The sequence below is a fragment of the Chelon labrosus genome (assembly GCF_963514085.1).
Source record: "Chelon labrosus genome assembly, chromosome: 21".
Taxonomy (NCBI): domain Eukaryota; kingdom Metazoa; phylum Chordata; class Actinopteri; order Mugiliformes; family Mugilidae; genus Chelon; species Chelon labrosus.
Window position 1 is genome coordinate 19,208,970 of NC_140354.1, and position 476,470 is coordinate 19,685,439.

At 43.7% G+C, this 476,470-nt stretch overlaps 25 protein-coding genes and 2 long non-coding RNA genes across 35 annotated transcripts; 11 read left to right on the top strand and 16 right to left on the bottom strand.

Moving 5' to 3' along the window:
* Positions 1–7,338: 7,338 nt before the first annotated feature.
* LOC311506728 (CD9 antigen-like) lies at positions 7,339–12,284 on the top strand (the record flags this gene model as incomplete). Its single annotated transcript, XM_084570805.1, has 6 exons — positions 7,339–7,425; positions 8,712–8,786; positions 8,877–8,978; positions 9,387–9,482; positions 9,577–9,660; positions 10,362–12,284. The coding sequence occupies 6 exons, from the start codon at positions 7,339–7,341 to the stop codon at positions 10,416–10,418; spliced, it is 501 nt and encodes a 166-aa protein (XP_084426931.1). The 3' UTR covers positions 10,419–12,284.
* A 23,987-nt stretch (positions 12,285–36,271) lies between these two features.
* On the bottom strand, positions 36,272–42,803 carry LOC311507055. Its single transcript, XR_014699709.1, has 3 exons — positions 41,511–42,803; positions 41,348–41,417; positions 36,272–40,699 (listed from the first exon to the last, which is right to left on the bottom strand). It is a non-coding gene; the product is annotated as an uncharacterized lncRNA (long non-coding RNA).
* A 10,172-nt stretch (positions 42,804–52,975) lies between these two features.
* LOC311507105 lies at positions 52,976–54,386 on the top strand. Its single transcript, XR_014699716.1, has 3 exons — positions 52,976–53,071; positions 53,732–53,833; positions 54,321–54,386. It is a non-coding gene; the product is annotated as an uncharacterized lncRNA (long non-coding RNA).
* Positions 54,387–56,509: 2,123 nt separating this feature from the next.
* On the bottom strand, positions 56,510–64,413 carry LOC311507104 (uncharacterized protein). 2 transcript variants are annotated; one of them, XM_084571310.1, is made up of 13 exons: positions 63,742–64,413; positions 62,577–62,732; positions 62,319–62,437; positions 61,740–61,911; positions 61,537–61,655; positions 59,343–60,942; positions 58,778–58,908; positions 58,597–58,670; positions 58,221–58,318; positions 57,959–58,139; positions 56,831–56,954; positions 56,667–56,736; positions 56,510–56,559 (listed from the first exon to the last, which is right to left on the bottom strand). In XM_084571310.1, exons 1-13 carry the CDS (start codon positions 64,118–64,120, stop codon positions 56,537–56,539), a joined length of 3,246 nt encoding a protein of 1,081 aa, XP_084427436.1. In that variant the 5' UTR covers positions 64,121–64,413; the 3' UTR covers positions 56,510–56,536. The 2 variants fall into 2 exon arrangements, with proteins under 2 accessions (XP_084427436.1, XP_084427437.1); XM_084571311.1 differs by having other exon boundaries at positions 58,615–58,670; positions 63,742–64,412.
* An 8,490-nt stretch (positions 64,414–72,903) lies between these two features.
* LOC311506213 (epithelial membrane protein 1) lies at positions 72,904–76,709 on the top strand. Its single transcript, XM_084570093.1, has 5 exons — positions 72,904–73,028; positions 74,315–74,402; positions 74,757–74,865; positions 75,168–75,308; positions 75,395–76,709. The coding sequence occupies exons 2-5, from the start codon at positions 74,325–74,327 to the stop codon at positions 75,553–75,555; spliced, it is 489 nt and encodes a 162-aa protein (XP_084426219.1). The 5' UTR covers positions 72,904–73,028; positions 74,315–74,324; the 3' UTR covers positions 75,556–76,709.
* A 595-nt stretch (positions 76,710–77,304) lies between these two features.
* Positions 77,305–83,791, bottom strand: gsg1 (germ cell associated 1; the record flags this gene model as incomplete). The annotated part of the gene is made up of 5 exons (XM_084570806.1): positions 83,405–83,791; positions 80,275–80,322; positions 80,008–80,172; positions 79,816–79,927; positions 77,305–77,779 (listed from the first exon to the last, which is right to left on the bottom strand). Exons 1-5 carry the CDS (start codon positions 83,766–83,768, stop codon positions 77,305–77,307), a joined length of 1,164 nt encoding a protein of 387 aa, XP_084426932.1. The 5' UTR covers positions 83,769–83,791.
* A 3,882-nt stretch (positions 83,792–87,673) lies between these two features.
* Positions 87,674–101,218, bottom strand: tcf20 (transcription factor 20). Of its 3 annotated transcripts, none has more exons than XM_084570317.1 (7): positions 100,782–101,218; positions 96,872–97,634; positions 89,248–96,448; positions 89,079–89,172; positions 88,942–88,991; positions 88,703–88,806; positions 87,674–87,939 (listed from the first exon to the last, which is right to left on the bottom strand). In XM_084570317.1, exons 2-6 carry the CDS (start codon positions 96,931–96,933, stop codon positions 88,747–88,749), a joined length of 7,467 nt encoding a protein of 2,488 aa, XP_084426443.1. In that variant the 5' UTR covers positions 96,934–97,634; positions 100,782–101,218; the 3' UTR covers positions 87,674–87,939; positions 88,703–88,746. The 3 variants fall into 3 exon arrangements, with proteins under 3 accessions (XP_084426443.1, XP_084426441.1, XP_084426442.1); XM_084570315.1 differs by having other exon boundaries at positions 88,703–88,853; XM_084570316.1 differs by having other exon boundaries at positions 88,928–88,991.
* Positions 101,219–124,884: 23,666 nt separating this feature from the next.
* Positions 124,885–250,859, bottom strand: grin2ba (glutamate receptor, ionotropic, N-methyl D-aspartate 2B-a; the record flags this gene model as incomplete). The annotated part of the gene is made up of 15 exons (XM_084569957.1): positions 124,885–127,292; positions 133,718–133,956; positions 139,977–140,164; positions 141,529–141,689; positions 141,784–142,013; positions 145,415–145,540; positions 146,435–146,588; positions 152,141–152,312; positions 152,751–152,959; positions 156,704–156,818; positions 169,181–169,373; positions 177,370–177,640; positions 179,205–179,348; positions 225,491–226,162; positions 250,833–250,859. 15 exons carry the CDS (start codon positions 250,857–250,859, stop codon positions 124,989–124,991), a joined length of 5,205 nt encoding a protein of 1,734 aa, XP_084426083.1. The 3' UTR covers positions 124,885–124,988.
* A 9,652-nt stretch (positions 250,860–260,511) lies between these two features.
* On the top strand, positions 260,512–262,835 carry fmc1 (formation of mitochondrial complex V assembly factor 1 homolog). Its single transcript, XM_084571427.1, has 2 exons — positions 260,512–260,704; positions 262,332–262,835. The coding sequence occupies exons 1-2, from the start codon at positions 260,576–260,578 to the stop codon at positions 262,533–262,535; spliced, it is 333 nt and encodes a 110-aa protein (XP_084427553.1). The 5' UTR covers positions 260,512–260,575; the 3' UTR covers positions 262,536–262,835.
* A 1,527-nt stretch (positions 262,836–264,362) lies between these two features.
* On the top strand, positions 264,363–272,351 carry LOC311507213 (heme-binding protein 1-like; the record flags this gene model as incomplete). The annotated part of the gene is made up of 4 exons (XM_084571475.1): positions 264,363–264,440; positions 270,105–270,243; positions 271,917–272,097; positions 272,174–272,351. The coding sequence occupies 4 exons, from the start codon at positions 264,363–264,365 to the stop codon at positions 272,349–272,351; spliced, it is 576 nt and encodes a 191-aa protein (XP_084427601.1).
* A 1,907-nt stretch (positions 272,352–274,258) lies between these two features.
* Positions 274,259–280,196, bottom strand: wbp2nl (WBP2 N-terminal like). The gene is made up of 8 exons (XM_084570983.1): positions 280,058–280,196; positions 279,226–279,334; positions 278,980–279,118; positions 278,780–278,872; positions 278,407–278,610; positions 277,906–278,028; positions 277,439–277,515; positions 274,259–275,401 (listed from the first exon to the last, which is right to left on the bottom strand). The coding sequence occupies exons 1-8, from the start codon at positions 280,114–280,116 to the stop codon at positions 275,345–275,347; spliced, it is 861 nt and encodes a 286-aa protein (XP_084427109.1). The 5' UTR covers positions 280,117–280,196; the 3' UTR covers positions 274,259–275,344.
* A 666-nt stretch (positions 280,197–280,862) lies between these two features.
* Positions 280,863–285,971, top strand: LOC311507056 (zona pellucida sperm-binding protein 4-like). Of its 3 annotated transcripts, none has more exons than XM_084571258.1 (13): positions 280,866–281,116; positions 281,203–281,327; positions 281,953–282,073; positions 282,182–282,316; positions 282,395–282,567; positions 282,644–282,723; positions 282,787–282,920; positions 282,985–283,168; positions 283,262–283,406; positions 283,778–283,847; positions 283,939–284,073; positions 284,147–284,272; positions 284,964–285,971. In XM_084571258.1, the coding sequence occupies exons 1-13, from the start codon at positions 280,924–280,926 to the stop codon at positions 285,002–285,004; spliced, it is 1,662 nt and encodes a 553-aa protein (XP_084427384.1). In that variant the 5' UTR covers positions 280,866–280,923; the 3' UTR covers positions 285,005–285,971. The 3 variants fall into 3 exon arrangements, 2 of the variants coding, with proteins under 2 accessions (XP_084427384.1, XP_084427385.1); XM_084571259.1 differs by lacking the exon at positions 284,964–285,971 and adding an exon at positions 284,763–284,878 and having other exon boundaries at positions 280,867–281,116; XR_014699710.1 differs by lacking the exon at positions 284,964–285,971 and having other exon boundaries at positions 280,863–281,116; positions 283,778–283,861.
* On the bottom strand, positions 284,429–288,099 carry rrp7a (ribosomal RNA processing 7 homolog A). The gene is made up of 7 exons (XM_084571260.1): positions 287,935–288,099; positions 287,626–287,768; positions 286,480–286,605; positions 286,260–286,383; positions 286,027–286,124; positions 284,681–284,888; positions 284,429–284,581 (listed from the first exon to the last, which is right to left on the bottom strand). The coding sequence occupies exons 1-7, from the start codon at positions 287,996–287,998 to the stop codon at positions 284,496–284,498; spliced, it is 849 nt and encodes a 282-aa protein (XP_084427386.1). The 5' UTR covers positions 287,999–288,099; the 3' UTR covers positions 284,429–284,495.
* Positions 288,100–288,960: 861 nt separating this feature from the next.
* On the bottom strand, positions 288,961–295,072 carry poldip3 (polymerase (DNA-directed), delta interacting protein 3). The gene is made up of 10 exons (XM_084571378.1): positions 294,999–295,072; positions 294,181–294,290; positions 293,633–294,066; positions 293,509–293,553; positions 293,340–293,417; positions 293,014–293,238; positions 292,829–292,906; positions 292,588–292,717; positions 292,064–292,130; positions 288,961–290,077 (listed from the first exon to the last, which is right to left on the bottom strand). Exons 1-10 carry the CDS (start codon positions 295,064–295,066, stop codon positions 289,861–289,863), a joined length of 1,452 nt encoding a protein of 483 aa, XP_084427504.1. The 5' UTR covers positions 295,067–295,072; the 3' UTR covers positions 288,961–289,860.
* Positions 295,073–295,567: 495 nt separating this feature from the next.
* Positions 295,568–303,571, top strand: fam234b (family with sequence similarity 234 member B). The gene is made up of 13 exons (XM_084570318.1): positions 295,568–296,040; positions 297,190–297,741; positions 298,450–298,563; positions 298,718–298,885; positions 300,495–300,610; positions 301,032–301,182; positions 301,282–301,423; positions 301,668–301,862; positions 301,959–302,037; positions 302,143–302,310; positions 302,409–302,523; positions 302,609–302,835; positions 302,919–303,571. The coding sequence occupies exons 1-13, from the start codon at positions 295,851–295,853 to the stop codon at positions 302,919–302,921; spliced, it is 2,220 nt and encodes a 739-aa protein (XP_084426444.1). The 5' UTR covers positions 295,568–295,850; the 3' UTR covers positions 302,922–303,571.
* Positions 303,572–303,591: 20 nt separating this feature from the next.
* On the top strand, positions 303,592–304,665 carry smdt1a (single-pass membrane protein with aspartate-rich tail 1a). 2 transcript variants are annotated; one of them, XM_084570321.1, is made up of 3 exons: positions 303,592–303,822; positions 303,921–304,061; positions 304,274–304,665. In XM_084570321.1, exons 1-2 carry the CDS (start codon positions 303,685–303,687, stop codon positions 304,056–304,058), a joined length of 276 nt encoding a protein of 91 aa, XP_084426447.1. In that variant the 5' UTR covers positions 303,592–303,684; the 3' UTR covers positions 304,059–304,061; positions 304,274–304,665. The 2 variants fall into 2 exon arrangements, with proteins under 2 accessions (XP_084426447.1, XP_084426446.1); XM_084570320.1 differs by having other exon boundaries at positions 303,594–303,822; positions 303,921–304,085; positions 304,274–304,663.
* A 372-nt stretch (positions 304,666–305,037) lies between these two features.
* On the bottom strand, positions 305,038–306,437 carry ndufa6 (NADH:ubiquinone oxidoreductase subunit A6). The gene is made up of 3 exons (XM_084570319.1): positions 306,172–306,437; positions 305,386–305,501; positions 305,038–305,264 (listed from the first exon to the last, which is right to left on the bottom strand). Exons 1-3 carry the CDS (start codon positions 306,308–306,310, stop codon positions 305,133–305,135), a joined length of 387 nt encoding a protein of 128 aa, XP_084426445.1. The 5' UTR covers positions 306,311–306,437; the 3' UTR covers positions 305,038–305,132.
* Positions 306,438–307,793: 1,356 nt separating this feature from the next.
* Positions 307,794–318,466, bottom strand: triobpb (TRIO and F-actin binding protein b). Of its 3 annotated transcripts, none has more exons than XM_084570738.1 (12): positions 318,140–318,466; positions 315,969–316,025; positions 315,568–315,636; positions 315,376–315,465; positions 314,998–315,107; positions 313,881–314,328; positions 312,388–312,622; positions 312,191–312,290; positions 309,392–309,551; positions 309,121–309,222; positions 308,549–308,635; positions 307,794–308,445 (listed from the first exon to the last, which is right to left on the bottom strand). In XM_084570738.1, exons 1-12 carry the CDS (start codon positions 318,143–318,145, stop codon positions 308,284–308,286), a joined length of 1,626 nt encoding a protein of 541 aa, XP_084426864.1. In that variant the 5' UTR covers positions 318,146–318,466; the 3' UTR covers positions 307,794–308,283. The 3 variants fall into 3 exon arrangements, with proteins under 3 accessions (XP_084426864.1, XP_084426865.1, XP_084426863.1); XM_084570739.1 differs by having other exon boundaries at positions 315,969–316,378; XM_084570737.1 differs by lacking the exon at positions 318,140–318,466 and adding an exon at positions 316,929–317,238.
* Positions 318,467–324,746: 6,280 nt separating this feature from the next.
* On the bottom strand, positions 324,747–327,137 carry nol12 (nucleolar protein 12). The gene is made up of 6 exons (XM_084570853.1): positions 326,993–327,137; positions 326,492–326,597; positions 326,358–326,406; positions 326,133–326,278; positions 325,899–326,002; positions 324,747–325,133 (listed from the first exon to the last, which is right to left on the bottom strand). Exons 1-6 carry the CDS (start codon positions 327,100–327,102, stop codon positions 324,938–324,940), a joined length of 711 nt encoding a protein of 236 aa, XP_084426979.1. The 5' UTR covers positions 327,103–327,137; the 3' UTR covers positions 324,747–324,937.
* A 1,318-nt stretch (positions 327,138–328,455) lies between these two features.
* Positions 328,456–345,224, bottom strand: srebf2 (sterol regulatory element binding transcription factor 2). Its single transcript, XM_084569958.1, has 20 exons — positions 344,858–345,224; positions 338,334–338,725; positions 338,010–338,199; positions 337,764–337,924; positions 337,514–337,666; positions 337,119–337,427; positions 336,922–337,036; positions 336,682–336,833; positions 336,371–336,575; positions 336,108–336,283; positions 334,629–334,878; positions 334,375–334,544; positions 334,117–334,288; positions 333,009–333,129; positions 332,808–332,917; positions 331,913–332,045; positions 331,482–331,653; positions 330,799–330,975; positions 330,190–330,301; positions 328,456–330,095 (listed from the first exon to the last, which is right to left on the bottom strand). The coding sequence occupies exons 1-20, from the start codon at positions 344,946–344,948 to the stop codon at positions 329,881–329,883; spliced, it is 3,576 nt and encodes a 1,191-aa protein (XP_084426084.1). The 5' UTR covers positions 344,949–345,224; the 3' UTR covers positions 328,456–329,880.
* A 2,648-nt stretch (positions 345,225–347,872) lies between these two features.
* LOC311506989 (uncharacterized protein) lies at positions 347,873–351,468 on the bottom strand. The gene is made up of 2 exons (XM_084571176.1): positions 351,298–351,468; positions 347,873–350,112 (listed from the first exon to the last, which is right to left on the bottom strand). Exons 1-2 carry the CDS (start codon positions 351,317–351,319, stop codon positions 348,173–348,175), a joined length of 1,962 nt encoding a protein of 653 aa, XP_084427302.1. The 5' UTR covers positions 351,320–351,468; the 3' UTR covers positions 347,873–348,172.
* Positions 351,469–351,500: 32 nt separating this feature from the next.
* Positions 351,501–360,433, bottom strand: ccdc134 (coiled-coil domain containing 134). Its single transcript, XM_084571177.1, has 7 exons — positions 360,174–360,433; positions 357,492–357,642; positions 357,138–357,259; positions 355,081–355,165; positions 354,663–354,844; positions 352,515–352,586; positions 351,501–352,417 (listed from the first exon to the last, which is right to left on the bottom strand). The coding sequence occupies exons 2-7, from the start codon at positions 357,601–357,603 to the stop codon at positions 352,292–352,294; spliced, it is 699 nt and encodes a 232-aa protein (XP_084427303.1). The 5' UTR covers positions 357,604–357,642; positions 360,174–360,433; the 3' UTR covers positions 351,501–352,291.
* Positions 360,434–361,555: 1,122 nt separating this feature from the next.
* Positions 361,556–427,042, bottom strand: mei1 (meiotic double-stranded break formation protein 1; the record flags this gene model as incomplete). The annotated part of the gene is made up of 32 exons (XM_084570807.1): positions 361,556–361,604; positions 361,893–362,014; positions 367,516–367,635; positions 368,478–368,584; positions 370,968–371,049; positions 373,004–373,188; positions 374,120–374,204; positions 374,492–374,697; positions 377,361–377,471; positions 379,027–379,140; positions 384,481–384,652; positions 386,098–386,229; positions 386,786–386,959; positions 388,455–388,605; positions 390,377–390,533; positions 393,656–393,753; positions 394,220–394,280; positions 397,494–397,605; positions 397,879–398,026; positions 398,943–399,025; positions 400,352–400,466; positions 400,568–400,702; positions 403,402–403,501; positions 405,491–405,610; positions 405,986–406,100; positions 408,881–409,059; positions 413,381–413,590; positions 417,601–417,706; positions 421,135–421,208; positions 421,968–422,018; positions 426,588–426,711; positions 426,899–427,042. 32 exons carry the CDS (start codon positions 427,040–427,042, stop codon positions 361,556–361,558), a joined length of 3,942 nt encoding a protein of 1,313 aa, XP_084426933.1.
* A 4,675-nt stretch (positions 427,043–431,717) lies between these two features.
* On the top strand, positions 431,718–451,345 carry LOC311507058 (ankyrin repeat and fibronectin type-III domain-containing protein 1). Its single transcript, XM_084571261.1, has 19 exons — positions 431,718–432,006; positions 433,615–433,899; positions 435,569–435,854; positions 435,947–436,147; positions 438,269–438,382; positions 438,599–438,696; positions 438,967–439,057; positions 440,954–441,061; positions 442,264–442,363; positions 442,944–443,073; positions 443,166–443,285; positions 443,473–443,579; positions 443,746–443,860; positions 444,688–444,854; positions 445,567–445,747; positions 445,847–446,009; positions 446,545–446,711; positions 446,843–447,044; positions 449,394–451,345. The coding sequence occupies exons 2-19, from the start codon at positions 433,738–433,740 to the stop codon at positions 450,137–450,139; spliced, it is 3,258 nt and encodes a 1,085-aa protein (XP_084427387.1). The 5' UTR covers positions 431,718–432,006; positions 433,615–433,737; the 3' UTR covers positions 450,140–451,345.
* Positions 451,346–453,706: 2,361 nt separating this feature from the next.
* On the top strand, positions 453,707–455,095 carry LOC311506731 (GTPase IMAP family member 9-like; the record flags this gene model as incomplete). The annotated part of the gene is made up of 2 exons (XM_084570808.1): positions 453,707–453,737; positions 454,065–455,095. 2 exons carry the CDS (start codon positions 453,707–453,709, stop codon positions 455,081–455,083), a joined length of 1,050 nt encoding a protein of 349 aa, XP_084426934.1. The 3' UTR covers positions 455,084–455,095.
* A 1,654-nt stretch (positions 455,096–456,749) lies between these two features.
* On the bottom strand, positions 456,750–460,165 carry kdelr3 (KDEL endoplasmic reticulum protein retention receptor 3). The gene is made up of 5 exons (XM_084570506.1): positions 459,645–460,165; positions 459,292–459,392; positions 458,782–458,940; positions 457,789–458,041; positions 456,750–456,889 (listed from the first exon to the last, which is right to left on the bottom strand). Exons 1-5 carry the CDS (start codon positions 459,733–459,735, stop codon positions 456,846–456,848), a joined length of 648 nt encoding a protein of 215 aa, XP_084426632.1. The 5' UTR covers positions 459,736–460,165; the 3' UTR covers positions 456,750–456,845.
* Positions 460,166–467,040: 6,875 nt separating this feature from the next.
* kcnj4 (potassium inwardly rectifying channel subfamily J member 4) lies at positions 467,041–469,589 on the top strand (the record flags this gene model as incomplete). Its single annotated transcript, XM_084570501.1, has 2 exons — positions 467,041–467,063; positions 468,002–469,589. 2 exons carry the CDS (start codon positions 467,041–467,043, stop codon positions 469,587–469,589), a joined length of 1,611 nt encoding a protein of 536 aa, XP_084426627.1.
* Between the last annotated feature and the right edge of the window lie 6,881 nt (positions 469,590–476,470).

Sequence of the window (476,470 nt, forward strand, 5' to 3'; positions counted from 1 at the left end):
TCATAGAAAATACAGAATAATCTTGAACACCATGAACATCATTCAAGCCTTTGCTGAATTACTTGACACAGTGCTTATCATCAGACCAGATTTGTTTGAGTGTGCAGCCCAAACAGAATTCTCGAAGAGACTTAATAGCCAGCTGGAGGTTTGTACAGCAATGTCACTTACAACTACATTTAATTCAGTCTCAACCAAACTGTCCATCCATTTCTCTGTTTCCTTGTCTTGTGCACCGTCCTTAACTATACTGCTGTAACATGGCAAATTTCCCCACTGTGGGATAAATTAAAGGATTATCTTAATATTTTATCATTGTTTACACAGTATTTTTTAATATTGCCAGTTGCTTGGTTGTGCATTACTATGCTTGAAAAGCCAAGACATACTCGGACAAAGTTCCCTTCATGCTTGGAAAGTACCTGCCCTTAGAGTGACAATTCCACATTAGAGCACCAGTTTCCATGAGCTGAAAAGGGAAGCAACCATAGAGACTGAGCTGGAGCGGACTACATCAACTAAACCATGAGCATCATGGATGATGCAGGAATGTTACAAATGTAACCACGGTTCAATGAGTTCACTATGAAGTCTCTGACGGTCACAAATAACACTTGAAGTTTCAGATGAAGCAAAAACTGAGTTCAGGCGATGGATTACAGTCTGAAAAATAAAACTATCAACAGTGACAGATGTATGAAGTGCAATGGATTTTTGAACAGTTTAGGAAACTGGTTTGACTAAATGTTACTGAGACCCTCTGATTGTTGCACAGTAGAAATTCACTGTTCTGGAAGTCTAAAAACCCCTTAAGCGACATTCCTACACTAGCGCACTAGTTTCCATGAGTTGGGATGGAGTAGACTGCACCAACTACACTCTGGATGTCATGGAGGCGGCAGAAAAGTAACCAATGTAACCATGGTTCTATGAATTCACTATGAAGTCTGACTGAAGTATGACTCTCAGGGAAATTTAAATAGAATCTAGTAATCTAGGCGTATGTTCTTTGCAAATGTTGAAAGTGTTTGTGTAATCACTCTTATTGCCAGATGGGGGAGACAAAACTGCACTGTAGACACAATAGCAACTTCTGAAATTCACCTTTTCCATGATGCCACACTTGACATAAGGAGTACTGATTACAATCTCTTCATCTCGCTTGTCCACAGTGTAACCACAGTGCTCGACCAACGACGACAAAGGAATCCATTCTCCACGCACTGTAGTGGAAAAACACAAAATTAAATTAGATTAGATTAGAAAATTCTGAAAAAACAAAAAAGTAAAGAATAATTACTTGTATATTTACCATTTATCCTCAGCTCGTCTATGGCAGACAGTCCCTTTACTTTGACTGTCATACCATGTAGGGAGCAGCAGAGGGAGGACGGTCCTGTGGCCTGAGGTGTGATATGAGAGACCGGACAGGACATCCTGACCGGAGCCCCCCTCCACAGCAGAGGCAACACATAGCTGTCATCCTAAATGAACATGCTTTAACAGCATTTATTCAATAAAAAAAAAAAAAATTTTACGCTGCCTGCAGCTGAAAACGTTGCAAACATTCACTGGAGACAATGTGTTTGCGATTAAGGCACAAGCTTTTCTCATTAAATCACAAACATGAATCAGCCATCCCTGAAAGACCCAAATCTATTTTTGGTTGAGATGACAAAAGAGTGAGCCGAGTCATTTCAGTTCAAATGAGTGAATCAATTACAAGAAAGAAGAGGACAGGTTTCAGTAGGACTGGAAGTCAGACATTACAACATCAGAAATAAAAAGTAAACAACGGATTTTCCACAAATTCTGCACTTAAAAATATGCAGACAATCAAGGTCTGCACATTTTCAAGGTCTGTATTGTATCCCGAAATTCAGTCTCCTGAGAACACTATCCCAGACATGAAGCTGGAGTATTCAGAACGGCAGAAAGTCTGGCCTGTTAAACAAAAACAAACCACTTCGGGAGAGATTTTTGTGGAACATAAAGCAGTGGCTTATACTCTCAGTATATATATATAAAAAATAAATCGCTGATGGCAACTGCATACAGACTTATTGAGGTAAATAAACAACTCCATGAATAAAATAAACTAATCTGAGCTTAAGTGCACCACATTTTAAAAACAAATGGTGGCAGCTTTCATAATTCCACCACACTATACACTATAAAAAGTAAATGTCAAAATAAATTCAGTGGCCAATGGGTGCACATACATATACAAATCCATAAACAAACAACAAAAAAAAATACAACAAGTAAGACAGAAATATATTTTTATCTCACATTTCTTTAATTATTTAAATTATTTTATTATTATTATTAAATATTTTTGGCTCACTGAATGGCACCTATATGTATTTATTTATTTTTGATTTTGTCAGTTCTGGTCTTCCATAACAAAATGAAGAAAAGAAAAAAAAAAAAAAACATCTGATTCAATAAGGAAAAGTGCCAGAAAGTGCCAAAAAAGGTGGAAAATATGTTTTTCTCAAAGCCTTTTCCTAGTTTAAAATTAATATACAGTAAATAAATAAAAAAGTTAAATGGACAAAACAATTGTAAGGCGTAAGGCAGGGTTTGAATTATGATAATTGCTACATACATGAGGGAGGTCTGGGATGGCATGAAAACCATCACAGGCTGCAAGAAGAAGGGCAGCAGCACAGAAGAGGGGGATGCTGAGAGAGCAAACCAGCTAAACCTGTTTTTTAACAGGTTCGATACTCCAGCTCCCACAGACAGTGACTGCCCACTCCACACCCCAATCACGTCCATCATCACCTCGGACTGCAGAGCTCTCCCACTTACCACCCCCACAGACAGTTCAACCCACCTCCCCCTCCCCACCACCACCACGGACAGTTCAACCCACCTCCCCCTCCCCACCACCACCACAGACAGTTCAACCCACCTCCCCCTCCCCACCACGGACAGTTCAAGCCCCCTCCCCTTCACCATCACCAAGGATCAGGTGAGCAGAGAGCTGAGGAGGCTGCGCCCAAGGAAAGCAGCGGGCCCAGACAAAGTGTGTCCAAGGATGCTCAAGGCCTGCTCTGCTGAATTGGGGGAGCCGCTTCAGCATGTCTTCAACCTGAGCCTGCAGCTGGGGAGGGTCCCCGTGCTCTGGAAGACTTCATGTCTCATCCCAGTTCCCAAAACAAAACACCCCAGGGAGCCGGGTGACTTCAGACCAGTTGCATTAACATCCCACATCATGAAGACTTTTGAACAGCTGCTGCTCCATCTCCTCAGACCCCAGGTCCACCACGCACAGGATCCACTGCAGTTTGGATACCAGCAGAAGGTGGGCGTGGAGGATGCCATCCTCTATCTGTTACACAGGGCTTATTCTCATCTGGACAAGGAGAGCGGTGCTGTGAGAATCATGTTTTTTGATTTTTCCAGCGCCTTCAACACCATCCAGCCCTTCCTGCTGAGAGACAAGCTGACAGAGATGAGGGTGGACTCACACCTGGTGAGATGGATTACAGACTACCTCACAGAGAGACCACAGTACGTCAGACTGAAGGACTGCACGTCGGACACTGTGGTCAGCAGCACCGGAGCACCACAGGGGACTGTGCTCTCTCCCGTCCTCTTCACCTTGTACACATCTGACTTCCAGTACAACTCTGAGCTCTGCCACATGCAGAAATACTCAGATGACACTGCGATAGTTGGCTGTATCAAGGATGGACGGGAGGAGGAGTACAGGAGCCTGGTCGCGGACTTCATGAGGTGGTGCAGGTCCAACCATCTGCAGCTGAACACCTCCAAGACCAAGGAGATGGTGGTGGACTTCAGAAGGAAGAAATCACATCTCCAACCTGTGTCCATCAACGGGGTCGATGTGGAGGTGGTCCGGACTTACAAATATCTGGGGCTGCAGCTGGACGACAGGCTGGACTGGACAACAAACATGGACACACTCCACAGGAAAGGACAGAGCCGTCTGTACTTCCTGAGAAGGCTGGGGTCCTTCAACGTCTGCAAAAAACTGCTGCAGATGTTTTACCAGTCTGTGGTGGCCAGCGTCCTCTTCTATGCTGTGGTTTGCTGGGGAGGAAGCAGCAAGAAGAGGGACGCTGCTCGACTGGACAGACTGGTGAGGAGGGCTGGCTCAGTGGTGGGCACAGAGCTGGACTCTCTGGTGACAGTGGAAGAGAGAAGGACCCTGGACAAACTGCTGTCCATACTGGACAACGCCCACCACCCTCTGCACAACACCTTCATCAGGCAGAGGAGTGTGTTCAGCGGCAGGCTGCTGTCTCAATCCTGCTCCACCAACAGAATGAAGAACTCTTTCGTCCCCCTGGCCATCAGGCTGTACAACAGCTCTCAGTGATGGCAGGAGACACAATAGACAATGGACAAATCTTTTGCACCTACTTACTGGACACTCTGTCATTTACCATGTCTGTCTACCTCTGCTACATCTGGTGACTGTGATTTTCATTCATTTTTTCCCATTTGTAGCTCTCATATTTATAAAAAAAACCAAAAAATCTTCTACTTCTACTGGTCACTTTATATTTCTAACAGGTCACTTTATATTTATATTTCTAACAGGTCACTTTATATTTTTATCATAGTTTATAGTTGTATAAACATTTTATTTCTAGTCACTTTCTATTTTTTATATAGTTTTTGTATTTTATGTTCAATGTTTGTAACTGCTACTGGATGCTTGAATTTCCCTCGGGATTAATAAAGTATCTATCTATCTACCTATCTATCTATCTATCTAAATCTCAAGTGGGCCTGGAGCAGTAACACAACAGCATAATAACCTATAAATAATGACAACTCCGTATTTTTTTCCATTGTTTTGTGCAAAGCAGTAAATTAGGATGTTTACATTTAATAAACTATCATTTTAAAAAAAAATGTGCACATTACTGCCATCTGCTGTTTAGTCCTGGGTCTCAGTGTTGTGTTCTGTCCCCTACTCTATGCTGCCCCTATTGGAGGTGTCCCATCCCTGCTCTTTACTTCCCCTCCTCCTTCTGTGTGTGAACGACAGATGATCGCCCTGGTCTGCACCATTATCCTCCTGAAGCAGCTCAAGAGGACCCATCAGGAGATCACCGCGTACTACTCCACCATGCACTGAGGGGAAAAAAGGGAGGTTTGCAAGAGGACAAAGACTACAACTGGAGACTCAACCAGCGGATCAGTGCTTACAGTTTGTCCTGTGTATGTGAACTCCTCAACCACTTCTGTTTCCGTACCAGATTAGTGATAAATTGGATTTTTATACCCTAGTGCTTCACAAGACACATGACCAGAATCAACCAGATGGTGGTGCTATAATTAAAGTCTAAAGGTCTGATTCTTTTTTTGGAATTTGTTGAAAAACTCTTTTTTTTTTAACTCTCCTCCTGAAACATAATTATGTACCAAACTTAAATAATGACCAATGCATTTGGTGATGAGGGAAGGGGCCATGGACATAAACCAACAGCTGATCATCAGACTTGCAGGATATGTCCACACATGTACAAGAAACACATCCTGAAGGTTTCATTCAAATCAACCTCTTGGGGATTTGTACTTAATAATTTGGACAGAACTTCACCAAATCTGGTGTGGAGGATGTACACCGGTTGTGGTTGAATGCAATCAAGTTTCAAAATGTCTTCAAATCTACTGATCTTACAGCTCTAGCATACAGTATGCAAAGGCCTCAGAACTGTTATAAATGAGAACTTAGCCAAGATCAGAGTTGTGTTGGACCTTTTCCAAAATTCAGCATTTTACAGTTTTGCAATATTATATTAATATTCGGATATTAGGCATCACTGTGACCCCACCGTGGACATTTGAGTTTTATTATTGTCAATTTTAACTGATAGGAAACTCATTCATTCATTCATTCATTCATCTTCTATATTCACCAATACAATGATCTGCTGGGAAACTTTTGGACCTGGCATTCATTCATGTGGATGTTACTTAGACATGTAGCACCCACCTAGACCAGACCAGGCATCCCCACCCCATAGCAATGACACTCCTTGATGGCAGCAGCCATCCCCAGCAGGATTCAACCACAAAAACACTTTAGGAACAACTAAAAAAACATGAAGAACAGCACAAGGTGTTGACCTGGCCTCCAAATTCACTAGATCCCAAACTGATCAAGCATATATGGAATGATCCACAGAGGCCCTTCCCCTCAAAGGCCCCCCTACTAACAACATCCTGTTGCCAGACACCACAGGACACCCTCGGAAGGCCCATGTCCATTCTCTGATGAATCACAACTGTTTTGGAGGCACAAGGGAGACCTACATAATATTAGGTCATAATATTATGCCTGATCGGTGTGCACATAATTTCCTGTGAGCGTTAACCAAATGGGGGGAGGGGGGTTGGCACATCACATTTCCTGACTTGTGGTCTCTCTTCTTCATCTTTGCATCAGTCTTAGGTCTGAGCTGGGTGTCGACACCCAGTTCTAATATGTTCAGGTATTTATTGCGTATTTTCTAATATTTGCGGCACATTTTTCAAAGCTATTGTCTTTTTTGTTTTTAAATTTTTTAACGAAAGGGAGTCATTGGAAACGTATTTCCAGCTGTGCAATTTTGCGATTTCGTGCAGAAACTGACAAACGTATCAGAGAAAGTGTGTGTTTTAAACACAGATTTCTTTCAAGCCTGCAAACAACAAACCGCTGCTCGCCATGGCTCGAGGTGGAAGCGGCTGCCTTTGCAAATATATCCTCCTCATTTACGTTGCAGTCTTTGGGGTAAGTCTGTGCAGTTTTGGGGGAAAACGTATAATTTCCAAACTTAAATTTGACTAAAATTACATTTGTTGTGCGACACATTAACAGAGCATTAGTGTGTGGTTCAGCTGTGAGCCCATGCCGTTTTATCTCAGCTTACTTTCACTTACAGACACTTCATGCATTATTAAATGTGAATACTATCCAGTTCACATCTTCTATCTGATAAACAGAAGATTGTGGCTTTTTGTTTACCCAGTTGAACACAAACACACCTGGGGCTGGTTACGCCCTGGTCTAGGTGCAGCTCCGCCCATCCACGCTGACAGATGCCATCACTTTCACATGGTGATTTTTAATGACTGAAGAAGTCCTTCACCGTTTTATTTCCTGTTTTACAGCTGATGGGCTTCTACATCCTGTCGCTCGGTCTGTCACTGAGGTGCAGTGATAACACCGGAAGCTACTTTGAAAATCAGGGTGACAGCTCAAATGCATTCGCTACAGGTTGGGGCAAATGTTGCATAATATTTTCTATCTCTTATATAGTGCTGAGTGACAGATGTTTTTTTTCTTTTTAATCAGGTGTGGAAGCAATGATAGGTTTCGGGTTAGTGCTGGTGGTTGGTGCTTGGATCGGGAAAAAGGGCGTCTGTGATCGCAATAAAAGGGCTCTGGAATGGGTGAGATGTTTTGTTTCTTTGTTTTGTATTTTTTCTACAACGTGACTCACCTTAAGGCCTGGGCTGCAGATCAGATGTTTCCTGTTCCACTAACTTCTTTACACAATGGATACAATAAAAAGAACCTCATGTGTATCTGACTCTAAAATAAAAAAGCTGAACGTGAACTAAAGTCCAATTTTATTTGATCAGCGTGAAGGACACCACAAAGGAAAAAACAAATGTGGTCAGGATAAGCTTTACAGTACAGATACAATTTTCTGTGACGGCAAAAGAAAAGGTATCAAGATCAGATCTGTAGTCCTAGCTCTTCTGGTTTCCATACCACACCATAGACCGATCAGCCATAATATTAAAACCACTGACTGTACAAGTAAATAACATTGACCATCTTGGGACACAACTAAATGTATAACCTATGCACAATCCCTTTATGTAACATCTCTATGGCTGGTTTTAGAATGGTTCCTCATCTGTTCCTCTGCCTTCACAAAGTCATTGCACAGAGGATGTTGCGAGCAACATGTGATACCAGACTGATGGTACTCATATTACCATCAAAACCACAGACCAAGATTATCTGTATAAGCTGTGTGTGTAGGGGAGGTAGCCTGAGGAGCTAGAGAGAGAGAGAGAGAGAGAGAGAGAGAGAGAGAGAGAGAGAGAGAGAGAGAGAGAGAGAAGAAAGGTATCAAGAGGACCTGTAATTAGTCTTGCTGAGAATCGCTGAGTCTCTCAAAGTTCTTTTTCCATCACCCCCACCCCATAGCAATGACACTCCTTGATGACAGCAGCCATCCTCAGCAGGATGCAACCACAAAAACACTTTAGGAACAATCCAAAAAAAACATGAAGAACAGCAGAAGGTGTTGACCTGACCTCCAAAAAAAAGATCAAGTATCTGTGGGATGATCCACAGAGGCCCCTCCCCTCAAAGCCCCCCCCCCCCCCCCACATCATTCTGTCACCAACCTCCACAGGACACCATCAGAAGACCCATGTCCATTCTCTGATGAGTCACAACTTTTTTGGAGGCACAAGGTAGACCTACATAATAAGTCTAATGCTAGTGGGCCATGGTCGTAGTGTGTGTGTTGTCAAAAGTCTAGACTCTGCCAGCATGAGGCTTGTAGTTCTTTGGATCCTAATCTGTTTAACTGAAGCCTTCCTACTAGCATCCAAATGAGAGAAGACTAATGTCACTATTTTTTGCCTGGTGTCTAGTGTTTGCTGGATTAATAACCTGCTTCATTCGAGTCTTTTTTGACCTTTTTCTGTCCTTCCAGTTTGCTGTCTTTCTGGCCGGTCTGGCTGCAGCTGCATTTGGTGCCGGAGACTTAGCTTATTCTGAGCGTGATGAGGTGAGTAGTAACTGGAACAGGAGGAAGAGAAGGAAACAGGCATGTAAGACAATCAAATGTGAATATCCAAGACTACGTGCTTTTTTTAAGGCTGGCAACTTCCTGATAGAGTTCTACACAGACGCATACATGGTGCATGTATTCACCAAAGACGAAGCCGTTGCCACTGTTCTCACAGCCATGCAAAGCGCGGTGAGCTTAAACTTTAATTTCCTTCCTTACAGAAATTGAGGAAATGCATCTCCATTAGTTACTGATAACTTCCCCAAGTGGTGAAAATGGCGGATGCAAGGGCAGTCACATAAAATCAGTAGAACAAAAGAGTGTACCGTACAGATGTGCATTCGATAGAGAAAACTCAGGAAAGCGCAAAACCTTCTAGTCAAACAACTGCGGCTGCTTTGACTTGCATCTTTTAAATTGACAAACATCGTGTGTTAAATTAACTTCTATCAGCCTCTCATTTGAAACAATTTCAGTTTGACTTAAATACGGATTTGTTGATAATGCAATGTTAAATGTCAAACATGAGGATTGTTGCTCATAAATTGAAATGTTAATGGTGTTCAACCTCTTTTTCCCTCTCTGCCTGGACTCCAGTTTCGTTGCTGTGGAATGACAGGAGTCCCACTAATAGAGTTAGTTAAACAGACCTGTCCAAAACCAGAAGAATTATCAGAGATTCTTTCTATGCCTGTAAGTTGATGCCAAGAAATAATGTTTTTGTGTACTGTACTGCATGGTTTCAACTCAAATCTATGGACTGTACACTTCTTCTGTCTTCCTACAGAGTTGTCCAATGCTCATTATAAAAATCTTTGAGACCCAAGCATCAATGGTGACGGACATGTTCAACGAAACTGGATATTATCTGGTAGGCAAATGCTGCACATTAGACCACAAAGAAAGTTTATTGTTCAAGGAAGTGGTTGTAGTCTCTGCATTTGAAACTTCAAGAGTTCACATACTTTTACAACTCACAGATATAAACAAATGATTCATTTTATTGAATAAATAAATGCATAACAATGTTTTTGTTTCATCCATTTGATTGGCTTCTCTTTGTCTACTTTGTGTTAAAATCCACTTGTGTTTTCAGTCATTTTTATGCAAAAATGGAGATTTGTGTAAATTTGTGCATAAACAAATATGGAAATGGGAGCTGCCATATCTGGGGATAAAACTAAAAGTTACAGCACATTTCTACTCACTGATTAGTGTATCGTTGCAGTCTCATTAGGTTACCTCTTTGACAAGTTGGAAGTGCCTGCAGCTCTTCATCTACCAGCTCACTGTGGTTTGCTTCTTGTTCCATTACAGATCAAATAGATCTCCTGTCAAAAAACAAAACAAAGACAAACAACCGTTATCTTAATGTGAAGAAAACACACTGCATTTCTTTTGGCTACTTCATATAGCTGCAAGTTAACTGCTTTTAATGTGACAAGGCAGTTGTAGGAAATGTTGCATGTCTGATTAGTTAACGATCTAAATTCTAAATGCTCTTCACCCCTTGATATTTCTTTAACGATTTTTTCTTCTTCTTTTTCTTCTTCCATTCGTTGCTTCCCAAAGATCGGAGCTCTGATTTGCAGCCTCATCCTCATTAAGAAACAGGAGACCAATGACTAACGTTCGCCCAGGTACTGAGAAGAGGAGGTTTCCAAACCTACTCCGCTTCCTTCGCTGGAAACTCAACCGGCAGATGACCAGACTTCCCACTTTGGGACCAGCTTTCTGGTTAATTCAATTTTTACAGCCTTATTGTGAATACTTGAAACACATACAGATTTAGTTCCATATGTATATTGAGTAGACTTCTTTTTCTTATAACCAAGCTTCTACATTTCATAACTTTGCAGCAGCTCTGTTTTTTTTCTTTAAAGTTTTATGCTTTTTTATCTGCACACAGAGTAGTTAAACAGGTGCAACATTTTAAAAAAGGAACATTTTCTTTAAAATCTTTCATAGTTGAATTCGAATTACATTAAAAGGTATACTGTTGCGCTGGTAAACCAGAATAATAGTTAACCAATTTGATCTATTTATGTCCAGAAAGGCCACAGGACTGGCCAGAAACATTGTGCATTTCTGTATATTTTGGTTTAAAGCTTTCAAATCACACATCTATACACAGGTTGAGCTGTTGGTGAAGCTTTTTAAAACTATCGTTACTGAATCTCAAAATGGGAAAGGGAAAATAGCCACAGTTTATTTGATGCACAGAGAGGCACAAATACATTTGTGATGTAAATCACTCTACAATGGCAGAAGTACAAACCATAAGACCATGCAAATAATGTAAAAAAAAAACATTGCTTTTTAGGCTTTTTCTTTTGTGTTTTACCAGCCGTTTTACACAACAGGCTTCACGAAATTGCTTGTTAACAGCCTTAAAATGGTGCAAAAAAACAACAAGACATTTAGTGAGCTGTCGCTATGCGTACTGAATGTCTTGCTGATGAGAGAGATCAGAAGACAAGGGTCATAACTACTACAAACTATGCCTTCAAACTCAAACTCAAACTCAAAGAAACCCGGAACCCAGACCAACTTGCCCAGCCCATGTTTTTATTTTATTTTTTGTGCAGGAAAGATGGTCTGGAGTCTCTCCATTGGAAACCGATTATGCTCCAGACATCTGAGCTGTGGGGAAATTAATTAGTTTACAACTAAATGGCACTGACTGGCTGGAGGACTATCCAATTGTGTGCAGTTTTTTTTTTTCCTGTATCAGTTGCAAAATTCCATATAATGAGATTTAAATGGCGTGTTTCTAGACTCTGGCTACGCAAGACTACACGTTTAAGCTTGAGATGAAGGTCATGCATTGAATCCACAGGATGTTGAACCTGGATGTGCTACAGCGTCACTAAAGACCTACACCTTACCTTACTAAGCAATCTGTACTGTACTGTACTGTCTGCACTAATCATGACCTTGCACCGACCACTGCTGCGATATGGTACTTCATGTTTACGTCTGTACCTTTTTACTGTACTGTCTCTGTATGTGATCATTACCATGTTGCACCAGCTCATTGTACGACACTGTGTTTATGTGTCTTTGCATTGGCTGTATATGTTACACACTGCACATTATGTAGAAATGTCTCAGTTCTGTGTTGCTCTGTCTTGGTTGTGGGTAAGTAATGTTGTTGAAATGACAGTAAAAAAAAAATGTTTCCTTTGTTTGGTTGTTTTTTATCAGTCATTTAAATGCGGCAACTTATCTGAATATTGAACACCTTTGGGAATTGGAGATTTACAGTAGCATCAAAGTGCAGGTGACAAATCTGCAGTTCCATGTGATAAACACTGGGATCACTTGGAAGCCAGATCAACATCCCCACCCACAATTTCTTCACTGCAGAAAGTTGTTCTGGAGTCTCTCTGTTGGGAACTGATTATGCTCCTGCAAAGATCTGCCAGAACAATCTAAGCGTTTGGGCGGGATTTATGCAATGATGGAACTTGGAATTTGTTGAAAAACACATTTTTTTTTCTTAAACTCTCCTCCTGAAACATAATTAAGTACCAAACTTAAATAATGACCAATGCATTTGGTGATGAGGGAAGGGGCCCTGGACATAAACCAACAGCCGTTGGGTCAATCATCAGACTTGCAGAATACGTCCACACCAGGGGTTGCGTTAAATGAACATTTTCCGTCACTGACCATTTTTTTAAAACGGTGATGGAAAAATCTGACATTTTGACAGATTGCAATTCACACCCCAGAACACTTGGTGGCAAGTGAGCATATTAATTGGCTCTTGTCTCTCTTGATTAGTAGTGTAAGAGTCGGTTAAAAGTCGGGTAAGTTTCGTTTATCTGCCGGCCGAGTGAGTGACTCTTGGTTAAGCAGGGATCCACGAGTGGTGGTTATACGTCGGCTAAGTTTCGTTTCTCTGTGTATTGTGCGTAAGTGAGTGAGTGGCTGAGTGCCTTAGTTTGCCAGCGGTCACGTCGGCTAGTACGTTTTGTTTCTCTGCCGAGTGAGATTAAGATGTTTGAATGGTGCATTTTATTGATTTATTATCAATCAAACGTGGTAAGACTCGACTGAGCCAGTTAAATAGACGTCTAGATTCATGATTCTTGAGTCTTCTTTGATGGCCGGTTATATGAGCCAAATCATATCATAACACATGTACAAGAAACACATCTTGATACAGAATTTCTACTTAATAATTTGGACAGAACTTCACCAAATCTGCTAAGTGTTAAAATGAATGAGTATGGAGGATGTACACAGGTTGTGGTTGAATGGAATCAAGTTTCAAAATGTCTTCAAATTTACTGATCTTACAGCTCTAACATACAGTATGCAGGGCCCAGATTCCATTTAAAATCTTAAAATAACCCTGAATTGTTATAAAGGAGAGATCAGAGTTGTGTTTGACCTTTTCCAAAATTCATAGTGTAAATGTTTTTTTGTTTTTTTTAATATATTCATAATGAAGCATTTTACAGTTTTGCAATATTGTGACCCCACTGTGGACATTTAAATTTTCCTATTTTCAATTTGAACCTTAACTGATAGGAAACTCATTGACTTTCATTCATTCTCTGCTCATCCCCCAGGACAGACGTGTTTCAGTGTTTTAGCACCCCTTGGTGGGTCTTAACCAACAGACCTTTGGAAGGGCAACATTTTCATTCGGACAGTTATGAATATTATTAACTGTACACCAATAGCCAGAACATTAAAACCACTGACAGGTGAAGTGAATAACATTGACCAATACAATGATCTGCTGGGAAACTTCTGGACCTGGCATTGATTGGTGTGGATGTTACTTAGACATGTGGCACCCACCGAGACCTAGTCCTCACTTCGCACAAATGTCCTCACTTCGATGGTAGAGAACCAAAAACTCGTCCTCAGAAAGAAGCACACACATGCGCGCGCACACACATGCACGCATACACACACACCAAGGCACATTTCCTGAATTTAGTTTCTCTTCTTTGTTTCAGGTTTTAACTTTATGTCAGTAAGTTAGCACAGCTGCTGTTATTGTACTTCTCTATTTGATTAGAATTTGTTGTCTTTATGCAAAGTATGACTATTTCAAAGAAGAATCTCATCTGGACTCTTAAAATTACACACTGAGCCTCGCAAGATTTTCTCTGTAAAGAAAAAAATAAAAAAAAAGGCGTCATTCACACCTCTTGGTGAGAATGACGCCATTAGACGGACTGAGGCCAAAGCCACCTGCCACCCCAACAAGACTGTACAACTTTTATATCATGCCTGTCGTCTTGTAGACTTGACTTGTGCAGCCAAACAGCCTAACCGCCTAACAGCGTAACAAACCCCCTGGTCATCATGGTTCTGGATGTACGTGTGCTCCTCTGCAAATATTTGCTTACATTTTTCAACAAAATTTTGCAGGTAAGTCTGGAAAAGTTTTGGGAAAAAGGTTTTGTTTCCAGTTACAATGTAGTTCTACTGATAGTTCTTTAACATCAGTTTGATTTGTCTGGACCACAATATATTTATCTATAGACCAATAACCAATAACTAAAGATGTGCACATCTTCGTGGTTTTATTTTGTGTTTTTCAGGGCGTGGGCATTGCCTTACTCTGGCTCGGTGTTTGGCTGATGATCAGCGAAAGCACCAGCATGATCTTCCAATTCAAGGACCTCAACTCAAACTCAAACCCGTTTGTCTTGGGTCAGTGCCGACATCTCGCATAAAAATTTACTCAAAATGTGTTTTGCTTCCAATTTGGCGACTGGAGATTTTCTACTTTAAAATCAGGTGTGATTGTGCTGATCGGTCTGGGCTCAGTGATGGTGATTGTCGCTACAATCGGGGACTACGGCGTCTACAAAAAAAAAAGAATAGTTCTGCTACTGGTGAGTTTTTTTAAGTTTAGTGTTTTAGTTACGTGTTTTAGTTTGTGACTTCATTCTATACAAGTTTCATTTGATTAAAGTCAATGGCACCACAAAAGAAAAAGCAAACGCATGAAACTACCAATAAGTTGGCGTCATCTACCACTAACAAAACTCCAATTACAAGGTGGTATGTGGTTGTTATAGACCAGAGGAGTTAATAGATTCTGCAATAAAAATAATCTGCAATACACCAGGGGGTATTCACACTTTCTCATAAACCCTGTACAGCTACATCTGCTGTCTGATATGAACATCAACATAAAGTGTCAAGTTGCATATCCACTGAAGGAATGCACTGCAAAGTCAAACAAAGGAACCAAACTACATACAGTAACACACAGAGTACATGAATAGATGCCAGTTTTAAAGTATCGCATAGAATAAATAACTTCATTGTTTTAAACTCTCTAAAATATTTGTATGGAGGATGTTTGATAATACAAGTCTCGGCCAACAACTATAGTACTGTATTATCCGTTTCTGTATCGCCAGTTTTGATTTAACCTGTGTCGATCTCGCTTGTCTGCAGACTAATTTCCTGTTGATGTTTTTAACCGCAAAGTCTCTGAACTGTCTCAGTTTCCTGTTGAGAAACCCACAGCACTTTGGCTTAAGAATGACTGATGAGAGTTATTCGTGAGGAGATCTGTTCGTCTGTCGTAGGTTTGCTTCAATATCTAAGATCCGTGGCCTCCAATCAAACTTCGAACTTTGTGCAGATGATGATTTATTATCGTTTTAGCACAAAGAAAATACTAATAATCTTCCCATTGTATTGTCTAAGCTCCATCTTGCTGGGAGACTGAGAGGCATTCATAAACTGGGAGGGCTTCTGTGCTGTAGGAACAAACAGCCATAACGCAAATGTGAAGTGAGACACACAAACAAGTCGGCACAGCCATTTAAACAAGTTGGAGGCAGCCGACAAGCAAATCTCTATTTTAAAAATACTTTTAATGCCTGTTCAAGTTAACGCTTCTTTTAATCTATTCTTGTTTAATATTAACACACTTGTGTAACACTAAGGAAGTGTGTATTCATTCTTTTGTTTACTTGTTCATGAGTTTGTTCTTCATAAAAGGTGTTGTTGATCTCTTTCTGTCTTTTTAGCTTGCCATCCTCCTGGTTGTTCTGACAGTAGCTGAACTTGCTGTCGGAGTGATTGTTTATTCCAAGCGTGAAGAGGTGAGAAGAAAATGGAAAAGGTCTATTTACACAGATCAGTCACAACATTAAAACCACTGACAGGAGAAGTAAATAACATTAACCATCTTGTAACAAGACAATGTCCTGCCGGGAAACTTCTGGACCTGGCATTCATTGGTGTGGATGTTACTTAGACATGTAGCACCCACCTCGACCAGACCAGGCACCCCCACCCCATAGCAATGACACTCCTTGCAGCCTGACACAGGCACACACAAAAAAATGCTTTAAGAACAACTCAAATAATAATAATAAAAAAATTACATAAAGAACGGCACAAGGTGTTGACCTGGCCTCCAAATTCACTAGATCCCAAACTGATCAAGAATCTGTATGATGATCCGTAGAGGTCCCTCCAATCCTGTGCAAGACATACACAGGACTGAAATTACTTTCCTCAAAGGCCTATGGTGCTTAAACACAAAATGTACAAATATGAGATGTAAAAGTCCTAGAGTCCTAGGTTTGTGTGTGTGTGTGTGATGAGCAGAACGGAGAGAGTGGGCAGAGCAGGTAAGGAACTGAGCGTCCTGACAGCCTGGTGGATGAAGCTGTCCTTGAGTCTGCTGGTCCTGGCCTGAAAACTCTGCAGTCTCCTCCCTGATGGCAGCAGACTGAGGAAGTTGTGTGATGGGTGGGTGGGATCACCCGCAATGCAGAGGGCTTTGCGGGTGAGACAGGTGTCATAAATGTCCTTGAGGGAAGGGAGAGAGACACTGATTATCTTCTCAGCTGCTCTCACTATGCGCTCAAAGGTCTTGCGGCAGGATGCGGTGCAGGTGCCATACCACACAGTGATGCAGCTGGTCAGGATGCTCTCGATGGTGCCGGTGCTCTGGCTTTCCTCAGCTTGCGCAGGAAGTAGAGGCGTTGTTGAGCCTTCTTCACCAGTGATGTGGTGTTGGTTGCCCAGGAGAGGTCCTCTGTGACGTGCACACCCAGGAACTTGGTGCTGCTCACCCTCTCCACAGCAGCACCGTTGATGTTCAGAGGAGCATGCTGAGTGTGCGCTCTCCTGAAGTCCACAACAATCTCCTTTGTCTTTTCCACATTCAGGGAGAGATTGTTGTCTCCACACCACATAGCCAGGCGACACACCTCGCTCCTGTAGTTGGTCTCGTCTCCGTTGCTGATGAGACCCACCACAGTTGTGTCGTCTGCAAACTTTATGAATAGTTTGGAGCTATCCATCGGTGTGCAGTCGATATGTTATGCCTGATTGGTTTATCTTTATGAATATATACACACAATGTTGTTTTTAATTCTCATCATCAAGACTGGAAAATTCCTCATGGACTTCTATTCTGACATGATAAAGAAGTACGAGAAGAGCGAAGAAAAACACCGCATTGCTGGCACTCTCAAATACATCCACACTAAGGTGAGCATACAAGTCCCAGTTTGGAGATCCACAAGTTTCTTCAACCCGATTAAAAACATTCCGATTGCATAACCGTTTACATGGAAGCTAAATAAAATGCCGCTTGAAAGCTTTTGGACCCCTCTACTCCACTTTTACAGTTACGCATAACAATGATTCAAAACAGATTTTCACACATGTCCTGCAAGTAGACAAAGAGAACCCATGCAGCTGAAGGCGTATGAACCCAACTGCAGCTCCAAGAGGCATAGAATCGGGGTAGAATTCAACTGTTTAATCAGGCAGCCACAGGCAAACAGGAACCAGGAGGGCAATGGTCAGGAACAGAAGGCTAAGATGGTCCCAGGAAGTCAGGAAGAAGAGGGCCAGAATGTCTTGCATCGGACAAGAACAATTTGGTTAAGGAGTGAGGGTGGAACTGGGAAATATATGCTGGCCTGATTACCGAGGATATTTTTGTATTCGTTTATGAGCCAATATCTTCGTCTTTCAGGAGAAAAGAAAAACAGTGATGTACTGAATCATTTTGATGCAAATTTGAGGGTTGCAAACACTGTTAAGCGGCACTGTAAGACTGCATTTAAAGCTGCTCAGGGTGGTAATAGGTACTTTTCCTGAGTGGCAAAAAAAGTAGAATGACTACTGTGCAATCTCTCACAATAAGAATATTTGGAAAAAGATCACGGTTCTTGGGAGAAGAAAAGAAGGTGAAGAGGGTTAGGGTAAGGGTTAGGGTTAAGGTTAGGAGTGATACAAAGGTAAAACAAAGGTGTAACGGTTGTTAATGTAACCAGTACCATTGACTACTGTATAAAATACTATGCCATGATTTTTCAACATGGACTTGGGCTTATATTTTAAAATGTTTAACCTCCTTTCCCCTCTGCCCGGTCTGCAGCTCAAGTGCTGTGGAGTGTCAAACACACTGGAGGATACATATAAGGAGACCTGTCACAACGAAAACGACAAAGTAAGTTTTTAAAAAACATTTTAATTTTGTTTGCACTCATATTGGTTCTGCTAGTGTGGTACAGAATGACTTAGCTTACTTCCTAACTGATCAAGATCAACCCACAGTATTTTTTTTCCTGTCTTCTTGCAGCCTTGCACCGAGGTCATTTTAGATGTCTTCGGCAGTGAAACATTAACGTTGTTGGGCATCCTTGGAATTGCAGCCGTTTTGGTAGGCAGATAACATTTCCATACTAGAACATTTACTCTGTAAAGCAAGTGGACCTGGCTATGGGTCTGAAGAGTAAAGCCAATTCATACTGCTGGCCCGTCCCTTGGTGTTGTTTCAATATGAGTGCAAAACATGATTGCCAATCTGAATGCGTTCCTGGAGGACTTATGTTATCAGTTTTTTTTCTTCCAATTGCTGGAGCAGCCACTTAGCCAGCGGTTAAGGCATCACTGTGATCATTTAGTTCCTCCTAGTTCCTCGTGACATCACATGGGATGGTGCTTTCAATGCTCCCTGATCCGGTGCGATAACTAAACAACTAACCTGTAGTGTATGTATGTTGTGCTTTATTTTCAGCATTTTAGTATTGCAAGTTTAAGATCAAACAGAAGAACATCTGAGGTTTCTCTTTTCCACAAGTGTGTGAGTCAAACCAACTGGCGTGCATAGAGCTGGTAGATTATGCACATGTTTTCAGCAGCCCTTTGAAGGATAAATCTGCATTCATAAAATCTAAGATCACAATAAAGTCACTCCAAGTACTAAAGGGGATTGGTTGCTGGTTATTTTTCCTCATCCCTACAGACCACTGGCCAAATGCTGATGACGCAAACTTGACTTAATCTGGTTTTCAAACATCCTTCCAATCATTACCTTACCCTTGATCAGTTAATGTAGCTACTGCTGAATTTAATTCTGCATAATTGTGATAACTGTTGACAGATTGCTGCCCTGGTCTGCACCATTATCCTCCTGAAGAGGCTCAAGTGAGACGGTTAGATGACACCAGGATGCCCTTTGTCTGCATGCTGAGAAGAAGAGGTTTCCAAGTGAAGACCATCGCTGGAGACTCAACCAGCACCTCAACATTCACAGACTTTCCTCTGTATGGGAACTCCTGATCGGTTCTGTTTAGGTACTTATTCTTTTTAACCAAACTTCCAATGTTCATATTTTAGTCATTATCTTAATATGCAGCATTCTGTAGCATTATAACAACAGCTTTTAAAGTTTTGAGCCTTTCGTCCGCACCTTAAACGGTTAAACACTCACTGGCAAATAACAGTGTTAAAAACATAAAAGGGATCATTTTCTTTAAATTCTATATCTCACAGTACCTTCCACCATCAACACTCTGCTCTGCATATACTCACCAATTCTATACTGGTTAAACCTTCCATAGACTAGTATGTGTAGTCTAGTATTGTCTCTATAAAATGTCATACACAAGTTTCAGTTGTGTAAAAGTGTCTTTATTTCATTGCACATTGCTGTTGTGACCTGCAAGGACAAAACGATGAAGGGTTACATGAGTCCTTGAGATGGAGATCAGTCAGTCAGAGTCGAGGCTTGTAAATCCTGCATCCATCTGCAAGTTGCTGTAAATCGTGCCGTTGATGAAGCTTTTTGAATTATCAAGTATCATAAAAATAGCCACATTGTCTTAGTGCAAAGAGAGCATGGGAAGACTTAGTCATGAGGCATAAACCTACAGCACATAAAAATCACACTGAATGTTAACATCGAACGTCACGACAATCACTACATGTGGTGTTGTGGCGCAGCAGCTGGTTCTAACCAGACTTTGTGAAACTGACGATTTCACGGTCTGTCAACACATGTTTTATTCCAGAAAGGTGTGAAGACAAAAAAAAGAAACACCAAGTGAGCAGCAGCTCACAAAGCTCTAGATAACTACTCCTACCAGCATGCAACTCAGGACAACACAGCACAGCTCCTGTCAGCCACAGGCATAAAACCTTAGGCCAAGTCCACACGTTCCAAAACGATCTTTTCCCCCTCCGTTTTCCCTGGCATCGTTTCAAGAATATTTGCGTACACACGGATCCATCTCAACACGAGTCAAACACGCTACTTCATATTCCAGGCCTATAGGTGGCGCTGTTTCAGTTTCAGAAATTTACCAAAAACAGAGAGGAAGAGGCGGAGCATGCGCATAAAGCTTGAGCGCTGTTTACAAATCGGCAGTAGAAGAAACCAAACTCAAGGAGAAGAAGACGAGTAACCCTAATAGGCTCAATATCTCCTCCGGCAGGAACACGAGCATGTAGTCCGCCGTTGTTGTTGATGTTGTTATGAGACGTCTCGTGGGATATAAGAGGTGGAAGGCTAAGCTCGAGGGGTGTGGCGATGACATCATCGAAGCGCAAGCATGCGTTTTCGCCATCCAAATGAACACTCAAGGGCTGCGTTTGCGAATTTTTTCACCCTGGGACCAGGTTTCAGAAATGTTAGTTTTAAGGCAATGCGTTTACAGGATTCGTTTGGACGATCGGCCAAAACGATGCAAAACATCTGCGTTTAAAAAGCGTCTCCGTGTGGATGGCCCCTTAGACTGAGTTGGGCACATGTTCACCAAACAGGCTGGTCTGATGTATGTCAGTTTTATTAGTAGTAGTCCATAACATGAATACATTCACCAAAAATGTTTTGTTTTTGGCGCATTTTGGACGTCATAAAAACCAATGAAGCCTCATTTCAGTGCACTAACCTACCAAGTACGGGTGTTGACCATATGCATGATATTATGACAATCTACCCATCTTTTTATGTTTACTTCCAGTGTGACAATGCACCGTCTAACAAAGCAAAAGTCCTGTTTTTATAAAACGTCACAACTAGGATTTCAAGGACTTCCCTGCCGACTACTGGAATGAGTGAATCCACCATGACTCAGCGTATCCAGGCTAAAACTCTCGAGTGAAACTCATCTTATTACACAGCAGAAATATTAAAATGAATGCATAGCAATATGGCCACCTTCCTTGCGCCTCCAAAACAGTTGTGACTCATCAGAGAATGGACATGGGCCTTCTGAGGGTGTCCTGTGGTGTCTGGCAACAGAATGTTGTTAGTGTGAGCCTTTGGGGTAGGGGTGCCTGGTCTGGTCTGGGTGGGTGCTACATGTCTAAGTAACATTCATTCCAATGCCAGGTCCAAAAGTTTCCCAGCAGAATACTAAATTGTCACAAGATGGTCAATGTTATTTACTTCTCCAGTCAGTGGTCATTATGTTATGCCTGATCGGTTTATGTATGGACAAGAAAAACATTCAAGTCTGGAAGTCGACTCTTTTTATAATGAAAACCTTATCATCTTAAACTACCAGGCCTCTTTTCTGTTTCTCCTTACCTTTGACACAGTTCACAGAGCACTCACTGTCTGCAGCAGAGCAAACCTCTTTAGGGAGGAATAAAGGTGATTTTATTATATAGTTACAGTAATCCTAAAATTGAACAATTGTTTACATGTATGCGTTGGGTGGGACTTACCTCTGGTTCCCCCAGGAAAGAGTATCTTTCTATCGGGGTAGATAGGAAGCTGTAAATTACGATCTTCCGGATGCGGTGGGAATTTGTAGAAGGAAGCAGCTGTGAAACCCCCCGGCTGGGACAACTGAGCAACACAGAGTAGTGAACTTAGTTTAAAAATCAAAAATGTCTGAAGAATTAGCATTGAAGCAAAAAAATTTACTTTTAAACAGTAAAAAGCTGGAGACGCTAGGGAACATGTCATTGCATATTTAAATCAAAGCACTTTGGACATACACTTCTTCAGACTTCTCCCAAAGAAGGATTCATATTGTGTAGACCATTATTGGTCATGGAAACCTTTATGAAAATTAAACTCTCATTTCCTTGATTCTTAAGTATTGGTTTGAGAGTAATCTCTGCACAATCTGTAGGTAGCCAGGAAGCTTTCTATTTGTGGTCTCAGAGGTGTCATATTTGAGTAGGCTTTGATAGCATGAGATAAACAGTCCATCATGGCAGAAAGCCCCGTCATAACCTGTCCAGCAAGCAAGCGAATGTGTCACAATTATCAAGATAAAACACCTTAAACAACAAGCACTGAAGTGTTTGGAAACTGTTAACTTAGAGTAAACTGTCCAATTGTTGTCATCTCTCAGCTCCCAGTTCATGCTTGCATTTAGCTGGTAGTTAAACAATGACCAGCACACAGAACCGATCTGGTCTGAATGTCAGCTATCAAGATATCACCAGGCTAGGCCAGAAACTCCAGACCCAACTACTTCAGACTTCTCCCAAAGAAGGATTCATATTGTGGAGACCATTATTGGTCATGGAAACCTTTATGAAAATCAAACTCTCATTTCCTTGATTTTTAAGTGTTGGTTTGAAAGTCATCTCTGCACAATCTGTAGGTAGTACTGGAAGCTTTCTATTTGTGGTCTCAGAGGTGTGAACTTTGAGCAGGCCTTGATTGCATGAGATAAACGGTCCATCATGAGAGAAAATAGGCAGAAAGCCCCATCATAACCTGTCCAGCAAGCAAACGAATGTGTCACAATTATCAAGATAAAACAAATTAAACAACGAGCATTGAAGTGTTTGGAAACTTAACTGAGAGTAAACTGTCCAGTTGTCTCTCAGCTCCAACTTCATGCTCGCATTTCGCCACACAGAGCTGAAGTCTTGGTCTGAATGTCAGCTATCAAGACATCCCTTGGCTACACCAGAAACTCCAGACCCTTAGCCATAGCCCACAGTTAATCAGTGGATTGTATCCTTGACCGGTTTACGGGTATATGCTGATCAGGCAATGGTAATTGGAGGTCCAAAATGATCCTACATTACAGGTTTCATTTCTAATCGGCTACATTTAAATGGATTGAGGCAATAATCAGAATAAAATGCCTAAAGTGCATCCCACAGATACTTGATCAGTTTGGGATCTAGTGAATTTGAAGGCCAGGTCAACACCTAGTGCTGTTTTTTTGTGTTGTTTCTAAACAGTTTTGCCTGTGTCAGGCTCCATCCTACTGGGGATGGCTGCTGCCATCAAGGAGTGTCATCGCTCTAGGGTAGGGGTGCCTGGTTTGGTCTAGGTGGGTGCTACAAGGCCAGGTAGAAAGGTGGGGCCCAATGAAAAGGTTTCTGGGGTGCTTGCATATTTTTTGTTGCTCCCCTTAGAAGAGGAGGAGAGGGAGGAGGAAAGCTGTCAACAAGAGGCTGAGGGGTAATGGGGATTTTTTCAGGGGGAGAGACGGGACAGGCCAGTGTGAAGATCTCCTCTCCTATCTGAAGAGACAGTGTATGATGTCCATCCTGAAAAAAAGACGAGAAGCTTGAACATCATGAGCATCATTCAAGCCTTTTCTGAATTAGTTGACACAGTGCTTATCACACCAGATTTGTTTGAGTTTGCAGCCCAAACAGAATCCTTGAAGAGACTTAATAGCCAGCTGGAGGTTTGTACAGCAATGTCACTTACAACAACATTTAATTCAGTCTCAACCAAATTGTCCATCCATTTCTCTGCGTGTCCTTGTCTTGTGCACTGTCCTTAACTATACTGCTGTAACATGGCAAATTTCCCCACTGTGGGATAAATTAAAGGATTATCTTAAAGGATTATCTTAATCGATAATCTTAATTTTATCTTAATTTTATCAATGTTTACACAGTATTTTTTAATATTGCCAGTTGCTTGGTTGTGCATTACTATGCTTGAAAAGCCAACATATACTCGGTCAAGGTTCCCTTCGTGCTTGGAAAGTACCTGCCCTTAGAGTGACAATTCCACGTGAGAGCACCAGTTTCCATGAACTGAAAAGGGAAGCAACTATAGAGACTGATCTGGAGTGGACTACATCAACTAAACTATGAGCATCATGGAGGATGCAGGAAAGTTACAAATGTAACCACGGTTCAATGAGTTCACTATGAAGTCTCTGACGGTCACAAATAACACTTGAAGCTTCAGATGAAGCAAAAACTGAGTTTAGTGCCCTGGTTTCCATGAACTGAAAAGGGAAGCAACTATAGAGACTGATCTGGAGTAGACTGCACCAACTACACTCTGGGTGTCATGGAGGCGGCAGAAAAGCAACCAATGTAACCATGGTTCTATGAATTCACTATGAAGTCTCTGACTCTCAGGAAGAATGAAATAGAATCTAGTAATCTAGGCCTATATCCTTTGCACATGTTGAAAGTGCTTGTGTAATCACTCTTATTGCCAGAAGGGGGGGACAAAACTACACTGTAGAGTCAATAGCAACTTCTGAAATTCACCTTTACTATGATGCCACATGTGACATAAGGAGTATTGATGACAATCTCTGCATCTCGCTTGTCCTCAGTGTAACCACAGAGCTCGACCGACGACGACAAAGGAATCCATTCTCCACGCACTGTAGCGGAAAAACACAAAATTAAATTAGATTAGATTAGAAAATTCTGAAAAAACAAAAAAGTAAAGAATAATTACTTGTATATTTACCATTTATCCTCAGCTCGTCTGCGGCAGATAGTCCCTTTACTTTGACTGTTATACCATGGAAATGTACTTTATTTTGTAAATGTACTTTATTTATATAGCACCTTACATCGACTGATAGGTGAACCAAGGTGCTTTACAAAAGATTAAAGAACAATTTAAAACAACACACTGGAAAACAAGTACAGTAATAAAACAAAGCTAAAAAAAGAAACTAAAAACAATAAATGAGAGGATAAAAAGTAAAATAAAAATAGAATACAAATAAATAAAAATAAATATAAAAGTGTCACCACACTACTGGGTACTAAAAGCCATTTTAAAAAAATGCGTTTGTAGAGAGCAGCAGAGGGAGGACGGTCCTGTGGCCTGAGGCGTGATCCGAGACCGGACAGGACATCTTGACCGGAGCCCCCTTTCACAGCAGAGGCAACACAGAGCTGTCATCCTAAATGAACACGTATTTAACAGCGTTTCTGAAAAAATAATTTTATGCTGCCTGCAGCTGAAAATGTTGCAAACATTCACTGGAGACAATGTGTTTGCGATTAAGGCACAAGCTTTTCTCATTAAATCACAAACATGAGTCAGCCATCCCTGAAAGACCCAAATCAATTATTGGTTGAGATGACAAGAGAGCGAGCCGAGTCATTTAAGTTCAAATGAGTGAATCATTACAAGAAAGAAGAGGACAGGTTTCAGTAGGCCTGGAAGTCAGACATTACAACGTCAGAAATAAAAAGTAAACAACGGATTTCCCACAAATTCGACGCTTAAAAATATGCAGACAGTCAAGCCAGCTCAACTATATTTCTGAACACTATATATATTTCTATATATAAAATGTAAAGTATGTATCACTCACCTCTACAGTGATGTGACAGGCATCGTACTGAGCCATCAGACTGATGTCTCTCCATGGGGTCTGAACAGAGTAACCACACTGTGATGGGAGCTGGGACAGAGGCACAGATGACTCATTCATTGAGACAAAAACAGACACCAAAATAAAACCTACACTTTATTATTTTGAAAAGAATAGAAAACAAAAAATAGAAATTCAGGTCTGTATTGTATCCCAAAATTCAGTCTACTGGGAATACTATCCCAGACATGGAGCTGGAGTATTTATAACGGCAGAAAGTCTGGCCTGGTAAACAAAAACAAACCACTTCAGGAGAGATTTTTGTGGAACATAACGGAGAGGCTTACACTCCCAGTATAAAAAAAAAAAAAAAACACTGATGGCAACTACATACAGATTTATTGAGGTAAATAAACGACTCAGTAAATAAAATAAAATAATCTGAGTTTAAGTGCAGTAGCGGTTTTAGGCACGGGCGAACCCGGGCAGTCGCCCGGGGCGGCATTTTTTCATGACACAAGGGGGGCGGCACGAGCACTTGGAAAAAAATAAACAAACAAATCTGCGCTGCTGAGAAGGTGCCGTGCACAGAAGCTGTGTGTGTCAGAAAGGGAAAGGAGGGCGAGGCGGACAGTTCACCTCTGGGTCTCTCCCAAATTGAAGGGGGGGGGGGGGGGGGGGGTCCACTGTATAAAAGGGCTAAAGTCAGTCACACCTTGACTTTCTTCCATACAAAGCACATTTCATTCAAAATATTATAAATACAGGCCTATAAGTTCTGCACGTTTTTGTATTTATGAATTGTGTGAAATGGTCAAATAAAAATAGGTAATACAAAACGATTATGTGGTCACCAAGGTGAATTGGTTTAATCTTGACTTCTGGTCGTGAGTGACAGCGTTGGAGGATGGAAATCTGTTGATTGTCGAGTGTCAAATAAAAAGATATGGACAGAAAAAGGTCAAAGCCATCAGGTGCCCAATTTAGGAAAAAAAGAAAAGATAAAGATATGCTATGTTCTATCTGTATGATTACATTACCTATGTCATGAATGAAGGGCTAATGTTAACTGGTGGTATACGTTTGTTAGCCTTTTTACTATGATGCTTGCAATACTCATACAACAGTAATTCGTCTTAACAAACACCAGATCTAATTTCGCCGTAAGATTGTGCTTTGCAGCAAAACTGTTACAAGTTCAGTTATTACTTATTTCCATCACGTTGGGTCCTGTAATTAGCCAACGGAATTTTCATATCTGTAGGTAGTTTCAAAGATGAACATTTGCCATTTACTCTATTTTGTGTCAAAACATAGTTTAACCAGTCATAGCTAAAAGTGAGCCAAGCATAGAATTCGAGGCAGGAACCAAGGAGCTTATAGCGTCTAACGACAGACACTTAGCGTGTAAGGGCATGTTTATTTAAATTTGCAATTCATGGATGTTCTCTTCTTTAATTATTTAAATTATTATTTTTTTATTTGTTGGTGCATTTGATTGCACCTATATGTATTTATTAATTTTAGATTTTGTCAGTTCTGGTCTTCCATGAAAAAATGAAGAAAAAATTCAATAAGAAAAACTTAAAACACAAAGCAGTGCCAGAAAGTGCCAAAAAAAAAAAAGGTGGATTATATGGATTTGTCAAAGCCTTTTCCTACTTTAAAATTAATATACAGTACATAAATAAATTTAAAAAAGTTAGAGGACAAAACAATTGTAAGGCGTAACGGGGTTTGAATTATGATAATTGCTACATAAATCTCAAGTGGGTCTGGAGCAGCAACAGCATAATAACCTATAAATAACGACAACTCCATCATTTTTTTCCTATTTGTTTTGGGCAAAGAAGTAAATTAGGATGTTTACATTTAAAATGTGCACATTGCTGCCATCTGCTGTTTCGTCCTGGGTCTCAGTGTTGTGTTCTGTCCCCTACTCTACGCTGCCCCTAGTGGACAAAATATGAATAGCAGTAAATTTTGAACTTTGCAAATTCATGGCCCAGATTAGACCCTCTGGCAGACCTGTTTTGGACGACGGGCCATTATTTTTTTTTTCCACAGTTATTTGGCCCATTGGTTGATATATTGCATTTTTATGGCATCTGTTTATGGGCTCTTCCATCGTTCGATTTATACTCTGAGCTGTCTCTTGAAAAATATCAATATTTAAAAAATAACGTGTGCACTTTTAGTTTTTCCAGTTCCACAATTTGTGCACAATCTGATCACTTGCGACCTGATCACTCTGGACTAATGCTAATACCAAGTTCTTACTCCTCACTCAACATTTCCACACAAGCTTTCACGTGCACACTGATAGCACAGAGGGGTGGAGTGCGTGGCCTCTTTTCGCACTTACCTATTCTGTGGCCGGTTCAGTCCCGTGAGGTGTCCCATCCCTGCTCTTTACTTCCCCTCCTCCTTCTGTGTGTGAACGACAGATGATCGCCCTGGTCTGCACCATTATCCTCCTGAAGCAGCTCAAGAGGAGCCATCAGGAGATCGCCGCGTACTACGGGAAAAAAGGGAGGTTTGCAAGAGGACAAAGACTACAACTGGAGACTCAACCAGCGGATCAGTGCTTACAGTTTGTCCTGTGTATGTGAACTCCTCAACCACTTCTGTTTCGGTACCAGATTAGTGTTAAATTGCATTTTTATACCCTAGTGCTTCACAAGACACATGACCAGAATCAACCAGATGGTGGTGCTATAATTAAAGTCTAAAGGTCTGATTCTTTTTTTGGAATTTGTTGAAAAACACATTTTTTAACTCTCCTGCTGAAACATAATTATGTACCAAACTTAAATAATGACTAATGCATTTGGTGATGAGGGAAGGGGCCATGGACATAAACCAACAGCTGATCATCAGATTTGCAGGATATGTCCACACATGTACAAGAAACATGAAGGTTTTGAGTTTTACTATTGTCAATTTTAACTGATAGGAAACTCATTGACTTTCATTCATTCTCTGCTCATCCCCCAGGACAGACGTGTTTCAGTGTTTTAGCACCCCCTGGTGGGTCTTAACCAACAGACCTTTGGAAGGGCAACATTTCCATTCTGACACTTATGAATATTATTAATTATACACCGATCAGCCAAAACATTAAAACCACAAAGGTGAAGTGAATGACACTGACCAACACAATGATCTGCTGGGAAACTTTTGGACCTGGCATTCATTCATGTGGATGTTACTTAGACATGTAGCACCCACCTAGACTAGACCAGGTACCTCCACCCCATAGCAATGACACTCCCCGATGGCAGCAGCCATCCCCAGCAAGATGCAGCCTGACACAGGCACACACACAAAAACGCTTTAGGAACAACTCAATAAAAACATGAGGAACAGCACAAGGTGTTGACCTGGCCTTCGTATTCCCCCGTGCCCAGACTAATACTAACACACCACAGGACACTCTCCATTCTCTAATGAGTCACAACTGTTATGGAGGCACAAGGGAGACCTACATGATATTAGATTAGGAAGGTGGTCATAATGTTATGCCTGATCTATGTAAAAGGTTGCAAAAGTAGTCAAATATAGCTGCTGGTGTGCTAAGGTGGAATGAAAAGGAAAAAAGCCGTCACAATCACACACAGACACGTTTGTAATCTTTGTGAGGACATTCATTGACATAATGCATTTCCTTCCCCCCAGACAGTCTTGTGAAGAAGTGACGACCAGCTCACACAACTGATCAAAAAAAAACAACCAAAAAAAAACAAACAAAGAGGCATCAGTCACACCTCTTGGTGAGAATGTCTGAGTCTGGTGTCAGACTGAGGCCAATGACAGCTGTCACTCCTCCTCACATCAACAAGACAGCTTCACAGAGACACTTCAAACAAATACAGGTATTTCCTGATATTTCTGGTACATAATTCAAGGCTATTATCTCATTACAGGAAAGGGAATTGTTATAAACGTAATTCCAGTTGCATTATTTGGTATTTTGAAGAACAGTTATCATGGACATATGTAAAAACTCTTATACCATGCCTGTTGTCTTGTAGACTTAATTTGCGCAGCCTAACAAACCCGCTGGTCATCATGGCTCAGGATAGATGTCTCCGCCTGTATGTGTTTGCAGTTTTCAACAAAATTGTGCTAGTAAGTCTGGAAAAGTTTTGGGAAAAAGGTGCATTGTCAACCTTAAGTTGCCTATTTTGAGTTTTTTTTCCCCAGTTACAGTGTTCTACTGGTAGTTCCTAACATCAGTTTGATTTGTCTGGACCACAATCATTTATCTATAGACCAATAACCAATAACTAAAGATGTGCACTTCTTTGTGGTTTTATTTTGTGTTTTTCAGGGCATGGGTTGTGGCTTATTCGGGATGGGTCTTTGGCTGATGTACAGCAATAGCGCCAAAATAATCTTCGAAACCAAGGACCTCAACTCAGGACCGTTTATCTGGGGTCGGTGACGACATCTTGCATTAAAATTCACTCAAAATGTGTTTTGCTTTCAATTTGACGACTGCAGATTTTCTCCTTTTAAATCAGGTGCGAGACTGCTGATCGGTCTGGGCTCAGTGATGGCGACTGTCGCTACATATGGAGAAAGAGCCATCTGCAAAAATGACATTAAATTTATGCGAGTGGTGAGTTTTTTTAGTTTAGTGTTTTTTTAATGTGACTTCCTTCTATACCAGTTTCATTTGATTAAAGTCAATGACACCACAAAAGAAAAAGCAAACGCCAGAAACTACCAATAAATTGGCGTCATCTTAAACCACTACCATCAGTGCAGGACATATTTTTCTCAGTTGACAAGGCACTCTCACATCCCCATTTGTCAGCGAACATTAATGGGTAGATAGAGTACATTCATTTGGGAAGGAAAACTCCAATTACAAGGTGGTATCTGGTTGTTATAGACCAGTAGATTCTGTAATAAAAATAATCTGCAAAACACCAGGGGGTATTCACACCTTCTCATGAACCCTGCACATGAACATTAAACATAAAGTGTGTCCAGTGCATGAATAGACGCCAGTTTTAAAGTATTGCATAGAATAAATAACGTCATTGCTTTAAACTCTCTAAAATATTTGTATGGAGGATGTTTGGTAATACAAGTCTGGGCCGTCCAACTATAGTACTGTATTATCTGTTTCTGTATCGCCAGTTTTTATTTAACATGTATTCATCTCGCTTGTCTCCAGACTCGTTTTTAACCACAAAGTCTCTGAACTGTCTCAGTATCCTGTTGAGAAATGCCCACAGCACTTTGGCTTAAGAATAACTGATGAGAGTTATTCGTGAGGAGATCCGCTCGTCTGTCGTAGATTTGCTTCAAGATCAGATCCTTGGCCTCCAATCAAAGTTCGAACTTTGTGCACGTGACAATATATTCTCTTTTTAGCGCAAAGAAAATATGAATAATCTTCCCATTGTATTGTCTAAGCTCCATCTCTATCTTGCTGGGAGACTGAGAAGCATTCATAAACTGGGAGGGCTTCTGTGCTGTAGGAACAAACAGCCATAACGCAAATGTGAATTGAGACACACAAACAAGTCGGCACAGCCATTTAAACAAGTTGGAGGCAGCCTACAAGCGAACCTCTATTTTAAAAATACTTTTAATGATTGTTCATGTTAACGCTTCTTTTAATCTATCCTTGTTTAATATTAATACACTTGTGTAATACTGAGTAAGTGTGTTATTCATTCTTTTGTTTACTTGTTCATGAGTTCGTTCTTCATAAAAAGTGTTGTTGATTTCTATCTGTCTTTTTAGCTTGCGATCCTCCTGGCCGTTCTGGTAGTAGCTGAACCTGTTGTCGGAGGGATTGTTTATTACAAACGTGAAGAGGTGAGAAGAAAATGGAAAAGGCCTATTTACACAGATCAGTCACAACATTAAAACCACTGACAGGACAAGTAAATAACATTAACCATCTTGTGACAATTCAGTGTTCTGCTGGGAACCCCTTGGGTTATGGCCAAGGGTCTGGAGTTCAAATTCACTAGATCCCAAACTGATCCAGTATCTGTGGGATGCACTTTAGGCATTTTATTCTGATTATTGCCCCAATCCATTTAAATGTAGCCGATTACAAATGAAACCTGTAATGTAGGATCATTGTAGGACCTGGAGTGGGTTATGGCTGAAGGGTCTGGAGTTTCTGGCCTAGCCAGGTGATATCTTGATAGCTGACAACCAGACCAAGACTTCAGCTCTGTGTCCCGGTCATTGTTCATTATCAGATAAATGCGAGCATGAAGTTGGAGCTGAGAGATGACAACGTTGGGACAGTTTACTCTCAGTTAACAGTTTCCAAACACTTCAGTGCTCGTTGTTTCTCTCGATGGACCATTTATGTGGGATGATCCACAGAGGCCCTTTCCCTCAACCCATAGGACCCAAAGGATGGTGGTCATAATGTTATGCCTGATCGGTTTATGTGTGTGTGTGTGGGTGTGTGTATACACACCCACACACACACAATTTTGTGATTTAATTCTCATCATCAAGACTGGAGAACTCCTCACGAACTTCTATACTAAAGTGATCGAACATTATGATGAAGACCCACAGATTGCTGAAGTTCTCCGAAACTTCCACACTAAGGTGAGCATACACTTTTATTTCCTTCCAATCTGATGGAAGCCCCAGTTTAAAGTGGGGATAAACAAGTTTCTTCAACCTGATTAAAACATTCTGATAACTTTCCGATAACTGTTTACATGGAAGCTAAAAAAAGAACGATAACAGAAATACACTGCCTGGCCAAAACAAAAAGTCACCATCTGGATTTAACTGAGCAAATAAGTATGAGCCTCCTATTGAATAATTACTGCATGGGTGATTATATTTCAGCTGGCAACAAATTATTTAACCCCAACTGATGCAATGAGTAGTTTCTCATTTCTTCAACAACCACGTCTAAAGACACATCTGATGCAATGAGTAGCTTCTCATTTCTTAAACAACCATGTCTAAAGACACATCCTGTGGCACAGACACAGTGCAAAGATGTTAATCTGTTTTAGAAGGGTCAAATCATTGGCATGCATCAAGCAGAGAAAACATCTAAGGAGATTGTAGAAAATACTGAAACTGGGTTAAGAACTGTCCAACACATTATTAAAAACTGGAAGGACAGTGGGGAAACATCGTCTTTGAGGAAGAAGGGAACTCAAGGGATTGGGACTGAACAGTTGTGTAGATAGATTGGACTCTGGAGCAATGGAAGAAGGTCATGTGGTCTGATGAGTCCAGATTTACCCTGATCCAGAGTGATGGGGGCATCAGGGTAAGAAGAGAGGCAGATGAAGTGATGTACCCATCATGCCTAGTGTCTACTGTACAAGCCTGTGGGGGCAGTGCTATGATCTGGGGTTGCTGCAGTTGCTCAGGTCTAGCTTCAGCAACATTATGTGTCCAAAGAATGAGGTCAGCTGACTACCTGAATATACTGAATGACCAGGTTATTCCATCAATGGATTTTTTTCTTCCCTGCCTCTCCGTGTAGTGACTTCATATAAATTGATGACTCTTACATACGTCCTGCACTGCTGATTGTCGATTAGCTTTGAAGAAAACATTAGTTTGATCTTCACAAACGGGGTTTGATGGCACAATATTAAATGCTAAACATGGAGGACTTTGGCTCATTTAAAATGTTATGGTTTAACCTCCTTTCCCCTCTGCCCGGTCTGCAGCTCGAGTGCTGCGGGGTGTCAAGCCCACCGATGGATAAAATTAAGAAGATATGTCGCGATCCAAGAGACCAAGTAAGTTTTTAAAAAAACATTTCAGTTTTGTTGGCACTCATATTGGTTCTGCTAGTGTGGTGCAGGATGACTTATATTACTTCCTAACTGCTTTATCAAGATTAACCCACAGTCTTTTTCCTGTCTCCTTGCAGGCTTGCACCGAGCTCATTTCTCAATTCTTCGGCAGTGAAGCATTAATGCTGTTTGGCATCATTGGAATTGAAGCTGTTTTGGTACACAGATTACATTTCCATACAAGAACATTTATTCTGTAAAGCAAGTGGACCTGGCTACGGGTCTCATACTGCTGGCCCATCCCTTGGGTAATTTCACTATGAGCGCAAAACATGATTGCCAATGTGAATGCGTTCGGGGAGGACTTATGTTATCAGTTTTTCTTCCAATTGCTGGAGCAGCCACTTAGTGATGCCTTAACCGCTGGTTAAGTGATGATTTTGTTCCTCCTAGTTCCTTGCGACATCACATTGGGTGGTGCTTTCAGTGCTCCCTGATCTGGGGCGATAATCAAAAAACTAACTTGTAGCGTGTGTATGTTGTACTATTATTTTCAGTATTTTAGTACTGCAAGTTTGAGATCAGAGAAGAACATCTGAGGTTTCTCTTTACCCCAAGTGTGTGCTAAACGCCAGTCGGGTTGCACTGGCTGGTAGTTTTGATGCATGGTGCTGCAGAGTGTTTCCAGCTACCCTTTGAAGGATAAATTTGCATTCATAAAAACTAACATCACAATGAAATCAAAGTATTCAAAGGGATTGGTTGCTGGTTATTTTTCCACATCCCTACAGACCACTGGCTGTTGATACAAATTTGACTGATTTCACTTTTTAAACATCTTCCAGTCATTGCACGATGGGCCTCTAGCTTTTTGAAGCTACTGCTGAATAATTATGCATAACTGTGATGACTTTTTGACAGATCACTGCCCTGGTCTGCACCGTTATCCTCGTGAAGAGAGGAAGAGAGAGAGAGAGAGAGAGACAGAGAGAGAGAGACAGAGAGAGAGAGAACCCCAGGATGCCTTTTCTACTGAGAATCAGAAGCTTCCTACCAAAGACCATCGCTGGAGACTCAACCAGCACCTCAGAGTTCTCCTGATCGGTTCTGTTCAGGGACTTATTCATTTTAACCAAACTTCCAATGTTCATATTATCTTAATACGCAGCGTCCTGTGGCATTATAACAGCTTTTAAAGTTTTGAGCTTTTTGTCCACACATTAAACAGTTAAACTCTCACTGGCAAATAACAGTGTTAAAAACATAAACATGGTACCTTCCACCATCAACACCCTGCTCTGCATATACTCATCATTTGAAATGTGTTTTTCCCTGTGTTAAACCCTGATTTGTTGCGTGGACTGGTCACCTGATTGGAACACTGCATAGGTGAAAAGTAAGTTGAGTTGTTGCCACTGACATTTATATTACACTTGTGTGTATGCCTCTTTGTTTTACTGCCCCAAGTTATCGCTGCAAGAGGGGGCTATTTTATTTTGTTATTTTATTTGCCATTACCAATACTTTGTGCTTTGTCTGTGCTGTGAGCCCATCTACCGATGTTGAATTAAATACATTGAAAGACCAGTGTTCTGATTTCTAATTTCTTAACTTTCCACTACAGCTTTCATCATAGGCTAGTTAAAATCACCATGGTGACATGGTGTTAATGGTCAGACAACTTCAGTTTCTTGTTACTTTACCGTCTTGTTCTACATTCCCAGGCATTATGTTATACTGGCCTTTCTCACAGTAGATACAAGTTGAACCTTTCACATGCTAGTATGCTTGTCTCTATAAAATGTCATTAACAGGTTGCAGTGGTATAAAAGTGTCTTTATTTCATTGTACATCACTGTTTGGACCTGCAAGGACAAAAAGATGAAGGGTTACATGAGTCCTTGAGACGGAGATCAGTCAGTCAGAGTCAAGGCTTGTAAATCCTGCATCCATCTGCAGGCTGCTGTAAATAGTGCTGTTGATGAAGCTTTTTGACATATCATGGATTCATTTGAGAAGTGAAAATAGAGAAAATAGCCACATTATATTTAGTGCACAGAGAGCATGTTACTGGGAACACTTATTTGATGAGTCATGAGACATAAATCTACAGTGCATTAAAAAAAAAACACACACACTGAATGTTAACATCAAACATCACAACAAACACTAAATGTGGCATTGTGGTACAAATGTTGGTGCAAACCAGACTTTGTGAAACTGCTGTGAGACTGTCAACATGAAACATGAAGGCCTTTAGGGTGGGGGTGCCTGGTCTGGTCTAGGTGGGTGCTACATGTCTAAGTAACATTCATTCCAATGCCAGGTCCAAAAGTTTCCCAGCAGAACATTGAATTGTCACAAGATGGTCAATGTTATTTACTTCTCCAGTCAGTGGTCATAATGTTATGCCTGATCGGTTTATGTATGGACATGAAAAACATTCAAGTCTGGAAGTTGACTAACTTTATAATGAAAACCTTATCATCTTAAACTACCAGGCCTCTTTTCAGTTTCTCCTTACCTTTGACACAGCTCACAGAGCACTCACTGTCTGCAGCAGAGCAAACCTCTGTCAGGCACGAAAAGTAGATCTGAATGAGGGAGGAATAAAGGTGATTTTACTATATAGTTACAGTCATCCTAAAATAGAACAATTGTTTACATGTGTGCGTTGGGTGGGACTTACCTCTGGTTCCCCCAGGAAAGAGTATCCTTCAATGGGGGTAGATAGGAAGCTGCAAATTACGATCTTCCGGATGTGGTGGGAATTTGTAGAAGGAAGCAGCTGTGAAACCCCCCGGCTGGGACAACTGAGCAACAGAGGAGTGAACTTATCTCCAGACTCGTTTTTAACCACAAAGTCTCTGAACTGTCTCAGTATCCTGTTGAGAAATGCCCACAGCACTTTGGCTTAAGAACAACTGATGAGAGTTATTCGTGAGGAGATCCGCTCGTCTGTCGTAGATTTGCTTCAAGATCAGATCCTTGGCCTCCGATCAAAGTTCGAACTTTGTGCAGGTGACAATATATTCTCTTTTTAGTGCAAAGAAAATATGAATAATCTTCCCATTGTATTGTCTAAGCTCCATCTCTATCTTGCTGGGAGACTGAGAAGCATTCATAAACTGGGAGGGCTTCTGTGCTGTAGGAACAAACAGCCATAACGCAAATGTGAATTGAGACACACAAACAAGTCGGCACAGCCATTTAAACAAGTTGGAGGCAGCCGACAAGCGAATCTCAATTTTAAAAATACTTTTAATGATTGTTCATGTTAACGCTTCTTTTAATCTATCCTTGTTTAATATTAATACACTTGTGTAATACTGAGTAAGTGTGTTATTCATTCTTTTGTTTACTTGTTCATGAGTTTGTTCTTCATAAAAAGTGTTCTTGATTTCTATCTGTCTTTTTAGCTCGCCATCCTCCTGGCCGTTCTGGCAGTAGCTGAACCTGTTGTCGGAGGAATTGTTTATTACAAACGTGAAGAGGTGAGAAGAAAATGGAAAAGGTCTATTTACACAGATCAGTCACAACATTAAAACCACTGACAGGACAAGTAAATAACATTAACCATCTTGTGACAATTCAGTGTTCTGCTGGGAACCCCTTGGGTTATGGCCAAGGGTCTGGAGTTCAAATTCACTAGATCCCAAACTGATCCAGTATCTGTGGGATACACTTCAGGCATTTTATTCTGATTATCGCCCCAATCCATTTAAATGTAGCCGATTACAAATGAAACCTGTAATGTAGGATTATTTTGGACCTCCAATTACCATTGCCAGATCAGCATGTACCTGCAAACTGTTCAAGGAAACAATCCACTGAATAACTCTGTGGGTTATGGCTGGGGGTTTGGAGTTTCTGGCCTAGCCAGGTGATATCTTGATAGCTGACAACCAGACCAAGACTTATGCTCTGTGTCCCGGTCATTGTTCATTATCAGATAAATGCGAGCATGAAGTTGGAGCTGAGAGATGACAACGTTGGGACAGTTTACTCTCAGTTAACAGTTTCCAAACACTTCAGTGCTCGTTGTTTCTCTCGATGGACCATTTATGTGGGATGATCCACAGAGGCCCTTTCCCTCAACCCATAGGACCTAAAGGATGGTGGTCATAATGTTATGCCTGATCGGTACACACCCACACACAGAATTTTGTGATTTAATTCTCATCATCAAGACTGGAGAACTCCTCACGAACTTCTATACTAAAGTGATCGAACATTATGATGAAGACCCACAGACTGCTGACGTTCTCAAATACTTCCACACTAAGGTGAGCGTACACTTTTATTTCCTTCCAATCTGATGGAAGCCCCAGTTTAAAGTGGGGATAAACAAGTTTCTTCAACCTGATTAAAACATTCTGATAACTTTCCGATAACTGTTTACATGGAAGCTAAAAAAAGAACGATAACAGAAATACACTGCCTGGCCAAAACAAAAAGTCGCCATCTGGGTTTAACTGAGCAAATAGGTACAAGCCTCCTATTGGATAATTACTGCATGGGTGATTATCTTTCAGCTGGCAACAAATTATTTAACCCCAACTGATGCAATGAGTAGCTTCTCATTTCTTAAACAACCACGTCTAAAGACACATCTGATGCAATGAGTAGCTTCTCATTTCTTAAACAACCATGTCTAAAGACACATCCTGTGGTCGTGGAAAATATGTTAATCTGTTTTAGAAGGGTCAAATCATTGGCATGCATCAAGCAGAGAAAACATCTAAGGAGATTGTAGAAACTACTGAAACTGGGTTAAGAACTGTCCGACACATTATTAAAAACTGGAAGGATAGTGGAGAACCATCGTCTTTGAGGAAGAAGGGAACTCAAGGGATTGGGACTGAACAGTTGTGTAGATAGACTGGACTCTGGAGCAATGGAAGAAGGTCATGTGGTCTGATGAGTCCAGATTTACCCTGATCCAGAGTGATGGGGGCATCAGGGTAAGAAGAGAGGCAGATGAAGTGATGCACCCATCATGCCTAGTGTCTACTGTACAAGCCTGTGGGGGCAGTGCTATGATCTGGGGTTACTGCAGTTGCTCAGGTCTAGGTTCAGCAACATTATGTGTCCAAAGAACGAGGTCAGCTGACTACGTGAATATACTGAATGACCACGTTATTCCATCAATGGATTTTTTTCTTCCCTGCCTCTCCGTGTAGTGACTTCATATAAATTGATGACTCTTACATACGTCCTGCACTGTTGATTGTCGATTAGCTTTGAAGAAAACATTAGTTTGATCTTCACAAACGGGGTTTGATGGCACAATATTAAATGCTAAACATGGAGGACTTTGGCTCATTTAAAATGTTATGGTTTAACCTCCTTTCCCCTCTGCCCAGTCTGCAGCTCGAGTGCTGCGGGGTGTCAAGCCCACCGATGGATAAAATTAAGAAGATATGTCGCGATCCAAGAGACCAAGTAAGTTTTTAAAAAAACATTTCAGTTTTGTTGGCACTCATATTGGTTCTGCTAGTGTGGTGCAGGATGACTTATATTACTTCCTAACTGCTTTATCAAGATTAACCCACAGTCTTTTTCCTGTCTCCTTGCAGGCTTGCACCGAGCTCATTTCTCATTCTTCGGCAGTGAAGCATTAATGCTGTTTGGTATCATTGGAATTGAAGCTGTTTTGGTACACAGATTACATTTCCATACAAGAACATTTATTCTGTAAAGCAAGTGGACCTGGCTACCGGTCTCATACTGCTGGCCCATCCCTTGGGTAATTTCACTATGAGCGCAAAACATGATTGCCAATGTGAATGCATTCGGGGAGGACTTATGTTATCAGTTTTTCTTCCAATTGCTGGAGCAGCCACTTAGTGATGCCTTAACCGCTGGTTAAGTGATGATTTTGTTCCTCCTAGTTCCTTGCGACATCACATTGGGTGGTGCTTTCAGTGCTCCCTGATCTGGGGCGATAATTAAAAAACTAACTTGTAGCGCGTGTATGTTGTGCTATTATTTTCAGTATTTTAGTACTGCAAGTTTGAGATCAGAGAAGAACATCTGAGGTTTCTCTTTACCCTAAGTGTGCACTAAACGCCAGTCGGGTTGCACTGGCTGGTAGTTTTGACGCATGGTGCTGCAGAGTGTTTCCAGCTACCCTTTGAAGGATAAATTTGCATTCATAAAATCTAACATCACAATAAAATCATTCCGAGTATTCAAAGGGATTGGTTGCTGGTTATTTTTCCTCATCCCTACAGATCACTGGCCAAATCCTGTTGATACAGATTTGACTTATTCCACTTTTCAAACATCTTCCAGTCATCGCACGATGGGCCTCTAGCTTTGCTTCCATGATGAAGTTAATGAAGCTACTGCTGAATAATTCTGCATAATTGTGATGACTTTTTGACAGATCGCTGACCTGGTCTGCACCATTATCCTCGTGAAGAGGACCAAGAGACAGAGAGAGAGAGAGAGAGAGAGAGAGAGAAACCCAGGATGCCTTTTCTACTCACAATCAGAGGTTTCCAAGCAAAGACCGTCGCTGGAGACTCAACCAGCACCTCAGAGTTCTCCTGATCGGTTCTGTTCAGGGACTTTTTCATTTTAACCGAACTTCCAATGTTCATATTATCTTAATATGCAGCGTCCTGTAGCATTATAACAGCTTTTAAAGTTTTGAGCTTTTTGTCCACACATTAAACAGTTAAACTCTCACTGGCAAATAACAGTGTTAAAAACATAAAAGGGATAATTTTCTTTAAATTCTGTATCACATGGTACCTTCCACCATCAACACCCTGCTCTGCATATACTCATCATTTGAAATGTGTTTTTCCCTGTGTTAAACCCTGATTTAATGTGTGGACTGGTCACCTGATAGATGAAAAGTAAGTTGAGTTGTTGCCATTGACATTTAAATTACGCTTGTGTGTATGCCTCTTTGTTTTACTGCCCCAAGTTATCGCTGTAAGAGGGGGCTATTTTATTTTGTTATTTTATTTGCCATTATCAATGCTTTATGCTTTGTCTGTGCTGTGAGCCCATCTACTGATGTTGAATTAAATACATTGAAAGACCAGTGTTCTGATTTCAAATTTCTTAAATTTCCACTACAGCTTTCATCATAGGCTAGTTAAAATCACCATGGTGACATGGTGTTAATGGTCAGACAACTTCAGTTTCTTGTTACTTTACCGTCTTGTTCTACATTCCCAGGCATTATGTTATACTGGCCTTTCTCACAGTAGATACAAGTTGAACCTTTCACAGGCTATGCTGTATGCTTGTCTCTATACAATGTCATAAACAAGTTGCAGTGGTATAAAAGTGTCTTTATTTCATTGCACATCGCTGTTTGGACCTGCAAGGACGAAAAGATGGAAGGGTTACATGAGTCCTTGAGACGGAGATCAGTCAGTCAGAGTCAAGGCTTGTAAATCCTGCATCCATCTGCAGGCTGCTGTAAATAGTGCTGTTGATGAAGCTTTTTGAAATATCATGGATTCATTTGAGAAGTGAAAATAGAGAAAATAGCCACATTATATTTAGTGCACAGAGAGCATGTTACTGGGAACACTTATTTGATGGGTCATGAGACATAAACCTACAGTGCATTAAAAAAAAAACACACACTGAATGTTAACATCAAACATCACAATAAACACTAAATGTGGCATTGTGGTACAAATGTTGGTGCAAACCAGACTTTGTGAAACTGCTGAGACTGTCAACATGAAACATGAAGGCCTTTAGGGTGGGGGTGCCTGGTCTGGTCTAGGTGGGTGGTACATGTCTAAGTAACATTCATTCCAATGCCAGGTCCAAAAGCAGAACACTAAATTGTCACAAGATGGTCAATGTTATTTACTTCTCCAGTCAGTGGTCATAATGTTATGCCTGATCGGTTTATGTATGGACAAGAAAAACATTCAAGTCGGGAAGTTGACTAACTTTATAATGAAAACCTTATCATCTTAAACTACCAGGCCTCTTTTCAGTTTCTCCTTACCTTTGACACAGCTCACAGAGCACTCACTGTCTGCAGCAGAGCAAACCTCTGTCAGGCACGAAAAGTAGATCTGAATGAGGGAGGTATAAAGGTGATTTTACTATATAGTTACAGTCATCCTAAAATAGAACAATTGTTTACGTGTGTGTTGGGTGGGACTTACCTCTGGTTCCCCCAGGAAAGAGTATCCTTCTATCGGGGTAGATAGGAAGCTGTAAATTACGATCTTCCGGGTGCGGTGGGAATTTGTAGAAGGAAGCAGCTGTGAAAGCCCCCAGCTGGGACAACTGAGCAACACAGAGGAGTGAACTTAGTTTAAAAATCAAAAATGAAAAGAATTAGCATGGATATAATTTCTTTGAAGTAAACAATTGAACTTTTAAACAGTAAAAAGCTGGAGACGCTAGGGAAAATGTCATTGCATATTTAAATCAAAGCAGTTTGGACATACACTTCTTCAGACTTCTCCCAAAGAAGGATTCATATTGTGGAGACCATTATTGGTCATGGAAACCTTTATGAAAATCAAACTCTCATTTCCTTGATTTTTAAGCGTTGGTTTGAAAGTCATGTCTGCACAATCTGTAGGTAGTAGGAATGTGCGATATTTCGTCGTTTACGATATATCGCCAAATACATTCCCCACGGTAAGAATATGTCATCCCGCGATAAAAACGATAAATTCCCACAGATGACGTGTATATGTGCGCGACACACTCGCAACCCAACACGTGTGGAATAGGTGGAATATTGACAAATTGACAATGGCGGAAGGTGGAGCAGATACGCCGGGCAGCGAGGAGCTTGTTCCTAAAAGAGGCTCCACCTCCATTAGCTGGTTTGGTTTTAACCCCTTAACGCCTGAATTGATTTTTCAATTATATAAAGAAATGAAATATTTGTATTTTTGCTTACCACTCCGGCCAGTCTTACGAGAAACTAGTGCTTGCAAAAGGTTCTTGGAATTTTTTGAATGGGCACAAATCGACATTGGAGTATTACATGCGTTATTTTGGCTGCAGTCTGAGCGGAAACAGTGCGTCGCGAATTCGCGACACGAGGCATGAAGGGGTTAAAAAGTCTGATTCGGAGCAGCAAATTACAACATGCAAGGTTTGCAAACAAATAGTGCATAAGAAGGACAGTAACACCACTAATTTGTTCCACCACCTCAAACACGCGCACAAACCAGAATATGAAGAAAGCCAGAAAATGCGTGAGGATGCAGAAGCAGCGTCGACTTCATCCAAAGAGTCCTGTAAAAAAACAACTCAGATAAAACTTGCCGATGCATTATATTCAAAAAGATTAGGCTGAATTGGTGTTTATTTATCGTCATTTTTATCGTTACCGTGATAAATACCAGAAATTATCGGGATACATTTTTTAGTCCATCCCTAGTAGGTAGTACCGGAAGCTTTCTATTTGTGGTCTCAGAGGTGTGAACTTTGAGCAGGCCTTGATTGCATGAGATAAACGGTCCATCATGAGAGAAAAGAGGAAGAAAGCCCCATCATAACTTGTCCAGCAAGCAAACGAATGTGTCACAATTATCAAGATAAAACAAATTAAACAACGAGCATTGAAGTGTTTGGAAACTTAACTGAGAGTAAACTGTCCAATCGTTGTCGTTTCTCAGCTCCAACTTCATGCTTGCATTTCGCCACACAGAGCTGAAGTCTTGGTCTGGATGTCAGCTATCAAGACATCTTTTGGCTACACCAGAAACTCCAGACCCTTAGCCATAGCCCACAGTTATTCAGTGGATTGTTTCCTTGACCGGTTTACGGGTACAAGCTGATCTGGCAATGGTAATTGGAGGTCCAAGCTGATCCTACATTACAGGTTTCATTTCTAATCGGCTACATTTAAATGGATTGAGGCAATAATCAGAATAAAATGCCTGAAGTGCATCCCACAGATACTTGATCAGTTTGGGATCTAGTGAATTTGAAAGTCAGGTCAATACCTTGTTCTGTTTTTCATGTTTTTTTTAGTTGTTTTTAAACAGTTTTACCTGTTTCAGGCTCCATCCTACTGGGGATGGCTGCTGCCTTGAAGGAGTGTCATTGCTTTGGGGTAGGGGTGCCTGGTTTGGTCTCGGTGGGTGCTACAAGGCCAGGTAGAAAGGTGGGGCCCACTGAAAAGGTTTCTGGGGTGCTTGCATATTTTTTGTTGCTCCCCTTAGAAGAGGAGGAGAGGGAGGAAAGCTGTCAACAAGAGGCTGAGGGGTAATGGGGAGTTCTTCAGGGGGAGAGACGGGACAGGCCAGTGTGAAGATCTCCTCTCCTATCTGAAGAGACAGTGTATAATGTCCATCCTGAAAAAAAGACGAGAAGCTTCACTGAGATTTTATAGAAAATGCAGAATAATCTTGAACATCATGAACATCATTCAAGCCTTTTCTGAATGAGCTGACACAGTGCTTATCAGACCAGATTTGTTTGAGTGTGCAGCCCAAACAGAATCCTTGAAGAGACTTAATAGCCAGCTGGAGGTTTGTACAGCAATGTCACTTACAACAACATTTAATTTAGTCTCAACCAAATTGTCCATCCATTTCTCTGCGTGTCCTTGTCTTGTGCACTGTCCTTAACTATACTGCTGTAACATGGCAAATTTCCCCACTGTGGGATAAATTAAAGGATTATTTTAAAGGATTATCTTAATTGATTATCTTAATTGATTATCTTAATTTTATCTTAATTTTATCAATGTTTACACAGTATTTTTTAATATTGCCAGTTGCTTGGTTGTGCATTTCTTTGCTTGAAAAGCCAACATATACTCGGTCAAGGTTCCCTTCGTGCTTGGAAAGTACCTGCCCTTAGAGTGACAATTCCACATTAGAGCACCAGTTTCCATGAGCTGGAGATCGAAGCAACCATAGAGACTGAGCTGGAGCGGACTACATCAACTAAACCATGAGCATCATGGAGGATGCAGGAAAGCTACAAATATAACCATGGTTCAATGAGTTCACTATGAAGTCTCTGACGGTCACAAATAACATTTGAAGCTTCAGATGAAGCAAAAACTGAGTTCAGGCGATGGTTTACAGTCTGAAAAATGAAACTATCGACAGTGACAGATGTATGAAGTGCAATGGATTTTTGAACAGTTTAGGAAACTGATAGTTGCACTTTGGGGTAAACAGTAGAAATTCACTGTTCTGGAAGTCTAAAAACCCCTGAGAGCGACATTCCCACACGAGTGCACTGGTTTCCATGAGTTGGGATGGAGTAGACTGCACCAACTACACTCTGGATGTCATGGAGGCGGCAGAAAAGTAACCAATGTAACCATGGTTCTATGAATTCACTATGAAGTCTCTGACTCTCAGGAAGAATGAAATAGAATCTAGTAATCTAGGCCTTTGTCCTTTGCATATGTTGAAAGTGCATGTGTAATTACTCTCATTGCCGGAAGGGGGAGACAAAACTGCACTGTAGACTCAATAGCAACTTCTGAAATTCACCTTTACTATGATGCCACCCGTGACATAAGGAGTATTGATACCAATCTCCGCATCTCGCTTTTCCACAGTGTAACCACAGTGCTCAACCAATGACGACAAAGGAATCCATTCTCCTCGCACTGTAGTGGAAAAACACAAAATTAAATTAGATTGGAAAAGTCTGAAAAAACAAAAAACAAAAGAGAATAATTAGTTGGATGTTTACCATTTATCCTCAGCTCGTCTGCGGCAGACAGTCCCTTTACTTTGACTGTCATACCATGCAGGGAGCAGCAGAGGGAGGACGGTCCCGCGGCCTGAGGCGTGATCCAAGAGACCGGACAGGAAATCTTGACCGGAGCCCCACTTCACAGCAGAGGGAACACATAGCTGTCATCCTAAATGAACACGTATTTAACAGCATTTTTGAAAAAAATAATTTTACACTGCCTGCAGCTGAAAATGTTGCAAACATTCACTGGAGACAATGTGTTTGCGATTAAGGCACAAGCTTTTCTCATTAAATCACAAACATGAGTCAGCCATCCCTGAAAGACTCAAATCTATTTTTGGTTGAGATGACAAAAGAGCGAGCCGAGTCATTTAAGTTCAAATGAGTGAATCCTTACAAGAAAGAAGAGGACAGGTTTCAGTAGGACTGGAAGTCAGACATTACAACGTCAGAAATAAAAAGTAAAAAGCGGATTTCCCAAAAATTCGACGCTTAAAAATATGCAGACAGTCAAGCCAGCTCAACTATATTTCTGAACACTATATATATTTCTATATGTAAAATATAAAGTATCACTCACCTCTACAGTGATGTGACACGCATCGTACTGAGCCATCAGACTGATGTCTCTCCATGTGGTCTGAACAGAGTAACCACACTGTGGTGGGAGCTGGGACAGAGGCACAGATGACTCATTCACTGAGACAAAAACAGACACCAAAATAAAACCTACACTTTATTCTTGTGAAAAGAATAGAAAACAAAAAATAGAAATTCAGGTCTGTATTGTATCGCAAAATTCAGTCTACTGAGAACACTATCCCAGACATGGAGCTGGAGTATTTATAACGGCAGAAAGTCTGGCCTGGTAAACAAAAACAAACCACTTCAGGAGAGATTTTTGTGGAACATAACGCAGTGGCTTACACTCTCAGTATACAAAAAAATCACTGATGGCAACTACATACAGACTTATTGAGGTAAATAAACGACCCAGTAAATAAAATAAACTAATCTGAGTGCACCACATTTTAAAATAAAATTTCAAAATAAATTCAGTGGCCAATTGGTGCACATACATATACAAATCCATAAACAAACAAAAAAATATATATATAACAAGTAAGACAGAAATATATTTTTATCTTACATTTCTTTAATTATTTTAATTATTATTATTATTATTTAAATTTTTGTTGGTGCATTTAATGGCACCTGTATGTATTTATTTATTTTTGATTTTGTCAGTTCTGGTCTTCCATGAAAAAATGAAGAAAAAATTCAATAAGAAAAACTTAGTACACTACAAAGTAGTGCCAGAAAGTGCCAAAAAAAAAAGGTGGAAAATATGGATTTGTCAAAGCCTTTTCCTACTTTAAAATTAATATACAGTAAATAAATAAATTTAAAAAAAGTTAAAAGGACAAAACAATTGTAAGGCGTAACAGGGTTTGAATTATGATAATTGCTACATAAATCTCAAGTATTATCGTTTTAGCACAAAGAAAATACTAATAATCTTCCCATTGTATTGTCTAAGCTCCATCTCTATCTTGCTGGGAGACTGAGAGGCATTCATAAACTGGGAGGGCTTCTGTGCTAGAGGAACAAACAGCCATAATGCAAATGTGAATTGAGACACAGAAACAAGTCGGCACAGCCATTTAAACAAGTTGGAGGCAGCCGACAAGCGAATCTCTATTTTAAAAATACTTTTAAAGACTGTTCATGTTAACGCTTCTTTTAATCGATACCTGTTTAATAGTGACACACTTGTGTAATACTGAAGAAGTGTGTATTCATTCTTTTGTTTACTTGTTCATGAGTTTGTTCTTCATAAAAGGTGTTGTTGATCTCTTTTTAGTTTGCCGTCCTCCTGGTTGTTCTGATAGTAGCTGAACTTGCTGTCGGAGTGAATGTTTATTCCAGGCTTGATGAGGTGAGAAGAAAATGGAAAAGGTCTATTTACACAGATCAGTCACAACATTAAAACCACTGACAGGAGAAGTAAATAACATTAACCATCTTGTGACAAGACAATGTTGTGCCGGGAAACTTCTGGACCTGGCATTCATTCATTTGGATGTTACTTAGACATGTAGCACCCACCTAGACCAGACCAGGCACCTCTACCCCATAGCAATGACACTCCTTGATGGCAGCAGCCATCCCCAGCAGGATGCAACCTGACACAGACACACACAAAAATGCTTTCCCTCTAGCCTCCTACTGTCACAGGGTGACAGTAGGAGGCTAGAGGGTCGACTGCCCTCAGGCTCCAGAGCCTCCAGTAAGGGACCCACCTGAGCTTGAAGGAAAAAGTCTGAAAGAGGAATTTATTATTATTATTATTATTATTATTATTATTATTATTGATCATTTGAGGCCACATTTATTCTGACCTTTGCCTGATGTGAACCTCTTCCTGCTGAAAGCATGTGGGTGATTTCATGCCTGGATACGTGTGGACATGCAAATACGTAGCGCAGTGACAGATGTGTGCGTCGCTTCGAGGAAATCTATTTGCATTTGCAGCTCTGGAGGTTTCCACAAAGTTTCAGCCCTGCAGGTGTGGTCCCAGAGGTGCAGAGAGAGCAGGGGAGTGGCTCTCTAAAGATGACAAGTTTAGAAACAGCAGGAAACTGAACGCATGCCGACTTTAACTGATAACAGAAGTTCACAATACGTTGACTTCACATGCTGTTATTTTAGATGTTCTTAGAGCCCTGTGTTGAGACTGAAACAACAGAAGAAAATCCTCAGACGCTTTTTGTCTTTCTCACGCTCATCACTCACAATTCCTTCAAAAAACTAAATGAGCAAATATTATATATAAAAAAGTATTTATTGTTAAAGGAACAGTATGTAGGATTGTGGCCAAAACTGGCCAAAACTGGTACTGCAATCACTTTCAAAATACTGTAGAACGGTGTATCCCCTCAGCCTCCCCCCTGACTCGAGGTTGCCAGCTAAGCTGCAGGATCCAGCAGGAACGTAGGCTGCTACAAGGAGCTTCCAATGGCAAGTGACGAGTCCCACACAGTAAGTTTTTTTTTCTGTTCATAAAGTTTATGCTTCATGAGAGATGTTTTGTGAAGTAATTATGTATCGCAAAAATTTACAATAATCTCGCGTGGGTCTGGAGAAGCAACAGCATAATAACCTATAAATAACGGGAACTCCATCATTTTTTTCCCCATTTGTTTTGGGCAAAGAAGTAAATTAGGATGTTTACATTTAATAAAATAAAAAAATATATAAATAAATTTGCACATTGCTGCCATCTGCTGTTTAGTCTTGGGTCTCAGTGTTGTGTTATGTCCCCTACTCTACGCTGCCCCTAGTGGACAGAATATGAATAGCAGTAAATTTTGAACTCAAATTCATGGGCCAGATTAGACCCTCTGGCGGACCTGTTTTGGACCACGGGCCATATTTTTTTTTTTTCCACAGTTATTTGGTCCATTGTTTGATTTATTGCATTTTTATGGCATCTGTTTATGGGCTCTTCCATTGTTCGAGTTATACTCTGAGCTGTCTCTTGAAAAATATCAATATTTAAAAAAATAATGTGTGCACTTTTAGATTTTCCAGTTCCACAATTTGTGCACAATCTGATTACTTGCGACCTGATCACTCTGGACTAATGCTAATACCAGGTCCTTACTCCTCGCTCAATATTTCCACACAAGCTTCCACACAAGCACAATATTTGCACACTGATAGCACAGAGGGGTGGAGTGCGTGGCCTCTATTCGCACTAACCTATTCTGTGGCCGGTTCAGTCCCGTGAGGTGTCCCATCCCTGCTCTTTACTTCCCCTCCTCCTTCTGTGTGTGAACGACAGATGATCGCCCTGGTCTGCACCATTATCCTCCTGAAGCAGCTCAAGAGGAGCCAACAGGAGATCACCGCGTACTACTCCACCATGCACTGAGGGGAAAAAAGGGAGGTTTGCAAGAGGACAAAGACTACAACTGGAGACTCAACCAGCGGATCAGTGCTTACAGTTTGTCCTGTGTATGTGAACTCCTCAACCACTTCTGTTTCGGTACCAGATTAGTGTTAAATTGCATTTTTATACCCTAGTGCTTCACAAGACACATGACCAGAATCAACCAGATGGTGGTGCTATAATTAAGGTCTAAATGTCTGATTCTTTTTTTGGAATCTGTTGAAAAACACATGTTTTAACTCTCCTCCTGAAACATAATTATGTACCAAACTTAAATAATGACCAATGCATTTGGTGATGAGGGAAGGGGCCCTGGACATAAACCAACAGCTGTTGGGCCAATCATCAGACTTGCAGGATATGTCCACACATGTACAAGAAACACATCCTGAAGGTTTCACTCAAATCAACCTCTGGGGGATTTGTACTTAATAATTTGGACAGAACTTCACCAAATCTGGTGAGGAGGATGTACATAGGTTGTGGTTGAATGGAATCAAGTTTCAAAATGACTTCAAGTTTACTGATCTTACAGCTCTAGCATGCAAAGGCCTCAGAATTGTTATAAATAAGAACTTAGCCAAGATCAGAGTTGTGTTGGACCTTTTCCAAAATTCATAGGGTGTTTTCATGTTTTCGTGTTTTTTTTTTAATATTCAAAATGAAGCATTTTACAGTTTTGCAATATTATATGAATATTCGGATATTGGGCATCACTGTGACCCCACCGTGGACATTTGAGTTTTACTATTGTCAATTTTAACTGATAGGAAACTCATTGACTTTCATTCATTCTCTGCTCATCCCCCAGGACAGACGTGTTTCAGTGTGTTAGCACCCCCTGGTGGGTGTTAACCAACAGACCTTTGGAAGGGCAACATTTCTATTCTGACACTTATGAATATTATTAATCATACACCGATCAGCCACAACATTAAAACCACTGACAGGTGAAGTGAATGACATTGACCAATACAATGATCTGCTGGGAAACTTTTGGACCTGGCATTCATTCATGTGGATGTTACTTAGACATGTAGCACCCACCTAGACCAGACCAGGCACCCCCACTGCATAGCAATGACACTCCTTGATGGCAGCAGCCATCCCCAGCAAGATGCAGCCTGACACAGGCACACACACAAAAACTCTTTAGGAACAACGAAAAAAAAAAAAAAAAAAAAAAAAACATGAAGAACAGCACAAGGTGTTGACCTGGCCTCCAAATTTCCCCGCCCCCCCACTAACAACAGTCTGTTTCCAGACACCACAGGACACTCTCAGAAGGCCCATGTCCAGTTTCTAATGAGTCACAGCTGTTTTGGAGGCACAAGGGAGACCTACATGATATTAGATTAGGAAGGTAGTCATAATGTTATGCCTGATCTGTGTAAAAGGATGCAAAAGTAGTCAAATATAGCTGCTGGTGTGCTAAGGTGGAATGAAAAGGAAAAAAGCCGTCACAAACACACACAGACACGTTTGTAATCTTTGTGAGGACATTCATTGACATAATGCATTTCCTTCCCCCCAGACAGTCTTGTGAAGAAGTGAGGACCAGCCAAAACGTCCTCACTTTGCACAAATGTCCTCACTTTGATGGTAAAAAAACAAAAACTGATCCTCAGAAAGAAGCACACACATGCGCGCTCACACACACACACACACACACACACACACACACACACACACACACATGCACCAAGGCACATTTCCTGTCTTTAGTTTCTCTTTGTGTCAAGTTTTAACTTTATGTCAATAAGTTAGCACAACTGCTGTTATTCTACTTCTCTATTTGCTTAGCATTTGTTATCTTTGTGCAAAGTGTGACTATTTCAAAGTAGAAACTCATCTGGACTCTTAAATTCACACAACTGATCCAAAAAACAAAAAAAGAAAAAAGAAAAAAAAACAAAGAGGCATAAGTCACACCTCTTGGTGAGAATGTGTCTGAGTCTGGTGTCAGACTGAGGTCAATGACAGCTGTCACCCCTGCTCACATCAACAAGAAAGCTTCACAGAGACACTTCAAACAAATACAGGTATTTCCTGATATTTCTGGTACATAATTCAAGGCTATTATCTCATTACAGGAAAGGGAATTGTTATAAACGTAATTGCATTTGCGTTATTTGGTATTTTGAAGAACAGTTATCACAGATAAATGTCAAAACTTTTATACCATGCCTGTTGTCTTGTAGACTTAATTTGCGCAGCCTAACAAACCCGCTGGTCATCATGGCTCTCGATGAATGGGGCCCCTTATGCAAATATTTGCTTACATTTTTCAACAAAATTGTGCAGGTAAGTCTGGAAACGTTTTGGGAAAAAGGTGCATTGTCAACAATAAGTTGCCTATTTTGAGTTGTTTTTTTTTTCCAGTTAGAATGTTCTACTGGTAGTTCTTTAACGTCAGTTTGATTTGTCTGGACCACAATCCATTTATCTGTAGACCAATAACCAATAACTAAAGATGTGCACTTCTTCGTGGTTTTATTTTGTGTTTTTCAGGCCATAGGTATTGCCTTAGTCTACCTTGGTTTTTGGTTGAGGTCCAGCGAAAGCACCAGAATAATCTTCCAGACCGAGGGGCTCAACTCAAGCCCGCTTGTCTTGGGTCGGTGCTGACATCTTGCATAAAAATTTACTCAAAATGTGTTTTGCTTCTGATTTGATGATTGGAGATTTTTCTATAAATCAGGTGTACTGGTGATGATTGTTCTGGGCTCAGTGATGGTGACTGTCGCTACAATTGGAGACTACGGCATCCTCAAAAGTAGCATTAAAATTCTGCGAGTGGTGAGTTTTTTTAGTTTTTCTTTTTGTAACTTCCTTCTATACTAGTCTCATTTGATTAAATTCAATGACACCACAAAAGAAAAAGCAAACGCCAGAAAATACCAATAAGTTGGCGTCATCTACCACTACCACAACTGCAGGACAGCACACACACTGCTTTATTTTTCTCAGTTGACCAGGGACTGTCACATCCCCATTTGTCTGCGAACATTAATGGGTAGATAGGGTACCATTCGTTTGGGAAGGAAAACTCCAATTACAAGGTGGTATCTGGTTGTTATCGACCAGTAGATTCTGTAATAAAAATAATCTGCAATACACCAGGGGGTATTCACACCTTCTCATGAACTCTGTATAGCTACATCTGCTGTCTGACATGAACATCAACATAAAGTGTCAAGTTTCTTATCCACTGAAGGAATGCACTGCAAAGTCAAACAAAGGTACATGAATAGATGCCAGTTTTAAAGTATCGCATAGAATAAATAACGTCATTGTTTTAAACTCTCTAAAATATTTGTATGGAGGATGTTTGATAATACAAGTCTGGGCCAACAACTATAGTACTGTATTATCCGTTTCTGTATCGCCAGTTTTATTTAACCTGTGTCGATCTCGCTTGTCTGCAGACTAATTTCCTGTTGATGTTTTTAACCGCAAAGTCTCTGAACTGTCTCAGTTTCCTGTTGAGAAACCCACAGCACTTTGGCTTAAGAATGACTGATGAGAGTTATTCGTGAGGAGATCTGTTCGTCTGTCGTAGGTTTGCTTCAATATCTAAGATCCGTGGCCTCCAATCAAACTTCGAACTTTGTGCAGATGATGATTTATTATCGTTTTAGCACAAAGAAAATACTAATAATCTTCCCATTGTATTGTCTAAGCTCCATCTTGCTGGGAGACTGAGAGGCATTCATAAACTGGGAGGGCTTCTGTGCTAGAGGAAGAAACAGCCATAATGCAAATGTGAATTGAGACACAGAAACAAGTCGGCACAGCCATTTAAACAAGTTGGAGGCAGCCGACAAGCGAATCTCCATTTTAAAAATACTTTTAAAGACTGTTCATGTTAACGCTTCTTTTAATCGATACCTGTTTAATAGTGACACACTTGTGTAATACTGAAGAAGTGTGTATTCATTCTTTTGTTTACTTGTTCATGAGTTTGTTCTTCATAAAAGGTGTTGTTGATCTCTTTCTTTTTAGTTTGCCGTCCTCCTGGTTGTTCTGACAGTAGCTGAACTTGCTGTCGGAGTGAATGTTTATTCCAGGCTTGATGAGGTGAGAAGAAAATGGAAAAGGTCTATTTACACAGATCAGTCACAACATTAAAACCACTGACAGGAGAAGTAAATAACATTAACCATCTTGTGACAAGACAATGTTGTGCCGGGAAACTTCTGGACCTGGCATTCATTCATTTGGATGTTACTTAGACATGTAGCACCCACCTAGACCAGACCAGGCACCTCTACCCCATAGCAATGACACTCCTTGATGGCAGCAGCCATCCCCAGCAGGATGCAACCTGACACAGACACACACAAAAATGCTTTGGGAACAACCCAAAAACACATGAAGAACAGAACAAGGTGTTGACCTGGCCTCCAAATTCACTAGATCCCAAACTGATCAAGTATCTGTGGGATGCACTTTAGACATTTTTATTCTGATTATTACTTCAGTGCTAGTGTCCATTTAAATGGAGCCACTAACAATTACAAATGAAACCTGTAACGTAGGATCATTTTGGACCTCCAATTACCATTGCCAGATCAGCATGTACTGTACCTGTAAACCAGTCAAGGAACAATCCACTGAATAACTCTGTGGGGTTATGGCTAAGGGTTTGGAGTTTCTGGTGTGGCCAAGGGATATCTTGATAGCTGACATCCAGACCAAGACTTCAGCTCTGTGTGTTTGTGATTTTGTGATTTCAAGATTAGAAAATTCCTCGAGGACTTCTATACTAGCGTGATAAACCTGTATGATGATACTGAACACCCGGACATTGCTGGCATTCTCATATACATCCGCCTTAAGGTGAGCATACACTTTTATTTCCTACCAATCCCAGTCCCAGTTTAAAGTGGGGAAAAACAAGTGTCTTCAACCCGATTAAAAACATTCTGATTGCATAACTGTTTACATGGAAGCTAAATAAAAGGATGAGTTTTTTTTTTTTATTTCTAAATCTCAATGATCTTTTAATGCTTACATTGTATGTTTCATTCATGGTACACTTAAAAATGATCACACCATTATTTGTTTTTCATAGACTACTGTACAAAATACCACGTCATGATTGTCCAGCTGCTTCTCTGTGTTGTTACTTCATATAAATTGATGACTCCTACATACATCCTGCATTGTGATAGTTGCTTGGCTTTGAAGAAAACATTAGTATGAGCTTCACAAGCGGGGGAGACAGGGTTTGATAGCACAATATTAAATGCTAAGCATGGAGGACTTTGGCTCATATTTTAAAATGTTATTTTTTAACCTCCTTTCCCTTCTGCCTTGTCTGCAGCTTGAGTGCTGTGGAGGGAGAGACCCACTGACAGAAATAACTAGGAGGATCTGTAACAATCCTGAACACAAAGTAAGTTTTTAAAAAACATTTCAATTTTGTTGGTGCTCATATTGGTTCTGCTAGTGTGGTGCAGGATGACTTATCTTACTTCCTAACTGCTTTATCAAGATCAACCCACAGTTTTTTTTTCCTGTCTTCTTGCAGGCTTGCACCAAGCTCATTTCTGATTTCTTCGGCGATCAAATATTAATAGTGTTGGGCATCATTGGAATTTCAGCCGTTTTGGTAGGCAGATAACATTTCCATACTAGAACATTTACTCTGTAAAGGAAGTGGACCTGGCTACGGGTCTGAAGAGTAAAGCCAATTGTTTCATCTCATACTGCTGGCCCGTCCCTTGGTATAATTTCAGTATAAGTGCAAAACATGATTGCCAATCGGAATGCGTTCCCGGAGGACTTATTTTATCAGTTTTTTTTTTTCATCATCTCTTTGATCATTTAGTTCCTTTCGACATCGCGTTGGGTGGTGCTTTCAGTGCTCCCAGATAAAATAAGATTAAGATAAGATTTATTTGTTACATGCACAGTTATACATAGTACAATGCACAGTGAAATGTACTTTTGCACCTGCAGCCAGTAGTAAAAAAGTACTACACTTAAACAGCAATAATTGCACATAACACACAAGGTAAACAATATAAGTGTAACTGTAAAACTGAGAAAAATAAAATAAAATATAGACTGTAAACTCAAAATGTAAACTTAGAGAGGGGTAGCTTGTTTGAAAACAGCTATGTGAGTAAAGTGCAGTGGTGCAGTGGTATTTAAGTCCGGTTAAGGCTCAGAGTTGAGCAGGCGGATGGCATGTGGATAGAAACTCTTCTTCAGCCTCTCAGTCTTTGCCCTCAGGCAGCGGAAACACCGGCCTGATGGCAGTAGAGAGAAGAGAGAGTGTCCAGGGCAACTGGGCTGTTTGAGGGTCTTGTTTGAGTTTTTGTGCATGGTGCTGCAGAGTGTTTTCTGCAGCCCTTTGAAGGATGAAACTGCATTCATCACAATAAAATCACTCCAATTATCCAAAGGGATTGGTTGCTGGTTATTTTTCCTCATTCCTACAGACCGCTGGCCAAATGCTGTTGATGAAAATGTGACATTCCACTTTTCAAACATCTTCCAATCATTAAATGACGCTAGCTTTGCTTCCCATCAGTTAATGAAGCTACTGCTGAATTTGATTCTGCATAATTGTGATGACTATTGACAGATCGCTGCCCTGGTCTGCACCATTATCCTCCTGAAGTGGATCAAGATAGAGAGAGAGAGAGAGAGGACACCAGGATGCCTTTACTGAGAAGCAGAGGTTTCCAAGCAAAGACCATCACTGGGGACTCAACCAGCACCTCAGAGTTCTCCTGATAGCTTCTGTTCAGGGACTTATTAATTTTAACCAAACTCCCAATGTTCATATTTTTGTCATTATTTTAATATGCAGCGTCCTGTAGCATTATAACGACTGCTCTTAAAGTTTTCAGCTTTTTGTCCACACATTAAACAGTTAAACTCTGTCAAAAAACACTGCCAAATAACAGTGTTAAAAACATAAAAGGGATAATTTTCTTTAAATTTTGTATCACATGGTACCTTCCACCATCAACACCTTGCTCTCTCTGCATATACTCATTTGAAATGTGTTTTTTCCCTGTGTTAAACCCTGATTTAATGTGTGGACCTGTCACCTGATAGGTGCAAACACTGCATAGGTGATGAGTTGAGTTGCTGCCATTGACATTTATATTACGGTTGTGTGTATGCCTCTTTGTTTTACTGCCCCAAGTTATTGCATTAAGAGGGGGCTATTTTGTGAACTTGTTGCTCATTTGGTATTATCAATGCTTTGTGCTTTGTCTGTGCTGTGAGCCCATCTACCGATGTTGAATTAAATACATTGAAAGACCAGTGTTCTGATTTCTAATTTCTTAACTTTCCACTACAGCTTTCATCATAGGCTAGTTAAAATCACCATGGTGACATGGTGTTAATGGTCAGACAACTTCAGTTTCTTGTTACTTTACCGTCTTGTTCTACATTCCCAGGCATTATGTCATACTGGCCTTTCTCACAGTAGATACAAGTTGAACCTTTCACAGGCTAGTATGCTTGTCTCTATAAAATTTCATAAACAAGTTGCAGTGGTATAAAAGTGTCTTTATTTCATTGTACATCACTGTTTGGACCTGCAAGGACAAAAAGATGGAAGGGTTACATGAGTCCTTGAGACAAAGATCAGTCAGTCAGAGTCAAGGCTTGTTGACTACCAGGCCTCTTTTCAGTTTCTCCTTACCTTTGACACAGCTCACAGAGCACTCACTGTCTGCAGCAGAGCAAACCTCTGTCAGGCACGAAAAGTAGATCTGAATGAGGGAGGAAAAAAGTGATTTTACTATATAGTTAAAGTAGTCCTAAAATAGAACAATTGTTTACATGTGTGCATTGGGTGGGACTTACCTCTGGTTCCCCCAGGAAAGAGTATCCTTCAATGGGGGTAGATAGGAAGCTGTAAATTACGAACTTCCGGATGTGGTGGGAATTTGTAGAAGGAAGCAGCTGTGAAACCCCCCGGCTGGGACAACTGAGCAACACAGAGTAGTGAACTTAGTTTAAAAATCAAAAATGTCTGAAGAATTAGCATGGATGTAATTTCTTTGAAGTAAAAAAATGATCTTTTAAACAGTAAAAAGCTGGAGACGCTAGGGAACATGTCATTGCATATTTAAATTAAAGCAGTTTGGACATACACTACTCCAGACTTCTCACAAAGAAGGATTCATATTGTGGAGACTATTATTGGTCATGGAAACTTTTACGAAAATCAAACTCTCATTTCCTTGATTTTTAAGTGTTGGTTTGATAATCATCTCTGCACAATCTGTAGGTAGTACCAGAAGCTTTCTATATGTGGTTTCAGAGGTGCGACCTTCGAGAAGGCTTTGATTGCATGAGATAAACAGACCACCTTGAGAGGAAAGAGGCAGAAAGCCCCGTCATAAGCTGTCCATGTGTCACTATTATCAAGATAAAACACCTTAAACAACGAGCACTGACGTGTTTGGAAACTTAACTGAGAGTAAACTTTCCCATCGTTGTCGTCTCTCAGCTCCAACTCCAAGCTCGCATTTTAGCACACAGAGCTGAAGTCTTGGTCTGGATGTCAGCTATCAAGACATCCCTTGGCTACACCAGAAACTCCAGACCCACAGAGTTATTCAGTGGATTGTTTCCTTGACCGGTTTACAGGTACATGCTGATCTGGCAATGGTAATTGGAGGTCCAAAATGATCCTACATTGCAGGTTTCATTTGCAATCAGTAGTGGCTACATTTAAATAGACACTAGCATTGAGGTAATAATCAGAATAAAATGCCTAAAGTGCATCCCACAGATACTTGATCAGTTTGGGATCTAGTGAATTTGAAAGTCAGGTCAATACCTTGTGCCGTTTTTCATGTTTTTTGAGTTGTTTCTCAACAGTTTTGCCTGTGTCAGGCTGCATCCTGGAAGTGGTCTTTATGTTGTGGCTTGATCTTTAACAAATCATGGTGGCAGCATATCATCTCTTATCTTACATAAACGTACCCATCATATACAAGCGTCCAACTGGCGTATGGAGCTTGAGTGTAAGCCACGCAAGAGTGAACCAGCAGCACCAGGCTGGGATCTGGTGGGTCCAGCAGGCTCAGCTCCACATAAACCAGTCGGCCTTGGATGAGGCTGAGAGGCAGGTGAGCCTCGGGGTGGTAACTGGTGAAGGACTCATCTACAGGAGAAAGAGATGTTCAAATGTTGCTCAGCAATCAGCATCAGATCACAGTGAATAAACAGTGAATATGAATGAAACCTGTGGCAATCCTCAGCTGCACATTGACAGCGACCGGTGTTGACTGGCTTTGAGGCAGAGGACGCCGATCCTTCTCTTCATCACATCTCACCATCAACCTGTTGGTAGAGGTACACGAGAAACACTTAGCAAAGAGAGTCATAGGAGCATTTAAAAGGGACGGATGCAGAGATTGTAAACGTCTTAAAAGCAAACTAATACAGACAATACTCCATAGTCTGAGCTTTTAGACTCGACTCGTGAGCTTCAGAGCTAGACCACGGAGCAATGTGGTCATAATGCAGTGGACAAAACGACCAGTTTTATTTTATTGAAAAATAGCACTTAATATTTGACTGTATTTTTGACACCCCTGCTTTTCATGGAAATAACGTACCTCATAGAGGTCTCATACCTGGCAGCTTGGTGAGAATCTGAGTCCGAAACTTTGACCCCCTTCTCATCCAACATCTAAAAACAATAATAATGGTTAACACATCTTGACATTGGAAAGAACTTTGTGTACAAAGTGTTACTCTAGGCCTATAATGGATAACACACACTGAACTGTGCCCTACATGTTTCTTTAGTCCACAGCCATTCAGGGGTATGATGTAGATATCCAGGTCGGGGGTCAGCCTCTGCAGCCAGCAGTAGACATAACTGTCCTCAGAGGGGAGAGCTGTGGACTCCACCATTGAGTCAGGCACTGCAAAGACAATACACCCCACTGTCTAGTCTGTTGGCTCACACACATAAACATCTTTGCTGGATTATATTGTTGTTTGATCTCGACCACAGTGAGAAAAAGAAAAGCCTAAATATTTAACTGAAGCGTTCCAGCCTTAAAGTCTGTGCGTGTAGTTTTCAAAGTTTCCTCACTGTCGATTCACGCTCCAGTCGAGTATTGACAAGACTTGCTTTCACGGTGAATTAACAGCAGCCTACATCTGAAGAACAGGGTGAGGCAGAGAGAGTGTACTGTTGACTTTCAGGTGATCTGATTTGCTTGGATATGCCATTCAGGTGTCCGATTACAGCCAAAAACAAGACATCACAGTTTCAGGACTTTTTCCGCCCCCTTGTGGTGATTCAAAGTCACAACACTATTTTATTCCTTTACTCAAAAGCATGACAACTTACCTCTCATTTCATTTCCCAGCTTCTCTTCTGCTTCCTCTCCGCCTTGTTGCCCGAAAGGATCATATGCATGTTGCTGGGTGATATAACGGGAATAAAGGCCATGGGAGGGATTGTGCAGTTGCAGAGGAATGTTGGCATATCCTCCCTCAGTACCATGAACAACCCACTCCACCCTGCCGTACTGAAAGTCTGAGGGAAGCTCCTTTTCAGAGTCCTCGCTGCTTGTAGGACGCAACTCCTGGTCGTGTTTGAACTCTTTAGGCTGGTTGTAAAGATGGGAATAGTAGTAGTAAGGGCCATTTTGAACACCAAACACAGATTCTGTTTGTGGAGCAGTGGATGGGCGTTTGGGATAGGTTGAGTGCTGAGCTGGAAGGGAAGAAGCATGCTTGAGTAAACCTTCAGGTCCATAATACATCTGATAAGGGTTGTAGTAGTAGTGGTAAGGATTGTAAAGTGGAGTCAGGTATGAGGGTTGCTCAGGAAGTTGATCTGAAACAGGGTCTGGGTGCGCTGAGCGTCTCCTGTCATCATCCGGCTGTGGCTTTACATCATCAGCTAAAAATAGATGCTCAGTCCATTCTGGGCTGTATTCCTCTGCGTCAATATCTGGACTTGGCTCTTGTGTGTAGGGATTTGCGCTGTCTTGAAGAACTAGTGGATGGGGAAGAGAGTGAACGTTTGCCAAATCCGTTTTTGCTGCCGTGTCTTGACGTAAAGGATCCAATCTTTTAGCCTCACCCGGAGCAATATGTGGGAAATAGTAGAAGTGTGGGTAAGGCTGTGGAGGGTGGGTTGCAGAGGGGTTGTGAGCAAATTTAGGATTTGCTGGGAAGGTATAAGGACGGGAGATGGTGTCAGACACCGGTGTAGGACCGAGACCCTCCGATAGTTGCACGTTGGGGGGAAACACTAGAAATTCACAGTCATGAGAATTAGTCGGAGACACTTCCCCAGAAAGCTGTGGACCTGGATCGAGGTCTTGAGATGGGCCAGGAAGAGGGATTTTAGGGTGATGGTAGTAGTGGTAGTAGGGATTGAAATCATAGCTCGGAGGTTGAATATTAGGAGCTTCAACCTGAGCTGGAAATTTTGCAGGAGTGATGCTTTGCTTCTCAGAGAGATCCAAGACAGGAGCTTCTTGATTTCTAGCTAGATACAGCGGCCTTGTTTCATCCATTTCATCTCTGGATGACAGAGGACTGTGGATGGTTAATGTTTCCTTTAGAGGAATATGGTGGGAGAAGTAGACCTGATTATCTGGCAGGGAATCGACAGGAGGAGGAAGAGGCCGAGGGGTCTCAGGAGTCAAACTTGGTGCAGTAGGGTTGTACAGATCATTCAAATTAGGACTAGCATAACTGTGTTGCTTTGTGGGGTGGGGATAGTAAGGTGGAGCCAGGTAGAAAGGTGGGATCCACTGAAAAGGTTTCTGGGATGCTTGCATCGTTTTTGTGTCCCCCCTTAGAATAGGATTAGGAGGACGAAAGCTGTCAACAAGAGGCTGAGGGGTAATGGGGAGTTCTTCAGGGGGCGAGACGGGACAGGCCAGTGTGAAGATCTCCTCTCCTATCTGAAGAGACAGTGTATAATGTCCATCCTGAAAAAAAAGACGAGAAGCTTCACTGAGATTTTATAGAAAATGCAGAATAATCTTGAACATCATGAACATCATTCAAGCCTTTGCTGAATTAGTTGGAGTGGACTACATCAACGTAACTATGAGTATCATGGAGGATACAGGAAAGTTACAAATGTAACCACGGTTCACTGAGTTCACTATGAAGTCTCTGACGGTCACAAAGAATGAAGTGAATCTAGTAAGTGTCAAAAAAAATAACATTTGAAGTTTCAGACGATGGTGTACCGTCTGAAAAATAAAACTATCGACAGTGACAGATGTATTAAGTGCAATGGATTTCCCACACTAGTGCACTGGTTTCCATGAGTTGGAATGTAGTAGACTGCACCAACTACACTCTGGGTGTCATGGAGGCTGCAGAAAAGCAACCATTGTAACCATGGTTCTATGAATTCACTATGAAGTCTCTGACTCTCAGAAAGAATGAAATAGAATCTAGTAATCTAGGCCTATGTCCTTTGCACATGTTAAAGGTGCTTGTGTAATTACTCTTATTGCCAGAAGGGGGAGACAAACTGCACTGTAGACTCAATAGCAACTTCTGAAATTCACCTTTACTATGATGCCACACGTGACATAAGGAGTACTGATTGCAATCTCTGCATCTCGCTTGTCCACAGTGTAACCACAGTGCTCGACCAACGATGACAAAGGAATCCATTCTCCACGCACTGTAGTGGAAAAACACAAAATTAAGTTAGATTGGAAAAGTCTGAAAAAACAAAAAAGCAAAGAATAATTAGTTTGATGTTTACTGTTTATCCTCAACTCGTCTGCGGCTGACAGTCCCTTTACTTTGACCGTCATATCATGCAGGGAGCAGCAGAGGGAGGACGGCCCCGTGGCCTGAGGCATGATCCGAGAGACCGGACAGGACATCTTGACCGGAGCCCCCCTCCACAGCAGAGGCAACACATAGCTGTCATCCTAAATGAACACGTTTTAACAGCATTTATTTAATAAAAAAATAATAATTTTACGCTGCCTGCAGCTGAAAACATTGCAAACATTCACTGGAGACAATGTGTTTGCGATTAAGGCACAAGCTTTTCTCATTAAATCACAAACATGAATCAGCCATCCCTGACAGTCCCAAATCTATTTTGGACAAGCTGAGTCATTTCGGTTCAAATGAGTGAATCATTACAAGAAAAAAGAGGACAGGTTTCAGCAGGACTGGAAGTCAGACATTACAACGTCAGAAATAAAAAGTAAACAATGGATTTCCCACAAATTTGACACTTAAAAATATGCAGACAGTCAAGCCAGCTCAACTATATTTATGAACTTTACTTATATTTTTATATATAAAATATAAAGTATGTATCACTCACCTCTACAGTGATGTGACAGGCATCGTACTGAGCCATCAGACTGATGTCTCTCCATGTGGTCTGAACAGAGTAACCACACTGTGGTGGGAGCTGGGACAGAGGCACAGATGACTCATTCGCTGAGACAAAAACAGACACCAAAATAAAACCTACACTTTATTCTTGTGAAAAAGAAATCAGGTCTGTATTGTTAGCAAAATTTAGTTTACTGAGAATACTATCCCTGACATGACACAACAGCAGAAAGTGTAGCTTCACCTCGGTCTAGCAGTAGCTGTACAGCCCGTCTCCTCCTGACCGTGAGGGTCATGCCTTCGTCTTCACACTCCACCACAGGCTGCAGATTCTGCCAGCTCTCCTCCGAGCTGCTGACCGGCCGACCTCCGATCCTCGCCTGGCCTCCCTGGATCTGGCCTGGTTAACAAAAACAAACCACTTCAGGAGAAATTTTTGTGGAACATAACACAGGGGCTTACACTCTCAGTGGAAAAAAATCACTGACTACAGACTTATTGAGGTAAATAAATGACTCATTAGATAAAATAAACTATTCTGCGGTTAAGTGCATCACATTTTAAAAACAAATTGTGACAACCTCCAAAAATTCCACCACACTAATATGCTAATAAAAAGAAAATGACAAAATAAAATACAAAATAATTTGGGAAATAAATTCAGTGGGCAATGGGTGCACATATACATATACAAATCCATAAACAAAAAAAATAAATAAATGACAGGTTTGTTAATGCAACAACAAGTAAGACAGAAATATATTTTTTATCTCACATTTCCTTATTTAAAATTATTATTATTATTATTATTATTATTATTTAATTTTTGATTTTGGCAGTTCTGGTCTTGCATTAAAAAAAATGAACAAAATAAGATTTGATTCAATAAGAAAAACTGAAAACACAAAGTAGTGCCAGAAAATGCCAAAAACAAAAGTGGAAGTGATTTTGTTAAAGCCTTTTCCTACTTTAAAATGAATATACAGTAAATAAAATAAATAAATAAAAGTTAAAAGGACAAAACAATTGGTATGCATAACAGTGTTTGAATTATGCTAATTGAAAAATACACGAACAACTAAACTGAGTCAATTAGTAATGCTGAGCATTATCAGTATATAAAAGTTAAAGTGAAACATTACATTTTCTTTTTTTAAAAAAATACATATATATTATTTTGGTGCATATAAAAGTAGTTACTTATCGGTGTTTGATTTTGGCAGTTCTGGTCCTCCATACAAACTAGAAGTCGAATCAGAGTAATTTAATAACACTACATAGTGCCTGGACAATACGTTTTAATAAAAGCATGCTTCCACCTTAAGACATCATATAGGCTGCAGTAAAAAAAAAAAAAAAAATTGCTAACTGTATTTCAAGTCCAGTAAATGTGAGCGCAGGTATCTTACCTGAAACAGCAGCAGCATCTGACTGGTAGCCTAGAGCAGGGATGTTTGTTTCAAGTTGACCTGTGATGTAAAACTTTCCCTGGACCACATGTTTAGTATTTCCTTCGCTGCAGTTTCCATTTAGATGATTGTCGATCTGCTTCGGTTTGTTTTTCAAACTTGAAGTTGACATTGTGGGCGTGAGACTGATCGGTTTTCCAGCCGCTGCCTCTTCCAGGTTTTCAGAATAAGGAAGCTCTCTCCACTCCTCTTCCTCTCCGCGCTCTGTCTGGAGGGAGTGCGCAGAGGGCTTACACCAGCCTATTGAATGCAGACTTATTGTTGTGATGGTGTAAATGAGCAGAACACCAAAGTTGTGTCCGTTTTGTTTCAAATGCATCGCCAATACGAGTTTCTCTCCGCAGCGCAACACTGGGACAGAGCGAGCAGCAGCAGTATGTTTTGTAGACACACCTGCACTAATTGGGCTCAATTACCCCAGGTGGCGCATGCTCAGTAGGTCGCAGAATATTACGGGAACTGTTGCAAATAAAACGCCTAATTTTAGCTTTTCACATTACAACCCACTAAAGTATAATTACACACAAATCAAAGCTATTAAACCAAATAAGGAGATAGTTCATGTTTTGTGTATAATGCATTCGTGCCACTTTTTGCGCAATGCACAATTTTCTACATTTCTCGAAACTCAAAAAATAAATAAATAAATAAATGCGGATTTTCACACAGGTCCTGAAAGTAGACCTGGAGAACCAAAGCAAACAAATGAAACAGTAAATATTATGCTTGCACATTTATTCTGTCAGTCCTTAGCAGTAGTTTTAAGTACCTCCTTGTGCAGCAGTTACCGGCAACTAAACGTTTCCGGTAACTGCTGATTAGTCGTCTACAGCAGCTTGGAGAAATTTTAGCCCATTCCTCAGAACAGAGCTGCTTCAGTCCTGAGATGTTGGTGGATTTCCTCACATGAACTGCTTGCTTCAGGTCCTTCCTCAACATTTCTATTGGATTAAGGTCAGGACTTTGACTTGGTCTTTAAAGAACAACTTGGGTTCTTGGGGTTACTGTCGTGCTGTATCACCCAGTTTCTCTTAAGATTCAGCTCATGGACAGATGTCTAGATATTTTCTTTTTGAAGGTATAATTTAGAATTGCTCCCTGGGTTCTTTTGTGACGTCTCAGACTATTCTGCGCCTTTGTACTATACTTAGTTAGCTAATTTTATTCTATATTTTTAATTATGGCTTGAATCGGGACCAGAGAAACTAATTTCATTCCATCTCATGTACCAACATGTGTTGAAATGACAATAAAGAATCCTTGAATCCTTAAATCCTTGAATCCTTCCTTTTGGAGTGATCCTTGTTGGTGGACCAGTCCCGTGGTGGGTAACAGTCACTTTAATGTGGGATTCATAACAATGAAAAATAAATATTATCTCACATAATTTGACAGACCTGGCCTGTACTCAACACAACGTATATGGTGTCCTGTGTCCACTAGAGGGCAGCACTGCATTATGCATAAGTGAGTCAGAATGACTATGCTGAAGTTAACCTAACTTAGCTTCAGCAAATAATTTTATTGCATTATTATAATTATCTATTATTCTGATATTAAATCTCAGTTTCTGCTGTTTTTCCTGCTGAATTTTCTCCTGCATTTTATAACTGCTTAATAATACTCCATGCATTCATGTAAAACATTTTGATTCACTGGCTGCAGTTTGCTGCCAACTGTACCATCTGACAGCGAGTGACTCGGACGAGGTCTTATGAGTCATGTCATCACATTGTGGTCAAGAGGACGAACATTCCCGCAGTGTCGCAGTTTTAAGGCCTGTTTCCCCCCTCTACTGCTAGTTCATTCCTTGTTTGTCTACTTATGTAAAGTTGTTAGTATCTGATGAACTTTTTCTGCACCATTTAACCCGCACACAGAGTCGCGTTGGATGATTAATTGAGCTCATCATAACATCTGAAATTGAATCTCTGTTTCTGGTGTTTTTCCAACTACTGTTTCTCTATACTTCTAAAAACTGCCCAATAAACTATTTATACTCCAGTTTTAACAGCCTAGAAACAGGATCAAAGTTGAGCTTGAACGACGTCAACAGCTACACTCCATAAAGAGGAATCCAAAGCTGTGTGTTTACATGTGTGTACGTCGGTAGAGGAGTGGGGTGGTGATCAGTTGGTGATGGGCGCGGCAGTGGGATGACTCATATTTGGAGTTGCCTAGCTACAGCCAGGAGTTGTTTTCTTTAGAGTCAGAGAGCGAGTACAGTGTGCATGTCTGGATTTCATTGAGAGAGAGAGAGAAAGAGAGAGAGAACGTGCAAGGCTTTGTGTGGGTGGCTTAAAACAGAGGGGTGGCACTGAGCAGGAAACAGGAGGAGCACAAATCTTCTCAAAGAGGAGAAGAAGTCACGTGAGGAGAAACTGGAGTTTAGTGTAGTAATAACAGCAAAAGAAAAAAAAAGAGAGAGAGGTCTGCAAAAAAGAGCGCCAAGGGTGAGGAAGTGAATCAAGAATGAAAACCCCGAGCTGGTAACCATGGAAACGGACTGGCTCCACTAAATATGAGGAATTTTTTTTTTTCCTTTTATTATTGAATGTAAACGGTGGCTAGGGCACCACAACTGACACACGCACACAATGATCTCCCCGCTGGAAATTCTGCTGCAGCCTTGAAAAAAATTGTGTGCAATACATCCACCGCGTCTGGTTCATAATAGACTCCTGAAACTGAGTTCTATTCAAGCCACAGCGGGCAGCCAACGGAGCACATGTGAATGCTTAGAGAATAATTCTCTTAGACCCATGGTTAGCATACTCTTTGATGTCTTGATTTGATTTTGAGTTTCCATTTGCTCGAATTTCACCTCCGTCTGTCTAGCCTAAATTGTTGTTTTCCCCAACCCATGTTTTACGTAGAATCTCTTCCCTAAAAGAAAACACAAATCTGCAGAGAAGTAATTCTCAAAGATAAAATTAATCTCAATGTGCCTAACATCAAATTGTAATAATAAGGACATAAAAAATATATGCAAATATTAAAAAGGAATGACAGGAAAATATGACTAAATGAAGATAGTTTGGGTCATACAACTTGATTAGTATGTACAGCTATGTGTCGTTTATAAAGAAATATTTGCTATATAATCATTTTTTTTGACTGAGAAAAAACATGTACTATATAAATACAAAATAGAGAGGATCAAGTATTGAGCCCTGTGGAACACCATTTGTAAAATAATGGTTATTTAGAACAATTCCTTAGGAAAAAAGAACTGTTGTTCTTGAATCAAATAAACTGAACATGCACTTTTTTCTAAAAACATGTACAGTGGTGTGTAGTATACATAGAAATGTACACCACGTTATTTGTGTGAGAAGGAAAACACGTATGGTATAAACAGAAAAAAGAGAGGACCGAGTATAGAGCCCAGTGGAACACCATTTGTAAAATAACTAGTATTTAGAAAATGCTCACATATTTATATAAAAAATATTTTGGTCCCAGTTCAAATGAAATGCGTGTGCACCTTGTTTTTCTTTCTATATGTACAGCAGTGTGTCGTATACATAGAAATATACAGGGTATAATCATTTATTTAGCTGAGAAATAAAAGTATATGTATAAACTTTGAGAAAATTTGAGGGCTAAGAATTGAACCCAGTGGAACACCTTTTGTAAAACAGTATAAAGCGATCTCACATCAGATAAACAGAACGTGCAATTTTTGTCTAACAATATGTATACAGTGCACTGTATACATAGAAATGTCCACCATATTATTTAGCTGAGAAGGAAAACTATGCTGTAAAAATGGAAAAAGAAAAATGAGGACCAAGCATTGAACCCTGTGGGACACCATTTGAAAAATAATGGTTATTTGGAACAGGCTTAAGAGGAAAAAGACTGCCTTCCAAATTGAACATGTACTGTTCCTACCAAATGACTAGTTCTGGCGGGAGGCCATGTGTTCAGAAAATAAATGACATGTCAAATTTTTAACAGAAGGCCTCAGTATGCAATTACACTTGGGAGGCGACCGTGACTGGGAAATAAAGCAGATGATCATCTCACTCCTGAGCAACAGAAAGACAACAGTGGGAATGGAAACAGTGTCTGTGTGTGTGTTTCTTCATATCTGTGTGTCACTCCCTTAGAGGGTGAGTACGCTGTATGAATGTACAGTATTTGTTTGTCTCCAGAAACTAGGGTCGCGTGCCTCTTTTACGCCGACAGATGAGGATGTCTACATGTATGTAGGCATATGCATGCGAGTGTGACCAAGCGTGTGTGTCGCAACCGTTGACTGACGTGCCTGTACACCAGCTTTCCGTCAAAACCAGCCCGGTAACACTGGTAGCAGGGACGAGGGTGATGGGTGACTTTTCTCCTATTTCTCAACGGCCTGGGGTGAGGTGAGAATTTCAACACTGACACTACTCCCCCCCCCTCCTCACCCCCTTTTTTGTTTGCTCTGCCTCGTTCAAAAGGAACATCTTTTTTTTTTTGACCTTGCAGATCCTGTAAATATCCTCTCAGGGTTGTTTTTATAACAGGGGTTTAGAAATCTCGGGGCAGGGTGCGACATTGTGTAATATGGAAAAGGAATGAGCGGAGTGAGACAGTCGACCACAGACAGAGAGATTTGCCATTGTGTAAAAGCGGCCGTGAGTTGGCTGTGGTCAGGCTAACTCTGCTGGCATGTAGGCACTGCTCCGTCGGCTTTGTTTCACACGGTGGTGTTGAAATACTCTAAGACTCCTCATGAACACCTTGATTAAAGGATTTTGACGTTACATATTCAGTGGTTCTTTTGTCTAATTACAACAAGCATTATCTGGTGTTTTTTTTTGTCCAGACAGTTAAGAATGTCAGGTTCTTTTTTGTAATACCAAAAATGTGACAAGCAATCAACGACAAAGGAGTGCTTGTTGAAGAAAAATTTAAATTTTCCACCATTTAAAACGTCAAAGTGTAAAGCAGCTCTTTAATAATGCCATAGTGGACAATGAACCGCAACTAATAATAGAACCACCCTGAACCGGCCAACCCTGAGAAAGTAATTCAAGAAATCACCAGTAATACTTGTGCATACAACACTTGGCAGATCAAACAACATCGCACACTGTTCCAAGTGACCTTTTATGACTCTTGTTTTTCCAGTGCGTATCTACAATGAAAGCAGGACAAAGGTACGATTGTTGAACTAAGCCACTCTATTGGTCCTCTACAAAAGTTACGAAGGCATGTAATTTACGAACTTCTGTTTGGATCTTAAAAAAAAAAAAAGAAGTGTTGTGCCTGAGTTCCTACCCCGCCTTCCCCCCTCAACGCACACAGCACTAGACGTCGGTGTGGTCACACGCCCACCAAGTTTGTAAGAAACGATAGCTGACTGATGCGTGACTCATGGCAATTCCTCTCCCAAAAATATACCAAGAAGAGAGAACAGAAAGGTTTGGATTCTTACGTAACTGAACTGCTAAAAGAGTCATTTTTGCTCCAGCGCAATCAGTGTTTTTGTAAAGCAATGCCCACTTGAACGGGATGAAGGGTGTGCCGTATCACACTGAACGGTACATTCACTGCAAACCTCAACTTGGGCTCACCTGCGAGGTGGGGTCGACACGCCCAAAACAGAAGCAGGTCCAACCACATTCTCCGATCTCACCTGTCTTTTTCTCAATCAGACACTCTCTTGTGGGTTTGCTTACACGTTTCATATCCTCTGCAGATCTGCATCACTGTACAGTTATGTCTATATTTTTTTTTTATAAAACCTCAAACTACGTTGACAAATAAACATCACGAGTACACGTTCCCATGCCTCCAGGAATTTGTCATTCGCCCTGGATAAAATGACGTAAGAGCAGGTTTTTGATGAGCTCAGGGAGTTGCTTTATGAAACGGAATTGCAAAATTTTAACGGACTGAAATTCTTTCCCATACATGATCTGTCACGATGGGTGGGACAAGGATCACAGGTTGTTAAATAACCTGTTCAAGGCGTGGTGGCTGTAATACAGACAGTTAAATAACGAATGACAGTCGGGCTTCTGCATGTTTAGTTTTAAGACATTTTTTAAGAATTATGTCAGATGACAAGTGTTTTTTCTGTGAGGACGCGTGTGCTTGTTTAATCCCATGGCCCCCACCAGAATGTAACCACACAAGTAGCTTGGCTGTAAACCCACACAGGCGCTATTGCCTCCTGAGGTCTGCATTGGAGGGTCAATTATTTCTGAAGCCTGTTATTACCCTGCTGGCTCATACCTGAGGCTATGAGAGCCTGACATGACACTGACCAGGTACTCTGTTTTCCTTTGGCTCAGACTTTTGCTGGTGTATCGCCACAGCTTTTTACCCACCAGAAGCAGGTGACCTCAGACTCCTTGTCTGCACCCGGATTATTTTTCTCTGTGTCATCTACTTGTGTTCATGACGCTTCTGCCTGATTTCTCTGTATTCTTTTATTCACTGTATTATTAAAACCCTTTGGGACGTTTCACCTTTCACATACTTTTTCCTAGAAATGTGGCTCACACTTCAAAAATGTTCAACTGCTCAAGGACAGAAGTGCTTCTTTTCAGATTGTCTTTGTTCTCCTTAAAATAATTAGAACTCAGGCAGAACCTCCTCTTCATTATCTTCATGCCAATTGATACGGTCACCTAGAAACTGAATCTAAACTTGAAACAAGTCTCCTCCCAGTGTGCTTCAAACCTGGTTGACATCATCAAGGTTACAGCAGGTTTCAGCAGACACTTCAACTGCTTTCACCTATTACATTTTACTTTTTACTACCAATATTATATAACTAATATTTTAACTACTGTCAGAGTTTATACACCGGGCAACATTTCAACTTCCTTCACTGGCCACACTTCATCTGCTTTCAGTGTTTCCACTCGAGGGAAACTTCTCTTCTTTTACCCCTTTTGCAAAACTTACTTACTAATTTACTGTAAAGTTTTACTCAGTTGTCTTGTTTTCATTGAGACATTTCAACCCACTTCATCTACTACAATCCAAAAAACGCTTAAACTACTTTCACATACTTACATATCAACTTACAGTCACACTGATTTTACTTATTACCAAATTATACTGCTTATACTTTAATCAGTCTTCTCCCGTAGGCCTTCATACGTTGAGTGATTGACATCACCATGCTCCCTGTAGGTTTCAACTGTTACTTTTGCCTTCACACTTCAACTGCTAAAACTAAAACCTTTACATTTTTATTGTTTATATTACAGTTCAGCTATATTTAGACCTTACTCTTCAACTATTTGTTTTACTTCTATCTGGGTTTATACACCAGCTGACATTTCAACATCCTAGACTGGACACACTTCAACTGCTTTCAGTGTTTCCACTGGAGGGAAACTTCTTTTCTTTTACTCAGTTCTCTTGTTTTCATTAAGACATTTCAAACCACTTCATCTACTACAATCCAAAAAACACTTAAACCACATTCACATGCTTACATATCAACTGACGCTTACACTGATTTTACTTTTTATATTTTACTCAGCTGCTTTCTGAGTTTTGATGTCAACTAGCTTGACATTTTTTTCATTAATTCAGTTTGACTACTTTTAAATATTATGTTTCAGCTGTCACAATTGCTTTCACACTTCAGCTGCTTTCACCTGCATTTTTATTCTTTAAATGACAATTTGACTACTTCTAGATCTTACTCTTTAACACTCAACTGCTTTAACCGCTTGCACAACAACAGACATTTGCCATAATATTTTACTCACTTCAGCTGCTTTCACCTGTTACATTTAGCTTGGCATTTTTATCCTTTAATTCACTTTGACAGTTTAAGTTCTTCATTTTCTGGGCTTTCTCCTGAATGGAAACAAACATATCTCAGCTTTTACGCTTCAAATGCTTTCACTAATTACATGTAAGTAAGGGATCTAGTCGTAGATTTGACACTTTAACTGATGTTAAAGTTGAACTGACACGTTAAGTGTCAGTTCAACTGCTTTCAGTGCAGTTTCAGTGCTTTCATTTCAAGCACAATTCTTGCACTTCATTTAGCTTTTACTAAATTTGTACATTAACTGAATCCTCAACTTCTCCCCACACTTCATGTATTATACTTCAGCACTTTCAGCACTCCTACACGAACAAAGGTGCAAGTTTGTTCTTTTTATTTTATTCCTCAGCTCAACAGCCGTCCCTGCCCAAAACCCCAAAAAACAATCATAAAATCAAACCGCACTGTAAAACTATAACCCCGGGTCAAGTCTAGTTTAAAGTAGTTTTTCTGTGGTTTGGCTGTGACATGTTACACGCTTTTCTTCTGAACGTATATCTGCAACGTACAAAAGATCGTAGCTGAAAACTGCGTTAAACTGCGTTAAACTTAAAGGATCAAAACTACTGTGTTTGATCCTTTAAGTTTAACTGTGACTTATTATATTTGAGTCTCCTTCAACTTGAGTCAGATGAAGGGTATGACTTTGACTCATCAATCACCACCAGCCTTGAAACAATGAAGGTGAGCAATGTTTAATGAAGTTGAAGCAGTGTGAAATATCTCCACCCCTCTACACATATTAGTTTCCACATCCCCTCCTTCTTTCTCACTTAAGCAATGACTTGCACTCACTGCCCCCCTGCACCCCCACCCCACCTATTATTCCCTCGATTGCAAACCAACAGCATTCCTTCATCCTGAAGCTTTTTTTCCCCTCTGTAACAAAAGCGGGAAAAGGAGTGAGGGTGGCGATCAGGAATAAACACTTCACCGCCGGCTGCGAGTGTTTCTACGCCCAACAGCACGATTGTGATTAGTTGCAGTCTGTTGTCATGGTAGCAGGAGTAGAAATATTGCCAGTACTGTTATAGGAGTCCCCCCCCCACCCCTCCACTACTTCTTCAAGTGAGTCATCTACCGCCCTTCCGGAAAAGAGAAGAAAAAAAAAATCACAACCATCAGCTGGGCGACAAAGATAGCAAACACAAAGGAGAAATCTGCCCGTTTGAGTCTTTTGAATGTGACTAACGCAGCAGAGGCAGAAACAGAGAGGGCGGGAGCATGGGGGGAGACGAAGGGGGGGAGTGCAGAAAAAAAAAGAGGCAGAGATTATGTAGGAGGCTTGTCTGGGGTGTGGACTTAAAAAGAAGGCAGGGTAAAAGTAGGCGGATGGGTAGTTTCTTGTGTTTCTTGCGCATTTAGACAGAGTCTGAAATTAGTATCCTTGAGAGCAGGAGGAATTAGACCTGAAGAGACAAACAGACATCTAACAGTAAGTCAAATCTTCTTCTACTTCTTCTTAGATCTAGGAAAAAAGTTTTAACATCTGCGTTTGAGTAGAAATCCTTCTGCTTTGGAATTGTTTTGATTCATGCTAAAAGATTCACCTTACTTTTGCTAGATTACCAGATTTATGTAAAGTTCCGGCGTGAGTTATAAAGTCTGTAACTTTGAACTAGGTTTGTGCTTGCTTTTTTTTTTTTTTTTTTTTCTAAACCTAACCCTCAACCTCGTGTACTCTATTTTGTGTAATGGAAAATATGCTGCCTCCATGCCCAGACCCAAAAAAACAAAAAACAAAGTCCCTGCAGGATTTTCCGCAAAGGTTTCAGAAGACATTTGACGCCAAAAGTGAATTTTAGTTGATGTCCTCCTTTTAAACTTTGATTCATTTGGCTGTAGACAGCTTGAGACGGTGTGTTTTAGCTTTTTTCGGGCTGGGATTGAACATCTCTAAGAGCAGGTAGAAGGCGGGGAAACCCTCGCCGAGATGTGCCAGGAGTCGCTCACATGTGCGTCCGAGTGCGTTAGAAGGCTTGGGAACGTATCCGTGACGAAACCCAACCCTTGACCACTCCTTTACCGTGAGGACGGCCGGCACATTCCAGATGTGCCTCTTCCTCTGTTCACACCCAGCGCATTGATGCCTTAACACTGCGTCAATACAGCTCCACAGATGTTGTGACCTTTGATCTGGCTAACATCTGCCTTTAAAGAGACTTGTGTGGAGACGGTGATAAAGTCTGACAGCGAGTTTTTATCGTGCGAGATAGAGCGTGCATTCATTCAAACTCAGGGAAGTGAGCAAGAATCTCTACAGTTATTTTAGGGAGTGGCGGAGCTGCCTTTGCGAGCACACGACAAGCCCAGACTCATCCGCCCCTCCGTCGTCTTCACTCCTTAATTGTCTCCTCACCAACGGTATCTGTTTGCCCGGATACAAACTGACTCTCCGAGCGCAAATATCCATCAGCGCCTCTGCATTAACTTCTCCTCTCAGACGCCCGGTGTAAACAGTATCCTGTACATCGTATTTTGCAGGCGTGTTTACTGGCAGCAGTAGCTTTAACTCAAAGTAATTAGAAGTTGAGAAGCCACGCCCTGAGTGGGTGCCAGATCCTGGCCTTCGCTTGGGGCTGACTTTTACTGCTTCCTTTCTGAAACAGAGCCACAATTGTGGACTCCCGTACAGGCTGTACTTGTTGTCCCACACATATTACCTGCTAGTCTTTAAGTCTGCTGGTTTTTAAGTCATCTTCATCCTCTTCCTCTCTCCAGGACAGTCATCATGCTGATTCTCCTCGCCGGCATCTTTGTCCTCCACATCCTGTGCATCATCCTCCTCCTGGTGGCTACTATTGACAATGTAAGTACGATGTTTTTAATTGCCGTTCAGATACCTATGCACGTCCTCGTGAGTGTAGCGTCAGTGGCCGTGGCTCTTTCATCGGCCTTCATTCCTTCTCTGTGAGCGGTCCACTGTTCCTCTCAGGGCCGCATGTTTGACATTTCTGGGTGACACCGCCACCACCGTGCTGCACATGCACATGTGTAAAATATGTGACATTCCCGCCTGGGTTTTATTGACGGTTGCATACCAGAGTGATGCATACGGATTTGTGGCATTCCTCCCAAGATACTCTGCTCCCGTGTTTACTCCACACAGTGGCTTGTTCATATTTACATAACACACTTTGTCAAATCTTGTATCCTCGTTCAGGCCTGGTGGATAACCAGCGACATGTACACCGACATATGGGCCCGGTGGATTCTGCAAGGCGGATCGTGGAACTACACCGAACTTCCCACTGGCTCACACTACCCTACAGGTAAGGGCCATCCTGAGACATGCTTCAAATGTTTAGTATTTCTCTGAGAACCTTGTCATGCATAAGTGACAAGGTTCAAAAATAGCTCAAGGTGTTGTTCATTAAGAAAGAAATGCTAAAAGACTTTTGAAGCAGCATGGGTGGAGTTTGATCAGTTTCTACTGACAGGAACCAACCAATTTAATGCATAAGCTATAAATCTAATCGTTATATGACATCTGCAATGTCTGAACTGCCATTCAGTCTTTCAACAAGAGGCAGCGCCTTCATTTTTGTTGCTCTCTCTCTGGCTCCCCCTGCAGACTACCTCCAGGCAGTGCAGGCCAGCTCGGTGCTAGCTTGTATATTCTCCATCATTGGAATCTTTGTGTTTGTGGCTCAGCTCTTCGCCCTCACCAAGGGAGAAAGGTTCACCATCTCCGGCATCTTTCAGTTCCTTTCCTGTGAGTATATACTTTTTTCCTTAAATCCTGTGTTTGGTTTCTTTCTCTGCACGCCTTCCAACTGACGTGTGCCGTCCTCTCTTTAGGCCTGTGCATCATGATCGCAGCCTCCATCTACACAGACAGGTTCCACAGGGACGAAAGTACCGGTGGGTACGGTCACTCCTACATCCTGGCGTGGATCTCCTTCGGCCTTACGTTCATCTCCTCCATCATTTACTTTGTGCTACGCAAGAAGACGGCGTGAGAAGGACACTAGAGCCCTGAATTTGTGACTGGATCTACATTTTCAGCTGAAATCTGTTGTTTTTTTTATATTGTCCTAGATTGGATTTTAATATATGTCTGTTCTGGGCGTTAGATTTGAGTTGCAAGTGTATATTCAGCCATAGATATCCCCTCAAATACCTGCTAGTGTTCCACTGAGTCTGCTTGCAGAGGTTTTAAGTTATCGCTGCAGTAAAAAGCAAAACTCAGTCAATCACAGCTGCAGAGAGCTGGCTGGATTCGTTGAGGGCATCCGAGATATATTTTTGTCGTTAACCAAATTATTATTATTATTTTTTTTTTTTAAAAAGGCCTTGATGTTTATAAGATAAATTAAAATCTATCAATATTCAAAAAAGCAGGTTGACGAGTACAATCTGTGGTCTTTTATTTTGTAATGTATATTTACAAGTGGATATAACTGTTAGATAAACAGGGTTTTTGATTTTTTTTGTTACTTTGCAATATTTTATTATTAGTTTATTAATTTTTTATTTCATATATCTGTTCTGTGCTTCATATAATGTGCCATTAAAGAAACAATACGCAATTACAGCGTGACCAAATAGAAAATAATCGTCTGTTTGAAGTCTTAAAAGACTCGAAAAGATCCATTCAGACGTCACAGGTTGTAGATTTCTGTGTAATCTAAAAAAGACTATGCAATGATATAAAGTATAAAAACTATAATATAATACCAGTGAGTTTGTTTTATAAGTATTTGTGATTAGAAAAACCAAAGATAACAAACATTATTCTGTAAGTCTGCCTAAAGCTAGTTACACTACATTTTTATTGTTACAGTTTATTTAGTATTCTAAATGCAGCAAACACAACAAACTGAATCTGAAAGATAATCATTAAATTAATCAAATATATTTTATCTGGTTATAAATCCAACCATGACCTGATAACACATTGCTCATTCACTTTTCATAGACCGGCTTAGACAGCTTAGCTCCGTTTCAAAGTCACGGGAAGGTAACCGACTAGGCTCTCGATGCACGAGATATAACGTGTAAATACGACTTATTTCCCACAGTGCTCTGTACGTGTGATGCTGTTTTATTTTTGCTACCATTACTTGTCTTCAGGAATGATTTGTACACTATTAAAACTTGATTTTTAAACACGTTGAAGTCTTATTTGGGTTTCTTCTTCCCTTGTCATGAGAAGGAGTAAGACAGTAGTTGGGGGGGGGCTTTGGGTCCTATGGGTTGAGGGGAGGGGCCTCTGTGGATCATCCCACAGATACTTGATCAGTTTGGGATCTAGTGAATTTGGAGGCCAGGTCAACACCTTGTGCTGTTCTTCATGGTTTTTTGAGTTGTTCCTAAAGCGTTGTTCCATAAACTCCATCAAGGAGTGTCATTGCTATGGGGTAGGGGTGCCTGGTCTGGTCTAAGTGGGTGCTACATGTCCACATCCACACCAATGAATGCCAGGTCCAAAACGTTGCCAGCAGAACATTGTATTGTCGCAAGATGGTCAATGTGATTCACTTCTCCTGTCAGTGGTCATAATGTTATGCCTGATCGGTGGATAGTCAAATGATTCCTTTACAGATCTCCTTTACATCTACTGTACAACAGCCATCGTTATTGTGAGTGATTCATTGCATCATTTTATTGCTGGTACATGTTAAACTGAGAGTACATGACAGGACAAAATTACGTAACATTGTCAACAGGGGTAAAGATCTGCTAGAGGACTCCAGTCAGTAGAAAGTTCATAGCGGACTGTAGTCTTCTTCCAGCCCGTATCGATTTTCCTGATGACTTGGCAGCGTCATGCGGACGGAGACGCACGGTGTAGGCGAGGGAGACTGGGAGGGCAGGGAAAGCCGATGAAACGGGGATCCAGGTGCAACTTGGGAAGGAGGAGGCGGGAAGGAGTCAGAGTGTGGGAGAGGAAGGGAGTGGGAGTGTGTGAGCTTCGGAGCGGAGCGCGGTAAGGTTGCTGAGGGGGGCTCGTAGTAGGGAGACAAGTGGGAGATCCGCGGGGGAGACACGGGACAGGCAAGGTTGGCCCCCGGGTTGGGAGGGGTGTAGTAAGGAGCCGGTGGCAGAAGTCCCACAAAGTTAAAGCTGCAAGGGTTGAGACCGGAGGTACGCCTCGGACCCACCATCAGGACTTTTTTGGTGTAGTTGTTCAGGGTGGAGACGCCGGCGGACATGCAGACAGTGAAGGCAAGCCAGGCCACACTGACGGAGACAGAGACAGGAAGCGCATCACAAACATGTGGTTTGTTTGTGATTTTCTTTTGATGTAACTTTGCAGAAGGTGTATACATGTGTGTATATTTAGACAATTTAGACCACAGGTGTCAAACATACGGCCCCGCAGGCCAAAAACGGCCCACATAGTCACCACAGGAAATTTCTCTGGGGACTAGGAACCACTGGAGGTTCTCAGTACGGTTTTACCGCACAAACTTTCCTCTGGAACTAAGATCTTTTGGAGGTAAACAATGTGTGTCCACCACAGGAACTTTCTGCCAGGACTAGGCACCTTTAGATGTAATTATTGCATTTCCACTGCAGGGACTTTCACTGGGAACTAGGAACCTTTGGAGGTCTCAGTTTATTCCCAATACGTGAACTTTTTCTGGGGACTAGGAACCACTGGAGGTTCTCAGTATGTTTCTACTGCAGAAACTTTCCTCTGGAACTAAGATCTTTTGGAGGTAAACAATGTGTGTCCACAGGAACTTTCTGCTGGAACTAGGTACCTTTAGACGTATTTATTGCATTTCCACTATAAGAACTTTCCTATGGGACTAAGAACCTTTGGAGGTACATAACATGTTTCCACCACAGGAACTTTCTCCGGGGACTAGGTACCTTTGGAGTCCTAAGTATATTCCCAATATGTGAACTTTCTTTGGGAACTTGGAACCTTTAGAGGAACTCAATACATTTAAACTACAGGAACTCCTCCGGGGATTCGGTACCTTGAAGGTTCTCAGAACGTTTCCACCACAGGAACTTTCTCCAGAAACTAGGTACCTTTGGATGTACTCAGCACATTTTGAGAACAGGAACTTTCTTATGGGCACTATGAACTTTTGAAGGTTGTCAGCGAATTTCCACTACAGGAGCCAGGGATGAAATTAAGCCCTGGGTACTTTCAGTAATTTTTCAGTCAAAGATTTTTTCAGTTAAACAAATTGCCAGCTTGCTTGCGCCTAATAATTGAAAAAAGTTCCTAGGACTAAAAGCAATTATTTCTGTAAATTTTAAATGTAAAGATGTTACACTTTATCTTATAAGACAATACACAACTGTTTCAACTGGAAAAAATACCCATGATAAATCAATATTCAGTATGTTTGCCCACTTCTGACTGTGTTTATCTTTACACCCTACTTCAGGCTTTTTTGTAACCTACAGATACTGTCATCATCTTAGAAGTTGTCAGTTCCCGGTTCCTGCAGAGAGCTCGACTTTAACCGAACCACAAAACAGACATGATCAAATCCGAATAAATGGATTTTCTTGCAATGGCATGACAAGCTGAAGTTCCAACATCTCCCAGCCGACAATGCAAAGTGATCCCACATGAAGAGTTGAAGGAATCTGGTGTTGGAAAAGTTTAGTCTAATCCAGATGGGCAGCGAGGAAACCGCATATTCTCATGTTATCATTGCAAATAAATATAATATAAGTAAGTCACGCAAGGACTCAGCAGGAAGACATGAAAAGACAGACTTCCATCATTCCAACGGGAACAACAAAGCAAGTTTTCCTCAGTCCCTTTAGTACTCATCTCAAACCATCCTCAACATTTGCAGATGTGCATTTCTTTGAACAACTGGTGCAAACAGCACAACACAATGGATTACGCAAAAAAGGCTGAAAAATCCTGAGTTTATCTTGCCCTCTCTTTGTGTAAATTAACAGGGAACCTTAACCTTACATTCTGGACTAAGAATTTCATAAGAGAAGTCAACAGTTTTTGAATGGAAGGCCTTTGGAGCAAGAGATTTACTGGAGCCAGCGCCTAGTGGCCATCGGTGGTACTGCACTTGAAGCCACTTCTGCATTGAGTTCGACTCGAGGGCTACTTTTACACAATGGTAATATTTGCAAATACAACAAAACTATTAGTTTACACACGGTCAGGGAGATGATCTGAGTCAGAGAGATGAGGTGGTTGTCAGTATGCATTTATTGTCCAACTTAATGTAGCTACAATTTTCCTATTTTACACATTAAATATAAATGTTTATTGAACTTACTAGAATGCCCATGAGTAGCCATAGCTGTGAGGTTTAAAGTCTTCTGGTCCCATCGAGACAGTCGTCTGAAACACCTGCATGAACATCATGTGACCTACCATCCCGAGCAGACCTGAGGCAGCAAACACATCAGATTTTTAAATAATTTACAGGAAAAAGTTGCAAAAGTAAAAATAAGAAAAACAGCCGTACCTCCCAGAACTGTGAAGACAGCTGCAAAGGCATTGAGCAGCTGGCCCCAGCGCTGCGTAGATGGAAACCAGGCCCTGATACACAGCTGCACAAACAGCAGTATGCAGCTGATCAACAGCAGCCCGATATACACAAGCTCCATTGTCAGCGACAGCCACATCATTGCTGCGAAGGGAGAAGAAGAGGCTGAGAACGAAGACACATGAAGCAGTGGAGTTCAAACAACCAGGTGATAGAACGTCCGAAGAAATTCAGGAGAACGTTTACCTTTTTCAGACCCTGGAGTCAAAGTGTGAAACCCCCGACACCTCTCCTCTAGAGGTCAAAAGACAAGAGTCAGTGTGATTTTGCAGCAGCATTGCACTTCCCCAGTACCGTTCAATGTTAAATACAATCGTGACCATGTGTCTAACCAGATTAACAGTTTGCATCAAGTGTTATCTTGGCCTAAATCAACATCGCAGGAGATTATAAGATTCGTTTGGGTGGTTTTAAAAAAAACTGCAACCTGTCTCGGTAGTCGGATAAGCTTCTTTGTGGCCTGATTAAATTATTTACAGGACGGCTGAAATAAACGTTGAACCGCATAAACGAAGGCGACGCAAGTGTCTCACATCTGCCTGTGTTACCAGTTGCGTTTTAATTTGGAAATACTGAGCTCTCAGGGCTGCTGTTTAAAGTACATTGGCATCCACTCATGCACTTACTCCAGCACACATGAAGCTGCAATAATAGAAACATGTAACACTATAGCAGTCAGCAATGCATGCAACAGAATGAACAACAAATTACGCATGGCTAACATTAGCATAAAGCCAACTATTTAATATCGATCACTTTTTTAGCATTTATTGATGCCAAGTTTCGTCTCTCCTCACGAATGTTTGCTAAATATTTTCTCCCATTTTAAATCTTTTAATTATCCTTGAAGAAATACCTGTATTTTTAGCTGCAAAATTATGCATTTACTAGCAGGTCGCTAAAAATCTCTGTCTGCTCAGATTACAAGTCCCACAAGTACTCAGGAATTATTCAGATTATTGAGAAAGTTCACAATTTCTACATTACGTTTAGTTAGCTTAAAAGCTATTTGTTGCTTTCAGGGCAAATGTCTCTTCCTTTAAGGCATTACTTGACTAATCATTTCAACAATTAGCCATTACTTTTAATGCTAATTCAACCTTTTATCTATTACTGTTAGCAAGTCCCAACCATTTATCCATTAATTATATCCATTTGAATCTTTAACCATTACCGTTTCAACTAACTAGTTTTGTAAATATTTAAAATGTTCTCAAGCTAAAACTTTAAACTTTATATCCACAGCTTTTAGCTAAAAAAAGTCAACTACTTGTCTTTCAAAATTTCCCCTTTTGCTTCAAATGCTAAGCTAATTGAGCAAATAAGCTAATTTGGTTGAGATAAACATTTTGAAATATTTTGTATATTATACTACTCTAAGGTAGTTAAAGGTATTTGGCAAGTATTTCAACCTTTAAGCATTAATCTTTTCAACGATTAGCCATGACTTTAAGCTAATTCCAACTTTGTCTATTACTGTTAGCGAAAACAACATCCATTTAGCTATTAATTTTAGCCATCTGAATCTTAAAACCTTTAACAATAATCCTTTACTGGTTACTACCAAATGATCTCCTTCAGCTAAACTATTAAATCTTATATTACTGACTTTTAGCTAAAAATACGTCATCTTTTATGTTTAAACGCTAACTGAGCTAATAAGCTAATTAGTTTGAGAAGAGCTATTTTTTGTGTAAGCTGCGCTTTAGCTTCATGTACTCATATTTATTAATATATTGATTGAATGCATTTGTAAGAAAGGGTTTTTGTATATTATAATAAAAAAACAAAACTAAGGTTGAAATAAAACAATGTTTTAAACTCAAATCAACGACATCAACATGGAAATATATAGAGTAACTTATTTTTTTTAACAAAAGCCACGTCTATATTGGCGTTTTATCTCATCACAGGCAACATTTATAAACCCCAAACTACTGATTAACAAATGCTGACTGATTTACTTAACTGATCAGTCAGCTCAAATTTCTGCCTGAATTTCTGTACCATTTAAAAATCAGCTCCAAAATGAGACAGTTAAAAACACGGCCGATGTTTGTGAATCCCATTAACCTTTCTCTCTCTGGGTTTTAATCCATAATTGAGCCAAGCTGTTGAAGTCTAAATCTCTGCGAGCGGATGATACACACACACCCAAATACACACACACACACACACACACACTGATGATAATCCTCTTTGTGCCGAGCTAACGCGCTCACAATCACACATATATATATGCAGATGCAAACCAACATGCCCGGAGACCTCAATTCGTATTGCCACCTTGGATTTTCTCTCTTCCTGGGACACATTTAATTGTCTCACTCCAGTGCCACACTTACTCGTTCGACCTACCGTTTACTGTTGTGATCTCACCTTGGGAATATCCTCTATCCTCACACACAACCCGATCAGGAAATATGATGTTAAGAAATCCCTCACAATGGCACGTATAGGCGAGTATCGCCAGTGCTTCTCTTTGTACAAATCCGCTGTTCTGTCCTACCTGCTTGATCCTTTTCAGGGTCACTGGCACATGTGTAGGCTTTTGTTGGAAACTGAGCAACTTTGTCCTTTGACCTTCAGTTGTGATCAGTGAGGAGTTTTCAGTTTTTCAATTTAAAGGGGAATTGCTGTTTTTCACAACCTGGACCTTATTTCTGGCATAAAATACGATCGTTTACTCACCCATATAAATTTGGTGTCATTTGGAGTCGTTCGGAAGATACTTAGATTCGTGTATATCCGTATAGTGGGAGTGACTGGGGCACCGAAACAAAGTCTCTAAATAACGCATTATCTGCTGCGAAACTCTTTAATTTCACCAATATTTTGTTATGATACGCTAGTGCTATTCCCCGTTAAGTGTTACCTGTTAGCCATGTTGCAAAAAAATAGCAGTAGCAAATTACAGGTTAACAAGCCAACCGCCGCAGCCTCGCACGGCGCTCAGAGATGACATCATCCAAGTAAGAGGTTAGTAGGTCAATCTACAGACCCCGGATGATGATAACAGGTAACTTGGGACTCAACGGGGAATAGCACTAGCGTATCATAACAAAATATTGGTGAAATGAACGCGTTTTGTGGAAGATACTGCGTTATTTAGAGGCTGCCTTTCGGTGCCCCATTCACTCCCACTATATGGATATACACATATTTAAATATCTTCCGCACGACTTCAAATGACACCAAAGTTTTATGGGTGAGTAAATTATCGTATTGTACGCCAGAAATAAGGTCCAGGTTGTAAAAAAACAGTAGTTCCCCTTTAAGCACGATCGAATAGTCCCGTTTCTATAAACTGTCTCACCCCACGCGTCTGTGTAGATGTTCTCCTCGCAGGTGAGGAACAAGCCGGTGTGAAAGGCGGGGAAGACGAAGCGGTCGTCCCCGGTCTCCCAAAAGAACTGGATCCTGGAGGAATTGGCCAAGCCGGGGACGGGGATGCAGTTGCTCTGCTTGGTGGGCGTGCAGAGGGGCTTGGGCACCTTCTGCTTGCCCTCGCACCAATAGGAGGACAAGAGGGCCATGGTGCTCAGGAGGAGCGACATGACCGTCTGGACAAAGGAGAGGCGAGGGGAGCGCATCTGCTGCAGGAAAGCCATCGTGCATAAACGAGGGCTTGGGATTAGCGGAGGGACACAAAAGGGGGGTAAAGAGAGAGAGAGGTGCATTCTGAAACATGGCCAAATATGCAGAATATGGGGCGCTTCATTAAAAAATTAACAAGTCAGCAGTGCAGGGTGACGGTTGACATTAGGTGCAACTGCGCGTCACTAAGAATATCACCAGCATGTTAGTAGTTTCCAAGGAGAAGCAGGAGCTCTGCCTGAGATGATTAGTGTGGCGTTTGAAAGAGAAAAGTGCGGGGGAGTCGGCGGTTTTACATTACTAATCACATTTGAAGAATAAAAGGACTGTGACACAAAATCGCACACTGCCGGTAATTGGAGGGAAGACAGACGACTAGAAAAAAAGAAAAAGAAAATTAGAAGTGAAAATCGCTGTCGCCATGGAACCACTCCAGGAGACAGAAGCTCACACTAACACGCTGGAGGACTTTATGTCAAACGGTGAATTAAATGTGAATGAATGAAGGAGAAAGGGGGGAAAAACAACACTACTCACCTGCTTCAACCTCTCTCAATTTGTCCTCGGCCTCCTCGTCGAGCGAGGAAGGTGACAGACAAATGCTGCTCCTCTCAGAGTCCTTTTTTTTTTTGATCAGACAGCGAGAGCGACGGAGGATTTTGGCCGTCACACTGACCTCCGCGAGCAGTGTGACCGATCCAACCCTAACTTGCGAGCATATCAAAATGACACACACACACACACACACTCTTCTCTAATCCATCCTTACAAATCCAAAACAGACAACTCAGTTCCATCTGTTTTCATTTTGATTCCTGGACTCATTTTGATCCCTTTTATTCCCCTCACCCACCTTTTCCCGCCTGTAAAAAGCATTCAGCTTTCATCTATGAATCAACACAACCTTGAATAATAATGATTAAAAAAAAAAAAAGGCACATAAACATTATTACACGGGCGATATTACTTTGCAGGACGCCAGACTCAAAGAGAGGTGGTGACGCCACAGTTTTTGGGGGCCCTCGAGGGTGAGGTATTTAATAACTGCAGTCAATCATAATTCACGTCTGAGGCTTTAGGTTGTTGCAGGACGAGCAAATTGTGTCACTTCTGAGAAAAAGCGGTTCCAAGCTTGTCTGCAGCAATTCTGCAAAATTGCAGTGTTGCAGTAGTGCATTTTTTTTAAGTCAGTTTTTAGTTCTGCTTTAGCTCTGAGGGCTTCAGGTTCTGGGTTCTTTAAAGCATCTTGAGATAATCTGAACTGTTACTGACGCTGCATAGATTAATAAACTTGAATTGAATATTTAATAATTGAGACGTTTCAACCAATTTAAACTGTTTCACGTTTTTTTCCAAAAGTGAATCCATTACTTGTCACTCTAAATGGTGCATTTGTCCATTCTGGTATCTTGTATCTTAGCGTAAAATGTTTTTAACCATTTACCTGTTTAGGATTTAACTAACTAGTTTAGGTACTTACATTAACGTATTTCACATTTATTACATTTAATTTAGCTATTTGTCTATTTATAACTTGTTTTAGGCTTATTCTGCAAACAGTTAGCCATTACTCTTAAATGTCAACCATCGTCATTGCGTGTTTATCTATTTCAACCTATTATCTGTTTAAAAACTTAAACTTTAACCATTTATTCATGAGCAATTAGCTAAAACCGCAGCTAATAATTTTAAATGTTGAATTATTACTTAAAAGGTAGTTCATGCAAGTTAAAATGTCAGCCCTTGGTTCATCACCTTTAGTTAAATTTGAACTATTCGATCAGCCATAACATTATGACCAGGATAAGTAAACAACAATGACCATTTTGTGAAAATTCAATGTTCTGCTGGGAAACTTCTGGACCTGGCATTCATTGGTGGAAGTGGATGTTACTTAGACATGTAGCACCCACCTAGACCAGACCAGGCACCCCCACCCCATAGCAATGACACTCCATGATGGCAGCAGCCATCCCCAGCAGGATGCAGCCACAAAAACGCTTCAGGAACAACTAAAGGTGTTGACCTGGCCTCCAAATTCACTAGATCCCAAACTGATCAAGTATCTGCGGGATGATCCACAGAGGCCCCTCCCCTCAAAGCCCCCCCCCACTATCAACTTCCTGTTGCCAGAAACCACAGGACACCCTGAAAAAGGCCCATATCCATTCTCTGATGAGTCACAACTGTTTTGGAGGCACAAGGGAGACCCACACAATATTAGGAAGGTGGTCATAATGTTATGGCTGATCAGTATAAACACATATGCCCTTAAACATTGGCATTAAAATATTAGTGATTTCCAATATGAAGCGACATATATATATATATATATGTATATTTATGACCAGTGAATACTTAAATTTAAACCGCACCATGAAAACGTCACATTTGAAATTGTGAAAATATTGAGACTGCAATCACGTCTCAAGAACACGCCATATAAATCACATATTTTAGGATTAATTAGGCTTAACCCAAATTCTTCACAGAATTCCGTTTAAATAAAAACTGAACCCAAATCTCCTGAGTGCGTTTCGTAACACTTCTCCTTCTTTTAAAGGCATACTGAACAGGTCTGAACGGATTTACGCTTTTCCCCCTCACACTGAAAGGACAGGAAGAAGAAACGAGGAGTATGACAGACGGATATGTTGGTGATAAAAAGAAGAAACTGGAGCATGAAAAAAAATAAAAACTGGTGGTTTAACCGGGACAGAAGTTTAGAAATAAGAAGAAAGAGGAGCGTACTTGAAGCATTTTTTAAGTGTATTCATAATTCATATACATATTGACAGGTTTCTAATACAGCATGGTTTCTGATAGTGTAACTGTCTTCTTTCAGCTTGGCTTTTTTTTTTTTTTGTTTTTTACAAGAATAACAATAAAAAATGATAAAGACAACACCATGTACGACTCACTTTTAAATTTTTATGGCAATGCTTCTTTTTGAATGGATTTTGCATCTCCCGATTAAACTGCTGCTGTGTCACAGAAGAATGAAAAGTACTTGGTTGGGCTCGCTCCCCCCCCCACATGACACCCCCTTTTCTCCAAAGTTCAGCTCCGAAAATGTTTCATCACCGCCCGAGGAAACGGGTACACAGCTCCGTAACGGATGAAAACTCTTCAGCGTTCCGTCCTTCCATCTTTTTTTTGTTGTTTTTCTCCTCCTCAACCAGCACGGTTAAAGATGGCGGACACGCATTAAATCCTTAGTGTTATTTCCTCCTCCGACAAGTCTCTCTCTCCTTCTCTTTGCACGTTACGAACATTTTGTACTTGAAAAATAAGATCGCGTTTCCATCCGATTTTTCGTGAATACTATCTGTACCGTAAAAACCCCAGTGATGAAAAATAAGAACACTTTTCAAAAGGACCAAAATGGAATCAAAGACCCAGATATCGGCATTTTTCGGATTCTCTCGCGCGCGCACACACTCTCGCACACACTCGCACACTCGCGTCTCACTCACACACGACTTTAGAAAGGCAACAGATGTCCGTTCTCCAAGGCAATAATGTCTTTGTGGCAAACTCGACCCTGACATTCCAGACAACATCACTCTGGCTCTTCCCTCTCCAGGAATGAAAAAATAAAATAAAATAATAAAAATGAAAAAAAAAAATAATCCAAATTCACGTGTCGTCTGATTATAAAGTGAGATACATCCATTTTCGTTGTCATGAGTAAATACTGATGAGGATACAAAGTAATAATGAGGACTAAAATAATAATTGTGACCATCCTAATATCATAAGATAAAAATACTACTTTGGGGTTTGACGCCCCAACTTGCTCCCAATACACCTCTTAAAAAGAAAAACTGGAAAAAAAAAAACTGTTAAATGATAATACAGATGATAAACAAGAGTTTAACACTTTAACGGTGTCTCAGGAAAATCAAAGGAAGCCTAGAGAGGAAGTTTGTTTCTTTTAGTTTTTTCCTCCATCCGTCTTGACGCGTCATTTCAATCCACTTCGATCTTTGTTGTTTTTTTTTTTAGTCTTTTTCTTGTACCTCCATTCATCCATGTTGCAAGTTTTTTTTTTAATCTTTTTTTCTGCAGAAGCGCAATAATTCTCCTTTTAAAAAAAAAAAAAAAGAAAAAGTGTAGTTTTCTCCATAGTCTTAAATGTAAATAACGCAGATTCCTGTAGAGAAATTGTACATTCCCTTTAAGTTGTCGTCCGCCCAAGATGCCATGTCGTGTCTTTTTCACATTTCTCAGTCTCCTATTGTCCAAAGTGACCTGGGGAAAGGAGACACGTGAGAGATGAGCCCATACATTTTAAAAGCTTTCACATGGAGCACAGCAACATCTGCGAGGAGCCTTTTGACTTGGACCAATACGCCGATTACCGTTGCCAAAAAAGCCGTGGCGGCCGGCCAAGGAATCTGGAAGTCTCACTTGATATATACAAAATGTGAAGTGTGTAGCAATTTGAAACTTTGTTTTTCAAAAGTAAAACTCAATTGTCTAATAAATCAAACCGCTTGTTACGACGTGAAACCCCATTGGGGAGTTGGAAGTGTGGCGGGAGGGAGTGAAGAGCTGGACGGTTTTGCGTCGTCTGGAGTTCAGGTAGCCGCCAACGAAGAGCAGCAACATCATTCCAGAAAGTAAAACTGGATTTTACTGAACAAATAAGTGAATGCTCTTGTGAATTAATTATGGAAAGAGCAGGTCAGGGGGTGACCAGGACCAAGAGTGAGTTTGGAAATGTAAAAGTCGGAAACAAAAAGTCCCTTTGTTGCATGATGCATCACTGCAGAGTGCAAGGACTCGAATACTGAGCCTTTTCCATACACCTTGTCATAGAGGAGAATAACCACTGCATCTCCATGGTAACCATACAGAAAATGGCGACAGAAGGCATCAATACGAGATGTCTTTTTGCACGCATTTGTCTGCAAAAATATCTAAATCGCTATCAGATACCAAATTTAAAAACTAGAAAAACTCCCATGCTCGTAAAAGCTACTCAAAAACAAACAGACGAGTCTGAACTTACAGCTCTCAGACCCACGCGTCTCCTCCTCCTCCTCCAAGATCCTCTCAGCCTCTCTCTGACTGCTCCAGGTACAGGGGTTTGGCTGGCCGAATGCTCTGGGTAAACTGAATGAAGAAGAGGCGAGAATAGGCTGAGAAATACAGAAGGAAAACTGAAGAAAGAAATAAAAGGTTAAGCAAACAAGGAGTAGATATTTTTCACTGAATGCCACAAATGAGAACCAACCTCTCTTTCTTTACCTTGTGCTTCGGACACCGCAGCGAGAAGTTATCTTCGTTCAGAGAGCAATCTGGGCAAAGGGACGGCGAATGTTAATATTGAATGCATATGCCGCCGTGGTGAAAGAACCGTGTAGTATTTGTGTATTTCTACTCACCAGCTTCAATAGCACACATGTAGTGGTAGCGAAGTGTACACCCTTTACTGTAGCAGCCCAGGGTTGAGCCGACCATCTCGCAGTACGAGCAGCACTGAGAAGAAAAGACGTTAATCTAAACATCTGCAAACCCAAAAACAACACAGGTCAAAGATAACAGGGCACTCACTGTTTCTCTGGCGCCATCTAGTGCCTCCTGCAGGCCATAAAGCCTGCCATTGACAAGGTACACCCCACTGGTCCACACTATGCAGCCTTCGTGGACCCACAGCTCCTCCGGGTCCATGGGCATCTGAGGCAGCTGTGCGAGTTGCGCCAAGGGTCCCAGGGAATCCAGGGCGGGCGGAGGGGGCTGGAAGGGCAGGGACGCCTTGCTGTTAGATGGCACCATCCTGGGAGAATCCTCGCTGGACTTGTGCCTCCTTTTAAAGCGGGGGTGAGAGGTCAGCTTTCTGTGCTGAGGTCGCTGTTGAGCTTCGTCGGTCGGCTGCTGCTGCTGCTGCTGCGGCGGCGGCGGCGGCGGCGGCAGTCTCGGCGCCTGCTGTTGGTCAGTTTCGAGGTCCGGCTCTCTCTTGAGCTCAGGGATAGGTCGGGTGTCTAGATTCATGTCCCAGGTTAGGGACGGTTTAACGGCGGTGCACGAGGAAGAAGATGATGGTGCTATGTTGCTAAAATTGCTCGCCACATGCATCGTCATTTCCTCTCTGACCGGTGGGGAGGAAGGTCTAACTGTAGTGTTAAGAGTTGTTGGGTTTGAATCTAGTCTGATGGCGTAGTCGCTCTCAGCTGAGGGATTGGTAAATTTAGCCTCTTGTGTTTGTGTGTCTTGGACGGCGCTCAGAGGTTTTGCCGTTATTTCTGAATTTGGTCCTGTTTTGTTTGTGCCTGTGGTTGCCTGACACTGTCTGACCTGTGGCGGATTCTTGGGGAGCTTTGCAGCATATTCGGCCGGATAGTAAGGCCCGTAGAGATCTCCGAGGTGCTTGTAATTTGCCCATTTCTGACACAGGCAGCATAGCAGGCGGCCAGAGTGACTGGTCTCTGTGATCACCGGGCCGGCAACAACATAGCCAGATGACGGAAGCGCTTTTCCTGACTGAAGTGTGGTCTCCACCTCATCCATCTCCCTCTTCTCCGATTCCCTCTCTCTCCTCGACGACTGGGAGGAAAGCGCTGATGTCAGGAGAGAATCAATTCCACTCCCGCCTGCTTTCCCACCGACTGCACCACGCTCTCCTTTCATCTTGTCCTCCTCTGCATTTACAATGGTGCACACTGCTCCAATCTCAGGTACTTTCTTCTCAACATGTATGTGAGGAACGAACGGGCCCTTCCTGCTTGGATCCACAAAAACTGTGCCAAGGCTCCCTCCTGCCCTTAAAGGTGTATCCGGGTCATCTTTGTCCATCGAAGGTGTCGTCGTCGCCGCCGCAGCCCCCCTCCTCCGCCTCCTCTGTCTTCCACCACCTTCCACCGACTCGTCTTCATCTTTGACACCTCTGCGTCTCCGTCGCACAGGTTTGACTTCAACCTCCGGCTGCGCATCCTCACTTTCGACATCCACTTTCACTACCTGGGTTAAAACAGGTGGGGCCAGAGGTGGAGTGTTCTGACTCTCTGACAGAAGGGGGGGTGCCATGGGGGTCGGTGTGCTGCTGGGGGTCTGCAGTGACACTGGACTGACGGCAGCAGGTGTAGTTGGAAGGGGTGTGGCGGGAGGAGCGCTCAGAGTTGCGCTCTGCGGCTGGCCTTGAGACGGGGCCTGGGCCGTTTGCACTTGGGTCTGAGCTCGCTTTTGTTTATTGACACTCCCTACGGGCCTGCCCTTTTTTTTGCCGGATGGGAAATAGCCTTTGGGCACGATGCTATCTAGCTTTGAATCTTGCGGTGACAGACTGGACCTACCAGAGCACATCTGATGCTGTCTGTGCAGCATGTGTCCTTGAGCCTGGCTATGGTGGGGAGGGGTGGTTCCATAGTAGTCACTGCCAGGATAATCATCAAATCCCATGCCAGACTCTTGAAGTTTCTGTCGAAGGAGGTTAGCAGCAGACTGTTCGCCTCTCCTCGTCTCAAGCTGCTGGTAAGTGTTTGTGAAATGTTGAATGTCTGACAGGGCAGATGAAGAGGGAGGTGGGGAGCCCTGGACGGGGCGGGGAAGAGGTGGAGGAGGTGGTAAAGGTCCAAGCAAAGCAAAATCTTCCTTGTCACCAGAGGCCGACGCAACAGCAGATCCTAATCCAAAGTCGAAGTCTTGTTGTTTGAGGATCTGAGACGTCTGATGTGGATCGCACGGGTAAGCAGACGGAGGTAAAGGCCCCGTTTCATCAACTCCTCTGAAGGGAATCATGTCATTTAAAGAGTGACTTTCATCCATGTAACTATCCTCCCCTCCTGCGACCCTGGGGAAATGTGCTAAGTCTTGGTCCTGTGAATCATTAAATGCTGGTATTTCTGAGTGAGAGAAGCCTGGGTAATGATTTGAGTCATCATCAGCGTGGCTTGCTGGTTTTTTAATATTTGGTGTGATTTTCTGCACTATTGCCTCCAGCTTCAAGCCGCGTCCTTTTCTGTGAGGCAAAACCTTGGTGTTGCCACTTGATGGAGACAGAGGTTGTGAAAAGGTATTCTCTCCCGGCAGAGGGGAAGAGAGTCTGGGACACGGGATATCTGAACTGGATGAGTCATCTTCATTGTGATGGCTGGACTCGGACTGAGCCCCAGGAGAGTGGTGTGAATTTGTGGCGGCCCTCTGCTGAGACACATCCTGAAGTTGCCTTTTGGCGGGAATAGGAGAGATGAAAGAGCGGACTCTCCTCCTTAATATTAGTGGATTTGTGTCTCCAGATCCCCCGGATTTAGTCTGTCGCTGAACCTGTGGCGGAGTGGAGTTGATATCAGCGAGGGACTTAGCGGAGCTGGATGGAGGAGGTGGGCAGGGGTGTTTGACTTCCTCCGTGGCCACTCTTGAGACCTCGGGTTCAGCAGCATTTTGCCCGTGAGATATCTGTGGAGGAACAGGTCCGTGTGAAACGACAGGAGCAGGAGGAGGGAGTGTGGGAGGTGGCTGAGGAGGTGGCGGCTGCGTCCTGTAGTAAGAGTCCCCCTCGATTATTCGAGCACCTTCTCGCCCTCCAGAGTGCGCCGACTCCCACATCTTCATATCATAGAAAGCGCTTTGATGATGCAGCGACGGTTTAGTTGGATGTTGCTCGCCGGCCATGTCAGTTTGGGGGATCATCCTCTGCCTCTGCTCCGACTGGCCGACCTTATGTCTTCCAGGAGAAGAGCCAGGCTGCACCATCATCATCTCCTTCGACGGCCTGTTCATCGCTTTCACCCAGTCGCTCATGTCATGGGGGAGATGAGGGGGGCCACGGGGGTGAGGGTACATTTGAAGCTTATTTGCAGTTTGAGCCTGAGGGGATAAATTGTGGTAGGGATGGTGAGAGGGAAAATGGGGATTGCTGCGCGGCAACATGTTTCCTTCTCTTGTATCTCCGTATCGATATCCAGGAAATGTACCGCCACTTCCTGTTGTCAGATCTACGCCATGAAGATAAGACTGATGCCTCGACGGTGAAGATAAAGGATTAGTGCTCATTGGATGAGAAGGCAGGGGGGTGATATCAACACTTCCTCGCCTATAGGGGTCAGCATTAAGAACAACTGATGGATGAACAGACTTGGAATGATACTCCATGTTTGCCTCATTAGCCCCACCACCGCTGTGATATTCAGTGCGTGAGCTTGCAGCATCTGCCATAACCTCCTTTGGTGCCATTTCCATTTTCATCACTGGTTTCTCTCCAGTATCCTTTTTACTTAGATCGCTGGCTGCTGCTGCTGCTGCTGCTGCTGCTGCTACAGGAGAGGAAAATGGCTGTTGAATCACAGAGGCCCCACTCTGACTTTTTTCCCGATCTCTCTCTCTGTCACTCTCCCTGTCCCTCTCTGGTGTGCTGCGTCGGTTTGGCGACACATCACAGATGACGGAGCGCCGCTCTGATGGGGCTAATATGGAGCCTGATGATTTCTGAGACTCGCTTTGACCAATGCTGCCAGCTAGAGGCTCCGGCTCTTGCAAGAGGAGCTCCTGCACAGCGGAGGATGGAGTGGACACATTAGATAACGCTTTTCTCTGTGGCAGGGAATAGTCGGCTAAGTTTATATGTTTCGGTGGGGGCTTTTGAGACTCTGCAGCTTGGGCTAAATGACTCTGGGATGCAGCCACTTCAGTTTTTTCAGCATTTTGCAGAATCTTAGCACTGGACACTTCTGACTTCACTAAGGACTGAGAATCCGTGGTAAAATCTGGTTCACTTCCATGTTTCTGGTTTGGGGGTTTTCCAAAACTACCCATTTGGGCAGAAAGAGCCGAACCTTCAGTTACTCCACTTTGCATCCTCATTGCTTCACTCACGCTATATGGGTGTCTGGTTTGAAACTGTTGAGCTTGGAGATGTGCAGGAAACGCCTGTTCCGGCCGTCCGTAACGTCTATCTAAATGACAACCTTGAAGGACCTCTTGCAAAAGGCTTGAGGGCTGCTGCACCTGTGAGTTCTCCTCGTGACCTTTGGCTCCCGTCCCTTGACCTTTCTTCACTAAAGGCTCTGCAACAGAACCAGCATCTTTTGGATGCATAGAGCCATAACCACTTTGGGTTTGCTGGTACCCTAAGTATCTGGCATTTGATTCCATCGCAGCCACGCTGGCAGCCCTCCCTTTGCTCTTAATGGACAAATCTGACCCATATGTTGATTCTGGGTAGCCATATTTATGTGGACCAGATTGGGGAGGATTTTGGGGCCGTCCAAAGTTTGATTTCTGGTAATGGGAGGAGTACATACTAAGATCTACACCTTCCTCCCCGTTATGACTGCCTGACTCTTTTAAGTAAGCGTGTGACTGCTTCTCTTCTATACAGTTGTCTAGGGGATGCTTACTTTTTTCAGTTTGATTTCCCTCAGATCGAGCCGAGACAATCACACCAACACTGCTGGCATTCTGCTGCTCCTCAGACGTGTGGTTTTCTTCCCTCTCATTTTTGTGTAATCCGGAGTGCAACCTATTTTCTTTGTCCTGACCGTTTTGTGTATTGAGCTCTCCATCCCGCTGCATCTGGCTACAACCTTTGTCTATTTTCTCGACTGTGCCTTCATATTCATTTTTGATGACTTCATTTTTAATCTCCGATGTCTTCCTGTTGCCATCTCTGCGGTCCTTATAAGTTAAACCAGGCTCTTGGACACAATTTGGCTGAAGGGGAGGAATACTGGAGGAGGTGGATGAGGAAACTGGAGGCGTTGAACGTGAAGCTGGGCCAGTCTCCGAAGACTGACATCCAAAGGATGGGGATGACGACGAAGAAGGAATGCGAGCTTCATTTGCTTTTGTTTCAGATACGACTGGTTCTTTTGATGGAGAATCAGATGTGACTGTTTTAACATTTAATGCTTGTCCAGACTGTGGTTGGGTTGGACTCTGAGATCGAGGGTGATAGCCAGCTGGTTCTGATCCACTGCTTGCACCGCTCATTTGCCTCACTCTCCTATGTTCCCCCTCAGAAAAGTGGTCCTCTCGCTCTGTCTTGGTCATTGATGAGCCTCCTGCTAACATCAACGAGGAATCTTCCTCAGCACCAGCATCTAAGCTGGCGCCATCGCCAACCCCTACTGCGCTTCCATCTTTGACTGTGCTAGTACTCGAGGCTGCACTTGCATTCCGGCTACGTGGTTGTGAAGGGGGCACAGCGTGCGTTGCCTGTTGCATCTGCCCGATGTCTTTTTTCTTCTGCGACAACACCGTGTCAGTGAGGAGCATGTGCTGAACCGTGTTTGGTAAATTGGCTACCTGTGAGCTCAAGGCATTAAGACTATTCAGGCCGGCATCCTGCATTTTGTCAAGCGACGACGATGAATACATAGAGGAGCCTTCCTCTCGGGATCCAATTCCTGAACCCAGACCCATTTTATTACGGCCTGACGGAGGAAGACCGCCCCCTCCACCTGTACTCATGCTGTGAGCTTTATGACTGCCACTGCTACCACAACTACTGATGCTGCTATTTGAGTTGGGCGTGGGACTTAACTGAGGCATGGTCTGCATTAATCTACCATGACCGTGGCTGCTACGGGGGTTTACTGTAGGAGGATGTGACGGTCCATGACCTGAGGGGTTTCCATGTGCCTCTGAGACACCCATCAATGGGGAAGGAGAAGAGCTACAGCTGGGGGAATGCACTGCGGAAGCAGCGGGCGACGGGTTGGATATTGGGCTAAAGTTTTGGTTAATTTGAGTCTGTTGCACATTCGAATGCATCGGGGATTTGGCTATTTCTTGAGATGCTGGCTGAGGTATACTGGGATTGGAGGGTTGATGATGTTTAGCATAAACAGAGCCTGGGGACGGGCCCTGGTGCTGCATCTTGAGAGAGTTGTCATAACCTACCCCTAAATTGTGCTGCGAGTTGCGGTGCTGTAGTGTGGCCTGCTTGTGGAGTGAATGCGTCTGCGGGGAATATCCAGGGTAATTTGAAGCATGGTAACTCTGTTGAACATTCTCCATTGGACCCACATTGTTAGCAGCAACTGAACTGGAGATCGAGTTTGAACTAGAGTTTAAACTGGGCGAACTGTTGACTTTGGGATCAAACCCAGCGCTAGCAGCCCCGTCGAGATATCTCTGCGGAGGGGGGCTATACATTCCTGATGACCCCGTGGAAGCTGCAGCCTGTGGAGAGTAGTGCGGGTACTGGGGGGTCATTCGATGCCCGGAGTGCGGATAGCTCCTATGCTGTTGTCCGTGATGGACAGCTGGGAAGGTCTGCCCAAGCTGGCGGTGCTGCATCTGAGAAGCCTGCACAGACTGCATTGCTGGGTTCTGACTCATATTGTACTGATGAGAAGGAGAGAACGCTCCAGCACCTGCACCTGACCCAGCACTCGAGCCATAGTCTACTGGATATGGTGACATAAGGCCAGATGACGGTGCAGCGCTAGATCCAGGATGTCGGTACTGGTGAGGTATATGTCCATCAATATTAGGGTAGCCAAAGCCTCCCCCGTAACCCATGCCTCCCCTTCTGTGCCGGTCCTTTCCACCCATCGAAAAATAATAATCCATAGCCTCCTTCCTGTACGGGTTGTTGCTGTTGTCGCTGTGAATGTTACCCTGTGTCGGCGGCGGCGGCTCCACAGCTCCTCTGCTTCTAGCACTGTAGGCGAGCATGTGACTGGCTTGACTTGGGTGGCTGTGGCCTCTGTGCAGCCTCTGCTGTTGCATCCCTGCGTAATCGTCCGTCATCCTCGGGGAGATCTGGGGCTCTGCTGGCTGAGGGGGATAGGGAGGTCCGCCTCCACCCCTCCCGCTGAACCCAGGGGGGAGAGACGGGGGAGCGGGGCTGTTAGAAAAATTCTGCATTGTTCATCCAAGTTTGGATTAAAAACGGAAATATCTGTCAGCGTCTATATCAGGGAATGATTCCGATCAGAAACTGGAAGGCTTATGGCATTAACCATAGATGACAAAGAGAGAGTCTATGGCCTGGCAGTAAAACAAGGAAATGCTTTTGAAATCCACTGAAGTGCTGGAGAAAAGGAATATATTTATATATATATTTATATATAGAGAGAGATTGCAGATGTTGTAATCACTTTTTGCAGTGCAGATAGCTGATAATGGAAAGGGTCAAATTGTGAAAAGTGATTATGGATCTTGTTTTCAAAAAAGAGATATGTAGAGAAGCAGATTTCTACTCCAGGAAAGAAGGAGATTAAAAATAAGCACTCACTCCCAAAAAGCTGAAGTCGTTTGGCACTGAGCAGGCAACGGTATCATGGACGACTGCCACATCACCGAGTGATATTTTCAACCTTAAATGTCTTAACATGTACACGCTCCGCTATAATAACAGCTCAAGCAAGCAGAGATTTTCTTTTTTCTGGGGACTGAACGCGGCGATCCAATCGCATCTTGTGTAAAAAAAAGAAAAAGAAGAAAAAAAATCTCAATAAAACCATTGAGACTTCGTTCGGGTCGCGGCAATCCTTCAGTTCGTCAACATGTGCAAGTTCTCCGGGAACTGACTCACACCTGTGTGAGACAAAACCTCCAGTAACAGAATCAAGAAGTCTGAATGCAGACCTTCATTTAAACCTCCCAGAGGGGAACACTCCATGGATATTTTCTTCGGCTCTTGGATGCAGAATGTAACACTTTCTCAGATGGTCTTTCGAATACTGTTTTCAGCTTCTTGCTACCGCATGCATTCATTTGGACTGTAGAAGTATTTGGTCCTTATTTAGTCATCGTTCTCCTTGACCGTGCCGGAGCTCTTCTCGGGCGCCTTCAGCGTGCAGCCGCCTTACCTTTGTTTTCTCCTTTCAACCATGGTTTTAATTCTACCTAGTTCCTTGGCAACAATTTTCCAAAAGGAGGGTAATCCATTTATTCCACTTCGAGTTCAGTCGATTCGAGCGCCCGTTTTCGCCGTTTCTCTTCAATGTTTCCACGCAGATACATTCATTTTCCACGAGCTGCCGACCAGAAGGGCTCTGAAAATACAAAAGATAAATGGAAAGCGTTAGCAGGCATGAATGAGACAGCAACTTCAGTAAACATCCCTTTTCCTACGGCTCTCTTATAATCAAGTTATTATAGAAAACAGCAACAAATTTTGGACTACTTACATCAATCCCATTATTTTATTGATAAAATTAACAAGTACAGCTACTAATAAAATGAATGACACCGAGATTGAGTGTTTGTTTAGTCTATCTATGGTTTTATGGCTTAGATTACTTTATGGTTGAAGCTGTGTTCAGTTACGAGTAAAATCAAAATGTTTTCGACTGCAAAACAATCACACCGGCCCATCTTAAATACACAAATATATTGCCAAACCAAAAGTAATGCAAACTTTACATCCACATATGATGCATTCTACTCCTTACTTCATCACGACTGAAATAAAAGGCTCGCCAGCTTTCATATCAACGCTCCGATGTTGATATTCACGGCGAGTGCAGCCTTTACTTTGCTTTAACAATAGAAGCTGGAGCCGTCTCTCCTGACTGATAACTAACAGGTTCGTCGGACTGAGCGAGGAGCAGCAGCAGCAGCAGCAGCGGCGGCAGCAGCAGCAGCGTGCAATTAAGACAACAAAGTAACACGGACAAGGTCACCGAGGCCGCCTCGCAGGTAAACAAACAAAACTTGCGGAGGCGGCGAGACAGAAGCGGACCATCCCACACCGTCTCCGCAGGGCGCTAAAGACCCTCAACTTGAGCGCGTTTAACTTTGTTTTAAGGAGCGTTTCTTTATTACGGCTTGGATAATTAAAGGCACCTTTATGGGGTCAGCGGCGTTAATTGCCATGTGTTACACAAGCCTCTATTGTCTCAAGAGACACTGTAAAACGGTTAATGGCACTGACACGACATTAGCATTAACACTCACTTGCCAGTTCATTAGGTACGCTAGTGAAAACTTCCTAATGCAGCAGCCCTGCAGTAAATCTCAGCTTCGTGGCGATCAAACATCTTCAGCAATAGCTTAATATAAAGAGAGCTGTTGATTCAAATGTTTATCGTGGAGGCTCTGGTTTGTCACGGCATTGAATTTGATTGTGTTTCTATTATTTTGACAGTGGGCTAGGCTTAATAACAGACACACTGCATCAAATAGAAAACGGGGAGCTGAGGACTGCAGTTTTGTGGCAGTGGGGCCACAGGTATGATTCCCTCTATGTCCATGCCCCCCTCAAGCTGTACTTTGCATGACTGCAGATTGGTTAAATGCAGGGAACAAATCCCTTATACGTGTGTACATATATACAGGGTACGCCCAAAAAACACTAAAGAACCTGTAGGGTTTCTTGAAGATGTTTCGCCACGTCTCTTGACAGGGTGTTGGGGGTTCAAATAGGTTCATCTGTGGGTGTTACCCTTCAGAAACTCACATGACTAGTGTCGACATGTCCCTTCACAGACAGGTACACGGGACAAATAAACCTGATTAGATTTTAAATTAGCGTACAGTTGAATTTCCACCTTTCTGGCGTCGTTTCAACACGAAACGAACATCAGGACTGTCCCAAAGGGCAAATTAGTGCACGGTTATTATATTAGAATGTCCAAAATGACGTTATCTGGGCTTGCAGGGTTTCTTGAAGACGTTTCATCACGTCTCTGACAGGGAGTTGGGGTTTAAATAAGTACATCTGTGCATGCCTAGTGTCTTTTTGATCCAAAAACAGTCCGAAGAAGCTACTTGGACGAAACATCTTCAAGAATTTCTACAAGTCCCGGGGCCTTTCTTAAGCGTTTTTTGGATCCTGCCACGACCTGGATGACTGAGAACCTTCCCAGACATGAAATAAAGGGCAAAAACCAAGCTGATTTGATTGGAAATGATCGTACGGTTGAATTTCCACCTCGCTGGCGCCGTTTCAACACAAACCAGACATTAGGGACGAGTCGCAAAAAGGGCAAATAAGGGCACGGTTATTAAATCAGAACATCAAAAACACACACGAAACGAGGTTTGTAAGGTTTCCCTGAAGACGCCGCATCCGAGTCTTGAATGCCAACGTCTTCAGAGGAAGTCCCACATTATAGCGGCGTGCGTTTGTTTTCACCGGTGTACCTAATGTTATGGCGAGCGAGTGCAAACACCACAACAATATGATACGACAGGAGGAGAAGCAAAACCATGGGAGAGGTGGAGGAGGGGGGAGATTTAAAAAAAAACAAAAAACTGCACAATCATAATCAAGTCAAACGAGAAGCACCACCAGTCAGATTTGTGATCAAGTGTTGCATTCAGGGACCAAAGCTTTGGTTTTTATAAGCCTGTATTATTATATATAATCGCAGCAGCAGCTCACTGTGCACGACCAGGAAGCACTGAGCAAGGATCCAGTGCAGCAGGCAGCAGTAATAATAAAGCAGTCAATCAATTACATAGCTGCCTAATTGATACGAGCAACGTCTCTCTGCAGATACATGATCGAAGAAGCTAGCAGCTGTGGCTTTACGGTTTTTCCCCCTTTCTGTCGATTCAGACACAAACTACGGTGGCTACATTAGCCGGCAGCTACGTATGCGCATTACACTTAGCTTCCCCTCCTCCTTTAGCTTCTTTAGCTAAGGTTAGCTTGAAACAAAACAAAAAAAAAATGCTGCAAATTAAAGCTAGGGAGCTAGTCGCAAAAAAAAAAAAAAAATACGAGGGGAGCTAGCTAAGCTGGAAGGGAAGGGGGTTAGCATCTTAGCAGGACGGCTAACGCAGCGTTCAGTGCATTATTAGCACGAGCCCGGGCACACGTAGAAATAATAATAATAAAAAAATATATAAAGACGGGGTAAAAAAAGGAGCAGGGCAGCTACAAAAGAGTGGTGATTAGGTGCAGATGTTTGCCCCCCCTCCTCCTCCTTCTTCTCCTCCTCCTCCTCCTCCTCTTCTTCTTCTTCTCCCCTCCTCCTCCTCTTTCTCCTCTTCCTCCTCCTCGGTGAGTAAATGTGTTAGCTAGCATAAATACTAGCAAGGAGACCTGGCGTGGGTACTGCATCAGAAAATTACCGTCACGCAGGCTGACATTTTCCCCCCCAACACACAACAACCACCACCACCACCACCACAACTGAAACACAAACGGGAGCCGAGCGTGAGGCATTGCTAAAAGCTAGCCGAGCGCATACCTGAAAGACGCAGCGGTGCAAGGCCCCATCGAGGCGACCGTTGGGCTGTGTTTCTCTTTTCTTTCTTTTCTTTCTTTTCTTTTTTTTTTTTTTTTTTTTGGTGACAATCCCGCTGCTGTGGCAGGAAACCCGAGTCTGGAGTCGACCGCTCCGCCGCTTTTTTCCTCCTCCTCCTCCTCTCTCCCCCCTTCTCTCTCTCTCTCTCTCCCTCTCTCTCTCTCTCTCTTGTAAGAGTCCAGACAACCCCGACCAGCGGCGGCAGGCGAAGTCGGGGGGCCCCGTCACGACACTCGGATCCCGGGCCTTTCCTTTCCCGTTTTTGCCCCCCCCGCCCCCGTCTCCCCTTCTTTTATTTTGCGTTAATCCTTTTGTCCTCACCTCCAGAAATTGATGAGAGCGGCGCACAATCGGGGTGCCTGTGGGTCCCGTAAACCAGCGAGGTCCATACACCCCCGCCCCCTCTCTCTCTCTCTCTCTCTCTCTCTCTCTTGCTCTCTCCTCCCTCCTCCTCCTCCTCCTCCTCCCTCCCTCCCTCTCTCTCTTTCACACACACCGCTGAGGTGATTCCACCTATCTCGGACTAAAAAAAAAATCAAACCAAGCAAACCTCCATTAAGGCGCAAACACTTCCAGCTTCCGCCGCTAAAATTGCATTTTGCACGCCTTCATCAAGCAGCCCCCAGCCATTCGCTTTCCTCCACTGTGTTTTATTTTTTTATTTTTTTATTCTTGCAACAGAAAGACCGCCTTGAAAATGCATGCACACTCATATTCCTGCACACCCCCTCCCCTCCCCTCATCTCCTCTCTCCATCACATCCCTCCATCTCCCCTCCCCTCTCTGAAGCTTTTGCTATTTCATTGATTTCCACCTATTTCTATCAAAAAAATCTTCTTTTTTTTTCCAAAAACAAATTTGAAAACAACTAAAAATCCTGATGCATTTTAGCCAATCGTGCTCCTTTGTTCCCATTTCATCTCAAGTGAATTGGAGCCTAATGAAGGCGCCGGGCCGGGTGTAATCACGTAGACGGGGGCGGGTTTTTCTGTTTAACGAACGCATGTAATGTAAAAGTCAGAAAATAGGTGGATTAGGGGACGACTGTCTGCGGGGGGAAGTTCATTTGGTGCACAAAGAGAAACCACTTGGTTGGTGTTTGACACCCTCGTCATGGCCGGGGACAACAATGGAGGCGCCAGCCACCAACGAGAATCCCTTCCCCTATTAAATTTCTGGCGTCGCCTCGGCTTATCTGCGCCCCGCACAGGGCCGGCGAGTGCAGCGCGGACCCGCTCGCACTCTCCTACCGTCATAATGATGTGCCCTATGCCCCCATCCGTGGTGCTGCACTTTTAATATACTGCAGTGTGTCATACATGCAAGCAAACACACACACACACATGCACATGCACACGGTCACAAAAGTCTGAAATTCACAAACACAACCACTCACTTAACCTGTCAATCACAAGAGTAAAATCTCTCTGTTTCCAACCAGCAGTTCAATACATTTCATTCCCTTGCAGATACACGTCTATTTCTATCATAGTTGCCATAGCAACTGCATCACAGAGCCTTAACTGTGGATAATTTTTAAGCTACGTATCTACATTTGTTTCTTTCTCTCTTGTTCTTCTTCTTTATTTCCTGTGTGAGATTTCATGTTTCTCCGTTTGCCTTTTTAATAACAAATAAAACTAAAAAATAAAACATTCGACCACCAGTCACTTTGCTCGCGAGCTTGTGAAAGAGCCGAGAGGCTTGAGATGAAGGGGCGCAGAGATACTCCGGGCCAAGCGAGTCAGCCTAGCCAGGCCTATCCAATCAACGGGGGCGCCTGCTGGGATGCACGCAGACTCTTTCCATCACGGACAAGGTCACATAATCTTCCACAGAGGAGGCTCGCAGCAACACGGCGCTGAAGGAAAGGAACACGTTCAGCGCCGCGCCTCGTATGAAGTGATGCAGTTGTGTCCATGTTCTGTGTTTCGGTGCAGGCTCTCGGCTTTAATTCATCGGTTCAGTTTTATTTATATTTCGAGCCGATAACAAACTAATTCGTCTCAAGGGGCTTCGCAGAACTCAGAGCCTAAAACCTCCAGAGCGAGCACTGAGGTGACGGTGGAAGGAACACATCTGTTTGAGGGCGGCCGAGTAGAGAGACACGTAGAATATAAACATACTACAAACAAGAGTACATGATACGAGCTGATACTTGCCGGTTCATTAGGCACACTAGTAAAACCATTCTAATATAACAGTCCTGCACTAAATCCTACCTCGATTCAACTATGTTTTCATTCTGGAGGCTGTGCTTTCTAAAACTATTGAATCGTACTATGTTGAACTGACACACGTTCCTATTAGTCTCACGTTTTAGTCAGCTAAATAGCAGCGCCAAAAAATCCCAAATAAAAGCCAAAAAAAAAACGAGGGCAGTCTGACTTTTTGCTTGAAGATGTATGAAGAGTATACCTTTCAGTGGAAGATGAAGAGGACGGGATCAAACAGTTTTTTCCACCTCCAGGTAAGTATCTGGCCATCAACAGACTCTAGTTGTGCGAGTTTCTGATGAGCTAGTCCACCAGTCTCTGAGAACTGAAGAGGTTGCTTGGAGGAAAAAGTCTTCAAGAAACTCTGCCAGTCCAGTTGGGCTTGTTTTCATCTTTTTTTTATTTTTTTTTCCAGGGTACAGTATACACTGATCTGGAGGAACAGCATCGTGAACTACATCTTTTCTGACACTTTCAGTGTCCGAACTTAATATCTTAAAGGGGAACTACTGTTTTTTACAACCTGGACCTTATTTCTGGCATAAAATACGATCGTTTACTCACCCATATAACTTTTGTGTAATTTGCAGTCAGTTGGGAGATATTTAGATCCGCGTATATCCATATAGTGGGAGTGACTGGGGCACCGAAACGCAGCCTCTAAATAATGCATTATGTGCCGCAGAACTTGTTCATTTCACCAATATTTTATTATGATACGCTAGTGCTATTCCCTGTTGAGTCCGGAGTTACCTGTTATCATCATCCGGGGTCCGCGCACCTGCAATGGTTGGCTTGTTTACCTGTAATTTGCTACTGCTAGTGTTTTGCAACATGGCTGAATATTTTTCCGAGTCTGAGGTTGTGGACAAACCAACCATAGGGGAATAGCACTAGCATACGATAATAAAATATTGGTGAAATGAACGAGTTTTGAGGCAGATAATGCGTTATTTAGAGGCTGCCTTTCGGTGCCCCATTCACTCCCACTATATGGATATACGCAGATCTAAATATCTCCCGACTGACTGCAAATTACACAAAAGTTATATGGGTGAGTAAACGATCGTATTTTATGCCAGAAACAAGGTTCAGGTTGTAAAAAACAGTAGTTCCCCTTTAATTGTCATGGAGGAGGATCTAGTGCAGGACCGTTAGATTAGAATGTTTTCGTTTTCACTATTGTACCTAATGTATTGGCCGGTGTCATCATACAAATCATCACAAAGAAGCAAACCCATTCTTTGATGATGTGAATATCTGATTTTTGATAAGATATTATTTGGCCAGTCATTTTTAAGCACCTGAGCATAGGTGATTGGGTACACAAATGGCTGTATTTCTGAAATCGTTCTACAATTTTAGAGCTAAGAATCTGCACTATAAACCCAAACTCCTCACATTCCTGTAACTTGAATATGTTGTTGTTGTCTAAACAGCTAAAATAACAAAGGATTGTGCCAGTGTCCAAATATATCCCGTAAGTAAACTGTACCGACACTAGAGAATTTCCATTTAAAGGGAAACTACTGTTTTTTTTACAACCTGGACCTTATTTCTGACATAAAATACGATCATTTACTCACCCATATAAGATTTGTGTCTTTTGTAGTCAATCAGGAGATATTTAGATCTGCTTATATCCATATGGTGGGAGTGACTGGGGCACCGAAACGCAGCCTCTAAATAACGCATTATCTGCCGCGAAACTCGTTCATTTCACCAATATTTTGTTGACACCGGATGATGTCTTCTGACCTGGATGATGTCATTTCTGAGCGCCGTGCGCACCCGCCACGGTCGGCTTGTTTACCTGTAATTAGCTACTGCTAGTTTTTTGCAACATGGCTGAATATTTTTCCAATTCTGAGGTTGTGGATGAACCATAGCCCTTTAACTCATTTATATTGCAGAGAAAACAATAATTTATTCCTCGAAAAGATGATGTAACATCTTAAAATCCATTGTGCAGGTAATCGTTGATACTGTCACATCCTTGAAAGCACAACATTTGCTTGCAGGTCCTAGTATGAATAGAATAACTCAACAATGAGTTGACTATATAAACAAAACATTTACATTAATGCGTGGTTTAGGCTTCTGCGTCAGTTAGCTACGTAGCTACGGTGTTAGCCCAGACTCTGCGTAGACCCTGACACCGTAGCCTGACGTGCACATCCCCAGAAATGTCTCCCCAATTTTCCAATTGATAGTTTTGGATCAATGAAGATGGAACACATTGAGGAACGATTGACTGAAGGAGGTTCGGCGAGACAAACATTTGTATGATACATCTTCAGTGAAATTTCAACGAATGTTTCAGTCGCCATTGTTGAAAGTGAAGCAGGAAGTAGTAACAAAAGTTAACCCAACTGGCAAAAAGATACACAGCGCCAACTAGTGTTTGGGTGGCATTTTTACAGGGCGAGCCAGACTGACGAGCACACAAGTAAAAATGGCTAGCACCGGCGTAGGCTACGTATGTAGGTTACGTAGGCTATGTCTGCACTTTAGAGTCCAACACAAGCCAACCAGATAAACTTGCCACTACACAAGGGCTGCTACACTCCCATGTTGACACCATATACAGTTAAAGAACCAACATCTGCACCCTGAAGCTGGAATTTCTTATACCAATACCAACAGCAAAATGCATCAGTACATTTAAGTATCTGTTTTTTGCCCCATCTCTCTTTTTTTTTTTTTTTTTTTAATACAGAAGGTAGAAAGGTCTGTTCTACAACCTTGGTGCACGGAGAGAGAAAGAGTGGTTAAGTGCTCGCTCGCCCCGAATACCATCCACTCCTCGAGTGTCATTTTTATGTGAAAGTTCTTTCTGCAGCTGAGTGTCGATGCTTTGAGAACATTTGTAAGAGTCACTTGTTCCCGCAGACGCTGCATGCTGCTTTTATACAACATTACTGAAATTGTTTTTTTTTTTAAAGTATACAGAATATATCTACAGATTTTGTGGCTTTTACACCAATCAGCCACAACATGAAAACCACCACTGAAGTAAAAACCATTGGAGGTCACATTACAGTATAATGTTCTTCTGGGAAACCTGGTCCTGGCATTTTGTAGATATTACTTAAACCCGTACCACAACCTGCAGACCAAGCGTAGCAACAACAAACAAGGGTTCTTTGCATCGTGGTTACACGCGTTCCCCGTATAAATAGGTAAGCCACACACCTGATCTAAAAGGAAATTCGGTTCAACCACCTTCTTGCATTGCTCAGTGGTCCGGTTCTCACGTGTCAACTGTAGGAGCTTTCATCAGTGGACACGGGTCAGCGTGGACACCCTGGCTGGTCTGCAGCTGCACGGCCCGATACAAAACAAACTCCTTTCTATCAGAACCTGCATGAACGTTTTTAGCATTTTGAACCACAGAAGTTTGTCTGTTTGATTGATCCACACGGGACAGCGTCTGATCACCACGTTCATCAACGATCCTGTCTCAGGTTCACCTCTTTTCCCTCCCTTGGACCACTTTTGATTGGTAATGTGACCACTGTAGACCAGGAGCACCCCACAAGCGCTGCAGTTTTGGAGACGCTCTGACCCAGTTGTCTATCCATTACAATTTGGCCCATGTCCAAATCCTTCTACTCGTCCATTTGTCCCGTTTCTAACATCAGCTTGGAGGGCAAAATGTTCACTCGCTCCCTAATATATCAAACCTACTGACAGGTGGCCTGACAGCATATAATGTAGCTCTCTCCTTACGATCTTATGACGTGATTGCTGTTGATTTTGTCACATAAAACCTCATTCGTGCAGGTTTACCTAAACTGAAAGCATCCTGCAGAGCTCAACTCATACAGCATCAACCAGTGATTTGCCCCAAAGCAGCAGCAGCAGCAGCAGAAGCAGTTTCCTTGATGACCACACGGAGTCAGAGTCATACAACAAACACGCAGCTGCGATCCAACGCTCAGAAGCCCAGCAGTCGGTTGAATAAGATGAAAAATAGCCCTCACATTATCTTGCCTGAAATCCCAGTCCCCTCTGTCCCTTTGAAGTGCATGCCCCTAAAGTTATGGTACAATTTCGCAGCCTTTTGATCCTCGTCTTACGATATCGCAATTAGTGTCGCAGGGACATTAACTATTATATGGGCACAATGGGTAAGTCCTTTGATAATGCACGGCTGAAAAATACCTTTCTGAGGACACGGAGAAATGAGATGTTCAACTTGGATTGCTGCTAGGTGTGGTGACCCTTGCTCGCCGTCCCTGAAACTCATTTAGATCAAAGAGCATGATGCAGCCCAGTTGAAATACACTTGTAGAAGGCATGTCTGTGAATGTGACATTAATACAGGAGTCTGCTGATGCAAAGATGCATTTTCCCCCCCTCACAGAGTCTGAAAACGGTGTGTTACTTAACAAACGCGGCAATCAAAGGACGTGGAGCACTGTAATAGCTCCACTTAAACACACACACACACACAAACATATACGCACTCACCTGTGTGGGATCCTTCTGCCTGTTCACCACAGATGAAGAGGTGGCTTAAGGTATTTAGCTGATCCACAGCTCTGTAGGAATGAGTGGCGGGCAGCGACCACCAGGGAGCGCTCTCTCTCTCCCGATAGCCCCCTTCCGCGCGCTCTCGCATATCTCTTTCTCTCACACTGAGGCCCGGCTGCCACACTCTCCCCCGTCTCCTAGCAACCTCCGAACCCTGCCTCCAATCACTACGGATACCGAGAGGGATGGAGGGAGGGTGGGAGAGTGTGAAAGAGAGTCGGGGTTGGAGGGATGGGGGTGGGTGAAGCGCGGCGAGAGAGGCTCGGCTCTGGAAGCAGCAAAACTGGAAGCGTGCAGAGCTTCGAGTGCCGGGGTAACAAGTTGATGCTTTTTAGAGGTGGATCGCGTTTTAGAGGTTGGGGGGTGGGGGAGAGGTGAATCATAGAGCCGAGGTTCTCAGGGGCATATTGAGATCATAATTCAAATCAGCCATATTATTACAGAATGTGAAGTGGAGGAGAGTGATTGCCTCAATTAAGCCAGAGTGTCTTGAGGGTCCCTTTGCTTAGTCGCAGCTAAGATCCTGAACCCTCCTCCTTCAGCACATCCTCCCGTCTCTTCCTCCACTCTCACCAACCTTCTCCGGCAGCCCATTAAATTTGATGGTGCCATCATCATCTCCGTTCTGTCCTTGTGACTCTTGGCGGACCTCTGTGCTTTACGACTCTTCCTCGGGGGTCCGCGCTCTCCTCGCGGCGTGATATACATGTTTCTCTTGCACACACGTACACAGAGGCGGGGGCGTGCACATGCATACGATACAATCATCACGTCACAGCAGTGCACAGGTGATGCCGCGCACTCACGCTTCATTACAAGCCTGCATGACATTCTTTGTTTAGGTCATGCATGCCGAACACAAAGAAAACACACACTTCGCTCGTCAACCTCACTCCTTGTGACCTTAGATGCTAGAACCCCCCCCCCCCACCACCACCACCACCACCATCCCTGAGGCGGCTGTCGTATGGGAATACATGCATGCAGGAAGACTGAGCCACGATCAGTGTCAGGTTGATGCATAACCGGAGTGAAAGCTGACATGTTGAGTGCGGGCTCACATCATATGACGCGTGACATTATGTTCTGATGAGACAGCGACCCACAGGTTCTAATGAGAACCCAAGACTGAAGGTGTTTTTGAAGGAGCCAGCGTTTTAATGTTGCTGACAAGAGATGTCAGGTATATCGTGACCTAAAGCTGCACCGCACTTAATTTAATCTCATCAGGGCAGCAGCTGTGCAGCAGTTTGCATAGATGTCGCAAACAACTGGAACAGAGACGACATCTATAAATGATTACGAAACAATATGACCAGCAGGGTTATAAGTGAGAATAAATATACCTGTTTTCTGGCTAAAATGTGGCATTTAGATTTAAATGGGGCATGTTTGAACCGAAAAAAGACATACCTCAGCATTCAATTTGATGGTTCTCCAACCAATCAGAGTCATTTTATTGTAAACTAATTCAATTCTGCAGCCTAAATGATTCGACTGGCCCAGCAGATCTGTGCAGGAGCTTAACCAGATCCCAACAGAGAGGTTGCAAAGTGTAAAAACGACCGAATTGTGGACGAGGAGGTTCATCTGGCTTCCAGGCTACGATACGATACGATACGATACGATACGATACGATACGATACGATAATCGAGCATGCTACATCAAAACAAAGATAACAATCAAAGGAAATATGAGCAAAACCTGTAATATGTGAGACAATGCAACATGATATATAATAGTGACATATGCTATGGTATGCTATGATATATTACATATACCTCCTATATGATATTCAATACAAAGTGAGCTATGATAGATACGATACAATATGATATACACTGCGTTGTGCTACTTTACATTACGCCTTGTTACAATCATGCTACCTTTCACATAACTTAGAGGGGAATTACAGTTTTTTACAACCTGGACCTTATTTCTGGCATAAAATACGATCGTTTACTCACCCATATAACTTTGGTGTCATTTGGAGTCCTTCGGAGATATTTAGATCCAGCGGAGAGCCGCGTATATCCATACAGTGGGAATGACTGGGGCACCGAAACGCAGCAATCTACAGACCACAGATGATGATAACAGGTAACTCCGGACTCAACGGGGAATAACACTAGCATATCATAACAAAATAGTGGTGAAATGAACGAGTTTCACGGCACATAATGCGTTATTTAGAGGCTGCGTTTCGGTGCCCCAGTCACTCCCACTATATGGATATACGCGGATCTAAATATCTTCTGAATGACTCCAAATGACACCAAAGTTATATGGGTGAGTAAACGATCGTATTTTATTGCAGAAATAAGGTCCAGGTTGTAAAAAACGGTAATTCCCCTTTAAAGAGAATGAAGAGGACATCTAAACAAAGATGACAATCAAAGTAAATATATATGATACAATACAATATATATATATATATATAGCATATTAAATATCATCAGATTGCATCACATTATGAAAATACATATATGTATATATATATATATGTATATATTACATTTAAAATATTATATATTTGGCATAATGTGATCTATGATACAGTACAATACAACTTGATCTATGGTGTTATACATGTTTTGTGATCTGTGACACAATCTGACATGATAAATATTATTATTTTATATGCAATACGATCGATGCAATGTGATATGATGATATTTTGTGTATCTTATACAATACAAATATGATAATATATGTATAATACATGATAATACGATATGATATGATGCAAAACGATACGATACGATGTGATACGATGTGATACGATGCGATACGATACGATACGATGTGATACGATGTGATACGATGCGATACGATACGATACGATACGATGCGATGCGATGCGATGCGATACGATACGATACGATACGATACGATGATCATATGTTGCCATCTCTCACTAAACAATGAAGAGGACATTTAAACAAAGACAAGAATCAGAGCAAAACCTATGATGTACGATACAGTGTGATGTACGATACAGTGTGATGCAATACAATGCGATATGATTCACTGCCGGCACTCGTGGTACAAGAACATTTCTGTCTATGTGCACTTTCTGAGTGCTGCCACAACATCTGACAAACAGATCACCCTTTGAAGAAATCTGGGAAGAGCGACTGCACTAATTAATATTCGCCTGGAAAAAAAAAAAACTTGAACCACGAGAAGAGATTTAAGGAGGGAGAGGAGAAGAGGAGGAAGAACATGTGTACGTATGCCTGCATGTATGAGGAACTGGTACAGAGAGAGAGAGAGAGAGAGAAAAAATGCTGGCTGCTGTTGCCGAGGCAACCATCTCTCTCCCCTCTCCTCTTTAACCCTTTCTCCTCAGCACTTCCCTTTCACCTTCTGTCTTTTTTACCATTGCAGCAATCTCTCACTTGTTGATGTCCTATCGCTCCATCTGTCCCTCTCCTTATCTCCCTGCTCTCTGCCGTCTCTCTCCTCCTAGTGTCGGTCGTGTTTCCCTCTCAGCGATGCAAAAAAAATAAATAAAAAATCTTTGATTCGTGAGCCACTCCGGCTCATCTTCATCGCGATTATTCATCCTCATCGTGTCAGCACACCTGTCATTTTGTCTGCACACATGTGCTTTGTTAACTCTGAGTCATTTGGTGCTAGGGAACAGAAACAAATTGTGCTAAACTGTGTTAAGTATCAGGAAGTAATTATTTCACTCGGGGTGTTTATTGTGATTATGTAAAAACCTGAACGCGGCCCCGCTGCTGGCATACAGGAAAGTCATTAACTAGCCTGAAGCGGTAAAGTCTAACAGTACAGAGTGATCGCTTTATAGGATGTTTAATTTGTGATGGAATATCTGAATAACCTCTGTAGCACGCAAACAGGACTATTGTACAGTGCTTTGAAACTGAAAACAAGTTTAAATAGATCGTATTCTGGCATTACTAGCATTCTTATATCTGTATGATGATTGTATGAAAATATGGCAAGCTGCAGGTTAGCTATTCCACTGTTAAACATATACACTGACTATATATAAAAACGGATGAAAGCTCTGTGACGTTACCAACGGGATTCCTGAAGAGTGTTTTTGAAGCTCAGCATGGTGCCTCCGGTCGTCGCCATCTTGGCAGTGGCTAATTTCCAGCTAATTATCTTAAAGCATTAAACCAGTGGGTGATGCCTAAGTAGACAGCTAGCAATCATGAGCTTTCCTAGCATGAGCTTTTTTATGCATAACATTTAGCCTTGATATCAGTTAAATGGTAAATTATACCCCATACTGTTGTCAGAAATGGGAAAATTAGCAATAGAGATAGCTATATTTCTGCTGTTGGCCATTGACTCGCTTTTGGAGTCTGCCTCAAGTGGTAATTTGAGGAACTGCAGCTTATGGCATTTCCACTGCAACTTATCTCAACCATAAAGTGGTTGTAGTTGAATAGTAGTAGCTTTAGCTTTATGCTAAGCTAGGCTAACCCAGCCGTCTTTAGCTTCATATTTACAAGCTCACAGACAGTGAGAATCTCACATGGCGGCACAGTGGCGGTGTGGTTAGCACTGATGCCTCACAGCAAGAAGGTTCCGGGTTCGAATCCATGGGCAGACTGGGCCTTTCTGTGAGGAGTTTGCATGTTCTCCCCGTGTCTGCAAGGGTTCTCTCCAGGTACTCCAGCTTCCTCCCACCGTCCAAAGACATGCTGGTTAGGTTCATTGGTGATTGTAATTGGTGAATGGACTGTAGGTGTGCATGTGAGTGTGAATGGTTGTCTGTCTCTCTGTGTTAGCCCTGTGATAGACTGGAGACCTTACCAGGGTGTACCCCGCCTCTCGCCTGATGACAGCTGGGATAGGCTCCAGACTCCCCCGTGCAACCCTTCACAGGACAAGCAGTTACGAATGAATGAATGATCCAACATGGAGAAGGTCTTTCTCTGCATTTGACCCGTCCATTGGAGCAGAGGGCTCCAAGCTGGGGGTTAGGTGCTTGCTGAAGGCCACTCAGCCATGGGCATGGGGGGAGGCAAACCTGGAACCCTTCAGTCCCAAACTGCATCTCTAACCACTACTCCACAGCTCCCCCTAGTAGCATTGATCATCTAATCTACATCTGGGTAAGTGCATGATCTCAAATTTTATCCAAGAGCACAAAGCAAAGCTAAAACAAAACTAACTGGGCTTGTTGGGTTTTCTTGAAGACGGTTTGCTCCTAGTCCATAAGTCAAATCAACCTGAAATCTACAAACTATTGCCTCATGTGGGACAGTTTGATATGATGGACGTCTGCCATTACAAAGCAGGACATTTAGAGGTGAGGGTGAGAAAAAAAACAGCGCCAACAGTCGCTGTCGGCTCTTGCCAATTTTCAGTATTTACTCGTTCCCTCTGCAAACGCTGCGTCGTGAAATGTGCTGTCACTCCAACAGGGACACGATTCTTGTGCGGGGGGGTACTGATGCGATGCCGTGTCCCTCCACTTGTGTAGACAACAAACGCTGGTGCGTGCCGCCCAGCTGCTGTGTGAAGCCGGCGCCTGATGTTCCACCGCGACTGCTGCGACAGCGATCAGCCGCACTGAAAACCTCAAAGAAGAGTTTGTTCGCGGTGTGAGTAATCAGCATGTGTCAATCAGGACGCCTTCCATTATGTCATTCCTACATTCATTTTCTGCAACAGCTTGTCCTCCCTGCTGTCACTGGGCAAGAGGCTGGGTACACCCTGGACGATCCCGGACAGGTTGGCTAGTTTAGAATCACCAATGAATCTAACGAGCATGTCTTTGGATGGTGGGAGGAAGCCAGAGAGAACCCGCGCACATACAGGGAGAACATGCCAACTCCACACAGAAAGGCCCCAGAACCTTCTTGCTGTGGGGCATCAGTGCTAACCACCACACCACTGTGCGGCCGTGCAATGAAACTAATGTAAATAATACAGTTTACTCTTGATTGCCGCCTCAGATCCTTCTGCTCTCCCTTTTTTTTTTTTGACATAATATATCCCGTTGCTAGGTAACTGTTAATTGTTAATATGCAGGCGCTTCATAAAAAAGTACAAATCGAAGGCAACGAGAAAAGAGAAAACGGTGACGGAGCATTCCCGTAGATGCCGGACGCCGAAAGCCGAGCGCCATGACTCCACAAAGTCTCAAAGATCAAGTATAAATAAATAAAATGGGAGCTTTATTGGACCAAGGCACTGCAGCACCTCTGCAATCTGTCCTTTTTACCCCTATTTCCCTCCATCCGGCTCCCCCACTCATTCTCCATAATCCGGTGAACTTTCATCCATAACTCACAGGTGCCTCTGTCTTTTATTACCACCTCTCTCCCCATCTCTAATAACTCAGGCTGACACACAATACAAGGCGGTCTTGGAGATAGAGGAAGTAGGGTCGGGATAAAGAGAAGAAGGGGGAGGGTGGAGAGTTAAAAAGAATAGAGCGACGAGAGAGTATTGGGTGATGTATTAGTCGACAGACAGAGCGAAGGCAGAGCTGAGAGGCAGACGAAGAGCCGGGGATTCGGCTTCAAGAGTGGCTCTTGAGTTTGAATGTACACAGTTCACATTTGAGGCGCGCAATCTCACTCGTGAATCTCACTAATATGTTTCAGTCTTCTTCCTCACACCTCGCTCCCTCCCTGCATCAATAATTAAATGAGCCTTGCATGCCGGTGTGACTGAAAAATTAATGTGAGCTGGATGTTCAGGGATGATGGATGGGGAGGTGGGTGTCATCGTAGACGGAGGTTGGGGAAGGTTGGCGTATTTCAGCAAAAGGGCTCGGCGCGGGTCAGATATTTAACAATTTAGCCGACGCCAAAGTTGTTAGTAACTCCTCGCCGTTGATGCGTTTCGCACCTGACTGCGTTCGCCTCAGCTCTCGCTCTCGGCGGGCGGAGTTGGCCGCCATGTCTCCGAACATCCGAGTCCTCTGGCAGATTCCTGTTTTTCTAGCAGAGGTCTGTGGGGAGTGCAGGTGAGAGAATGTGCTGGAGCAATCTCTCTCCTAAACTGCTCAATCTATTACACTTACACTATTTTAGCTGTACTCAGGTAGGTATGGTTCACCAACAATGTTTGTACGGATATTCATGATCCCCAGAGGATGACCCAACCCCCTTACAAGTCAATTTTTTGGCATGATTCCTACGTATTTATCCTCTCTTTTAAGCTTAAAATGTGGAAAACGCCATCTCCGATCGAAGGATACATACAGCAATTTGTGGTTCGTAAGGTAAATTGGTTGGCTTTTAGGTTTTTTGCTCCTGCTGCGCGGAACAACCATACAGTCTAATCTTAAATTTCAAAACTTAGTATCCCTGAATGGGTTTAAAAAGATGGTGAAATCTGTTGAGTTCAGTTTGTCTGTGTGCAAATGTTTTACCTGAACATTTCCATGTGAGGCAACTCTTTATGATTTCGCTGTACGATATAGGGATATTTTGTTAAAAAACTTGCAAGCATGAATTGCAGTTTTTGGTAGTACATGCACATTTGCGCTCAGTTTAATTGGACCAGACTGTACAATTTCGTCTGAAAGGAGTTTCTTCTATAGCGTGGCTGGGTTCGGCTTTCGACACAGGCTGAGGAGCTTAGATATCCAGAGTTGAGCTCAAAGTAGAGCCTCTGGTCCTTCGTGTCAAAATTTGCCAGTTGAATCCTGTTTTTTTTCCCGATGAAGATGTCTCCTGGGCGCCTTCCCTTGGGTGTCTGCCGAGCACAACCACCTGGGAGGAGACCCTGGGGAAGATCCAGAATCCAGAAAGCCTTGGTATTCGTCATTGACTGTGCAAGGGAGAGGGGCGTTTCAAAAGACCTTGTATAAGCGGATGAAAATGGACGTAATACGATTAGTTAAGTTCTCTCCAGGTTCTCCAGCTCCCTCCCACCGTCCAAAGACATGCTCGTTAGATTCATTGGTGATTCTAAATTGGCCGCAGGTGAATGGTTGTGAATGGTTGTCTGTCTCTGTGTGTTAGCCCTGCGATAGACTGGAGACCTGTCCAGGGTGTATCCCACCCCGCAAAATATGAATAAGTGGAATAATATTGTGTCTCGAGTATCGTGGACTGTCTGGTTTTGAGTAAAATGTCTCAACATCTATTGGAAGATTTTCGTGAAATTTGGTTCAAACCTTACTAAGACACATTTTCTTCAACTTTTGTCTAACTTTCTAATCATCTGGTCAAAATTTCCAAGTTGTCCAGTACTTTATTTCTAAGTTCACAATCAGATACCTGAAAATAAATCCATCTCTTGTCCTTTCCCTGTTTTCTGTCCTTGCACTTAGGATTTGCTCGTCCTTAAATGAGTTGTAACGGAAATATTTCCCATGAAATCTGAATAACATCCTTCATCATTCCTCTCTCATTAGCAGATCCCAGTCATGCGAATTCAGGTGAGCACCGTGCACAGATGGTCCAAATAAAATCCTCAACTCCCCAGCAGTCACTGAGAACTCGGGATGAAACATCTTCAAGAAAACTCAAACAAGTCCGGTTGTCTTTGTTTTAGCTTTGTTTTTAGACACATACCACAACCTGGATGACTGAGAACCTTCACAATCCTCAGCGTAATGTTGAGTGTAGCGCTAATTATCAAATGTGGGCATGTTAAACTTAGATAGTGATAAACTACTGTTGTATATTATCCGTCAAAGTGGCTACAGCAGCTTGTAACCTCTGCCTTTCCTGCTTCGATAAGTCGATCAAGGATCAAGGAAAGGCAAGACGGGTCTGGGATTAGATCGATTCTAAGTGACAGAAGAGACTGAAAACTCTTTGAAATACAGAAAGCTGTCTCATCAGAACATGACTATGATGTATCATGAAGCAAAATACCGCATTTACTCACGCATAGCAACCTCCCTCTATCTGTGAGCAACTGAGGACATGAGCGACGGGGAGTGGAGAAAGGCAGCGCTGGAAATCTAGAAGTAACAGACAAGCTTCTCCAAAGTAATAGTTGAGTCACTGGTGGTGATAAATAACCCCCATCAACCTCGCGCAGATATACTGTGCTCATTTTGTACTATGGGGCAGTAAAAACCTTAACGCATCTTTGAGTCACTCTGGATGAGGTGCGCTTGATAAAATGCCAAAAACGTAAAATTTACGGCCCACGCAGGCCAGATCAGCACCAGGCTGAGAAATAAGTCTGAGATATGACTGACCCGGTCTGTTTATGAAGCCTAAAAGAAAATGTATCACCTAATTCTTAGCCAACTTCTTCTCAACTGTTTACTATATATTGTACACTTCTTTTTGGAATCCATGGGCAGCAGACCATATTTATATCACATGATTTAAGCGAAGTTTATACCGCTGATAGGGACTTCAAACACATACTACAGGAGGAAATACCTCCTCATACCAGCAGGTGGCAATATACTGTATTCGTCATTCAACAAAGATAATTGGAGGAGCTGAAATTAGCTAAGAAGCTAAGGAGAGCTACAACCCACCACTCCGGAACGCTATGTTGTGAAAATATTTGTATATTAGAAAGCGAAACACAAAAGGAACTCTCTTCGTGGGTATGTCTGTTAAGGTTCACGCTCATCTAGGTCATGGTATAAGCAAAAAACCTGGACTTGTAGAGTTTCTTGAAGATGTTTCATCCAAGTAGCTTCTTCTGTTCTAAAGGAATGGTGGGGTTGGGGCTTAAAGGGGAATTACCGTTTTTTACAACCTGGACCTTATTTCTGGCATAAAATATGATTGTTTACTCACCCACATAACTTTGGTGTCATTTGGAGTTGTTCGGACGATATTTAGATCTGCGTATATCCATATAGTGGGAGTGACTGGGGCACCGAAGCGCAGCCTCTAAATAACACATTATCTGCCGCGAAACTCGTTCATTTCACCAATATTTTGTTATGATACGTTAGTGCTATTCCCCGTTGAGTCCGGAGTTACCTGTTCGCGGACGTGCAGCGGTTTGTTGTTCTTTGGCCAGCTGTTCCTCTCTCTCCCTCTGCATCCTCCTTTCAATGAGCTCCTCATCCGTATACTCTGGCTCAAAACGGTAAGGACGTCCATCATAAACAAAGTCGTTGTCCACAACCTCAGAATCGGAAAAATATTCAGCCATGTTGCAAAAAACTAGGACTCAACGGAGAATAGCACTAGTGTATCATAACAAAATATTGGTGAAATGAATGAGTTTTGCAGCAGATAATGTGTTATTTAGAGGGTGCATTTCGGTGCCCCAGTCACTCCCACTACATGGATATACGGATATAGTTCCCCTTTAAATTAGAACAACCTTTGGGTGTTGTCCGTCAAAAACTTGCGTGACTAGGATCTGTTAACGGCCAGGTTGAAGGAATGTTTTGATCCTGTTTTCCATCCCCAATGAATGGTACTCCATTGACCCGTGTCAACCAGGGTGAAACTTCTTGAGGACTTGTAGACTGATGGCAGATTATATCTCCATCCACCTCTCCTGTTCAGAGAAGATCTGACATAGATGTCTTCCTTTGCTCCTCTTTCCAACCATCCATCGTCTCTGGCCAAAATGTGGACGTTGTTGTCCTCATAGGAGTCTTCTGTGTTATGCCATTAGATTGTGAATGACTTGTGTCTTTATTCCCCACTGAACTGCGTAAACTACATCGCTCTGTTTTTTCCTGAGTGTTGTATCTTTGGGGTGGACAAGTTTCTGTCTCGGTGTGTTACCGAGATCCTTAGTTTCTCTGATACTCCAGCTACGTAAGGGATTTCTCCTCTTGTTGTCCTCTTAATACCTGTCCATTCTGGGATACCTTTTTGAGCTTTTGACAAAAAAAAACCTGTGCTCTTAAATTTTGACATTTGCTCACCTTCGTCACATCCGTTCCTTTTCCTCACGCGGCCAATCAGAGCAATCTCTCCCAGCGACGCGCTCCGTCAACTTGCTGAGTTGTCTGAAAAGCTGCCAACGAGGGGGTCCAACTGTGCGGACGTTGCAAAAACTAGGGTCACGGATGCTCATAGGCAGCCTGACACGTTCCAATTTGTCTGCTTGGCGTGTCACGGCCTCAGCTTCTCAATCTATAATGCTTCTCTGTGTCACTTTGACGTCTGAGACAGAGGTTGTTCATCCAATTTTTTCCCAACCTGCCCTGATTCCATGACCTTTCACAGGAGTTAAATTTGAATGGATCTTTTTATGCCTGCACAACAAATAAGAGCTGGGCTTGAGGACAGCAGTCTCTTACTTTGACAAAGTCTCGAGCAGGTCCAGCGTGATCAGTTATATACACCGATCAGGCATAACATTATGACCACTGACTGGAGTTAATAACATTGACCATCTTGTGACAATTCATTGTTCTGCTGGGAAACTTTTGGACCTGGCATTTATTGGTGTGGATGTTACTTAGACATGTAGCACCCACCTAGACCAGACCAGGCACCCCCCACCCCATAGCAATGACACTCCTTGATGGCAGCAGCCATCCCCAGCAGGATGCAACCACAAAAATGCTTTAGGAACAACTAAAAAAACCATGAAGAACAGCACAAGGTGTTGACCTGGCCTCCAAATTCACTAGATCCTAAACTGATCAAGTATCTGTGGGATGATCCACAGAGGACCCTCCCCTCAAAGGCCCCCATTAACAACATTCTGTTGCCAGACACCACAGGACACCCTATAGAAGGCCCATGTCCATTCTCTGATGAGTCACAGCTGTTTTAGAGGCACAAGGGAGACCTACACAATATTAGGAAGGTGGTCATAATGATTATGCCTGATCGGTGTAGAGTGACGGTAATAGAGAGGCAGCTGAAGAGAGAGCAGCCTGGGAGAACCCAGAGGGAGATGAACGGCATCAGGCGAAAGCTGCACGAGGGGAACCAGCAGCAGCAGTGTGGGTTGTAGAGGGGACAAACCCGGACCCAACCACGCCACCATACCGTCACCATATGGCCCCGGTTTCTCAGGCTGCCCTCCTCATCCCCTCACCCCCTCCAGGTATTCCTGCCAGCCAGAAGGAAGATAGAGAGAGAGACTGGGATAGAGGCGGCATATGACAGAAAGATATTCGCAAGCAATGGTTGTGAAAGAAAGCAAGAAGGAGGAAATACTGAATGGTTTGAGGTTATGCAAGCGTTCAGAACGAGACGGCAAAAAGCCAAGAGATGCAAGACGGGAGAACTTCTCTGGCTCGTAAAAGAGAATCGGGGAGATGATGCAGAGATGTGTGTACAAAGACAAAAAAAAAAAAGAAATAAAAGAAAAGCTTAAAAAGACATGTGCGTGAAACTTATAGTTTTTTATTATTAATACTCAACACTTCATTTTGTTCATCATGTACAAAGAGAAAGAATAGTCTTATTTCAGCACTTATAATAGTAGATATAATCCTTATTAGAAGTACCTTAATGATGTTTTTTTTGTATTTTTTTGCAATTTTGTCATGACGCGGTTAATTTCGTTATTGAGATTACTTCGATAGTTTCCATACAAAAAAAAGAAACCAAAAAAAAACAAAACAAAGGTAAGTACTTTCCCCCCCGAAATATTCAGTATTTACACAACCTGTACAATTATTTGTTTTTGTGTGGTTTTCTGTCTGTATGGTGTAAAAATTTTGGTATTATCTCAAAGAAAAAAGGGCCACAAAAAGAGAAAAAGGATGGCCAAGAATAAGATTATGTATATCATCGTCATGTATACAATTGATAGTGTTTTATATCTTACATTATTATTATTTCATGTGTTCATTTACTTTGTCCCCCACAGTTAATTTCAATCAGGCTCGTGTAGGTTCGGCGACGGGATAAGTTTTTTGAAATACATTTAGTAGCAACCCCTTATGTTTATTTTCCAACGGAGCAATGAGATTAACAAACAAAACTGTACACAATTTAATATAAAAATTTTCGTGTGCATCAATATAAAGCCATACATAATACACAGAGAGACAGAACTTCAATACAAGTAAACAAGTTCTGCAGTGAATTAGGATGAAACTGATCAATTACACAGAGCTTCAGCAGTTTTATATATTTATATATATAAGATCACAGTATAATTCTTCCTGCCTGCATGAGATTAAATCACACAAAGGGACTCCTCTGTTAAAAATTAAAAGTCAATCAATGTGGATGCTGGAAACATGAACCGAGAGTCAGTTTAACGTTGATCCTTCTTATTTGGTCCCGTTTGGTCAGAGTTCCTGACAGAAAAACAGCTGATAAGCACATCCTCCACCTTCAGGATGCTTCCAGCCCCGCTAGTAACTTCCCATAGCCGTTTAGTGTTGGAAAAAAAAAATAAAAAAAGGAGTGACACAGTGTTTTGCTCTGCGTGAACCTTTTTCTTTTAACAAATGTGTTGTGGCATGCTCGTGTTCAGAGAGGAAGGCGGGGGGGGGAGGGGCGATCGGGCCTGAAGGGAAATGAAGAGCTCTGGACGTGGTAAAGGTCTGATGATAGCATGTTTACCACAGTGTCCCCTCAGCTTTCCCGGGCAGTAAGCAGCGAACTAGGTGGCCCTGGCTCTAGAGTAAAACAACAACGGGGAAAGAACTGATGAACTGGCACATTCGCTGAGATCGTTTTCCGTTTGGTCGTGCCGTTTATTGCAAATGAGGAGGATGAATGGTGGCCTTGTGGGGAAGGGAAAAAACAAATAAATAAATAAAGGAATAACGTGCACACGGGTACATTTTTCACTTTTCAATCAAGCCTCGGAACATAAAAGCAGCTGAGGAGGAAAAACAGAAGACTTTTCTTCTCTCAGATTATAGAGACTTATTGGAATCGAACAGAATAAAAGCGAGGAAATCATTACTGGCTGCATTAAGGAGGAAAGAAAAGACACATATGTACACAAATAAATCATATTTCCTGCACAAAGTGGTGGAAATCAAATCAGAAACCCAAAGCATTCAACACTGCGAAAGCATCTGATTCGCTTGCAGCAGAAATAACATCTTTAATAAGGGGTTGCACAAATGCATTTCAACTTGGACTCGTTAGGATGAAACTACGCTCGTTCTTGAAACTTTGCTGAATATTCTCAGCGACATCAACAAACGCCGGCACTAGGAAACGTCCAGTGTGCATTTATGTGTGTTTACATGTATATACTATATATATATGTATATATATTATTCCTTTTACCACAGTGATGTCTATCCCAAACGTAGAGAGGGAACAGGATAGGTCAGGCCGACGATGGCTCCGAATTCTGTGTGCAATCATCAATAGAGCCCAGGTGGAGAAAAGAATAATAATAAATTAAGTAAAATTAAAAAAAAAACGGGCAACGGAAATAACACAAATATCCCGTAAAAGTTTTTTAACAGCTGCTTAAAAATGAAGGATCACAATATACTGCCTCTATATGCAAATATCATCTCCGTATACATGTAATATTGTATTACATAAATGTGTAGATAATTGATCTCAAAAAGCATGAAGAACAGCTTATACCTTAAAAAGAGAGAATCTAACACAATTCAAGGGAAACTTAGCGAAGACTCCTAAAAACTAAACTTTCCCCCTTTTTTTTTTTTGTCAAAAATCACCAAACATCTACACCTACAGTAAATTATCCTCCAACAACTTTAGTGAAAGTAAGAAAAAAATAAAATAAAATAAGCAGGATTCTTAACATAATCAGTATACTGATTGGTAAACTATTATAATTAAGTAAACATGAGATTTAAAGAAAAAGAGGTTCAATTATATCACCTATGATTAGTAATATTTGTGTCTTAACTACATTTTTGCATATTTTTCTTTGTGTGATTTTTTTAAGCTTTTATGAGTTTTTATTGTCGTTTTGTTTATTTCTTAAATTGCTGTAAAACATATTGAAAGTTACATCCTGTCTGTCTGTTTACTGTACAAAGTGAAAAGATCTTTAAATATATTATTTACAAGGAAAAGATTTGACAAACTAACGCTGATTGATGCCCAGCTCCAGAAACCTTCTCCTTCTTCATGTTCTCTGTCTTATTTCCTTGTCCGCAAACCCCCTCCCCTTCCCCGCGTCTCCCTCTCCTACCCCTCCCCCGCGTCTCCCTCTCCTACCCCTCCCCCCGCCGTCTTGCTCACAATAATGGTTCACCTGAACTTTCAAAATGTGCACGTATAAAAATTCCAGAGATCTCAATCGATTTATTTAGCAGGAGAGTCGGGGGAATCAGATTTAAGGCTAACTCGATCGGGTTCGCTTCGACAGCGGTATCAGTTGTGGAGCGCGGGAGGAGGAGAGGTTGTTGAATTTATGAATCGTTGTCAGCAAGTGTTAGTGGCGGGGAGGGGAGGGGAAAGAAAAATCATTGAGGTTGTGATTTGCTCCACGCGCCGACCCGTTGCATGTTTGTGTCCAGGTTTTGGATAGAAATGGCGAAGATCCAGCAGCTTCCTTCTCAGGCCAGCTCTCCTGCACAATCTCCTGCAGCCCTTGAACTCCCGACACCGACCAATCGAAGATCAAACCTTTAAATAACTAAAAGAGGCTCCTCTATTCTGTACAGTAACACGATGAGTCATCATGAGACAGCTCGGGGGGTCGGGACAAGGGGGGGAGATGGTATGATAAGGCATGTCTACTGAGTGCCTACACTGAGTAAAAGGTCCTGTGCAATTAATGAGGCCTCCTCAGCTAAAAAGACTATCTACATCAGTAAAAAGCAATCTTCCACAAGATGGCCGCCTTCCTGGCGCCTCAGTCGGTCAGTGTTTAAAGCGGCCTCTCTCAAATAGACATCCTCCTCAGCTCAAGCTTTTATCAGCATCATTGTCGCGGGACGCTTCTCCTACACAGTAGCCTACACAAACGACAGTGCATATATTAAACCATATGCAACGTCCGAACTAACGCCTTCCGACAAGATACTAGTGAAAAAAAGTAAGTGCCTGGTGACTGTTGTTATGTAACCTGAATTAAAGAAGTGGTCTAAAGGCTGCCATGTTGTGAACTGAGACGCTCCATCCGGAACAACGGGACATCCTGAATACAACTGGTTCATAAAACGCCGCCCACGCCCGGACATATGAAAGATTTTTTTTTTTGTTTTTTTTTTACGAAGTTATAAAAGATCTTAAACAGCATCTCATATCTGAACAATCAGCAGCAGCAGCGGCAGCGGTGGCGGCGGTGGCGGTGGCGGCAGCGTCTCAAGCCCAGCTGTAAAATTTTCACCGCAGTTGTGGCTCATAAACGCGACCCGGGGCCTAAAAAGAGCTTCCGGCTTCTGTCCCGGTGCTGCCGACGTGAAGGGGCCGCTTGTGAACTGGAGGGACTTCTTCCACAGGAGACCGTTTAAGGCACGTCCTCCCTCTCAGTGTCTTCTGACGAAACGTTGTTGTTCACAGTAACACAAGTTCAGACCGAACAAAAACTGTTAAAGTGTAAAAGTGTGTGTAGGTGTGTGTGTGCACGATTGATTAATTTGAAATCACATCAAAAATAAGGATCTGTCAAATGTGTCTTCCAGATCCTGGGAGCAAATAAATGTGAGAGCGTGGAGTAAAATATTCTACAGAAAACAGAAAAAAAACAGGAGTTAAGGACTCAAGTCTTTCTGGCTTGTCGGTTGAACAACCCTCCTGCCGCCACCAGGGGCAGACAGAATACAACTACAGATACTAAAACAGCAGTGAAATATTATACCAAAAGAACACAAAACAAGAAAAAAACTTAGTGATTAGCACTAACATCTTTGTTATTCACAACGTTATCAGTATTATTGTTGTTCTTATACCCTGTTTTTTTTCTATAAGAATATCTTATTATCATTCATGATTGTATTTCTCACAGCAAACAGCTCTTTTGGCGTCAGGGATGAAGGAAGAGGAGGAGGAGCTGAGAGAAAGAGGAAAGAGAGAGGGGAGAACAGAAGAGAGATGGACAAGCCGGGCTGTCTCCTCCCAGAGACAGGGTCATTTCCCGTGTCCCGGCTCTGGGTGAACAGTGTCTACGTTCTGCAGTTCGCTCCCGTCTCCGCTCGGGCGCTCAGCGGGAGCCGATCAGACGGCACATCGGATAGCACCGCGCTCACACGTCCGGTATCAACCTTAGATCGGGCGTCGGAAGAAGTACACCGACTCCTACCACGCCGGAGGATGAAATGATGAGTGAGGTCGAGGGGGGACTTGACTGTGTTTGGACATAAAAGTAGCTTTGGCCATTTTCTGAGAGAGGGTTAACATCCCACATCTCCTCAGGGTGTCCTGATTTTTTATTTGAACCCATATTTTCTTGCAAAATCAAGATTTTCTTTCCCCTTATTCTTATATTTCAAAGTCTTTTCCTCAGTTGTCCCTCTCATCTTTCCAATATGGGCTATGAGTGTCTACAGTGTCTTTAGAATCATCCCTGATCTACTAACACTAGATGCCTCTATTGCTCTCCTCCTTCTCCCTTCGCCATTGTCCACTCCTCCCCCGTCTTTGTCTTTCACACGTCAGACTCGATGCTGGAGAGTTTCTCGTACACATGGCCATTGCTTCCATTGAAGGGACGCGGGGGACCGACCCCCAGCATGGAGCCGTGGTGGTTCATTCCACCGAGGCTGAGCTCTTTCGGGAACCGGGGTGCCACGTTGGACATCACCCCGGCTGTGGCGGACGCCGGCAGGTACGACGTTGCGCTCATCTGGCTCCTGAAGTCACTTCGGCTGTTTTTGGCAACTTGTTGCTGCTGCTGCTGCTGTTGCTGCTGCTGCTGTTGCTTTTTCATGTAATATTGTTTGGCGCCGTGCATCAGACACTGGTCGTCGCCAAAGGTGGGTATAAAGGGGTTTTGGTTTACCCGGTCGGGGTAAAGAGATTTGGATAAAGAGAATCCTGCCCCACCTCCTCCTTCCATCAAAGACCTGTCCCTGTCTCTCATGTCTCTCTCTCCGATGGAGCGGCGGTGGAGACCCTCACCGCCTCTGAACAGGCCAAACGGTGAGCCAGGCCCTTTCCGGCTGTCGCCTCCATAAAACAGCGGGTCCCTGTCTCGTTCCCTTTCTCTTTCTGAGCCCCCGTGGCGCTCAAATATGTGTGCAAAAGGGCTGGTGCCTTCCAGGTAGCGTTCCTTCTCCTTCAAGCTAACACTCCTGGGTGGGGGCAGCATTCCTCCCATACCTGCACCACTCATGCCTCCACCTCCTCCTCCTAAACCTCCCATCAAACTTCCCATCCCGCCCGATTCCTCTTTCTGAAGGTCGACAAATGCGTCATATGAGTGCTGCCTCCTAAGTGGCCCTCCACTCTTCCTCCTCTGCTGGGCCTGAGATTGAGGCTGAGGACCTCCGCCGATTCCTCCTCCACCTCCACCACCTTTCCCACCCCCCATCTGTTCCAAGAGGTGGTTGTTGTCTTCACTGATATCGTAGAGGTTTCCTGTCTTTTTACAACCTTCGCAGCGCATGCAGGTCGCAGAGCTCGGGCGGCTGTTTCCTCCACCTCCAGAGGTCCCACAGCTCATACCACCACCATAACCACCAACCCCTCCTCCATGCATGGACATCTTGCTCCCTCCACCGCTTGCCCGACAGTTCCTGCACTCCCACTCTCCCCCTGCCAACCCAGATCCTCCACCGCTCTTTGAATCAGACTTTTTGGGCTTGCTCTTAAGAAAGTCGTCCACTGGTACCAGGGTGGTGCAAGTCCCCACCCCTCCATCTCTGTTCCCGGGACCCTCTGTTAAGTCCACATGTTCCCACTGAGGAACGCCCTCTTTGGGCCGAAACTGGTCCAAATAAAAATCCCTTACGCTCTCCTTTTCTCTGAAAAGATAAGAGTTCCCATCGTTGTTTCCTCCTCCGCCACCACCTCTCTTGCGTTCAGAGGGCAAAAGTGGTGGGGAGGCAGAGCGGTGGCCATGGTAGTGGTGGTGGCTGATGTGGTAGGGTTTCCTCCTGTAGCCCAGCTCAATCTCGTCCAGCTCCCGTCTGGACTTAGCAGAGGCCGGCCTCTTTTTCAGACTATCGCGGTACTGTTTGCGCTTCTTGGCATTACCCTCCAGGTTCCCGTAAGTGACTGTGTGCGTGGAAATATCTGACACATCTGAACGTATATTCCCATCGTCATCTCCTCTCCCTCCACAGTAGCCATGTCCGGGGATGAAGGTGGAACTCGAGGCACCTCCCTTGAAGGAGAACTTCCCGTACAGGTCGGGGAGGCCTCCTTTGAAGCCTTGACCCGAGGGAGGAGTCTGCCCAGACAGCAGGTCAAACTTGCTCATGTTCCTGTGGGTCAGTGCCGAGCAGGGCTGGGTGGTGAAAATAGGAGCCACCCCTCCGCCCAGGCTGTCACAGTCGAACATCCCGCCCTCCAGAGAACTAGCACTGCCCAAACTATGGGGCCTGTTGGTGGGAGGTCCGGTGAGCCCCAGCGTTGAGCCGTGGTGGTGGAGATAGTGGTCCTGGTACAAATTGCTGTCCTTGAGGTGGAGGTTGCCAAACGTCCTCTCCACCTCGCTGATGTAGTCGCTGAACATGTTGTCTTCTGGTAGGTAAGGCGGCTTGCAGTCGGAGTGACCCGCCAAGCTGCGCCGGTGTTCAGAGATGTCATAAACAGAGGAGTCGCGGCGGATGAAGTCCAGAGCACTGTGCGGCGAGCCGTTCACCCCCGACAGGGATGCCATGTTCTTGGCGGTGCGCAAGAGACGCATAATGTTGGAATGGGTGTTGTTCATGGTGGCCGATGGGGAGTTCAATGCCGAGCTGCTTTTCTCTTCGATCTGCACCCCATGGATACAGCTGTAGATGCCCTGTGTGGGACAAAGACAAGCAAGAGGAAGAATTAAACAGAGAACTTCCCCAGTATTTGTTTTTCATCAATATTGCATGCTGACTCTTGTCCATACAGGCGATTTTGGATGCAAACACTCTTGAACGCAACCTAAAGCGTGTTTGTTCTTCTTGATTTGATTTTCTCACACATGTAACTACAGTAATTATGTGTAAAAAATGTGCACAGGCAACCCACACTCTGTAGACAGAGGACTATAGCTGCTACTGCTTTGCTAATGTGTTTTGAAGATTTAGTGCAAGCTGAACATGTTTTACACGATGCAGCTTTATGGATGGGTGAGAAAAATGTGAAAAAAAGAACATCTGGCCTGAGATACACTGCACAAAACACAATTTATGCTCCGACTCGTCCATGCTGTACATTCACTGGTGTGAGATAAAGTTAGAGAGCAAGCGAGCAAACAGTGGGAGGATTCAGAGAGGATAGGGTGGCTCGATAATGGATGATTGATATAGGCCAAGAAGCCGTAAAAAATCCCTAGGACCCACTTGTCAATACCTTTAATCAATGTGATTAGAATTCAGCTGAACAATACCCTCCGGCAGTTATTAAACACCTCAGTTGAACAGACCCTCAAACAGCCACTGGCCAGAGCATAGTTCCTTCCGTTCAGGGAAAGGCCAAGCGAAGGAGACGCGACCAGTGACAGAAAGATAAACAGCTCCATTTGCATTCAGTGATGTACGATACAATATTCAGATAAAAACGGATGCAGAGCGGAGAACAAACCAGGCATGACAGATGGGGAAAGGAGAGGACCGGATCAATTCCCGACAATGATTTTACTCTGTTTTTCTGCCGGTCTGTAGACGGCTACGGAGAGAAAGGGAACGCTTCGGCCGCCATTAAAGATCAAAGATCAACTAACCTCCTTCCTGGTTGCCTGTACAAGGGTCAGGGCAAGAGGTTAGGGGTCTTACAACTGCCAAATCTTCACTGCTATTTAGCTACGACTCCCCCTCCTCCTCCCTTTGTCCACTAATATGACTAGTTGACCCCCAGTTCTCCTTCTAATAGCCACTTGCTTCTGGTAATTAATTAGCTACATGGACAGTGCCTGCATTGCAGCAAAGAAAAAAAAAGGCTTCATCCTTCATTCTGGTTTTTATAGATAACATTAATACTTCTTTTAATTTCACAGTCTGTTAACGGCCAAGTATGCAAAGCTTGACAGTGGCTGAAACTAAGAGAGGTTAGCATAAATACAAAATGACTCAACGCTGCAGGACAAATTTATGCGCCCACCTTTGTAATATCATCTTTCAATGTTTATCTCGTCCCTCTCGTTCTCGACTGGGTTTCTTCTCTCCATCTGTCTGTTTATATAACTTGCCATCACTTTATCCCTTTTGATTTTCTTCGTTTATTGTTCTCCTTACGCCCCACCTGCTGCTAAATCTGTCGCGTCTTCCTCCCTTGCCATCTCATCTCTGACGGAAACACCGACCTTATTTTCAGGACGGTCTCCACCCTCCCCCCAATGGGTTTTGACCTTTATAGATGTTTGTTGCGTTGTTTAGAGATTTGTGGCAACAACCATGAGCAGAAACAAGAAGTTAATACTTTAGTGCATCAAATGTTGCATTTAACTTTGCCTTGATTGCTAATTTGCATTCAACAGCGGATTTTGTTTTCCAACTCCACAAGCCCACATAATGTAACAGTGGGCAGATTGCTGCAGGTCTGATGTTACTGTAGCTGATTATGTGCGTGAATACAAATATTTCCAAGAACTTTCGATCCACCAATGCGTCGCAGCAGGACGTCTTCAAATAACCTGATGCTCGTAACTCCTAGGGGTTGTAGAGGCTGGTCGGCCAATGGGTTCGTCGACTTCACTCCTGTGCCATGACGCTTTAAGCATCAAGTCAACTAGCCACCGACCACGTGACAATAACAACATGGATGCCTCCGGGAAGACAGTTGAGGAGCCCAGTGAGTCGTTGCAGCAAACTAGCAGCGGTTAAGGTGTGTGGAAATACTTCACGAAAGATGAAGATCATACTACCGTGACATGTCAGTCCTTAAATACAAGAAAAGTACTACTGCAGTGCATCTGAAAAGGCATCCGCTAACGCTAGCAGAAGAACGGTCCAAATTCTCTGGACAGCAGTTGCACGTCAACAGTTAGATTAAGTTATTAGACCTTTAGCTGCAGTACATGGAGAAGGCTTCAGAGAAATAACCCTGGCTACACTATCCCATCTAACACGCTGTGGAGTACTATTAAATGCTATTGATGGTGCTGAGTTGCTGCCTGTTTTTATACACGCTATACATATATACAGCACACAGTATGTAGCACATGAGCTGTCTGTTCTCAGCATATGTGTTCAGGTCAAGAATATAGATTTCATTACTTTCTACCGTTTTTATTAGTGTCGTCCTGTGATAAGAGACAGAAGGAGGCTGCACATCAACAATTTGATGGTGGATTTCATTGTCCTTTAGCTGCAGTACACAGAGAAGGCTTCAGATAAATACAGCCATTAAATGCTATTGATGGCGCTGAGTTGCCGCCTGTTTTTATACAGGCTAGACATACCTGCAGAGCACAGTATGCAGCACATGTATTCAGGTCAAGGATATAGATTTTATTGTTGCAAAGCATTACTTTCTACTGTGTTTTTGTTAGAGACTCAACTTTCATCACACAAAAGTCGATTTTAAAAGATCTGAAGTCGTGCAACCTCTACTAACTGTACACACAGCTCTGACTTTACATGTAACATAATTTAATAGCAGCGTGTGTGGTCTAAATATATGGGGTTAAATGCAAATTAACTTGATGTGACGGTGAGGGCTGTGAAAAGCGGAGCGATTAGCCCTCTACTACATTTACTGTTCTAAAGTCATCAGAGGCTTTTTAAATCAATATAATTAATTTGTTTCAGTCGTTGCAGGTGGGACCTGGAGGGGTAGGTAGCCCGGGGAGCGCTGCTCTCAAAACCACAGAGGGAGGCAGCGCTAACCGAGCGTGCAGCCATGACCGAAGCCACGCGACTCACGCCAGCCGTGACAGATGTCTCATTTTTTACACCGCCGAGCTTAAATGTTAATTGCAGCAATAACAATAAAGTTTATTGGATTACGCTGTGAAATTAAAAAAGCGGAATCAATGCGAGGGGCCGGGCGAGAAAGAAATAGAAAAAAAGAGAAAAAAAAAAAATGGCCACGGCTGGAGAGAAAACAAGTAAATGAGAAGTAGGGAACGTGGCCGAGGACTGTGGGAAAGTAATAACCGGTAATTTCCACCGTTGTTGTTGTTGTTTCGCAGTTCCCGTGCTACAAATGAACGCTCTCAATGAATATTTGTCCCCGAATATATTCACATGGTGAATCATCTGGCTGCATTTGTGGACATTTATTATTTTGTCACACTGCAGCAAAGACAGAGGTAATTTCTGTAAATGAGAACGAGCGCAATCTCTGAATGTTGCTCAAAGCGTAATTGGTCTCTAATCCAGTTCCCGTCCAAATTACAGTGATACAATAATCAAAAACAACATCGAGCAGCCCCGTTTTTGGAAACTGAGAAGTCACAACCATAAACAAGGCAATGACGTTAAAATTAACACCATACAAAATAATCAAAGTTGGGCACTGGAGCGTAATATTAGAGCAGACAGGAGAAAATGTATTTTTTTTTTCCTTTCTTCATAGCTTCTTGGCACAAGCAGCCCCGGCCAGCACCACAACAGCATATCAAATGGAGGGCGTGAGCAGCAGTGTGTGGTCTCCTCCGCTGTAAATTAGCCACGTGGTTCAGCCCGCGGCGGTTCACCTTCAGAGGCACGCAGTGAATTACACAGGAGCCATGTCAAAACAATTGGAATGCAAATCAAATACCTCGGGGGTGACTTTGTTCCCCCGGGATCCGGTGATTTACCCTCCCCTGTCCTGTGGCGGACTTTTTAGTTGAGTGAAATATTGATTTTTGGCTCAACATTTCGTAAATATTTACCTCGTGGGGTCAGAAAGGCCTGAGCGTCCAAAAAAAAAAAAAAAAAAGCTCCTCTACAGTAGGTGTTCACAATTTGAAAGGGAGAGTTTAAGTTTGATTATAATTTTTCTCTAAAACCTCAGAAAGACATTAGAGACAGTACGGCCAAGTAATAAAGGATGAATTTCCAGACAAGCAGGACTAGTAAATTGAAGAATTAGAGACAGTTTTGGATGTACTCCCTTATTTTTTCCGCCTTTTCAAATAGTTTTGTGGGTGTGTTTGGAAGCTCGAATGGTCCAGCACATGCCTAAATTAAAAAACTACCACAGCTGTATAGAGAGGAAAAGCCCCGCCCCTTTTATGAGATCAAATTTTGGTAAAAAAAAAAAATCTGCAGTAGTCAATCGCTGTTATTCAAACAAATAAATGTTTGAATTGCGCCGTGAAATTACACAGAAAATGTCTGCGTTAAATTAAAAGATAATTTTGCACATCAAGAAAAATCAGTCTTTGTGATCGAGACTTAAACTTTGGTCTCAGATAGAAAGATAGATAAATCGATAATAAGCGGATAGCTGGATAGATAGATCAGCAGGAATCTGAGGTTCTCTGATGATGGTTTGTCGGTTGTACCTCCAGGCTCAGGACAAAAGAGACTGTGCCTCGTGGACAGTTTCAACAGCTAAAGTTCCACTGATGTTCATTTAATTTGAGCAGTTTAGTTGTTGCCATGTGCTTTTTAACTGGTGGTCTGCATTTTATACCTGGTGCTGTATCTCATATTTGCGTATATTTGCTTACTTACCAGATGACAAATCACCTACTGTTTTCACTCCTGTGAGAGAGCGCTGACTACAGTAATGAGGATTTATTTGTCAGGTGAACTTTGTTTACCACAAATTGGCAACTCTGGTAACAAAGAGTGACTACTCTGCTGAACAATTCAAATATTTACTCTGAGTGGTGCTCAAAATTCTCAGCTTTCCAGGTGTTGTTCCTAACCTTTTGGTTTTCTGGGGAGAACGACGGCGGTTGTGGAGGTTTGCGTGAAAGCTGTCGAGTATTCGGCTGCTATAAAGGTGGAAGGTGTGCCAGATACCGAAGTGTGATAGCACTTGGCTTGTGCTTGGTTTCGATGCTTAAAAATCATGTGTGGTGTGAAAAATGCAAGCTCCAGTGTGCTTTCTCTGGCTTAAACAGACTGTACCGGCAATATGAAGTTGTGTCCCCTATCTGGCAACAGGCTAAACATGGTATTGAGATAATGTCCCTCTTCCTATTTTCTAGCTCCTAATTTGGGATTTTGAGGTATTCCAAGGCCCAGGGTGAAATGTATAGCACCTCCAGCTAATTCTGGGTCTATCTCAGGGTCTCCCAGTTGGCCACACCTAGTAAACCATGTCTCTCTTCCTGGTTCTTCCTAGTTTTCTAGTCCCTTGTGATGGATTTTGAGGTATTCCAAGGTCACAGGTGAAATGTATAGCACCTCCAGCTAAATCTGCGTCTACCTTACTGCCTCCCAGTTTGGCATACCTGGTAAACCATGTCTCTCTTCCTAGTTTTCTAGCTCCTTACGGGGGATTTTGAGGTATTCCAAGGCCCAAGGTACAATGTATAGCACCTCCAGCTAATTCTGGGTCTACCTTAGGGTCTCCCAGTTGGCCATACCTGGTAAACCATGTCTCTCTTCCTAGTTCTTCCTAGTTTTCTAGCCCCTTATGATGGATTTTGAGGTATTTCAAGGTACCAGATGAAATGTATAGCACCTGCAGCTAAATCTGGGTCTACCTTGGTGTCTCCCAGTTGGGCGTACCTGGTAAACCATGTCTCTCTTCCTAGTTTTCTAGCTCCCTTTGGTGTACTTTGAGGTATTCCAAGGTCAAAGGTGAAATGTATAGCACCTCCAGCTAATTCTGGGCCTACCTTATTGTCTCCCAGTTGGGCGTACCTGGTAAACCATGTCCCTCTTCCTAGTTTTCTAGTTTCTCATGAGGGATTTTGAGGTACTCCAAGACCCAAGGCGAAATGTATAGCACCTCCAGCTTATTCTGGGTTTACCTCAGGGTCTCCCAGCTGGGCGTACCTGGTAAACCATGTCCCTCTTCTTAGTTTTCTAGCTCCTTATGGGGGGTTATGAGGTATTCCAAGGCCCAAGGTACAATGTATAGCACCTTAAGCGAATCCTCGGTCTAGCTTAAGGTCTCCCAGCCGGCCATACCAGATAAGGTGTCCAAGAGGCACCCTCACCAGATGCCTAAACCACCAGCTCCGCTATGAGCTAACTCCAGACTAACTGATTCATTTATTTGTGCAATTCAAGTTGAGCTAGTGTCTGCAAAAATGCTACTTTATGAGTTTTATGGTACTATACCATACGGATGCACACATTCCTAGTATTTCTTGTAATTTCCGTTCCCTCTCCCACCCTCTCTCACCCTGCTGATTGAGAAGACGAAGCCGGGCTGGCCGGAGCAGACGCCCATGAAGCAGAAGCGAAGCTGCCAGTAGAACCAGTGCTCGCAGATGAAGGTGATGAGCGAAAGGGCCATGGCGGCGCCGAGCATGTAGAAGACGCCGGCCATGTTGTCCACGTCCAGCTGGCTGGACATCACCTCGTTCTTCTCGTGGTGGCAGATCCCCGTCAGCCAGAGGGACTCCAGCTCCTCCATCTCACCTGGAGACAGTAGATAAGGGATGAAGAGGAGGAAGGACAAAGCGAAGGAGACAGAAGAGAAACAGATGGTATGAAGGGAGAAGGAGGCAGGGGGAGACGGATGAGGGGCCAGAGAGAAAATGAGTCGATGGAGCAACAAGGAAGAAGTGGAATGGAGGGAGGCTCAATGACGACATGTTTTTAATAAAGAAAAGGGAATATATGTAAAACATAAAGTAGAGAGCAGGGATATGATGTAATAACAGGATGGGTGTTGGAGGACACAGGGGATAGAGAGAATGATGCAACAGAAGAAGAGAGGAGGGAAGATGGCGGGCAGGCGGGCGGAAGAGGGGGTCATGGTGGATAGAAGTGAAATACAGCTCTGAATCGTGCAGTAGGCTTCACAGCAGGCGGGAAGACGAGAAACACACACACACACACATTAATTACATCAATCTTATGTGCGCCCCTTTTCGGCAAACAATTGCGTCTGTAGGTGTCTGTGCTGCGTCTGGAGCCGGTCCCCGAGCTTCTGCTCTCTTTAGTGGGTCACCTTCTGTTTCATCACAAGCTGTTCTCTATCAAAGCCGACTGCGGCAGGACAGGCGTCGCTTAATTAATCACAGATTCAGCCGCCGTCGCCGCACGTCAGCGTGATTCCTGCACCGCAACCCTCACCGGCCTCCGAGTATCGACAAAGGATCTCAGCAGCGTACAAATTCAAACTACAGACACAATCACAATTCAGCCCGGATGAACTGATAAAACTGTGACTGCAACTAAGTTTCTAACTCAAGTTTTTGTTGAAAAGAGGGACGAATTAGTTTACAATCATCCAGGTCGTGGTACATTCAAAAAACAAGCTGAAACAAGGGCAACTGGACTTGATTGAAGTCATCCATGTCAAATTGGAAAATCCTTCTCTGAACAGAGGTGGACTCAGATTTAATCCATCATCAATTTGCAACACAGTCTGAACATCTGTCCCCAAGACGTTTCACGCCCGTTTACACCTTGAGACTGGAGAACATTGGAGAAAGAAAACAGGATCAATTACAAGAAAGAATCTGGTCGTTAACGCTAGTCACGTGAGTTTCTGAAGGGTAACACGCACAGATGTTCCTATTTAAACTCCAACTCCCCACCAGTCGTTTAAAACTAAAAAGGCTATTTGGGTGAAATGTCTTTCAGAAACTCTACAAGTCCATTTGTCCTTGTTTGAGCTTGTTTTTTGGACACAGTGGACTTTAGGACTTGTAGGACAGTTCAACACTGTAAAATGTTCACATTATATAAAGCTCTGTGCATTAACAATGGCTTAGCTATCTAACTCTGAAGCAGCTAATTAAAAGCCACCCATTGTTCCATTTTATCATGCACACCTGCTCCTTTTTAACAAATACAAGAAGAAACTTAATTTTTGTCCTTGGAAACACTCACTGCAACCAAAAGGAGAAAAAAAAACCTGAGATGAACTTTTTTTTTTTGCTTTGAAATGGAACTAATGGGATCGTGGTTACGAAATTGTGTAAATTGCTTGGTGTTTAAGTTGGAGGCTAGGTAACTGTTGGTGTCTGGAAGGCTCAACAAGTCTAACATCCAAAAAACAAGATGGTTCAGGAGGTGGGGGAGACAAAAGCTACAAATTGGTTAGCATTGCCAGTCCCCATTGGAGAGTCACTCAAATGCTTGGTGCTGGTTTGGAAGAGGTATGACTGTATATATCTCACAGAAACTAGTGACGCAAACGCATATGATTGGTTGACGTGTCACTGTGTCAGAGGAGCAACAAAACATTAGAATAATTGGAGTAATTGGAGTCGAAACTTTCTGAGGACAGAAAGGTTTAACTGTATTGTAAATTGATGGCAGATTATATCTCAGTCCACTTCCCCTGTTCAGAGAAGAGGTTTCCAATTTGACATAGATGTCTTCCTTTATTCCTCTTTCAAACCATCTGTCATCTCTGGATAAAATGTGGATGTCTTCAAAGGAGCATCCTTTGCCCTTCAGGTGTATGTGGACAGCCGAATCCTGGTCCTGAAGAGATATCAGGTGTGGAAGATGATGATGATGATGATGATGATGATGTGAGATTCAGATGGGTAACAGCCAGAGATGTTCTGATTTAAACCCCAACTCCCCACAAGTATTTAAGTATTTAACTGAAAAAGCTACTCGGATGAAAAGTCTTCAAGAAACTCTACAAGTCGAAGTTGCTGCTTTTTTGTTTTAGATAAACCACAGACAGTATAAAGATGGACAGCGGAAGGGTTTCTCAAAAGTGAAGCCAAAGCAAGTAGAGCTCCCCCTGGTGGCTGGCTGCAGTATAGGTCATAAGCTCCACCTCCTCCATGTTAGTGGGCGGGACTTGGGCCAAACTAAAACACTAAAATACATGTCAAATAAATTATTTTTTTCAAGGTTTCTGTCATTTTAGGTAGTTAATATACTGTTGATGCATGTTCAAGTGTCAATTTTTTTTGGATAAGTTTCATTTTAGTTAGTTAATTGACAATTTAGCATTTTAGCATTTGCCATGCCAATCACTCCGTAAAGCGGCCTGTAGGATCCAACATTTCCTTGTAACTGGTGGAGGTAGATCAGAGCGTAGTATTTATTTACCAAAAACCGGGTGAGTCTGGATGAAGTGTGGGTGGGGCATCAATAATCGTGGCTTCACGTGGCTCCACTATCGGATCGTACTGCGCAGACTCTGGCTCCAATATCGCAAGATGGCGCTGGCCGTATCCCCGGGAAAATAGCGTCAGTTTAGCCAGTGCAAGGAAGTGGGGACGCATAGTCCATATTTATATACAGTCTATGGGATATACCATGACCTGGATGACTGAGAACCTTTACAAACAGTTTAGCAACCCAACAACCGAGTAGCTTCTTCAGGGAAGTATTAGTTTTAGTTGCAAACAGTTTAGACGTCTGAGTGGATGGTGTGCAAGATGAGAAAGAAGACCAAGACTGAAAGGACCAAGATAAAGCAAAGAGGTTCAGTGAACACTAGCGTTTTCTTTCAGCCTGTTTCCACTATTCCTAATTTTAGCCACTTTCTAAAATCTAATTACTTTAAGTATGCATTGAAGTCAAAAGTCAGATGAAAAGCTTATGAAGCACATTTTAAGATCTGGAAAATAGTAGAAACCCTTTCATCAGCCACGTCTGATATCTCTGAAACGATGCAACAGGTCTTTCTTTGGCATCACGAAGGGCATAAAAGGTCTTCAAAGTTTCTACTTAACAGCCATTCAAAAAAAAAAAAAAGAAAATCTAAATTGCAGTTTAATTTTCAGGACAGCTGTGATGTATTTTTTGCTCAGGCCTGCGTCAGACTCCCTTCCAGACCCTTCGTACCAGGCCACCGGGCTCTCCGCGTGAGTCTGAGTCCGCTTTCTAGGCCACCGGGAGGGGAGTGGATGGCGAGGCGTGGCAAAGTGACATTGAAATCCTGAGAGGGGGCGAGACGGGGCCGCTCGCTTCCTGTAGTAATGCTGTTGCAGTGGGCATGGCGGGGACGGGGACGGGGACGGGGGGGGGTGTTACCGCGAGACGACCCACATTGAGACACACGAGTACACATGTGCGAAAAAGTTTGACTCACATCAAAGTTTGAAAGAGTTAAATGTGCAGCTATCCGATAATCGATGAGGAACAAAACAGAAAACACTCTTAGCGAGTTATATGTAGGCTGATAAAAATAAACCCGTGTCAAAAATAATCAGAAATACTCCTTAACACACATACACTCCCCTCGCTTCCACACATAGACACTCTCATTTTCAGAGGGCTGACCCATATTCACATGTGCAAACACACACACACACAAGCACGGTGTCGAAATACACCAGGAGCTATGCTGGCACCCCTAACTGGGACGCAGTATAGCGGGCCCCCGGAGGGCCCTTGGTTCAGGATGCTCACAACACGCTGGACGGCGCCCAACTAAACTAGCAACAACACACGCACACGAACCTACACACCGAAAAAACTTTCATTACATTTCCCCGTCTGAATTGAGCCGTATATCACGACAACGGGGCGCCGTGAAATTAGACCGTTAAAGTCGATGAACTTAGCGAGCGGCCGTTGTTTTCGCGACACTCTGACTTGTTTACGACGAGGCGCTTTCGCTTCGAACCCATAAAGCATATACTACGCAGGTTAGGGACGGTCATTTCGTTTCACCGCCCCTCCCCCACCCCCGGCTCGTTCAGGAGGCTCATTAACGCTCCAGCTAGAGCTGCAGTGGAAGTGCATTTTGGAAAAGATCAAACCCAAGAGAGCTTGGGCAGTGTCCCGTAAAAAAAAAAAAAGCATGATCGTAAAGCAGAGGGGCCCCCACAGCGGCGCTAAATCTCAAATTATATTCCTACTAGCAGCGTCGTACCTCTTCTGTACTTGATGTATTGTATGAGAGGGAGAGTTTCTGTACATTTGAGTTCCAGAACCAATTAGACACCAAACCTCCGTCCTTATCCCTAATAAATAGAAATCTTACTGTCTGAATTCTTTCCCAAGACGTCTGTGAAGATTCTCAGTCATCCAAGTCGTGGTATATCTAAAAATAAAGTCCTAAAACAAAGGCGAATGGACTCGTTTGAAGTTCTTCTTCGTTTTGAAAATGGCTGGAGGGTAGTTAAGGGTTTTTGTGCGGAACATCTGTGGGTGGTGCCTGCTCGAAACCGATGATGATGATGATGATGATTCTGACTGAAGCAAGAGGACCGGATTCAACCAGACGCAGCATAAACCCCACCGGACCCGCTTTCCGTCAGTCGGCGGGAAAAACGTTCGGCAGCCGAAGAGATTTTCAGGCAAAGAGGTGAGGGAATCAATCAAGCCCGAGCTGCGTTTTACTTGCCGAGGACCGAGCTAAAGGCAAATATAGAACACAACAATCAAGAGCTGGAGGAGGCCGCAGTGGGAGAACATCAGCAGGGAGTGTCTGGTGGTCAATCCAGTTTTTCTTTTAAACAAACCTGAACCTTTAGCCAGAATGTCTTAACATCTCACACAGCTATGTTTTGCTGTGTGTAGGCTGAATGAAGGGTAAATGAAGAAGTTTCTATTACGTCTCAAAGGATAATTCAGGTTTATTACAAACTAGATCTTACGTATTACATACACGGATCAGGCATAACATTATGACCACCTTCCTAATATTGTGTAGGTCTCCCTTGTAGGCCTCCAAAACAGTTGTTACTCATCAGAGAATGGACATGGGCCTTCTGAGGGTGTCCTGTGGTGTCTGGCAACAGGATGTTGTGGGGGGGGGGGTCTTTGAGGGGAGGGGCCTCTGTGGATCATCCCACAGATCAGTTTGGGATCTAGAGAATTTGGAGGCCAGGTCAGCACCTTGTGATGTTCTTCATGACTGTTTTTGTGGTTGCATCCTGCTGGGGATGTCTGCTGCCATCAAGGAGTGTCATTGCTATGGGGTGGGGGGTGCCTGGTCTGGTCTAGGTGGGTGCTACATGTCTAAGTAACATCCACACCAATGAATGCCAGGTCCAAAAGTTTCCCAGCAGAACATGGAGTTGTCACAAGATGGTCGATGTTATTTACTTCTCCTGACAGTGGTTTTAATGTTGTGGCTGATCGGTGTAGACTGCAGGTTTGCTTATTGTTGCTGCTAATAAGAAGTCAAACGAGACAAGGCGGCAGGCAGTCAGATGATGAGTCATGTTTAGAACAAGCTCTCAGGTTTTCGTTTTTCGCTAAAGGTTTAATTACCAACATTTAAGGTGCAATGAATTTGAGATTTGACTGAAAATAACTTTTTTCTTAGATCCTCAGATTTAGGTACAAGGTTATCTGAATCGGTGACTGATTAAAATAAGACCACAGTTGAATTAACTTATCCTTTAATGTTTGTTTCAAGGTTGTCGGGAGGTTCTGATCTGTTGCGTCCGCCGACAACACGCGGGCCTCGTCTCGGCAACTGCGCGACACTTCAGAACGGCTGTATCGCTGCTTTAAACCGTGCACTTAAGCATGAATAAATAAAAAGGGAACAGCTTCCTCACCGTCTCCGAAGAGCTGCAGGATGGCCAGGTCCACGTGTCTCTTCCAGAGCGACTCCTTCTGGATGGCGATGCCGTAGCCCGTGGTGGCGAAGATGTAGCCGCTGCCGATGGTCACCAGCTTGCAGCCCTCGTCCCTGCCCGCCATGTAGTTCAGCACGGCCGCGTCATAAATGAAAGCGTCTAGTTTGCTGAAGAAAAAGAGACAGAGAGAGAGAGAGAAAAGGAGAGAGGGGGAGAAGAGATAGGTTGCAATTAATTAGCTCTTAGGAGTCAGACATCTCAGCTACAACGTTCCAATTAACCTGCTAAATAGCACTAAGCCGCTGATAAGCGTAATAGACTTCCACTTGGTTTGCCAAAGGCTGGAGCTGGCACACAGACCGCCGAAAAGGCAAAGGCACGCTAGAAGGAAGCTGAACAGGGGAGGAGGAAGTATTATTGGAGGTACAATATGTTCACATGAATTTAAAACAAAGAACTGGAGACCTTTGTTTTGCGTTTACCTGCTCTGTGCTACAGAACCATCAAATTGAGTTTAAAGAAAATTTTATTATGAAATGCCAATGATGATTTAGCTTTAATACAATGAACATGGCGGCTCAGAGTCCATATCTTCAAAAATACAATAGTCGATAACCCCTTCTGTTGTTCTCTACTGCATTTTGTGAAGACTCAAATGCAGATGTGATCATTCAGGTATGAAAAAGAAAACACTTTTTTGTTAGTTTGACATAAAACAAAACTGCTGCATTTCCTTTGATTAAAAACTGGAAGTCAATTAAAAACCAGGGTCTGGGATAATGGCTGGGTTCACGGTCGATACGCGAACGAGTAAAGATGACTAAACTCCTCGCGCCGGTCGTATAATTTAAAACTGAGCCGGGTGTACATTTCCACTGATTTAATTTAATAAATTCAACAATATAAATATGTTATTTTCAACAGTTTGTGGTTCTGGGTTACTCAGCTCAAGTATTATTTTCCTATTTCGGTCACAGTGGGTGTATTGGTTTCGTTGTTCTTTAATCCCGTTCAGTTGTTGTGGCGTATGGCTCGCCTGCAAGAGTTTGACAATAAAAGCACCGACAAGAAACTGAGGCTCAGTCCATTGAGAGGGCTTTTAATTTGAAATGCCAGCAAGGCTTGTTGAGATTGTATTCACAGGTCAGAAAGGAACCAGTCTACAGACAAATTCGAATCTAGAAACTTCTTCCTGTGAGGCATCAATGCTAACCATCTTTGTGTGGCCTAGATGCCTGATCAAGCTGAAGTTGTTGTTCTTATAGAGAACACAGGTACATTCACCACCAGAACAGCAATAAATGCCGGATTTCCAATCACAAAACTGCAGAGAACATAGCGTTGAGTGCTTGTAATAACTTTGTCTCGATTGTCGGTGAACATGAACCACATATAGGAACGACATATAGGTGTGAAAACCCAGTACGAAATCAAGACCTTCCTCTAACACTGGCCGGCTTCAAACGAAGGCCCCCTTGGTTACTTTAAGATGAAATACAGTAAAATTAACTACTGTGCCGCCGCCGCTCACCCAGCCTTGAGACTCTGCAGGGCTTCATTCACGTTCCTCTGGTGGAACTTTGTCATGTAGGAGTGCATCTCTGGATAATTGTTCCGAATGTTTCTCTCCGTGCTCCCGTTAGGAACGGTGCCGAAGCGAAACGGAGGCGAGAAGTCGTTGGGGCTCTGGAACTGAACAAAGTACAGAGAAAGAAGTGTAAAAAAAAAAAGAGATCTCCTTTACAAAATACAGACGAGAGAGTCAGTGGCCACTTTTACACCTTACCTTTTTGTCTGACAGACCAGACACCTGGTCCACATATTCTTCTTGGATCATGAAAGCAGCCAGGTTGGCAGTGTAGGAGGCCAAGAAGATGACAGCGAAGAAGGCCCACACTGACACCATGATCTTACTGGTGGTGCCTTTGGGGTTCTGCACAGGCACGGAGTTGTTGAAGACCAGACCCCACAGCAGCCAGATGGCCTTACCGATGGTGAAGGACGGGCCGTGAGGCTCTGAAAGAAACACAGTTAAGGAATTACGTGACAACTCAGTTGCTGAAGGAGTGCGTGGGACAGCTAGACAGTTTGTGCTGCCGAGTTCCCAGCTCAGCAGAACAATACTGAGTGTCCTCTTCAACTCTTGCACTTGTCGGAGGACGCTTCGGACAAAGGCAGGACACTGATGTTAGGGATGTTCCAAACGGTTGCCAAAAATTGAATCCCTTGAATCCCTGAACATGTCTGCTGTTTCTGTCAAAATATGTCAATAAGTTGCCTCTCTTGATGGTGCACTCCTGACAAAACAGCAATGTTCCGGTTAGCTTTGGTTGATCAGAAGCTAACGAGCTAGACTTTGTTCGTGCACATGAGAAAGTCAGATTTACGGTTGCATGTCAAGATCTAGCGGCGTACCCTTAAGAGTATCCTTACCGTTTGCCCCCAGAAACGTGATTACACATTGCGCCAACGTAGGCTACAACAACAATTATGCTTGGTCTAAAAAGTTCTTCATTCGGCGTAGACTTTGCATAGATCACCCGCGGGAGTATAAAATGAATGACATAACGCCTGGATAGTCATAGTTCTTCTGAACTGAAGAAGCTGTTTAGATGAACAAATCCAGTTGCCCTGCCATGATATTGTGTTTTATAATCTCAGTTGTAATCCCGATCAGTTTTCTTTGTGTTTCCTGTTTCTGTTCTGATAATTTCTTCCTTAGTGTTTTTGTTTCTTGCTTTACATCCTGCGTCTTCACCCTTTGATTGGTTCCTCCTTGTGTGCTCCGCACTCCGACCCGTGTCTCGTCAATCCTTCAGCCCATGTACGCCAACCAGGCATAACATTATGACCACTGACAGTAAATGCAACCACAAAAACGCTTTCGGAACAACTACAACAAAAAAACATCAAAAACAGCACAAGGTGTTGACCTGGCCTCCAAATTCACTAGATCCCAAACTGATCAAGTAGCTGTGGGATGATCCACAGAGGCCCCTCCCCTCAAAGGCCCCTACTAACAACATTATGTTGCCAGACACCACAGGACACCCTCCGAATGCCCATGTCCATTCTCTGATGAGTCACAACTGTTTTGGAGGCAACAAGGGAGACCTACACAATATTAGGAAGGTGGTCATAATGTTATGCCTGTCAAGTCGCCTGTTTCCTTGTGTTTTGGTTCAGCTCCATCGCGCTTCCCTGTGTTCCTCAGACTTTATCTTGATTTTGGGTTTTTCTGCATTATCCCGGAACGCTTTTTATTCCTGATTAGTACGTTTTCGTTAAAGTTCTTTTGTTTCCTGTTCCTGCTTTTGGGTTCTACCTCGCCACTTTGTTCAGCTTCATTTGAATACATAATACCCGTTTGCTCTGTCTGTCTTGCTAAGACTAGCATCGAGACGATACTTACAGAGCAGCTAGCACCGCTACAGGCTCTTAGTTTAGTTTTATATCACTTAAATAAGTGATAAACATATATATCCCACGTGTAATTCATTTATTCTCTGTTTTCTGTTAGGAGCGGTGTTGGTTCAGTTGTCTGTGAGCTGACAGCCATTCTGCTGTGATTAGCAGTTGGTTGGTAATGTCTGTGTGGGCATGTGTGACAGAGAAATACTGAGTGTGTGAGCGAGCTCGTGGGCGCGTATTGTTTGCGTGGAGCTTTTGTTCGCGGACAAACCGGCGTCGGCGTGCCAAATATCTGCTCGTGTGAAGTTTGCGAGGAAAAGTTGGTTGAATGAATCGGGGGCGAGGACTTTTTACAAACCCGCAAGTCGAGCCATTGATACGTTTTTTTTTTCGACTCCAAACTTCGATCTTCACGATAAAAAAAAAAAAAAAAAAAGACGAGCCGATAAGAGGAGGAGGCTCGCAGAAGAGAACAGCGCTTAAGGGAGGAGTACATCTTCTCCAGGAGATGATGAAAGATGAGAGGAGTAAAAAAAAAAAAAGAGACCACTGTCTATTTATAGCCACATCAGAGATGGAGTTGTGGGAGACATTGATTTTTTTTTCTCATCTTTTCAGGTGGGGAGATCTAAGACAAAAACGAGCCCCTCGCTGTCAGAGCTGACATGTGATTTTTGGGAAATATGGAAATGAATGCAAATGAGTCGTCCGGTGTCGGTGTGAGGTATGCAGCAGCAGCAGAGGTTTGCTGAAACCCATGCACTGAAAACAGAGGAAGAGGAGGAAGAGGAGGAAGAGGAGGAGAGGAAAATGAAGTCATTGGGTCAGTGAGAACGGCTGGTCTATATGTGGAGGCGGCCCGCAGTGTGTTTTATTTATTTTTTTATCGTCTCTGTCGGTGTATATGCACAGACAGTTTGCACAACACAACCCGCGCTGTTATAGACAGAAAGCATCACCTGCAGAGCATCTGTACGTGGTAGGGGTTGATTCTACTGCTGCCGTGACGCTTTAAGCAAGAAGTCGACTAAAAAGACATCCGCTAACGCTAGAAGAGGAACGGTCCAGACTGTATAAAGATGGACGGCGGAACTGCTTTATATACAGCCTATGGCCCAAATCCTCCAGACAGCAGTCAATTAGCAACTTCACCAAACGTCCTGCGGTAACAGAGAGAAGGAGGCTGCTCATTGTCCAAAGTCATTACACCTTTAGCTGCTATACACGGAAAAGGTTTCAGGGATACACCGCAATTTTATTTATTTATTTTTAAATCCCGGCTACATTATCCTGCCTTACAACACGCTGTGAAGTATTAAACGCTTCTGACAGTGCAGATTTGTATAGGCTAAACATATCTGCAGCGCACAGTGTTGATAAGCTTGTGTGTTTATGTTCAGTTCTTTTTTGTCCTTGATGTCAGTGAATGCACCATGCGAGAGACGCAAGTCATGGTAGAGCTGAGAGTTTGCCGAGTGAGAGCCACGTTCAAGCTTCAGTTACCTCGCAGAAAAGCCTCCGTAGCTTCTTTTGTGTGAAATGCTACAATATGTATTCAGGTCAAGAATTTAGATCTCATTGTTGTAAAGCATTACTTTCTATGTGTGACGTCATCGTTCAACCCCTGGTACCTGGAGAAGATGACTAGCTGGGGCATTACTCATCCAAACACCCTTTGTCTGACTGACCAAATTACCTGCCGCCATGTTCTCTGCGTCCTCTCTCCTCAGCAGCAAAGATGGAGAACTTTACATTTGTTGAAAGTGATTGTATGCGGCTCTAAATTCAACCTCAGCATGCCCTCCCATCACATCAGGTGTAAGAGTGGGAGAGAGAGAGAGAGAGCGAGACGAGAGACGAGAAAGGCGACACGGATACAAGACTGCACAAGAAAGTGTCTGGAATTATTTATACACCTCTGTCCTCAAATAGTTCCCCCCTCTCCTCTCCAACAGGTACCAAGCCTGTGCCGGTGTGTGTGCTTGAGTTGAACTGAGGCTTCTCACCTTTGCCGTCAGCCAGACAGCGGTTGTAGCCCACAGGGCTGAAGTACTCGAATATAAACACGGCCATCGCCGACACCAGCAGCAGCATCACGAACATCATCACCCACACATCGGCGCTGAAGGGCTCTGGAGGCCGAGAGAGGGAAGAGGGGAAGAGATGAAGGGAGGCGAGGGGGATTGAGGGAGGACGGAGATAAGGGGGACAGAGGGGAAAAGACCGGGAGAGAGGGAGGGAGGAAGAAGAGGAGCAAGGGGCGGCGGAGAGAGAAGGAGAAAACGAAGCAGGAGAGGAGAGGGCAAGAGAGAGAGATATGCAAATATGGTGCGCCAGATTGAGAAGAGGAAGGAAGCATCAGAGAAATGGAGTAGGAGTGGGAAATGTAAGAGGGCACAGAGACCGGGAGCAGAAAAGAGAGAGAGAAAATAAACAGTTAGACATATTATCTTCCTCTCCAGCACATCTCCGGCGTGAATGTGCAAATGCACAAAAACTTGGCTCTCATTACTAGTTTTAGTTCAACTTCTAGAGGTGGCAGAACGATATTAACCCACGGGGACCTGATGAGGATCCGTCTAACGCGAACAAGTCTGCCAAGAACGCTGGCGAGAAGCTGGTAAATCAAACGGCAAACCTTATTCGAAAAGACTTTAAATATCTGAGTCCAAACATCCCAGAAATCTTAATTATGTTGTGCATATTTGAGAAGAAAACGCTATAAAGGGAGGGGGCGTGGCCTTAACCTCATGATGCAACTTATTGTCACAGATTTAAATATTTATCATGCAGATTACACGACTTTACATTTTTAATTTTTCACGTAGTTGCGCCCCTCTTTTGCAAAATCTGGCAAAATGGTCATAAAAACTCGACCTGTAGGTTGGTATGAGAGGATCTAATACTTAAATCATGCAGGCTAGACAACCAGGAGGATGAACGTATTAAAAAGTAGATCACAATCTGTGTCTATAAACTCTATAAAAGATGGCAATCACGTGAGCAACGGCTTTGCAACGGCTCACCTAAAAATGCCGACGGGGAAACGGTGCCGTTGCTGCGGGAGACCATGACGCTTATGCCCGTCTCGATGAAAGGGACGGAGAAGTCGATGACCTCCGACCTCTCCTCGTTGATGGTCAGGGAGCCGACGGCCATGTGGGCGTTTTTTAACACCACCTGATCAAAGGGCGAAAAAGAGGGAAGTGGAGAAAAGATCAACTACCGCCAACTACCGGAACTCCGTTTTTTTAACTTTTTCCCCCGAGGGGCGTGCAGCTGCAATAAAACCATTAGAGAAACAAATGCAATCGACACAGTCAAGAATAGCTCGGAGTCGGATAAAAATAGAATATCACAGCCATCGCCTGATATGAGAGGGATTGTGCTACGTCTCCAAACATGAGTGATTCTTGCTGGGAAATTTAATAGAGAGAAACCAGAACTTTGTTACAGTTTATGTGTTGGATTTTGTTTTTTCTCTTATATGTGGAAATTTCTATATAAATATTTTTTTGTTAAATGTCCTATAAGCACTTTAACGCATATACACCAATCAGGCATAACATTATGACCACCTTCCTAATATTGTGTAGGTCTCCAAAACAGTTGTGACTCATCAGAGAATGGACATGGACCTTCTGATAGTGTCCTGTGGTGCCTGGCAACAGGATGTTGTTATTGGGGGGGGGGGGGGGGGGGGGTCTTTGAGGGGAGGGGCCTCTGTGGATCAACCCACAGATACTTGATCAGTTTGGGATATAGTGGATTTGGGGTCAAAACCTTGTGCCGTTCTTCATGCTTTTGTGAGTTGTTCCTAAAGTTAGGCACCCCCACCCCATTGTCTGGTCTAGGTGGCTGCTACATGTCTAAGTAACATCCAATGAACAACTAATGAATGCCAGGTCCAAAAGTTTCCCAGAAGAACATTGTAATGTCACAAGATGGTCAATGTTTTCGAGTCTCCTGTCAGTGGTTTTAACGTTATGGCTGATCGGTATAGAATATAGAATTATCTGCCTATTATACTACACTAGTATTATGTCTAGGCTTCACAGGGAAAGTTAGTCAAAGGGTATTTTGGAACACAAGGAAACCAGATGTGACAGGACGCGTTGAGAGAACGTTTGAATCAAAGGATTCAGCACAACGAGGCAAAGAAACTCGTGAAAATGGAGACGTTAGAAACAAAAACAGAGCACGGCGGGCAGAGAGAGGAGGACCAACACTTTCCACACTCCGAGCTCAGAGTGGACACTCGTGATGCTCAGCAGGGGTGGGGTGGCGGTAGAACGACGGAGAAAAAGACGGAAAGAGGGAGGAAGAAAATGGGTTACCATAGCGCAGTGGGTCACGGCTGCTTGAAATAGCCGCCCCAATGCCTTCCTCTACCTGCCTCCCTCCCCCTCAGCACCTCTGCACAGGTAGTATATTTAGCCCCAAAATTTTTTTACAGCCCTACAGCGCAGGGGTAAAGTGGGACGAGACTGTCTCTCTGAGTTAATAAGGCGTGTGTGACTAAGTGAGTCAAAGCTCCACTATGTGCTTCAGAGTTAGGAGTGTGTATGTGTGTGTGCATATGAGTGAGTCATAAAGGGAAAAAAAAAAACACAAAAGAGAAGAGAGGAGCGAGCGGACCTTTGTTCACGAGCTGTGAAGTGGACCTTTACAGGCGGGGAGAATATCGCGCGTCTACTTTGCACATTATCTGCAATTTTTTCCAAAGTGTCTGCTTGTGTTTCCGGGCGCATTCGTAACTTTTCGATCTTGTTTACTCCGCCAGCAAAGTGCATGTTCGCTTGTGTGTGTGTGTGTGTTTGAATGTGTGAACATCTCCCTGGGGAAGAGAGCGAGTCCATCCAGCAGTGTGCTCACTTCCTCTCGCTCTCTCTTTCTCCGTTCGTTCGCTCTCTCCATCTCCCTCCTACGACTTGTTCTCTCCGTGTTATGAAAGTGACCCATGTGGGTGTTATTGAGAATGAGTGAGCGAGGATCTGTTTATGTGTCTTGGCTGGTGTGTGTGTGTGTGTGTGTGTCTCTGCTAGCGAGGCCAAACTCATGTAATCAAGTGCATTGCTGCTAATATTTCAGATTAGGAGCATGAGGGGCAGGAGGAGTCAATGCGGCCCGGCGGAAACCCGACACGAATCGAGTTAAGATAAAATGTAGGGCCGTCTTCGAGCGCTCATCGATTTTCTCCCCCCTTCGCTTTTGATCTTTTGTCTTCGCGAGACGTGGTAAATTGCGCGAAGGCCCTCGGTGATCTCTGTGAGTGTTCAGGAGTGCGCCGTGACACGTCCTCGCGTGTCAGCATCGGGCACCGGATCTCGGTCCATTAAGAGCCCGAGATATACTGCCGTCCTGGCCGAGGTCCAGCTGGAGAAGGACAGGGGTCGGCGCAGTTAGATGCGGCAGATATGGCCAGAGAGAGGGGGTGATTTGACCTCCGGTGTGCACATATAGAACCACTTTAAACGCGGCCACGTATCCTATTGTTTCTGTAAATCGTTCACGCGTCACTGTCCTTGTCCTCCTAATGACTGCTCACCGGTGGAGGAGAGAAGGAGGCGGCGCATTACGGCGCTTTTAGTCGGGGTGAGAGCGTCTATTACAGGTGACCACGCTAACCGTTCGGCTCCCACTAAAGACACCGGCTGGATGACTATAATGGCTTTATGTAAGGGAATAAATGCATCAATCTAATGTAAATTGAATATCAAAAGTGTCACTGCGATGGAGGAAAAAAAAATGGAGGCATGCACCGATATATTTCCTAATATTGTGTAGGTCTCTCGTGTGCCTCCAAAGCAGTTTGGACTCATCAGAGAATGGACATGGGCCTTCTGAGGGTGTCCTGTGGTGTCTGGCAACAGAGCCTTGTTAGTAGGGGAGTCTTTGAGGGGAGGGGCCTCTGTGGATCATCCCACAGATATTTGATCAGTTGGGAATCTCGTGAATTTGGAGGCCAGGTCAACACCTTGTGCTGTTCTTCATGTTTTTTTGAGTTGTTCCTAAAGCGTTTTTGTGGCTGCATCCTGCTGGGGATGGCTGCTGCCATCAAGGAGTGTCATTGCTATGGGGTGGGGGTGTCTGGTCTGGTCTAGGTGGGTGCTACATGTCTAAGTAACATCCACATGAATGAATGCCAGGCCCAGAAGTTTCCCAGCAGAACATTGAATTGTCACAAGATGGTCAATGTTATTCACTTCTCCTGACAGTGGTTTTAATGTTATGCCTGATCGGTGTGTGTTTGTGACTTGAGGAACTTGTGACCTTTGGGTTTCTATTGATCTATTTGCCTTCATTAACAAATTGCCAAAGTCGGACAGCAGAAGTGCAGCTCTCTCTCACTGGTTGAATTACGAGAACTGACATCGACCTTACCTCCGGACCGGACGTCGATTAGGAAATGTTTGGAGCCCAAAATGAACTGTCGCAGCTGAGTGAACTGCGTGTACCCTGAGGGCGGGGTGCTTAACCCACCTGACATAAGTATTTCGGCCCTGCGGTGGCGGAGGGTCGACACGGGAGGGAAAGCTCATAATTCAATGTATGAAAACACACTTCAAGGAAGAAATGGACCCTTCAGGCGGCTCCCATGTGAGCTAAATATAGAGCAGGTCATTGGACTCAAAGGGTCGAACACAGACTGTAAATCTGCACCTCCCCCCTCTGATCTTGTCTTCACCTTCACCTACACATTGGCAGTAATTCAAGGCGTCTTAATGTAATAAACTCTCAGGATGTTCAATCAAGCATAGTAATGGAAATGTACACAGTGTACTGACCGTATAACCTCACATATTTTATTTGCAGTTGATGGACATTTTTTTTTTGTTGGTAAAACTCTGCCTGAATTTAAACTAGAAAAAACACTTGACTAGTTACGTTGAGGTTTACATCCACATCTGCATGTCTGCAGAGTTATATAATAAATGTAGTGAAGACTTTGAAGGAGAACATTATGATGTGAAATTGCCTTTGACGCTTGACCTCACTTAATAACTTTATCCTTTTAGACGTTTGTGTGAAATGTTTCTGGTTGTTAGGATTTGAATTTTTAAGGTATAGCTTAAAATGTGTATTATGCAATTGCATTTATCCACCAAATTCTAGTTACTTAATCCTAGAGGCAGAGTGAACGCTTGTACCAAATTAGAGGAGATTTCATCCAGTTTTTCCCAAGATATCGCATTCCCAACACTGGTTACGTAGAAACTAAGACAAATGTAGAAGTTATTAGTTTCTTATTATTTACAAATTTAAAGCCATTGCTTCAAGGTGAGATATCAGCTAAATTATGGCCAAAAATCATGTTCTATGAGCTGACAGAGACCTTGACCTTCGATGTTTCTACACCAAATTTTTGTCACTTCATCCTTGAGACAAAGCAAACTTTTGCACCAAATTTGAGGATCTTTCTTCAAGGTGTTCCAGAGATATCGCATTCCCAAAAATGGGCCGGACGTGCACAGAGGCGTAGGCATGTTTCTATGGAAGTTTGTCATTATTAGCACATGAATTGTGTATTGTGAAATCTTCATGTTGGCCACATTTCTGCCAAATCTGAAGAAATTCCTAAAGAAATTCCTTCAAGGTGAGACATCGTGTTCACCAGTTAATTTATGGCCAAAAAAATGTGTTTTAATGAGCTGACAGAAACTTTGACCTTTGACCTTTCGACACCATATTCTAGTCATTTGTCCTCGAGTCCAGATGAATGGTTCTACCAAATTAGAAGAAATTCTGTCAAGGTGATCCTTAGATATTACGTCATCAAGTGTATTTACGGCCAAAAACGAGTAGTAGGAGCTGACATTGATGTTGATCTTTAACCTTTCTACATCAAACTCTAATCAGTTCATCCCAGAGTCAAGGTGATGGTTTGTACCAATTTTGAAGATCTTTCTTCAAGGTGTTCCAGAGATATCGCATTCCCAAAAATGGGCTGGACGTACATAGAAGCAGAGGCATGTTTTTCTATGGAAGTTTGTCATTATTAGCACATGAATTGTGTTTTGTGAAATCCCACTGATCTTTGTCCTTTGACCAATAGATTCTTCATGTTGGCCACATTTTTTGCCAAATCTGAAGTAATTCCTAAAGAAATTCCTTCAAGGTGAGACATTGTGTTCACCAGTTAATTTATGGCCAAAAAATGTGTTTTAATGAGCTGACAGGACCTTTGACCTTTGACCTTTCCACACCATATTCTAGTCCACTTGTCCTTGAGTCCAGATGAATGGTTCTATCAAATTAGAAGAAATTCTGTCTAGGTGATCCCAAGATATTACGTCATCAAGTGTATTTATGGCCAAAAACGTGTATTCGGAGCTGACAGAGACGTTGATCTTTAACCTTTCTACATCAAATTGTAATCAGTTCTTCCCAGAGTCAAGGTGAATGTTTGTGTTATAGAGATATCGCAATTGTTAACACGCCAAATCACACCACGCTGCCAAACATGCTGATTTCACGTCCTAACAGCACCTTTTAAACAGCCCCAACGTCAATAACAGTGTCGCAAATTAGGTGCAATCTTCATTTCCAACCTTTGACAACAAATTAGAAATGAGGCTGTCATTTCATTTACACATGCATGACTCTGAGAGGCGGGAGAAGGCTTTTGCTCGTTGACCTGTGAAATCCTGCAGCCTCCCACTAATTGTTTGTTAATGGCCACTTCTCTTAAAAAAAAAAAAAAGCTAGTGTAAATATTATCTCCCCCTCACCTCTCCCACCATGCCGTTCCAGGTCCCATTGATTTTCTTGCCGTGCTTTCCGTTCGTGACCAGGTAGAGGTCGTAGGTAAATTTGACCGTCTTGGCGATCTTCTTCAGGATGTCGATGCAGAAACCCTTACAGCAACGCTTGATGTAGATCCCCGAATCCTTCGTCTGGTTGCTGCACAGATAAGCGGTGAATAATTATTTAATAAAAAAAATTAAAAAAACACACACACATCTGTCTGAACTGGCATGAATTAATAGTAAATGTGATTTGGTGGTTTTTGGCAGCGTCGCTCTCGCACCGATGAAGTGTGAAGAGATTCTACCTCGGGCCCTGTGAAGCTGCCGTGGGAAATTAACATCATTCGCAAGCAGGAGTTTTAGTTTTTTTTTTTTTTTTTGCTATTTCACTTCAGCAGTAGGTGGATCTGTGGGCTACTGTGGCAGATGGACAGAAAACTGATCCGTTATCAATGTACGTTGAGCTGAATTTTCACGACGATTTAACCGTTCATTCAACGGGACTTCGTCTCCATTCTTAATCTTGACTAGCAGATGAGCTTTCGCCTAGTATCCTGACACAGATCTGGTTTATCAGAGGTTTGAGTCTTACAGGGTTTTGATCTGTTTCCGGCAGGGTACAGTGTTCCTCATGCAGGTACCACTAAGTGGATCCACGTCTTCCACAATGACGAACGGAGCCTCCTCCAATGTCACAATGGACAGGTGGTCATCCTCCCTGGTTGCTGGCCCCCCATATAGTTCATAGCGAGGCCACACATGGTACTTCATGGACAGGGAACCGTTCTCCCATTTACCCACCTGCAGAGACACACGGAAAACAAAAGACATTCAGACTGATGCATGGTCTTTACTCAAATTTATTTGCGACTCAGTCTGGAAATGTAACAGTGTGAGGGAGTCTGCACTGTATTTAGGCAAAAGCGCCTCGATCTAATTAGGATTTTATAGCCTCATGCATCTTTTTCTGCACTCCTCTTGACATTTCTGTCAATTAAATCACAACAAGGTGACGAATGTGAAGGGAGAAGAGGAGAAGAGAGGGGAGAGGAGAGGCGAGGACTGAGACCCGGAGTATATAAATGAGAGCAAGGTTAACGCGAAGGACGAGACTGAAACAGAGCAGAAGAGCAGAATTCAGATGGAGATGGAGGCGAGGGAAGAGGGTGACTAGAATAAACACGGAGACGGAGGAGCGGTTGGGGAGATTAAACGAAGAAAAAGGCGGCTAATTTTGCCGAGAGGCAGAATCTGAAGTAAGAGAACGAGTCAAGCGGCGGAGAAAGAAAGCCACGGCTCATTCAAATGCAAAATGCTCTGCTCTTCTCTACGAGGAGTGTCCAGCTGCACATCTGGAGGGCCCTCTAGCCCTTGTGGCTGCACTCCACTGAATAAGCGTCATCAATTAGTCAATTTCCGCCCCGAAGCCTCTCACATAAAACCATACCTGGAACCCTTTTCTCCTAGATGGGCCCAGTAGGCCACTTTCATCAAGGTGAAGATGTGGGCGGAAGTGGAAATGGCTCATCAGATGATTGGACACAGTGTTAACGGAGGACAAGGCGGGACAGGGAGCTGTGGTGTTGGTGTGTAAAGTCAGGTTTGCACACTTGTGAAATATGCAAATGCACACTACGGGGAACACAATCTTGGCAAGGCTGCTTGGAGTGGACAAGCTTAGGCTGTGTATCCCCGGGGCACAAGGCAGGCTTTTTCTATCTAGACGGTAAAAAAAAAAAAAAAAAAAGGGATGAGCGGGAGTAAGTGACAGAGAGATACAGAGAGAGGGAGGAATGGGCAGGGAAAGTGGGTAGAAGAAAGGAAAAGTCAGCCTGGAGGCGAATAAACGGGACTGGACAGGGCAGAGTCCTCACACTACTTCAAAGGTGCAGTGGAAGGGTGGTTGTAGGAGCTGGAACTCATTAGGATCCAAGAAAAGTGGTTCAGCTGGAAGTCAAGCTAAGAATTAAACATGAGCGAGGGAGCGGGAGGAGGGGGGAGGAGGAGGAGGGATGGCGCAGGCTGCAAAGGGAGAAGAGTAGAGGGGGGGGGCAGGAGGGGAACGACTCACCTTGTTCTCTGATCAGAGGACAGAATATAGATTAGAGAGGCAGAAGAAAGAGAGAAAATACAGAGAATAAAGAATGGGGAGAGTCAAAGGAGTCAGACTGCAGGACACGGAAACAACGGAGGGGGAGCAGCAGATGCACGGTGGTGACGCGGCAGGTGGTGGGGGTGCATCAGGTTCATTTAAGGCTGTTGATTCAGAGTGTGACTCAGGACTGTTGTTGCCATATGGGCGCCTTCTCTTCCACCCGTACGCAAGAGACTTTTTAACTGTGTTCTTGTAACCTTCATTCACTGAACAGAAAGCCGACCGAGGATGTGTAAAGTTCGACTGAAGTTTGGCCAAAGCCTCACGCTGCCTCCGCCTCCTTGTCTTCTTCCTGGAGTGCATCCCGGTGCCGTGTGTTCCACAGGGAAGCAATGCGCAAGCAACCAGCCAGGCGTGATTCATCGGACCAGACCGCCGTCTTCCATTGCTCCGTGGTTAAGTCCTGGTTGCCATGTGTCTGTTATAGGAGCTTTCATTGTGAACAGGGGTCGGTATCATCACCCTGGCTGGTCTGCAAGCTTCATAGACCCATAGACATTATGAAATTTGAGCTACAGCATCTCGTCTGTTGGATCAGACCAATGAGCCTTGGCTTACCATGAATACTACTCCTTCCTTGGGCCACCTTTGATAAATACTGATCACTGCAGACCAGAAACATCTCACAAGAGCTTCAGGTTTGGAGATGCTCTCACCCAGTCGTCTACTAGAGCATCACAATTTGGCAATTTAATTTATCCCACAATGAGGTTGTGGTAGCATCTAATTAAGGACAGTGCACAAGACAAGGTTCTGACGAGAAATGTGCAGATCTGGACCTGTCCATGTTTGTGATTGGTCATGTGGTGCAAATTCTGCTCAGATGATGGTTTGGTTTGACTTACTAAGATGATGACCACCGATGTGATGCAGTTTATGAGAGACTGCAGTTGCTAACCAGATAAATATATCAGTATATATCAGGTCTGTTAAACTTGCCTTCTTGTCCAGGACCTAGGTCCAAACCCCAAACCCCAGTACCTATTTTGGTCCACAACAACTAACTGTGGCTCTAAGACGGTTATGCTCAGATCAGTACTCTTGTTAGTATGGGCACCTCCACAGCAAACATTCAGAACTTGTTATAGCTTTGTTTTGGATAAATGTCAACACCAACGCAGCTCTACTAGTAACAGTAACTTGCTTTTGTCGACACTTTTGGTGGTTTCAGCAAATTCAAGTTGAGTCTTTCTGTAAATCCGGTTGCTGCAGGTCTGTGCAAGATCATTTTCAATAAAAGGCTCCAAAACTACCTGCAACTAAAAGGCACACACCGATCAGGCATAACATTATGACCACCTTCCTAATATTGTGTAGGTCTTCCTTGTGCTTCCAAAACGATCTCTTCAGAGAATGGACATGGGCCTTCTGAGGGTGTCTGGTGGTGTCTGGCAACAGAATGTTGTTGGTGGGGGACCTTTGAGGGAAGGGTCCTCTGTGGATCATCCCACAGATACTTGATCAGTTTGGGATCTAGTGAATTTGCTGTTCTTCATGTTTTTTTAGTTGTTCCTAAAGCGTTTTTGTGGCTGCATCCTGCTGGGGATGGCTGCTGCCATCAAGGAGTATCATTGTTATGGGGTGGGGGTGCCTGGTCTGGTCTAGGTGGGTGCTACAGTCTAAGTAACATCCACACCAATGAATGCCAGGTCCAAAAGTTTCCCAGCAGAACATTGAACTGTCACAAGATGATCAATGGTATTTACTTCTCCTGTCAGTGGTTTCAATGTTGTGGCTGATCGTTGTACATAGTATGCACGCAATGTACAGCGCATTCATATTTACTTCTCCTTGGAAAAGGTCTTTTTGCATGAAGTGTTGACAACATTTTCTGTTCCCTCATGTATCATATCAACACTGGTTATCTTTTGACAATAATTTCCAGTAAGTTAGCTCTGACAGGAAGTCTTGGCGCTTTGTGGAGGTTTCTAAGAAATTTTTTCTGAGCGCAGGAGAGGTCAACCGAACCATAATCTAGTAAGAAATAGTTTACCAAACTTTTAAAAACTAAAGCAGCAGTGGACTAGCATTCTCTAAGTGTTAGCGCTCTGGAGCCTCCGTTACAGAAAACTGCTCAAAGGCACCTTCAGCGAGTTGATAACATCTAATCAGAGCGGCGCCTTTAAAGCTTAGGGCTTAAAATGCTTAAAAAGTGAAAATCGGACGATGAGAGATCCAGATAGAAACCTACACACACACGCTCATGAACCTAACAGGGCACGGCTAACTCACTGCCTCTATTCGACTTTAAAGAGTTTACGCTGTATTCTAACACCAGAGCATAGTTAGCTTTGACAGGAATGCTTTCAACCATTTCATACAGATGTTTTGTTTCATCTGAAACTGAAAACCAGGCACAGAGACACAGATGCCGTCTCCCTCCGTCTCACCCTGTCCCACTGTCTCTCTTTGTTGAGCAGAATGATGACCAGCTTGGGGTGCATCTGGTATCCGTCCTCGCTGAACGACAGATTACGCCCCTCGAACGTCACATTCATCAGGTACCTGCAGAGGGAAACATCGGGGACGGGGACAGAGGAAGAGACAGATTGAGGCATACATCACTTGCTGAAAAACCTCATTATCTCCTCTACATATCTTGAGCCATTCTTCTTCTAAAGTTTCATTCTTCAGCTTTCTTTTCAGACAAACCGAGTTGACGTTACATAAATCCGTCGTCTGCTATCGGCTCGTGTTGTACCGGCTTTTTCCACAAATAGATGAGTTGACATTAATCATCAGTTGTACTCGGACATTTAGGCAGAGCAGCAGATGATGGTTTTAAGGCGGCACAGATGAAAATTAATTTCCAAAAGTCATTCTCTGTGTCGAATGTCACATGTTCAGTGAGTTCATACTTACTGTTGATATATTAAAGTCTGCTGGGAAGACAGACGAGACAATAGGCATCACTTTCATAGCAAAGATAATCTTTATAAATGGATATCTGCACCTTAATATGAAGAATGTGGAGGCAAGAGACCAGTACTGAGTAGCACTGACCAATTATTGCTTTGGTTGCATGCTGGTAAACAGTCTGCGTCGAGGGCTAAAGAGACAGAACATCCTGTCATACGCTCCTGGCAAGCAAGCTAGCACAAAACAACACCTTAGACAGAGCTGTTGGTTTGAAACTGACTGTCCAGTCGTAAATGTCATCTCTCGTTTTTGTAGTTGACTGTGAACAATGACAGCCACATGGGACAGGAAGTATTGGCCTGGATAATGTTCATGATCTGTTCCGAACCTTCTGGCGTCACCAGAAGCTTAGAAACATTGACCCCGAGAGTAAAGCGAGGTTTGTGGTTCTGTGTCAGATCTATGCCATAGGTACACCTCCTAAGGTATAGCTCCTTACGCACGATTTATACTTTTGGCGGCGTAGCTACTGCGTCAAGAGGCCAGACCCTACGGAGACCCTAACGTCCTAGCCTTACGTCAGGGATGTCAAACTCATTTTAGCTGGGGGGGCAAACATACAACCCAATTTGATCTCAAACGGGCCGGACCAGTAAGATTACAGCATAATAACCCATAAGTAACGACAACTCCAGATTTTTTCCATTTGTTTTAGTGCAAAGAAGAAAATAAATTAGAAGAATATTTACATTTAATAAACTATCCTTTAAAAATTTTTTAATTTCTTAAGAGAAATAAGTGTAATTCGGGCACATTTCTGTCTGCTGTTTAGTCCTGGGTCTCAGTGTCATGTTGTGTCCACTTCTCTGACTAAAACAGTGGAAAAAATAGTTATTTTCATTGAAAAATTACAGTCTTCTATGTAATTTTCACACTGCGGGCCATATTTGACCCTCTGGCGGGCCGCTTTCGGCCCACGGGCCGTATGTTTGACACCTGTGCCTTACGTACACCTCCCCAGAAATGTACTTTAGTATTTCCGGCTGTTTCCCCATCTCTGCAATTGTCAAATCGATTGTTTTGCGTCAATAAAGACGGAACACATCGAGGAAAGGTTAACTGAGGAGGTTCGGATGTACGAACGTTTGAACGACTCTGCGAAATTTCAGCGAAAGTTTTCAGTTGAAAGTGAAGCAGGAAGTAGACACAAAAAGGAACCCGACTGGTAAAAAAGACACAGCGCCAACTAGTGTTTGGGTGGTGTTTCTACACACCAGCGTGGGCTACGTACGTAGGTCACGGCTTCTAAGTCCAGAAACTCCTTCCTCCTTCTGTCGCCTATGCATCGTCTACTCCTTCTTTCTTTTGAGGTACTTTAGTAAAAGTATCTGTTGCTCCACATTTTTAGCAGCATGATTACAACGTGATGCCGATACACAAGTAGAAACGCTGCAAAGATCCATTGCCGGAGTATCAACCAAGCTTACATATTAACGCCTTACATCCAGTTTGTTTATTTCTCTGGGATCCTTCCCGATTCTATGAAACCACTGGTTCCAATCGAGAAATTATACACATCATCTAATAATTATTTGAGCTTTACAGGCAGCTTTACAAAACCAGGTACGTTTCACTCTGCTTCCAGTCTTAGACATAAAGTAAATTACCTATTACTGTGAAATGTGAAACAGCTCGTTTTGGATTTCATCTCGAGGCAGATGTTCGGTGCAATCAGGACGTCGTTTCAAACGGGCTAAAGCGATAATATTTTGTGTGCGCGAGGTGTCACAGACATCAAATAGTGGCATATAATACATCGGCGGCAGCAGCTTGTCGGAGAACTGCACCGCTTCTGTCAAAGTGAAATGATAAATAAATAAATAAATAAATAACATACTGTACAGTGAACGGTGCATATATTCTCTGGCGGTGGTTACGGTTCACGTTGCGTGGGAGGTTGGGTGGGGGGGGGGGGGGGAGTGGAAGTGTGCGTACACGAGAGCAGGGATGTTTATGTCAGGTGAACTCGAACACACTCCGCTGTCATCGCGCACACTGAATCTCTTAACCCTTCAGCTGCCTCTCGCCTTGCCTCTCTCTGTGACTGTTTCCATGGAAACACTGCCTCCAAACCGTGCACCATTTATACAGTACATACAGGTACACACACACATATATATATATATATATTTATATATGCATATGAATAAATAAATGAAGTGTGTGTGTGTGAAGGTTTGGCTTTGTTCCAGTGTGTTCATGAGATTTGTAAGCAGCAGACTCTCTCTCTCCCCCCCTCTCTCTCTCTCTCTCTATCTACTCCAGTATGGAGTGATTTATGTAATCCAGCAATTACTATAATGCCGGCTTCCTTATTCTACTTCCTGTATTAAATATTGATATTTTCGACGGGGCTGTGGAGATCAGGATCATCCAGCACCACGCCGTCTCATGCATAACCCCCCCCCACCCATCCCACCCATGCGTCCAGCTAACGGCCCCCGTCCGTCCTGCAGCGCCTTTTGGCACCGGCACAAAGCGCATAGGATCTGCTGCATAAATCATGAGCCATTTACGAAATGACTTGACGCCGTGGCCCCTTTAATCTTTACTGAGCGAGCTATTGTTTCGCGCTGCGATTCGGGGGCCCGTGTGTGTGCGTGTGTGTGTGTGCGCATCCATCCTACACACCGACAGCAGCGAAACACAAGCATATGTGTGTTGCCATGGCGCCCACAACCACTGTGATTTCCGAGCCAATGTGAAGCGTTACTATGGTAACAGTAATCTCGCAGAGGGTGGGAAAGAGAGAGAGAGAGAAAGAGAGAGGTGGGAATCAAAGAAAAGGAGAGGGAGGGGACGGGACTGCTAACCATTGTGTTTACAGGAAGACAATGAACTTCCTGTTTGACTACCGATATAAGTGGACGTGCGTGACCCTTACAGACGGCGACGTTTTTTTTTTTACTACGCCATTTGCACTAATATCTAAAGGCAACATGTGAAATCTGCCCCGCTCTTAGAGCAAATCCACCGGGGCGGCTGAGTGTTAAGTGCCTTGTTCAGAAGCTGCACGACAGTCGGTCACCTTTGTCTTTGCGGCGGAGACACAAATAAACACCCCGAACACGACCCAACTCTCTAATCCCCTGCCTCTATTTTCTAAGTCGACTGTATGTGTCACGGTATTAAGTTGCGCGTGGAGAGCGAGATAAGACAGTGGCGCATGTCCCTCTCCACCCACCCACTCGCTAAACCCCCCATGTTTTGATATCCCGTTGAACCCATCAGTTTCCAGATTAAGCCACAGGGTTAGGGTTAGGAGTATCTTCACTGCACTGCACAGAAAGTGATTTAAAATCCAGGCAGCGGCTTTTTCCACCTCTTGAACACAAGCTATTGACACTGACCGGAGTCAGAAACTGTGGCGGTGCAATAAAATCGACAGTAACCACATCCTCTTCACAAACCGCCTCGTATTTTTTATTTTTTTTTGAAGACAATTCAATGAATCCACTCTTCTCGAAAACTGCCGCTGTTGTAAATCAGAACAACGCTCGCCACGCTAACTCCATGGCCTGACACAGATACATTTTAGCGCATGTTCTGCCGTGAATAATGAAGGAGATGTGTGAAATATTGATAAGTCAGTTTTAATAAATTAACCCCGACATGAATTAGTCATGAATTACACTCCTTAGCAATTACTGTGGTGCAATGTACTTATTGGATTTGTGGTGGAAGAATCTATATGGAGAATGATAACGCACCCCATATGGCGCCGTGCGGGCCGAGGCAGGCAAACATACTGCAGCTCTGCCGCATGCACACTTTTCTGGGGTACACAGTGTGAATGTGAGGTGAGGTGAGAATTTGTTGAGCGTGCACAAGCATGCGGCTCGTCGTATCCATGCGTGTGTGTGTGTGTACTAAGACATGGGAACTAAATGTGTAAGGAGTATAACAAATTGTGCTAATTGAAACAGAGACAGAGAAAGGCGGGAAGGACTTGTAAAAGCCCCGTCAAAATGTAAAAGTGATTCTTTCTTCATGCCATTGCTTTGTGGCTGAAGGAGCGAACAAACAGGAAGACATTTAAGAATGAAAAGAGAAAACATCTAACACCAACTCTCAGATGGCGACCAATGGGTTGCGTTCACACTACGAGCGGCAAAAGCTACGTCCTGAGTGACGCTTGTTAACGTCATAGACGGAGGGCATTGGCCGTACGTATAACTTCCTTGTTCCTAGTTCCTACCACAGAATTCACCACGGTGACAGTGGACTTGGATCGTCGGATGAAGCCAGATGGAGTGGTAGTGACGGCAAGAAGAGCTAACTTCTGCTTATTTTACTTAGAAACAGCGGGTTACCAAGGAAACGTGAACCTGGAAGTCTGCTAGCGACCAACCAACAGATACAAGCGATGAGCAACAACTGAAATTGCGTCCCTGTTCCTCTCAGTGAGGTTTAGAAGCATTTGGTTTTCACTCAGCCAATCAGAGAAGATCAAGCAACGTTCTCAGGTCAGATCAGGGTCAAATGTGGTCTACAAGGTTCACCTCTGCATGAACGCTGAGTATAACTGCTTTATTATTAACCATGAAGAAGTGGAATTATGTTTTCTAATGTGATAATGTCGACCTGCATCAGCACTTATGTTCTAATGTTTGTTTACCACTTAAGGACAAGGAACCATATATGGTAATTTCATTGATCTTGATTTTTTACATGAAAATGAAAAAATTTTGAAAAATGTCAAAAAAGTCTTCTTGTGCCCTACAGTAACACTCTAGGGTTGAAATTTAGAATTTCCAAATATTTCAATGAGTGCCCTGTAATGGGTTAATACCAAAACCTTATTGGACAACAATTGGCTCCTAGTAGACACTCGGGTCTCTGGTTGCGTTGTGTATTTCCAATTGTTCCAGCGTAAAACAACTAAAACATAAGAATATTGATATTTTATGAGTGACGTGAGCTCTTTTTGCCGTCACCCTTCTCTGTTTGTAAAGAAAACACCGCTAACACCGTCACCGCTCCAATCTCGCTGTCAGCATCGTAAATTTGGAGGCAGGAATTAAAATCGTAGACGATGTTTCCTCGCCGTTAAACACTGCCTTTGTACCACGTGTCAGTCGACCATATTAGTAGCTTCTAGTGATGGGAAGTTCGGCTCTTTTCCGAGAGCCGACTCTTTTGCCACGGCTAATATTTTAGCCCAACACAGCAAATACATATTGCATTCAATGTTTTTATGAGAAGCCTAATAATTGTCTCATTTTGTGCAGTTATTCTGTTACAAAAACAGTCTTAATTTTGGTTAATATTTCAATAAAACTTTAATTGTGCAAACAAATGAACAAAACACTCCAATCACAAGCAAAAACAGAACAAGAACAGAACTCAGAACAAACGGCATAAATGTCCTTGTACAGGTTTGTGGTGGAACCTGCTCTTAATATATTTTCATTTTGCAGCTCTGCCATTCCCAATGTCTTTAAATTTCGGCCAGATGCTGCTTCGTTTACGGGTGTCACTCATAACTGCTGTCTTACTCAGTCAGCCACAGCGTCTTTCCCCTTCTCTCTGATTTCACATAATGTCCTTAAGGGAATCAGCTCTTCTGATTCACTACCAAGCATCGGCTCTTAGACCCGGCTCTTTTGCACATGACACATCACTAGTAGGTTCCATTGGTCTTTAGTTGGACTTGGTACCCACACACTTTCATAGCTGCACCTCGCTGAATTTCATTAGAATTCTCATCGCTGTTAGTTTCTTCCGAGTATACACTCCTCAAACCCGGCAAACCACCAAGAAGTGATTTCATTTTGACAAATGACACACAGCCATTAATAGCAACAAATTAAAAATGTTAAATCCTGGACAGATTGGCCATTTTTCTTCTTTTGCTGAGAATTTCAGAACCATAAACGTAAGTGTTGAAACTCAAATCAAAAATTAGAATCGCCTACAAACGAAGGAATTACATGAAGCAAGGAAGGAGATAAGAGCAGAATATGAGAGGAGAGAATGCAATAAAAAGAGAGAGAGGGAGGCAAAGATTGTGTGAGATAAAATAAGAAACACGGATAAACACAGAATAAACCTGGCAGAGAAAAGAAGGTGTAGTGACAGGGAGGCAAGATTTAGGAGGAGAAAGAGAGGCAGCAATAAAGATGGAAGAAAGAGCAACGTTCCTGACCTAGTTCCAATCAGGCCCGGGACTTCACAGACTGAAAAACCTGGAAGCATGCTCGCGCACAAAAAAAAAAAAGAAAGAAAACGAGACGGACGAGCCGTCTATCGAGCTGGCACGCTGAGCTCAGCAGGGTCAAAATGCTGCTTCAGAGTGTTCTGTACCCACAGACACACATTCAAACACACATATACGCTCTATTGAAAGCCCTACCAGGGCCACGGAAGTTCAGAAATATCCACAGAGCTTAAAAGCACTTGACACCTTTCCAACTTCAAGCTCATCTGGAACCTGTCCACGCCTGGCAAGGTCAGGGCCACCGTTGTCAGACTCATGATTCGACGTACTGCTGTGTGTATTGCTCGGCACCGCTCTTTTATTTTTTCCTTGCCGCCTCTCGCTCTCTGAGTTTCGCTCCCTTCTTTCTCTTTCGCTATCTACGTTTGTCAGACAGTAGCGTTAGCTGAAATGTCACAACGCCGGCCGTGGTGGACTTAATTTACTTAGTGGAGGGAGGGCTCTAAGGGCTGATCGAGGAAATGCTAATGCATGGCATATAAAGTCAAGCAGATGGCCGTGGACATACTATAGCAGCCTCACTGGTTTACATAGCTCCATGCATCACTTATTGCCCTAACCCATTTTTTGATCTACAAGCTTGAAGAACATATGATACACAGAGGGAGCATCCAAAAGCTGTGACACAAAGTAGCCTAGACTTCCATCTTCCTTCCTCCTTTTCCTTCTTTGCCATTTGTTGACCTGCTGGAAGTTTTCAAATCCGGCCTAAATTACCAACTAAACAAAAAAATATAAATAAAAATATGCTGTGGAATAAATCTACCGCAAGAAACGGGCCACACACTTCCTGACATTTCATTCTTTATCCACAGCTAAACAGTTCTTCTTCACGAGTCGGTGGAGTTGGTGGAAATGCCGCATCATTATTTAAGCTAGAGACTCTCAACGACACCCAGCTCTAGTGCTTCTCGCATTTAACGGTCAGTCTTCACAAATGCAAAGATTTGCTGCTTTTCCTTTTAATTACTTTAATAATTTCAATTCAAATTCATATTTTTTAATAGTTTGCGGTTTGGATCATTGTGACAACATGTCTCTCCATTTTCAGAATCCATTTGGTTTCTATAAAATCTTAGTAAATGCCCTGAATCCTCCACCACTGCCTCGATTTGCAGACGATACAACTCTTTATCTCTCTAATTAATTTCATTATCATCTTATAATAATCAGCATTTCTCTGCCTATGTTGACTAACGTATACCACTGTTTGTTTGTGTTTACTCAGGGGCAGCAAAAAATGTCGAGCCGTTGCCGTCCCATCCATCAGTGACAGGTAGCGAGTGTACATTTGTGATTGTTTATTGATTTTGACTACCGAGCGCCTTTTATGTAACACGCTTTTAAATCTTTCGGCTTAGGCTCACGTCCGACAGAAGTCACGAGTCAGTGGTGTTAGAGCCTAAATTGGGTTGCAAATCCTTTTTTGACTTGAGTTGAGTCCGGAGTCATCACATTTGTGACGTGATTTCTGACTCGCGTCCTCGTCGCTGCTGTAAAGCAGGTCGGCCGATTCGAAAACTGCAATTGCCAGAGCTGAGAATCGATGCCATTAAAAAAATACATCCCCACGTTAAGTCAGCTGCAACGCCTAAACAATTAACTGAGTAGACAAGAAACAAGAAAGCAAAGATGAATATGCTGAAAGAAAAAACTTAAAGGGGAACTACTGTTTTTTAAAACCTGGACCTTATTTCTGGCATAAAATATGGCCATTTACTCACCCATGTAACTTTTGTGTAATTTGTAGTCCTCGAGGAGATATTTAGATCTGCGTATATCCATATAGTGTTAGTGAATAGGGCACCGAAACGCAGCCTCTAAACAATGCATTATCTGCCACGAAACCCGTTCATTTCACCAATATTTTGTTTTCGTACACTAGTGCTATTTCCTGTTGAGTCTGGAGTTACCTGTAATCATCATTCGGGGTCTGTAAATTGACCTACAGACTCCGGATGATGTCTTCTGACCCGCACGCACCCGCGACGGTCGGCTTGTTTACCTGTGATTTGCTACTGCTAGTTTTTTGCAACATGGCTGAATATTTTTCCGATTCTGAGGTTGTGGACGAACCATAGCAGTAGCAAGTTACAGGTAAACAAGCCGACAAACAGACCCCGGATGATGATAAGGATGAGTTTCGTGGCATATAACGCGTTACTTAGAGGCTGCGTTTCGGTGCCCCAGTCACTCCCACTATATGGATATACGTAGATCTAAATATCTCCCAAAGGAATACAAATTACACAAAAGTCATATGGGTGAGTAAACGATCGTATTTTATGCCGGAAATAAGGTCCAGGTTGTAAAAAACGGTAATTCCCCTTTAACATAACATCCAATTTTACATGATTGCTTGTTCAAAATAATCAGAATTCATTTAAGTCTGCAAGACTACTACTCCTGCTACAAGGGTAATCTGACAGGGGTTCAAATTACAAAAAAGTTTGGGACCCCTGTTCCACACTGAGCCCTGAAGTTTTCCGATTAGTCCGACGTCCAGTTTTCATGCTCGATTGATTTCCGTGGACGTTTCCCAGACTAATGTGTTTAGCACGGGCACTAAATGCCATTTTTGACAGCTGGGAATTAATTGCACCTGATTTATTAATGATTTACTTTAAAGGTCTGTTTGAAAATTTACAAATGATCTCCCAGGAGAGGTGCGCTGAATGCAAGGTTTTTCCGCTCCGCAAACGGAGCCTTCAGAGTCGCTTTCCATCCATCTTTCATCTATTCATTTGTTGATTCACTTACCAGTGAACCGATCAGAAAGGAGGTCATCCATCCGGCCGGCAAGCCGGGCAACTGGCCGTTTCATTCAGTTTCTCGCATATAGACTGTGGGCCAAATGCTAATCTCTTGATTGAACACTTGAAGACAAAGGTTATCACCAAACAAATGTAGTTAAGGCGGGAAGGGGCGAAGGATCTTAGCAGCGCTCGCAGCTGATCTAATCAACAACATGGCTAAGTTGATTATAAAGCTGCAGGTCTGGAGCGCAGACGATGGTTGGGGTGGAGCAGGAGATAAGAGAGAGCTTGACAGAAGAAAAATAAAAAATAAAAAGTGGAACAAAGAAGAGGAGATGAATAAAAGCAGATCGGGGCAGAACAAAAGGAGACGTCTACAGGCCAAGAGAGGACAGAGAAGAATATGACGACGGAGATACGAGAAAGCCGAGCCGAGCAGGGAGCAGCAGCAAAAAAAAAAAAAAAAAACGACCGAGCCGAGAAGAACAAAGCAGTGCACAGCAGTGCACAGCAGACCACAGCGAGGCAAACACGAGCAGAGCAGGGGGAATTGTATTCTGGGGCAACAGCAGCTGCCACAAACTCCACTGTTATCTCAGAGCAGTAAGCAGCGGTGAAACTAATGCTTCAGAAAAGCAAAGACGGGGACTGAAATGACATCTAAAGGGGGCACACTGGAACACACAACAAAGCTTTTGTTGGCTCGGTGCACGACGCGGTTAAGCTCGGAGCAAAAAACTTATCCCTCATGAGAAGCCAAAGAGGTTAGTTAGGCTCCGGTTTTGTCCATGTGAAGGTGTCTGTGTGAAGAGTCGTATTTTTGAATGAATGTGTGAAACTGGAGGGGAATGAAGCAGAAAGTGTCTGTGAATATGACTGAGTATCAAACAGAGGAGGACAATGCGTTTCAATTTGCGAATCTGACAGCGCGCCACTCCTGTTCAACACCCCATGCCCCCAAACATAAGTAGTGAATTTCCAACCGAACTGATGTCCTAAATGGGAACGCCGCCATTCTCATTCATTGCACAAAAACCAACACATCTGGCCTTCCATGACAGTCCGCCTCACTATAGGGCGTTACAAACACACATTCCCACACAAGAGGAGCGAGCTGCGGCAGACATGCAGAGCGGCGGAGGGGCGACACTGCCCCCCGAATATAATACCGCTCGCTGAGCTCTGGAGCACAGCACGACAGGGGATAGTGTTCGCCGACTGAAACGCCATTGGGACCAATTAGGCAGCGCGCGGAGCAAAGCGCAGCCGAACGCCACGCTTCACAACCAGTTCAAAAGGCCTGCTGCTGAGACGGACAGCTGAGGGGGTGGGGATGGGTTTTTTTTTTTTTTTCAGAGGAAGGGGCATGTGAAGTGGGTGTTTGTATGTGTGTGTATTCGTAGGGTATTATTATATGGGGGGGTGGGGGTTGATCACAGATTGCAGTGGATGAAGGTGCGTTTGTGTTTGCGTGCCAACATCTGCCGCTCATCCATGCCAGGACGCTCGTGTTGACGTTACCTTTGCGGTTTTTTTTTTTAAAGCTGACGCGTGCAGCATCTATACATCATTGTCACATTAATTTGAACACATTAGTGTAATTGTTGACAAACGGCTTTAAACTAATGAGGGCACAGCAGCCGAGGAACACGGCGGCCTCTACGATCCGCACACGGTTTTACATTGTGGGATACTGTATGTGCTGGATTGCTGCAAGGCAAAGAGTGAGCGATTTGTACAACACCCACAAATAAAAAAAAAAACTCCTCCAGTGATTCTCACAATGAAATATTCAGGTGGCATGCATCCCACAGGAAGTTGCACAGTTTGTGCAAAATGCAGCTTTAATTTCAAATAGCACAAACATGAGCTCAATTAAGTTTCCATTAAATAAAACCTGCACAATACATTTGCATGAGAAATTGCAGCTTGTGCAGAAAATGCTTGTGCATGTGAAGTAAAATGAATGCTTTTGTGAACAGTTGTAACTACTAAATCTCAACAGTTCTTCACATGCAACTCCATGATTCTCAATTTGTCAGCATTTGGTTCCAAGTGGACGTTGAGGACTCTGGTTGCTTGAGTAAAACAAGCAGAATCTAAAAGTGTTGCATGGATGAAACTAGCTCTTCTTGCCGTAGGTGCCCTTTGTTTAAAATGAAAATACCGCCAACGTCACCACCGCTTCATCTGGGTTGACCCAACGCTCGAGGTCCACTACCTCGTGGGTGGTGGTTTGTTGCGGTAAACATTTGGGGATCTCTGTGTTTGCATTATGTCAGTCACCTAATCAGTTGCACCCATTGGTCGCCTTAATTGCGTTGTTTTTTCCAACAATCATCACCAAAACTTGCTGTGACTCATTAATGTTTAATGGCTTTCAATGTCACATCTCGTGTTTTTTAGTTTAGCTTCCCCTTTTACTTTACAACTACAAACTTAAGCTTGAAATTGCTTTGACCCTAATCTGAGTCCATCCATAAACAACAAGAAGAAACATGTTGAATCTACTCAAAGACGTTTTTGTTGAAGCTACTTATTTCTGGACAGGTGCAATCAGGCAACCCTTATGCTATGCTCATACTTGCAGCAGTAGAGCAACAAGCTACAATGCATTTTCAGTGGAAGTCTGACGTCCGTTGCCCGGCAAGACGTGCAACATGAAAGTTTCACTGACACATCAACCAATTATAAGCATTTGCTTCACCAGTTTCTATGTTAAATATGCAGTCAACGCCCGTTCCAAACTCCCAATCGATGGTGACAGTGTTGCTTGCAACGCTGACTGAGTTGCTGTAACCACTGTTACTTGTCACATCTAAAGGGACATTCCACTGATTTTGAAGTAAAATTTATTTGAAGATGCCAAAGTTTGAAAAGAATAAACTTGATTATATTGCAGTCGTGACCATTGCACAAATAAGCAAACATTTAGGAGGCCATCTCCTTTTAATCAACCTCTCGTCACTCACCTGAGTACTTCGTTGGGGTTGCCTGAGATGGGGGTCTTCTTGTCGGGAGCTCCGTGGCACTCGGACTTCAGCAGCGTGTGCGGCCCGCGGTCCATCATCATGGTGGAGGTCGCCATGGTGATGATGGCCACGCCGTCCCGGACGCGGGCCTCCAGGCCGTAGTCCCACTCGTCGTAGGACACCGAGAGCAGGCCTGGACGGGCGAGAGAGCGAGAAGAGCAGAGGCGAGGATCAGGATCAGGGGTAGGCACAGATGGCAGGATAGAAAAGGGGTCGGTTAAAACACGGCGGCAAGAAGGGAAACGTTCAAGAGACTAAGGTCAATGCAGCGTCATTACAAGAGTACTGATTATTAAACGGGACAAATGAGAGACAGGGCAGATGGGAAGCTATGATGGGGAGACATGGGGGAGATTCTCAGAGAGCGTACATGTTCTGAACACATTCCAAGAGACAGAGCATACACTACGCGATGACTCAGAGCGCAGATGAATATCACTCCCTTTCTGCCTGACTAAGTGTCTATCACCTTCCTGTGTTTGTCCATCTGTCTGTCTGTCTGTCTCTGTTTGCTGTCTGTACGCCTGTTTATCCGTCCTTCTGTCCGACGGAGTCCTGTTCCCTTTTGATAAACTGTCAAATGTTTGTGGACATTTCTTTGTACATCTCTCTCTCTCTCTCTTTCCCTTTCAGATGCCCTTCCAAGCGTCCATCAGCCCATTCAACAGTTTGCCAGGACGCCCGTCATTCCTCTATCGTGTCCTTTCTCTGATTATATAGTTGCAACACATATATATGCAAGCAGCCCGGTTAAAACGTGGCTTATTAGTTTATAAAAAAGTTGAGTTGATTTACTAGGAAAATTAGTTTATTATCCAATAACACACTGCTGACATTTGGATAATGAGTCTGGCTGTTATTAAACCACCATTATTGACACTGTAATCCATTTTAATATTCAATCATAACACTATTAACTCATGACAAATAGTCGCCATTAATTGATGACACACGACTGCACGGCACGGAGCCCAGTGCACGGTGTTTATCTCTTTTTAATGACCGACCACTCGAGTCTCATGTTCACCGTCGTCTGGGTTTTATCACGTTGGAGCTAAGGAAGGGGTGGGACAGTCCCCTGGGCTGGGCTCACTGGTTCTGGATTAATTATTTTTTTTTGGAAACCGTTCATGCCCGTTTGGTTCACATTACGGGTTAATACTGAGTAAGGTCTGAATTCTTAAACATTTACCTTCCAATTCATCCTCAAATTACACTAAATTAACTATAGAGCAGCTGGAAACTTGTGATTAAGGGATATTAAAGCATTCATGAAACCGCAATGATGAAGAACAACTGCAAAGTAAAGCCTTTGTTAGCTCTCTTTAAATTCTCCAGACTCCAATTTCAAAAACTGTAATTTTATCTTGCAGAACAGGGGTGTTGCTAGTCTGCCGTCGTGCAACTTCTGTGTTTTAAATTGGATCTGAACTAACATCTTCACATGGAAAAGTCGCACAATGACACAAACAAACTAACCCATGGAGGTAGACCAACACCAGCTGTGTTCTAAGAGGTAAACTCATTGCTTTTGAGTCTGGTGGGTTTGAGGAGAGCTACAGAACGCCGTCTGTTCACAGACGATAGTTATATGATGGCAAGGTAAAGCTGTAATAATATGTAAATAAATATATCCTATATTCAAAGAGATATATACAGAGAAGCTTAAACGTACTTGCATAAAAAAGACTCAAAACACCAGCAGATGTCCATAAAGTAAACAAAGAAATCCCAATCAAACAAATGAAAGACATATATTGTTGCTAAAGTAAAGTAAAGTAAGTTAGTTTTCAGTATCTGCTGTGACCTCCCTGTGCAGCAGTTACCCGTTACTAAACATTTCCGGTAACTGCTGATCCGTCGTCTACAGCAGCTTGGAGGAATTTTAGCCCATTCCTCAGAACAGAACCACTTTAGCTTTGAGATGTTGGTAGGTTTCCTCCCATGAACTGCTTGCTTCAGGTCCTTCCACAACATTTTTATCAGATTAAGGTCAGGACTTTGACTTGGCCGTCCCTAAACATTCATCTTTTTATTCTTTAACCGTTCATTTGTAGAGCGATTTGTGTTCTTGGGCTCGTTGTCTTGCCGTATGAGCCCGTTTCTTTTCTTTTAAAATTTGTTGGTATAATTCATTGGTCCATCAATGAAGACAAGTCGTCCTGGTCCAGATGCAGCAAAACAGGCCCAAACAATGATATTATTACCACCCCCATGGTTCATGGACAGGATGAGGTTCTGATGCTGGAATGTTTTACGTCAATACGTCATTTCTTGGCTTCCATATCATTTCTACTCTTTGCTGACCACAATCTACTGTAGGTAATATTCTGAAGCATCTGAAAGACACCAAACTATCCCTGTAACTTAGCTATAAAGGTATTTATTGCTTCTGAAAATGGCTAATAAATGTTTTGTCAGTTTGTGATCCATCATAAACCTCTGGGTCCAGGGTCGCACAGCTCTCAGCGAAGTTGAACGCGCTGCTTTCACGTCAATTTTGCCTGCCATTTAATTTGTCCTTCTCTCTGTCCATCAGTCGGGCTACGTCTATCTGACAGAGTATGACCACATGTCAGCCAGTCCACTACCATGTCAGTGGGCAGAAATAGACAGGCAGCCTGGCAACCTGCCTTCCTCGCGGGGCCTCGGCACTGACAGCTCCGGCCCTCCAGGACCACATCTAATGTCACACACTGTTGACACTTCCTCAGCGCTCACTCACTCCCATCGCTTGTTCCCTTTTACGCACTCTGCTTGTATTATTTTAGAGGAAAGATTCCTGGCATGTGTGTGTGTTCTTTTCTACATCCTGGGAACTGCTGCGTGACACGTGTACGGTGTATTCATACCTCTCCTAGGACACGTTTAAATGTCACAACACGGACATGTCAACAGCAACACGCACATACTAAGAAAATCCCAAACAGCAGCAGCGCTGACATAAACCAATAGGTCATAACATTATGACCACCTTCTTAATAGTGTGTAGGTCTCCATTGTGCCTCCAAAACAGTTGTGACTCATCAGAGAATGGACATGGGCCTTCTGAGGGTGTCCTGTGGAGTCTGGCAACACAATGTTGTTGGTGGGGGGGGGGGGGGGGGGCTTTGAGGGGAGGGGCCTCTGTGGATCATCCCACAGATACTTGATATATTTGGGATCTAGTGAATTTGGAGGCCAGGTCAACACCTTGTGCTGTTCTTCCTGTTTTTTTTTAGTGGTTCCTAAACCGTCTTTGTGGTTGCATCCTGCTGGGGATGGCTGCTGCCATCAAGGAGTGTCATTGCTATGGGGTGGGGGTGCCTGGTCTGGTCTAGGTGGGTGCTACATGTCTAAGGCATTCATCCACACCAATGAATGCCAGGTCCAAAAGTTTCCCAGCAGATCATTGAATTGTCACAAGATGGTTGTTCAATGTTATTCACTTCTCCTTTCAGTGGTTTTACTTTTGTGGCTGATCAGTGTATTTTTGGAAACAACTTTTTATTGTTGGTGAACAGCAAAAGAGAGACTGAAAGGGTCGAGGAGGAAAAAGTGGGATGGAATGAGGAGTGAAAGTCAGACAGCAGCAGAGACACAAAGACACAGAAACAGAGAAAGCTGAAGGGAGTAGAGCGTTTTAAAAGATAGTAGAAAGACAGAAACCACAGAGAAGAGTGGGAACAACAGCATAACGTAAGAAGAGGAAGAAGGAGAGTGGGTGGGAGACGGTTCCCCAGAGTGCCACTTAAGAAAAGGCATCAGTGGGATTACCCATGAGAATTTGAGGCTCTTCATCACACGTGGTACAAATTATTTAAGTGTGCCTCGTAAGCAAATTAGCCCGACAGCAAGCGTGCACCTTCTGCTGAACCCTGAACCACTGGTTTCACCCAGAGCACAATTCAACCGTCAGTCACATGTGTCATTTTAACTCTGCGTCAGTTCAGACGTCGGTGCGCTCGGCTGCCACTACAAACTCTGTGTGGTTTTTCTGATGCTGAGCTTGAAACTGGAGATAAAGAGTCGGTTGAATAACTGAATTCTACACATACTATGTAAGAAGCTTCCTTTAATACATTCGAGTCTTTATCCTGGTTAATTCTATTATCTATTAAAATCCTTGTTTCCGCACAAAGTACCCGAAGCCTTTAGTCGTGGAACTTTATTTTAAGAAACTAAAAGGCTCCATCAGACTGTCTGTGGTTAATTTTTCCACAGCCGTCTAAAGGCGCATTGGAGAAAATATTCAAATACTTCACAAGAACCTGCTCCACTCCAGGTCCAATGGCTGGGAGATATACAGAAGACTATACACAAGATTCAAGCCTTGCTGCTCAGGCCGTGATGGTGATTTTCTGTTTGCAAACGGGGCCGTTGAATGCCAGAAAAGAGACGAGCAGCTGCAGACAAGATGATTCAAAAAGCCAGGAAATAAAGCAAACAGATAGCTATCTTCAGCACTGCAAGCCCCAACTTTGTGTACTTTTGAAAAGTTCACAAACCCCTTGAGCAGGGACTTTTTTTATTGGGAGGAGGTTAAAATAATTTCTCTAGAATTTAATTTAGACCCTGGATCTTGTGTTGGAATCACAGTGAGTACTTCAAGAGGTTCCTTATCCCTGGGGAAAGTTCCTGGGGTGGAAACATGACTAAGATCTGTGCTTTCCTCATGATGACAAAAAAAGGGCATTTAGTGCCTCTATCAGAATATCTCTACAATATGCAACGTAGTTTATTATTTTTAGTTGCTTTAGGAGTTCAGATGGTTGTTTGTTTGTGTTTCCACAGTCTGAAGACCTGTGAAGATTAGACTAAAGAAAACCAACAACCCTTCATTTTGTTATACAACAACCTGTTCCACCCCAGTCCAGTAGGTGGCAGTAAAGAGGAAGACAGTACAAAAGATTCAAGCTTTGAGCTGCTGTTGATCATGATTTTCTGCTTTGCGAATGTCGTCACCGAACAAGAGTAGAAAAACAGATTCAATATATCTCAAAGGAGGCAAACTGATTTTTCAAGCTATTGCAAAGATGCTGTGAGATAAAAATGCTGTAAGTTACTGACCAATCAGAAATGTCCTGTGCTTGACCATCCCACCTTCAAAGTTCATGCAAACCCTAGAGCGGGGACTTCTTGCAGTTTCCCCCCAAATTAAATTTAGACCCTGGTTCTTGTGGTGGAAACACAGAGAGTACTTCAAGAGGTTCCTAGTTCCTTTGGGAAAGTTCTTGCGGTGAAAAATGTGCTTTCCCATGACAAAAAATAAATGCATTTCAGTGATTTTAGAATGTCGCTATTGTTAAAATATCAAATCTTCCGCACTTTAGCTTTGAAACCCCCCCAAAGTACAAACTTTCTAGACGCTTTATGAGTTCATTACAAATGTGAGGTTCCTTCTGTTGGTTGTTTGTTTGTATTTCTACAATCTAAGGACCTGTGAAGAGATTAGACAAATTACTCTGACGATGTATGAAAAAGCAAATGCTTAATTTGTCCACACGACTACACAACAACTTGCTCCACCCCAGTCCAGTAGGTGGCAGTAAGCAGACGACTATACAAATGATTCAAGGCATGCTGCTGTTAATCGACAAAAAAAAAAAGGCATTTAGTTCCTCCACCACATTGTTGCTATTGTCGTATTATCAAATTTTCTGCACTGAAGCTCTGCAAAACACACATTTCTTTTGTTTTAGGAGTTCGTTACGAAGGTGCGGTTCCTTCAGCTTTTGAAGATTGGGCAAATTATTCTGCTGACGTACGAAAAAGCAACAAGGTCATGTACTTTTGAGAAGTACTAACCCTAGAGCGGGGACTTTTTGCAGGGTAAACTAATTTCCCCTAAATTTAATTTAAGACCTTGGTTCTTTTGTGGTGGAAACACACGGAGTACTTCAAGAGACTCCTAGTCCTTACGGAAAGTTCTTGCGGTAAGTGACTTTACAAGAATGTTGCTATTGTTAAAATATCAAATTTTCTGCACTTAAGGTTTGAAAAACTTCCAAAATACCAACTTTTCAGGTGCTTCGGGAGTTCATGGTGAAGCCAAGGCTGCTCTCAGTTACAGAGTGTTTAGCAAAATCCATCATCACACCCATTTGGTTCACCCATTATTTACTCATGCAACGTAAACCCTGAACCAATCGCACATTTCACACACAACTGCACATAAGCATGACACACAAACACACAGCCACGAAAGCACACACACACACTGCTAACTCCCATTTCGAGTAAATCACCCGGTGATGCCGATAAGGGAGCAGAGGTAGGAAGTTTGAGTTACGGTGCTTGAACAGTACAATGATCTCAGCTTCCGCTTGCAAACCATTTCCCCAGAAACTGCTGAGGACGGGAAGCAGCGTGATATCTCCCCCTTCGCTGTAAATCAACCAGCCAAACATCAACAAATTATCAGGCTCATATGTCCAGCGTAAATATACTACGCGCTCGATAATCTACTATCCAATGTAAGTAATAACTTACATTAGATAGTAAGGTGGCAACGGTTAAAGGGTTGATTCCCACTGGGAACTGGCCTTTTTAAAAGTGCCTGTCCGCCCCCAAGTGCTGAGAGTAGTGTTACATGAAGCAGTCTGACAGGTACGCCTGACAGCTTGCGTGAGCAGGTTGAGTGGTTAATGCGCCCCAACGTCACTTTGGTTCCACATTTGACCTTCAAAGGTTAGAATGACCTCCAGTGGTGTTGTGGGAGGAGAGCGGGGGTGAAGAGGCGCTCCCTCACTTCTTATTAGAAAAAGGTCAGTTTGTTTGTTGTTTTTTACTTTTTCTTTTTTGTCTTGGAGGAAAACAGCCCACAGAAAATAAAATTCAGAAAGGCTCAGGAGTTTCTTCTGTGGCGCCAAGTAGGTCAAGACATTGACCAGGGCAAATGGATGTTACTGTATCATGGATGGCGGTGCTTGTCTGATTTAGTCTGGTCCTTATGTAGACCAAAGATACTGTAGTCAGTTCAGTTCACTACCTTACAGCAGAGTACCACCATTGTACGTAATCATTGAAAGAGAACAACCATAATCTTAAAGGGGAATTACCGTTTTTTAACAACCTGGACCTTATTTCTGGCATAAAATACGATCGTTTACTCACCCATATAGCGTTAACTCCGGATAAGTCTGGACTCAACGGGCAATAGCACTAGCATATCATAACAAAATATTGGTGAAATGAACGAGTTTCGCGGCAGATAATGCGTTATTTAGAGGCTGCATTTCGGTGCCCCAGTCACTCCCACTATATGGATATATGCAGATCTAAATATCATCCGAAAAACTCCAAATGACACCAAAGTTATATGGGTGAGTAAATGACCGTATTTTATGCCAGAAATAAGGTCCAGGCTGTAAAAAACAGTAATTCCCATTTAACTTTTTCTAGAACCAGCGAACTGCAGTGAAGTATACCCTCCTAATTTCTTCTAGTTTTGTATGCACACATCTTTTGTGTGCCCCCCACTAACTCCCTACTCTTGAGTATGTCAGTCATCCAAGCGTTTAAAAAAAGGCAACTGGACTTGTAGAGTTTTTTTGAGAAGACGTTTCACCACTCATCCGAGTAGCTTCTTCAGATCTAGGGGACTGGTGGGAAGTTTGAGGTTAAAATATTCCTACCTTGAGACTGGAGCCTCTGACTGACAAGGGTCGTTAGAGCACCATTCATAGGGAAAGAGGACAGGGACAAACAGTCTCCCCTCAAGGACAGGTAAGTATCTAACCGTTAATGGAAATTAGCTGCACCAGTTTGTGGTTGTGTACACAAACAAGCAAGTTTCAGTAAAAGTTTTCTATTTAAACCTCATGTAAACTTCCACTTTCCCAACTCTTGAGCTATCGGATAATGTTTTTGACACAATACACTTAGTATTAAAAATGTCAAATATAGAAGAGATGCTGTGCTTATTAGTCATTTTTCAAAATGGGGCCACCTGTATGAAGACGGATGCATTCATGGTACTACTTGAAGAAACATAAACCAAACACTGCATGCCCGCGCAGTTGTTGTACTCAAAGGAGCTTAGCATTTGAGCTCAAAGCAAGCAACATATTTTCACACTGAGATTAAGTCAGATAACAATGGGATCCAATTTTAATTCCACATTCAAGACTCAGTTTCAGATCTCCTACCTGTGGGGAACTCTGCGGGCACTACGATGGTGTCTCCAGCTACCAGCGAGGGCACTATCCACGTGTACCCGTAGCCGGTGATCCCAACCGAGTGGGCCACCTCGAAGATGGTGTTGGCCTCCTCCTTTGTGCAGTAGAGGAGTATGACGGGGCTCTGGAGCTTCTTCAACTGGTTCTGGATCTTTGAATCGCCGTCGTCAACGGACATGTCGAGCAGGAGGACTTCCTCCAGTTCCCAGCCCACAAAGCTGTTTTCAATGGTGCTACGAATCTGGATGTGGCAGAGAAAAAAGGGGCTGATTATAAAAAAAGTACCTCGCTCTGTTAGCATTAAAGGCAAGTCATCAAAACCCTTAAACAAGTAAAGGGGAAATTACCGTTTTTTACAATCTGGACCTTATTTCTGGCATAAAATACAGTTGTTTACTCACCCATATAACTTTGGTGTCATTTAGAGTCGTTCGTCAGATAATTAGATCAGCGTATATCCATACAGTGGGAGTGACTGGGGCACCGAAACGCAGCCTCTAAATAACGCATTATCTGCCGTGAAACTCGTTCATTTCACCAATATTTTATTATGATACGCTAGTGCTATTCCCCGTTAGTCTGGAGTTACCTGTTATCATCATCCGGGGTCTATAGATTGACCTACTAACCTCTGACCTGGATGATGTCATCTCTGAGCGCCACACGCACCCGCGATAGTCGGCTAGTTTACCTGTAATTTGCTACTACTACCTTTTTGCAACTTGGCTGAATATTTTTCCAATTCTGACGTCGTGGACGACGACTTTGTTTATGATGGACGTCCTTACTGTTTTGAGCCACAGTATATGGATGAGGAGCTTGTTGAAAGGAGGATGCGGAGGCAGACAGAGGAGACAGCTGGCCGAAGAACAACAAACCGCTGCACGTCCGCGAATAGGGACTCAACAGGGAATAGCACTAGCGTATCATAACAAAATATTGGTGAAATGAACGAGTTTTGTGGCAGATAATGCGTTATTTGGAGGCTGCTTTTCGGTGCCCCAGTCACTCCCACTATATGGATATACGCAGATCTAAATATCGTCCGAATGACTCCAAATGACACCAAAGTTATATGGGTGAGTAAATGACCGTATTTTATGCCAGAGATAAGGTCTAGGTTGTAAAAAATGGTAATTCCCCTTTAATGTCATTAAGAATATATATATATTTTTCTACTTAACTTTAAACTGACTTGTAATACTGTTTCAGGATGAAGCTGCTTCATGAAGGAACAATGCGGCACATTTTTCCTTTAACATTATATAACGGTTGATGAAATTCCTCAGTTAAAATGCACGTTTTTTTAGAAAGAGCTTTATTGTCTTGTGCTCACATTCAGTGTTTTACTACCCACAGGCAAACACTGTTCCTGATTAGCCTGAAATGCCTTTTTCTTCCGTTAGATATTACTTCAGCATGTACCACATTTGCATAATGGCCGTAATAATGCCCAGCAGACTGGGATTTTTGGGAGGTTTTTTTTCCTTTTTTTTTTTAAAGAGACAGGAGCCAAAACGGAGCGTTTCAGACAGGGTGAAAAGTGGTGCTGCAGAATTGTACGCTATGAGAAAAATATTGCGTTTTTTGAACATTAAAGCACATAAATGTAGCCTAGAAGACCTGCAAAATAAAATATAAACCATTAAATGTGCATGACACGGCCTCTTTAAAACTTCACATGCTTATCTGTGCAGTAGATTTTGCAGTGCATGGTTGTTGTGGAAGCTTACATGTGCATCTGTGTTATCTTTCCTTTATGTCCTGACTATTTGTGCATTTGTTTTTCATCTGTGTGCCGTTACCTTGGTGACAAAGTCCTGGTAACCCGGGTAGTAGGTCGTGACGATGGAGAAGATGTACCAGTCGTACTCCTCCATGATGTTCAGGATGACCGAGGCCTGCTGCTCGATGGAGGGGCCGAACTGAAAGAACATGGAGTTGTCGTCCTGCGGACACAGAGCGCAAACGGTTACGGTTACTTTAATATACTCGCCCGTACGTACAGCTGTAAGGTGCGGCGGTGGCTTTGTAATAATATTGGTGCGAACATTAATTTCGCTTCCTCTGTTCTCTCGCTCACAGAGGAGAAAGGCGAGAGGACACCGGTGGGCTTGTAATGATACCAGTCATGATTTTCATTAGTTGCCTTTATGACTCCTTTAATGAGTTTGTACACGAGGGTGGCTGGAGCAAATTCTGGGGACTCGAAGCTGCTGTCCTTAATCTCACCAATCATTTTCATCAATTTGTTTTATTACAGACCACAAAGCACTTCCAATAAAGCCTCTGCAGTGCTACACTTGCACGAACGGCGACTACATTTGAAATGGCGCATGACGGCCCTGCACAGGCTGTACACGAAAACATTTACTGATGCTCTTCCTTTGGATCTAAGCACGAGAGATAGCAGAATGCACGGCAAACCAGAGCAGCATTCGAGTCAGACACTTCAATAAACACTGCTTACACGCCGATATCCAAGCCCGCGCCTTGCCACCAGCGTTGAAATGGAATACTGAGCTGGACAGAAGAAGAGGAGGAGGAGGTGAGAAATACTAGTCTAGACAAGACTCTGCAGAGTTCTGCAACATGAACTTGTTACTGAGCATGTGTGAGTCATTCTGCCAGAGTCCAGCTCTTGTGCACGCCGTGTACAGTAAAGTGTTGCCGGCTATTCATGCACGAGGTGTGGCGAATCGCATGAATGAGGGATTCGGCGGCAGCGGCGGCGGCGTCTTGTGTTCGGCTGCGAGCGAAGGGAGGAGGTGGGGTGGGAGTTGACGCTCGGATCAAGCAGGGTGTTGGCTTCTTAGGACTCTCTCTGCGCTTCATTCAGCATCAAAGGAATAAACTCGCCCCGTCCCAGGGGATCGGCACAGGCTGATCCGTTACCTTGTTTTTGCATTAATGAGATCGGAGACCATACCGTTGATGTGGCATGCAGAGGAATAAATACAATGTGAAATAATTAACCTATAAAACAAACAGCCGCAGCTGAAGACGCAAAGACAGACTGCGTCAAGTAGTCCAGATGAAGCAACAAGCTGAATACATTGCACACGTTATGGTCGATTTTGCACATGCAGCTAATTGGAAGCTGCGTGAAATCAGCGGCCGGCATGTAGTGTCCTGAAAAATTGTTTTCTTTAGTCCGTCTGTTCTAGTTTCGAAGCTCCCGTATCTCCTTAATAAGAACAAATAATGAGGGTAATGTGCTGCATCCACGAGGTTGAAAACATGTCATTACCGTCCTGTGCCGTGTGATGCATTAAACAGACTCATTTCGATGCGCGGGCCGTGCCTCAGAATCATGAAATAATGATGCGCGCGCCTCATTGTTGTATCACGTTTCTCGGGCAACTCGGATCCATTTGTTACTCAACTTTCTATCTCCTCTCTGCCTCTTTCTCTCTCGCCCTCCATCCATCTCTATCCATCTCTTCTCCCGCTCCGCCGTCCCATTAATACCAACGGAATTACTGCCAGGGCACAGTTATAATTGAATTTCCAGACTCGTGCACTCCCGCTACCCCCTTTATCCTCCACAGAGCAACCCTGCCTCCCCCCACCTCGGCCGCCGTCTCCTCTGGCTCCTTCCTCTTTCTATCTCCCTCTCTCTCTCTTCTTAAGAGCAGTATTAATGTACTGTCCGGCATGCTCATTCAGAGCGCCAGAGGTCTGCAGAATTTTCATTAGCCTCTGAGAAAAGCAAAAAAAGAAGAGCAAATGCAAAAACTAAGGAGGGGATGGCGAGAGGTGCAGGAGGGGGGAAAAAAATAAAAAGGTGCTGGGAAGTGGTTGGCTAAAATAAAGTGCTGCAAAACACCACTCTTCATTTACAGCAACAATAATTAGGATCTGGCCACATTATCACCTCAGCTGGCACAAGGTGATCGATTAGTGAGTATTAAAAATTCCCAGAGGGGGTAGCGGGGGCCAGAGAGTCACTCAGCCAGACACGAGGAAGCCGGCCAGCGAGGATTTTTGAATCCGAGCCGGTCCCCGTCTTCTCCTGCACATCCACGGCTGACGTCAGCGCTGGCTACTGTACACGGGCAACAATACACTACACCGCACAATATGGTGGGACGAATGGCCCGGCGGAGACGGGGGGGGGGGGAGACGAAGAGCAGATAAAACCGCTGAAGAGGGAGCAGATAAGAGAAAATAAAGCTCCAATAAAAGATAGAGATGTACAAAACGCAGCGTGGACGCGGCGGAGGTTTTGAAGCCTCCGCTGGGATGGAGGCAGGGGACAATGTGGGGACAATGGGATGAATGGAAGCAGGAGATGGCCAGGCCCAGGCCCAGGCCGGCCTGGCAGACGGCTGTGATCCTGTGTGGAGTGAGGGAGCGAGGGAAGGGGGCAGGCGGCCAGGAGTCAGGGAAGGAGTCAGGCCAACGGAGGTGTGTGTCCGTGCGTGCATGTGTCAGGCAGGCAGCCAGCCATTTACGCAGGAGGAGGCTAAGCCTGAGCCGTTCAACCGCAGAGGACTGCTGCTGTCAGAGAGGCAGAAACTGGAAATGTGTGTGTGTGTGTGTGTGTGTGTGTGTGTGTGTGTGTGTGTGATAGAGACGTACCAGCCGTCTGTGTGTCTGTATCAGTGCACATATGTGTGCGTTTGGGCTTCTAATTCAGCCCGTGTGCACCTGCATGTCTTTATTTGAGCAGGTTTGTCCTCGGCAGTGGTAAAATATATATGTGTGTGTGTGTGTGTGTAGTCCATGCTTGACGGGCCTTGGTCTGCCAGAGGTGCCTGCTCTGCCCCAGAGCCTCCGAATGAGTGCACTCACACACTCCCCCGGAACAGTTATTTGACTTGGAGGGGAGGGGAAAGTCAATAACTCAGGTATTTCAATTACACACACAGGGGCGCACCAGTGACTGCAAAAGAAGTAGACCCACTTCCAATCTCGCCGGCCCTGGAATATGCAATATATGCGCAAACACACACACAGATTTTAATGGTTTTAAGCATCTTACGGCAGCGTTCAAAAATGCATCCACCGTCTGAGAGAGCGATCAAACGCGGCACTAAACACAAAAGGACAAATCAACACCGCAATCACGGTCTAATACCAGGGTACTGCTTTAGACGCATGCAAGCACTCATAACGACGCGGAACAACACGGCGAGGAGCAGAGGGAAAAGTTAATCGTAGCGTGATAACATAAATGGGAACATGGGAGCACACGGGTCAGGTACAAACATTTGCACTCACACTCGCTGCTTTCCGAGCCGTTTAGATGTAACTACTGGAGTAGACACACATCGAGGTGTTATTATAGCTGCAGAGGCTGTGTCTCCTTTCCATGAAATACTGAATCTATGCAGTAAGACAGAGATGAGCCAAAGACAAATAGCTTAGCGTGTTGGAAATTATACTTTTAGCTTCCTTTATGCATCATGCATCGAAGTAATGGTGCAGGTATGGCGTACCCTAGATGTGCACTCCCAGAGAAATGCAACGACAAGGCAGCGCAGACCACAACGCCCCTGACTGATCCAAAATGCCAGAAAATTAAATTCACCCTCCTTCTGCCTTAGTCGGTTCAGTGTTCATACATCTTCTCCCTTTTCTGTGTTGCAGATGTTCAATATTTATTGCCTCCAGCTCCTGAGCCTCTCAGTCACCACTGTCTAAAGTATAGAAAGTGAATTAGCGGCGTACAGGCATACAGCCGTACGGGTATAAACGCGTAAAGCTACGATGGAGGTTCTGCGTCGATTCATTGCAGAAGTGTGAGCAAAAATTAAATCAGGAGAAACGTCACAGATAGTCCTCGTGCTAATCCTAAACGTGCACATACTACAGGATTTAAAAATAATGGCGCATAGCAGGGAGCAGTGAATGCACCAACACACTGGGAAATGGATGTAAACAAAACGTTACCTGCTTTACAAATGTGGATGAGAAAATGTCTGATAGGATTTATTCATTCTTTAACAAGAACTGGAGGGGAGATTTTTTTAAGAGCTAGCTAACGTTAGCCTCAAGGGTCAGAATGCTTAGCATTACTTGACAACACCGTCAGCAGCTCTGTTTCCTTGTAGATTTGTTTCATCATTGGTGCAATCAACCAGAAACTTCTCAGATATTCTTCCCATGAATCTTAAACTAGCACACACACCAAGATTGCTAACCTTAGCCTTAAGACATTAACCACTGCTTGACAACCCTGTCAGCTGCATTGTTTCCTTGTAGACTTGTTTCTATCATTGGTTGGTTTTGAAGTATTAGCGTAATCCTCCAGCAACCTTACAGATGGTCTTACCTGTAATCTTAAACCAGCACACACTACAAGATTGCTAACCTTAGCTGCAAGGGCTATTACATTAACCATTGCTTGACAACTCTGTCAGCTGCTCTGTTTCCTTGTAGACTTGTTTCCATCATTGGTGCAATCAACCAGAAACTTCTCAGATATTCTTCCCAAAAATCTTAAACCAGCACACACTACAAGATTGCTAACCTTAGCCTCAAGGGCTAGGACATTAACAATTGCTTGACAACTCGGCTGTGTTGTTTCCTTGTTGACTTGTTTCTATCATTGGTTGTTTTTTAAGTATCGGCGTAATCCTCCAGCAACTTTACAGACTGTCTTACCTCTAATCTTAAACTAGCACACACTACAAGATTGCTAACGTTAGCCTCAAGAGCTAAAATCTTTATCATTACTTGTCAGCTGATCCGTATCTTCTTAGACTGTGATCTGTTCAGGAGTTCAGGCAGTTTCAAGAGCAGATCTGTAAAGACCTCACACTACCAGATAATCTGAGCTGAACCTTGCTACCGATTGTGCTCCAGACCTGATCTCTCCTCCAAAACGTTTGACTATTTCTAGCATCTGGTTAGCTTAGCCGGCTTTTCGAGATAGAGAGAGAGAGTGAGACAGAGAGAGACCCATTTCCAGTCTTTCTGTCGAGATATCTGGTTGCCGACTGTCGCTTCACGTTTTCCACACACTCGTGAGAATCTATTCTAACCGTGTCATGCGTTATCTTACGAGCAATGCGTGGCTCAGAGTGGATTATACTTCACATGCGATGAATGACTCTCCGCATGTAGAGAGCACAAGAAAAGATCACGAGTGAGAACGTGGGATGAGCGGTCACATCTTAATTAGCCCAGAAGAAGAAGTAGGCTTACACAACAAAAAATTATTGATTTTGAAGAATTTTTAATTACCTTACGTTTTATATATATATCTACATACATATATATTGTATAGGTGTTTTATCTTTTGCCTGTGAGGAAGTAGCATTCAAGCAAAGACAGAACGAAGGAGTACAGGTGGAAAGAGGCAGCGAGGGATGATGTTGTCTGTTGCTGGGAGGTTTTTTGGCAATGCATATTTCTATCCTGCCTATAAAGGATCCTTTGAACTTGAGCGAGGATGGGTGAGGAGGGGGTGAGTTGGGGAGGGGGGGTGCTGCTATTGACTGCTGCTGCACTGCCTGATGGAGAGAGGAGCCAGCCAGAGAGAGAGAGAGAGAGAGAGAGAGAGAGAGAGAGAGAGAGAGAGAGAGAGAGACAGAAGGATAGAGGATGGAGGGATGAAAAAGCAGAGTGGGAGGCGAGGCGAGAGGAAAGAGGGAACAGCTGGCCTTCGCTTGAATACAGTGGATTTAAAAGACAGTGGGCTGGAGATGTCTAAACTCGCCATCAGCCACAGGCGTTCACACACTCGGCTCTAGGAACGCATGCAGGGGTGCTCGCAAAAACACACAAGTGCTCATTTTCCGTTAAACCCGGCGAGGACGAGCCACCGTCGCAATTGCGTTTTGATGACGAGCCGTCCAATCTGCCGCCGCCCCCCTCCCCTCCTCCTTCCTTCCTATTTCCTTCTTTCCGTCCGTCCTCCCCGTCTCTCGTTCACTCTCCCTCGCTTCCCACAATCATTATCTCCACCTCAATTAAACCTCCCCTTCTCTCCCAAGTCTCTTTATTTCTCCCTACGTCTCTCTCCTCGCGCCTCATCATCACATTCCTTATCATGGAAGCCTACTTATCTTTAATCAAACACACACGGGCTTAATTAGCTTGCACATTTGTCAGACCATCATCTAATTAATAGTGACCTTATTTTAAGTAGTTTTTGAGTCCTCATTTAAAAAAAAAAGCAAAAAAAAAAGCTTCTTCATTAAAATATTTGACTAAACTCTCCTCAACGTCATTTTGACTGCGATGTGACAGCCCGGAGGACGAGGAGACATAAAAGGAAACGACGAAGGAGCAAATTAAAGCGGGCAGGAGACGCGGTGCGAGGAGGAGGGTGGTGGAGGGTGTTTTGTTTCGCACCTTGACACAATCAGACGGTGTGCGAATAAGAAAGTTAATACCACTTAACGCACACACACACTCGGCCGCAGACACACAAATGCACAGATTGTTTCTTTCTCTCTGGCCCATTTCTGCTCTAAGTTTAGCAGGCGACCCACCGAGGGGCCTCTGCAGTCGGATGCTTTTCCTGCTGCTGCTGCTCTTGTTTGTCCCCTGGTCCTTGTGGAGTGGTAATAGCTCTTTCTCTGTGCATGTGCGCGTCTGGTGTAGTTGGGTTAGGTAGGCTAAATAGGGTGGCTGGAAGGAAGGGTGAGTATGCATGTAGTCTGGCTTTTATATCTCCACATATGAGCAGCTGGGAATGAATATGAAGGTGTATAAGAGCCGTAATACAGATGTATTTGAATATATGCTGCGTTAGGTCTAAAATAGGAGCCAATCTTTACCAGGTCAGGTGTTCCACCCAGAAGGTAAACTGTTTTAGACATAGCACTTTAGTGGCTTAGCTTCTACAAGTTGGTAGGTATATCATAGTGTACACATGACTGTGGGAGTAAGATATGATAGACAAGCAGTGACACCGATTGAATTAGTGGGAAAAAAACAACATGGACGTGTCATAAACTGCAGTTCCTCAAATGGCCACTAGAGGCCGGCCTCCAAAGGTGAGTCAGTCCATGTAAAAAATGTCCAAATAAACTTATCTACAGCCAGTCCTTGGGTCTTTTTAAATTTTTTAAAAAAACTTGCCTGCTTAAATTATGTCAAGACTTGAAGTTACTCCTAATTTATGAGCAGGGTTTTTTTTTAATTAGCCAGTATTTAGATGGAGTCCGGCACCGGCAAGATGGCGACGACCAGAGACGCCACACGGAGCTTCAGATCTGCTCCTCGGGGCAAATTTTTGGGGACATCAAGTAAGTTTTGCATTCACAAATTTACGTTTACATCCTAAATTCAACATATCTTGAAAAGTTAAAGGTTTTAATTTTTAAAAAATGCTTGAAAATACTAAAGATAAAGCAAAAAATAAATCTAATCTCTGTCTTGTTTGTCCAAGCCTCTTAGCTAAGCAAGAAAACACAACATTTTACCCCATTAAACGATCATTTCATTTATTTCTACAGTTTCTACAGGGAACTGAGAAGGATTTTTGCAGCAAATGTAGAATTAGCCTCAGATTTATAGCTAAATATCTTAAATAACGGTTCATAGCCTTTCAGCTAATGCGCAACTTGTTATATTTAAGACAGGTAAGCAACAGTATCCTTGTTTTAAAAATCATTAGACGAAAAAACGAGCACGTCTGAGCCAGCAGACAGCGTTTCAAAATAAACCAAGGGGCTAACATTAGCTTGATTAGCGAGTCAAGCTAGTTTGCATTTCACGCGGAAAACCAAGATCACGTCGCCAGTGTCTGGACCGAAGGAAAGACGATGGCGAGGAGCAAACTAGAACCAATGCTCTACATCTATGTGAGAGGACGTGAGTCTCCAGGCCAGCAGGTGGCAGTAGTCTGTAATTATTAGCTTACAAAGCTGCTGGTTACAAGTTCAATTTTGATAGCTGAACCGGTCGGTAAATGTGCAGACTCTCTGCTTCTTCAGGCTGACACCATAAAACGTTTTACAAAAAAAGCTGCCGAGCATAAAGTCATAATTAAGTCCAGCTAAACCTAAATTACCCAGACTACAATGAGTTATTTCTTTCATTTAGCATTTTTAGCACACGCTGTCAATGCAGGACACGGTTATATATAAGAGATTTAGCCACGGTAACACCATAATGCTTTGTTCTTTTCAGGTCTTTTCAGCTATGCAAGAGAGTTTAAAATGTCCGACTGTGGAGAAGGAGGCAGTCGCCGGGTTGGGACCGGGAGCAGGGACAGTGGAGACGCTTGGGTTCACCACAAAGTGTCCCACAGCGGCTGTAAAGTGGTTCAGGGAGTCAGGGAGGTGAACACACTCCTGTAGTCGTACATATTGCTTCCTGTCCTTTGCTTTTAGTAGAATAGCAGGAGGAAGAGGAGGAGGAGGAGGGGAAGAGACGAGCGATGGGGAGGGAGAGATGGTCAGCAAGATCCAGATGAGGGATGTTATTAATCCATTGTCCTCTGCTATCTCCTCCACTCCAGTCATATCTTCTGATTTTAATCTCCAGCTCTGACTTCAACTCATCTCTCTTTTTTTACACTTTTACTCTTCCTCCTTGTCTTAGTCTCTCCTGCTAAATCCCTCCCCCCTCTCTTCCTTCCTCCCCGTCTCCATCTATCACGCATCCCAGGGTGCACCTGGGCTGCTCTGTCGGTCGTAGGCCCAGAGCCATCATCACGCTGGGGCCGTTTCTCACCACTTCACACTTTTTCGACGACGAAAGCCGAAATTCTCTCACGCGAACGCACAAAACTCCCCGCTATCATCAGCCCCAGTTTTTTTTTGGTCCCCAGTTTATCCGCAATAAATCAGCGGCGACGAAACAAGAGGCCGGGTCAACGTTTACCCAGCCTCTGAGAGGGCGAGCGGTGAAAATGAAGAGCAAAAGGAAACCGAGTCAGAGGTGCTCCTGTGTTCCTTTCCTGGCAACACAATAAAGACTCGCTCTCAGTCACTGTCAGCGATTAAGACCACCCCTCACGTTTCTCCATTCTCCCTCCGCAACCCTTCCAAAGCAAAGACTGCCCTCTCTATCTCCCACCTCCTTCCATCTCCGCTGCATTTTTTACCCATTCACATTTCAGGCATTTAGCAGGTGCTCTGATCCGCGGTGACTTCAACAAACTGCAGAATAAGCCTCCGCTTGCCGCCGCTCTCCGACGCCTCCGAGAGGCGGGTTGAGGGGGCAGAGGTCAGTGCCGCGACGGCTCCGTGACAGATGTAACCAATGTTCCGCACGGCCGCCAACGGTGAGGGGAGGAGGAGGAATTGCTCGGGAGTATTTTGTAAATTGAGAAAAGGTTGTTCCCCGAGTCAAACACGGACCACGCTCTCCGTCATTAGCAGGGCCGCTTACGCTCACAATGGAAATTCAAATCTGCTTTATTGGCGTGACAGTTGCAGGGAGTCGTCCCCGACAATGCAACACGTTAGAAGACGGGCTGAGACAATAAGCCAATCTGAATGCTCCTCTTCTCCTGCCTTGCTCATTCCAGTCAAGTGCTTAAAACTCCCCCCCACCACCTTCCCCCGGCTCTCCTCCCCCGGCCCACCCTCCTCTTTCCTCTCAGAGTCTCCTCAGATGGAGACTCTGCGCACTTGAGGTTTACCTCCGTGTGTGTGCGAAAAAACACCTACTGTATGTGAGCGTGACCGTCCTCATTAAAAGAAAGTGGAGCCAGCGAAGCTTTAACTAAAAAAAAAAAAAAAAAAAAAAGACAAGGGAACGGAAACCCAGAGCTGCATGGAGCAGAGTTATGAGAGGATGTTTAGTTTTTAGGGACAGATGGAGAGAAACTTCACACCACATCACCCAGGATTCAATCACTTCCTCTGCAGCTCTGTTTTCAAATTAGTCTTAATAGGAATTTAACAAGAAACACATTCCCTACTTAGATGACATTTATGGTAAGCATGTCTCCGTTTACTATTTATATGCACAGATCAGGCATAACATTATGACCACCGTCCTAATATTGTGTAGGTCTCCCTTGTAGGCCTCCAAAACAGTTGTGACTCATCAGAGAATGGACTTCTGAGGGTGTCCTGTGGTGTCTGGCACCAGGATACTGATACTGTGGGGGGGGGGATCTGTGGATCATCCCACAGATTCTTGATCAGTTTGGTATCTAGTGAATTAGGAGGCCAGGTCAACACCTTGTGCTGTTCTTCATGTTTTTTTTGAGAATTGTTCCTAAAGCGTTTTTGTGGCTGCATCCTGTCCACCATCAAGGAGTGTAATTGCTATGGGGTGGGGGGGGGGGGTCTGGTCTGGTCTAGGTGGGTGCTACATGTCTAAGTAACATCCACACCAATGAATGCCAGGTCCAAAAGTTTCCCAGCAGAACAGTGAATTGTCACAAGATGGTCAATGTTATTCACTTCTCCTGTCAGTAGTCATAATGTTGTGGCTGATCGGAGAGCCCTGATTGGTTGGAGGACCATCCAATCAGTTGAAATTCAATATAATGACGTAATAATTAAATCTAAATGCCGTGTTTGTCACCGGACTCATAATCTCACGTTCATATTCAGCCGCCGCAACGATGAAAAATAACGTAGAAGTGTCAAACACACGTCTGAACGATATAAAGTCTTAAAGCTATGCATAATTAAGAGCGTGGGTGCTTTGAGTGACAGCTGGGTGTCCTCACAGGTTGCTACCTGTCATTATCTCCCCGCCTCAACTCCACTCATGCATCACCTCATTTTTTTTTTTAATTAGCTGCTAGCTAGGAGGAGTCAGTCACTGCTAAGATGGCGAGTGGCGGAGACGCCACGCTGAGCTTCAGAATCGTTCTTCAGGAAGTCGAGGGGGTCGTCCAGTCAACGACTAACAGTTAACAGTTATTTCTCTATTGGTGCAAAGGTGCGGAGGTGCTGGAAAACCAATCTGGGCTTAGGACGTACTGTACGTCACGAGTCAAAAACAGCAACTCTTTGTGCATTTCCTCTGCACACACACACACACATCAGGACACACATGTTGCCCGTCCTCCCTTCCCCCTCAGCGTGCAGCCGTGGCAGGCGTCCTCTGTGGCTGCCAAAGCTTTTTAACCACAACAATATCTAAATGGCACACAAAGGCCCATTAGAGTCATCAAGCCGTTAAACCAGCAACCCGGCAACCTTCAGCTCGGCAATTAGGAATATTTCACTCACCCCCTCTCACCCCTGCACACACACACACAATGCACCCATCCATTATTCTTTTGCACGTGCCCTCCCTCTCCCCCCTTCTCTCTTTCATCTCTTCTGTTTCAACCATCCGCTCGCTCACGTGCACGACACCTCACACCGATCCGCTCTTTCTTCCTCCATCCCGCCGCCGCAGCCTGCTACAGCGGGCCCCGCAATCAGTGTCACGATCGATTAACAGATTTCACACCGCTGGACACGGCGATTACATGGAACCAGATGAAATGAAAAGCAGGAGCGGGCCGGGGGAACAAGTATAACAGAGAGAAAGAGAGAGAAGAGGTTTAGAGCTGTAAGTGGAAGAGTCGTAAGTGGAGAGACACATAAGCATGTCAGGAGTGAAGAGGTTCTGTAGGACACGAAGGTTTGGAAATAAGAGAGAGCTTTTCCCGGGGTGGTGCACCCAGAGCTGACCCAGCAGCTTTGGCTACAGCAACCTCTAAACCACCTTTGAACCGGGGCTGAAAAGAGACGGGCCAACTGGACGGAAGCCGGTCACACACTCTTATATTTAATTTCATTGGACCGCCTTTAGCTTTGATTACAGCACTCATTCGCCGTGGCATTGTTTGGATACGCTTCTGCAATGTCACCAGATTTATTTCCATCCAGTGTTGCATTAATGTTTCACCAAGATCTTGTATTGATGATGGGAGAGTCTGACCACTGCACAAAGCCTTCCCCAGCACATCCCAAAGATTCTCAATGGGGTTAAGGTCTGGACTCTGTGGTGGCCAATCCATGTGTGAAAATGATGTCTCATGCTCCCTGAACCACTCTTTCACAATCTGAGCCCCATGAATCCTGGCATTGTCATCTTGGAATATGATCCATTGATGGAATAACCTGGTCATTCAGTATATTCAGGTAGTCAGCTGACCTCATTCTTTGGGCAACATAATGTTGCTGAACCTAGACCTGAGCAACTGCAGCAACCCCAGATCATAGCACTGCCCCCACAGGCTTGTACAGTAGATACTAGGCATGATGGGTGCATCACTTCATCTGCCTCTCTTCTTACCCTGATGCCCCCATCATTCTGGAACAGGGTAAATCTGGACTCATCAGACCACATTCTTCCATTCTTCCATTCTTCCATTCTACCTTCTTCCATTGCTCCAGAGTCCAATCTTTATGCTCCTAGCAACTTAACGCCTTTATTTCCAGTTAGCCTCACTGATTAGTGGTTTTCTTAAGGCTACACAGCTGTTCAGTCCCAATCCCTTGAGTTCCCTTCACATTGTACGTGTGGAAATGCTCTTACTTTCACTATTAAACATAGCCTTGAGTTCTACTGTTGTTTTTCTCAGGATTGTTTTTCAACCACATTTCTTCCTGGAAGACGATGGTTCTCCACTATCCTTCCAGTTTTTAATAATGCGTTGGACAGTTCTTAACCCAGTTTTAGTAGTTTCTTCAATCTCCTTAGATGTTTTCTCTGCTTGATGCATGCCAATGATTTGACCCTTCTCAAACAGACTAACATATTTTCCACAACCACAGGATGGGTCTTTAGACATGGTTGTTTAAGAAATGAGAAGCTACTCATTGCATCAGTTGGGGTTAAATAACTTGTTTCCAGCTGAAAGACAATCACCCATGCAGTAATTATCCAATAGAAGGCTAGATTTGCTTAGTTAAATCCTGGTGGCGACTTTTTTATTTTGGCCAGTCAGTGTATTTTCACATCTTCAACAGCTCTCTTCTCGTAGAGTAAGAATATTTTGAAATTCCAAACCCGAACATGCAACTTTTTCTCCAGTTTCCAGTCTCGTCTCTCTCTCTCTCTCCCTCTTCGCTGCCTGTAATTAAATCTTAAAAGCCCCAGAAAGCACTTGCAGAAACCTCTAAGTTACCCTAGAAAACAACTTCCACTTATCACCATTGTTCCAATTAATCATGTGCAACACCGGCATGCGCAGCTCTTGATGGGATGACAAGCACCTAAAAATCTGCAGACACATACGCAAGCTAATCACAGCTAATCCATCAGCGTTAGACCAGGGAGAAGAAGTTTAAAGTGTGAGGTAACCACCATTATTGCATTATTGTCTTGCTTAATAATTCCACATGGAATACATGGACGATATAGCGTAGAACAAAAAATCCTGGATTGTGGTTAGCTCGGTGGCAAGCTAATGTTGCCAGCCATTGGTATTAGCATGTATTTAAGTTAGTCAGCACCGTCAGAAGCACATTTTGATCACTAAATCTCATTTCTTTCCAGCAACACATTGAATATTTTGAAAATGACGGTTGTAGAAGTTGCCAATAATGTTGCGCAAGGCCAGCAGGTAAAATAAATGAAGATTTACACTAAGCTTTTGGTCGATAATGTCGACACCTTAGCACCCTCTGGAAGAAAGAAAGAAAGAAAGAAAATGGGCAAGCAGGAGGGAAGAAAATAGAAGAATTGCTGTTGTTTTTTATGATATAAACGTCTTAATGGTGTTAAAAGGTCTTACGTGATCATTGGGCATGCTAATGAATTTTGCGTTTTATGATGTGACTCTATATTCTACATTAAAACCTAAAAATGTCTGTTTTCTGTACACATAGTTAGCCGTGAACTACATCTTCCTTCCAACAAATTCACACGTGTTTGGTTTCAAAGAAATATTTTGTTTCTGAAAAATCCCCAAAAACTTAATCCAGTATAAATAGATTTTTCTCAACTTTAACTCTCGGTCAAAACCCCAAAAAATAAAATAAAATAAGATGTCTACTTTTTGAGCCAATCTCAGCATAATAAAAAATATTGAGCCTGACCTGACTGGAGCCGTCCTGATCCACTTTGCCGTTAATATCAAGCTGCACGGCCAAGACGTGTTTTGATTTATGGAACATTTGGAAAGCTGCTACCAGTGTGCGCTAAAGATTTGTGGATCTGGGATGATGGATAGATAATGCGTCAGACCTTTTGATAACGAGGGTTTGATTCCGTTTCCAGTCACTGACTTGCAGCTGGATTTCTAACAAACAGAAACAGTTGACCGGTTAACCCTTGGGCAGTGATTTCATACGCATAAACACCTCTGATGTATGGTTTTCTGCATCCATAAAGACTGAGAGTATGATTTCACACCTAGTCAGCCTTTTCCCACCCTCCCCCAACCCCTCCTTCCCTCCCTCCTCGTCTCCTCTCCGCCTGACAGTTGGTTGCAGCAGCAGCCACCGAATACTCAGCGGAGGTGCGAGCTATTCTTCCGTCTCCCTCGCCGAGCCCCCCCGCGCACACACGGATGGATGCGCGGCTCTTTGTGCTGCAACACGTGCAAACATGCACATTTTAAATAACACACTCCAGTTGCACCCGCGTACAATCGGACACATGCACCAGCTGTGGCACATTTAAGACCGGCTTTTGGCATCCGCTCTCTCTTTGCACGCCGTGTCACGGAGCAGAAGAGGAATTCTGCATCTGGAGCTTGCACACACACACACACACACACACACACACACACACACACACACACACACACACACACACACACACACACACACACAGTTAAACATCCTATGAATGTCAGCTGCAAAAAGCTTTACTGCTGTGCATGTCTATAACAGTAACCATTTATTGGGCATACTGGCACCGCGGTACCTTGCAGGCTTCATGTGAAAAGACATGAAGGAAAACACCGAAAATAGATGTTTCTTTGTGGAGGAAAAATGTCAAATGCCTGTTTCCTTTTTCTCAGCTTGTTTCCTTTCAAATTCCCCGTTTGTTTCATCGCATCCCTCTCCTGTCTCCATCCAAAGGTTTTACAATTGGTATATTAATTTAAAAAGAAGCTAAAAATATCTGCCAGACCCTGGAATCACTGTGATGTTTGTTGCATAACCTCATACTCAAATAAATAAGTCTAAAAATGACCAAAGTAACACATATACCTGCTAAAAAAAAAATGCAGCCAACATGCATGTGTGACCTGCAGCAGCAGCAGCAGCGCCTGCAAAACGAGATTGAGCCGGGGCCCGGCGAGGCTACCTACACCAGATAAATCCCCCTCCAGCAGGTAATGGAGGTGCAGCGCTGCACCGTGCGGCGGTGTGCTTTGCGTTTAAGTGAGGTTGCGTGATGAGTTACCTCACCTCCGCGAGTCCTTTCAGGGTATGAACTCTGAAAGCAGACGTAATGTATTGCACAATTACCGGCTCGGGGTAAGTGGAGTAACTGCATTTACCGAGCGGGCGCGCCGGGCTTCAGCCCAGTAAATAAGGTGACAGAGAAGCAATAATATACCCGTGTACATAAGACATATATATATATATACAGAGAGAGAGAGAGAGCACACGTTCTATTAAAGACATAATTAGAAGCAACATATGAAAACACTTGAGCTGCTTACTGTCCTAGCAATGTTTTATTGGACCTGTAGCAGCGTGCTAATGGGGTCATTAAATAAGTTAATTATTGCATTAATTAGGTAAAGGTTTCCTGTCATACATACTTGTACTCACATAATTAATGTGTCCTAATTATACAAAATCACATCATGAAGTAAGAGAGAAGTTAAGGAGGAAAATGACCAGATTAATATGGATTTCACAAAAAGTAAGCAGCCATATTGGTTTTTGTTTGTTTGTTTTTGCAGGAACATAGAGAGAGAAAGAAAAGAAACACGGGACTAAAATTGTTTTGTTTGCTGCAAACTCAGGTCATGTTACGTTCAGACGCAATTAGCAGCATTTTGTTAGCTTTCCAACAAGGTCTGGCGCTTTGATATCAACACATCATGAGACAAGCCGGTGAGCTTCAAAGAGGACAACACATCTGTGTCCATGCTACAGGTTCACGAGCCCCCCTACAAAAAAAAAAGTCCAAATCTATTCACGGATTGTATGAAACTGAAAATAACCAGCTGGGTCACGATGGGTGTACACATTACAGGAGGGATGACAAACGCTAAATGAAGGTCTTTACGTTTCACTCCACTACATCTTAAGACTCCTTTAAGGTACTGGGACTACGTATGTAACCTACGTACGTAGCCTACGTTGGTGCGAGTCACTTACACTTGTGCGCTCGTCAGTCTGGCTCGCTCTGTAAAAACACCACCCAAACGCTAGTTGGCGCTGTGTCTTTTTTACCAGTCGGGTTAATTTTTGTTTCCACTTCCTGCTTCACTTTCAACAATGGCGACTGAAACTTTCGCCAAAAGTTCGCCGTAGACGAGTCGTACAAACGTTTGCATCTCCAAACCTCCTCAGTTAACCTTTTCCTCGATGTGTTCCATCTTTATTGATCCAAAACAATTGACTGGAAAACTGTGGAGAAGGAGAAGCAGCCGGATAAAATACTAAAGCGGAAACAAGCTACTACCAAGCGGACCAATCACAGCTCTTGCGGTCTGCGTCGCCGTGACGCGTAGTTACATTTCTGGGGAGGTGAACGTCAGGCTACGGCGCTAGGGTCCGCGTAGGATCTGGGCTGTTGCCATAGCTACGGCGTCCAATTGACATGGAAGCCTAAACCACCTATAACTCCATATTTCTTGTCCGAAACTGTTGCATGTTTAAAAAAAAAAAACAACCTCATCCTGTTTCAATCATGTTTACACACCAACTCCGAAGCTTCCTTCTGTAATTTAATACTTTTTAGATACAGATTTGTTTTTTTGTTGGTTTTTTTTGCATACAATATCTTTTTGACCGCTCAGAGCTTCCATACATGCAACCATCGTCAGTCAAAATGACTTCTGACAAACTGTGTTCATGCCGCTGGCTGTATATAAAGATGGATGTCACCCTTACGTTTCCTAAAGAGTAGTTTTGAAGCTCAGTGTTGCGTCTCCGGGCGTCACCATCTTGACAGCACCAGACTCCAACTAACTACCAACTAATTCAAAAATGATCTAAGATCAGTTTTATAAAACTTCTCCTCTTTACAGTTAACATGAATGGAGAAATTTCCTGTTTTTGTTTCAAACTTCTGCGGTAAAGTTGCACCTTTTAACTTGGAGGTCTATGGGGAGTGACTCACATTCGGAGTCAGCCTCTAGTGGCCGTTAGTGGAACTGCAGTTTTTTAACTACTCCATGTTCTCCGTCTTGGTTGCTACCTTAGATTTATAACCCGGCACCGCTCAGGATCAATCACAGCACTGAAGTTGTCGTCTACTTCATGCGTGGTTCTCAGTATTTGCTGCAGCGTATAAAATTTGACCACCGCCATCCTTTTTAATTTTTTTTACCAACAAGAGAAACTCTCCTTGACACCTCCTCAGGATTAGATGAATCCAATATTTTCTTTTTCCACTTGCAAGAAGTAAGAATAACAAAATTCTCATTGCTAGACGACTTGATTTTTTTCATTTTTTATTGCAAATTTTTGTTTTTATGTGGATGTGCAGGTATTCTGTGCATTTTTTATTGGATAAAAGAAAATCACATGTGGACTTGGTGTGCAGATAGATGCCTTTAGTTTTGGAATCAGTGGAATAAATCTAACTACAACTAAAACAGTTAAAACTGTTATTAATATTGTAGTTGCTTATCTTTGTTTTTACTTGACATGAATCATCTGGAATCAAATGGGATAAAGAAGGAAAACTATAATCCACAATAAAATCCCTGGCTTGACGCAGAGCATCCCTGCCTTTGTCTTCTCCGCGATATTAAATGACCACCTGACCGGGACTCTCATTAGACTAAAGGGACAGGTGCTCCGTCGCTGGCATTTCATTTTCCACCGGGCCACCACCCCGTCCTCCCCGTGGTCGTGCTCTCCTCGTGCAGCGCTAAGCGTGACTTAATGTTTGCTTTATTTGTCCGGCCCCTGGAGTCGATAGGTGAGGGGGTCACTCCTCTTCAGTCAGGTGTAAGGAGGGAAGGACGGAAATGGAGGAGGGGGCATAAACATAAAAAAGAAAAGTCAAATGCCTGAGGGAATGGGAAGTGGAGGCAGAAGAGAAACCACACAAATGTTCCGAGTCTTGTGTTGCGTTCTTTTATCCTCTCGTCGTCACATTTTTTCTTCCTCCAGCTTCTCATCTTCATCCCATCTGTGTGAGCCCTCCACATCCCTCACTCCGCCTCCCTCTGTTTCCACCAGCCTCCATCTTTTTCTTTTTTTTTTTTTGTTATCCCCAGCACACGCATCAAACACTCTTCCTCTTTTCCCACGCCTTCTTTGTGTGTCCTTTACCGTCCTCTCCCTCTGTTTCCGTCTGACAATTCTGACTCAACACCACTCCCCCACCTTTTTTTTTTTGTATTTATTTCTGTATTTTCTTTAAATCTGAACTTTATCCAATCCTATCTGTTAATTCTCCTTCAAGTTACGCCTCCGTCTCTCACTCCAACTTTTCCTCCTGTTCCTGATTGGATTATTATTATTATTATTATTATTCCCATTTTGTTCTGACTATTCGGCGTCTTGAATGAAGATTTTAAGTGGAATTTCTAAAGTTATTATCCTGCAAATGGATTATTATGCACGGCACCCAGCTGGAATTTATATAGTGGCGTTTATCGTGTTGATTTTTTTTTCCTATTTGACTCGTCTTTCTGAACCCTGAATGCTCTTTCCTTCTCTCACGCTTGTTCCCTTTGTCCCTTGCCATCTCTCTGTCCTACTTTTGAACCCAGTTATTCTATCTATCTCTCCGTCCTGCCTCCAGACCCTCGCTCCCCCTCTCCGTCTCCCTGCCAACCCGTCCAGCCTTCTCCTTTTCCCACTCATTCCCGCTATCTCTTCCCTTGTCCTGCTTCTTCTCCATTTATTTTTTTCCCCCCCTTCCTTCTCAATCACTCCCCCTGAAATGTTAATTCAAATTGCCTGGTTTGGGAGGACAGTACGGTTCCAATAATGCCGAGAGCACTTAGGAGAACATAATCAATCTTGCTCCCTCGCTCTCAGTTGCTCCCTTCCTTCTCGTTCTCTCTGTTTTCACACCCTATTTTATGTTCCCTCCATATGTGGAACAGGACTCAGACTCCCTGCATCCTTTAATTCTCGACACTGTTCGAATCAACCCTGCTTGTTCCACCCCTTTTTCTGTCTTCTGTTAAAGTGAGCGTTTTCTTTCTGTGGCCCGTTCGTGACCCCTTTGATGCAATTGCGAGGATTAAAGGTAAATCTTATCTTAGAGGTATGTTTGTATGTTGCAGGTGAACGAGAAGGCAAGAGCATGTGGGCGACGCGTTCCTGCCGCCAGGTTTCGTGCTATTCCGCCTCGGTGCAGCAATGTGCCAAAAGGTGAAGACTGCGAGCTAGTAAACATGGACGTAAACACATTAGTGACAAAATAGGGAGGAGCTGGGGAGGAGAGAGGGATCTGACCGATAACTTCCTGATACAAACTTTGTTAGCCGTTAGCTGAAGCTTGCATAGTTAGCAAGATGCAATGCTAATATTACTACTACTTACTTCACCATTACTTCGAATCGGAAATATTTTTGTGTGCTTGCGTTGACTCTCCACACGCCGGTCGCTCACCTTCTCGGAACTCACTTTCTCTTGACTTTTTAGGCCACGGAGATTTACAGTTTTTTAAAGACAGTTGGTCAAAATTCGAAGGAAACGACTCCAGACGTAACGTGAGCTAGCTAAACTTCATAAGCGCTAGCTAGCAAAGTTAGATGGAAAGTTAACTGTTTACTACAAATTTGTTTTATCCGCTGATACTTTACTTTACTCTTGCACATATTTGTCAATAGCATGTCACATCTCAAAAGCATTTTGTTTCATATTCCTGTAGATAAACTGCACAGGCTATATTGTCGCTAAATCCAACATCCGCGTTGTTACGGTAACTTAAAGACAGACTGATAAAAAACGCATGACGTTATTCTATGTGCCATATACTGTATAAGTAGTTTTTAACAGTTTGTGATAGCATCATAGTGAGGGGCTTTAATTAAGATAGAGACTAATTTTGTGGGAAACGCTGCGTAGTTCATGCTAAGTATTAATTGGGATGCTATTCACATTTGCGTCGAGCTAACACTGCATTTAAAGTTTAATAAAATTTAAAGCACTGATGCCTCACAGCCAGAAGGTTCTGGGTTCTAATTCATGGGCCGACTGATTCCTTTCGGTGTGGAGTTTGCATGTTCTCCCTGTGTCTGCATGGGTTCTCTCCGGGTACTCCAGCTTCATCCCACTGTTCAAAGACATGCTCGTTATTTGCCCAATGACAGCTCCCACCCCCCACGACCCTCCAGTGAACAAGCGGCTGCAGAAAATGAATGAAGGAACACAAAAGACCTACGCAACTAGAGCCTACATCGTCCACTATCGACCAACGGTCATCTACGAAGAGATGTGCGACAATCGAAATCACTTCATATGACGACAGGACTTTATATCTCAGCTCAGACCCAGTGTCTAGTTTATTTTTTTTTATATGCAGTCAATGATCACTGGCCTACCTCACAAATAGAAACAAAACCCTGCAGAGAGGCTCCAAAATCTGGAAAAGCTTCACAGAAACATCTTCTGAAAATGCTCCGGTCTGGACACATATTTCCTACATTTCAAGACACTGAATTGAAATATATATTCGAAATAAGCTTAAAAATCATAAATTCAATACTGGAAACCTATCTATTATAATTAATCCTTCAGCTTGAATAAGGCTAATAGGCTTTGAATGACATGTTCACGTTAATTTGTCCACATACGTTTGCCTATGTAGTGCTTCTTTTACATGAATGCTTGTCGTATTTTGTCTTCATCCCCAAACCTTTCCGTCCCGCGTCTGTCTGTCCCTCCACCCACATTTCCTTCCGTGTGCTCAGAGATAGTTTTTACCTCACCGAAAAAATTCAACTCTCACACTCTCATCCTCGTTTTTTGTTTTTTTCCCACCCCTCACGTCAGTCTGTCCCCCTTGCTCTTTCATGTACATGCACACACCTCTCTCTCTCTATCTCTTTCTCTCTCCAGGCGTCAGCTGCTGCCCTGTCAGGTTTAGGCTGGAGACAGGTGGAAGAAGGGAAAAAAAAAAAAACAGGGATGAAGAGACAGAAAGATAGAGGACAGAGAGAGAGAGAGAGAGAGAGAGAGACAGAGAGAGAGACAGAGAGAGAGAGAGAGAGAGAGAGAGAGAGAGAGAGGGTGACAAAGTGAGAGGAGGTTGAGAGAGGCCAAGAGAGGGAGCGAAATGCTTCTAATTCACGGAGACAGGCTGCGTTACCGTGGCAACGTGGTTTCCATCGTAACGGCCCCGCTAAGGATGCCATTAGTCGGGAACAAAAAGAAAATGCCACTCACCACTTGTATGGAGCACACGGGTGGAGAGAGAGAGAGAGACACACACAAAAAAACACAACCGTCTCCTACATGCATTTATACACCGCCGTAACTACACCAACAAACAGGCACTCAACGACGCATCCGCACACACATGCAGCCACCCACACAGTGCTCTATCCCCACCACCACCACCTCCCATTCAACTCCTCGCAACACGCATCCTGCCGCCACTTCCCCGCTGCCCACACAGGAGCTCGAACTAACGCAGACCCACGCCGGTTTATCTCACACATCCAATCAATCCCCGTATTTAATAAGAGAGTCTAATCGCTCCGCACTTGGACTCTCGTTGTGCTGCAAGGCCACACGAGGCTCTGTAATGTGTTCAGAAAGCCTGTTTGCCGCATATTCGGCACATGTGCCTGAGCCGCTCGGCGACACAACAGGAAGAGGCTGCGCTGGTAACTTGGTCAGCGTGCCGAGCAGATGGATCGCGAACAGTAAGTAGTGTGAAGGTCAAATGCAGCAGCAGCAGCAGCAGCAGCAACGAGGCTGCAGAAGTAAACCAGTTCCTTCCTAGAATAGCCGAGTCTGACCGCTTCTCTTAAGCGTTCAGAACGTACTTTGCTGCACCCAATCAACGGCTGCATCTACATGGACGATACTACTTCAGTCAACATGATTCAGATCATAGAGTCCAACTTAACTGTTTACATACTGTTTACAAGTCCCAGTTTATAACTATGGACGCTGTGGAGCATCAAACCTGCCGGAAATATAACAGAATAAGACTTTATTCTCACTTAATTCATTCAATACAACGTGACCAAGACGACAGAGGTGGACCCAGGGTTTCAACTTGTTTTCACTTGTTTCATCTGGTAGTTCTGATACCTCAATGTTTCTGTCCATTTTGGTAGATGTATTTTTCCTGTAAGTATTTATACACTGTTGCCCATAACGTTGAAATAAAATACTATTTTTTACCTCTTCTCATGAAATGATTATGACAATGTGATTTATTCTGGATAGATAAACTCTATATCTTCTCAAAACTGTATTGATCAAACTCATGCAAACCAAAGACAGTACGAAACGATGGAAAAGAAACAATGGATGGTGGAACTGAAGTGAAGCCAAATGAAGTAGAGCTCCCCCTGGTGTCTGGCTGCAGTATAGGTCATAAGCTCCGCCCCCTCCAGGTTAGTGGATGGGCCAAATTGAAACCCGAAAGTAGTCATTAAATAACTTTTTAACATTTTGTCATTTTAAGTAGTTTATATAATACCGATCTATATTCCATGTGTCCATTTTTTCTGAGACATTAGTTATTTGATGCTCTAGAAACAGGATGTGACATCACGATGACTTCAAGTTGGCATGCCAACCGCTCCGAGAAGCGGCCTCGTAGGACCATAAGAGTTGGAAAAATAAGCAATAACAGTGTATAATCCAACATTTCCTTGTAAGGAGGTAGAGCAGAGCGTAGTATTAATTAAAAAATGGCGCAGATTGGCCAATGCAATGAAGGGGGAAGGCATTGTACATATTTATATACAGTCTATGCTCCAAACATATAACTGTGTGTGATGTGTGTGAATGGGAATAAAAAGACGAGTGTGTCTGAAAACAAAATGATTCCAAGTTCATGGGCAAAAGCGTATATTTCTCTATCTTTATAGATTATGTATACACAGTGGCTATACATTACTAGCCTGGGTGCCAGCCGAACTTAGTCCCGCCCACAACATTTTTTGGTCTGGAAGTTCGGTCTGGTGTCGCTCCGTTAAGGTGCAATTATGCTCGAACAGAAACTGTTCGGACCAATCAGATTCTCAGGGCGGGCTTTATACGATGATGGACAGATGATCAACAGTAACGTAACCACGTCACCAAAGAGCGCTTGGGTTGAATTTGTTTACAACAAAGATGGCTGCCGCTGGGGAACTGAGATGTGTAGATTCTGCCATCGAGTCTGTTCTAGAAGATATCGACAGCGCATTAATTTTAAAAGAGGAACAGATAAATGCGATCAAGGCATTTGTTAATCGGAAAGATGTTTTTGCCGTCCTTCGTACGGGATTCGGCAAAAGTTTAATTTATCGGCTGGCTCCGATGTTTTTTTTTTTTTTTTTCAAACTTTATTTAACGGACAGTCAAACAAGCTGGCTCCGATGGTCGCTAAGAAGATGGGACACAACATGCGTCTCACACTCCGTTGCTCTGATTGGTTATTGGTCTATCCAATTGACCTTTGGCTAAGCCCCGCCCCCCTTAGTTACTGTTGCTACGTCCGACATTCTCTTCTGGGCTGTGGTTTTCTGGTTATCTATAAGGCTCTGGTATCAATATCAAGGAGCAACACTGTTCATGCAAAGCTGGGTACGTCTCTATTCACTTCTATAATCGTTATTACGAAGCAAACGGACTAACGTTACGCACGTATAACGTTGTATTTCTTCAGCGTGTGCTAGCGTATCAACAACTATGCAACTTAAGCTGTAACGGTGATGTTTTGGTTAGCTCCACAGGGTTTTGCGCGCACATCATTGGGCTTATCCATACCCTGGATGCTGGATATATACCGACAGTATAGCCTGCCGAGACCGAAAATATGAGACGCCTGCGTTAAAGTCAATGGAGCGCTGTGGAAAAAGTGTCGGACCCCTGTGGGAGCTCTCTTGGCTGTGATTGGTCAATTTACATTCTAGGGCGGGGCTTAGCCAAAGGTCAATTGAGTGCAGAGGCATTTTCTTTCCTGGTTCGGTTGAAACACGCCCCATAATCACAGCCCTATGGAACGGTACCAGACTCACATTCTGACTAGAATTGAGTATGGCTACGCCAGGCTAATACATTACTGCTGCAACAGTGAAATTTCCCAGTTGGGGATTAATAAATCTATCTCTCATCTATCCGTCCTAGAAATTCGTCACCTGATTTTTACCCCACATGGAGCAAACATGCTCAGAAAGAGTGGGCTTATTCCATTAGATCAAGTTATTTAGATGATTATTATGAGTAAATACTGTCCCATTAAGCAGATTATCAAAGGTTTACACCACCCCTCTACATCTGAGGATTCATTCAGGTCAGTCTGTTCTGACTGAGGTGGTTACATGAGGCATTTTTAGTCTAATTGGGTTATAAGTGAACCATTAGGGTCCACGTACACGTAGATTTGTTCATTTACAGCAACTACTACCAAGTCGGTGAGTCATATTGTTAATTTTCTACTTGGATTAGCAGCACAACAGGCACTGATCCCCTCCAGTTCTTTATTTAAAACAGGCCATTTTACTCCAGCAGTATTTGTTTTAGAAAAGTCAAGCTCGAGGAACCTGCTCTAAGTGTTGAAATGCCGTAACGTGAGCTGCTAAAATGTGCAATGTGCACAATTACCCTTTTCTAAGTCCTGCTCCAAGACAGCATGTTGATATTACTGGAGGCAGCAGGCATGTTGCTCGCTCTCTGCTTTGCTCCAGGGCATCCGAGACAATAACCTAGTTTCCACTGCAGGGCCGAGCGGGCCGTGCAGAGCTTGTTCATAATCTACCGCGCGTCACCGTAATATCTCAGAATAAAGAGTGATTTGTTTTGTTCCTTATTGCCAGAAGAGATCAGACGAACAAATGTTTAAAGCGATTTCATTCCAAAATGAAACTGAAAAAAAAAAAACATAAAACTGGCAAGCGCCTTTAAAGTAATGGCATGAAAATAAAACATGTCAGGGGATACTATCAGTTACTAGAGCTATCTGGAATGAAATCCTCCACACTGTAAATCTTTTTCCGCTATTACATTTACATTTAATCATGCACCCTACCAACCTTGTGACGGAAAAAGTGGTTCAGGATTCAAAGGCTTGAATTACTTGCAAAAAAATAAAATTAAACAATGTGCTTGAGCTGTAAGGCCTGAACACATACTTGCGGGCTGAGACTGTAAGGTCATCTCCAGTGGGTTTAATCTAATCCGACGTCTGATATTGAGAGTCATAACGTCGATATCAGTATAGGAAGCAGCACATTCCCAACCCTCGGCGATCCTCCAGGGCATGTTGCTCCCCTCCATACAAGAACAGACTGTTATTCCCTTATAGAGCTGTAGCGCTGCAAATATGTTATCGCCATATGGGTCAGGTGCAACGTTACGAAGAGTGCAATGAACCCTTTGGAGTTATGAACTGAATGCGTCATTTAATCGGTTGGAAACGAAAGCAAGTCAGGCTAATGACAAATAACTGCAGGAGTTTACAAACCTGGAGCCCAATCAATGAAACGAGGCTTTAATACCGATCAGTGCAGAATTGTACAAGCTGTCTATAATAGAGATGATTTAGTGGCTGAGCTAAGATGACACAAAAGCATGACACAGAATGCTCAACCAGGCAGAAAACCAAGGGCATAGCAAAAGCAGAAGGCTTAAACCATCTCTGTTTATGAGTCTTGCAAATCAAAGAGCATTGCGTGTATCTTTACAGTCCACAAAGCTTCTAGAAAAATGTTTTGTTCAATTGTAGCACTACGGCGTAAGAAGAGCGCCACACTGAACATGAAAACACCATCTAAAGCATGTAGGAGGCAGCATCATGCTTTGGTGTTTTTATTTTGGTGCCATTGTGTCCAAGGCAGTTGGCCATCATTGAAGGGCTGGTAAGCTCCCACATATATCAAGGTATTTTAAAGGATAAAACCACTAGTAATGCATTAAAGCTAACTTTAGAAGGTGGGAGATGCTAGCCTGGAAGTCAGAACAACTTCCCTGCCTAAAATTTTTTCAGAATTAAAGTTGATCTGGAGTCACTCTGTTGGGAACCGATTATCCCCCAGCAAAGATCTGTCGGGACAATCAATTCGTTGATTTGGGACGTAGTCGTACACATCATGGTGGTTGTTTGAAGTCCACCATAACATCTTTTGTAAAATATGTTGACAGAGAAATTATGTGAATGGACAAACAATTGACGGAGGTTTTTTGAGAATGCCTTAATCGCACCTATGTCGTTTCTTTGATTGGCTGTAGGACTATCCAGTTGGGGTCATTTTTCCCAGTTCTGGTTGAAACACGCCCCATGCTGAAATTTCAATGGAGTGTTAAGAAGCTATGGTAATGCCATAGGTAAGACAATGACCCTAAACATGAAAACTGATCTACAACAGCATCTACTCAATCAAAGTAAATACCCCAGTCAGAACCCAAAAGAGATTCAATGAAATGCCCTCAAGAGAGACGTTAACACCAAATATCTCAAGAATATGGCCGAGCTGAAGAGGTTTTATGGGGTTTATTGGTTTGACTCAAGGGTTCACATGTATTTTCCAGCTATTGTCCAGAATATGATGTGTACACAACAGCAGGATTAAACATAGAGAGACGCTGCACTTTTCCAAGCAGTAAACACAGGTGCGTGAGCTCTGTGCGGTGGTTAACACCATCTCCAGTGTGTTTTTAATGTGAACTGCATATTTCATGACTCCATTCATCATCAGCACAAACATTTCTGTCGCCGGCACTGCTGCTGCTGATACTGCCGTACAAGTCAGTGAAAAGGAGTGCAGGGGAAATTATTTTGAAGATAGAGTAGGTCGAAAACAGATACGAGTGAGCAGTGTTCCCGATAAGAGAGAAACTCCTGCGGGGTGTAACGCAGAGAAAAGCGATGCTTGTGCTCGGAGATAGCGGAACGGTTAAAGTCGGCCACCCCCGGAGCTTTGTCTGTCCCCCATACTGACCTTGGATCAGACGCTGCCACAACTTGGAGAGTCTAAAATAATGAATAAGCTGAATAGATTTTCAAATTCTTTTAAGGCAAGTTTGAAAGCAATGTGATTCAACAAAGAAATTGCCAAATTAATACCAACAAGCCTTTCACTCAAACTAAGGTTAAGTAGAGCCGCTTTGTCAGACTTTTAAAATTTTCCAGAATTTGCATGGCCAGCTAGAAGAAGACCACAATAAACGCTGATCATCTTGCAGACATGTCCTAGAACAAGGCAAGAAAACATTGCAATCATTTAAACTCTAACCCAACATACATATTCTCACTGCACCCAAAGTTTCACACTGGTACTATAAATGGATAGTGAGTATAGCTTTTAGAACAATGGGGACTTTTTTTTTTTAACACAGGCTATAAACAATGGAAGCAGCCACAGTGGCATTGCCACATCAGTTTGTAGACTCAGATTTGACATTTTGGCCGTTGGCATCTAGCTTTTTCTTTTGGAGGCAGAATATACACCAGTCAGGCATAACATTATGACCACCTTCCTAATATTGTGTAGGTCTCCCTCCTGATTTGCCTCCAAAACAGTTGTGACTCATCAGAGAATGGACATGGACCTTCTGAGGGTGTCCTGTGGTACCTGGGACCAGAATGTAGTTAGTGGGGGTCCTATGTGTTGAGCGGAGGGGCCTCTGTAGACCATCCCACAGATTCTTGATCAGTTTGGGATCTAGTGAATTTGGAGGCCAGGTCAACACCTTGTGCTGTTCTTCATGTTTTTTTGAGTTGTTCCTAAAGCGGTTTTGTGTGTGCGCCTTGCTATGGGGTGGGGGTGCCTGGTCTGGTCTAGGTGGGTGCTACAAGTAACATTCACACGAATGAATGCCAGGTCCAAAAGTTTGTTCCCAGCAGAACATTGTATTGTCACAAGATGGTCAATGGTGGTTTTAATGTTGCGGCTGATCGGTATATGGAGGGGGGGCTGGGGTCGAGTTAATCTGACTGAGAACCATAGACAAGGTGTGTCAATTGATACTTCTTTTCATACTTTTCTTTGAGGCCTACTTAACCATTGAATTAATGAGAAGGACTACAAACTATAAGCAGGGTTTATCGGTGAAGGTTTATTGGTGAATCTTGTACAGGCAGCCATTTAGTAGTTGGGGCATTCGGCCCAATGATTTCTCTTGTATTGTCCACAGTTTTTCAGTATGTTGCTATATTGCAAGAGAAGATAAAGGCATTAATGCTGAGTGGTTTCACAAAGAAAAGATGGCATTTTTCCACGGTCTCTTCTACAGTTCCTCCAAGAACAAGAGTCCCTAATTCTTATCATGATTTACTGCAAGAGTTGGACTGCGGCAGTCCAAGGACACATGAAGCTATTCTCCTCATTTGTTTTCAGCTAATCTTTGTTTCTTTTACTCGAGCCAGCCCACACCGCATGTAAGTGTTTTGTTTTGTGTAGCCACATGAATCACGCCGGACAAAGAGCGATCGCAATCGTCCAAGAGGATACAAATTTGGGTTTTTTTTGTCTCTGTTCCTGGAATCACTTACTGAGATAACAGCTACTGTACAGCATGTTGCAGGGTCCACTTGATCGACCGGGATGCAGTGCGCGGTGTGGGTAGGTAGGTGCTACTATCAACTGGCCCTCATCCAGAACAAGGTGATAATACGACACGGGTTTGTTGTGATTCCCCCTGCGTTCCCAATCTAAGAAAATAACCTTGAAATGAGCCGGAGAACAATACAAAGCTGTATCAGCGGAGACTTTTTGAGTTTTAAACATTGATTTTCCTCCCATTTCCCTGTTTACTTGCAGCAAAAACACAATCGGTTTAATATTTCTGAAAATGACTTATTGATGTCGGCTTGTGAATTGTGCGCTTGCATGCGTATTAGATTGTTCTTTGTTGTTGTTGTTGCCGCCGATGTGCTAGTTGATGTCCTAGTACACGGAGTTCTGTTTATTAGCATACTGCATTGTTTAAAAGCAGCACCCCCCTCAGAGCCCGGCCGCCTCGTGCCAATAAAAGTCTATTAAGCCTGTTTGACTTTGCTAATGCAAATCAGTCTTTGGCAGAGAACGAGGGAGTCAGAGCTCCAGTTTACCAAAGAAGTGTCTGACTCCAGACTGATGTGACACAGAACAAATACAAGAAGAACTAATGCAAATAGCTAAATGCCCGGCGGGGGGGTTCTTTTACTGATAATCACGATGATGCCGATTGATGAATGTGAACATGGTAATGGTGATAACGATAATGGGATGATGGAAAATATGTCCAGTGGCACAATAACAATAATGATGACCTCATAAATATTTAGCTGTTCAATGCCGATGTTGAATTATCCGTAGAGCGTCTAACAACTTTTTTTACAGTCACCTTTACATGTCAATAACTAGTGGTTCGACTTTAGGAACGGTAGATCCACCACCTTGGGTCCAGGCCAATATCTCATCAAACACTCAATGGATTGTCATGAAATTTGGTAGAAATATTCATGGTTTCCAGAAGATGGTTAACATAAACTCTGGTGCTTTGCAGTGATGTTTATTTAGTGCCACGAGCAGGTCAAAGAGCACACTTCTCCTGTGAAATATTGGGAAAAAGTGATGGTTCTGAAGAGTCCTAATGATAGTAGTGACCACTGACTTCTCATCGAGTGTCTCCATGTGGGGTTTTTAATGAAATGTGTTGACACAAGTTGGATGGGTTGCCAAGAAAATTAATAGTCACACTCACCTACTTCTCAACTAATTGGCAGTTCCAGACCATAGGAAGCTTTTCAAAGTTCCTATCCTGGTTGGAGGACTGATAATGACCATGGATCCAAGATTTAAGTTTCTTTTTTTGGCCCCAATTTCAGGGTATGTACTTTCCAATCATCAAGCGTACAGTGATTGGTTAATCTGCATTTGTAAAACATGTAAACAGTTGTAAATCGTCAACCAAGCATGCAACAATTCTTACAGTGGAGAAATTAACCGACTGTGGAAGTCAAGGCTATATGGAGCTTGCATTGTAGGTGATGTTGTCGTTGGCCACGCGAAGCCAACCACCACCAATTGGCTATACACTGGTGCAAATGCAAATGCAAAAAAAACAACAACCCTACAGTGCAATCTTGAATGCACTGTATATAGCTCTCCTGTAGCTGCATGTATGCATTATACAGTTGCACTGTATGTATGAATTTATCTGTTTGCCTCCTCTCCTCACAGCCAGCCTGAAGCAGGTGGATAAGCAGCTCAAGGTTTCTCACAGTTAAAGGCTTTTTCTTTCCTTGCCACCATCACCTTAGTGTTTCATTTGAGGGTTTTTCAGACTCTGGGGTCCATGAATCTCCTTGAGACAGTTTGGATCACTACTGATGCTACATAAATAACCCTCAATTAAAATTTTTGCTCCGTCTGTAATTATTTTTTAATCCTCTAACTCGGGTTCAATGTTTCCATTTGACCAGTGTTTTGTTTTCCTTCAATGAACAAGTATCAGCAAAGCTGATGCTATTCCCATGAGCCCCAGCTGTACTTTGGGTTTTGAGAAAATTTGTCTTTTCCAAAATATGTTCCAAAAGCATGGCTGTGTCTCGGTTCTTTGGTCGTACTCTGGGATGTACAGCGTAACTCAGATTTTGATTAATTAATTAATGATTTCCTGGTTTAAGCCTTTAAATCAATTGGCCACAGATTCACTAAAACGATTAGTCATGCTTCGCTTAACACACACCAATCAGCCACAACATTAAAACATGGATGTTACTTAGACATGTAGCACCCACCTAGACCAGACCAGACACCCCCACCCCATAGCAATGACACTCCTTGATGGCAGCAGCCATCCCCAGCAGGATGCAACCACAAAAACAGTTTAGGAACAACTCAAAAAAACATGAAGAACAGCACAAGGTGTTGACCTGGCCTTCGAATTCACTAGATCCCAAATTGATCAAGTATCTGTGGGATGATCCACAGAGGCCCCTCCCCTCAAAGACCCCCACCGACAACATTGTGTTGCCAGACACCACAGGACACCCTCAGAAGGCCCATGTCCATTCTCTGATGAGTCACAACTGTTTTGGAGACCTAAACAATATTAGGAAGGTGGTCATAATGTTATGCCTGATTGGTGTCTATAAGAGTATGGGGTCGGGTTCATCCAGTAGCTGCGAGAATAAGAAAACAACTCGTAGAAGATGCTGTGTGCTGCCGGCTGCAGAGAACATAATGTGCTTCATTTGTCTGAGTTGGCATAGCGTCGCCGAAATAATTCCCCAAGTTGTCAACTCATACATGCATATGTCATCATGTGTTGTCAAGCTCAATTTCCTGTGGCGTTTTTCTGCATTTTGAATATCTGCGTACAGAAAATCCAGAAACATGTCTGCGCTTGATTACGATCAGTTCATAATGAGGATGAAGAGGCACCTAAGGCCTTCGTACTGTACCGACAAGAGTCCAGAGAATGAGCGTCGCACATGCCGGCGGTGTATTTCTTGTCTCACAGTATTGTCTGTTCGTCACGTCTCACTCATACGTCTGTGTACTGTATCTCCGAATGTGTTTGTATGGATGCCGAACGCCGGGCAGATTGCCTGCCTCGGCGTGCGAGGACGAACTGCGGCGTTGTGGGTAAACGCAGACAACAAGGACAGACAGAGGGAGTGAAGACTGACTGAAGAAGAGGAGGAGGAGGAGGAGGAGGTGGTGGTGTTTGCTGTAATTTAGGAGAACAAGGGAGGGGAGGGGCAGCATTTACATTCATCACAGGAGCTCGCCTCGCCTCAACTCACATGACGCGAGAAAAAGAAAGAGAGAAAGAGAGAGGGAGAGTAGCTGAGATAAAAAAATAAAGAGGGAGCGATGCAACCAGACAGAATGGGGTTGAGCAAAAACATCTTTTCTGTGTTACTTTTTTTTTTCTCTCTTTACTCAACCCCAGGAATGTGTTTATGGAGACAAATCTATAAATACAAGAAGCTTTTTTTTTTTTTTCAAAATTGTGCAATCCGTTCCTCGGAGTCAAACGGTGCAAATAATGCACACTAACGATTACTTCGACTGCACAGCTGTGTTTTGCCTCTTCTCTTGACTCTCCACCTGTACGTGGTGGTGGTGCACAGCGAGGGGCATTGTTGAAGGGGGCGGTGGAAAGCTGGCCCGTTTTCCCACCTGGCATCCATCTCAGGTATGAAAAGCTTGTTCGCTAACAAGGGCCGGCTCAGGTGGAAACTGACAGCTAAACAGGAGGCGTTTTTTTAATACATACAGTCGCGACCATGTTGGAAAGTAAAGTTTTCGTTTCGAGCGTCCCCACTCGGCACAGACGGTGTCAAGGTTGAATAATTGTTGTGCTGTGGTTCAGCAGGGACCCACATCTGAACATATTGGGCTGCTGCGTGTGCTCTGATGAGGGCCAGCTTGGCTCGGCGCTGGTGAGTAATTGAGTGAGCACGCCGTGGTCTTGGGCTTTGCTTTTTTCTTCCGCATCCCTGCACTCTTCACTCTCTCTTCTTTACATATCCTCCGTGTCTTCCACTTTCGGTGCCCCCTCTGCTCCTTTTTTATCAGTTACTCAACACAAGAGGCCACAGGTAAGGTAGAACTTGGACAAAACTAAAAGGATTAATTGAAATAGTTGGAAGTTTAAGTGTTGACATGTTCTTTTACAGAATCACAGCTGTCAAAACCAAGCGAAATGTAATTAAAGGGGAATTATTTTACATTTTTCACAACCTGAACCTAATTTCTGGCATAAAATACCTTCATTTACTCACCCATATAAGTTTGGTGTCACTTGGAGTCGTTCAGAAGATATTTAGATCCAGCGGAGTGCTGTGTATATCCATATAGTGGGAGTGACTGGGGCACCGAAACACAGCCTCTAAATAACGCATTATCTGCCGCGAAACTCGTTCATTTCACCAATATTTTGTTATGATACGCTAGCGCTATTCCCCGATGAGTCCGGAGTTGCCTGTTATCATCATCTGGGGTCTGTTATAGTTATAATTAACAATCATTTCTTGTTTCAGCTTGATAATTCGATAGTTAAAACAACTATAGGAATTACCATTTTTTTACAACCTGGACCTTATTTCTGGCATAAAATACGATCGTTTACTCACCCATATAACTTTGGTGTCGTTTGGAGTCGTTCGGAAGATATTTAGATCTGCGTATATCCATATAGTGGGAGTGAATGGGGCACCGAAATGCATCCTCTAAATAACGCATTATCTGCCGTGAAACTCGATCATTTCACCAATATTTTGTTATGATACGCTAGTGCTATTCCCCGTTGAGTCCGGAGTTACCTGTTATCATCATCTGGGGTCTGTTATACTTATAATTAACAATAATTTTTTGTTTCAGCTTGATACCTTGATAGTTAAAACAACTATAGGAATTACCATTTTTTTACAACCTGGACCTTATTTCTGGCATAAAATACGATCGTTTACTCACCCATATAACTTTGATGTCGTTTAGAGTCGTTTGGAAGATATTTAGATCTGTGTATATCTATATAGTGGGAGTGAATGGGGCACCGAAACGTAGCCTCTAAATAACCCATTATCTGCCACGGAACTTGTTCATTTCACCAATATTTTGTTATGATACGCTAGAGCTATTCCCTGTTGAGTCTGGAGTTACCTGTTATCATCATCTGGGGTCTGTTATAGTTATAATTAACAATCATTTCTTGTTTCAGCTTGATAACTTGATAGTTAAAACAACTTATTTTATCTTGTCAAATGAACTCACTATTTCCCCTCACATTTCCAAGTTATGATCAATTTAACAATATTAATACCAATTGCCATTTTAAGTCGAGAGCACTAATGTTTTTGTTTCTTGCCAGGCCATTTAGAGAGGAGGAAATTAAAATTTCATCAACCAAAAACAGCCACTTTGGAATGCATTCCTGGTAGGGAAACAGCTTCTTCTAAAATCCACCCATCCATTACGCTTGTGGTGCCAGTATTTTTGCTGCCGTTGTAATACCGTGGTTTAATCCTCTTTTGCAGAGCCTTGTTTCAAAGGTATCGTCATTTTATAGTAATAGTTCTGTCTAATTAAAAAATGTGAAAATTGTGGCAGCCTCTATATTTTCCTGTATTCTTATCATATCACCCCTCCTCCTCCTCCTCCTCCTCCTCCTCCCTCATCACTGGTTTTCCAACTCAAAAATTAAAGACATGAGTTAGATTAACATTGACCACACAGATAAAACTCAAGACCATAGACTGTATAAAGATGGGCGGCGAAACAGCTCCTCTAAAGTGAAGCCAAAGCAAGTAGAGCTCCCCCTGGTAGCTGGCTACAGTATAGGTCATAAGCTCCACCCCCTCCATGTTAGTGGATGGGACTTGGGCCAAACTAAAACACTAAAATACACGTCAAATACATTTTTTTCAAGGATGATTTCTGTCATTTTAGGTAGTTGAAGGTATATAATGTTGAAGTTTCATTTGACTCTATAGTGACAGGATGTGGCATAATGGCGATGACCAGTTGCCATGCCAACCGTTCCGTAAAGCACCTTAAATTGAGTTCAATATCCAAAAACAAGAGAAGAAAAATGTTCATATATCTTAATGGGGGTGTGATGTTTTACAGCGCAGAGAAGCTACTTTGATGATTTTGTGTTTTAATGTCGTGACGTGATGTATTGTTTAGGGTTTTTTTTTTTCCACAGGCACATGTTGACGGCCGTTTCCAGTGTTTGTGTGACAGCAAAAAGCAAAGGAAGTGATTAATTTCAAACATATGCCTGTTAAATGATTCGTTCGGTTGTCTAGATGTGTCCTTGTGGCCCATTTTATTCCAGTTTGCTTCCTTTTTTTGTGCAGTATGTCGGATGTCTGTGAAGATTCTCTGGCACTCCGGTTGTGTAAAAGCTGAAACAAAAGCTGAAATAAAGGAAGGTGGACTTTTTGTTTTCTGCGTGCACAGTGTAAGAAACTCGTCACTTCATGCTCAACAGTTTTTTTGCAGACTGTTGTTGTTTAATTCATTTGAATTTTCCTAGACAGGTTATTCCAATCGCACAATTATACTGCACTACCATCTCAGACTTTTTCCTCTTCTTTGCTCAATTCTGAATCGCTTTGAAGACAGAGCAGCTGAAGTCGTGGAGGATTTGCGCGGCGTGACTCACACACAGCGACCCCCCCACCCCCCCAATCTCCAACTGGTACCTCTCGATTTGGAAGCTCTGAAAAGGAAAAGTCACTCTGAATAACAAGTCTTAGTGAGCAGGTTCCCCCCTCATTGCTGCCTTCAAACGGCAGGTTGATTTGTGCAGAAAATCTTTAAGCAACTACTAGTCATTAGATATCTTTTTAAGTTCTACCAAACTAAACCAAATATACAACAGTTTTCGAGGCACTTTAAGAAAAAGTGGGCGCTTCCCAATAAGAGTTATTACTTGTGGCATTAAAGAGTGCTACATGTCCTGGCCTTTCACCGCAGAAAAAAAAGAATAAGGAGCTGGATTTGCATTTGAAGAACAGCTCCCTCCATTTTCTGTGACCTTAAAAGTCGTACAAACTATAAAATCTCCTGCCAGGCTCTTCAGCGACACTCTCGTTTGTTTACGGTCATTGTTCTTACGAAGCTAAATGAAAGCGGTGTTGATTTAAGGGCGATAAAATACCGCTATCGTTCCACCTTCGACCGACGCTCCGATCTGGACTCACTCAAAGGCCGAAGTGAAACAGTATTCTCACAGGAACACACTGGGTGTTAGTCAACGCCTGAATGTCACTGTTTGTTAACAGGACTGTGTCACGGGAACAAGAGCGGCAAAGGTTCATATGTGGACGGATAGTTGGTGGAGAAACGTGGTGTTAAAGGTTAAAGAGGAGGGTGTCGGAAGCAAGGGACACAAGTGTGCCTTCCATCCTTTCATGGTAACAGCTGTGAGGCGGTAATTAACTCGAGTCCTAAATACTTTTTCTGTCTCCCTATACACTGCATGCTTTGTAGAAAAGCTCTGAGTCATCTCAGCCTATGAATAGATAGAGGTCCATTCCCTCTCCACCTCTGAATCAGGGCGGAGGCAGGAGAAGATAAGGCTAATAAGAGTCCCAGCGAAGGGCTGGCGTAAGGTCCACGGGAGGACGGAGGTCGGAGATGAGGGGAGGAGGGAGCTGCTCGTAGATCAAGTGCTAGAATGGAAGGTTTGACTGTTTGTAGAGGACAAGAGAGGTAAAGGAGTAAGGGGAGGAGAGGAGGTGGGGGTAGGGTGAAAGGGTACACTTATAGGGAGCCAGGAGACCTGAGAGGAGGGATGGGGAGGGGGAGAAGGTGTGGCATAACAAGAAGACAGAGAGAGAGAGAATCAGGCCAAGAAAAAAAAGACTTACGGACTTGAGGACTAAGGTTAATCCAAACCAAATATCCAAAAACCAAAAAGAAGGCAAAACTCAAGGAACAAACAAGGAACCATGGGGAGATGAAGCAAAATATGAGGAAATACAAGGAAACATGTACATCCAGAGTAAGTAATGAACAGACAAACTGACAAATACACACCGAGACTAACGAGGCAAAGGAGAAACTATCAAAATAGAGACAGGGAACGCAAGGAAACCCAAACAGGACTACGGAAAATGTTCAAAATGTCTGAACCAGAGAGGAGGAAAAGAAAACGAGGTGAAGGTGGAGCATGGATTAATGGATTAACTTTTTTTTTTATATTTAACATAGCACTCCTGGGAAATTCTGCTCAATCACTGGCATCTGAGAATGAGGAGAAACCAATCGGCAACTCCTGTGGCTAAACACTTAAGCGCCAAGGACTGCAGTTCCTCAAATGTCCACTAGAGGCTCTAAAAGTGAAGGTGGAGCATGGAGTGATGGTTTAACTTTTTTTTTGTATTTAACAAAGCACTCCTGGGAAATTCTGCTCAATCACTGCCATCTGAGAATGAGGAGAAACCAATCGGCAACTTCTGTATTTTAACACTTAAGCGCCAAGGACTGCAGTTCCTCAAATGTCCATGAGTGTTCTCCACTCATGACAACTGTTCAGGGGAGAATCTTTATATAATTCACCTGTTTGGCTTTACCCTCCAGCCTAAGCTCCACTTAAGCTCCACCTCTTTGAACATTTCAAATTTCGATGCAGTTAAAGCCTGGAAACCAAACCACCTTCCCTTTCTTTCGTCGAGGAAAGTTAGTCTGGAGTCTGATTACGATTCTGCAAAGATCTGCATCCAAATGGTGAACAATTGAGTCTGACTACGGGAGGCTAGTCGAGCGAGGCACTGCCAAGATGGCGACTGCTAGAGCCACAACACTGAGCTTCAAAACTGCTCTTCTAGAGACCTACAGGTAATGTTGCAGAGGGTTCATCCATCTTCATGTTCAGTCAATGAGAGTAACGCCGAGAGGGAGGGAGTTGATGGGGAGGCAAGCATGAAGGACAGGGAGGAAAGGAGGGAGGATTAACACCTGCACATCTGTCTGCCTCCTGTGAGCTGCCACGGGATGGACCACATTCACGAGCAGAGGAGGGGTGGGGTAAGGAAAGATCAGGAAACGAAGACAGGACTTTGAAAGCAGTGCTTCCAGTTTATCATCTAGTATGTATCATTTTTATTATGTAGTAATGTCGTTTCAACAGTCCAATGTGACGTTGACTTCATAAATAAATGAATAAGGAAATAAATGCACCATAAATAATATAAAAAAAATGAACCAAGTGCTGATTAATGTATAAAATGTGACGTTTGTGCTTCATATCAATTATTTATCCCTTTTGTGTTTTATTAATTAACCCATTCATTTCTAATTCATTTGTTGTGTAATGTAACAATGAGAAAAACAGACAGTGAGACAGGAATTGAGGCCTTTCGGCGAGGGTGAAGTGCAGAAAGAGAAGTTATAGAGTTAGGTTAAAGACGGCCACACTCTAAATGGTGAGAGTAAATTGAGACCAACAGGCCTGGAAAATAGGACACATATATTTAGGACTCTTGATATATTTCACTACCTACCATTTCACCATCTCTGCCCCCCTCTCTCTCTCTATCTCCATCCAGAAAAGGGGAACGCACACACAGAGGGCTGTCATATTTTCTAAACCAGGACAATGAGAAGGTAAGAAGAGGCCAGCAGCGGGACATTTCCATCATGAGAAATGAAGGCAGAGTCGCGGGTTTGGGGGATGTTTGTGTAGACTGGGATACTTATTCCTGTGTAGCATCTAAGAATGAAGAGAAACCAGGAGGCTTTCAAAATCTGCAGTTCCTCTAATGGCCACTAGAGACTGGCTGCAAAATTGAGTCAATCCCCATACACATCCATCTTAAAATTTAGAGCCGAAAATAAACATCTGCACCATCTCCAGGTCATGTTTTTGCAGTTTAAAACAACCAGAACAAATGGAAATCTGCAAATTCTGCTCAATATCTGGTATCGAAGCAGCAATTCTTTGGGGTTTTCATAATCTGCAGTTCCCCTAGTGGCCACTTGAGGGTGGCTCCAAAAGCGAATCAATGCCCATTGAACTCCATCTTATAATGTCCATCTTAAGAGCAGAAATAAACATCTCCATAATCTCCAGGTCACGCTTATGCAGCTGAAAACAGCCAGAACAAAACAGAAATCTGATAATTCTGTTCAATCTCTAGCATCTAAGAATGAGGAGGAACCAAAGGGCAAAACTCTGGGGCTTTCAAATCGGCAGTTCCTCAAATTGCTCCAAATCCGAGTCAGTCCCCATTGACCTTCATCTTAAAATGACCAGATTTAGAGCAGGAGTAAACATCTCCACAGTCTCCACATCGTAATTTAGCAGTTGAAATCTGGCAAAACAAATAGGGAGGAGCTTTCAATATCTGCAGTAGTCCCCCTAGTGGCCACTTGAGGGTGGCTCCAAAACAGAATCAATACCCATTGAGCTCCATCTTAACATGTCCACCTTTAGAGCAGAAATAAAACATCTCCACAATCTCCAGGTCATGCTTTCCCAGTTGGAAATACGCGGTTTACTAGACACAACAAACTCCATGAATGAACCAAACGATTACAGAAGTGAAAGAGACTGGAACAGATGGGAGAAAGAGTAATAAAAAAAAAACAAAGAGAGAGAGTGAGAGAGAGAGATCAGGCACAGGAACACTGGCTTTTTAATTCTCTTAACGTTTACAAATGCTGCTAATTGCGTCTGTGTTTCAGCAAGGACGAGGTTCTGCCAAGCCGAACAACACATTACATTAATAGAGTACAGGACCTCTGTGATTACTACAACAATAGGTGCTATTGTATGATATTAATTGGGGATATAAGCGCGGACGTGTTTAACCCTCAAGAGGTGGCAGAAACTATTTCTTTACAATTGAAAACTTCCCCGAACTGAACATAAATGCAGAGGGAAGACTTTTTTGACCAAAAAAAAAACAAAAAACAAATGAAGTAGAGGCTTTAATTGCTCCACTGAATTCACCCCTTGTGCTGTGACTAAATGGTTCGACTGGCTCACGGCCTCCACGACAATTAGTCCTACGTTATAATAGAGCCCGTTTTCTCTGAAGAATTTGCAATACACGTACAAAAGGGACACAAAATCGCCCTCTCTCTCTCTTCCAACAAAGGCCTCGGACACCCACGGGCAAACGGACGCATTTGAAAATGATGAATTATTTGGGCAAAAGTTAATTGATCACATCCTGCTGTTTTTGTTCCCTCTCCCGAGAAGGCTGCCAGTTACACAAAAGATGTCAGGGAACAGGTTTGTGTGCAGCGGCGGCGCCTGAGTGCATCCCCAGTGTTTCAGTCTAGGAGCTGCAACCACACTTTATTGTGGTTGGTTAGTTGAGAATTACAGATTAACAGATTATTTACAGATTAATTGCCGTGTACATTTATAAAAACACAAGTGTGTGGGCCGTGCATCTTTTTGCCAGAACAAATAGAAATCTGCAAATTCTGCTCAATCTCTGGCATCAAAGAAATGGAAGGAGCTTTCCCATTGAGCTCCATCTTAAAATGTCCATCTTTACACCTGAACTAAACATCTCCACAATCTCCAAGTCATACTTTAGCAGTTGATAAGAGCCAGAACAAATAGAAATCTGCAAATTCTGCTCAATCTCTGGTATCTAAGAAATGGAAGGCGCTTTCCCATTGAACTCCATCTTAAAATGGCCATCTTTACACCTGAACTAAACACCTCCACAATCTCCAAGTCATACTTTGGCGGTTGATAAGAGCCAGAACAAATAGAAATCTGCAAATTTTGCTCAATCTCTGGTATCTAAAAAATGGAAGGAGCTTTCCCATTGAACTCCATCCTTAAAATGTCCATCTTTACACCTGAACTAAACATCTCCACAATCTCCAAGTCACACTTTGGCATCTGATAGGGCCAGAACAAATTTGCTCAATCTCTGGCATCTACGAAAAGGAAGGAGCTTTTAAAACCTGCAGTTCCCCTAATGGCCACTTGAGGCTGGCTCCAAATCCGAGTCAGTCCCCATTGAGCTCCATCTTAAAATCCATCTTAAAATGTCCATCTTTACACCTCAACTAAACATCTTCACAATCTCCAGGTCATACTCTGGCAGTTGATAAGAACAAATAGAAATCTGCAAATTTTGCTCAATCTCTGGCATCTACGAAAAAGGGAGGAACTTTCAAAAAGCGAGTCGATCCTCATTGATCTCCACTTAAAACGCCCATCTTTACTCCAGAACTAAACATCTCCAGGTAAAACCTCTGCAGTTGAAAATATCCAGAAGAGATAACGGGCATTTGTGTGCAGCGCCGCCTATAAGAACAACAACAATGTTTCTGTTTATGTGCTGCAACCACATTGTGGATCTAGTTAAGAAATTCTCCCATTTAGTATTCCCAGATCACCTGCCCCATACATTTATAAAAACACACGTGTGTGGGCTGATTTTACGCGTTTGCGTACATATGTTTGCATGCGGTGCAAATTCACAGTTTCCCTCGGGTCATCAGCGCTCTTCCATTTTTTTCATTAATTGCTGATGATCTTACATTTAAATCCCGTGCACAAGCGGATGCTATCTCCCCCCCAATCTACGGCGGCAGCCTCCTCTCACGGATTAGCTCGCTGTTCTTATTGTGCCATTGCCCCGGGGGTGATCAGCGACAACCACAGCTATTTGTACCACTACAAAGCCATACCTTCTAGACATGCTGAGGAAAATGGCTCGCCGCGTCTTGATAATATGAGCATTAGCCAAAGCTTTAGATCACGCTGATTGCTGCAGTCCAATTGACGCTGTGGCGGGACAACAAGCCGGGTGGTGCTGGAAACCACTACTGACAAAAGATTGGCAGCTACAGTCATGTTGGCTCGAAACGAACAAATCCACATAAAAGCACACAGACATCCCCAGGGACGCTTAAACTCTCGTCTCCTCCTCCTCCTCCTTTATCTTATCCTGTCTTTCACAGATGCAGGTTACAGCTGTGCACTATCCATCTCCCTCTAGTCCTTCTTCATTCCTCCTTCATTTCTAGAGCAAAGGTGGCTGCCTCTGTTTTTGCTTTTTGTGCATCATGTCCAGGTACCCGCTGCAAACACTCCCTATACGTCACTCGGCCTTCCCCTCAACGAACTCATCTCCTACTACTTACCACCCAACCCTCCCTCACTGATTTCATTGATATAGATGTCTGTGTCCTTTGCCTCCATTCATCTCTCTCGCCCTTCCCCTCCTCCTCCTCCGCCTCCTCCTTCATTCCTCGTTAATAGTGCAGCCACCTGGCTTCTTCCTCCTTCCATCAATTTAACTCTCCTACTTTTCGAGCTAAGTTTTTTTCCCGCCATGCCGACGTGCAGGCGAGTGCTGCAGTCCCACTTTTTATTGCCGAGCCACTGCTGCAGTTCTGCTCCGTCCCCGAGAGGGAATGTTCTAAAAATCCAGTTTTGTTCTCGTTACAGATTTCAGAAGACTCAGAGTTGTAAGACTAATCGAGAGACAGATGTATTGCGCACTCGGAATTCAGTCTTGGCTGATGATGCTGGGCCAAATGAGCGGCTGCATCCCTCGCTGCTAAGGGATGCGCCAATTTATCGGACGACATTCGTCTTGTTGACTGCTTTTAATTTAATTGCTTTTACATTTACTTTTAATTAGATGTATGTTTCACAGAACGGGCGTTTGTCTGGTTTTGTAAGCACGGAAATATTCTCACTAAGTGGTTGTGTGGCGGCCAAAAGGGTTAGGGTCAAAGACCTTTAAACAGTTCAGTTATTTGCTATAAAGTTAGACTCGTTTTTCTGCCATAATAACGGGAAAATAAAATACATTGGTGGTACACACCGATCAGGCATAACATTATGACCTTATAACATTGTGTAGGTCTCCCTTGTAGGCCTCCAAAACAGTTGTGACTCATCAGAGAATGGACATGGGCCTTCTGAGGGTGTCCTGTGGGGGGCCTTTGAGGGGAGGGGCCTCTGTGGATCATCCCACAGATACTTGATCAGTTTGGGATCTAATGAATTTGGAGGCCAGGTCAACACCTTGTGCTGTTCTTCATGTTTTTTTGAGTGGTTCCTAAAGCTTTTTTGTGTGCTGCTACCATCAAGGAGTGTCATTGCTGTGGGGTGGGGGTGCCTGGTCTGGTCTAGGTGGGTGCTACATGTCTAAGTAACATCCACACCAATGAATGCCAGGTCCAGTACTTTCCCAGCAGAACATTGGATTGTCACAAGATGGTCAACGGTCTTCTGCCAGTGGTTTTAATGCTGTGGCTGATTGGTAACTCCTACCAAACACCAAGAAACAACTGATGCACATGTTGGCAGAAATAATATTATACTAACCGGGATTTGACGTGACTCGACACCACTAGTCCACTCCAGAGCCTACGTTATATAGAATTATCTTGTACCAGTCCCCCCCGAAGTCTTCACCCCCAAAAAACCCGCCCACTAAACACCAAAACGCTGTAGTCTCCGCCTTCCGCGTCGCCCCCCGTTATCATCCTTCCTCGGATGTGTAATGGAAAAGGAGGGGTTGTCTTGTCGGCCGTAATAGCAGCGTACGGCCTTCAGTCTTTGACGGCAGCGCCGGTTTGTGTGTGTTTCGCGTTTTGTGTGTGTGAGGACCGTAAGATAAACACCTCATATTGCAATCCTATTTCCCAATCTTTGTCAGTCCATTTCCTTGAGATGCTCGCTCAGAAAGAAGAAGAAGAAAAAAAAAAAGCACATACCGCAGCCCAATTTTTCTTAAGCTGAGTACTCTCTATCGCTTTTTCTCCATAAGGACTAAAAGGTTTCTCTCCCTCCTCTCCTCTCTCTTTATCTCTTTCCGCATCCACCATTTATTTTCACACTTTTTTTTCCTCCTCTTTCTCTCTCAGTCTGAACGATGTCAATCTCCATCTGCTTTCCTGCCCTCTACCCTCATCCGTCCAACACCTCCAGAGGCAGTCCCATCCGAAACCCCTCTCTCTCTCTTAAAGTGCAATTTCTTCCACCCAATCTCCCCTTCTCCTCACTATCTCAATTCCTCTACTTTCCCACAAGTCTCCCTTTCTCTTTCTCTCCTCCCTCTGATCCCTCTCTATCGTATTTTTGCCACTCCATTGTCTCAGCCCATTAGGCAGACACAAATCCGTTTGGAGACCGAGCCCGAGCGCTGCCCCATCCTCTCGCTCTCCTGGGCCCCGGTGCAGCCAGCAGGAAGCTCTCAGGAGAGGCCGACTCTGGCTCGTGGCCGAGGGAAATCCATTTAAACCTTTGCCACAAAACGCTGCTCTTTCCCGCTGCCTGGTGCACTTAGGACGCGTGTGTTTAATGAATGATACCGTCCCTGCACACGCACAAACACCCAAAGGTTCATGCATTCCTCAACTCCCAACTGTTTCCCTCTTTGTCCCTAAAACACATTTTTGCACCAGCTAAAGGAGGGCGTTTGGAGTGCTTCGCAAGACATTTGGCTAGCGCGGTTAAGAGGTTGCAGGGTGTGCATTAGGACTGCACTGCGAGCAAATGCGCGCTCTGAACGGCAGTCTTGAAAGAGTGCAGTTTTAAACGGGAGAGCACGGTTCCCTGCCATATCTCCCCCTTTTGAGCTCTAATGAGAAGGAACAGAGAGAAGAGCTTCAATGGTGGCCGCTGGCCTCGCTGTGTCACCGCGACTCATGTCTCCGCTGCTACAACGACCTGTTGACACCAGAGGGTCAACAGACAAACTGGAGGGTGACAGCGTGGAGACGGGGGACGAGGCGGAGATAAGGCTGCGTGAATCAAACAGCGACCGGCGCGCTCTCTGACGATTTGTCACGGTTTCGCTTTCCCCAGCACGGATATATAAATATATATACACTTATTATTCAACAGAGCTGCGTTTATGCACAAAGTACCAAATGAATGAGCTATTTTTATTTTTTTTTTTGGGAACACAGTCCAAACCCAGATCCCAGACGGACACAGATAAAGCAGCAGCAGATTGCTTTATCCTATTAGCCAAGGCCTAGTAAATAGGCAGAGATCTAGCTAGCTCTCTGTTGTGGTGCAATCTCCAGCTGATCCCGTCACTGGCATCAGATCCTCCGTTGGCAGTTTGTCTTTCGAGTCAGACACCCCGGCTTAGCATGCCCGCCTGTCTATCTGTCCACACACAGAGCTAATGCCGAAGCTGTATGGAAGCACGGTGAAGCCAAGTGAAATGTTTTCCGTCGCAGGCAGCCTCGACAACAGGAGGACGGGGAAGAAAATGCAATTTTAAAGCAGATTTTCTAATTTGCAAGGGTCACACTCGCGCACATAAACATAACTGAGCTTGTAATATTGTCTATCACCGGAAGATCCTGTTAAACTAATCCGAGCGAGCAACGTTCCTCCAGTGTAGTGGAGTCTGGAGTCTTTAAATAAAGCTTTTGTTGATTGATATACGCACGGCGACGACATGACTGACAGCAGACTGACAGCCAGGGACTTAAGGTCAGACCAAAGTGAAGATTGTCCTTGTGAGAACTTAATTGTCTTAGTTGCACAAGTGTGGAATGGAATAAGATGTGGTATTTTTTATGGAAATCATATTATGTGGTGAGAGTCAACTCTGTTTGGAGTTGAAGTTGCTGCCCCACGTGAAGAAGTGTTCCTCACAGGTGATGGAGCAAGAGTTGGACCAGGTGGTTTGGTTGGATGACTCTAACGATGCAGGCGTTGTGCCGAAACCTTTGATTTACCGGTCAAGCTACGTCCCAACCAGCATCTACGGTTGTGAAGAATGACTTTGCAGATACAAGCAGCTAAAATAGGTAGCGTGTCTTGGAGATGGAGTTAGGAGTTCAGGTATCTGGAGGGAGCAACCTCAAAAGGGGCCAGTTGAAGGTGGTTCGGCATCTGGCGCAGGTGCCTCAACCGTCAGCTTGTAGTAAACTCTAGGGTTACGGTTAGGGTTAAGCCTAGATACTTAGAGGTATGTTTGGTTTTTCTTGTGTTTCCTGTTTTAAGCTTCTTCCTTCCGTGTTATTTTATTTCACCTGTGTCTCATCAACCCCTCCGCCCATGTGTTTGTGTGTGTATATATAGTGTCGTCCTTCGTCAAGTTGTCCGGGGAGTTACCTCCGTTGAGTTATGCATGTTGAAGTTACCTCTGAGTTTCTCTCTCGCTGATGTAGCCTCATTTTTCCACTCCTCGTCATCCAATATTCCCAGAGTGTTTGTCGCACTTTTGTTTTTTGGATACCCTGCCTACCCTGCAGCACTTTTTGTTCCAGATTTCCTGTTCCTGCTTCCCCTTGTGCCACCACTTGGGTCCTACCTCCTCTCAACACAACACAACATTTACTGGCCGGGGAACGTTTTGAGATTCCTCACGAGAAACTACAACGCATTGCTAGCATGAGGAAAGTCTGGAATACCATTAGCCTGCTGCCACTGCAACACAACTTTGGGTAAACTGATGAAAATGGATGGATGGAAGTTGCAAGTACCTCCTCGCATTGTTTTTATAAAAGGTGATAACTTTACGTAACATGTGCTGTTGGGTGCAAGTGTCCTACCTTGGCAGCCATGATCATGGAAGAGCCCCCGCGTACTCCGAGGATGGGGATATGGGTCTGGGCTGATATGAAGTCCAGGATCTGGGCGATGGCCTCCTGGTCAGTGTCGTCCCCAAACACCACGCCCTGCAGCCAGTGCTCAGTCATTAGATCACAGATGCTCTTGATGATGCTCTTAGGGTCGGTCTCGTTCATGGTCAGCACCTCCACGTTGGGCGCCATGTGGAGGAAGTCCTCCTTCTCCCGGGCCCCGGCCAGCGCCACCTCGCTGGAGTTGCCCACCAGGACAACGGCGATGCTGAGGCCGCGCAGGATGTTGGGCAGGGACATGTGGTGCGGAGGGGGCTGCGGGATGGGAACGTAGTGGCCGCCGCCGCCGGCACCACCTCCGCCACCTCCCCCGCCTCCCGCGCCTCCCCCGCCCTTCTCTCTCCGTGAGTGGCAGGCCGGGGGCAGTTGGAGGAGGCAGAGCAGCACGAGAAGGATGGAGAGGCAGAGAGAGGTGCTTGAGCGGCACTGGAACGACGGAGGCGGGGGCGTGTGGAGGGTCCGCACTCGAACTTGCTCCTGAGCAACCAAGGGGGCGGAGAAACAGGCCCCGGCATGGCCTCGAGGTGGGGATAGGCTGCGGCATCCGCAGGCAAGCATGGTGTAGGAGTGGGAGAGTGATACCTGGAGAGACGGAGGTAATGGAGGGGAGGAACGGGAAGATATGAAGATAGACAAAGGGGAAAAAGGCAGAGATTTGCGAGGGAGATGGAGAGAGAGAGACGGAAATAGAGGTTAGCACAGCAACATGCAACGCTGATTGAATAAAGTAAATTGCAGAGAGGCCACATGCGTCGTATGAATGAGTGCGCATCAATGTCAGGTTCATGGGAATGTTGCACTGAAGGGAAGACGTACGAGAGGGAAATCTTGTGGAAAACGAGCCTTTAAACACACAAGGAGGGATGAGAGGAGAGGTCACACTTGACATAAATAGTGCATAAACCCGCACGGGTACGCGGTATAATGTCGTACGGCATAATCTCAGCCGCATCAATAATTCATGTGGCATGTTCTCAAGCAGCATTATGGTATATATTATGGAGGATATAAACTCTCCCTCCAGATGAGACGCCGCTTCCTTGACGGGGCAGGACAGGAGAAAGAGAGAGAGAGAGAACAGAACAGAAGCCTCTCGCCAGATCTGACTGACAAACTGTCTGGAGCGGGATGAGTGACACGGCAACCCGAGACGCAGACAAAAACTGACGAAACTGATTAAGTGATTGACAACGGAAGGCGCTCGGAGCAACTTGCAAGTCTTTGATACGACACCCGCTTTCCCCCTTCTCCTCCCCCTCCTCCCCCTCCTCCCCCTCCTCCTCCTCCCTCGACCCCTATTGGCCTAGTTTAGCGCGCCCCTCTGCGTTCTACTTGACCGTGCCGCTGTCTGACGCCCCCCCCCCTTCACCCTCGTCCTCCACTTCTCTGTGCTTATTTATAGAGCTTTTAATTTAAAAGGGGGAGGAACGGGCCAGGTGAGCCAGGCGAGGAGGAAAGGTAAGGCGGACACGAAAAATAAGCTCCGTTTGTGTTTACATCTGAGCGAGTGGGAGGTCGTGCCTCCTCCTGAGTTCCTTGGCGTAGGCGTGCCATCGCCGGGAATCTATGTTCCGCTTTGGTTTTTCCGTGAGATACCCGGGACAGTGGCGTCAGCGGCGGTGGCGGTGGAGGTGGGGGACGGGGGGCTGCAGTCGCTCACAAACTTCTTCTTTCTGAGTGCTGTATTGTGTGTGCGTGCATATCCATCTAAGACATGAGTGCCGTTAACGAGGCAGATGGAAGGTACAAAGAAGAACAAAAAAAACAACAACAATATCCACCCCGGCGAGGCTGACAGCTAATAAGACAGGAAATGACAGAGGAGGAGGAGGAGAAGGAGATTGAAGGAGGGATAAAGGGACGGCACGCCCGAGATGACAGAACAACTTCTTTAGGGTGGTAGTGGTAGAAGGGGGGGGGACTAATTGCTGGAGGTTCGTCAGCTCTAATTACAGGTCCCTGTGTTAATCGTCGACTGCACACCACTCTCCGGGAAGGATGGAGAAGCGAGAGGGAGGGAGGAAGAGGAAGGAACGAGGGGGTGAATAAAAAAAGGGGGAGACAAAGAGCGTAAACTGAGAAAGAGATAAAAGAAAGCAGAGAGGAGAGGAAGGAAGATTAGACGGAGGGATACGGAGGAGGAGGAGGAGGAAGAGGAGAGAGTTATAGAGAGAGAGATGCCCTCTTTGAGTCTGGCCTTCTCTGGCAGCACTCTGTTTCCATGGCAACAATTAAAATAGGCCTACATGCGCACACTTGCGGTTGATGGACACGGAGATACACACACTGAGTTTTGTAATAAGCATTGATCATGTAGATGCAGCAGCTCGGTCCGAGCGCCGCTCACTCCGCTCTGCATCCTTACACAGGGAAGCGTTTCACACACCAGTTCCTCCCACGCGCAGCTTCAAGACCCCTGACTCGTTTTACATGCGAACACACACACTTGTTTCATGAAACTCATCACACACACACACACACTCATGTCCCCAGGGGTACGGGTCGTATTAGCCGAAGCGCGGCGAAACTCCAGCGGTCGTTCGGAAAGATGAGGCCATTAAGAAAGTCTCGCAAAGAAGCGCAAATGCCGCGCGATGAACTGCCGAGAGAAGCCGTGACACTAAATTGACCCCGTTTCACCGTCAGCCGGCCCTCCATTAGCCACACCAGCGCGCATCAGACGCTGCATCAGTCACACACGGGTGGACCGCAGATAGCCTCCGCCGGCCCAAGACCCTGCAGGTCCACAACCACACTTTGCTGCTTTTTACAAGCTTTTATTTTTAAAGTGGAAAGTTTACTGAATGCACAAATATATTTAATAATCTAATCATGTGTATGCATTTAACGTCTCACTGCAAACGGCCGTCATGTTGTAAAACCCTAAAGCATACGTAGGTGCTCAAACGTGGTCCGTGGACCAGTACCAGGACAAATGATTTTGCATGATCTGCGCCACATCTCCTCTAACCGTATGCACATATTATCTTTAGCATAGTATAAAGTATTTTGTCTGCCAGGAAGCAAGCTCGTCTTCCCCTGCTAACAGCATTCTTGCAGCGGTAAGTTGGTCTGGAGTCACTCTGTTGGGATCTGATCACGTCTCTGCAAAGATCTGCCGAGCCGATCAAGTTGCTCGGGCAAATTTGTGGTGACTAAAACAACTCTGATTGGTGGCAGGGCTGTAATCCAAATGCCGTTTTGCCAGACTCACATTCTAATAACATCAGGCTTCATCTCACTAACTTCATAGCCAGCAATTGCGATCTAACATCATGTTTGGTATCTGCGCAAAACATACCTTGGCTTTTTATTGTAGAAATTACAATGAACATGTCACGGCCTGTGCTACACCTTTCCTCGTTAAATATTGTTATTTTATTTGTTCTGCAAGAAAACTGTCAATATTAAAGTGGAACCTGGTGGAACACACATTAAGATTGTTACGGACTCCAAAGCGAGAAGCGAGAAATTTGTTCTTGTTCTCGAGGTGAGCAAGAACAAGAAAAAAGTTTGTTCTGGCTACATCATTTAAGCTTCACAAGAAACTCAAGTGCCGAAGTCCTCATAGGCCCCTCCCACTGCAGCATATGTCACACACGCTAAGCATTATGGGAGACGGACGACGAGACGCACTTCTCTTATTATTTAATCGGATCACGCCGTTCATTCAGTGTGCACCCACACACAGTCCGCCGATCTCTACCCGGGAGAGATTAGCGGTCACACTGCGAATATTAGCATCTGGCCGCTAGCATATTCGCCTTTCTGCATTAACCACGGCCACTCAAATTTCTGACCAATCAGATTATAGATAGTATAGTTAGTTGCCCGGTTGATGCCTCAAGAAGAAGCTGCAAGAACGAAATGGCGTCATTTTGTTCTTGCAGCCCGAGGTGTGAGAACAAATTTCTTTAACAGCCTTCAGAGACCCCTGCCGTAATAAATACAACAATCTTTTCTGCAGACTTGAGCTCCGTGACAAATACATTTCACAATGTTTGTGTTTATTTCACATGTCTGCGTGCATTTAATTCAAAATATGGAGGAAATTTAAAAGGAGCGAGCTTAAATTCACCTTTTTGCACCTTTTTATATGTCTGTGACTGCAGTCCACTACCTGTGCTACATCTTTCTTCACCACGTACAGTATACAGTTTATATATACAGTTTTCTGCATGAATATAAAAGAGAAAACAGGTTGTGCAAAAAAAAAAGAAAGGAAAGAAGGAGACCCCAAGGTAGAGGATTTTGAAAGTGCATTGAAACTGAATCGGCATCTGTTTTGTTAAACATTTTACATCAATTATTTGCAAAATTGAGAGGGAAATCGGCGTTTCCTGCTTGTCAGACGAAAACAATATCTGGTTTGTTTTATTACAGCAAACTGCAGTGTGTAAATCCATGTCATCAAATATTCACACTAATAACAGACGAATTAAGAAGAGAACATTTCCTTTTTTCTATTCCAGTCAGACAGATGTCAGAAGGGATCGGCCGATTAGCTAAGAACCCAGCGTTTCAGGTAGTTACCCACCCCGGCCAAACACAACCAGCTACTAAGTGGACCCAAATGGACATTAAACGAGGTGATGGTAATTAATGAACTCCGAGGCTAACGTGGCTCATGCGGTTGCAGAGGACGGCCAACGGAGCAGGAGATATGGGGCATGGCGGCGCTGTTACAGCCCTGTAATTGGATCCACCCATGTCCAGCAATATAAGTAACACGATTTTAAACGGACAGGGAGTCAAACACATCCGAGCATCAGAGGGAACGACACACACAACGCAATGCAATCTGGAAAAATCGGCTTCCCAGTCAATCATAATACCTGGCTTTACGAGCGGGCAAACAGGCGTCGTTGTAGTTTTGTATTTAACACATGTGACTGAACAGCGCTCCGTTCCAATCTCAACATATTCTGTTCTCACGGTAATAAGTCTGCACAGGACGGGGAGCATTACAGCTGAGGAGGGGTTTGTGCGCCGCCGTCATGTTTGTGTGCGCGGCTGATGAATTTAGTTTGAAAGGTTGTGAACAACGTTAGCAGCAGCTTGCTCTGCCTTAATGCGTTTTTGAGACGTGACATTTACGCTTTTTGTTCCAGCGAAACACTGCAAGAAGAAAAATGTAACGCCGGCGCTTATCATTAGTTTTGATTTGAAATTAATTCAACGGCGGACGGGAAAAGAAAACAGTCGGCGGTGGCAGTTTGAGAAGCTCCCGCCGCCCGCGCCACCTCCCTCGGGTGGCGCGACCAGGCCACGTCGCGGGTCGCGGACGAGACAAGGGACAACAGCCGGACGCCAAACCTCCGACATGTGGAGCGAAACGAAAGAAAGCGCCAGTCCGATTTGTGTGTTATAAAGCTCCCCTGATAAATATTCATGCGGGTTTGTCTGCGCCGCCTGCTGTGGAGGTGGAAGGTGATGTGTGAGTGTGTGTGATTACGTGTTTGGACCGGTGTCTGCACATGATGTTCTGCTGCAGCCGCTCGCCGGCCCCCTCACCGGAGCAGGCTTCGCGATCACATGTCCGCTGAGGCTCCAGGAGCAATCTGCCTGGCACCTTCTTTATCGATTTGGGGTCGCCACAGAGAATCCATGTCGCCCTCTTCTTTCACACCAACTACCTTCATGTCCTCCTTCACTACATCCATAAACCTCCTCTTTGGTCTTCCTCTAGACCTCCTGCCTGGCAGCTCTAACCTCAGCATCCTTCCACCAATAGAGCCACTACCACTCCTCTGAACATGTCCATCTCGCACAACCGCCCAGAGAAAACCTTAACGACCAATCGACGGACATCACGATCACCAGTTCCAGAAAGTGGGCACCCTGTCGCGCCCCGTCGCTCTCCTCCTCCCCAACCGTCCCCTCCATCTCTTTCTTTCACTTTAACTTTTCTCCCTCTGCTTTCATCATCCGAACAACGCTTCCTCCCACTTCTCTTTTTCCCTCGTGCTCAGACTCCCTCGCCGCCCTCTTCTCATTACGCGCCGAGTGTCAGGTTTTGTCGACGCCGTTGCATTTGCATGAGAGCTGGAGGGCCGAGGCGACCGGCAGTTTGTCACATTTAATGCCTGGTTTGATATTTAAGAGGGGCAGCAGAAGATGGCTGCGGAAAAAGAAAGAAAGAAAAACAATCTCCCCGCATCTCTCAAATGTGTCCGTGTCGCATGTGTTTCATCTTGGCCCGATAAGTCAGGCGTGCCGCGGCGGTGGCTTCATTCCTGTCATCACGAGAGGCTCGCATGTCAGAGGCTGCTGCGGCGGCGGCGGCGGAATAAGTGCTTTGAAAGATTGCCTCTCACATCAAAACCCACGCACACTTGAGGCTACTTACGAGTGTAATGCTTCTGTCAGTGCTAGCTTGAGATTTCATTAGAAGACGTGAACAAATGAGGAGGAGAAACTTCACTTCAAAAAATAAATAATCTGCACAGTGGTTATTGTTGACGACGAGACCCGATTGTCGTTCAGTCGTTCGCTCTTTGACGTTATTTGACGTTACCTGGACAACCTCTTCCACACGACCTGTGGATCCGTGGTGGGAGGTGGGAGGAAGTGAACAGACCCCCCCACCTTCCCCCAGGCCTCAACCCCTCAAACATTCCAAGTCTCAATTATAAGGCTCCTCTTTCTGTTTCTTATAGCTTTCGTTGAAATGTAAAAGCAAACTAAAATATTCCTCCCAGAATTAAGAAAGATGACATTTAGCTTAATTTCTGGTTGATGAGAATGTCAACTCTGAGCCGCGGATAATTAGACATACAGATGTTAGTTATATATATATATATATATATATATATATATATATTGAATAATTATGGCAGGAGGAAAGCAGCGGGAGGCTCAATCACCTCCTTTGGATAAGGTCTATGATTACGCCTCTGCACACATTTGCGACTTTATTTATAAGTCGAGAGCATGTGTGTAACCGGATCTCCTCCACCTGCTCGTCAGCACCCCTGCTCTTGTCCTGGCTGGGCTAAGTTCCTCCCCATGTAATGTTATTGTCTGGACAAGACAGGACGGGACATTAAAAGTGAGCCTTGGCTCCGTCTCCGGCTGCTGGTAAAAGAGTCCCTCTCAAACACTCATCGATACCATCTACAGGTTTATGCTTTTCCAATTCGCGCTGGCAGACGGAGGATACGAGCTCCGTGCACCATCTGGAACAAACTACTGATTTAAAACAATTTGCTTTCCTTCTTTCTCTCAGGAATCTATTTGATATTGTATTTGTGCTATCAAGGACCGTGTCTAGATGCAGATGTAGTATTTCCAACCAATAACTGATTTGGTATGTGTTTACATGACACACAACAGTCAAAGCGAAGAGGTTCTTCAAAGCGAAGTGGTTCTGCCAGCCGTGGAGCTTTCAGTCTGTTGGAATCTAACAGATAAGGAAGATGACAGAGAAGACGTTTCCACCAACTTTACCGACAACACTGAATTGATTCAGCAGAAGAAGAAGAAGAAGACCGAGATGTGTCCAACGTTGCTGCCCAAATGGAATCCGGTTTCCTTCATCTTATCAAACACACTCCGGGAGACCCAAACATGCTCAGAACAAAATGGATTCAAAACAAGGAAAAGCGGTCACATCAAGTAGGGATGCCCCTGCCATTTTTGGTTCAATGCACACCTTGCGATGCCAACCTAGACCCATCATCACTGATGTAACCTGGGCTCATCGGGTGTTTCGGGTCTTTCAACATCGTACACCCTCGCCCAGGCGACCCAGCCGGGGGTGATCAGTCCCCGGCTTGTTTGGTCCACGGATCGCCCCCTCTTAATCCACAGCCATCTTGACGCCTTCTCGGCGGCGTCAGTGATTTTCTTGATGGCTGTCTTATGCCCAACAGCTTGAGAGCCCTGCAGAGTGACTGGCCAGCGAACCCCCTGCATCCAACCTTGATTTTTTAAAATCGGACAGGGCTACAGCCATGCCCAATCTTTTGTAGTTCTTTGTTTTAGGTGTGCCATTAACCAAAACCGCTTCCCTGTAGCGTCAAAACTGCCTCTTCTGTTTTAGTGGCACTTGGCTAGCGTTAAAGATGCCAAAAAGAAGAAGAGGAACCAAAATCGCGTGACTAAACATGTCCGACACTGTGGATGTCTGGTGAAGTGGTAGTAGTTGATTGTAGGTCAGTACTAACCACCTTGACTCAACAATAACGAAAATCTATTGAGTATACTCAACAACAACAAACATTCAACGCTGTGTTTAAAAGAAAAGCTTCAAGGAAAAGAAATCTTCCAGAGAGAGTTAAGGAGTTTATGGCATCGGATGACCTGGACATTTGCGGAGTAGAGAACACAAGGTACGATCTACCCTCTCCACACTACATTAATATTTATTGGACTGAATCCAGTCACATCTAGGAGAAGACAAGGAAGATAAGAAGAGTTTCTGAATTTACAGGAGTGGACATTTTGTTTATTAAAGAACGGATCAGGACTCGGTTCGGCTGAGCTCCAATCACAAGCTACAGTGCAGTATGGCTGAAGATGCCAGGGGGTGCATTTATGAGGCCATTACAAAATTCATCACGATTCTCTAAATTTACAGTAAAGCGTTTAGGAATGGACTTAATATGACAAGCTTACTGTGATCCATACTCACTGGCGTGCAGCCCGAGCCTTAACGGACTGTAGATCAAACGCCGGACGCAGTGTAAGGTTAGACTAAATCCTGCTGCTTTTCTCCAATTACAAGACGTCTCCAAGAGGCCGTCCTTAATGAATCAACAAAATTACGAGGGAATAGATTCCAGGTGGCTCGTAGCCAAACGTCTGTGCGAGTGCACGCGGGAAGCAGGTGAAAAATCATGCAAATACTCAACCCCCGGAACAGATTTAAAGGATCAAGTTAACAATAAGGAACTGGACATTTACAAACTGAAGACCTCAGAGAGCTCTTTAAAACCCTAGATCTAGTCGGAGGTTTACATAAGACGCCTCCATCCATCATTTCCTTGGGAAGATTTGACCAATGACACCTCATCCAAAATGTTTTTGAAGGTTTTATGTGTCATTTGTTTGAGTAGCTCAACTTTATCTCTAGGCACTGTCAATATACACCAATCAGGCATAACATTACGACCATCTTCCTGTAGGTCTCCCTTGTGCCTCCACAGTTGTGACTCATCAGGGAACGGACATGGGCCTTCTGAGGGTGTCCTGTGGTGTCTGGCAACAGGATGTTGTAAGTGGGGGGGGGGCTCTGTGGATCATCCCACAGATACTTGATCAGTTTGGGATCTAGTGAATTTGGAGGCGAGGTCAACACCTTGTGCTGTTCTTCATGCTTTTGCGAGTTGTTCCTAAAGTGTTTTGGCATTCTGCTGGGGATGGCTGCTGCCATCAAGGAGTGTCATTGCTTCTGAGGGTGTCCTGTGGGGGGCCTTTGAGGGGAGGGGCCTCTGTGGATCATCCCACGGATACTTGATCAGTTTGGGATCTAATGAATTTGGAGGCCAGGTCAACACCTTGTGCTGTTCTTCTTGTTTTTCGAGTCGTTCCTAAAGCGTTTTTGTGTGCTGCTGCCATCAAGGAGTGTCATTGCTATCGGGTGGGGGTGCCTGGTCTGGTCTAGGTGGGTGCTACATGTCTAAGTAACATCCACACCAATGAATGCCAGGTCCAAAAGTTTCCCAGCGGAACGCTGAATTGTCACAAGACGGTCGATGTTATTCATTTCTACTGTCAGTGGTCATAATGCTGTGGCTGATCGGTGTATGCTGAGATGCACATTTGATCAATTTGCTGTTGGAGCACAAGTGAGTGTTCCAACACATTGGCGTTCAAGTATTGACCTTATTTGAGTAACCACAACGCAGATGTACTTCCCAGTCGCCCAGCAGCTGCTCCTGGCGGCGTCCACGCCACAGGGCTGCACATGGAATCCATACAAGCCGTCCAAAGGATGCTCCCACAGGACCCGAGCGCAGCGTGTGGGGAAGAGCACAGGCAGCGCCAGAGCCCCAGACTCCCTCGGCTAATTTACTGGACAGAGGCAGTCACAATGTGAGGCGTTTTCTCATCGTTTCGTGAAATGTGGCAGCTGTTGAGCGGGTACAAGCGCCTGCAGCTGTTTGATGATGTGCTGGTGCTGCAGCTGAGGGAGTCGGGCGGGAGGATAATGCATGATCAACTCACTCGTCCACACTCCTCCGTCAAGCCACGGGTCATACCAGACTGATAACAGTGTGCTCTAGTCTCAGGTGGTGGTGTGTGTATGTGCTTGTCCGGGTTCTGTCTTTGACGGCATGTCCGATACCGACCATCTTCCGTCTACTATCAGCTGTTCATTTCTTGCATATCGAGTCTCCTACAAAGACACGTAAATTCTTCAGACTGACAAATGTGTTTTGACAACACTCGGGCAGATAAGCACTTGGTCTCTGGGATCTCTCCCAGGGACACATTTCTATTTACACCTACTCCGCTGCGCAGAGGAGACGCTTAATCTTCTCCATGATTTGTGGCGTCAGCGACAAAATCCCTTTCTCCACTGTTCCTTTTCTCCCCCCCCTCCCCTTCCATCCTGACTTCTGCTTCCCTTCTGTCTGCTTTTATCTACTTTTCTCTTTTCTCGGACGCTGCGCAAAAGCATTAGCGCGTTTCGCCCATGTGTCATTGAGAAAGACCTTTGCGGGACTGTTTTTGCACTACGCCGTCTGCCGAAAGGTAAGGCTAGGGATCGACAGAGGATGGCACGCCCCCCACCCGTGCCAATAAGAGCGCTGTAATCACTTTAAATGTGTTTTATTGTCAGCTTTCCACAGATTAGAGCCACAATAATCTGTCCTCCTCCATCCATCTCATTCCAAGCTGTTATTTTTGGCACCAGGATTCTGCCTTTTTGGATTAGTAGGTGTGCAAGTGTTTTTTTCTTTCTTTCTTTCTTTATGTGCGGTTGTGCAGCGAGGCATCGACGCCGCTCTGCTGTGGATGTTGTGCCGGATCGGTTTTCTTTAGAGAGGACGCTGTGGCTGCACGCTCAAAGTCTTCAAGTGGAGATCAGCGGCGGCAGCTCATGGGCATTTGTATGGTTTGGTATACATCAAAAACCCAAGCCTTGAAATATGCTTAAGCGAAGAACATGCCCTAATCCGCTCTAACGCGTCTGCCGTTACAATGCGCTAGCAAAAAGGTGCAGGGCCATAAAGGAAAGGTGTGCAACACATTTCATTCTCAACTTTGTGCAGAATGGGACAATTGGGCCGTTTAAATACCGCCATCACCCACTCGTAGTCTTTTATGGACCCATCCAATTCATACCGCTCGGTTAACGGGCTAAACCGTAGATGAGATGAACACTCCTCACTCTCCCCTCGGGCTGAATATTGACTGATGACTTTCAATTCTGTTGCTAATTTTACTCATTTCAATTAATTCCAGGTATTCTCGCGCTATGATTAGTAGCTGCGGGAGGATCCGGCTTCCGTGCTGCCATTTGACAGACTGCCTTCATCTCCAGCCTCTTGTTTTTTTGGGGGGTTTTTGTTTTTGCATGATCATCACAATTTTCTTGCAGACCTAAGGCTGCCGTGGCTGTCTCTCTCGCTCTATCTCTCGCTCTGTCTTCTGCAGCCTCGCCGGGCTGATGTGCCGCGCTGCCTCTCTGCTGCAGCGTGATGATGAGACTCCCCACAGGGATAATGACATCTAAGAGCGTCTCTCCAACGGATGTCCCCCGGATTTAAATCCCACCCAACACTCAGCCTTAGAGAGAGAGAGAGAGAGAGCGAGAGAGAGACAGCAGACAGGGCGGCCTTGTCAGTTCCGACAGGCCGCAGCCGCAGCCGCCGCCGCCGCCGAGATGCGCGGGGAAGACAGTTAGTCAGACTGGCCAGCTCGCCGGGCAGGAATGGAGGCAGACAGCAGCAAACACGGTGCCACAGGTGAACACTGAAGCATGGTGGGCGGCTGCAGAGTAGAAACTGGTCTCTGCAAAGCTCATGTGAGAACAGCATGACAAGCTGCAGACACGTAAAAACGCCTCGGTGATGCCAGATACTTTCTGCTCTCTTTCAAAAGATAAAAAAAAAAAAGCAGCTTTTGAAAACGACCTGTTACTAGTTAAGAAACTGATTTACAATCCACAGCAAGGTCAGTGTGAGGGGAGGGACGCAGAACCTTGCAGCTGGTGGAGATTTAATGTCTTGCTCAAGGACGTGTCCGGCAGGTCAACCGCCACACTTCCTACTGTGCAAACCTGCAGCTCCGCCGTGTCATGCACATCTCATCGTATCCTAAACCACCAACATCTTGTCTCTTTAACGCAGCTTTTTGTAAAAATTTCAAATATTCCACCGATGCACCAACTGCAGTTGACTTATAAATGTTCATGCATGCAAATCTAACCAAATGGCGGCATTGGGGCTCATGTGTAAACGGTTGATCCGACTCCAGATCAGGTCAGGAGACCTCCAGAGGCCTCTCTCTCTATCTCCATCTCTCTCGCTCTCTCTCGCCGTCGCCATGGCTACCCGGAGGACTCCATTTGCAGCGGCACAGTCGGCAGGGTGAATCGCTCCAGTACCTTCAATTAGCAACCCATTATCATTCATGAGTTTGTTTGCGCAAAGCTGTAAGATTGAATTCCAGTTAGTCCTCCCCTCGCGGCACTCGCCCGCTTGATATGATGTTAAGGGAAGCGGAGGTGGCAGCCGGTCGGCGGTGCCGCGTCTTCCGGCTCCTCCACCTTCGCCTCGTTGGACTCGTTTCTGCTCCATCGGGAGGGGAGGGAGGAGATGGCTCATCCACGTACCTCCCTGGGACGATTTCAGTTGTAGTTGTAAGACACGCAAAAGGTCATAAATTAGCAATAGGGTTACCTGGTGGAAGCTTTTAACTCTGTTTGAGACCAGAAGGTATTTTTTATCATTTAATGCAGTCACTTCTCATGCAGCATGACGAGTAGATGAAATCTTAATGCCAACTGTCTTCTCCATTTCCCTCCACCGACACCATTATTTGCTGTGACACAATTAAAGGAGTGGCAGTATGTGGTAAACAAGGCCCACTGGCCTAGAAGCTTCAGTGGTGCTTCTGTCCTTTGGGTTTTTTTTGTGTGTGTGTGTGTGATATAATGGTGTTGACCCCAGCGGCGGCAGACCCTCCATACCGAGTTATTATATTTATGCAACCGCTAAGCTGCTCCGACTTATTTCACAATGCTGTCAGCTCTCCGTGAGCGGCCGAAGGTCCGCCGCGGTCGTTCTCAATTTCTGCCCCGGAAAAATCGAGCGGCAAGAGAGAAACCGAGAAAGACGTAAAGAGACAGAGGGAAGAGGCGAAAAGAAGAAGCGAGTCCCGCTGTATATTTTATTCAGCGGCGGCGGAGTACAATTCATAATCAGGCCCCGGCTGATTCACAGTTTTAATTAAAAAGTAGCCTCACGCCGGCGGTGGTAACATCTTGATTTATGAACGCCCGACCGCAGGCTCCCCGTCCGCCGGGGGAGAGTGAGTTCACCGTCGAGGAGTTGCGGCTGGGGAGAGGAGCAGAGAGGGTGCTAACGCTCAAGAGGAGGGGAAGTGTCTCATTTCTCACAGCAAGGTGGTTGGCACAGTGGGGATATAACTCAGTGTGTCGGAGAGTGTGTGTGCATGACAAGCATATGTGCAGGTCTGTCTATGTGTATGTGTGTGTGTGTTTGAGCCTGATTCAGATATCACAAATATTATCGACAGATTTCGGTTTTGACGTCAAGCGATCAAGATAACGGATCAAGCTGAACCGAAACTTGTCAAACTAATCTGGGCTAGTCGAAGGTTTTGTGCTACAGTTCTACTTTTCACTTGACTGCATTTTTTAAAATATTGATAGTAAAATCAAATTTCAGTCCCGCTCCAGGCTGCATGTACGTTAGCAGTTGTGCACGGTTTATGATTCTGCGTCAATTTGACGTCCGCCTCACCAGAAACTTAAAGGGGAACTACTGTTTTTTACAACCTGGAATTTATTTCTAGCATAAAATACCATTGTTTACTCACCAATATCACTTTTGTTTCATTTGCACTTGTTCAGGAGATATTTAGATCTGCGTATATCTATACAGTGGGAGTGAATGGGGCACCGATATGCAGCCTCTAAATAATGCATTATCTGCCACGAAACTCGTTCATTTCGCCAATATTTTGTTATGATACGCTAGTGCTATTCCCCGTTGAGTCCGGAGTTATTTAGAGGCTGCGTTTCGGTGCCCCATTCACTCCCACTATATGGATATACGCTGATCTAATTATCTCCTGAACGAGTGCAAATGAAACAAAAGTGGTATTTTATGCCAGAAATAAGGTCCAGGTTGTAAAAAACAGTAGTTCCCCTTTAACTACGCGTCACAGCGATGCAGACCGCAAGAGCTGTAATTGGTCCGCTTGATCGTAGCGCTTTAGTATTTCCAGTTGCATCTCCATCTCTGCAATTTTTGACTTGATTGTTCTGGATCAATAAAGATGGAACACATCGAGGAAAAGTTAACTGAGGAGGTTCGGAGATACAAACATTTGTAAGAGTCGTCTTTGGCGAAATTTCAGTCGCCGTTGTTGAAAGTGAAGCAGGAAGTAGAAACAACAATTAACCTAACTGGCAAAAAAAAAGACACAGCGCCAACTAGCGATGCTATGCTTCTGTCTCTGACCTCTAATACGCTGAAAAAATATCAAAGAAAAGGACACAGAAAGGGCAACGTCAGTGGTTGAAAAAAAAGAAGAAAAAAAAAAGATAGATAGATGATGGTATAGATATTGGCTGAGGAATTAAAAGCCTTTTGGAAAACAGCCAGCGCTGCAAATTTAACTGGGGCTGATGGAATTTGCTTTGGCCTGACAGTAATGATACGTTTATGTCAGGCCCCTCCGTTTAAATCACCGCCTCAACAGAATCCCCTTGATATGGATAGATTTTAATTAAAAGAAACGATAGAAGATAGAAGGGAGGTGGGGGGGGGGGGTGATGGAGAGAGGAGAGTAAAGTAAGACAAAGCACGGGAAAAAGAAAAAGAAAAAGAATGAAAGTAACCGACTTCCCTTACTCCTGCTTTTATTTTCAGCGGCTCAATGCAGCGTCCTAGGATTTGTTTTTTGCTTCCTTCCATGCCCTCCCATTCTTCGTCACTCTCGCTGATTGATTTTTTTTATTTATTTATTATTTTTTTTATAAAGGTCTGGCTCAAACCCAGTCGTGACAACACGAAACCGCTGACACAAACACAAACATGCGCCGACGCGCACGCTGACCCCCGAGAGAGGAACGCGTCAGTTTGAATTATGTGCACACGTACTACGAAATGATCCCTTCATGTGTATAAGGTGCACAGGTGTTCAGCGGTAAGTAATAAACATGCATCATGTATCCGTCTCTCCAATTCAACCATGCACAACAGATGCATCATAAAACATATATATACAGAATCACGTTAAGAATGACACATCCATCCATTTTCATCTGCTGAAGTCAGGTCACGGTGGCAATGGGCAAGACATAGTGCTCCTCATGAGGACTTCTTAGGTGCTTCAAGGCCTATTCCAGGTCTACTTTGGGTTCCTCTCACAGCTGGACGTGCTCGGTCATCTTCTATAGGGGAGTAGCATCCTCCGCCTGTACTCCAAGCTCCTCGCTCTATCACTAAAGCTGAGCCCAGCCACGCCGTCACCTTCGGTCACTAATTAAAAGTTCATGACCATAGCTGAAGGTTTAATACCGGCTCCCTTTGTCAGCGCACGATTAAATCAAAAGCAGAATCAAAAGAAGTCTCCCAGATAATCTTCCCGTGCACCAAATTGTCAGCAGTGTTCATAAAAAAAAACCTGCGGTGCAGAACGTTTGCATCTAAATGACAATTGGCCACGTTCGAGACCTCGCCAAACGAGTTTACACAATGCTGATTACACTCTACAGCTGCGATAAAAGAATACCCAGGTTCTAAATGTAGTGTCGGTAGATTTAACGCCAACCGGCAATTATTTTTTTTTGTCGGAGCTGAATAAGGGAGGAACCGTAGAAACAGAGCAGAATACAGCAGCAAGAAGCAAAAGTCACTAATGTAACTTGGGTTCCATGAATTCTCCTAGTAGTTCGGGGGAAGGATTACAGACTAAACGAGAAAATGATAGTGACAGCGAGGGCGAACATGGATTACCCTTGGTGACTATGACTACAGAATATATATAAAGGAAGGATTAAAAAAAATACTTGCGTGTTAGCCAAGTGGTTTCTACTTTATAATGAATACCAGACGTCTAGGCATCAGTCGTAGATAATGTCATAATTCTGGGGTCAACAAATTATTATCCTGTGTCAAAACCAAGAGTAAAGAGGAAAAGGGATGTTTGTGCTTTTGTTTTGTTCTTTTGTCTATTAATGTTAAATATATTTGTCACTTCATGCACTTGCCCTGGTATTTTTACACTGTGTTAGGGTGGAACCTGTCAGTTATTACTGCACCACCATAACTGCAACCACTATAATATTTATGACTAAAGCTGCATCACATAATATTTAGAGCCTTGGAGGGAGTTATAGCCACAATATATGAGTCAAGGAGAAGAAACAGCTTGAATCTTGTGTTGAGTGCACAGATTTGAGTATTAATAAAGATGCTAGATGTCCTGTAGGCCTACAGTGCTAGCCTGGGACACTTTAGAGGCTGATGGCCTCTATACCCTCCACTGATTCTTAGGATAGTTTAAGGTTAATGGAGCATCGCTGTGACTCAGCAGCAGCTAGGAGCATGGTGAAGCAAAGGTTACTAATGTGACTTGGGTTCTATGAATTATTGTAGTAAGTGCCCAAAGGATTTCTGACGCCCCACATAAAAAAAAAAGAAGAAGTAAATGAGTTCAGAGGAAAGATTAGAGTATAAACAAGAAATACTGTCGGCTAACGTGGATTACCCGCGTTGTCCCTTTCCCTCAGTGGAGAGCTCTCAAAAGAAAAGACGAGGAACATTTTGCACTACAGCGTTAACATGTGATGCACACGTGCTTCAGTCACTTGGTCAGCAGGTACAGATAACGTCAGTAGGCAATGATTTGTGACAGACATTATGATTACAGTGGACGTAAAATAAAAAATAACCATAATCCTGGTGTGAAAACAGAGATTTTTGACCTATTAAAGTCATATATATTTGTCACTTCATGCATTTTCCCATAATTTAGGATGGAACCTGCCAGTTATCCCTGCACCTCCGTAACTGCAACCACTACAATATCACGACCAAAGCTGCATCACATAATATTTAGAGATAAAGCCTTAGAAGGAGTCACAATGTACAAGAGACCCTGAGATGAAACCATTTGAATTTTGTGTTAAGTGCCCAGTTGTGAGTAATAATATGGATGCTAGATGCCCTATGGAGCTACAGTGCTAACCTGGGACACTTTAGAGCTGATTGTCTCTCTACCCTCCACTGATTCTCATAATGCCATAAGGTTAATGGAGCATCTCGGTGACGCAGCAGCTAGGAGCATATTGGAGAAATGAAAGTTACTAAAGTAACTCAGGTTCTATGAATTCTCATAAATGCAAGAAAAGAATAGAAACAGCTTGAATCTACTGTTTTTTTAAAACCTGGACCTTATTTCTAGCATAAAATACGATCGTTTACTCACCCATTTAACGTTTGTGTCATTTGTAGTTAATCAGGAGATATTTAGATCTGTGTATATCCATATAGTGGAAGTGACTGGGGCACCGAAACGCACTCTCTAAATAGCGCATTATCTGCCGCGAAACTCATTCATTTCACCAATATTTTGTTATCGTACGCTAGTGCTATTCCCCGTTGAGTGTGGAGTTACCTGTTATCATCATCCGGGGTCTGCAGGTCAATCTACAGACTCCGGATGATGTCTTGTGACCTGGTTGATGTCATCTCTGAGCGTCGTGCGCACTCGCGACGGTCGGCTTGTTTACCTGTAATTTGCTACTGCTAGTTTTTTGCAACATGGCTGAATATTTTTCCGATTCTGAGGTTGTGGACGAACCATAGCACTAGCAAATTACATAACTCTAACCCTAACCCTAACCCAGGGTGCGGGGGTGCGCACAGCGCTCAGAGATGACATCATCCAGGTCACAAGACATCATCCATTGACCTACAGACCCCGGATGATGATAACAGTAGGCGCGTTCGACTTGATGCAGATCTGTCTGAGTCTGACTTGACGTGATGCATGCTGGGTTGTCATGCTCATAGATCTCGAATATGATTGGTTAAAATGAACTTGTTCTACCCAGCATGCATCACGTCAAGTCAGATCTGCTCAGATCTGCATCAAGTCGAACGCGCCTATTGACTCTGGGAATAGCACTAGCGTATCATGACAAAATATTGGTGAAATGAACGAGTTTCGCGGCAGATAATGCATTATTTAGAGAGTGCGTTTTGGTGCCCCATTCACTTCCACTATATGGAAATACACAAAACTAAATATCTCCCGAATGACTACAAATGACACAAAAGTTATATGGGTGAGTAAACGATCGTATTTTATGCCAGAAATAAGGTCCAGTAAAAAACAGTAGTTCCCCTTTAAATGCTTAGTTCTGAGTATTAATATGGATGCTAGATGCCCTATAGACCTACAGTGCTAACCTGGGACACTTTAGAGCTGATTGTCTCTCTACCCTCCACTGATTGTCATGATGCCATGAGGTTAATGGAGCATCTCGGTGACACAGCAGTTCATCGTGTTTAATACAATGTATTTGCAACATCTGTGCAACGTCCGTATGCATCTATACCTGTTATAAGTAGGCACATTTCAAGAAAGAAATTAGTCCTTTGTTTTGTAAAATCAACTTCAAGATGTTGGCAAGCCTAGAAAGACTCTCTCGCGCACACACTCACATTCCTAATGAGGGTGCCAACAGGGTCTGGCAGTGTGAGACTGTTTTAATTGTCTCATCTTTCGAGGTGGCACATTCTTGGGCCGAGGCTTGATTTCACACCCGATCCACCTCTAGCGCTGCTGTTATTTACACCCTACACAAATACACGTGCACCTTACCCCCCGCTAAAGTATTCATGTACCCTCCTTCTTTGCCCTCTCTCACCCTCCTCCCCTCACTGTCCCGTCACCCAACCCAACAGACGATCCGCGTTCATGGCAAATTAATTGGCAAGCTGTTGTCGTGCATTTACAAACCGCGTTAGGAACAAGCGAGCGCTGATCTCGTTAGTCTGTTTGCGAACACGATCATAATGTGAATGTGTTTTCTTTTTAATTAGAAAACAATTGGCGACGGAGAACACAGACCTCTGAGCGCCGTAAAGGTCAAGTTAGAAAGATGATTCAGATCGATAGGTGGAGCAGCTACAGTATATTCATCACACTGGCAGGAGAACAAAAGCGAGTTTAGAGACAATAATATAATTTCGACGTAATCGGTGACGCAGATAAATGCACTGCAACTTTTTCCCTCGACCTGAACTGCGGCAGGTCCTGCAGCCACACCAGCCGAAAACGAGACTAGCCCAAACCCAGTCATCAAAAGCGAGGAAATCTTGACGCAGTCTAAATAAAACTGCGCACTTTCTAAAACTGGACAACCACAGCAGCACGACCGCTAAGCATGAGCATCTCAGAAGGAAACATCCTGAGCTTCTCCGATCTCAAACAATGTTTTATTGTTTGCTGGCCAGGGCTCGGGATTCGTCATTGCGTCCTTGTCAGTTGTGTGTTTAAAAAAAGAACTCAACTCAAAGCTCCCTGCTGCAGATGCATTTGCAAGAAGTGTAAGGCGTTTATTTATGTGCAGACAGACCTATAAAACTAAACGAATGAGTCTGCTGCGGTTGTATAAATAATACAAGTGTGTTTCTGATTACAATCAGCGCTAGCTATTTAAATGGGATCATACTCGACTAAATCTATGGTAATTAAACGCAGAATACAGTAAACACCTTTCCGAATTAGGTCAAAATTGCATATATATGAACTTTTGTGCTAGTGTCATTAAGCTGAAACACACAGAACAGCCACAACATTAAAACCACTGACAGGAGAAGTAAATAACATTGAGCATCTTGTGACAATACAATGTTCTGCTGGGAAACTTTTGGACCTGGCATTTATTGGTGGAAGTGGATGCTATTTAGACATGTAGCACCCACCTAGACCAGACCAGACCACCCCCACCCCATAGCAATGACACTCCTTGATGGCAGCAGCCATCCCCAGCAGGATGCAACTGCAAAAACGCTTTAGGAACAACTCAAAAAACCATGAGGAACAACTGAAGGTGTTGACCTGGCCTCCAAATTCACTAGATCCCAAACTGATCAAGTATCTGTGGGATGATCCACAGAGGCCCCTCCTAATTGATATTAATAGAGGTTTGCTGCAAGTTTAAGGTCACTCCTTAGGTGGCCAGCCTGCAACTTTACCGACTCTGGCTCACCTCCACTGCTCTCGTAGCATAATTTTTCGGTCGCAGTTGTTTCGAGTGAAAATGGTCTAAAAACCCACTGTGCACCAGTCGCCCAGCGCCTAATGCTAGACAGGCACAGTTTGAGATGAGCCACCCAACACGGAGGAGCGTTTAGCTGCCAGAGGGTGAAATATTTCACCCCAGGAGGTGGTGGAGACCAAAACAGAGGTACAAGAGAGTGTAAAAAGGTTGTGAGTCCACTGCTGTTGAAGGTTTAACAAAACAAGGCCACCAACTCTTCCTCAGCCCAAATGAGAGATTTAATGTCAAGTATTTTCTGTGATATTATACACGCTTTACATTTTACTGGATGAATAAGTCAACCGTTCTCATCCTGCTGGACATCGGCACAAACGGCGACGGTTTGTGGAAATCGACCCGCGATTAATCCATGAGCATGAAATCTCCCGTGCAAAGAAACGCCGCTCGAGCAACTGAACAATCTCCACCTCGCCTCTCGCGGATAAGTCCTGAAACTCCGGCCCGGAGGGAATCGATGCGAGATTCAAACGAAGGGGGGCAATCGAACCGAAACACACGCGAGAAGTTAAACGGCTGCATGAGTGCTGCGGCGTCTTCAGATGCTTTAATCAGTCGGACTTTGACAAACCTATTACGTTTGCGGGGCCTTACAATGGCCAGCGTCACAATCTCCTCTCGCTTCCTTTTCTTTTCTTTTTTTTATTCTGTGCCTAGCTGAAAGCATTGCAGCCTCTTTCCCGTTCACCAGACAGATTGCTGCCCTCCACACTCTCAGTTTCTCCCTCTCGTTCTCTTTCTCTCTGCAGCCACATATCACAGGCTTTGACAGTTCGTGGATGAGGTCCCTCGGGGGAGGCATTAGCTCCCTATTGGGAGTTCTCCACTAAACCCCCGGTGGGCATTTCTCCTTAACACAACCCAATCAATAACTTTTAATATTATCTACTGGCAAAGAGAGTGGCAGCGCAAAGGCCGCGGGAGGCTTCGCCGAGAGCTGGGGCACGCCGCGGAGTTCGCTTCGGCCGAGCCACTGGAGCGAGTGAAGCATTAGCCGTGACATTTCGACCGCAGAGGGGCCAGAAGACGTTTCCTCGCGCTCGGGGGGGACGGTCGAGGGTCAGCGCCTGTGCTTGACCACTTCATCTTTCCAACATCACAAAACAGGCTTTTAGAGATTTCTTTTTCTGATGATGCACCGGCATCCGGTCCCAGTTGCAAAACGGAAAGGGCGTAGCTGACTCCCTGCGCAACGCCGCATCAGGGAAAGTAATCTCTTTTCTGGTATCGTTGATTTATTGTCCCGGCACAGCTTTCATAATGGGAAAGAAAAACGGAAGCTTAGTGGAGCCGCGATGAAGAAAGAGAAGTTTAAATAGCATTGCTTAGTAGCAGCTCCCGCACAACAAGACATTAATCAAATCTCTTCGGACAACATTAATCACAAACTATAAGACATAGGTGTTATTATTCCGAATTAAAGCAGAATCTGAGAAGTTGCCCTTAAATCAGGGATGACGGCTCCTACTTGTAAAACCCGTACCGAGTCTGTGCCGCTGCTCAACGACGAGAGTAAATCAATGTTTTTTGTGTTTTAGCCGGAGTAATATATAGATCTCCCCGTCTCGGCGTGCCCCTCAGAGTTAAAGTGTGCAAACGACGAGGGGCTTGTTTGGCTTATCGTCCAGCCGAGGACTCCCTCCTTCCTTTCTTCCTTCTTTCCTCTCGGGCCGCGTGGCTAAACACTCCGGGCCACGCGAGCGGTTCCCCGTCGATCACGTCCACCGCCGCAAAAAAGATGATGCTGACCCTGTGGCATCCGCGCACCGGAACAAATCACTCACCCGCCTCCCGACAACACAACCTCTGGGTGAGGCTTGAAAATGGTACATCAGCTGGAGCGGAGGGCGTGCTCAACCGTGGCTGTGACCGTATTAAAAAATAAATATATATATATATATACACCGATCAGGCATAACATTATGACCACCTTCTTAATATTGTGTAGGTCTCCCTTGTGCCTCCAAAACAGTTGTGACTCCTCAGAGAATGGACATGGGCCTTCTGAGGGTGTCCTGTGGTGTCTCTGAACAGAATGTTGTTAGTGGGGGGGCCTTTGAGGGGAGGGGCCTCTGTGGATCATCCCACAGGTACTTGATCAGTTTGGGATCTAGTGAATTTGGAGGCCAGGTCAACACCTTGTGCTGTTCTTCATGTTTTTCTGAGTTGTTCCTAAAGCGTTTTTGTGGTTGCATCCTGCTGGGGATGGCTGCTGCCACGAAGGAGTGTCATTACTATGGGGTGGGGAGTGCCTGGTCTGGTCTAGGTGGGTGGTACATGTCTAAGTAGCATTAAAATGATCCAAACGTTTCCCAGCAGAACACGTTTACTTCAGCTGTCAGTGGTCATAATGTTGTGGCTGATAGGTGTATATACTGTATATATAGAAATAGGCAGAATTATAGCACAAAATTAAATATGAAGAGGATAAAGAATCTAATTACACACACAGTGTGAGATGAAAGAGGCAAGTCAAAGTCATTTTCAGTCAAATCCGGTTAACGGCAGACTGCTTGTTTAGACCGCCACGCCGATTTGACCAGACGTTTGCGCCAAAACTCGTTTCCGGAAGTCACATCTCAGTCAAATCTGGACATACAGATATGGATTACGGCAGATTTTCCCCATTTAATACTCTAAAATAAATCGGAAAGCCGACCTTTCACATCCCAGATTCTCAGAGAGCAAAACCAGAAGCCTCGACCCACCCTAAAGGCCTCACATCCCAGGAAGCTGCGACCCGCGACCACATTTTTCCGATGCCAAAACGTTGTAAACAAATGAATCAATTCCCGCCCTTATATTCCAGCAACTGGAGCGCAAACACCGACTGCACCTGAAGCCTTCTCGCAGCAGCGGCGTCGAGAGGACGTGCCAGAAACACAACAGACACCAAACGTCGGAGGCTGGATCGGCTAACAATCAGAGCCGCGGGCCGTTTGTTTGTTTTTTTCGGGCGACTTTACGTGGGCTGCTCCAACCTCTGCAGCCGAGGGCGAGCGAGGCCGCATTGATCCGCGGGCCCGATCGATTCCACCGAGTGGGTCTTCGTCGTGATTTGGTAAAGGTCCAAATTTAATTCATACTCAGAGAAATAACATTAATCTCTGTAATTAGTTTTACATGCACTTTATATATACGTGTGTGTGTGTGCGGGCATTTTTTGGAGGAGTTGATTCAATTAGGAGATCATTCTGTGATTGGACTTTATTACAAATGTGCTTGTGTGCGAGTTAATGGATAAATGAGACACAGCCAGAGACTGCTGGGTCATTTTACATAAGGTGACAAAGCAGAATGGGAACGCACAGCTGCACTCTCGTCCCCGGAAACAAGCGGACGAAACACCTCCTCCACCGTCGTTTCTCGCGCTCCCGCATCGAAACTTGAGTTTGCTTCAATTCGGGACGACACAAAACAAGGAGGATGTCAATTATGATCGATTATCTTCCCAAATTAAACGCAGACAAAGAACGCCCGCCCAGCCCAGCCCGGCCTGCCCGGCGTTCTAACAAACGCGGACGGATATCCCCGAAAGCTGCTCATTTATCTCGCCGAAATCTGCCTCTCCGTTTATTTCTGATCCTAACTCGCTGCATTTCACACATGAAAGATTTCATCTCTCAGCAGTCCTGCGCTTTCGGGTTTTTCGGCGTGGCGGCCTAAACAAGCAGTCTGCCGTTAACCGGATTTGACTGAAAAGCCACGGCGCACTTAATTAATGCCACGGAGCGCCGCTGATATAATGAGGGGCCCGAATCCCATTAAGGTGAGCAACACAAAGGTCGGAGATAAAGCTTTTAAAAAACTCATGAGACATTATTATTATTCTAATACATCCTCATTTTAGCCATTATTCCAGCCAGTACTTCGCCCCCCCTCCTCCCCCCTTCTAAGCAGTTTATGTAAGAGCAGGAAGCTTGAATAATAGGCCTAATAATCTGTAACTGTATTTTTTGCTCTCTTAGAAAACAGCGGGGTGGTGCTGTTAATGAGATTCTCCTTCGCCGCTAATTCATCTATATGCTAATGTTTCATGACGTAAGGCAGTAGTAGGGAAATCTGCAGCGTCAGCGTTAGCCCGCCCCCTGAGGCAGCTGTGCGGCTTTTCAGCCAACGATGGAGGCACTTCATTACGGAGCCGAAGCTCTGTTCTTGCTGCGTAAGTTGGCGGCGGCGGCTTAGAGTAATAGCAGCAACCGTGTAATGGCTCCATTTGTAATGGCCGTCCATCAACCCCCACCTCCTCCCGACCAACCACCAGAATCTCGATGCTCTGCACCGACGTCACGGCTGATTAATAGTGCAGGAAGAAGAGAAACAACTTAAGGGCGAGAAAAGAAAACGCCGCCGATATGATGATGACCTCTCTCTGGGCCTTTGGGGCAAAAACATTTGCTAACTCGGCGCGCACTTGCCACCAAAACTCTCATCCGACAAATCCTTTAATTGCCTGATCGATGCCTGCAGAGCCACGCAAACGAGGCCGACGGTCAATAAGGAGGGGTCCGCACGCCGGCGCGCACGCCATTGATCAAAGCGCACGGCGTCCTGAAAACCAAAGATTACGCCGCTCGTCTGCGAGTTACACCTCGAACCGTTATCTCGACCCTCGGGCAAACCTCGGATACAAAGCCTGCAAAAGTTTCAGGACATCCATCACCTTGGAGGGAGGACTTGGAGAGAAAAGTCGTAGCAGAGATAAGACGTTCCACGGGGCAAAGAGGCCGCCGTGCTTAGGTATTGTCTTACCTTGTGTTTTGCCAGCCAAAGTCTCATCCCAGCGTCTCAGAAGTAGCATGATGGTGCGGCCTGGGACTCCTCTCTCCCTCTCATAGCCTCAGACTGAGGGAGGCCGAACTACAATGAGAGAAAAGACAATACGATTATTGACTGGTTGTTTTTTTTTAACAATGCAGCTTTTTTTTCCCCCTGACATCTCAGTTACACCTCAGGGATTTTTAGTGATCGTCTAGCCCAGGGGTGCCAAACATAGGGCCTGCCGGCAAAAACTAGCCCGACAGAGGATCCGATATGGCCCGCAGGTTGATTTTGCAGTGCGAAAATCACACAGACCACATTAACTGTGGCTTTTTTTATTTTTTTATATAAAATTGGCAGCTATTCCCAATTTGCCCACTAGGGGGTGCAGAATTGCGAAATAATGCCGAACTAAACAGCAGATAGCAGTGATGTGGTGAAATTGCACTTATTTTTATTAAAATATTTCAAGTTGTTCATAAAACGCATTCATAATATAGTTCTTTGCACTAAAACAAAGAAGAGAAACACGATTTCGACGTTTTTCATAGGTTCAGGCCCATCCCCGAACCAAAATGAGGTTGACACCCCTGAGCTAGCCTCTCTTTAGGATAGTTTCACATGAGATTGTTACGAAACTGCGACTCTCATGTCCGCAGAAGGTTTAAGAAGGCGTAAACAAATCGAGATTTAATAACTTTTCAGGCGTCACTCCACCAGGAGGTTCGTCCGCCCGAGTGCGCCGCCTTTTTTTCGTGATTAATCGAATCCCCGCCCTCTACCAGGACGCCTCATTAGGCGTGTGGGATTCATTTTGGGGGAGGAGGGGAATACAAATACAGATGTTCACGAACAAATCAAAACCCTGTTCAAGCTGGTGTTGAATGGGAACCGAGGAGCTGCCATACTCCCGGCGGTTTTGGGATGGGTCGAGAAGGGTATATCAGCAATTTTTCAAGGTAATTGTACTCCACGGGAGCAGCTTCAACTCCTGTCCCTCCTAAAAGACGCTCGCTTTCCTGACGTATGCCGGTCTGCTATTGCAAAAGGGAGGACAGAGGGTCAGAGGCACGTCGCGGGCCGTTAGCTTGCGCTCCGGGACGGCGCACCACCTCACCTCTCACCTGCTCTGGTTAGAATTAACAAATGAGATTAAATGAGGAGGATTTAACTGTTGTGTTCTGTTGAAATGCATCTCGCAACTCGACTCGTTCCCTCTGAGGATAAAAAAAATAATAAAATAAAATAAAACAAAACTGTCCGATTTGAAGAGAATCCACCCCAAAATAATAAATAAAACATATCCCGTACAGTAGTACAAAATCGTCTCTGCCTTCCTTCCTTCTTTCCCTCGACTGCAGCAGATCAGAGGAATAATAAACAGCTCCTATTAGTCCCGATTATGCACAGCTCACATACCATGAGTCCATGTGAGCGTCTGAGCTGCAGCGAGGGCCATACTTTAGGTAAATAAATGATTAAGTGAAAATATGTTGATGAATAATAAACCAGTCTCTGCGGGGTAACAGATTGTACTTTTCATATTTAATAGATTGACGGGCCTCACACGAACTCGCCTGCACGCACACACGCACACAAAGACATGTAATCACAGGCGAACGTGTCGACAGGCGACACGTGAAGCGGGAGGTTAGAGAGCTCTCTGGTTCCTCGAGGTGGCTAAATGTCTTCCGAGCGCACAGCCCTTCTTCGCGGACGCCGTCTGTGTCGATACAAGTCCTCCTAATCAGCTCCGATGAATTATTGAAGAGCCTTTTTATATCAGATCATGACCCACATTCCCGCTCGCTTCAAGTGACTGCGCTGCCAATAAATAAAATCAAAAAATAAATTAATAAATCTGAGATGTGCTTTTTAAAGTCGCCCCACATAGGCTCCCCTCGACCTCGGACGAGGCTCTGCAGGGAGCTCCGTCCGAGCTCGGGCCGATTCGCTCGTTTCGGATCGGATGAGGTCGTAATCTGAGGGGCTCCAGCTCACTTTGGATTTCACAACAAAAAAATCATTCTAGCTCTGACTCCTGACGCACACGGTGACACGCAGAAGTGCTTGAGGGCACGGTAATCCCTAGACGGCACACGGCGGAGGTTAAAATGGAATATAAAACATGCTAATAGAGCGTTATTGCCGGTTTCATTAAGGTGGTTGCGGCGCTCAGAGCCAGACGCAGGAGTTGTATTGTTGTCTCATTAAGAAGCACATGGAGAGAGAGAGGGGGAGAGGTAGAGAGAGAGGGAGAGAGAGAGAGAGAATCAGTAGGAAGAGGGATAGGATTATGAATCTCCTCAGCCCCTGCTGTCTCCTCTCCTGGCCTGTTTATCAATGATGGCTGCAAACACGGTGCCTATGAAATCTCTTAAGCTCTGTTTGGAGACGTTTGGCAGACTCCCCCCCTTTCTTTTTTTTTCTTTTTTTCCTCTCCTCGTAAGCTTCTGGCGTCAAACCGTTTCAGGTGTTGAAAATAGCTCAAGCTACATCGTGCCCCGGTCATTACAATAACACCTCATTGTGCTTCTCAGGGTTTATGAGACATCTTGGCATTCTTTGTAGTGCGAATTCAAACCAAGACTTGTGGATTTAAAGTCGGAATGGCCGGACTTTGTCACTTTTCGGGCAGTTTTTTCAGAGAATTCGCTCAGAAATCTGATTGTTTCCTTAAAGTCCTGAATTCGGTCTGAATTCTGTCTATAAATTCAGAATTTCAGACCTCTGGCTTTTGATTGGTTTTCGCTAATGTCTCAGATCCTGAATTTACAGTAAGAGTTTCTTGCTCACAAATTCTGAATTTAATACCTGAATTCAGATTTACACTTCTGAATTTTAGTCGTCTGACTTCTTTCTCAGAATTATCTTTAGTTCTCATTAATCGCTTAAGAGTTGTGAATTTAAATTCAGAATTTCAGACTTCTGATGTTTCCTTTCAGAAATTTCTCAGATTCTGACTTTGAACTTAGTTTTTTTTCCCCCCAGAACTGATTTTTCAGTTTTCCTTATTTATCATACATCTCTTAGCGTTCTGAATTTAAATTCAGAATTCCCTTTAGTCACAAATTCAGAATTTCCGACTTGTGACTTTTTTCCTTGTCAGATTTGTCAATTTTAAGTTAGTTTTGACTCTTTTGTTCCGTCAGATTGCTCAGTTTAAAAGCTGAAATCTTTTTTCCAAATATCTGACTTTAATGTCACACTCTGTACAATACTTTTATTTTTTACAGAATTCTCTGTAACCCGAATTAAACGTAAGACTTCAGAATGTCTGACTTTTCTGACTTTTTATCCTAGAATTCTCTCAAAATTTGTACATTTTTCATAATTCTGAATGTGAAGCCTGAATTCTGTCTTTAAAGTGTAAAATTTAGACCTCTGACCTCTGAAGTTTCCTTTTAGAAACACCTCACAATCTGAATTTACAGTTAGGACTCTTGACTTTTTCCCAGAATTCTGACCTTTTTCTCTCAAATTTTTAGATTCACTGAAGTCAGAATCTGGCAATTTTCATGAATCTTTCTTCAAATTCAGACTTTTCTCTTTCAGCTCTCTCCTATTTGTGATTTCTGAGTTTAAAGTCCCTTTTCTTAGATTCCTGAATGTGAAGTCGGAGCCTCAAAAATCTAAATTTAACGTCACACTTCTGACTTTTCTCAGTATTCTCTGTAGTGTGACTTTTACCTCAGAATTTCAAAAAAGATAAAAGCCAGGACATGAAAGAAAAGTCACACTTCAGATGATTTCTTCCAGTAGTCCTCTTCCAGTTCTCTTCCCTACATGTAAAACATGAGCTGCAGTGTCACATTTGACAGAAACGTTATATAAAATACATCCATCTGTAACAGGAGCGCCTGCGATCACGATCCAGACGTTGGTTCAGACGTTAAGCTGCGTGCCTACACGGCGTTCGACAACAAATCATCCCCACATTTGCATGGCAGCGATCCTCGGCTGCATCCATCTTCCTAACTGTTGGACGCCAATCACTCACTGTGAAGGATCGGTGAAAGTGCGATCAGTATTCTCTCTGAATCACCAGTCGCATCAGCTGTATCGTCTGCACTTTCACAGCTAAGTGGGACATAGCGTTCACACCAGCCTCCACCTCAACAACAACAGCGCCGCTGCAAGAAAAGTGTGTTTCAAAAAAAAAAAACCTGCCGCAGACTATTCTGCTGATCGTTACAGTAAAATGACAGCGGCGAGCCGTGTGTCAGGGCCAGCGTTTGCACCCGAGACGTCCATTTTGCAGCTGTGGCAGCTCTTGACGGACTACCTGAGCTTAAGTGCCCATCTGTGGGTAGGCTACGGGGGTCACATGTGTGCCGAGAGCGCCGAGCAGAATGGGTAATGGCCTCCGGGTTATGAGAGCAGGTCCCAGGTGGGGCTTCGCAGGTACAGAGGCGTAACCTTGACCGACACATGCACACACACACACACACACACCAGGACATAAATCCACACCGCCGTCAGCCCAATGATAGGAAAGTCAATCAGAGAAAAGGGGTCAGTTGCCGTTGCACTTATGATGGATGGATGGATGGATGGGGGGAAAGTGTCAGCTCGTGTGTGAAAGGGAAGGGAAAGGAAGAGGGGGGAGGTTGTGGGTGTGAATGTGCGTTTCGCTGCAGACGTAAGAGTCAAATTTGATTCACTCCGCTACCTGGAGATAAAGATACACGCCGTCGTTCTGAGGCACTTTGTGTTCTTTGGAATAAGAGCAGATAAAAATAACTGCACCGAGCAAAGGGCAGCGTAGTCCATCTCTTCCATGTAGATTGCTTTATTGATCTACGTGTATAAATTCCCCTCTCTCACACTAAAACACACACACACACACACACACTCCACTGCTTTAAATAAGAGCAGCCTCATCTGATAGGAAGGAAGAAGAGTGGATGTGCAAAACCAAGCATGGAGATTATTTCAACACATCATGTTTTTACATTATCTGACTTTAAGGGTGAATTTATTTGCACAGGAATAAAAATGTCAAACAAAAAAAATGAAAGGAGTCGCAGCGTGCACACCCACACACACACACACATTAAACATGAATACCCACATCTAAAACGTGCAAACAGCGACAAGCATGTGTTGATTCCAAGCGCCGTACTCACCTATTTAACCCCTCAACCCCTTAAGAAATATTACTTTTGATTTTGGTGGCGGGGACGGGGAGGAAGGGGCGGAGGAGGAGGGGGGGCACGTAATTGCAAGAACCACGGCTATTTTCATCGGCTAATTGACCGGGATGCTGCTTGAGTCTGTTAATCCGCGATTGTGAAATCCCATTAAGATTAAAAAAAAAAAAAAAAAAAAAAAAAAGGGAAAAAGACAGAAATATTGAAATCGGCTTCAGTCCATTTAAAAAAAAAAGAGAGAAAAAAAAAGAGGAAAGTCCAGAATTTAGAGTTTTTTTTCTGATAATTGTTAATTAGATTTATTGGGATTCTAATCCAGGATTTAAAGGGTAATTCCACAGGAAAACATCTATATCCAGAGTCCTTTAAAAGTCCCGCTTCCCGTTATCTTCGTGCAGATGAAGAGGAGCGGGGCATTACGTCCCCTCTTCTCTTCTCTCTTCTTCAGGAGAAAAAAAAATAATAAAATAAACGACGTAAAATGGACGAGGAAGAGGAGTTGTGTGAAGTCTCTTCGCTTTGCTGCGAAATCTACCGCCGAGCCTCCTCTGGAGCACACACACACACAGCAGATGAACCAGTTACTTTGCAGAAAGCTTAACGCCTTTTTTTTTTTTTTTTGGAGCCTTCTAGGTTTTAAAATCGAAATGCATGAAGAACCTGCACTCCACCCCCTCCCATCTCTCTCTTTTTTTTTGTATTTAGTCACCGCTGACGGACTGCAAATTCAAAATCACCCGAGATGCAAAGTTAAAAAGACAAAAAAACAGAAAAAGGAGCGAGCCGTCTCCGGTGCGAGCGGGTTAACGACCCGTGAGTGGTGGGACATGAGTATTTTTTAATGGAGGAAAAGGAAAATGGGATGAATCAATGAGTGAATCAGTTCAGATGTGGTGGTGGGAGGGGAGTGGAAGCAATGTAGAGATGCAGAGAGAAAGAAAGAAAGAAAGAGAGAGGTGGTGAAAGTATGAGGTGAAAAAAAATCCTCTGGATCAGAAATTTTCTTTTTCCCCTTTAGTCCATTCTCTTTGAGTGCTTGTGTGTGTCTGACTGCAGGAGAGTCAGATCAGAAAGAGACGGAAAGAGAGAGAGAGAGAGAGAGAGAGAGGAAAAGAGGGCAGCAAAAAAAAAAAAAAGAAGGAGTGTATAAACACAGATGACACCCGGACAGAAAAAGGGGACGAGCGCCCCGGCTCTGAAACGCGCTCGCCGCGAAATCGGGCCTTTTCGGTTTTGACCTTCACCTGAACGCACCTCGGCGTGCTAAACTCACCCACCTCCCTCCCCTCCCGCTCCCCCCTCCCTCCTTCCTTCCTTCCCGTGCAGGACAGAAACAAAAAGAAGGCGTGAGGACAAAAAGGACAAAAAAAAGAGATGCTTTAATGGAGAGGACTTTTACAGACTCGCTCGAGAGACGTGGCTCCGTGGCGGCGACGGGAGAAGAAGGTGCTTGCTCGATGAGTCACTGTGTGTGTGTGTGTGTGTGTGTGTTGGGATGGGGGGGTCTTTGGTTGAAGTAAGTCAGAAAACACAAATGGAAGGAGGAGAGTAATGTAAGGAGGACATGGCACGAGGCGAAGAATCAGCTGAGGGCCGGATGGGACGGGAGCCACCAAAAGCTAGATTGTAGGCCAGTGTGTGTGTGTGTGTGTCGAGGTGTGTGTGCAACCAAGAAACACCAAAACACAAAAGACTTTTGAGACAGACACTAAACACTAAGCAGACCTACCTATGGTCAGAATTAAGAATCGGCCCAAAGCGATGCATAGGACGGCGGGAGGAAAAAAGAGAAGGGGGAGTAAATCAAAAAATAAAAATAGGTGCAAAAGTGAAAAAAGCAAGAAGCCGATTAAAAAGCCTCTAAGAGTGAGAGTATTAAAAGAGCGGTAGAGTCGGAGGAAGAAAAAAAAGTAAAGAGAAAGTTACCGAGTGTGGAGGGGGGAGGAGGAGGGAGGGAGGGAGGGATGGAGGAAGAGGAGGGAGGCGGCGAAGGGAGGAGGGAGCGTGGGCTGCACGGGAGGGAAAGAAAAGGGCTGGAAGTGATGGCAACGGGAGAGAGGAAGAATGAATGGAAGGAGAGAGGAGGGGAAATAATAAGAAAAAAGAAAAAAGCAGAGGGGCAAAATAAGAAAAGAGGGAAAAAATAAATAAAAAAAGAAAAATCCCCCTCCTCTTTCTCTTTTTCTCCGTCTCTCTGCCTCTCTCTCTCTCTCTCCCTCCCTCCGTGTGTCTGGGCTCATAAATGGAGGAAATTGTTGACCAGGTAGATGGCGAAATAGATGAGGAGGCAGAGGACGGAGAGAGCGAGCAGATGAAACGGCAGAGCGCCTCCCAGCAGCGCGATGAGGAAGAAGAAGAACAAAAAACGAAAGATAAAAGCGAATACTCCAGCGGCCTCCGTCGTCTCCAGTCTGAGCGTGGAAGGGGGGATCGGCTGCTGCCAGTTGTTCCCCTTCCCCGGCTGCCTTCTGCTTTCTGCTGTCTCCCCTCCCAAAAAACACTTCCCATCCAGATGACAAAAAAAAAGAAGAAGAAGAAGAAGAAGAAGAAGCAGGCACAGGCGTCCTCTCCTCTCTCTCTCTCTTTCTGTCTCTCTCCCTCTTTACCTCTGTCTCTCTTTTTTTCTTTCTCAACTCTGCTCGGGTACGGCGCCACGCCACTCACACAGGTTGGACATTGTTGCCGTGGCACCAACGCTGCTGCTCAGTGGGAGGAAGAAGAAGAAGAAGAAGAAGAAGAAGAAAAAAAAAAAGGCATTTGGGGGGCTGCTGCTAGTCAAGCACTGCCTACCTCTATGAGGAGAGGATACTGAGCTGGAATTGCTCTGTCTCCCCTCTCCCGCCCATCCCTGCGAAAAAAGATGGGAGGAAGGGAGGTGGGCCCACTCGCTGCATTAGTATTCATTGAAAGAGTGTGAGAGAGAGAGAGAGAGGAGAGGAGAGAGAGAGGGAGGGAGGTGGAGGAAGAGGAGGAGGTGGAGGAGGAGGAGGAGGAGGAGAGCCTTCCAACAAATGTCTAGGAACCAGACGGGTGCATGAAACTGATAAGAGGCTGGCTCCCCCTAGAGTCCGTCATCAATAGGCTCAATTAACTGGAAACACTCATGTCTGGAGACTTCACTTCCAAATTTGCGACCTGCCACTCAAAAAGAAAAAAAAGATTCAGATCAGCCTTACATGTGCTGAAATTAGAAAACCTGAGCTTCTCTTCTACTCTCTCTCTCTCTATTCTGCAGGGATTTATCATTATTATTTCCATCCACTCTCTTTATCAGTCCGTGTTTAGTGGCACATACTGTAGGCTACGACAAACTCCCATCTGTTGCCATGGCGATAAATGGCCCGATCCCGAGTTAAGAATCGCAGCCAGCGGCGCACACAATTAAGCAGCCGTCGTATCTCCACATGAATCACGGCTCTGGTTTTTTATTTGTCTTACAGTGTTCCTGTCAAATTAAAAGAGCCGATTTATTTATAAATTTTGTAAAAATATATATATATATATATAGTAGGTATTGAGGTTTCTTGAAGCTCAGCGCTACGGCAACAGTCGACGCCATTCTGGCCTCGCCTGACTCCACCCACCTCCTCAGCTTATTCGAAAAAAGGGGTGGGGCTTGAGCGGACTCAGAAAAGGCCACGCCCTCATTTATTAATAAGTTGATTGTCGTGAACGGAGACATTAGCTACCAAAGACTAAAGACTAAAGACACTACTAAAGTACTAAAGACGGTACTAAAGAAAATGGTGTCTGTTTATTTCTGCTGTAAAGTTGAACGTTTAAACATGGACATGGTATTTTTGAGGCTAATACTTTCGCACACTTGTTTGTTTCATTCTCCTCAGGCACTTTTAGTTTTGCAACCTAATTATCAAACACAACAATATTTTATTTACACCGTCATGCGGGGTGGAGTTTTGATTTTGTGTAACACAGCTGAACATGCTAACAAAACAAAATTGCAAATGATATTACAAACAAATTACCTTACAATGAAGCTGACGGCTCAAATGTGATGTATCTCGAGGCCGAGCTTTGGAGGATCCATCCAAACAGGCAGCGCTGCAGCAGCTCTGTAATGCTTTCCACAGACTTTGCCCGACCTTGTACCTGAGTTTCAAACATCTGCAAAAACACAATATGGACGGTTGCTCTTTTTCTTGCATATCTTTGCACGTGTGAGCAAAGAATTCAGTGGAGCAATCGTTTAAAAGCCTTAACTGCACTTTAATGGAGATGAAAGCCTCCATTGTTTACTTATCAATGTGTTAAATGTGAATCAGTGACATTCTCTTTGAATTTCTGAAAACAGAACTACAACCACTGACTGGTTAACACAGCTGTACTGGAGGAGGTTGAGTATAGAGGCGAAAATAGCTTCATATGCCTTCAATTTAATTTCAATCCCAGTTACCTTCAGCTGTTGCAGGAAACGCCACAAGGGAAGAAGCAGCACACGTGAGAATGTGTGGCACCTACCGCCCCCTTGTGGTGGCTGATGCCCGCTGCTACATATCGACTGTGCGGGGTTCGATTGAGAACCCCTGGCTCCGTATCGCACCATAACAACAGAGCTCAGAGATGGCGGCGCTATCGTCACCTCTGCGAGTCTGTCGAGGGATTCTGAAAGAGTTACGCTACATTCAGGGACCGAGTTACAAACAGTCTCTGGCCTACAGCTATGTCATGGACCAGTTTCGCAAGAATAAGGCGAGTTTCCTCCTGACTCTCGGCGCCGAGGCTAGCTAAGTTGCTAAGTTGCTAACTTCAGTTGCAAACAGCATGGGGATGGCGCGGCTAACGGCTAGCTACAAACTCGGAATAATGTGACCGTTAGCCTGGCATTAAGAGGAATTATTTAACCTCTGGTCGTTTTCAAACAGTGTAATTGACTGAAAACGTTATTGTCCCTGTTAGGTTGTTGTTGCCAATTTAACAGAAATGAATAAAAGTTCAAAGCAAGGTGACTGCAGAAGGGCATGCTAACGGTAGCTAGCAGCTAATATTAGCATAACTCAACGGTAGATTGAGCTAATTGTATACGCTAGGATGGGGTCGTCTTAAAAACCGTTAATGTGAAACAAAACTTATCAGTTTATTAATGCTACTTATTATAATCACACATCCTCAGATGAAATAAATACTAAAATATATGTAATATTAATTATTTCTTTTAAAAAAAACTCACTAAATGGTAAATGTTCACATAATCTGTGTTCATCCGCGATGCTAACTAGATCCCAGTGGCTATATTTTAGCATATTAATGTGTTTATCCTTTACAAATACATATATATAAACAAATCTATAATAAATGCTGCTTATAAAGAAAAAAAAGTTTACATAAACAAGCTCTACTCTTGCTCTACTACTACTACTACTAGTACCACCACTCTTTCATTACAGTTGTGGCTTTAAACAGTATATGTATGCCTCCAACATGTCCAAGTGCTTGGCTAGCTATCCAGATAGGCTTAAAGCTTGCATCATTAACGCTTGGGAGAACATGGAGTAGCAGGGTGATTGAATACATGTGCAATCACTGGAGCAAAACAGCTGCGAGGACCTTGTCAGTTTGTGTTTGTCCCAGGTTGGAGGAGATCCCGAGGCGTTAATAATAATGTATATTTGAGGATCTTTAGGGACAGGGCTGAGTGTTTACTGTCCGTGTTGGCGTTAAAGTTGGTGAAGGGAGAAAGAAAAAAGAAAGCTTGAGATTAAAGCACGTTTGTTTACGTTCTGGTGTGAAACTGGAGTTAGTTGCCTTGTTTACTTTTGTGAATGCTAGCATTTCACTAATAGTCAGAATAAAAATGCCACGTGTAAGGGCCTCATTCAGGACAGACTGGTCCTGATTTGATCTGGTTGGAATAAAAACATGGAGGTAGAAGAGCAACCAGTTCTTGAATCAAGTGTTTGAGAAGATGAACCAAGCTGGAATCCATGTGGACAGCAACGTTGGAGACGTGGAGACATCTTGGTTTATCTTAGAAATAGGAGAAAAAACATTGTTGCATGATGTAACAAAACTGCAGAATACCCTTTTAAAAAGAATAAAATACAAATAGGGTACAACATGCACTCACAAACTAGTACAGGTTAATTGTTACTGAGTATAGAGGGAGTAAATGGCTTTAGGAAAAGAAATCTATTCAGTGTGCAGTCAGTAAAGTTTAAAAAAACAAACTTCTTGCAGACCAGAACCATAAAGGGGAACTTCTGCTTTGTGCTCATTCCTGGTTGTCCAGCAGCTTCTTCCCAAGCACATACCTCTGTTTCTTTTTCCTTTATGGTGTGGTAATGCTTTCTTTTTTTTTTTTTACCCCCACCTCTCACAGGTAACGGGAGAAAGGTACTGCCGCGCCCAGCAGGAGGCGCACCACGCCTCGCACGCCTACCTGTGTCTCCTGGCGTCCACCAGGAACCACCTGGTCCTGCACAACCTGTACCACGGGAAAGGAGAGCGCAGCCCGGAGCAAGTGGCTGGCCTGGTGGGGCTCAGGTTGCCCACTCAGCCGGGAGGCAAAGGCTGGGAGAAATGAGGAAACGAGTGGGGGTCCGCAAAAACAAACTGTGTGGGTGACTCATCTGGCTTCTTAAAATAAATTAAACCGCAAAGGTTTCTGACGGGAGCACGACGGGAGATTGTGCCACGGTGGACTGATGTCGGGGGAACTTCTGCTTGTGTTGGAGGAAATGTGACTGTACTGTGAAACGTTGTGATGGATAATCTGTTGTTAATGTGGTTTACTCCACTAATTATTGTTTATGTTTCCTGACTGCTTAAAGGCAACAATTCAAAAGGACTGTAAGTACATCTGCCATTAAAATATATATATCTATCATTGTTACACCTTGTTTTATTTCTGAAGCATTCACAGATTAAATCCTCTCTCTGGTAAAAAGGGGGTCACAAATGTTCGGTGCTGTCCCTTTAAGGAGATGTGCCTCACACTTAGTAATCACATGATGGTCACAACTGTTTGTGCAGCTGTTTTGTGACATTATTTCTGTCCTTCTATATTTTAATATATCTTGTTTGAATAATTTATTGCGTCCACCACATTTAAACCCACGTACGACACAACTTCCCTGTCAACTCATCGGTATCTAGAAGTCGCCGCCGCCGGCCTAGTTCCTAAAGCGAGGGTCGAGGGCAGCATATGGCAGCCTGCAGGCGTGTCATGCATCGTTTGCAGACGCTGCAGCATTATTTACTAGTAAAATAATAATAATAAAAAAAGAACTGGAAGTTAAACGGTGGCCGCAAAGAACCCCCAGAGTGTGGTAAACTGTAATTTTAAATTTCATTACTTTTGTCCAGAGGCAGCAGTGTGCATGGCTAGCTTTAATGTGTCCGCTGCTCGGTTTTTTTCCCCTCACTAAATCTACCCTCCCTCTTCCCTCTTTTCCTCTCCAGCGGTGACTAACATCGCCTTTAGAGTGAATTTAAATAGACTAACCCTAAAGCAAACCAACTCACGGTGACACCGGGTGGAGGGGGGGAGGGAGGAGGTAAGACGTGCACCCGTGTGCTGCCCCCCAAACGAACACCCAGGAAACAAAAATCCAATGAATACTGACAAACCAGTGGCTTGTGTCAAAATGTATACAGCACAAAAAAAATCAGCATGTAGATGTGCTTCCCTGCACCCCTCTGCGTTGTGCCTGCTGGACGAGGCAGACATGACAAACAGGATGAGAGAGGAATCCCAACAAAAGCAAGAGTGGCACCAAAGGTTACTTGGTCAGATCTGGAGGAGGTGACTCCCTGCAGACTGAAGCGCTGCCGGGGAGATTGTTATGCAAGCAGTTTTGCATGCATGTCAGCCAAACCTGGACAGAATCTGGAGCTAATAAGCATAAGGATGACTCCTCGTGTGTGTGGGGAGCTGAGGTGAACTCTGCTGAGAGAGAGAGAGGAGGTGATATAAGTGAGCAAAGAGCTGGTTAGAAGAGCGGAGGAAGAGAGGAGGGCGGAGACACTCCATCCGTCAGAGTGAGAGGCTGCTTTGGTCATTCCTTGGTTTGACAAAAAAGAAGGGGGGGGTGAGGAGTCCTCATTTTTAACATCTGCTCCCGAAAAGAAAAAAAAGGATAACAGCAGAGGAGCTCACTGCACTGGACTAAAAAAAAAGTGTGCGCAGGAGAATTTGGATCATCTGGCTTTTGCTGCGTCTTGCTGATCGAGATTATATATATTTTTAATTCTCCAAGAGTTGTGCATTGGAGGAAAAAGAAAAAGGGGGCTGCCAGGAGGTGAGAGAGAGAGCAAGTTGTTTGCAACAAGTAAGAGGAGGAAAGAGGAGGACGAAGCGCAGGAGCGGAGAGAGAGAGAGACAGAGGAGAGGTGACCCGGCCGAAGCGACATGTTTGGCATGATCAAGAATTCGCTCCTCGGAAGCACCGAGGAGACCGAATATAAACTGCTCAGCACCGAGACGAAGGTAAGAGACGGAGACACATCCATGGCTCTGACACCTTATTCCCTCAGCTTCTGCCATTTGCGCGTCTTTCTGCGGCTTTTCTCTCTTGCGCATCTGCGATTACGCACGGATGAATCTCGCAGCTCTCCAACGACGCGCTGTTTTCCCATCGCGTTAATATCTCATGCAGAAATCTAATTAGGGAACTTTTTTTCATTTTGTTTTTTTTAATTTCATGTGACCTATCAGGATGCCCGCTGACCCACTAGTGTTCGGTCCAAGTGGAAAAACCAACAAGGCGTTAATAAAACGGTGACGCGTAACCTTAAAGAACAACACCTCCGCATTAGACTAAAGGGCAGAGGTCGCTCCGGTTGTTGTGGGTCACCGTGGACGCGCGCGCGCGCATGTGTGAGCGCGCTAATTGACCCCTGCCGTGGAAGAGGAGGCTGATCAGTCGTGTTTGCGGTTGACCCGTGAGCTCGGATATGGATTGCCTGTGCACTCCGATACACGGAGGAGCACCGCTGGTGACACAGAAAACTGAGCCGCGGAGGAGGAGGAAGGGCACGACCTCTCCGTGTCAGCCCCACTCACACATGCACACAAACTTTCCACTGACACAATGCATCCACTAGCCCCTAACCCAGTAAAAAGGGGCCCACAATGACAACACGGCCCTATAATCTGCAGAAGTTTGGCCCCTGTAACAACAAGGACACAAACTCCAAATAATCTCTTCCAAAGGATGCTCCATTGACATCTTACTCCAACTAGTGTCTAATTACAACCTTTACCCTAAAATCAGGTCTTAACAGGTTTTAATAATCACAAAGTGATACAGTGTTGGTACAATCTTGGATTTAGCCACAGTCAGGGCAATAAACACTAAGAGTTTTGTGTCTTCGGTCATAATTTTTCCAGAAAATAACTGGAAATCGAGAGGTAATCGAATCAAAAGTGGAGCACATGGAGTAAATGTGGGCACTACACTATTCCCAATATGCATCAGGTAAACTACTGGGTTATATAATTATTATAGGCTAGTTCAGTCCGTTGGCAACGTAGGTTCACACCAGTTCAGTTCAATTGTTGCGTTCACACCAGCCCAAACAATTCAGATTCAGATTCAGATTCAGAAAACTTTATTTGTCCCCGGGGGCCAATTTAAGGCACAAGTGAGCAGCTTAACGTGCAAGTACAGACAACAAACAAACCAACATGATGGATAAACACTAGGTGTAATTGTAACCTCTATCCTAAAATCAAGTCTTCACAGGTTCTTAACCCTCGATAAGTTTCGGCATCCACGAAAATGACCCCTCACAAACTTGTGTTTCTGTCTTTGAAAGGGCGTTCCATTGACCCCAAACTGTAATCTCTACTCCAAAACCAAGTCCTAACAACTCCTCAAAAAAGTTGAAAGAATAGCGTCCCGACAACAAAACGGCGCCACAACGTTAGCATTCTCGGCCTCCACATCTTCATAAAAACAAGAGCACGTACACAAACTTGTGTTTCTGTCTTTGACAGGACGTTTCGTTGACACAATGCACACATTAGCCCCTCTACCTTAACCATAATCTATTAGTTCCCTTCACCTTAAAACCGGGACTTAACACGTTTTGCCACATATTCTTTGTAAGAGGGTTGTTTTCCTCCGAGCCAGCAGGGGGCAGCGAAATGTCATGCAGTGGTTGAATGTCATGCGGGCGAAGGTGGCTACAGGTGTTTAAATTTGGGTTAATTATGTGTTTGTTTGCTGTAGAGGAAGGAGCCTAACAGTTTTCGACTATGCTCGAGTTTATTTTTTGAACTACTTGTTTTCATTATAACCAAAGGCACCGTCATGAGAAATAAAAGGACAATTTAAGTAAATCACGGAAAACGGACTATTGGTTTATTTGTTTCTTTTAAACTGAGTACACGTCTTAACAGCTTCAAGCCCACTATCAGCCGGTAGCGGCTAAGTATAGGACTAGCCACTACAAGTTTAAACCTTCAAAAGGTTAAGGGGCCCAGAAAAAATGGCGCCGCAACGTTTGTAGTCCCGCAAACGTTTACCCCCCAGGACGTTCCATTGACACAATTATAACCTAACTGTAATCTGCACCCTAAATCCAAGTCTCAACAGGTTTCAACCCTCAAAATGTTGTTGGGCCCAACAAGTTTTGTATTCCGCATGAGTTTGGCCCCTTACAGTCTGATAAAAAACAAGACCACACACCAACCAACCACCCAGACCTTGGTACGTTTGTGTGTACATACTTCATTAGAGTCTATTTAACTTGTGTTTAATGCAGTCACACTTTGGGAAAAAATAAACAGCCTCCTGCCTGACAGCTATTTCCAGGTCCTTCTCTCATGCCCCGTTAATCCAACTGTAAATGTGCACACAGCCGTACATAGTTGTGGTTGGCACGTGCTGCTCTGAAAGCGCCTTTGTGCGTTTGTCTCGTGAACTATTGAAAAAGGGGAGACAAAAGCAGACGGAGACAAAAGAGGACTTCCTGCCCGGGTGACCCCGACATGCAGGGAATCAAATGACACATTTACCCTATACACAAACCAAACAGAAACATTTGGAGCGTGCCACTGGCGCCGACCGATCGTTCATACCAATGATCCAAATGCAATATCCGAGATCGCGACAGTGGCTGCCCCGTTAAGTAAACAGTCTTTTAAGAGTCAAAGGTGGAGGCTGATTAAATCTCGACGGTTGTTTAAAAAGCAGGTGCTGAAATCAGAGCTGGCCACATGATCTGCAGGGAGCGCCGGCCCGACTCTGACACCCAACACTCTTAATTAAAACTGACACAGAATCCAGAGGAGCTGCCCGGCAGGACGACAGCGATATGTAGAGTACAGTAGGTGAAACTTGGTTTGGAGGTTCGCTGCTCAACACAGAATATTCAAAAGATAATGATAATGCTCTTCTGTTCAGTCACGAAGTAATTATACTGCATGAGCACGAGGCGGCAATTAAACGCGCACCATCAGACATGAGATAGACTAATTAATTGCACTATCAGAAAGTCAGGCCCCCTCCACCCGTACACCACATTAACGGCGCTCCCACTGACAAGACATAAAGAGCAAAGAGCCTTGTAATTACCAGGCAGGAGCTCGGGTACCTGTCACGAGTTAAAGCTTCGTGACAACGCAGTGTTATCTTTGTACATGTTGAGGACTGAATGTGGGTGAGTTATGTAATAAATGATAACAAAGGACGCAGAAACTGGAGGACATTTTGGCGCCATGAGATTTGAAAGTGGACCAAGAATTCAATCGGCAAGAAAATATTCGCATGATATTTTTTAGATTTTAATATTCCTTCAGGGCAGAGAGAAAAAAATTAAGAAGCCCACACAGAAAAGAGAATATGCGTCAGAAACTGTCCTCACTTTTGTATCAGCCAGGAGTTGGGCGGAGTCAAGCACGGCCAAGATGGCAGCGCCCCGGAGACGCCACGCTGAGCTTCGAAACTGCTCTTCAGGAAACCCGTGTGCGACGTCTCGTGATATTACTGCATCAGCATCCGACAGATCTCACTCTGAAACCTCGAGAATATACATTTGTGAACTGTGCTAAGCTGAAGAAGTATTGGTCTTGGCGCCTAACCCTAACCCATGCATCAAGAATATGGCACAATGTGTGTCAATGAAGAGAATAACATACATAATGGTGAGAAAAGCGGGATTGTGCAGTGGCAGCGTGGAAGGGGGTGACTCCAGGACGCTGGAATTCACTGTTAAGCCTTCTTGAGAAACATCGGTGAAGGGAGGTGCCCACTTAAAAACCCCAATGACATGTTGCATACTGCCATTGGCTAGGCCAAGTACACTATATTGCCAAAAGTATTCACTCAGCCATTCAAATAATTGAATTCAGGTGTTCCAATCACTTCCATGGACGCAGGTGTATAAAATCAAGCACCTAGACGTGCAGACTGCTTCTACAAACATTTGTGAAAGAATGGGTCGCTCTCAGGAGTTCAGGGAATTCCAGCGTGGTACCGAGATAGGATGCCACCTGTGCAACAAGTCCAGTCATGAAATTTCCTCGCTGCCAAATATTCCACAGTCAACCGTCAGTGGGATTATAACAAAGTGGAAGCGACAGCAACTCAGCCACAAAGTGGAAGGCTATGTAAAATGACAGAATGACAAATGTTGCCAACTTTCTGCAGTTCCACTAGTGGCCACTTGGGGCTCCATAAACAAGTCAATCCTCAAAAGACACTTTTGATCTCTGTAGCTTATTTAACCATTCATGACAACCTAACGGTGGTGATTTTTCAACTTCGGCTTCTTCAGCTTCAACGTATGCATGTTAAAGGGTACAAGTGATGCCCTCACAGGTTTCTAGCCTCCCATCTCAGACACTATTGAATTAGCCAAGAGCCAGGCGCTGCCAAGATGGCGACGACCGAAGACGCCACAATGAGCTTCAAAAATGCTCTTCTGGAATTCGTGTTCAAAACCTGGCTCTGTTAGCTTCCTACTTAAAAATAAGATGTAAGATTCTCATAATTTGATAAAGGGCATGAGTCAATCGCTACAGACCTCCAAACTTCATGTGGCCTTCAGATTAGCTCAAGAACAATGTGTAGAGACCTTCAGGGAATGGGTTTCCATGGCCGAGCAGCTGCATCCAAGCCTCCAACCAAGTGCAATGCAAAGCATCAGATGCAGTGGTGTAAAGCACGCCGCCGCTGGACTCTAGAGCAGTGGAGACGCGTTCTCTGGAGTTACGAATCACGCTTCTCCATCTGGCAATCTGATGGATGAATCTGGGTTTGGCGGTTGCCAGGAGAACAGTACTTGTCTGACTGCATTGTGCCAAGTGTGCAGTTTGGTGGAGGGGGGGATTATAGTGCAGGGCTTGGTGCCTTAGTTCCAGTGAAAGGAACTCTGAATGCAGGAAAGAGACTATGTTGTTCAGCATCATGCTGAAAATAGCGTAACTAAATAATACAGTGTCATCTGCAAAATGATGCATTTTACGTTTTACAGCGAGACTGCCGTTATGCGGTTAAATTCCTGTGCACAAACCTGTTGCACAACCGCACACAGATCCATGTGTTGTAAAACAGCACACAATATAATCGTGTTTCATTCTAAAAACCTGCATCACGGTCTCTGCAGCGATCCTTCAAAACCAATTAAAGTTACAGCTCTGCAGCACAGCTGAACGACCGTGCTCCACATTAACCCCACTTAATCATATTCAATGCAAAACTGTTGCATCATGTTGACATTGTGTGTCTGTGGGTGGGGGTAGAGCTGTGTGTGTGTGTGTTTTTTTTTTTTTGCCCTATGCGCCGTTATACAAGACCGTGCATCTCTCGCCCATTATTCTACATAAGCCAACTGAACCCTGTAGAGCAGAAGAAGAAATTAATTCAAATCAGCGTGAATATATTTCATCTGTAGCTTCCCACTTTGCACATGACCACATGTGTGCAGTCACACGCGCAAACACACACACAAACACACACTGAACCCTTCAAGTGTAAACCTCTCCAGTTCAAGGCTTTCATCCTTTCAGAACAGATTGTCAACATCAGTGTGTCAGAGGTGAATCACGTCTTAAATAAACCTCCCATTTCCAGAAAAAGAAGCAACAGTGTGTAGCAGGGGTCAGCTGATCCCTATGATTTCTCTCTCTCTCTCTCTAATCTAGGACGGCGTTAGCTTTGAGGTCCGACGGTACGACGCTGCCAAATATGCTGTCGTCTCCTCCGAGGGGCGAGCCTTTGACCAAGTGATGGGGGAGCTGGTGAGGAAGTTGCTCATGTACATCGGTGGGAGTAATGAACAAGGTACTCGTCCCCTGGGATCAGACAACATGCTCACGATTTATTATTAAATTTGACCAAGCAGAACGTGGACGTGACAAAAACTGCAGTTCCTCTAGTGGCCACTTGAGGCTCCAGAAACAAGTCAATTCACAAAAGACACTTTTGATCTCTGTAGCTTATTTCACAATTCATGACAACTTAACGGTGGTGATTTTTTAAATATAATTCAACTGTTTATATTATATTAAAGCTAAAGGGTGCATGTGATGCCCTCACAGGTTGCTAGCTTCCCATCTCGCACACCATTGAATTAGCCAAGGGTCAGGCATTGCCAAGATGGCGACGACCAGAGACACCACATTGAGCTTCAGAAATGCTCTTCAGGAATTCGTGCTCAAAACCTGGCTCTGTTAGCTTCCTACTTAAAAAGAAGATGTAAGATTCTCATAATTTGATAAAGGGCAGATGATATTACTGCATCTTCATCCATGAAATCTCACTCTGGGACCAGAGGAACATAAATTTGCGAACATTGCTATGCTGCAAGCAAGAAAAGTCAGGCACCTACAGTAACAGACATACTGTATTAAAAACTGGGGAAACGTGAACAAATATGGAAGCAATTTTATCAATTTATTAAAAGGGCTGATACAGGGAAGCTCCTACAAGAAGAAAATGTGGCTAGGTTACCTTTAATTAAACTAAAAAGTCAGTGTGAAAGGCTGTGCTTCATATTTTTATTTGCCAAGGGTACCTGCAAACTTTACTTTACTAATATTGCCATGTGTTTTATTTATTTTACTTCATATAATGTACAGTATATAAATATATATACAGAAGAATACTATATTTGTTAAAATGAATGTAAATTAATGAATGTTTTCAGTAATCCTAAAATCATCAATCCAAGGTCACATGTCACATGACAAGTTAGTCTTCATTTTTTCAATTAGTTATTTAGGTTATCTGATCTAATAATTATTATTTTTTTCACAATGTTTTTCTAGATGCTAACTGAATCCAGGTGTTTGTGGCTCACAGTGCAATTTTAACCCAAGCTATGATCTTTTCCTAAACCTAACCAAGTATTTTTGTTGCCTGATCAAACAAAACTGCAATTTTAAACCAAAAAATTAAAAATCAAAATAATATAAATTGATTTAACACCAGTCCCCTGAACAAGAGTCATGTATTTGATCTAGACTTCCACCACAGTTTCCTGAATATGTGAACCTTGTCACTTTTTCTACTACATCACCTGAAAGCTCTTCTGCTCGAGCGGATCATCGAAGGATTTGGGTGTAAATAGCTGCCTTTGACCATTTCCACCCAAATAAACGACAGGTCCAACCAGTCTGATAAAAGCCCCAAATCTGAACAATTAATCACTATGGGATTAATTTAAGCCTCTAATTTTCAACCCTCATTTTGAATGAACAAAATATTTATTGGTCAATGCCTGAGTGCTGAATCATCCTGTAATTTACTGTTAGAGGTGTGATTTGCATAACCTGTTTTTTAGTACTAGTGGATGAACACTATTTGCATAAAGGTATTATGTACTGAGCAAAGTAAAAAAAACGCACGAGTCCTGACCTTTAGATTTGGGTACTTTTGCTTTAGGCAATTTTCTCCTCTATGTTCCTGCTTTTTAAAACACACTTTCTGTCTGTCTGACGCTTTATCCTCTAAAGGCGAGGCCATGGGTACAGCAGCTCCCCTCATCATCACGGTGTACCCTCGGAACGACGGCGTGCTGTCCCGCCGTTTGGTGGTCGCCATCCGCGTTCCCTCCGCCTACCAGCAAAGCCCCCCGAATCCCACCGACAGTGCCGTCAAGATTGAAGAGCGGCCTGGCATGACAGTCTATGCTCTGTACGTATTCTTTTAAATATTCTAGTTGGTAAAGAATCAATTTTCCCATCTTTTTTTTTTCTTTTTTAATTCACAGGCAGTTTGGAGGCTTCGCGGGGGAGACCGAGTACCGAGCAGAGGCCTTGCGTTTGACGCGGACCCTCGGTGAGACGGCCCCCTTTCAGCGCAAGCAGTACTTCTGCTGTAGCTACGACCCGCCACTCAAGCCTTACGGACGCAGAAACGAGGTGTGGTTTCTACAGGAGGAGCCGTAGGAGATCTTCATGTGGTCAAATCTAATGCTGAAGTCTCATTTCAACCTTAATTAACTCAAGATACGTAGGTGTTCAAGCAACGGGACGAAATTAAGAATCAGTGGAGTAGCATTCTGTCCTTTCAAGACCAAACTTCCTAGATTTGATCCCTAATTTAAGCTCATAAAGGTATTACTGCCACGCCAGAAAAATAAGAACAGATCATAACAACATACTTTTGTGTTTTCTGCATTATATTGTTTTCAGTCCAGATGATGGCTAAGGAGTGGTTTTGAAGCTCGGTGTGGTGTTTGTGGCAGTCGCCATCTTGGTAGTCCATTTACTTCACCTAAAATCTAACATGTGCGAAAGGAGCTAAGGCTGGTGGGTGACAGTTATTCATAACTTTAAGCCTTGATATGACTTAATCAGTCTTATTTATGGTGTAAAGTTTGGCATTTTAATATGGAGGTCTATGGAGATGGCCTGGAAACCTGACAAACTTTCCCAATCACACGTTTTTTTGTCGCGGAAAGTTGGTCTGTAGTCTCCGGTTATGCTCCAGCAAAGATCTGATGGACCAATCAAATCCTTTGGGCTGTCTTTATGAAGAGATGGAGTTTAGTTTGTTTACAGCTAAATGGTTCTGATTGGTTGCAGGACTATCCAATGGCATGCAGAGGTCATTTTTTTTCACGCCACAGAATAAAATCCAAATGGCACTGCTACGCCAAGCTACTATGGGGATTGACTCACTTTTGGCGCCAGCATCTAGTGGCCGTTTAAGGAACTGCAAACCACACTTACTTAATTTTTCTACCATTTACATTTGGTCATAACAAGAAACTTTTCTTGTTCAATATGTTATTTAACACATTCAAACATGAAATTCGCCACATTTTAATGTTCTCCCATTCTAACGTTCACAGTTGATCTCGTTATAATATGAAGGATCTCATGTTAACGCGTTAGTAGTATATTGACATAAAAGAAAAGTTTTGTAAATCATATTAATATGAAAATCTTAACAAAAGAAGTTTCCTTTATAACATGATACAGATCTGTTGATATTTTTCTGGCATGGCTGTAACACTAGGTTTAATAATCCGACATTAACCTGCATTTAAATGCAAATGAATCTTTTCATTCATATTAGATTTAAATGTTTGTCCTTGGAGGCGCGTAAAATCCCCCGTAGAGCTCCTTAAAGAACACACAGTGAGGCTTTGCACATCTTTAGCCTAGTTTACAATCTAGTGACGACTACAGAGAAATGTATAGACTTAACATTAGATATATGTTAGTAGTAAAAAGCACACTTCCTTTTCCTGAGCAAGGAACTGGAAAGAATCAGGAGTTGAGCCATAAAGTAGAACTAGTCTTAAAGAATCAGTGGGTGGACAGCCGTGACCGTGACCCAACCCGCTAGTTACTGGTGTCGTTAGGATCTTTGTGGTGATTCGTGGGTCAGTCTTATGTGTTGTGTTTTAGTGCATGCCAACGCCATATTTATTTACTTTTGAATCTGCGTTACACCTGTACAGTGTGGTTTTAAGTAATAAGAGTGCATACAGTATATTGACAGTGTTTCATAATATAATAAAAATAATATTCAGTTAAGAGTGTGGCTAGTTCTTCTTGTCTTATGTCTGGATTTGTTACAAGTCAAAAATTAGGAAAAGCTTGAATCCGAATTAAAGCTGGCGGATTATGTAAACACATTAAAACGGCATATCATTTAAAACTGATGAGGACAAAACCAGTTTCAACTTTTAATAAATGACACATTTATTAGATTTTAATCGACAAATTTCAGTGAAAGAAATAAGAACTGCAAAAGAGCTATTAATATACAGACATTTAATTCAATCGCGCAAACTTATCCCACCCCTCCCCCCATCACCCCATCGCCCATCCCCCGATCCCCCGATCCCCCTTCAAATCCACCGCAGCTGTAGGCAAACTTCGAAACTCGTCCGTTGGCCGTTCGAGATGGGGACGCAATTAAACAACCTTTAGGCGCCTCAGACCTCCTTAAATCTGGAATAAATGGTTTGCGTCGGGAAGTTTCGACAGCAGGAAAAAAAAAAAAAAAAAAAGGAGGAGAAAAACAAAACAAAACGCAGATAGGCCTCCAATAAATCAACTCTGTAACCCCACACGAGAGTAATTACTGAAGGAGTTCCGGTTTCAGCTGGGCTTTGCATACATGAATACAATAGAAGCTAGCAGGGGTCATTCAGCTGGTCAACCTTATTAGGTGAGGTTGAAATATTGCACATACATAGACTTTATCTTCCTGATCTCTCTTCTTTCTTTTTAAACATCACACAGATCCTTTCTTTTTTTTTATATAACCAAGCATCAATAGAGTTATTAAATTATAAGTGTGAAATGAATATTAAGAAGTAATACTTCACATTAGTCATGGATGAAGGAATCATTGCCTTGATATTGTACTGAAATCACGTCTATGAAAAACAACTAATAACCCATATAGGAAAACACACACTGTACTTGCAATGATACTGCAAAAATACTAAACTGTTTATAGGAGGAGTTGTTAATAACTATTAGGAACTGCAATCAATAAATTGCTACAAAATGTTTTGGTAATAAACCTGTCTTAAAAAATACATTCTCTGTATTTCCTCCTTCTTCTTTCAGCTCTCATTGAGGAACAGTAAAGGTGTCCCTAGTTATGTGCTAAAGATTCACACAGAATACAAATGAAGCCCATCACTGATAATGCTAATAATGAGATTTTAGAAAAAGTCGAATGTTTTAAATGACTTTACGTAACAGGGATAAACAGCTTTTTAAATGGTGCGATTGTTCTGTTCCAGTACCCAAAATATCACTGACATCTTTGAGCCTTCTCCCGCCTTGCGTCTGCTTTTCTGTATTCTACATTAGTGTAGGCAATCCATCAATGTTACTCCTTACTTTAGAATATATTAAGGATAGAGAGGAAGGAACCAGAGGAGTGTCGTGGAAGTGGTGCTGGATGAGCCTCAGTTGCTTTTCTTGTCGGGAGAGTTTGGATAGGGTGCGTATGGTGGAGGCCGCTCCTGCACGGAAGTAAAAGACAAGAAAGGAAAAGTCAACACGAGTAAGACTTTGGACAATATCTCTTCAGCTTAATAGAGATTTTAACATAATTGTTTACATGGAGGCTAAATAATCTATTGAGATATGTGTGTTTATATGACTCAAAACAAAGTGGTTTGGCTACGGAGCATCAAATATGACAGAAATGAGTCGTGGGCCGTCAGGGCCAGCAAAACCTTCACTGCTGGCCTTTTCAAATTAATCTTATTAAATTATTCCCAATAGCCTCTTCTTTTCATTTTATGGCTTGTCTGTCTCTGAACTGAGGTGCTTCTGGCGTCAAACGGGAGTCAAACAAATCCGTCAGGGCCTTCACAGTTAAAACTGCAGACGGCTGAAGCTTGAAACACATTGAATCACACTGTAATGACGCTATTCCTTTAACCAGTTACATTTCAAGTTGGTGTTCTTAGGCCTTCTTTGTGGCCTACGCTAGCGTCAGCGTCAGAGAGCCGCTTCATTTAAGCCTAGCTAGCGGTTCATGTTCATCTGTTGCGAGCTATTTTTTGAACTCACGACGGCGAAGGAGGAGACGCTATTGATTTGGATGGAGGTCTTCTTAGAAAGCCATTTTCACGGAGGACTTTCCAGGAAAAACTGGATATTGTGAGGAAAGTCCGCCCAATCCTGGAGCTAGCTAGCCAACCTAAGCCGGGAAAACTTTCAGGTCAGCAACTATGAGCGCTACCCTTGGTTGACAGGCTCCGAGGACAACTCTAAAGTGTTCCTTAAGTTCTGGTGAGTAAAATAAATTATATTTACATATGTTATGTGTATTTTTGCCATTTTATTGGGTCGACATTGATGCTTCTGCTGGATTTGACATATGTGGCGCTGGTGTGGATATTAAGAGGTGTTTTGAATAAGGTTGGAGGTCACTGAAGGCCTAGGTGGAACATGTCCACCTCGCCACTGTCAGAAATGTAACAGAAGAAGATTTTTTGACAACACTGAATTGATTAAATAGAAGGAGGCGACCAAGATGGAGCTAGGTTTTCAACATTGCTGCCCACATCGACTTTAGTTGGTTCATCTTTTTGAAAAACTTCCGAAGTTTCTGTCGACTTCCTTCTTAAACACTTGTTTGAACAAGTGGTTGTTTTGCAACCACCGTGTTTCTTGTCCTTCCTGGAAACTCATCACCTGATGTTTACCCAACACAGGACAAACACGCTCAGAGAGAATGGATTTATTCCAACCAGAGAGAAACCAGCAGATCAAGTGCTTACACGGTTGTTAGGAGCTGATATTTTCCAGACAATCAAAAGGTTGTTTTCTGAGCAAAGTTACCACCAGATAATAATACTAGCTTCTATCATTAAACTTTCAAAAAAAAGGTTTAAAAAGTACTTTTAGATGAATGAAGAAACATTTCAAAATCCAACTTTCATCACAACGGTTAACATATATTCAGTGTAGATCTAAAGGGGCCAGATGGGGCTTAATGAAAGTCTACGTGGTTTAGTTTTATAGGTCGTAGGTCTATATGTGCAGAAACAAAGTGCTGGAAAGCAGCGTTGCAATAACAGCCGTGTGTGCTCCAAAGAGTCTTTGTCCAGTTTGTATCTGAAACACAACTGATGAGGACACGACTGCCAGGCTGTGAGCACCAACCAACAGTCAAAACAAAACTAAGTCCAAATACTGACACTGTTCTTGTTTTTTTTTTTAGGAACAGAAAGCAGGTAGGTCTTTGTTTCTGTGGTTAGCAGAATTTTCCACGGTGGCCTCATTACGTGAGAAACATTGCAACGAATCAACGTATGCAACGCAAATCTAACCATTTACACAATCATCGTGACTCACTGCGTTGACGTGTCCTTGCGTCCCTCATTTACACCACCTCAATCTGATTTCAAAATTCCTTCAGTCTCTTCTGATTGAGGTGGTTGTATGAGGTATTTTTATTCTGATTGGGCTATAATTCCCGTTATTATTGGAACGCTAGCGTCCGTGTTAATGCTGCAGCTGAGGGAAAGACACTCAAAGAAGCTTACCATGGGCATGTAGACATTGTGTGGATTGCTGGGATTATAATACGCGCTGCCTGCTGCTTCAGCCGCCTTGGCGTTACCTGTACACACAAAGACAGGGAGGTAAAGACGGACAGTAGTGGCCGCAGAACACATTCAGGAACAGCTGCTACAGCTGCTAAGCTCCACAGCATTAAGTCATATTCAGCACAAGTGGCAGTCCAACTCTCCCCAACATAGAGATATGCCAAACTGACATTTTAGCGCCAAGCTTAAAGCATTTTCAGGGTGAGACGGGAAAATAAAACCGAGGTATGGCACGGGAGGGAGGCTCGTCTATCCTTTGTCATTTTGACGTGCAGCGAAGGAGACATCCGCACCCTCTTTTTTTTTTTTTTGGGTGGCGTGACTCATTTTTGAGGCAGACAGATCAGATCTGACGGGTGCAGTGACACAAGAGAGGAAAAATAGAGAGCGCGAGACTAACAGACCTGCAGGTGGTGGTGGTGGTGCCGCTGCTGCGGTCCAGTTCTGGGGGGGTGCAGCCCAATTCTGGGGTGGCCCAGGGTACGGAGGAGGTGGGGCCATGTAGTCAAAACCAGCTGGGTACATTCCTGGAACACAGATGGCCGACAGAAAAAAAAAAAAAAAAAGAGGAGAGAGAAAGAGAGAGATGTGGATTCAAGGTCAAAAGAGGTTACAGTCTGTTTGGACATTTTTATTAAACAGCAGATAAAAAGGAGTAAAGGCGAAATGCTGACATGGAGAAAGATGAACGGGAAAGGTGCATAAAAAAGGGTGCTGCATAAATGTGTCGTTCAGCATATTTAAATTTTAAATAAAAAACCAAAGTCTGTACACCCTTTAGGATATATACTGTCTTTGTCTGGCAATACACTTAACAAATGAGAAAGTGAAAGAAAAAGAAAGGGAGAGAAATCTGCAGAAACATTTTAGCAAACAGTTTTTTCTTAAACGACTGAATTCTGTACCTGCAGCCGCTGTTGGATAGGGGTAACCCATGTTGGCGGCAGCGGGAGGAGGCGGCCCGTGGTAGTATCCGTTCTGCTGGGGAGTGGATGGGAAAGGATACGCGGGTGGAGGACCCTGTGCAGCCGGCCCGTAGCCGTTCATCACACCAGGTGAGGGGTAGCCGTAAGAGGGAGCACCATTCTGAGCTGGAGCAGCCCGGGAAGCTACAATAACAGAAGGCGATTAAATGAGGCGGACTTTGATTTCAATCTTTGATCCTTTTCATCCTGAACAGATCTCAATATATTTATCAGCCTCTTTAAAGTTTGACCTTTAATCTCAGATGTATTTACACTTGTTTTAAGAAGTATTTAACATTGACAGCATACAAACCATTTGTGGCCAGTTTGAAGAGCTGCTGTCCCACCTCAATGGCTCCTCCACTGGTGAACGACATCTTAAAATGGGCCTGACCCTCCCAGCCACCTGATTTAAAAAAAAAAAAAAAAAAACACACCCTCAGTTAACTGTTACAAAACAAATATTCCAAACTGTCCACATCACAGATGTGAGATTAAATCCTCTCCACCTACCACCAGGTTCAGCCGACACCGTCCCCTTAATGTAGTTGGCTCCAAAGACCGGTTGCTCAATGCTGCAGCCTTTCATCAGGTAATAGGGGAACATGGCCGAACCCATGCAATCCTTAGTGTTACTGGACACAAACACCATCTAAGGCGGAGACGACAACGGGAGACACATAAATATGAAGTTCACATCCAAACAGACCGCAGCAGTAAAAAGCACGTTAGATGTATTTTATGTCATTTGAGCTGTACCCTGTACGGTGTGAGGTAAATGGTGCCCTTCTTAGTCCCCCTCAGCAGATCCGTCTTGCAGGAGACGTCGCTGAATGATAGCTCCACATTCTTGCACTCCCTTACAACGCTGAAAACAAAAGTAGATAGATAAATACATGCTTTATTTATCCTGTGGGAAATTTGGTATCAGGTAGCAGCATTACACGGAGACACAGAGGAATTAGTCAGCAAAAAGGGTAAAAAAATAAAGTATAATGAGATAGAATGTATATATAAGATCTACAAAAGTATAAATGGAAATATACAAAAATATATACAAAAGTATACAAACCGTTAGCATCTTTATAACATATGTTAGCTGCTATGCTACAGAATATTACTCATACTTTTTGTTTTGTATTGTATTGTATTTAGTAACACATACTTAGCATAATACATTATTTTATAATGTGTCATATCAGTGACGTGACACAGTGACATAGTTCTAAAAACAACACTGAAGCGAAACCACTTCCTGTTTTTGTCACAGTCGGGCTAACGTTACAGGTTAGCCATCTTGTAAACCACATTTAGAGGGGGCTATAAACTGCAGCGGCCTTTGTTATCGTTTTATATTTTTAGAAAAACAGTGAATAAAAAAAGTTAAACCACTCCCAAAAAGCGAAAACGGATAAATAACTAAAAAAAACATACGTGTCAGGTATGCTAGCCCGGCAAGCTAGCGGGAAGCTAACTGCGCGTTGACTACGCACTGGAAACTAGAACGTAAACAAGCCTAAATTAGAGGCGACAGCTAGCTAGCTAGCTAGCAAATCAAATTACCGGCACGGACGCGGAACAATACACTTACGTTTCTCCGTTGTTTATCAAAACTCCGCCGTTTTGGGAATGATTCCGATTCAGAGCCATGTTTTAAGAGGTGTCTTCAGCTCCCCTGCTGCCCGTGGCTAATGCTAAAGGCTGACTGGCGGAGACCCCGGAAACGTCAGACGCGTTACGTCGAGACCACGTGACAGCTCGTGATCAACCATGTGACAGTGAATCAAAACATTAGCATAAAAGCTGATGATAACAGCTGCTTCATGTCCCTTAAAAACATTATTTAACATATAATTTGAAAGCAACAGGAAGCTAATTTAGTTAAAAGTAATATTCTGTGAGATTAGAATCAAGAATCGAGTCAAATCCGTGCAGAATAATATGTATATTGGTAAATATAATAACAAACAGCTCATAAAATTATCTCCAAATAAAAACAAGTCGCGCATTTTCCATGTTAAACACATTTATAACAAGACAACCTGACAGGATGAACAGACGCTGCCATGAATAAAGCTTTAAGATCGCTTATGTAATATGGGTGCAAGCATCGCCATGGGGAGACTGGGGGTGGCAGGGCTTTTTGAGTTACGCAACGACTTCATTTAATACATCCTCGAGGATACACAGAGCCCCGCGTGCCCCCTGCATCCTATTTATTATTTAAACGATGACCTTTTTATTAATTAGCAGCCCATTCTGTCCCGCTTTTAAAAATCAGCCTCCCAGTGCGCACAGGTGGACGCTTCTTATTTTATTACAGGACCGAGGCTTCACACAAGCTTCAGACTAATTAACACTAATTAAGAGGTGTCACGTGATCAGTTCCACGTGTCTTTGGGAGAGAAAAAGAAAAGCGGATATTTCTGGAGTCAAAATTAGCCAAATTATAAGAAGATGAATTATTATTGTTATTGTTATTATTGTGCAAAACTTTGTTTCATCGCTTTGCTTTTCACCTCCGTGGCTCAGCGGTGTTTGTGCACGCAGAAGCGGAGGTCACAGCTCGCCGTGCCCGCGGTCACCTGCTCCACCCGGGGCATCAGAGCCGTGTTCGGTCCGCGGGTCAAACACAACGTGCACGTAAGAGGTGAGGTCGCTTTAACCTCTTGGAGATTATGTTAAAAACGGACTCTGCATTTGCACCGCGTTCATTAATATCGTGTGTTTCTTGAGACTGGACAGGAGCTGCGACCCCTGTGCCTCAGTCTGAGGGGTCATGTGGGGTGAGGATGAGCAGAAGGGAGAACAGGAGCCTCTCGTTTTTCAGCAGATACGACGGCTGCTATGCTCACATTGAGGTAAAGCAAATAAGATTAATCAAATTTGTGAATTTTGTAGGGAGACACTGAGATTTTACTTCTACAACATGTCTTCTGTGAGTTTAGTAGAAAGAAAAGGACTCATTCATTTTACTTTATTGCGCATTTAATTTAACATTTGTGCAAACCGCTGCACGTTCAATGTGATATTTCCTAATTTGCTTGTTCAAACGGGAAATTGCAGAAGAAAATAACCGTCTCATTTTATGCAATCAACAAGAAAAGTGTCATTAGGATGTGCACTATTTGAAATTGCATGGAAATATAATAAAAAGGTTGTTTTTCTTTCTTACACTGAGTCAGAAATCTCCACATCAGTGACACTTACTGTACATACATCAAACTTTCCAGCTCCATTCTTGTCTTGCAGCCTGATTGATATCATATCTAGATCATAATCAAGCAGATTCAATATTCAATCATTATTTATTTGGTAGAAAACGGGTTAAATTTTATGCAAGTAAAAGTTCTGCAGCTCCAAATTCAGCATGCATGCAGCTGTGCCTCCTTTACTGGATCAGCCTGCAAAATAAAATTCAGAAGGACGCAAATGCAGAAGAAGAGCACAGAGCATCCTCATGTGTGTATCGTGACTGATCCTCAGGGCGGCAAAGTGGTGGTCCCTCTGCAGGTCCAGCTGAGGGGAGAGGATCGGTGGATCAGGGTAAACATCAGCTGTCCCCTGATAAAGAGGCGCAGCAGCAAGTCCGGCTCGGTCCCGACACGTGAGTAGAGCGGCATCTTTTGTCTGGTTGATTGTTTGGAATGATGCCTCTGGTCTTCACATGCTAGTTTAGGACAATAAAACATTACTTCTTCTTCTTCTGCTCCAGCATTACCCGGAAACTGTGACACAGAAAGAGATCTACGAGTAGATTGTGGAGACGAAAGCATCTCCAGCGATGCCTGCAACAAACTTGGGTGCTGCTTTGACCCTCAGGAGTTGACCTGCTTCTACAAGCTCAATGGTAAGGGTAGCATTCAGGGAAGGTGTTAATGCACACTGCTCTTGTCCCTGATGTAAGATTTGTCGTCACTCCGTCCAGCCTGCTCTCTGGACGGACACTTTGTCTTCACGGTACACGCCACGGACACGCAGCCGCCCATCGATCCTGGCAGCCTCATAATCAAGGACCAGCCTCACTGTTTCCCTGCCGTCACGACCCCAGACATGGCCGTCTTCAAGATAGGAGTAGCTGACTGTGGCGCAAAGATGAAGGTGATTCGGCTTATCCTGGCTTTGATTCCATTTGCGTAAAAGCGTCGCCTGATATTTTTCTCTGCACGGATCTCAGGCAGACGGAGATATGTTGATCTACGAGGTGGACGTGGAGGAGCTGCACGCCGAGAGTGCAAACAAACACTCCCCATTCAGGTTTGTTCTCGTCTCTCGCAGAATCGACAGCCACAGATATTTTGCCAAGTGTTTCATTTTTAGTCTCCAGGTCCAGTGTGAATTCGAGGCGTCGGATCTAAAACGAGCCGCAGATTTGAAGTCCTGGTTTGCAGTCACCGATCCTCCACCTGTGGTTGCACAGGGAACCATTAAAGTGCAGATGAAGATAGCCACAGGTATGAAAACGTAAATGTTTTATGAGCGTAAAAGGGACTGATTTGTGATTATTCCTTCACCCAGATTCGTCTTTTACATCCTTCATTCCCGAGGATCAGCTTCCTCTCACGCTACCGCTCGGTGAAGCCGCGAACGTGGAGATTTCCCTCGCGCGGCCGTCCCCGGACCCCTCGCTTTCCCTGCGCGTGCGAGACTGCTTTGCCTACCCCGTGTCTCGACACTCGGTGTGGACGCTCCTCTACGACGGGTAAGGGTCGACGGTTGTTATCGTAAAGCGATGCTCGAATGTCACTGAGCAGCAGGAATCGTCCTTCTCTCCCCCCACCCCACCCCTACACAGATGTCCCAACCCTCTGGATGACATGAGAAGCTCTGTCCCCGTGGACGACCAGGGGAAGACCAGCGCCCACTCACAAGCCAGGAGGTTTGATGTCAAGACCTTCGCCTTCTTGAGCCCCGACACCGGTCATCCGAGTGTGGAGGAAGTAAGGCCATCATGTTGACATAAGCTCATTGGCCAGTAAATTAGGTACACTAGTGAAAATGAACTCTTAATATGACGGTCCTGCGCTAAATCTCAGCTTTTTGACGTGAGCTTTTATTTAAAATAACTGAGAAATTCAACTTTTCATGTCTGTAGTGCTACTGAACTGTATTGTGCATGTTCCTATTAATTTGGCAATCCCATTTTAGTCAGTGGGCTAGGCTAAATAACATTAAATTGAACATTTTATGCAGGACTCATATTAGAATGCATTCATTCTACTGTACCTAATGTTTTGACAAGTGAGCATCTTTAACTAATACAGGGTGCATTTCCACGATCTCTCTCTCTCTCTCTCTCTCTCTCTCTCAGATCTACTTCTACTGCTGGGTGGAAATCTGCACCGACGACGTTGACTGTGCTCAGCGTTGCACCCTCATTTGTGAGCGCATCACGGTACAATCTCACATCGCACACGCTCCCCGCGCCTTTCCCTTTTTTTTTTTTTTAATCGGCGCGCTCTCCCTCTGCAGCGTCCGAGGGCGAGAGGCAGAGAAGAGAGGTCGCATCCGAGTCCCACTGGGCGCAGCTGGTCTCTTTAGGACCGCTGAAGATGTTCCAGAATAACACGGAACCGGAGGACGGCCCGTGTTGGAGGCAGAGCACGAGTGAGTCCAGCTAAAAAAAAATATGTGCTCATCACGAGAATGGCTACTAGTGATATATCTTCCTCTTCCTCAGTGTTTCAGGTGACTGTGTATATTCTCTCTGGAGTCTCTGCTGCCCTGCTGTTGATCCTGATCTTCATCTTACGGTCGAGGTGTCCGAAGACAGACGTGCAGCAAACGGCCTCCATGAATCACAAATGTAACGTACATTAAATGTGCTTTATCCCCACTAGATGTTAAGACTTCATTGTTAATGATTTCTGTACTGAATGTGACTCTCTTCGTCCACGGCAATCGTTTCAAACATATTCAGTGTCTTGCAGGTAGTTAAATAATCAGGAAAACTCAATTAGGATAATAGTTTATTCACATAAATCCTCAGGTTTGTGGCGTAACTAAAACAAACAAACATAAATGTAGACTCAGTATGGTCTGAACTTTCTCTGCGCCCTCAGTAGAGCTATTCTCTGTTTATCCTCTTCAAACTTTTTCCTTAGTTCAGCAATATCTGAAAAACAAAATAAAAATATATATAGCTCACAGGCTCAAATCAGAATATATATTGTTTTTCTCCATGGACTAGTTTAGGTAATATCCGATAACTTACGTTCTTTCTGCGTGTTCCTGTGCTGCCAGGTGTAGAAGTTCATGAGCTCCTTCCTCTTCTTCTTCCTAATCTCTTTCTGCAGAGCCCTCTGATTGGCCGCCTCGCTGTGGGGGCGGGCCTTGGCGCCTTTATGTCCTCTGGTGACTTTCACCCAGCCCTCTTCGTCTTCTTGCTGCTGCCCGGCCTCCTCTTTCTGCCGCTCTTCTTCCTGTTGCCAAAAATAAATAAATAAAACCAGGATGAACTCAGGTGGCCCAAGGCCTCTAATCATTTTTTTTTCCAGCCACTTTGTGCCGCCTCGTCTCCTCCGTCCTCCTGTCCTGATGGATGTCTCGAGGATCAAGCTACAAGCAGAGGCGCAGCTGGAAAATCATTTTGTGAATACAGAAGTGAACATCCAAGTTGTGATGAACGCTGTTATGCTTCATCTGACAGTAGGCGCAGCTGTGCCTCACTTCATATTTAACTGGTGTCACTTTAAAATAACGTCTCGTTTTTGACACGTGATTAATTCAGCAACGGTGAGAATGGCTAAAGGAAACAAACCTCCTTGAGCAGAAACGGACAAAGACAGACGGTGGAACAGCTCCTCTAAAGTGAAGCCAAAGCAAGTAGAGCTCCCCCTGGTGGCTGGCTGCAGTATAGGCCATAAGCTCCACCCCCTTCCATGTTAGTGGGCGGGGCTTGGGCCAAACTAAAACGCTAAAATACAGGTCAAATAATTTTTTTTCAAGTACAGTTTCTGTCATTTTAGGTAGTTAATATAATGTTGATGCATGATCAAGTGTCTTTTTTTAGCTATAGAAACAGGATGTGACATAATGGTGACTACCAGTTGCCATGCCAACCACTACGTAAAGATCCCGTGAGACTGAGAGTTGTTAAAAAATAAACTAAAGATAAGTACAGTGTATAATCCGAAATTTCCTTGTAACTGGTGGAGGTCGAGCAGAGTGTAGCATTAAACAAAAACACGATTGAGTCTGGAGGAAGTGTGGGTGGAGCATCAATATCGCGGCTCCACTCTCGGACTCTACTGCGCAGACTCTGGCTCCAAACTCACAAGATGGCGGCGACCATATCCCCGGGAAAATGGCATCAGTTTTGACCAATGCAAGGAAGTGGGTACGTGTAGTCCATATTTATATACAGTCTATGGTTCAGCCTCAAAGCTCCATCAGAGCAAGATTTGAGAAAAATATTTGCATTTACTGTCGTTGTGACTTAAGTTAATACCGGAGTATGTTGAGTCTCAAATGCCTCTTGTTGGCTGAGCACACAGCTGATACAGAGAGCCTGACTTTAGATTCAAAGATGTACAAACTGAGAAATGCTTCCACTCTTACCTGCTGTTTACGCTTGTCGTAGTCTTCCATAAAAGAGTCGACCATTTGCTGTAGTTTTTCTGGCTGAATGAAAGACTCTGTGTACTGCTGAATCCATTCTGGCAGAGACAACACACCACAAAACATAACATGTATGTGTCAAACTGGTGATTTAAAGGTTTGGATGACGTTGAAATATTTAAGAAGGTCGTACAAAGGAACCCAAAACACCCGAGATATAAAATAAAACTCACTCTGTACTCCTGTTTTCACTGGACGCTGCTCCGTGCTGACCACCAGAGGAACGTCATGCGGGTGGGATTTAACTGCTGGTAAACTGGAGGAGTTTCTGAACACAACGTAGCCGACTTTGAAACCCTGATGGAGATGGATGAGAGATGCAGCTGGTAAGAAAATATATCGCACGTAAAGAAAGAAACAGGAAGGAAAAGAAAAGCAGCGATGTATGCCGACCTGTTTTTCAGCTGGTCTGAAGAACTTGGACAGTCTGGGTCCAGACTCCTGCGAGGAACCCGGGTGATCTCTCAGCTCCACCGACTGAACTTCGCCAAACTGTGAGAACAGCTCTCTGACAACAACCTACACAGAGACGAATAACAGTCTGCAACGGTTACTATAAAACTCCCAAATTATTTTATGCAGTTCATTAGGTGAAAACTAATACAACAGTCCTGCACCAAATCCTCCTTCATGACTGTTATAATGTTCAGTTTATGTTGAAATAGCATCAGAAAGGTGGTAATTCAATTGGATGATGAAGGGTTAGGGTATAGGACCCTGAAGTATAGGCTTTATTGAGATTACACCCACTGGCCAGTACATTAGGTACACTACTGAAAACAAATGCACTCTAACACAACAGTCCTGCAGTAAATTATATATTTATAATGTTCGGTTTATATTGAAACAGTCAGAGAGGTAGTGATTCAACTGGATCAGGGGGTGTCGAACTCATTTTAGTTCAGGGGGCCACATACAGACCAATTTGATCTCAAGCGGGCGGGACCAGTAAGATAACAGCATAATAATCTATAAATAACGACAACTCCAGATTTTTTCCATTTGTTTTAGAGCAAAGAAGAACAAGTAAATTAGGAGAATGTTTACATTTAATAAACTATCCTTAAAAAATGAAATTCCTCTTACTTAAATAGTGGATAAATATGGGCTAACAGTTATATTCACTTTGCACTTTGCAAATTCAAGCTGCGGCCAGATTAGACCTTCTGGCGGGCCTCTTTTGGCCCACGGGCCGTATGTTTGCCACATGCGAACTGGATGATCATTTTGGAGGATATAGTTTGTGGTGCTGTTAAACTGGATAAACATTTAAGAGTGTCTATTTAATCTAGCCCACTGGTATAAAAAACTAAATGTCAAAATAACAGGAACATGTGTCAACAACACAATTCAACATTACTACAAACCACAACCTCAACAATGAAAACAAAGACGAATCAACAGCTCTGTCTGTTATTTTAAACTGATGCTGAATATCACAACCTCCTAGATGATAGGATTTACTGCAGCACTGTTATAATACAATGTTTTCACTAGTGTACCTAATGAACTGGCAGGTGATGAGACTATAACCTGTACCTCTGAGCAGTATGGAGGGATGTTGAGCACAAATAGAGTCCGGTCCAGCGGTCTGCCTGAGCTCTTCTCCGCTCGGACTTTGTGCTCTTTCACGTAGAGCGAGTGTCGAGCAACACTGTCGGGACTAAACTGTAAAGACAACACTGCGAAGAAAGACAGAATCTGTAATTAGTAGCAGGCTAAAAGAGGAGTACGTAGCGATATACATATATATTTAAACACCTGAACCGCTTCAAATGACTGTCAGATAATAACGTGATATTATACCAAAAAGAAGAAAATAATATTCTTAAATTCATTAATAAATACCCGCAAATCCTCCAGGAATAATACAGGGGTGGCTTGTGGCGTGTTTCTTCTTGGACGGCGCCATTTTGGTGTTGCTCTAAAGAAACCGGAAGTAGTTTATCTCCTACGTGTTGATTGGCCGACTCCAAACCAACCCGGAAGTACAACTAAAATGTTGTTTCTCTCGAACGAAGAGCACGCGTTGGTGTTATTGACATAAATATTTGCCCTAAATTAGTATAATCAGACGCATTTTATAAAAATAAATATATATAAATGAAGCGAACATGGAAATAAAATTATTATATTTGTATTGTGAATGTTTCGTCGCATTTTTTTTTAGCTTTAAATAGCTTTTATTTACGAAACTTATTATGAAATACATAAACAACAAGACTTCACCTTAATATATTTAAAAATTTGGAATGTAAAAATGATCCAGAATTAATACTTTTATAAAACACAATCATTCGTCCATGAGGACTTAATAAAATGTCCCATATTCAAGATGAGAAAACTGGATAAAGCTTCAGGATAAGCAAAAATTATAGTTTAAATTTTAAATCATTATTGTTTATTGGTTCTTCCATGATTATTTAAAAAGAGACTGAAACACAGTATATGCATGGATTTATGGATAGGTGGTTAAAAGTTCACCAAAGGAAATAATACCAGAACTTATGTATATAAATATATAAAATGGGATGCTCCAGAAACAGATTTTCATATAATTTTTAATTGCAATTGTCTCGTCTTCTTCCGCTTATCCGGGTCACGGGGGCAGCGGCCTCAGCAGGGAAGTCCTCTCACTTCCACCAGCTGCTCCGGAGGAATCCCCAGGCGTTCCAAGGCCAGACGAGAGATATGATCCCTCCATCGTGTCCTGGGTCGGCCCCGAGGTCTCCTTCCAGTGGGACGTGCCCGAAACCCCTCTGCGAGTGTATGTCCGAGCTCCTTACCCTAGATTAGAAAGCCTGAATGCTGTGTTGGGCAAATATCCAAACAAATCATCACTTGGACGGGAAAAGACGAGTCTCAGACGACATCTACAAAGCTAAATGTTTAATGGCAACATCTCACAGACAGACAGACCTCACGGCTCGCCTCCTAGCGGCCGACATGCCATGAAAGCAACAGAAAGTAATGTACAGTCCATCAACAGAAGTCGTACGTGAACTAGTAAGAACAGTAAAGAGCGTACACTGCTCCGAAACTAGACAACCGAATAAAACTGGTCACAAACGGAGCACACGACTTCCCACGAGAACAGTAAAACCAAAGAAAACTAAACATAATGTGACGGTGTGATAACTGGTTCAGCTGGGGGTTTACGGTTCTGTCCATGATTTACAAGCTTATTTTGGCTCACATGTTCTGGGGGTGAACTCGGGTTGAGATGCTGCGAGAGTCTGCCGGTGCCGCCTCTGCTGTGTAGTGTCGTCTCTTTTCTATTTAAGTCCTATGGTCTTGTCCACAACAACCAAAACAAAAAGAGGTACTGGCAACACAAAATGTACATACCAGCGTCTTTAGCAGCTCTCTAATAATAACAACACCTGTTAACTGTTAACTGGAGATTTTAGATTTGTTTTCCTCGTTTTTTTTGGAGAGTAGAGATAAAAAAACAAAAACTCAACACATCTAAATGGACTGCCATTAAATTAAAAAAAAAAAAAAAATCCTGAACATCCAGTCTGATTCGTCCCTCCCCCTCATGCCCTTCACTGGATTATGATCCTTCCTTCCACTGGTCCGTTTCAGAAACAAACAGATGACATTTGATACCACAAAACCAAACCTATGAGTCCACAGTAGTCATGTATACCAAATGTGTAAAAATCTGTTGCGTGACAGAAGGTGGGTCGTCTGCTGTCAAGGTGGAAATCTTTTTTCTTTTTCTTTTTTTAACGTTAACACTGAGAATGCGGCACTACGAACGGACTGGACTTATATCTTGATGCGGAAGGCGGTGGCCTGCGAGTTGGGGGGCTCGGTGGTGGAGCTGGACTGCGCCGTGGACTTGAACAGGGCCTTGAGGATGGTCTGGGGGTCCACTTCGGGAGTGGGCTGAGAGGAGGCTCGCTGGCCGGCGGGGCGAGACAGAGAGGGGGGCAGGCCGTCCTTCTTCGTCCCGCCGCCTGTGCCCGGTGTGTCGCTGAGTCTCCTGTGGGAGGCCAGAAATGAAAGAGTCATCACAAGTTATCAAGACCACAAAGGAACTTACATCAACAGACGCTGGCAATAACAGTTAAGAGACGCTAAACTCGAGCAAGATGGCGGCGCGAGTGGTTGTAGCGGCCCGGGCTCCTCTGGTTTCCAGTTACATTCATCTGTGTGCTAATGACTGCTTTTTGAGCCCCGTCTGACAAGGGCTCAAAACATCACCTCACACCCCTCCCACCCCCACCATGGACTGTTCTCCCTGCTGTCCTCTGGAAGGAGGTCCCACAGCCTACGGAGCAGAACAGCCGCAAGACTGCTCAACTCATAATATTTCCCCCCTCCTCACCCACACACACAGGACTGCTCTACTAAGGACCTCTGTGCCGTATTGCCGTGAAATATTATCCTGTAATTAAACTTTATATGTGTATTTATTCTATTTTTTGTATATACTGTTACTGTCAGTATTCCTGCTGTGCTCTGAGCCACTGCACTGAAACTTCATTCATTCGTTCATCTTCTGTAACCGCTTGTTCCTGTGAAGGGTCACGGGGGTCTGCTGGAGACTATCCCAGCTGTCGTCGGGCGAGACAGGCCTCCAGTCCATCACAGGGCTAACACAGAGAGACACTCACACCTACGACCAATCTAGAATCACCAATGAACCTAACCAGCATGTCTTTGGATGGTGGGAGGAAGCTGGAAAACCTGGGGAGAACCCACGCAGACACAGGGAGAACATGCAAACTCCACACAGAAAGGAACCAGTCGGCCCATGGATTAGAACCCTGGACCTTCTCTCTGTGAGGCACCAGTGCTCACCACCTCGCCACTGTGCCTGTCTGAAATTTCATTTTGATGTAAATCTAAATGACAAATAAAGTCTGTCTAAGCCTGCTGTATATATATTGTATAGGGTATAGCTGCTATAGTTTCTATTTTTATTGCTTCCGAACCAAAGAGCTGCTAAACTGTATTTTGTTTGTTTTTCACTGGTCGATAACAATAAAAAAACTTCTTCTCAGATCTAATCACCAGTACCTGCCTATTTAAGGCAGCTGAATGGAACAGATTGTTTCACACTTCAATGTGAAAGCTGCGTTTCCACCACAGGAACTTTCCGCGGGGATTAGGAACCTATGGTAGCTCTCCAGGATCTTTCACCCCCAGTGTTCCCCACTGGCATGGGGCTTGGGGCTCGCGTCAGTGGCGGTGTATGGAGGTGTACCCCATATGATGAAAACTACAATAAGAGACTCTACGAGATTTGATGGCCACTGATTTGAATCCGTCCGACTCAGACTCAACTGACGATAAGTTTCACCATGACAAGGCTCTTAGTTTAACTGAAACCTGTGAGACTATCTCTGGTTAGTTATGAGATTGAGATTGCAGCGCTCCACCATAATATATGCATTAAAAGGAAACACTGACTGCCCTTGCTCCAAATATAGCCCAGGAATTTTGGGGTGAGGTTTACAGAGCTTAACATTTCAGACTGCCTAGGTATTGAATCATATATATTGCAGCCACAAATTTTCCTCAGCTCTATGTACAGGTTAAACAAGTCTCTTTAATTAAAGTCTAGCATTTCGAGTGCTTGCCCTTTTTCAAGCGCTAACACAATGGCGCTTGCCTTTCAAAGCGGTGAATCACGATTAACGTGAGCACGGTTTAAGTCTCACTTGTGCTCATCTTTGTCGCAGTGTTGGTGCTTTAAGAGACATTATCGTTGTATAAGCTTCTGCATAACCTGCGTTTGAAGCAAGTAGCTGGATAGCGGCGTGCAAAATGATTCATAAACGCAGCCATCACGGTTTTACAAATCAACAGTGGAAACAAATCTGAAGGAACGTTTTAGGTCCTTGACAAATGGTTCTTTTACTAAACATTTTAGCTGCAACACACACAGAAAACATGCACAGAAAACAGATTAGTCTACAGATGAATTTAAATGGAAGAAAGGAAGGCTCGTGTGCTCACTTACAGTAGAATAGGCTGATCAGACGTGATGACATTTCCCTGAATGTGAAGGTTACACTTCATGGGTTGACCTAGGAGTAGACGAGAAGAAGAAATGAGGGCAGGTGCATAAAAACAACAAGCTATGGAGAACAAATACCTGGGTGCTTCAGTTAAACAAAAAACAATAACACAGCAACGATAGGGGTGTAACGATACGTGTATTTGTATTGAACCGGCTCGGTACAGGGCCGTGCATGGGTGAGTTCCCGGAAAGGAAGCTGTGTGTGTTTATTTTCCGCCTGCAGCTACACGTGCAGCCCGCGTGTTTCATGCCTACTGGTAGTGATAAACAGGAGCTTCAAGAACCTCCCTCGTTGTTAACGCCTCCTGCTTGGTTACAGGTACGTATCGAACCGTGATTTTTGTGTATCGTTAAGCCCCTAAGCAACGATTCTAACCAGAAAACGTATAATTTCCACAGCAGTCGTCAACCTGCATACAAAGCAGAACCCGTGTGAAGCGTGCGTCCTTGCTGCCAGCACTCACCGTCCAAGCAGCGGTTGTTGTACTTCCTGTACGCGCTCACGGCGTCCTCTTTGCGGACAAACACCACTTCAGCTACGCCCACCTTCACCAGCCGTGCTCGCTTCAAGGCACCGCACACGCAGAACAGTTCCTGGAGGACAAAACACACCCCGACTGAGTCACCGTGGCACAGCAGAACTCGGCACGTCGTTGAATTTCAACAATCCAAAAAGCTTAAAGGCGAATAGTGGACTTTGCTCACCACTATGTCTTCCTCTGTGACCCGGGGGTGCAAGTTGTTCACCGTTATTTTCGTCCCCTCCAAAGGGCTGAAAGCAGGCTGGAAAAAGAAATATGAAATGTAATGAAAATGACTGACGTAAAACCGTTTGTACAGGTGTGTAGCTTAATGTCACTTAAGCAAGAGCTGCAAGCTGCAGTGTTTACCTGAGGCGGAGTAGGGGCTGTGGTGCTGGTCTGAGCTGCGCCCTGCTGAAGAGTCCTGGAGACCGGCTGTAAGGTCGCGGCCGAGGAGCGGGCGGCGGCGGCCGTGCTGGCGTTGGGCCGGGTGGGAGCCACGGGGACAGGAGGCCGCGGGGCTGTGTAGGCGTCGTTTTTAACCACCTTGGTGATTGGGATCGACATGGAGAACGCAGAGCCGACTGCACCAGACTTTTTGGAATGAAGATACGGAAAGGAAGAGTTTAATTCAATGAGGGAACACGTACCCTCCACCTCTGCACTCAGGCCAGCTGACATGAAGCTAATCTTACCCGTGACTGCAGCATACTGTGTGCAGTGGTTATCTTTAGTTGTTTACTGGGGGTACCATCGTGCTCATTTAAAACGGGCTGTGGAAAAGAGTAGAATCTATTCAGCACCATGTTTTACAGCGTTAGCCAACAAACAATGGAAACACATCATAAAGAAAATCAGCTGTACCTGCGGAGCCGCACGTATGCCACTAGACATCCCAACAGGACGTTGCTGTAAAAAGAAGGGCCATATATTACAGAGCAAAGTATGTGTGCAAGCTCTTCAGCTGATCTAACTCATTAAAACTCACCTGGATGGTCTTAGTTATTTTTAGAGGAGGTGTAGCAGCACCCTGTGTCTGAGTCCCTCCGATGCTCCTCTTGAGGCTCAGCCTATCCCGAGCATCCATCATCCTCACATTATTGCTCGGCTGTGGCGTCACGCCGCCCCTCGCGTTCAGTCCTTGCACACCGGGGCCAAACTGCCTCGTGTTTACTCCGGCGAGATCGTTGCTGGTGTGTATCTGTATCTGCGGCACGAGTTTCTGGCTCTGTAGCTGGTGCGTCGCCGCCGTCTTCTGTACGGTCTGTGCGGGGACGGTGAACTGCCCCTGCCCCTGCCCCTGTTTGCGGGAGTTGATCATCTGGCGGGCATCCTGCACGCCACCCGCTCCTCCCCTGCCGCGGATTTTGAAGCGGGCATCTTTCTGGACCAGTTTTTCTCTGGCGTCTTTTACTTGAAAACCTGGAGAGAGAGATGAGAAGAGAGGTTTTAAGGGGAAGAAAGATAATTTCACTCCCCCAAATTCGCACCGCTCACAGATCAGTTAGATTACTGAGGAACACCGAGGGCCCGTACCTGTTCCTCCTCCTCCTCCTCCAAGCCGCTGTCTTACATCATTAACACCGATCTTCTGGCGCGCATCAAAACTTTTGCCAACTCCTCCTGCTCCCCGTCCAAACATGGGTCTGACAAAAAAAAAACACAAACAAGTTTCATTAATTTTAAAAGTTTTATATCATATATTATAATTAGAGAGAAATTGCTCAATTCTTCACTTATAAAAAAAAAAAAAAAAACTCCCAGTAGCATATTAAGTGGTCATTGTTACTAGGGAGATTAAAATGATGTAATTACTTTGTCGTTTATCTAATTGTATTTTCCTCCACAATACAGAGCAACTGCATTCAAAGGTTGACTAACTTTAAATATAATTACCTCTCTATGTTAAATAATGGTTTGGCAGTTTACTTCAACCCAACTGCTTCCACCAACTACTTGTTTCCCAGAAATGAAACAAAAAGCATTGCTGCCCTAAACATTAGCTTGCTAGCTAAGCCTAGCGAGCGACGCTATAAACAACACGGTCTCAACGGACTGAATTTTTTAAGATTTAACAGTACGGCAACTTAGAATATAGTTGCAAGCGTGTTTACTAATTAACCTATATTTTCATAATTTTCTATAAATGACTCCATGCGCTTAAGGCCTACAGTTAACGGCAGCTGCTCAGCTCGGTGTTTTGAATGCAATCGCTGCTAGCCGTGTTGAGCTAGTGTTAGCTTGCGCTAGCCACCTAGCTACCAGCAAGTCTCAGTTCTAGCCATTAAATGTTAATAAAAGGTTCTAAGACCTCGATAATCAATCGTTCACCAGTGGAGTAAGCGTTTAAATACCTTTTAGCTTGAGCTTTGAGGTTAATACCGCGCCGTCGTATAACTTCATCTAAAGAGACGTCTGCCATTTTCTCTTTCAGTGTCCAACAGCGCGTGCGCAAGTGTGAAGATTTTTTTAGCTACCGCTACGGAAACCGTTTGGGACCAAAAAGGATAATGGTTGTCGGGGATTGGCCGCTTATATTGTTTTAAAATGCGCGTTTGCTCATCACGTGCGTAGTAATTAATAATGTCTATCAAGGCAGCGTTTGTATATATTGATTAATTACACAAGACTATGTCGATTAAAAACATTAAGAGATTTCGTTTTATTCTTAAACTCTCTGCGATCGATTACTCTTGACGAAATGCAAACTACAGCTGTATCTGCACACCCATGAGCCTTTGCGGCAAATACTCACCACATACCTAGCGATTTTGCGAATATAGTTCACAAATATAACAAAAGGTATCGCGGATAAGCTTGTTAAACTATTACTGGATGCATTAGCAACAGTTTAACACTTGAAAAACACGCAAACGGGCTGATAACGGTGACACGTTCTCCGCACCATGACAGAGGATGCTCGGGCACGGCGTCTATGCCGGCCCTCGATAGTCTACTCGTCATGCCTTAAACTGATGAGTAAGGAAAATAACGACGCGGGGTGACGCCCGTGTCCTCGTCATATTACGAGATGAATTTTTGAAAGGGCACAGGTCTGCTCACTGAGGTGACTCGCCTACTTTGCGAGATGCCTCGTGGGACAAGGACCTTCCCCGCTCCCCTTGCTTGTAAAAAAAAAAAAAAAATAAAACAGAATATAAAAATAATAAACTACAAAACCCGTCTGTACGAGACTACAGTGTGGAATGGAAACCGGTAGGAACAACTCCAAATCCCAGCATGCACCCGGGCAGGCGCACATCCAAGCCTCCTGGATCGGCGGCGCTCTGGAGCCGCTCATCACCGCAGCCCCACGTCGGTATCTCGCAGATCAAACACATTTTTTTTTTAGAGGTGAAATGGCTGCTGCTCTGTCCCGTGCCCTGAAACTGCCCGGTAAGATGCGCTGCAAGTATTTATTTTATTTAATTTTTTATTTTACCGAAACAGATAAACGCATCTTAGCCGCTAAATGAACTGAGACAATAGCTAGAGGTTCTGTGACGGTCCGTCCTATGCGGTGACTCGGGTCTTTGAACGCATCTCATTCATTACATGGTTTCTGTTTTGTCATACGTGTTTGCTATTTATTCCCACTTTTAACGCATATTCCCTCCAACTATAGTGTTAAATAGGATGCATATTAAATTATATGTGTTTTAGCCCAGAGTTAGCCGGCTAGCTGCTAGCTAAAATTACCCCTTCACATCCATATGTGTTTGGAGGAGGGCTAAAAAAAGCTAAATATAATTAAAAAATATATAATTATCAGGCCAAGAATATTGCACTTATGTATATATATATTTTTAACCTATTTAAAAAAAAATCTAAAATAAATATTGTGATATGACGCATTAGTATTTGTAGTATTACTGTAAAGGTGTTTGTTGTTTAATTTTATCAATACTTCTCGCGATATTTCGAGTAAATCTCGAATTATTAACAGGAGACAGACATGTATTTTATTTTCTGAATTAACATCTCGGCCATTTTTATTTTATTTTTTTATGTTTCATTTTCGTTTTGCTATGCATTTTATTTTTATTTACATTTTTAAAATGGAGGGAATTATTTGAATAAAATGAAAGACCATTATAATAATCCAAAGTTAAAGATACATCTATAATACATTTATGATTTATATATATTTATGTTTTAATAACATAGATAGAACTTTATTGATCCCTTTGGGAGGTTCCCGCGGGGAAATTGACATCTCCATCGCATACAGCACTGTCAGACATACATGTAGGAAACAGTACAATAAGCCCAAATACCAAAACACCCAGTAGAATAATAATAATAGTAATAAAAATAAAAATAAATATTGTGACGACTGTACATAAATGGTTGTTGCATAAATATAGAAGTACCAGGTACATCGTTATTGCACATGTTGTAGGTTAATTAAAAAAGTCATTCAGCCCCTTTCCTTTTTGTCCTCCTCCCCCCAAGTGAGTGGTGGTTGTACAGCTTGATGGCACGGGGGACAAAGGAGAATAACACAGTCACTTGTCCCATCACATTCATCATGTGTCTCTGCAGGGAAGAAGGGCTCAGAGCTTGGGGAGTACGACCCTCTCACCCAGGCGGACAGCGAGGACGAGAGCGAGGAGGACGACCTCGTGCTCAACTACCCCAGGAATGGCCTCGGCAGGGACAGCTGCATGGGCTCCGGCTCCTCCAAGCACCGGGGCGGAGGCCGATCCGGGAGGCTGGTGGGTGCCGAGGACGAGGCGCAGGAGGACGAGGAGGAAGAGGAGGATGAGTGGAGGGAGCGACTCCCCAGCAAGTCCAGGCAGGACAGAGACGACATGAAAGGCATGCAGTATTGGAGCCACAGGGAGGCGAGCAGGGAGAGGTCGGGGGAGGACAGAGGGGGGCCCGGGGCGCTGGGAGGCGCAGGACTCGGGGTTCACAGCGCGGACGCGGAAGAAAAGAGGATAAGGGTGAAGAACGCTGTACGGAGTGCGTTTTTCCTGGTGCCTCTGGTCTGTGCAATGTTGCTCGTGCTACTGTGTGCGTTTCTGATTCCTTGCCAAAAGGCAGAACTGGAGAAGAATCCGCAATGGGAGAAAGCACTGGGAGACGCAGGAGGTAAACGGAAGCTGATCAGTTTGTCGTGCTCTGCTTTAGGGCACTACTACTTTATTAACTGTGGAGAAAAACCTGTAGAGCTGTTGTTTACTGAAAGTAAAAGATAAAAAGATTTCCCTTTATTGTTGATATGTAGAGCTGAAAGTGCCACCTTTATCTTCATAAAGACTTAATAAGGAGTCTCAGTGGCTAGACAATGATGCCTCGCCCTGTAATTAGCCACCTGTGATTGTACAGGATTGTGTATTAACCACATGGTTCAGAAATAAGGCTTAAAAAAAGAAAAGAAACAACAACAAACAACACTTAAAGCAGAATGAAAAGCCTGAAGCAACCATTGATTAGGAGTCTGGATCGCGGGGGGGTTACTGGAGCCTATCCCAGTTGTCATTGGGCGAGAGGCGGGGTACACCCTGGACAGGTCTCCGGTCTATCACAGGGCTAACACAGAGAGACAGACAACCATTCACACTCACACCTACGGCCAATTTAGAATCACCAATGAACCTAACAAACGTCCAACCTTTGGACGGTGGGAGGAAGCTGGAGTACCCGCAAAGAACCCACTCAGACACAGGGAGAACATGCAAACAGGGCCCTTTGGTGGATCCAAACCCAGAACCTTCTTGCTGCGAGGCATCAGTGCTAACCACCACGCCACTGTGCCGTCGCTTTGGGTTCATGTTGTTTATATTTGTTTCCGTTCAGGTGTCACTCCACCCGCTCTGGCTCTGTGGGATGTAGATGGTGATTCACTGGCGGATGTGCTTCTGGGTGTCATTGCGTGGACCAACGAAACCCACACAACGCAAGGGAACAAAAGTATGTGAGGAATTTTTCTTTCTACACTGTTGATTCAGACAGTACATTAAAAAACAGGGGGCGTTTTGTACTCATCCATGTGCGGGCCAGTCTAATCTAATCTAATCTAATCTAATTTAATCTAATCTGACAAATTCTTCCTTTCTTCGTTCAGTTTACAGTGCCGTGGCCGTGTCTGCCGCCAGCGGCCAAGTGCTGTGGAGGAAGGTCATGCGGGAGTCGGTGATGTACATCCAGTGTGGTCTGCAGCGCAGCGGTCCGCCGTCACCTGTGTGCCTCCTCATCGGAAAATCCATCCTCATGGCTGTCAATGGCACCACGGGTAGGTCCCAGTAATTAAAACCCCTGGCTTCATTTGTTTGATGCAGTAATGGTCGCCTTCATAGTTTTGATGCCATAGTCCTCATCTGACTTTGGATTACAGGATTGTTCACAGGACTAACTTTAGCATCATCCTACTAGTATATATCAAGTGCAGTTCCAGTTGGTCTTCACATCTTTTTTGGTGTCTTTTTATCGGCTGGTTGAGCTGTGCCTTGAATATCTTCTAGACAGAAGTAGGCCAAGGCAGAATGTTTAAAATGTCCAACGATTTCTTTTGTATTTTCCTGCAGCTATGGTTGGTTACATATTGCAACCCAAGTTTCTACGAGTACAAATGTACTATAGTTTAGTGCCCTTTAGTGGTATCAGAGCAAGGGTTGGTTACATATTGTAACCCCAGGTTCTATGAGTATAAATGTACTACAGTGCCGTGTAGTGGTATCAGGTATGGTAGTATTGGAGCTAAGGTAGTTTACTATGTGTAACCCCAGATCCTATGAGTATAAATGCACTATAGTGCTGTGATTAGTATCAGGTATGGTAGTATTGGAGCTAAGGTTGGTTACATATTGTAACCCCGGGTTCTATGACCATAAATGTACTACAGGGCTGTGAATTAGCATCAGGCGTGGTTGTATTAGAGCATAGGCTGGTTACATATTATAACCCCAGATTCTACAAGTATAAATGTACTACAGTGCTGTCAATTAGTGTCAGGTGTGGCAGTACTGGAGCTAAGGTTGGTTACATATTATAACCCCCGTTTCTATGACGATAAATGTACTACAGAGCTGTGAACTAGTATTAGGTATGGTTGTATTGGAGCTAAGGTTGGTTGCATATTGTAACCCCGGGTTCTTTGAGTATGTACTACAGTGCCGTATAGTGGTATCAGGTATGGCAGTATTGGAGCTAGGGTAGTTTTCCTATGTGTAACCCCAGTTTCTATGAATATAAATGTACTACAGTGCTGTGAACTAGTATCAGGTATGGTTGTATTGGAGCAAGGGTTGGTTACATATTATAACCCCGGTTTCTATGACAATAAATGTACTACAGAGCTGTGATTAGCATTAGGTGTGGTGGTATCAGACCAAAGGTTGGTTACATATTGTAACCCTGGGATCTTTGAGTATAAACGTACTACAGAGCTGTGAACTAGTGTCAGGTATGGCAGTATTGGAGCTAAGCTTGGTTACTATGTGTAACCCCAATTTCTATGACTATAACTGTACTACAGAGCTGTGAGCTAGTATCAGATGTGGTTGTATTGGAGCATAGGTTGGTTACATATTGTAACCCCAGGCTCTGTGCATATAGGCATATAAGTACAATGTTGTGAGGTCAAATGTTTGTACTGGGACTGTTTTATAAGTTTGAGTAAATAAGTAAACAAGCACAGTATTTGACCAGGAGATAACCATAAGTCATTTAGCAAAGAAAAGCTGATGTTTGCTAAATTTCTCCCAACATTCAGTTCCAGACCAGCGAGTCAAAGCCTGCGTGGGGCTATGGCCTGTAAATAAAAGTGAACAAAGGCAGTCAACCATGCATACATATTCAAAGCATTCAAAATGGGGTCAGATAAGTTTTCTTTCTCTCCCCAGGGAAGAAGTTGTGGACGGTAGTGCTTAGGAACATTGAATCCCAGGCGGTGCTGCTTCCAGACCTCCAGGGCGACTCGGTCCCAGACCTGCTATTAGCCACCCTGCCTGCAAACGAGGTTTGTCAGCCACACCACTTCTTTTCATCCTATACACATGTGTTAAGTTACACCGAGGCTTTTTAAAAGACAGCTTACACCACAACAAGGCTTTATACGCTATTGAACTTCATCACATATTCTTGTAGCTCATTAAAGTCGTGGCCTCGAGGAGAAGTTGATCCAATCTTACTTAAAACTTTAAAGTTTGCATAATCACTGTGTAAATGTTCTGTGTAAATCCTACTTCAGTCCATAAACGTATCAATCACCCACAGATGATTTAAAGTTTGACTTCTGCTCAGTGTGAAACTTCCAACTGTGAAATTTAAGCTGTGAAACTATATCTCCAGTCAACTCCCAAGTAATTACTAGCTGAGGGTTTCCAGATCATTGTTCCAAGCCTGTGCATTCAGTGATGACATACCATATTCACATTCAGGATCTGGATCTGTCCCTGACCTTGATCTCTGGCGAGACGGGGGCGAAGCTCGGACACCCCGTGCCTTTCAACCTCACAGGACAGGGAAAGCTGATTGGTCCTTTGCTGCATGAGACACAACAAGGGGCATACTACGTCCTCTTTGGACTAGGTGAAGGACATTTCTCACCTCCAAACAAAGGCATTACATTTAAGGGTAAAAAGCACAACTCTCTTAACGTTGCCGGTGTTATTCTGTCTGCTCCCTCAGGTAACGTCGAGGCCATCTCTCTGCAGGACATCTACTTTCGTGCCACCGGAGAACTCCCCCTAAATCAACCTCTTAGGAGGAAGGATCCAGGCTGGGAAGGACTCAAGAAAAATAATTCCTCGCCTCTCATACACATTTACAGGTACGCCTCAGTGAGTGGCACATGGCTCCGATTACCCCGTACAGACTCCTCTTTGTCCTGCTAAACGTTTAATCAGACAAACCACGTCCTTCTTTAACGCTTGCACCATGTGAGCGCAGATTCTATAAAGATCATAGTCTTAAGTAGACACGAAACGTTAGAGGGTACGAACAAGAAGCAAATGATATTATAGGATTATGTTAAAAAAAAGTCAAAGTTTGACCTTTTGTCGCGTCCTAACCAGGGGATCGGAGCACGTGGAGTTCCTGCTCCCTCTCGTGGCCGGTTTCTGCAGCAACCACAACAGCCTGGACACCACGTCCAACCTGAACGCCACCAGAAGCGACTGGTTGCTGGTGTACGGGTCCAGCAAACAGTCGGTGCTCAGACAGAAGGACTTGCGGAAAGAATGGACCTTCAACTCGGCCGCCATCCACAGGTGAAGCCCGTCAGATGTTTGTCTCCTGACTGAATGGATCTCTGTTCCCCCGTCATAGTAAGGTGTCATTAACAAGTGTTTCTGTGCCTGTCACAGTCAACCGACACCGGGCCACTTCAACAACGACGGGATCCTCGACCTTTTCAGCCAGCATTCAGCAAACGGCATCATGGAGGTAAAACAAACAACCGTTTCCTGCTTTTTTATTCATTGTCAGATAAATTAAGATTCAGACGTGTAGCCTTCGCTCTAAATATCTGCCCTCATCTTCGTCTGCCAGGCGCAGATCGTTAACGGGTCAAACGGGCGCCTCCTCTGGTCGGCGGAGTTCGTGTGCCCTCGCCTCGTCTTGGAAACCGCCGCCATCTCCACCTCCACGGGCCACTCGGCGTTCCTGTTCTGGGCCGGCGAGCCGCTCGGAGCGCAGGGGAACGCCACCAAGCCGACTGTGAGTCTTCTTTGTTGATTCGAACCAGATCTGCTGCAGGAGTCTCCCTTTTTGACTTTGAAATTGAGCCGTCGGTGAAATTTTTTGTGCGTGTTTAGGTGGCGCCTGCTGTTTCCGCACCTCTGATCAGAAAACTTTTCCTGCTGCACCCTGCATATCCCACAGTCCTGCTGGAGCTCAGCAGCACCACAGACACCACGGTCACAGCAGCAGGTGACAGGAGTTAAAACTGCCTGCAAAATACAGACGCACACATGAGAAAAAGTATATCTAAATATTCCACTTCCTCTCCTGACAGTGAGCTACCAGGAGCACCAAAAAGACGCCACCTACATCACAGTGTCCTCGAGGCCCACACCCGATTCTGAGCCCGGCGCCCGCATCGTCAAGAGCATGAGCCTCAGAGCGGCCATCGACAAAGGACAAATCGTGAGGCTGGCGGAGAGCGGCAAGACCGGGGGCGCCGTTAAACCCGGCGTCTTCGAGGTCAACAAGTTCTTCAGGCGCCTGTCGTTCAAACACCAGGTGAGACACACTCGCTCGGACGGGTTTCGGTTTCACCCCCCTGGCCCCGTCGTTTCATTAACACCCTGTGCTGTTTTGTGCAGTGACCGACCCGCCCTGCTGCTGCAGCCCTGCATCTCAAGAAGCGGTACAACTTGTGTGAAGACGACGGGGACACGAGTTCTGCACTTAAAACTGTTTACATCTTAGTTCCACCGAGTAGAATTTCATTCCTGTGACACGACGGGGACAGATCTGTATCTGGTTTTATGTTTGTACAAAGAAAACGCTTATTTAATTTATTTAAGTGGGTATTATATTAGTTTTTAACTTCTCATGACAGCAGAACAACATTATATTGTGGTTTAAAAAACCAACAAGTGAAGCACAATAACCTCGACGGAGAAAGAACACTTAAAGTATTTTGCCAGGTCAGTATTTTTATTATTTCGTGGTGTCGTCCGCTACTCTCATGTGCATTTTATTTTTTCTTCCTAAAACCCAAGAAGAAGTCGTGTAAATATTAAACGCTGTACAGTATTTATTTCCTTTTTTTTTGTTTTTTTTTAATGACTTCATTACGAGTCATCGTTTATTTTCTCTGAATGTGTGGCTGCTAAAGGTTATTTATGAGGCGTTTAAATGTAAGCTGCAACTTCACATAAAACAAGAGAAAGTAAAACTGAAATGTTTACCTTGAGTGTGTTTTATTTTTATTTTATTTTATTAAAAATAAAAAAACTATTACCTGGGGAGAAGAGGTAGGGTGTGGTGTTGTGACATCACCACACGGGGGCGCTGTTTCCACCCCTTTCAGTCCACACCTACCTCCACTTTTTCCGCATTGCTGCCGCAGCGAACGCTGTAAACATGGCGTCGGCCCTCGGTCGCCTCGTCAGGCTGTCACCCCTCCTCAGAAACCCCTCACCGCGGACCCCCTGCAACGCGCCACCGTCCCGGACAGCTGTCTGCACATCCTCCGGCGCAATTCTCCCCAAACCCAGGAAGGTGAGTGGTGATATAAAAAAAAAGAAAAAGGGAGAAATAGAGGAGGAACACCTCAAACTAACTGAGCTGTCTCTATGTGGGCACCGGCCGGGGAGAAGACCCCCTTCGGCCTTATCCGGATTGCTCTGGTAGTGGTGCCCTTCTTGTACGTGGGGACTCAGATCAGCAAGAACTTTGCAGCCCTGCTGGAGGAGCACGACATCTTCGTCCCTGAGGATGACGACGATGATGACTGAAGAGTGTGTAGGCTTCCTGGTTAACAGGTATCACCCGGGAACTCATCTGATGCTGCATTCAAGTACAACCTGGAATAATGAGCAGGAATAAACCTACCTGCCTCAAAAACAACCATGTTTTTCTTGGATGCAGCAGTAGAGAGTCAAAGAGAGCTCCATTTATTTTTATTTTTATTTTTTTGTGCCTCAACTCTCAGGTGTTCTTTCCTCCACAGATCGTCCTGTTTCTGTCGCCACCGCTGCAGATTTTCCACGAGCACATAAAACGCCTTCCTGGATTTCTTCCCCCCCTTCTGTGCTGTGTGTTACATTCAAGTCGCCTCTGCTCTGTCCGCCACCGGATTCAGATAATATTCTGCTGTTACTGCCTGAGATACGTCGCACTGTATCTGCAAAACACTACTCAAGTCTTAATAAAGGGAATACCACTTGTAAAAGCACTTGTGGACTTTGGTGTGGGCTCAGATCAGAACAAGAGGTTTAAGAATCTGTCAAAACTCACTACAAATGTACAAAAAAATCATCAAGATACTACATTAGAAATCTTAAGAATTTATTTTTTCCTGTTAAACGCCTCTCTGTACTTTCAGTTTGGAGATGTCAGGCATTGATAACATCTTCAAATCAAAGATAATTGGCATTTGTCACACCAGGAAAAGCACATGTGCAATTAATAACAATACCGTTTCCATTTGGTGTCCCGCGATGCCTTCAAATGTTGTCGTAAATTTGAAAATTTTCAATACGGTTGGAGTTATACCTTTGAATTTCCTTCATGAAGTCACCTGGTCACATAGACTAGTCAGCCTCGTGGCTTCCAGACGTCAACAGTTGCGACTTACAACTCGATGCTACATCTTGAAAGTCGAGCATTTCGTGTCACGCACCAGTACGGGCCATCGTAAATACACCTGCTCTTTTCCTGCTACCTCTAAACGCATCCCAGAAAGGCCGAACAAAAGACACAGCTCCACGTATGTGAGTGTTAAGTGTGTATTTACAATAAAAGGGGAATATCTGCCACACTGGACACAAGCAAAGAGAGGGTCAGAGGTCGGCTAACGGCTGCACAGTTCACGGGTCGCGGCCCTGGTAGAATTTGGACAGGAAGTCGGTGGGACGAGGCTCCTCAGACTCGTAGAAATAGCGCATTAAGTGGGTCCTCTGCTTCCAGACGCGGATCGTTTCCTCGAGGTCCTGTTTACCCTGAAAACACAGAAACGGGAAAAACACTTCAACGCAACGTGAAATAAACGGTTTGATTAAACAAAACTGATCTGACGACGTGAGAGGCGTTGAAGCCAAGCGCGGTCCACCGGTCGGGTACCTTGATGACCAACATGTCGATCACACGGGGGTCGGTGACGTGCTTGTTTTTGTCGAACATCTCCCTCACTTTGTCTCTTCCCTGGCGTACTGTGATGTCCAGCTGGAACATGCACACTGCACAGAGAGACACACAAACAAACAAACAACACATCATCAACAAAGTCTGGATCAGTTTGAACGCTGCAGGGATTAAATCAAAAAGTTGATCTAAAGAAAATTAAACCTGCAAGTCATTTCAGAATCAAATAGTAGCTGTAAAGACGCATTTGTCACACAGGAAATTTGGACATTTGTAGATAAAACACTCATTGACTGAAGAGATTATCTTATTTGTTTTGCACAAACACAAATTCTACAGTTTTATTTAAGATTTTTAAAACAATATCCGCATCTTAATAGTGCTGGTAAGATTAAAAGCTGCCAAACTGTCTTTGTGGAGCAAAATAAAAATAAATATTAGACAAACTAGTAGAAAAATGTTATGCTCCACCATCAATTTCAAAATATATTTTTCATGCATTAGCATTAGCAGCTTTTTTACAGCCGGAACTTAAACGTTTATCACATTTAATGGTTCCCACATTTATTAATTCACTTAAACATAAATATAAACGTGTCTACAAAGCACAGGAACACGAAACAGCGTCTGAATAAAGTGTGTTGTTAAGGTTAGGACTGATGCTCTGCTAGCCGCTAAACGCTGAAGCTCCACACAGACGCGACCTTGACGGCTGTGTCGCTTTGTTTTATAAACATTTAAACCCACCGGGGAGCACCGACATACCTGTGTTAGGGATCTCCCGGTACCAGGCTCGGTACAGCTCACGAACCCTGCGCTTGGCCTCGTCCAAATCCCGGCTCAAGAGCGGTTTGACTACTTTAGCGGTGGCGGCTGCAGTTCGGGTCGCCGCTGTGGACGCCATGGTTGCTCTAGCGGAGTTTCCGGTGTTTCTTCTTCGGTGGTATAATTATGGTGAGCGGTGCTCTGGCGCCACCTAGATGTGGCTCACGGCAAAGCAGCGCTTCACAGCTAATGTGAATTATACTGGTATACTTCTTGTGTTTTTGCTCATAAATATGTGAAATATTACATTTATTTTAAATACATTAAATCCAGAACTGAGACAAAACATGACTTAACTATTTTTTTACAGCACTGTGGTCATTATTTGTTGTTTTTAAGTGTTCTTTATAAATAAATTGAAAAATCATTCAACTGAAGTCAAACAAAAATATTTCTAGGTAAAGAATTTTTTGCAGTTATGTGGCTCTGCATCACATGACCATTTCCTTCTATTTTTTTGAATTTTTTAATAGACTGTTACTGCATGTGTGGTCGCGGAGGCGTCTTTTACTCAGTGTTAACGGAATGAAAAGTAGAATAAAATAAATGTTTCTGACAAACTTTTTATTGATTGCAAAATTTTTTTATAATTTCAAAAAAAAACAAACAAAAAAAAAAAAAAACGGTTTTACTTCTTCGGTGGTGTAATTATGGTGAGCGGTGCCCTGGAGCCACCTAGACGTGGCTCACGGCAAAGCAGCGCTTCACAGCTAAAGTGAACTATACTTGTATACTTTTTGTATTTTTGCTCATAAATATATTAAATATTACATTTATTTAAATACATTAAATTCAGAACTGAGACAAAACATGCCTTGACTACTTTTTTACAGCACTGTGGCCAATATTTGTTATTTTTAAGTGTGTTTTATGAATAAATTGAAAAATCATTCAAGTGAAGTCAAAAATATTTCTAGGTAAAGAATATTTTGCAGTTACTTCTATTTTTTTGAATTTTTTAATAGACTATTACTGTACGTGTGGTCATAGTGGGTCAATTACATTGCGTTTAAGTGTGCTATATAAATAAACGTGACTTGACTTGACTTTTATTCAGTGTTAATGGAATGAAAAGTGGAATAAAAGAAATGTTTCTGCCAAACTTTTTATTGATTGCAAAAAAATTGTATAATTTACAAAAAAAAAAAAACAACGATACAAGCTCTACAGTACATTAAATACAGAAATGTTTTTAAAAGGTAGGTAGATAAGTCATTTTATCACAATACATACTGTCAAATATTTATATATATAAAAAAAAAAAAAAAAAAAAAAAAGAAAAATTGGCTCATCGATGCAACGCCTGTCATCTGTTGTGGTGGCGGCACGTTAAGTGACACGCCGATAACGATCAGGCGAGACTGGAAGCTTGACACTTCTCAGCCTTGGCTTAACAAATAAAGACATCTGCGGTTGCGGGACAACATTCATTCAACAGCTCGAACAAGCCTGAATTTGCTTCTATACAATCATAGATGAATTTCCAATTCAGCCTGCCAGGAATTTGAAATTTTTGCTGTCTTGTCCTGTTTCAATCCCAAATATATATATTTATGTGTGTGTATATATATATATATTTTGTATTTACAAAGACAACATAAGCACAAAGGTAAAAAATAATAATTATAATAATTACAGCTCCCATTTCTTAAGAAATGTGTGCCACTTTCACAAAGTAAACACGACTCAAGGAGCCGAACAACGGAAAACGACAGTAGCTCTCAAACACGAAGGCAGTGAGGATTTATCTGACTAAAAAAAAAAAAACGGCCGATACAGTATGACATCTTTATCTAAAAATAATAATAAATTCCAGTTTTCAGACCAAATGCGCACAAGCTAATATTAAAAATTAAAAAGTGCAGTTTTACATATATATATATATTTATGTATATATATATATATGTATATATCTCACGTGTGGCCCAGTGTAATGAAACCAGCTAATGGCGACTTTAGGCTGCTCACTGGCAGAACGTTTTTAAGGCATCCGGGTCCTCACACAGCCCCCTACTCCTGTTTGTCTCTGTCCCTCTTTGGGGCAGCAGCCTCTCAGTGGTCCAGGCTGTTACCCAGCGCTTGCCCCTCCTGCAGAGCAGCCATGGCCAGCCTCAAGTGCTCCTTCAGACTCTGAATCTCTCGCTCGCTTCGGCCCTTCATCCCGCTCAGCTCCTCGCGCATCTCGGTGAACCGCTCGCGGGCCAGCTTCTCTTCCTGCGGAGCGGCGAAAGGGTTACGGTCACTAGTTCGACACCTCGTCCCGTATAAAAGGAACTTGTTATATATATATCAGATAATCTATTCATGTTAGGAGTACCGTGTTAAGGAGCTGTAGCTCGTTCCTGAGACAGCTGATCTCTTTGTGTAAGTACTCGATCTCGTTGTCTTTCATCCTCAGAAGAACCTGGAAGAAAACAACGAAGAGAACAAAACTCATTTTTACAATATTACCCTGAATTAACTTGGATGCAGCATGAGTGAAAGACACACAAAGCAAACAGGAAGCTCTTCTTTTAAACGTTAAGTGTCTGCCTTTGTCTGAGTGGACTCCATGGATTCGCTTTCAAATGCAACCTCAGTGTGTTCACACCTGCACCTGATCCGATTCCTCAGGATGGATGTTAATAAAAGGTCTGAACGGAGCCAGAGGAGCAGAGTCAGTAATTAGTTTCTGCACCAACTTATCCAGCAGCTGCACATTTACCTTTACTCTCATATTGCTGCAATAAACAAAAGGCTGATGCATCACGGAGCGTTGCAGATTTTCAAACCTACACACCACACGATGGGTGCGGATGCTATAAATAAAAGCTGTCAGAAACACACCACACTCGGCCGGTTTCGGTTTCGAGCACACACACACACACAGTGTGTAAAGGGTAAAGTTACCTCCAGTTCACAGGGCGTCCTGTCTTTGTTGTCTTCCGAGCTCTGATCTGTGATGGTGGCTCGTAAACGGATGGCTTCCTCCTTCAAACGTGTCTTTAAGTCCTGAAGAGGAAAATGTTCTGTCTTTAATATTTTAAGGTTTCATATCAAACGTTGGTGGAAAGCTGATGTTTTACAGCAGCAGGAGTGCAGACCTCAGATGTTACAGACATACAGACGGCCTCTCACCAGTCTTCCTGAGTTTATTTTTAAAAACCTGCTGCCGTCTCACCTGGTTCTCTTTCCTCAGCTGCTCCATGTCTCTCTCCTTGCGGCTGATTTCTCGCTCTCTCTCGGCGTTGTTCTGCTCGGCTCGGTTCAGCTCCAGACACTTCTGATAGTACTGGTCCGAGAGCCCGGCCAGCTCCCTCTGCAAGGCCCGAGTCTCTACCCTGCAGCGACGAGCAGAAGACAAGACTGTGGTCACATGTTGGGCCCTTAAACCAGTTTGAATCACATTTTAACGGTCTGACCTTGACAAACCGCTTTTTTACTTCTCGTTCACACGCCAGTGGCAGAAACTGGAGCAACTTTGGGTTCAGTGTCTTGCTCAAGGACTTTTTGACATGCAGGGGGGTCAAACTGCCAACTCTGGGATCAGTGGTCCAGCCACCTGAGCCACGATCAGGCATTAATGGAGGAAATTACAAGGTTAGAAGACTTGAAAGGTGGAGTTTCCAGTCGTTTTTCTAATTAGGTGAACAGGCAGCAGGTCGTTGTGGTCTGCGCCACCACAGCGCGTGGTTACTTTTCTGGGGAGGTGAACATCAGTCACAGCGGTAGGAAATGCATAGGGGTCTGTAGCTTCTGCGTCAACTTAAAGGGGAACTACCCTTTCATTTATTTATTTTTTTATAACCTGGACCTTATTTCTGACATAAAATACGATCGTTTACTCACCCATATAACTTTGGTGTCATAAGTTGTCATTCGGGAGATATTTAGATCAGCGTATATCCATATAGTGGGAGTGAATGGGGCACCGAACACAGCCTCTAAATAACGCATTATGTGCCGCAAAACGTGTTCATTTCACCAATATTTTGTTATGATACACTAGTGCTATTCTCAGTTGAGTCCAGAGTTACCCGTTCTCATCATCCGGGGTTTGTAGATTGACCTACTAACTTCTGACCTGCATGATGTCATCTCTGAGCACCTTGCGCACCTGCGATGGTCGGCTTGTTTACCTGTAATTTGCTACTGCTAGTTTTTTTGCGACTGCTATGTTTTTGCATTTTTCCGATTTCTGAGGTTGTGGACGACTTTGTTTTTGATGGACGATTTTGGTGAAATGAACGCGTTTCGCGGCAGATAATGTGTTATTTAGAGGCTGCCTTTCGGTGCCCCATTCACTCCCACTATATGGATATACGTGGATCTAAATATTTCCCGAACAACTACAAATGACACAAGTTATATGGGTGAGTAAACAGTTGTATTTTATGCAAGAAATAAGGTCCAGGTTGTAAAAAAACGGTAGTTCCCCTCATGGAGAACTCTAAACCGCCTATAACACAGACAGACAGATAACTATTCACACTCACACCTACGGCCAGTTTAGAATCACCAATGAACCTAACGAGCATGTCTTTGGACGGTGGGAGGAAGCTGGAGAACCTGGAGAGAACCTACGAACCCAAAACCTTCGTGCCTTCTTGTCGTTGCACCCACAAATGAAACGAAACATCTTTACACCGTCTATGAACACGATCAGAAAAGCAGCGGCCATCAGAAAGGGGCCGAGGCAGAAGTGGAAAACTGGTCCTGTGGTCTGACCGATCAAAACATGTCACTCATTCTTTTCTAAATCATGGATCTCCGGCAAGTTATGGTGCCAAACGGACAGACGACTTATTCTGCTTATTTCATCGTTGCGACGCCAAAACCACATTCTGCAAGTATTACAACACAGGGGCTCTGTGGTAAACGAGACTCGGCGTTAAACTGATCCGTCACCCACTGTACACACTGCAGTGTGAACGAAGGGACGAGTCTAATCAATAAACACAGGACAAATGATTAATGTTATTTCAGCGACATGCTACAGACGAATCTAGCGACAGATTTCTGCGTGGAAGAAAGAACGAAAAGTTTGTTTAACCCAGCAACAGTAACATGTGGGGGGAGGGGCTTCACATTGGCGGTCAGCAGACCAATCAGGAGATCCGACAGGGTCGAGTAAGGAAGTAGAAAGGACGGGAACATGTTCACCGCCTCTTCTTTTAACAGCTGCTGCTGCTCGAACGCAAATCAGAAGACCGACAAAGGGTCAATTCTTCCGCGCGCTGGATCCCTGTGAAGGATAACATCGTTACGTAGTTAGCTTTATTAACCGCAGCATATTTTTACAACTATTTCCTGTTGTGGCTTTAAAACCTCTTATAAATGCCCCAAAATAAGAAAAAGACAAAAAGCAGCGGCCGTCAGAACGGATAAGCTCTAAAATGCCGGGTTCCAGTAGCAGCCGCAGAGACAGTCTGTGTCAAAGGACTCGTGAAGCTCACAAAGGCAAACTAATCCACGACCGAATTCTTCTGCATTCCTTAAGTGCCTGACAGGACTCGGCGGCCGCTGTGGTAAATGGCCTCGCTTCAACAATAAAAAAAATAAAAAAGAAACTGGATTCTTGTCGAGTCAGCCTTTTGCTTCTCAGAAAACCCGACTAGCTGCGTCTTAAACACACAAGAGACTCATTCACGAGGCTTCACCAGCTCTTAACTTCAGATCACCGCTGTAATAACTACTTATTGTGGCGACGGTGAGTAATAGATTCGATGGATGCCGTTAAAACCCCGACACACATGGCAGCAACTTAGGTCTCCACAACCAAATACTTGCACTGATTTGTGGTTGTTAACAGACCTTAGTCATGCGAGTTTCAAACGTGCACCACCCACATGTGTTCCCAATAAAAAAACCTTAACTCCCCTTCACTCCCATTCAAGAAGAAGACTCACTTTGTTTGAGCTTTGTGTTTTTGGATACGCCACGATCTGGGCGACGGAGGGTTTTTAAAAGTTCAACTCACTGCTGCTGTGCTTGTAGAGCCTGCGAGTCTATCGCTCCGCTGCTCAGCCTCCTGACTCTCTCCAGCTCCTCGTTGTGCTTCTTCTTCAAAGCCTCCATCACTGAAACGTCATACTCAGCATCAGGTGACAATTACACCCCGTTAAATATTCTCATTTTCTACTAGAAGCATCGTGGCTCATCCTGGGGTCGCCTCACCTCTCGCCGTGTCCTGGGTCTCCTCCAGCAGCAGCCTGTCCTTCTCGCTCTCCAGCTCCTTCATGTGGCGCTCGTGCTGCCTTTGAAGCTCCTCCATCGCCTGCCGATGGGCGCGGTCCATGGCTGCCAGGCTGCGGCTGCAGGGTGACCCAGGGCCACAGCCGCCTCCACCTCCACCACCTCCTCCTCCTCCTCCCAGTTGTAGTTGCTCCACTTGCTGCCTCAGTGACGCCACCTGAGGAGATAAACGAAGAAGGAGGTAAAGCACCAATGCAGCACCTGCTTTAGCCGTTCGTCGTTCATTCTAATGATCTTCAGCTCTTCCTCCACCGCCACCGCGCATCATATCTATTATTAACATCCAACCAGAGCAATCTGAATGTAGGTGGCCAGCTTTAAGTACCAGGCGTCTCCATGTGCAGTTTCACGCTCTGTATGCAAATAAACATCCAGATCATTCGAGGGGGGAAGTAGAATAATTTAACAGCTGTTGCTGAATCAGAAACACGATCAGCTGTTTTGTTGTGTGTACATCATGACTTGTCACATATTTAGGAACAAGCTTTGAAGTCTCACCATCTTATCTTACTTTAGAGACAAGGCTCGGATCATAACAGATCTCTCAAAGTGCTGTTTGATGCAGTGACAGACATATCTCACACCGATCAGCCACAACATTAAAACCCACTGACAGGAGAAGTTTAATAGCTTCGACCATGTTTTGACAATTCAGTGTTCTGCTGGGAAACTTTTGGACCTGGTCTTCATTCGTGTGGATGTTACTTAGACATGTAGCACCCACCTAGACCAGACCAGGCACCCCCACCCCATAGCAATGACACTCCTTGATGTTCAGCAGCCATCCCCAGCAGGATGCAGCCACAAAAACATGAAGAACAGCACAAGGTGTTGACCTGGCCTCCAAATTCACTAGATCCCAAACTGATCAAGTATCTGTGGGATGATCCACAGAGGCCCCTCCCCTCAAAGACCCCAGACACCACAGGACACCCTCAGAAGGCCCATGTCCGCTCTCTGATGCTGTTGTTTTCTGAATGAATGAGACAAAACTCCTCTTATATAGAGTCAAAAGTGTCTCAGACCTTTTATAAACGTGGTGTTCTTTAAGCTGATCGCCTGTGATCCAGTTGCTCAGGATGGATGTTAATGCTACGTCTGAAAGAAGGCCTCAGGTTTGATGCTAAACTGCAAACACAGATTTAAACTAAGATGCACAACACTACACACAGACAGAGCAGTCGAGGGAGTTCAGTAGAGTTTTCCATGTTACGATCTGGGTTCTTCTACAAATCAGTACTTTTTACTCTTAAACGTTACGATGGAAAACACTGCTGAAGAGAAAAGGGCAAGTCAGAAAGAAGCACAAAGTGTTAAAAGGCAGAAAAAGAGATGTTTTACTTCATCCGGGCGGATGAAGGGTTAATTTGCATTTTATTTAATTTGCAAATTAGAAAATCATCTCCACGCACTACCTCCCTCTGCAGCGCCTCATTGGCTGACTGGCTGGAAGACCGCGATCCCGGCGGTGGTATGGAGATCGTCCCCTTGAACGGCAACCGCTCGATCTCAGCCCACTTCTTCTCAATTTCATCCTCCATGCGTAGCCTTTGGTTGGCGCCGCCGCCGCCGCCCTTCCTGGACAGAACCGCCTCCCACTGGCTGCTCGTGTTCCTCTCCTCCTGCCGCTGACCGTGCTCTCTCCCCTGTCCCTCCCCGGCTTCTCTCTGACTGGCGGGGAGAGGGGTGGAGGAGGCGGGAGGAACGGGAGACAGCTCAACGTAGTCGAACCTGCGCTGAGTCGGCGGGGCGGAGGCCGGGGCTTCGGGCAGGGCGTCTCTGTGGCGCGGCGGCAGCGGCCGACGGGAGGAGAGCGCAACGCGACCGTGGGAGTTCTCCTTGTCGCTGCTGCTGTCGGGCAATCTGTGAAGGATTAGAAGTTAATAACTCATAAATCATACATTTCACAAAATGAACTCTGGTGATGGTGAGTCATTAAAAAAACAGAATGTGCATTTTTTTTTTTTTTTACAAATAATTAATCAAGATTTCATTCATCCGGCTTCTTATCAAACTGTATTTAGTCAAGGCTGAGGCATAGGCGTAACAAGAGGAATGATTTTGTAATAAGAGTAAGCAAGAACTTCAACAAGTACGAATCTTAGAAGAACTGAAAAGGTTTTACAGCCTCGATGACGTGGACATGGTCCTTCTGAGGGTGTCCTGGGATGTCTGGGGCCTTTGAGGGGAGGGGGCCCGGTGGATCATCCCACAGATACTTTGGGATCTAGTGAATTTGGAGGCCAGGTCAACACCTTGTGCTGTTCTTCATGTTTTTTTGAGTTGTTCCGAAAGCGTTTTTGTGGCTACATCCTGCTGCCATCAAGGAGTGTCATTGCTATGGGGTGGGGGTGCCTGGTCTGGTCTAGGTGGGTGCTACATGTCTAAGTAACATCCACATGAATGAATGGCAGGTCTAAAAGCTTCCCAGCAGAACACTGAATTGTCAAAAGACGTTATTTAACCTCTCCTGTCAGTGGTTTTAATGATCTGGCTGATTGGTGTATATGTAACAAGCGTGCTGGTACTTACTGTGTCAGGTCTGGGGAGCTGCTGGGCCGGATACTCTTCTTCAAAACCTCTATCCAGTTCCGCCTGATCCCGGCCGTCATGGCTGAAAGCGTGAACACGGCCTCCCGCGTCTGGAGAACAAACAATAAATACATAAAAAATGAAAAACAGGTTGAGGAGACACAAATATGTGACAGAACTGGGATGAGACGGAGGCGATAAGGCGAAAACTGAAAGAGAGAACAGAAGGTGGAAGCGATCGCTGACCCGAGATACGAGCCGCGGTAACGAGAAAAGGAGAAAATGCAGCAGAAACCGAGAGCGGGTGTGGTGAGAGGCGACAACGAGGTCAAGGAGGATGAACGTTAAGAGGAAAGAAAGAGCGAGGACGATTATCACCTGTATCTGGAAACCATAGTTCTTCTCCACGTCAAACTCGGACACCTTCACGCAGGACTTTAGGTCAATCTCTCCGTCCAGGTCATCTTTCTGTGCAGAAAAAGACACGTACTCAGTTACTGTTTTTGTTTCAGGTTTTGTTTTAACGCAGATTTTGCGGCGAACAGACGCGTAAATAATTAAAAAACAAACCTCTTCCGCGCTCGAATCTCTGTAGTACTTCAGTCCTGCATCCGTCAGAACGAACCAGTGCTTCTTCCACTAAACAAAGAAAGACATCCAAATGTAAAATCTGGAGAGTGACTTTTAGAGCAGTCCAAGAGGAAGTAAGGTCTTATAATATGCGATGCGAGAAAGCTGGTGCACTCGAGCGTATCACTCAAAGACAGGAGCCACCTGTTTCGCCCCGAGCGATCAAACTGTTAGCGTGATAACAAGGGTAATCTGACGCTATCGGGTTACAGGCAACCTCTGGGAATAAAGGATGCCGGGAAAAAAAAAAGGGGGCTGTAAAGGAGAAGGAGGAGGAGGAGGAGGAGGAGGGAGAGGAGGAGGATGTGACTCCTGACTGAGCCTGATTTAATTCAGTTTACCTCACCGCACTCGTCCAGTTTCGACATCCATCCCTTTTTGAAGTTCAAGAGGTCGGGCTGCGGAGGAGAGAGAAAGAAAAGACTGAGTGTGAATGTTTGAAGGTTGAAAGAAGCCCTTTGTCCGGATATAGACGCAAAACGGGAACAAAAGGAAACTGGACAAAGCAAAATGCAAGACCACACTCAACACTCAGTCGCTTTGCCAGTTCATTAGGTACACTACTAGAAACAAACGTAAGCAATCCTGCGCCGAGAGAGCGGCTGATTCGAGCGGGTTTTCATTCTTGAGGCTGCTGGTGGTTTTGCAGAACAGGTATTTTGACAATCCTATTTCAGTCAGCTGGCCGGGCCCACACGTCAGGAGGAACGCTTTTAACCCGATCCAGTTTAACGGCGTTAGAAACTACATCCTGTAAAAAAAAAAAAAACGATCACCGCCACCTTTCTGACGCCGTCACGTAGCTACGGGGATTTAGCGCTGCGGGGCCGTTGCATTAGAGTGATTTTATTTTTACTTCTGTACCTAATGAAGTGGCAATGAGTGTAATTACACGTCCGTCCGAGATGCTAGCAGCAGCCAAACCACTAAAGATCATTTTGCATGAAGACAAAAGCACACTACAGACTTATGTTGCCCCAAAAAAAACGCCATGAACTAGTTTCTGTTCTGGAGGAATTATCTGCTAGATGACCAATTTGTGCATATTTTTTTTTGACACTGAATGCACATTAGATGACTCAACTATCTTTCGCTTTCTGTTTTTTTTTGTTGTTGTTGTTCTTGATATGCAACCAGAAAGTGAAGCAACATCCAGCTGCATCTACGCAGCAGCTTGCCGCGCCGTTGCTCTGCAAGACGAGCTGCTTTCTGCTTTTGACACGATGACAGGAAGAGAGGAAGAAGAAAAAAAAACACACACAACTAAAAAAATAAATAAATAAAATGCGCCAGCTAGGTACCTCAAGACGCGGTGATCCCAGATTAAGATTAGGCAACTTTTTCCAGCCTGCATTCCTCCTGATCTCTTTGCTTATCTCCCCTTCGCTAGAATTTAAACCCTCCTGAATTTTGTCATCACATTTCACCACAGGAATCTCACTCCCATCACCTCCTTTTCTCATGTCCGTATACTTCTTCCTCCCTCCTTTCTCGCTCACGTGCCCTTGCACAACTCCTCCGTCTGTTCTGTCATTTCTAACAAGTCTCCTGTCTCCTACTTATAAACCACAAGTACCACCCAGTTATTTGCCCCTTAAAGCCAGTTCATCTGCGACACTAATCTCATTTAATCCAACAAATTGCACGGTCCGACGGCTGCAGGGGGAAGTGGAAAAATGTGGCGTGAAGGAGGGCCCCGTTTTGGATGATTCTGATGTATGAAATGTGATCAGTCCCGTTTAAATGTCCCTTTTATTGTCAATAAATGAGGCGGCGTTGATTTAGCGGGTAATGGCTTCATAATGAGCTGGAGGCTATTAAACGCAAATGGAAACTTCATCTTTGGTCCACAAAACTGTGCGTATGTTATGACATGATGTGTCTGCTCAGGCTCTTGTGCTTTTTGTTTTTAATTTTTAAAAAGGTCACGCAAGAAGAAGGTCAACTAAAAGCTGGAGACACTTTAAGACACTTTAAAGGTGAGTTTTGTCCCAGTTAAACATGCATATATATGAATAATAGTGATTACAGCTCCCATTTTTGTTTATAAATTATCTTTATATTAAAAAAAAAAAACATCTGTCATGTTTTTGAAGCTGTGCAAACAGTGAACATGTGTAACAGCTGGTTGCAGAACAAAGCTACATGCTAATGACATTTCCTGCTACTGTAAACAACAACAGAGGAAAGTACAAACCATAATTTGAAACAGGATTTATTTTTTATTTATTTTTTAACTGTCTTTCTTAAACAGACGTATTTTAAGAAAAGTTCAATCATTAAAATTAAAAAAAAAAAAAAAAGTTTTAAACTATTTTTAACGTACGCCTCGTGCTAACCCGGATGATTCTATAACAAACCAGCTAGCTACGTAAAGCTAACATACATTAACTTTGCATTAACGCTTTAGCATAACGGTTACATTTAAGCTAGCTGTGCGTTCGATTTGAATTAAATCAGGAAGGAGGGGACTATCACGACATGACAAACAACTTGCACTTAAAGAGCTTACCGTCATGATAACAGCATCCAGAGAGGGTTAATTGAAGACAAAAAAAAATAAAACACTGTTAATTCACTTTTTTGTTTTTTCCTCCCAAACTTAACTTCTCAGAAACCCACTTTAACTTTCTCGACGCGAGATTGGATTAAACCCCGCCATTCACGCCGCCCCCCCTCGTCTTAATCAAGCGAACCGCCAGAGCTCGTAATTAGGAGCAAGTCTTAAAGGAAAAGTGCAGTCATCCCATTAAAAAAAAAGGCGGATAAACCGATCATTTCTGATTAAAAGAGGCCAATGTTGAGACTCCTGTAGCACTCGGCTGCTGTCTCTTTCTGCCCTGTCTGCCACTTCCTGGGCGGATCCGCGACGATCGGGTACAGAAAACAAGCCGCCCCCTCCCTCCTCCCTCCCCGCGCTGGATCTATAAACGTGGTTGAGGCAGAACCTCATTAGAAGTACTTTAATCCGGATTAACTGCACCTTAAAATAATAAATAATACATATTAATTAAAAAATAAGAATATAAAATCTTAAATCTTGCATTTAAAATATTTTCCTGCATGCAAAATAGATAAATAAATAAATAAATCTGCAAATAAAGCAGCACTCCACCCTCCCTCCCTCCCTCCTCCTCTACAAAAATCCTCTCTGGGTAGCTATTGGTTTCTGTTCAGGAATTTCAACACATGCCCCAGCAGACCACAACTGACAAAGCTCAGTCAGTCTTGTGCAACGACTGTAGGGTGTAGGTGATTTAAAGAGAGCGTGCAGCCTACACCACACACCACGTGTACACATACACATATATATATATATATATTTAACAACTCAAGGTGCCAAGTACATACAAAACTTTACAGCCGCAGACAGGATCTGATCGAACACTGGTGAATATGTAACAGAGGGATGTTTGCATGGCCATAAACTTTTACTGACGCATGTGCAGGTTTATTACACGCACGTCAAAAGCTAGCGGTAAAACTCCACATGGCGAGGGGAGGTCGCTCCGCCGCGTGTTTGCTGTAAACACCACTCACCTGCATTTGTTCTGATCCGTGACGACCGGCTTTCCAGGTGCTGCCCTCGTCCGCCGTGGGGCTCCCAGATCTCTGGAAAAGAACAGCAAGAGGATGATGTGGTTGAAGCAGAGACGCGTCATGCAGGTGAAGTGGAAAATATTGTGCAGATAAGGGAGGAACTGTAATGTTTTAATGCCCAATTCCCAACCACTTCTCTATACTGCTGCAAAATGCATCTATTACAAGTTTATTAAATCATTTTATACGCTCAGTTAAGGCCCTGTCTCCTGTGTCCAGCTTCTACCGTCGAAGTTATTCTTGTTTAGGGAAGTACCGGACTCGCTTTAGCTTAATGAATAACACTCTCAGTCGAGGTCGAGCCCAAAATCGAGCAGCTAAGTAAAAACCTACCTGTAACGAGGTGGTGGAGTGAGCTCGGGATAGATACCCGCCGCCACCGTAGTGCCAATCTCTCTCGGTTTCCGCTGCATCTTCCCACTCTCTGGAGGGAAACTTGCTCAGAGAGTGGCTGCAAGAGCACAAACAGGAATAATTTGATAGAGTTTACCCTGAAGAAGCTCCACCAGGAAAATAATCATGCATTGTGATTTATTTTTGCAGGAACTAGTCTGACCTGGCTGGTTTGAAGAGCTCCTGCCTTCGAACGGGCTGCTGGCTCTGCTGACGCCCCCCTGTGTAGCTTGGACCCTCGCTCTCCTGGATCCTTTTAACCTTCGGCAGGTCAGCCAGCGCGGCGTACTCCTCCCTGTTCCTCCCCGTGGATCCCATCGAGAGCTGACCGGACTCCGAGGACTCCATGGAGCTTTGCGAGGACGTGTGCCTCTGGATTTGAACGCGCGGCGAAGGGGAGGGGCTCCGCGTGCGGTGGTAGGGCCTCCGGTCGTTAGGCGAGGGGGACCGGTCCTCGTGGACGCGTCTGCCGACCCCAGATCTGAGGCTGCCGGGGCTCCTGGGCGTTTCCAAGGTGACGAAAGTTGCTCTGTTGCCGCTTCCCGTCTGTCTGGAAGGTGAAGCAGCACGAAATAACGAAGAGCTGCGGAGGGAATGAGTCGAACCTCGCCACGAGTGCGAGTGCGACCGGCTGGACTCAGCTTTTGTGTCATTGTTGGGGCTTTTTCTCTGAAAGGAACGACTTGAGTCTCCATTAGCGGCACTCCTGAGAATCGAGTATCCTGGAGGTTCGCTGTTGCCTTTTCTTGCAGGAGAAGAGTTTCGGGTGTCTGGATTCTTCAAGGAGATGGAAGTTTCTGGTTTCCGTAACGAGCGTTGGTCCGGAGCGTCATGGCTGCTCCTTAAACCGTAACTATCACGACTTCTGGTCGAGCTGTTAAAATCAGATGTGCGCAGCAGAGACTTTGAAGGGGGCTCGTGGCTTCTCCTTGAAGGCGAAGAGTTACGACTTTCACCAGCACGACCATGGAATGAACCGCCGGTGTCTGTTTTTTTAAGCTGAAACGGACCAGGGGGTTCATAGCTTCTCCGTCCAGGGGAGGAAGAACGACTGTCCCGACTTAGACTTCTACCGGATGGAGTTGATTCAGTCTTACGGAGTATGGAGTGAGTCGGCGCGTCATAAGCTCGTCTAGTCGGAGACACAACGAGGGATTCGTGTTCTTGATCGTTCAGCTCATTTCTAGATGACGAGGTACGCAGGAGAGCTTGGCTTTCAATGTCATACCCTTCTCTAATGGGGGAGCCACAGCGTCCATGGTGACTGCGTCCATTAAGAGACGTGACTGATTCAGATTTACGAAGGAGGCTCTGGCTAGACGAGCTGTAGTTCCTCCTTGGCGGCGAGGAACTGTCATTAGCTCTCCTAGATGGAGAGGATGTACGACTGGTGGACCCACGTGATAAACTACCGGTGATTTCAGTTCTGCGAGGAGACGTTTGGCCTGAAGAGTTATAGTCCCTCCTCAGAGGAGGAGGAGACGAGCATCTGCTCTCGGCGCCTCGACCGGTTGAAGATGCGTTGACTCGCAAGGCGCTCCTAAAATCGGAAACCGTGCTGGATTGGGATTTGATCGAACCAGCAAAGGATTTGAAGTTCTTTGGCAGAGTTCCTGACTCGACAAGTCGCCCATGTGTGCCTTGCAAGGAGATTCTGGACGCGGGCTCCGTCCCCTGCGTCCAACCTCCACCGTCAAAGTTACGTCTGCTGAGGGAGGTGCTGGACTCGCTCCGCCTGAACGCTGAGTTTGCACGTGAGGGAGGAGGAGGAGAAGAAGAGCGAGACTGCAGAGCAGAGCTTTGCCTCGAGGAATCATGACGCCCTGAGCTGTTGAGTCGAGGAGAAGTGCTTCCTCGGCCGTACGAGCCGCCGAAACCTTTTCGTCCGCTTGAGGCCAGCGACTCGGCTATCTTAAAAGGAGTAGGACTCGGAGAGCGAGGGCCGACCTGGGCCTCGACCTCGACCGCAATTTCATACGGGTCGGGAGGAGGGATCTCAAGGGGCAGGTCCTCGTTTAGGAACTCCGGTATCGGCCTTTCAGAGGCCACGCCGAGGTTTGGGTTTCTAAAGGGGACGGCGTCTTTGGGTTCTACGTTTCTGGTGCCGAAGATGGGATGACCTCTTTCAAAATGGCGGTAAGGAGCAGGCGGGTTGTTGTCATGGAGTGTACTGGCGCCGGCCGCCCTCCCCAGGGAGAAGTAGCCACTTTCACGCTTCTCTCTGTCGTCTTTCAACCCTTTGGGCAGAAATAGAAGGAAGAGGAGGAGGAGGAGGAAATGAGCGACGCACACATTAAAGATCAACTGCTGAGCGACTACTCGAGGTTTCCTTGACACAATCCTAGCTATATTGTATTACTGATAATTGGTCTTGGACACCTCGGCTGGTGACAGCAAATAGTATTGCCAAGTAAAGAACACCTCTGGTTGTAACTGGATATAGATTGGTCAAGTGCAGTAAGTCATAGGTTTACTGGAGGAGGCTGCTGCTGCTGCTGCACGGAATATCTGCGACTAGGACGCTTCTATTGCGTCTTTTTCCAAAACAACAGTATTCACGTACCGGAGCGCATGCTGAAGTCGTCTCTACTCCGAGCCTCGTCCATCCAGGCCCGCGGGTTGGGCCGGTGGGGTGGGGGGTCAAGCCGGGTCATGGCGAATTTGGTGGAGCGGCGGCGGCGGCGGCAAACGGGCAGGTAGTCGTCCTCCGCGCTGACGGAGTCGTAGAACTCCCGGTAGTCGCTCTGGTCTCGACAGCTAAGCGGAAAAGGAGAGGGGAGAAGAGTGACGAGAGCAGAGAACAGTCGACATTTCGTCCGTCTCGTGAGCTGTTAGAAGCGTCCTGACCTGTCGGTGCTGTCGTCGTCGTCGTCGCCGTCGCAGATGTAAAGCTCACAGTCGGGGCTCAGGATGCACAAAGACGACTCCTCGTGACCCGGGCGACCTCCATTGACATCACAGTAGCTGCTCACCACGGACAAAGCGTCAGAATCCTCCTGATAGGACGAGAAGAAGAAAGTCAAGGGCCAATCACGAGGTCGCAGCGAACGATGCCATCTCCGTCCTAGGTCACGGTCGCTCCAAGCAAAGGTCAAAAAACTCAAAATCAACGAATTAAAGCTTCGCCGGCGACTTTACATCCAACGATCCTAGACCTCTCTGCTTGGCTCCATCTCTTAGACTCTTGGATGAATAGCGTCTGCACTTTGTGTCGTCTCTGACAGACGCTCACGTGGTCGTTCTCCTCTTCGATTAAGGTTACACCTCTGTAACTCGACCCGACTCGCGGCTCTCCTCATTAATATTTCACCTAGCCCTTTTTTTTTTCTCTTCCTTGCTTCTCTTGAACGACAGCGGTTTAAAAAATATTCGCCTGGAGGAAAATGACACTGATCTCTACATCTTCTAGGAAACTTCAGCTGAGGGATTACAGGAACTACAGTCGCACACTTTAAAGTTCACACTAGATAAATACTAACTCCACAAGACGGCTGTAATTGTGTCTCAGGGCCGAGGTGAACAGAAATGAGCTGTGTGAGTTTTAAAACTGTACAGAACCATGTCCGTCCTCTCTGTACCTCTGGCTAATATTACAAGTGATTCCCCAAGAGGGCGGTAATCGATCCGGCTTCATTCATTTATAATAGGAGCCACCGGTGCCGCCCTGCTCCACGTCGTTACCTCTCATCCACCATCTCTGACCTTTTCTTTATTCCCTCATAAGAAATAAAGACTCATGATCTCAGTTACTTTAAACGAGGAAGTGCTTCTAATTTTCTGATCAGTAGAAACCAACATTTTTGTCTTCTTGGTCTTGACCTGTGTGACCTCTAACGTTCTCACCTTCCAGTCTTTCCTCAACTAATCCCATCACCCTGTCCATACTGTCCCTCTTGGTTTCACACCTAGCCGCTCTGTTCATCTTCTTCTCACCTTGCTGCTGGTGTCTCTTTCCTCGGCCTGGGACAGGATCGGCGTCAACGCCCCTTTGCCCGAGCAGGCCGCGGCCGTTTCGGTGCCAGGTTTGGCCCCGGCCCCGGGCTCGTCGGCTCGGGACCTGTGCCGTGGCGCCGCCTCCCCCGGCGCGCCGGCGTGCAGGTGCCTCTGGCGCAGGCAGTCGTGGCAGCGGGAGGGGTCGAAGATGTTGGGCTGGAACTTGGGGCAGACGGGCTCGTCGCACGGCGAGAGGGGCATGGCGGGTCCGGCGGGGGAGCCTGCTCACTCATTGAGAAAACTTGAGGAATGAGGAGAAATAAAACATGAATCAGGGTGGATAGAGCTCTGTGAAAGTTATGTGCTGATGCTGATCCTCAACTAGGAGTTTGTCAGGATGTGATCCTGAATTACAGCAGGCAGGTGTAAGCACAGAGCAGAGGGTGTCTGACTTCATGGGTCAGGTAAGATCTAAAGCAGAACTGATAACTAATCACACAAGACTAGGACGGTGAAATATAATCCATCCAGAGCGCCTCTCTAAGATCTCCACAGAGCAGCACCACTACAAACCACATGCAGCTTTTACCTGCACCAGAACAAGTTTTATACGAAAAGAAAAGACGAGTTACCTGAAAAGAGTCTCCAGCTATCAGCTTTGTCATTATGTAGTTAAAGGATGAACTGATCATCAGACACATGCCTCCTCTTCCCCATCTTCTCTACTCTCTATCTGCCAGACGCTCACATCAATCCCATTGGCTGCTCCAACAATGAGTGAAACTGAAGCATCCCCGGCGGCCATGGCGGCTCTGGGCTGTCGTAGCGGAGACCCCGACGAGGGGACGCGGACCCGGAGCCAACATGGAGCCGGTGGCCTGCCGGTTCCCTCCATTGAGCGGCTGTATTAAATATCATGGGCTTTAGAAAGCGAAATGAAACGCTAGTGACAGCTGGCCGCGCGCTGTCTCAGGTTAACGTAAATAAGTAAACACAGGGGAGGTGGAGGTGGAGGTGGAGGTGGGTGACATACATTAAAACTACTGGCTCTGCTGTTAAAGGTTCTCCACATTCATAGAAATACTGAGGAAACTCAGCTAAGGGTCGATTTCCTGACGCTCTGCAGAGGATGTTTACACATTAACAGGTTTCCTATTAAACAACAGACGCACAAAACTCCACACACTGAAAGATGAACATTTCCTTTAATCACAAACTGAGGTAAATACATAAAAAACAGCTGAAAAATGTACAAAGACACACTCGAGCATCGACATTTACAAACATCCAGCTCCAGCTCAGGAGCACAATCAGTCCAGATGTCTTCGGCTGCCACGCGGGAGTCGACACCCCCCCCTTCCCTTCCCTCCCCCCAGAGACCCTCTCATTCCTGGTGATGCACCCTCTTCCCGGTCCGCCGTCGCCTCTGGAACTTGCTGCTCCTCCCGCCTCTGCTTTTGCTCTCCGTGACGCCGTGTCTCCGGTCCGTTTGACGGCCCCGGCCACCTCGGCCTTCCTGCTTCCCTTTCCTGTTCCGCTTGCTGGTGAAGGTGCTCAGCGTCGACGTGAGGGAGCGGATCCTGCGGCGGGGGAGAGGAGACAAAAATAAATGTAAGAGTCAAGAGAGGGTTAGGTAGGTAAGATTACTGCCATTACTGGGTGTGTTTGTCACCAGGGCTGGGTGTGACGGGGTCACACTGAAACATCTGTACTAACAATGTGTTTCTATACTTGGATGTTAAAAGATTAGAGGTCACTGTGGCTACGGTGTCAAATTGACACAGAAGTCTAAACCGCCTACAAGTGTCATTTTAGGTTCACAGCCCCCTCCTCAGTCATTTCTTCTTCTGTGGTGCCCCCTATATATTCTTCTCACCCCTCTAGCCTCCTCCCTTTTGTACAATCGCCCTCAGGGAGACATATACGTGTCACGTTTTAACTGTTCTAATAGTTTTTGTGCCTCTGTTTGTTTTAATCCTCCCTTTTACATCTGTTTCTGTCGTAGGAACATCTGTTTCATTGAGAGATATTTCAGTTTCAAAGCTATTTTGCTTTAAACTAAAATGTTCATCGGTTCCAGATATTTGTTGTATTTCCATCTAGTTTCACATCATTCAGCTCTTTTCTGTCGTCACACTGTTGGAGCTTCTGTCATGTTCTGGATCTCTGCAGAGAGATTTCTAAACCAGAGGATGGAGGAAAGCCTCTGATCGATGATTCGATATCGGATCTTTCAAACGAAGATCAGTTTGAGTTGGAAGACCCTTATCCTATTCTCTAGGACGTGTGATAAATTTGCTGCCGCTCATGTTCAAACGCAGCAACCTGCTAACTGAACAGCTTACTTTTTGTTGACGATTGGATTCCCGGCTTTTTTGGGCATTGCGGCAGTTTCTGTTTTCTCTTCTTCTCCTTCCCCCTTCTCTTCATCCTTTTTCTCCTCATCGGCCTAAAAAAAAGTCAAGAGACACTCAGGCGTTAATTTACTTTTTCATCACCTTAAAGCTCCTTTCTCTCGCAGAGACGTCACAGCAGCATTTAAAACGAACAAGAACGCACGCTGCGGCATCGATTTTTACCTGATGAGCTGCGGGTCCAAGCAGGTGAGCCCCCGACAGGTCCAGATCACTGATGGTCGTCACGGTGACCGTGTGGTTGGGGTGATCGTACTGCATGGACTCCGTCGTGCCGGTTATTGCGTCTTCCAGGTCGTCCTCGGCGTCCTCTGTGACGACAGGAGGGGAAACTTTAAGCGCAGGTTCAGAGACGAGTTAAAAGACCAGAGTGGGACGAGTCAAACTCACCGAGAGCTTCCGTCCTCTCCTTCAGCATCTTCAGGTATTCCTTGTGCCTCTGGAAAGAGACAGACAAAACTAAATACCAGCACCTTTGTTTGTTTTTTAATATCGCTCATACATTCAAGTCGTCTGCCGCTTACTTCTTCTCTGACTCTGATCTGCTCTTCTTTTATTTTCTTTCGGAGTTCATTCACCGCTACTTTCCTCCTTTCCACCTTCCTCTTATGGAAACCTGTCAGATAATCCCTGATGAAGAAGAAGGAAACTTTAATGTGTCTGCATGACAATAATACGGCACATAGGTAATACTGTATATGTATAATGTGAGTCGTAAATAAGTTAAACTGATATGTACAGTATGGTTGTTGAGGTTTATGTCACTCAAAACTAATCTCAAATCAAAACAAATAAACAAATTAACAATATTAGAGCTTATAATAACATATTACAGTTTTAATTTATCCAGACATTGTGCTACAAATAACATATCTTACTAGAAAAACATATTTCTCCATAATAACAACAATAATAATAGTTCTTACAAAGTTAACGCTAACTACTATTAACATTAGAGTACCGGCTAATGCTAGGATGCTAGCTAGCAGCTGTGTAATGTCCTAAATAAAGCGGGATAAACTTACTGTCTGTCTTTGTCGTCAAACATTACGATGCATTTATTTTCTCTTTTCTTGGATCCCGGTTTGAATTTTGCTTTATTGGCCACATTGTTGGGCTTTTTTCTGTTTTTCATGTCGCACACGTGAGTTTACCAGGACTGATTGGAACACTTCCGGCTTCTCTGATCTAACGGGCGCGCCGTCATTTAACTTCGTCCGACGAGGAACCGAGAGCGAAGCGGGACAGGAGGTTCCGGTCATTTCTAACCGTTACGAGATGTTTTGGTTTATTCATGCTCATGTTTTCAATATAAATTATTATTTTACAAGGTATTATTATTTGGTAGTCAATTAAACGTATTTCACGTATTGTTTTGAACAGTTTTATAAATTTGTATTTTTCATAGATTTTATTTTTAATTTTTGTTTTTGAATCAGTTTAGTTTCCAGATATTATAATTAAATTATAAAAATAGAACTATAATATGTATTGATATAATATTAACAGCAAAAACAACAGTAATAATAATAATAATAATAATAATAATATTTAAAATCAATTTTGAATAAACTAGATTAAATGTAATTTCAGTTATCTACATTTTATTTTAAAGTTTTAGTTCTTTTATTTAGGTTTATTTTTTTAATATTCGAGATATTATTATAATTTAACTATAAAAAATATAATTATATTATGTATCCATATAATAATAATAAAAATAATTCAGTTTCTGATTTACTTCAACTAGTTTTACTATTTATTTACCTTTATAAGAATATTAGACGATTCAAAACAATACCGTTTCAATTTTTGTTCCAATACTGTTTTAGTTTCATGCAATGTTTTTTAAATTATTATTTTTAAATCTTTATTTCGTTCAGCCATTTTATTTTCCCTCTTAGTTTATGTTTGGTCTTAGTTTAGTTTCCTCTCATCATAATCAAAACTTTCTATCTTCTTCCTCTATTATCACATTTTCTTACACATTTCAGTTTCCTGACTCCTCTCATAACTCTGTTATGAAACTTCTTCCTGTGTTAGAGCTCTATTATACATGTACTCGCCACTTCATTAGGTACACTAGTGAAACCGTTCTACTTTAACAGTCCTGCACTAAATCTTATCTCCGTGGAGGTTCAGGCGTTCAGCACTCGTTTAAAATAATAATATGATTTAACTGAACATCATAACATCATCATGGAGGAGGATCTAGTTCAGGACTCTTATATTAAATTAGGATGCATCAGTTTTCACTAGCGTCCCTAATGAAGTGTCTGGGGAGAACTACTAGTGTCTCAATCGCGTCTGAAAACAAAACCACACGAAAACTTCACACGGTCGTTATCAGATTTCCACAGACGTTCACACTCGAACCAACGCCCACGCTGACACCAGCCCCCGTCTCTCGTCTCTCAGCGTCGGCGTCTGTTTCACTCGCTCCTAAAACAAACTACACATCGAGACAAGACGACAACGGACGCCCAAACGCGGTCATGTGCTGTTTTATTAGAAAACATCCAAATAAACACAGAAAATAAAACACACAGAGAAGACGACAGAAAAAAGAAAAAAGAAAATAATAATAATAAAGTAACATAATTATAATGAAAGCAAAGGCATTTCTCTCTCTCTTTCCTGCAGGTAAATATTCTCAGTAGATAACAGCTTGGGTTTCACCTGGAAGACAAAATAAAAACATCTGCAAATGTCTATCGTCACACATGAGCTAAATAAAGAGTGATCCTAAAATACCGAGCTAAAAAGTTTACACGAGGGATTTAATAAAATATAAAACATCTTCCTATTGAGAGTTTTTCCGACTCTAGGCTGCGGATAGAAAACATAAAACGACACTCGAGCCCCCGCACAAATAAAACGTTACATTAAATAAAAAAAAGGATCAGAAACGGGAATGACGGGAAAAGAAAACAGATTTTCACAGAGATATTTTTTTTTTGTTGTTGTTTTTAAACGTCACACGAAGGCCATTTCGACTTCGACTGAGACGTGAAAAAGCCAAATTCTGAGTCGTTTCATCTTGAAAAGCGTCACTTAGGGTTCAAACCATCAGATTTATACTTAAAGCCGAGGCTGCAGCAGGAGGAGACATCGTCGGGGGGTATGACCTCTGACCTACGCGGCTCTCCAGGTCAGACTACAAAGATCCTGCTCTCTCCTCTGAAGCCGCTATTAAGAACTTCCTGTTTAATCTATATACAACCTATGTACAATCACATTGTGAGTTTCGAACGCAATAATCTGTATCCCGTGCGCGTTTGTGTGTGATTAGGCCATCGCTGCTTCCCTCTTGTCGTTTAGATAACCCTCCAATCAAACTGAAGCACGTTTTTAATCAGAGCGTCGCCTCCAAATTCGGACTCGGTGCTTTCGGCGTCTTGTTTTTGCTGCACGGTACAATGCTGGCATTGTACAGTGTTTGAGGTAGATAAGAAGAGACACTACTCAGCACTGTACGGTTAAAAAGCAAACAAAAAGCAATCAGTGTGCACCCTGCAGCCAGGCCTGCTACGTACTGTAAAGCCCTTAAACTGAAGCAGAATAAAACGAGACGTTAACTTATTGCAGCACTCACGTCTGCCGGGCGCCAGTAATGATTGTACAGATCAGTAATCCTAGAGCTAATCAATGCACGGCTGCACTGCATGGTCCCTTTTCCCTTTTTGTTGGGGGGGCGGGGTGTGGGTTTGTTTCACCTGATTTTCCCCTCATTGTGTAGCATTGTTTTAAAACGAGGCGGTGTAGTAACCACTAGTGACCAGAAGGTGGGGTGATTGTGCAGCAACAAGTAAGCATTAAACCTGCAGGAGGAAAACAAAAACAAAACATCTGCTGCCCCTCCACTCGATGTGTGTGAGTAGCTAAAGGATTACGAGGAGCTCGGTTAGCCCCTCTAGGAGGCGGCGATGGTGGTGCCCCCGCTGAGACGCAGCAGGATCTGCTGGCAGTCCTGCAGGGAGCGGCGGTCCCCCACCCGCTCCAGGGTGCGCTTGGCCTCGGCCAGCAGGCGAGCTCGGTGTCCCGGCGGCGTCAGCAGAGGCATGGGCAGGTGGCGGCAGGCGAGCAGGATGGCGTGAGCCCTCTCTCTCTCGCCGAGGACGCACTCGCCTTCGCGCAGAGAGGCGGGGAAAAGAGGAAAAGATTAGAGTTCATAAACTGAGCTCCTGAACTTTTAACGTGTCTGTGAATGAGTCTAAATTACCGGCGGTGTAGGAGTTCTGTGGCCGCCGTCGGAGGTTGTGCTCCAGCAGCTGGTGGGTCCTCGTGGGACTGGCGCCGGCCATGAGCCTCACCGTGGTCTCGTGAAGGAACACCTGAGCTCAAGAAAACACAACACCTGCGGTCAGCGTCGAGTATTTACAGACGCTAAAAGAGCGTTTCCCTCCTCGCGCACTACTCCATCAGCTCAAACTAAACCAGATGCTTCTCGGAGCCTTAAACGTCAAAACATAACAAACGACGCTGGATGTTAAAGACCTTCTGGCTGCCTCCAGTAAATCTTAGCGCGATTGATGATCTGTCAGAGCGCGGTGAAGCGGCGGCGGCGGCAGCTGCCAGCAGAGATGGAGAATAACCGTGAACGGGATTAGCAGCCGGCTTATAGCGAGAGGAGCGGAGAGTTTTCAAAGAACGTGGTTAAAAGGAAACACGAGGAGGTGATTTACTGGTTTCTGGAATGAATCCGTTCTGTCTGAGCGTGTTTTTGCTAAAGGCGGGGTAAGCGTCAGGTTGAGGAGTTTCCAGGAGAAGCAAGAAGCGAACAACCAGCGTCTTGTTTCGTCTCCTCCTGAATCAGAGTGCGTGTCTGTACCTTGTGTTGCGCCTGTCTGTAGCACTGGGTCAGCTTCCTGAGTGCGCTGAGGTCCCTCTGAAAACCAGCCAGCTGGGACCCGGGAGCCGGACCCGGTTCTCCGTTACTGCTGCTGGCTCGCTGCCACAGGCTGGTCCTCAACGTCAGCAGAAGGTCACAGACCAGGAGCTCGACCCCCTTGAAGGTTAAAACAAAGAAAGAAAGAAAAATAAGGAGCTGTTTGGTGAGAAGTTTAATTTAAAGCTGTTGAATTAAAAGTGACCCCGGCCCGTCACCATCAGCCGACCTCCACCTTCACCGTGATCCAGAAATCAAAACAGCTACACCCCCCGCCCGCCGCCCGATGTTCATTGCAGATTAAAGTGAAGCGTCGGGGTGTGTAGCGGGCGCGTGCAGATCGGGGAGGCCTCTGTGCTGCACTGCAGACACATTGCACTCGGCTTCAGGATCATGCAATGCAACTACAATGCACCACAGCCACCTCCTGCCACCCACACTGTGCACACACACACACAGCCCCATACCAACCAGCAGGCCACGACCCCCCCCAACCACCACCACCACCGATCCCGACCGAGCATGCAGTGACTTCAACGTGTCGGGATAATCTGATTTGAAACATGCACCGCACGTGTCCCAGAAAGAAGGAAGCGGATCTTAAGAGTAAATGAGTTTCTTTGTACCTTGTCGAGCCAGTTTCCAGACTGGGTGAGCGGCACCGAGATGCTGGAGCGCAGGTAGCTGCTGGCTCTGTCACAGTGGGACAGGCAGGCTACGGCCCCGTCTCCCTTCAGAGGGGACAGGCTCATCTGAACCGCCTTGCAGAGAAGGAGCACAGTCTTGGGCATCGGGTGGCTGGAAAAAACGTGGGACAGAGAATTATTAACGGGTTGTTTTTACCTTTGCATCTGCATATCTGGCACAAGAACTCTGGACAAGAACAAAGCAGTCTGAGTTTTGGTGACATTAGAGGCGGGTGAAAACAACATGTGAACCACAGGAGGGCGCCGTTCATACGGACACAGAAGGCAGCATGGGTAACAACTGAACTAGATCAGGTCTGCTGCATCGCATCCTTTACTTTACGTTTTGCGATTTGTTTCCTGTCACTTACTCGAGCATGTGCAGAGCCCTCGGCATCCGCTCCGCCTCAGACAGCAGAGACCTCACCGCGGCGTCATCGCCCTGCAGCCAGTGCACGGCGGCCTTCAGGACCAGAGCCCACCAGCGACTCACGGGGTCTCCCACTGCCGGTCGAGAAGGAAAGGAGCCATGAATTACAACTGTAGCTACTGGAAGACAAACTGGCTGTAGTGAGAAGAAGCGTGGGTTAAAAGCATAGACTGTATATAAATATGGACAATGCATCCCCACTTCCTTGCACTGGCTAAACTGACGCTATTTTCCCGGGGATATGGGCGGCGCCATCTTGCAGCTTTGGAACCAGAGTCTGGAGCCACGTTATTGATGCCCCGCCCACAAATCCTCCAGACTCACTCGCGTTTTTGTTTATTTAATGCTACGCTCTGCTCTACCTCCACCAGTTAGAAGGAAATTTTGGATTATACACTGTACTTTTCTTTTTTACAACTCTCACGATCTCATGGGACACTTTACGGAGCGGACCGGTTGTCGCCATTATGTCACATGATGTTTCTATAGCTTCAAATAGCTAACTGAAACGAAACTTATCCAAAAAATTACACTAAAATGACAGAAAACATCTTTTAGTTTGGCTTCACTCTAGAGGAGCGGCTCCACCCTCCATCTCTACACAGCTTATGGTCTAAACCCGATCATATAAATGTCCATTGTGTGGCGAGACTGTAGTTAATTAACAACGATGAAACCGGATCCACAAATCGATGCCTTCGTGCGTCATCTGTCACCAAATCCATTCATTCACTAATTCAGGTCAGTCAGAGAGCCATCTGGTTAATCTCGATGCCTCTTGCTTAAACAAACATCGATTATGATTCACAGACAAGGCTGCTTCCTGTGATTCATACCTGGGACGGTGGTGTGATTGGGAGGAGTCGAGAACGGGGGAGGAGGGGAAGGAGAGTCCTCCGTGCAGCTGTTCAACAACTGGAGGAATTCGAGGGCACTGGAAAACTCCCTGAAACAGTCAGAGAAATATAAATATAGGAATCGATGTTTGTGCATTGAGGGGGCAGAGCTCCTCTTTAGCAGCAGCGTTCATGACTCACCCAGATTCGTTCTTTTGCCGGGTGCCTGCGTCTGAGTCGCTCTGCGGCTGAATGAGGCTGTGGACGGCTCTCTCTAGGAGCTTCCTGCAGAAACAGCGGTGCAGCTGGGCGATGGGGTCGGCTGCAGGAGAACAGAGCGGAGGAGAACACTTCCTTTAAAGCCAACTCACAGAGAACCAAGGCACAAAGCTATCTGATTGTTGAATAACTTTAATTTAAATCAAGTTTTTACTGTTGTCTGATCTTAAAATGCAATTATCTGCATCTAAATGTGTCTTTAGGCCGTCGTTGGTTGGTTAAGTCTCTGAAATTAACTCATCTGCAAGAGCGTATTTGCAGCAGAGACGTCAAAAAATATAAAATATTTAATCAAAATCAGTTGCAAGGTAACATCGTACATTTTTTTAAAAAGATTTTTAGACCGTTTCTTTGATCAACCTCATCTCACAGAGAACGAAGGGATAGATTGCTGAATAATTCAGAGCACTTAGAACATCTGAATCAGGTTGTAATGTACAGGGTGTCGGCTTCTGCTGAAATAAAGCGGGTTATTGGCGTCTGAAGTCAGGTGATCCGACGCTGAAGCTTGGTTTATACTCCTGCAGCCTACGCCGGAGAAAGGATTTTATACGTGTCAGCATTGTTCTGTAATTACGCCAATAAAACGCCAGGCAGCGACTAATCAGCTGTGTTATGAAAATAGAAGAAGACGCCTCAGTTTGCAGGAGGACCAATCACGTGCACGTCAGGTTACGCCATAGGTTAGGGACAATAAACTGAGCTTTAGTACAACCGAGGAATATAAAAAGACAAGCTGTATTTATATTTGTTAGTTTATATGTCGAGGTCAGTGTCAGTAACTAAATATATTGGATGTTCTAGTCCAAGGGTGGCAAGATAGGGCCCCAGCCCGCCAGAGAGTCCGATCTGGAAAATTACACAGAAGATTTGAATAAAGCTGCTGCTGCTGTTCCTGATTTGTCCACTAGGGGCAGCACTGTTTTAGTCAGAGTAGCGAACAGGACACAACACCCAGAACTAAACCGCAGACTGGGCCGTACGTGTCCTAATCTGATCTCCAGCATTTTTTTTGGTTTCATTAACGTACCCGGGTCCCTCTGAGAAGTGAACACGCCGTCGCTGCTCTCCGATTTCACCGACCACTCGCAGCTCAGGAAGAACTGCCTTCCCAGCGGAGTGAAGAGCCAGCGCAGGCAGTCGGGGATCGTCTTTGTGTCTGACTGGCTGGCAACGCTCTCTGCGCAGCCCAGCAGGTACGCCTGGAAGACAAACACGCACATGATGGATGAGACGCTTTTTAGTTTTATCTGTAGCGATGGTAATGGTAGTGGGGCGGGGCTCGTACGGGAAGACAGGAGAGATGGTGTCCCAGGACGGTGCGCAGGGCTGTCGCGGCGGTGACGTAGATCTGGGCGAGCTGCGCGGGGGCCATCTTGCCTTGGGCGCTCTCGCTGAGGTTGACGGCGCTCAGAGACATAGACAAAGCCCACAGGCTGCTGCGCTGAGGCAGCTTCCCTGCAGAGACGCGACAGACGTTCAGGTCTTCTCGCCGCGTCAACGTGGAACGTGTCTGAGGAAACGTTTGTTCTCGACACTCACCTGTGAGCTGCAGCTGGCTCAGCCGGTGGTAAACCAGAGCGGCGTCCCTCGCGCTGGTCCTCGCCTCCTCCCCTTCGTGTTTTCCCCCGACCTGGTGAACCAGCCAGCCCAGAGGAGTCGGACGATGCAGGCAGTAGCGAATCACGTTCCAGGAGAGCGAGCAGACCAGGTCCAGGCTGGTGGAGGGGAGCGCTCTCGTCAGGACAGACAGGCACGTCTCTAAACTGGACATCGCTGCCGTGTAATCTCCCTGCAGGCGAGAGGGAGGGAGACACTGTTCAGTATTCACTACAGACTGAGAGGGGAAGGAAGTTGAGGAAGTTGAGGAAGTTGAGGAGGTCACGACTCAGATATGAAGAAGATTTGAGCGAATGCTTCTCGTTTTTCATTTTTATCGTTTTCATCTGAAAACTCTGATATTTTCACAACATGATTTCAAATAAATAGACTGTAGACCAACTGATCAGCGTGATTGACTAGCTTACTAGCCTCCTAGCTAACAGTAGCTATTCCTAGCCCCATGGCTACCAGTAGCTCGTCCTAGCCTCCCAGCTAACAGTAGCTCTTCCGAGCCTCCTAGCTAACAGTAGCTCTTCCTAGCCTCCTAGCTAACAGTAGCTCTTCCTAGCCTCCTAGCTAACAGTAGCTCTTCCTAGCCTCCTAGCTACCAGTAGCTCGTCCTAGCCTCCCAGCTAACAGTAGCGTTTCCTAGCCTCCTAGCTAACAGTAGCTCTTCCTAGCCTCCCAGCTAACAGTAGCTCTTCCTAGCCTCCTAGCTACCAGTAGCTCGTCCTAGCCTCCCAGCTAACAGTAGCGTTTCCTAGCCTCCTAGCTAACAGTAGCTCGTCCTAGCCTCCCAGCTAACAGTACCTCTTCCTAGCCTCCTAGCTACCAGTAGCTCGTCCTAGCCTCCCAGCTAACAGTAGCTCGTCCTAGCCTCCCAGCTAACAGTACCTCTTCCTAGCCTCCTAGCCTCCCAGCTAACAGCAGCTCTTCACACATTCCAAGCTTCCCGGCTAACAGTAGGTCTTCTTAGACTCTTAGTCTCCCAGCTAATAGTAGCTCTCCATAGCTTGATAGCCCCCCAGCTAACAATTGCTCTAGCTTCCTAGCTTCCCAGATAACAGTAGCTCTTCCTAGCTTCCTAGCCTCCTGCCTAATAATAGCTCTTCCTCGTTCCTAGTCTCCCAGCTAACAGTAGCTCTTCCTAGCTTCCCCTTCTAATAATAGCTCTTCCTAGCTTCCCAGCTAACTGTAGCTCTTCCTAGCTTCACAGCTAACACTAGCTCTTCATAGCTTCCTAGCCTCCTGCCTAATAATAGCTCTTCCTAGTTCCTAGCCTCTCAGCTAACAGTATCTTCTCCTGTTTCCTCTTTTTAAATTATAAATACAAACTTCTGCCACCTGCTGGTATGAAGGGTTATTTCCTTTAATGAAGAGTTTTTTAGAAACTTGACCCCAGAGCTGATCCGTACTCACCCTGTTGAGATGCAGGTCTGCTTGTTTGCGGTGCCTCCAGAAGGACACGGATTTTGGCGAGTGAAGGGGCGTGACGGGCTCCCACAGGTACAGCACCCTGACACAGCCCCACACCGCTCCCACGCCGCTCAGCACCCACACCATCACCCACGGCAACAGGCATCGCAGCCAAGACGCTGGAAGACAAGGAGAAATTAATAATGAGGCGACGTGTGAGATGATTTTGGGGAATACGCAGCATTTATAGAGTCGCCAGTGCTCACCGAAGTCCTGAGTGTGGGTCGGAAACCAGACAAGCGTTCTAGACGGGCCGTGGCCTGTGGACAGGCTGGGGGTCCCTGACGCCTCGGAGCCCAGCAGAGAGGGCAGAGGGTTTAGGGAGAGGCAGAAAAAGGTCAGGGCACAGAGGAGCAGTCGAGAACCGTCCATCACTCCAACGGAGGAGGGAGAACCTGGCTCACTCTTCAGCTGAAAGAAAAGCAGTTTAACTGTTAGAGTGATCATCAAATCAGGAAGGTTGGTGTAGCTTCCAGGTGAGCGTCTGTGTAAGTAACCCTGACTTCATGTGCGTTACCTGATCATGATCCAGCAGAGGGCTGCCTGGCTCCGAGTCGACGCAGTACGGAGAGAACTGGTGAGGGGAACCAGAACCAGAGTCTGAGGCCGGCGGGGACATCATGACTACTTCCTGTTTGAGCTCCACGTCTTCGGACAGCGTCACGGGCTCTGTTTGCAGACAAACAAAGAGAAGAAGAAACTCAAACAGCCGTAAACCATGATCTGCACACAGCTGTAGGGGATGTAAGAGACTTACTGTTCTTCTGGTTGGCCATCTTAAGGGCCAGGTTCTCCTGCCGCAGCTTGTGGTTGACCTGCTGCAGGTACTTTATGTAGTCGATGGCCTTCCTCAGCACTCCTGACTTGTGCATCTGAGAAGAAACACGCATGTTTTAGTTTTATTAATGACACTAAACAGTTAATATTTTCTTCTTGCTGTGCTGACTTGCTAACCTTCGCGTCGTTGCCCATGACCAGATCTCTGAGCTCCACGATCTTGTCGTTGATGGACGACCGGTACCTCTTCTCGATGATGTTGTGGGTCGTCCTCCTCTCGCCCTCCTTCACAACCCCTCCCGGTCCGATCACAACTCCTCCTCCTCCTCCTCCTCCTGCCAACGTCATCTGGCTCTGCTCCATGCTCGTCCTGACTCCGTTCGGACAGTGCGGCGAGCCTTGCTGTAGATGCTTGATGGGCAGCTTGTCTCCTCCTCCTCCCATCATGACAGGGACGGTGGTCAGGATGTTGCTGCTCATCAGGGTCTAAGGACATGAATCGGATGCGGTGCGTGAGTTTTAAAGTGAAGCACTAACACGGTGTTGAATATCTTTAATCTGAGCTGCGTTACCGGGACTTGCAGGGCCGTGTTCTGGATGGGCGTGGTCAGGGTGGTGATCCCCGTGGGGCTCTGCATGGTGGACAGCACCTGTGTCCCGTCTGGTTTGAGTGTGGTGAGAACCAACGAGTCCGTCTTCAGGATCTGAGGCTGCTGCACCAGAACCTGACCAAAACCAAAAGACGTTAAATATCAGTACGTCAGGTTTGCTGGAAAAGTTGTGTCTCATTTTTTTATCAGTCACAGCTATGAGGTTACTTACAGGTAGTTGCTGCATCTGCTGTTGCATGGCGTGGACTGTGGTGGGCGCCGTGGAGAGCGTCTGGATGGTATGACCGCCCTGGGTCAGAACGCGCTGGTGCTGAATGGTCACGGGCTGCAGCTGTTGAGACGTCATGATGCCCTGCATCTGTGGTTGGAGGACTGAAGCGACCAGAGACGGAGAACACAGTTACATTCCTGCGACAACATATGACTCTTTAAAAATCTCATCCTCATCAGTCGTCACCTTGGAAACTAGGAGCGGGGCTCTGGTGGCAGATGACGGGGTTCTGGATGAAGCGCGACTGCCCGCCGTTGGAGGTGATCATCACAGTTTGGGCCTGCGTCTGGATGGGCAGGGGCGCCTGGCTGTGGGTCTGGACCAGGGTGTGGACCGGGAAGTTCTGGGTCTGCATGGGGATGGCCTGGGTGTGCATCTGCAAGTGAGACAACATCCACACCAATGAATGCCAGGTCCAAAAGTTCCCCAGCAGAACATTAAATCGGCACAAGGTGGTAAATGTTGTTTACTTCTCCTGTCAGTGGTCATAATGTTGTGGCTGATCGTTACCTGGATGGTGGGCTGGGCCATCTGCTGAGGCTGAGGCTGGATGGGCTGGACCACCTGAGGCCGTGGCTGAAGGAGCGGAGGGCTGCGGGTCACCTGCTGCTGCTGCTGCTGCTGCTGCTGCTGCAGCGACGAGGTGATGGGGGAGGGCGTCTGCACGGGTGTGAGAGGAGGGGTGAGGGGCACGGACTGGGGCGACAGTGACTGGGAGGGGGCCAGGCCGAGTTTGGGGCTCTGGTAGGAGGCGGCGACGACGGTGGGGGTGGCGGTTAGAGTCTGGGGGGCTTGAGGGGTCTGGATGGTCGGTTGTGGGGTGGCGGCGGTGCCCCCGGTAATCTGGTCCTCAAACAAGTCGGGGAAGTCGCCCGCCTGGTTGCTGACGAACTGCAGCATCTCTGAAAAAACATAAAATAAATGGACTTGATTAATTAAACGACATAGAACAGGAAGTTAGACGAGTTAAGACTGTTACAGACTCAGCGAGAAGCAAGAAATTTGTTCTCGCAGCTTGTTCTCGACACGTCAAACGGGCAGAACTTTGTTCTCACTTGGTGTTCGGCAACTATTCTCTGATTGGTCAGAAATTGGAAGTGGGCGTGGCCACTCTATGAGCTCAAAGATGCTAATATTAGCAGTGTCAGCGCTAATCTCTCCTGAATGCTGAATGAACGGCGTGATCCGACGGACACGGTCGTCAAAACAACATGGCCGACATCCAAACATAATAAGAAAAGTGCCTCTTGTCGTTTGCCTCCCGCATCTCCCACAATGCTTAGCGCGTGTGATGTATGCTCCAGTGGGAGGAGCCTATGAGGACTTCCTCAGAGTTCTGTACTTGAATTTCTCGTGAAGTATAAATGACCTGTTCTTGTTCTTGCAGCACTGGGAGCAAGAACAAATTTCTTGCGGAGTATAAATGACCTGTTCTTGTTCTTGCAGCACTGGGAGCAAGAACAAATTTCTCGTGGAGTATAAATGACCTGTTCTTGTTCTTGCAGCACTAGGAGCAAGAATAAATTTCTTGTGGCGTATAAATGACGTTCTTGTTCTTGCAGCACTAGGAGCAAGAGCAAAATTTCTTGTGGAGTATAAATGACCTGTTCTTGTTCTTGCAGCACTAGGAGCAAGAATAAATTTCTTGTGGAGTATGTAACAAGCTTTAATAGAGTTGTGTCACTCAGGGAAAAGAGCCAGTCGTGTGACGACACCCACAGATGAACATTTACATCAACAACGATGATGACTTGTTTGTCTTTGAGCTCCGTCCTTGACCGCTGACCGGTGCAACAATAACACTGGATAATAATGCATTAATTTAACACGGTTAGGTAAGTTAGCCTCAGCGTAGATCTGGCTGAGATGTGTGAAGGCTGTTTATTGCCAACAGATAAGAGCTTCACGGTCCGACCTTGACATAAAACTTCTCCGCTCCACACACAGCTCGGGCCGAGCTACTGTTCTTGCTCATAAATCAGTAAAAAGAAGCCTTCAAAACGCGCAGCCTTGAAAATGCGTGTTGAAATCTCACCGATGGCCCTGAAACAGAACGGGGACGAAGGCAGCTCTGACAGAACAGATAGATAAACGATGATGGATGTGAACTGACTGTCGTACATTAAAAACTAGAGCTGGGTATCGCTGCTGATTTCCTGAATCAATCTGATTTGGATTCACAGGCTCCTGATTTGATTCAATATCGATTCATTTAGAGATATTTTCCCTCTAGTTTCACATCTTTCATCGTTTTTTTTTTTTTTTTTTTTTTTTTTTTTTAAATCTTATCAGCTTTCAGTCATTAGGTTTGGTTGTAGCGTCTCACAAGACCCAAGATCTCTAACAAGAAGATGCAGGAAAAAGGTCTTTCTGAGCGTCTCTATGACAGATGTATCGTTAGCCTCGTAGCATAATTGCCTAAGTCATATTTTAACGTTTTCGGAAAACAAGAAAAAAACCCAATTTTTAGCAAGCACATTGGTATTTTTTAATAATATTGTAACAGTGGCCAAAAAATGACATTATGCTATTATGCTATGAGGCTAACGGCTCGTTATCTGGTCGGCCTCAAGCAGACGGGTCCCTCCATATGAGCTTAAGGCTCTGCTCAAGGTTTCTTCCTGTTAGAAGGGAGATCTTTTTTTTTTTTTGCCACCGCCGCCTTCATGCTTGCTCCGAGGGTTTCAGACCGGATTTTGTAAAGCGTTTTTAGACAATTTGTACCGTTATTGAGGCTACATCAATAAAATTGAATTGAAATTTTTAATAAGATAGGTGTAGGCAGAAAACAAAAGCAGAAAAACGTTGGCTTTATAACGGTTTACCCAGCAGATAAACTCCAACTCCATTGTTTGCAAAAAGTACTGGACATGAAGCTGAAAATTTAAATATATAAGATAAGAAAAACCTTTATTAGTCCCACAATGGGGAAATTGCAGAAATGATCTACCAGGAGTGGGGTTCGAACCCACGCGGACATATGTCCATTGGATCTTAAGTCCAACGCCTTAACCACTCGGTCAATAATAATGATATAAAAAGAGCACAGGTCTGGGTTTTAACGATCCTGCAGGACTTTTGAACTACAAGACACTGAACAACAGCCTTCTGTGTAGCTGAAGAATCCCCGGTCGATCAACGTCACTGATAGAGGATATGGCTTCACCTCTCAGGGACACAGAAATGTCAATGACTACAGACTGCAGCCTTGAACTTAGTCCCGCAACAACAACAGACAATCCAACAGGCGCCGTTTATTGACAGTTAGAAAGAAAGAGACTCGCTCAAATCCCCAGCAACACCCCGACCGATAAGATCCAGAGGCACAAACAGGCTCTGCGACCTACGGCTGAGTTTGTGTTATCGTCTGCACATACCTTCGTTATTTCTGTTGTTACGCAATTTCATGGCTATAAAAATTATTTGGGTTCCAACGGTTCAGACCGTAAAGGACGGTAAAACCAATGGTCTGTGAAGGTTCTCAGTCATCCAGGTCATGGTGTATCCAACAAAGGTTCAAATAAAAAGCAACTGGACTTGTAGAGTTTTTTTGAGAAGACGTTTCACCACTCATCCAAGAAAGTTCTTTTAGGAGGAGTTCCTATTTAAACCTCAGACTTCCCACCAGTCCCCTAGAACTGAAGAAGCTACTCGGATGAAACGTCTTCTCTAAAAACTCTACAAGTCCAGTTGCCTTTTTTGTGAACCTTTGTTGGATAATGGTGGTAGTTATATATGTATATATTTCTTTGGCCAACCAATGTTCTGGTGCATTTCAAATAACAGAAAACTGGTTCGGCTTCAGTTCAGGAACCATTGGACCAATTGCTAGTGTTGGAAGATCTAGTGGATTTGAATTTTGCTTTGCAGGTAGAACTGGAGTCGGGAGGGCGAAGAAATTTTGGGATCATTCTGGTGGTTTTGGATGATTTTCACTTTGTATTTTTATGGCTCAATCAATCTATGTGGTTAAAGTACTAAACAAAACATCAATCTAATGTTTTAGGAGATAGCCAATAGGTCTTTCATTCACGGTTTGGGCTGGAAACCATCAGTAGACGCATTTAGACCCCAGACAGGCGGCTAATCTTTGGTTAAACTCAACAAGTGTCCGTATAGACGTTAAACATTCACATTTTAGAATAAGTAGGTATTTGTTTCCTATTGGTTTTTACTACACACCGAGAAATTACGCCCAGTGTCATCACTCCCACCAGGATCTGACTAATATCTGGTTTTATAGCTTCCGCACCGACCGATTTATGACTGATATGCCATAAACAGGCGAGGACAGCAGCTCTTTTGTTGGTCAGCTAGCTAGCACACACACACACATATAATATATTTATATATATATGTATGTATGTATGAAGGCAGACACATTAGACCACGTGCTTGTGCACCTCCATGGGGGGCAAACTGTTAGTGGCAGATGGGACAAAGCCGTCCTGAGCCCCCTGAGCTTCAGACAAGCTGACACAAAGGGTAAATCCATCAAAGGGGGGACAGTTTCCAAGGCTGCAAAGCAAAAAGGTTACGTAACAAGAGCTTCAATGGCTAAGAGAATAACTGGGAGAGGAACGGTGGTCTACGCGAATACAGGATCAGATGCCAGAGATGTCTTCACACTCAAAGAATTAACGATTTAAGTTTAAAATCCCTAATCTGCACCAGACCAGAAAACGTAACGCGTCTGTGCGGCAGCTCGCCTGTGAATTCATCAGTCAGACCTCAGTTGTCACTTCTCTTCCACACAATCGGTACATTCCTCTCTTTTGACACAATGATTAAGTGGGATTACATAACCGCGGCCGGGGCCCGCGCCGTCTGCTCGTTCTGTCTGCGGGGGACATTTGAAATGGGGAGAATAAACACCAGATTCAGGTTTAACGAGTGTGTGTGTGTGTGTGTGTACGGTGTCGGTTTCGGCCATAGCTGGGCTCATGGAACCTGGGGTTACAATATGTGACCAACACGAGCTGCAGGCAGCAACAGGAGAAGGTTAGCTGGCTGTTAACAAGGATCTTTAGGGTCAGAGATGTGTGGAGCGTAAAATAGTCGGACATTTGATGCATTTAAACAATGAAGTAATCCATTCTAATAGGATGTAGGACTGTAGTATACATAATACTACATTTTCTCAGCAAGAAAACACATGCCCTGGGAATATTTAGGCGTGAATATGAGCCGTTATGTTGCAACTACCTGTTCATTAGGCACACCTGTCCTGCACTAAAACTCAGCTTCATGAAGGCTCTGGTATTCAGCATTTCTTTAAAATAACAGAGAGATGTTGATTTAACCGTGTTTGCATTTTGGAGGGTTTGGTTTGTGGAACTATTGAACTGTAGTGTGTCGTACTGAAATACTCGCATCCCACATGTAAGTACTTGTAGAAGTGGTATCAGTGAAAAGAAAAGAGTAGTCTCCTAAAACTCCACACACACCACCCAAACACACTCGTCCGTCCAGTCTGGTGACTTCAGTAAAATTCCGCCCTAATGGAAATCTGGTGACTCTGCAACCGGCCGACGTTAAAACTCTGCTCTTTCACCGCGAGCCAAGGGATGAAACTTGTTTTCACAGCGGGCAGATTGGACGAGGGACGCCGTTTGTCCCATAGCCACGAGCCCGGAGAGAGGGCGAACGGCATCGTCACAGGGGATGCGGCGTCCCAGTTAGTTCTGCAGAGCGAAAAGCTGGTGGGAGATGCTGAGGTAGAAAAGCTTTATTACGTTCCACTAAAGAAGAAAATAGACAAACAGTTGAGTGGGGCTGTCAGCTTCCTGATCTCTACACACCTGTGCGTCACGGAAAGGACGATACACTCTGCAAACCACAACTAATTTTACACTCGAGTTTTTATAGAGACACAAAGGACTGATAACAACCTGTAGTGGAAGACGCATTTAAGGCCTTTAAGTTAAAAATAAACGTATTATCATATAAATATCAAGTTCCTGAAACACCTGAAAGCACTCGTAACGCAAAATACACAAATATATTTTATTATTAGGTTTTAATTAATGGTTAATTCACGTGTTCATCACTTTAATGTTAAAGCTGGAGCTTATTCTTGTTGCAGAGTTTCTTCCGCTCCCACAGGACCGACTACGTTTACGCTTATCTCATGAAATTAACTCATCATTTTTTATTTTTTTACTCTTTTCCTCCGTCTTTAAATAGTATTCCTTCGTACTGTGCAAACTCCCTGCACGATCAGGCCCAAGAACAAACAGCCCAATTCTCCTATAATAATATTTGATTTGTCTCAAAGTGCAGCACTCGTAGTGGAGTCGCCAGCATTCACGATTATTCACGATTTTCCGCACCTCTTCTACCTTGTGTTTTTTCATTTCACTCCACTTTAGTTCAGTCCAACAAATACAGATAAATATATATATATTTTGTATTTTGCATATAATCTCTATTTCTTGTCCTGCTCCTGTGACATTTACATCTTTTTGCAATTTACAGTTAATTTAATCCCTTCAGGGTAACTTAATCCAGGATGATATAGCACAATGTGGTAGCTCATTTATAATTTACGCTAATGATGTAAAAGAATTAGTGGCAATGTTTGCCTCAGGTATTTAGAGGAGCAGAAGAAGAAAGTGGAACAACATGAGTCAGTGTTAGGACAAATAATTGTTTGACACCTGACGTGACAGATGCTCATCAGCTAATTTGAACAATGCAAATTTTTAGGAAAAGCAAACTTAGCTTAGTTTAGATTAAGCAAATAAAAACAGGTTTAAATGGTATTGTTTTGATGTCACTAACACTAAACGAGTTGCGGTGAATGTGTGTGGACTAAAATATCACCCTCATCTCCACACTAGCTGCATTCAGGATGTTAAAAGTCTAATAAAACACATTAAACTTGTGTTTGTGTTTGTGCAGCTGCTGTCACCAGAGCAGCTCGAGACCTTCCGCTCGAGGATGAGCAGTGGACGGACCAAAACGGAAACAAGACAACCTCAAACAAACACTTAACGCGGTTAGAAGAAGTAGTTTGTTCTTGTTTTCTTTACCGTCAATGTCTCCCAGGGTGAATTCATCCCCTAATTCCGATAAAGTCGACTCCATGCCCTCCATCGCGGAGGAGTACTCTCCGGTGTCCATCCCGTCTGTCAGCGGCTCGCCTCTCCGGTTGTCACCGAAGGGCTCGCTGGAAGAGGAGGAGGAGGAGGAGGAGAAGAAGGAAGGGGGGGTGAAGGGAAACTCCGAGCCGCTCGGAAACGCCTCAAACTCGCTTATCTACTCCTTAAACGCTCCTTTATTCCGGAACAGCCGCAAAAAACAACACGGGAACCTCGAGAGAGGCCGCCTTCTACGTCAATAAACCCATTCACACAGATTTGTGTTTAAGGCGACGCCATCTTTGTTTTCGACGCTCCTTACGTCACTCCCAAACAGACTCGCTGGGCCACGGCGCGCTCCGATTGGCTGCCGGCGGGCCGTTCTTGTCATGAGACCAGGCGCCGCCGGCCAATGGGAGGCCCGCGTTCGCTGTGGTCTGATAGTACGTCAAGCATCAGAAGCTTCTGTGTCATTTGAATAAACCGCGCCCCCTATCTTCATGAAAGGAAGGCGACATCATCAGACGCTTTTAGCTCCGTGGAAATAACGACGGGAGGAAAACAAGTCTGTTATTCTGAAGACAGGGCCATTCAGACACCTTTTAACGGTATTATAAACAAGGTGCCCTGTTATATAATATATTAAATATGGTTTAAAATGCAATTAAATACACAAATTACAACAATAACTGTCCAAAAAGTACTTATAAGTATAAATAAATATACAAAAAAGAACAGGATCTCAATAATTTTTAAATGTGGCACTACTTTACAATAAAAATCATGCATTCAAACTTATTAAATAAGTATTTAACTTGTTGAATATGCTTTAAATAAGCATGTAAGAAATAAAAAATGTGTCATGTGTTCCTAATACAACCACAGCTGCAAGAAAAAGTATGTGAGCCCTTTAGGATTGCTTGGATTTCTGCACAAATTCATCACTAAACATGTTCTGATCTGCGTCTAAGTCACAACAGTACACAAACACACTGTGTTTTCATGTTTTTATCGAACACAACATGTAAACGTTCACGGTGCAGGGTGGAAAAAGCACGTGAACCTTTGGATTTCAGCAACTGTTTGACCCTGATTAGGCAGCAGTGACCTCAGACCTCAGACCTGCACAAAGGGTCAAGAGGAATCGTGGACAGTTCCTCTTTGCGCAACTGTTTCAGTTCAGCGATATTCTTGGGATGCCTGGCTCGAGGTCACGCCGCGGCATCTCTTTCGGGTTGAGGTCAGGACTCGGAAGGCGTGTTTTCTTCTGTTGAAGGCGGTTTGTTGTTGATTTACTTCTACGCTTTGGGTCGTTGTCCTGTTGCATCACCCATCCTCTGTTGAGTTTCAGTTGGCAGACACTATGGTCTCAAGTTTTCCTGCAAAAAGATACTGACCAGCCCCAAACCACGATGCCCATTCTGACCTTACTTCACAGTTGGGATGAAGTTTTGATATTTTGTGCTATGCCTTTTTTTCTCCACACATAGCGTTGTGCATTCCCACCAGACATCTCAATCCTGGTTTCATCTGTGCACAGAGTATTTTGCCGGCAGTCCCGTGGAACATCCAAGTGCTCTTTCGCAAACTTCAAACGTGCGGCAATGTTGTTTTTGGACAGCCGTGGCTTCCTCCGCGGCGTCCTCCCATGAACTCCGTTCTCGTTTTACTCATCGTAGATTTGTCAACAACAACGTCGGCGTGTGCCAGAGATTTCTGCAAGCCTTTAGCTGACACCCTAGGATTCCTCTTCACCTCATTGAGCACTCTGCGCTGTGCGACCACGCCTAGGGAGAGTAGTGAGGCTTTAGGAGAAACTTCTGTAACCCTTTCCAGCTTCGTGCAAGTCAACAATCCTTGATCATGGGTCAACCAACACCTACAATCTCCAATCACACCGATTGGATCCAGGTTGGCTGACTTCTGGCTCCAATTAGATCTTGGAGAAGTCATTCGTGTAGGGCACATGTGTCAAACTGATCCATGAAAGGGCCACTGTGGCTGCAGGTTTTCATTCTAACCATGCAGCAGCACACCTGACTTGGCTTAATCAATCAACTGAACTGCCTTCACACAGTCATTTCAGGTGTCCTCTTGCTTGATTGGAACAAAAACTTGCCAGCCACACCCACTGCATGGGTGCTGCATGGTTGGAATGAAAACCTGCAGCCACAGTGGCTCTTTCACGGATCAGTTTGACACCCCTAGACTCTAGGGGTTCACATACTTCTCCCTGCACCATGTTGTTTTTGTGCGATATTAGTTTAAACAGACTGCGCTTGTGTATTGTTGTGACTTAGGTGAAGATCAGAACACATTTTATGGCCAATCTGTGCAGAACTCCACATAATCCCAAAGGATTCACACACTTTTTCTTGCAACTGTATCGTGTATGTTAGTAGTGGGGAAACAATTAATGAATAAAGTGCCTAATTTAAATTTACTGACAAAGACAAATATTCAATGACAGACGACAGAAGAAGAAAATCGAAAAATCTGTTTTTTTATTGATCGATTCACTGCAGAAACTGAGCTTATGTACAAACCAGTCCGCGTCAACACACAACCGCAAAACTCTTTTCCTTGTTTACACATTACAAAATGTCAAGTGACGCAATACAACCACCCACTGTTGTTTGTAAGTGCAAAAAGAGCTGATAAAGCACTTGATACCTCAGTCGTTTTGTTCATGTTTGATAAACTTGTTATTATAGGAGTGAAACTATGGTTTCAGAGAGGTGAAGAGTTCAAGAAGTGAAATGTTTGCTTGAGCTGTTGGTCCATGGACTTTTTGTTCTTGCTAATAATAATAATAATAACGGATCAGGCAGAATCTGAATAATTTTCAGAAGCGGTATCTATCTATATCTATATAAATATGGAGCATAATAGAACTTATTGTGCATTTATTGCTGTGACTAATCTTTAAAGAAAACAAGAAGATGAATGTTTCTAGAAGGAAATGTGAAGTTCTTCTTTTGTTTTGTTTGAAATGTGAAGCTCTTCTGCCCTTCTAGCTTTTGATTTTGATCAAAACGTGTCTGAAAACAAGAAACGAAGCAAAGCCGACGCCGTGTACCTAATATCCTTCTTCAGTCATCCCACACGGAACCGCAAATGTCACCGAGCTTATTCGTAATCATCCAAAAAAGTCGTCTTTTCCGTTGATTCTGGGTTCACGGGATATCTAACTCTGTGTTATATTACTGTCTGCTGGCAGCGTTGTTTATATTTCTAAGGTAAATAAAACCAGAAAGCAAATACGATCTAATTTGTTTGTTTGTTCCAGTAGATTTCATAAGACCTCCTCTCTGAGTAACCGGCCTCTGTTGTCCCTGTCCCGCTTCTCACTTTCTCTTTCACCACCTTCACAACCAGCCCTCCAGCCAGAGCAATGCCTGCTGCAGCTTTGCCGATCTCAGCCACCGCGTTCATGATGCGTGTCGTCGCAGCCACGTTGCCCCAGTGCTCTGACGCAACCCTGCTGGCTACGGACGCTGCGCTGGGTCCTGTTAACCCACAAGCCGACCCAGCGGCAATCTCAGCACACTGGGGCGTCCCAGCGGCGACGGCTACGTTCCCTACGGAGGCCACCGCGTGCTGCCCTGCTGCTGAAGCTAAGCTACCCTGAGCTACAGAAGCGGCGGCTACCCCTGCCGCTGTAGCTGTAGCTTCACCTCCGCTGAGAGCTGCTGTGCTTAACGCTGCTCCGTCCAGAGCTGCACCCAAGGCAGCACCAGCTCCCATGGTGCATCCCACACCTGCCGCCACCCCTACAGCTGACGCTCCTATGAGACTAACCTGCCCGAGTGCATCTAGAGCGCCCTCCCCGGGACTGGCAGCCTCGGCACCAGCGACAGCTCCCACAGAGCCACCCAGAACTCCACCCGTCGCTGCCCCGAGAGCTACTGCGGTTTTCCCCGAGGCGGCCGCCACTATGGCCCCGACGGCTTTCCCGACACCCGTGCCTCCCGCTGCAGACATCCCAGCCAACTGACTCGCAGCAAAACCGACCGAGTTGCCCATCAGGGATGCCCCAGCTGCTGCCGCCAAAGGGGCAGCCGCACCGAACACTGCCCCGACTGCGAGGCCCGTGGCTCCAGCAGCCACCAGGATCTTAACCCTCTCCAGCACCTTAGGAGAGAGCGCCGCCTCCCTCCTCAAGCGGCTGAAGGATGACCGGAGAGACTGGCGCCTGCTGACGGCCCTGCTGCTGCTGCCCCGACGCCGCAACCTGAACTGCTCCCTCAGGACGCTGAAAGGACTGCCTCTGCTCTCCTCTGTCCATCGCTCCACCCTAAAATCCTCTCCTCTTCCCGTGTCAAACTCCCTCCTGCTCTCACTACCTATTCCTGTTGTGTCGCACTCTCTTCGTTGTACCAGATTAGCCTGTTCTTCCGTTCTGCTCTCGCTTCCCTCTTTTTCTCCGCCCTCGGCTTGCCCTCGCTCCCTCAGCATCCTTTCCTGCTCGTCCCTGATTGCAGCCTCTGCCTCTAAAAACATGCTGTTAGTATAAAACCCTCTATTATTCCCCTTCACCATCTCATCCACCTTCACCAGGAGCTCTTTAACCTGCGCCGAGTTCCCGGGGTCTTTGTTGTTGAGTACATGGCACCGACCACCGCACCTGTCGATCAGAGCCCTGAGCCCAGGAGGTGCCGTCGTCCTCAGATACTCTTCAATCCCTGTGCCCTCCAGGTCATCACCCCTGGTAAAAAGGACTACAGTGTGATGACAGACGGCCTCCTCCCCAAATATCCTGGACAGCTCGCAGACCGCCTGGTTCTCGTTGTCTGTATATCGTCCTATTGGCACAACGAGGAGGAAGGCGTGTGGGCCGGGGGCCGACAGAGACACACATTTAGCTATCTCTGCGTGAACCTGCTCCACGCTGAGGTGAGTGTCCCCAAAACCAGGCATGTCGACCACTGTGATTTTCCTCGTCCTCCTCCGTGCAACAGCCGGTCCTTCTTCTTCTTCCTCCTCCTCCTCAGCGAGCTCAGTGCTCCCGAGCTCGCAGATCTGGGTGACGGAGCTGGCGCTGATCTGCGACAGGAACTGCCTACGACCCAGGATGGTGTTTCCAGACGCGCTCTTGCCAGATCCGGTCTTTCCGACGAGGACCAGTCGCAGCTCTTCGCGCCATCTGGTTTGACCAGAGTCGCCTCCGTCCTTCTCGACCTCCATGTCCGCAGACTCCTCTTCCTCTGATGGAGGAAAAACAACAGTAAATGACTGACGTGAACCACTGAACCCTTCTATTACTGAACGGCTGCTATTGTCTTCACTCTGTTGTTCATAAAGAGAACAGTAACCATGGAAACTCAGCATCAGGAAGATTCAGCATAGAAACAAAACATCAACAGGTTAGCTATGGATGTAGCTAGCATTATCAACTTATACTATAAATATATATAATAACACATCTAAAGTTAAACTACACAAGTCAAATGCGATCATGTTAAAATCTCAAACGCCACTCTACAAGCTATAACACACATTAGCTAGCTATTAGCACAGCTAACCTACTGATGCTCTGCTATGGATGTACAGTAGCTAGCGTTATCCACTTATAACTTCTCAATGATGATATATATGAAGCTGAACATCAAAAGTCAAATGCAGGGATTACAAATCCACACACCAAGTTCTGTTTTTAATATATACATTTATTAGTTAGCGTTAGCAAAGCAGCTACAACTAATTCGGCATCAGCGTTCTGTTATTAGCATGTGTAGCTAACTTTTGACAACAAACGCAAATGATTAAATCACGTGAGGAGGTCGCTGCATTTTCTTACTTGCTTATAATAAGTATTAATATATCTAAAAAGCATCAAAAAGACAAACGCAGAGATCACGCTTTAATCCCAAACGCCACTTTGTAAGCTCATTTATTTATTAATCAGCTCGCTAATCCCTCAATTGACCCGTTTATGTTCAGCTAAGTAGCTAGCATTAATAATAATCCACTTATAAAACAAATAAAGCTTAATATCAAAAGTCAAACGCAGAGATCAAATTCCCAAACATCACTGTGTAAACGCGCAGTAGTTATATAAGCAGCGCTAGCAGAACAGCTGCAGCTAGTTTGACGTTAGCATGTTGCTAACGTTTGACAACGGTTGCGTAGAAACGAAACCTCAACGGTTCAGTTGCTAGCTACTTCCACGAAGATTTATCCCACTGCATCCACTCATAACACCAATACTGCGCAATAACAACACACTAAGAGCTTAATAAAAGTCAAACGCGGACATTTTCATCACTCTACAAACTTTTTATTAGCTAGCGTTAGCACACGACCACAGCTAACTCGGCACTAGCATACTGTTATTAGCATGTAGCTAACTTCTGACAACAGTTCGGACGCCACGAAAAGGGTCATCTTACCTGTGTCCGTGTTATTAGACATTTTTCAGTCGGACCACGTCGTCCTTCCTCCTCTGCATTCAAGCTTTTAATCTCGAGGCTAAAGAGAAACTCGAGCCGAGGCTGAACATTAACTTTTACCACCGTTAAAAAGTCTGGTTTGGTCGCTGGTCGCCCTCTGTTGGCTGATCTGTGACAAGCTAGAAACACTTTAATTATCAGAGTCACTTTATTTCATTAACAAAATGGCTTGTTCATTCTGCAGCAGTGATGATTTTCTTCCTCTGAATATACATATATATATATATTTTTAATAACAGTCGTGATACTTTATTTTTTTAAAATTACATCAATCTCAATTCCATAGATCTAAATATGTCCAGCAAAGATTATAATAAAATTAACAAAGACACAGGGGCCGGCAGGGTGAAAGGGCACATACTGTTTTTGTCTTATTAATTAATTAGTGAAACAATTAATTAATATAAAAGAAAAGAAAAGGGAACAGTGTTTTTGGAAAGATTGCCAATATGAAAAAGGAAAATGAAATCTGAGGAGCAATGAAGTCCTCCGTCACCAAACCTACGGGCTGCGTTTTTAATGAGGTCCGATTTCTACGTGGCAACCGTTTGAAGCACATGAGACACGTTAAATCTAGACCAGACACAAGAGTTTAGAAGAAAATTGATTATACTAAAAGCAACTATATTCCAAAGTTCAGTTTTTCATCCTTATCAAAAAAAAAAAGTCTCCCTCGTTTTCCTTTTTGTTTCCCCCTCCGTTACAAACCTTTCCAAATTATAAATTACCGTTCGTGTACAGCAATTCAAGAAGTCGGACCCTCCTCTTAAATTTCATCGAGGGCTTCCTCTCTCTCTCTCTCTTTCTCGTTTTCAACAGAGCACCAAGTGACGGCGGCTTTTCACGTTCTGCCATCAGAGTCTACGAGTCAAGCCACCTCCATCGTGGACCGCGTAAAGCTGCTCGTTCTCCTCCCACAGCCGCAGTTGCGGCGCTATAGCTCGGTGCGAGAGCGGGAGATGCGAGGCCCTTTCCTGATCTCTTTCCTCTTCTCCTCCTTCCTCCGCCTCTTCTCCTCCTCCCTCAGGATCTTCTGGAAAGCCTCGGCAGTGTGGAGCACCTGAAAAGGGGGGAAGGAGAGAGGCAGTGTTTAGCAAGGCTAAAGGCATCTCTGGGAAGTCATCAGCAGAAGGCAGCATGGCGTGCATCTCACTCACGTCGTCTCTCTCTGTGCGGTACGGGTTTATAAAGTCTGGGGATTTCTCCGTTATTCCCAGCTCCTGTGACATCTGAGACGACAGAGGGGAGAAAACAAAAAACAAGAGACGAGGGATGAAGATGAGGCGCCGTCAAAAACACCATGATGCAATTTTTATTTTTTATCCTTCACAGCAAAACAGAGACGGAGGGAGGGATTCAAGCGTTTGGCCTGAACGTACACTTTGAGGGCGCGGGCGTCTGCTGCTTCGATTCGGAGAATTAATCCACTATATAATCCTCTCGGCACATTGCTAAGGTCACGGATTAATCCTGCAGGAGTTTACTTCATTAACCTGCACGTTTTGAAAAGGCCACAATGCATCAGAAGTGAGGAACAAAGTGTGCTGTGGCTGACGCACAACGTGACGGGAGATAAAAATCCCCAAATCGACTGAATAACCTGCAGGTCACCGTGCTCTGAAATGCCTTGGAGTTTTATTTCACTCAATATCTAAATAGTAAAAATCTGTTTTCACTTTTTCCCCCCCTGAAACTCCCAATTATATTGACCATGATTCAATTTGTGAAAGCAATACAAAAGGAAAACACACAAGCAATCTGTCTTGGTGTTTCACAGCCTGGCGCAGATAGAATAAATTCATATTTATATCGGTACCGGTACCGCTGTCTGTCGTGAATTTCTGGAAAAAACAAAGGGTGCATCCGAATACCCTATACTAACGTACTGTTCAGTAGGCGAGACGCAGTACGTCACAGTAGTAGTACGTCCGAATTCTTAGTAGACATCGACTAGTAGGCGAAAAATACCCGGATGGCCTACTACCTCCACAGTATACAACGGTAGCTCACTACGCTATCCCACAATTCAGCGGGAGCCCGCTAAGCGTAGAAGAAGACGAGCCGCCGGGAAAATCAAATCAGACAAAATGGCTGAGACCGTTGTGACAGCTACAGCTACGACAACCGAAGTTTATAAATGTAAGTATATTAGGATAAATGTTGAGTTTAAAATGTTGGTTGTTTCGAAAATATTTCTCCGAGGCGGCTTTAAAATTTCGCGGCATCCGTCGGTGTGCGTCATATGTGTCATAGGCGTCACATGTAAACATCCGGGGTCAAAGGACAGGCAACATGGCTGCCCAGTACGTCCGAATTGTATGCCTACTACTCGCTCGCATACATAAATAACGTACTAAATTGACGGTTGAGTAGTACGTTCTAACCGACGTTAGTATGTACTGACTATTCGGATGCACCCAAAGAAAGTAAACTGAGCTAGTGAAAGAACTGTAAACAAGTTTGAAGAGTGATCTACTTTCATACTGTTTCTTTCAAGGCCTGAAACCACATGAGATCTTAAACGTTGTCTAAACTACAGCAACTCTTTCCAGGCAACAACTACTTCCTGTTCCAGCTGTTTAGACTAGGGCTGTCAAAATTAAGACGTTAACGCGGATTATCACGGTTAATCTGATTAAAAATTTTAACGCAATTAAGCCATCTGCAGTAGAGGGTGACACGGGAATCAATTGTCAGTCCCATCCCAATACTCCCGTCATATCCCGATCACGTGGCTGCAACCCAAAAAAAAATCCCGTCCCGCTCCCCGTGTTGTTGTCTAAACTTATCGGACTCTGTTGCCCAACTTGCCCCCCCTGTAGCATGTTTGGTTAATCGCGGTCAAATCACTGAGGTTGCCTCGGAAATTTAGGCTACACGCTATACATGCATTACCTGCAGGCCTAGGCGATTTCATTACCTAATTCCTAACGGAGATCTTCTCACACTATGTTGCTGTCACCCTCTAATCTGTAGCGCGGAATGACTCTGAACGTCTCTGGCAACGCGTTTCGGGCAGTTTGTCCAAGTAGAGTTAGTGTTGCACATGCGCAAATGTGCAGTAACAGGCAGCAGAACCAACCGGTAAAGATAACGTGCTGCTTAGCGTCTTACATCTTTATCGGTTGGTTAGTTATATTCAAATTTTTAATCAGGTTAATCATGATGATGGGTTAATCCACGTCCCTGATTTAGAGTAAAGATCTCTCGAGTGTTTTCTACGTTTGTTTAGTCTAAAACAAAAGTAAAAAAATTGAATTTTACACTATTGATGAACAGTGTTACTGAGATGTTGATGGTCTTACGAGTGTGAGGACATGTTGGTGGGCTCCTCCGGTGAAAACCCCCGTCAGGTTACAGAAATGCAACCCCCAGCGCAGCAGGCCGCCCCAGTCAGAGTTGCGGTCGTAGTAGTGGTGCACGATACGAGGGAAACGCAACGCCACGTCGCCGAAGAACGCCGTGTTCTCCACGACGTGGGAATAAGCTGCAGGGAGAGAGGAAACAGGTGGGTTCATTTAGGAGGATCGGATCGCCCGGGATGAGACAGGGATTCAGAAACAGTGTCAGAGAGGAAGTAGAATCCGACAAAACAGACAGCAGCGTGGTTCTTAGAGATCAGTGACAGAGATCAAGATAAACCAGCCAGAGGTGGTGGAGACAGAATCAAGGTGTGAAATTAAAAAATAACGAAAGCAGCCAGGGTGTAGGAGTGAAGCGGACCTTCTTTGATCTTATCGTCCATGGGGAAGGGGTCATCAGGCTGCATGTTGGCCGCCACCAGGATTTGTCTGGAGTCCTCCAACACCTCAAGGAAGAAACAGAAACAGAGAGAGAGAGAGAGCTCACATCTAATTCACTCTGAACTGTGACATATGAGTGAATGAGACAAAGAATCTACAACCACCACAGCAGGTTTTGTCGGTGTGATATTTAACAAACCACTTTCCATCTGCTCAGATTACAGCCAGTGCAGTGTCTATGGGGACATTATATGGAGGAGATATAAACACTGGAGCACACAGAGTGGTGTATTAGTGCTGACAATGTTTTTCATCCACTGAAGGTTGACTATGCTAGCTGTCCTTGAGAGGCATGCAGATGCACAGATAACTGTCCGCTGGGTAATGGAGGCATACTGTAAATCAAAGCTGTCGGGCCTAGTGAGGGGAGGCAGCACTCGGTCTGAATTAACATTCAAATCAAAGCCAGCAAACATGCTGATGAATGTGATCGGTGGATTTGAAGCTTTAGATTCTCTGCTGGGCTGTAAACACAAGAGGGCAAAGCTCTAAGAACTCACAGATTAAACAGCATAATAGTCATATCATCACATTACTTAAATCACAATAAAATAATATAACGATTCTTAAGTTACGATGATATAATGATAATTAAGTCACAATAAATTAGTATCCCAATACAACTGGGACTCATGAGTCACGATTATCACAATATTTTAATCACGATATAATATCATGATTCTTGAGTCACGATATGATAACAATATTTATAGTCATGATACAACATTATCACAATAATTAAGTCACAGTACGAAATTATTGCGATATTTAAGTCACAATTGAACATTATCACGATATTTTAGTGACAATACAATATTTTCCACTATATTTATAAACACGACAGAATACTATCGCAATAAATAAGTCACGATACAACATTATCGCAATAATTAAGTCACGATACAACATTATCGCAATAATTAAGTGACGATACAACATTATCGCAACAATTGAGTCAGTACAACATTATCGCGATATTTTAGTAACAATACAATATTTTCCACTATATTTATAGTCACGACATAATATTATCGCAATAAATAAGTCACGATACAACATTATCGCAATAATTAAGTGACGATACAACATTATCGCAATAATTAAATGACGATACAACATTATCGCAATATTTAAGTCACGACAGAACATTATCGCGATAATTAAGTCACAATACAATATTATCGCGATATTTAAGTGACAGTACAACATTATCGCAATAATTAAGTCGCGACAGAATATTATCACGATATTTTAGCGACAATACAACATTATCGCGGTATTAAAGTCACAACAGAATATTATCACGATTCTTAAGTCTCGATATGATAATATAACAATAATTAATCACAATACAATTCTCGTATCACAATAATATAACATCATGGCAGCAGTGGCATGATATTGTCGTAAGTATCAGAAAGCAAAGTGCTGAAACTTATGTGACTAACTACGACGTGATATCATAATATTTACATCTATACTTTAGTCAAATAATATCGCAATCTCAAACATTTTGAACTATACTACAATTTACCTTTTTTCTCAGCTGTAAATGAATGAGTCTTAAACAGTGAACACAATCCATCGTGAAGCAGATGACGGATGGTGTCACTTTCTAAGCTCTCTCTGAATTGGAAGGAAGCTTTTTCACCGATTCAACATTAGCTTAACATTAAATGTGGATGGTGACGCGTGAGATGAGCCCTCATAGTCCCAAAGTATTTTATTTTGCAAATTGCATGCGTCAGATTCATCTCCTTCCTCTTGTTCTTGCTAAAAAGACTAAATTAAATCCTTAAATTTAAATTCCGACACCTGTTTCGTGATTTGTTTCTCAAATGCCTCCACCTTTGTTTCACCAATTTTCTTCACCAGCTTTATTTTATTTATTCTAGCAGCAAAAATGTTGATTGTGTATGATTTGTACAATGCATAATGTCAGAATATATCTAACGTGAGCGTTTCCACACACCCTACCTTGAAGAGACCTTTGAGCATGATGTCTATGATCTTGTACTGCTGGTTGATGTCATTCAGCTCCACCAGGTTCTTGAGAGCGTTCAGCTGATCTTTCCTCTTGGTCTCAAACAGCCGCTTGTCTGATGAGAGGAGCTCAGGATGATACATGCCGTCTACACGAGCGTTAACTCTCTCACACATCCATCTGTCACACTGAAATGTATTCATGAGCATGCTCAGTGACTTGCAGACGCACACGCGCACACACACACACACACACACACACACACACACACACACACACACACACACACTTCAGCAGTCACGTTCACATCCTCAGGCGTGTCTGCGCATTCGTCAGCGTTAGGATACAGATCTCCAGGTTGGAGTCGTGTCTCTGTCTGTGCGCGTCGGGGTCGGCCGAGCAGAAGGCGGCGGCGGCGGCGGCGGCGAGCACCAGGACCACGGCACTCAGGCTCTGCATGGTCAGCAGGGGGTGGCAGAGAGGCGCTTCTTCTGGACGCTGCAAAGACGAGCCAACAATCATTGTTCTCGAATCACAGCATTACAGGCGTCAAACACAGGAAAAACGATAAATTGCTTTTGATGCTTTCATCCGAAAACAGCTTTTTCTTATTCATGAATTCTATTTTTTCTTCTTCTGAAGCCGCCGGAGAAAGACTCTCTCTCTCTCCGTCTCTCTCTCTCTCGTCTGTGATCTCCTGTGATACTTGTGGAATATGTGGAAGCGGGACGACATGCTGGGGATAAGTGGTCAATATGGAACAGCAGAGGGTAGCCGGCATTTGAAGAGGAGAGAGAGAGAGGGAGGAAGGGAGGAAGAAGAAGAAGGGGGGAGGGGAGGGCTCCTTAAGGTCCTTTTAAGACACATCTGATGTCTTGCACAATCCTCGGGGGGAACTTTTACAATCTCAGCAACTGATTTTCTGGAAAGCAGTGGTCCTCTTTCTTTCTTTCGCATTCGGCTGCTACTTCCTGTTCCGCAAAGGCAGTTTTACACGTTAGGATTAGGTCAGATTCTGGAGAAAGACAATGCAGGTGAGCGGCTAATCCGCATAATCTGAGTTTAGCTGCATGAATGACACTATTAGAGGGATGCTACCTTTGCTCTGACACCGAAAGACACACAAATGGGAGAGAAAGTGCAAGATAGTAGGAGGAGGAGGAGGAAGAGGAGAACACGAGGGACTTGAAGTGAAATTATCTCTTCCAGCCCGGGCGCAGATGTTCAAAACTTGAAGGACTTGGGAAGTGATGTAAATGTCTCGGGGTCTGAATATTAATTCAGGAGAAATCACAGGAGAAAAAGGCTCCTAGACATGCCCCCCCATCTTCCCCCCACCCTCCTCCCTCGTTCCTTCAGAGAGCTGATAACACAAACCGACCACGATCGTCTCCTTCTAAAGCTTCCCCTCCATTTATTAACGGGTTTCAACACTGACAGCAGCGAGGCAGCCGTCCAAGAAGAGATCTCACGGTGTAAGAAAGTTTTTTTTTACTACGTTGGCCTTCTATGCTTATGGAAGGATTTAAAAATAAAATAAAAAAAAAAGGCAACTTTTCTCCAGTCAGCAGAAAAACAAGCGCTCTACTCGACAGCCGAGCGAAGACAATGTTCGATCAAGGCCAATTTGCGCGTTCTGAGAACATCTTTTTGGGCGCTTTCCCGGCTTTCTGAGAAACGCTGCACTAAATATCCTTAAGTGCCGGTCGAAAGCTTCAATATTTCTAGATTACAGCCAAGGACATAAGAGCGGGGTGGAGAAGTGGAGGGGTGGAGGGAGGGGGGCTCGTCTCCCCAGCTCCCCAGCGTCCGCAGGTAATTTGATGCTCCTGTGTGCTTCAGAGCAGACGGCCATGCAGCTCCTGACAAGATATTTATGAGCAGAGAGGTTATCGGTTATCACCACAGGCACAATTTAACGCAGTCAACACACACACACACATATATATATAAATAAATATATATATAAAATGTACCAGGGAGCCTCTAATGTTTCCGTGCAGTAGGGCCAAAGTGCTGAGACTTTACGGATGGAAGTTAAAGGGCGGATCAATCATTTCTAATGTGGCACGGGCAGCGTCTAAACGCGTCCATTAACTGTAGCCAGGCAACTCTGATCATCATTAAAAAAAGAATCAGCTGCAACGTGAGCAGGAATCAGACGAGCAGGGGTGAGACTTATCTCTTCAAACACCCACATCAGCCCGGACTGGATGAACATCCCTGCAGCCGCAGCAGCGTCCGAAAGTTTCAGGTTCAGATTTGGGGTCAGCTTCCGTGGAGGTTAGTCGTTTGTTTTTTAAGCTTGAAGCCCACGTACTGGAAATCTTCTGCTTCTTCTCTGCTCACGGCTCGAGTTTGTGTGGGAGATCCAGGTTCAAGGTTTGTCAGAAGGGAACAAAAATAACAACTAATAATTCCAAGAGGCAGCGCTGATGATCAGACAGCTGGATGTGCAGCTGGAGCCTGATTCGGGGGCCCAGGGGGGGTTGAGGGGTCGGGGGCTGCCAGCCTTGCCCGAGGGGGAGACTTTCTGGAGGTTCAAGGAGGACTGACACATCATCTCGCTCTCGGTCTCCGGCTGCATCGTGCCTCCTTCCTTCCTTCCTTCCTCTCTCCCTCCACCTCCTCCTCCTCCTCCTCCTCTGTCATCACTCATGCAGAGGCAAATCCGTGGACATGCGTAATGGGGAGCGACGGCTGAATAAACGTGCACCATTCAATTACAGATTGCTTAATTGATCGCATGTCCCCCACCTGACCCGACTTCCCCCACATCTGCTGCACCACTTGCCTGCGTGCGATTCATCTAATTGTACATTTGTGGAGCGGTAACATGCAACATCTGTGCAAAAAACACCTAAAAATATATATTTATAGAAGACTTCCTTGAAAGGTGAGGGTATTTTTTTGTTAAGTTTAAATTGTCACCACAGCTGTATAACCCAGCTGGATGGAGGCAGCCAGCGGTCTGCATCCGAGAGATAACCCGCTGGACATTACAGCCACAAAACTCGAGGTTCACTCACCGTGTTGTAGCGAGAATCAGCAGCGCCACAAGGCAGCGATTAGCGAACAGCGTCTCCTCCAAACTACTCCAGTTTAATCTCCCCCCTCTCTCTCTCTCTTTGCTTTTTTTTTTTTTTTTTTAATAATCTCTACTCAAAACGAGGTCGACGGGACGGCTGATCTACACACCCCCCCACGCGGATCCTCGGGTGACAACGACGGAGGTGGAGGTGTTCATTTACATGCGGCTCTCGGCTGCTCCACTCCGCCAGCGCCACGATCGCAACCGGCTGGTTTGTCTTGGACGAATGACAGCGGGCGGGCGGGCGGTGAAGAACGGGGGAGGGGGACGTTGTTTCCACACGGAGGGTTTAGAGGGAGACACACGCGGCGCCACACCGTTCCGTTTCCTCCTCGGGTTATTATTAAGAATTATAGTTTTAAATTAAATTCACAGTCAGATTAACACAACGAGCACGTATTATGGAAGGTGGTATTATACGGAAAGTTAATTTATAATATTTTAATTTATTTAATAAATTTTAGGCACAAAAAAGAGGTAGTGTGCATATTTTTAAAATTAAACTATAGAATATGGACAGGAGTGCCAAAAAATAAAAATAAATAATAATAATAAAATAAAATCAGTAAAATAATGGGGAAATAAATGTGGAAAGATAAAGAGGAATAAATAAAATAAATGCTAAATATAAAGAGAAATAAATAAAATAATAAAATCAATAAATGAAGAAATATAAAGAGAAATAAATAAAATAACAATAAATGAAAAAATATAAAGAAATATAAAAAAGAATAAATAAATGCTGTATATATAGAAATAAATAAAACATAAATAAATGTGGAAATATAAAGATGAATAAATAAAATAATAAAATCAATAAATAAAGAAATATAAAGAGAAATAAAAAAGGATACATAAATGCTGAGAGATATATAAAGAGAAATAAATTAAAAATAAATAAATGTGGAAATATAAAGACGAATAAATACAAAATGCTGAAATATAAAGAGAAATACATTTTAAAAAATAAATAAATGTGGCAATATAAAGACGAAAAAATAAAAAAAATGCTAAAATACAAAGAGAAATTACGAAAATAATAAGGAAATACTGAAGTATAAAAATAAATAAATGAAAGAATAAATAAAAGTGGAAATAGTTTCTCAGTGGCAGGTAGAAATGTCCATATGCTGCCCTCTAATCATTTTTTATAGAGCAATGAAATCTTCCATTTTCTTTCAACTAACAAACACATGCAGTAAAATTAATTAGTGCAGAAACTGAAGGAGGACGTGCTGATTTAAGATCAGAACAATTAGAAAACAACAGTTAAACTAACGGTGTAATAATTTCCAAAACAACAAATCTGAAACATCAGCCTTATATCAGAGAGAAGTCAGACAGACAGATGGACACGTCTCCAGCTCGTCTGAACATGAGCGTTAAGGAGCAGTAAAGAACAGCGAGGAACAACGGCAGGGTGTGAATTTCTATATTTTTGAAAGTGAAACTGTTTGAGTTTCCTGAACTTAAATGCGTCATGTTTAGTTAACCTCTAACCAGCATCAATTCAACCTGACTTTATTCACCCATGTGCCTAAAAGACAGAAACCAGTACTCTAACTCACTGTGGATTAAATAAAAGATGAGAAACGTGTTACGGAGTTTCGCGTTCAGGCTTTGTGTGTGAGTGTGCTTCACTTCAGGTGAGGGATACAGGATGTTGTTTGACAGGCCAGGGCTGCAGCTCTCGTCTGGCATCTGTGGCCCGAGCGCCTCCGTCAGATTCTTTGCTCTGTGCCTGTGCTCCTCCGTGGGCAGCAGGACACTGCTCTGGACCTGAAGGAACAGGAGGAGAAGGATTCGGCAGAGTTAAAAGACGGGCGAGATATAAATGTGGAAGCAGCAGTGAATGAACCGAGAAAAATGTGGAAATTATGGGCTGGAGCATCTGAAATAACGTCAGGTTTGGGATTAAAGATTAAGAAACAGTGAAAAGTTTGAAGAGAAAACATAAAGTGTCTAAATCAAGACAATATATTTACCTCTGGCTCTAAGGGTAAGAGACACTTCTAAGACTCCTTATCCTCATCACAAGCTCATAGAGAGACTTATACTGATGATACATATGTGAAGGTTCTCTGTCGTCTAGGTCAAGGTATATTAAAAAAAAATACAGGCTGAAACAAGAGCAACTGGACTTGTAGAGTTTATTGAAGACGTTTCATCCGAGTCTTCAGTTCTAAAAGACTGGTGGGTAGTTGGGGTTTAGATAGGACACTAATTTGAGGACAACAACGTCCGCATTTTAGCCAGAGAAGACAGACGGTTTGACAGGGGAGTAAAGGAAGACGTCTATGTCAAATTGGAAAACCATTCCTGGAACAGGGGTTAGTGGACTAAGACAAAATCTGTCATCAGTCTGTCCCCAAAAAGTTTCACTCCTTGTTCACACCTTGAGACTGGAGGCTCTGAACGTTAATGAGTCATCCTTCAATTAGAGTCAAGTATCTGGTCGTTAACAGACACTGGTCATGTGAGTTACACGTGGACAGCAACTACAGATGTTCCTATTTACAAAGAAGCTGCTCGGATTAACTTGTTTGCTTTGGGGCCTTTGTCAAACTGGCAAACCCATATCTGGACAAGGGACTGTCTTAACAGCCTTCCCCAAAAATCTTCACCACTATTAAGGGTGTGGGTTTTCAGATCTTTACTTTTTAGAGAACCAGTAACTGTGAAACAAAAAAAAACAAGACACCAACCAGGTTAATCCATCCTCCTCTTATTACAGGCGAGTACTGGGTCAATAGCAGCCTCTCGGCAACTAGAAGACAAATGCTGCTCATCCAAGTAAAAGGCAGTTTAGGCTTCTGAGTCAATTTGACGGCGAAGCTTCAACGACAGCGCAGACCCTAACGCCGTAGTAACTACGCATCCCGGCGACACAGACCGCAAGATCTGTGATTGGTTTTCCACTTTAGTATTTCTGGCTGCTTCTCCATCTCCGCAATTTTCAAATTGATTGTTTTGGATCAATAAAGATGGAACACATCGAGGAAAGATTAACTGAGGAGGTTTGGGGAAAATTCTGCGAAATTTTAGTGAAAGTTTCAGTCGCCATTGTTGAAAGTGAAGCAGAATTAAACCCCACTGGGAAAAAAGACACAGCGCCATCTAGTGTTTGGGTGGAGTCATTACAGGGCGAGCGCACAAGTATAAACGAGTGCACAAGCATAAATGGCGTAGGTCATGGCGTCTATGTCCCACAGTACTTTAAATGAGGCTTAACGTCTTTAAGAAACCCTACAAGTCGAGTTGTCCTTGTGGCATCTTTGTTTTTTTTGGATAAACCATGATGTGGACGACTGAGAAACTTAACAGATTCTTAAGACATATGCTAACATGTCTGATATTATCACCAAATTGTCATTAGTACTGTATCCTTGACAGCGAGAGGATGGCAACAAGCGTAGAGTTTGTTTGTGTAAATAAAGTCGACTCGCTGCTATCTTCTTCTTCTTTTTGCCTCTTTTTCCTATTTCAGTGAAAGCCACCAAACATAATATTATTTTTTCCGCTATGTTGATGCGATACATCAACATCTTCTGCCCCGGTGTAGTTGGAAAAACTAAACCGAAGCGTGCAGCGATGAAAGGAGTATTGTAACATATTTGTCTGGACCGTAGTGGATGAACAGTGATGATGAAAAACAGAGAGTTCAGACAGAATGGATAATATCTGCTTCAATACTTCAGGGCCGAGTCCGGGTAAGCCGGAGAGCTCACGTCTGCGCGCAGGCACATTTTGATTTGACGCCGGCGAGGCTGCACATATAGATAAGATCCAAAACTTTACCGTGATGGGAAAAACTAAAAGTTTAGGCTGTTTTTATTTGGCTGCCGTCGATTCAAGTTACTCTAGAAGATGGTGTTTTATGGGACATGCAGTTTGAAGGAAAAGGTAGAGTGAACAACAACAACAACAACAACAAAAAAATTGCTGCAGCGCTGTTTGGTAATTGAAAAGAGCAGTAGGGGGAGGCAGAGCTGGCAGAAGTGGAGTTAGTGGGGTGAGAACAATTTAGAGAGCACAAGGAGGGAGTGAAATAGAAACGGCTAGAAGGTGAAATATTGAACTATCGCGCGGGCCAATCGCAGCTCTTGTGGTCTGTGTCGCCGTGACATTTCTGAGGAGATGCAGACCTCTGATTCTGTGCAGCGGTCTGCGCTGTCGCCGTAGCTTCTGCGTCAACTTAAGTCTAAACCGCCTATAACAACATTGTGTTACCAGACGCCACAGGACACCCTCAGAAGGCCCATGTCCATTCTCTGATGAGTCACAACTGTTTTGGAGACACAAAGGGAGACCTAGTGGTCATAATGTTATGCCTGATAGGTGTATATGCAGTTGACTGTCATGCCAGGGCTCATGGAGAGGGAACAAGAAGCAGGACAGTGATGTTGACTGATATGTCCTGGAAGACAACTGGTTTCTAGATGTTTCTTTCTTCATTTTGTATAATATTTACATATTCATCTATAAGTGTACAGCTGAAATACAAAAAATTAGTCTTGTTTTTCTGTTGAGACGATAACTGAGCCTTTAAATCTCTTTTGTAAAAGCTTAACAAGACATAGATAGTTCTCGGTTAAGACGAGCTCGCAAAAATAGTTCAGTAACACTCGATTAATGATTTATAACTACCTGAATTAATTATGAATTACAGTAAGAATACATGTTTATAATATATAAAGAAGATGTATAAATGTACATTTTAATAGTCTGTGAATGGTTTACACATTAAAGTTAAAGCATGATATTTAACTTTGTAGCTACATTTGTAACCTGCCTACTAGTGTCTGATGGTTTATAAATGGTGGATGAAGTATTTACTAGTGCTTTACTAGTGTGCAGTTATTACAAGTCATCCAGAGACACCATCAACACCTCTGATGTCTGTGGAGTTCAATGCGTGCGAAGTGTGTGACAGATCGGTGCAACAACGATAAGATGACAGAGACCAAAAGTCACACGGCTGCAAAGCTGTTAAGAAACGTACGTCACACTGAACCCTGATCCACTAAAGGAGCCCGCTCTGTATAAAGTGCATACAGACACACAGACACATGCGTTCACACATGCGTTCACACATGCGTTCACGGCTTCCTGGAACATGATGCACTGGGAGCTGCAGTGGCTGCCATCACTCTGTCACTCCTCTGACTCTGAGCTACTGTCAGCATACTAAAATGCATTTCTGGTCCCACACATGAAGCCAAACTCGAGCTGAACCCAGAAATCTGACGAAGCTCCTCTTCCCTCTGCGTCCGATAAATGTGGTGAAGCAAACCCAGATGGCCCTGATGCATTTTGGGACATTTGGACTTGACGGCTTTGAAGCCGGAGGCAACCTCCTGGAACGTGAAGTGTCAAAAAAAAAAAAGCAGTTCCACAAAAAAAACACTAGAGGCTCCAAAAGTGAGTCAAAGCCATAGACGGGGGTGTCAAACATACGGCCCGGGGGCCAAAACCGGCCCACCAGAGGATCTAATCTGGCCAAGGCATGAATTTGCAAAGTGAAGAAATTACATAAAAGACTACTAGTATTTGGGAAGGTTTATTAAGTATTTGGAATGGCCTATGTTCAACATGGTTCCTGAATGCACCATAGTCTTGTGTTGTAAATGGTATGAACAGGTGTCAATCTGTTTGATTAGCCTATTAGTGACGCTCAAGTTAATCTACCAGACTTCCAGGTGGGTGGGACCGAGACAAAGCTATAGTGTTTTAAGTTGGTGTGATTTAGTTACGTACCTACCTGCACGATTTGGTGTATTTGTGTATTTTTTATTTGTTTGGAATTCTACTAAATCGATGCTAAACCGTGGCCACACTGCGGACTGTCGCTAGTTAGCTCCTCGTGCTAGCATTATGAGAGACTTGTTCTTGGGAAACACTTACAGCACCAAGCTGCTGAGAACCTACTGGATGCTTGTGAACGTGGACGAAGCCTGAGGACATGTTTCTTCACCACAGTGACGGGACACTGCCGAAGGAGGGGTTTGCCAAATTATATCTAACTGCACTCTGCATCCCAGGAACTGTGAGTACTGTTAAGACACTGAGAACTGGATTCAAATGGTCGATTCAAAAACTCAATCTCTATGACTGACCCACGAGTCAAATAGTCAAACGTGTTTCATTCTGATAAATTGAAATTAGCGAAGTGTTAGATGGAGTCAGGCACTTCCAAGATGGCGGCGTCCAGAGACCCCACATTGAGCTTCAAAAACGCTCAAAAAGGAGGATTCATCCAGCTTTACATATCTGTAATCTCTGATATTTATCCAAATGTAAAGTTGCAAACTTCTTTCTGATAAGTGTCAGGAGTTCGGTGGAGTCAGGCACTGCCAAGATGGCAACGGCCAGAGCCACCACACTGAGCATCAAAACGGTAAACCTACGGGTGAAGTCAGAAATGGTTCGTCGACCTACACAGTCAATGTTTAGAGATAATCAAAATGACATTTTCTCAACATTGTTCCTGCTGACAGTGTTGTGGGGGAAGCTCTACACTTGTCACCTATTTAATAATGTGGTGTAAACTCAAAGATAATTTATCTCAATAGACACAGAATAGTGCAGTAGAGCTTGACCAAACATTTTTAATTAATCACCCTCCAACGAGCAGACGACTTGGCTTCGGACGGATGGCATTTTAACAAGTGCGGCTGGTAGCGCTTACAAAAGAAGTCAGAGCAGAGCAGAGCACGCAGGCTGGATGCACATTAATTTGTATTTGCAGCAGGAGACTGTGTGCAGTCATCTTCAAACAAATGGCCGGCGGCAGCAACAACGTGCCCGCTGGAAGATAAACAGATATCACTCTGACTCAGAGCTTAACAGCGACGATAGAGATTTAATTCTCTGAGACACAGAGGTGCTGGCTTCATACGCTGCTGCACGTAGCATTGGAATAATTTTGTTTTCAGACACAGTCGTCTTTTATCGTCTCCTATTTGCACACATCAGATATGTGTTTGGAAGAGGGAAGTTTCGAACGCCGCTAGTGCTGTTTTCGCTGCTGTGTGCTATACTTGTATTTTATTTGCCCATATTTCCCCCTGCTGCTTTATTTTTATGCCCGTGCTGTTTTTCACTTTCCAAAGTAACATAAACAGCGCGTGGACCCGGCTGACACTGAACTGCGTATGAACTTGATTTCTTTCCAAATTCATTCATTTGAGGGACGTTGATATTCACGGAGCGGGGCGGACGGCTTCTCGACTGTGAGAATTTGCACCATGTTCCGCATTACCGCATCCCTGGATGTTTACCTGTGTCAGGAGGAGCCTCAGGGCCTGTGCTGCTTCCTGGCTGAGCTCCTTCAGCCCCCTCCTCTCCACCGCCTCCATCACCTGGAGCAGGTCAGGCTCTCGCACCACGTCCTGCAGAAGCTGCAGAGGACACGAACAAGTGCACAGACAGATGCGGTTAAAGAGAGGTATGGAGGGATCTGTACACCAGTGTGCAAATGCAAATAAACACTAAAATAAAATGAAGAGGCAGTCAATAATAGTTTCACATATCTTTTGTTTTATGCAGCAAGAAGAAAAAAACCGTAAACTCAAGCTGCTTTATAGGTTGTGTTGTTCAAGGCATCATCTTTGAAGAGTTCTGTGGATTTACTTTATTTTTTCTTTCCCGGTGTCTTCTATTTCTTCATGTAGTCCCTGAGTGATTTGTTACTGTGGAGATCAGGGCTGTGTGGAGGCTGCAGGACTCCCTGTTCCTCTTGTCAAAGTCAAAGATATTTCTTTACGACTGACTGTGGCTTTATTTTTGGAGCAGTAAACACACCAGGGGAGTGAATCTAGGACTGATCAAAGCCTCCTCTAATGGATAAGAATCTAAAGAGCACCGCATGAATCAGTTAAATCTGCCGCAATTTGGCTTTTTGTTTTCACGTGGGAATGATGTAAACACTCGCAGATCACCAAATTTTACACAGGTCATGTCAGAAATTATAGATGACCAGTAGCAACAAGTCCTACCAGTCCTAACAGCTGAATAATAAATGAAAAGGTCCGTAGAGCCACAGCTCGCAACAGAAAATACAGCAATAATTCTTCTTTAATTTTGATGTGTTCTATTGTGTCAGCTCCTGCTGCCATGCTTTTTTTATTACCTTCATTAACTTTTAATACTTTTTAATATCAATTATTTATCGCCGCTCAGAACCACAACCCAAGATATTAGCTTTGATTCGAGCGGTGAGTGCATGTGAAACAAATCTCACAAGTGTGATGAGTCTGAGAACGGCAGGGTGGAGGAGGCAGCTCTCTGCCGAGCCGAGCAGGCAGCCGAGCAGGAATCGACTCCAGGGTTGGCACGCCACGAACTTGGCTAAGAGAAACACAAGGGGGGAGAGAAAAAGTCTAATTTAGATCTAGAGAGCTTAATAATCCTCTATTCCTCTTGGTTACTTCTTGAAAACTAACAAAAAGCCACAACATCCAGACATGTATAAACAAAAAACAGCAGTAAAGAAATATTTAGATATTCCACAAGTAAAATAATTAAAGGGGATTTACCGCTTTTTAACAACCTGGACCTTATTTCTGGTATAAAATACGATCGTTTACTCACCCATACAACTTTGGTGTCATTTGTAGTTGTTCGGATGATAATTACATCCACGTATATCCATATAATGGGAGTGAATGGGGCACCGAAACGCAGCCTCTAAATAACTTATTATCTGCTGTGAAACTCGTTTTGTTATGATACGCTACTGCTATTCCCCATTGAGTCCGGTGCCACCTGTTATCTATTCGCGGACGTGCAGAGGTTTGTTGTTCTTTGTCCAGCTGTTCCTCTCTCTGCCTTCGCACACTCCTTTCAACGAGTTCCTCATCCGTATACTCTGCTTCAAAACGGTAAGGACGTCCATCATAAACAAAGTCGTTGTCCACAACCTCAGAATCGGAAAAATATTTAGCCATGTTGCAAAAAACTATCAGTAGCAAATTACAGGTAAACAAGCCGACCGTTGCAGGTGTGCGCGGCGCTCAGAGATGACATCATCCAGGTCAGAGGTTAGTAGGTCAATCTACAGACCCCGGATGATGATAACAGGTAACTCCGGACTCAACGGGGAATAGCACTAGCGTATCATAACAAGATATTGGTGAAATGAACGAGTTTCGCAGCAGATAATGCGCTATTTAGAGGCTGCGTTTCGGTGCCCCATTCACTCCCACTATATGGATATACGTGAATCTAAATATCTTCTAAACGAAGGTTATATGGGTGAGTAAACAATGCCAGAAATAAGGTCCAGGTTGTAAATAACGGTAATTCCCCTTTAATATCAGAGTGTAGAAATATTCTGTTACAGGATAAGTCATTAGTTTTTTTTATCTATAATAGAAACTGTATTAAATGTTAAAAGTGTTGAAAAATAATAAGATATTAACTAATGCGGTATGAATGTTTTAATATCCTAGTATTGATGAATCCAAACACACGCTACAAGGCGGGAATATTTCACTGAACATGTTGAAAAAAATATGAGCATGAAATGAATAGCCTATAGCTGTGAATCTTTAAATGTTGAGCCATTAATGAACCATGAACCTGTTAAAGGATGTGCTTTGATGAAACAAACAGCATCTGATAACACTTATCATCAACGTACTATAATCACAGAATCCGGGGTTACTATATGTAACCAGTTTCAGCTCCACAGGCAGGAGGTGGAGGTAGGCGCACATGCATAACTGCATTCTGCACTCTGGTTGACTGCTAACGAGGGTGTTTAGGATCAGACGAGCGTCGCAGATGAGAGGCGAGTTAAAACTTGTTTGACATTTTAAACATTTTGCCTGGAAGACATTTAGAAGCAGATCAGTCAGAATGTAAAAAGAGCAATACGTGCCGACCTGCTGGAACCGCACGCTATTAGCATGTAGCATGATGCTGCAGTCCATCATTGAGCCGATGTGGGGTGTGAGGACATTTGGGTCCAACTTTTAGCTCCCCTAGTGGACGCTTCTGAAAAGACATCATCTACTCTGGCTCCATTTGAGGAGTTAACCCTAAAACTGATCATTGGAGGCTCCAATTAGCTCCAGCTGATTTTAACTACTTGTATTTCTGCTTATTCTGCAAAACATGAGGTACACTAGTGAAGCCAAATTCATTCTAATGTAACAGTCCTGCACTAAATCCTCCCTCATGAATGTTTTAATGTTCAGTTGAAACAGCGCCGATTCAACTGGATGATCATTTTGGAGGATGCAGTTTTTTGCTGCCGTTAAACTGGATGGAATGAAACGCTAAAGTATTTCTGTTATTTAACCTAGCCCTCTGACTACAATATCAAAATAACAGGGACATAATTGAATAGTACTTGAAACCACAGCCTCCAAAATGAAAACACAGTTGAATCAAGAGCTCTCTCTCTCTCTCTGTTATTTTAAACGAATGCCGAACGCCTTCACGAAGGTCAGATTTAGTGCAGGACTGTTATATTAGAACGGATTTGTTTTCACAACTAACGACCTGGAAAGAAATCTGAAATTCAGAAATCTAAAAAAAATCAGCGTGTAAATTAACGTATAACTCATTTGCTGCTTCAGAGTTAATCTACTGGACTTTCCACAACTGTCGAACATAAACAACACCAGCACACGTTCTCTCTTTCATCTCAAGCCCTCAAAACGCGTGCAGATTTGTGAATGTTTAGCGTCTCAGCGTGTCTTTCCGTGTCTCCCCCGCCCGGTACCTGTAATGGGACTCCTCCTCTGAAGGAAGCCCAGCAGGGCGGCGAGGCAGTTGACTGAGGCTCTCAACAGGAACTCGTGCTTCTGAGGAGAAAAGAGAAGCGGTCGGCCAAAGCGTTACAAGATCAAGATCGAGAAACGACACGTGGTGGGAATTTACATGCGCAAGCAACAGGTGCACAAGCAACAGACACGTATACGCAGACACATGCTCGCCAGTGGACAGAGAGGAAATCAGAAACAAAAGTGAGAACAAGGGAACGCTAGAGAGATGCTACTGAGGGAGGTTTTAATAATGCATGACTCTCCCACAGTGGCGGGGTTGTCAGTGGGAACTATGTGGTGTCCAAAAATACTCAAGTAGGCCAGAAAGATATATAGAAGACAGAGGGGAGCTACACTCTAATCCGTAAGTAGATAGGAGGAGAAAGGGTCAAGAGGATGAGCGAGTGAGGAGGGGTGAAGTCAGCAGAGGTAAAAGTAAGGACAGATGACGGCATGAAGATGTGAGGAGAGGTTAAAATGACAGTGAGAGGAGGAGGAGGAGGAGAGAAGCTCCAGTGTTTTCTGCTGCTGCTGAACCAGAGCATCAAGACAGCAAAGCAGAGGAGGAAGAGGAGGAGGGAAGAACTGTTTCTCATATCAGCCGCTCAGCAGCAGACTACAGAGCACTGAGCCATAGAAACTGAAACTCAGTTCAACGCTATCCAGAGACGGGAGACGCCACTGGTGTGGAAAACAGGAGCCGGCACGTTGCAGCCTCGGCACGAAAAAAGGAATAAAAGAAACACGGAAAATAACCGCTTCCTCTCTGCGCCGCGTTCATCACATTCTGATGCAGGTTCTTGCTCCACTGCCCCCGAGCAAAAACTAGTGCTTCGCCCGTTTCACGTAAAATAAATGCCAGCGCTGTAGCTTTCGTAATAAGCAGCCAAATCCAATTCAGCAGCCACATGTAATAATTCGGAGACGTACGTGGCATTTAATTACACTCACTGTTAAATCAAGTGGAACGGAAAATTTCAACCTACTCATGTGTTTCCTCTGCTGCGGATTAAAGGAGTAGAGTTAAAGTAAAAGAAGAAATAAAGAGTAATATATGAGCATTTAAGCCCTCAGCGACGTGGATTTTATTCTTTTATGTTTGAGGAAAGATAAACACCAATAATACCGGCGCAACGCTTTTGCTTTTAATTCTCTTAAACCTGCACATATTGATTTTTTTATTGCTGGGCTGATTAGCAGAATTAAGAATAAGAGGACGGCATTAAAGTGAGGAAGTGCATCCAGAGTTAGTTATTATTCTACGCTCTGGAGAAGACACCGCTTTGTGATAAAATGTCCGACTGACTTTGAAAGCTAATGCACTCTACCTTTCATTACAACAGGATTCACGGTTAATTAATGGGAAATGCAGTGTTTATTTTACTGTGTAAACTCCGTATTGCACCTACACCTGACTGCCTATCAGCAACGCACCTCCTGTGTCTCCAGTAATTTATTCTACTCTTAATTTGTTCGCTTATGTTTGCTTTAGACACAAACCTTTAAAGTTATTCATTTATATTTTGCCGACTCATTTTTGTCTCCAGAAAGGTGCCGTGTCCCCTTAAACTGATTTATCCCAACACAACATATGTAATACACTTGTATTAACATAAAAATGTATGGCTGGGTTCTAGAAATAGGTTTGGGTTGAAGGATCTGATATCAATCCATAAAATATTCACATTTTTCTTTTTAATTTATGCTATTTCCTGCATCCTCTCGATACAAATCTTGCTCTCGGTTTTGCATAATTAGTCTGGCAATGTCGCTCAACGAGATTAGTCCACGCGTGAGGGAGATCCAAACCACGACAGACGCTCCATCATGACTGGCTTGTGTTGAAGACGGAGAAGAGCTGAACAAAAGCGAAGCCGTATGCATCTAAAATATTGTAGAAGCACCACAAATCTCTTGGTTGTGTGTAAACTGCATAATAAATTTAAATAAATCAAAGCACACGTGCATGTGAGCACTCCCCAACTAATACAACCTGCAGAAGCAGACCGCTGAGAGCTGTTGAGAGGAACTGGGCCCCTCTGGAGCCGAGCGGGTACAAAGCTCCGTCCTCGACCTCCAGGGGTCTGGACCCCGCCAAGCCGGGACCAGTGCTCAGGCGCACCACTGCCGATACCAGGTCGGCATCAAGTAGAGCCTGCAGCAACCTCAGGTAGCTGACTGAAAAGAGAAAAGAAGAGAGAGGGAAGAAAGTCAGAGTGTTAAAACGGACTGAAATGATGCAAAGGGAACAAGGAGGAAGAGGTGAAACAGGGCCACAAATAGAACAGAAAGAAGTTATTATGAGAGCCTACTGAGTGAGAAGTTTGGAAAAGCACAGAGAGTAACAGCTAAAAGGAACCGAGAGAGATTTTTTGGATTGATATGTGACAGAAAGGGAGGGCGAGAAGTTAAAGATGTCAGTGCCGAGTGTAGAGAGTGCGTACGTAATGACTGAGCTAAAGAGAACACATCCAAACTGAGAGCTGCCAGCCACCTGAATAGCATCTACGTCGTGTACACTGAGACTGGAGCTCTCGGAGGGAGGGAGGACTCAATTAGTGGTAGCAGGAATGAAGGAGGAGAGACACGGCAACGGGGAATGGTAGAATGAGAGGCGTGAGGTAGATAAAAACAGAGAGAGAGAGGAGGCTGAGAGAAAGATAGGCATGCAGAGGGAGAGAGCCAATACATCACAACACACCCTGACAGGCCACTTATCCAGCTGACAGACAAGAGACACAGGGGCAGCCGGGATGATCTGTCTCGGAGTGCTGCAGAGGGACGCAGGCCACTTAATATAATGAAAGTGTGTGAAATGCATGCCTCAGGTTTAGTTACCTCCACTGAGGGTAAAACACTGACGGGCAGTCACTTCACCTGCGCAGGAGACTGTGTAAACTAAACAGAGGGAGGCGATCTCCATTAACAACCCCAGGTTTATATACTGCATGGATAGCTGCTGCAATAATCAGGGATTCCTGCCACTACCCGTGTACTGGCCTATCTCGGTTGTACCACCTCTAATACGGAGGGTATTGATAATGGATTGCTCTCTGCCGGGGAGGAAGTCTGAGAAAACAATCTAACAATACAATTCTGTCTCTGTTACCCAGCAAGAGTTTGTCTGTGTTTCGTTTCTGAAGAAGGAGTCGCTGCACAGCTGTGTCCAGACTCCAGCAGATGCTCTTACGGACCTTAAATAATGGAGAGAGATAGAGAGAAATAAAGAAGGAGGAAGCATAACAAGATTAGGACCCAAATCTTTGCAAGCAAGGATGTATTATCTCTGCAGTGTGAGCAGAGAGCAGAGAAGAGAGTGCATTATTTTATACTGCAGCCTCACAGTGATCTGTACCAAACTAAATCCAGTTTTTTTTTTGTATTCTGCACCCACATCTGAATCTATTCTCTGGATCACTGTATGTTCTGTGTCTTGCCCTTGCCTGTGTGAACCTCTGATTGGAGTGAGGCCGAGCAGTACCTGAGCAGAGTGAACACGCTGCAAGGTAATGAGGGAGGACAGGAGTAGGTGGCAGCAGCACAGCAGGGCCGAAGGAGGACTGGCTGGTGGAGAGAGGGATGGAGCAGAGGAGGAGGAGGAGGAGGAGGAGGAGGGGGAGGAGGAGGAGGAGAGGACTGTCTGCAGCTGGTCCATCAGCCCACTGTTGGAGAGCAGCGTAGAGACAGCTGGGAAGGAGAAGGCTTAATGTCATACCACATTAATGGCATCTGTGCTTGTAATTCACTGTGGAGTGTGTTTCGACAGGAGTTAGTTTGGATGACGCGACACTCGCAATAAACAGAAGCACACTTTCACTTGCCTTTGACATCAGCAAGGCATTTTTAACATGTGTTCCTTTGGATTGAATGGGGTTGAGTGTGGGGCTTGTAAAACCTGGTTCGTTGCCACAGAGGTTGAGGTGTTTGGGTTGAATATGATCTGTGGAGCTGAATGTTTCTGATCTGCGGAACTACATGTTTCTGATCTATGGAGTTACATGTTTCTAATTTGTAGAGCTACATGTTTTTGCTCTGCGGAGCTGCATGTTTCTAATCTGTAGAGCTGCATGTTTCTAATTTGTGGAACTGCATGTTTCTGATCTGTGGAGCTGTATGTTTCTGATCTGTGGAGCTACATGTTTCTGATCTGTGGAGCTGCATGTTTCTGATCTGTGGAGCTGTATGTTTCTGATCTGTGGAGCTACATGTTTCTGATCTGTGGAGCTGCATGTTTCTGATCTGTGGAGCTGCATGTTTCTAATTTGTGGAACTGCATGTTTCTGATCTGTGGAGCTGCGTGTTTCTGATGTGCGGAGCTACATGTTTCTGCTCTGTGGAGCTGTATGTTTCTCATCTGTGGAGCTACATGTTTCTGATCTGCGGAGCTACATGTTTCTGATCTGTGGAGTTACATGTTTCTGATCTGTGGAGTTACATGTTTCTAATTTGTAGAGCTACATGTTTTTGCTCTGCGGAGCTGCATGTTTCTGATCTGTGGCGCTACATGTTTCTGATCTGTGGAGTTGAATGTTTCTAATTTATAGAGCTGCATGATTCTAATTTGTAGAGCTACATGTTTCTGCTCTGTGGAGCTGAATGTTTCTAATTTGTGGAGCTGCATGTTTCTGATCTGTGGAGCTGAATGTTTCTGCTCATCAATATGTCATCAACAAACTGAATTTTTGATTAGGCTGAATAGGTAATGGGCTTGTATCACCAAAGAAATATCACAATACCAAGCCAAGCAAAAACCACAGCTACATATTATTTCGAGTTACTGTATATTAAACTATTTTCTGCTCCTGCACAGAGGAAACTGGAGCTATTTCTGCGCTCCACACCAACAGCTGAAACGCTGTCTAGCCCGAGGCTGAAATAACCAGCGTTTGTAAACTCACCACTAGTGACGAAGAAGCAGAGCGAGAATATAGTGTAGGTGCCCTGAAGCAGCAGAAGTGATACCAGAGTCCTTACAGGCTGGCAATAATTAGCTTTGCTATCCTAGCCTCCAGCCTCAAATTATTAAGAAAAAAAAAAAAGCTCATTCCTGACCTCTGACAATTTTCTTTTATTTTTATTTTTACCCTAAGCATATCAATAAATGTCTTAATAAGAAGAAGCGTTGTAACATGTATTGAGCCAGTGGTAATTCACTGTAAATACTTCTACAGATTCATTTACTATTAAGAGATATTGGTTGCAATTGTTCACTTGGTCTGTTGGAATCAGGACAATTCTGGGTCATCTTTGGGAATCCTATGGGTGGTGCGTTTTGAAGCTGGGTGTAATGTCTCTGGCAGCCTCCATCTTGCCAGTGGCTCACCTAACTCTGAATCAAAAATGGGCAAAGAGGTGGAGCGTGAGTGGAGCTGAAGCCAACAGCTAACAACCTGTGAGGACACCCACAGGTCACTGAGGAGACCACTCCCTTAATTATGCATAAAGCTCATTACATACGCCGCGAGAAGCGAGATATTTGTTCTCACTCCTAGTGCTGCAAAAACAAGAACAAATTTTGTTCTGGCCAGGTAATTTATACCTCATAGGCCCCTCCCACTGCAGCATACGTGATGAACGATGAAAGGCACATTTGTTATTATTTTCGGATGTCGGCCAGTCGCTATGACGGCCGTGTCTGTCAGATCACGCTGTTCATTCAGCATGCACCCACACACAGTATGCTGATTTCCACCCAAGACAGATTAGTGGTCACACTGCGAATAATAGGATCTGGAAGCTCACAGAGTGGTCACTAGCATTTACGCTTTTCCGCATTAGCCACGCCCGCTTCCAATTTCTTACCAATCACAGAAGAGTAACCGGTCACCACACAAGAAAAAAGTTCTGCCTGGTTCATGTGCTCCCTATCAAGAAGCGAGAACTTTCAGAGTTTCCTGTACCGGGCTGTAAAGTTGGACATTTAAACACGGAGGTCTACAGATTTCTGCAGTTCCACGTCATTTCTCAGCTCCGGACGGTTGCGGCTTACAATGCATGTGCGGTTTAGTCTGTGCGTTACAATTATTTTGGTTTAGCAACACTACTTTTGACGTATTGTGCAATTTTATGAGAAGATCTCAGACGCGACAGCATCACAAAAACAAGCGCCTGAGAGCTTGTGTGTTATTATGTGGAGTTGTAAAGCAGGTGTCAGCCTGAGCGGTTATTATTTCCTTCGCGCCTCGCTGCGACGTGAGTCAAAGTCAACCACTAATTTCTGTCAAACAAATGAGAAACATATCGAGGCGGGAAGGGGGGAGCAGTAGCGGTGTGTGAAACATGTAATGTCGAGGGAGGACACAGACACAAACACACGGAGATGAAGAGGCAGAGATGATAGTGTGTCTAACCTCTGTCAGCGCAGTGTGGAGGGGACACAGTCAGGCAGCAGTACAGGTAGTTGAGGGCAGGAAGCAGACTCTCTGTGCTGGTAGGCTGCAGCCTTCCCGCTATGTTACTCACTGACACAAACACACAGACACATATCACTCAGTTTGATGTGAATATTTTATCTAATGTATTCTGTATTCTAAAAAGAGACACTCAACAATAATAAGATGAGCTTTGCCATTTACAGCCCGTCAGGTCATGTCTTCCACAGGTGGAAAAAGACACGACACGGGAAGAGGAACAAGTAATAAAACTAAGCGGTAAGTCACATCAATTCAAAGAGCAACAGAATATATGTTATTATTTTTCATGGCAGGTTTGGTAGTTAGGATTTTTAGGAAACAGAATTTTCATCTGCAGATTAGTAGAAAGAGTTTTTCTGTGTAGAAGTATAATAATGGTAATAAAACAAAGATGGCAGACAAATGCCGCAGACAGTGGCAGATTACATCAGTCAGGCATAACATTATGACCACGTTCCTAATATTGTGTAGGTCTCCCTACAGTTGTGACTCATCAGAGAATGGACATGTGTCTTCTGAGGGTGTCCTGTGGTGTCTGGCAACACAATGTTGTTAGTGGGGGGGGCCTTTGAGGGGAGGGGCCTCTGTGGATCGTCCCCAGAGGTGGCAAGTAACGAAGTACAAATGCTTCGTTACTGCACTTAAGTAGATTTTTCAGGTATCTGTACTTTACTTGAGTATTTCTTTTTCTGACGACTTTTTACTTTTACTCCCTACATTTGTACACAAATATCTGTACTTTCTACTCCTTACATTGGAAAAACAGGCTCGTTACTTTTTTAACCTCCACGGATGACAAGACGTAAAAGACGTGACATGATCGGACTTGACTAGAGCATCGGACTAGAGAAGGAAAGCAGACGATGCTTTGCCTGTGTTCTTCTTCTACTGTTTTGAACAGGCAGCCTGTTGATTAGTTTGAGCTCTGCTGCCACCTAGTGACTGGAGGCGTGCTTATCGTTCAAGCGTCAATAGAGACAGTAATACTGAAAGTTCACCTGACCCCACTATTTGAGAAATACTGATCTAATCTGAAAAAAAATAAATAAATTCAGGTATGGTGTGGTTTTTGTTGCTATCATTAGCTTTTTGAGGATTTTTTGGAAGCTAGTTTACAACATTAGCAATTAGCAATAAATGCCAGGTCCAAAAGTTTCCCAGCAGAACACTGAACTGTCACAAGACGGTCAATGTTTTTTTTTATTTTTTTACTTCTCCTGTCAGTGGTTATAATGTTGTGGCTGATCGGTGTAAAGAACTATGTGAGCTGTGCATCTGTTACAGCATTGTTAGCGTTGCTTTATTTCTTTATGTGCATCCATTGAGCCTATTAACAAATCAATAGTCTGTGACAGGGCGAACACAAACATCCAATACATGACTGATTCAGAAACACAAATTATCCTGCAGGAAGCTGGAGACGCCAACGATGCACAGGGACAACATGCAAATCAAGAACCTACTTAATCTGAAGCAATACTATTAACCACTAAACCTTTGCCGCCCTACTTTTTTCTGCCTCGCTGCATGCAAGGAGTCTGTTGGATCGGTCAGATAAGAGGGACACGAGCAGTCGAGTTCAGTTGAGACCCGTCATCCTCACCGTGGTAAAGCAGCTTGAAGTGCACTCCCTCCATGTTACTGTAGAGGGGCGATGGGGGCGGCTCACTGGCCTGCACCACACAGAGCAGCTTCAGCAGCAGAGGGAGCGAGTTCACTGCTCCACGAAGACAAATAGAGAGAGAGAGAGAAAGAAAGGCGATGACATGTTAAACAAACAAGCGATTTTGACACTGAAATAAAAGTTGAATCTACTCATCCGACCACTCCTGGACCTGGAGACACTCCTGCTGGAAGAAAAACTTTAATATTTTATCAGTTTCAAAGTGAGATCAAAACAAACTCTGCTGCTGGAGGGAATGTGCAGAAATTAAGGCTGAACATGGATACGTTTTCTGGCGGGTTAAATAAAGACGATCGTTACCTCTGAAAGATTTTTCTGGCGGCGTGTTAAAGGGCTTCAGAAAATCAGTACTGTTAATCACATAAATTTTCTGGAACATATGATCTACTCCATACTCTTCTGAAAAAAAAAATGGGAGAAAAATGTTGGGGGGAAAGAAACTGAGACAGATATTTTCCATATTTTTGGTATGAAACTGATATTTCCTTAATATCAGCTATGCGCCCTAGACAGCCTTTTAGATCCTTGTTCCTTTTTGCAACCGTTCATTTGTATTTTTGCACAGTCTCATGTCAAATGTAAAAGTCTAAAAGTAAAAAGATGGTGAAGAACGGGGAGAAAGAAAGAGGGTGAGTGGTTGAGGTGACACCACAGCCTCATTACTACGTTTGAGAAAACGGTGTTCCCAGAATATCTGTCATGGTTCAAGCTCACACTGTTCAGTGGTAATGAGTTTATTAAACAAGGGGAGGGGGGCATCTTGTTGGACTCTGTTAAATTGTGACGCCTAGAGCACAGATTAATCATCATGAAGGTCTGGATCCAGGGCGGACGAAACAGGATAGAGTAAAAAGCTTGAGGAGGAACACAAGGTGAACGGAGCGCAGGAGTATAACTAACAAGGAGGAGGAGAGCGGAAAGGAGATCGGGCAGGAGCGTTATCTACATACGCTGTAGTGCATAACATTAAAATATCTCTCCCCCTCTAGGGATGCCGCCGCATTGAAGCTAATATAAAGTATATATTAATGCAAATTACAGTGCGCTTGAGTGAAACACGTGCGGGGGCAACGGTGTGTGATCCCCCTCAGGCCTCGAGATGAGCGGGAAGCAGGCGGAGGCCGACCGCGGCAACGGTTCATGAATCCTCAGCTGGTAACGCTGGAGCTGTGCCGCTCAGCTCATTAACCTGGTCAAGTATACAGACTTAATAAAACCATCAGGCACACGACTCTACAGAAAACACCTGGTATGTGTGCGTAGAGAGGAACCAAACCAACACACACAAAGAATGGTAGATTTGTCAGGTTTGATTTAATCTATTTGAAAGTCAATTCATCCATCCCTCCACCCTGTAGAGCATTGGTGCTCAATACATCTATCGTGGTGGACAGGTAGATCACAAAGGTAGTGTGAGTCGATTGCCCACCTAGACCAGACCAGACACCCCCCACCCCATAGCAATGACACTCCTTGATGGCAGCAGCCATCCCCAGCAGGATGCAGCCACTAAAACACTTTAGGAACAACTTTAAAAAACATGAAGAACATCTCAAGGTGTTGACCTGGCCTCCAAATTCACTAGATCCCAAACTGATCAAGTACCTGTGGGATGATCCACAGAGGCCCCTCCCCTCAGTCATTCATTGTCTGTAACCGCTCGTCCTGTGAAGGGTCGTAGGGGTGGGGCTAACCCCGCTGTCATTGGGCGAGAGGTGGGGTACACCCTGGACAGGTCGTCAGGCCATCGTAGCGCACAGAAAGGAACCAGTCGGCCAGTGGATTAGAACCCAGAACCTTCTGTGAGGTTCTGGGTGAGGCATCAGTGCCGCCTGCCTCCAAATTCACGAGATCCCAAACTGATCAAGAATCTGTGGGATGATCCACAGTGGCCCCTCCCCAAGTAAACACACACACCGATCAGCCACAACATTATGATCACTGACAAGTAAATGACATTGACCATCTTGTGACAGTTCAACTTCTGGACCTGGCATTCATTGGTGTGGATGTTACTTAGACATGTACCACCCACCTAGACCAGACCAGGCACCCCCACCCCATAGCAATGACACTCCTTGATAGCAGCAGCCATCCCCAGCAGGATGCAGCCTGACACACACACACAAAAACACTTTAGGAACAACTAAAAAAAAAAAACATGAAGAACAGCACAAGGTGTTGACCTGGCCTCCAAATTCACTAGATCCTAAACTGATCAAGTATCTGTGGGATGATCCACAGAGGCCCCTCCCCTCAAAGACCCCCCCCACTAACAATGTTCTGTTGCCAGACACCACAGGACACCCTCAGAAGGACCATGTCCACTCTCTGAGGAGTCACATCAACTGTTTTGGAGGCACAAGGGAGACCTACACAATATTAGGAAGGGTACACCTTAGAAAGGATAAGCGGGCTAACGTAGAAAGATTAATAACCATTAAGAATCACTAATTAACCTTACATGGATTTCTTTGGATGTAGGAGAAAGACAGAAATCCTAAATAGGCAAAGGGAGAACATGCAAAATCCAGATAAAACCCCACCAGCCGGCCAGTAGGCTCTGTAAGGCCTGGGACAACAGCATACTTTGAATCTTGACAGTTTGTACAGTTGTTGCAAATCTAGATAGATTAGCTCTAGACAACAAAACTGAGTTTAGTACCAGGCCGGAAACATGTGGATTGACTCGGTTTCGGAGGCAGCCAACAAACTAGTGGCCATTTCAAGAACCGGAACTTGTGCTAACCTCTGCACCGAGACACCGCCGCCCGTTCAAGAGTCACGGTTCTATAAAAAGATTCAGATTTACACAAGAGTTTTGTCTAATCATCCAAAAAATATTCCACGTTAAATCACAAGAGAGATAGGAAGCTGTTTTAATCTGCCACTGAGTCAATGTCGAACTAATCTAACAATTTCCCTCTCTCAAACACAACTAATACCGCTGCCTGTTTAAATCAATAGAGGCAGCTAGATAAACGAGCGTCTCACATCCCTCCGTCTCCGCTGTCAAACGATGCTTGGTAGATTTGTTTTTAACGGGCGATTAATGGCTCCTACCTTCTCAACATTAATCAGAGGAAGCGGCGTTCAGGGGATGTTTTTTTTTTTTTTTTTAGCCATTTCAATCCAATTTAAAAGTAAGTTTTCAGGAGAGGCTTTTGCGATTACGTTTCGGTTAAGTTCGCTTTGAAGGGGAGGTAGAAGAAGAGAGTGACCCAACAAACACCAACAGACACAGGCGTTCATAGTAAATTTAAGCATAATTAAACTAAGTGCTTTCCATTATTAAAAAACACACTATGCCAAATGGGTCTATTAATCCACACATATTATTTTAGAGATGTTTTATTACTTCTTATTTTTAGATCTTTATTTTAATAATCCGTTGGCCCCGCTCACGTCAGATTTATGGAGTTGAGGGTACACCCTGGACAGGTCTCCAGTCTATCACACACCACTGTGCCGCCCGATATTCACACTTATGAATCTGAATTTCCATAAAAATGTGATGAAACAAGCCGAGCCCGAACACACACATATAAAGTCTGCAAACATTATCAGTTTCTCTAAGTCAGGCACTGCCAAGATGGCTCTTCGGGAAACATATGGGTCCAGCTTTATATACCACTGCTGAAAACTAAAGGAACACTTTTTAATCAAGAGTACGGCATCAAGTCTGTTCAACTTCCGGGATAACGATACGGTCAGTTAAGTAGCAGAGGGGGTTGTTTATCAGTTTCAGCTGCTTTGGTGAAAATGAAGTTAACAACAAGAGCATGACCCCCAAAACTGGAGTGGTTTTACAGGTGGAGGCCACTCACATTTGCTTCCTTCTCATCTATTCTGACTGTTTGCCACTAGTTCTGCATTTGGCTAGAGTCAGTGTCACTACTGGTAGCATGAGGCGATACCTGGTCCCCACAGAGGTTGCATGGGTAGTCCAGCTAATCCAGGATGGTACATCAATACGTGCCATTGCCAGAGGGTTGAATGTGTCTCCCAGCACAGTCTCAAGAGATTGGAGGAGATTCCAAGGGACAGGCAGTTACTCTAGGAGAGCTGGACAGGCCCGTAGAAGGTCCTCAACCCATCAGCAGGACTGGTATCTGCTCGTTTGTGCAAGGAGGACCAGGATGAGCACTGCCAGAGCCACCAATCAGAAACAGACGTCATGAGGGTGGCTTGAAGGCCAGACGTCCTCTAGTGGACCCTGTGCTCACTGCCCGGCACCGTGGAGCCCAGAATTGGCAGGTCCACCACTAGCGCCCTGAGCTTTTCACAGATAAGAGCAGGTTTACCCTGAGCACATGTGAAAGGGTTCTGGAGAAGCCGTGGAGAACGTGCTGAACATCGTTCCAAGCTATTCCTCAACCAGGTCTCTAGTTTACAGCCAGTCTGCTCAGCCTACCTTCAGCTAGCCCCCCGACCTGTCCACTTACCACCGCCACACCATCTCCCCTCTTCAGTCTGTCCTTGAAATCACCTCAACCTCACAACTTTGTACAATAAACTTTCTGAACTATTCTCCCTCGAGTCTTTGTCTGCAATTGGGTCTTCCTTATTGTAAAGGTCAAACTTAATCATAAGCTGCTTGCTGGGTTTCTCAGTTGTGCTCTGAGTTATCTGAGCCAAACTGCAAAGCAAAGTAATTCTGTGGAGAGACATTCAAACACACAAAAAAAAAACAAATCTCAATCTTTTTTTTTTGTCCTAATGAAGCGATCCTAAACGTCTTAGACCAAACAGCTCAGGTGTGACGGCTGCTATTGCTGCTGCTTCAGGCTGTTTATAACAGAGGGATTTAATTAAGTAAATCTTTCTACGTGTGTCGTGTTCGGGGGGAAAAAACAAAAAAAAGACGGAGCACATTTGATCTATTACATCTCACAGTATGAACCCACGGAGAAAACCTGTGTTGAACGATTGAATCAAAAGCTTTTATTTGTTCTACAGAGTTTTAGTATGCACGTCTGAGGCAAAAGGAAACAAAGCAGCCTGCTGAATTATTTGTGTGTGTGCGAATATGTGTTTATGCATTTATTAGTAATGTATTTGCTCCTGCACAGATGTGATCAGCTCCACTAACAGACGGGACGTGGCCTCCTTAAAAAACAGTACGTGCTATTAGAACTCGCGAAATCACACATAATGCGTTGAAAGCCCCGATCGAGGCCCATTAACTTCAAATGAAAGAATCAATTACTGCTTCATCAAAGCACTGCGGGCCAATACACATGAGTCAGTCACAGAATACTTAGTTACACTGGTGCACTGCACAGATATCTGCCTTTTCTCTAAGGAAGCAACAGCCGTTCTTCTACAACACCGCTAAAAAGGCTGTTTATTCTGCTAGACGATGCCTCTCACCGTGTGCACCGTGGCCCGTGTCCTCCACATTGAGCCGCTGTAACGCCTGCAGCAAGGCCGGCCTCAGATCTGTACACAAGTCTTTCTTATCGTCTCTTCGACCACGCAGAAACACTTCCAGAACACCCAGAACTCGCTCCGCCAGCGGAGCCTCTCTGGTGTGAATCATGTCCTGCCGTCATACAAAAATAAAACAACGATTAATGCTGGGTAAAAGTAAATGTAAAGGTTTGTTTCACTCTTTACAAATATCTCTCCTTAATGTGGACCTTAAAGGACCTTGTGTGAATGATTTAGTGACATCTAGTGGTGACGCTGCAGACTGCAACCAACTAAATCAGCTGCAACTTTTCTGTCAATTTAACCATCAGTTGTTTTTTTCATTAATCAATAATCTACGATACTGTTCAACAACAAGACCTCATTCGGAAAGATGTTATTTAAAGTATATTCTCAATCATTAATTATCAGACATAGCGTTGTGTTGTGCATGATATTATTTTACAATGACATGTGCCGATTGCTATCGGAAATGCAGCTGTATTACTGATGTACTAAAGGTTATCCAACACGCACTTAGAACGTCACGTTATACGTCTGTACGTGCAGAAACGAGCCGCTTACAACTTGTAAATGCACTGGAAAGCAGCCATGGCATGCTAGCCTTTAGCATCTGCACTACAGATTCTTTAATGAGTTCACGTCTGAGATGAACTAGACCAGGGGTGTCAAACTCATTTTAGTTCAGGGGCCACATACAGCCCAGTTTGATGTGAAGGGGGCCAGACCAAAAACACGATAGCGTATTTACTTATAAATAACGAAAACTCCACGTTTCCCTTTGTTTTAGCGCAAAGACGTTTCTTACGAAAAATAAATGCAATTTCTGTTTAGTTCCAGGTCTCAGTGTTGTGTTATGGCCACAACTCTTACTAAATCTGTGTGAACGCTAGGAATAGCAGTTACTTTTATTGGAAAAATTGCAGTTAATGTCTTCTATGTAATTTTTGCAATTTGCAAATTTATCCCGCGGGCCAGATTAGACCCTCTGGCGGGCCGGTTTTGGCCCCCGGGCCGTATGTTTGACACGTATGAACTAGACTAAACTCACTGTAATAGTATAAATATTTGCGCTACCGTCCCGTCGTTTTGAGGTCGGGAGGACGACAGATGTCCTCCGTTGAGATGCTAGTGCACAGTGGTTACACTGCTGTTGTAGTGGGTTGTTTCGTTCAGTTTAAAGACCTCCCACATGATTAAGTTCTGTCTTTTTCAGATGTAGTCCCTTTTCAGGAGGCCTGGCAGCAGGAGCCAGTGTAAATGGGGATGAACATGAACATCGCAATGTGTCAATGCAATTTAACACATTTATGTAATTGATGTAGTCGATAATGTCGATGCGTTGCTGCAGCCCTGACCTGACAGCAGCTCCCCTTAAAAGCATGTAAGTACATATGGTGGCTGACACTACATCATAAAAATAAAAAAATTGAGGCTACAGTCCTTTATGCAGTGGTTTGAGTCTGGCCTGCACAAATTGATGCAGAAGCTTAAACCGCCCATTAGCAGCAACTCGGGATGTGCTGCATAAATCTAAGCTCCTATCTGTGGTCTCACCAGGAGGGTCAGTATGACAGCTGGGTACGTCTCCATCAGAGTGAGCAGCGCCGTGGTTTCTGAGTCCGGCTCCTGATCCTGACTCTCGTCTGCACAGCTTCCTTTCATTTTACCCTTCTCCTGAACGTCTGCCTGTACCAGGGAAGGAAATTCATCCAACTTAAGGCTCTTTTACAGTACTGTAGGACATAGACGCCGTAGCCTGCGCTCGTCACTCTGACTCTCTCTGCAAAAACGCCACCCAAACACTAGATGGCGCTGTGTGTTTTTTGCCAGTCGGGTCAATTTTTGTTTCTACTTCCTGCTTCACTTTCAACAACGGCGACTGTAGCTTTCGCCGAAATTTCGCTGAAGACGAGTCGTACAAATGTTTGTATCTCCGAACCTCCTCAGTTAACCTTTCCTCGATGTGCTCCATCTTTTATTGATCCAAAACAATCAATTCAAAATTTGAGGAGATGGAGAAGCAGCCGGAAATACTAAAGCGTTTCTGGGGAGGTGTACGTCAGGCTACGGCGTTAATAATGTACGCGTAGGGTCTGAGCTGTCGCCGTAGTTACATCTTTACAGCTTCAACCGCCTATTAGCATCAACTCTGATTTTAATTTGTGAGAATTCAAAGGGAAATCTAATCATTAAAACTATTAATTAGCTGCATGTGATAAAGGGTAAACAGATGTCCTCCTACCACGGGCTGCTCTGCATCTTTCTTGCTCAACCAAATTTCCAAAACCAGGGGCCCGAATCTCTCCGCTAGCTCCGGGTAGCGACAGATGAAGTGGAGGAGGGCAGGATGGTGGAAGTAGAGGGAAGGGAAGCCTTGGCAGGAGGAGAGCGACTTGATGACGCAGTTCACACGGGCCTTGAGTAGGATGGCAGAGAGAAAGATAGAACACTTTCTTTGAGTTTAAAAGGTTTATAGTTCAGAAAATAAGACTCATTTTAAACTCCAGCGAGGCAGAACACGCAGATACAGTCTAACGCTTATTTATTGGTCACAGTCAAAATAAAGTAAAGACTACGGAGCCCTTTCAGAGAGGCTGTGTAATGAGCTTTGAAATAAAATAGAGGAAATTACTCTAAGATGCCGTTTGTTCTGTGTTGCTTTAGAAAATGTGCACTATAATTAATATTCTTTATAAGAGGAAATATGAGCTGTCAAGCTTTGATTCTGAGTATTTTGTAGCCTCCATATTTAATAATATTAAACCACAGCCCCAGCTACGTGCCGTTCTCTTTCCGTGCGCAGGAAACAACATCGCTCTGAACGCCCTCGTCTCGATAACATTTTGACACATTAATACGACGCCGCTTGTCAGTGAACCTATCTCACAGAATATGATTTATTTTTCACAGTGTCAGGCTGACTCACTGAAACGGAAAATGAAACTGATTATTTAAACCTCAGGCAGACCAGGATGTCAAAGTGCGTTTTGTTAATTTAGCATCAAAAAGAGTTGAAAGCTAAAAAAAAAAAAAAACAGTTTTTAAATGAGTTAAATCAACAAAATGTTCCACAGGGTTTTAATGCTTTCCCAAAAAGCCTGGAGAAAAAAAAAGCTTTGATTTAAAATTCAAACTAAACTATTAGTCTAGCTGATACACCGATCAGGCATAACATTATGACCACCTTCCTAATATTGTGTAGGTCTCCATTGTGCCTCCAAAACAGTTGTGACTCATCAGAGAATGGACATGGGCCTTCTGAGGGTGTCCTGTGTTGTGTCGAATGTCGTTAGTGGGGGGGCCTTTGAGGGGAGGGGCCTCTGTGGATCATCCCACAGATACTTGATCAGTTTGGGATCTAGTGAATTTGGAGGCCAGGTCAACACCTTGTGCTGTTCTTCATGTTTTTTCGAGTCATTCCTAAAGTGTTTTTGTGGTTGCATCCTGCTGGGGATGGCTGCTGCCATCAAGGAGTGTCATTGCTATGGGGTGGGGGTGCCTGGTCTGGTCTAGGTGGGTGCTACATGTCTAAGTAACATCCACAGGAATGAATGAATGAATGCCAGGTCCAAAAGTTTCCCAGCAGAACATTGAATTGTCACAAGATGGTCAATGTTATTCATGTCTCCTGTCAGTGGTCATAATGTTGTGGCTGATCGGTGTATGGCACTGCTTGTCAGTGAATCTATCTCACAGATTATGATTTATTTTTCACAATGTTTGACTGACTCACTGAACAGAAAATAAAACACCATAAAGAGATGAAAGTTAAAGCTGTTAAAACACAGGACATGTATTACCAGGTTTAGATGTTTTCCCCAAAAGCCTGGGGAATAAAAAAGAAATTTCAAACTATACACAGACAATATGTCACAGAGTCATAAAGTGTGTTTTGAGTTCTGATCAGTTACCCCGTCTAGACCGGGGCTCTTGTCCTGCGTCACAGCCAGCAGGTAGAGGGCAGAGCGGAGCACGGAGCGAGGCAAAGCACAGGCGCCCTGCTCCTGCACCGACTGCAACAGCCACATCACACAGGAGAACACCGTCTGGTCCGGGAGGAGCCTGAGTTACACACAGCAAACAGCAAAGACATTAACGCACATCGGTGTGGCCAAACATTTGCACGTGAACATAGACAAACCTACAGACGCTCATCACGAGGGTGGTCAAACAAACACACAAGCTCTTGAATGAAGAATGTAAACTAAAGCAGAAATATTAAGAGATTCTTCCCAAGCTGCATAAATCTCCCATAATCTTAAGGAGACCACACAGCAGCAGCAGCAGTAGCAGCAGCAGCAGCAGGGAGAGGCTTTAACGCATAGCTGAGGATCCACAGAAGGACCTATTAAACTTTCCAAAGTGGCCTGACACACTGCATCTCTCAGGTCATAAAATATGCATTTAAGAACACCCTCGACGGGCCGAGGCAGTGGCGCTGGAGCAGGGAGACGAGCTGCAGCGAGATGTAGCTGGATTTATCCCGCTAATGGGATTTGATATGACACTACAATAGATACCGTCTGGGATTTCGGGTTATGTTAATACGCAGCCTAAATGTTCCGTGTTCTGCTCTCGACAGCGACGAGCAAAGTGGGGCATTTGGGTGTTATTAAAATTCAGCCTGTGAAACATCAAGTGTTTCTGAAAGCAAACAAGCTTTTTCTAAAGGATTTCCATGTAGTAGGAGGAGCAGCGGTGATATTCTGAATCTGCCTCAGACTAACGGTGCTGGCAACTCGCTGCCGGCGTTGATATTGAAATAAATATTTGGTGACACTGCCACAGCCACTTTTTATACGGACCTCCTTAGCGCAGGTAGAGCACCGGTTTAAGAGCGAGCCAGGAAATTACTGTGGTGATCAAAGACGTCGTTATGTTGCAGCATAAATGGTCGCTGCTGTGGGAGAGGAAAGCCACTACGCCCCTGTGCTCGTGCCCCTTCTAATAAAAACCTCTCTGCAGCAGAACTCTGCTTGGAAAAAGTGCTTAGAATTCTGATCAGCAAAATGCTTTTTTTACTGATGCTGAAATATTTATCGCTTTAAAACAAATTCCACAAAAGTACCAGCTCAGAAAATGTGCTGTTTTTTTTTATTCTGAATTTAAGAGCAAAAATGTTTGCGAATGTGAAAAAAAAAAAAGTGTTTCATTGCATGTTATTAACATTTTTAATGTGTTTAATCATAGACTAAAGATAGACGGTGGAACTGCTCCTTTAAAGTGAAGCCAAAGCAAGTAGAGCTCCCCCTGGTGGCTGGCTGCAGTATAGGTCATAAGCTCCGCCCCCTCCATGTTAGTGGATGGGACTTGGGCCGAACTAAAACACTAAAATACACGCCAAATAATTTTTTTTCAAGTTAAGTCATTTTAGGTAGTTAATATAACGTTGATGCATGTTCAAGTGTCAATTATTTGGATAACACTATAGAAACAGGATGTGACATAATGGCGACTACCAGTTGCCATGCCAACCGCTCCGTAAAGCGGTCACGTGGTACTGTGAGAGTTGTAAAAACTCTTTTTAAAACAAGTACAGTGTATAAGCCAACATTTCCTTGTAACTGGTGGAGGTAGAGCAGAGCGTAGCATTAATTAAACGAAAACGCGAGTGAGTCTGGAGCAAGTGTGGGCGGGGCCTAGATATCGATATCGTGGCTCCACTCTCGGACCGTACTGCGCAGACTCTGGCTCCAAACTCGCAAGATGGCGCCGCCCGTATACCCCCGGGAAAATAGCGCCAGTTTGGCCAATGCGAGGACGTGGGGACGCATCGTCCATATTTATATACAGTCTATGCTTTTAATTCACGTGAATGTGTGCACTCTGTTACCTGTCTCCCTGCTGCAGAGCGAGGTGGAGCATTATCAGGACGCAGCACTGAGCGGCCCTCGGCCCTTGGTATTCGCACAGCAGGGAGGGCCAGTCCGAGACACGGCAGCACAGGGAGGGAAGGTTGTGCAGCAGGAGAGTCTCCACTTCTGTAACATCTGGGGGACGAGTGAGGAAACAAAACGGAAAGAAGGAAAAAGTTAAATTAAAGCTGGAAAGAGAAGAAAGTTGCAAGAGAGAGAGAGAGAGAGAGGATGTGAATAAAATAAAACCTTGAGGCCTATTTACAAACGACTATTACTCATCAATTTAGTGTGAAGCCAAGCCAAAGCTGAGGATTACAAAAAAAAAGAATTAAATAAAAAACCATGTAAGGACAGAAATGAGCAAGGCTGCGCTCATTTCACACTTCTCCCGATTATTTATGTAGCACCCAAACATAAAGCCAACAACCGTCCTTAATAAGAAATGCCTGTCAGGGATGTTTAAGGTCAGATAATATTCTTTGCAAAGCAGCCAAATGACGTAACGTGGCAAAGTTGAAAACACGGGGATCCTAAAGAGTTCTAAACAAAGCACATGGAAGGACACGTGTGGCACGAAAGGCAAGTTTGCAGGAGGAGGGAGACGGCTGGAGAGATGGGGATCTTTTTCACCGTGATGTTGCCTAATTATCTGGGTTATAAGAGCCGGCGAGGGAGAGAGAGAGAGAGAGGAAGCCAGAGCGAGGGGGGGAGAGGAGAATATGAGACGGGGGCTTTTAAAGAGCCGAGAGAGAAGCGATAACAGGAACGTAGCGGTGAACGGAGAGACATCGTGCAGTGCATTGCAGCCTCTTGCAGCGCTAAGGCGGAAAAAAAGAGAGAGAGAGAGAGAGAGAGAAGAAAGAGCACCATCAATAGTGTATAATGTGAGAGAATGAAAAGAAAAGTAGAGCCAAAAGAAGTAAATGACACAGAAGGCGAAGAAGACAAGGGCCATTGATTCTGCAGAAGATATAAAAGCTCCAGCAGAGTCAGAGGGAAGTGAAGGATTTAGTAGCAGATGAATATTCTCGTAAAAAAAAAAAAAAAAAGGGGGAGAAACGGGGCCGCTTTGGATAAGAGATATGAAAAATGTTGCGTCATTTATGAGCTAGAGGAAAAGTAGAAGAAAGGCTTCGGGGCATCCGTGCGAGCCGTCACCTCTTGGGGAGCGGTGGAAGAGTCCAGGGTCGAGGCGTGGAGGAGAATAGAGGTGATGAAGACGATGAGGAGGAGGGGGGGGGGGGCAACAGATGGGACGGAAAGCAAGGCTGCAGTGACACAGAGAGGACACAGGGTTTAAAAAAAAATCGCAGCTATAAATCATCAGTAATCGGAACAAGATGTGAGGAGGAGAAAAAGCAGAAAATGATAAAATAAATAGAAGAAAAAACGACGCAGAAAGCAGGAGGCTGGAAATGAAAGTGAAAGAGATAAGGGTGATAAAGGAGAGGAAAAGGGTGACAGGCAAAAAAAAAAAAAAAAGGGGAACCTCATTATTCACAGACAGCGGCCGAGCGCAAACAAACACGCAACCACACGTCCGCTCGTAGCGGCGTCTCATTCCCTCAAAGACAGAGTTTTACTCGACTCCGGTGTCAGTGCTAAGGTCTTTATTTTCGGGTGCAGTGATGTGGAAGGAGGGACCATCCCGTAGCTTCAGATTAGATCCGAGTTCACCTCTGGTTACTTGTCTTTAGTTTCGGGCTGAGATCAATCGGGTGCTTTAATTGAAAGTGTGTTATCTAAGTGGCCTCGGAGTGCACTGACATTTAAGAGACTTCAGAGTTTATTTCAAAGCCGCTTCGCACATTCAACGTGTTTATAGTACACACACGCGCACACACACACACGTGGGCTCTTTCATTCTGTGTAGAAGCTCGGGCCGGTGGCAGTGACCTTACAAACACTTTCCTGCAGCCGCCTTTGAAACTTAAGCCGAGTGAGTGAGTCTGACGTATATGAGGCGGTTTAAATTAAAGAGAAAAGACAGAGAGGGAGTAAACAGAATAAGAACGCAACAAAGAAAAGCTTAAAAGGGAATTTTGTTTACTTTTTAATAGAAGTCAGAATGAGAGCTGACTGTCTCTAGGTGCGATGCACAATTAATTAAAGGTCTTGATGTTTGCTGCATGACAACGAGAGAACAAAGCACGGCGGAGTCCAGAAGGACAAATTTAAAACGAATCAAAGAGGTCAGCTACAAAGGCAGAGCCAGCAAGCGAGCAAGAACTGTAGTGAGAATTTGTAACTCTTGTTTCTTCTTCCACACAATTATTTCTGCTTGATGTAGGTATGTGGTTAGAGAAGCAGCTTTGGGAGCCTGTGTCCATGCTGAGGAGTCTGTACAAACTCCTTTATGAACAAAAGGATGGGTTAAATGTAGAGAAACATGTTCCGTATATTGTGAAACCTCAAAATATTTTAGTGACATTATAAATGACCAACGGTTAGCCAGGGGTATTTATGACGTGACGTGAGGCTCTGAGATTTAGTGACGTCCCGATCGGTATCGGGGCCGATCCAGGCATTTTTAAAATGATCGTATCACTATCTGGCTTCTGCCAAACCTGCAGTTATTTATTTTAGGTCGGCCAAAAAAACAAAACCTCGTCCCTGCAAACTTAAACATCTTCTGTTTTTGTCTGCCGCGTGGAAGAACTTTACTCTGGAAAACGAAGTCAGTCAGACGGAAATTTGCGGTAGCGAGATGGTGGTAGTTCATGTCGTCATTCAATGCTACCAGCTTGATTTAACAGAATACGGCTCAGCTAAAGGCTACACTCAGACAACGACAACAAACACTGAACGTTTAAAAGAAGAGAAAAGTTTCCTGTAGACAGCGTCAAGGAGAAAAATCTTCCAGAGAGGGTTAGGGAGTTTATGGCAGCGTTGGATGACCAGAACATTTCTGGAGTAGAGAACACAAGGTACCAGCTACCCTCTCCACACTACATTAACTTTGACAGAAAGATTTATTGGACTGAATCCTGAAAAGACTTGAGGAATGTACAGGACATTTAAGACCGTATCAGGACTGGTATCAGCGTAAACTGAAAATTAGAAGCTAGGTATCGGATCGAGGGGCAAAAAAAAAACCTGATCAGGACATCTCTACTGAGATTATGCTGATATTTTATTTCTAAAACTGATAATTATCCTGACACGCCTTAACCAAAAGAAACAGTTCTGTTCAACAAGTCTCGTCGTTACCTGGAAGCTAACAAGTTGTTGTGTTTCATTGGTGGAGCACGTACCATTCTGGTGTGAGGTAGACCGAGGGTCTGACTGGGAGAGCAGACACGTACTGAGTTTCTGCAGAAAACCACAGCACGACGAGTTCAGACTCGGGTTCCTGAAAAAATCGGTAACAAGAGGACAGAGAGATGCACACGAGGGGGATGAACGTGAACGCAAAAAAACAAGACAACAGAAAGACTGAGGGCCCCCCGAGACAAGCGGAGGCACTCGCGCTGCACAGATGCGCGGTCAGTACAGTGAACTGTTAAACATGTGGCATGGTTGAGTTTCATTACAGCTCAGAGCAGGGGGCCCTAAAGCCTAGTGAGCTGACCACAGTTATAACCACATATAGTCAGATACACAAAACAATAAAAAAAACAACACATGCATGCTTTGAAGCTGCAGATGTGTCACCCTGAGATAAACACACTGCTGGGAAGACTGGCTTATTAGAAAAAACAAAACAAAAAGTAGACAGAGTGATTCAGACGTTGCTCACGTTTTAGACAGAAGTACTTTTGTTAATTGTTGTGTGCATGTGTGTGTGTGTGTCCTCGGGTTATCCTGTTACAGCGTACCTGTTTCCTGCACAGAGGAGGCCTTTGTGCTCCACAGCCAGCCTGTAGAAACCAGAGGACGCTGCAGGGAAGAGCAGGTGAAGAGCAGAATGAATAAACAGTAAATCGAATGTCAAGACAAAAACGTCACACACGCAAAGTAGAAGATCGCCTCAGTGGAAAGCCTTTAATTTTAAGTTTAACATGAAGAACGGACAAAACATGCAGTTTGACCGTTCATGGGTCGAGGAACCATATTTTGTAACTTCTACCCACATTTTTTAAATTGTTCCTCTCAGTGCGGTTTAGAAGCGTGTGGTTTTCACTCAGCCAATCAGAGAAGATCAAGGAAACGTTCTCAGGTCAGATCAGGGTCAAATGTGGTCTACAAGGTTCACCTCTGCATGAATGCTGAGTTCATAACTGCTTTACTAGGCACCACAAAGAAGTCTTACGATGTCTGATGTGATAATGTTGACAAGTGCCTGAAGCAGAACTTACGTTCTATTGGTTTAAATACACATTTACATTTGTTTACCACTTAAGGACAAGGAACCGTATATGGTAGCTTCACTGGGATTGATTTTCTGCATGAAAATTAGAAATTTTGAAAAATTTCCCTAAAGTAAAAACGTCTTCTTGTGCCCTACAATAACACTCTAGAGCACAGGTGTCAAACATACGGCCCGCAGGCCAAAAGCGGCCCTCCAGACTGTCTGATAGGCGGTTTAGCTTAACGCTGAGGTCTAAACTGCCGTAGGTCCTGACCCAGGACCTACAGCGGGACCTACGGCGACAGAGCAGACGGTAGCGCCATAGCCAGACGTGCCCCTCCCCAGAAATGTAACTACACATTACAGCGACGCAGACTGCAAGAGCTGTGAATTTGTCCGCTTCATAGCAGCGCGTTTCCGCTTTAGTATTTCCAGCTGCTTCTCCATCTCCGCCATTATCGAATTGACTGTTTTGGATCAATAAAGATGGAACACACTGAGCAAAGGTTAACTGAGGATGCTCAGACACACCAACATTTGTACGACTCGTGTTCAGCAAGTCACCATTGTTGAAAGTGAAGCAGGAAGTAGAAGCAAAAATTAACCCGACTGGCAAAAAAGACACAGCGCCGACTCGTGTTTGGGAGGTGTTTTCACAAAGCGAACCAGACAGACGCAGTACCTTTAAAGAGCCTTAATCAGGCTTTCAGCATGACTTTGCAAAGTGTAAAAATTACATAGAAGACAAGGCAGTTTTTCAATGAAAATAACTGCTGTCCCTAATTTGTCCACTGTTTTAGAAAGAGAAGTGGACAGAACACTGAGACACAGGACTAAACAGCAGACGGCAATGTGCCCAAATAGCACTTACTCTTCTTAAGAAATTTCATGTTTTTAAAGGGCAGTAATAAAACAAATGGAAAAAAATCTGGAGTTGTCGTTATTTATAGATTATTATGCTGTTGTGTTACTAGTCCAGGACGCTTGAGATCTAATTGGGCTGTATATGGCCCCCAAGCTAAAATGCTCTAGGGTTTTCAATGAGTGCCCTATTTAAGGGTTAAAATGAAAGAGACGAGGCGCGTGATTTAGTGAGTATTTTCATGTTTTGGGTTTTCCAGAGCTCCAGCGAGGGAGAGCAGCCCAAGCTTATTAAAGAGACGTTTTAATTTCAAAAACTCTCTCTCTCTCTCTCTTAGTTTACTACATGTGGAGCTAAGCCATATCTGCAGTAATAACTGTTGTGCTCCAAAGAAAAACAGCTTGCAGCATAAATATGAGGTTTGTTTAATGACGCCACAACGCCGGCTTTTCTAGACGCCCGAGGCAACACGTTTTCCTGTCAATAATTGAGAGTCATCGTGTCGACTGCCAGCTTGGACAGATTGCTTACTTTTTTCCCCCCACAATGCTATGAAATCTAAATCAGCCGTTCAGCTTGGTCTCTCATAAAAACAGAATCAGACCGTCGGTTAATGCTTGTTTCTGGCTTTGGTTCAAACTGAAGAAAATACATAGTTTAGCTCTAAAAATATCACCTATACTACGCTACACTAACAGGAAGGTTCAGTAGTATCTATGTGTAGATGGAATTAAATGAAGTTAGTTGCTCTGTGATTAGCTGCAAATTAATTTTAACTTTACACTGTGGTTAGTATGTTTGTGTCCGGTTTCTTATTATTACCGGCTGACAAAACCACTGACTGTGCAGGACAAAACGGAAGGAAAAAAAACTCTATATGACGCCAACAATAGCTTTGAAGCTCAGTGTGGTGTCTCCGGCCGTCGCCATCTTGGCAGTGCATGACTCTGACAAACTCCAAGCTACTTTAAAAATGGAGCACATAAAAAACTTTAAATCTCGATATAAAATGAATGAGTTCTTTAAAGATTCTCCTGCATACTGCTGTCATGATATGAAGAACTAGCCTTATAGAGCAAAACCGTTTTATGTACCAGGTTGTAAACATGTTTATTTCAGCTGTAGAGTTGGACATTTTAACATGGAGGTCTATGGGGATTGACTCACTTCCCCTCTAGTGGTCATTTAAGGAACTGCAGCATTTGGCACTCACATTTTTTTCAGCTGCCACTTGGTCAAAGATCAGTTTGTGAGGCTGCATACGTAAGATGGAAAACATCCTTGATTTATGCTAGCTTCTAGCACTTATGCGCGGAAATTACGGCATCAGCCCAGACCCTACACAGACCCTGAAGCTGTGTACCTCCCCAAAAGTGTAACTATGCATCACGGCGACGCAGATTGCAAGAGCTGTGATTGGTCCACTTGGTAGCAGCGTGTTTCTGCTTTACAATTTGCGGCTGCTACTCCATCTTGGCAATTTTCGAATAGATTGTTTCACGTCGAGGAAAGCTTAACTGAGGAGATACAAACATTTGAACGACTCGTCTTCGGCGATATTTCGGCGAAAGTTTCAGTTGCTGTTGTTGAAAGTGAAGAAAAATTAGCGCAACAGGAAAAAAATACACAACAGCGACTAGCGTTTGGGTGGCGTTGCTACAGAACGAGCCAGACTGACGAGCGCACATGTGTAAATGGCTCACACTGGCGTAGGATAGGTGCGTAGGTTACGCCATCTACGCCACAGAGGTATAAACTGTGCTTTAGATGTTTAGGTTGAATTACCACGTTAGTTCAGATCTCTTTCACCTTCCCACCACCCGCCACCGTGTAATGAATACGCCATGCACAGTAGATTTCTTAATTTATCATTTTAAGCCTTCTACAACGACCTCATAACACTGAGGCTTGATCTTAGTACAAACAGAACATAACTCACCCAGTTTGTTTGCAAAGGCAGGCATGAGAGATGGAAGCAGGGTGAACTGGGAAGAAAGGATGGAGTAGAAGGGCTGCAGGATCTGGGCGTTGGGCGAACACTCACACATTCTCTACAGATTATAGGAAACCACAAAAACAAAACACCCTTTTTTCAGGCTTGATTGATTTTTGGTTGGAGGACAAATGAAACGTAAAAAAAAACATTACAGCAGAGGCACAGATCGATGAGCACACGTGTCCATGTGTACACAAAATGAATGAAAACAAAGTGTGTGGTGGTGTTTATTAATACCGTCACTGTGACCTGTTTCTCAGAAAAAATGGGACACCGGGAATTGATCATTTCCTCAAGTGTTTGGTCACAACAGGATTAAGTATCTCACAACAACAGTGGGTATCCAGACGGAGTCGCAGCAGCGCAGCAGACACCGACACAGAGATTCCAGCGAGTCCTGAGCGTCGCTCTGTTTGTGTGGTGCCGTGAACGTGTTCTCCTTCAGGACAGGATCTGACGCACACGCCTCCGCCAACCTGGGACACACACACAGGCGCTTTTGTTTTCAAACACAAACACTGAGTTGTGTATAAAAAAACGACACGTACACACGAGGGATACGGGTGCACACGTATACATCAGTCAGTCATAACATTATGACCACCTTTCTAATGTTGTGTAGGTCTCTCTTGTGGTGACTCATCAGAGAATGGACATGGGCCTTCTGAGGGTGGGGGTGGGGGGGCTTTGAGGGGAGGGGCCTCTGTGGATCATCCCACAAATACTTGATCAGTTTGGGATCTAGTGAATTTGGAGGCCAGGTCAACACCTTGAGATGTTCTTTATGTTTTTTTGAGAAGGTTCTCAGTCATCCAGGTCATGGTATGTCCAAAAAAGCGTTTAAAAAAAGCCAACTGGACTTATAGAGTTTTTTGAGAAGACGTTTCACCACTCATCTGAGTAGCTTCTTCAGTTCTGAAGAAGGAAGAAGAAAAAAGAACTGAAGAAGCTACTCAGATGAGTGGTGAAACGTCTTCTCAAAAAACTCTACGAGTCCAGTTGCCTTTTTTGAGTTTTTTTTGTTGTTCCTAAAGCGTTTTAGTGGTTGCATCCTGCTGGGGATGGCTGTTGCCATCAAGGAGTGTCATTGCTATGGGGTGGGGGTGCCTGGTCTGGTCTAGGTGGATGCTACATGTCTAAGTAACATCCATACCAATGAATGCCAGGTCCAAAAGTTTCCCAGTAGAACACTGAATTGTCCTAAGATGGTTGATGTTACTTACTTCTCCTGTTTCTCTGTTTTTAATGTTCTGGCTGGTCGTTGTATATACCGAGCATTTCACTAAAAATGTCCTCTGGTGGGTTGAAAACCTTTAAATTCACTGTCTCCTCCAATATTCACAGAAATAGCAACTGATTCAGTTCAACACATGAATCGATCCACACTCTGACCTGCAGGCGGCTTGAAAAGAGACCAGAGCCTGGAGAAGAAACCCTTCAGACCGAGAAGACTGGCTGCTGGGATTAGACCTCTTCTGACTCAGAGATAACAGAGAAATGGAAAAAGAAGAAGAAGAAAAGATAACGTTTGATTATTTAATTTTATCTGAATGAAGCCTGTATATTAAGACAGAGAAACCCTGGAACCCTACTTTAGCTCTACAATCATAGTCGACTGAAGTGTTTTGATTGCTGAGAGTTAGAGTTTTGTGTATTCTGTATCACTTTGACTCGAGCAGCAATTCTATATCTTTACAGACTTGCAGCGCCTTTATCCCAGCGTACCATGACAAAGCAGATAAGTGGAGAATGAATAGACCATCCTGGCCTTGACATCACAGCTGCATTTATGCCTCCTATTCTCTGTGCTCATTTGTGCACCATGCGTATTTGACTGCGCTGTGAGTTCTTCAGATCCTCGTTGCCACCACGACAAACACATTTTATGTAAAGTGGATATAAAAAGACTAAAGAGCCGTAACCAGCAGCAACGTTACTGCAAAACAACTTTGACGCATTTTGGGGAGAAAAAGAGATTACAGTACAGTCTTCACCTGAAACGACTAACTCAAATAAATCTCAGAACAGTTTCTTGGTCTTACAAAGATCTTACACAGAATCAACAGGATCTCATTTAAAGGTATCACTCAGGTGAGGACTAGAAAACACAATGAAGGCATTAGATTCACTATGGAACACAGTTATGAGGAAGTGGACAGAAAACTGGTCAAGGAGGGACTGACATTAAAAGAGTTGCAGCTCTTTTTGGCAAGCACTGGTTGCTCCCTGCATTTAACACCGATCAGGCATAACATTATGACCACCTTCCCCTCCTAATATTGTGTAGGTCTCCTCCTTGTGCCTGCAAAACAGTTGTGAACTATCAGAAAGTGGACATGGGCCTTCTGAGGGTGTCCTGTGGTGTCTGGCAAAAGAATGTTGTTGGGGGGGGGTGCTTTGAGGGGAGGGGCCTCTGTGGATCATCCCACAGATACTTGATCAGTTTGGGATCTAGTGAATTTGGAGGCCAGGTCAACACCTTGTGCTGTTCTTCATGTTTTTTTAGTTGTTCCTAAAGTGTTTTAGTGGCTGCATCCTGCTGGGGATGGCTGCTGCCATCAAGGAGTGTCATTGCTATGAGGTGGGGGTGCCTGGTCTGGTCTAGGTGGGTGCTACATGTCTAAGTAACATCTATATGAATGAATGCCAGATCCACAAGTTTCCTAACAGAACATTGAACTGTCACAAGATGATCAATGTTCATCACTTCTCCTGTCAGTGGTTTTAATGTTCTGGCTGATCGGTGTACCAGTTTTTTCCATTAACATTGTTTTGACACTGATAAAGCTTGACTAACTCACAGAGCTCCGCTGATGTGAAGGGGAGGGCAGAGTCAGCTCAGAGAACTTGCTGGTGACGGCCTCTATCAACCCTTCCACCTCTCTGTACTGGACTGGTCTGGACTGGTGGTCGAGTCTGGACAATTCAGAGACAAAACCAGCACCTAGCAACACGCCGAGATCCTCCGGTTGCACGTACATAGCAGCACAAGTGCTCATTTGCATATCTGTGTGTACCTGAAGAAGGCGGAGGCGGCGCTGGCAGCCTGCGTGGCGACCAGGAGGCAGGGGGAGGAGACTCCGGCTACCAAAGCCTCTGAAACCGCCGCAAAGCCCGGGCCACTGGGGAACAGATGCACGCTCAGTGGCTGCCTGCACACAAATAAAACACACACTGAAATGATAAGTGCCTCGCAGCTAGAAGACCAAAGTAGATGAAAGATGAATTAACCTCGAAATCAAAAGAAATAATTTAATACGAGGACAGTTTTTATTGTGGAGATCTTTTTGGGCGATAGCGCGGCAGTAAAGTGAATGTTTTATTAATTTCTGAGGCCGATTTAAACGCTGACAGTCTGATCTGACTTGCTGTGTCAACACCAGCAGCGGCTGTTGGCTTTCTGAAATCTTATTCCCTCTTTAAGGGCACGTACGCCTGATAAACAAACACTGCTGACCTATTGGCATTACAAAGATCACCAAAGTGTGTCCCCACGACGGAGCACCACAACAGCTGTGCACCGGCTCGCTGTTGCCACAACAGTAGCCGCATAGAACATCCTAAATAACACACGCATGCATATTAAAGTTTACACAAACAGGCACGGTGCGGCTTAATTGTCGACACACACAAAGAAAAGGCAAACGTTAATAAGTGAATAAGCTAAGACGCTGCTCATTTTAGCTTCTTCAGCACTTTAAGAGTCTGACGTCTTCTTCTTTATTCTTTACCGTCCCATTGAGTGTAAAGGACAAATTTCCCTCTTAAGATGATGAAATCTCTTATCCCCTGTATCACTGTCATGTGTCGGGAGGGAGGAGGGGGGGGGCATTCAATTAAAATTATGTCAACCCCAGCAGAAATAGTTTGGTGTTTTATAGCCCTGTGATATATTTTCATCTCCGAGACCTCAGACAGTTAATTCAAATCTAATTAAACTTTCCGCTGCTCCGTATTTAACATGTTTTACAGGAGGTCGCTTTTCCCCCGTCGGCGCAGATGAAGCTGTACATCTTTAACATAATTAGGTGTTTAGTTGTGGTAAACAAATTACACAGCTTCATAACTACGGCTATAAATAGCTGATGATATGGATTTGTGCTGAGTCAGTAAACGCCGGTGAAGCGTTGTAGACAGTTTAAACATTGTACAAATCTATGTAAACAACACTGACAAACCACTGGCCCGTAATAAATCAACATACATACGTACACACACACAGTATACAGTAGAGTAAAACTGAACTACTGTACACCGAGTGTGGAAATATACTGCCTGGCCAAAATAAAAGTCACCACCTGGATTTAACTAAGCAAATAGGTAGGAGCCTCCTGTTGGATAATTACTGCATGGGTGATTATCTTTCATCTGGCAACAAGTTATTTAACCTCAACTGATGCAATGAGTAGCTTCTCATTTCTTAAACAACCATGTCTAAAGACACATCCTGTGGTCGTGGAAAAGATGTTAGTCTGCTTGAGAAGGGTCAAATCATTGGCATGCATCAAGCAGAGAAAACATCTAAGGAGATTGTAGAAACTACTGAAACTGGGTTAAGAACTGTCCAACGCATTATTAAAAACTGGAAGGATAGTGGAGAACCATCGTCTTCCAGGAAGAAATGTGGTCAGAAAAAAATCCTGATTCATTTATTCAACGTTTGGAGAAATCAAATGGAAGAAAAACAACAGTAGAACTCAGGGCTATGTTTAATAGTGAAAGTAAGAGCATTTCCACACGTACAATGTGAAGGGAACTCAAGGGATTGGGACTGAACAGCTGTGTAGCCTTAAGAAAACCACTAATCAGTGAGGCTAACTGGATAAAAAGGCTTCAGTTTGCTAGGGAGCATAAAGATTGGACTCTGGAGCAATGGAAGAAGGTCATGTGGTCTGATGAGTTCAGATTTACCCTGTTCCAGAGTGATGGGGGCATCAGGGTAAGAAGAGAGGCAGATGAAGTGATGCACCCATCGTGCCTAGTGTCTACTGTACAAGCCTGTGGGGGCAGTGCTATGATCTGGGGTTGCTGCAGTTGCTCAGGTTCAGCAACATTATGTTGCCCAAAGAATGAGGTCAGCTGACTACCTGAATATACTGAATGACCAGGTTATTCCATCAATGGATCATATTCCAAGATGACAATGCTCCAGGATTCATGGGGCTCAGATTGTAAAAGAGTGGTTCAGGGAGCATGAGACATAATTTTCACACATGGATTGGCCACCACAGAGTCCAGACCAAGATCTTGGTGAAAAATTAATGCAACACTGGATGGTAATAAATCTTGGGACATTGCAGAAGCTTATCGAAACAATGCCACAGAGAATGTGTGCTGTAATCAAAGCTTAAGGCGGTCCAACAAAATATTAATAGCTTCATTTTTTAAATCTATGTTCTATGTATTTCTCTCTTTTTATTTATTTAAACTCATGTACTTTCACTTTTTACTTTTCTCTTTTCTTCAATTCATAATATATGCCAGTTATGACGTTATTCATTCAGGTCAACTATTCACTAACATTAATGCCTATGTTAATTTTTACTTTTCACCCATTTAATTGCACATACATTTAATTATTCAGTAATTGCATATTTTATATATTTTATTTTTCTTATTACATATGTACAGATATTATATATATATATATATATATATATATATATATATATATAGACTTTCTTATTTCGAACCTTCTGTACGTCCTGAAAATATAGAAAACTGATAATAAAACCTGTGACTCTTGAATCTTTTTCTTCTGTTAGTTTCCTCCCTATCGACCGTACGATGGCGGGAACGCTCAACAAAACCAATAAAGAAAGAAAGTAATGACAGTGCAGTGCAGTCTCACCTTTCCAGTATTTCAGTGAGGAGCATCAAACCTTGTTTGGGCACTTCAAGCCGGGTCAGATGCAGAGCCTCCTTCAGGCTGCGCACCAGGGAATCAATACCTAGCAGAACCACACAAACACAAACGTCACCACTTGAGCGCACAGACGGACATTAATAGTCCATTAAAGTGCTTTGTCTGATATCTACTAGACTGCAGGCATTAAAAATGAGTGACATGCACGTAAATGCAACACAAAAAGCTGCACACGCACCGACAGTCACAGACTAACAGTGACAGCGATATGTCCTTTTAATTTGCTGCAACGCTGAATTCGCTGTAATGAGCCCGTGTTCGTACTGACCCAGAGCAGGAGCCTGAAAGCTAGAATAAATGTTTATAATGTGCTGCTAACTTAAGTGAATCCGGTGTTGAAGGGCTGCAGTGACAGAGAGGCCATAAAATTATATTATCCTTTCTAACGGCACACACATTTATTACTTTGGTCCCTTTTGGGCTTAATGACTAAGGCAACTACTTTCCCAACTCTAACCCTATGCGCACATTGAGCTTAGTGTTACTTCAGGCAGGCCACAGTTAGCTGATAATTCATCTATGAACAGCTCATACGAGTTGAGGCATCCATTGGCCAACCTCATCCAAGCTGCCTTATTTAAGCCTCGTTAGCCTTTTAGTTTTTCCTGATTCCCTTACAAACCACTTTACAACTCACCTTGACCCCAGCGCCTCCTTTTGTGCAGGTCATTGATGAGAAATTCTCAACAGAAAATTAATTTATTAGACTAAAATGGTCCAAATCAACTACAAATCAGTGTTTTCCGTTGCTCCACCGTTAACTGGTCTTGATTCTGGTGTGAGTTCCCCACAATAGCATACGACAGATCAACATATGCGAAGACAATATTCATTAGGGAATTTTGACCAAGGCACAGAGCATTTTATAAACTCAGTTTTTAAGCCTTTTAGCATTTAATTAACAATTTCTCTTGTATGTTGTTTTTTCTTTATATTTACTTCCTACTCCTCTATCAAACCATCTGTCTTCTCTGGCTAAGATTTGGACATCGTTATCATTGACTGTATAAAGATGGACGGTGGAACTGCTCCTCTAAAGTGAAGCCAAAGCAGGTAGAGCTCCCCCTGGTGTCTGGCTGCAGTATATGTCATAAGCTCCACCCCCTCCATGTTAGTGAAGGGGGTGGGGCTTACCACACAAACTAAAGCACTAAAGTACACGCCAGACAAAGGATGGTTTCAGTCATTCCAGGTAGTTAATATAACGTTGATGCATGTTAAAATGTCAGTTTTTGGAATAAGTTTCATTTTAGTTATTTGACGCTATAGAAACAGGATGTGAGATAATAGGCGTGTTCGACTTCATGCAGATCTGTGCAGATCTGACTTGACGTGATGCATGCTGGGTTGTTCATGCTCATAGGCCTCGAATATGATTGGTTAAAATGAACTTGTTCAACCCAGCATGCATCAAGTCAAGTCAGATCTGCACAGATCTGCATGAAGTCGAACACGCCTAATGGCAACTACCAGTTGCCATGCCAGCCACTCCATAAAGCAGTCCTGTGGGACTGTGAGAGTTGTTAAAAACAAGTACAGTGTATAATCCAGCATTTCCTTGTAACTGGTGGAGGTATTAATTCAACGAATACGGGAGTTAGTCTGGAGGAAGTGTGGGTGGGGCACTGATAAATCTTGAATCTTGAATCGTATGTAACCATTTTGCTTGATTTTGGTCATATTTTGCTATTACTATCGCACAGGTGGATATACTAACACAGTATACCGTTGCGTAACTGTGACGCTTGGAGCAAATGTCTTTAAACTAAATATTACACAACACAGTCTGACACAAAACGAAACAGATGGCGTCATCACAACCTTAAGCTCTCATCCACAGAGGCGACAAAGATGGATGTTGTGATGGCTCCACAGAAGTGAAGCCAGACCGCCTCGAAAAGGCCGCTGCCATCATCCCAGCAGTGACATTTTCAGGACAGACCGACTTCACCTTTGTCTAACGGGAGGAAACGGTGACATGTCGCCCGTCTTTACGCCACATCTAGACTCTCACCGTAGACAGAGTGACACTGGGAGAAGAAGAGCGGGTCCTCGGTGAGGAGCACCAAACAGCGGTATACGGACCACAGCAGCATCTCGTTGCTACTGCAGGCCAGGCAGTCAAACAGAAACCCTATGAGATGGGAACAAAGAGAAAACTTCTGTTAGGAGTTAAACAAATAGAACTTAGAGAAAAAGAGAAAACAGAGCTATAATATTCTTCTGCAGTGTCCATACACCAATTCCAAAACAACGTGACATTTTCTTGCACATTTGAGATGTAGTACATAAAAAAAAAATGAAGGCAATGTTCTTTTTGGATATTTCAATTCTATTCTGACACTCTGGGGCAAGAGAGTAGAGTCACTGCAGGGATATAAAACATAACAACTAGATATAGAAGAAGACGGAAATACAGAGAGAGACACAAAGCAATAACATAAAGTCAAGACAAAGAAAGGGAGTCCAAAGGGAACACAGAAGAAGGCAGAGGAACTTATTGCATTACCCGGTACGTTAGCCTTGATGAAGGGACCACTGTACTGAGTGGGGGAATGAACCAGGACAGATGCAATACACTTAGAGCTGGTCACCTGCAACGTTTCATCGCCACTCAGCAGCAACTGAAAGACACATTTATATTTCACTTTAGTACAAACTCCAACAAGCTGAAACGCACATGGCACTTAAACTACACGCAGGCCTTCAGCAGTGTTTATACAGCGATGTATATAAAGTATAGTTTCTGCACCGGTGCCAAGTTACTAATGGCAGATGCGTCTGGATCTCCTCTCCAGTCTGATTATGAGCCATGACACTGTTCAGACCTCCTATCAACATAGAGTACAGGAGTGAGCACGCAAGACGCATTGAGGAGGCATTTGAGATCTGCCATGTGTGGTGGTTTGAGCCACTTGTGACCACGTTCTTTTAGTAGTGTGAACACAAAATGTCCGTCTGCTCAGCTCAATCTGCCTCATTCATTCACAGAGACACAAAGCAGCTGTTATGAATGGTCAGAAAAGAGAAAAGCACCTTAAAGGGGGAATTACCATTTTTTTACAACCTGGACCTTATCTCTGGCATAAAATATGATCGTTTACTCACCCATATAACTTTGGTGTCATTTGGAGACGATATTTAGATCTGCGTATATCCATATAGTGGAAGTGACTGGGGCACCGAAACACAGCCTCTAAATATCGCATTATCTGCCACGAAACTCGTTCATTACACCAATATTTTGTTATGATACGCTAGTGCTATTCTCCGTTGAGTCCGGAGTTACCTGGACTTTATTTCTGGCATATAATATGATCATTTACTCACCCATATAACTTTGGTGTCATTTGGAGACTATATTTAGATCCGCGTATATCCATATAGTAGGAGTGACTGGGGCACCGAAACACAGCCTCTAAATAACGCATTATCTGTCGCGAAACTCGTTCATTTCACCAATATTTTGTTATGACACGCTAGTGCTATTCTCTGTTGAGTTCGGAGTTACCTATTATCATCATCTGGGGTCTGTAGATTGACCTACAGACCTCTGACCTGGATGATGTCATCTCTTTGACACCAAAAAAAAATGACACCAAAGTTATATGGGTGAGTAAACGATTGTATTTTATGCCAGAAATAAGGTCCAGGTTGTAAAAAACGGTAATTCCCCCTTAAGGTACTGCCTGTTGATTAGTAGAGAAAGCCTTTTAATATATTTTATCCTCGTAGGTGTTAACTAAACTAAACTAATAAATTGCTGCCAACAGTGCAGCAGTAACATTACCCTGCGTTTGGTTGCTTCCATTTTTAAAAATCATATTTCCATGCGCGCGCACAAACAACAGCGTTCAGTTCATGGTTCTGAAACAACAGTAGCATTGTTTTGGGAGAGCGCAGCACTAGTAGCACATAATGGGGCGTGTTTTTAGGGATACAGAGAAAAAAATAGCTCTGCACGCAACTGGATAGTCGTACAACCAATCAGAGCCATTTTGTTGCAAATATATTAAACTCCAAGCTGCTTAGATGGCGTATATATCTCATCTGTGTTATATTTCTGTCCATTGCCGCATAAAGCCGGCCCAATCGATGCGACTGGCCCTGCAGATCTATGTTGGAGAATAATCACTTCCCAACTGGACCAATTTCCGTCCACATAAATCTTGTAGGTGGGAGAAGTGAGACTGGGGTCCAGGCTACAACACTATTCCTCTGCACCCCAATGACATAGGGGAGAGTAAATGGAGATCCAATCACAAATGGTCACTGGAGAGGATGTGGAGATGCATTTTAATCTGGACACGTGTGAATACCAGGTCTGAACAAGGTCCACGGCCAAACCAGTTTAAGGAATGGCACAAAGAAATGGAGAGAATGTAGAGGTGGAGGTCAACAATCATTCGTTAATACACAGGATTAGATGTTACAATTCCTTGTGCCAAGATCCCAGGTAAAACACATTTAGAGGCCTTGTCCAACTGAGAAACCCTAACAAACCTACAGTCCATGAGATATGACGATTAAACCTACAATCTAAATGAACTAAGTAAATGCTGCTGGCTTGTATGGCCCACAGAGCAGCTAACCAAACAAAGAAATATCACTGCCGACCAACATGAAGACATCAGATACCTGGCCTAGTCAACAGCAGCATGCAGCATGTCATTGGGGTTGTCACAAAACGACAATACATATTAAAGAGTGCACCTGCTACATCAATGGCTCATGTTTGATGTCGTTTTAAGACCAAATTAATTTATTTGTCGAGTTATGTAACATGCCAAATTAATTTAACGTGCATAGAACCTTACTGATATTCAACAATACTTTATATAAGGAGTAGATATCAAGCAGTGAGAACAGAACTTAACTGGCTAGGGACTCTTGTGTTGTCTAGTTATATTGCTTTATGTGACTCAAGAGTAAATCAACTAGAGTTTGATTTATTTCTTCTTCTCTGCGCAGCACTGATCTAACTGTTTGTCTTTGCGTCTTCAAAAAGCACTGGATTTATCTGCCCCAAAGTTCTCTGCAGTTTAAGTGATTAAAAACATATCTGGAGGGATTAGTTATGTTTTGGGAGCAGATTTGTCAAGTTTATGTGATTATTTATTCAAGAGTTAAATTTTACAGCAGGACATCACACACTTGTGATCTGCATTAAACCTCCTAACGTCATGAGCTGCCCCGCGATGGGAGTCATCACTGAGAAAGTCTAAAGAGATGTAATCTACACATTGATTTCCCAGACACGAAGCACAAATATTTGTCCAGGGTAATACCCCCTCGAATCCCCATTCAAAGGCACATTAATCCAGGATTAGAACTTCATGTTATGATTATCATCGGGGTCAGAATGCAGGTCTTGGGGGTGGAAGCCGGATGTTTGGACAGAGACCTTTTTCAGTGCGAGAGGCAGAGGGCAGTTGTCAGGGGGCTGTTGCTCTTGGTTTTGGCTGAGGATCTGGCTGTTGTTGGCGAGGACGTCCCGGTTCTCATCGCACACGATCTGACTGCCGGGGCAGTTCATCAGAACTGACACTGCCTCGCCCAGCTGCACTAGCTGCAATAACAGGCCTAGCAGATGAAAGACGAGATGGGAAAACAGACACTGATGACGTAGTCTTTTAAAAATGAACAGACGTAATATATATACAAATCCAAACCAACACTCCTCGCAGCGTTGTTGAATACTTCCATTTTCCTAGGAAAATTACATGGTCCGTGTCAAATAGCACAACAGAAACTTTCAATGACTCCTTTAGACTATCTTTGCACTTGCGGTGGAAATGGAGACTCTCCACGGTCTGAATCTGCATTAAAAAGTATAGCATGAATAAAACATGATACTCTAAACTTCTATAGCGACTCATCCTTCAAACCGAGTTCAAATTCAGTTCAGCGAGAGAAGAAGGTCAGACTAAGGTAGCAAACGCATGCTGCAACACAGCTGCCTTCAGTACGGGCATCTGCAAAACTGAAAGCAAAACAAATCATTATCTCCTTCAATTAAAAGCAGTCGGACTCCACAGTGATTCTTTTCAACTTACCAGAGGCACTGACCTGTGAGCAGGAATCAGGTTTTGGGTTTTAACACCTGGTATATACACAAAGCAAAGCCTGAAGGCATACAAGATACATGGTCGCACTTCAAACACTGGAAGTGGACACCAATGTTATTTGAATATAACTGTATTCTGGGAAACTGTAGCTAGCTAGGTTGACTTAATTGGGTGCTATAATGACCATATTTGTGAAGAACAGCAACAGAATTAATGAGCCCCTGGAAACATTGAATAGCTGCTCATTATACCTGTCATTGTACGCTGCTCTGAACTGTCCCAGTAGTAAAGTCTTGAATCCTGTTTTTTGTAGCATTCTAGCTGAAGGCTATCGCTGCTACTCAGCAATTTAAAGATTTATGCTTCTGCGTCTGATCTATGGCGCCTGACAAGCACCTCCACGTAAGTGTAACTACATAACGTACACCGCAACAGCTGCGATTTGTCCAAAATGCATTTTCTTGTCCAGGCCTCTCAGAAAACTCCTTCTGCTTCGATCAGTTCAGTCCAGTGGTTGTAGACACCATCTACTCTGGCATTTGTGCAGTGATTGTTCAACATTTATTAGCTCCAACTTCAACACGAGCCAATCAGTTCTAGTCTGACATAGACTCAATTCTCAAGAAATGCCTTAATCGCCGCTAACTGTTTGTCCTTTAAATTTATTTTTATCTTTTACTAAAGATACGGACTCTAAAGAGCTCACTTCTCCGACAGAAGCCATTTGGTTGCGAAGTAATTAACTTCCACACTGCTCAGACGAGGTCTATGACCATGTTGCTGTTACTCTGCTGTCCATAAATGCATAAAATCCACCCCAATTATGCAGGGGCATAATCATTTCCCAACGGAGAGACTCCAGAACAATTTGTAGATGGGGAGGTCGGTCTCGCTTCCAGGATATTTTACTTCCATTACACATTAAGACACTCAACACAGTGGCAGCACAGTGGGTAGCGCTGGTGCCTCACTGCAAGAAGGTCCTCAGTTCGAATCCCTAGGGCAGAGAGGTTTCGATTCTCAGGGCCTTTCTGTGTGGAGTTTGCATGTTCTCCCCGTGTTTGCGTGGGTTTTTTCCAGGCACTCCGGTTGCAGCGGCTCAGGACTAACCCTCCATCCGACCATGTAATTTCGTTGTATGACAAATAAAGCACTTTAAGAAACTTAGATTAGAGAATGACGGCTCCGACCACATCACATGAGTAGACTTTGTGTAGATAAAACGCAGAAGCATGAATCTAGCTTAAGTCTTTAAGCCACTCAATGGGCGTAGACGTCATGCTACTGTGGTGTCTATACATAAACAAATCAACAAACACTACCAAAGACGGCCCAGGTTGGAGTCTCAGAGTATCATAAAGATAAGCATAAAGGAATGAGTCCACCAAGACCTTTTAATATTTAATGTGTTTTATCCTTTATCCATTCTTGCTATATACACAAAAAGTAATAAAAGAAAAACACAGGAAGTCATTTTTAAACACAAGGCAAAACATATTTTCTTCTCATAAAAATGTCATTCTCTATACAAGGCAGCGCCGGAGAAAAGTAATAATAGCCCTGTTCCTTCCATTATGCTGCTGTTATCGTCGGGGCCGAGCTTACTGATATTAACAACACGGCGGCTCAATTTTACGCCGAAAAACCGATGTAAACCAACCTCGCTCTCCTATTCCAAACCTGCTGTGCATCGTACATCACTCCCAAGTTATCACGGAGGAATAACAGCTTAGAATTTGGAGAAGGTAATGACACCTCTGCACCTTGTGTACGCCTCCTTTCGGGTTTATCTTGGCCGGCGCATTGTCCTTATAACTCAAATCTCCTACAAGATAGCGAACCCCTTTCATCTCAGTGTAATAGCCTCAGCTTTAAGTGCATCTATGTCTATGTATTACGGGGGAAAAAATCTATTTCAGTGTTAATAACTGGTTTTTGTGTATAAACACTGATCCTACACATTAAACCAGGCGTCTTGGTGCAAGGTTATAGCAAAAAAAACCTTTCTATTTAACATCATCCAACGTTAAATGCATCACCCTGAGCTAAACCCCTTCAAAGTTTTAGATGATGGGAGAAAAAGTCAATGTCAGTCCAATTAAGCATTAGCCTTAGCTAACGCCTAATAAATCTAAATGAGGCTAATAATACGGCATCGTGCAGCTTTTCATCCAGGCAGCGACTGATGTGCAATCAATATTTTTGTATAAATCATTGATAAAGAAAAGGTGGAAAAGACCGAAGAGTCAAAAACCTTTCAGCACTAAGAAAAAAAAGATGTGTGTTGGGAATACGTATTAAACTACTGAATTTATTGATTGTGAATCCCTATTTACTGTGCGCATGATATTTTTTTAATTCGACCAACACTCTGAGATTAGTGTTCCTATTTTGTGGAACAGTTTTCTTTTACTTTCAGCTATCAGGCTCCTCTCCTGTGGAACCAGCTCCCAGTTTGGGTTCGGGAGGCAGACACTCTCTCTATTTTTAAGGTCAGGATTAAGACTTACCTTTTTGATCAAGCTTATAGTTAGGGCTGGACTAAACCATCCCTTAGTTATGCTGCTATAGGCCTAGGCTGCTGGGGGACGATGCACCAAACACATGTCCTCCTTCTTTCTTCTCTCTCCTCTCTCGCATCCTCCACTCTCTTGCCCTCTAATTTCCTATCTAGCAATTCTGTGCTATTACTATATAGAATGTTTACTGCTGTGTGTCCCTACCCCCCTCCTCCTCCTCCTTCTTCTTGTGAGTATCTCTGGCCTGGAGTTGTGAGTTTCCTGTGGAGCTCTATACTACCTCTGTTGTCGTGGTCTCATCAGCCTGCCCAGTCTTCATGGAAGCCTGCAGTTATCCACTCCTACCTGAATGAACAGTTCTCCAACCTGCCTATGATTCCTCTTACATTTTCAAACTGTCATGTAACATCATCAGTTTGTGTCATAAGATTCCACATGTACGCTTTAGTCAGATATGTGTATCTATGACAGATGTATGTTTATCTTGCCGTTCTCTTCTCTCTTTCTTCTGTCTGCACCCGGCTGGCCTTAGGCAGATGGGTTCCTCCATATGAGCTGCTCAAGGTTTCTTCCTGTTAAAAGGGAGTTTTTCCTTGCCACCGTCGCCTTCAGGCTTGCTCTGGGGGTTTCAGGCCGGGTTTTTGTAAAGCGTCTTGAGACAATTTGTATTGTTATTGACGCTATATAAATAAAATTTAATTTAATTTAATTGAATGTCAAGGCTATGCTACTTTCTGCTTCCACTTCCCCACATATCGGAGGTAACGCTGCACCATTTGCACTACTTCTTGACAGCTTTGGGTTAGAGTTAGGGCTTTACAGGTTCAGATAGATAATAAATAACATATATAAAGAATAAAACATGATGTCGTGACGTTGTATTGATCCCAGGGGGAAGTACGCATTAATGCATCAAATCTAATGCATCAAAATGTACTTCCATGCATGTCATCCATCTTGTCCTCCTTTCAGATTTCTCTCCTCTGATGGTTTTGAGCTTGCTTTTTCTGTGAATGGGTCTCAATGCTGCGCAAGGACATCCTCCCGAACACTGCATCCAATCTTTTGTCCAAGCTTTTATTTATGATTATGTAACACAGCCTCCATAGTTCTCAAGCGAGAGCGAGGCAGAAGGAAGATACAGAGGAAACAAAACACCCAATCCGCACGGGATTCGTTTTATCACGGGATCTCTATGTTTGGAAAAACAGGGTCAATTATTTGCTGTCTAAAGCCCTATATATAGTCGCAAGGGACATGAGGACGCTGTGTGATTTAGAAATGACACATCAAATAAATAAAACATATTCTTCTCACCGACACAATTTCTGATGAGCTGCGGGGAGTCGGCGTTGGCTAAGGTCTGAAGCAGCAGGATGCACAATCTGTCCCTGACGGCGGCGGGCAAGGACTGGGCCGCTGAGGCCCCAGGTGCCCCGAGCAGTTGGAGCCAAACATTCACTACTGACGTCTTCAATGTTTCATCGGGGTACAGCAAGGCTGAGCACAGGTGGTTCAGCAAGGGCACTGGTGAACAGAGGAGGAGGTTAAAATATTAAAACCAGGCGAATAAACGTAGAAGCGAACGGGTTGCTGCAAAAAAACGACAAATAAATACGATTTGTTTTTAAGAAAGGCCTGCTTTGTGTGTGAGACAAACAATGGTGTAGGGAAACGCCGCCATGAAGATGAAAGGATTGAAAATTGGCTAGTGGGGGGAGGAAAAATTGCAAGGAGACAGAAGAGGAGATTAAAAAAATACACAGAATTGGAGACAAGAGTGAGGGACTCCCAGGTAAACTGTCTGCCTGCAAAAAGCATGATTCAGATTCTCAAGGAGGAGGGGGAAAAAAGATATAGAAGACAGAAAATCAGGAGAGAGTGATGATGCAAAAGAAAATGATAGGAGGAAACAAGTAGAGGCAGAGAGGCTGAGGCAGATAGATAAAGGGAAGGAAGGCGATAATAAGACAATCATGGAGAGGGAAAAGGCGACAAAGAAGACAGGGTTTGAGAATTAAGTCTTTGTGTAACACTATCTGCAACAAGTCTTTGTCCTGAAATCCCCAAATAATATGTAGATAGTCAGACTGCATTAAAATCACCGTAGGATGATTATTACAAATATCTCTATCAATAAAATGCAGTTACACACATTCAGGACGGAAAGACACACACATGTCTGGCGTAGAGGAGAAGAGAGAGAAGCAAATGCGTATGAAGCAGTGACTCGGAGTACACACAGTGTTAAAGTGCAAGGCAGCGCCGGCTGAGGAGGAAGACAGACGAGCTCGGGCGAGCGTACAGGAGAGAGACAAAGAGATGACAGAGTGGCCGGGCTCGAGCCCAGCTGCTCTGTGAAGCAGATCAAAACCCAGCGCGAGGCAGGAGAGAGGGCTCCCAGACATGTTTGATTAAACCAAAATATATGAGGCGACCGAGATGAGAGCCAGGCATGAAGAGACAGGGGTGGAGGAGGAGGAGGAGAAGGGGCGAGTGAAGATGGGGAAGACAGAATAGAGGGGGGTAAAGCCACCTCAGAAGACAGAAGATGAAAATGTCAGGAAAAAAAAAATTGTTATGAAAGATTAGATGAGGAATAAAAGTGTTGCTGCAGTTTAATGCCACATCTGTATGACACACACACAGAGACACAGAGGGGGGCAAACGGAAACAAAAAAAAGATGCAACCGTTTTCTTTCTTTGACAGACAAAACCAAAGGTTTGTTTCCGTCGCTTCCTGTTTTGCCGTCCCACTGTGAAGCTGTGTACACTGAGCTGTGTCTATCTTGTGATCTTGCTTCTACAGTATTTCTCTGTTGTTTCGTACTTGTCGCTTCACCGTGCTTAATTTAACTTTTCTCTGTCTTCTTCTATCGCTGTTTTACACTTTGTGCGTCTCTACATCACGGCCTGTGAATACAAACCTTCACAGGCAGACAGCTCGCAACCTGAGACGGCACCCGTCCGTCACCCAAAGGGGCCACACTGTTACTTATCCACAACTTTAAGCTTTTAATTCAAACAGGTGACTTACACTGATCAGGCATAACTTTATGACCACCTTCCTAATATTGTGTAGGTCTCCCTTGTGCCTCCAAAACAGTTGGGACTCATCAGAGAATGGACATGGACCTTCTGAGGGTGTCCTGTGGTGAATGTTGTTAGTGTGGGGGTCTTTGAGAGGAGGGGCCTCTGTGGATCATCCCACAGATGCTTGATCAGTTTGGGATCTAGTGAATTTGGAGGCCAGGTCAACACCTTGTGCTGTTCTTCATGTTTTATTTGAGTAGTTCTTAAAGCGTTTTAGTGCCTGCATCCTGCTGGGGATGGCTGCTGCCACGAAGGAGTGTCATTACTATGGGGTGGGGGTGCCTGGTCTGGTCTAGGTGGGTGCTACATGTCTAAGTAACATCCACACCAATGAATGCCAGGTCCAGAAGTTTCCCAGCAGAACACTGAATCGTCACAAGATGGTCAGAGTTATTTACTTCATCCGTCAGTGGTTTTAATGTTGTGGCTGATCAGTGTATATAGCAGTTCTCGCCCCTATAGTTGTAATGAAAGAGGTAATTAGCTACATAGACTAATACTGTTTATTTCTGGAGGCCGTGGACTCACTTTTGGAACCAGCCTCAAGTGGCCATTTGTGGAACTGCAGTTTTTGGTTTACTTTCCCAAAAACTCCAAAAATTAGTAAATGCTCCAGAGTGTTGGATGAGTCATCTATAATTTGAAATAATTTTCCTTTTTTAATCACTGTTGGGCCAGATATCAGCGCTTAGGAGACATAAAGTGTAGTTTTAATAGAGAAACAATGTCACTGAATTGTTAAATTTTGAATCTCTGTTCATCTCAACCCATGAACAACACCATAAATCCTATCCCTATCCTTCCCTCGCCCAATCTTCCGTCTTATCCTTGTCTGCCTTCTTCTTTCCTTATCTCATTAGCGCTTCATCCTCTCTCCCTGCTCCCTCATTTTGTCTGTATCCTCTCTTCAGCCGGGGCCCGAGGGAGTAACCAGCGACGGAGGAATGAAGGGAAGGGGGGGAGGGAAAGATGGAGAGAAAAGTAAAAGACTGAGTCAGGCAGAAGGAGGTAAAGAAGTGTGTGGCAAAACAGAGGGAAGTTAATCAGTTAGATAGACAGGCAGGCGGCGAGTGGAAGAAACGGCGAAATCCGCTGGGCGCTCTGGGGCTCGTGTTGTCCTCGCCGCGCTGTTGTCGTTAGTCCAAACAGCCCCACGGAGACGTGCTGAGTGACAGGCCACAGACAGGCGCACACAGTCAATAGTGGCAGCCCGTATCTTACATCAGCATCACGACAACCCACCGCTACCTGCGGATGCTCAAGGGGGGGGGGGGGGAAGCTCATGAAAATACATGGGTGGTGGACACACACAGACACAGACACGACATCGTAAAGAAGCCGCGGCTCACTTTCACTTCTGACTGTAAAGACAAGCATTCGGGCGTGACACAAACACAGCTTAACACACAAGACGAAGCTGATTAACAATGCCCATTGAAGAGCCGGGGGAGCGGTTCAGTGAGCAGACAGGTGGCTGCAGCAGAGATTAAATCAGAAATTGCGTGAGGGAGAAGTGCTAGGCTGCCTCGCTATACCACAGAACTGATATAAATATATATATATATATATATAGAAATATTTCAGGGGAAAAGGTCGGATGAATATGTATTTTCCGACTTTGCTCTCTTGTTTATTTTGAGCAGGTGTTTGGTACGGGAGAGGCTACGCAGACAGAATTTTAAGTCCGGTTATCTCAGTGCAGCTGGAGCAGAAGTGGAAAAAAGTCATAACAGCTGGCGAGATTAAACTGAGAGCGTTTGGGGGGGAAAAGGATATAAGAGATACAGTTTTGCGACTTTTTTTTTTTTTTTTTTTCTGTTTCTCATAGAGGGAGCGGACGACGGTGCGGCCTGGGAAAGACTTTCAAAAGAGGACACGGTGCGGCTATTAATATGCATTTGGGACGCAATTAAACAAAAAAAGGTCAAGAGGAAAGGTCGGAATTGTCACCGAACAGTAGATGTCTCTGTGTTAAGAGAACGAGAGATTAAATATTCATTCTCCCCTTCCCTTCTCCTCCCTTTGAGGAGAACTCTAACGTGTCTAATATATTCGTGGATCTCAGCTCAATTATTATTTTTCAGTTTCTTTTTAAATGCCATGGTGAAGATAAATAAATAAATAAATAAAACATCCAGCAGCATCTGATCTCACAATTCGCATGTAAAGAGCAATTTTCCGTTTGAATTCAGTGGTAGTTAAGAGGTCAAGGACGCTTTCACAGTAAATAAATAAATCCCGTCCGGTCAAGCACTGAGAAATTTAGCCAGAATTATATGAACTGTTGACAATCTTTCCTAGAACATTACCAGTGCGTCTCTCCAGAGTAAATATGGACGGTACGTGCCGGTAAAGATCATAAACAAACTACTGCTCTATTCTTCCCGTCTGTGGTCCTGTACTGCTGTGAGATGTGGTGTACGAGCGTCTGTGCTGGGTCTCACCGTGTTCAGTAACAAGGCGATTGGCCACATAAGGGGCTGTGTTCAGTAGGTTCCCCAAGAATCTGAATGTGGGCAGGAACCGCTTCAAACTGAGCTGGTTGCTGAGCTGGAAAGGAAATGAAACGGTAATGTTACACATACAAAATGTCACTATATATTTTTATACAGTATCATATACACCGATCAGCCACAACATTATGTAAACTCCAAAACAGTTGTGACTCATCAGAGAATGGACATGGGCCTTCTGAGGGTGTCCTATGGTGTACGGCAACATGATGTTTGAGGGGAGGGGCCTCTGTGGATCATCCCACAGATACTTGATCAGTTTGGGATCTAGTGAATCTGGAGGCCAGGTCAACACCTTGTTCTGTTCTTCATGTTGTTCCTAAAGCGTTTTTGTGGTTGCATCCTGCTGGGGATGGCTGCTGCCATCAAGGAGTGTCATTACTATGGGGTTGGGGTGCCTGGTCTGGTCTGATCTGGTCTAGGTGGGTGCTACATGTCTAAGTATCATCCACATGAATGAATGTCAGGTCCAGAAGTCTATCCATCCATCCATCAGTTTATCCATCCATCCATCCATCCATCAGTTTATCCATCCATCCATCCATCCATCAGTTTATCCATCCATCCATCCATCCATCCATCCATCATCTATCCATCCATCATCAGTTTATCCATCCATCATCAGTTTATCCATCCATCCATCCATCCATCTATCCATCCATCCATCATCAGTTTATCCATCCATCCATCAGTTTATCCATCCATCCATCCATCAGTTTATCCATCCATCCATCCATCCATCCATCCATCCATCCATCCATCAGTTTATCCATCCATCCATCCATCTATCCATTCCTCCATCAGTTTATCCATCCATCCATTCATCCATCAGTTTATCCATCCATCCATCCATCCGTTTATCCATCCATCCATCCATCCATCTATCCATCCATCCATCAGTTTATCCATCCATCCATCCATCTATCCATTCCTCCATCAGTTTATCCATCCATCCATTCATCCATCAGTTTATCCATCCATCCATCCATCCGTTTATCCATCCATCCATCCATCCATCCATCCATCTATCCATCCATCCATCAGTTTATCCATCCATCCATCAGTTTATCCATCCCTCCATCCATCCATCCATCCGTTTATCCATCCATCCATCAGTTTATCCATCCCTCCATCCATCTATCTATCAGTTTATCCATCCAACCACCAACCCATCCATCTGTTTATCTATCTATCTATCTATCTATCTATCTATCCATCCATCCATCCGTTTATCCATCCATCCATCAGTTTATCCATCCATCCATCTGTTTATCTATCTATCTATCTATCTATCCATCATCCATCCATCCATCCATCATTTATCCATCCATCCATCCATCCATCAGTTTATCATCCATCCATCCATCCGTTTATCATCCATCCATCCATCAGTTTATCCATCCATCCATCCATCCATCCATCCATCCATCCTTTATCTATCTATCCATCCATCCTTTATCTATCTATCTATCCATCCATCCATCCATCCATCCTTTATCTATCTATCCATCCATCCGTTTATCTATCTATCTATATCTATCTATCTATGTATCTATCTGCAGTAAAGGAACATGTCTGGATGATAGCACAGGCACATACGCAATTTTTGTCATTTGGCACAAAATGAGCAGTGACATATTAACAGTGACTGTTTCTTAGGAACAGAAAACAGACATAGTCAACATCTTAAAGCCAGATCTCTACACATTAACCCATAATTCTCTCCTGTGCATGTTTTGTACAGTGTTGTTCCCTAGTTGTTGAGAAAACCCCTCTTCTTTACAGTACACTATTTATTTTAAGCTATTTAGTTTTTTTTTTTGTAAAATCTCCACTTTGGGCGGTTGTAGCTGCACAGCCGAGGCAGAGAACACAACTTTCAAAATGATTTATGTTCTTCATCTTCCATTTTTGCTGACAAACTCCGCTTCAGCAAGGCTATTACACACACAGTACAGTATGTATGTTTACTGTTATACCCTTAAGGCCAAAGGCTGCTTTTTAAAACTTCCATCTGAAAGAAATAACACCTTCACAACTCTGAGGCCAAACAGAACAACCTTGAGATCTGTGGACGATTTTGAGGTGCAATCTGTGTCCTCGTCCTTAACTGTAAGTGTAAAGAGTACAACATTCAATAAGAGCAATAACACGTTAATGAATGTTTCTAAAACACTGCAGCTCGCAGCCACATCAACTCCTACATCCTTTATAGTTCTATTAGCACCACAAGGCCTTCTCGCTGAATGAGTCAGAATATGGAGCCAGGTTGTGTTTTAATTATAGATTAGAGTCTGTTCCCAGTACAAGGACCTCAGGCATGGAAAGGGTTACTCCGAGGCAGAGGTCTGTAATTAATTCAGCTCAAATAAAGCTTTGCAAACCACAATAAAATGCAATATTCTCCAACAAATTTTGTGTAAAAACTTCTAATCAGGCTCTATTCTCATCACATAAATGAGACCTGTCTGCTGCGCCATGTGTTCTACCTTTCTGTCATCGTCAGTATACACAGCTTTGCTATTTTCCACCTGCAGCACCAGCTGCAGAGTGAGACTTCTTCACTCGCGTCTCCCCCTGAGGTGACACAACAGCGGCAAGAGGGAGACAAGCTCACTGTCTGTTTACTAAACATCCCTGTGAGGATGTGATGTTAGTTACACGAGCGCTGTTAAAAAATTTAAGATGTTGGATACGTACATGCGCCTGCACGCATGAGGGCTTCTCTCTCTCATTTGCCAAAATATTAGGTAGACTAGTGAAAACGAATGTATTTTAATATAACAGTCCTGCACTAAATCACCCTTCATGACTGTTCTAATGTTCAGTTTACACCGATCAGCCACAACATTAAAACCACAGACAGGAGAAGTGAATAATATTGACAATCTTGTGACAATACAATGTTCTGCTGGGAAACTTTTGGATTCATTCATGTGGATGTAACTTAGACATGTAGCACCCACCTAGACCAGACCACGCACCCCGACCCCATAGCAACGACACTCCTTGATGGGAGGAGCCATCCCCAGCAGGATGCAACCACAAACACTGTTTAGGAACAACTCGAAGAACAGCATAAGGTGTTGACCTGACCTCCAAATTCACTAGATCCTAAACTGATCAAGTATCTATGGGACGATGCACAGAGGCCCCTCCCCTCAAAGCCCCCCCACTAACAACATCCTGTTACCAGACACCACAGGACACCCTCAGAAGGCCCATGTCCATTCTCTGATGAGTCACAACTGTTTTGGAGGCAACAAGGGAGACCTACACAATATTAGGAAGGTGGTCATAATGTTATGCCTGATCGGTGTATGTTGATACAGCGTCGGAAAGGTGCTAATTCGACTGTATGATCATTCTGGGGTCGAATTCAATTGTACTACAAAATGAAAACACAGCCTTTATGGGGACAGGATTTGTCTAGTGAGTGTATGTCTGTGCTTGTGTTTGTCTTACCTGTTTGTTCACCTCATCCAATACAAAGTGGAAAGACAGCTCACTCTGGAGCTCCAGGAGCAGCTGGACGAGCGCTAAAAGAAAAAAGAAAACACACAGATGCTTACACGTAGAAAGATATCAAACAAAAAGATAGATAGATAGATAGATAGATAGACTTTATTCACTTCGCAGCAGTTTCACAGAACATGCATTCTTTGTTTCATTCCATGTTCTTCTTTAATCAGTGTTTATCTTGTGAGTAACTGTGATATAACAGTCCATATTGTTTTTAACATCTGGCGTTATTGCCGGCATTCATCTTAGCTGAAATCAAAGCCGTCATTACGTTGTCTGCTTTACACGGCAGCTAAGTTTCATCTTCCTTTCTCTTCCCTTGTTTCTCCTCACACACAGATATGATAACTGCATTATTTATAGTCCTCAAATGAGTTTCATATTGTGATCTTCACTCAGCGTCTGCGCTGAGAGCAAAAAGCAGTGTCAAAATCTGAGGGCTATTGGGGCAAAGTGCTCCCTTAAGCATTTTAAGTCCGCCACCGTAAAATCGCTTTGTCATCTGCACACGGCAAAAACATTTTTCGCATTTTGAGAGGCGGCACTGATCCGAATCTGTCTGAGCGCTAAAAATGGTGGCTTTGCTGAGAGGAGACATGAACATCTGCATATAATATCGGCCTAAATCATACATTAAATACCAAGAGCAACAATGAAAGACACAAATTAATGTAAAAATGAGCCTTCAAATGAAGAAAGAAGTGAGTACGGTGTCTGTGTTTGCATGTGAGCACAAACAAACCCATCTTTCAAAGCACAAAGAGACGTCTCTTCACCTTGCTCAACCTTTTCCAGAGTGACTGGGTTCTCCACGGTCTGAAGCATCCCTGGGGACAGAAAAGCAATGACAGGCTGGATTTAAAGAGCGAGCAGACGTCACAAACGCGTCTCATGAGGCATAATATAAATTTAGAAAATGAATATCACCGTAAATGTAAAAGGGATGACTTAGGACAAGAACTATATAAAGAACACACGAAACAAAGACATGAAAATGAAGTTGTTATTATTAGTTCATGAACAAGACCATGCCTCACCAAATCACCTCTCTCTCAGTTCCCAGTTTTCATCCCACATCCCGCTCTTTTCTCTGATTTAACTTCCCTCTTTCATTGCATCTCCGGATTCCCCTCACCTCAACTCCTCTAATTCTATCCTTTCAGGCAACTTTTTACCATCCCCTCACCCACTCTCATACCTCCACCAATTTCTCGTAGGTCCTTCCTTTCCTCTGCTTTCTCTTCCACCTTTCATGACAGGAGCCAGGGGACTGGAAGCTTCCTGAGATGTGCCCCCACCCTGAGTCTCAATCCCTGAGTTCCTCTACAATCATCCATCTACACATTTCGCCCCCTTCATGTCTTCCCTTCAACCCCTTTTTGTCCCATCTCCTTCACCCATTTTCATCCCATCCCCTTGACCCCTTTCATCCCATCCCTTGAACTCTTTTAATTCCATGACCTTGACCCATTTTCATCCCATCCCCTTGACCCCTTTCATCCCATCAACCTGACCCCCTTCATCCCATCAACCTGACCCCTTTCATCCCATCCCCTTGACCCCTTTCATCCCATCCCTTGGACCCTTTTCATTCCACCCCCTTGACCCATTTTCATCCCATCCCCTCAATCCCTTTCATTCCACCCCCTTGACCCATTTTCATCCCATCCCCTCAATCCTTTTCATTCCATCCCCTCGACCCATTTTCATCCCATCCCTTGAACCTTTTTCATTCCACCCCTTGACCCATTTTCATCCCATCCCCTTGACCCATTTTCATCCCATCCCTTGGACCCTTTTCATTCCACCCCCTTGACCCATTTTCATCCCATCCCCTCAATCCTTTTCATTCCATCCCCTTGACCCCTTTCATCCCATCCCTTGAACCCTTTTCATTCCAACCCGTTGACCCATTTTCATCCCACCCCTTGAACTCTTTTCATTCCATGATCTTGACCCATTTTCATCCCATCCCCTTGACCCCTTTCATCCCATCAACCTGACCCCTTTCATCCCATCAACCCTCTTTGATCCCTTTCCATCCCATCGGCTTAACAATTTTCATCCCAACTCCTCGACCCCTTTTCATCCTTCCATACCTTTTGAATCAATTAAGGCCTGGTCTTTGTTAGTGAAAGGCTCCTTCTAAGTCTCGTCAGAGCTTTTACAGGCTTACCATTTTTCCACAAATCCTGTTATTGTGCTAATTTGATTAAAGTTAAAATGGTTAAGGCCGGATATTTTATGTTAATATTCACCCAGCAGGGGGGAAGTAACCTCATGTGATGGTGTGGTATCATAAAAACACGCCGGGGTATAATTATTACAGCAGTGGAAGAGACTAAAGACTTTATACTCATCAAAGATATTTGCCAGTTATTATTCTCCTCACATCTCCAATAGAAGTAATTCGGTGATGGGTAGTATAATGTACAGGCTGAGGCAGTAAAATATTCACTATGACACAAGGCTTATAAAGCTACTCTCCCTGTGCATATTAATGCACGATCCCATAGGCTTACTGGCTGCACTGTGGTTGTCATAATATTGAGGACTTTACTGACATCCAAGATGAGAGTTTGACTGCTGTACTAATTAATTCCCTGCTCAAAGATTCCCATGAATCATTGCATTTTGGTATCTAAAGCATTGTAATTTTGTACATAAAGAATTAATAACCCTGCTATCAGTGGAGTACAGAACTGCAGAGTAAAAAAAGGAAAACACAAATGATGACAGTTTATCTTAGCCTGCTGTAACCAGACCCAATTATTAACAGAATATGAGTCTGGAAACACGCCATTGGGATTTTATTATGAGGCGAGTTTCAAGCATATCAGAGAAAAGAAATAAATACTTCTGTATGGAACGGTAGCTGGTTTGTTTTCTAGGCTAGCTTTATCCAAAAAGGGACGACACACAGGAAGAAACATCAATGAGGTGACCAAAGACCACGTAATGCTAATGAAATTCTACAAGTTGAAGCAATAGAGGAGAAAAAAAAAAAACCCACTGACAGCTGCGCTCAACTTTAAAATGAAGTAATTTGAGATTTTGATCAATGTGAACAACATCGAGTTCCCCGAACCTTTGCTACAACATCACCCACAGCTTTGGTTTCAACCACGTCAAAACGAAAGAGAAGCTCATGACTGTGGTCTCCAACAAACCCAAACTGTATTGTCACCCTCAAAGTGCTGACAATGCCAAAAAAACGTGATGCTTGGGTGCAGGGTTCTTAAAAAAAAAAAAATCATCCACATTGCATGCAAGTATACGCGTTTATTTATCTCACAGCTACATAATGAGCTTGTTTCGCTCTGAATCATTTGGGGCAGGAACATACAAGAGAGGTTACCAAGGCAACTAAAGCCCGGAAGTACACTAGCGATCAACTATCATTACTTATATGTGGCAAGTGTTCAATGATTATATTATTATGTTCTCCCTGTGTCTGCGTGGGTTCTCTCCGGGTTCTCCAGCTTCCTCCGACCGTCCAAAGACATGCTGGTTAGGTTAATTGGTGATTCTAAATTGGCCGTAGGTGTGTGTGTGTGAGTGTGAATGGTTGTCTGTCTCTGTGTGTGGCCCTGCGATGGACTGGTGACCTGTCCAGGGTGTACCCCTGCCTCTCGCCCGATGACAGCTGGGATAGGCTCCAGCAGACCCCCGTGACCCTTAACAGGACTAAACGGGTATAAAAGATGAATGAATGAAAAAACCAAACACTATAAAGATAAATTTCGTAAACAATGTTTGCACAAACCTACATTTTAATCCAATAATAATGCTTAAGATTAACTCTATTATCTGTGGATCCATTTCTTTTTTTATCTTCTTAGTAAAACTGATGAATGTTGTGAATGTTTCTCTGTCTCGCCACTCTAGTAACGCAATACGATCGCTTGTCTCCATTGTTCAGTCTGGCGTGCAGAACAGCTGTAATGTGACTGCAGCACAAACACAACAATGGCCCGACACCGTGGAGATTAGTTCCAAGGAGTGGGAATGTTACGCAATCACACCAAAGCGAGCGAGATGATGATACGCGCCGAGCGTGTTTTGCTGTTTTCGCTCTACCCCGTCCTGCCCTCCCCCTTTCTGGAGCGGGTGGCTGAGCACAGATGTTCACCACTTGTTCATCAAGGTTGGAAGTACAAACACAATCACGATGTGTGTGTCGAGTGATTATGTTTTCATGTCCCTGTCTCTTCCCCCGGATTATTTGTTGTTTCTCTCTTCATTGTCAAGACTGAAAACTGTCATTTTAAAACAATCCGATTATAAAATGAAAAAGGCAACAATAGAAAACGCATTATGCAGCACGACTGACCCAGAGTTTTGTCAATCAAAATATTTAATCATGATTAAGTGCAGGAACGCCACTCTTCATTCATTACTTTTTGATTCTCTCTGTTCTAAATGTACCTTAAAAGGATATTTTATCCTCTTATTAACATGGGAGTGGAAAAATATGCTCGCTTTATGCAAATGTATGTTATTAGCATTTCAACAAGCCAACATAATGACAAACACTGCTCAGAATGTTCCCCACAATAACCTCAAAGCTACTGAATGCTCAGAGGATATGTTGTGTTTCCACTGCAAACTTTCCTGCCCGGTCGGTCTTCGGTGAGGGGGAGGAGGGCTCTCTGCATCAGCCGTGCGATTGGACGGTGAGTGGCATTCGACGCTCGATGTACTCCCATGGTAAATCAGTTCACATGGACAGTAAATGCAAATAACTTTGGTTTTGTCGAGAGAAACATCTGGTGTTCAAAATACCCTTTTTCTTTTTTTCATATCTGCTCAAGAAGGCGTGTTTCTGCAGCCGTAATGCTGCATAGCTACGGGTCAAGCCGAAGGTCAAATCACAGAACAAGTCTGTGTTAATTGTGCCTTAAAATACTTAATGGTTTTTTTTTCTAATGGTTCTTTGATGCATTATTATCACATTAGCTTTGACAACCCTATTCATTAATAGTATTACTTTATTTAACTTGATGGCAGAACTTGTAACAAATACAAATATGTGTGGGAAGCAAGTCACATCTATAAACCTATAAATATTTCGACGGTATCTCATGCGTTAATGGTCCGTCATCATCCATTTTAAGTTTATTACAGTTAATATTAAACTGAAGCCTTCAAATCACAGCTGCAATATTAGAAACATTATGAATCTGATTTTTTACTCCAAATCATTCGACTCCAGTCCTCAAGGGAGGCTTTGTACACCGCTCAGTCACGCTCGCTGTTCATGCTCCTTATTTTGGAACTAATAAATTTCCACCGCCTACAACATTCTTACTTATCAGTCCACATAATAAAACTATTGTCACCTCCTTGCTAGACTTTCATTCACAGCCTGATCTAAATGTGCTGCTAATTCTCACCCAGTAGAGAAGCTGTGAAATGCAGAGAGACTCGGTGGTCCTGTCGGAGCAGCTCTCTCAAAGCCCCCGGAGAACTCTTCAGCATCCCGCTGACACCAGACAAGGCAAAAGACTTCCTCGCTGACTGCATCACACACAGAGACACAAACAGTGTGGGAGACAGATACAGGAGGGTAAATAAAGTCTGTGCATCAAGGGGGATGAGTAACATCATTACATTTTGTGGCCTGTAATAAAAACAACAACATCTATTACTCAAAAAAGATGACGAACAGCTTACTTCAAGATAAAACTATTTATATAGTCCTCACCGCAACATCCTCACTCTCAATCATTTCGATGACACAGGCCACACAGAGCAGCCCGCCGCCCCCCTCTGCAGTCCCCATGCGGCCGCTCCATTTAGGGTCATGTCTGAAGTGGATCTTGTCATAAACAACATCTGCACTCGTCATTTTGATCGTGTCACCTGTTAAAACAAACATGGGGTCAAATTTTTATTTTGGAAGCTGGGAGGATGGGTAAAAAATAAAAAAGCTAGCTAGCTATTACGTCAAGCTAATTATAATGTCAACACGAGCTAACGGAGAATAGCCGTTAGCTTCTTAAAAACAAAAGAAGCACTAACAGACAAAATACGTTTATTCAGTACATTTAGCTAAATGTCATCTTATTAAATTATATTATTATTACTATTATTACAATTATATATTGTATAAATTATATACAAATTACAGTACAATCAATATCTCTGCATTGTTAGCATTTATGCTAGTCATTACCTTACCTGTCAGTTGACGCTTGACGTGATACGCGCATGCGCCATTCAACGACGGTTAAAAAGAAAATGGCGCGATTGTCAAACCTCAAAACTTTATTTAACAGTACAATCTAAAGCAGGGTAGCTAGTAATTGTGAATAATATAAGTATAACTTCTATTTTTTACCTGTATTTATGTTCGTGTTATAAAAAAAAGTGAGAAAATTCGTTTTATTTTAAAAAATATATATATGTATACATAGTGAATACTAATAACCGCAAATAATTATATAAATACTCCAGGCTAGGGTGTACACAACAGATAAGGCCATTTGTGCTTAGGTTTTTTTTTTTCTATTTCTGGCAAGTATTTTTATGTGTTGTGGTTTGTAAGGAAGAAGAAGTGAGATCAGCTTTCAAAAACAATTTTTTTTTTTAGTAGCCAATAATATCCTGAAGTGTAAAACAGAAAACTACACTACTGGAAGTGAAAACAGACTAGTACCAAAATTCCCACATTGTCTCATCAGCATTATCATAAAAATGTCATTCTCACATTTGGAGCTGTTGCGCAGAATATATTTATAATATTTATGTACTATTTTGAGACAAATGTTTATACTATAAATCCAGGATCTGTGCCGGTTTATATAATCTTTTGACTTTTAGAAAACCTCTTGAGGGTTCATGACTGTTGGCAGTGACTGGGACATGGGCCGTATTTTACGCAGTCATATTTCATGCGCTTATAAAACTTCTTGTGGATATACTTACCACATTATAATAACACTTATACTTGCTTGTTGATGTAATGCGGAGTTATACAACAGCGCTATCAAACGTCCAACAGTTTTAGAAGTGTCAAATATTCAAGGGTGGGTTGACACATTCGTCTCGCGCAAAAGACATTTTTACATAATCATCTTCAACAATATGCATCAGCATCAATTTTTTTCCCCCCGGGGAATGTCACTGCTGGATAATGAGCTTGCACTGACGCGCTGTAAGGTGGAGCACATGAGTTTGTTTTGCAAAATCATTTGCAAACGAAGGCCGCAATTTAGTTATCGCCATGACAACAAAAGCCTTTCGGCAACTGAGCCACTACGCGTTGATAGGCGTGTGGGGGCGAGTATCGGCTCCTGTGTCAATTCATCATCTCTCTCGATTTCCCTTTGAACAGAGTTCACAGCTCGTCAAAGTGGTGCACCTCATAAAGTGCAGCCAGCTGAGCTCTCCCTCGCTATGAGTGTGTGAGACAATGTAAATGAGTGTGTGCAGTCTGCGCTGACAAATGCACTGAGCTCTAGCTAAGACACAGGAGACGAAGCACGTCTGTGTCGTGTGTGCAGGAAGTGGTCGAAGCCTTGTTTGGTTAACTGAAAAGAGAAGCAGACCTCTGACAAGAAGGCATTTGCTCTCCCCTTGTGCCTTTACAGGAGCTAAATCCATCAGTCTGTGCAGTTTTATTGGAGCCCCGGGGAGAGACGAATACCAACCGAGAAAGAGAGTGCTCCTCGCCGCTCAGGTGGGACAGGATGCGAATCTGTCAGCTTTTATTTGACAACTGTTTCACACAGATACTTCGTCACTGCTCTGAGACAAACAGATGCCGCTGCTGTCCGACTGTGAGACTGAATGTGCAAACATCTTTCACATAATTTCCTCAGAACTTCCTCTGTTCCCATCAACACATACATCACAGATTAAATTGAAAGATTCTGAAATATTATTCTTCCACCACCCACATAGCAGATATCAATGCGGGTGTTGAGCTGGTCTAAACATAGCTCTATACCTATTTTCCAGTCACCTCAGCCCACACTTTGTGACAACATCTCTTCACTGAAAGTACTGTTCCCAGTGACTTTTAGACAAAAAGCCACAGCACTATGTGCCACTGTGTATGGCACCCCTATATACAATATGTAACTACAGTGCTCTCTAATATCTCACCGGAAAGGCCTTTAGATAAGATAAAACATCTGCCAGCTCAATAATATATTGGTCAGTGATTAACAATATTAGTATTAGTTGTTTTACCCTTTAAAATGTGACCCTCTACATCGAGCACTTTTTGGCAAGAGTGATTAAAAGTGTCGAGGTCAAGATGAACAGCTTAAGCTAACTGGGGAGATAAGATAACACATGCTGAGATCATTTCATAAATCAAGATGATATTGCTACCACTATGGCAACCCTACATATTTGTCTGCAGTGGTCCCCAGTGTCTCACTAGAATGACCTCGAGATAAGATTAAATGGATTCAGGCATTATAATGGGCTCCTTGCACATAGCAACCTGACGTCATATCCGCAACGGGTAAATACGGCTCACCCTTTTCCGGTTTGGCGAAATATGGCGGCGGCGTAAACAGCAAACAACGGAAAATGAGCCTTAAAAAAGATAGAGTTTTTTTCCAGAGGCAACAGAGAAAATATCATGAACATTGTTGTGTTCCCACATGGACGTCATCATCTAAATTCAACGGCGTTTTAAGTTACCACGGATTTCCAAGCGATGTTGAACTCAGAATGACCATGTTAAGCACAACACACAACTTGAACTCGAACCTTTTGGAACTGCTGAACTCGGAACTCTGACACAAATTACAAGTGCAGCCCTACATTTACACAATGAGGTTTTTCGTGCTTCTTCATGGATCTGAAGCAGAAAGCCTGTACAGCGACTTCACTTGTGGCCCTGTCTTTGTTTGACACTAATGCCAATCACATATTAACACAATAAGAAGTTAGGAACATGCATGTAGGCGTACAGGACACAACATAGACATTTTCCGCCTAACACTGGAAAACAATACAACACGCATATTCTGTCAGACCGGGATTGTTTATTAGCCTAGCAAGCCTAGCCTAACCTAAGCTAACGTAAGCTAGCAAGCTAACGTAAGCCATAAAGTTTCCAATCAGTACTTGTGTTTTTTTTTTATTCGTCACTGTTTTGTATATTTTGACAATTCTGTGCTACTGTGACAAGTTAATTTCCCATATGTGGGATCAATAAACATGTCTTATCTTATCTTATCTTATCTAGTGTAGAATAGCGCCATGTTTAGACCGGAAAAGACCAAGCCGCATTTCCGGTAAGGAAGTAGTTACGTGCAAGGAGCCCATTGATGGGAATATGAGATTAAAATGTAGTTTTGGATGTTACTGAAGCTGAAAAGTTGTTTGTTTTAGACTACCATAGGTTTGGACATTGATCTAGAAGGGATTGAGCCAAAAGTGGACAAGGGCTGAAGACAAGATGGCGGTTGAAAACAAATCTATTGTGAGACAAGATAAAGAAAGATAAGATGGGATAAGATGGTAAGACCATATGAGATAAGAGATGAGATGAGATGAGATGAGACATGAGATGAGACATGAGATGAGATGAGATGAGATGAGATGAGATGAGATGACCTAATTTAAGATAAAAAAGGTTGAGATGTGATGAGATGAGATGAGATTGGACAATATGAGATAAGATCTACTGAGGTGGGATGAGATGAGATTTCAACTGCTACGGCAACCATTTAGTCATCCTTAATATCTCACTAGAAAATAGATTAAATAAGTTAAGATAAGGTATGATCCAACGAGACAATACGAGATAAGATAAAATGAGACGAGATGAGACAAGACAAGGTAAGACAAGACTAGATAAGATAAGAAATACATATTAAGTAATGAATAGTATACGTGTAAGTGTAATACAGAGATAAGATAATGTAAGATAAGATAAAATGAGACGAGATAAGATGAGATGAGATGAGGTAAAATAAGATGAGACCTGATAAGACAATATGAGATAAGATCTACTGAGATGGGATGAGATGAGATTTCTACTACTATGGCAACCATTCAGTCATCCCTAATATCTCACTAGAATATAGGTCAAATAAGATACGTTATGATCCAACAAGACACTATGAGATAACACGAGATGAGATGAGGCGAGATGGGACAAGGCAAGGCAAGACGAGACTAGATAAGATGAGATAAGATATAAATACATATTAAGGCATGAAGAGTACAATTGTAAGTGTAACACAGAGATAAGATAATGTAAGAAAAGATAAAATGAGACAAGATAAGATAAAATGAGATAAGATGAGATGAGATACAAGTGTAATACAGAGGTGAGATAATGTAATATAAGATAAGATGACATAAAAGAGACATCCAAATTAAGTAATGAATAGAATAAGTGTAATAAAGACATGAGATAATGTAAAACAAGATAAGGTAGGCTGCCATGAGATAAGATAAGACTCAGGAATCAGGAGTCTGTAAATACACATGTACCACGAGAATCCTTAAAAGGTCCTTTTTTGTGCAGTTTGTATATGTATCCTACAGTATTTACATCAGACTTTCAGTTCTTGCTGATAAAAGGAGTTTGGTTTTGGGTAATTAACCCAGAGAAAGGAGGAAGTGGGCGGAACCAGGAAGATTGCGTCTGCGCGTGGGAGAACCGTCGGTCCCCTCATTCGGGTGTAGAGTTCAGGTGCGCTTCACCCTCGGAGGTGAAAACTTTCTGAACGATGGATTATATCAGAGCTATCGGCGGTCATTCATACTAAAACATATCTCCTGTTAAATATGTCGAAGCTCGGGTGCAGCGACGGAGGAAAGTGAAAATATCGTCAGACGGTAAGAGTCATTATTCAGGGTGTACTTTTGACCTTTTTTAGTCTGCAAAAAAAAAAAAAAAAAAAAAACCTACAGCGTTTTACCCATTTTAGTGTAAAGTATTCCTTAAATACGATTACCATAAATTATCCTAAAATAAAAAAAATAAAAAATGTACGGTCTGTGAAAACTTTAATTAAAAGCACCAACTTTCGTAATAAATGTCTCATTAAACTGGAAATCTGAAACACTCGTTGCTGTTGTTGGTTTAATTTAGAATCTATTACCATATATTAATTTAAACTCTTTTGCGTAGATTTTAATTTTGATTTCACACTGTGTGTGTGTGCAAAAAGTTTTTTTTATTTTTTTAACGACACCTTCTGAACCTGTCTGCGGTTTATTCTCACGAAGGGCTGCACTGCATCACTTCCTGGAGGGGGGGGGGGGGGGTCCAAAAAAATTAGTCATCAAATGTTTCCATGTAGAGCCACAAACTCAATAACCGGAAAGACTATCAGCAAAAAAAAGTTTAACACGATGCAACCTGTGAGAGCAAAACCACAAAGACTCTTTTGTGTGTTGTGCGTCTGCTCGTGGGTCAATATAAGCTTCTTTTACATTGTTAGCCTGCTCACATGACAGTTTTCAGCATTCAGAAAGAAGCCTATCTCCTCTCTAAACTGTCTCGTCATCACTTTGCACAATAAACAAACACAGGAAAACTGCACCAACAACAAAGGTATTACCCCTATGGTCCCGCATCCACACACACACACATAGACAGAGGAGAGTGCAGGTACTAAGCGAGCAAGTGACTCACAGAGACAGTGATGAGTCTCAGAGATGTGGCGACGTTGTGGCCGGAGCCCTCGTTTTCTGTCCTCGGGCCAGCGCAGAGCGTTGGGGGAGTATTTGCTTTCACGCGGGGGACAGGGAACCAGAAACCTGAGGCTTTCGCTTAGATGGGAAAGTAGTGACGAGTGAGGAAGGTGACAGAGATGATTTCCCCCTTTTTCGCAAAGATGCTTGAATACTTCTTTGTGCTGCAAAAGACAGAAAGAGACTTGACGACTGAAGGGGATGGGAAAAACTCTCCCGGGCTGCAATTTGCCCCCGAGACGAGATTTTCAGGGAGCAGAAGTGACTGGCTGCAAAAGATGAAAAGTCAATAGCGCTGATAATGAACCGTCATTACTGTGGCGGTGATTGATTTTTATCCTCATCCTGCTGACGTGAGGGGGTTCATATTTATTGGCAGTGGATGAGTTTCTTTCTTAAATTCGATTGATGGGTCTGCGGCTTTGTGGGCTGGAAGACTGCGCTCAGAGCCGGTGTCACATAATAATAGCCGGTAAGGAGAAGAACAGAAAGGAAGAATGGGTAAGAGGCATAAAAATAAATGCTTGGAGGCTTTTTCAGCGGCTCTAACTTTTATCCATTTATCCGCCCACACAACAGCGGCTGTGCTCGCCCTACAAGTCAGCAGAAAATTGTCTTTATTGTAGAAGAATCTCTGAGTCTGATTGCATATCCTGTTTTATTTCTGTCTTTGTGTCCGTCCCCTGACTCCCTGCTGTACTCCACACCACTTTTCTACTGACTTCTCCTGTGTTTCTTGCTCTTAAGTTGGGAACACCTAATCTGTCTTTCTACTAATAGTAACCCATCTGTTACACCTCCTTATTTCTTCAGTTTCTTCAGCTGTCCTCCTGTCCTCTTCAGAACTCTCCCCTCCTCTCTCCTCTCGTCATGTCTGTATCCATGAGGAACCCACCCCAGCGCCGGCGTTCTATGGGTCCCGTCTCGCCCAAACGCATCTACAGAAACCTGTCGGTCAGGCTGAGGGGTGGAGAGTCATCTCTTGCGATGGACAATGATTTACCCAAAAACATCAGCAAGTCTGCAGATGCTGTAAGTATGAATGTATTGCAAGGAGTCACGCTGATGGAAATGTCCTTTGACCTCCTGAGATATAAAAACATTCTTGGTACATGTGTCCCTCATCTTTACGTCAGTAATCATGTAGTCGACATCTTTAAACCCGTAGTCCTGGCCTTTACATCCTTTACATCTCATGTGTAGTGCTGAATTCGTCACAGCAGGGGTTTTACCATGTCAACAAGTCTGCTTGTTCTATAATTCATGGGAATAATAAGTGATTTTAAAATGGCAGTAAAGCTAACAATCATTCTGTTCGAGACAAAAAATGTTTTTTTCACTGTTTTGCAAGGTTACATGGTTTTGAAATCCTCCTGCATTGAGCACTTACAAAGTTAAGGGTTGACTGGCTTAATTGAGCTGGTTTGGGATGAGATGAGATGGTAACTTGGGCTGAGATGAGATGAGACGAGATAAGATGAAATAAGATGAAATCTGATGGGAAGTTAAGTTGAGATGAGATGAAATGGTAACTTGAGCTGAGATGAGACGAGACGAGAAGTTGAGATGGCATGAAATTAGATGCTGAGTGGAGATGAGTTGAGATGTGATGTTACTTGAGATGAGATGAGATGAGATGAAATCTGATGGGAAGTTAAGTTGGGATGAGATGAGATGAGGCGAGATGAGACGAGATGAGATGAAATCTGATGGGAAGTTAAGTTGAAATGAGATGAAATAGTAACTTAAGCTGAGTTGAGATGAGATGAGATGAGACGAGACGAGACGAAATCTGATAAGAAGTTAAGTTGGGATGAGATGAGGTGAGATGAGACGAGATGAGACAAGATGAGATAAAATCTGATGGGAAGTTAAATTGAGATGAGATGAGGTGAGATGAGATGAGGCGAGATGAGACGAGATGAGATGAAATCTGATGGGAAGTTAAGTTGAAATGAGATGAAATAGTAACTTAAGCTGAGATGAGATGAGATGAGATGAGACGAGATGGGACGAGATGAGATGAAATCTGAGGGGAAGTTAAGTTGAGATGAGATGAAACGGTAACTTAAGCTGAGTTGAGATGAGATGAGATAACGCGAGGTGAGATGAAATCTGATGGTAACATAAGATGAGACGAGACGAAACGAGAAGTTAAGTTGGGATGAAATTAGATGCTGAGTGGAGATGAGATGAGATGAGATGAGATGAGATCAAATCCCAGTAACATGTAAATCCAGATCAAACTGTACTTGTACTATTTAAATTGAAAACTCCCTCCTTCCTACTTGAAAAGCACGATGCAGACACAGTACATCACCTATACTTGCTGACCTTGTCAAACTTTCGCCGGGTACTTCTGTCTGCACTTCTTACAAAAATGCTAAGCTAACAATTTTCAGTGCCCAGCTGAAGTTGATAAGTTTGAATTTTCTATCACGTTCTGACACAAACATGCAGAGAGGAAAGTTAGGCTGAAGTCGACTACAAAGGTCAAACTGTAAAAACAAACTAATCACAACTGAAATTCCCAAACTTTCTTGGTCTCTGGGGGCCCATGAATGCATCTTTGATTTATGATCTGGTTTCCTGCATTACTGTCCCATCCTCTCTCTCTGCACTGCAGCTCCCTCCCTTCCCTCTCCCTTAAATAAATCTCTCTCCTGGTATAAACCCTCTTTCTCTGTCTATCCCCCATTAGTACAAGACCCTGTGGGAGGCAGTGGAAAATGAGGACACTCTGGCTGTACAAAGCCTGCTGTCCAGAGACCACACCAGCGCTGGAGGAGGAGGAGGAGGAGGTGGAGGAGGAGGAAGCATGTGGGAGAGAGGAGAAAAAAAAGAGAAGGACTGGGAGACAGACAGGGAGAAGGGGGTGAACAGAGTTAGCGATCAGGGTCTCGTCCCTCTGGACGTGGCCGCTCTTACCCACAATTCCCCTCTGCTTCATGTGTTGACAAAGGCAGGAGCCAGACATAACCCAGTTTGTAAGTCTTTTAAAACAATATATATCAAAACTAAATTTAACTTACAACAAATCACATTCAGATTACGTCCTTATCTCTTTTTACAATGACAGTGTGTCGACCGGCGGAGTGGGAGCTCAAGCTGGAGGATCTGGTGGCGCTGGCGGGCAAACGGGTGGAAGAGAGGAGGATGGATTTGGTGAAGAAGGCCGGGGCCGGGCCTCAAGCGCAGGCTGAGGTCCAGAGACACATCCGCCTCTGGAGACTCCGGCTGCAGCTGTACTGTCGGATGAGGGAGAACTTTCAGCACACGGGTCAGCGGTCTCGGCTCGGCTTGTTTCATTTTACGACCGGTTTATTTTCGCTTTGCCGCTACAAAAACAGAATTCTTGACTTCTCCTTAACACAGTTCCCAAACGCCGAGCATCTCCCAGCGCGGCTGACACATCTATCGAGCATTCAGCCCAGCGCCCTTGCTTCAAATTTTTACTGATTTCCAGTCTGACCCTCTCTTGCAACTCAGAGCTGGCCTCTTGAAAGTCTCCCTGTAGCTGCTTTCAACTCATCCAAAATTCAACACGCTGCCTTGTCATCAGTCTTCCCAAACTCTCCCATGAACCTGAATGCCCTCCACCAGCTGCTCGTGGCTGTCTGGATCAAAAGGAAACCATGTTTTCCTTCAAGGCTTTGTTGGGCCTCCTGACTTTCCTCTAGTGGTGCACGGAAATATCGATTTCTGTCCTAGGTTTGATTGATTATCGATGTTAAAACTGTGCTTTAACGCCAGCAGGGGACACATCATAAAAGCAAACATGCTACCACGAGGATCTTGTTTAATAGGAACTCCCTTTCCTCCTGTCGTAGTTACGTGCAAATTACAGCTCTGTGAATGGAGGAGGACCCCTATGACTCAGTTCTTAAAATCCAGGTGCAGAGACTGTATATTGCAGCTTTAGACAGTTTATCACTGATAGCAGGAAAGTGATTCATTTCCTTTGGTTTCTATTTCTGTTGTAAAGTAAAGGGAGCTGCCCACATTCTTAGAATTTCGATTAAGATTCAGTTACTATAAATAGAGGGAGATAAGGTCAGTAATGAATAAAACAGAAAGACTCAGCTTAGAGTAAGGTTTGTGTCTCTGGGATCTCCTCGATTCAATAAAACACTTCTCAGAGATATTATTCTTCTTATCTTCAAAGCCCATGATGTTCATTTGGGAATACTTATGTATCAATTTAAAGTGGATATAAATTCATAAAGACCCACTTATATCGGTTTATTTTGTGTATTTTGTTGCGGCGGCTCGGTCGGTCGGTCGGTTCGCTGTGTGTATTTGTGAGGTTTCCAGGCGGCTCTGGGAAATGAAATGCGAATAGATTTTTATTTCCATTTTTTCGGAAAAGATTCAGCTTTGGTTCACAACGAGCGTCTGAACTGATATATCGACCCGGCATCCTCACGCTTGTTGGCTCTAGTGTCGGTTCAGATGCTCATGTTTTTCTCAGCATTCAGCTCAGATATCAACTCTATTACTTATTATAAAACCACTGATGGTAAATTACATTTAAACCATCTTGTGACAATTCAGTGTTCTGCTGGGAAACTTTTGGACCTGGCATTCATTCATGTGGATGTTACTTAGACATGTAGCACCCACCTAGACCAGACCAGGCACCCCCACCCCATAGCAATGACACTCCTTGATGACAGCAGCCATCCCCAGCAGGATGCAGGCACTAAAACCGTTTAGGAACAACTGAAAAGAACATGAAGAACAGCACAAGGTGTTGACCTGGCCTCCGAATTCATTAGATCCCAAACTGATCAAGTATCTGTGGTATGATCCACAGAGGCCCCTCCTCAAAAGCCCTACACTAACAACATCCTGTTGCCAGACACCACAGGACAACCCTCAGAAGACCCATGTCCATTCTCTGATGAGTCACAGCAGTTTTGGAGGCTTGCCCAGCAAGATAATGCGGGGATGAAAAACAGCCCAAAGTGTTGACACAGCCTCCGAACTCTGATCCACAGAGACCTTCCGCTCAACCCACAGCACCCAAAGACTCTGACTGTCAACATCCTATTATCAGACACCACAGGACACTGTCAGAAGAGTCAGTAAATGTTAGCTCGGTGCATCTCTCGTTAGATCTTTCTTTTCTCTTTCAAGCACTTCCCAAATCTCAGGGCCATCTTCTTTTTGCAGTGATATTAGGCTTATTTTTTTTATCACAAATAACCAAGTAAGACTAAAATCTAAATGTATGTTTTCACTTAGGCTCCTGACTTAGAGAAAAACATGTATTCCCTCTGGCTACAGTCAAAGGAATAGACCTGACTCACATTTGATCTCAGTTGTGTCAAGTTTATTTGTTCTATTATTTACTCATGCTCATTGTCTGACGTCAGATTTTTATTTTAAATGCGTTCAGAGCTGCCCAGTCCTCCCAGTCACGTGTCCATCCTGGTGACCAGCACGTCGTCGCTGTTTGTGATGATCAAGGAGCCGGAAGGCGACACCATGGGGCTCATCACCCGCTACAGAGGTATGTGTGCATCATTTAACCTGCCACCTCTGCTATTTATGCATCCAGTTTAGCCTCTGTTTCCTTGAATGTCATACATCACAGCCAAGAGCACATTAAGCTCAGGTACGGCAAGTTCCCCAAAACTGTAAACACTTCAATCTGTGGTTCTCCCTCGTGGAGGTTTTGAGCAAAGCCAGAGAGGAGTCTGTCAGTGGGATTGTTTTGTGTTCACAGTGGAATGGAGCACCTCAGCCAGCTTCAAACGCGTCCTCGGCTCAGCCCAAGTAACCGAGACAAAGAACCCCTCCTATGTTATCAGGGGACTCACAGCGGTGAGTTACACGGACGTCGACGCATCCACAAATATCGGCTACAAACACACCATACAGATATACGTACTAATCCGTGATTTAGAGATACAACATCAGGCCAACACACGTTCTGCTACCCTGAACCATTTCCCCTAAGGAAACACTTATCAACAGACCCACTTAACTGGATGAATTAATAATGAGAGCGCCGCGTGATTTCTTTGTCTTGCAACGCTTCAGGAGGTTAATGCACGCTGTTAATTCGGCGTTCTGGTGCTTCTCCAAATACAGGGTGTGCATTACTTTGTAAGAGCGAGCGCCTACAACGTGAAAGGATGGGGACCGCCTCAGTACTCCACTCCGGTCAGCGCTGCCCCCTCCAGTGAGTATACTGAACTGCAAACGCTTTGAGGAATGTGCGCGGACTGCTTTGAGAAGGCTCCGCTCTTTTTCTCTCCGACCCGGTGTGAGGAAATTACCTGGATGACACTGAGCGTGATTTGAAAGGAGTGGGATCCACTCAAGGATGGTAGATTAAGGAATTATTAGAACGTGGAGAATTAAAGAGGTCAGGTTTCAGTCGATGGGCCTTGTACACAAGCAGCTATTAAAGGGGAACTATTGTTTTTTTTTACAACCTGGACCTTATTTCTGGCATAAAATATGATCATTTACTCACCCATATACCTTTTGTGTAATTTGCAGTCGTTCGAGAGATATTTCGATCTGCGTATATCCATATAGTGGGAGTGACTGGGGCACCGAAATGCAGCCTCTAAATAACGCATTATCTGCCTCGAAACAATATTCTGTTATCGTACGCTAGTGCTATTCCCTGTTTGCTACTGCTATGGTTCGTCCACAGCCTCAAAATCGGAAAAATATTCAGCCATGTTGCAAGAAAGTAGCAGTAGCAAATTACAGGTAAACAAGTTGCTCAGAGACGACATCATCCAGGTCAGAAGAGGTCATCTGGGGTCTGTAGGTCAATCTACAGACACCGGATGATTATAACAGGTAACTCCGGACTCAATGGGGAATAGCACTAGCTGCGATAACAAAATATTGGTGAAATGAACGAGTTTTGCGGCAGATAATGCGTTATTTAGAGGCTGTGTTTCGGTGCCCCAGTCACTCCCACTATATGGATATACGCTGATCTAAATATCTCCCAAATGACTACAAATTACACAAAAGTTATATGGGTGAGTAAATGATCGTATTTTATGCCAGAAATAAGGTCCAGGTTGTAAAAAAACAGTAGTTCCCCTTTAATCTTACTGGCCTACCTTATACTTTGTATTATTTGTACATGTCACATACTGCAATGCTTTTAAAATGGAGATAAAAGGCAGAAATATTAATGTAAAGAGGTCAGAACACAACCGTAGTAGCTGAGTAGTAGAAACAGGAAGTTACGGATGCCCCTCCCCACCCAAAAAAGCCTGATTGGTCAGCTCTGACAACGCCCCGCCCTCACGTGTTTGAGCTGGGGGCCGTAGCCAACAGTGCTGCTGGTGAAGAAGAGACACAGGTGGTGGGAGGGGCTTAGACATGTAAGGAAACACGCCATTGGACTCAAAAATTTGTGCAGGATGAGTCACCAACATTTTTTGCTCATGACAAACGTACCTATAAAATGACTTTTTTCGTCAGTGTTTGGCCATATGCTGGTGTTTAGTTAAAATATTATGGGTTCATAATACATTCTTATATAACAGTCCATCACTAGCTCAATCTTCATTTATATGTTCAGTTTATGTTGAAAACGTGTCAGAAAGATGGTAATTAGACTGGACGTTTATGGTATTTAGCCTAGCCCACTGACTACAATAGAGTTGTCAAAATAATAGGAACATGTGTCGGTACAACTCAGTAAAATTCAACATTTTTACAAACCTCCAAAATGAAAATACAGCTAAATCAAAAACTAAAATAAAATACTGAACACGATAAACCTTCATGAAGATAAGATTTAGTGCAGTTTTCACTAGTGTACCTAATGAACTGGCAATTAGGTCTATATAAACACTTGAACCTAAAATTGGACTAAAACCGAATATCCAACCGCACAGAAGACACAGTTGCACAACCTCAGATTGAATCAACTTGGAAACCCTCACAACTCTTTGTTCCTAATCACTGAGATAGAAGAAAAAAAAGAAGAGGCAGCACTCAGGACTCTCCTGCAAATTACTTCTTGGCCTCTCGAGTGATTTTCCCTAACTGCATAAAAAGGAACATGACGACCAGTTTTTCCCTGTTTTCTCTTGAAAAGGTTGGAGGGAGTGCATCGGTGTAAAGTCACAGCTAAGAAACCACGAGGCTCTAGTGAGGAAACTCCTGGAGGATGCAAGAGAATCGCATTACAGAGGATATTGCATAGGTAAGAACGTGTCTTTGGCGTTATAGTGCACCCCTCAAACGTTCCGCATTAAAAATGACTCAAATCATCAGCCGATATCCTGAAAGAGAACCCAATCAAACATTAAATAAAACTGAAATATTTTACTATATGTACATATCGGTGAGTTGCCATCTGCTATAACCTCCTTGTGCAGCAGTTACCCGTAACTAAATGTTTCCAGTAACTGCTGATCCATCGTCTACAGCAGCTTGGAGGAATTTTAGCCCATTCCTCAGAACAGAACCACTTCAGTTCTGAGATGTTGGTGGGTTTCCTCACATGAACTGCTTGCTTCAGGTCCTTCCTCAACATTTCTATTGGATTAAGGTCAGGACTTTGACTTGGCCATTCCTAAACATCTATCTTGTTCTTCTTTAACCGTTCTTTAGTAGAACCACTTGTGTTTTTGGTTCTCGTTGTCTTGCTGCACGACCCAGTTTCTCTTCACATTCAGCTCATGCACAGACGTCCTGACATTTTCTTTTAGAGTTCACTGGTAGAATTCAGAATTCATTGATCCATTAATGATGACAAGCCGTCCTGGTCCAGATGCAGCAGAACAGGAGCAAACCAGGACATAAAACAGGGCCCTGAACAACACCTGGGTCTCATTACATTGATTGGAAACACTTTTGAGCAGATGGACTCTAATTTAGCTTTGGAATGAACTTGAAATCCTAGAGGTGCACTATAGATATGATTATTTCCTGAATAAACAAATACCAAGCAAAGCATCATGTTTCAATATTTCTGATTCATTTGTTTGACTGGGCTCTCTTTGTCTACTTTCAGGACTTGTGTAAAAATCAGCTGATAGTTTGAGCAATTTTTACACAGAAATGTAGAAAATTCAGAGGCGTGCAAAAACATGTGTTGCAACTGCTCCGAATGCATTTAAATACGGAAGTGTGGCGACAGAACTGTTTTGTAACTACCTGTCTCTAAAGATCAGACAAATCGCAATATATTTCTGGTGATGTTTCACAAGGATCTGACTTTCATTCCCGCCTCTTTTCATCATCTTGTGTCAGCTGCATGTACTGCACGCGTCAGCTCTGTTACGGTACAGAGAAAACCATTTCCACAGTCAAATATCTCGCGCGCGCCACACACCCGAATGCATTTTGTCGGATAAAGTGATTTTCATCCGGTCTGATCCTCATCTCCTCCTCTCTCCGCAGAGAGCCCTAAGCCCCAGAGCCCCAGCAAGCGGCTGTCGATGTCTCGAGGCATCAAACAACTGTTCCAGTCCGCCACCAAGTTTGTTCGCCTCCTACAGAGGTAGCGCTCCCATCTGTCTTACCTGCTACGCTGTGCCTTGAGGGGGATCAGGAGCAGCGGATTAAATGGGATGCGATTACAGCAGTGTAGACTACAAAGTACAAGCACAAACTCTTATCTGTGGCGGTTATTGAAAAGAACAGTAGTCACATTAGAGCTGCTGCAGCTGCAGGATTAGCGGAGAGACCTTTTTTGAACGGGATGATAAGCGTTCAGTCGATGGATCACACTCAGCTAACGACAAAAGCTCCAATGTAGGAAAGAAATGATGATACTGCATTGTTTCTAAGTCTTCTTCATAACTTGAAATAAGCTCATAGTGCAGTTGAAGGATTTAAAATCTGTGAAATTAAACTCACTGCTTTTACTTTGGGGATATGACTTGACGGATTACTGGTTGTTGTTTTTTTTTAATGATCTCCGTCTTATTCTCATCTGGATGAGACGATTTGAGCCTCGTTAGAAATGAAGAACTACCAGGCCTCAGTCATGCATCATAGATGATTTTATAGGTTTTTATATCGCCTCGTGTAACAGAAAGTAAACTAATTCTTACTCTCTCGCATCGTTCTCATATTAGAGGCGTGTACTTGGCGACCGTGTTCTACCACAAGGAAAACATCCTGGTGACGGCCGAGGATCAGATCCCGCTGGTGGAGATCCAGGGCTGCTCCACCTCCACCACCCACGACTTCCTCTGGTTTGCGAAGGTGTCACATTTATAATAATAATAACAACAACAATAAAGGCTGCGGAGTTTTCTTAACTTGCAGATTGAAACTGAATCTTCTTTTCCTTGCAGCTGTCCTGTGCATGGCAGCAGGTACCGTGGCTCCAGCAGGCCCTTTCCACCGCTCACTCATCGCCCTCCTCCCTCCTCCAGAACAGGCACAACATTTTAAGAGCTGTCTCCCAGCTGCAGGTAGGAAGCTAAGCGGCTTAAGATTGCTAAAAAGCATCAAAATGGGGCTAATTGCTATTTTAATTACTCCTCCTCCTCCTTTTTCACAATTTTCTTGCCATACCTGTACCCACAGAGGCTTCAGTAATCCCTAATATCCTCCTAATTCATCCTCTCTGTTTCTGCTTGCACCTTTCTCCGCCGTCAGTCTTCTCTGGGAACGATGGATCTGGGCCAGGTTTACTACGAGCCACTCAAGGACCGGCAGGGAAACGTGTTACTCGTCACTCTGAAGGAATTCCCAAAGCCTCCCAGGTGAGGAAAAAGCTTTAATCCGTTTGAAAGACATCTTCCAAACTTGTCACTCACGGCCGTAAGTCTGCAGGACGTGTCTCAGTTGTTCAAATCCCAGTTTCCCTTGCTCGTCAGTTAATGTGGAGTTGCTTCATTTTTCCCTTGACTTCCTACCTGCTGTGTGTAGCCCTCCCGACCCTCCACTCCACTGGATGCCTCTGGCCCGTCTGGAAAAGAACCGCAGCAGGACCCCTCTGCTGCCTGAGCCCACCGCCATGGACATGCTCTACGAGCAGCTCAAGGTGAGTCCGCCTGGAAGAGAGAGACGTCGCAGTAAAACTTGAGCAGCAGCTGCGCGCAAAAAAAGAAATGAAAATAGTTGAGACAAAAGCCCCAGTCACACGAGACTACTTTTACCTGGGAGCCGCTAGTCATTTGTAATAATCGCAGAGGTCGTCTGTGATCTTTATCCAGCGCAAATCGGCCGTGTCTGCAATTTGTAAAGTAAGAATCACACCAGCAAATTACCTCCTGTATTCCTCCTAACGCAGAGGTTCTGTGATAAAACGAATCGGGGCCTGTGCTTTTACAGTTTTATAGAGTTGTGTTTGATTTGCAGCTTTCTTTTCTGCCTCTTTTTCCCTTATGAATCATGAAGGCTGCGCTATAAATCAAAGTTTGGACAGACGTGTGGGCGCAAAGTCAAGATGTCGCTGCCCATTCGCAGAAAAAAGCTCGAAACCGTCAGGAAAAAAACAAAAACACTTTATTTAACGGCGCATTAATGTGTTCATCACATCGGTAAATGCGACGCTGATTCAATACCTGACTGGGTAGTTTGTAAATTCTACCCTCAGGATCAATACGGCCTCTCCGCATCATGTTTTATTTTCAAAAATATATTTATTATTATGAATCCAAATCTGCAGTAAAAAGTTTTGAGGTATAACAGCTATAATACTACAAATGTGGAGGAATGGAACCAGAAAGTAGCAGAGATATAACCAGGAAACACAGATGTAGATCATTGCTGAATCACATGACGTCCCCAGGTGAAAGTAATCCCGTGCGAACAGTGTGAAAGGAAATAAAAGGCATCTAAATATCCCTCTCCTCCTCTGTGATCCAGGAGAAGCTGTCCTTCCACAGACACAGCATCCAGTGGGCCCAGACGGGTCTCTACGTGGGCATCCTGAAGCTGTGCAGCTCAGTGGAGCAGATCAGGGTCCTGGTTCCCCAGAGGCTGCCCAACCTGCTCTGCCACACACGGGTCCGACACAACGCCCACGTGTCCAGGTAACGCAGTCTGCAGCATCAGCTATGTCCTGTTCTTGTATCGCGATTTGAGTCTCTTGTTTTCTGTCTCTATCCGGCCGCCGGCCTCAAGCAGATGGTTCCCCTCACATGAGCTTAAGGTTCTGGTCAAGGTTTCTTCCTGTTAAAAGGCTGGGTGTTTCAGGATGGGGTCTGAAAAGTGTCTTAAGACAATGTGTGTTATTGTTGTGGTGCGGTGGTTAGCACTGATGCCTCACAGCAAGAACGTTCTGGGATCGAAGCCACCGGCCGACTGGGTTATTTTCTGTGTGGAGTTTGCATGTTCTCCCTGTGTCTGCGTGGGTTCTCTCCAGGTACTCCAGCTTCCTCCCAACGTCCAAAGACATGCTGGTTGGGTTCATTGGTGATTCTAAATTGGCCGTAGGTGTGAGTGTCTCTCTGTGTTAGCCCTGTGATAGACTGGAGACCTGTCCAGGGTGTACCTGTCCCCACCTCTCACCCAATGAGAGCTGGAATAGGCTCCAGCAACCATGCACTGTAGCTCAAAATGTGCTAGAGAAAGTCGGAAAACAACCCAGAAATGCGAGAAAAGCTGCTTAAAACTGTCTGCACAAACAAAACGTTCAGCGCGGTTAGCATTTGACGGCCTTCAACGTGTTTTTTTGTGCATTTTAAGGCCCGTTTCCTCACTTATTCGGCCTTTAATAGCAGTGTTTTGTTAACTGTGTGACAGAGAGGAGTGGGCATGGCTCCAGAGCCACGTTTACACCGCGACCAGCGGCAGCGTCCAGAACCTGCTGAGCAGCACCGACGACGAGAGCTTGATGGAGAGCAGCGGCCTGGTGGATTTCGTCCGGTCTCTGAGAGCAGCCGTCACGCATCTCCTGACCAAGCTCAACATCCCCCTCTACAGGGTAAAAACAAAAAAAAAAACCCACCTTGAAATAAAAATCTCCCATTTTACATTATGTTTTTTTTTTTTTATATAATTGTATGTTCTTTGTCTCTGACAGGCCTATCAGTATGGCGTGTACACCCGGGAGCTGCTGCAGTTTGGAGAAAAGGTGTCCATGCTGCTGCTGCTGCCTCCCAGTGAGGACTTCAGCTCCAGTTACTGGCCCCTGGTGGGAACCAAGGAGCCCGGACTCACCATGCCCCTTCAGATCTTTGAGCTGGGTAAGAGACAAAGGGGAGCTAAGGCTATGTTAAAAAAAATAAAAAAGCCTTCAAAGTGGCCGAAAATACCTGGCAGGGAATTTATATCTTCTCTTTGAAGTAAAGTTTTATCACATGAGAAGGAAAAAAAAAAAAAAAAAAAAAGAGTCATTTTATTTGCCATACACTTTATTTAGCATCTTCAAAGGAGCTAAAGGAAAGAATTTGAAATAACCCCAGAATATAACCCTTGAAATGGAATTCAGCGTTGGAAAATGAAATATACATAAATCAAAGTGCACTTTCTGATCTTTCGCTCCACTGAAGATGAGTCACTTTGATTGTTTTCTTCTCATCTAATCAGTGCTTTTGATCCTCAGCCACTCTTAAGGATTTGTTTGACTTTTCCATTTAAAGCCGTCTCTCCGTCTGACCCTTCTCGAAAAAGTCCCCACGGCACTAATGAGTTCTGAAGCTTTTTTTTTTTTTTTTTTTTTTTTGGCTTTTGGCTTTCATGAAATGATTTGTCTTTCCTTTCAACTCCTTTTGGCTCCAGTTCACTTCTGGACGTATGAGCGTGACTTCCTGTCACAGTACTGCCAGGCCTGGGTGAAGCTGGAGCTGGACACTCATCTGGCCCAGCAGGCCCTGCGGGAGGCGCTCGACACCAAGGAGGTGCAGGAGGCCCGGGAGCGTCTGAACCACATCACTGAGCTTTCCCAAGTAAGAAAAGAGGGTGAATACTTTGAAGGAGAACTCCTCTAGTGTTTTATTCACTCCTCTGTGAATAATATGAGGGGAATCAATAATAATCAAAAGCTCTAACCAGGGTGTCTGCTCCTCTGTTTCTCCAGCGTCTGGATATGGTGTGGAGGGACGCCCGCTGGATCATGGACTGTCTGCAGTGTGTTCGGTCCAAGCAGTGGGTGGGGGCGGTGCCTCTGGGTCTGGTCATGGGAGGAGACCCGCCGCCGTGTCCTGACGGTGAGGAGGAGGAGAGTTTGACCGCCCGACTGACGTGGCCCCATCGAACACGAGCACAGAGAAGCATTACAGGTACGCTGATGAAGTATGTTTAACTTCAAAGTAAAATAAATGAATCAGTAAACATAGTTTTCAGGTGTAGGAGTCATGACATGACATTATCACTATAATAAAATTGCGATATGCAAAAAAAAATGAATATCGCGGTAATACAGTGGATTGTTAGATATTGTCATGAAATTTTTCAGTTTTGTCAACATTTTTTAATGAGATCAAGTTCACCAGCGACCTCATTGATACTTACGTCACGATATGATATTATCGCGATACTTACTTCACGATGTGATATTATCGCGATACTTACGTCATTACGTTACTTACGTCACGATATGATATTGACACAGTATTTAAGTCATGATGTGATATTGCCGTGATACTTTTATTGACGCAATACTTAAGTGACAATGTGATATCATCATGATACTTCGAGACTTATGAAACATGATGAGATCACATTGTCAATTAAGTATTGTGTTAATAGAATATTTTGACATAAGTATCACAACAATATCATATCACGACTTAAATATTGTGTCAGTATCATGACTCATGACTCAAATCACGACCATATTATATTGTGACTTAAATGCAGTGTTTGGAATAACGCCGTTTAAAAGAACGGCGTTAGGTAACGACGTTATTTTTTCAGTAACGGGGTAATCTAACTAATTACTTTTCCCGTCGTTACAACGCCGTTAACGTTACTGGACGTTAAATGCGGTGCGTTACTATGCATTGATTGAATATGTGTAATCCGAACGCACCCCTGGCTCACCGCTAGTGAGGAGGTGGGTTAATAACGAGGTAAGCGATTATGATTGGCTAAGGCAGAGTCATGTTTCATGGTAGCCAATCAGAGCCACTGTTTTTACACACATGCCAGCACACGCGCCACACACACACAACAGCTAAACAGAGATTCGACGAAGCAGCAGAGATGGCCAGTCAGGAGCAATCCGATGAAAAGTTGGCATTTTCAAGGTGGAGATATAAGCACTACTTCAATAAATAAAAAAATTCATTGTGGTCAAAGGGAGGAACGTGCATGTAAGCAACTCTAATTTAATGAAGCATCACACAACGACACGCATCTACAAAGCTAGTGGCCAAAAACACCGATACCTCCACCACAGATGATAGCTCGCCGTCTAAACCCTATCGAAATATAAATATTATATATATAAAATATATATATATATATATAATATATATATAAAAAATAAATATAAAAAATATATATATAAATATCGAAAGTTATGTACAAACACCTGTCTGTTCTACCAATTTCAACTGACTTGTGAAAACTGCTCAAAAAAATCCAAATTCTTTGACATATAGCAACTTTTTTTTTTAACAGTAACGCAAATAGTTACTTTCCCTGGTAACGAGTTACTTTTATTATAGAGTAATTCAGTTACTAACTCAGTTACTTTTTGGAACAAGTAGTGAGTAACTATAACTAATTACTTTTTTAAAGTAACGTTCCCAACACTGCTTAAATGTGTTGAGCTCATTGTGTTGCAAACTATCATGACAATACCATATCATGACTGACATACTGACCCGATATTTAAGTCACAATATGATATTATCATGATACTTACGACATATTATTTTAAGAATCATAAGTCACGACATGATATCATCGTGAATCTTAAATGTAACACAATATCATCAACATATTTAGGTCATAATATAATATTGTCATGATTCTAAAGGCACGATATGATATTGACAAGATATTTAAGTCACGATATATCATGATACGTAGGACACAATATTTAATGAATCGTAAGTTATGATATGATTTTGACACGATATTTAAAATATTCTATTGACACAATACTTAAGTGACAATGTGATATCATTATGATTGATAAGTCTCGATATATTGATCTGATATTTTAGTTGCGATATTATATTGTCATGATTTTTAAGTCACTATATTTGTCATTTTTTTACGATACAATACTGTTGCTGTATTTAAGTCCCAATAGAATATTGTCACGATACCTACGTCTCAAGATTACATGGTAAAGATATTTTAAGTCACGATATGATATTGATATGATGCTTAAGTCACAACATCATTGCAATTTTAAACGTTTTATGCTACGACTATTGCAATAAAATACAATATATTGTGACATAACGATTTTCAAGCAGCAAATTATATAAAAAAGGGTAGGATTTATCTAATAAGATGAAGTTCTCACTCTCACTTCAATCATTTTTATATAGTAGACTTTTTACACGCCACCTGATAGTTTATATCCTCCACCGTATCTTTATTTTGTGGTAGCACCTACTTAATTCATGCTGTAAAATAAAAATTTCGTAACTTTTTGTTTTTCTTTTCAGAGAGTTTAGTCAGCGTGCCTCCACCAAATGTCGTCTCTGCTGAGGTCTCCGCTCCAGGAGGGCTGGCGGTCGTCCCTGAAGAGGCCGCTCTGGTGCTGATGGAGGGCGTCGCTAAGGGAGGATACCCCGTGGACTTGACCACCCAGCCTACTGCAGACCTGACGACCATCAGCCAGTCAGACATAGACTGCACAGACGCTTTGTTAGAGTCTGGGTTGGAGCCTGCTGCTGTTGCGCAGCTGGAAGCGGGGTACAGGGTTTTGGACACACAGGAGGAGTTTCCCTCCAGCATCACTGAGGTGATCCGGCCGATGGAGATGGCGGAGCTGGTGGACATCTTGCCTACGCTGAGTCTTATTGAGGAGGAGAATCCCTCCGGCCCCTCCACGCCGTCGGTAATGGATATGCTGGAGAGCTTTGGGCTGGGGATATGTGAAAGCAAGACCTTCTTTGACTTGGAGAATTCGGACTTGATGAATGGAGGTGGGAGCTTGCCAGAGCAGGACCTGCACCGCAACAACAGCAGCACCAGTGTGACAGAAATGCAGCACGACGACGTGACGCTACAAGAACAGGATGCGGCGACCTGTTGCTCCACGGCGAACGCCACGGACGGCGAGGCTCCGGCCTCGAGCCGGGATTTACCTCGACAAGATAAAGAGACTCAGCAGGTTTCCGGCAAGGGAGCAAGCTTTCCAGTGAGGAGCCAGGTGGAGTGGGACAAACCCTGCAGCAGTTTATCCTGATATCAACTCAAAACACCGGCTCACTTTTGAACTTGTGTAGTTTAAAACGTCTAAAAACAGCTCGGCAGAGTCCTGACTGTGAAGGAGTGTCGGCTCAGTCAAGATGAACTCTTCTGATCTAGCCTCATCTGATACGTCTTTACAGCCGATCTTGTTTTAAACGCGGGAAAGGGAAGATTGCACATTTACGAACTTCTAGTTTATCTTTTCTAACATTCAGTCCATTAGAGCTCGTTAGGTGGTAAAGCGAAGCTACAGTAGAAGTTGATATGACTTGAAAATGCATTCCTCACTACAGCACAAAGCCTCGTTGCTGCTCGTCGGAGCTACAAACAAACTAAACCCACGCAGCCCAATCGAACGGAAGCATCTGCTCGACAGTCTATGAAAAGCTTACACCGCATATTTGTATGTTTAACTAAATAGTTGTGGTTTCTTTTAGCGGAGGGAAGAAACCTAAAACAGTCAAGGGAAGTTTGAAGATAAAATGTTTGTGCTGCCAGAAAACCAAACTCAAGATGTCGTGTCGTAAGAAACAAAAATATTCTTTTTATTTTATGTTCACAAATGATTGTACACTTTTATTAAACAGTTTATTCTGCTTATTCGTCTGCATTTATCTGGAATAGAAAAGAAAATGTTTCCTTCCCACACACTCAATGTCACATGCGAGGCCTTGACACTCGCCGCTACGTCTCCATCTTTATATTTCTTGTATCTTTACTTTTTCTCCTGCAGAGCGTCAACAGGAGCCAAGGAAACAGTGGAGATGTAGAGAAAAATTAGAAGCTGAACCTCCAGTTTCTTTGCTGCAGATATTCAGCGCAGCTTGAAAGTATTTGCACTCGTACAGACGAACACATTCACTCCAGGAGTGGTTTCCCCGTGCAAAATTTCTTCCAGCGCCTGCAATATTTTATCTCCAAAGCTTCTGCAAGCCCGCTCCTACAGCTGTGAACACACTCGAGGTCTTGAGCGCGACAAGATGTGCAATTACTCGGGTTATTAATGAAGTATGCGCACAACAGAGTTTCACTGGAGATAAGTGGATTGTCACATTAGTCACGCCGATAAAGAAATAAAACACAGGAACATCCATTTTGGTTTAACAAGACAATCTAGACGCACGATCTGCTGAGAGCTTCCCCTCTTGATGCGTTGGCAATTAAAGGGAGCAGAAATACTCCACATTCATGTGATAAAGTAAAACAAAGTGATAAAATTCTAATTAACATGAAGCTGGTTCTGCCAAACATTGCAGAGTTACTGATTAGGAGATTAAATCAGAGTGTTATCACCTTTTTTTTTTAAATATATATATACATTTGGTGTAAATGATAATTATACATCAGTTTAAACAATAGCTGGTCAATATTTGTTTTGGTTTAATGACTCAGTCTGTTTGGGAGCACAGCTTATCGCTCACGATTTAAAATGTGTTGGACGAGTGTTTAATGAATGAACGAAGGAACCCTGTTAAAGTCTGATCAAACGGCCGGCGTGAAATGGATAAAATACACCAGGCCAGTCCCAAATGTCTGTATCTGTTGGCTTTATACAACTTTATTATTAAAGATTCTGCAAGTGCGTGATGTGAAATGATGTCTTATCTGGTGAAAGAGAATGGTAGAGGATGTAGATAGATGAGTGTTTACTGCCATCCAGTGGTCAGAATAAGTAACTACAAGAATTCAAATTCTAATCATGTTGGCATGATTGGTGTGATTATGTTGGGCATATTGACATATACATGCAATGCAAACAAAAGTTAGATAAAATAATAATAAATAATATGTCAAATAATAATAATGTCAGGTAAATAATGAAAATTTACCTGACAAAATGCTTTCAAGAACTACAGTTTAATTAAAATCAGGAGCATTTACCGCACTAATGCTCATAGTTGGTACAAAACAAATAAAATAGAGTAAATAATGGAATAATATCGATTTGTATTTAGTTATTATTTATTATTATTTACTATAAGTAACGTCCGCATTAGTAACTGGTGATTTTTGTCAAACGCAGAAGTGCTACAAGTAACGGAACGAGCTCTACTGCTAATAGATTTTCGTTCAAGGACTATTTTAAATAGTGTGACTGCTTTCACAAAAGTGATAGAAAAGATTTACTGAGCTCTAACTTCTGGGACTTAAAAATTACGCTAATTAGGAAGCTGCGAAACTCTCAATTAATGCAGTTCCTCCAGTGTCCACTAGAGGCTGACTCCGAAAGTGAGTCAATCCCCATAGACCTTTACAAGAGAAATAAACAAGTTTACAGCCTGGTACAGAAATGGTTTTAATCGCTATAGCTAGTTTCTCCGTTCACAACAACTGCATGGGGCGTGAATATTTATATGACTGACCTGTTTAAAACATGTCAAGGCTTAAAATGATGCCAAAATGAGGGAGTGGCCTTTTTTTTTTTTGTCACAGGTTAGCATCCTCGCAGGTTGCTAGCTGTCTGCCTTACCTCTTTTTAAGCTCCAGTTTTTTTCACCAGTCTTCCTCCATCTTCTTTCAGTCTGGACTCATCAGACCACATGACCTTCTTCCAGAGTCCAATCTTTATGCTCCCTAGCAAATTGAAACCTTTTTTTCCAGTTAGCCTCACTGATTAGTGGTTTTCTTAAGGCTACACAGCTGTTCAGTCCCAATCCCTTGAGTTCCCTTCACATTGTACGTGTGGAAATGCTCTTACTTTCACTATTAAACATAGCCCTGAGTTCTGCTGATGTTTTTCTTCCATTTGATTTCACCAAATCTTTAATAGATCGCTGATCAAGATCAATTAGGATTCTTTTCTGACCACATTTCTTCCTGGAAGACGATGGTTCTCCACTATCCTTCCAGTTTTTAATAATGCGTTGGACAGTTCTTAACCCAGTTTTAGTAGTTTCTTCAATCTCCTTAGATGTTTTCTCTGCTTGATGCATGCCAATGATTTGACCCTTCTCAAACAGACTAATATCTTTTCCACGACCACAGGATGTGTCTTTAGACATGGTTGTTGAAGAAATGAGAAGCTACTCATTGCATCAGTTGGGGTTAAATAACTTGTTGACAGCTGAAAGATAATCACTCATGCAGTAATTATCCAATAGGAGGCTCCTACCCGTTTGCTTAGTTAAATCCAGGTGGAGACTTTTTTTTTTTGGGCCAGGCCAGTGTATTTAATATTGTGCTCAATCACTGCCCTCTGGTGGTCAAATTTGGGAACTACAACACCAAACGAATTCACCAGAGACTATGAACATTAGCTGGATTATAAGTGTCGGTGGTCGCTGTATTATTATAGAGTTGTGTTGATATGGAGTTTTCTCAGACTTTGCCGCATGACACATTTCCCCTGATGTTAATTTGAGAGATGGTTATACTGTGTGTCATGGTGGCAGTGTGGAGCATCAGTCTGCTGCAGGATGCAGCTGCACCAACGCCTCTGCAGACGTTTTGCTAGAAATCAAAAGACTTTTTGGAGCGAGAGGACATCTGAAATAAATGCAAAAGGAAGCTGTGTGTTGTATTTTTGAGGGACTCCAGGCGTTATCGTAGTTTCTCTGTTAGGATGGCATCGGGAAATGATGCGTCACGGGAAGGTATGTGGGTTTAAGGTATCATGAAGCAGCTATGCGCCATTATTAAAACTTAAATACAAGTAAAAAGCATTGAAAATAACATGCTATGTGAAATTAAACTCATAAAGCATAAAAAAATATAATATATGTTTTAAATTTATATTTTAAAAATGCTGCTAGAATAGAATATTCTCATTGTGCAAATTAAAAATGCAGACCTTGACATTTTTTTTCTAAACAAACGACCCCTTCCTCTAATATTTAGCAGCATTTGAAAACTTTTTTTTTTAGTCTGTACTACAGCAAGAAGGCCAAATAATTCTGATTATAATAAATGTTTTTTTGCAGCGGATGAAGGATCACCAGCTCCATCAGAGGCTGAGCCCCTGAGGATTGTGTTGCTGGGCCGGACCGGGACAGGCAGAAGCTCCTCAGGCAACACCATCCTGGGCCGCTCCGCCTTCTGGGTCGAGGCGTCCCCCTGTTCCGTAACCGCAAAGTGCAAGAGACAGACCGGGACAGCAGGAGGGAGGAGCGTCTCCGTCGTTGACACTCCAGGGTTCTTCCATACGCACCTGTCCCCTCAGGAGGTCATGGCAGAGGTGGGGGAATGTGTCGGTCTGTCATCTCCGGGCCCCCATGTCTTCTTGGTGACTCTGCGGCCTGGTCGGTTCACCCAGGAGGAGAAGGAGGCCTTGGAGTGGGTCAAGATGAGGTTTGGGGTTGGCGTCACCAAGTTTACAATGGTGCTGTTCACCCATGGAGACCAGCTGAACGGGAAGCGTGTTGAGGACTTCCTGAAGGAGAGTCACGAGCTGTCAGAGTTTGTCAGCAGTTGCCACGGGCGGTACCACGTCTTTGAAAACAGCCGCCAGGGCGAGGACTGCTCGGGACAAGCGGTACAGCTCCTGAAGAAGATAGACGAGATCGTGGCGGCCAATGGAGGCGGTTGCTACAGCAGCGAGATGCTCAAGGAGGCTGAGAGCGCCATAATGGAGGCCCAAGAGAGGATCCTGGGAGGACACAAGGTGGAGCCTCTTCAAAACGAGGCTGGAGGCAAAGAGGAGGCACCGGATTTAGAGAAGCAGAGGAGGAAGGAGGAGGAGGAGGAGGCCAGGAAGAGAGAGGAGAAGCTGTTCTGGTGCGAGCTGTTGACCGCCGTGGGGAAAGGCGCTGCAGAGGGGGCAGGGATCCTGGGGAAGGACAAAGGGAAGGGGAAAGCGGTGAAGAAGGTGAAGGTGGTGGAGAAGGCGGCAGCGCTGGCCGCGTCGCCGCTCTCCATCACATCGGCGGCGAAGGCGGTGGGAGGAGCGGTGAGGGAAGGAAGCAAGGTGTTGTACAAACACAGAAAAACCTTCCTGCACTGACGACATTGTCAGGACTTTATACGGTCTTTATTACACATGATAGGTAAAAGGACATTTGTTTTTCATTGCGTATCGGATATTAAATTCTATTAAACATCCGCACGAGGAGCTTTAAAGTACACTGTGTGATTGGTGTGTGCAGGAAGAGAAAGGTAAACATCCGTGTCTCAGTCCATGCGACTTAAAAACAAAGTAAACAGCCACACCTTTGAGTTTACACTGAATAATAAAGACCTATGTGCAATTCAGCCGACTGTGACGAACACATTTTTATATTTGGTTAAGGTGTGACAAGATAACTGTTTAACTTGACCACTGCAGCAGTTACATGTACTATCTCTAGGTTAGTAAAACGTGACGACATATTTAGCCCTTGTTTTTTTTTTCTCCTATGAAAACTGAAAGACAGAAAAAAGATAACAACAAATAAAACAAAAGTAACATACTTGGCAATTGGGAAATAAACACACAACTCACTAAGCAGGTTCGGGGAGTGTCTGACGATTTAAAATTGAAGATGAAGACGCTTCATGGATGATAAGAGTGTACAAATAGTGTTTGTCTTCATCAAACGTGGCGGTGACGGCGGCCCGGATAAAACGTGAGAACCCCCTCTAACATAAAGCTGCAACACGGGAAACACTGGACTCGTGCTGTGTGGAAATAAGTTTCTGCATAAATACGACCTCTGCAATCATCTCATTCAAGCCCTATGAATAGATAAAGACAATTAAAACAGACAAACGGTGACGTCGGTCATTTATTCACTGACGTAAGCGACCCTATGTTACATATCTGTGTTTGCAAAAGTATGTAAACCCGCAGGATCAGAAACAGAAAATGTTGCACGCGTGAATGAGATCCAAAATAAAGATTTGCAGTTGAAATGAAAAGTCATATTTGTGGAAAGTAAAAGCTTAGGAGCCTTCTCTCAACTGTGAAGCATGGTGGTAGCAGCATCATGCTCATGCTGCCTCTGAGCCTGGATGGCTCGGTGGTGCTGTGAATTTTTTAATCCCACCATCAAATTCTAAACAGAAATGTCGGGACGTGTGTTGGTGAAATCTCAAGAGCAAGTGGGTCAAGCAGGAAGACGACCGAAGAGAGATTTTAAGAAGAATAAACTGAAGTTAACCCAACAGAAATCGGGAAAATCAGACCGGGAGTTATCGGTTAATCTGAGGAATTACTAAAAATCCCAGAGCTGAAGCTGTTCTCGAGGTTGAGGATGGACCGAGCAGAAGCTCAACATTGATCAACGTTTACCAGGAAAGGTTCACATACTTTTACTACTCACAGATTTGCAATATTTAATAATTTTCCTCGGCAAATAGAAAAACAAACTGTCTGGAATATTGTGGTCGTATTTATGCAGATTATACATTCTCAAACTTTATAGTCTACTTGTGAAAAGAAAAAAAAAAAAAAAAAAAAAAAAAAAAACGACCTCAGGTGCAGTTTTGTGAATTGAAAAACACCGGCTAGCATCAAACTCCACAGTCGCTCTCTTAATCTCCTTGTGAACGTCAGGGGGAAACATTCCCAACATCTCACGGACGAACAAATCACAACTCATACATACGCACGCTCGCAAACATTAAAAACTCAACACTCAAAAGTAGAAATTGGATAGAAAGTAAATTCGGTCTACAGAGTGACGTCAGACCGTTAGTCCCATCGCTAAGTGAGGCTGAAAGGTCCGAGGTCTCTGTTCGGACCGTCACAGGCACAGATGGCGGACTGTACGACGCAGGCGTCCGCTTCACACCGGCATCGGCAAGGACATCTTTGCTCTTCCTCGGATAACTGCAGACGACAAAAGAGTTGAAAAGAAAAAGAGTGAGAATGAAGCAAGACCTAGACGACGGCCTGTTTAGGGGAGTCACCAGACCAGATTCCTTTTTACTGTAGCTGCGAGGTTCTTAACTGGAAGAGCAGGATTAAAAACTGGTACTTTGTGGAAAACAAGTTCCCTTTTAGTCACAACACAAAGCTTAGGTTTAATTGCTAATTGTCTTGGTCATTTATCAAGAAGGAACATTTGCATTAAGTTAATAATTTAATTGAATCCTTTTATTATTTAATTTTCAAGGTGGGATTGCCTTATTTTAACGGCTGTAGATGATTCATTTCATTTTGAAGATAAAAAGCCTTCGTTTAAATATAAAAATGCACCATTTCACTTTTCATTCTAACCAAATTGTTGGATTTTAGTTAAATGTTAAACATTTCCAAAGGTTTAGACAATTTATTTTATTGAATAAAATGTTATAATTTGATTTCAAAGGTTTTAAAGATTTGTTTTTGGCCGCAAGAAGTGCTCCCCTGATTCAACACTAGGTGGCGACAAACTGCAAATAATACAAATTATCTACCTACCTACCTATCTACCTATCTATCTGTTTATCTATCTATCTATATATCTATCTATCTGTTTATCTATCTGTTTATCTATCTATCTATCAAGGAAAAAAACATTTGCATTTAGTTAATTTAACAACACGTCTACTGTTTTATCATTAAAAACTAGTATTCTGGGTAGGACTGGCTACGACAGCTAACTAGCTAATGTGGTAAATGACACAATAAAAGGCCAAACAACAGCTGTTAGGTGCAGCTCTATAAATCAGGAGCGATAAACTTGACAATAAACACACACAGCGGCTCATGGTTGCACAGATTCCACCGTGGGCTTTGGAACTCACCTTTCGTGGCGTAAAGGTAGAAGAAGTCACAGTAGAAAATGGTCTGCACCACGCCGGACACCACGGCGATCTGGTCGAAGAAGCCCTCCGTGTGGTAGCGCCACACCCAGTTGGCTATGTAGAGGGCCCGGTAGAGGCCGAGGAAGAACAGGTAGTGGGTGGTGATGGACTCGGCCTCGCCGGTCTTGGTGATCATGAAGAGCTGCGGCATGATGGCCACCGCCTCCAGGAAAATGGAGAAGGTCCACAGGATCTGGGGGGAGGGCGTTAAAGGCAAAAGTGAGGCTGGGCCTGAGTTCTCTTCTCCCATTTGTGAAATCCTCTTGATTTTAAATTGATCAATTCAGTGGTTGAGTCTGTTTTTTTTCCCCAGCTGAGGCTTTTATCTAAAGTCAGTTTTTTTTATTTTATCTTTTAAAGAGTTTGAAAGAGTCATCCATGTTTTTGTCTCACCTCGTCTTCACTACTGCAACGCCCTCTATGGTGGTATTAACCAAGCCTCTCTGTCACCCATGCAGTTGATGTAGAATGAATTATTGAATGGTCTTTCTAATTTCCTACAACAACACGTCCCATTCAGGTCACTCAGGTCTGCAGACCTCTGTCTTCTGGTTGTCCCAAGAACAAAACTGAAGCTCAGGGGAGATCACGCTTCCTCAGCTGCAGCCTCCAAACTCTGAACAGTTTAACTCTGCACTAGACAGGCCCAGACACTGCCTGTTTTTTAATTTTTGGATTTTAATTCAGTTTGAGAGCTGCTTTTTTATTTTGTTTTATTCTAGTACTTTTAATTTAGCTTTTTCCTTTACCTCTCCCTCTTTGTTGTCTTTATTTTTGTGCTGACTGTGTGTTTATATGCTTTTATATAGAATTACATGCCTTCAACTGCTATGTACAGCACCGTGGTCAACGTTTGCTGTTTTTAAACAAACTGACATCGTCCGTTTCACGCCCAGTCCTGCAGGATCAGAGGCTCCGGCGTCATTAGCTCACCTCCATCGGGGTGAAGGCGTAGTTCTCCAGGAAGGACAGGCCGATGACAGGAATCAGCAGGAACTCCACGCGGAACGTGTCGTTCTCCGAGTCGTATGTGTTCCTGAAGCGCATGTAGATCAGGTACACGGTGGCATAGGACATCGCCAGAAACACCACCTGAGAGCAGAGACAGACACCGATCAGATAAGACATTCTCCATGGACATTCTGGATAGTCATAACATTTATGGCATGGTAACTTGTATATACTTTGCATTTTGTATCTTGTTCTGTTTCTGTTTTTTTGCACCTTAAAATGTCTGTACTTGCACGTTAAGCTGCTCACTTGTGCCTTAAATTGTGCCCCGGGGACATAATAAAGTTTTCTGAATCTGATTCTGTGAACCTGGACCTGGATTTCAAACCAGGCCAGTGAACGAAACATGGTCGAAACCCTTTAAATCAGTCATTCAGGTCTATGTGCTTCCAGGAAAATGAACGCATGTGTGTGTGTGATGTGTAGACTCACCTTCATGACCGTGTTGTACGGTGAAATGAAGACGGTGAACAGGTCAAGGTACCTGGTGGTGAAGACGAGTGCAAACAGCACCTGAGACTTCCCAGAGATGCCTGCAAGGAAAGGAAATAACTTAGATGATGTGCAATCAAGGAAAAAACTTCTCCCTGGTCTCCCTTCATGGGTGCAGCTTTCACATTGCCACGTAGCGTCCACTCCTGCAGAAGTATCCACCACAATACCTCAATTTAACTGGACATTCGTGGTGCATTTGTGAACTATGACTCTCTGCTGCGTCTATACTGTGCCACGCATATTCCTGCAGCCATAATAAACAGTGTGAGGTGCGTTTACGTGCAGCCTACCAGCGCAGGATCTGGACTTCCAGATCTTCAGCAGCAGGATGATGATAGCCACCAAATGTGACACGTCGCCGGCCAGACGAAAGATATTCATGATGATGAAGTTCCTGTTTCAAAATGCAAGCAGGAAAAAATGCAAAAGAAAAAAGAAAAAACTGGATGCAACTCCTCGCAGGCCTTTAACGCGACCCCAGGACACAATCCAGGGATGTTTGAGCCACAAAAAGCACAACAACAGCTCGGAGATTAAAGGAAAAGGATAAAAACGAGAAGCTAACAGCTAAACCGCAAACTTAAAACTGCTCCTCAAATGAAAAAAAAAGATTTAAGTGAAGGTAAACTGATAAGTAGAAATACTGTGATTCTCCTCGGGGGCTCATCTGAGTCCACAAGTCCGGGAGGAAAGTTGTTTGAGAGAGGAGGTGACGTGGCTGACAGCTCGCTGGGCTTCGTCAAGCTAACCCGGATCAGACAGACCAAACAAACGCATCCTGTTCCGGTTTGGAGCTGTCAAAGTAAACCTCACACTAGCCAGCGCGCACACTTCTGTTGAATGTTTATCCCAAATTAGATAAGCGAGTGTCTACTTTAGCGGTTAGGTTCAGAATACGTTTGGTAATTGCATCTATTGTAGGCGATTCACCATTTTAAAAAACCGTTACTATCTTATTTTGAAGGTAGACGTCTTCAGTAGAGTTTCCGGTATATTCTACGGACTTCCGCTGACAGTTGAGTTTAACCAAGTTAAATATAAAAACAACCGTTTTACGATTAATGTCCAACACATTTTATTTAAAAAAAAAAAGGTTGCTATTTAATCATGATGGGAAGACTGCCTTGTTTTAAGTAGTGTAGATGATCCGTTATTATTATTCATTTTAAGAAACCGTTTTATTTTGAAGGTAGAAAGCATTATTCTGTCTTCCGGTGTTTTTCTACGGACTTTAAATGGCAGTTTAACGCAATTATATACAAAAATGCTAATTAATTTCACGAGACATTTTACCTGAATAGCTGAATTTTGGCAAAAAAAAAAAAAAGAAAAAGAAAAAAAATACTATTTAATATTGAAGATGGAGTTTGTTTGTACTGCCCTAGTTAAACACTAGGTGGCGACAGGCTGCAATACAAGTTATCTATCTATCTATCTATCTATCTATCTATCTATCTATCTATCTATCTATCTATCTATCTATCTATCTATCTGTGTTTGAAAGTTTTATTATTAAATTTACAATGAATTTGGGTCAGTTATTAATCAAGTTGTTTTGCAGCTACCTTCTTCAACTTCAGCATACCGTTTAAATTAATCTCTTCATGGTGAATTTTCAGAGGTCTCAATTTACTTCACATAATTCAAACTTTAAACTTTATTTTTACACTGAGAAATTATCAATTTAAACTCTGAACTCTGTCTGAAAGTCTCTAAAAATCTCAAAATCTGAAATGGTAAAAGTGAGTAACGAAGCAGGAGTCAAGAAGAAGACCATTACATATATCCAGTAAATGTATGCCTGGGTTATTTATTCCAGACGAGTGTTGAGCATCAAATGCACGGTAGAGGACATCCCCTGGACAGAGCTGTCCCACAACAAAGGCTACAATAATAAGTGTGTGCTGAACAAAAGGTTATGGGAACTAATCTGACACCCAGGCCTGATTAGAGGCTATTTATACGTACACACAGACCAGTCTGCCCCGGTGAGTCTGTCTGCTTGGTCATCCCACATCCTGAATGTCGGCTCATCCCGTCTGCAGCCCTCGACCTCCTCCTTTTCTTCCTCCACACATGAATCCTTATCACTTTAACCACGTTCATGCACAGTTTTTTAAGGGTGTGTTCAAAACGGGACTGAGCTGTCGGTTCATTTTAAAGCTTTAAAAGGACTATGTGAGTAGTATTACTGAAAAACCTAATTTAGTGCAAAGTTTGTTGCCATGCATCACTTAAGATCACCAAAAAATCTTGTTAAAAAAAAGTAAGTGACTTCCACAACATTGCTATGGATGCATAGATGGCTAAAAGTAACTTGAGTGAAAGACTGAAATTGAAGCATCATTTTAAAACCAACACATCTGGAGATGAGACGACATAAAAAAAAATAAAAAATACATACATCTGCAAATACATGATATCATTGTTTAATTTGTACCAAAGGCAGCATACAACAAGAATAGTAATAGGGGACCCAGATATTAGCCTTGCGGGGCACCACAAAGCAATGATACTGAACTTTATGTTGTTGCTTGAATTATTGAAGGTGGAAAGTCACCTGCTTGCACTAAAATTGAGAGGATAAGACCTCATGTAAGAAGAAATGTAAGATGAATAGGAGACAAAACTCAGGTCAAACTTTCAATGTTTCTTCTTCTTCCCAAACTGATGTTTCGGTCCTAGTTTACTCGTCTCCTGCAGAAAATTCTCCATCTGTTTTCCTTTTAACTCACTGTTGCTTCCTCCCCTTCGTTCCTCCTCCGTGAACTTGTCATATGGGCAGAAGTGACGCCCACACCCCTATTCAGAAGGAGGGTACTCTGAATACTCTATAATTTAGACGGAAGAGAAAGAGAGCAAGAGGTAAAGAGGGGAAGCTGTTTCCATAGAAATTGTTAAATGTGGATTCTGGATGCTAAAAATGTCGTACACTCTCGATATGCAACTTTCCACCTTCAAAATTCCAGAAATAACTTAAAGACATGCTGAAAAACATGAATGCACTTCTCTGTTGTTGGTCCACTCACTGCTGTATTTATCACTCATGCATCGTTATGTGGAAAGAGCTGTAATACTAAGAGGATACAGAACAAACTTCCACTTCAAATCAACCTGGCTGCTCAGTCAAAGCTTAACTCCCTCTTTGCACACATTTAGGAAGGATCATGACAGGAAGTTCACTGCAACACTTCAAGCTAAAGTGTGTTTCATCACAGGATGCTGTCGCTATCTGACTTAACTAACGGTTTCCAGCACCAACTGTCATTTCTGTTGTTTCCTTGAGGATATTTATCGTGACTCAATCAGGTTCCCTCTCTCTTATATGGTCAAATCAGACATTATTCAACACCTCCACATGTTTAGAGCGCACAAAGTGGCAGCCCACTGTTAAGTCTCATTCTCCTCTCCATCCCTCCCTCCCTCCCTTCATCCTGAACCAATGCAACGCAGAGGGGAGATTGACACAGCACTTTCGGCCCGAGGTGCATGAGTACGCACACAGACGGGATTATAATCAGCGAAGGACAATAAAGGATTAAAAGAGAGAAACACAACATGAATAGTCGACGGAGGAGAAACTAGAGGAAAGAAACTAAGAGAGAGGTAGAATTAAAGCAGGGATCATGAATCTCTGGATGGACCTTTAGCCTCGCTCAGTGAAAGTGGAAACTCTGGAAGGTGGTTTTACACAAGGAATTCAAATTACAACCAAACTGTCAGAAACTAATCTGCAGGGTGAGTGTGATTTCTGTTTAATTTAATGTTTTAATTTTATCATCTAGAGAGCCTTTGCTCTCTAGATGATAGAAATTGAGACTCTTTATCTGAGATTGTGCCAAAAATAAGCAGACTGCGTCAGACTTAAGCTCGGGCATCGTGGAAACAGTCACACAACTCCGTCACACACTGTAAAACTCACCAGTGAAGATCAAAGGCATTAATTGGATAAAATAGATCCTTCTTTTTTTCAAATTTTGGACTTCTGTCTTAGTTTTTTGTTTTTTGTGCAATAAAATCAGAAAGACATTTCTGTTTCTGCAGCCTTCAAACAGGAAATATCATCACTGTATCTAAAATAGGAGGAATATGAGATAAGAACACTATAGATATCAGTAATCAGCTTTAAAATCCTATGCAGAAACTTTAATATAATTTCGGTTTGTATGTATTTGATTTAGTTTTTACTTTATATTTAATGTATTTTACTTTACCTATTTTTTTTATGACTAGTTGGGAAAACATCATCAAAGAATTAAAACATTTAACCCCATAAATCTGACCTTTTAGAAACCTTTAGCTACACTGTATAGACCCAGGAAATACGTAAGATACTGGACAACAAACTGTAGACAGTTAATTACTGAGATGATGCTGGTAATTGTTGGCTAAAGTGCATCCTACATGAACTAGGAAACATAATACGTTTTGCAAAGATGAAAACAGGACAATATTGAAGAAAAAGAAATAGATCTGAAATGAAGTCAAGACAGAGGTTGCCTGGGATGTGACGGTAGCGTGGGAATTATCCTGTATTTGACCGAATGCTTTTGTGTGGGCTGGCTTATGAGGTGAAAGAGGGTATGCATTAATTAGCTTTCACTATAAAGGAAATCATCAGGAACATGAATTCAGTGATCATTCATTTATGTATCATGATTTAACTCGTTTAATTTTACCAAATTACTTTTAATTTTTTATATAAAAAACAAATAAACACATGCTGCACAACTCAAATGGTTCTGGTACCTTCTCTAAAGCTCATTTCCTGTATCAGTGATCCAGCATATAATGGAAAATCACTAAAACCACTTTGAATAATTGCTCTACTAGTGTCTTTATCTGCCAGATTGTATCTGAGGATTTTATCAAAAGGTGGAAGAGGAAAAGGAAATGTATGTATCTTGATATGTCTATCACCAAATCTGCTTATTTCAGTATTTTTCTGCTCTGGGAGCACGGAAGCTGCAAAACTCTAGTATTAGGGTTACTCTAACACTAACCCTAACCCTACTAAAAGATACAGTAAGAGACTTCCACAACATTGGTGTGGCTGGATAGCTGGCTAAAAGTAACTTTAATATAAGTGAGTAAGCAAAATGTTTTTATATAACTCTTTTCACAAGCAAAAGTCACAGAGTGAAAGACTGAAATTAAAGCATAACTTTAAAACCAACACATCTGGAGATGAGGCTACATCTGAAAAATATATATACATCTGCAAATACATGATATCCATTGTTTAATTTGTACCAAAGGAAGCATATACAACAAGAATAATAGGGACCCCAGAAATTAGCCTTGCGGGACGCCACAAGGCAATGAAACTGAACTGAATGCTTTTTGGTCCATATGATTGAATTACATAATTACTTCTTCTATCAATAGGGTGATCATTTGATCTTTAACATGGCAAAAAAACACTTAAGACTGCTTGTTTTGCTCAACCACAATGAAAACAAGCGAATCCTCACATTTGAGAAGTTGAAGCCAGTAACTATCATATCCCACTCCTAAAGTCCTTGTTAACTAATTTTTAGCCACATACTCACTCGTTTTGGTCCAGTCTATGGAGACCCAAGGTCCCCACATCACCAACCCCTTCACTAACATTAAATAAAGTCTTAAATAAATGTGATTCACTACATAAACATTACAAAAAGGAAAAAGAAAACGTTTATTCAAATCCTTTCAATGGAGCTTTATTTTGTTAACAAAATAAAAGCAAAAAAAATTTAAGCTTTTGAAAAGATCCTCTGTGGCCTGAGTCATGATGTGTTCTCACGCAGTAACTGTAATCAGAATATATTTTTAAACCCTTTTTAAATACATTTAAAATCAAACGTAGGTGTTGTGTTTCTGCCCTTGCATCCTTTCTCGTATCCCTCTCTCTCTATGTTACCTCTCTGACTCATGTTATAAGAGCACTTAATACTCTAGACCCCCCCCTCTCCAATATGTCTCTGGTGACACTCTCCACTTCCCTCCGTCACCCAAATGCCACAGGAGACGTGTTCCTATGGAAACCGGCTTCAGTTAAAACCCCCAGTTTTACCTGGTGGCCGTGAACTGGTTGTTTTCATCTCCGCATCTACGCTTTTGTCGGCTGCACTCCTGTGTGCCAGGCCTCCTGTTCATCAGAGGTTATGCAATAGATGATGCACCGGTGCCTGGTTTTCAGCTTCCTTTTATAGACACAGCTCGGAGATGGAAGAAGTTATTACACAGCTGTCTGTCAAAAGTCAGTGACGGCAACACAAAGAGAATTTTCTGAATATGGTGTAAAAAGATTCAGGTTGGCTACCCTGGTCCACCGCTCTTCATTGCTTGCCCATATTTGGGCCATGCAGACAGACCACCATCTACTTTGGATAAACCGATCAGCCACAACATTAAAACCACTAACAGGAGAAGTGAATAACATTTAAACCATCTTGTGACAATTCAATGTTCTGCTGGGAAACTTTTGGACCTGGCATTCATTGGTGTGGATGTTACTTAGACATGTAGCACCCACCTAGACCAGACCAGGCACCCCCACCCCATAGCAATGACACTCCTTGATGGCAGCAGCCCAGCAGGATGCAACCACAAAAACGGTTTAGGAACAACTCAAAAAACATGAAGAACAGCAAATTCACTAGATCCACAGACGCCCCTCCCCTCAAAGACCCCCCCACTAGCAACATTCTGTTTCCAGACACCACAGGACACCCTCAGAAGGCCCATGTCCATTCTCTGATGAGTCACAACTGTTTTGAAGACACAAGGGAGACCTACACAATATTAGGAAGTTGGTCATAATGTTATGCGTGATCGGTGTAACTCATATAACCCTTCTGCAAAGAAACTACTTTGATTGTGGATAACTGATACAACTCACCTTCAAAAAAAGCACTATCCCTTTAATATCTTGGCTAATGGACTGACTGACCTCAAATAGGTTTGCAGCATTTGATTTATTGCTTTACTTTGTCTATATAAACACATCAGCGTGAAGATGAAGCTGAAATCAGGGCAACTGGACTCTTTGGGTTTCTTGATGACGTTTCATCCAAGTAACTTCCTCGGTTCTGAAAGACTGGTGGGAGGTTTGGGATTAAATAGGAACATATGTGGGTGTTGCCAATGAACAAATTGGAAAACCTCTGGAAAAATCTAAACAGCGTAGGTGGACCTAGATATAATCTGCCATCAATTTACAACACAGTCTGAGCATCTGTCTCCAATTAATGGACGATAATGGGTTGTTTGAGTACCATCCAGTGGGGAAAGAAAACAGGATCATAACTCCGACTACAGGTAAGTATCTGGTCGTTAACGGACTCTAGTCATGAGCGTTCCTGATGGGCGACACCTACAGATGTTTCTATTAAAACCTAAACACCCCCATCAGTCTTTTAGAACTGAAGACTTGGAAGAAAATCCTTTAGAAAAGCCTTGTTTCAACAGTTTTCTTTGGGGACGTACAGCAAGATATTTTGCAGATTTAAATGTCATAGTCCATATCTTTACCTGTGTTTTTTATACGATGATCAGCCACGGCTCATTGATTTTGTTGCCCTTTTTGTGTGTGTCCTGCAGGGCTCTTCTACTAAACCCCGCCTCCATCGTAAAACCTAATGTTTTGGATCGGTGCAGAGTCCGTCCTCCCACCTCAGCCCTTTGCCGCCGATCTTTGGTGCCATGGGAACAAGTAGATGCCACAGGTGAGGGATTTGCAGCAGCTCGTGACTCTGCCTCGCAGAAACAACATGACTCAAAATGGCCTGTGAGGCGGTGAGGTTTGTTAAGTTGGCTTGGCGGGGTGAGTCAGGCCCAGCTCAGGGATATTTACAGCAAGCAGATATTTGGAAAGGCCAAGGCCGAGAGCTGCAACAGATCCCCTGCAACAAAGAAGAAGAAGGTCGTATTAACAGGCAATCAAAACATTTTCTCTTACTCACCCGTCTCCTTTAACGGCAAGATGTTTAAATAAAAACACGGATCCATTTGCTTTTGGATTAAACCACATCTCTCAGGCATTAGTGGGTTAATAAATGATTAACATTTATTTACATATGGCAAAGTGACGTATATATAAATCTGTGCCCATCTCAAAACGGGTTGTCTGAGTGACTCAAACAATAATCCCATAATCTGCGATGATCCTTCTCACATTGCTAAATTGAACTCACCTTCCTCGCTGGTAATCCTCCATGTAAAGGAGAGGTTAGTTTGATTTGTACACACACAGGAGTTTGAGCCATTTGAGGAAACGGTTTGTAACCAAGAATTAAATGTGTTTTATGACTGTAGTCGAATCCCGTTAAGTTGTGTGGCAGGTGGTTTCGATGTTGCCTCTGTTGTGTGCGTCCTGAATGAGTCAGGTATTATCCTCCTTTATCTCCATCAATGAGAAAGTGCACAGTGTCTTTGTGTCCTTCTTGTCCATAGTCCCAATAACAGGTGTAATTCCAATTTGCAATGGTAAAATGATGCATCAATAGGGTACGCCTAACCCTAACCCCTAACCCTAACCTAACCCTCGACCTAACCCTAGTTGTCCAATGACAACATGGGGTGAGTCATTGCGATAACTTTCACAAACCTAACCCTAACCCTAGCCCTCTATACTAAATCTTTAATTCCCGTCCTCTTCTGACAGGTACAGCATTGTGTCAGACATTTTGCCGGAAGAAGAACGCCAGAAGATCTCCAGCTTGGGACGCCAGAACGGCCACAGACAGAACTCGGCCTGCGACTCAGAAGCAGAGGACAGGAGGAGGAGGAGGAGGTCGGGAGCCGGGAGGGGAGAAGGAGGGATGAACAACTACAACGGGAAGGTTCTCACGAGGGGCTCCAGCCAAATACGGAGCCGGTTCGTCAAGAAAAATGGGCAATGTAACGTCGTATTCACCAACATGGAAGAAAAGAGCCAGCGCTACCTAGCGGATATCTTCACCACCTGCGTCGACATCCGCTGGAGATACCTGCTTTCTATATTCTGCGCCAGCTTCATGGTGTCCTGGCTGTTTTTTGGCATAATCTTTTACAGTGTCTCTCTGGCACATGGAGACTTTGAAGAGACTCCGACACCGAAAGGCGACGGTCAGGCAATGGGCGGTCTGCAAGGAATCGCATCCGGACACGCAGCTGGAGGGCAGACTCAGAGGATGCCCTGCATACTTCATGTCCATGGATTTGTCGGAGCACTCCTGTTCTCCATGGAGACCCAGACCACTATCGGTTATGGCTGGCGCTGTGTCACAGAGGAGTGTCCGATCGCCGTGTTAACTGTGGTGATACAGTCCATCGTAGGTTGCATCATTGACTCCTTCATGATTGGCACCATCATGGCCAAGATGGCTCGGCCAAAGAAGAGGAACCAGACCCTCATATTCTCCAAAAACGCCGTCATTGCAATGCGTGATGGCAGGCTGTGCCTCATGTGGAGGGTGGGCAACCTGCGGAAGAGCCACATCGTGGAGGCCCATGTCCGTGCCCAGCTCATACGTTCATATGTCACCGCTGAGGGCGAGTTCCTCCCCTTGGAGCAGATGGACCTTAATGTGGGCTATGATGAGGGCACAGACCGGTTGTTCCTAGTATCTCCTCTGGTTATAGTCCATGAAATAGATAAAGATAGCCCCTTGTATACTTTAAGCCGAGCTGATCTGGAGGCAGATGACTTTGAGATCGTCGTGATCTTGGAGGGGATGGTGGAGGCGACGGCCATGACCACCCAGTTCCGTAGCTCCTACCTCGCCAGAGAGATCTTCTGGGGTCACAGGTTCGAGCCGGTGATCTACGAGGACCGGGACCGCTACAAGGTGGACTACACTCGCTTCCACAAAACCTACGAGGTGCCGTCCACGCCCCATCTCAGCGCCAAAGAGCTCGACGAGGCCGCGAGCGAGCCCTCTTCTGTCGCTTCTCCTGTATCCGCTCATAGATCCACACAAGACTTGACCATCAGGTCACTGAGCGCCTTCTGCTATGAGAACGAGGTAGCTTTGAGCTGCGGGGAGGAAGAGGACGACATGTTTGGCTCTCAGATTGTAGGGAAGGACAGAGCCGAGGAGAGGAGGACTTCACTTTCTATTGACCTGCAAAATATGTTCCACGACACTGCGACCATGACCTCGGATGTCATGTGTGTCCTGGACATGGACAACAACCAGATGGAGTTTGACATTCTACAAACTGCCATTCCTCTTGACCCAGTGACCTATAAGAGCGAGCAAGAGATCTGAAGAGTCCAGGGAGGATACAGTCACCCCTAAAGCTGGACCTGAAGATGGTGATTTTGTTGTTGAAGTGTTCGGCTTCTGCACAGAACAGAAGTTCAAACCTCTTTTTGCCTTTTCAGTCTTATTTATTTCTTTTTATGGAGTCTTGAAGACATTTCTTTGTGACGCACAACATAAAGAATCACTAACAAAGTGTTGTTGTGAGTAATAGACTGAGTTTTCACAGTAGGAACTTTCTTCAGGGACCAGGAACCTTTGGGGATTGTGTTTCCACTGCAGGGACCGTGGTCTAAATAAGATTCCTTGCAACGTTGAACATTTTCTGAGTGGTCGGGTCAGCCTCTGCAATAGCTTGTAAAATCTTTCTTCTTACTTGAAGCCATCAGCTTGGAGCCTGATTCAAGCCATGCTTCTGAGCTACTGCTTCTCAAGTAGGGTCTGTGGGAGAACACTGGAATAAAGACAAGCAGTCGTAGCAAATCAGATTAAAAAAAAGAGTCTCCAAATGCCTGAAATGCCAGTAAGCAATCAGATTTAATGGCCTAATTTGGAGATTGGACATGAAACAAAGCAGTGAGTAAATATTCAACTCAGTAGGCCCCTTCCCTTAAAGTTCCCGTATTTTTGAAAAGTTCTTCTTGTCAGAAAGGTCCTTTGTTGTTTTTGTAGTTGAAAGGAGAAAATGCCTGGGACCAAACTTAGGAAACTTAGGTTAGAAATCCAGCTGATAGTTTGCAGAGTTAAAAATACACATGATCTCATTTTATCATAATGTAATCAAGATATGTGAAAGCAGTATAAATCATCGTGTTATTCTCTATTTTTTCTTGTATTTAGGAAGACTGAGCAAACCCACAAAGTCTGCTATGTTAATATTGTTCTTATGTTAAACATTTTCCCCCAAAAACCACAAACACTTCAGATTATCAAGGTGTAGGATGTTTAACAGTGAGAAACTACAGTTGTCGGTTTTGCTGTGTAGTTTCAATAAGACCATTCCAAGTGCAATCACTCAAGGTTTCAGAGACTTTCTGTCTTGATTTAAAGTAGAGGAAACATTTTAAATTATATGTCAGTAATATTTTTAAGTTGTAACCGAGACATTTATTAGGTTATAGATCCTAAAAGGAAATCTATTTAGTGACATTATCACAAAAAAAAAACATAAATTAGTTTTTCTTTCGTTTTATAATTTCTTGGTTTGTTTCTCTTGGAGGTATGTCAGCCAGTGATAACGGAAACAAAACTGAGAAATTTGCTTTTCCACAAGTGAAATACATTTACTGATTTATTTATTATTTGGTAACCGGAGCTAAACGTGCAGCCAAATCGTCGGCGTCATCTACGATATGATGTGAGGTGAAGCTCAGCAAGAAACAAAAGGACGAAGGTTGTTGGTGTAGTCTCTGTGAATGTGCACTAAAGTCAAGGATAAAGTCAGGTGTTCAACTGTATGTGCATGTGAACTGCTTTGGACAGAGTTGTCACGTTGATTGTGTGATAAATGACATAAAAACTACTGTCTGAGTTTTCACCGTGCTGCAGGAAGACGTAAAAGCAACAGTGAACCTCTACTATGTTAAATGGATGTTCATATCCTCCCTGTTACTTTTAAATAGGTCCACTTAATATTACTCTCTAAAGATTTGTTTTTCTAATTTTGTGTTTGATTTTTGTATTTATGTGCATGTGTGGGAGACAGACTGGAGAGATCACAACAGCAGCAGCAGACATTCAATAGTTTTAGATGCAACAATTTGTCGCCTAGGTTTTTATTGCAGGAATCAGGGAAGACACAGAAACAGAATTAATGACAAACGTAAAAGTTTTATATAAAGGTAAATAACCAGAATTTTGAATCTTATTGGGCTTTTGCAAGAAATAGCTGTCCTATTCATTCATTCATTCATCCATCTTCTGTAACCCCTTGTCCTCTGGGGGGCTGGAGCCTATCCCAGCTGTCATTGGGCTAGAGGTGGGGACAGGTCCACCCTGGACAGGTCTCCAGTCTATCACAGGGCTAACACAGAGAGACAGACAACCATTCACACTCACACCTACGGCCAATTTAGAATCACCAATGAACCTAACCAGCATGTCTTTGGACGGTGGGAGGAAGCTGGAGTACCTGGAGAGAACCCACGCAGACACAGGGAGAACATGCAAACTGCACAGAGAAAGGATGGATGGATTTGAACCGAGAACCTTCCTGCTGTGGGGCATCAGTGCTAGTCACCACACCACTGTGCCGCCCCAGCTGTCTTATATTACATGTATTTTACTGCATGGGCCCATATCTCTAAGAGTTCAAATCACTTTTCCCAAAAAAAGTTAAATATTGTGAAATATTTCCTGTCAGGTAATCAAGATACACCAAACTGACATCAGTTGGATTAAAATGCGGCGAACAGACCACTTAACTAAGCAAAAATTATGTGTGTTTAGTGAGAAAATAAGATTTCAGGGCCTTTAAACATCTGAAATGACTACTGGTTTTTATGAGCTCTGTCTCTGACGTGTTAGTATCATTTGTTTCTGTGCTTTTCCTGCTTTAGGATCTGAATCAATGCTTTTATTAAGAAAATGTCTGCATCTGCTCTAATTTCATTAAAGAGTACCGTTTATGTGGATCCTAAATCTGAAACACCGTTGAACAGCAGTCTATTTAAAAGTCTGTACCATTGAGAGTTGCGTTTCCTTTGCTGCAAAGTCTTCCTGCTTTGCGTAAACCTCTAACAAATTTCCAACCCCCACTTTGAGATAAAAACCTGCTGGAAATAATAATAATAAAAAACTAAATCTGAAGCACTTTATTCTTCCTTGTATACCTTTTCATGTTGCAAATAAACATTTATATAATTTGGACTGTGTCAGAGCTTTGTGCTGGATACACATGGATCTAGGGAGCTCGGTTTGCTATCACCCTCTTTAGCCACTAGATGCCTCTAAAGCTGTTTCTATCATAAAGTGATGAGTTAAGCATAATCTGATCTGGTGGTTATCTTGTTTGAGCTGCACCTGTCAAGTGATGGGAAGTGGTTTTGGAAGCTGATGAATTGGAAGACAGAAAAATGAGCAAGTCACTCATTTTCTACTAAAGAGCTCCAAGGAACGACGATCCCCATAAACCTCAGCGTCAAACTTTACAGCAGAAACAAACATGTTTACAGCCTGATATGAAAAACTCGTAGAAATAAACCATAGATGCAGTGCTTATCGGAAGAATGAGGCAGTTTATTACCATTTCCCACAAACATTATAAAATTATAAAGAGATAAATATGATCCACAGATGCCTACGTCACAGCTTACAGGAACCCTAACCCTAACCTTCATAGGTCTTGAGGAACCCAGGTTATGAACTAAACCATTTAAAAAAAAAAAAAAGAGGCAATGTAGTGACGCCAAAGAGCCCAAGGCGTCATCACATGCTACGTCACTTCATAAACAGTATAAATAAGTGGATCGCATTTGAACATTTTTCCATTTTTTCATATAAAACTATTTGGAAACGGCGATATCTTTTTATTTTTAAACCTGAAACCATTTTTAACTGAACTAAAGAGTTTGTTTCCAGAGCCGCTTTCACAACAGTATTTTGGATTTCAAACGTCTTGCCACATTTCACATGATGACATTTCATAACCATTAAAGGGGAACTACTGTTTTTTACAACCTGGACCTTATTTCTGGCATAAAATACGATTGTTTACTCACCCCAACTTTTGTGTAATTTAGATATTTAGATCAGCATATATCCATATAATGGGAGTGACTGGGGCACCGAAACGCAGCCTCTAAAAAACGAATTATCTGCCATGAAACTCATTCAATTCACCAATATTTTATTATGATACGCTAGTGCTATTCCCTGTTGAGTCCATATTTACCTGTTAACATCATCCGGCGTCTGTAGGTCAATCTACATATTGGTGAAATGAACGAGTTTCACGGCAGATAATACGTTATTTAGAGGCTGTGTTTCGGTGCCCCAGTCACTCCCATTATATGGATATACGCTGATCTAAATATCTACAAATTACACAAAAGTTATATGGGTGGGTAAACAATCGTATTTTATGCCAGAAATAAGGTCCAGGTTGTAAAAAACAGTAGTTCCCCTTTAAGGAAGCTTTCAGTGCGGTAAAGCTTAGAGGCAGATGAATGTTCAACGATAGCTAAAGTATGCAATGATCCTCACAACGCTCATATTTTAGACTCTACTCTTGCAGACTTGGACACCAAGATCTGCAGGAATGAACACGGCTCCAGCTGCTGATGCGGTGGAGGCCGGTGCCCTCTGCTGGCCGTGCTTCAGTCAGTCATCAGTTCTTGAATGAAGGTCAAATGGTAATGGTGGGTGCATTCATGGCGTGGCTTTTGTGCACACCGGTGCACTGATATGGTCTACTGGGACGCTTAATGGGCCTGAGGCATTGTTAATTCCACCTGTGCATTATCCAGTTAAGATGTCTTGCATGGAGAGTATCCATAGCTGTAACAGCAGATGCTCAGGTTTGAGTTATGAGCTTGGGATATCTGGGAATTGTGGAAGCTGTGTCAGGTGGACCAGCGTGAGTGAAAACTGCACACATACACATACTGTCTTCTATTTTATTGGTGTAAAAGTGGTTCCAGTTGAGTTCAGCTTCCTTTGAGTGGGGTTGTATAAGGTATTTATCCATAGCGAGAGTAAATTAGTATATTTAGAATATTATTGTGGCTTTCCTTTGCTCTCAGGCGGCAATTTTAGACGAGGAACTCAAGACGTTTCATTGATCTCCTAAAAGCCACCAGACTCCATTGACAAAAACAATCATTTTACCTCACAGAACCCGGGAGCTGCCAGTCTACCAGCATGTTATTAGTGGGGGGCCTTTGAGTCCTATGGGTTGAGGGGAGGGTCCTCTGTGGATCATCTCACAGATACTTGATCAGTTTGGGATCTAGTGAATTTGGAGGCCAGGTCAACACCTTGTGCTGTTCTTCATGTTTTTTCGTCATTGCTATGGGGTGGGGGTGTCTGGTCTGGTCTAGGTGGGTGCTACATGTCTAAGTAACATCCACACCAATGAATGCCAGGTCCAGAAGTTTCCCAGCAGAACATTCAGCACTTTTTTTTATCATATCATAACAAAATATTGGTGAAATGAATGAGTTTCGTGGCAGATAATGCGTTATTTAGAGGCTGTGTTTCGATGCCCCATTCACTCCCACTATATGGATATACGCGGATCTAAATATCGTCCGAATGACTCCAAATGACACCAAAGTTATATGGGTGAGTAAACGACCGTATTTTATGCTAGAAATAAGGTCCAGGTTGTAAAAAACATTAATTCCCCTTTAATATTATAGAGGTGGAGGCTTCAAATAAGGCCACATGCAGCTTATATAATATGCTTTTCTTACTTTTTAAATCATCCAAAATAAAAAAAAGGCATTAAGCAAAGACACTGGACAGGTGGGTAAGATTTAATTTGGGTACTCTGGGCTCTCGACACGGTAATTAACATCTCGAGTGCTCATTGTTTACTGGGGTTTCAGGAAGGCTAAAGTGCAGAGGGATGCAGGCTCATTGCATTCATTTGAAAATCTGCCTTTCTGACCTAATCTTCCTTTAATTATACCTCCCCCGTCTCTGTCTGTCAGTCCGGGGCCGTTCCCACACGACGAGCCTCCGGAGACCTGCAGAAGCATTTCAGAGATGAAAAGTGGGAAACGAGGATGTGGGGCCAAGCTGCTCAGTAACCTTAGGCCCCCGAGGCTATCGGCTTTTCATTAGCGAGTCAGTGAGTGAGTGAATGAGTGCGATCGGTGGGATGGTAAAATAGGAGAAGCCGTGCTGGGCCATGTCGGCTATTAGGGTGATTTGGGGGCTCCCACTGACTTCTATTGTGCATTGTCTCCAAAGTGAGCAACCGAGGCCCAACAGTGGGTCTTTGTGTGGGACATTTAACTGCCTGTTAGCGTGCTAATTATGGGATGTGTGTTTCTGTGTGTGCCAGTGAGTATCCGTCATGTTCTGGTCTTTTCTGACTCTCCTCCAGTTCCTCTTTCTTTTTTCCATCTTCCCCTCGGGCACTAATGCTCCACTGATCTCCGTCTTACTGTCTGACCTTCCCTTTTTTTCCTCCAGGCTCCTTCCTGTTGTCACAATTTTTTCCACACCCGTTTTGATTCCCAAAAACCTTTTTTTCTTTTTTTTTTAAAAAAATATATCAGCTGTTTCTGATTCGGCCACGATTGGATCAGTTTTAAACTGTCACGACACCCTCCTCATATTTACATCCCTCTGGAATCTCTCCGGACATTTTGAGCCTGCAGCTTCCTTTTACCTGCAGGATCGGGGGTGTAAGGTTACTGATTCCCAAAATATATTTGGCCAAAGAGGGGCGTCTTATAGGCGATTTAGACTTCTGCGTTCATTTGATGCTGTAGGTAAGGCAACCTCGCAGAACATACCTAGACCCTGAAGGTTCTTTTAGAGTATTGTGGAACATCGACGCCGTAACCTACGTACGTAGCCTACGCTGGTGCGAGCAGTTCTGTTTCGCTCTGTTACACCCAGTCCACCCAAACACTAGTCGGCGCTGTGTCTTTTTTTGCCAGTCGGGTTAATTTTTGTTTCTACTTCCTGCGTCACTTTCAACGAAGGCGACTGAAGACGAGGCGTACAAATGTTTGTGTCTCTGAACCTCTTCAGTTAATCTTTCCTCGATGTGTTCCATCTTAATGGATCCAAAATTTGAAAATTGATTTACATCCATGTGGACAGATTGGTAAACTGTGCGCAGTTTTACAAAACTTTACCCACGGTACACAGTTTATTTATTTTTCTCCCCCTGAGCTTCAGGAACTTTCTCTCAGTCTTTGTTATATTTC

Bases quoted from the DNA above. Each gene is read 5' to 3' on its own strand.
- LOC311507104 (XM_084571310.1), bottom strand. From the start codon at position 64,120: ATGCATTTGAAACAAAACGGACACAACTTTGGTGTTCTGCTCATTTAC. The intron at 62,733-63,741 runs GTAAGATACCTG...TTTGTTAACCAG, and splicing joins AGATGCTGCTGCTGTTTCAG to GCCAGATCCAGGGAGGCCAG. The intron at 62,438-62,576 runs GTGAAGCTACAC...TTTTTGTCTCAG, and splicing joins ACAGCTACTGCTAGACCGAG to CGAATGAGTCATCTGTGCCT.
- LOC311506213 (XM_084570093.1), top strand. From the start codon at position 74,325: ATGCTGATTCTCCTCGCCGGCATCTTTGTCCTCCACATCCTGTGCATC. The intron at 74,403-74,756 runs GTAAGTACGATG...ATCCTCGTTCAG, and splicing joins TGGTGGCTACTATTGACAAT to GCCTGGTGGATAACCAGCGA. The intron at 75,309-75,394 runs GTGAGTATATAC...TCCTCTCTTTAG, and splicing joins CATCTTTCAGTTCCTTTCCT to GCCTGTGCATCATGATCGCA.
- tcf20 (XM_084570315.1), bottom strand. From the start codon at position 96,933: ATGTGGCAGTCGTCCATGATACCGTTGCCTGCTCAGTGCCAAACGACT. The intron at 96,449-96,871 runs GTGAGTGCTTAT...CCCTGGGTTCAG, and splicing joins ACGACTTCAGCTTTTTGGGA to CGGGAGGGGTGGAGGCGGAC. The intron at 88,854-88,941 runs GTAAAGAAAGAG...TTCTTTCTTCAG, and splicing joins TGCGGTGTCCGAAGCACAAG to TTTTCCTTCTGTATTTCTCA.
- fmc1 (XM_084571427.1), top strand. From the start codon at position 260,576: ATGGCGGCGCTATCGTCACCTCTGCGAGTCTGTCGAGGGATTCTGAAA. The intron at 260,705-262,331 runs GCGAGTTTCCTC...CACCTCTCACAG, and splicing joins ACCAGTTTCGCAAGAATAAG to GTAACGGGAGAAAGGTACTG.
- wbp2nl (XM_084570983.1), bottom strand. From the start codon at position 280,116: ATGGCTCTGAATCGGAATCATTCCCAAAACGGCGGAGTTTTGATAAAC. The intron at 277,516-277,905 runs GTCTGTTAGTCT...TTGTGTGTACAG, and splicing joins ACCACCACCACCACCTGCAG to GTAACGCCAAGGCGGCTGAA. The intron at 275,402-277,438 runs GTAAGCTTCTTT...ACTTCCGTGCAG, and splicing joins ACAATGTCTACATGCCCATG to GAGCGGCCTCCACCATACGC.
- LOC311507056 (XM_084571258.1), top strand. From the start codon at position 280,924: ATGAATTATTATTGTTATTGTTATTATTGTGCAAAACTTTGTTTCATC. The intron at 282,074-282,181 runs GTGAGTAGAGCG...CTTCTGCTCCAG, and splicing joins GTCCGGCTCGGTCCCGACAC to CATTACCCGGAAACTGTGAC. The intron at 282,921-282,984 runs GTATGAAAACGT...TCCTTCACCCAG, and splicing joins GCAGATGAAGATAGCCACAG to ATTCGTCTTTTACATCCTTC.
- rrp7a (XM_084571260.1), bottom strand. From the start codon at position 287,998: ATGGCGCCGTCCAAGAAGAAACACGCCACAAGCCACCCCTGTATTATT. The intron at 286,606-287,625 runs GTACAGGTTATA...GTCTCTGTGTAG, and splicing joins TCCCTCCATACTGCTCAGAG to GTTGTTGTCAGAGAGCTGTT. The intron at 286,125-286,259 runs GTGAGTTTTATT...TGTCTCTGCCAG, and splicing joins AGTGAAAACAGGAGTACAGA to AATGGATTCAGCAGTACACA.
- poldip3 (XM_084571378.1), bottom strand. From the start codon at position 295,066: ATGGCAGACGTCTCTTTAGATGAAGTTATACGACGGCGCGGTATTAAC. The intron at 292,131-292,587 runs GTGAGTGCTGGC...GTCTACTCCTAG, and splicing joins CAACAACCGCTGCTTGGACG to GTCAACCCATGAAGTGTAAC. The intron at 290,078-292,063 runs GTAAGTGAGCAC...GGCCTCCCACAG, and splicing joins TCTGATCAGCCTATTCTACT to GAGACTCAGCGACACACCGG.
- fam234b (XM_084570318.1), top strand. From the start codon at position 295,851: ATGGAAACCGGTAGGAACAACTCCAAATCCCAGCATGCACCCGGGCAG. The intron at 297,742-298,449 runs GTAAACGGAAGC...GTTTCCGTTCAG, and splicing joins AGCACTGGGAGACGCAGGAG to GTGTCACTCCACCCGCTCTG. The intron at 302,524-302,608 runs GTGACAGGAGTT...CTCTCCTGACAG, and splicing joins CACCACGGTCACAGCAGCAG to TGAGCTACCAGGAGCACCAA.
- smdt1a (XM_084570321.1), top strand. From the start codon at position 303,685: ATGGCGTCGGCCCTCGGTCGCCTCGTCAGGCTGTCACCCCTCCTCAGA. The intron at 303,823-303,920 runs GTGAGTGGTGAT...GCCGGGGAGAAG, and splicing joins TTCTCCCCAAACCCAGGAAG to ACCCCCTTCGGCCTTATCCG.
- ndufa6 (XM_084570319.1), bottom strand. From the start codon at position 306,310: ATGGCGTCCACAGCGGCGACCCGAACTGCAGCCGCCACCGCTAAAGTA. The intron at 305,502-306,171 runs GTATGTCGGTGC...CTCTCTGTGCAG, and splicing joins CCGGGAGATCCCTAACACAG to TGTGCATGTTCCAGCTGGAC. The intron at 305,265-305,385 runs GTACCCGACCGG...CTGTGTTTTCAG, and splicing joins TCGACATGTTGGTCATCAAG to GGTAAACAGGACCTCGAGGA.
- triobpb (XM_084570737.1), bottom strand. From the start codon at position 317,090: ATGAGAAAAGGAGGTGATGGGAGTGAGATTCCTGTGGTGAAATGTGAT. The intron at 315,466-315,567 runs GTTTGTTTTTTA...TTTTCTGCACAG, and splicing joins GAGATTCGAGCGCGGAAGAG to AAAGATGACCTGGACGGAGA. The intron at 309,552-312,190 runs GTGAGTTGAACT...TCGTCGCTGCAG, and splicing joins GCTCTACAAGCACAGCAGCA to GGTAGAGACTCGGGCCTTGC.
- nol12 (XM_084570853.1), bottom strand. From the start codon at position 327,102: ATGAAAAACAGAAAAAAGCCCAACAATGTGGCCAATAAAGCAAAATTC. The intron at 326,003-326,132 runs GTAAAAATCGAT...ACTTTTTTTTAG, and splicing joins TTGGACCCGCAGCTCATCAG to GCCGATGAGGAGAAAAAGGA. The intron at 325,134-325,898 runs GTAAGCTGTTCA...CCCCCGCCGCAG, and splicing joins AATCCAATCGTCAACAAAAA to GATCCGCTCCCTCACGTCGA.
- srebf2 (XM_084569958.1), bottom strand. From the start codon at position 344,948: ATGGACACCGGAGAGTACTCCTCCGCGATGGAGGGCATGGAGTCGACT. The intron at 336,284-336,370 runs GTGAGCACTGGC...CTTGTCTTCCAG, and splicing joins GACCCACACTCAGGACTTCG to CGTCTTGGCTGCGATGCCTG. The intron at 330,976-331,481 runs GTACAAAGAAAC...TTAACCTTCAAG, and splicing joins CTGGAAACTGGCTCGACAAG to GGGGTCGAGCTCCTGGTCTG.
- LOC311506989 (XM_084571176.1), bottom strand. From the start codon at position 351,319: ATGTCTAATAACACGGACACAG. The intron at 350,113-351,297 runs GTAAGATGACCC...TTCCTCCATCAG, and splicing joins GTCTAATAACACGGACACAG to AGGAAGAGGAGTCTGCGGAC.
- ccdc134 (XM_084571177.1), bottom strand. From the start codon at position 357,603: ATGCAGAGCCTGAGTGCCGTGGTCCTGGTGCTCGCCGCCGCCGCCGCC. The intron at 357,260-357,491 runs GTATCCTAACGC...TCCTCTCATCAG, and splicing joins CGACTCCAACCTGGAGATCT to ACAAGCGGCTGTTTGAGACC. The intron at 352,418-352,514 runs GTGAGTGAGATG...CCCCCTTTTCAG, and splicing joins ACCGCACAGAGAGAGACGAC to GTGCTCCACACTGCCGAGGC.
- LOC311507058 (XM_084571261.1), top strand. From the start codon at position 433,738: ATGTCTGTATCCATGAGGAACCCACCCCAGCGCCGGCGTTCTATGGGT. The intron at 438,383-438,598 runs GTATGTGTGCAT...TTGTGTTCACAG, and splicing joins GCTCATCACCCGCTACAGAG to TGGAATGGAGCACCTCAGCC. The intron at 443,580-443,745 runs GTGAGGAAAAAG...TGCTGTGTGTAG, and splicing joins GAATTCCCAAAGCCTCCCAG to CCCTCCCGACCCTCCACTCC.
- kdelr3 (XM_084570506.1), bottom strand. From the start codon at position 459,735: ATGAATATCTTTCGTCTGGCCGGCGACGTGTCACATTTGGTGGCTATC. The intron at 459,393-459,644 runs GTAGGCTGCACG...CTTTCCTTGCAG, and splicing joins GAAGTCCAGATCCTGCGCTG to GCATCTCTGGGAAGTCTCAG. The intron at 458,042-458,781 runs GTGAGCTAATGA...CCCTCCCCCCAG, and splicing joins ACGCCTTCACCCCGATGGAG to ATCCTGTGGACCTTCTCCAT.